Genomic DNA, 496,665 nt, shown 5'->3' with positions numbered 1-496,665 from the left:
AAATTAATCTGTAAGGTATGTTTTCAGATTTCAGAACCTTCTCCTTAACCTCGGTTCCACAAATAGCTTTATGCTGAGATGAAGTGTAGACAAACACACAATAGAACTTTCTAAGCAGAGCTGCTGAGAGGTGTGTGCTATATCCTCTCATAGCAACCATAGGCCCCAGCTCACTTTGGAGGCTGAATGGATCCAATGCCATGGTTTCCATGGTTGCACAGGGTTTCATGCACCCAACAATATTAATATTCCAGTCCTTCATAGAATAACTTGTGCAAAGACAATTTTTTCCTCTTTATTTCCTATCTTAAATTGTTGCTGTCCTAATGACTGAAGTTATAACATCAAAGTTATTCTACTAAAGCTGAAAATGTTGTTGAGATTGTCTTAGCATGAGCTCAAGCCTACAGTACTTATGTAAGCAAAATTTCAGGTGCCTCCTGAGACAACACTGTTGGATTTGGCTGATAAAATAATGATGTTTTTTCTCTTTACCAGTTTGTTAGTACCATTTATTTTAACAAAAATTTTGATTGCCACTAAGAAGTTAAGAATACTGACAATGGCTGACCAGTTTTCAGAAGAAAATAGTGTGAGTCTGAGAACTTGGAGGTGAGAATTCAGTTGTGATAATCTGACTTAAATTTTAAGGGAGTGCCCTCTTTTGTGTTTCAATACTGAGTTGGAGGTGATTATTGTCCTTGCATTTTTTTCCGCCTAGGGTTTTCCAAAGCTCACCCTGTTGGAAGCCGTTCACGACCTCATTTTTTATGTCCTTCTGAAAAATCTTGTTGTTAATTAAGAGCTGTGATAACTCTTACGAGAAGATCACCTCAGAACTACACTTTAGCCAAGTGTCAAAGGAAACTTCTTGACAAATATTCATCTTCTAGGGTAGCTCCAACTGTCTGGGACTTCCCTACATCTTAAAACTCCAAGTGCTTGGGTTGTGTGAAAGATTCCTTCCAAGGTGACAATAACTTGCAGGTGCTGTCCCAGTTCTGGGACAGGCCATGGCTGAAGGAAGGGTTGAGTCATGGGGAAAACTTTCTGTGGGCATCATGGAGCTGTTTGATTTACAAGGAAAGAAATGTTCTGGCAATCCTTTTTTGATGTTTCAAGGTTCAGTGGGATATCCAGCCCTACTCAAGCATGGGGTGTAAGTATCTAAGTACCACAGAATAAAAGATGCAGAGGTCTGAAGAGAGCTCTTCAGAGAAACAGAACAGAAAGCTCCCAGAAATTGTCCAAATGAGTGCAACTTTGATATTTATAATGGTTAGTTGCTACTGAGGTGTAATCATTGCTGACTTCTGGCCTCTGCTCTTCAACTGAAATTCTGAGAGAGCACGTAAAGCTCTCTAAACCTTCCAGTGATTTATCTGAAGTGTTTATTATCTGGTTCCCGGATGTGTATCAAAGCATGGTTTACAAAGAACTCCATGCGCAAAAAGATTACATTTTTAGCTTGTGTAAACTGTTGTTTCCCCACCAAAACCAACCAAGTTGCTGTGTGATGTCCCCCAGCAAAGGATCTGCTCTCCAACCATTGCTTAGTTATTGTTCTTGGCTGTGTCCAGGAATATTTCAGAGTGTGCTGGAGCTGGGCTCTGAATGCCTCCATTCACTGTATAAATGATCAAAGGAGAGGCTTCTTGATCTTGTGTGTAATAAATCCTCTGCTTTCAGGTCTGCTGAACTGGAGACTATCATAGAAATACTTGTTCCTCATGTACAGACCAGGAAGCTGGAGTCAAATGTTCCTCCTGTTGGACAAATGCCTCTGGAATTCCACGAATTGCTTGGCACATCTGACAGAGCAGGCAGAAGAATCCCAGCCTTCGTTTCCTGTACAGTCTGCCTCCATGGAGCATGGCTTGGGAGACATTGCTCCCTGCTTCAGGTCAAGTAGTGGCAGGGAGAAGGGGCATCTACCTGAATACCTGAAAAAATGCAGCTAGAAGGAAAGATTTGAAAACAAACAGCATTGGGATAAGCTTATTTTTGGATTTAAAAGTGTTTATTGTAGAAGCATTGCCTAGATTTTTAACAAGGATTGTCTTAGCTTGCAACTCATCTAGCTTTGGTTTGCATCTTGAAGATGTCTTTAAACAATAGTGGTAAAACAAAAGAAAAACTGATGTGGAAGAGTTTAATGGATCTTGAAAGAAAATAAAGTTTTGGTTTTTTTGGTACCTGGAAACCTAATAACTTTCTGTGATCTTGTCATTAATCTTGTCAGTGTCTTGTCAGTGCCTTGCCATGAATAAATGATAAAGGAGGGAAAGAGTGGTCTATCACAACCCCTATCCATTTTTAGCTAAAAACATGCCTGTGATTACCTGTCTGAATTGAATTAATTTTATTTATAAAAAGTAAACAATAGGTAGCTTGCTAATAGTGCTTTTTGTCTAGCTGGGATTTGATCAGAAGTAGCTATGGCCACAATTACACACAGAGTCACTTTTGTGATTTTGAAAACCCTATGGGTTTTTTTCCCCTGTGGAGAGTGTATGCGTCATTCCCATGCAGAATTCCAGTTGTCCAGATTAAAGAGCACAAACTGGACTTTTGAAGTGTTCCAGGGCTTATCATCCATGCCATGCCTTCCTACACTTAGCTGACATAACTAATAAAAAACAAGTGCTAAAATCTGGGAGATCTGTGACTGGCTTGCTCAGTCCATCTATGCTGACCTGTGCATCACCTTTCTTTGTGCAGTTGTTCAAGAGTCTACTGGAGAATCCTGCCCTTTCAAATGGGAATTTTGCCAGCTGCATTAACTGGGACAAGATTATTGACTGTCTGAGGCAAAGCTTAGAAGGTAATTGCTGTGTTTAACTGTTAATTCTCTAGCATTATCCCAGTAACTTGTTGATGCATCCAAGAGTTGCCTGATGTCTATATATACACACACCCACACATATGCACTCGCCTGCCCTTGGGAATTCCCTCACCCTTGCTAATGTGAGTGCAAAGATTCACTGGGCTTTCTTATTTATAAACAGAAAATTTTGGACTTATGTCCTGGTAAAGGGAGGTATTACAAGCACAATTTGAAGCTGCCTTTGAGTCTATGTTCATCTCAGAAGCTCACCCTTGCACACTGACGGCCGCACCCCAAGATGCTGAAGATGCAGAAACAGCAAAGGGAAAAAGTAACATTGCACATTGCTAACCCCCTGCTGCAGGGGTGGCTCACCCGTTTGGAGGGCTGTGCACAGCCCCTGACATCCCTCACTCGGCAGGATCTCTGTGATCTGAGAATCGGTACCTGCCACCCGATGTGTCTCCTGCTGCGAGACAGGTCTATGAAGTAATGGAGCCTGGCTGTCTGCAGTCAGCACTGCTGTACTACATCCAAAGCAAGCTTCCAGTCAGAAAATGCTGCATTAATCTTTCAGGGAGTGTTTGTTTTGCTTGTTTTGCTAGGCTGAGTTTCAAGCAACTGATAATGTGCTCATGAGCAGTTCTCCTGTTGCAGCCCATATTTCAAAGGAAGTGTGAAGGCCGGAGCTCCCAAGGTTGGATGGAACATGGGTTGAAGGGTTATATACAGTCTTGCTTCACTATGTGAGCTCACAGTGCTTTTGAGTGCATGTTAATACATCTGCAGGTACATTTGGGACAGTGGAGTTGTGGCTCTTTGAAGTCTGATGAGTGTTTCAAAAATATACCTTGGACTTGGTTCTTCTGTTAGTGCTAATTCTGCTCGTGGAGTTATCTCACTGCAAATGAGATGTACTTTTGTTTGCTGAGCAATAGCCAAACCTTCTGACTGCTGAAGGAGAAACTCTGAAGGCTTCTGAGGGTTAGATAAGATAAACATTTTACAGGTCACAGGGTTTTAAGTGTTGAAATGCCTGGAATTTCAGGAGGTAAGTGACAGTGTGCCTGGCTTGTTCCCACTTGTCCCTGCTGTGTTACTGCTCTGTCCAGTTGAAGGACTGAAGTTACAGCTCTCACTTAAAGGCCCATCCTTCCAAGTCTTTTTGCATTTAACTCCTCTAAGAAAAAAGGAATTTAGACACACAAACAAATTTTAGGATGTGGAAAATTCAAGTTTGGAGACTCTTGTATGCGCAGAACCTTTTCTGGACTTTTTTTGGTGGTTTTTATTTTAAGATACTCTGTGCTCTTTGATGACTTGCAAAATAAAAATCTTGCAACATTTTCACAAGTGAAGAGAATTTTAGCCCCCAGAGTGAGAACAGAAGGATGCACTGTGATCTTGAGGTCTTTTAGCCTGCTTAGTCTGAAAGAATGTGGCTGGGCAGTGAGTCTGTTACAAAATGACAATTTTTATGGTGTTGGGAAAAAACAAATCCTGTGGATATTTCACATGCACATGCTTCTCTACAAACTTTTGCTGAGAATCAATATTTTACAGAAAATGTATTCTGCTAAGAGTACTCCAAAGGTAGTGCTACACACAACAGTATTTTTTAAAATGAATTTTTGGTCATTACATACGCCCTCTGCTTAAATTTTAATTGGGAATGTACTTCAAGAAGGTTTTTGGGTGGAGAAAGAAGGGTAATGATTAAATTCTTTTCTGCCTTTCAGTTTTTGGAAATTTTCCTCTCTTTTACTGTTGCCCTAATCTTGCACCTTCTCCTGCTCACAATTAGGGGGATTAAAAACGCAGAAATGAAAAAGAAAAAAAAAAGAAGGGAAAAAAAAGAGAAGTGTGTTTTTAAATACACCAGTTGGAGAACTGTTTGTACACATTTTCATGTTTCATTCTGATTTTGGATTAAGTTTCTACTCCAAAGTTCCAATTTCCTGGTTAACATATTGTTCTGGAAGGACCCCGGGCTCGTGCAGACCTGGCACACGGCAGGCAGGCTGGCTCAGGGGGGAAAGCTGTTGCTTTTCCTTGCCTGCTGCAGACACAACGCTGTGAGAATTCCCTTGGTATTGAAAAATAGGAAAGTGTTGTGGTATTACACTCAACATTTATTGGTGTGCTAACAGGATAGTTCCTCCAGGCTCAAATAAACATTATAAAAGCTCACTTCCCCAAATGAATCACTTAAAGTGGATGCAAGAGATGATTTGGCATCTTGAATTTTGCTGTGTGGCTCTTTGTGAAGAGCAATGCAAACGTTTATTATCAGCCTTCACTTTTTATATGCACCTGTATCATAGGGCTGAGCTGTGGAGTAGTGCCCTGTGGTGTAGGATACACAGGACAAGAGGGAATGGCCTCCAGTTGCCAGAGGAGAGTTTAGATTGGGTATTAGCAAACACTTCTTCACTGAAAGAGTGGTTCAACATTGGAACAGGCTCCCCAGGGAAGTGGTGGGGTCACCATCCAAAAGTGGAAATGTTCAAAAAACAAGAGACAATTCATAGCAATTCATGGTATGGTTTAACTGACAAGGTGGTACCTGGCTGATGGTTAGACTTGATATCCTTGGAGCCTTTCCAGCCTTGGTGATTCTGTGATTCTTTCATCCTCTACAGATTTCTGCCCATGATTACCTGAATGCTGTCCAGCTCCTCATGAAGGAAGGTCCCCAGCATGGATCAGAGTGTGAGGTGCTGTGTCAGATCTGAGTTCAACTATGGGATGCAATGCAACATCTACAGAATATAAGCACCCTTTTTCTTGGTAAACCTACCCCCATAATCTGCCTAGGCAAGGTTAGACTTTTTTGCATGTGTCTCAGAAAAATTAATATAAATTCTTCTGAAAGAAACATAAGATTTTCACATCTTTTGAAATTTCTGCAGTGAGAGTCTGCAGAGTTCAGGCTTGTTACTAAGAACAGCCCAATGTATATTTGAGGGTGAAAAAATAATCATGTCACTTCTTTGGAACGTGATCTAAAGTTCACTGAAGTGAATGAAAAGGCTCCTGTTGGTTTTAAGTGGATCCAGCCTTTATACAGGGAACAGAAGACGTGTGTCTCATCTACTTAAATTTGAAAATGTTATTGGTAATTTGTGTTGATAGAAAGAGCACATGGTAACTTTCTTTCTGCATTTATATAACAGGAGGCAAAAGCTTCGAGTTTGAAAACATTGAGGATGCAGTTGCCTATTTCCAGCACGATGAGAGAGACACAGCCAAGGACTGGGCTGCTTTGAGAGTATTTGATGGAAGGCAAAGCATTAGGCACTGGTTTCCCTCAGGCAATGGTGTCCCATTGCCATTCCACCAACAGATGACAACCTGGTGAGCAACGTCACCCTCAAACTTGCAAAAGGGAAGATGGTTCTTCCTGAAATACCTATATTGATGTTTTATTTGTGGGTTTAATTAAGTGATTATCACATTCTCACCAAAACAACCAAGCCATCAAGTGCTGGAGGTTATCAAGGAATCCACTGTAAATGGGCTGAGTAGGTGCTGCAGCCTGGGGAGGTCCCCTGGTACTGCTCTGTGGTGGGGTGAATAGTGCTGGGCTCATGGTTGGACTTGATCTTAAAGACCTTTTCCAGCTGCAGTGATTCTGTGGTTCATTGACAAATGTTTGGGAGTGCAGGACTGAGCTGTCCACATGGCTGAAAATGCATAACTGCTATTGGTCCCATGGTGTGATGGATGGGGTTATCTGGGGCTTGAATTAATACAGGAGTAAAAGGAGGAAAGAAAAACAGCAGATGAGTCCCTAAAAGGATCTGTGATGATCTTGTATTTTTGAGATATCCCTGTGTCCATATGCTTGCAAAGCAATCTCTTCTACAGCGTTGTCTACCATCACCATTTTGAAGAGGTCTTTTCATGACTCACTTAAATTCATTTTATCTGATAGTCAAGAACTGCCTAATCTTTGATGCTGATGTAAGTATGACTTTTTCTTTTTTAATGACATAGCATCCAAAATATTTTAAAGCCATGAAGAGAAATATTACATAATAGGAAATTGTGCATGAATGAGAAGGTTGAATCTGTTCATCTGTAATAACACAATGCTTCTGTTTTACACAAATGACTTTATTAAAATCAAGACTTGCTCTGGATTTTCACCAGTACTAAAACAGGTGAAAGCAAAAGCAAAAAGACCAATTGAATTTTTATTTTTCTACTTTTCTTTTCTTTAGGTATGCTGTTTCAATTCATTCCTTGCAACACTTTAGCAAATATAGAAAATTAATAGAAATGTCAAGATACTGGAAAAAAAAAAACCAATGCTTGAAAGGGAATTTTTATGAACTGATGAGCTGAGAGCTGAGCGGGTACCAGTAGAGTGGGATCAGTCTGGATTTTTCAGCCATCTTTTAGACTGTTCCCTCGTGTCACACGACCCAGAGGGAGCCTGGAACTACACACAACTTGTTGTCAAAGAAACTTGCACCATCACAAGGCGTCAGCTCTGCTCTCCAGAGACCAAATCTCCAGACAATCAACTCGTGTGTGCTGTTAATGCTTTGTTTCTCTCACTTCTCCCGTGTATATGAAACTGTCAAGCTGAATTACACTTTATAAGGTGATAGGGAAAAGATCTAACATTTCTTTTTCCCTTTTACAAATTTTTACAGTGTGTGGAAGCTAATTTTTGCAGCCTAAAAGCCAACCAAACAAAACAAGTCCTGCTGCTTCAGACCTGACATCTTTCAGGTAAACAAGCAAAGCTTTTGACATAATTTGCAAGTATTATTACTATAATTTTTTTAAAGCTCTGCTTTCATAAAAGGGTGCTGGGAGAGGCATGAGAACAAATTATGCTTATTGGAATCTAGATTTTTAAGTTAAAATACAACAAATAAGCACAAAAGTAAAAAAAGGCAGAAGCATCACCTTCTCAATCCTATTTCTGACTGTTGTGGAGTGCAGCCTCACTGCAGAGAACAACATTCCACATGCAGAGACTGGAGAATTCATCCATGATTCTTGCAAAAATGGACCAAAATTAGCGACTTTCTTAGTGTTTCACTGAAATCTGTCCAGTGAGGACTCCAGTGCTTTCCAGCAACATGAGTCACTTTCTTTTTTGATAATGGACAAGCCTCGTATTTCAAAGACCTGCACAAGCTCCTGGGTTCCCCATGGCAAACAGCAGGAGCTGTGCTCACTCCTGAATCTCTGCAGAGTAAGAGCTTGGCAGTTTCTGTGCCAAACCAGAAAAACCCATCTCTGATTTCACACAATAAAAATGAAAAGGGTAAGCTGTACCCACTGCTGGTGTTTCTGTTCCCTGCCAGCACTTTGACACATCTGGCAGGAAAGTTCTCTCAATTAAGTGTTTTCTACCTTTCTATCTTTTCATGGCATTGCTCAAAAAATCCAGGTTTGGCAATTCCTTTGCTGAATAATAAGCCCTGAAGATTCTTACACACATTTATTGCCTGACTTCTTCCTATAGTTTTGGAAAGTATTTGTATTGTACCATTGAGTAAGCAAGCCCCTGCTAAACTCAGAGCATAAAGCTTATTCAAGGTGCCTGCATTCCTTGAAAGGAGCCAGACAAGCATTTTCTCCACAAATCCAAATTATTCATCAAATTTATTCTGTCTGGTGTTTGCATGTGTGCATGTATTCTTTGTTAAGTGTTCTAGCAAATACAAAAATACCAGGTATGTTAACGGGATCAGCAAAATTCCTGCCAGTATTAAATGAATATTTGTGGAGGGTGAATTTTGAGTGTGCTGGGTAAAGCTTATAATGCTCAAGGCTATATTCTTCAGCTAAATGGTTAAACTCTGCCCTGAGACCAATTTGCCCAGAACAGTGGGAAAGCAGAAAAGAAGCAAGAGTTACTTGCAGTGAAGAAAATACAACCAAAGGAAAGGATTATTTGAGAAATTAAAACAAGCAGTTGAAGTTCTTGGAGTCATTCACTGTTTCCAACAGCAAATTGTTTAGGAAGAGAAATAAAACAACCTATTCTTTTGTTTTCCAAGTACCTTTAGTAGCTTGTAAGATTTGCGTCAGACTCCAAGTAGAAAATTATCACCAATTATATTCCAAAGAACAGCAATAAAAGCTTGGTGAGAGGAAAGCAATACTGAAGCTTCTTTAGTCAGCTCAGTAGTTTTATTTTCTATGTTTTTTTCTGAAGGATATTTTTAAAACTCTGAGCCCATTTTCTCTGCTGTAGAAATATTGCGTCGTCTTACTCTTGTTTTTCTCAAAATCACATTTAGCTGTGTGCCTCTAGCTATTAACTCTGTGGATTTCTTTCAGATAGGAGAAAGATTGATTTTGATTTCAGAAATCCATGAGCCTCAAAAACCACCACAGTGGGGTAATACCCCACTTATCCTCTGTTTTTGATGGCACAGAGGAAAGCATCTCTGTCCTCTCTTGCTGAGAAGGCACAGCAGCTTCACTTCTAACTCAACAGTCTTAGATAGAGGTACACTTAGATAGAGGTACCCTTGTTTTTCTTGTAATTTTTGTCCAGCTCTCATGCCAAGTGACAGGATTACTCCTATTCCAACAGCACAGGCACACCTGCTGAGCACCAGAGAACCCCTTCCGGGCCCAAACTGTGGGCAGGTGCACTGGTGGAATGGTCCCCCCTGGATGCAGCAAAGGAAAACCCTGCTTCATGCTCCCATTAGGATCTGGAAGTTTTTATAGTTAATAAACCTTCTCTTTCCAGTTTCATTGATCTGCATGGACTTGCCAAGGTGGAAGGAGTTTTGTTTGCAGGCTTTTAGAATAAGTATGTTTGAGTTCTTCCTGTAAAATTCTCCATAGTTGGTTACTACACAGAGTTTCAAAAATGGGCCCTCTGCTGTGGGATTTGGGGGGAAGTGAAGCTTATATCTTATCCATAACTGTGTAATGGTGTCTGAAAATTCTAATGGTTTAAAAAGGAGAGTTTCAGTTTTGTAAGGACAAATCCTAACAGGGCAGAGGATGTGGAAGGACGTGGAGGGAGCAGAGTTCAAGGAAGACTGTGGCATAAGCTTTGCCTTCTGTTACCTGCAGGCACATTTAAACCAGCTGCTGCTGTATTAAGGAGGGAGTTTCTTTAACATCTAAGATATATGCACAAAAATATGATATATTTATTCTGACAATTTAACTGAGTATTTAGAAATAGCACCCTCTGCTTTAGATCCTTCTCAAAGGTAGGAATGACCAGAACATTTCTCTTGCCATTTCAGCAGGTGACAGCCCAGTGCTAAGGGTCCAGCACAGCCATTCCTCCTCAGACAGGTGAGCAATTCCCAAGGTTTGACACCCCTCCCCACCAGAAGCTTTGGCCATGGGACACACCCTCAGGTCTGTGCTGTCTCCACACCCTGATGTGGATGCCAGTCATGAACTCACTTCTCTTGCCCACCTCCACCCAGCAGAATAAAACTCAGAGACCACGTCCCCATGAGAGGTGTTAACAAAACATCAGTGAAACCAGGGGGACTGGCATTGCTAAATCCAGAGCCCAGAGCAATACTGCAAGTGAGAGAAGCCAACATGATCAATTGAGATAGTGGGCAATGCTGGACCTCAGCTCTTCCCTTGCTCCCCTCCCCTCATATTTATAGGTTTCTAATTTCCGCTGGATAATGAATATCGCTTTTCATTATAATTATGTTAAAAGGTACCAGCATGATGATTCAGAAACCTTTGAAGATATAGTCATATTTTCAGCAACAGATGGATTTAACACTGCAGATGGAGTGTTAAGAGTGCAGGTAATAACAAACTCAGCAATGTACTGTACTGAAATATAATTGGAAAGTATTAATCATATATTGGTTACTTCAGCTTCACTAAGTAGATGTTTAATTTTCATCAATCTTTTTACCAGATTCCCGGAAAGATTTCTGTGCAGACAGAGTGTGGCTTTAGGTGAAGCAATTGCCCAAATTATTAATGACTGAAGCCTTGATCTTGCAGGCATGTGCCTATGGCTTACCCAGGCATGCAGAATAAAAATCATTTGTGTTAATAAGGCTGTCAGAGGGGCCCCCATTCATATGGCCCAAGCTTCAGCTGGTGACCAGTCAGTGGTAAAGCCCAGACCCTTCCCTTCACAGGGGCTGCTGGAAATCTGCCAACACGAATGGCTGCCTGCAGGATTTGGGACAGAACACAGCAATTTGAAAAGCTCCACTTATAGAAGTGAGCCATCAGTCTATGCCTAACTCTGTTGAGAGTTAGAATGAAGACAAAATGGAGGGGGGAGAGGGGGGGAGGTTGCCATTCCTCATTAATTTCTTTAAGTACAGACTTTTTGGAATTATCTTCATGCAGAGAAATGTTTGCTGTTATTCCCATAAACCCTGTCAGCTTGCTGAGATTTTTTAAATGCACCTCTTCAGAGAGGTTGTATTTGAAGTCTAGATTATTCAGGGGAGTTTTTGCTCTGAGCAGACCATGAAGGACCGGAGTAATCAGTGATGCTTGGTTGCATGCCATGACTCTGATTCTTTAATTAATGCTATTTATAACTAGGATATCATTTGTAGGATCGCAAAGTGGTCCCTGCTCCAGTGTGCCACCTGGGGACTCAGGGAATGGGGAGTGTGGAAGGGCACAATTCCAGCTCTTGTAAAAATCTATTTTAGACCAGGAATATAAAACAGGCTTTTGGTGATAACAGAAACATTATTCTTTCGTGTTTTTTTTTTTTTTTTTGTGGATGGTTTATGTTCACATTCTTTTCTGTGGGTTCAGGCATTTGGTAAGGCTGTAACTCCACTGATTTCCTTATGAGGTTTTCTTTCCCTGGTGGGAGTGCACAGCCATGGTGTTCCATGATGACCATGGACTGACCAGATGGACTGTTGTAAACAACAACATAAGCATTCAACACCTAAGTTTTAAATCCCATGCAATACTTTGCTCAAATGTTGCAGTCTTTTGCTGAGCTATTTAGTATTTTAGCTATCCATGATCCCTGAAAATGTAATGAAAAACTGGAGTTCTCTCTGGAAAATTGACTCTCATTTGACAATACAGTATCTTCGTCTTAGCTGATAAGAAAAAAAAAGATCAGGTAATAAAATTCAACATGACTGGAAATAAAATTGAGCATGACTAGAAACCACAGGTGAGCGTGTTTAATGATGTGAAATGAGTGTGCTGTCTACTTCCTGACAGGCTTTTGTACTCCACAGAGATACAAACAGGTACTGATCGATTGACCATGGTAATCAAATAAAGCTTTGAGTATAAATGGCTCTAAATATGGTGTCTCCAGTCGAGATGAGTGGTTGTAACTCAGGTCCCACACTGCTCTTGTGGGCAGGGGGGAGCTTGTTGTAAAGACAGCAACAAGCTCAGTTTAATTTTCACTTACACCTTGAAATAAACCTTCCCTGCCCTGCCCTGCCCTGCCCTTCGTGAGCAGAGAGCCCCAGAGCTGCAGCAGGGAGTGCAGGGATGGGTGTGTGCAGGGGGATCAGGCAGGATCACCCCGAGCTCCGTGCAGTGGAAGCTGAAGGTGTTGCACGGAGCTGACAAATGCGGCTCTCCAGGCACTGACTCGAGAGGTGACACAAAGGACATGAGTCATGGTGCCTTCATTTTCCAATCTGGAGATATTTCTCCATGTGCAAACTGGTAGGATGGACTTTTCATCTTACTGGCAATGTTTGAACCCTCCTTCTCTATTTTTTTTCCTTCCTTGCTTATGAGAATTATTTGAATCAAAAATTACTTAAATTTTCAGGTGTCTCAGTTTTGATTTAAATAGTGTCTTTTAAAACTTGTTCTGCACTTGTAGCACAGAGTTGCGTTGCTTGGGAAAGGTTCAGTCTCAGTTTTCACCAGCAGGACAGCACATTTGGTACCCGTTTGTGAGAAACAGGTGGGTAAGCAACTGCATTTACACATAATAATAGAACTTAAAACATATTAAGAAGCTCTCCAGATCTGTAGAAAAGATACTGGGAGACAAAAGATTCCCTTTAATAAATCATCTCATATTTTGCTCCAAAATACTCAAACTCCAGTTAAACCCAAGAGCATTGAGCAAAGGGTTGCAATTTAAATCACTGGTACCTGTGAAAGATGGAGAGCCTCTGTTCCTCCCCCATTGTCATCAGGACTTCTATATGTCCCTGTCTGCCCTGCATCATCTCAGGATTTGCTGCTTGCTCTTTCCAGTTAAAGTGATGATGTTTTTAATTTGTGATTCATTACAGAGTGCTTTGGATGAAAATTGTAATTCAAGGAAAATCATGAACACATGTTTTATGAAGGCATTTTATTTGCTAGCTCAAACTGTGTGAAGTTTGCTGGATGTATCAGAAAATAAAGGTAAATATCTTGTTTTTCAAAACTTGATAAATTATTAAGAAAGAAAAAATGTCCTGAGTTAATCAATCTGATGTTTTTTCCACCATTTGTCCCTGGAGGATTTAGATGTAGTGGATCGTGCTTTAGTGCTGGTCTGCTCTCATCATTTGCAAGAGAGAAAATAAACATTCCTGTGTCTCAACTCCTCATCAGTGTCTGAACTTGAATGAATCAGCTATTGAGCTGAAGGAAATGAAATATAAATTGACATGAAGAAAATGTTCTCCCTGCAGCTGCAGAAGCAGCTATGGTTGTCAAAAGCTGATTTTTATCCCTTCAAAGACCAGTATTTTGGGTCACATCATCCTATTCAATAACTGGTCTTTCTATAAAAGTTTAGCCTAAAGTTACTGCTTTCATACTATTTTTAAAAATTTAATAAAGTAAGTTCAATGCAAGATTGTCTTAATTTCAGTTGTAACTTTTGGCACCCATTTAGAATGGAAAATCAGAATACAAGCTGCCTTTTTAAATGTTAATCCTGTTTCTTCCTTGATCATGGCTATAAACATAGCATTAAGTAGTCTCACAGTAATTTAAAAACATAATAAGTATTCTTTTAGTCTGAGACTTTAAACTCATGAGTTTGTGTGGCAGAAGTGCTCCTGTCTGGGAGTCAGGTGGTTGCATTTTCTCACCTTGGTTTTGCTGGGCTTGCACACACAACTGTGCAATGACATAATGCCACCACTTATGGCACAAATGTTCTAAAGAAATACTAAATAGCCAGTTTTGGGAGGGATTTCAAACCATTTACATTTCTAGTGCTACACTCTAGAGCCCTCTGCTGCACTGAATTACCTGGAATAAGTTCTTCTTTCAACTCAGGTTGCCCAATTGTCGTTCTTAAGTGGTCCCACTATTTAAATATTCTATTTTTCTGGGAAATCTCTTTGCTCTGCAACTTTCCTGGCTTTACTTCATGATAAAATGCACAGGGGAACATGACACAGTTTCTCCCTGTTCCTCTTCTCCTGCATGCTTGGAGAAATGAAAGATCATTAAAAGAGAATCATCTTGTAAAATGCATTCATAATACAAGGGAGGAAAAAAAGGGACACCTTGTTTGTTGGCATTCTGGAGATGTCTTTGGAGATGTATTAGGAGATGTCTCCATGCACAGACCTTTGATCATTCAGTTCACTATCACAGCAACTACTCAGCTGTAGCACAGATACCAAATTTATTATCAAACTTAGATCATTGCTCAAGTCACTGGCATAGACAAGAGCTCTACTTCAACACATCAATCTTCTTTTCAAGTTCAACTCCTGCTTCTCTCCTTCTCCACCAGTTTCCCCCCCCCCCCCCACCCCACCTCTAGTGGTCTCATCTTCTGAGAAAAGAAAACATTTTCCTTGCTCATCTCGTAGGCAGAGTGGACTTTTTAATCACTGCCAGTGTTGTATTTCCTTCTGAATACTCCTCCTATTGCCAGGTCTTCTATAATTGGATTGCCTCCTAATAGCTGTTGAATAACATAAATCTACCTTGAGATCTGCTGCAGTGAGCATTTCTGGAAGTTGGGTCTTTCCCCTTTGGATCCTCTAAAATATATCCCATGAGATCCCTTTGCATTTTTAGAGCAGTTTTTATTAATTTTTTTGGAGATGGAGTTGATTTGGGACAGGACAAAAAGTCATTTTGGTACAGCACTGAGACCTGTTGAGTTCATAGGATTGAATCCTACATGCAAACATCTTTCCTTACATAACTGGTATTTCTTATTTTACTACAGTACATTTTTAAAGCTGAACTTTGAAGCTGATCCCTCTCTAATACTTGGTGGCCCTCCCTAACTAAACAAAAGATTGTAATGATTTTTAAAGGATTTGTATACTGCCAGATGAACAGATGTAACATGCACCTGTAGTCTATCTCCACTGGGAACCATTTTTACTGCTACTGTTTAGAGCTGTTCAGAAAATTTTTGAACCAACTTTGTGATAAGAGAATAGACTTTAATGTAAAAAAGCTTTAGTGAAAAGCATCTGCTTTGTATGTCTAGTTTGGTTGGTTTTTTTTTTTTTTTTTTTTTTGCTAGAACTAAAAATTGATGTATGTCTTTTGACTTGAGAATCTCTGTTCAAAATACCAACATACCGTGGAAAAGGGAGATGGAGAAGATTTATCTGAGGACTTGTCAAAATTCTGTCCAGACATGGTGATGACAACTTCTGTGTTTTAGCTACTTATCATAATTTGTTGATGTTTTAGATACTCTTGTTTGATATTTGTGTTCATATGGCTGAAGTAAATGGCTTATTTGGAATTTATTCCTGATTTTGCCATAGACTCATCTTCCAAGATATTGGCCAGGTTTTTTCTGCTTTATTTTAGGAGCTGGTGGATGAGGAATGGAGTAAGAAAGGTAACCTGGAGACCCTTTAGCCTTAACTCTGAGGATCTTAGTGCTCATATCTCAAATCAATCATGAATTTCCAGTATTAATTAAGTCCTACCTGTTGCAGAGTACTGGGCAGACATGTGGACATAGAGTCACAGAACAGTTTGGGTTTAAAGGTCATCTAACACCCTTGCAATGAGCAGGGACACCTTCCACTAACCCAGGTGGCCCAGAGCCCCATCTAACCTGGCCTTGAACACTTCCAGAGCTGGGGCAGCTTCTCTGGGTCTCACCAGTGCCAGGGTCTCACCACCCTCATTGTAAAAAACATGCAAGAATATCCAGAAAGAAAAAATCAAACCAAACCAAGCACAGAGATAAAATAACAGCATCATCAGAAGAATGGAGGGTCTATCCTCAGAGATGATCAGGAGTTTGCCTGACTGAGCTCAGCAAAACAAAGCCTGAGATGGAGATAAGTTACCCCTAAGTATCTTGAGGGAATAAACTTAGGGGCTAAATAAAACATAAATTATCTACACTAATAGGGAATATTGGCAAAAACCCCAAACAGATTGAAACCACCATGAGAAAATTCAGGCCAGCAATTAAAGGATGGTTTCCATCCAGTAAAGTATTCTGAGCAGCTCTGAGCTCTGGGTGCTCCATTTCCTTCACTGGGATTATCCCTCCCACAGCAATGAACCCCCCAGAAGGCATTAATTTCTGTTTCCAGCTCTCAAATCAGTTTGTGTGTTCACCTGAGGATGATTTCTGGGCTGGTGCTCTCTGCTCCTCCCTCAGGCACATCCTGTGCAGACACCTCCATGCTGTCTCTGACAAAAGGATGAGTGTAGTGGCTGATTTCTCTTTTTAGGAAGGTCTTCATCCACCTCTAAAACTTCCTACTGTTCTCCCAATTTGTAACCTGAATGCTGCATCCTTGCCTGTTGATAACCAGCAGATCAAGATTCACGAGGGCACCTTGTGTAGCAAGATTTCACCTTCAAATTTAACCTAAATTACTACCTGCATGTAATTTTTTAAGCTTGAATTTAAGCCTGAATTGTTTCAGGCCAGACTGCAGTGACAGGATTTACCCTGGGTAGAACCAAATTGTGCTGTTGGTCCTGTTGTAAGATCCATCATTTAGCAGGCAGAGACTGTCACGCTGTCACAAGCTGGGTTGCATGGGAGCCAGCAGCAACCCTCAGCTCCTCTGGAGATGAGTCATGCTATTTTCAAACTATCTGGTTAATCAGTAAACTGAGATCTGCTGCTTTACAGACAATAATGTAATATTTGCTTTGCCTTTGTGCACTACTTTACATTTTGGATCCCCTGCCATTAGGATTCGAAGCATATAGACTGCATCTAATTCAATTTATCCTGTTCATCTTGGCAGTGCTCGCAATGCTGACAGCTTAAAGAAAACACTTAATTTGACTAAGTGTTTTCAGTTTGCTTCTCAAAATATTTGAAATCATTAAAGCCAGAGTACCCCTGCACTGCAATACACACAGTCCTGACCTACTTCAGCAAGTTAATTACAATTTGTGTGATCCCATGGCCTCTGATTATGCTGCAGGCTGAAGTAGTTTACCTGGTTAAGAAAGGGCTTGATGTTAGAGAATAATTCTCCTGCCTTGATGCTTTTTAATCTGACTTTTAAAGAGGCTCTTGGAGCAAAAATGAGGCATACTGGGGACTTGGTGTGACATGTTGTGTCTCCTGCCTGGCTGGGCAGGGTGCAGGGGGCCAAGCTCCCTGTGCAGATGCTCTCCTGCTGCAAGGCTGCTCAGTCGGTGTATTCAGAGCTATTTGTATTCATTGCTACCTGCCAGAGGTGAGGCACAGCACAGGGATGTAGGGCAGCCCTGGAAGTGCCCTGGTGAGCACAGGTGATTATGAATGGTGGCTCAGTAGCACTGGAGCGTGCCAGAGATAATGGGGTCACAGGCTGCAGCCCCTTCCTCTGCTGGTGTGCTCATAACTGAGGACTTGTCACAAACCCCTCTGTGAAGGCATCTAACTCTTCCCCTGCTGCAACCCAAAGGGAAGAAATATCATCCAGTCTTGCTGTCAGTGCCAAACACAGATCCCCGACACCAAGCACAATGGAATAGAAGGGAGAGGATGTACAGGAGAATAGAAATGGACCAAAAGGATTTATCAGTGCAAGCACTAAGTGTTGCAGTGGTGTGAGTCAGGTGAGGTTGCAAATGTCAGCATAGATAATGTTGAAGCAGCTTAAGCATCAGTACAGGCTAATAAGCAGAAAATGCATCCACCTTGGTCAGCTCATTCACTGTGTCTCTTCTGTCAGTGCAGGTCCCAGCAGCTCCCTTAGCTGCTGTGTCTGAGGTTTTGGGAGATGTCAATAAAGTCCCAATGGTCTGCATGTCATGATCTGTTTTGTCATTTGGATTTGTGCTTACTGTAGTTAATGATTCAAAAATTATGAAATAGTTAACTAATCCGAATTTCTTATAAAGATGACATTTAGAAAATCCTGTTATGAATGGCTGATTTTATTGCTGGAGAGGACCAGGTGATTCAATATTGTGGTTTGATAGCACTGGAGCACCTGTCTGCAATGATGAGACAGGTGAAATTGCCAGCCTTTGTAGGGCAGGTGATACAATCACGCTGCCACGACACAGAGATAGCTTGATTTGGCACGTCAACATGCTACAATTTCCCTATGTGATACGTTTTGTTTCCCTTTAAATTATTTGCTCCAGGCTTCCCTTTCAGAGATGAGTGCTGGCAAGTTGCAATACCACAGAGAAGGGAAGGTCCGGAGCTGCAGCAGGAATAAGGAACTTGGAAAAATGCAACTGGTGCGGAAGAGCGAACAAGGTCACTGGTGACAAGGCTCTGCTCCATCTGTGCCAGCACACTCCTGAGCAGGAGCATTCCAGCAACGTGGCATTTCGTCACGTTATTCCTTTCCTTTCCAGTTTCAATAACTGGTTATTTCCCTGCCTTTGGTGAGGAGACAAAGCCCCTCTCTGTGCAGCAACACAATGCAGCATCTCGTGTGACAGAGAAATGAAATGCAAATTTCTCCGATAAGGCAGGAACGGGGCTTGTCTGGGGGAGCAGGAAGCACTGCCTGGCTGCAGGAGCAGAAGGTGGCATTGACCACTGCCTCTGCCATTCAGTCTCAAAAACTGGAAGAAACTACAATTTGGGTTGTCCTCTGATAATATCAACGTTAAACCTTCCATGACCCCATTTTATCTTTCACAGAAAAGGGACAAAAATTACTCTCCTGTTTTCTGCAATTCAGTAAAGCATTTTAACCTGGACTTTTTTTTAAGGTACACAAGAAGTTGCCCAGCTGTCTGCACAGAACAATATACATGCTAAGGCATTATTTACACAGGGTCTAAGTAATTTGTAAAGGACTTGGAGAAATTTAACAACAAATATGAAAATTACTAATTAAGAAACCATTTTCAACATCCTTTCCTTTAAAATTCATTTTTCAAGGAAGTAGAAATTTTTGCATTAAATGTTAGGTTTTTTATGAGGTTTTTTTGTGGAAGTGTAGTAAGGAGTAAAAGACTAGTTAAAAAATAGTAAAGTAAAAGAAAACTAAATCTGGAGCAAAGACAAATCTTTGAAATATCACTCAGAAATTAATTTTTTCGGTATCAGCACCCTGATTAGAGCAATACTAATGTGCATTGTGCATATGAAGAGCTATTCTGAGTCTAAACTGGTGACACAGGCAGGGGACAGTTTAACCTCTGGCATTAGCTAGAACTGGGCAGCGACAGGAGCCAGTGCAGCAGTGCTAATTAATGCACCCTGAGGGGACACAACGAGGCATTGGCCCTGTACACCTGAGACATACTTCTGTCAGCACTGAGGTGCCAATTACTGTTCTCTCATAAAAACAACCCATGTTAAAAAAAATAACAAAAAGGCAAAAGTCCAAGTAATATAGATAAAACAAGATTTAGCCATAAAATTATCAAGGGGATTCAGTAATGCATCTCCCCAGTTTATTAATACAAGGCAGCTTGAGCTCTGTTGTAGCTGCTGTTATGAAAATGCAGAAGTTTTCTTTCTGGGCTGGGCAGCAGCATCTTTGCTAAGCTCATTTACCCCAGCTGCTCTGACACCTGACAGCTCTCACATCCTTCACCCTGGAACAAACTCCACTGCAGAGCAAGGATGAACCTCTCAGGGCCACCACTGCAGAGAGCATGGAGGTGTCTGGGAAAGGATCTCTGCCTACACTGATGGTGGACACAAAATAAACCTCTTTTGGAGTGGACAAGAATCCAGAAATTGCTATTTTACTTCCAGCTAAACATTAACAGTGCATTGTCCTTTGTAGGTGCTCCGTTTCAAATAATTTAATAATACAAATCCCCAAACACAGCAGTCCTCCAGCTGAAAATCAAGATGCTATGGGAGTGTGGGCAAGACTTGGCTTTCTCAGATGGCACATTCTTGATAACTGTGGCAGGGAAGAGTTTATCCACACTAGAGGCATATTAATGTGGGTTTGTCTCAGCAGGTGCTTTTGGGGTGAATGAGGAACATTAACTATGTATCCAGTTGAAATAGATCCGTGTTTTTGAGGAAGACCTCAAGGATCTTAACTTCACATCAAAGGCAAACCCTGAGTACAGCTTGCTAGAAAATGCTCTTCCCCCAGCTGGCTAAAGAAGATCAGTGCTGAAATTGATAGGTATATACCCCACAATATGATACTATTCCTCTAAAAAATATTTTATTAGAGCTTAATATGGTAATAGTGCCTGGTTGTATGGGGCACTACTTTTCAGCTGGCTGGATGGTAGAAGAGAGGAACCATTTGGCAAATCAGGCCAGACCAAATAGCATTCATTTGGTTAATCACCAGCTATTAAAATAGCATAAAATCATAGCAACCTATTTGCTTATAATTCAGTGCACAATTTTCTGCACAGTATATTCATAACTGCTGTACCCAAGCTAATTTTAAATGAGCCAACAAAGCCATTTTCCACCACTCTCCTGGGAAATGAATCTGTGGACTGATGGATCTTTCTGCTTCTGGGGCTAAGCCCCCACAAAATCTGAGCTGATGACACTGGTAGTTTAACTTTGAAACAAACTGATTTCAGATTTAGTCTATTTTTTTAAAGCTTGGTGTGGTTTAAAACTCTTGCATTACTCCAAGATTCATCTAACTTCCAGTGCCTAGAAGGTTATACCCACTATGTTCTCTCCAAATATGTGAACGGTTAGGCATCATTGCAGATCACTTTGTGAATTCTATTAGAGAAAACCTTCAATAGTTCCCTGGTGGTTCCTCTCTTTGTCACCATGAATTCAGCAAACAATGAAATCCCTTTCCTTCTAACTCAGGAATATATCAGTCGCATTGAATTTGGTCTTAAAAGAGTTGACCCTTTATTTCTGAGAACTGATACCTCACTGCTGAAGCAGGAGCCCTGTACAGTTGTAGGGAGCAGAACAGTAGAGCTGTGGCCTTTGCAATGATTAAATGTTTTTAGTAGTGAGGAAAGAAATTGATGAAGGTATGTTAGTAATAAGTACACAATGAAGTTCTGTTGTTTGTAAATATTGTGCACACTGTTTTTTTTCTATATTGCAGTAGAGCTTGTAAGTCTTAATGATGAGCCTCTGGGCTCAGTAAAAGTTGAGGAATGAGTGTTACCTGCCCCAAACACTTCTTTCCTATAAAGAAACAAATGGACAGTTCAAAATTTCTCCTCCAGCACTGTTGGTGTCTTCCCAGTCCAGCTTCCCCACCTTTAAATTAGCTGCAGAGAAATGAGGACAGACTCTGGCTGTGAAGGCTGACCCAGCATTGCACATATTCCTGGGGTGTCCACACTCATGTCAGTGAAACAGGTACGTGCTTACTTTTAGGGATACAGTGGGATACGGTGGGATACAACAAAACCTCAGTGCCATCTTAAGGGTATCTGAATCCTTGGCTGGGCATTTCATTCTGCACGTCAGTTGATTGGTCATTTTATCACCAGTTATGAAGTGAAATTAGATAATCTCGCTGCCATATGGTAAAGAGTATTTATAGTTTAGTATGTTTTCCATATATGTGCACTAAAGCCTGCTTCAGGGATTTGTTACGGTCCTTGTGTTTACGGGTTTGGGTCTTGGGTGAAAGCAGAAATTGACAGTTGCTAATGTTTGATTTAAACTGATACTTCAGAGGCCACATGAGTGATCCCTAATTAAAATCAATTTACACTTTCTGTCCTTTGCCAGGGAGGCTGGCAGGGCTTTCCAGACCAGGGCTCATGTCCACCCAGCTCTGCTCCCCCTAGTAGCAATCAGGAAGGGGTGACTTCAGGGGACAGGGGGAGAGGCCCATGCAGTGCTGGGGATGCTCAACCTCCACCTCAGCTCTCCTCCCAAACAACCAGGAGCACACAGGGACACCTCCAGCTCTCTCAGGTAGCCTGAACCCTGAAGCATCTCTCCAAGGATTTTTCTCTATGTTACGTTTAACTGCTAATTTCTTGCTTTCCATCAAAATGCTCCACTCCCCTTGAAATTTTGATAAATAAGGAGATACAGAATTAATTATGTGGGACATTAGTCATTCAATATGTGTCATTATTGTCTCAAAACAAGCCTAAATGAGCACCACAGAAGGGTCTTAGAGATCTGCATTTGGAGCTCACCCAAATGTGATAGAACAGGAGTGTATTCTCAAAACTAAACATTGCCTGGTACAGACACCAGCGCTGGGGAATTGTATGGTGTAAATACCCCTCATACAATTTTCTGCAAAACTGTGCTAAGCTTTACAGCACTTGTGTGGGTCTGCTTGAGACCTACATCCCCCACTCCTCACCTGTCTCTGCTGCCATGTCTTGGTCATTTTAAATTGCAATGTCAGACACAACAGAAAGCTCAGCTGAAGCCAAAAAGGTTGGCTGAAGCTTGACCAACCATTTTTAAAAAGCGTTAAATAATAGTAGCAAACAACAAACTCTGAGAGAGGAGAAGCAATTTTCAACCGCCCTGTAAGAACCCTGTGAGCACTCAAACAAAGAGGAGTTAATAAATGTTACAGTCAGGTTTTTTTTGATAGGATTCTTGTAGAATATGATTTCATAATCCCCTGTCTCTAGTGAACAACAAGACCTCTGTAAACACTCAATATTCAAATAGAAAATTGTTTCTTGTAGGCTTCCATGGCACAAAATAAAAGCTCTGTAAATCTGGGCCTCCATATGTGGTTCTCAGCTGGTGTAAGTCCCTGAATGAATTACATGTGAACAGAGAAATTAATGCTATGCACATGGTGGCCAAACTTGAAAGCAGAAATTGCAACTGAGAATATACTGCAGTGGATTGTGAAATTTTTGAAGATAAATGGAAGCTTGAGTCCTTGTTGATGTAATGCAACATTGATGCATTTCAAGGGATGGACAGCTATCACAGTGAGATACTACAATACTGAGATCACATTTGCGAGAATAAAGGGATTTGCTCTTTAAAATCAAAGACTGAAATTAAAAAGGCAAATATTCAACAATCCAATGTAACTTTGAACAATGAATTGGGTAAAATACTTCCCCCTTTTTTAAATCTGTCAAATTACTGTGGCAGTAAATGTATATGCCATCCATGTTTTGAGATGATTGTGCTCTAAAGCCACTTTTGTTAATCAGTCAACGTTGATGATGAATTACCCAAGAGTTTTGGTACTTTACAAACAGTTGAGATCTTTTTGTTGTTGTTTTCTTTCCTCCTTCTCCTCTCGACAGAGGAGGGAAGAATGTGCATGTTACAGTGAATTCTAAATGAGGCCTGTGCCTCCCCTGTTTGCAAAAAGCCAAGCAAAGCAGTAAAATAATAAATAAAACAAATGAAACCCTCTTTAATCCATTCATGAGCTTGAGTGTTTCAAGTAGGCCATAATATTAAGACACAGAGCTCTGAAAGAGATGGATCAGAGGAAAGGGCTATTGCTTAAACAATGCCAGCCCATTTAATTGAATTACGTATTTGTCAGCACTGTATTTTCCCATGTCCAGGATTCTTACCGTTGATTCAGGGCTTAAGGCCTAAATGGAAAGGGCAACAACTGCCATGTATTTTGGTCCTGAACAAGCCGTGTCCTTTGAAACGGCAGCGCTCGATGCTGGGAAGAATGCTGAAATGCTTTGCAGCAACAGAGGCCACCAGCAAAAGAGGTAATGAAAATATGTTACCCCCGTGGATTTGACCTTGCTGCAGCATACTGAGGAACTTGACTGAGAATTTTTAAGCCTGATGTTATTTCTGTAGCAATTTATTTGTATTTATCACAAGGACAACTGGGGCTGTCCTTGAACAAGAGGACAGAAGCCAGAAGTTCCCAACATTTTTCTTTAAACTGATTTGACAGAGTTTTTTTAAGTATAAAATTTATAGTTTAGTCAAGGATGTTACCAAATGTTCATTGTCTTAAGATCAAAATTTCAACTGTTTTCCTTGATTTGTTGAACAAAATAAACACTTGTGTATCCATCCCTCCCTCCAGGGGCATTTATGCCTCATATGTCACAACAGGGCTGGAGGAAGGCACAGGGACCTGGACAGCAACAGCTCAGGCTGGAGGAGGAGATAAGGTAAACTTGCAAGTGTTAGGCCAGAGTATCTGCTCTGTTCCTTTACAGAGCTCTCCACTCTGGCATTCCCCTCTGTCCCAGCCACGTTGCTACCACTGCTCTCTATATAACAAAAAAAAAGAAATGTGGCTGTGTCTTCTGTGCTGTACCCATGCAAGTTTTGTTTCCAGATTATTTTGAGGACAAGTGCCCTGTAATCACAAAAACCATTCATCTGTCCCACTCTTTCAGTTGTCTGTGACAATATTTTAGGAGCATATTCCCAAAAATTAATCAGTATTTGGAGCAGAAGTGTTTTCAGTGCATCCTGACTTCAACAGAGATGACTCTAGATGAAGGATGCTTGAAAGTGGTCCTTCCATACAACTGTCCATATAAGAAAACTCTTCTGAGGCACTTCCTAAAATTCAACCAACTGCTCTGTAACTCTGAGCCATATTTGCCCACTTTACTGACCCTCAATAACATTTCATTACAGTGAGATTACACAGCCTAGGTACCTCCTCTTCCTCTTGGTGTCGTACTCCAAATGAACATGAAATTCCATTTTGTTTTGAAGTTGGAGCAACTTTTCCCAGATTAGTACATGAGTGAGACAGAATTATGCAGGTTTTACTTGAAGAAATGCCATTGTGAAATACAAGTTAGCAGGCTCAACAGAGTAATGATTGGAAAAAATGCTTTATATATGACCCTGCATGGGTCTGGCTATCTTAGCTGATAGATCTTAAAAATCTACAGTGCTTCAAAGCACACTTGTCTCTGCCAACAAGCCCACCCATCTCTCTGCCACTCACATCAGCTTTTTTCAATTAATTTTTCCATCACTAGAAGTGTCTTTGTTTTACGTGAAGTTCAAGGTGAGATTATATTCCTTTCAGCAGGCTCTAGTTCTCCCAAGCTGTGTCTAGGCACAGCTTTCCCTTCTGCTGAACATGCAATTTTAGCTGCATTAATTGTAGGCAATTTTTAAGAAGTGCTAAAATAGGTTCCATAAATAGGAATGTTATGACCCAAGGAAATGACTCACATGGGTGGAAGGATCTCCTGCCTGTGCATCTATAACCTGGCTCTACAGAAAATGTGAAGCAAAACACTGGAGTTCTAATCTGCCCATAACAGAGTGGTTTCATTTTGGACTTCCAGTTCCACGAGGTTGGGATCACAGTAAAGGGCACAGGGCTGGGTGGTCCTGTCACCTCTGCACCAGTTTTCATTTGTCCCCCTAAAAGGTTGCAGGAAGTGTCACCACCTCCAGTCACAGAGAAAGAAGTGGGATCCAAAGAGGTTAAAGATTTGTGTGAGTTGGCTCAGGGATGGTGCATTGAAATCGAAATTTCTGAGCACTGAGCTAATCACTAACTTGTCTTCTACAATAGAGCAAATGGGCTGTGCCACAGCAGCGAAAATTTGAAGGACTTTTTGTAAAATCAGATTGAAAATCTTTTGCCAATCTCTCGCTGACCAAATTCAACAACAAAAATGTTTCTGTGGAATCTAAAGATTTCATTTACCATCTTGCCTAATTGTTTTATGATGCTTTTAGTTGAAATATAATTTCAAATGCCACTTGAGATACTCCATTTTAAACACTTCTTAAAAAAAAATACTACTTTACCCACTACTTTTTTGTACAAGTTTTGTGGAATTTGTATTTATTTTGATTGAAGCATTACTCTTTTTTTGCCTTTTTTTTGTGCATCATGCAGTTCAGATGCATTTTAAACAGTTTCTGCTCATGTTTGAGCTCTGGTTCTGATGTGTGCAAAGAGCACGGCTGCTCTGAACCCGCCACATGTTAAAAGGATGAATATTAACTTTTGTTTTTTCAAAGTGACTCTTTAATTGAAAAATTAAATATTTAATGAGCTATTTCCATCCAGAAGGGAGGGAGGAAAAAAAATCCTGTGGTTCATTCCCAAGAAAAACTCATGCTGGTGTCTGGTACGCTGTCAGCAGTGAGCTGGCAGCAATTAGTGCTAACACAGCCTGAACACCGGACACCCCTGGGGGTGCTGGTCTGCACCCCCAGCCCTCAGTCCCTTACCTGCATCCCTTAACATACAGCCTGTGCCCAGTATTTCAGCTGGAAAACAGCTCTGGCTGTGGTTCTTTATACAAGCCCTTATTCAATGTATTAGGGTAAAATTTGGTTCTACTCACATAAAACCTCATAATCAAAACAAATGGCATTTCTAATTGAGCAAGGCCCTCTCGGTAATGAAGGGCAGCAGTGCTGCTGAGATCACTGGTTCGTGTTTCTCTCCCTGTTCAGAAGACTAAACTAATTTATTTATGAAATCAAAGCAACCCACCAGATTAGCCATCTAACTAGCTCGCTGCACTGTTTAGATTCACTCGTGTGCTCTCTCATGACATCCAAGTGAACAAGCTATATGTCAATGAAAGCGTTGGCGCTCCATCGTACATTATAGACTACTTTGAAGTGCAAAAAAAAGATCCTGCAGTGGGGCTACCAGCAGTAATTTTTTTTCGTTTTTTTTTTTTTTCCAGTGAGCATATGCTGCGAGTGGGAAAGGACCGAGTAATGTAAACGGAGGTTTCATTAGCGATGATATGTGGCAGTCCTTGGGTGAAGGGAGAGAAAGCAAATCTGGGAGCACCTGTAGACTTTGCAGCCTTGTACCCATGTGGCAGAGCATGTGCTGAGGGCAACGATGGGATCTGTTCTTCCTTCTCAGGATCCCCTCATGTCTCTCGGTAAAGGCAGGGCAGGGTCAGCAGGTTTGGATGCGGAATGAGTCCCTCTCTGCGCATGTGGCCTCCAGAAACTGATTTTTTAAAACAAAAGGCAAATGCTTGCTTCCTCTGGAAGTTAGAATACTTCTATCCAAAAGGCAGAGGGGATATATTTTTGGTCAAATGTCTCCCATGTACACATCATTATGTTTTAAAAGTTCTTGTTTAACTTTTTTTCATAAGTCTTGATGATTGCCCTAGCTGTATTTCTTCTCTGACGTTTTCCTTGCAGCAGCTTGGAGAAGGTGTCCAGAGTGTTACAGGACTAACCATGCTGAATGGTGAAGACTTTGCCATCACCATGGACACACTGAGTATCTCATCATCAGCCTCCACCAGCTCATGGGCTCACTGGTGGAGATGCTGGTGGTGTGCCTTACCGGGGTGTGGCACTGGAACAGGCTGCACAGAAAAGCTGTAGATAGCCCATCCCTGGAAGTGTTCAAGGCCAGGTCGGACAGGGCTTGGAGGAACCTGGTCTAGTGGAGGGCGTCCCCGCACACTGTAGAGGATGGAATGCAAAGGGCTTCAAAGTTCCTTCTGACCCAAACCAGTCTAGGATTCTATGATTTATTGCTTTTTTCCCGGCTGAGCTCCGGCAAGGTCTGAGTGATGACTTTCCTTGTACCCTTGTGTTGTTTAGCTGCTTTTGGTGCACCTTTGATGAGGAGCAGCTGAGGGAGCTGGGAAGGGGCTCAGCCTGGAGCAAAGGAGGCTCCGGGGGGCCCTTGTGGCTCTGCACAGCTCCTGACAGGAGGGGACAGCCGGGGGGGGGGGTCAGGCTCTGCTCCCAAATAACAAACAACAGGACAAAAGGAAACAGCCTCAAGCCGTGCCAAGGAAAGTTTAGACTGAATATTCGGGCAAATTTCCTCATGGAAAGGGTTGCCCTGCTGCCCAGGGCAGTGATGGAGTCCCCATCGCTGGAGGCATTTAAAAGTCACGTGGATGTGGCATTTGGGGACATGGTTTAGTAGTGGCCTTGGCAGTGCTGGGGGAACAGTCGGATTTGGTGATCTTGGAGGGTTTTTCCCAAATAAATGACTCTGTTTCCAGGGCTGTGGGGTGACAGGCGGCGGGCCCCGGCCGGACCCCTCACGGCCCGGCCGCGCTGGGAGCGCGGGCTGCGCGGGCCGCGGGGGGCCCCTGCCGGGGGCGGCCGCTCACTGCACCCGGCCCCACAGCACAGCCTTGTTCCGGTATGTCACGGAATGTTTGTTTGGGTTTAACGTCGTCTTTTTAATCCAAAAAACATTTCATTGTTTTCCCCCGCAGTATATTCAAGCTTACGCTGTATGTATTCACCTGCATACACTGCTAGTTCAGCCCATTCCATGAACACCTTGATTCCATGTTTCCCCATTTCCTTGCCCCAAAATGGGTTGAAAAGCCACACATGGGTAGGAAGCAGCATCAGGTCTCCAGGAGCATTGTTTCCAATCTTCTTGCAGTCACTGACTTTCCAGGTTACTTGTTAAATTTGGCTTGTGCCCGGCTGTGTTTTTCTGCCGCAGTGAGGGCTTGGCAAGCCAGGGCCACTGACCGAGTGTGAAGCATTTGGAAACCTTGGTGACAAGGGCTGTGCTTGTGCCCAGGGAATAAGGAATTTAGGGAGCGCTCTAGCCCTGCAAAGCAGATGTGTTGAAGAACACATCATGTATGAATCTCTTTTAAGTGTCCCCAAAATTTACTGAAGATATTGCCAGTATCTCACTAGCAATGGAGGCATCCCATGGGGACTGCTCCAAAGCGTGCTGAGCTTGGCTCACTCTCTGCTCCGTAAGTTAGCTAGGAATGAGTTCCAGAGCCCTGCTGTGCTGCTTCTGCTCTTGCATTTGCAGGAATCACAGCAAGAATAGAGCCCCCACCCAGGGCTGCTAAACACAGTCTTAACCCCTTGGGAGGGGTCCGAGCTACGAGGCGAGGTGGGAGACCAGAGATGAGAAATATGAAAACCTCAGAAAGCTCAGCTGTGGGGAGACACTGACAGAGGAGCAGCACCTCATTTAAGTGCTACTAGGGCTGTGGGTTGTATGAGCTTACATGGGCATTGGCATCACAGCCGCAGCAAGGATTTGTTTCAGTGGAAGAAGGATGGGCTTTCTGTAGTGTTTAAAGATCACAACTGATGTCTTAAATTCCAGAGAGTTGTGGAGCTTTTAAATTATTTTTTTTTTTAACAATATGATAGCTATGTTCTAAGTTTTCAGAGAATCCAGGATTTCTATTTTAATTTTCCCCTTTTTCCTGTAGGACTGATGCTGCTGTACATGCATAATGACACAGAAAGCCTAGAGGATAGTTTTACCATGCAGCTGACAGATGGCAAGCGCACAGTCCAAGGGACACTTTACATCTACATCATGCCAGTCAACGATGAAATCCCTCATCTTTCCAGGTTAGCTATCTAAGTGACATTCGGTGCATAAAGACTTACAAAGGAAAAAAGAAAGAAAGAAATGAGAGGAACTCATCTCAACACCAGCATCTCCAAGCCCACCCACATTACAGAGGAGATCTGGCTTCCATTGCATGGGTTGTCCCTGAAAGCTGGTTCATAACAAGGCTGTGCACTCGACTGCCTGGCACAGGACTGTGACAAGCCACACAATGCAATCCAGCAAAAACCATTCATGCAGAAAAAGCTGGTTTCTGGTCTCTGAGCAAAGGCTTGTTTATATTTAAGTTAGTGGCAAAACTCTGGTTGTCTTCAGTTAGGCCAGAGTTGCTCTTTTTTCACACTCTGTGTCTGTCTCCCACTTTCTTTATTCCCTTCTGTATGTTTTCTCCATTCTCTTTAATCTATTTTTAACAGTGAATCTCCTTGGGAAGAACATGGCGTGGTTTGGGGTTTTTTTAATATTTAAGGTCCAAAACCAGTTGAAGGCAGTGTTAATGCTCACACTCCTTTCAAGAGAGCCAGAGTGCCATCTCTGGGAATAAAGCTTCAAAGAGGTGGAATGGAGAGTAATATTAATTAATTGTCTCTCCTTGCCAGCAGTGAAGTCCTTCTGACATCCTTTCACCATAAAATATTTTATCGTCAGGTTTTTGAGTGTCATGGCAGGTCTAAACCCTGTCATGAGCATTTTGTTTATTGGTCTGCAGAATAACAAGGGAAAAAATGGGTGTTTTGTAAGACTGGGATGGAGGTGATGTGGTCTCACTCGCTTCATGGCAGTAACACATGTGTTGACCTAATTTGGGTTCTACTTTTATGAATTCACAAGTAGAAAAATAAAATAAATTATATGTACCTGCTGAATCCTTCCAGAAATGCCAGATCCAGTCTGTAAAAAGAAGAATAAAAGACTGGTTTTGCTTCTTGTGTTATGTAGACCCTTTAAAGACCTCCATGGCCTGTAGGGAAAGAAGCACCAGCAAGGCTAAAACTTCACTGAATGGTGATGGTACTACATTTTCTTGACTTGAAGAGCTAAAAATAATTTCTATTCTTATGACAAAAGAATATTTAGGACTTGCCAAACAAATTTTTTGTCTCAAATTTGTATCCAGGTCCAACTCTTCCCCCTAGCAATGTTTGAATCCCCATTTTCAGGGCACAAGAAACCTGTTGGATCATAAAATACCTGGTGAACTCTAGTTGTGAAAAAAGTACAAGCCTTCTTTCTGAGGCAGAAATCAGTGAACATATGAAATCCCATTTTGCTCTGCCTGGGTGCCTGGGCCCCTTTTCTGCAGGGAAAAGCAGAAAAATCCACTGTGTTTGCCCCTCTCTGGAGGGGAGCAGCAGCCCATAGCATGCACAGAGGGGCATCAAAGCTTGAAACAGTTTTGGCTTCTTTCCCAGAGCATCATGTGTGTATTTTGAAAATTTCATAGTAGTAAACAACATGAAGTTTTAAAATGGACACATGCCCCTCCTTCCTACCAGCATTTCTTTAGGAGCTCGTGGGTGAGGAGCCCTCAAGCCCCTTTGCTCGGGGGGAATGCAGTCAGCCTCCCCCTTCCCTCTCCAGCCAGGTCCTCTGCTTGCAAGGTGTGATCTGCAGCTCTCTTATCTCCTTCATCCTGCTCTTTGCCTACTCCCTCAGTCTGATTTGCTTATGCTTCATATCTTTACCTCCTTTCCCCCATTTCTTCCAGTTTCACTCTCTGAGGATGGTTCCTTGCTGCCATTTCTATTTTCACACAAGGGAAACGGCTTTCCTGGATCCGTATGTTCTCTCCTTCCTACTCTGAGCAACCCCATGGAGACACCCCTTATTTAGTCTTTTATTTTCCATGTTGTTTTCTAGTCTGTCAGAGGCGAGCTTCATATCTCAGGTCTTGTTCATATATTCCCAGTCCACGGATCAAATGGAGCCCTCTCATAAGGGAAGGAAATGTGCCCAATATTACCATTTTCCACCAAGCCACGTAGCTGGAAGTGCACTCTTCTTCTGCACAAAGCCATAAATCCAATTCTTAGTTTAATCAAAACCTGTGAGGCTGAAGGGCAACATAAGAAAAAATCACATGTGCATGTGTGGCAAAGCTTTCTGTCCCAGTCCCACAGGAGCAGATTTGTTGAAATGTTTTTAAAAATTCTATCTGCTCCATGCTAAGAGGAGCCTGTTCATGCTTAATAAATCGGAGAAATTGCTCACAAATACTTCATCCATATGAAAGTGCGAGCCCTGTACTGCTGCCAAGAGACGTGAGACCTGTGGTGTCGTGCCGAGTAAGTGATGGCCACACGAATTAGAAAAGCTTAGGTACAGATCCCTCGCTGCCACAGTTTTCCCCAAGATGTGAAAATATAACAGGGAAAATACTAAGCAGCATTCAGTCTTTCCAGCCAAATCTGCCTCTTTTGGACACAGTCACGGGCCGCGTACCAAGCGGTGTAGGAGAGACCAAAATAACATCTTTAAACAATCTGAGCTGCCTCTTCCACCAGTTTGAAATTAGAAGTAACTAAGAAATAAGAAGCCTCAGAAGGGGCTGCTGCCTGTCACCCTGTGCTGGGTGTTATACCAACACATCAGTGCTGTTCTTGCTGCAGGTCATGCAGAGAAGCCAGTGGCCTTTCTTGCAGCACATGCATGTATTTCAATTATTTTTAACCAGATTTGTGATCTTAACTAATTTTTTTCCAACCTCTCTCCTTATTAAGCTGCTTTTCCTGCAGTAACCTTGAGAAATCTCTTAGTTCCCTTCCAGAGGAGAAAGGATGGCATTGGAAATGTTGCTTTGAGTTTGGACAAGAGTGTGTGGAGCAAGTAACTGCTGTGCAGTGCTGAGCTCAAGGAAGTCTGCCTCAAGTCATTAAATCCCTCTTGCTAAATGGAGAGCTGCTGCTGGTTTGTTTTTTTACCAGTGCCTCACTTCCTGTTTCTTTTTTTACTTTTTTTTTCCTTCCCAGGAATATGGGTTTGGAAGCTGAAGCAGCTGACAAAAGGCCATTTCCCATACTGGGTCACAAGCAGACATCAAAAGTGCTTCAGGGGATGAGCTCGACCAAACTGTCCCCATATGCCCAGCTCTGCAGCTGAAGGCAGCAGTGGCTTTAGGGATTTTATTCCTCCTTTTTCCTGGGGATGAGTGAAATCCCCAGCCAGCTCCTGCAGCAGTAGGCTTGTTCTGGTAGTAGTTTAGTCCGAGACTTGGTTTGGTTGATAGGGTAAGCAGAGACCAAACACAGGTTTTTATCTGACACTTACTCCTGTGTTGAGGTGGCTCTGGAAGGTCTCCTGCAGGATTTCTTTCTTATTTCCTCCTTGTCTTTGCCTCAAGGTGCTCACAGTCTCACTTGGAGTGGACGCAACACACCTATGGAACACCAGGGCAAGCTGGAAGCCATCCTCAGCCTCACTCTGCAGCATTCCAGCTGGGGAATAACTCAGAGAGAAAGCTTTGCCTCTTGGGCTCAGACCCTAGAAACTACTTCTTGCTGCACATCTCCCTCCACCATCCCTCTCTGTAATGACAGATTTTAGCTGACTTTTATGTTGGTTCACTAAGCCACTGTGCTGTCTTCTTCCTTTTATAATTAAGCAACTTGAGAAATCCTTTGAGGTCAATAAATTCTGAGGAGGCTTACATAAAACAGAATATAAAGTGGAGAGCCCTGCCATCAGAAGCCAGTAAAAGTCAGTGACACCTCTGCAAATGGCATTATGTCATTGCCTAATATTAGTAAGAAACAGTAAGATTATGTTTTTTGTTCAGAGCAATAAAAAGTAATGAGTCTCACATAATCTACTGAAAGGAAGGGGTGGGGGAAGTGCATGAGAGGAGAGAAAGGTGACTGGAAAAGTGAACTTCCATTTTTTTGGGCATCCTGAGTGCATTAGTAAATCTAGCTCGTTACAGCCAAATAGACTTTAATGTGCTTTGTCCTGTGAATTTAATTTATTTTGTTTTGCTTTGCTTGCTGGGAACACACACACACACAACCTTTCAGGAGTCAGGTGGTCCCATTTCAGTAACTACAACATAATAGTCAGAAGCTGGAAAATATTACAAGGAAGCCAGAAAGGAGCTTCATCAGGAGCCTTGGGGATAGGACAAGGAGTCGTGGGTGAAAATTTAGGTTAGATATATGGAAGAAATTCTTCCCTGTAAGGAGGTGAGGCACTGGGACACAATGCCCAGAGAAGCTGTGGATGCCCCATCCCTCGAAATGTCCAAGGCCAGGTTGAATGGGGCTTGAAGCAGCCTGATCTAATGGAAGGTGTCCCTCCCGATGGCTGGGGAGTTGAAACTAGATGAATTTAATGTCCCATCTAAACCAAGCCATTCTGTGATTCTGTGACTTTGGGGTGGATGAGGATGATGTTATTCATCCTGGGTCATGATACAGTGCTGTGAGTGTCTTGGATGCTGCTGATCCCAGCTCGATGAAGCCCAGGGCATTATTCTCAGCCTTCATAAACAGGGTGAAATATTTACTTTCTCTCCATAGGAATGTCTGTGCCCAGCCATCAGATCTGTGGAGTCATTCATTCCAGGAGAGGAAGGAAGTGACCCTCTGAGGGAGGCTTTGTGCTCCCAACCTGAATACGCAGGTTGTGTGGGAGTTAAATACGAGCTGTGAGGACTGGGGATGTAGCAGAGCATTGCCCTGCTGCAAGCCAGCAATTTGTGAGCAATGATCTCTAATAAGGACCAGGCTTTACAGGGAGGGCCAAGCAAGGGCTGGCTTTCATCCTGCTTGGTCCTGCTGAAGGTGGAAGTCTCCAGAAGGGGCTAGGAAAGAGAGTCCTCTGGACTGGGATCAATAAATACCAGTACTAAATCTCAGACTGGGCTGAGGGTGGGGAAATATTTTAGCAGTGATATTCTGCAACCAAAGGATAGGAAGGTTTTTTTTCACACACCATAGCTGTTCACTAATGCATGCATGAACTAACTGTCCTTTCTGTCAAGCGTCTTCATTAGTATTCTTTTTCTTCCTTTACTGGCGTTAGATTGAAAGAGAGATTATACCAAAAGTTGGCTGGCTATCAGTTGGTCCAATTTTGTGTGTTTTAAAATGTGTGCTTTTTATAGGGCTAAAAATTGGTCCGGAGCCTCTGTGTAAGCAGCAGCTACTATGGCTGGTGGGTGTTAGCTCTCTCTTTGGATCCCAAATTCATTCTCATATGCTGTGGGATTATTTTCCAGTATGTGTAAGTCCCTCAAACACCACCAAGTGTTTTCTGTAGCTCATGAGTGCTCATGAGTGGGGAATAGTGCAAGTGACTGCAATCAGTCACTGCTAGTGTCAGGATGCAAAATAATCCATATTAATGCATGGAAAACCAATACATGGTGGCAACTCTAGGAGGTGCTTCAGCCGAGGGATTTACAAATCACAAAATTATTTAGGTTGGAAAAGGACCTCTGAGATCATTGAGTCCAAAATCCTGATTTATCACCGCCTTGCCAACTAGACCACAGCACTAACTACCACATCCAATCTTTTGTTGAATAGTTCTGGATTGAAAAAGGTGCAATTTCTTATACACAAAGCAGTGCCTTTTTCACTTCTGCTCCTCCATGTTTTACTGACACCCTGCCCCTGTTCTTCTGTCCTGCTCTTCCTGTGCATGTCTCAAGTGATCCATCTCTGTGTATTTCCAAGAGATTGCTACTATTTCCTAACTTGCCTTCCTGACACCTCGTAATTTTTCTTGCTTCGCCATAGGTAGCAAATACAAATGGTCAATAAAGGGTGACCTCCTCAGGGCCATCAGACTGCCCTTGCCCTTTTTCTCTTTTTCCTTTCTGAAATTTTATCCAAGAAATGAGAACCTCTGGATTTACCCTGAGTATAAAGGTATGGGGTCACAGAGCAGGTGCGTGTCGGCCCAGCACCTCTGATTGTGTCAGCAAGCGCTGCCAACCCTCCAGAAACCCTGCCTGGGCCACAGCACACGCATGGTGCATGGCTTTATAGCCCACACACCACTGATCCAAGGCTTTCTGGAGTGAGCCAGCGCTGCACAGTTGCTCTCCACATGTGTCGCAGGTTTGGCACGTCTCCGAAGAGTTGGACCCTGCTCGTACGTGCTGCTCCGAACGCACCCGCTGCAGACAGCTGGGGAGCCCCCGCCAGCCAGATGGTCGAAAAGCTCCCTGCACCTGAATCCTTGAAAGCATTTGTTCTCCAAAAAATTGTTTGTTCTGCAAAAAGGGCTTAGCTGAGACGTGGGCATCTCTGGCTCCGTGCGGGGGGCTGGTGCATGAAACCATATCGCGTCCCTTTGCCCATCCGCTGCGAGCGTTACCGTGTCACCTGGGGTGTGAAGCTGCTGCTTGTGGTGTCTAGACTTGTGATTACTGAAAATTAATTAAACTGAAGGAAATTAGGCTGGAAGGGGAGTAGGCTCCTGGGAGGGGAAAATGGAAGAGAAAATAGGATACTGGTGTTAACCCTTTCCAGCTACTGCTATTAAACAGGAAGGGCTCATAAATACTCTCCAGGCCACTCAAATACATGCAGACAGAGGGTTGGTGTGATTTCAGGAGCTCTGCTCCTTACACATTCAGATCCTGTGCAGGCAGTGTTCGTAACCCAGGTGGGATGAGCACATCCGAAATGGGCAGCCCATTCTCCCTCTGCCCATGTCTTTTAAATAAGTCACTTCATTGTTAGCCAGACCTGAAATAACTTGCAGATCAGCAGTAGGTTTGAAATGAGCTGGTGTGACAGTGGATAAGGTCAGGGGAACAGGGATGCTTGGATAGAATCCAATAATAAATCAGAGCTTTATGGGGATGGGACAGGAGGCTGGATGCGTAGCAGAGGGAGGTGTTTGCTGGTGGATGGGTCTCCTCTTGCTTTTGCTTAGCCTCTTACCTGCTCTTCTGTCTCTAAAAGTCTCTCTTATATAGCTTTTCAGCACGGAATATAAGTGCTTTGTGCCTTCCCCTTGGCACACAGCCACCGTCTGGCTAGCAAGCAAGTACAAACTGTAACACCTGGGTGTCAGCTATGAACATTAGGGTGTGCTACAATGGACCCATCTGTAGTACTTGGCACATGCCGGAGGTTTTTATGTGTGGTTGGCTGAAAAGCAGGATCAGAGAGAGAGAGGAGGGGAGAGCAGGGGAAGAGGGCTCCGCTGGGCACGCGGAGAACATCATTTTGGCAAAGGTGCCAGTAGGTTTCCATGGGCTTGTCTGCTTCTTTGCTCAGCTCATGCATTCAATAAAAATATCCAGGTTGTTTCAAAGAAAAGCAGGAGTAGATTTCCCCAAAAAGCAAGCCTAGAAGCCTCATTCTTTGTCTCTGGAGAACAAGGCTTATGTTATAACTAGATTTAATAAGAATACATTTAATAGTAATAGATATAATAAACCCCTGATTTAATAATACTTAGTTTTACAGTTCTTCCATGTGTATCAGGTGCTGCTGACTGACTCCCTGAGCACCACAGCATTTCTAGCTGAGTTTGGAGGGAGAAGTGCTGTAGTTTTCAGGCTCTGGCAGCTTTGACAATGTTGTGCCCTGGAATAAAATTCATTTTTGAAAGTATGAACAAGGGCTGCCTTTTATATTTCCACACTGGTATCCTGAGCACAAAGAGTCGCGATAGTTTCCAGTTTTATTCAATGAATAGAAAAAACATGTTCCCATCTGAAAATCTCTATGTATCCCTAAGAAATCCCAGGAAAGGTAGGAAATGAGTTTACAGCAGTAAAAGGAGCCATAGCTTATTGCATCAGGTTCAACTAAGTGAAAACTACAGTGCACTCAAAGGAGAGGAAACATTTCTTTTTCCCCTTTATGTGGCACTGATGTGTTTTAAAATGCATAGGCAAAGTTTGTAGTTTATTTCCTCCAAAGGGGCCGAGTCCTCCTGGCATTCTTATGAACAAGCTCATTAGAATAAAATCCATTATGCGCATAACTAATGACACAAATTTACAAATCTGTTGACAATTATGACCACATCCCTCATTGCATTTGCTTGTAGCTCACTGAAGTGACCAGGTGAAGGAGTTCAATCCAGAAGTTTTACAGCTCATGAGCTCCGAGTGCAGCCATGTGAGATTATTTCCCAACTGGATTACAAAACTGTCATTAGGCAGGGCAACTTGGGAGGACCAGGGCACGAGACCGTAAACTGTCCTCAGGAGACTCAAAGTCATTTTGAAGGCAGGGTGAGATATTCCTGGCTGCAGAGACCATTATATTTTATATTTTCTTTTTAGCTGGGGAGGGGGAAACACATGCGCATGCACACAAACCAGGGCTGTTCCAAGTAGCGCTTGGCGTCCTCTGGAAATGAATAGAAATTAAATTGAGACGCCGGTATCCTCCGAGTGTTAAATATTTCCAAGTTCTTGCCAGGCGAGTATAATTTATTGAATGTAGGTTTTGTGAAATAGTGCTCCTGTCAGGGGGAGATTGGCACCAGAGAAATGAAGGCGGCTAATTCTCAGGGGGTCCTCCCTGGCAAAAACCCTCTATTGAGTCCTCATGCTACTTGTGCTCATAACTGCCGAAAAACCAGGAGTGCCATCTGCAAACTGTGATTCATAAACACTCTGTCAGTCTGCCATCTACCCTGACATCATAAAATAACAAGAAGCAGCATTGTAATAAAGAGAGGAGGTTTGCAGTCGACCAATTAAATGCATCTAATTTATTTCTGTTACAGCTGAGGCTTTATTTATTAGTAAACAGCTGCATTTGTTACACTTCTCTCCCCCCCCCCCCCTTTTTTTTTTTTTCTCTTTAGCAGGAGTGTGCCAACTGGCACTTTTGATAATCCATTAATCCTAAATAATCATCTGGGTACTTCATGGTTCGTAGGGAAAAAAAAAATAGGAACAAAAAAGGTTATTAAAAGTTAAAATGTAACCTTGCAAGGAGGCTGGAGAGCGCTTCTCTGCTGTGGGCTTGCATGAATTATGGCGAGCTTAAGTTTGCAGGCCAAGTCCTACACTCAATTTACACCTGCAAGTAACTGGTGTGACAGCCAGCTGAAAGGGCTATAAATCCAGGAGCAGAATCTGGCCCTGGGCATATTTTTTTTCTTTAGGACAGCCTGTTTGTGGTACAAGAGGAGCATTTTGCATGTTTGGTTTACTTGCCTTCTCATTTCTCGGTGCTAACTTGATTCTCAGCAAAGCTAAAAATCTGCTAATTGGTTGTCAAAGTCTAATTAGCTGATATTACAAAAAAAAAAAAAAAAGAAAAAGATAAGTTTGCCTTTTATAATTGGAGCTGACCCTCACCCCCCTTCCCCTCCCCTTGAACCCCCTGGTGTGTGTTAATTGAGCTGCAGGACTTTTCAGTGTATTTTAATGCTCTCTCCTTTTCAGTGCTCTGGAAAGGTTTGCAGTTAATGAGACAATAATATATATAATCAAGTAAAAATGTAATAAAAGAATAGGTAAAACTGTATGGAATTGGGATGGTCTGTGCATGTGTGGAGAGAGGAAGGGGTTCGCCAGCCTCCCTAAAGCTTCATATGGTTACTAGTGTCCCACAATTTTTAATTTTCCTTCCTGGGAATTTCCTTCCCCTTGCAAGGGGGACATTTTTTCTTTTGCTTGAGGATGTGTTTAGTTAAGGGAAGAAAGCTGTACTGTGTGTAGTGGTAAAATGAACGTGATGAGGGTACTTAAGAGACCAAACCAGGTGAGACACACAGGGAAGACCTTATAGCTGTCCACAACTTCCCCATGAGGGGAAGCACAGGGGGCAGGCACTGATCTCTTCTCTCTGGTATCCAGTGACAGGACCTGAGGGCATGAAGCTGGGTCAGGGCAGATTTAGGCTGGATATTTAGAAAATATTTTTCATTCAGAGGGTGGTTAGGACTGGGACAGGTTCCCCACAACAGTGGTCACAGCATCAAGTTTGCCAGAGCTCAAGAAACACTTAGACAATGCTCTCAGGCACATGGTGTGACCTTAGGGCTGTCCTGTGCAAGGCTAGGAGTTTGATGAAGATGATCCTGTTGAGTCCTGTCCAGCTCAGAATATTCTATGATTCTGTGATTGATCTCCACTATATTTTATTCTCTCTGCATGTGTGTCTACAGACATAAATACAAGATGCCCCCTGGAGATAGAAACCAAGCCCACCTTCAGGTCTATATGGGCTCTCTTTCCCATAAGATGCCAGAACATTGCAGTGGGGAGTTAAACACCGTGGAGAACACCTGCCCTGCACTCCTGCCACGGCCACCTCTGTGGGAGCAGCGTGTGCCACGCTGTGCCTTGTTTTGGTCGCTCAATTTTAAAGCCTGTCTCTTGTTTTATGTTAAAAAAACAATGTTCAAAAGAAGTGAGCACAGGTGGGTGCTCTATATATGGGTGCTCTTTTTCAATATGTATAACATTGAATTTACTTACTCAGTCATGTTTTCCTCTTTCTCCTCCTCCCATCTTCCTCCTCCACACCTGCTTTCAATCAGTCCCCTCTGCCCCGCCTGTCATCCTATCCTCTCTGCTGCTTTTACCACAAACCCACTAATGTTATATTTCAAGTCAAACTTTCAAGCCTACGACATTTAAGCAAGTGAATAAAAAAAAATCCAAGTGGCTTCACCAGCCTTGCAAGGCAGGGAGCTGGCATGGCCCCGAGGAGCGTGCGGGGGATGCTGCTGACCGCTCGAGCTGCTGAGGTCATGGGCTTTCACCTTTCCTAGCAGTTGAAGTCTGGTTTTTTTCCTTTATATCTGAAAGTGCTTCTTGGCTTTTTTTCTAAAGTCTATAAAAAATGAACATATTAAGGCCAAATGTTGCTGCTAGATGAACAACTTCAGATGTGCATGTCTTCTTGTCATGCGTCACATAGGCTTAGAGGGGTTTGACCTGACCATGATGTTTATTGGGCTGAAAAATGAAAGAAAGAAGAAAATCAGGCTCCTCAGAAGATGAGCATTTATTTATTCTTTGAATTATTGATATAAACTGGGAAACTTTTTTGTTAAGTTATTTATAGCAGTCTTCCAGTACCTAAAGGGGCTAGAGGAGAGCTGGAGAGGGAATTTTGACAAAGGCATGGAATGACAGCTAAAGGGTGAATGGATTCACACTGACAGAGGGCAGGGTTAGATATCAGGAAGAAATTCTTTCCTGTGAGAGTGATGAGGCCCTGGCTCAGGTTGCCCGGAGAAGCTGTGGATGATCCATCCTTGGAGGTGTCCAAGGCCAGGTTGGACAGGGCTTGGAAAACCTGGGATGGTGAAAAATGTCCCTGCCCACAGCAGGGGGTTGGAACAAGGTGGTCTTCAAAGCCCCTTCTAGCCCAAAGCATTTTAGGACTCTGTGATTATTTAAAATAATATCTACTTCATGGTAGCCAAACTGTACTTGGATCACTGTGCCTTAAGAAAGGGCTTGAAGGCTTCATCCTTAAGCTCATAATTAGAGACATAAGGAGTCTGATTCTTCCCACAATGTTAAGCAAAGGGAGTGTGTAACTGGCTGGTCAAAGGACTGAGCAGGAGGGTCTTCTCTATATTATGGGGCTTGAGGCAAAAAGTCTTTCAGTCTGCTATAAGAAACCTGGCCCTTTTTTCCACAAAGGCAAAGATAATTTGAATCACCTGCACTTGCCTCTTTCACTCTTGCCTCTTTATTTAATCTTATTTGTTTGGATTTCTTGTAAAGAAAATGAGTCAGCATGAGTACTGCATCTACTTAATCAGCCTGGGCTTGACTGTGGATTTCTGTAACCCTTGAGCAGATTATACAGCCAGTCAATGTCCTGCATTTCTGGCTGCTTCCTAATATGTTGTCCTGTCCTTTCCCTTCTCAGGTCCTCTCTCTGCCCTCCTTGATTTCATCTCAGATTACTTTTGGAAGCAGTCTGAAAAGGACTCCCCATTCAGTGAGATTTCATAAAAATTTAGGGTAGTTCAAAGGTGCAACCAAAAAGTTAAAACCACTCAATTTCTTCTCCAACACAGCACAAACAATTTGTCTAAATGCTGTAAGACTGGTGAGTTATGATAATGTTGCTTATGCTGGCAAAGAGGTTGGTTATTTTCCTTTTTGTTGCTTTTTCTCAAACAGAATTACAATTTTTGTTAAATGAAGGTAATCTAGCTAATTGTGTTTATATTTTGAATGACTCAGATGTCTTAGACTAATATCCTCAGATAACAGTCACTTCTTGAATGTGTCAAGTCTCAGCCACACTTTTCATTTGCCCTGCTAGCTGCATGGGAGAAGTGGAGTTAATAGCAAAGATGAGCCATCAAATGGGGCCAAAAGCATGGAAATTGATGCACATTTTGTTGTGGAAATAAAATTTTAATTCCCCCCAAGCACTGACAAACACTATACTCAAATGTTGCTGGCAGCCTTCTCCACTTAATAAGGAACCTGTTGTTTTTAAAACTCAGTTGGCAACATAATAGACAAGAAACAGAAAAAATGCTCCCTTGGAGCCCAGGCTAGAAATGCCACTATTGTATTTTGTCATCAGCAGGTTGACTGACAGCAATGGAAACTGATTGATATTATTCTCTTGCTCTTGCAAGAGAATATCCTCTGATAAAAACTTGTCTCTGCTTCTGCCTTTGGCAGATCAACCCCTGTGCTGCCACGCTGATTTAGATATGTTTTTAAAAACAAGTAAGGCTATGATAGAAAAGAATGAAGTGGATATGACGAGGTAAATCATTGCTACTCCTCTTCTGAGAAGTTCATCTTTCCAGCAACCTCAATTTTCTGGGGCTACTCCTTTGTACAAGTGAGAATTGCCCTGGCCCTTGGCCGATGCAGTGGAGCTCCTCATAAATAAATCTGATGGAGCCAAACCTCTGTTGCTGAGGTTACAGCACCACTATCGGCTTAAAACACAGCGTTTGTGCTTAACGCTTAGTTCATTAACACGCCCTGTCCATTGGCTCGTTTGGGTCTATTAACATAATTGTTCTTTCTAAACAACTGGGTCATTCTCTCTGCCCAAACAGAAAATCAAAGCTGGCTTCGACATTTTGGACAAATCACACAGCCAGATAAAAACATGGGCTCCTCTATAAACTCACCCAGCCTGAGGTTAGATTAAAATCTTGTGATTCCATTTAACATCAGCCTTTAAGTGAGACTCTCTGTCGGGCATATTTGAAAACAAATGAGATGACTCTGGAGCTTTTTCTGTTTTTAATGTCCTGTCTGCCTCTAAAACCTAAAGCAAAAATATTTTCCCAGCCTATTTTGATAACGTTCTTCTCCTTGCCCTGAACAGAAGGGCTCACTTTTACCCTATTCTCTCCTGGTGTCGGATGTAAAAAGGAATATTCCCGTTTTCAATTTCTCTCATGTTGGTTTCCCCTTTTACTGGTTTCATTTTTTTAGGTGACATTGTTCTACTCGCCAAACCTGTAACTTTAACAGAGGGTGACAGGGTGACCTTGACGACAGATGTTCCTGTGGCAACAGATGGCACTAGCAAACCCGAGAAGCTGCTGTATGCCGTCTCCCTGCCACCTGTGCATGGTCAGATTGAGCACATCAATTATCCCGGCGTGCCCATTTCCAGTTACAGCCAGTTGGATGTGGTGGCCCAGAAGGTCTCCAACGTCCACGACAATAGCCATGGGGCCGGTAAGGAGGCACTCAGGTGAGAACACCTCCCCTTTGCACACGAGTGTGCTGAAATCCCTCATCCAGGGAAGGGTTAAGTCTGCCTCTCACTCTCCCCGTACCAGTTGGTGCAATATTTAATGACTGATGTGGTTGTGGGGAAGAGGCTGCTGCAAACAGTAACACGATGTAATTTTATCATTACAGCAATTACATACTTTATTAACTGTAATGGTGAAGTTGTATGGCCAAAGGCAATAGGAGTCTCACAGGCTTAGGAATGGGGTGTAACCAGGTAGGCTTTCATACCAATTAGCAAGTGAAATCAAACGATTTAAGTACATATAAAGAATTTACCACATTTCTCAAAGATGCCAGCGGTGGAAAAGGAAATGCAAGAATTCCCCATCTGCGACTGTTGTTGCTTTCTGGGCAGTTTGTTCTCCTGAAGGGGAAAAAAAAAATAATAATCGTAACATTGTCTGAAATGATCAGGAGAACTTAATCCAGATGGTGGTGTCATTTCTAAGAAAAAGCATATGTTGGCCATTATGATACTTAAATATAATGGTTTTACATTCCTCTAGTGGGCACAAAAGGCACACAACAGAGTTGGCGGGGTTTTTTAATCTTCTGAATGGTGGCAGTGGTGGTGGAGTGGTGGGAGATTTTATCTTCCAAATGGTGTGTTTCCCAGAAGACATGGCAAATTCAATTGAGTAGAGCCTGCTGTAAAAGCCGTGCTCCTGTGGAATGTAAATTTGTGCCTTTCTCCAACCAGTAACAGTGGAGAGGTTTAATTTACTGCCCCCTTTGGATGATCATCATTTTTTTATATTCTTCTGGCTTCTTTTTTCTTCTTCTTTTTTTTCTTTAACATGTTTTTCTTTCCGATTTGCTTTAAAAGTTATTTACGCTCCCTTTGCAGCAAAGTGGGCACTATAACTAATTTTATTCTTACCATGATTAACTATGAATAATTTCCTAAGAAATGAGTCAAATTAACAAGGGGAAGAAGGAATCAATAAATCATGAAAGCAGCCTATTTCTAAGTGGGGTTAAAACCACCATTAAATAAATCACAGACTCTAAATGATGACCCGCTTGGATATGAGAGGGGGAAAAAAATGTCCATTTAAATTGCAGTGAAAGGAAAAAGGAAAGTGAGGGTCAACATCTGTGGCCCCCACACACTGCACAAGGAGGGGGCTCAGGAGAGGGAAGGAGCTCCAGAGAAGGGCCCTGGGACAAGGCAGAGATGTGGTTTCCTTGTGATAGTTGCCACGGACCAGCTGTGGGGAGGCAGCCAAGCAGGGATCAGAAAAGCTCTGGTTTTTGGATGTTTAGGCAGAAGTGTTGTTTAATAGCACCTTCTGCCTCCATCCCTGCTCTGTGCGGGAGCTCAGGAATGCAGGGGCTGACCCAGCCTTGCTTGAAATATCTCAAATATTTTCACTCCTCTTTGATATTTTATTTTTTTCATTTGTCTTCATAGGGGTTAGTGACAGTTTAAACTACTGGGAGACCATTCCAGCACCAGGCCCATCGTGCTTCTTAGCTGGTTTATGTCACATCCTTTTAATCTTGCATTAAGGATAATGCTTTTCCTGGTGTCATGTTGAGTGCAGTAATGTTACTAGGGCTAGATTTCCATCTTTCTTGTTCATTGAGACTTAAAAATTTTAATTTTATACAAGGAATACCATCACTTTTGCAGAAGAGTGGCTCATCCATCTTCACACCAATATGTTAGGACATCTTTAAACTGTAGAAATTGGGTAAACTTTCCTCCTTGAGTTTTCTATGGGAAAGAAGGGGTCAAAATGCTTATTCCTTGGTTAAAAGGAAAAAATAAAAAAGGAAGGGAGAAGCAATTCTGGTTGTAACCTCCCGTTTGCAATTCTTTTTATGATCTTCTCTCCTCCCTGAACACATTATGAAATGGCCCCAGCTCCCTGCTCACTGGGAAAGGGTACCTATTGCCTTGTGTTATGGGCTGGTTTTTCAGCTGGTTTAAATCAGGATATCTCCATTTGCTGAAATGATGCCGTAGCCATTTAAACTCTGGCTTATAAAGTTACTTCATAAAGTTGCTAAGAGAGTCTCTTTCTTAATGTACTTTGTGGTTATGGGAGCTTATCTCTTCTTTTTTGTGACACTGGGAAATATTCCATTGATTCAAGCTGATGTTGTGTCTCAGAACTTGTTTGTCCTCTCTCTCTTTTGCCCACCTGGCTGCCGTGGGCAGGATTTGGTTCGGGTCTTTTGGCAGAGCTGTGCATGGGAGCACAGGGCCCCAAGGCACAGCAGTCTCTCCCTGTTTACAACATTCCAAATCACAGGGCTTCCACCAAAAATCACCATGAACCAGGGAAGCCTTGTGCCCTCATCCCTCCCTCTGAGCTGGCACTGAACCAGGGGAAGCACAAAAGCATCTTCATCCCAGTGTCCTCTGTGCTGGTCTCAGTGGGTGCATCGTGCTTATCCAGTGCTTCTGCACTGGGTTTAATCTTGGTCTTGTTCTTTAATAATAAATGCTGCTGAACAGAGTAGTGCTTACAGAGCAACCAAGAATGTTTTTTTCTGTATAAACACAGCCCACTCTGTATCCCCAGGGCAGGGGGACATGTGTGGGGAGGGCTGGACCCATGTGATGACCATGGAGTGTGTCTCCATTTCCTGCTGCTGGGGGAGGCAGAGAGCTGGGGGCATGGGGAATGGGCAGAGAGCAGAGGAGCAGCAACAGGACCAAGGAGTGGATTGTGAAGGGTAGAACTTGAGTGGATGGGCCAGTTGTCCCCGCTGGATGCCATCTCTGCCTCTCACCTCTTCACAGTTCTCTTCAAAAAAATGAATTTATGGGCAGGTAGAGGACTGAATAGCCCAAGGGTGTCAGTGGCCAAGTTGCGTCCAAGGATCATGCAACCTTGGCCTCTCTCAGATATGAGGGAGATGCCTGTGAAAAGGAGGATGTAAGATGAAGCCAAAGGAGAGGGCACCCAATGGCTGCCTACACTACAGGAGTGTACCATGGGTCCAACAGCTCTGCAGGAAGACTGGGATTCAGGAAAAGAGATGGGGGACTTGTCTTTCAGACATGAAGGAGTTAAAACACAGGGATTTAAAAAAATCCTTTAAAAAAAACCCCACACTCACACACACTCACACACTCACACACTCACACACTCTCACAAAACCCTGCACCCTAAATTAATTTCTGCTGGTAATCTATATCGGGTTAAATAACGCCTCATTATTCTGCAACACAGCTGAGGCTTCTCAAAATGTTTATCTTGTTTTGTAACTGGTACCTTCTGGCATATTCCAGTGCCAACTCTCCTAGCTCTTGCTATATTTCATTCTCACTATTTTTGGAATGGAGCTGCTGGTTCCAGGTGATTTAATAAATTGCTTTTTTTTGTGTTCCTTTTAACTTACCCATCTGCTCAACACATGCGTAACTTGCAATCTGTCGGCAGTTTGCAGAAAGACAAACTGTCAGAGCTGCATGCATTTGACAACTTTGTTCCCAATTAGATTAGTGGTAATTTTAACAGATTTCAGGGCAATCGAAAAAAGGGATGACATGTTATTAAAGCATCAATTTTGACAGACCCAAGCACATACAATTTCAGTGTAAATTATTTTAAATGCTTTAATTAAAGCTATGAAAGATTTACCCTTTTAAGCGGTAAGTGATTGCAAGACAAATATAAAGGGAAAGTGGATAACAGAGTTTCCTAAATGGTTTATGCTGCGCATGGCAGTCCACAAGTCACCACCACCATAATCTATGACTGTAATGTTGGAGGCATAGTTAATTATTCATAGCCTCATCTCTGGAGCAGACGTGATTAAGAACATGAGGAGCATTCAGAGATCCAAGCAGTACCTATGAAACCAGAGTTCAAGCCCCTCTTAGATCAGATGCTGTTAGGAAAGAGTTTAGGGGTGTCTAAATGGTGGATGGATCTTGGTGAAAGTGGTTGATATTTTTGTAAATGCAGTTTCATTTTTATCCCAGTTCTGCTCTGGTTTAGCTGGCCAAAGCCCAGTGGTCAGGGTGGTTTGAGACTTAGAGCAATTGGGAATTTTCTATACTTGAAGACACTTTTCAGGCTGTACAAGTCCTGCAAAAAAAAAAAAAAAAGAAAAGAAAAAAATACATCATTTATTATTTAAACAGCATACAGCACTCTAAATTTGTCACTCTATGAGCACTCTACCACATGTGTAGCCCATTTAACCATTTAAATGATTTTGTGAATTATGGCCCCCTTCCAGCATCCTTTGTTCAGTCAAAGCTGACCTTGGCTTTGTGGTGAGAGGGATGGACTTGGCCCCTGTTTCCCAGCCCTTGGGTCCCAGCTGGAGGATCTTTGGCCTCTCTGCAGTCACACCTTCATTGTACACTGAAATGTTGGTCTGACTTGGAGCTGAAACCTTCCAGGATGGTTGTTCCAAGGATTTAGTTTATTTTCTGTGTGGTGTAAACCTGTCTCATTTTCAGACTATTCAACATGAATATTGCCTTCCTGTGTAAACTGTTGGTCCCACAGCCTGCACTGAAAGTTTATTTCCTTTTTAATTCAGGGTTTTGTAGGGCTTCCTGTTGCTATTTAGAGTAAAAAGCAACAAGCACACTGTCCCCACCCTTCCCTGTTTCTTAAGACCAAGCTTGTATGCATCTGGTTTTGGTTTTTCTTGTTTTCTTTGGAGTTTGGTATGGCTTGGTATGATTTTCAGAACAGCTCAAAAAGGGGTTTTTTTGGATGTTGCTGACCCATAGTGTTGTAGTACCGAAATGCAATGGAAGTGAGAGAAGTTTCTCTAGTGAGCACTGCAAGAAGCTGGTCAGAGCATGAGATTTCTTGCTCTTTACAGCAGTTTGGGTGCTGGAATATGGAATGGTTTGTAAATGGCACAAGAAGTCCAGCAAATAGGACAAAATCCTGGTGGAAGTGTCTTACTACCTTTGGGGCTGTTTTTAGTCTTGATGCACATTGCGCCAGTCTGTTCTCTGCTTTGCTGGTCTGTGAACCAAACTTTGAAGCATTTCACAGTTGGGACAACTCCTAAACCCTCTCAAATCCCTTCCTCTAGTCCCCTTCTCATCTGGTGTGAATCAGTGAGGCTCCGTTTAATCCAATTAACCTACTCAAATGTACACTGGTTTAAGATCCACCTCATGTGTCAGTCGATGAGCACTGGCCTCTTGGGATGTTTGAGTTTGTCACAGAAAATCGCCTTCCCTCTTAAAAAGGGAATGAGACAATGCATCAGAGATTAGAGTGGAAAAACCCAATATTCTCCTTGTCATCCCCCAAATCTGTGGCGTTTGAAGGCCTCCAAGAGGATGGAGCCAAGTGATGAGTATGAAGCAGTGATGGCAACTGGAACAGATTGTTTTAATGCTAATATCAGACCACTCGTGCTCACACATATCCAAGTGCCTGCACTGAACAATGGCATGGGAATACTGCCCAGAGGTCCTTCACCTGGCACAGCCTCTCAAAAACCCTTTTGTTTATATTTTCTCCTTGCCCTGGTGTAGCCATTTGTATATGAAAGACACTGTTGTACACTGGGGCCAATTGATTAGGATGAAACACTCCATTGGCACAAGGGATGCAGTAGGAAAATTGGAAACTTCTTCCATTGGTACAAAGTCAATTGCAGTTTTCTTTTCAGTGGACCAAAAAAGAAGCCAGTAGGACCTGTAATGCAGTGGGACCTCTGTACAGTGGTCTTCTCATGTAACACTAAATAGTATTGAATGACAAGAATATGTTGTTGAGACTAAGACATAGCAGGCAGAAGATTGGATCCTGTGGTCTTCTCCTTGCTCATTAGCACTTCCCCTTCTGAAGGAACTCTAATCATTGTGGGTCAAAGCAGCACATGCTGGAGATTGCAGAGATCTCTTCTTCCATATGGATTAGAGTTGTGATTGGGGCACAAAGAGCTAGATGTCTGAAAAACCTTCCAATTTTTAGTAAATTTACCTGAAGATTGTGGGCCAGTTAGAGTTTCTGAGATCAAGTCACTGGTGAAGGTGTTTCTTGTAAACTAAGCAGAGTCATAAAATTGCTTATTTAATCAAGTCACATACAAAGCAGAACAAAATGCCCTGCTTGCATACATATTGAGCTTCTCTGACTAATCTATTTTATAATGTTTTGCAATTAACAGGCCAATGCTCATCAGCTGATAAATAATTTACAGCTGTTGTTTCTTCTAGGGCATGATGTAAAAGGTTTACATAGGACAAAAAGTAGCTGGAGTTGTTTGCCAAAACTCTGACCAAACATACATTTACCATTGAGTAAAAGCAGCTTTCTCTGAAAAATGGCACTTCCTGTTTAAGAGTCTGCCAAACTTACTAGGAAAAAAAGTATTCACCTCCTCTTTGTGTCAGCCAGGTCTTGGAAATCTAAGGTGAAGGTTTCTCTTTTTTATTGGTGTTATTCAGACAAATCAAGAACTCAAATGTAAACACAAGGGTGTTTTTTATGAGTCACCTACCTCTTGCTAATATCCATAGTTTTCCTGACATTACACACAGGATTGTTTGATTTTTGCTCAAACCCTTTAGATCTGGGAGGAGAGAGGTCTGAATGCAATGAGATGTAACCACCCCTAATGGGTTTAAACAACTGTAGCAGTCTAGTTGTTATTCATCTCAAATAACTAAAAATTGACTTACTGTAGATTCTGGTTACAAATGAGAAGAGATGCAGAGAACAGATCATTTGGGAACTCCCTTTGACAGCATCTTGTTGACTGTCTCAGCAGCCTGCAACTCATTTATTTTCTTACTTGTATCTGTTTTGAGTAAGGGGAAGGTCTGTGTGAGCCAGGAAAACCAATAAGAGCAATACCTGCAACTGAATCCATACTGGAGGAGAGCTCAGTGCCTTCCTCCAGAGCTTTTCTGATTTATTTATTTTTATACTACATATTCATCAAGCAATTACAAGTGTTCTTGGCTGAGAGAGGGGGATGACTCCTGTTTACAGCACACACAATCATCTATGATTAAGCAAGTTCATACCATGCTCATGCAAAAGTTCAGTCTCCCACTTAGACAAGCATTACACCTGCTGTAAAGGTTTGCACTGCAACAAAGAAGCACATTTCTTGTCCGTGGTTTTTATCCAATAGTTTCACGTAGTTTGTTATATATCCTAACTTCAGGCCAAGGAGCATCAGAAAGAAAAGGTTTAAAAACTCAAACATGTCTCCAAATTAAAATTGTGAAGCTATTGTAGACAGTTGAGGATAGCTGTGATGTATTTGTGGCAGAGAGTGTCACTGAAGAGGTTTACTGTAACATTTTGTACTGTTTGGACTTTCCTAAGTGTTGCAGGCTTCATGCCCAGGTATATCGGTTTGCTGTAATACAGCCAAGTGACCAAGGTGTGAAAAACTAAGGCCAGGTCAGTATCTGGCAGGATGGGATGCAGTCTCCCAGCCAATTGGGGATGGTTGGAAGTGATAATTGCTGCTATGAGAGAGCTGAATGTACTTGTGGATTCTTCTCTTTTTTTCTCTTTTTTTTTTTCTTTTATTTTCTTTTTTTTTTTTTTTTTTTTTTTTTTTTTTTTTTTTTTTTTTTTTTTTTTAATAGAAGCTAAAACGTGAATGCGTGCTTTGGCCACCTCCTCCAGATTCTCTCCTCTGCATACTGACATCTCATGTCTACTTGAGTTCAATTTCTCTTACCTGTGGTGAACCTCTCAGGATGTCTTGACTCAGCATTGGAACCTCATCCTGGTACTGGCATGATTGTGTATGGTGAAAAATAGAGATGTTTGTTTTCTGTGCCTTGCCAGCACTGAGACCACTTACCCCCAGCTGTATATAAATATTGAAAGAGCTGGAGATAAATCTTGGCTGATTTTATGCCACAGGGTGAAGATGCAGGATCAGACTTTGCTCTGGATCCATGTTGCTTCTTGCAGGTGAGATGACAATGCCAATCTAAGTGACTTTGTATAAATAAAGGATGGATGGATGGATGGATGGATGGATGGATGGATGGATGGGAGTGGATTATCTTCTCCATGGATGGGATGAGACCTCAGGTTGGTGGCAGCGGAACCATTTCAGCTGTGGGTCTGCTGTGAGTCTAGTTTGTGCTAGGCTGGACCACAGGTCACAGGCAAACAAATGTTCAGCTTCCCAGCTAGAGCAGTCCAGCTATCCTGATCTGACACCAGAGGTTCATGCAGACATTTGTTTACTAATCTGTAATAGAGGGAACTTCTTTAGAAGTCTCTGTTCAAAGCAGCAAAGAAAAACTCCTTTGCTGTATTCCACTGGGACTGTTTGGTTCAAGAAGAGCACAAGGTTTCTGTGATTCTGCCTCTAAACCATGGTGCTAAAACCAGGATCGTTGCTGGTTTCTGTTAACTGCTTATGTGTTATAAATTCTGGACTAACCACTGCAGTAATGTGCTGACAACCTGTGTCACCAGTGGTTGCAGTTCCCTCAGAGCTATCAGGAAGGCTAAACATGTTGTCAAGAGTAGCTTAGACCAGAAATTACTTGAGATCCTTAGCTAGGGATGGCCTGTATGAGAACAAAAAACCTGGAAGGTTTTTGCCTCTCATTTCTTTTTGGTAACAGCTTGGTTCTAATTCTTTCCCACCCTTTATCTTTTGGGCTTCTCTGAAATCAGATTGTGCATCATCCTGCAAGAGCAGGGCTCTGTCTTTCAGAAAAGATGGATTTTAAAATTGGAGTAGCTCTCTCCACCCCACTGGGATGGGGAAAGCCTACTGGTAACGGGGTCCCACCCCTCTCCCCAAATGTTCCTAAGTCTCCAGGTATGTAAGCAAGGCCTTCACCTTACCCAGCAAAGGAATCCCTGTGCCTTTAAATGCCCTCCCCAAGGCGGGTGCACACTTTTCTGCTTATTCTGAACTGACAGGTTTAACATGTCGTTTGCCTGGTCACCGGAGAGAGGCACCTCTGGCAAAAGTTCAGAAGTCAGTGTTTTGGAAAGATTGGTTTGACCAGCTCTGAAGCGAGAGCAAATCCCAGACCAAAGGCAGTCAAATCTTCAACAACATTTAACCACTGTGGTGCTGTAGCTTGCTGACATCCTTTTAACCTGGAGAGGACTGTTCAGCGCACTTAAACCTTCAATTTTATTTATTGTTTCTTTTCTGCTTTGTTGGCAGGGGAAACTTGGGGTGAAGACAGGATGTTTTGACTTAATTCTAGTTAATTAATTAGCTTGCATCTTGTTTTGGCCCAAGACTACAGGACAGACAGCAATTTTTGATCTTGCCTTGGTATCTAGACTTCCATAATATATAGTGTTGCAGTAAGGATAAATATTCCCTTATTGCCTCTGCAGGGCTTGTTATTGAAATTATCTTAAGAGTCACCACATCTTGTTTTGTAAAATTGCCACATCACAAACTTCTTCTCCTCCCTTGATATTTATTTACATTGAAGGGTAACAATTTCTAAAAAACAAGAAAACAGACAAGAGCATGCAAACAGTTAATAGCAAGTGGTGCCCAAATTACATATTTCTTAAACTCATGCCCTACTTTACTAATCAGTTGTCATAAGATGTCAGATGGGGACCCATCACTGAAGAATTGTAGAATGCAGCCAGTGAAGCAACTAATTCGTTGGGCAGTGGCATGGAGGTGTGTGTCCCCAAGGAGCTGAAATGATCAGAGCAGGTGAAGAAAGTTTGGACAGATCAGTATCTCTGTGGTTTAAAAGCCAACACTTGGCTGAATTCACAGGGATGCTGAGGGTGAGGGCACCACAGGTCCTCCTTGGGGACATGCATGGTGGGGGACTGCAGCACTGCTGCTTCCAGAAAGAAAAGCAAGTCAGCTGAATGCTTGGAGGAGCATGACCTGAGATGTGCAGGGATTAGAATAGCTGAGCAGTTTCTGGTTTCAACTGGGAGAGTTGTAGCTCTCTGGCTTATTTGACAACTCATTCCCAAAGCCTTTGCTTCCTGGTCACTGTGGGAGTCAGCATTGGTCATTCTCTGTGGGCACCAGACAGGCCACCCTTCTCTCCCTTCTGTGCTCCCTTCAGGAAGGTGATGGTGATTGAGCCAGCAGAGCAGAGGAACCATTGCCTCCTCATGTAGCTGAGGACAAAAGGCCTCAGGAACAAACATAAGAGCCTCTCTTGTCGACTAAAAGATGTAAAAGGCTAAACACTTGTAAGTGTCCCATATACTCCTTTAACACCAATTGTTTTAAAAGTGCTGTGTGACTTTCTTCCCTTTTCCTTCATCCTGCCCCAATATAGGTGCACCCCTGCTGCACTCATGGAATTCTGTCTCCCTGTTCAAACTCCACAGGTGCAGCAGTGGAACAAATCCTCTCCAAAACTCCTTCAAAGGACGAGCCCCACCCCCCTGCAGGACCTGGGTGTGGGTCTGTGTGGGACACCAGGAACCCCTCACATCAGCAAGTCACTCTTTCTCAGCAAAAATGAGGATCTCAGTTCTTGTCCCTTCTCTTAGGGTAAGCTGTAACCCAGGTATTTGATTTGGGATCTTTCGTGCAACAAGTCCTCAGGAGAAAAAACTTCTTTTTGGGCTTTGATTTCCAAAATGTTATTGTACACTGCAAGAAGAGTCACACAAGATTGATGCATTAAGTATTAGTAGTATTTATCTGTCTTGCTGTACATATTAAGGATGGCCATGTCACAGGAATTATCAGGAAACTACCGGACCTGGAGGTCACTTTTGAGCCTTACTCTCGCAAGGGCTTGTTTCAGTGCATTAGACTACTACCAAATGTGCAATCCAGGGCTCAGCCTGGAGCCATAGTTTCAAGACTGACCAAACCCAGGGGAAAGGAGGCTGTTGGAGGACAATATGATCATGTCACCAAGGCTGGCAGACAGGTCTGGAGGATGCTTTGCACAGGTAGTGTGGACTACATGCCCTGGCAGAACGACACTCAGCAAGCCCACACAAATGCTGTCTGGAGCTGTAAAAGTAAAAAGACACCAGTTCCTTCCATCCTGTTGAATTCAGGCAAGGTACTTACTTGAGGGACAGATTCTTGGTTCCAAAAAAGCTGCTTTGACCTTTGAGCTGCCAAATTCCTTCCCCCATTACCTCCCATCTTTCTTTCTAGTGTTGCACAGCTACTCTGAGTCATTGTTTATCTAATTTAATTAACATTTGCTAGTGCCTGCAACCTAAAACACTGTCTTAAAACATTTGCTTGAAAAGCTTCCTTGTCCCAGAGCTGTCATTTTTAACATGATGGATAATGGATAGAAATAATTATCCTGAACAAGGTTAGACAGCTTAAATGATTTGAGTTTCAAGGAATTAGTAAGCTTAGCTAAACATCTTATTTTTCAAGACACATTAATAAAAACACAGCAATGTCCATAATGGATTGTAAAATCTGCTCTCTACTAAAATTTTTGTGATCTCTCACAGGTTCAATACCTTCATCCAGGAAGGTTTAAATCAGCCCATCATCTCATACACGGAATCACAGAATATCCTGATTTGAAATGTGCCACAAGGATCGTCAAGTCTAGGTCCTGGCCCTACACAGGACATCCCCAAGAATCACACCATCTGTCACCATGTACATCATCAACCCCTGCATTGAAAGGAATTTTGAACCCCAGATAAGATGCTTCCAGGGCTGTGGAGAGCTGGTGTCCAGTTTAGCTGGTCCAATTGGGTCATGGGGGGACCTGGATCCATACAAAGTCAGCCCCCAGAACAGCTCTGGAACAGACCAGAAGAAATCAGAAGGCAGAGACTTAGTACAAACAAAGTGAGCTATTTCAGCTTTAAAAAGGTATAAAGCAGAGTGCAATTGGGCTCACTTCCTCTGTATTATTTCCCTAGTCCATAATTTTGGGGAAAATACAAGTTTTCAATTAATCATTGACCTTTAGCTTTGAAGAAAAACAGAACTTTGGCATTGAAATTGCCAAAAAATAAGAGTAACAATTTGCAATTGCCCAATTTCCCTCCTAGAAAGCCAGGTGCAGCCAGGCCTCCTGGCTTTGCACTGCGCAGAAGTGAGCTCTCCTCCAGGGACACTCAATCCAAGGCAGACAAAGAAAACATGGAGAAAAACAACAGCACCTGGCAGAGAAATGCCAAGCCATAGGCAACAGGATATGGGAATGTCCCCTCCCTGCCCTGCTCATTGCACTGTGACACTTTTCAGATAATGACCCTCCTGCACCAGGCAAGATGCACAGACCTGATGTTGTTCCCCTTGGTTTGGAGCAGGGGGTCACATCCTGCTGCACATCAGCCACATTAGTGCTCTCAAGGACTGCCCACACATCCCACATGAACACAACCCCAGGAGCAGAGTCTGGGTTATGGGCTCCTGCAGTTTAAATTGCATCAATATGATGGAGATTTTCACATAAGGTAGGTTTTTGTTTTTCTTTAATTCTCATTCTAGAAGTTTTACATTGCTGGGGCCTTTTTAAATAAAAATCCCCATTAAAAAAAAAAAAAAAAAAAAAAAAAAGAGAGAGAAGTCCCTTTTCACTTCTGAAAGCAAAGGAAAATTTTCTGGGAAAATTTACCCACTTGGTAAAATCCAGAGGCTTCGACCCTCACTTTTTACATTTTTAGATTTCTTTTTTAAAGATCTCTGCATTGGAGTAGAACGATTTAAAATTCTTCCAGCAAAGTGCAGTTTTATTGCTCCAGAGGCAGCATAAAGCTGAATGGGTGGCTGTATTTCAAGCGAGGAGCTGTGGGAGAGTGCAGCTTGCAAGTGGCAATAGAGCCCAGAAATTGAACTCTAGCCTTTCTATTCAGTGCTCCTTTTATTATTAAGTCACGGAATAAGTAAAATGTTACAGGGACACTTTAAATCTACACTTGTTTGTACAGCATCCAATGAATATGTGATGGGAAAAGGAAATGAAAAATGTGGGGATGTTGAAAATAAGGAGAAGATTGGATGCTGAAGAATCAAGGGTGGTAAATTATGATACAGTTAAATCTGTAATTGTAACCTGAAATGAAGCAACACAGCTTTGGTGCATTCTCATGTTGTGGGGTGGCTTTGGGGTAGGTGCTCTCTGCTTGCTCAGAGGATGGGACATCTCTGTGACATTGCAGAAGGCAGTAATGGCCAAGAGCTACTTCAGCTGTAGCAAAAAACTGTTATTTTAATATTGAAGATCCCTTTTGTTTTGATTTTTTTTTCAGCCTTGAAATAAAACCATCCAGAACTGATTTGCACGGAACTTTTGATCATGCTTGTGAAAGCATGGTCATAGGTGGCAAACACAGGTGAGAGCGTGGAGCCATCATTCACACCAGCATCAAGGTAGGATATGAAGGAGGTTTGGGTGAAGGATGCCTGCAGGCTGCCATTAGCACCTCTTAATGATCTGAAGTCTAAATGTCTGGTTGATGGCTCTAATGAGCCTTGCTTTGTTTTTAAGGCCCAGGAAGGTTCATCTGGAGCTGGCTAAAGTTCACCTGCAGGGCTAGAGTTTCCTGTTGTTCCTTCCAGGGTAAGACAGTGCAGACGACCCACCACCAGCATTTACCCATTGTTTCCCGTTGGGATCCAGCCATGCTGAGTTTTTTGGGTAAGTATCCCTATCCCGACAAGTGTTAGCACCTCCCAGTGTGAGGAAAGCAGGAAGAGGCAAGGGAGTGTGGCCACTTTTCCAGGCAAGGACAATGGACAACCATTCCTAACACTGGCACCATGCAGGCTGCAATTTTAAGAAGCAGCCTGCAATTTTGAAGCCCTTAGTTTGTGCTTTTGTAACCCAGAATAGGCAATAAAATACAAATATTTCTCCTATTCCTGTGTCTCTGAGCAGGATGGAAGAAAAACCTGGAAAAACCATTTCTTTGTATTCTGGGCTGACAGGGACCAGATTTATTTCTGTTTCTCACCAGTCCAAACCAGTTCCCTGGTGACCACCACTGGCACTGGAACTCCTGTACTCCTATAGTTACCTCTTTGTGCTGGCTTCATGGCTGGGAAGTCATGGTGATTTCTCCAGTGGGAGCAGGTGGGAATCCCTCGGCCAAACGTGCTGGGAAAGAATGGAAATGGCAAATTCTCCTGCTGTTATTTCTTACCTTGTTTTAGATGTGGTCTAAATGTTCCAAATTCCCAGTAATTGTCTTTCTCCTACTCTGAGAAAGCAGCACAGTGTTAAAAATGGTTTCCTGACAGTGTTTCTAACATGCAGTAGTGGGACAGATGAGAACACTGAGGAGCTTTTGCCTGTGTTTTTGTGCCTCAGAGGAGGCGCAAGTGACCCGTGAATTTGCCCCATCATCTCTTGTGTTGTAAATAACCACAGTTTGTGTTTTCTGTGTATCAGAGATGGGTGAGTCAAATGGCAGAGAGCACTGAACACAGTTTCTTGACAAGGAGATCCCCCTGTGTACCATGGATTAAATCCTTCAGCCTAAAAAGCAATTCCAAAGTTGTCAGGGGATTCTTGCTCCAGATTTTATGGTACCCAAGACTGTTGCAGCGCTGCAATCAGGTGCTGAGCAGCCACAAGAAAGCCAAATCGGGGGGGGGTAAGAAAAGCAAGGTCTACACAAAACCTATGGGTGGCAAAGGTACTCATCCACAAACCTTCCCCACAGAGCAAGAGAGCCAGCTCTGCCTTTTCATCAGAACCAGGAATCACATGAAAGGAACCACAACCCACACGAGCTATCTGCTCCTGGGGTTTTCCTTCCTGTAGCACAGTTGGGTTTCTGGTGCCATTTGTTCCCTGAGCTTGTGGATATGTAATATGAGGCAGAGCATTCATTATTGGGGAGCCACAACTGAGAGATGGATAATATGGTTGGGTGCCAGTGTTAGCCTTGGCCCTGCATAACCATTGTGTTGGTAACCGGAGTTAAATTGCTTGTGGCAAAACCAAGAGATTGGTTTTCCTTAGCAACCACTTTGTAACTGCAGGGTGAGTCCAACAAAAGCAGTAGTAAAGTATCATAATGTAGGTACTTTTTTACAGCTACCAGGTCATTTTTGGAGATATATATGTATTTATAATTAACGTGTTGCCTCTGTGTGCTGGGTGGCTGCAAGAAGCTGGGCTTTGGAGCATGAAGTAGCTGCAGCCTCCTCCATTGCTGGAGTTCAGGGGGTGTAACAGCCTCTGCTCACACTTTTTGGTTGGGAGGAAAAGCTGCTTTGTCTCCTGCCTTTGTTGCCTGGCCAGTTCTTGGCAGATGTCTGTCATCTCCTCCCATCTGAGGGCACCTTTGCTTCTTGCCTGCCCCATGACTTTGTGAGTGGGGCAGTTGTGGTTGTCTTGCTGGGATTTTAGCCAAACACCATGGCAGAAAGTGCTCTTAAACACATAAAGCAGGACTAGGGGGCACAGAGCCCAGAAAACTGCTATTAATACAGATGTATTTTTGATAGATAAAATCCAGAATGGTTGTGGTGGGTGTTCTTTGGTCTGGCTCTTCAGCCTAGTGTAGAGGTGTAGAGCAGATTTCTGGGTCTTTGGGGTTTTTTAATTGAATAAAAAGGAAGTTTCCAAATGAAAATCTCAAATTTAATATGGAAAAATCCGATGGGGGTAATCAAAATGCAGCAGTGCGTTCTGGGATCACACCAATGTGCCAAAGTCCAGCAGCTTCAGCTGGATATCCTGATCTGAGAACATCACAGTGTTCCATTGTATGTCCCATCCAACATAAACAGTTGTGACTTGATTTTTCTTCTGTAAGAAAATCTCAGTGCTTCAACATTTGGCTGAAAACAAATACCAGTTAATGTTCTTTATGTTTATTAAATAGGAAATCAGTGAGTAAGAAAGAGAGTGTGAAAAATGTTCTATAATAATTTCAGATTTTGTTGATAATGACACAGATCCTTGCCCCAAAATTTTAAATTCAAGCAGCTAGCCAACTTATGCAATATTTAGAAAATGTGTGATCTTCTGATTATTCCAGTGGAAAATGTTTAGGAATTTGCAGAGCAGTCTCTGTGGTGATTTAGATGTAGGGATTCATTCAAGCATCTGCTTAGGTCCTGTTGATGCTGTAAGACCTAAATCCCATTCCTAAACAGCAGTGCCTTCCCAGGTGAGGATTCAGGTTGGAAAAGTGCTTCCCTGTTGGGTCTGTCTCAAGCTTTTCTCACAACCACTCCTGCAGTGGGCTAGGTGTCCAGGGGGAGGGAGTAATTTCCCCAAACATCTCCTGTTCCCTGCAGCTGGATCCAGTCTTGGCTGTGAGTTGGACACAGTCCCCAAGGTTTAGGAAGTGGTTCCTGTAAACTCAGAACAAGGCTAATTTCAGGTTATTAGAGTTTTGGCTCTCAAAGCTTTAGTTCCTCATTCTGCTCTCTGCTCAAACCATGGCAGGTGGGTTTGTGAGATTATTTCTTGTGCAAACATGGAGAATCATTGAATCCTGCAAAACTGCCCCACTGTTTGACCAGGGGAAGTTGGGTAGGACACTTGCCACTGTCTCTCTGCAGAGTTTTAAGTGATTTTCAAAGGACAGTTGACTTTTTCTAAATTTAAAATGTATTTCTATGGAAACGGCAAGGCTAGAAGAATGATTTGAGAAAGTTTTCATGCCTAATGGCAGCCCAGATAATGGCAATAGACAGCCACACAGTGATGTGTGGGGTATAAATCATAGGATCCTCACATGGTTTGGGTTGGAAGGGACCTTACAGATCTTCTAGGGGGAAAACTTTCCATGAGAACAGATTGCTCCAAGCCTGAACCAGCTTGGCCTTGTGTATTTCCAGGGATGTGTCATCTCCACACATCCATTTCTCTGGGCTACCTTTGCCAGGGCATCACCACCCTCATGAGAATAATTTCTTCTTAACATCTCACCTAAACCTTCCCTCTTTCAGTTTGAAGCCATTCCCCCGTGTCCTGTCACTATAGTTCCTGATGAAGGAATATCATCCAGACTATGATATCCCCATGATCCTGAACAGTTGGGCAGGTGCAACAGAGGATGTGTCCAGCATTCTCCACTCAGCCTGCACATTCTGGCTTAATGTTCCAAATGGGATCAGGAGCAATCACAGCCCCTGGTGCTGGGAAATAACTTGAGCAAACTGGGACCAGGGAATGGAAATGGGATGTGATCAAAGCACCCGGAGGAGCAAAGCCTGTGCAGCACTTGGTGCAGGAGCTGCAGCGTGCCCTTGTCTGGGCACAGAGGTCGGTGGTGGTGCAGTGCTTCCACAGCAGCGCCTGCATGGAGGCTATTTCCGACTCCCATAAAAATCTTTATGTCTCTGTGATCAGGATTCGGTGATGCAAATTTGCTGTGTCAAAGGAAGATGCCGCTGTAAATGAATTAGTACAAGAAGAACTTCTTATTTAAGAAGTGCTGACTCTGCGCTCTCCCCTATGCCCTCGCTTTTAAAATTGAAGGCTGGGTTTGCTGCTTGCTACGATCTATATTTAGATACTTATAAATGAAGTTTTGCAGTCATATGGCTGCACTCTTGTACAGCTTCATGAAGCTGCTTTTTTCACATTACAGAGATTTATACATTTGCGTTTACATATTGCAGGTGTTTCCATAAAAGCTCAGTGTAGACACATTCAGGATGGCCTGAAACAAAATGGAGAAGTGCTTCAAATGTTACTGAGCACACTTACAAATATCGTCCTGGGGCAGAAGAGTGAAGTCACTGCACGAACAAGGGAGCACAGACAGGTAGGATTAATGGATGTGGACTTTTCAGGGGCACACCTCCCTACAGAGGGATGAGTTGTGCAGGAGGAGGACAGCATCCCTTTTGGGATGTATATTGTGCAATGCTCCCAGTAAACTGCTGGGCCCCTAGCAGAATATTTTAAAATGTCAGAGAGTGCTGCAGTGCTGAGCTCATGCTCTGTAAGTGATAGCCTGATGAATTATGTGCTGTACACACTACACACAAATCCTGTCCCAACCAGCCCTGGAAGAGGAGATAGCACTCTTGCTGGTGTGTCCTCTGCTCCAGGAACCTTGCCAGGAGGACACACCATAATTCATGCTCTGCTGATGCTTTATAAAAGTTGCAGCCTGTACTTTGGCTGCTGTGCTGCTGACCCCAGCATCCATGTCAGCCTGCAGCCCCTCCATGCCTGGTGGGTGACCGCAGTTTCCTGTGCCTGTCCTGGGAAGGCTAATGCATCAACTGACCCTTCAGCTGGCACAGGCAATGCAGGCAGGCAGTCTTGCCTTGCCTGGCTTCTGCACCACATCCCACCAAAGGTCAGGGCTCTCCCTGCTTTCAGGCAACCCCCAGCTTTGCCCTCATGGCTGCAGAAGCCTACAGATCAATGCAGAAAACAAGGTGGGAACTCACAGGGCTTCTCCTTAACCTGCGAACCCCTTTAATCTCTGCTGAGTTACAGCTACCAAAAGCAAGGGATTATCAGCACTTGATTTATCCTGGTTTGGGGTTCACCATAAAGCTGTAATGCAGCATCTTCCATGAGGAAGTGCCTGAGAAACAGGAGGTTGCCTGCAGGGAAGGAGCAGACTAACAGTATGGGATGATGGGGGAATTTCATGTGAAGATAAAACACTCCTGAAACATTGAAGGGGAATGGCAGGAGTTTGTGCAAGAATAGTGAGAAGGAGTTTGGCTGTGAGGAAGAGTGGTTTCTTCATCCCCTTTTCCACTGTGGGCTGTGAGCCTGGCCTAAGGAAGGTACAGTTCAAATTGCGCTCTGTGGACAGGGCAAGGCAAGGAGGGCAGCCAGGTGGGGAGGCAGGGTCAGGAGCAGCTGGGCAGGTGACTGTCCAGGCCAGCACACACAGAGGTGCCAGTCTGCCCTTTTTTGAGACTTTTGCCTTTTTGGAGACTTCTTGGGGAGCTAAAAATCCCCAATTTCCTGGGGCCACAAACCAGGCCGGGTGCTGGCCCAAATGTGGGTCAAGAGTGACACCCTGTGGACAAGTTACTCTTTTTCGTAACCTTACAGGATTTCTCGCCGGATCCTTTTCGTCCGCCTCTTTATTCCCCCTCCCCAGAGTTTTCTTTTCCCAACTCTCCTCCTTTCCCAACCTAGGTGTTGCCACTGCAAGCCCCGCGATGCTCAGGGACCGGCGTAATCTCATCGCCTTAAAAGCGCGGACTATGGAGATGAGACCGAAATTTCCCCATTCCCTTTTGTTCCTCTTTGCTTTTCCCCCTTTTTATAGTTGTTTTCCCCAGTTTATTCTGGGTTTCATCCCTGCAGCTCAGCGAGGGCAGCGGCTCCTGCCCCGCCGCGCTCCCCCAGCCCCGCAGCCGGAGCCGGGTGCGCTCCCGGGGCTCGTAAATCCACTGCCTGCTCGCAAAATTTGGCAACTATGAACCCGGGCTGTCTGTTAAACCGGGAGAAAAACTGCGTGGGCTTCCCCCTCAGCAATTCTCCGTGTCCTCCACAGCTCCACAAGCCGCCCCCCGGAGTGAGAATTCCTGCCCTAACGCTAGAACACCTCCAAAAAAAAAAAAAAAAAAAAAGAATTTCAAGAATTGCTTCTCTTCTGGTCACTTTAGTGCTCCCTTCCCAATCCTGGTGCTGGGGTTGCACCATGCTGTCCTGATTTTCGTGGTGTTATTCCCAAGAAGTGTCCCAGAACAGGCTGATTGACACCAGCTGACAACCTGGAGAGGATACAGCTCTATTTTAAGCAACAAATAATTTAGTTTTATATTGGTGAGAAAATCCTCATCACTCATTTAATTATGCAGATCTAAAAGAAGCCATAACTTGGCACACCTGAATGCTGGGAGTGGGAAAGAGAGGGGTGTCAAATCCTTCCAAGAGCTTATGTCCTTTCTTATCCCTAGCAGTTTAACCCTGCCAAGACTGCACAGCCCAGAATATCCATATATCCAAAACAGAGCCTGGATGGAGATTCCTGAATGTCCGCAAAAGCAGCAAATAAAACAGCAGTAATTCTTTCCAATGACATTTATATGCTGCCATTAACTCCACTTTAGCAGGTGTAGTTTAGGGCTTCTAGAAAACATGACTTCAGATGAAATAACTACTGTAGGTTTCTGCTGAGAGGAGCTGCAAGTTTTGCCTGGACTCCTACACAGATTGTCTGCCATTTTTCATTGTATTCAAAATCCTGGAGAGGAAGAGGTATCCTAGAACCAAAATTGATATTTTTATGCCCTTATGTCATTCCCAGCATTTTCTAGGCCTGAGCATTTGCATCTTTGCAGGTGAAAAGAGAAAGATAAGATCTCTTGCCCAGCTTGGGCATGCTATAAGAAATGAGAACTAGAAAAGCTTTAAAAAACATCTGCATTGTTCTGGGAATTTCCTAGAGAACATCAAAAGTGGGAAGATCCACCAGGTAAAGAATGTGGGAAAATAAGCAGAAGAGTAGGTTGGATGGTTGGCTGACCAAGCAAACAATGAAGGTTGAGAAAAAGAGAGATTGGAGACCCCAAAGTGAGCACAGGAAGCCATGTGCCATCTCCAAGATGTGGTAAGGCTGAAAATTTCCCTTTTTTATTAACCAAAGCCACACCTTGGTGGGAAACATTTCATCCCAAGCTCTGCCTCCTTGGTTCAGGTTAGGTCCCTCTGCCTACAGAAAGATATTTTCTTGTGTCCATTTCAGTCATGGGGGGACAGTACAGCCTTTGACATGGACCAGGTGGTACAGTTCACCCCAGACGTGACTGCAGTCCACAGGAGATTTATGGCTTTAAATCTCTGTCATTTATTGGATGGTCTTGCTAAAGATGTGCAGCCCAAAGTCTGCCTTGCACCAGGAAGCTGGGGGGAACAGCCCAGCTACAACAGCTCTTGGCAGAGTTAGAAACAGGGTCAGGCCATGAGGGCCCAGCTTGGAATTTAAGTTCGGTCTACTTGAGGTAAATAAAATAACTGCACTGCCTAGTTTGCAAAGGATCATTTACTTTTCTGGAAAGAGGAGTATGTTTTTGGAAAGAGTACAGGCATCTTTCAGGATGAAGGGCTCTGTGTGCAACAATCAAGTTTTTACCTTTTGATTAGCAAAGCTTTATAAAGAATTTCAATTCTGAATTACTAAACAAAGAAACTATACAAGCCCCAGATGAGATTTAAACAGTTTCCAAAAGACATTTTAAAAAAGAGAAAAATACTGGGCCACATGTTTTTTCTTATGTCTCCTGAGTCCATTTATTCCAGACATCTGACATGCAATTCAAATTTCCAATAGTTTTAGGTAACCATGTCCAATTTAGAAACCACAGCCCTCAGCTAAGCCTACCTACCTCCCAAATCAATCCAGAAACCAGAGCACTTGCTGATATTCTGCACTTTCAGCCTTGCAGAGCTTTGTTATATGTGTGCTATACATACTTGGGTTGAGTTTTCTGGCTCCGTGCAATCCATTTAGATGCATTTCATAGACCTGCAGTCAGTGGTCACAGACAGATAAATTATAGCTCCTAATGGAGAGCCTGTTCATGCTTTCAAGGAGTAAAACCACTATAAAATTGATCTGCTCCTTTGAGATGCCTTTGACAGTGGTGCTTGTACGGCAGTTCGGATGAGACGGAAGCAAAGGGCTCCCTGCGGATGAAGAACTAATGAGTTTTATTTCTGGCTCTGAGACTTAGGCCCATTCTTAACCTTTCTGTGCCTGAGAGTTTGTATCTCAAAAGTGGAGGTAAAGCAAAGGCTTTGTGATAGGCAAAGCCAAAGTACAGTGGAAATCCCAAGTTCCGGTATGGGCGGGTAATGTCCTGCCATGTGCCCTTTCCTAATTGCCTGCAGAAACCTCCTTGGTGAGGATTTAATCACGTTTGGGAGGAGGTAAGTTTGGCAAGGGTTGCACTAGGTGATGGCTTCCACACCACCTTTCTTACCTCAGTCCCTAAAACTTGGGTCATCCAACCCTACACACCCCAGCACCCTGACTGAGCTCATCAATCAGGACATGCTCCTCCTGAAGAGGTTGACATCAAAACTCCTCCCTGCCAGTGCCCCAGGGAAATAGTAGATGGTCAGGTTGAGCTTCCAGAAGAGCTTGGTTGAACAAAAATTATGGAGCAGATTCTCTACTGCTCTCAACATCAGAAGAGACTTATCAGTCTCCAGCAGCGAATCCTGTTTGGCTGCAAGTGGCCATCATTTTATCCTGTAATCCCTCATTCATCTTATTTATTTTTAGCTTTCCAGTCCTCTTTCCAGAGGGAGCACTTGTATGCACTCACAAACTCTGCTATTGGGGAAAAAATAGGATTTGAATCAAATTTATTGCTGTTAATTCGTTTCAGAGACATCATGAATCAGAAGGGGCAGCTAGGGGTGATGAAATGCCTGTTCATCCACAGCCTTTGACACCACTGATCAGAGAAGGGGCCAGCAGTGGAGCTGGTCCCTGGTAGGATTTAGGGGCTGGGAACATGGGAAAGCAAAGGAGAGAGTTGGAAAAATCTCTGGACAATTTTGTTGTTCCTTACAGTTTTCCTGAAAATGTCCCCCATTCTCCTTCCTGCAGAGATGATCTGAGAAGAATTTCCCTCCTTAAAAATAAAAGGAATAAATGAGACAATAGAATGAATTAAGGCATTCTCAGCTGACGCCTGGTTTGGGGTGATATTTATGTCCTTCAAAACCTGTGGTGCCAATTGTAACAGCCCCACTGACTTGGGAGGATAACCCTGATTTTAAGGACAATCTCTGCAGAATGCAATGTATTTTAAGGAGAAAACAAGTGGCCAGATTATGGTCCCCCAGTGAAAACACAACAACAGACTTTCTTCAGCCTCTTTTTCTATATATACCAGGGCTGTGAAGTAAAGAGGAAAACGCTGAGTCTGCTAAAAACTGTTCAGATTCTTGTGGGTGCTTTGGAGGAGCTGGTATACAATTTTGAGGCTGTTCTTTCTGCTGGCAAATTAACAGCTTAGAAAAATTACAGCGGGGGGGAGGGAAAAAAGAAAAAAAAAAAAGGAAATTCTATTAATGAAACAGAACAATGAAAATCAAAGCTAAAGATGGAAGGAACTGAGTGGGCCCCATCCAGTTCATTGCCTGCTAGGCTGGATTTCTGCCTATAGTAATTTATGCCATAGCCTTGGAAGTGAAAACAGATTTCATTTACTACTGAACAGTACTACTCTGTGTAGAGAGAGTTCGTGGCCTCGCAGTGTTTCTGTGTAGGTATTGTGGGATTATTGCTCTCACTTTGCAGATGGGCCTGGTAATGCTGCTTGAATTCTTAAATTTAGGCTCTGGAGAGGGGGAATCTGAATTAGGACTCGAGTGTCCGAGAACTGTCCCTTGTGTCCTGCTCTCTCATGGCCAGGTGACTGCAGGGAGTGCTGAGATCCTTGAGGTCCCAGCTGGCACCACTGTTCATGTGTGCAAGGCTCTGCATCAGGATCATCCCTTGCTCCAGGGATTTATCCCTCAAGGGTTTGATGGAGGAGTTGGACATAAGATGTTCCTCCAACTTTAAATACACCTTAAGAGGGAAAAGTACTCTGAAACTCTTGGCTTGCTTTCCTTTTTCACTAGTCTGGTACCAGGCAGAGCCCAAAAACACCTCCTGCCCTTCCAACAAACAGCAAGACAGAGGATGGTGAGTCCCTGCCTGCCCACATCACCAACACTGCCACAGGCACAACCTTCCTCAGAGGAGTTTGGCAGTGAAAATGCACATGTTGAGAGGAAAAAAAGAAAGAAAGACAGAAAGAAAACAGGTAAAATTAGCATATGGAGAAAAGTTCCTATGGAAAAAAAGCTATATGTTTCCCAAGAGCAAAATGAAAAAAAAAAAAAATCCCAACCCTCAAACCCAAGCTTGCAGAGTCTGCTGTAATTTATGATTTACCATATGAATCTAACTATAGAACTTCATTTAAAAATTTTATAAAGATTGTAAATCTACAGTGAAATGTTCTAGGGACAATCTGCTGGCAGAAACCCACTCTCCAGACTGACCTGTGGGGGAACCAGCTTGTCAAGGGCTTGATCTGGAGCCCACTGAAGACAATGGAAACGCTCTCATTGACGTCAGTGGCCTTTAGATCAAAAAGCCCCCAAAGCTCAGCATGGAAAAATGAGTCCTAAGGAGAAGCAAACTGCTCTAATCAATAGATGTTGCTGGATGAAGGTCTTTAACAATAGTTTAATGGGCCATGATGAGCTCCTCTGGACACTTTTATTTGGTATTGTATGTATCTTATAATCTTTCTCCTGAAACTTTTAATGGAATTTATCTCACTAGAGAATTTGGGAGAACATCTGCTGCAAATGATGGGTAAAGACATAAGCTGTTGTGGGTGGGGTGAGCCTCAGGAGGTTCACAGTTTGGGTTTGGCTTCTGCTTCAGATTCTTATCTGAACTATACAGATCTCCTGTGGCTGCAAAAATTGGACTGGAAATCACAAGAGTACGAGCCTTCTTGTGAGATTTCCAGCACTTTTCTTATGGTTTTGACTGAACACCAGATGTGGAAAAAATATTTAACAAAACTGGATGCAGTTTTTTTCATGTCTGTTTCTAAAAAGAGATGAAGGTTCAGGAATCTAATTTTATCCTTTCCAGTTTCACTCCTTGGTAAGATTCTGTTCTAGTTAAAAAAAAAAAAAATGCAATTTAAACCCAGAATATAGCTATTGCAACCATTCCCCAAAGAATCGTTCAAGGAGATGAAACTGCAAACATTACATTGACTATAAATTAAAACCTTATGCCTTTGGCAACTGGAGTGCAAAAAATGACCAAGGTGAATGGTGACCATTAGGAAACATCCACTAATGTTCTTTCCTTTCAAAGATTATTTTTATTTGCTTTGCATGCAAACCTGTTTGCATTTTTGACCTATTCCTGCCTGCTTGCACAATAAAACCAGGCTTTTAGGTTTCCCTAGCACAGATATTTCTGAGAATACTTGAGCAATTCTGCTTGCCATGTGGAAATTTTTAATTTTACACCAGAATCCAAAATCTCCTGTAAATCTAATAGATTTTGCAGACTGCTTGCACAAACCTGCATTACTTTTTGGGTGTGACACCAGTACTGGGATGCCGAGTCACTAATCAATGGCATGTTCTTCTAATCCAGATGTTCCATATGTTCTTTGTGGACAATTCACAGCTGGGAAGGAGGGTCATATTGGCTGGTTTGGAGGGTTTATTAGCTGGCTTGCTCTAGTTGTAATGCTTATTCAAATTTGCATTTAAACTGGTGGTCTTTCATCAGAGAGGGGCACAAAAGGTTTGTTTGAAACCAAATAGTTAAAGTAGGTTAGGGGAGCTCTTAAGTCACAGGAAGATTTCACAACATGTGTAGGCAACTTTGGGAAGTAGAAAATGGCCTGAAGTGAAGTGAATGGCCTGTCTGGAAGGATTTTAATCACTAGCACTGGGAGTAAAGCTGGGCAACAGAGAGTCAAACAAATCAAGCAAGGAAAACAAGTTTAAAAGTGGCACTGATCTCGCTCAGATATTTTATCACTTATGATTGACTCCAAAATTTTTGGTCTCAGTTCAGAACAGCAAGTTTGTCCCTGTGGGGTATATAAAGGCCAGGCCAAATGGAACTGAGCTGGCACTTCTTTCAAACTCCTCATTTGGTGTGTAATGTCACATCCAAGTCAAACAGGACGGATGAAAAAGTGGAGTATTATGTCATCCAGATTCTGTGGGACAGTGAGCTGGAGCTCCGGCGCCTGAGGAGACTGTCTAGAACTCACCATGTCTTGTCATTTCACTGTATTTTTGGCAATATTGGGAAGTTTTCTCCAATGATCTAGAGCCAAGCTTCCTGTGAAACTCCACTGTCATTTAACAAGCAGCAAATAAACCAATTATTGATGGGAAGAAGCAGCTCCAAAGCATGGACACCAATGCTGGAAAAAAATGGCAAAGAAAAACCCCAGGGTTTATTCTTTATTAATTAATTTATACTATTAATTTTGGGGAAGGAGGGGCTCTGGTGATTGTCAGAGATTTTCTAGATATCTCTGTGGGCGTGGGGAAGGAATGGTTTGGGAAGTGACATGTGTCAAGACCTCTGGTTGTGATGGAGATGGGGCTCCCAGTGCTGTTGAGCACAGGGAAGGTTTTGTGCTGGGAGAAGCAGTTTTCTCAGGAGCTGGTTTCTGTGTGTGCATGGGGAGGTAAAATCATCAGCTTCTTCCTAGTGGTCTAGGAAACGTCCACCAGGATGGGCCTTTCCAGAAAAATCCTGGGTTTTGAAATGCAATTTGGAGGAGTGCTAAAAACGGCTACAGAAAAGGGTAAAGAGTTCTCCTACTGCTCTGCCCAGGCTTTGCTCCCAGAGCTATACCTCCAGCCCATGTGGAAATAGTTACCTCCAAATAACACATCCTGCGGGACTATTTCTGGTCATTTCACAGAAGCCTTATTAAAAAATAGAGAGTTTATTAACCTGAGATTCAGGGACTCAGCTTCATGATGAAGGCTGTAAACTCTCAGCCTATGGTTCAGTTTTACAGGGATGATTTGAGGGTTAGAAAAAGAAATCTTGTGGAGAGAGGCTTAAGGTGCTCCATTTTAGTGAACTTAGCAAAAAAAAGCAGATCAGGCAGTGCCCTGAGTCTGGGCAGAAAATGCTTCTGGAGGAAAAAATGCCATGTACAAAAGGGCTTTATAGTCTAATGGGGAAAAAACATAATGAGATGCAATGGCTGGAAATTTAAGACAGGCAAAATTGAGAGATTGGGAAGGGAGAGGGGGCAGACTGTTGAAGGGGGCAGGGGATTTGTCATCCTTTTGCATCTTGAAATCAGAACTGGAGGCCAGCCCAGATGACTGGTGAAACATATAGTAGTAGGCTCAATTAGCGAGTGAATGTGTGAAATTATTTTCTTGGGGATTTATATTGAGCGTTAAACTAGATGATCTGAATTGTCCCTTTCAGCCTTAAAACTGGAGGAAAGATGCCAGAAAAATAGCTGAATATCCAAATTCTACCAAATTGCAGGAGCTGGAGCCTCTGGGCCCCTTTGGGAATGGCATAAGTGAAAGGAGAAGGGCTATTCTGGGCACTGTGTGTGTGGAGGGACAGACAGAATGAGGGATGCCATCACATGCCTCCAGCACAAACCCAGTTGTAGCTGCTTTTCCTTCTTGGCCCCCCCAGAACACTTTTCTTTTTTATATATTTTATTTTTGAAACTAAAAATACATCCTCAGAGGCATTAGTCACTCTGCCCACATATTAATAAATTGCATAATGATGCCACCAAGCATCCAAAAACCTTTCAAACTGTTATATATTATTTCTTTCAATAATATTCTAAAAGGCCAGTGAGGCTTAATGGAGCCACATGGTATTGTATTTAATCCAGAAATCTGGAACTGTCTAAAATCTCATATATAAATTAAGATAATATACAATATGTTTTTTCATTTAATTTGGTTTTCCCCATTTGGGTAAGCTATAACTCTATAAGGCTGTGTCTTTTGCAAGGGATTTTTGTCTACCAAATCGTAGATTTGTAATGTTGCTCTTGCTTTAATTGCCTGGGGCTGTTCCCCATAATAACTCAGCCAGTCCTTTGCCAGCTAAAGGAAAGTTTAATGGAACCACAGTTTAATTGGGCAAAGTTTAGAAGTTATGCAAGTTACAAAGTTTCCTGGGACTTTTCCTTATGGCCTCTCCCACATGGCTCCCTTGGTGTTGCTGCAGGGAATGTCCCTGCCGTGCCATGGAGATGGTGACCTTGGGAGAGCAGTGGGCACTGATTCGCAGGTGGCTCCTTCGTGACTCTCCTTGGACTCAGCTGGGTGTCTAGCATTTACACACAGGAAATTTTAGGACATCAGGAGCCACTGAGTAAAAAAGAACCCAAATATTTCCTATGCTGGAAAAACATAAAGGCTTTCTTTCAAACTGGGGTTTGGGTATGAGGCTTGCTTTCATTATTGTCACCTCTGGACAGGTCCACATCTCCTGTACAGTGTCTGCAGGAGGTTTTCACATGTTCTGTCAAGCCATGGCATATATCACAGGCTATGAGATAAGGGGTCAGTAAATGTTGCCTTTTCCTCCTTTCTTTTCAAGCTCCCTTCATGCCTTTGGAAGCTCTGGCTATCACTGCACCAGGGTGGAACAAGACTTTGGAACAGGAACTATCTAAGTCAGGACCCCAGTTCAGGTACCTTCTTTTTCTTCTTATAATCTGCAAACCCAGTAACCTCAAAAATTGCTGGTTTTCAAGCTAAAGTGCTTCAGGAGATGGAGGGAGAAAAGTATATATTCTTTGGTGTGTTCTGCTCTGCAGCTTGACATCCTGGAGGAGAGGAAAGCCAGGTGTGGAAACAAAGTGAGTGAGATGATTTCTTGCGGGGTCAGTGGAGTAGATGAACAGAGGTGCTGAAATGTGGGGCATACCTTTCGTTTGAGGGAATGTGTAGGAGAATTAAACACGTTCTGGAAAGCAAGAGCCCTGTGCATTATGAGGGAACAGCTCTGAATCATATGGGCCCAGGTTTTGGTTGATCACACGAATAAAACCTCCTTCAGGATTTAATACCTCTGCTCATCATTTCTGGTGGTTTGGGTTTTTTTCAGTTGGCTTTTAATTTTCCTTGGCTTTGTTAGGACTAGGTCTGACTTTGAGCAGGGATATTCTCAAGGCTGTAATCTGGTTTTGACAAATTTTTGGTATGAGCAGTGTGTAGAGAGGCCCCGTGATCTCCTCATGTCCACAGGATTTGTCCTGTTTTGGGAAGCTGTGTGATCTATGCCTTTAAATTCCCAACCCTCCCTGGTTTCTTTCCCTCTCTTCCCAATGCCTTGCTCACCAGAAGTGCAATCCACATCTTTCTTGTCACTTAACTGATTATGTACAAAACTGCTTGGCTCCTGTGTCCTGATTCCTCTCCAAACTGGGCTTTGCATTGCTGCTGCTGCACGGATCAAACTGCACTTGTAATAAGCATCTTGAGGTACTTTATTGAACCCCAGATTTGTTAAACTAAGAGTTTCCCCCCTAGAAACATCTGGGTGATATAACCAGATGTGTCTAGTCTCACAAACTCCATCTTGGGGGGCAGATTGGGTCACAGCAGGATGCATTGCATGAGAGGTAGGAAGATTATCCATGAAACTTCATAAGCAGAAGCTGTGCAGAGAAAAACAGGAGCAAGCTTGATCCCTTGAGGCCACCACAGCCCCATCACCTCTGCCCAGGAGGCACTGAGCCATATTACACCTTCTCCACTACCTCTGTCCCCTCCTGGGTCCTTTGGGACCCACAGGGAAAGGCCAGGTTTGCTCCTGGGGCGCTGGTCCAGCTCTTGTAAAACGTTATTGCAGGGGTCAAGTGAAAACTGACTCATTTTTGAGCAGGAGAACAAGGTCATTTTCTTGTAGCCCAGTAATTCCTTCATTTTTTATTGGTGTTGTTATAAACCAACTTCTCCGAGGTGCTGGGACTTTGCCTATATTGCATCCCTGCTCCCATCCGGTTCCAACAATAAAACCCTTGCCTTTTTTGATCTCTGGCTTTCATGCTTGCTGACACACTCTGGAAAATTTAAGAAGGGCGCAAGGAATGGGTTAGTCACACTTGTTAATATTTATCCCATTGCAGAAAGAGCAGGGCTGACCTCAGAGCTTGGGCTTTGGAGAATAGTTATGAGAATGATTCCACCCAGCTGAAACGAAATCTGCATGCAAAGCTCGTTTGGTGCCTGGAAAGAGCTAGAAGGAAATAAAGGTCTTAAATGATATATTTCCGCAGTTAACGTTTTGTCCTGTTTACAGAATCTCACCAGAATACTGGGGGTTTTGTTTTGTTCATATGTTTTTCATAAGGATAAATATCCATGCAGTTTAAACATTTTCATTAGATTCAAACAAGAAGGAGGATGTGGGATTGTTTTTTTCTGTAATTGTTAATCTCTCCATTTTTTTAATGGTTTTTCTTAAAACACTCTTCAGAAATAAAATCTCAGGTAAATCAAAGAGATGGGGAAAGTCATTCCCTTTAATTATTCTTAGAGCAATTTTGAGTAATGTAGGTTAAATTAAAAAAATATACAAGCAAGATATTTTGGCTGGGAAGTATGTGTAATGTATGAACAGCAGGAAAAAAAAAAGCCTTCCTTTCTAAATAGAAAATCTTTGAAAGTAACAGGGGGAAACGGATGGGAAGGGCTGAAGTCCATATATTCCCACCTCCTCCGCCTTGTGCTCTCTTAAAGGTGAGCTGCAAAATGCAAAAGAGAAATGTGTTAAATTCAGATGACTCGCTCGGGTGTCAGGAAGTGGCTCGAACAACCACACGAAGTTAACTAACACATTCCCTTTTTTTTTTTGTTCATCCCCTCCCTCCCCTGCTCTTCTCGTGAAATCTGTTTTTTTGCTGCTGTGGTTTCTGCCTCCAGGCAGGAGCGCAGCCACTTGTCCACCCGAGCAGCACCCCGAGACCCCCCCATGGCTTGCAGGGAGCCAAGAATTTATGGGAGGATCTTCCAGAAAGTAAGAAAGGAGGAAAATTTTAGAAAATGTATTCCCAATCTAAACAGCCTGGCTGCAGGAGAAATGAGATAAACTCTGAGGGATGGCATGTTGAGCTTGTGTTGCTTTGCTGCTCATCTTTTGTCTGCTCAAACCATCTTATTATCATCCACCTGATCTGTTCTATGTCTTCTTCAGCACCATGGTTCATGCCATTCATGGGGTTGAGTATCCTGATCTCAGGAGCCCAAAATGTGAGTAGTGCTGTGTCTGTCAATGACTGCCTTCAGTCAAGGCACAGAGAGAATGGGGAGATAAATGTGGGGAAAGACTTCTGGAGCTGCAAGTGGCAGAATTTGGTTTGCAGTTGGATGTGTGTGATGGGAGTAAGTCTCATTTAGAGGACTTAGAAGGTGGTTCAGGTGACCAAAAAAAAGTTGGAAAAGCAAGACCCCCATATCCATCAGAAACAGTGCCACTGCCCTTTGCAATGACTCCCATCCCATGGACAGGAGCCCTGCAGAACCTCATGAAAAGGCACAGACACGTGGCTGTTTCTCATTAGCTTCCACTTTTCCCTCTGGAACTGCTTCCTGTGCCTTTTGCCTGCAGCTTGGCCATAGGTGTGCTAAGGATAAGGTTTAAATCTAAATGGAAGGGGGTTATCTGATTTACAGTAAGTAGATTTTTCATTTCAAACAGCAACACACAGAGCCCTGCACATTACCTTGCATCAATATAATACCCACACACACATGCCATGCATTTATGCCTAGGATATAAAAATAATAAATTATTGCAATGCTGTGTGTCTGCATAGAGCTAACTCATGTAGTACAGCATGTTTATCAAAGGACACTCCTTAATTGCATACTAGTATTTTTTAATTAGTCATTAAGTTGTAAGACTCTGTCTCTCTCCTGATTTATGTCTCTCTGCTGATTTATGCTTATTTACAGTGTGACTTCTGCAGCAATTCCTGATTTTAATTTTCTATTCTTTAACAATACACAATATTTCAAAATTGAGTTGGTTTTGGGGGTTTCATTTTAAGAATAAACCCAATTATATGTCTGAAACTCTTTACCAAGGAAAGCCAAAGTAGTGTATGAAAACAATGGCTGTTCTCCCCTGCTTAGGGACCCTTTTGTTCTGTTTTCCCCTCTAACAAATTTATCAGAACTGCTCATTCTCTGTTACAGCCATAGAAAAAACTGTGGATTTGGGAACACCTCTATAGTTTAGTCTCTAGAAGAGAAGTAGGTAAATTGAAATAAAAAGAGAAAATTAATATTAATTTGCATTTCTCCTTTGGGAGAAAGATTAAATGAATTTTAGAAGGAGGTTCTGCTCCTGCTTAGTGTTGAACTTGATGAAGTCGCCCAGCTGATCACAGCTCAGTGGAGGAGGCACAGCATTTGATAAAACCTCAGCAAAGGGAATTCAAGCAGCAATCCCCTTGCAAGGAGAGGGGTTATTAATGCTGAGGATCATTGCTCCTTTGGGGGTTTAGCTTTATTTTTTTCTTTCTGGTGTAAATAGTTGTCAGCAATGGAGAGAAGTTAATACAACAGTGTGGGGGCTCCAGGCCACATGTATGGAACATCTGTCTTCAGGCACTTGTGTTTAGTGTTTAGGATGTGTCTCCTGTGTCCTCCTCCACCAGGAGCAGCAGTGGTCCATGGCTCACCAGTGGATGCTCCCAGTTCACCCTCAGAGTCACTGGTTGGTGACACTAGAATGCCCTGGTGACAGGAGACAGTGACAAGCCTTGAGCTGATGTGCCCAAGATTCTGCACACTACCATGTCCACGGTACCTTCAGCTTCATAAACCTGTTACCCTGCATCATAAAGTCATAAAACCCAAAGAACCTGTCCCCTGTTCCTTTTGTTTTCAATAACAATTTCCCCTTTACATCTGCTCTGGCAGCCCAGTGGAAAGACAATGCTCTTGTACTGCACCATTGTACCCAAACCTGTGAGGTGACAGCTGATTTTGCAGCAGATGAGAAAGGAAACTGATTAAGTCAAGGTTTTTTACATCAAGTGTTGTTGCCAAAATATGTTCCTGCACATAGCAGCAGTAGCAGAGCTGGTGCAGTAAGGGTCAAGGCAGCTGTTTAAATTGGTGCATTATTCTGCATCCCTCCCAAAAGCCTGCCTTCCCCTAAAAATCCTCCTCTGACATGGCCATGCCAGTAGCAGGGTGTTGTGACCACTATGCTGCCAGTAGCACTATTTTTCATTGCCACTTACCTTTTCTGTTCTGCAGGGCTGATTTCTCTGGGTTTATTTATTACCCTATTAATGCAGCACAGTCATGCCATGGTTTCCCTTTGGCAGGAGGCACTGCATGGCAGAAATCATGCCTGCAACTCTGCAACGAGCACCTCCAAAATGTCCATTCCCTTGAGAGCCAGTGGCCTCCTCTTTGCAGCCTTTCCCTGTCTTCACAATTAACCTCCCCAAGATTATCAGTTATGGGGAGTTTTAAAACTTTTCAAGAGGCAGTGGCTTCGCTTAGGCAGCAAAGCTGTGTATTGAAATATGAATTAGTAGTGTGTGTATCGGCAGGATAGACCATCTGCTGTGCTCAGCACCCGGGTTTGAAGCTGGTTGGCTGGCAGGACAGCATGTGTTTACAGAAAACCCTAACAGTTGTAAAGGAGCCATTTAGGTTTATCGTGTCAATTCCTGTACAACTCCACGCGGAGAGATTCCTTTCACAAACTCACATAAAAAAGACAGACTAGTTTTGACCTCTCCCGAAACATTTGATGGTTGAGATTGTTGCAAGGATAAAATATCTAGAAGAGAAAAAAAAAATCTTGTCATTTCCCCCTCTTAAGCATTAGACTTCTTGAGTGCAACATCCATTCATAGCTTAATTCTTGCATTGTAATTTAACTGCCTTTTATTTTCCTTCTGAGATACAAACACAGGAGCTGTACATGATTTTCATACCACATTATGCAAGACATTGTGAAAAAGCTGCCCAGAGTAATGGCTCCATTTCAACGTGATGCATATGCCAAGATACAGGGATCATTTATTTTGCTTAAAAAATTAAATGAGGATGGGATTAAAAATGTTATGTTTTGCCTATATGAGCAATTCCTCTATCAGCCATTCCAAACATATTGCCTCTTTGTAGCTCCTCTGTAATACAAATTGTCCAAGGGAAGGCACGTGGTAGCACACCAAAGGGGTTTATGCTGCTGCACGAGCATTCCTCTTTCCAGGGACTTGCAAAGCACAAATATTCCAAGGACAGGACAGAACAAAACCACACTGGCCCTGGGGATCCCTCTGGACTGAGCACTCAGTTGTTTTCCCACACTTGGAGGAATTATTAAGAAAACAATCTCTTTAGAGAATGTGCTGAATCCGTTGCTTAGCAGGCACCCATGTTGTACATATGATTTGTGTGTGGATGGGTGCAGAGAGAAAAGGGAACGTTCTCCTATGTCCTTAAACAAGCCCTTAGTCACTGTGTCCCATGTGTGACTCTGCCAGACTGTTGGACTGAGAAGATAAAATAAGAGACAGCCACATTTTGATGCATCTCTGAGATAACTCCTTCCAATGTGCAAAAGAAAAAAAAAGAAGTATCTCAATACATAGGTCTTAAGACTTCAATCATTTTTTTTTAAATGCTTGATTCTTTTAATGGAAAAATCCATGAAGCAAGATGAAAGATGGCAAGATGAGAGATGGCAGGATGGGGGAGAAAACTTGCTCTTGCAAACATACCCACCTGTTTTTAAGGCCCTTCATATGGGTGCTTTAGGATTGGGGATCAAAAGCTGCATAAAAACTGAGTGTAGCCAATATCTTAAATAGGAACACAGTATGTTGGTAGTTTGTGAAGGGTTCTACAGCTTATATGAAGTAGCAAGGCTTGGGTAAGGACAGGAGAATGGTGGGATGAAAGGAAATTACCTGTTTATGGCCAGGTGCTATACTCTGAAGAATCCTTTCTCTAAATTATGCCTTGGGTCCTTAGAAATGAAATATCAATGTATTATTACTACTGTGTATTACTGTGATCAGAATCACAGAGATTTAGGTAACTTTTGCTTACAATCTTGTGCATCTGTGTCTGTATATTATATGTGTGTACATGTATATATTTGTTATTATTTTTTTTTTATATATGTATGTTCAAAGTTCCTTTAACCTGATCAACAGCTCCTGCTCATGTGAGTCAGGATTTGGTGCTCATCACTGGAGGAGCAAAACAGGGTGGATCAGGACTGTCAGATTCCTTCTCCAGGAAAGCAGCAGATTAAGCATGAGCACAGGCTCTCTCTTAGGAATTGCATTCCATGTTTAGGGACATGAGGGAGGAGTGGGCATCTCCAGCTGGATTGCACAAGGTCACTGCAGAGGAGTTAAGTGCCCAGGGCCAGATTTGGGGATTGGTGCAGCACCTGCCACACCACTCAGTGATCAGAGGGATGCTGTGGAAAAGTCCTGTCCCTTCTAAAAGCAGCATCTAATCCAAGTGGGAGAGAAGGGCCCTGGAATGTCATCAGGGAAGAGTTTGGTGACCCAGGAGTTGGGGCCCTCTCTCTGCTCTCGAGAGCCCACCTTGGCCATTTGCATTAAGACTCTTTCAGCCAGACCAAAACCACTTGCCTGGCCCTGGAAATCTGCTAGAAAAGAGCTGTTTTGAGGAGGTAAGTCACTGATTCAGTTTGCCAAGCTGTCATGGTGGAGTCATCTGTAATGAAGCCTAAGGCTGAATCCTATTTTTACATTTGCAAATGTTACAATCCAAAATTTCATTTTTGTATTTAAACCGTGTGGCTCCAGTTTCCTGTTCTGATTTTGTTTGTGATTCAGTTTTAAAGCCATGGACCTGTGGACTAAAAATGCAGTGACTTTGGGTGTTGTGTTTCTATGTGTCATTATTTTATTATTATCATCCTCGTCATCATCACTATTATTATTATTATCACCTATTTTGGGGGGATTCTTCTTATATGCTCTTTTCTCTTGGCTGATGGAATGCAGACCAAAGAAAAGCATGAGAATGTCTGTGACAGCAGCATTTTTCAGACTTTTCCTGAGCATCCCTCCCATTTGCCTGTGGATGGGATTGGGCGTTCCCCGCGCGGAGCGGAGCGGCGCAGCCACGCCACATCATCCCACTGCCTATTTTCAGGCTGTGTGCTGTGCCCTCCCGGGTCAAAGCGAAAATGGGAGAGGATGGCAAGCCAAAGCGTGGGGAAGATGACTCACTGGATTATTTTCTGCATTTCAAATATAACCCTTGAATTCTTGCCAATGTATCGATACAGTCAGGCAGTGAGCCTCATGTATTTATATTTATTTATGCTACGTAATGCCTCAGTCAATACACTTACCTATTTTTTTTCTATTTTGTTTATTTGTTTTTTTCACATATTTTCTTCAAAACAGGCACTGAAGGAGTAAAACTGCAACCCACCCAATGCAATTCCTGTAAACACAATGTGCCAAGGTTTCCAACAAGCACCAGCTCTGGCAACAACAATCATTGCCATTCCATGCCTTACTGAAACTGGTCAGAATGGTTTTGGAGAATTGGACAGGCCCTGATCTTTCTGAGGAAGGAAAAAGGAGCTCAGCTGAGGTATGTTTTGACACAGAGTGAGGTTACCTTTGCTCTTGTGTCTTCCATACAGATGCTGGTCTGCAAAACCCAGCCCTGCTCTGATCTGCATATCCCACTCTCTGTTTTGGGAGGGGAGAAGGGAATGAGCTCAGGTGGGGGAGGGCTGAGTTGAGGCCATGATTATTGGGGAAAACATTAACATGGAGCTTGTAGAGAGAAACAAGCTTGATACCCCAACAGGAAACTTAACCATCAAGCACTTGGTCTCAGGGATCATTTTATTCTCAGAAAGTGGGGCATAAATACGGAGTTAATTATGACCAGAACCTACAGTAATAACCTGTTTATGGGAAAACTCTAGTCCTAGTCTAGAAGAGCTGTAATGTTACCCTGCCATCTGAAATTTGTTTCTTTATTAAGATTACATTCTCGACTGAAAGAAAAAAAAAAAAGAAGTGAGTTAGTTTGATAAGTTTATTGTCCTTTGTCAGGATGGTAGTATTATTTTCTGCTTTGAAAATAGATGTTCTTGTTTCTATAGCTGTATATTTATCCTTTCTTTTAGCTTTTTCATTACTGTTCCCTTTAATCATTTAATGAGGAGTGTTCAGGTTCCTGATGATTTAAAATTATGACTCATAGAGACACTGGCAATATCTTTGCTGGAGAAACGTTGATCCTCTAACTTTAAGACTTTAAATTCAAACCACATGTTTTTGCCACTAACTCCAAAAACAACCCCTGGAGTTGTGTGACTGTCACTAGAATATAAACCAAAGCCATTCTGCAAACAAAAGCTGCAGTATTTAAATTGCGATTACGGTCAGAAAAGTGACTATTTTAATCATTGCTCCACTTTACCCAGGAGATCTGCTCCCTCTGCACATTCCAAATATCTCTGCAGATTTTTATAGACTGAAAGGAGATTTTACTGCCTTCCACCCCTCTTAGCCCTACGGAGGCTGGCCAAGGCAGGCGGGTGAGCCAGATTTGTTCCAGACTCACACATCCGCGGGAGTGTGAGCTGAATTCCTGCGGCACGACCTGCCCAGCCGGTGATGTGCCCGCCAGGACACGCTTCTGTGCTCCCCGGGGCTCACAGGGTGCAGGGCACTTAGAGGGGGAAGAACAAAACACAAAACCAAAACCACAGGGGTTTCCCTATAAACTGGTTTGGTTTGAAAAGGGAAAAAAAGTCCCTCAAGGGCCTCTTGGGCTGGAATGGCTTTTTTGAGAGCAGCTACCTGGATGGACCCCACTTCAAGGGTAGGGGCTCTGAGTAAAGAAAAAAATAAATTTCAAAAATATTAGATAGAGAACTGGGAAATTGAAAATAAGAGGATGCAAATGTCTTAAGGAGATTTTCTTTTCTTGCTGGCTTTGAGGAATGAATTAATTTCCTTTAATATTTTCCTCATGTGGACACTTACAGCAGTCTGGGTGCTGAGCTTCCTCCTCTTTGGGCTCCTACAAACCCAATCACTGCCTCCCCCGACCCTCAAGCCCCGTTTCGTGTGTTTGCTATTCCAAGAATCAAATCCCATTTAGAAGGTGGCTGCTTGAACTCCCTATCTTCATTTATGAAATGCAATATATGTATTTTATATCTGTGAAAATTCCCTATTACAGTATTGGGAATGTTTCTCTGATAGACATGAATTCAAAATAAATGTTGTTAAGAGAACATCTAATTCATTTTAGATGGTTTTATTAGGCGTCTCTTAACAAATCCCAGAGTATGTAAATGAAATATAACTATACGTACATATTCATCAGTCTGTTCTTGGAATTAAATATGAGCGCTGTGACATTTGGTTTTAAGGAATGACTAATTAACATGTGTGCAGGATGTTCTCATCTTCCTGCTTTGGAGTCCCAGAGTCAGGGAAAAGCACACAAAGCGTATTTCCACTCTTTCTATCATAGTTTGCAAAGCAGAAAGCTGCTCACGACAGCCAAGAACTTCTCAGGCGTTTCTGTACCTGTTGGGTGCTGACACAGGGCCCCTTCTTGACTGCTTGGTGTTGTTAAATGTCATCTCATCTGCTCTGGGGCCAGGAATGCATTAAAAAATCAGCTTTGCAGCTGACCTGGCTTGTAATAATCACACCAACAAGTCACAGAGCACAATAAAGAGCAGGATAACTTCTGGAGTGCTGTTAATTTACCTCCACAAGGTAATGTGTGTTAATTTACCTCCACAATAGGATGCTGGAAAACTGGGCTGAGCCCTCAGGTGCTCCCCATCCCCACTGTCCCAGAGAAACTCTCTAGGAAAACCTGGGCTGGATCCTGTTGGGATATTTGGGGGTTGGATGCCTCAATGCCATGCTTGGGAACACCAGGCTTTACTGCACTGCTGCTAAAAACCCAGAGAAACACCCACATTAGTTTTTGGCAGGGCTGGCTCGATTTGCTTTTGTGCAAGAGCAATGTGTGTGCAGGGCATACACTTTTTGCAGCAAAAAAAAATTAGTTAAAAAAAAAAAAAAGAAACTGACTGTAATTTCTTTCTGAGGATGCTGGGGGAGGGCAGACACACCACACCGCCTTGTCTGAGCGCCCTGGAGAAGTTGACCAGAACAAATCTCAGCAGGAACACACAAACCTCTATTATACCTTTTAAAAAGCTCCCCATTGAATGCAGCCGGGCAGATGGGAAGGGCCCTTTTATTTCCTTTTTTCTTTCTCCGCCTGAGTTCATTCTCTCCCTTTGGGGGAGCCAGGTTCAAAGACATGCCAAATGCATCAAAACCTTCCCAATAAAGCCCCTTTCACCTCCCGGCAGAGCAGGGATGGGACTGGAGCGTGCTGGGAGTGCTGGGTCTGACGGTGACTTTCAGGACTGTGTGTGGTAAATCGTGTGCACATTTCCCAAAACAATGCCCTGAATTGGATGTCTAATTCCCTGGAAATTAAATCCCTCAGCTGGTCAGGGAAAACAGGAGCCAAAGAGATTAAACAGTGCAGTAGGGAGAATCTTTGAGGGTTGTTGGGGGTGTTCTTGTGGGTTTGTTGGAGTATTATTTTTAATAGCAGAGGGGTAGCAAAGTAGTGGTTTGGTGTTGCTTCCACTATTTTAATTTGAACCATGAATTCCCCTCTTCCTCTCCCAATAATCCCCATGAAAAACTACCTCTTTATGCTCATTACCCAACAGGTGAGCTCTGTCCCAGCAAGCACAACCCCGTTCCAGGATGCAGAACTAATTTCTGAGTCCTTAGGGTGAGTGAATTGGTATCCTGCAGCTACAGAGCCCGTTCCCATGGCCCCAGGCATCCCTCATCCTGCTCAGATCCCTGCTAGAGCCTGCAGCTCCCACCACCTCCCTGGTGCTGCACTGCCCGCCACAGCCTTCGCTCACTCCTGGGTTATTTATCCCGGTACAAATTCGGATGGGACGGATTATTTGGGTGTCAGAGAGGCCAGAAATGGGGCTGAGATGTTCCTGCTGATTTTTTGTTGCTGGTGTGTAAAATACGAGCAGGTCCAGCCACGGATGCTCCAGTGTGGCGCAGCGAGTGACTGGATGCTGGATAAAAGCACAGTCCCTGCTCCTCAGGAAGCGATCTTTCCCCACAGGGCTGCTTTTGAACTGCTACAAGTCAAAACTTAGTGGGCCTCACAGTGGCAATTTTTTTTCCTTAAAAAAAAAAAAGCATTTTCCTACGTATTTTTACTGACAAAAGCCTGACGCTTCCTTTATATGCTTTATTTTCTTTCTCCTCTGAAACGATCGTTAGACAAAAGCAGTTTTGCTGCTGGTTAATCAAGAGAGTGATGTGGCCCTGCATTTTAATCCTAAACCAATTAGCAGGATTTGACATCATGCCATTAGACTGCTTGAAACAAAAATCAAGGACAGCGTAATGCAGCTAGAAAAGAACAATAACCATCAGCGCTGCCCTGTCAAAGGGGAAGGAAGAAATTTGGCTGCGTCTGTAATTTCCAAGCAATCCCCCTTCCCTCAAACCTGAGCATTCAAATGAGGGAGCTAAATAATAATGAGAGGGGGAAATCTTGAATCTCTAATCACATTACCCTAAAAACTGCACCGGTTTTAAAAGCAGAAATCGCTGCTCTTGCTCCTGAGCCGGCACAAATTGGTTGCATTTCCAAACCCTGAGTTGCGGTTTATGATTTCTGCCGCGGGCACTCCGTGCTTTGCAGGTTGCACGGCGCCTCGGTGCAGATGCACAGCGAGGGACCCCGCGGGGTGCAAATGCACCAGCATCCCTCAGAAACAACTTCCTGGACATGGAAATATTTGCTTTGTCCAAACCACCCTAAGATAATTAATGAACAAAGCACCTTTTAGCAGCTGTACTTTTTGCTGGCAGGAATGCACCTTGCGGCTGGTCCCGCAGTGACGGCGGCGCAGCCTGAGCCGGTGGCTGGGACTGGAGCCGGCCTGGCAGGCGTTGGCCAGGCCACTGCTGCTGCCCGTGGGCACAAACAAGCCTGGCGAAGATACAGGGTGAGAACAAAACTGCAGGCAGGCCCCAGGGTGCAGTATTGGAGGGATGAATGCCTAAAGCACATCGGGGACTCCGCGCCTTGCTGCGCGCTCGGGGCTGGCAGCGGAGAGCGGAGCAGGAGCGAAACCCAGCGTCTCGTAAAGCAGCATATGGATAGAGCACAAATGGATGGGGTTTTATGTCCTGTGCAATATTTTCATTGATATTTATTTTGATTTAATTTGGCTAATGTGCAGGGAGAAATGAAAGCGTGCCATACTCCTCAACATCTGATGAGGAGCGGAATACTTTTTAAAATTAGTATTCCCTCCGAGGCATCGATCTTTGAGGTCTGCCCGGCAACTTGCTGGAAAATCATGAATTACTCCATGTAAATCACAAGATGACCCTTGGAGCAGCAGATTGTTGTTTTAGTGTTTTATTTTTCTGTTAGATTACAGTTTCTAGTCTTTCTGCTTCAGCCTTTTTGTCCACAACTTGAATTTTCCTTTTAATGAAAGTGGAGTTTTCCACAGTCTCAAACCACTTCAAAGAGAGGGTTTTTAAAAAAATATATTATTAAATTATCATGAGATTTGTTATAAAAGGGTGAAAAATGGAAATTGTCCTTATCTCTGCTTTGAGAGAGAAGAGGCTGAAATGGAGCCAGGAGTGATGGTCACAAATTGTAGCGTGAGGTTGGAGACCGGGGTGCAAATCTCTGCCAAAAACTTCCAGGGCGAAGTTGGGCAAGTGACATAAATCTTCCTCTCTCATAGCTGCCATCTGCAATACGGGACAAAAAGAGCCCATTTCCTCCACAGGGATCTGTGTACAAATGCCTTAAAACTGGCGAGGGGCGGCAGCGATGGCAGGGCCATGTGCAGGCGGGAGAGGGACAAAAAATAACTCCCCAAAGAGGTTAGTGGCAAATAAATCCTCTGCCTTCCCACTGAAGCAGCTATCCCAGAGCTTTGTGGCTCTGAATTTTGAGGGAATAAATTTGTGAGAGGAGTTTAGTGTCGGTAAGGTGAGCAGGGGCCGGGGGGTACCCAAAGCATCACCCCACACCCCCTCTTTGCCCCGCCAAGGCGTCCCCAGGGCTGCCTCCTGCTGCACCACCGGGATTTTAATGTCCCGCTTCCCTCGCCCGTTAATAAAGGAACAAAAAGCGCTTTTGCCTCCTCAAGGGTGTTGTGAGACAAAGTTGGTAAGTGCTGAAAAGAAACCCAAACCCGAGGAGAAAGCTGGCTTTGTTGCCTTCGGACACAGACCACTGCAGACCTTGCTTGAATTTTGCTGTAACATCTCTTGAATGAAAACGTGTTCTTCCAAAAAACCAAAAAACACGTCCTGGCTGGAAACGGCTGCCAGGGGGCTGAAAGGAACTGCAGATTATAGATCCTCGGAGCTCTTGTGGCAACCAAATGTTTGTCCCCTGGATTTGAGCTGTATCCAATGAATCCAAAAAGTGCTGGGAGTGACTCTTTAACCCATCCTGTTGGAAAAAAAGGGAAAAAAAACCCCAACAGGCTAAATAAACAAAAAAAAAAAACCAAAACAAGAAACAACAGCAAGAAAACACATAATAATGAAAATAAAAATAAAAATAAAAAAATTATTATTAATAATAATAATAATAATGGGACATTGGGCAGGAAAAAACAATCAGAAGGTCAAAGGCTAAACCTCCACCTGAATTTTAAACTAAATTGGAAAGAAAATTAAATTCAGTTGATTAGACCTTGTAAACTGTGCTTAAATAAAAGTTTCCAAGGACAACAGCAGCAACAAACTCTGAATTTTCATAGTCAGAGAGGGTACCTTGGGGTACCAGGCAATGACAAAAAGGATTGTATAAAAAATCACTGATTCTTCTATCCTCTATTTCAGTGAGCTCTACAACAGTAAAAACCACATTTGCATGTTTCAAACTTGTGTCTATATCATGATAAATGTTTTGTCTCCACAGGAAAATAATTTTTAGTGGGAATTTTTTTTTTTAAATTGTTCTAAACTAGATAAAATATAACACTATAAAAAAAAAACTCTAGAGCAAGACTAGGACAAAATTATCTCAAAATGGAGCAGAATAAGGAGTGTACCCACAGTCTGGCATAACTGAAGCATTAATTACTGGAAAAGGATACCAGAAATATTTAAAGAAATGGCATCTTTAACAAAACGGTGCTTTTCTGCTGTATTCCAGGCAAGCAAATACATGAGTCAACATCTGAAATGTGATGCAAAGAAAACATTACAACTGCTTGGTTGGTTTCAGGAGCATATTATGTTTATAAGAACCAGAAGTTTTATTCTTAATATTAAAAAACCCCCACGGTTCCCTCCTTGAGATCTTTGATTTCCCTTGCCTACTTTCTAGATTCAGAAAGAAAATTCTTTTCTAATTGTTTTAATATATTTTGTTTTCAGCTACAAAGTCGGCCTCCTTGAACTTGCATTAATTTGATGTGCATCCATCTTAATTGAAGCTGATCCATTTCAGTCTTGGCAGCGCATTGATAATAAACAGGAACCAAACACCATTTGGCAAATTCCAATCTACCAGCAAAACCAGGGAGAAAGCAGAAAACCTGGGGCCATCTCCTGGAATCAGTTCCTGGGCTGCAACTCAATCTTCGTATGTATATGATTTTATTTTATTTTTTTATAGCCATGCATTTATCATCATAATTGTATTTGTAATTTCAAAGGTACATTATCATACTAATGGATGATGAGCACTCAACAGTCACAAGAAATATTTATTGAAGAAGTTCTCCTGTCCTAACAGGGACAGTGTTCCCTAACCCTCATTACGGAAATTGGTTAAACCAAGAGAATATTTCCTTTGTAGTTTCAGCTCTTCAAAAAGCCTTTAATATCCTAAGCCAAAGCAACTGCCCATCAGAAACAGAAAGAGGTACTTTGGTCTCCCATGCCAGCTTTTTACTTATGTCTTCCATTTCATTTCCCCTGTAATATGGGGGTAAGTCTTAGCCAACATCTTCATTTTCATTCATTAATGAAATCATGGTAATATCCCACTTTTCACTTAGCTGTCTCCCAGGCACTTTGGAGGTGTCTGTCACCCTGGTATGTGTGTATATATGGAGAGAGCACTCTGCCCAAAAATGACCAGTCAGTGAGGTTTCTCAATATAAAAAAGGTCAAAGTACTACAGGACTATTATTATCACTTAAAACTCCATGAAGCATTAAAATCATGAGTGTGGCAAAGCTGGAAAACACAACTTGATATAACTGTGTCTGTCAATGGGTTCTGCACTCCCTCACTGCCCCACGCTTAGCCGACATGCTTCTCACCCACACTTCATTTTTTTCCTGAAATAAAAGGTCACTTTGTGCCATGCCAGAAGATGCTCTGCTCATCCACTGTTCTGCTGTCCTTCTCAGCTTTAATCGGCGTAGGTAAACTGCATCCCTAAATAATTTGAAGGGCAATAAAAACAAGCACACACAAAAATTACCGCAGCTTCTACGTTCTTGAAAAGGGGGGAAAAATGTCCTGAAAAGCTCTCTTTATTAATATGAGATGGCAAATATTTTTTGCTGTTTATTAAATCATATGAAAGGTTAATTATGGTTAGCGACTGTGGGTAGAAAACAATTCTTGGAAGATGCTTTTGTAACAACAGGTTGGCAGTATGCAGAAGCCATCTGCTTCCTGCAAATGTTAAGGTACAATCTCAAACTTGTGAGGTTAAAAATTACAGATTGCAGAGTAGTTTGGTAGAAGGAAAATCCATGTTGTGTTGATGTAAAGTTGCTCAGTCTCCTTGACACACAGCCTGGAAGGAATGCCAAGTTCCCTAAAGGACGATGTTTGGCTGGAGAGGACCCTCGCTCGGGGTATTCTGTGCTCACACTGGCTGTCTGCACAGCTAATTAAGTCATTTTTGTGCTGTGATTCATCTTTTTTAATACAAGAATTGGTTTCAAATCCTGACCCGTGAATAGGAGTGGATTGTGGCTATAATATTCTGCTTTCAAGTGGGGAATTCAGCTCCTTCCATGAAGGAAATAGATAAAATCATTATGAAGGAGACACATTCCCGAAACTTGTTGCTTCAGTCCACAATGTGTGGACTTCACCATGGCTGCAAACTCCTCATGGGCAGCACTATCAGTAGGAAAAGAAGAGTTCTCAACTCCATTTTATAAATAGTGATCTGGGCAAAAAGATAGCAAGAGATTTGTCTGTGAGCACACAGGGAGGTTGTGGCTGATGGAATCAAACCCAGATTTTTCAGATTGCAGTGAAGTGCCTTAACCACAAAACCATTCTTCCTCTCTGTGGGTCAGCTACGGTGACTTTAGCATTTGGGCTGGGCATTTAAAGATGTTTATCTTTTTCCAAGGATCAAATTTAATTCTGCTGGATTTTCCACTTCTGGAAAACATCACCCACTTTATCCTTCCCCTCTAGAGATAATGCTGCCCAACTTTGCCTGCTCCCAACCAAGGAAAGACAAATTGGGCCACCTCTTACGAAGGGATGGGGAACTGCCCCCTTCAGTTTTCAGTCAAATAGGGAGAAACTATTTTGGGTTTTTTCAGGCACTCTGACCTAAAGTGATGTCCTGCAACCTTCAGCCCCCTTTGCTGCTCCCCTAACTTACTTACAACCTCTCCCCACACTCATCTCTAGGAGCTGACTGCCAGCCAGTTGCTGTGTAAAAGAGTTCATTTAGGAAAAAATCTGGGGCCTTTTTCCTGTTATTCTACCCTAAACAATTCTGTCAAGGCCATGAATGTCTGCAGGGGTTTCTTCTCCAACACTGCCTTTTTTTTTCTAACAGAGACTTTCCAGCTAGATGACTATTTTTTAAAAGCATCCTGTAAAGTGTTTTTATCTCCTCCTTCTGGGCTGGAGTTGGTGATCCACCCCATTATCAGCACCTCCTGCCAGGAAGGACATCCTGCCATTAAAATCCCTCTGTATGGAGGATAGAGGGGCTGACCTGACCACCCCTGGGCTGTGCTGCAGAGCTCCCAGTCATTCATCACAGCCTTGCTCCCCAGTGCTGGCAGCATCCCTTACCAGGATGGTTAGCAGCAGCAGGACCTGCCCTGCCCTGCATTGTCCCTTTCTGCTGCCAGCCCAGCTGCAGTCTCATTGAAGCCTCTGAAACCCTGAGCTGGGGTCTGCTGGTGGGCTGCAGGTGATGGCATCTTTTATTTCTGGGCTGAAACCCCTGATGGGGAAGAAGGAACCAGCTTTATTCCTCTCCCTGACATTTTGTCAACAGACCTGGACCTTTCTTTCTCTTCTTCTTGGTCTGATCTCTTCAATGAAACTGAAGATCATTTTGGGTAATACCAACTATGCTTTCATCAGGCTTCCTGGAGTGCCCTGCAGGAGTTGGCTGCATGTGAGGGACTGAAACACATAGAAATTAGGGATGAGATGTTTCAATGCCACCGAAGGGATTTGGATGTCCAGCATCCATTAAAATGAGTAACAATTCCTGTCCTGCCCTAAATGGCCGGAGCCCAAATCACTCCACGAGATGGAAACCATCTTGGTTAATGCATGGACACTTAAGCCCTCAGCATCTAACTTCACTTATATTTTATTTCCAGCAAACTTGGTTGATGATGTCCAATGAAACCCTTGCACACCCTTACCCTCTCCCCAGCAGCTCATCGCGCTGTCGCTTGCCAGCTCCACTATCAGGGGAGGGTGATGAAGGTACCTCATTTGTTTGCGAGTTGGAGAATGATGTAAAAGGTTCCTCGTCCATCATGATAAAGGCTTTCAAAAAAAGCCCCAGACAAATGTTCCTTCCTCTCGTTTCGCCCGCGCTCCGTGAGGACGTTTGAAGCACAGGGAAAGTTCAGCGTAGCCATATGTACAGAGGGGCTGCACACAAATCACAGCTACTGCTAATTGGATCCAGAGATCTAATTGGTCCCTCGTGGTGGCACCCTGGGCTGCTCCTGCCTCCCCTGACCTGCCAAGGGGCTCAGCCACTCACAGCACCATCATTAAGCAGAGCAGGCATTGCCCAACCTGAGGGGAAGATGAAGATGTAAAATAATATATAATAATACAAAATAACATAATATAAAATAACTCCAGGTGCTTGCTCTGAGGCTAATGCCTCATCTAGAAAGCATCCCTACACCAAAGCATTGAGAACCCCCACTAAAATAGCCAGAAATAGGATGTTTCCCACATCCCCTTCCTGCCCTAAGTGCAAAGCAACATGCCTGTCTATGTTAGGGACTATTGGTCTTTTTAAACCCTTTTTAGGACCACTATCACCCCATCCAATTCCACATGTGAGCCCAGCCATGAACTCTGGACTTGGATGCTCCCAAGTTACATGGAGCAAAGTCCTGAGGAAATGGGGAGGAAATATCCAAAGTTTGGACTCAGGTCCATTTTAGTTCTGGAAAAGGCTTTGAGTCTTCTTTTATTATGCAAACCTCCTCAGCCAATCCTGATTTTAATAAAGTTGATTAATGATTGTGCTGAGGACAAGGACAGTTATTCCCTGACTTATGCTACGCCGTTTATGGAAGCTGTATCCTTAAATGAATTACTGCAGGGATCATTAAATTTTGACTTAAATTGGACATAGTAAGCTCATTTGAAAAAATAAAAAGCTTAGCAAGTTATATATAAACTAAAGGAAAAATGAATCTCCTCAAGCTGTCTCCCCTCTCCTTCTCAAGCAGGAACCTAAAGGGCAGATTTGAAAAGTGAAGTTTAAATTTGCAGGGCAAATCTTCATGAGGGCACTTTGAAGCTGCATTTGTGCAAGTCTTAATTGAATTATGGGTTCAAAACCTGGACCTTTATGCTCATTGAGTTTAACAGGTCCCCAGATTTGGGGTTGGAAGTAGAAATATTATTACCCTAGAGAAGGAAGGTGAAAACTGCCACCTCTCCCTGTGTGGTGTGGAAGGGGCTGGTGGGAAGCGGGTGCTGCTCCCATGCCCTGCACTGTGGCAGCTGTGGGGACAGAGATCTAGAAAAAAGGCACACTTTTTTTTAATGGAATTGCCTTTAAAAGTCACATTAAAAAAAAGGTTTGATGGCTTTAGGATTTGAGTACTTCCTCACTGAGCGTTTTTAGATGGAGGATGGAGATGCTGGACATGGATTTTTTTCTGCTTTGCAAGCATTTGAAAACAGTTCAGTTAGTTTATTTGGTTCCTCGTGTATAAAACTGCCAACATTACTCCTTGATGCTGAGAATAATCACAGAAATGACCATGGGGCCTTGTGAGGGTGGTCACGGACTGGGAAACATTGCTCAGAAAAGCTGTGGCTGCCCCCGGATCCCTGGAAATGTCCAAGGCTGGGTTGGACAGGGCTTGGGGCAACCTGGGGTAGTGGAAGGTGTCCCTGCCATGGCAGGGGTGGCACTGGATGAGCTTTAAGGTTCCCTCCAACCCAAATAATTTTATGAATATTCATTCATTAAATAAAAAGGACTGCACCTTTGCATATGGATACATTTCCAGCAGAGGGGAAAGACTATAAGCAAAAATAAGGTGATAAAGTAGGGGGGGGGTTTAAGCAACAATATTCAGACCCTTAACATCCAAGCTGTAATCTCCAGTAACATTTATTCATCCCACCTTCCAAATCCCAGTCACACCATCCTGTGAGAAGGGGTGAGCTCAGAGGGTGAAGGGATTGCAACTACCAGCTTCCCATTTCCCATGCCTCTCTGTGTTTTAATTAAAAATCTTAATTAATTAATTTTTCACTTTGTGTCAAAATTCCCTTCAGTGGGCTGATCAATGATGGACATATCTCTTGGGAAAGGCAACTGAAGAAATGCAATATACCTTTTTTAAATTATTCTTATGCAGCAAACTCTAAAAGGCTGCAGTTTACTGCCCCTTCATGGTGACTTGATTGGTCATAGCAGGATTAAGTTTCTGCTCTAATCCAGGAGATCTTAAAGCATATAATAATTAAAAAAAAAAAAAAAAAAAAGGAAAACTGGGCTATGCTTCAGGTATTTGATAATCTATAAATACAGAACCAGTATGTGCTCTGCCCAAAAAAAAAGCTGTAAAATAATGTAAAATTTCAACACCTCCTTGCTTTTTACTTTCTGGCAGAGGGCTCAGCGTGCAGGGGGTTCAGTCCTTTCTCCCTAACACAGAACTGCTTTTCCTCTGGATGGAAATTTCTATTCCATCGCCATCTCGTGGTTCCCTGCAAAAATTGCTGGCTCTGCAGAACGTCTCGCGTTGCTGATGCTGAATTGCACGAAGGCACCTTTTAAAATGCAATATCCACTGGACATGAGGCACATGGGGGATGAAGATTGTGCAGCTGGGCCTGCAACAGGGGAGTTTGGAGGGGGAAATGGGGGCTGCAGTTCCAACACTCAGGAGCTCACATGGCTTTAAGCAGCCATACACTGTCCTGTGTTACACAGAGATCATTGCCCAGTGGATTTAGGGGTTTTTGGTGGATATGGCATAAACTTAATCCATGAGAAGAGCTAGGAGAAAATTCTCCTCCAAATTATGAAAGACAACAAAGCTGTTATTTATAGTGGAATATCTGGCATGCTTATCATAGAAAATTGGAAGGGACTTCCTCTAGTCCAACCCCCCTGCAGTGAACAGGGACATTTTTAACTAAACCTGGCTGCTCCAAGCCTCATCTAACCTGACCTTAAATGTTTCCAGGGGTGGAGTATCTTATGTCTAAGAAATTCTTTTTTTTTTTATTATTTCATTGATTTTTACAACATCTTACTTCTTTGACTAGCTTGAGCTGCACTGAAATAATAAAGAGCAAACTCCAGATTTATGTTTTTTATATTATTGTGGCACTGGCACTGTTTTGGGAATATCACTTACTTCAACCTGTGCAAGCACCCCCTGTGCAGATTGCTGTGATTGTGGGGTTGTGATTGCAGAGAGGGTAGAAGATAGAGGAAGAGCTGCAGAAATTAACATCAGTCTGAAAAATCTCAACTCCAGGCATGCCAGCAGCAGGTCTCCAGTTCAGCCCACTCTGCTGAACTTGTCAAAATTCCCTCACCTTGATTTCATCCTGCTGGAAAAGGAGTCTTTGCAGGAGGCTGCAAGTGTGCCCCTGGTTTTCCTCAGTAAGGCAGGGGGAATGTTGAAGCTCAGCCGGTGGTTGGGAAATTGCCCCCTCTAATACAAGCCAGACCCATGGAAACCCTCCAGGTCTCAAAGTCCCTCCTCAGCCCAAGCAGGACTTTGATGAAGAAAAGCAGAATAAAAGTGAACAGGAAGAAAGCGAGTTTAAATAAGCCCAAACAAGTAACAGCAGATTTTGAGAAAGCAAAGTGAGCAGCTGTGAGCAGCCCCAGCTGTTTCTCTGCCCCAGAAAAAGCCAAGAAACCATGGAAAATGCCCCGTGGTGGGGAATGGCACGGACATCCCCAGGTCTCTCCATAGCCATGTGCATGTGGGCATGAGCACCATGGGCAAGGGAGGACAATGAGTAAATCTGTGAGCAGTTTTGTCAGTGAAGAGTTCTAATGAAGTCAGTGTTTTGCTCAGCTTTGGGGCTTTTTGATGGCAGATTTCCCATTTTTCTGGGAAGAATCCCCCTGAAGACGTTTGCTGGTGGGCTCCCACTTCAATCTCCAGAGACATCAGCTCTGCTACCCCATCTTCATCCCTGCTGTCTCCTTCACAGCCCCTGTTTGCAGCCAGTTGGAGCAAAACACACAGCCCTGTCCTCCCTTGTCTGCCCTCACCATGTTAAGACACAAACAGGGTTTTAGGTCTTTTCCAGCATGGTTCCAGGGGCTTTGTGCTGCTTCCCTCCAGCCCAAGGAACTACAGAGCTCATTTGGGCAGTGTACTGAAAGGGACATTGCTGCCACATTTGGGACCTACTCTTAGGGCAGAGAAAAGGCAGTTTCAGGACCTCAAGAAGAAGGAGCAGTGGTTGGCACAAAGAACCTCTAGAGGGTACCTAATATACATTATTATCAGGCATTTAAAAGCATTTGCAAGAGGTAGTTCCCAGCTTACTTTTCACTCCACCATGGAGCAAGCCTAGAAACAAATGAGGAGCTTGTTCATTTGGACCTTGCTGGAATGAATGGCTTCCTTTATACCAGCTGCCTCTCAGAAATGTTGAGATTTAATTAATCCCTGGCTGGAAATAATGTATAGTATTGCCTAATCTCTAATTCAGGATATCAAGGCTAATGCTCAGCATAAAGAATGAGGTTTGTTGAATGTACAGCTGGAAAATTGACCACAGTCCCACCGGCCTCAGTGCTGCTGCTGGGGGAGAGGAATCATTTGCTGATGGTTGAATTTGGGACTGTATCATTGTGCTGAAGCTTTGCTACAAGCCAAAAGAATGCTACAGCAGTGTGAGTTCCAGCTTCTCCACCCTCCATTTCACTCCTGGCCATGTAGCCAGTCTAGCTCTTGGTGCCACATTACTAAAGTCATCCAAGGAGGAAAAGTCTCTACAGGCATTGATGAGTAACAGATCTATATAATCTTCCTTTAATATAGCCTTGCTAGAAAACCTGCAGGGAAAACTTCAGGCACTGTTTACCCCCTCCCAGCCCCTCCCTGGGAGTCAGGTGCCCATGTCAAGGTGCTGGAGCTCCTCAGAGGGGAGTGAGGCAGCTCCTGCACTCGGCAATGTTGGAGCAAGATGGCTGTGTGTGCTCAGCTTTGCACTGTGAGAGAATCACCTCCTTTTCTGGAGCAATCAACTGGCCTGTGTCTCTTGGGTCACTTTGGTAGCCCTGAGTATTCCTGAGCACTGCTGAGCTCCTGCTGCCAGCTTTCCCTGGCTCTCACACAGACAGAGGGATGCCAAGCTCTGCCCTGGCCTCATCTGCTCTGCTCTCAGTCCACACCTCCTGGTGCCACTCTTCCTCCTCACCCATTGCCCTAGGCTGTATATAAAGGTCTAATCCCAAAGCTGGACCTACAAAGACCTTGCTGCTGGCTTCAGGGTGGATTTTTAAACAAATGATTAAATAACCAGAGGAGAACAGCGCAGTGTCATCACTGAGCTGCTCCAAATTCTGCAAGTGATTTCTTCCTCCCCAGGAGGATGCAAACTGTGAGGAGCTGGGACAGGTTGATGCTTGCCAGTGTCCTTTGACAGGTTTTATCTTCATTTGCATTTTCATAGGTGAGATGAGAAACACTGGCTGGGTTTTGAATGAAAACTGTGGCAGCTTCAGTACAGAACATCCAGATACGTGCTCTGTGTTGTCATGTGCAGACTCCAACTGGAGAGGATCAAAGGAAAAGGGTTTATTTTTGGTTTTGCATCTAGTAATTACTCTGAACAAATGAGCAATGCATCTGAGAAGTAATCAGCAATCTTTTTTCAGGTTTCCATCTGGTAAAATTCTTGTAGGTGCTGTAACTTCAGAATAATTTCAGGCCTGTACTTCTCACTGAAGACTCTGAAGTTGGAGTCAACCAGTGAGTGGAAGAACACAGATTTGCTGTTTTGTCACTCATGACCATTCAGAAAACTACTAAAACAACACTCCTCAGGGCTGTGAACACCTACACCCAGTAGTGCTGGATGCAGTGAGTTTTATAGAGTTCTAGAATATCCAGATTAGAAAGGACTCTAGGAATCCAACTCCTGGGAAAGTAAAAAGAAAAGAAAGAATAAAGGACAACTGAAAGAACAGAAGAAAGAATAAACTAAGAAATGAAGAAATGAAAAAGAAAAGAGGAAAGAAAATATATTCAAGGAGTCAAATTCAAAGAGATATTTCCTTTTTATAACTTGTGAAGTTACACCCAGGGTGAGAGTTCCCTTTGCCTCTAAATCTTGTTCTGCAGTGACAGTGAGACAGCAAAGTGGGGAATGGGGAGGGTTGTGAGGATGAAGGGAAGGATGCAGGAGTCAGAGTTACACTCTGGACTTAGTAGAGTTTGAGTCCTACATGAAGGCTGGAGCCTTGCCATCTTACAGAGTGGAACAGCACTTGAAGAGTGCAAATCCCACCACTTCTCCATGTAGGATTAATTAGCACAGATTTGCAGCTGGTTCCTTGGGAGGCCAGTGGTGATTCTGGGGTGAATTTTCCAGCTTCCTGTGAAACTGAGGTTTCACATCATTCATGACAAGTTCCAGCCACTGAACTGGGGTGTCACAGACTCATGGAAAGGAGTGGGAGCAGAACAGGAGACTTTGGAGCTGTCACTCTTTAGACACCAGTTATTGGAGAGTATTCTGTCCATCATTCTGAATTTAGGCTTGTTTTTGTATGAAAGCAATTGGCTGGCAAGATTGCTGTAAGTATTCCCAGTGGAGTTGTGTTGGGGAAAAAAGGATTCCTTTTCTTAATGGAAAATTTTGACTTTATAACTCAAAACTTGAAAATTTTAGCTGAAAACTGTGAGAGCCTTCCCCAGTGTGACTTCTTGTTTTCCAACAAAAATAAAAGAGCAGAGATGGAAGTGGAAAGTTTCTGTTTTCAATCAGAAGGAAATTTTCCTTTCCTACCAGTTCAAATAGCTGGTAATCTCTAGTCTAGCCTCTCTGCCAGCCTCCAGCTTCCCTGTTGCTCATGGATCAGTGTTTTGCAGGAGGCAGAGGAAGATTTGCAGAGCTGAGAGAGGTCTGTGCTTGGCCACAGCTCTTTCTGAGCATGGACAATGTCAGTGGAGCATTTGCAGCCACATTGCCAGGGATCTCCTGGACACTGGTAGAGATGAGACACCTGCAGCTCTTGAAAAATAAAAATCTGTTTCCAGGCTGTGATCAGCAACAATCTGATTTTCCATGAGAAGGTGGCTCCTAGGTCATGAAATATGGAAATATAAACTGTTTAACCCTGTGTTGTGGAGAGATTTGAGCAGCAGAAGGGGTGAGGTGGTGGCAGAACTGAGCTCACCACAGGCACCTCTTGGAGCTGGGTGCCTTTACCTTAATGAGCCATTTGCATTTGGGGTTTGGGGTTGGAAATAGGGACAGAGGAAAGCTCACCCTGGCTTCAGAGCAGAACTGGTGGATTTGGTGGGGATGCTAAAGGAGCCCCAGAAGTGGCCTCCCCGCTCCTGGCAGTGCCACCACCACCACCTGTGTGTGGTGTCACTGTGGGGCAAGGCACATCCAGTGACCTCCAAAGAAATAACTGCAGTTGTTGGGGATAAACTGTTCCCCCATATCCCATCTCTGCTGAAAGCCTGGCCTGTTAAATGAAACCCATTTTGTTAAGGGTTTTAAATGCTGCTTGCCCATATGCAGAATTATGTCTTTAAAGATTAAAAAATCCAATATAAACAAAATAAATCCAGGGAGCTGAATGCATGAATCATTATTTTAGTACATATTGTCCATTCTAATCTGCAGTCCAATTGTGAAGTCATTCAAAATGCTGCTTCTCAGTAATTAGCAGGAATCTAACTGCGAGCCAATTTCTGATTAAATGTGCTTAAAATCAATAAAACATCATGAGTGATTAGAGTCACGTGTGATTAGCCCTGTCGAACAAAGCAGAATAAGTTATGGCCTCACTTTAACTTGTCAAAAAACAGAACTGGGGGTGGGAATGAGGAGGAACAGCTGATATTTCTATAAAGGGTTTTTCCAGTTCTCTGCCTCTCTCTTCACTCCTTTAGAAAAGTGAAAGGATTGGTTTGTTGTCTGAAAATTACAGGCTGAAGGGGAAAGTTTGGGGTGGCTTTGGCTTCTCTCATGGGTTTGTTTAAGGATATGCTGGGAATGTTGTTTTAGTCCTGCATCACAGCTATGAAGAGTTACCTGCTCCTGGCCTCACCTGTTCCCCAGCTCAGTCCTGACTATTTGCAGAAGGAAATGGCTGTATAATTTTATTTATTTCTCTTTTCTAGAAAGGAGACACAAAGCTCTCTCTCTCTCCCTATAAAGGGAGCAGTGCAATGAGATATCCCCTGTCAGCCATGAAAGTAAAGAGCAACAGCTCAAGCCCAGGTGTTGATTGAGCAGCGCTGGAGGCTGAAGCAGCTGCTGAGATGGTTTCTCTCCATCCTGCTGCCATGAACCCGGGCACCCACAACGCTCCCACCCCGGGGTCTCCTGCATACAAACCACCATCTCCTCCATCAGCCTGGGGTCCAGCCCGAGGTGCTGCCCACAGAAAGTGGCTTTTTGGGCAAGCAGCTTTTGGCAGCGTGTCCCCCCATGGCGGCAGCTCGGGCCGGGGGTGGAGGCGGTGCCCGCGCCCGGCTGAGATCTCACGTGGGGGCTGTGTGGGGTGTGAGAGCTTCTCTGGAGCTGGGAGCTTGGCAGGGCTCAACAGCAAAGCTTCCCTTGACGTCAGGAGATGGAGAACAACACGCATTTATAGCTACAGCTTCTTCCCTCACAGCTGTGTGGCTGCATCCCACCGGCTGGACCCTCGGGGGAAAATCCAGCTCTGAGCTGCCTCTGGATCCAGCCCTAAGAGTGATGCTGCTATCTCAGTCAGCACAGCAAAACCCACATCCACAACGTGCTCAGGGTGATGGGTGCAGAGGGGAGGCTTGGGAAGCATTGTCCCAAGTGTATTTCTGCAGACAGACTGTGTTTAATTGTCTTGGTTTGTGGCCTATTTGAGAGGACATTGGTTTTTTTCAAGAGTACATCCACATGCTTGTCTCCTGCTCTTGGCAAGGTTCTGGTCTTCCACCAGTGAAGCCAGATGATATTTATATTATTATTATTATTAGTAGTAGTAGTAGTAGTAGTACTAGTATTATAATAAATTCCCAGGAAACTCCCCGTTTGCCTGTCCCATGGGACAAGGGCTTGTGACTCTATGTCACACCTGGGAGATGCAATGAGCCATCAGGGAAGGCCTGGGGAAAGACTTACAGGTACAGGGAACCTTCTTCTAAGAGGAGTCTGCTGTGGGCAACCCCACCATCCCCAAACACCACGCTGAGCTTTGGGTTGGTGTGTCTTCCAAAGGAAATGGTCTTGGAAGCCTCCAGTTGAAATGAAAATGAAAAGAAAGTTCATTAAATGGTGACTGGAGTCCAAATTAGTAATACAGAGTCAGCAAGGGTAGGTTGTGAACCATGATGTGCTGGTGGTGGCTCAGCACTGCTAGCAGGGATAAGGCACCTCGTTTGCCCTGCCTAAATTCCCTCTCTTTTACAGTTTTTCTTACTGCTTTTCTTGCAAGCTGCTGGTCTTTAATGGCAAAAAAAAAGTGCTGAAACAGAGGAGCAGATCCTCAGCAGATATCCATGGCAGTGGCTGATTTGCCCCCAAATTACAGCAGCTGAGTCCCAGAGTCTGCTGTGCTCCAAGGGATAAATCACCCTGTGCTGACCTCCTGGATGCAGCCTCAGTGTGGAACCATCTGTGCTCATCCCTGGTTCCTTGGTGTGTGTGTGGGGAGATCTGCTGCTTGAGGTGATGGGGTTCAGGACCATCCAGCACAGGGTGCTGAATAAAACCCAGGGCTGGATGTGGGAATTACATAAATCAGCTAATTATTCCTCTCCCTGAGCCCCCTGTGCATAGTTTGGTGTCTGAGCTGGGGTTTTTTGCTTTTCTCCAAAGCAGCTGGAGATGGGATGTTGAACATGGTGTGTTATTGCTCCTAATGGTATTAAAGAAAAACATCTCAAGCACTGGTTGGCATGTTTTGATTGTATGTGAGGGTAAAATGAGTGCCAGATTTGGAGCAGGGAAGACTTTCCTCCAGATCAGATTAGCAGGAGTTGATGGGGAGGTGAAGCAGGGATTTGGGGGGAACACTGGATAGAATCTCTCTCTTGGAGTTAATTTAGCATTTTCACTGAACAACTCCCCGCTACAGAATACCAGAGCCTTTGGTGGTTCCTTTTCTTTCTTCCTTTGGTGTTACTATTTGTGGCTTTATTTATTTGTACTAAAAGCCTTAAGCTCGTTATGGCATTTTTGCAAGTGTTTCTGTGGCTTGTGTTGAGTGAGTGTGTGCAGAGCAGTTGTTCCCTGGACTTTTGGATTAATGTTTGTCATATGATTGCCTGTGATTTCATGACCTCTGTGGCTGAAGTGAGCCCTGAGGGGTTTTTTATGTATGTGCAATTTAGCTTTTAATTAAGGCCTTGTTATCCAGGGAGTTGCAGCTTGGTTGGCTCGCATGCCCCAAGGTTCTCCTGGCTTGATACTGAAGTAAGGTAGCCCATATTTGGAAATATTCAGCTCATTTCTCTTGTTTCAGTTTTCCAAGCTGTTTGAATTAATCTTCAGTCTTCTCTTCCAATGTTTACTGAAGAACAGCAGTTTTTTTTAACACTCCCTTGTATCACACAGTGTGATCAGCCCAGCTCAGACAATGTGCATTCATGCTGGGGTCTGTTGCTCATTTAGCAGTCTACAAACTCCTAATGAAGTGCAGATGCACTGGGGAAGATCCTTCCTCCACGGATGAGCCCTGGATCGGGATGAGCCGAGGAGCCGTGGCGAGCAATTCACAGAAGCTACTTGCAGGCATTGTAGAGAGAGTAGTTTTACTTTTTTTTATCTTCCTATTGACTCCTGTTTTTCTTTGCTAAATGGTTCATCAGGTCCCTGTGTATAAATCTTAAAATGTGTAGTATACCTGGGCATAAAATCTCTCTTTTTGCAGGAACATGAGTGGTTTCTGTTGGTGCAGGTTTTGGGTGCTCAGGCTGCCTCATGTGCACAGAAGTGATTGCCAGAGTGGACTTCCTTTGCATGCACTATCTCCCTCATCTGTCTCTGGATACCCAAAGAATTGGGGACTTTGACAGATGCCTGGCTGCAGATTAATTGCAGATGACTGGAGGAGAGAGGTACCAGAGCCTTTCCCCCTTGCTCCTGCTGCTCCCCAAAGCAGGAATTTACGTGACAGCAAGTTCCCAAGATGCCACCACACTCAGCTGTTTTACTAAAGTAGCCTAAAGATTACTATTAGCAGGTTTTCACACATCTGTCTTGGAGTCATTTAGCATAAGGGCAACTCAAGCTGGATTTTAAGGCTGTGGTTCAGTATATAATTCTGGATAATCCTATGCCATCTCTATGAAGTAGTAGTGGACGTGCCTCACATATCTGAATTTCCACCCCAGGCCAAATTTTGACAGCCAGGAGGTGCTGAGATATTTGTAGCCAATGTTTTTATCGACAAAATGCAGGTTTGTAAAATCAGGATAGAGTTCTGACCTCAGATTTGGTGCATATTTCAATTTCCTTGTATGTTAGGTGGGCTCTAGCATCTCCATCCTGACCCAGTTTTAATAGTTTAGTGTCTCATTCTTGGAGAGTGCTTTTTACTGATGCCTGTGATTTAAAACTGTTTATTTCAGCCTCTCATTTTTCCACGAGCTCAATGGTGAGATGTTGACCTGGGTGCTGCACTAATCTAATAATCTTTAGAAATCATTCTGGGGTGTTTAATATTCGCACAGTGGCCAAACTCCGAGTTCAGTCAGTCGTAATCATCACACTGGAGCATGGTCAAGATGCAAAGTTTGGCCTGGACCCTGTGGCCATCTGGTTGCAGGGAAACCAGCTGCCTCTCGAGCTAAAAATGCCCTTCATCCATCATGATAAATCCCCTTTTCTACTAAATAACCTTCATTCTGTAGCCTGCCTCCCTGTTTGTAAATGGCCATACTCTTCAAACAGGATTGTTGATGGTATTTTAGGTTTCATGAGTCCTCTTGGGGAAAAATCACACCAGATACCCTGGCAATAAGGGGGGATGGATCAGCCAGACCTTGCAGAAATCTGTGACCAGGTCCATGAACCTTGGTGGCATCACCTGGGAAGGCAGGTGCCTGTGAATTGTTTGAGCCAAGGGGTGTAGAAAGGCACCTGTGAAGGGACAGGACTCTCCCAAAGGAAAGGCACATTCAGAGCACTTCAAATTTTATTTTTCTGTGATACAGGAGAGGAGTCGTGCCTCCCAACATTGACTTCTCCACTGGTTGCTAACTGAGCGAAAGAGATGCTGGTGATGCAGGAATTACCCCCCACTAAGTTCAGATGCCTCAAGTAGCTCAAATAAATAATGGTTTAGTCACTCATTTCTCTCCATTGATGCTAAAGGGGATCTAGAGCACCAGTTCCAATGTAGACATCAACCCTGGAGACATCTAATATCCCTGGAGATGCGAATCTCAGCTGGGCTGCCTCTGCCTCTAAGCTTGAATATGAGAAAAGAGAAGCCAGGCTGAAATCAAAGGCAATTAGAGACATAAAACAGAGGCAAAATGTCAAGAAAGATAAAAGACATTAGGTGCCCATGGTCCTGGGAAGCCAAGGGCACCCATCTGAAAATGAAGCAGCAAAACATTTTCTCTGCAAGAAAGCAGCAGAGAAAAAGGCAGACTTGGACCAGCGCAGGAGGAGAAAAATTTCCTTTCAACACTGAAAGTAACAGTTTCTAAAATCCACCTTCTCTGTCCCTCCCAAAATGTAAATGCTAGTAGTTACCCCTGTGAAAATCTGGAGCAGTTTTGTGGTAGTAAGTAGCAGATTCTTGGCTACTGAAGCCTCAGTGTGGCAGATGGGTTTTTTGGAAAATGACACTTGCGCAGCCCAGCTGGTAACCACAGCTGAGATCTCCCTCTTGGAGATCTTAGAAGTCAACGGCTGCATCGGCTTTGATTTCACTGGAAGCAGTGGCTGGGCTGCTGGAAATTGCACCCAGGTGTGAGGTGGAGAGGTCAGACTTGGCCAGCAGCTCCCAGGGTGATAACTGACCCTTTTCAGGCAATCCAGGCAATTCCCCCTGTTTACCAGGAGAAATGGCTGCGTTAACTGTGATGCTGCCGGAACCCCTGGCAAAGATTTTTTGCCTTTTTAGGTGAGCATTAAAAATGTTTCCTGCCCTGGATTTGGGTGATATTTTTGGCTGATGGTTGAGCACGTCTGCCTGTCGCTGTCCAAGCCCCCTGCTTTGGAAAGGCCAATCTGCTGCCATCCTGCTGCTAAACCAAGCCAGGAACAGGCATTTTCCACCCCCCAGCAGGAGAGGTTGGCTCTAGGAAACAGCTCCCTTCTGAATCACACGAGAAACTTGGAATATTAAACAATTTTATTGAATAAAAGGAGAGCGGATTGTTTTGTCTCACATGTGGCAAAATGGAAAGCAGTCAACAATTTCCCTCAAAAGTAAACAACACAGCATAGGGCAGCTCTGCTGAGGCTGCTGTTGAAATCTTCATGCTCCCAGAAAATGTGGAAGCAGTGTTATTTTCAGCTGGAGGGGGAGAAGCGTGTGGCACATCTGACCAGTTGCACTTGCCTCTGACTCAGAAACACCAGCTGAGTTTTGACTTTTCTCTGCTGAGGGCTGCAGATTGTTCCCCCAGTAAAAATGACTTTGTATTTGAAATGCTTCTTGCACCAAGTCTCCCTGAACCCAACAATAAATAGAAGGACCTCCAAAGTGTTTTCAGCATCACCTGCAAACAGTTTTTTTTTGTATTTTAACTTTCCTTGAGATGAAGAAAGCACAGCTTGCTTTGTACCATCTGATCTGACTGCTATTTAACCCTCCTTTTCCAATAGTTTCTGTGTTCTCAAACTTTGTCTCTAAAACTTACTTTTTGTGCCCATGCCATATGCACACCCACCTGGATGTGTTATGTGCTATGTTATGTTTTATGCTGTGCTAAGTGCTATGCACACACACCTAACCATGATGTGTTATAAGTAGAGATAGCTGTGGATTTTCCATCCTGTCATTTTCCAACTGAAAAAGTACATTCAAAAACATCATGTTTTGCTGTTGAAAAAATAGAAATCTTTTTCCCCTGCATGTACAGCCCCCAAATAAAGCCATCTTTGAGAAAATTGAAATAAAATATTTCATTTGGGGATGGATTGATTGTAATTAAAGTATATATAATGTTTCAACTAAAAGTTTTCTTTTTCATCATTTCAACCAAATGTTGAACTGCTCTTGCCAGTGGTGAAACCAGGAAAAGTGAGAGCTCTGGTTCAGTCCTGAACTTTCTCAAGAGAGATGAAGTCTCCCTTCACATGGGATGCAGTGGTCATTGCACCATTAGGAGTGATGGAAGTGGCATTTGGCTGAGGCCACAGACCTATGGGAAAGGAAGAAGCCCTGATTTTGTGACTGGGATTTTGTGTTTCACATCATTGCTGCCAGAGAAAGAGGCAGTGCTGGGCTGCTCCTGAGGGTTTGGGTCCATGAGATACTTCCCATTGCCCATGGGAACAATGGAGGTGGTCTTTGGTTTGCCAAAATTGCCCGTGTGAGTGTTGCTTTAGAGGGGATGTGTTGCAGGGGGAATTGTCATTTTCTGCTTTAGGAGGGACTAAAGAAGTGACTTTGGATGACTTCCACTGTCAGAGTCAAGCTGTGGATGAAGAAGTTGTTTGATATGTATCTAGTCTCAGTTTATATTAATCTCCACAATAAAGCAAGGGAAGTACTTGCCCTTTTAAAATGTAATTACAAAAATCGTTGCTGTCCAGTCAGAAACTGGAGATCAGCACTGGTGATTCTGCTTTGCCTTCAGAGCCCTAAAGCACTTTGAAACACAGAGTGATCCTGCTTCTACCTGTAGGAGTTCACAGTTGTCCTCCAAGGCAGGAGTTATTTGGATTATTTAATTTTCACGAAGGAGATTAGTTGATTAGTTTGGGGGAGGGGGTGTTTGTTTTGTTGATTTGTTTTCCTCCTAAAAATAATTTTATTTTTTCATCTAGGCATGCTGGAAAAGGAAAATTATCTATTCCATAGCTACAGGCTTGTCTGTGATCTAGTTATGTCCTCTGAAAATTGCCTCAGCTTTCAGAAATGTCTGTTTTAGAGAAAACATAACATTACAGCTGTTTTGCAGTATTTAAAGGGCAGAAGCACCTAAGCTATTGCTCCCCTGACTTCTGTTTCCAATGAGTGAAAATTGTCTTACAGACAGAATATTGCTGATCACCAAACAGTGCAGAATTGTTGTTTGATTCCTATTCTCTAACAGGGATGCACCAAAAATAGAAACAGCTGCATCTTTCAATTGAGTGAAATTTGAATAATGTTGCTGTGCTGGAAATAAAATAGAAAAGCCACATGCAATGAAGGGTTTTATCTGGTAGGTGCAAATAAGACCAAATTTTAGTTTTCTGTAGCAGATCTAGTTCTAGATTTTCTGTGACCCAAAACTCACAAACATTTTAATCTGGGTTCTAGTTTCATATAAACACTGGTACAAAGGTTTACCTTGCACTGCTCAAGGAATGCTGGCTGTGGATAGGTGTACAGACCAGTAATTGCCAGATGATCTCAGTGAGATGTTAGATCAAGAAATTAAGACAGCTGCTTTTCTTCCTTAATCCTGTTCATTTGACAGCTTTTAATACATTTACTGAAAATAGTGGATTTTTTTCCTAAATTTACAGTTTTTAAAATGCTAGCCATTCAAGAACACCTGCAAGCTGTAATTCTGGGGGTTTACACATCTCTCCTACATAGGAATAGAAGGAAAGTAGCCCCAAACCCCAGGCCCCTCTATGGTGATGCTCTGTGCTGTCCTTGCCTGTAAGGCTGAGCCTGCAGGTGTTACTTTGCATGGATGTTGGACCAGCTACAGGTCCCTGGCACACAGCAAAGCTGTTATTTGGTAAACAAGTTCTTCTGAAACAGTCGAGCTGAAAGCAATTTCTGCACACGAAATGGATAAACTAAGTGATTTGGGTCTTGCAGTACATAAATATCTTCAAAGACGCGGGTCCTGGTGCAGGACAGATTGTGGTGATTGCCCAGCACGTGGCCATGACACCAGTGCTCCTTGCTGTGCTCCACAGGACACAACAGACAGGGAAACAGCTTTCCATCCTGCTGCAGTCCTGCCAGAGCGAGTTTGTTCCTCCAAGTCTGCCTAGGACTGCTTGGAAAGCTTTGGAGAGCCCTTCTTACTTGGTTTGTTGTCTCCCCACGGGATCACACCTGTGCTGCTCCCACCCTCCTGTTCCTCTCAGTTTCTGTGGGTCCCCAGGACATCCCAAAGGTTGTCCCTCTGCAACATTTACATCTTTCACATACTTGGGCTCATTTGTCATGTCCCTCACTTTACTCATTGCATGGTGATGCATATTTACTAATTCTAACATTTCCTTGTTAGTCATTCCCTCCAGGCCCATTAATCACTATAAATTCCCAAACGAGAGGCTGCAGCACATCGTTCCTTCCAACAGACAGCTGACACGTAGTAATTAGGCAGCTGAACATAAAAATAATGAGGCTGAGGCTCCCGCAGATCTCCTTCCCCCTCTCGGCACCTCGGGGGCAGCCTCTCTGCAGCCACCACTGCACAAGCTGCTCCCCAGCACGGATGTGCCTGTTTCCCTCCCTTTTCCCCCCAAACCTGCTCTCTGATCCATTGGAGAGGTACCCAGGCATTTAGCTTTGTGACTTCTGGCGGTATTTTTCCATGCATCACACCAACACACACTGAATTATTTAATCTCTCTGCCTCCCCTGTTTCCCCGTCATGCAGGGACTGGTCCAGCTCCCGTTGTTCATCTCTACCTGCTGCTCCAGAAAATCCTCGTGCCAAGCTGCCCTGCCAGCTTGCTGCAGCCTCTCTAACTCAGAGCACACTCTTGGAAATAAATGCATCTTCTCACAACGGCTTCACTCCCTGAAATAAAGAGCGTGATTCAGGCAGGGGTTTGACTGCCATGTGCAACGCAGAAATGGTCTGAGAGACCAAAAGGCTCTTTGTGTCCAGACTAATTTCCCTGTTTTCTTGTATTCTCCCTCCTTTGCACAGTTAGGGAGCACTTTTAAGGAGCAGTTCTGCAGTCTTTTTTCCTTTTTTTTTCCTGTGGTGATCACTTTTGCTTGCCACAGAAATACCTTGGAAATTGAGTGCCCGTGGAGAGGGACACAGCACCATCCACTCCAAATTACACTGCAGTGTCCAGCATCACTGGCCAAACTAGAGTTAATGAGAATTAGGAAGAAACTTCCCCTGCAGCTCTTTTTTCCTCTCCTGCTTCTTTCTGAAGCAATGTGTCTTGGCTGCATTTGGCTTTAAAAGACCCTTGATCTGCTTTGTTTATGGTAATTTCTTTATTCCTGAGAGAGAGAGAGGGAAGGCAGCACCGAACGGATATTGTTCTGGGACTGCAGATGGGCAGATGGTTTGAAAAAACGATTGCAAGATTTCACTTGCACTCTGGGCCTGTCTTTCACATTTGGGTGAAAGACCAAGTTTTGTCTTCTGTCACGGGAAGCCTAATTTAGATTGCCTAAAACTTGAAATCAGTTTGAAGACAAATCCCCAAGGTCAACGACTCCACAGATTTGGAGGTTAAGGAATTGAGGTTAAGAACTGACAAACGAGGAAGCCAAGGCAAGATTATGGAAATGAGGATCTGTAGCAAATTCTCTCTTGTTTCCCCCTTGTAACCTCCTAATGACATTAGTGCCTGTCTTTGACAGTCCCTTCTCAAAGGGGAACTTACTTGAGCACTAAAGACGCTTTTATGAGTCCCAGAGACACACACAGGAAAACGTGTAGGCAAATCTGCTAAGACCCAGATATGGGACACAGTCCTTAAAAGCCCTGCACCGACTTAAAAGAAATGACCTGAAAAAAGGGAGACAACAAAACACCCTTGGCAGCTGGGTCCCCACCCCTGTATCCCCATCCCAGACCCTGTGCTGAAAGCAAACATCCTTTTTTTACCACCACGCTGCTGACTGCACACAGTTAAAAATTCAATCTTTGCATCTCCCCAGTGAGCTGGAGCACTTCTAGTGTCCCTTCTCACAGCTGTGAAGCTGTGATTCAGAGGGCTTGGAGCCAACACCATAAACCAGCACCTAGTAACACTGTCCAGCCCAATCCACCATCTCTCTAGTCCTTGGAGCAACTTATCCTTTTTGTAATGCAGGTTTTTTTGCTTATCCCAGCACTGCTCGGAGATTGCTGAATTCATTTACTCCAGGGAGAGTTTCTGCACATCTGGTCCGTGGCTGGAAATGTTTTTTCTGTATCTCACCCTTTTTCACCAAGGAACACCATGTGAAGCTTGGGCTGGATTTGTCTCTGCAGGTGGTGGTTCTTTGACTAAAACACAAGACACATTTTCCTGCAAGGCTGTCTCACCCCAAGCACTGCAGCTTGGTTGCTGCAAGAGAAGTTTCATCAAACCATTTCTCCCACTTTTTCTCTTGATCATCCCCTCTAAAACTACTCAGAGAGCTGTTCAAGAACAGCTAGGTGGGTAGGAGGCATTTAATGAAGATGCCTTTGCTTACCCATCAACTTGGAGCGCAATGGTGCTCACTCCTTGTCCCCTTCTTGTCTGTACGACTTTTCTAACAGTGCTGGTGAGCTCAAGCCCCTTTTTCCCCTGTGATTAGATGGCAGAAAGCAAGGTGAACTTTCTCCTTTTCTTTTAATATGTTAGCCAGCTATGGTTAATGAAAAGCTGAAAGATAATTTTTAACTCTAGAGTGAATAAGATATGGCCTTAAAGGGGAGTAAAGTATCCCTGAGGATGGTGGCAATAAGTATGGATAAATAATATAAATGGCTGTTTGGGAAGCACCTTACTCACCTGTCTAAAAGACTTACCATCCTGCTGATCTCAGATGGATGAATTTATGGCCTTGTTATAAATTTCCTGATGCCTCAGCTTCCTAACCTTGAAACATTCAAAGTAGCTATAGCTTTACAAATATATATATATTTTTTTTCAGAAATAGAGTTTTTCCATCTGTTTGTTCCATTTTCCCATCTGTTCCTCCAGCCTCATAGTCTTTTTCAACCTGTTTACAAAGATTGTCTTTAAGTGAATATATATATATAACTTATGTATAACTTATATATAACTCTTTTTTCTATTCCAGGACAATTGTTTCTTTCACAGTGGTTTGGTTTGTTCTTAAACTGCCTCTCTGAACTTCTCTGGGCACATTTTTTGCTAATCCATTTACCTTTCCAATATGCATTGGGATCCTTCAGTGTGCTCATTACACTTTGAGGCCACTGGGAATTCTTGTCAGATGTAGGGTGATCACTGTGGCAGGGCCAGACCATGAGCTGCAGCCATATCCCAGTGAGAAAGCCAGCACATCCCATGGATGTGGCATTCTGGTGTCCATCTGGGTGCCACAAAGATGGGTGACACCAGGGAGTTCTAGCAGACAGCCCAGTTCCTGTGCCCTCTCCCACAATGTCAGTCAGTACCTGCTCAGGGGCATTTTCTGCTCTCATGACCCAGGTGAAGATGGCCTTGTAGCAGCTCCCAAGGCTCAGCTTTCACTGAAGAACCTCTAGTATCTCCTGAGTAGTGACTAGGTAGAGATTAAGGTACCCAACACAGTCCCCAGCCTGACCAATCTGGAAAAAATTCCCTGGAATCAGCAGCCAGTATTGTATTACAGTTAGATCAGAAGCTGGACTGGATTTCTCTCTGTTATTTGTCTGAGAGGCACAAGTAAGCACCCTCTGAGAAGGGATCATTTCTGCTACAGAGAGAGAACAAATCTGAGTCTCTCCGGGCCACCCAAAAAGTGATTTTTGATTTGTCAAAATAATCCTTTAAGGAGAGGAATTGAGAGCTTGGAAGATTTCCAAAAATGTGTTAATCTACACTTTTTTAATTTCTCTTTTTATGTAAGGAAGGGGGGAAACTAATAATAAGCTTGTAAATCATGTGGTTAAGTTTAAAGAAAAATGCTTTGGGAAAGTTTTCTAGCCTCCTGCAAGACATTTTGTTTTTATTCCTTCTGTCTCCACAAGACTTTTGCCTTCTACTGTTTGCCAGCAGGACTGGAAAAATTCTACTGGTCCTGTCATCACAAGGGACGCTTGTGGAATTGTTTTATTGTTACCCTTCTCCTTCTGGTAGGATGAGATCAGTCCCTTCATTTAGCCGAAGTCAAGGCATCTTCTCTCTCGTTCCAGATGTGCCAAGCTGCTTGTAAACAACGAGGGCTGCTGTTAAATTGTGGGGTGTTCCTGAGCCTCTGAAGGTTGCTGTGCTCCACCCTTCAGGTAAAAGGGCTCACAGGAAGCCTTTGGGACAGAGGAGACCGCAGTTCCACTTTCCATGCAGGGGGATTTTCCCAGGAGGACTCACAGCAGACTAAAGGCAACATTGATGTCTTTTGAAGGTTTATCAAGAGCATCTTGCTACGGCTGGGGAGGGGGCAGCAGCCTTTGCAGCAGCCCCTCTTGGTCTTGGCTTTATTTTAGGGTGGTCTTGTGGCCACTAAGCAGACATGAGCAATAAATTTACCTCCAATGGCTGCTGTTTTGAGCTGTTTTGGGGATTTTAGGCACAAAAAGCCAGTTCTGTGTTTTATAGCAAGCCCAAGGCCTCACCTACCAGCTCAGCATAGAAAGGTTACCCATTAATAACCTGTGTTGGTTGGGTTCCCTTTGTTCCCAGAAAACAAAGGCTCTGTGTTCACAGCTAAATCCCCCATCCAAGTGTTTCCTGTAACAAAACAAAAGCCTGCTAAATAGGAACGTTTCTCCCTCTGGGAAACGATGCATTCCCTCACGTTCACGGTATGCAGTGTTCCCTTAGTTCACTGATTTTGTTACTTTTTACAGTTCAGTTTCCATACGCTGCTGCTCATGTGTGGTGCCAATGCTGCTGGTGATGAATTTCTCGCAGAGCTGACTTGAGCAATGTCTCTCTGTAGTAATCATTTTCTGTCTCCCCAGCGTTTAGCTGAGTACATCGTCTCCAAGACCTTTCACCAAGCATCCATCAGCAAGGAGTTCAAGCTAAGCAAGACATTACCCCGTTCCAGAGGCTGAGCAAATCACATGCCTACCCTGTAACTAATTACTTCTATTGGCTGATTGGTTTTTAATGCATCTGTTTTACAGGTAAACAGATTTATCTTAGGAAGGCATAGGTAATAATGATGCTAGTTTTTTTTTTTATTCATTGCCTTCCATCAGAGACTGAAGGCCTGGATCATAAGATGGGTGTCATTCAGCTGTACAGTCCCTTGATTTTTGTACCTAGGCAGAGTGGGCATCTGGGATTGCTGGGAGTGATTGGAAAAGCCTAAAAAACTTGTGGAGCCTTCTAAAAAGATTTCATAAATGGATGACATTAACCATTAACACGTGGTTTCCAACCCCAGCTCCTCATCAACCTCCCCTTTATAAAACAGAATTTTTTGTAACTGTCAGAGTCCCTGGAGAAGCCAGTTTCTGGTGCAAGGAGCCCACAACATGGATCTCACATGCAGACAGGACAAGAGCATCAGCCGTTGGTGATGTTCCACTCACCCTCCTGATCCCAGGTGCAAATCTGATCATGGATATCTTGCAGACATCTCAGCAACTGCTCTGGCAACTGTGATGCTGCTTGTACATTGGTTGTATTGCAGGAACACTCAGAAATGTCCCAGAGCACACAACCCATGGATCAAGGGGACCCAAAAATCAGTGCTTGGCCCAAAGTACTTTAAGATTGAAACACCAGAAGGGTAGATGGAAGCACTGGAGATGGAAAAGCTCTGTTCATTGATATAATTTAGATACAATCAGGGGATTGCAATAAAGGAATGGATCCTGAATATCCAGTTCAGGCTTACAAATTAGGGAAAGGGAAGAAATTCACCAAGTTAAAATTCTTGGACGGAGCTGTCAAATATGTACATGGAAAGGTAAAGCCATGGGCAGAGAGCAGTGTCTTGGTGATGTCCTCATCCACACCACTCCTGCATGTGTTTTTAACTTGTTTTCAAAGAAGTGTGAGTCTTAAAACCAAAAATCTATTGCTAGAGGTACTCAAGAGTGGCAGTGGCTGCCTTCAATCTATCATGGCCAGCCTTGGAGACCTGAGCCGGGGTGAACCCAACAAGAACTCACCAGTGTCCATATGTAACAGACCTGCTCAGGTGAAAGTGTGGCTCCCCCATTCCTGGACTTTTCTGCTTTGGAAAGACCCTTCTTTTTCTTTCCACCACAGCCAAAAAAAAAAAAAAAAAAAAGAAAAAGAAAAAAGAAAAAAAAAAAAAAGAAGAAGAAGAAAAATAGAAAAGAAGGGCTTTCAGGGTAAATTTTACCAGGGCCAGGTTTTCCTGCCCGCCATTCCAGGGCAGGGGGAAGGAGGAAGACCTTTACCTGCTGCTCACTGCCGGGCAGGGGGCACCACGAAGGGAACAGGACGCAGCCGTCTGGCGGCAGCTTTTTTCGGCTGTATTTCGGCTCGCCTGCCGGGCTGGGGTTGCAGCTGGCTGGCCTGATCTCCTTCCCTCCCACCGGCTCTCACTGGGAGCAGAACATGCCTTCTCCTGCTGATTTCTGCTTGCCATATTGATTGCAGCAGGGTATAATGGAGACAAGTCAGGCAGAAAGCCAGCCACCCTTGGGAATGATTAAAGAGCAAGCGGGAAAGGATAGAAGTGAAGAAAAACAGGCTGACACTTAGGACGTGGTGGATTTGGAGCAAATTATGCCCTTTTCCCCACCTCACCCCTGCGAGGTGCCTGGGATGGTTCAGCGGCACCTCTATTTCAGCTCTGCCCAAAAGAAGCATCATATCGACCCCCATGAACGCGGGGAATAAAATCCCCAGAACGTGTACAATATCCCTATTGTGCATGGATTTGCAGCCTGATTATTCAGACCATAGCCAAGGAAAGGTAAGGCTATGACCCATTGTTTTCCTGCGATCAATTGAATACTGTCATTTGCATTTAAAACGCTCTAAATTCGCACTGTCAATATGCCAAACAGCTGCTCGAGCTTTTCAGCATTCCATGGTGACAATCACACTATCATACATCATTGGCACCAGGATTTGCAATACTCTCAGTGTCAAAATTTTGTGGGGTTTTTTTTTTAAGAGGAAAAAAAAAATCCTCCCCTCCCCCCAAAATACCCAAACCTGTGAAAAATCCACTTTTAAAATGATGGCGTTGGATGCTGCTAAGCAGGCCTTCACAGATGCCAACATATCAAAATTCATCTCTTTTCTTCCTCTCCTACAATTAAAAGGTAGTTAAGAAAGAGGCTGTTCCTGATAGACCCACCTTCTGTTTTCTCCTTTGTATGCGTATTATTCATTAGCAGTCTAATAAGAGTTTCAAAATGCTCTGTGCCTCTGCCAGCAGGGCATATGTATGTAGACATGTGCTTGTGACAGATAAGTACATAAACAGCATATTGGCACCAGAAAGACATCTGTGCCTAGAAAAACGCTTGTGATATGTACATAAATGACATTTTAGCTCTAGTCAAGTCCTTGTGGCTTTGAGAGGAATATGTGACTGTACTCTTCTCTGTGAATACTGAAAAGGTGCGCCTTAGACGGGAGAGCTTTCCCGAGGTTTGCGGGGAGCCGGAGGATGCGGAGCAGCCCGGGTTGCGGCAGACGGAGGGAGAGCCGTGCCAGGGGAGGGTGGGCGCTGCCTCTGGCGCTGCCGTGGGCGCGGCCCCGGGGGGAAGCTCCCGGCACCCCCAAATCCCACTCTGCATCCTGCATCCGGACGGGATGTGCCTGCAGGGCGGCGCTGGCAACGGCGGCGCAGCTCCCGGGAGAGAAGGGAATAAAATCTTGGACCAAAACGCCAGGGGTGATACAGGGTCGGGGGCACAGGGAGCGCTCCCTGCAGCACTTTCTGCTAACTGCATTTAATTAGCTGGCTCAAGTCTGAATGTGACCCCTTCACAACTGGCTTCTACAGCAGAAAAGGGACATTTTGGACTCTAACAGAAGGAGACTGAGCATCCCATCTTCTGGGATCCTCCCCAGATGGCACAGGCAGACACTGTAGGTCTGCTCACACCACTTGGTTTAGGCTCCTAATGCCTCAGTTTGCCCATTCCTGGTGACAGCTCCCTGAATTGGAGCTCTAATGAGCACTGGAAATTACACTGAGCACAGGAGGTTACAGCTCAGAAGTCTACGGTCCCAGGGAAACCTAGAGATTACTTGCACCTAGTCTGGGTGAGGGAGGAGAGAGAGAGAGGGAAGATGCAAAATTGGAGGCACTTTAGTATTCACCAAACACACACACAGCAGTAAATATGGACTTGGCTTACTGATTCTGGGCATTGAAGCCAAAGTCTGGGATATATGGGAGCCCTTATGTCCCAGTGAAATAACCCAAGTAGGGAATTTCAGACTGAGTTCAACCATGTCTTTCCTGAGTTCACCCCAGGTTTGGGTGCCCCAGCACTCTCCATGCCTGGCTTTCTGAAATTACAAAACCCCTGTAGATTTCATTTGATCCAGTAAAGTAAATCCTGAAAGGAAATGAGTGTCCTGATCTGCCATTGAGTCCAGGTTCATGAAGACTCACCTGTGCTGGACCATGAAACAGCAGCTGCACCTGCCTGAAAACCTTCTGGAACGTGGATCGGGGTGGTCGCTGCTGCTCAAGAGCTTGCCTGTGGTGAAAATGGCCTCACTTCCTTGGGTCTGACAGCAAAATATTCCTTACTTGAAATCAGGATGGGTCCTTGGACTTTGCTGAGCCTGTTTGTTGACATGACCTGAGCATGCGGCTCCCGGGGTGGGTGGGAGTCTCGCACCTCCAACGTGATGGATGGAACAACAGTGGTGGATGAGCTGTTACTTGCCTGAAAAAAAGTGTTTTGGGGGAAAATTGTCTCCAGTCATTCTCATTTTGCTTGTGATTTTTCCTACATATGTTTCTAATCATTAAGAAATTCTGTAGCTTAAATAATGCTCTGAAAGTACGGTAACTGTTGGACTACATTCTGTTGTAACCTTATTGAATTTCACTTCTCTGGAAAAAATAATGGGATACTATATCTTGAAAAACAAATGGTAATTGCATTTTTAACAGAATGTTTCTCTTTGTGTTTCAAAACCTTCTGCACACAGTTAGACATCTAGCCAGGGAAGAAGGTACAAAGCATATGGGCCAATTTCTGTCTCTTGGCTGTTCAAGATGCCTTAATATTCAGGCAGTGATGTGTGCCTGTCCATGCAATATGGCACAATTTATCCACATGGTATCCTTGAGCTCAGGTGAGGTGGTCAAAAGCTGTGTACTGGTATCAGATGAGGTATTTGAGGAGAAACTGGGGGAAGGTGGGTCTACATCCTGTTCCCTACTAGATGTGTGGGTGCACATCCCCTTATGAACTCAAATTTGTGTTATTTGATCTGCAGAACACCAAAGTTCCAGCATTCATGGTGCTAGCCAGAGGAACAAGTTCATCCTGCAGGTGACCAAGATCTTACAGATAAGGATCTGGTCAATACTGCAGAGATTGGTGTTGTCCAACAACCTTTGCACTGCCCACGTGCCATGGCGATGCGACTTCCTCAGTGCTTTGGGGATTTGCACATCACCATGTGCTGAGAACTGGGTTGATTAAAGCCTGGGACCCAAAATAGAATCACCACAGTTTGATAACATGCTGGTGTTACTGTCTGCCAAGGTTAGGAGAGCCCTGGTAATACTGGAAGGCTCTTCCCTAATTCTTTGTAAATCTGGCGTGTTAAGAACTTTGTGAGAGGATGCATTTGGACATGTGAAGCTTCAAGGCAAAGGAATAGACTTGAGGTTTCTGACTGACAAGACACATGTGAGTACATGCAGAATGTGCTCCTCCTGCTAAAAATAACATTTCTCCTGTCAACCACGATGCACCCACCCCCACAACACCACCCAGAAGAACACATTAACACCTTGGCTTTGCACGTAGCCCGATTCACAGCAGCCACAAGTGGTAGAGGGATCTGCACTCTGTGCATGCTGACAAATCATATGGCACAGCGAGGAACAGAGGAGTGAAACTGGGCTAGCAGAAGTTGACGCCTTATCATCACAGTCCCTCTGAGCATGCTGTAGGCTGACACCTCCACCAACCGAGTCATCTCCTCGGTGCCAGGATGAGGAGCACGAGCCTGCTATCCTGATTTAGCCTCTGGTAAGCCAGGCTTGGCTTGCCACACCAGGAAGGCTGGAAGAGGCGCGTGGACGCAAGTGGTGCAGGAGCGCCGTGGGCGCGCCGGCATGAGGAGAAGCAAAGCACATCCAACCACTGCTGCTCACAGCTGTGCTATGGGGACATGTAAAATGTGCTTTATATACAAGGGATGTGAGATGTTTCTCCCGTTGCTGTTCCCTGTTTGCTGCCTAATCCCATCTAGGAACCTGTAAATATTTCAAAGCAAGAAGGGTTGGGTTGCAGATAACTTTTGCCCCTAAAAAAGACTCCTGCCATAGCCAAGGTGCAGGTCTGTCAGATAGCCTGCTTGTGCTTCTAAGATAATGAAAGACAGGGACAGCAAAGCTTTTTAAAATGGTCAAAGACTAGAGAATACCAGATATTTTTTTCCAATTATTGTTTCTTATGGAAAGCTGCACTTTTTTTCCTTAAAAATGAAAAAACCCAAACCATCATATGGCAGTAAAAATTGACCAGCCTTCAGAATTTCTAATATTAAATTCTCATTCAACCCAAGCCGTTATAGGATTCTATGGCAGTAAAAAATTACCATCCTTCAGAATTTCTCATATTAAGTTCTAGGCAAATAACTTGAAAACTCATTATTTATAGTTTTGCTTTACTATACATTTAGATTCGTTGTAAAAGTAAATTTCGTAAAGGGGAAAAAAAAAGGGAAAGAGTGAGCTGGAACCAAGTTGTAGCTAAATATCAGCAGGTGATACAAGATTGCTTCCAAGTCATAGAGGTCACTGTCAGTCCACTGCAGCCTTCCCCCAGGTCAGTGTGAAGCCTTATTCAAAGGAGATTTTCAGAAAACCCAGGAGATTTAAATGCATAAGTTCCAATCCCATGGCAAGCACATGAGCCTATGTTCTCACTCTTGAAATTAAGCTCCTTTAACTCTCATTTGTGTGGCTGGGAGAGCCCTGGGCCCCTGCAGTTCTTCCCTTGTCTGAACCTGCCCTGACAGCTCTGGCAAAGCCAGGAAGGCTTTGGTGGGCAGTGAAGGCACCCAGCCCTTTGCAGATGTGCTTAGCACTTAACAGGATCAGCCCCTCAGCCCCTTGTGTGGTGTCCATCACCTCAGATGCCTCAGCATCCCTGAAAGTGCGCGACGCCCACCACATGTGATCAGCCCCATAAGCTGCTTTCACCTCACCTCAAATGTTTGCTGTGCTGATAATCCCAACGGGGTGTCATATAAAGGAGCCCCTTGTTCAGGGCAAAAGGGAGGAATGCTCTTCCATAAGGAAATCAGGGAGTTGACAGAGATGTAAAGCTAAAGGTTTGCAAGATTGCTTTTGCTTGGCCAAATGTTGTGAGGTTTCAGGGTTGCTTTTGGAGATCTTGGTGTTTAAAGTTAGTTATTCAGCAGGTGGTCTGGCAGCAGCTGTATACGGAAAAGCAGCTTCCAGTCAGCTATCAGCATTTTAGCTTTTTTTGTTTCTTCTCCAGTCGTTGCTTACTCCTGTTTTAGCAAATGTAACACCAGAATCAAGTCCCTTCCTGGGATGAAAACCTGCAAGTTCATCAGCCAAGATGGAGCTTCAGTTTTGGCCTGATTTTGTGTCATTCTCGAAAAAGCTGAATGGTCGGATGCTCTTGGTGGTTCTGGTCTTGTCTCTTTTGATTATTGACCTAGTGAAAAAGAGACGACCCAGGAATTTCCCTCCAGGGCCGCAGCTCTTTCCTCTCGTGGGAACCTTTGTGGACTTTAAGCAGCCCCTCCATCTTGCACTGCAGAAGGTAAGAGCTCCACAGACATTTTCCCTACTAACAATATCTTACCCTTCCATGACTCTTATCACTACACTGAGAAGCAGCAAGGGCAGCCTCTGCAGAGCTGGGTATATAACAACCACATGAGATAGATGACCCTTCTTGGTTTTATCTCTCACAATCACCTCCTCTTCCAGGGGAGTAGGATGGTCCAATGGGAAAGAAATCAATAACGGAGGAAGCCCTATATGTTCCTTCTTTTTCTTCCCATCTGACTGTAACCATTTCCATCTGGACCTCAGAAAGGGCTCCGAAGGGCTGGGCCAGGCTGGGGGAAAGGTGAAAAGTGCTGTGTGACAGCGGAACTGTTTGGAGATCACCTCTGGAAATTGTCCTTGCTCAGAGGCCAACAATTCACCCCATCACATCTGAAAGAAACATTTAAAATCCTGTCCTGTGGCTTCTTCTGTGTTGCAGAAAGAGGCAATGATCTCTCTGGAAAGGATTTACTCCCACCAGAGACAAAAAGAGAGAGATTTTATGCATGCTGAGTATTTCTCTCTGAAAAGGTGGAAGAAGTTCTGACATGCTGACTGCAAAAATCCTTTCTGGTGACTATTTGTCTCTTGCTTTTGCTTAGCAGGCTGACACTAGCCTGTCTACCCTGGGTGCTCTCAGGCCACCAGCATGGGTGGTCCCTGAGGGAATCCCTGAGTTAGGATATTTTGGCAATACACACAGTTATTAAGAAAATTAATCCCATTTACTTACAAGCACACAATGACTGAGACACCCATTTGGTCCCAAGCTGGTTTCATGAGTCACCACAGCAGTCTGGGGTGACCCTGTGTGTCCTTTCATGTAGATTCATTCTAAGAAGATGAGCACCCTGACAGAGAGAAGATATGATCCTCCTTTTACCCTTATACATCTCAGAGGAGACACTAATGCCAGCAAAGTCCATGCAAGGAAAATGGCTGCAATTTGGCCATAAATGCAGTCAGGCTTAAAATTAGAAGTACGTGTCTAGCAATAAGCAGTTAGAGCTCCTGTCTAAATGGGAGAGCTGGAGAAGAAACCACACTGCTCTGGACACAAAGTTGATGAAAGGGATAATTTGTCGTGCTTTGCCCTCAGCAGGAAGAGCCTGAGTGTGGTGACCCAGGTGGTGGGACAGAAAGGGACAGAGCAGATGCCCATCAGTTAGAAAGCAACTTACATCCTTGTTACAAGCCAAACTGATGGAAACACCTGGTCAAGCCCAGGTCACACCAGATAACAGATATAAACAATCCATCTCTCCCATACTAAAGCTCTCCAGCCCTTTTTATGCCTTCTCCAGCCTTCATGGAGTAGCTGAGATTGGATGGGACCTGCATGCTTGGGTTTGGGTTTCTCTGAAGTCCCTTTGCTTCAAGCAGGGTTAAATTCAAAGTCAGATTTCCCTGTTCAAGGTCTTGGCCTGGAGAGTTTTGAACATTCCCATATTCTTGTTCTCAGAGGACAATGGACTCTCTTTCAGCTTACGGGTCGGTATGGGAACATCTTCAGCGTGCAGTTTGGAAGTCTGACATTCGTGGTGGTCAACGGGTACCAGATGGTGAGAGAAGCTCTTGTCCACCAGGCTGAAATATTTGCTGACCGGCCAAATATTCCACTCCTCCAAGAAATATTTAAAGGCTTTGGTAAGCACAGCCACCAGGATTTTGGGACAAAACTTTCATGTCTGGAATGATAACTGTTAGAGGGAAAGAAAATGATTGAATTCAACCCTTGTGAGCTGCACCTGTGAAAGTTTGCACAAGGGAAGGCAAGAATACTAATAATCTCACAGGGGTATGTTTTAATCCCTGTGCAATTTAGGGATGAGGATGGGCTCAAAACCAGGTTTTAATGAAAGAGGAGAAATAAATGCAAGCTGCCCAAAGATCGATACACTTGCAGCGTTTCCCCTTGGTTTTCATTGCTCCTTTACTTTCCCTGCCTGAGTTGCACACAGCTCCAGAGACGGGGTGCTCCTGCCTGCAGCTCTGCCAACAGCGTGATAGTACTCAGAGTATTTTGGCTTACACCTTTTTTTCCCACGCAAAGTGACAAAGTAGCAGATTAAAGCAAATCCATAAAGCTAGATCTTTAGCATAAGCCAATTACTCTTGAATTTTAATTCCCAGGAAAAGCCATAGCCTTTTCCACATCCACGAGCTTTGTTTGCCTTGGTTTGGGGTTTCTGTCCATGATGAATGGACATGGTTTTAGACCCCTAACACTCACAAATGACCCAGAGAGAAGATTTTTCACCTGTTTTTTCCACCTACAGGGCTTATATCATCCAACGGGCACATATGGAGGCAGCAGAGAAAGTTTGCTTTAGCAACACTGAAAAGCCTTGCTGTAAATTTTGAGGAAAAAGTGCAAGAGGAGAGTCGGTACCTCGTGGAGACAATTGAGGAGGAGAAAGGTGGGGGTTAATGCACAGCACTGTGCTCAGAGCTTCCAGCTAAATGAATGATGAGAAGTAAAACTCTTACCCCAGCACAGCTCCAAACATGCAAAACATTTCTTCAATAGCTCAAATCTCTATCTTATACTTCCAGACTGCGCCTTTTAGCACTTATGTTAGACCTCAGGCCTCCTATTTTAGCTGCTCCTTATTAATATTAAGCAAATATATACTAGGTGGTTATTAAAACATGAGTGTTTACATGGCTAAGGAAGTGTCTCATGCATTCTGCGAAGGAATAAACACAGCTCTCCTGCTATCAGGCACTTCCACTCAGAGGCTTAGTTAACCTCTGCTTGTCCTTGGTTTTGCAAAGTATTTTAAAACTTGTTTAGTCAGGCTTTCCCTTTGTATCGCACACAGATGAAGCGTGTGCCTTGCTCTTTTATGGTCCAGCTTTTAAAAACTGCCAGAGGGATATTAGTAAGAATAATTTGTATGTTGGTACATGGGTGATGTTGCACTTCAGCTTTAAATAGAAGCAGATGGGGTTGAGCTAATTCTATGGAGCTATATATAGTAAACAAGAAAGATCTAAAAAGGAATTGTGAAATTATATACTAAACTTGCTCCATTTTAATTGCTGTTGCACTGAACAGGCCAAATACTCCATGTTGCCAATTGATTATAGTCTTCTATAGTCCTAATCAATAAACTAATTAAGCTGCTGGTTTGGGCCTTTCTTCCCATTAGTAATGACAAATAGTGATCATGTCCATCACCCTAATATCTGAGCATCAGCCTGGTTTAATTACTTTCTTGAAGAGTGGAGAGAGCAGCAGTGCTGCGAGGAGTGCCTTGCATTTCAAAGTGAGGCTCAGCAGCAGCTCAGGGCTGGACTGGGCTTGTCACTGAGATCAGTCTCTTGTCACAGCAAGTGGCTCTCCAGGCTGCCCAAGGAGATGGAGGTCTCTGCTCAGTAGCTCTCTCAGGGAACACAGATGTGACAAGCATCACATCACGCTTCACTTTATTAATGGGCTCCATGGGCCACATGAGTTGTTGCTGGGGTTTACAGGTGGGCACAGAGATCTGCAACCCTCTCCCCTCTCTCCTCCAGCTCCCTTGATTTCTTCATGGTGGACAACTAAAGCCCAGGGCAATGGTATTTTTGCAGTGTGGCTGTCCTGGGCTCCCTGCCCTGGGAAAAGTTTTGAGGGATCCTCTCCTGGTGTTTAAAATTGGCACCAAACACAGGTTAAAGTGGGCAAAGTTGACAGCCATAGCATGGCATGCTGCTGGTTGTTTTCCCTGGAAACTGCTTCAGACCCTGCTTGGGCAGCTCAGTGCTAATGTCACTGCCTAGTAGCAGCCTGGGCTGCACACAGGATGGGATGTCCTGGCCCAGGCTCCAGTGGGATGCTGGAGGTGATGGGGGTGGTGGGTACCCCAGGACATGGGGTGAAACCTGAACCCCACCATGGGTGAGAAGTAGGTCTCACGCTGATTCACAGCTGTGGACCTAACAGAGAATATGGTTTTGACTGAGACTGAACAGGAAAAACAAATGAAAGCTGTCTTTAGAATCATAGAATCATGGAGAGATTCATGTTGGAAAAGATCCTTAAGTTCACTGAGTCCAAACATTAACCCAGCATTGCCATGTTCACATTAAACCATGGCCCCAGGTGTCACATCTACACACCTTTCAAACACTCCAGGAATGGTGACTCCACCACTGCCCTGGCAGCCCCTTCCAAAGCCTGCCATCCTTTCAAATGAAGACATTTTCCCTCATACCCAGTGAAAATCTCCTCTGGCACAACTTGTGGCTGTTTCCTCTTATCCCTTGCTCCTCGGGAGACAAGACCAACTCCCACCTGGCCACAACCTCCCTACAGGCAGTTTCCTTTACTTTTCTTTCCTCCAGGACAGCCCTTTGACCCTCATTACAAAATTAACAGTGCTGTTTCAAACATCATCTGTTCCATAACTTTTGGGAGCCGCTTTGACTACCATGACAACCGTTTCCAGGAACTGCTGCACTCCCTGGCTGAAACGCTGCTGCTCATCGGAAGTTTCTGGGGCCAGGTAAAGCCACTGGGATGTTTTTCCAGCTTCAGCTGCATGGAACAGCTCAGAAACTGGGGATTCTAAGGCATTGGTATAATCTGCCTTTTCCTGTAGAAAAAGAGCCGTGTTTAAAGGAAGATGACCAGGAGAATTGTTTTACATTAGATGGGATTTATACACAAAGCCTATCAGGAAAGCAAGGAAGTAAGTTAAAATTATTGAGACACATGGAGGAAAAAAAAAATACTACAGGATTGTGAAACCAATCTTATGCCTGACATAACCATAAAAACAACAGGAAAACCTTAAAAGAAGATCTTAAAAGAAAGATCTTAAAACAAGATCTTTAAAGAAAATCTAAAAAGAAGTAGTAACACTGAAAATTCCTATTTTTTCCCCTACCATATCCCAACCAGTTTCTTAAATAACTTCTATTTATGAAAAAAATTGAGATTCCAGGTTTAGAAACCAAATAGGTGGATTGTGGTGATGTATTTTCTGTGTGGCCACACACCATGGTCTGATTTCTGTCCCCTCCATGGGGACACACTAAGGGGCTCATCTGCATCTACCTCACCTGTGGCCACTTCACATTAGGGGGCAGCTTTGGCCATTCAGTATTTGAGAACTTTATCAGGAGGAAATATCTGTCCAATTCTTACCTTGTTTGCACTGGTTTACACCTATGTAAATAAATTTGTACAATTTGGACAGTTACAGCAAGGATAATTTTTTTCATGGTAGCAAACAGAGTTAATCAATTAATTGAGAGTCCCATCCTCTCAACTATGATACCTGCTCTTTTCTAACTCAAAAAATGCTCTTTTGCTCTGTTTGATTTCTTACCAGCTTTATAATGCTTTTCCTTTGATCATGAGATGGTTGCCAGGACCCTTCAGGAAAATCTTCAGGCACTGGGAGAAACTTCAATATTTTGTGAAAGGCGTGATTGCGAAGCACAAAGAGGATTTGGACCAGTCCGAGGCAGGAGATTATATTGACTGCTACCTGAAGGAAATAGAAAAGGTAGGAAGCAAATAACCAAAACCACCTAAAGATTAACCCATAGAATGAGCAGAGAAGATTCAGGGCTGTTTTGTCAGGGGAGTTCTTGCCTCACAGTTCTTGCCTTCCCCTCCCTACCTCTGCCACATCAAACTTTTGCAGCAGCAGAAGCCTGATCACTTAGAAACACATATATTTTTTTTTTTCCCATTTGAAAGGATTTACACTTTGTCTTTCTCCCTTTTTCGTTCTGTCACACGGCGTAGGAGGACTCTCAGGGAACATGTTCATGTTTCTGTGAGCACTCGCACGCCTGTGTTTGCTATTGTGAAACTTGACATTTAAAAATGCTACCTGCTTTCAAGAGCCACTCTACAGCAACCAGGGTGTCTGTCAAAACAGTCCATAGGGCTTGAAACCCAGTGAAAGGCTGGAAATTTCCAAGCCCAGGTGTAGATAATAAAGGAGCAGTAGGACTTCAGTTACGCACAGGTGATTTTGGATTGGGTTTTAAAAGCATCCCCTCCAGAATAAGAGCTTTCATTGCCATGTTTTTCCTCCAAGTTTAAGGGTGACACCAGCTCCTACTTCCATGAGGAAAACCTGCTGTGCTCCACCTTGGACCTGTTCTTAACTGGGACAGAGACAACGGCGACCGCCATCCGCTGGGCTCTGCTCTACATGGCCGCATACCCCCACATTCAGGGTAGGGCCACTCAGGAGTCCTTTGCTTAGCCCAAAACTGGGTAAGGGAAGCTCAGGGAACAGAGTCATCCCAGCTCTCCCACATCTTGGTTATGCCTGTGCCCCAGGTATCCTCTTGGGAACCTTTTGAGGACAAGTCTTAGAAGAAGCTGTTGAGGGAACTGGGAATGTTTAGCCCAGAAAAAAAAGGAGGCTCGGGGGGGGACCTTCTCATGCTCTACCACTCCCTGAAAGGAGGGTACAACCAGGTGGGGGTCGGTCTCTTCTCCCAAGGAACAAGTGACAGGACAAGGGGAAATGGCCTCAGGTTGTGCCAGGAGAGGTTTAGGTTGGATATTAGGGAAAATTTCTTCAAGTTTGAAAAAGTTATCGCTGGGAAGACTGTTCCCTCTGGAACAGTCTTCCCAGGGGAGTGAGGCAATCACCCTGGAAGTGTTCAAAAGGAGTGTGGATGGCACTTCGGGACATGGTTTGGTGGTGGCCTGGCAGTCCTGGTTTAATGGTAGGACTTGATCATTTAAGAGGGCTTCTCCAACCCTAAAAATTCTATGAAGAGGGATATTTTTCATTTTTTTTGGTCCCTGTAGAGAAAGTGCAGCAGGAGATCGACGCCGTGGTCGGGCAGTGCCAGCAGCCCTCGATGGCCGACAAGGAGAAGATGCCCTACACCAGCGCCGTGCTGAGCGAGGTGCTGCGCGTGGGCAACGTGGTGCCCCTGGGGGTGCCCCGCATGGCCACCAGCGACACCACCCTGGCTGGCTTCCACCTGCCCAAAGTGCGTGGGGATCACCGGCCTTCGTCCCACCAGCCTTTTGTCCCACCAGCCTTCATCCCACCAGCCTTTTGTCCCAGGAGCCTTCATCCCAACAGCCTTCGCCCTACCAGCCTTCATCCCACCAGAGCAGGGTCTTCATGGCCCAAGCCCTGAATCTCACCTGAGGGGGAACCAACCAGCAGGATATTACAGAAATATCGCAATTATTTAGAAAATACAAGCCCTCTTGATGGATTCTGTGGGGTCGTTATAGATCTCACCTCCTTACAGAGGAGAATTGTGAGATCCTCAAGGTGTTGGCTGTAATTGATAATTTTAAAAGGTTTATGCCTTAAATTTTGTAAAAGACACCCTCAGCATGTTATGGGAATAGAGGAAACATAGGAAAGCAAACAGTTGGGGTTTGTTAATTCTACACAACATTAATAATCATCTATTAAAAGTAGCACTTGATGAAAGACAGGTAATGAATATTGTTTCACACACACTGTTCTGCAATTACAAAAGCAAATATAGGATTTATATATAACAAGTCTCTTCCCTCTATATGACTGGTTGCACTGAGGTAAATTTTAAAAATTCAGGCATTTTCTTCCCCATTGATTAGAATATTTCTCTTGCTGATGGAGAATGTGGAGATAAACCCGATCAGTTTAATTTTTTTTTCTAAAAAAAACCACATTTAAAAAATCAATTGAAAATTACTTGATTAAATTGCTTCAAGGTCCTATGGGAATGCAATGCTACCAATTTAAAGTTGGTTTGCATTACCATCACCTGTTACTGCAGCTCAGGATGCAGATCAAAACTCAGTGATCTGTAAAGACACACACACACAAGTGAACAATCCTGCAGGCTTTCATCTTAATTACGTGGCTTAGGGGGGAAAAAAGGCCCGTTTTGCCGTTAAAACAGTGTAATTTACAGAGCTAATAATAACCCAGTCTGACAACATTTCGGCTCCTCTCCGCGTAATCGCCCCTTTTCTCCACCTCTCGCAGGGCACCACCCTGATGACCAGCCTGACCTCGATAATGTTCGACAAAAACGTGTGGGAGACTCCCGACACCTTTAATCCTGAACATTTCCTGGAAAACGGCCAGTACAGGAGGCGGGAGGCTTTTCTGCCCTTCTCTGCAGGTAGGGTGATGGATGGCGAGGTGGCTTTTCTTCTTGCAAGGCTTTTATTTCTTCCCCGAGACACTGCTTATAGAGTAGGGGGTACCGCTCTTGTTCAGCTTCCAGCCCATCCCCACAGCGAAAATCCCAGTCACAGTTAATAGAGGCTGCTCGGAGCGGGGAGGAAATCAATTTGTTACTGCAGGATGGAAAAGAAAAAAAAGGAAAAGAAAAAGGCTCTTTTTCTTCCTGCAGAAGTTACATAACTGGGTTGTTCAAACAGTTTCCGCTCCTCGCCTCTCGGAACAGGCGCAGTTTGCTCGGCAGTAAACTGGGGAAGCTTTGAGCAGATTGTGTGGGTGAACATTGCCACCTAACCTTTCCAGGAAGAAAAGGCGCCGCAGCCTGTGCGAGTCGGCGCGGCCCGGAGGAGCCTCGGAGCTGGCTGAGCTCACTCGGCACTTTGTCGGGTTCTTTGTGCTCCTTTTCCAGGTAAGAGGGCTTGTCCCGGGGAGCAGCTCGCCAGAACCGAGCTCTTCATCTTCTTCGTGGCCCTGCTGCAGAAGTTCAGCTTCCAGGCCCCAGCTGAGGCCGCGCTGTCCTTCGCCTTCACGCTCAGCCTCACGCGCTGCCCTAAACCCTTCCAGCTCTGCGCCGTGCCCCGGCACTGAGCCGGCCTGGCTGCCCCACAGCCCCCCTCAGCCTCACAAACTGGGACATCCCCCTCTCCTGACCACCCCAGAGATTCTGGGCTGAAATGATGGGCCCTGGAGGTCCAGCACCCGCCGCTATCAAGATGTCAGGGGAAGGGCACATGGGCCACATCCTGCCCGCTGCAGCAAACAATGGGGCTCTTCCCTTCACCTCATTCCTACTCCCTGCTACCAGTCTGATAAAATGCATAGATTTAAAAGCCTTATTCCCTAATTTCCACTGTCAGCAATTCCCAGAAAGGTGTCTGCCAGCTGCAAAAGCATGGTTTGATGTTGACTTTTCCATGGGGAATATGTCCATCACCCAGAAACCACTTAGCAACACCTAATGCTGCAGCACCCAAATAGCCAAGGGCTCCTGAGGTGTCCCTGCTCAGAGCGAGCTCCTGGCCTTGGACACAAGCCCTGGACTCAAGACTCAGCATCAATTTGGGCTTTAAGGTGGCCACAGCCAACGCTGAGCCTCAGGAGGATTGGGCTCAGGGTGGGCGAAACTCCCTGCAGCACCACATTGCTGCTGTGTGATGGAAATCACAGAATCAAGGAATAGTTTGGCTTGAAAGGGACCTTAAAGATCAGCCCCTCTGCCATGGGCAGGGCCACCTTCCACAAAATCGGGTTGCTCCAAGTCCCGTCCAGCCTGGCCTTGGACACTTCCAGGGATAAAAGATATCTAAAATATAAAATAGATCTTTGCAGCAGCAGCAGCAAGAATTATTTTTTTTTTGATCTCAAAGAGTATATGGGAATTTTAATTACAAGGCTACAGGGGAGTAGAAGCTGCTTCTACCACAGCCCAGCCCCAGCGGGATGGCACAAGGAGCTGTGCTTTCACCAGGTCTGGAAGGGCTATAAAAATATGATACAGTAATTTTATATTAGAAAAGCAAAAGTTTTGTGCTAGTAAAATACAAATCAGAAAAGCTGCAACAAAATAATCCCCTGGGGTTGCTGGGGAGCAGCTCACCTGAAGCGCAGCAGAAAGGGAACAGCAGAGTTGGAAGGGTCATGCCCGTGGCAGCTCAGTGCTGGCCCTCAGGAAGGAAGTGTTGGAACAGTGGTTTTGTGGTGGCAGGTCACGAGTTCAGCACTTCCCCTCTGCTTCTGGCAAAGATTTGTGTCTGTGTGAGCAGCATGGACGTAGTGGGGGCCAAGGAAGCAGCTGGGACAGGGCACCCTGCACCATGGACACAGCTTCTTCCTATGCCAGGCCTTTTTGGATGAGAGTTAATTAAATATGCAACTTGTAGAGAATTTCTCCATTTATGTGACCAAGCATTTGTGCTTAGAAATGCTGTCTCCTGTGTGTGTCAGTTTGGACTACAGTCACTATAGCGAAGGTTCTTCTTCTTCTTGTTTTTCTTGTTATTTGCTTCTTACCTTTCATAAGTGACTTTTCTGTGGGTACCCACATAGGCTATGGAATAGTTAACAGGAAAAGAGGATTACATCGAGTTTCATTTCCGCTGGTTTTCTCCTCTGTCCCCGGCAGTAGCGGCTTTGCTGCGGTACAAAGCAATCCCTGTGCAGTGGCAGATTTATGCCACAGGGGAGAGTGCTCTGCACATCACATCCCTGCCACACGGGGATTCTGTCACTGAGCTGTCCTTCCGACTGATCACTTTAATCCTATTGCATTTTTAATTATTGTGTCACAGTCACGGGCTCCCATGTTGTGTTTTTGTCTTTGTGAAAGAGAAAACATAAAAGATACAAGGACTTTTTTTCACCTATGAAGTCTTCAGCGCCACTCGGGACGAGGCACTGGTTTCTCTCCATTTTTGTGTTTGTTCTGTTGTAGGTCTGACCTCTGGCTTGTGGCTGCAGCTTGTATTATTTGCACTGGCTTAGCAAATAAATATTGATCTCTTTCATTTCCAACTTGTGTTTCTTCATTACCTTGGAGTTTCCTCCCCTACTCCTGGAGAGAATAAATGATTGAAGTGATTTTCTTTTTCTTCTTTTTTTTTTTTTTTTTTCCTTTAATTAAATGCAATGATGCCATACCTTAAAGGCAGGAGGTATGAACTTGTTTAATTTTCAAGTGGATCCACTCATGTCACTGCTGGCGAACACATGCATCTCCAGGGGATCATGCCTAAGTGTGCTTAAAAACCAGAGATTAAAAGAGATATTCTCAAAAACAGGCCTCTCCCCTTAAAATTCCACAATAAAACAGAGATTTGACTTTTCCAGCTTCCCAGAGTAAGGTTATGGAGAACATGTGTATGGCATCACTACAGTGGCTCTGGTGCACCTCTGCGCCTTGTCATCAGCACTGGACAATAATCCAAACAGCCACAACTGATGGCCCCAAAAGAGACAAAAGGCACCTAGAATGTCCCCCAGAGCAAGAGGAGGCAGCTGATGACTGCAAGGAGCTGTGACAGACCCACATGGTGCAGGGGCAAAGTGCTGCTGCTCCCTGCTTCTTTCACAGCAAAGCACAACAAACACATCAAAGTTCCACATGGCCCATGTGCATGAATTCCTCCCTAACCCAGAGCTGCTCCTGGGTGGGAAAATGCAGCACATTCTGCTGCCAGCTCCCAGCAAAGGGCCCCAGCCTGTACAGCTGGGCATCAGCATCAGCTTCTCAGCACCTTCACCAGCTCTGTGGGGCTTTGGGAGCAGCTTCCCCGTGGGCTGTGACTCAAAGGACAAGGCAGGTGGGGAGGGATGGCTGGAGAGCTCAGGGCATGGCCAGAGCCAGCTGCTCTGCCTGCACTGCTCTGGTGGAGATCAGCAAATGTTGGTGCTCAGGAAGTGCCGAGTTCCGGAACAGCTGTTCACTCCCAGCCCACGTCACCCAGACACGGAAACATGAAACGCACTCAGATGGGTTGGGAGAGATTGTGCAACCTTATCTCGGTGTCCCCTGAGACCAGGGGCTTGGCCAGGACTCCTCAAACCAGGAAGGGAGCTCCTGTAAACAAGGAAAGCACGAGGCTCTCGGAGCAGCTGCAGACTCCCTGAGAAGCTGAAACTGGGACGTAGCACGGTGAGGACACCTGGGAAGGAGGGAGCAGGGTCATCCTGGGAGATGGGTTTGTGGGAGCTGCACGCTCAAACTGCCAGGTTTTAATCTAAATACCACAAGGCTCATTTCTGTCCTTTAGACAAGGGCATGGAGCACTGGGGTTTAGTCAAGCACTGAGAGGAGTCTGGAGGGGACGGGGGATGCTGGGGGTGTTCTCATTTCTGGTGCATTTGTTTTAAATCAGATGAGAGGGAATGTTTAATCAAGAAGGGGTTTAATCCTATCTGGAAGCTGGGAAAGCCGGAGTGTGAATGTAGCCCCAAGAGCAGGCTGCAAAAGCCACTCCTTGCTGTCCTGTGTTTGCACCCACAGCTGTGCCAGCACATCACCCATCTCCCCCTGGACCTGGGGGGCTCAGTGGTGCCCTGTGAGCTCAACCTGCCTGACCTGCTGTGGGACACGTCCCTGCAGAGCCCCAGCATCCAGCCATGCTGCACTTCCTCTGGGACAGCGTCTCCCTCCAGACATTCCTCATCTTTCTCTTCATCTTCCTGCTCATCGCAGACTACATGAAGAACAGAAATCCAAAGAATTTCCCTCCCACCCCCCTCCGCCTGCCCTTTTTGGGGCACCTCTACCTCGTAGACTTCAAAGATCCTGTGAGCGCAGTGCAGAGGGTACGTGGGTGGTGAGCAGCAAGGGGAAGGGATGGAGGGATTGCAGCTACACCTCCCCAGCCATGCAGGGAAAGGGATAACCCAAACCCCACAGGTAGTGGAGGCTGGCAGGACGTTTGTCCTCATTGCTGACATTTACCTGAGTCCAAGCAGGGTGACGAGTGTGGAGTGATTCCATGGGCAAAGGTCACAGCACGATCCCACAGGTGCAGTCACAGATGTACAAACCCAACAGGTCCGAGGGGGGGCTGGAATGGGGTGAAACAATAACTGGAAAAACATAGGACTGAAAAATCAAACGTGGTGAGATTTGCTTGATTTATGGCCAATTAACATAATCCCAATCACTGATTTAGGAAAAGAGGAAAAAAAAATAACCTGCCCTCAGGCAGAGTGCACACATTCCTCCCACTTTTCCCTTATTTTTACCCATGTCCCCTGACAGGGGTGTCCTGGTCTCACCAGGAACATCCATTGTAAATGAAAACCCCTTTTGTTCATGTCTCCCCCCAGCAAGCTAAAAGATATGGTGACATCTTCGGCCTGAACATGGGCGGCATGAGGTTGGTGTTGGTTACTGGGATGCGGCTGGTGAAGGAAGTGCTCGTAAACCAAGGGGACAAGTTCCTGGAACGCCCTGACCTTCCCATCGATGAGCAGATCTTCACCAAGATCGGTGAGTTACCCCTCAAGACATGCCTCAGCTGTAAGGTCCAAGCCTCGACCGTGCAGAGGTTTGAGTCAGCTGGAGACAAGGCAGAGCCCTGGAGCTTTTCTCCCTCAGTGGGAGATTGGCTTTGGCTCACAGGGGTGTCCTGCCAGGACTGATCTCCTCCACCGGGCACCTGTGGAAGGCACAGAGGAGGTTCACCCTGACCACGCTCCGGAACTTTGGCCTGGGGAAGAGGAGCGTGGAGGAGCGCATCCAGGAGGAGTGCAGATACCTGGTGGATGTGTTTAGGGATGAACAGGGTGAGTGCATCCAGGAGGAGTGCAGATACCTGGTGGATGTGTTTAGGGATGAACAGGGTGAGTGCATCCAGGGGGAGTGCAGATACCTGGTGGATGTGTTTAGGGATGGACAGGGTGAGTGTTCATCCTGGTAGGGCCTGTTATAATATCACTGCATGCTGAAAAATACCGCACCTTGCAGGCGATGCTACAACACTGCCAGCATCCCTGCTCCTTCCTACAGGTGCTTTGCCTTCCAACTGCCTGGGGAATGCACCAGGCAACACCCACAGCATTATTCACAGCCCACCTTCTGTCTACTCCTCTCTGTGTGTGCATAAATGCTGATGTTTCCAATGAATTCAAATGACATCCTGCAGACCCTGTTTTCAGAAGTAAACAAACATCTCCATAAGCTGATTGAACTGGGACCACTGGGGTTGTCCTGCCAAGCTTGGCCAGCTCATAGGGTCAGCCAGGTACCCCAGGAAAGCACTGACATCGGACATTGCCCATTAGGGGACAATCATTTCATTCATATTTCTTGACTGCTTTACATCTGACATGTGTTTTCTTCTTTTCTGAGAAGAGTGGAAGAGAACTGATCTTTCTCTTCTCCAGGGAATCCTTTCAACCCTCAGTTGAAAATCACTAATGCTGTTGCAAATGTCATCTGCTCCCTCATCTTTGGCAATCGGTTTGACTACCACGATGAGGATTTCCAAAGACTGCTGAAGCTGATGAATGAAATGACTGCCCTCCATGGAGCTGTCTCAAGCCAGGTACAGCCCTCTGGACACCAACTCAGGGCATAGTTTCTTCTCTGGAGTCAAACTTAAGTCACAGGGTTGTCATCACAAGAGCTGTCATTCCCTGTTCCTTTGAACAGGGTAGATTTGCCTGCCATTTCTTTCTGCGTTAAGTTGTACCCAGCTCACACTGCTCTCTCTCATCCAAAATCACTTTTCCTGCCCACTGATTGCCAACCTGCCTGCTGAAATAGTGAGTAACACACAAGTTACCCCATAATGAGAATTCTGCTCTTCTGGAGCTGAGCTGTTTGCACCAGCTCCAGAAGTTCAGCAAGAGCAATCGCAGGCTGAAGTCTTGATGTCAGAAGCGTTTTTAAAGTCCTTTATTCAACTTGTCTTTCTCCTTTTGTATTCCAAGCTGTACAACAATTTCCCATCTATAATGAAGTACTTACCTGGAGCCCACCAAACAATTTTTAAACACTGGAGGGTTTTGCAAAAATTTATGCAAGAGCAGATCAACAAACACAAGGAGGACTGGAACCCCTCAGAGAGCCGGGACTACATTGACAGCTACCTGCTGGAGATCTCCAAGGTCAGCAGTGGGGAGAAAACCCTCCTGGAGTGGGGCTTAGAACCAGAGGGGATGGGAAATGAGCCCCAGTTCTCTGAGCTGCCTGTGTAGCCTGTTATGAGCTCAGGACAGAGGTCAGGTTCAGCCATGCATCAGCAGGATGGGGATGCGAGGGGTCAGCAGCATCTGCCAAAATCCTTGGGGTGGTCTGGACCAAGCCTGGTGCCAGGACAGCCTCACTCTTCCTGTGGCACTAACACTCCTTCTCCTGAAGGACCGCGACAGTAACACCTTCCAGGAGGAGCACCTCATGGCCTGTGCACTTGACCTGATGTTTGCTGGGACTGAGACCACGTCCTCAACGCTCCGCTGGGCGTTGCTGTTTATGGCCGTACATCCAGAAATTCAAGGTACAATCCGCAAAAACATATTTTGCCTTGCTTTTATCCCTCAAAGCTCTGTGAGAGACCAGTTGGGAGCATCCCCACACTCCCATAAGAGGTCTCTTGGTAGACCCTTACAGCAATATCCTCGTATTGTTCCAAGGGTTTTTCCCTGGGCTCATTCCTGCTCTTTCCCAGCTCGGGTGCAAGCCGAGATCGACGCGGTCATCGGCCAGGCACGGCCCCCAGCCCTGGAGGACAGGAACAAGCTGCACTACACCAACGCTGTCATCCACGAAGTGCAGAGGAAAGGCAACGTTATCCCTTTCAACGTGCCCAGAATGGCATCAGAGGACACTTACGTGGATGGATACTACATCCCAAAGGTAAACTCCAGAGTGCTGGGAAGTGCTGGCACTCCAGGGACACTCCCAGCTCCCCAGGCACGGTGCCAGGCCAGGTCCCTCCTGTGCAGACACTGTCCCTGCCCTGTCCAGAGTTCACTCCTGCTCAACATGGATTTTGCCATCCAATGTTCTTCAGCTCCCTGATTAGTGCTCCACCCCATACATGCCTTCGAGGCACAGCTCCCAGCTCTCAGAGGGACTTTAGCCCAAGATTACAACAGATAAAAATGATGCTGACGAGGGAAAATGCCGTTTCATGACTGCACCTCCAAAGAGATAAGAAATTGGAAAATCTGGGCTTGCAGTGGGGTGTTTCATAAATAATTTCAGTAGAATTTGCCTAAGGAGAGGAGACTGGAAGACAAAACTACCCCTCCTGCTGTCAGTGCCAGAGAAGTGTGATTTATTTTCGGTTTTTTGTCTTAGGGCACTATTGTAATGACAAATTTAACCTCTCTGCTGTTTGACAAGAATGAGTGGAAAACCCCTGATACTTTTAACCCCGAGCATTTTCTGAAGGATGGGAAGTTCTGGAAAAACGAGTATTTTCTACCATTTTCTACAGGTAAGATTTGCTGCATTATGGTGCTCGTGGGCTTGGGTTTCCAACTGCAGGGTGGAGACAGAGAGGAAAAACAGCAATGGCAAGGGCCGATGCACCCTGGAGGTGCTGCTCAAAATGCTCCCATTGCCTCCACACAGCACCACAACCACACTTGGAGCCCTTTTCTGTCTTTCATGTGCACCGAAGAGAAATGAGGAGGAATGAAAAACCATGTAAATTCCAGAGATTTTAGGAACATCTTCACTGAGACCATTGCTCTTGTCCCCATGGCTGAGCTCACCAGGGGCCTCACTGTGGCCACCACAGGGTTCCCCAGCCAGCAGCTTCCATAGGGAAGTTGCTTTTAGCACCAGCACAAACATCTCTTGTGGTAGCTCTCTTTGCTGAGCTCTCCCAGCATGGGCACATCCAGGTCATGTGTCTGTTGTTGGTATATTTCCAGAGTCCCAGCTCTCAGACGGCCACAGCTCTCGGCTGTCCTATCTTCTATCACGTCGGGGTCACCACTTATTGTATTCATATTGCTGTTATCCTATTTCTAGAGTCCCATACCTTCTGGGTGGTTTTCTCACAAGCAGCTCTTCACAGCAGTGTTGCTCCTGCTTCTTCGTTAGGGCCCCTCCAAGGCTCTCCCTGGCCAACCCACCCCCTTTTATCCCAGTTATCTTCATTAGCCACAGCTGCCGCCCAATTAAGGGCATCACAGCTGCAGCCCATTTAGAACAACTAGGATTGGGGCAAGGCCCCTTATACAATACATATATTTTACTAGGACTCCTACTATATGTGTGTGTGTAAAAAGTCATGCAATCTGGGGGCAGACCATGCTGTAATGCCAAAGTATTGTTGGGAAGCTTGGTTTGGATTGAAAAACTCACCCAGCAATGGGGTAGCACAGCTGGACCACAGTCCTAAGGGCGGACAGAAGCATTTTCAACAGCAAGAGCACACTCTGAGGATGCTGTGGGTTCTGTCTCCACAGGGAAGCGTTCCTGCCTGGGAGAGCTGCTGGCCCGTTCCGAGCTCTTCCTCTTCTTCACCTCCCTGCTCCAGAAATTCACCTTCCAGGCACCCCCAGACACCACGCTCAGCCTCCAGTCCATTCTGGGCATCACAAATGCCCCACAGCCCTACAAGATTTGTGCTGTGCCTCGCTAGGGGAGCCTTGGCCATCCTCCTCACATGGAGAATCCTTTGTCAGGGCTGCTGAAAACAAGCCCTTGACAGCCCTAGCAGGAGGCTGGGTGGTTTATTTCTTTCAAAGCAATTGTAAAATCATTTTTTTTCGCAATTAGACCTTGCAGTCTGTATCCCATGATGGTGTGATCATGGGATCAGCCTGGGAGTTTCCAGGGCATTATTAGGCTTGTCCTATGGCACTGTAAATTATTAAGGGGCATGGGCATTTCCTAATTTGGTGATGGATGGCCATGGTTCACCTTGGCAAAATGAGGGACACTAGAGACCTCACTGTGGAGCCACTCACTGTGGCTGGGTACAGTGGGAGAGCAATACCAGCTTTTGTTTTATAACATTAACACATTAATTAATTTGACATTTCCTTAAGATGTACTTATGTAAATAAAAAGTAACTCTCTAAAACTTGTCTCATACATAATTAATATGTATCAAAGCATTTTTGTCATGAAGTGTTCTGCCAAGTGAAGACCAACAGAGGCCATGTCCAGCAGGGGCTGTAGGCTTTGGCCATGCCCTGTATCTCTGTCCCTGCACTGCAGGAGGTTGGCACCGTAAAAGCAAAGGCAATTCCTGCAGAAGTGATGGAAAAAATTATCCTGGCAGCACAGCTAGAATTACAATATGCAAAATCCTCTGTTTACCTGCCTAGCATCACAGAGTGGCTGGTGTGTCCAAGGGCAGTGGGGTGAGCTGCAGCAACACACAATGCAGTTAAACTGCACTCAACAGTCTGAGGAGGAAGAGGCTGCCTTGGGAAATAACAGCAACAAGTTACTATTTTGAACCATCATCTACACAATGAAACAGTCCCAAGATTGGCTATTGGAATATGAATCCCAATATTACCAGGTAGATTGTGCCTGGGCCCGTCTGACCCTTGCTGCTGGGCCAAAGGTAGCAACTGAGGTGTATCACCCCAGAGACACCTTTAGCTTGCTGGAGGTTGCAGCTGGGCAGTGAACAAGTCCAGGCTTGTTAGGAATTCCATTTACCTCAGGAGGGAAGGCTTCAGGCTATGATGAGGAGGATGGAGACGGATTCTGCCAGAGCTTTATTCCATGGCCACAGAGGTCTAACAGCTCCAACAGAATCCCAACCGCATGGCCTGAGTGACCTTTTAAGCTCCTGGGGGGGGGGGAGGGAAGGGACAGGTGAGCCACCAACCAGGTGGGAGGGGCAGGGTCTCAGGGGAGGATGACACCCAGACAGGCCAATGACCTCTGGGCATAGGGGCATCTTTTGAAAGTGACCAACCACACTACGCCTTGCTGGAATGTTAAAACTGATTGACAGCCCAGCAGGGGGCGAGGGGGGAAGAGGAAGAGAGGTATTGGCACACCTGGGGAAGGAACCCGGAAGTTTAAAACAGGATATTACAACACACTGCAACAATTGGCAACCAATGGTTAACACCAGTGAATGCACTGAACTGGGCAACAGCTGCACTCCAAGGAGCCTGCTGAGACCTCCAGGAAGAAGCTGCAGCTCCCAGGATGGGAAATCAGGAAATCAGCATAGCACCAGGAACACACAGCTCCAGCTCCAGCTCTCCTGCTGAGGAATGAGCAGAGAGCACTCTTCTTCTTTTCAATTTTCCCTGTAGTACAACTCACCTCTTCCTAGAGGAAACAAATTTCTCCCAGGTGGATACAGCTTCTGGCACAGCTCCTTCAGCATCAATATGGACTTTCTGGTGGCCACAGCCAATCCTGAGCCTCAGGTGGGATTGGGCTAAGGGTAGTAGAAACTCCCTGCAGCACCACATTGCAGCTGTGTGATGGAAATCACAGAATCAAGGAATAGTTTGGCTTGAAAGGGACCTTAAAGATCAGCCCCTCTGCCATGGGCAGGGCCACCTTCCAGAAAATACATTGCTCCAAGCCCCATTCAGCCTGGCCTTGGACACTTCCAGGGATAAAAGATATCTAAAATATAAAATAGATCTTTGCAGCAGCAAGCATTTTATTTGATCTCAAAGAGTATATGGGAATTTTAATTACAAGGCTACAGGGGAGTAGAAGCTGCTTCTACCACAGCCCAGCCCCAGCGGGATGGCAAAAGGAGCTGTGCTCTCACCAGGTCTGGAAGGGCTATAAAAATATGATACAGTAATTTTATATTAGAAAAGCAAAAGGTTTGTGCTAGTAAAATACAAATCAGAAAAGCTGCAACAAAATAATCCCCTGGGGTTGTTGGGTAGCTGCTCACCTGAAGCGCAGCAGAAAGGGAACAGCAGAGTTGGAAGGGTCATGCCCGTGGCGGCTCAGTGCTGGCCCTCAGGAAGGAAGTGTTGGAACAGTGGTTTTGTGGTGGCAGGTCACGAGTTCAGCACTTCCCCTCTGCTTCTGGCAAAGATTTGTGTCTGTGTGAGCAGCATGGACGTAGTGGGGGCCAAGGAAGCAGCTGGGACAGGGCACCCTGCACCATGGACACAGCTTCTTCCTATGCCAGGCCTTTTTGGATGAGAGTTAATTAAATATGCAACTTGTAGAGAATTTCTCCATTTATGTGACCAAGCATTTGTGCTTAGAAATGCTGTCTCCTGTGTGCTTCAGTTTGGACTATAGTCACTTTAGTGAAGGTTGTTCTTCATCTTGTTTTTCTTGTTATTTGCTTCGTACCTTTCATAAGTGACTTTTCTGTGGGTACCCACATAGGCTATGGAATAGTTAACAGGAAAAGAGGATTACATCGAGTTTCATTTCCGCTGGTTTTCTCCTCTGTCCCCGGCAGTAGCGGCTTTGCTGCGGTACAAAGCAGTCCCTGTGCAGTGGCAGATTTATGCCACAGGGGAGAGTGCTCTGCACATCACATCCCTGCCACGCCGGGCACACGGGGATTCTGTCACTGAGCTGTCCTTCCAACTGATCACTTTAATCCTATTGCGTTTTTAATTATTGTGTCACAGTCACGGGCTCCCATGTTGTGTTTTTGTCTTTGTGAAAGAGAAAACATAAAAGATACAAGGACTTTTTTTCACCTATGAAGTCATCAGCGCCACTCGGGACGAGGCACTGGTTTCTCTCCATTTTTGTGTTTGTTCTGTTGTAGGTCTGACCTCTGGCTTGTGGCTGCAGCTTGTATTATTTGCACTGGCTTAGCAAATAAATATTGATCTCTCTTTCATTTCCAACTTGTGTTTCTTCATTACCTTGGAGTTTCTTCCCCTACTCCTGGAGAGAATAAATTATTGACGTGATTTTCTTTTTCTCTTTTTTTTCTTTTCCTTTACTTAAATGCAATGATGCCATACCTTAAAGGCAGGAGGTATGAACTTGTTTAATTTTCAAGTGGATCCTCTCATGTCACTGCCGGTGAACACATGCAACTCCAGGGGCTCATGCCTAAAAACCAGGTGCTTAAAAACCAGAGATTAGAAGAGATACTCTCAAAAACAGGCCTCTCCCCTTAAAATTCTACAGTAAAACAGAGATTTGACTTTTCTAGCTTCCCAGTGTAAGGTTATTAAGGTTATGGAGAACATGTGTATGGCATCACTACAGTGGCTCTGCTGCACCTCTGCGCCTTGTCATCAGCACTGGACAATAATCCAAACAGCCACAACTGATGGCCCCAAAAGAGACAAAAGGCACCTAGAATGTCCCCCAGAGCAAGAGGAGGCAGCTGATGACTGCAAGTGGCTGTGACAGAGCCACATGGTGCAGGGGCAAAGTGCTGCTGCTCCCTGCTTCTTTCACAGCAAAGCACAACAAACACATCAAAGTTCCACATGGCCCATGTGCATGAACTCCTCCCTAACCCAGAGCTGCTCCTGGGTGGGAAAATGCAGCACATTCTGCTGCCAGCTCCCAGCAAAGGGCCCCAGCCTGTACAGCTGGGCATCAGCATCAGCTTCTCAGCACCTTCACCAGCTCTGTGGGGCTTTGGGAGCAGCTTCCCCGTGGGCTGTGACCCAAAGGACAAGGCAGGTGGGGAGGGATGGCTGGAGAGCTCAGGGCATGGCCAGAGCCAGCTGCTCTGCCTGCACTGCTCTGGTGGAGATCAGCAAATGTTGGTGCTCAGGAAGTGCCGAGTTCCGGAACAGCTGTTCACTCCCAGCCCACGTCACCCAGACACGAAACACAAAACGCAGTCCGATTGGTTGGGAGAGATTGTGCAACCTTATCTCGGTGTCCCCTGAGACCAGGGGCTTGGCCAGGACTCCTCAAACCAGGAAGGGAGCTCCTGTAAACAAGGAAAGCACGAGGCTCTCGGAGCAGCTGCAGACGCCCTGAGAAGCTGAAACTGGGACGTAGCACGGTGAGGACACCTGGGAAGGAGGGAGCAGGGTCATCCTGGGAGATGGGTTTGTGGGAGCTGCACGCTCAAACTGCCAGGTTTTAATCTAAATACCACAAGGCTCATTTCTGTCCTTTAGACAAGGGCATGGAGCACTGGGGTTTAGTCAAGCACTGAGAGGAGTCTGGAGGGGACGGGGGATGCTGGGGGTGTTCTCATTTCTGGTGCATTTGTTTTAAATCAGATGAGAGGAAATGTTTAATCAAGAAGGGGTTTAATCCTATCTGGAAGCTGGGAAAGCCGGAGTGTGAATGTAGCCCCAAGAGCAGGCTGCAAAAGCCACTCCTTGCTGTCCTGTGTTTGCACCCACAGCTGTGCCAGCACATCACCCATCTCCCCCTAGACCTGGGGGGCTCAGTGGTGCCCTGTGAGCTCAACCTGCCTGACCTGCTGTGGGACACGTCCCTGCAGAGCCCCAGCATCCAGCCATGCTGCACTTGCTCTGGGACAGCGTCTCCCTCCAGACATTCCTCATCTTTCTCTTCATCTTCCTGCTCATCGCAGACTACATGAAGAACAGAAATCCAAAGAATTTCCCTCCCACCCCCCTCCGCCTGCCCTTTTTGGGGCACCTCTACCTTGTAGACTTCAAAGATCCTGTGGGTGGAGTGCAGAGGGTACGTGGGTGGTGAGCAGCAAGGGGAAGGGATGGAGGGATTGCAGCTACACCTCCCCAGCCATGCAGGGAAAGGGATAACCCAAACCCCACAGGTAGTGGAGGCTGGCAGGACGTTTGTCCTCATTGCTGACATTTACCTGAGTCCAAGCAGGGTGACAAGTGTGGAGTGATTCCATGGGCAAAGGTCACAGCACGATCCCACAGGTGCAGTCACAGATGTACAAACCCAACAGGTCCGAGGGGGGGCTGGAATGGGGTGAAACAATAACTGGAAAAACATAGGACTGAAAAATCAAACGTGGTGAGGTTTGCTTGATTTATGGCAAATTAACATAATCCCAATCACCCATTTAGGAAAATAGGGAAAAAAAACTTGCCCTCAGGCAGAGTGCACACATTCTGTCTCCCCTCCACTCTTAATTTATTTTTACCCATGTCCCCTGACAGGGGTGTCCTGGTCTGACCAGGAACATCCATTGCAAATGAAAACCCCTTTTGTTTATGTCCCCTCCCAGCTAACTAAAAGATATGGTGACATCATCGGCATGCACATGGGTGGCATGAAGACAGTGTTGGTAAGTGGGATGCGGCTGGTGAAGGAAGTGCTTGTAAACCAAGGGGACAAGTTCCTGGAACGCCCTGACCTTCCCTTCGATGAGCAGATGTTCAACAAGATCGGTGAGTTACCCCTCAAGTCATGCCTCAGCTGTAAGTTCCAAGCCTCGACCGTGCAGAGGTCTGAGTCAGCTGGAGACAAGGCAGAGCCCTGGAGCTTTTCTCCCTCCGTGGGAGATTGGCCTTGGCTCACAGGGGTGTCCTGCCAGGACTGGTCTTCTCCACTGGGCACCTGTGGAAGGCACAGCGGAAGTTCACCTTGACCACACTCCGGAATTTCGGCCTGGGGAAGAGGAGCGTGGAGGAGCGCATCCAGGAGGAGTGCAGATACCTGGTGGATGTGTTTAGGGATGAACAGGGTGAGTGCATCCAGGGGGAGTGCAGATACCTGGTGGATGTGTTTAGGGATGAACAGGGTGAGTGCATCCAGGAGGAGTGCAGATACCTGGTGGATGTGTTCAGGGATGGACAGGGTGAGTGTTCATCCTGGTAGGGCCTGTTATAATGTCACTGCATGCTGAAAAATACCGCACCTTGCAGGCGATGCTGCAACACTGCCAGCATCCCTGCTCCTTCCTACAGGTGCTTTGCCTTCCAACTGCCTGTGGAATGCACCAGGCAACACCCACAGCATTATTCACAGCCCACCTTCTGTCTACTCCTCTCTGTGTGTGCATAAATGCTTAGGTTTCCAATGAATTCAAATGACATCCTGCAGACCCTGTTTTCAGAAGTAAACAAACATCTCCATAAGCTGATTGAACTGGGACCACTGGGGTTGTCCTGCCAAGCTTGGCCAGCTCATAGAGTCAGCCAGGTACCCCAGGAAAGCACTGACATCGGACACTGCCCATTAGGGGACAATCATTTCATTCATATTTCTTGACTGCTTTACATCTGACATGTGTTTTCTTCTTTTCTGAGAAGAGTGGAAGAGAACTGATCTTTCTCTTCTCCAGGGAATCCTTTCAACCCTCAGTTGAAAATCACTAATGCTGTTGCAAATGTCATCTGCTCCCTCATCTTTGGCAATCGGTTTGACTACCACGATGAGGATTTCCAAAGACTGCTGAAGCTGATGAATGAAATGACTGCCCTCAATGGAGCTGTCTCAAGCCAGGTACAGCCCTCCTGCCACCAACTCAGGGCATAGTTTCTTCTCTGGAGTCAAACTTAAGTCACAGGGTTGTCATCACAAGAGCTGTCAATCCCTGATCACTTGCACAGGGTAGATTTGCCTGTCATTTCTTTCTGCGTTAAGTTGTACCCAGCTCACACTGCTCTCTCTCATCCAAAATCACTTTTCCTGCCCACTGATTGCCAACCTGCCTGCTGAAATAGTGAGTAACACACAAGTTACCCCATAATGAGAATTCTGCTCTTCTGGAGCTGAGCTGTTTGCACCAGCTCCAGAAATACAGCAAGAGCAATCGCAGGCTGAAGTCTTGATTTCAGAAGCGTTTTTAAAGTCCTTTATTCAACTTGTCTTTCTCCTTTTGTATTCAAAGCTGTACAACAATTTCCCATCTATAATGAAGTACTTACCTGGAGCCCACCAAACAATTTTCAAACACTGGAGGGTTTTGCAAAAATTTATGCAAGAGCAGATCAACAAACACAAGGAGGACTGGAACCCCTCAGAGAGCCGGGACTACATTGACAGCTACCTGCTGGAGATCTCCAAGGTCAGCAGTGGGGAGAAAACCCTCCTGGAGTGGGGCTTAGAACCAGAGGGGATGGGAAATGAGCCCCAGTTCTCTGAGCTGCCTGTGTAGCCTGTTATGAGCTCAGGACAGAGGTCAGGTTCAGCCATGCATCAGCAGGATGGGGATGCGAGGGGTCAGCAGCATCTGCCAAAATCCTTGGGGTGGTCTGGACCAAGCCTGGTGCCAGGACACCCTCATTCTTCCTGTGGCACTAACACTCCTTCTCCTGAAGGACCGTGACAGTAACACCTTCCAGGAGGAGCACCTCATGGCCTGTGCACTTGACCTGATGTTTGCTGGGACTGAGACCACGTCCTCAACGCTCCGCTGGGCTTTGCTCTTTATGGCCGTACATCCAGAAATTCAAGGTACAATTAGCAAAAACATATTTTGCCTTGCTTTTATCCCTCAAAGCTCTGTGAGAGACCAGTTGGGAGCGTCCACACACTCCCATAAGAGGTCTCTTGGTAGACCCTTACAGCAATATCCTCGTATTGTTGCAAGGGTTTTTCCCTGGGCTCATTCCTGCTCTTTCCCAGCCCGGGTGCAAGCCGAGATCGATGAGGTCATCGGCCAGGCACGGCCCCCAGCCCTGGAGGACAGGAACAAGCTGCACTACACCAACGCTGTCATCCACGAAGTGCAGAGGAAAGGCAACGTTATCCCTTTCAACGTGCCCAGAATGGCATCAGAGGACACCTACGTGGATGGATACTACATCCCAAAGGTAAACTCCAGAGTGCTGGGAAGTGCTGGCACTCCAGGGACACTCTCAGCTCCCCAGGCACGGTGCCAGGCCAGGTCCCTCCTGTGCAGACACTGTCCCTGCCCTGTCCAGAGTTCACTCCTGTTCAACATGGATTTTGCCCTCCAATGTTCTTCAGCTCCCTGATTAGTGCCCCACCCCACACATGCCTTCAACATCCCCCACCTCTCAGAGGGACTTTAGCCCAATATTGCAACAGATAAAAATGATGCTGATGAGGGAAAATGCAGTTACATAACTGCACCTCCAAACTGACAAAAAATAGAAAATCTGGGCTTGCAGTGGGATGTTTCATAAATAATTTCAGTAGAATTTGACTAAGGATGTTCTTCATGGAGAGGAGACTGGAAGATAAAACCGCCCCTCCTGCTGTCAGTGCCAGAGAAGTGTGATTTATTTTTCTTTTTCCCTCTTAGGGCACTGTTATAACGACAAATTTAACCTCTCTGCTGTTTGATAAGAATGAGTGGAAAACCCCTGATACTTTTAACCCTGAGAATTTTCTGAAGGATGGAAAGTTCTGGAAAAACGAGTGTTTTCTACCATTTTCAACAGGTAAGATTTGCTGCATTATGGTGCTCATGGGCTTGGGTTTCCAACTGCAGGGTGGAGACAGAGAGGAAAACAGCAATGGAAAGGGCAGATGCACCCTGGAGGTGCTGCTCAAAATGCTCCTATTGCCTCCACAAAACACCACATGCACAGAAGAGAAACGAGGAGGAGTAAAAAACCATGTAAATTCCAGAGATCTTAGGAATATCTTCATTGAGGCCATTGCTCTCTCTCCATGGCTGAGCTCACCAGGGGCCTCACTGTGGCCACCACAGGGTTCCCCAGGCAGCAGCTTCCATAGAGAAGTTGCTTTTAGCCCCTGCCTTTACACCAGCACCAACATCTCTTGTGGTAGCTCTCCTGGGCGAGCTCTCCCAGCATGAACACATCTAGGTCATGTGTGTGTGTAAAAAGTCATGCAATCTGGGGGCAGACCATGCTGTAATGCCAAAGTATTGTTGGGAAGCTTGGTTTGGATTGAAAAACTCACCCAGCAATGGGGTAGCACAGCTGGACCACAGTCCTAAGGGCGGACAGAAGCATTTTCAACAGCAAGAGCACACTCTGAGGATGCTGTGGGTTCTGTCTCCACAGGGAAGCGTTCCTGCCTGGGAGAGCTGCTGGCCCGTTCCGAGCTCTTCCTCTTCTTCACCTCCCTGCTCCAGAAATTCACCTTCCAGGCACCGCCAGACACCACGCTCAGCCTCCAGTCCATTCTGGGCATCACAAATGCCCCACAGCCCTACAAGGTCTGTGCTGTGCCTCGCTAGGGGAGCCTTGGCCATCCTCCTCACATGGAGAATCCTTTGTCAGGGCTGCTGAAAACAAGCCCTTGACAGCCCTAGCAGGAGGCTGGGTGGTTTATTTCTTTCAAAGCAATTGTAAAATCATTTTTTTTTTCACAATTAGACCTTGCAGTCTGTATCCCATGATGGTGTGATCATGGGATCAGCCTGGGAGTTTCCAGGGCATTATTAGGCTTGCTCTATGGCACTGTAAATTAATGAGGGGCTTGGGGATGTCCTAATTTGGTGATGGATGGCCATGGTTCACCTTGGCAAAATGAGGGACACTAGAGACCGCACTGTGGAGCCACCCACTGTGGCTGGGTACAGTGGGAGAGCAATACCAGCTTTTGTTTTATAACATTAATACATTAATTAATTTGACATTTCCTTAAGACGTACTTATATAAACAAAAAGTCACTATCTAACTTGTCTCATGCATAATAAATCTTTACCAAAGCATTTTTGTCATGAAGTGTTCTGCCAAGTGAAGACCAACAGAGGCCATGTCCAGCAGGGGCTGTAGGCTTTGGCCATGCCCTGTGTCTCTGTCCCTGCACTGCAGGAGGTTGGCACCGTAAAAGCAAAGGCAATTCCTGCAGAAGTGATGGAAAAAATGATTCTGGTGGCACAGCTAGAATTACAATATGCAAAATCCTCTGTTTACCTGCCCAACATCATGGAGTGGCTGGTGTGTCCAAGGGCAGTGGGGTGAGCTGCAGCAACACACAATGCAGTTAAACTGCGCTCAACAGTCTGAGGAGGAAGAGGCTGCCTTGGGAAATAACAGCAACAAGTTACTATTTTGAACCATCATCTACACAATGAAACAGTCCCAAGACTGGCAGCCAATGGTTAACACCATTAAATGCACTGAACTTGGAAACAGCTGCACTCCAAGGAGCCTGGTGAGACCTCCAGACAGAAGCTGCAGCTCCCAGGAGCAAGATGGGAAATCAGGAAATCAGCACAGCACCAGGAACACACACCTCCTGCTCTGCTGATGAGGAAATGAGCAGAGAGCAATCTTTTCCTCTTTTCAGTTTTCCCTGGAGAACAACTCACCTCTTCCTAGAGGAAGCAAATTTCTCCCAGGTGAACACAGCTTCTGGCACAGCTCCTTCAGCACTGGCTGGGTGGGTTCTGCCACCTCCTCTGATTTTCTGTGCCAGTGGGAACAAGAGTTTGGGCTGAGATACTGCTCCTGGAACTTGAGGCTGTTTTACAGACCCGGTGAGGTGGAGAAATGAGGATACATGGTGGGACACAAACCAGTGCATTTATTAAATGCAGACTTGTCTCATGCCATTCCTAGGGAGAACCTGGTCAGCCCCAGCCCTACACCTCTCCTCTCCTCATGCCAGCTGCCCTCCAACCTGCTGCTGGCAAGGGCTCCCACATCTGTTTTCAGCAGAAAGAAGACAGTAAATTGACTTTCTAAACCTGAACTCCTTTCTTTTCATTCTCTGAGAGAAGGGGAAGGCTGCAAGTGGGCTGCATGACTGGAATTGACTGGGCAACAGCGGTAAGTTTCTGCTGTGTGAGCATTACTCCCAAAACAATTCCAGTGCACAGGTGTCATGACTGTTTTGTGGTACTTTTTCCCCCCAGTGCTTTGCTCAGATTCCCATTCCTTTCCCAAACTGCTGCTCTATCCAAAATTTTCCTCCATAGGCCTCTGCTCAGTTAGTTAAATTGCAAAGAAGAATGCATTTCACAGGCTTCTTGAATATTCTGCCCCCTCCACCTAAACTATCTCCAACATGTGACTGACCTCAGCTCCTCCTTTCCTTTGCACTCAGGGCTGTAATCCTGTGTTCCTCTTGCAGGGACATTCCTCACCTGAACACACAGAGCTCCTGCTGCACTGCTTGGCTCTTCAGAGCTGCCAGAAGATGCAAACAGGGTCAGGACTGAACACATCCTGCAGCTCAGCTCAGGCTTCCTGCACAGCTGAGCAGCTCTTCCCTTCCCTTCCCTTCTCCCTCACACACCTGCACGCTGTGGTTTCAGTGTCTGAAACTGCTTTTATGTCCAGCCTCAGCAAGCAGGAAAACCAGTTCTTCCATAATGGCTTCACCCCCTCTGGGACAGGCCTTCCACACTGGGCATTCAATGCAGCTCCTCATCCTCAGATCTTCACTCCAGAGGGCTGAAGGCTGCCAGTCTTCTCCAACAGCACTTCTGGGCAGGGATAGTGCACAGGGAATGAGATCTGGCCATGGGAGTAAGGATGCAGCACATAAATCACCTGCAGAGCAGGCTGGACAGAGCATACAGTTTTCTTTTCCCAACGAAAGCAAGAACAGTGATTTAGAGCTGTACCTGTGCTCTGTGTCCTCTCAGGTGGGGCTGAGAACAGGCAGAGACCCTCGCCCTCCTCAGCAGCAATAATTACTGAGTCACTCCACAGCCCATCTGCAGAGGGGTTTTACATTTTCACTTCACAAGGCCCTTTGCCCAGCTCTCCGTCTGTGGGCTGAGCAGAGGGAGCCAGCTTTGGGTGGGATCAATGAGCTGGAAACAGCAGAGGAGAGCAGCACAACTCACCACATCCTGACCCTCATTACAATACCTTGAAACAGGGTATTTGAGGTGGTGTAAATGTACCAACATACAGAACCAGCTTGTGCATTGCCCAGAAACACCAGCTAGGGACCATGAAATACATGGCTTGGAATAAAGACACCAAAGAATTCATTTTAAAAATCTTTATGTGAATATAAAAGGATTTTTTCCAAAGAAAAAAATAAAACCGAAAGTTTAAAAATTAGTGCAATTTTTTGAGTTCTATGCAACACAGTGTTTACATTTGTTTTAAACAGAAGATGTAGACACCGATACACTGAAAACCTTAACTTAGGGGAAGGGGAAACAGAAACAAGTAAGAAAATTATTGTACTAGACACTACCAACTCCTAAACAACAGTTTTCATTTTCTAATTTCTAAACTATTTATGGCTACCTAAATAGAACATCAGTATTGCTTATATTACTTATTTCCAAGTGAGTGTATATCATAGAAAATAGAATACCCATATATATATATATATGTTTTTTTAATGAACAAAAGAATCAGGTGAAAATTTTTTTTCAGTGAACGTTTCTTAAACCACTATATAATAAGGTTGTTGCAAAAGAATCTTCTCAAAACTGCTGCCTGACCCATCTTGAGTAAAAGAACCTACTAGTCCATATTTTGTATTATTGCTATAAAACACTTCTCTCCTCCAGAGTAATTAATCTTATATAAAAAATAATTAACAAATGATATGTCAATCAGAACATATTTTTTTGTTTCTTTGGATCTACAATACCCGTTTTACTGGAAACTGGCTGAATTCCTAATAATGCCATTTAACTTCAGCAGGGTTCAGTGGTTACACCTCATATTTTTTTACCTCGTTTATTTTCACCTCATTTGAACTGTGCTGGTACAAATTCACCTTTCAGGAGAGCCAAGGGGGCTCTCTGCTCCTCCTGCCTCAGCCGTGGTGCATACCAGGGCTCTGCAGCTGCATGCTGGACACAGCTCAGCTGTGACACAGCAGTGTTTTTAGCAGCTTTTTGCTTTGACATGGGTGAAGCAAACATTAAAGTGATGCTGACCTAATGGTCCTTCCTGCACAAGCAGATGAGCTGAAGTCAATACAACACCATGGCTTATACTCCAGTATTTATTTCCACACATCAGTTCCTCGTTCAGAGGACAGAACCCAGGTTTAACTAGTTGTATAAAAGCTGTTTTAAACAGGTTCTCAGTCCCAAAGAAACCCTTGAGTGATATTCACAGGCTTCACTCTTAACAGTTTGGAAAAGCCCCGAATAAGCAACGTTTCATCCAATACCTGAAAACCAGATTCATTTTGGCAACCCCAACATGATTACTGGGGACAGCTGTGCCCTGAAAAAGGCTGATCCCTGCCTGTAGATCAGGACTTAAATTCTTCCACCACTAGTCAGAAGACAAACTTCCAATTAAATGATAGGGAGGTTCTTAGTTATTTTTGGTCCCAGGGTCTGCAGTTTTGAGAAGTGTAAGTCAAAGACATTTGCTCCAAGTTTGTCACTATTCAGCACCTGACAGACTACTGACACAGCTCCACTACTGGGAGAAGTACAACAAATCAAGCCTACCAACTACATGAGTATTTGAAGGACATCCATGAAAGTTTCCATGCTGCAAAGAACGAGGGTTAAGAGACCCACTCAACACCGTCAGCAACAGCTCCACGTTTCACTAGAACACACCAAATACCAAACTTCAGGAATGGAAGCATCTTGCTAAGCCTTAATCTGCTGCTCCACTGCTCACCACCACCTCCCTCCCACCCACAGCACCGGCAAATTAAATATGCAACTGTACCTTAACAACATCAACTCCACTAACACCACTGCAGCAATAAAAGACCTCAAAACCCACGAGGTAGTCCCAAGAAGCACAGAGTCCTGAAAAACACCACCACAGACACTCTCCAACAGCCACGTGTCTGGCTCATGCCACACTGAGCACGAGCCTGGCTTTTAAACAATGCCTTGTGAAGGAGGAAATCTGTTGAATGTCTATTCATACGTACAGCACTGTAAAACAACAGTTTACAGTTGTTTACTTACTTACAACCCTAAGTAAGTTGTATCAAAAATGAATGCTTGCTTGCCTTTTCTCTGGTATGACATGCAATGCCCAATTAAAGATTTAAGATGCTGGGGAAGGAACAAATTAAAGGACAAGCTATAGTGAGGGGCAGGCAAAATGACACACTATCCAAAGGTCCCAATTCAAAACTTTAAAATTCTGTATAGCTGAACCCTGCTCTCAAATCAAAGATGGCCTTAATGGTAAGACAAGTGTGTTTTCATTCTCACAGGCAGCTGAATTTTATATTAGATGTTGGTCTGGTACAGCACCCTCAAATACTTAAATTAAGTGTAATAATTTCATTTTAACGGCTGCTGCAATTTTATTTTATTTAACTATTGGTATAATGAACTTTTTCTAGACCATTTGCAAAGAACAGACATTAACAGGTTTCCTAAAATTACAATTCAAAACAAGAGTTAGACATTTGGGAAATAAAGTCACAAGTTTTGGGGAAGACAGCAACTTCCTGCACACAGATGTCAGGTAACAACCCCCATTTAATCCTCAATCAAACTATTACAGCTTATGCACTTTGCTCCCTGCCAACAACCAACCTCTGCTGCCAGTAACTGCCACAGCCATCTCTCACTCCTCTGCCTAGCACAGTTAGTTCAGAATAGCCGAGTGAAACTACGTTTAAAAAAGAGGAAATACAATTTCCATGCACAGGCTTGTGTAAATAGGTTGAAATAAATAGGGCTACTTCCCACCTAATCCCCTTTCTGCCGATAAATGCAGTATACCAATATGCCAGACATTTAAAATATAGCCCAGACTTTTTGAGTTAGTATAATAGCTTTTTTCTTACCCAGGAAAAGACAAGCTTTTTTGGCTTAAGTGAATTCATCTTAAAGACAGGTTTTCCTCAGTGCATATATGCACCAACTTAAGCTTTGCTTTTTTTTTAAAATAAACTGAGAAATTCTGTTTCTCATAAAACAAATCCTGTCTTCTGTTACATAACAACTGGTACTACACCTTTATTTTCTTCTATAAATGCAAGTACTTTCTTGCTTTTAAAATTGTACTTTCTACTCTAAAAACCTCTTTTTTAAAAAGATGTTACTAATCTTTTAGATCTGTTTTCAGAAGAGTCTAGCAAAAATGTCCAATATTGCCAGTTTCCTGAAGTACACCTTTGCATAACATCTTCCATTATAAAAGTCAACTTTCTAGCCCAAACCCACTTAAATAAAGTTTTAAATATATAGTGCCAAATTTCATATTTACAATATAATCTGAAGGCAAATAGAAATCTCTTAAGTTGTGCTTGTACATGCTGCAGTTATTAAATCTACTTGGAAAAACTACATGCTACCCTCTGGCTGATCACCTTAATCCCTTCCTGACAGGCTCTGATGTTGTCATTTGCAGCTGCCCAGCATTCTAACCTCCTCTCTCATCAAGTAGGTAAAGTGGAAAGGTATAAAACATTTAAGGACACTTTAGCATGTGAGTCTTCTTCATGTCCTGGTGTTTAATCAGATGTTGCACCTGGTACTTTAACAGTGAGGTTCCTCCTGGTGTTGGTGACGTGACGCTGCTGCGCCAGGAAGGAGCGGCCGGGCCCGGCCCCGCAGCTGCCACTGCTGCCCACCAGCCTGGCTTCCATGCCCAGCTTCTGCAGACTCAGGCTCTGCAGGAGGCAAACAGCAACTTCAACAGCAGCAAAAACAGAAGGAAAAAAATTACCCATCCTCCTCGTGCTGTCTTAGTATGCACACAGAATTTTTTCCGCTGTATTTCTTAGGTTAATTAAGACTTAACTGGTACCTGTAGCAAAAGATGTTTCAAAAAGTGGATTTTTGACCCACCTTGTTGTACCATGCAGTTACAATCAGCTTTTCCTCATAGTCACGTAGCTTGGCTATTTTGTATTCATTCTGCAAGGACAAATCTCAGTTAAGCCACAAATTTTATCTGCATAAACTTGCTGCAGTTCACTGAGTGAAATAAACACAGGCAGCAGAAATGCTCCAATACACCAAATAACTACAAAGCCTAGAAGTATAAACAAAGATACTTCCATAAACAACTGAGAGAAAAATATCAGCCTGTTTTAAGAAGAGGTAGAACTACACAAGTTGCAGTTAGAAACACAAACAGAATTTGGAAATGTACTCTGAGGGTTTGTGTGGGGAAATGCACAAGAGATCTGCTGTGTATCAGAAAATCCATAAATAATTTAGTAATTTTTCACCTGAAAAGAATGTACCTCCAGTGACAGGCTAATTGCTATTATATAATATACTTCCCTTGTACTCATATATAAAAGAAATGTGAGGCCACAGCATTTACAGTCAGACCTATCAGCCTCCTGAATCATGCTGAGGAGTTCTTATTTGCTCAGGCAACTATTCCAAATAGTTCTGTCAATATTGCTGTGAAACTCAATGCACTTTTTTCTGATGTTTGGACTACTGTCAACAATCCTTTCAGAATTTCAGCCAGACAGATTTTACTGAATTACTAGGCAACAACATCTTGAATGACTAATATCAGAAACAGATTATATTAGAAGTTATTTTTAATATGTAAGATTTTTACCTCTAGTGCTTCAATTCTTTTGTCTTTTTCCAGTATCTGTTTTCTGAGCAACATAATTTCTGCTGATGCTGGATTTAGCTTGGGGTCTAAGGTTTTTATCACCTGGACAAGGCAAAACAAGAGCATTGCAAGTCAGTTTGATTCTCAACAGCTCTGCATCTCACCTGCTCAAAGGAGGAGCATGAGAACATGCTGGGCACTGGTCAGGCTGTTACCCTGTACAATGGAGACCAAAGGGTACAAAGGAATCCTTACTGCACCTCATGCTCAGCCTAAACACTGTTTATTCTCTCAGATTTAACTGACTGCAGTTGAACATGTGACTAAAAATGCAATTTGCAGCGACTGCTTTTAATTGGGAAGTGGGGACACACACACTCAATCTGTTTAACAATTTATGAGGGAGGAATGCATATGCTCAGAAACATGCCACTCACATTCCTTGCTTTTTCAAGGTACATTTTATATCTTTCTTCCATTGCTTTCATATCCTCATCTTTTTTTCGTAAAGCGGCTTCCAGCTCTCCAATCTTCTGGGCTGTTTACAGAAATTATCAACATAGACATACAAAATAAAAACAGACATGGTACTTTCAGGGCTTCTGTGTTCTTTTGATTTCACCATCCCTCAAACAGAGAGCAATGTAGAAGCTAGAAGTTCAAGTTTAGAAAGTTTAAGTTCTTATTTTTGTTTCAGCTGTCCCACCTGACCCTGAAATCCCATTTTGCAGAGCACTGTTCAACAAACCTCATCCCCCCCTGGATCCTCTCCCTGCCCACCACCACACACAGAACCCCTCCAGACCCCTCAGTTCAGATTTAAAGCTAAGCTGCAGCAGAAAGTCTCATCCAGACAACTATCCCATAATCCAGTGGCTATGGGAATCATTTCAGAAGAAACTTAACACAGTCTTATTAAAAAAATACAAAAAAAAAAAAAAAAATCCCCAAACCACAACACAACTCACGGTTCTGACTGTCATCAGGCTGGAGCTCTGCAAGATCAGCCTCCTTCTTCTGTAACTCATCATGAACCTCATTCAACTTTTCCCTGTGAATGGAAAGCTGGGGTAAGGAATAATTCCAGGTTTAACAGCTGGAAGAATATACTTCTTGACAGAAGTATTTAAATGACTATTTTAAGCTCCAGCAATTTTTCATATATAGAAGGTTTGAATAGAAATATTAATATCATAAAAGTTGTGACTTCTGAGTTGATCTTACTTTAGTTAAAACTAGGAAAATTAACAATTAAGCCCCTTCAGCATCATCTTAGGAAGAACTGCATCTGCTGACAGGACTGGAAATATTTCAGAGGAGTAGAATACACTTTGAGTGATGGTTTTAGCAGTCTGTTGTAGAATCAGAACAGTTAAAATGCTGGTGGTGATGAAGAGACAGTGAAGTGGTACTGGTACTACGAGATGATCATGGGCAGAGTAAACAAAACTATATTTACACCAATATTTAACTCTATGCATAATTCTCAAATCAGTGGCTTAGATAAACAAGACATCCCTACCAAGATTTAAGCAGTTCCTGTGCTCTATTTAGTATAAACAAGCTATTGTGGATGCATGTGCCTTACTTACATGTGTGCTGCCAATTTCTGCTTCAGGTTGCTGGACTGTGAAAGGAGAGAGTTAAAATTCAGTTGTATTTCAGTATTTCATACCATGCAACATTCAAGGGCTCTTACAAACCAGCCAAGAATACTTAGCACAACTAAATAAGCCAAAGCAAATAAATCTATTGAATGATAAAAACAAGGACTTTGAAAGTAAAGCAGAAGGGTTACAGTTCCATAGAAGGAATCACAAGGAGCTTTTCAAGTGAACTGCAGTTGATATGGAGGTATTCCTCAGACACACTGAAAAATAAGATGCTAAACAAAGGACTTGATGCCAAACTGGAGGACTTGAAACAAAAGTGGCAAAATGTTTCACTTACTCCTTCAGTCTTGGATCCCTGCTCCTGTAAAGTCTTTTGCAGATCTTCAATCTGCTGCTGTAATCCTCCGATACGCTCTTCATTGAGCCTTTTAGGAACAAAACTCAATTACTGCCCATCTAAATAAATAGTTTACAGGCAGATTTTTCTGTTTCATTAGTTTTTCACAGGGTCTACCCAGCATGACTTAAGCCACAAATAAACTGATTTCAAATGCTTTTAGTGTGACTGGAACATCTGCAGAAACAAACACATGGAGCTTTACTGAATATTTTATAATGAAATTCCTATTGTCATGTTAAGTTTTGAGAAAACGTAACTGTCAAAAATTTTCCTTTTCTAGTAAAATTTTTTATCATTCATTGATAGAAAATCCACAGTCTAACAGTCTGAAGTTCTAGAAATAGAGTTCACATCCATTCTTGGTCAACCAAGAATAATTCAGATTGAAGGAGAGTGTCCTGTAAGCAGCACTTCCTTCAGGGAATGGTACACACAGATCTACCACATTTAAACCACTTTGCTTCTTCCTTGCTTCACAATCCTTCATTTATTGTGAAAGAAAAGGTTCCTACACTACAGATGTAATGTACAAGTCACCCTAAAAACTCCAGAGATCATTTTTGCTGTATTTTAAGGTGCAGTTTCCCCCACCACCTTTTCTCAGTTTCCAGCTCGTTCACTGTCCGGTGCTTCTGCTCCAGCTCTTCCTGGAGCTCAGCAATCCGTTCATTTTCTGATCCCTCCTGTTTCAGCAGGAGCATCTTATTTTCATGCTGCAGCCGAATAAACATTTCCCTAAAGCAAAAATAACAAAAAAAGTCACTGTTAATTAAGAAGGTGACTAAGAGGAGGAAGAAGTAGTCCTGTTCACTCCCCCAATATTAAAGTGAGCCAAGCAAGTTGTACTTAATGATGCAATTGGGGTAACAATGCAATTTGTTATTAAATGGCAAGTTAAAATGCTTGAAAACTTTAAGATATATGAGCAGACTTCTAAATTGTCACTCCAAACCCAGATTTATACACACCAATCTGATATGATTTAAAGAAAAAAAGCAAACTTTTAGTGTGGGGAAATAATTATTAACACCTATATGGTGGCAAAGCAAGGAGTGGGATAAAGAATCACATTGATGAAAATATTGAACTTTCACAGAGTCATTTTCATGCCCCACCTATGAACATCACAAATAACCTCAGCTTTTGGATCTCACCTATATTCCACTGGCAGAATTTCAGCAGCAAGATTCTCATGGCTTTTTTCACCTGAAATCACATGAGGGGTTTAATGCAGCACACTTACAGAAATCTCTAATCCAAATAAAAGAGAAGATAAAGCAGTACCTGTTTGACTCAGGTGATCCTGCTGCATCTGTGCACACCGCAGCTCCTCATTGGTCTCTCTTAATGCATCACACTGCACTATCAGTCTCTAACAAGACACATTTGAGATAGAATTAGGTCAGGCTGCACCACTTTTAACACCAAATAACATTAATCAGAAGTAATAATGACACATGCAAATTTAGGCTGGTCTTGACGATCTTGAAGATCTTTCCCAACCTTCATAATACGAAGATTCTATATTTTGTTTTATATGTGAATGCACACACACAGGGCACTAAACTTCATTTTTATGGAGGCACTACTTCCAGGAAGGTTCTCCTCATGCAGAGGATCTGAGAGAGATTTAGGTGCTCAAATAAACTCTTAAAGGGACTTACCTCTTTTTCTTTCATTAAAGCTTCATATTTTTCTTCAAGTCGCTTCATTTCAAACGCCAGCTTATCAGCTCTTTTGGATTCTTCAGACAGTTTGTTATGAAGCTCCTGGACCTTTTCATAAAAGCTTTATTTAGCATAGGAATGTTGCAAGATGCTACTTTAAAAAGCTACATTAAGACAATCCTTCCTGCCCAATTCAGCCAAAATAAAACCGTTGGTTTCTCAATCTTAAGGAGGCAGAGATGGGATGGGGGCCTCTGTGTTTTGAGGGGGTTATATTGGATTTTTGGTTGGTTGGTTTTGAGGTTTTTTCTGTGGTCTTTTTTTTTGTTTTTGTTCTGTTTTGTATTTATTTAACTCTTTCTAAATTCCTACGGAAATTAAAAGAAAACTTATAATTTTTATGAAGAATGGTAAGAATATGAGAATATTAGAATGTAGTGACGGGACATGGGGAATGTGACCAAATTGAAAGAGAACAGGTTTAGATCAGATATTAAGAAAAAATTCTTTACTGTGAGGGTGGTGGGACCCTGGCACTGATTTCAAAGGGAAGTTGTGGGTGTCCCATCCCTGGAAGAGTTCAAGCTCAGGTTGGATGGAGCGTGGAGCAATCTGGGACAGTGGAAGGTGTCTCTGCCCATGGCAGTGGAATGAGATCATCTTCAAGGTCCCTTTCCAAGACAAACTATCCTATAATTCCACACAAATTATCTCAGTAACAGCTGAACAACCTCTCCCAGGCACACAAATTACCTCAGTCAGAGTAAAGAAGAAAAGCATGCAGACTATGGACTCTCACATCAGTTGAGAGGGCAACTACAATTAAGCCTGCAAGTTTAACAAACAGGGAAAAGCCCACAAGGGAACCGCAGGGTATCAAGGAGTTTTCACAACTCAGAAATTCCAGAAGGACAATGCAGGGTTGTTAGGGTGTTCCCAGCCACCTGGGGAAACAGGAACCTTTCAAACACAAGTGCAGCACTACCTGTTTCTTGTAGGTTTCCAGCTGGGCCCGGGCTGCGTTGGCTTTCCGGAGCTCGTCCTCCAGGCTGACAGTGTTGTGCATGTACATCATGTTGGTCTCCTGCAGGGACTTGACCTGCCTGCGGAAATCGTTCAGGTCCTGCAGCTTCTTCCGATACACCTCCACTGTCGACTCCAGCTTGCTTGCCTTGTCTGCAGTGGCCCTGGAGGTGTCAATAGCAACCACAAGGAAATGTTACAAAACTCACACCCTGCTGACGCACACTGTTTTCAAAGAGAGATGCGGCATGCTTAGCAGCAGTTACGTTTCACCGCTTTATTTTTAAATGTATAATTGACACAAACTTGCTTGTAAAAACTGAAATCAGCCAGCCTTCAAGTGAGACTGACAGTCACACGCCAGAAATAATACCAAGGGTTAGTGGGTCAAATATCCCTGAGGAATTCTGTGGCACCACAACATCCTGTGCTAGACAGTCACTCAAAATACTGGTACCTGGTATGTTCTCACTGGGGGATTATTCAGAATTAGAACATAACTGCTCTGTGAAAATGATCACTGGCAGATACACTCAAGAACTGTCAGCTGATCATTAAAAAAAATCTACATGGTGAAAACCATTGGGACCATACTTTTAAAATTAATTTTAATATTTGTGTTTATTATCTGCATTCGTATCTCGCCAGAAGCTGGTACAAGAAAATAATGGAAAAAATCTACAGCTAGGATTTGTTTCAGATGTTATTTAAGAACCACTAAGTTAAACACCTGAAACCACTTTTCTTTCCGTCTTTTATTCATATTGTTTTATGAACAGCAGATCTGCTTTCACAATACAATTTATTTTGGATATTTCTTGGGTGGTCTGGTATTTAATACAGTTTAACTTCCATAAGAATTTAATGTTACATTAAATTCTCATGGAAGTTACTGTGTGTTTCACCTTCATTTTGTTAATGATCTCACTAACCTAAATCTGGCCTAGAATGCTGACACCAGAACTTAGTTTAAAATTCTAGCTGTACATATGCTTTTGTACATGGGAACTTCCACTTTCTGTCTCATACAAAGAAGCTTAAGTTCTGTAGTCATTAATTCTGCTTCAAATTCCATGTGTCATCCTTTCCCTGAAACCCTGCACTTCACCTCTGCTTAGCCAAAGAGCTCATCCAGGTAACATCTGAAGAAATAACACCTCAAAAAAATCCTGTTACATACAAATCCTTGGATTTAGCCATTAAATCCTAATGTGTGTGTGTGTGTGGAGCTCTCTCTGCTACCTACCTAAGAATGTCATTTTCATCTTTCAAGGCTCTTGATTCTTCTGCCAGAGAGGTCAGTTCATTGTTTCTATGTTGCAGCTCAATCAATTGCTTTTCTAGATCTTCACAATGGACACGATAATCATCTTTTGCAGCTTCAAGCCTACCAGATCAAAACCAGTACTTTTGTTAGGAACTCATCACTATTGCACAGTTTCTTTAGTACTAGAATTACTAAAAAGAAACAAGATAGAAGGAAAATACTGATTTAAGTAGCTGGGAAAATTTTACAGTAGACATGTAACATTTTGTTGTCTACCTGTTAAATCAAAATGCATTGCACACTACAAATTTATCACATCAGTATCAAGGAATCACATGAAAAGAGATTTTGTTTCCCCATATGGATCACAGAGAGAGACTAAAGAAAGAAATAGTTCAGTAGAGACACATGGTGGTGTTGGGGGGTTTAGCTTTTGATCTGTTGACACACAAATCAGCACTCATTTTTTTGCCTTCCATCACATTCTTCCCTTTTTGGAAGTATTAGAGGGCTATTCCAATTACAAAGCAATACTTTATACAAGAAGTAACAGATTCTTTTTGTTTTCAAATGCAAGGACTGCCTTTAAAACATGCTTAAACAGCACTAGACAGCTTTTAATGCAATTGAGATGGAAAAGTATCAAATAGTACCAGCAATTTTCAGAGTCCATTAGAGATTTTAGAGATTTAGTGAGAGATTTTGGGGGGAAATAATTTCATACCTGAAGTTTTCTTCTTGCAATTGTTCCAGCTGCAACTGTGCACTAAAATACTTTTTTGCAACCATGGTATTTGGATCATCAAGAGAGTCGTCTAATTGCTCTAGTCTGTCATTCATAATCTCATTTTCTGACATCAAGCTGTTTTTCTCATCCTGGAGGGCAGCCACCTAGCACAGATAAAACAGCATGAATAGTATAAGACCTGTCCAAAGAAGTGAAGCAAGACAGCAATACATCACCAAATTAGTTAATGAAAAAGGCTGAGCATTTAGAAATTTTAGAATGTAGTTTACAGAGCACACTGGAGCATACAGATGCTTTAGTGTATGACAGTTATGAAGCACTAAAGGAAAAGTCCTTCTAAATAAAAAGACAAATTTCTGTAACTGAAACCACGGTAAAAAGGCAGACAGTGATATGGAGAGAAACTGCTACTTCCATTAAAAACACCATGGACGCCGTACAAAAAACTCCGAGTGCTGCTGCAACAAGTGTCCATCTTGCCTGTAGTTGACAACCAGAAGCAGCAGGGCGTGGCCAGCAGCCCCGGCTGCCGTGCTGAGCGGGGATGGCTGCGGGAAGCGGGGTGGGCCAAGCGCACACGCACGGACAGCCTGGCCAGCCGGGGGGAGCATGCAACCCTGGCAGCACACATGGCTGCCCCGTGTCACAGCTAAGCACAGGGGCTACAGCACTGCACTGACAGCAGCCAGCCTCACAGCCACAAGGATTAAGAGGATAGAACCTTTCAAGTTTGTCTAGTGAAAGCTGCTGTGTTAATTTTAACGTCCTGTCGAACATAGGAGCACGCAGCATGTGTTAGTCGACTGCATTGAAACAGGGACAATGTGCTTTTTGGGTTATGTTTTCCTGAATTATAAAGTAAACCTACCTTTCTTATACTCTTGGAAAATATCAAGGAAGACTGAGACCTTACAAGTGAATTTATTAAGAATTAGTTTAAATGAGAAGCGTCAAGTCAATATTACGGCTTCAAAGAAATAAAATAAAATAAAACATAACATGATGACATTAAACAGATATAATCTACAGTATGCAATATTAAGAAACAATTTCTTTGTGATCATAATTTAAAAATCTATCAGGCAAACAGATGTAAAAGTCAAACAGTGAATCTGCCACTTCATGAGGTGCTGGCTTTCTAAGTTCACTCCTTTTTATGTCATTTACTATTTACACGCACAAAACACCTGTGAGTAGGGAGCACATCTGAGCCTTGCTCAGCCTCCTGTTCAAGGGTCAGCCACTCCTTAAGCATGCACAACATTCAGACTTTCAGAATAATCCCGAAACATCACTCATCTCAGACTTAAAAAAAAACCCTAAAGATCATACTACGATACACAACTCAGAGCAAGCTTTACATCTTTTCTCAGTTGCCTTCTGGTAGCCTTCTCTTCTTTTTTAATTATTTCAATGTAGCAAAAGTGGTGTCACAGTCAACAAAAATTATGAGAGGGTTTAAAGACACATCACAGTATTACAGAGCTGTGCTGTCATCAACTCATCTGTTTATACTCAGTACCTTTCCCTTGAACACCTTTCACCTGCCCCATGCCATGTTATGAGCAACTGGCTCTGCATCACCTATGATTAATTAATTGAGAATTCTGGATGAAAAGCCAGAGAGAACAGGAGAACACCTGGGATTTCTCCTGCAGATTCCTCTCACAAACATTTTTACATCCCTGCTTTCACTAGGAAGCTTTACTACTGCCTCAAGAAAAAAAGAAAATTAAATATCAACTCAGTTATAGCAGTGGCTTCCTGGGCAGGGCAAGGAGCTCTGAGCTGCTTTAGACACAAGCATTCTGCTTTTACAGTTGTCATTGTCAGCAAGAAATGTAAAAGTAGCCTCTGCTTTTGTGGGTGCTCATTTCCAGAGGCTCTCACAGCCAGTACAGCCCTCTGGCTCCTCCAAGAAGATGCCACCCCAGTGTTCTCTTTGTGCAGAGCCAAATCTGACATGAATTGCCTTCCCAGATAAAACTCTTTCTATTCTCAGATTATAGTGCCATAAGAGAGGGGCTAATAAGTGATTTTTTCTTTAAAGTGTTGATTGAAATGCAAATTTCTCTTTATTGTCATGAAGTCCTCATTCCTTTCTCTCAAGAGTGACTTGATTAACTGCAATATCCATTAAAAACAAAAATAGGCCTATTATTAGCTTTGTTTGAAAATGTCAGCAAGGATCTATTAGTTTTCATTATTTTTATCCTGAAATCTCCTCCAATGTTGCAATTGTGCATGAGAAAAAGTTAGCAAGTTTTAGATAAATTATGAATTTTTGTCCTTCATCAACTTCTATTGAAACAGCATGATTTTCCTATGATTAAATCTAATTACTGTTTATGACATGAAGTGGATTTTTTGGACTCAGTACAAAAGACTAGAGGACTAAGAATGAAAAGGGCAATTTTTAATACCATGATAAGGTTGTTTTAACACTACCTGCTACTAATGGTAAACATTAACCTGAGACAAAGAACCTTTGAGATAAGCTGGCACAGGGTCTCAGCTTACACTTCCATCAGAAAACTCCTTCCAGTAACTGCATTTTGGAGCACAGAATAATTGCTTTTCTCCCACAAGCAGGTACAAATTCTCACCAAAATTTAAATGCAAAATGCACTCTGCCCTTAAAAATTTCTGCATCTTAATAGCATCACCACTACATATTCAAGAAACAAACAACTGACTGTTTCTTACCTGCAAATCCAGCTCTTGACATCTTTGTGCCAACTCCTCTTTTTCTGCTCGTGCTTCCTCAAGGTCTTCCAAGGCTTTTTTAAGCTTTCAAAAATAAGGCAGTCAATCACTATGGCCCATATTCAAAGTACTCAGTCACAGCTTCTAAAATGCCTCAATTGCTTACACCCATTGTTTAAGTTGGTTGTTGGGTGCACACATTGACACACAAACCTATAAATACTCTGCTAGATCAGAATCCCTGCTCATTTCACCTGCCTGATTATCACACTTAGAATGTCAATTATTGAAACACAACAACTTAGGCTAAAGGCACAACACAGGAATGTGCTGTCACCATTTTCATATGCCTTAAAAGAAAAGTTCATTTTATGTGCAACATCCTGTAGTGTTCAGGTTATCAGGAATTTTCACAACCCCTTTAAAATAACCTGAAGTACTCAGCCTGACAATGCTGATGTGCACCCCTACCCCTCCCTGCAATGTAGGTTTGCACTGACCAGTTTCACCCCATGCAGTCATTGTGGGTTTTTTAAAGAAGCTATAGAATAACACTTAATTTTTTAGTTAATTAGCACTGAAAACCAGCATTTCTTCATTTAAGGCATGGCCAGATACCAACTTCCAGTTCAGGCTTGATCTACAATAGCAACACAGATCAGGCAATTACCTGCTGCTCCACTTCACTTGATGCATCACATGGGGAAGCACTTGTTACCTCCTTGCTCATGAGCTACAGAGAGAGGCCACAGGAAAAAAGGTTAAATTAGAGGTTATAGATCTGTGAGTTCACTGTCTACTGAGTACCAACTGTATTTTCCATTGTGTTATTGTATCCCTTCAATGTACCAAAACAGATTAACAGTGCTCCTCCTCATCTCGTGGCTGGTAAAAGATTTAAACAGATCTCCAGTAAGATGATTTTTTTACCTCCCTCCTCTCAAAGTTAATCAAGTTTGCAGTAACATTGTATTGGATGAATGTGTGATGTGTTGAAGGTATTGCCACCCCCTAATCAGTCAAACTGGAGTGAACCAAAAGACAGGATTTCACTCCACTGATTTAACAGTTTTCACATTTCTTTGTGTCCCATGAATTGCCACTAAACAAACAAAGAGAACATTACTTCTCAGATACAAAGATGTACAGTGTGTATTTACCAACAATTAAAGGGTTTTAATCCTCTCAGAAATTACTGAATTATTTCTAGACCTTCTTCTAGAAAGTTTACTTAGTCAGAAGACACCAAACACAAGCTTTATGGATTTATTTCTACCAACAGGACAAGTACAGCTTTAAAGACTATACAGACAATTTAAATCTAAGTTATAAAGCTTATTACCAACTCCACTGTTACCTTGATGAGGGTGCAATTACACACCACCTTCTCTTCACAATCAGTGTTTAGCTTTTGCCTCTCTCCACACTCTGCTTCACACTCCTGAAGCTCTCAAAAGCCAGTGACTGCAGAGCTAAGCTGTGAGCTGGATCACTAAGATGATCCAAGCAAGAACAAATTAAGACAGGAGGAGGAGCACACCGTGACAGAAATAGCAGAGATGCAGCTGCAAGCTTCTAAGTCAGAGGCTGGAAGGGTCTGTCAGAACAATGCAACCTCACAAACACAATCAGCTTAACTCTGGGACCAAGACTACAGCACTGGGACAGAATTTCAGAGTCTAACTCCAGTATAATCAGTGGCTGGCAACTCTATACATTTCTTGTGTGGAACAAAAAAATCTTAAGCATTTGTTGTATGTTTGGGCACCATGAGTCTAAAACCAAAACCTTTTGGCTGGGGTTTAAAGTCTCTTGGCCCCAAACCTCCCAAATAATTTAGGAAAGTTCTTATACTCCTCCCTGACCTTTGCTTGGATGAAAAAATTCTCAGAGGTCAACAAAAAGATATTTGGACTTCTCAACTGACAGCATCAGGCTATGAACTGTTACCTACCTCTTGAATGGCTGTCATGACAACGTGCTGAACAGACTCTTCAAGGGTCATGATATTCTGTATGTGCTCTGTGAAAAAGGATTTGTAGTGACTCATGACAATGGTCATCTCAATGGTTTGAGTAAAATGATAAACTGTTTGCTGAAAGATCCAGAAAAAACTATTATCCATAAAGCTCCCTCAAAACAAGTAGTGGTCTCTGTACAGAGGAGTACCATTAACCACCATCATTATTATCCAGTAATATGGCAGATAAGCACAAAAGATTATAAACTCTTAACTGGACAAATCTATACTCTGCCTAAGGAGAGATGCCATCAGAGCATGGAGGAATAGTTCTGGTAAAGGGAGAGAAAACAACCAATTCAGTCTTGAGCCTCTGCAGGCAGAGAAGCAGTTTCTAATTTAAGGACTTAATTTAATTTTGCTATATTTGCATTTGAATAGGTCTTGGCACATATTTTAACAATATGAATAGACCATACACATTTCAGACTCTATTTTTAAACCTACTCTGAACAAAGTTTTGAGTTTTATTCACAGACATTTCCCAGGGAATTTCTGCTTTTAAGTGAACTCCAGTTTCAGAACAGGCATTCAGTAAATTAACAACCTTGATAAATAAGAAAGAGAAGTTTCTACATCTTTTCCACCTTAACTATCACCTGAGGCAGCCTGCTGTTTGCTGAGCAGGTTAAGGTAGTGCCTACCTTGTTTCTTCTCACAGTTGACTGCACAACCCAAAATAAGCTGCAGGAGCCTGCCCAGTTCAGTGGGATCTGAGTTCTCAGATATCCGGGTCAAGTCTGGAATAAGCTCTTCTGCAATCTGCTGACCCAGGAACTGAAAAAAAAAATAATACTATAAGAAAAAGTAGACTCCCACTTTTGTACAACATGAAAATCTGATATCATGTAGGAAATCTGGGCTCAATGAGCCAGCCAGAGAAAATGCCCTAGAAGTTTGTTATCAGGTTTAGTTAACTGAGCACTTCTACAAGAAAAAGTGACAACAGTTAAAGTTATTTGGACAGTTCCCACATACGAGAGAATTCATTTATTTTACCAACATAATAGAAAAAGGAATTAATAACACTTCCAGATGGAGTTGCTTCCAAACCCTTCAACAAAACTTCTCATAACTTTAAACAAGTTCTGCTTCTGGGCCTGCCAGAGGTCGTCAGAACTGGCAGCACATCAGGGCCTGGCTCTTGGTGTCACAGCCCAGCCCAGCAAGACCAGGAAGCCACAACAAGATCTGGCAAGTTTTTCTAAACCATACCCATTACATAACTGTAATCACATCAATACAAAATTCAGCTATTTTTAAAAATTCAAAATACAGCCTTTTATGGCTACTGTACTCATCCCTGCATGAGACAGAACAGGAGGATTCCTATCTTGGCTCCCAGCTTCCCACTGAATATCATAAAACCTACACTGGGGTTGCTGAGTCTGTTCTGCTGTGTACAACAGGATTAAAACTTCTCTAGACAAGAGCAAACACGAACACACACACAAAAGTCAACAGGATTCTGCAGCTCAGCTCTTTCAGCATTCACCTGGGCAGAGACATGGCTCCCAGTTCATACTCCAATAGCCTCATCTAAAACACACCTGCTCAAATTAATTTCATATTCACTCAGACCTCCCACTTAACAGATAATTATCATGCATCTCCTGCCTAAAAGGTCCTCAGAACAAATTACAGTTTTTTTTCTACTTGGCTGAGTCAAGGGGAGCAGTAATCATTGTGTTTAATGATGAGAACAACAACAGTAAATTTTTTCCATACCTCATGATAGTAGTCCATAATTCCTTGCAGTATCTTCTTCAAATTACTGGACTAGTTGTTGTACATGAAAGACAAGGTTATAATTTTATTTAAAATGTTACTTCTCTTTAAATCAAATAATAATTTCTAATAAAATTGTTTACAAGGCAGCTCTATGAGAGGACATAGGAAGAGAAATATCACAGCAGAAAATCCCCATCCAGCAATGCTGGAAGGCTCCTAAACTATCAACAGACTATTCAAGCTCATTTAAAATATCCTTGAAAAGCTTGAGATTAATTCTCTAGGTTTTGGATTGCCAGATCTCAGGACAGGCACAACATCCAACCCCACAAACTTCATTATTTTCAGTTTTAAATACCTTTATTCTCCAGTTGTCACCAACATCTTCTTTGATGCGACTGAGCCAAGGTGCATCAAACCAGGCAACATCTCTGAAATAAAATGAAATTATTAATCAATGAGCACAGACTTAAATAAGTAAGACAGCAAATTCCCAGCTTAAATCATCTGATTTAACTGCAGTGTCTAACAAGGAATGAATTCCTGGAAATTGCAAGGTAACCTTATATCACAGGAGATTTCCATGCTGCTGGCTGCATTAAGGCACATTCCAGGGCTGGGAGGATTTCTCTGTGTGCCTGAGCCAGCTATGGATGGAGCACAAGGATGTGGAGGCCTTTGTCATGCTGATTTTTATTTACTAATTTTTATACCTGATGAAGTAACCATAATGAGGTAAAGAAACGTCTTTTTTGACTAGTGCTGACATTATGTTTCGTACCTATTCCTGTAGGCTGGACTAACTAATGTTTACTCCAATTTGTCAAAGGCATGTATTAGGAAAACCCTTTAAACTACTGGCATTTTGTATATCTTGTATATCTCTGGTTCCCCTGGGCAGAAGGGGATTCAGTTTGCCAGCATAAACTAAGAATAAATTGCTGAGGGAGGTGTTACACACACTCAGCGTATTTAACAATATTTAACTTTGACAGTGCACTGTTTATTCACTGGTCTCAAAGCACCTAATAAAGAACAATCATTATCCCCACTTGCACAAGAACCAGCTTGGTGACAAGAAGTTTGCTCAAAGCACGTGGCTGCCTAACACCCAAACTACATGGGGAGCAACTCTCAGCAAACCCTAAATCAATTTTTGCCCTGTCCAGAAAAAGGGTGAGCTGTCTTTAAAAAGTACATCTAAAATCTTTACAAACAGACAGGAGAGTTTCTGAGCTCATTTTTTTTGGGGTGGGGGAGGTGGATTGTGATAGTGTTGAAGTAACTTCTTAGGAATTACAAAATGATACTTTGAACCTGAGGTAGTAATGCAGACTTCTCTTCAATTACCTGGACCAAAAATAGCAATAAAATTGCAGTGATGACTTGTAGCATGATACTATTTCTAAACAAGACTTGCGTTTCAACCCTCTATGCAAATTTCAAAACTAGTGCATCACTCAGACTACCAATCTTCAGCACACCAACAGAACAACTGATCAAAAGTAAAATAATTCCTAACTATTAATTGCAATTGAACTTTTACAGTTCTTGTCTTCCACATGAATAGTAAGTTGTCATTTAAAACCCAGAACTTAAAGCTAAATAAACTGAGCAACCTTGGGACGAAAAGAACAAAAAGCCATGCCTTTGGAATCTTTAGTTTCTCATTCCAAAAAGGAACACATTGCCTGAAGCATGGAAAGAGTGCTGATGGGAAAAGTGAAGAAGATAATGTCATCCTTGCCCAATTATCCCCAAGTATGAATTTAATACTGCAGTATTTGTACATCTTCTCACCACCTTTCCCACCACGTCATTAATCAGCTATGATACCATCCCCAAAACAGCAATACAAAGGCATAACCCATCTTCTCTTATCAACTGTCCACTCTCAATTTCTGCCAGCTTTAAAAGCAACTATATCTGTCAAACACAAAAACCTCAGGCAATTGAATCCCTCCTCTTCCAGCTGAAGAATCAACTTACATTTGGTGAAGCACCTGAGCCATGGCAACCCCGTTAGTCAAGTCCTGGACATCCCTGCAGGGTGCAGCTGTATTGAATGTCTGCAGCTAAAACAGGGGAATAAAACAGGTTTAGTTCAGCAGACAATAAATCAGCTGCCATCTTCCTTCTCCCCTTTCAGGAACAACCATTTAGCAAGATGTCCTTCTACTTGAAATCCTTTTTGAACCACACAGACTTTAAGCCAACCCAATTTTCTCAACACTTGTGACTGTTATGACTGGTAGCTTAAAAAGTTGGTAGGAACACCCACGCTCTGATTTTTCATGCTAGGCCTTCTCTTGTGAAGCAGATTATGGAAAGATAACTTGGGAGACTGAAGTCATATTTATCCAGCCTTTGAGTTATGTTACAGTGCTTAGTTCTGGACATAACTACCTAAACAAAAAACCAGCATCACAATAAGGTTATCAGAAAGTTGATAAAGAAAAAAAAATCCAGTCTTTTACTACAAGAACTTAGTAACAGAAATAGGATGGGATTACCTCAATGTTAAAATGTTTCTCTGTTTTAAATATTGTGGGATGTTTTTCAAATTATCCCCAAGCTTATAGACAACATTTTGACAGAATTAGCTGCATATTTAGAATTGTAATATTTTATTCTTCCAAAGACAATCAACTCAGAACTAATTATTCTAGATGAGAGAGCCATTTCCATACACAGGTGAGCTCATCACAGTTACTCAGGAAAATAAGAGCCTTCTTTACCACAAGAAACAAAACAGAAAATTTACTATTAGTACTACTAAAAGATAGAATAAATGGGAGCAAGTATGAATCCTTATAAACCCTGCCCACTGCAGAAATGGACTTCTTAAATTTAGTGTATTTACAATGTCCTAAATTACCTGTCCTCTGCAAGAGGCCTTTCCCAAACATCCTGTGCAACACAAGCTTCTTCAGAACTCCTGGTAAAGAATGACCTTGTGCTTGGGAAATGGAGCTATTGGGAGCAGAGTGATGGAAAAGCAGTTTTCAGCTGAGAGAATCTGAGGCAGTTTTTGTCCACTCTGTGTTTATAAAGAGTGACCATAATTCTGAGTCCTTGTTTGCTTCCTTAAAGAAGAACCCAATCAAGCCAAGAGAAAAATAGGCAGAGCAAGGGGATTTTTTTTAATTTAAAAAGTGGGTTTAAATCCTGCCTTACAGGAAGTGAGAAGTCAGTAATCTCTGTAGGTTACATAAAAGATTAAGTGGAACAGCACAGCCCAAAGCTGCTCTGCTCCAGCAGCCTCAGCACAAGCACGGGCATGCAAGTTTACATTCCAGGCTGGGCTTCCCAAACCCAGAGTTTTATGGCACAATGTTGTGCTGCTGCCATCTGGATATGCCCCTCATAAAGCAAGGAAATTGTGATACACAGGTGCAACCTTTTCACCTGAGCCTGTTAGGGCAGATAAACAAGGCCTTAGAACACCCTGACATGCAACACTGCTTTATGCATGATCTCCCAGAATAGAAACAGCTAATTAAAATTAAGCAAAAAGCAGAACTGACAGTCTAGGTTTCTCTATGTATTTAAAAGTTGCATGAGGACCTGGAAATAATAAGAGAGTAGAAATATTAATTGTGGGTTCTCCAAACCTCATGCCAGCCCAATCATTTCATCAAAATGGATTTTTACTGTTCTTGCAAAACCAATGAAAGTGGCAGGCGTGGGGAGGAGGCTGGAAAAAGAAGCCACAGACTTCAGGACTGTAGCAGTGCTCTTTCTTCCCTCTTTTTGTCATTTTTACTAAATATAGCTCCAAGGATAGGCTGCTACTCATGCTGAAAACCATTTTGTGAATCCCACCCCAAATGCACTCTGCCACCTGCTGCTACAGCAAAAGTTCTCAAAGTTCTCATTACAAAGCTGTAATGCTCCCAATATACAGCTGAAAAGTTAATTTTGTAGCTCTACCACCAAACATCTGCAGATGAAACATGAGTGCAAAGAGTGCCAGCAGAAATCAGCCCATCCACCTGGGAAGGTGTGCCCTCAGCTTCCCTGACAATGAGGGGTTGAGTTACTCCATTTCACACCCAGATTACACACACAAGGGACAGAGGTCTTACAGAGTAATCAAAGAGATTTTAAAATAAAAATAAACATTGCCATGCTGAAACCAAATATATTAATAGAATAAGTCAGCCACTGGACAGAATGAACATTACCAGTGGTGCCAAGGCCAAGCAGTGCATTTATAGTGGAAAATGCTTCCAATTTAAGATGTTGCCATACCTCCAGTCCCTGCTTTGGAGGCCAAGGTAGTTCAGCACTGAAAAACACCCAATTAACTATTCCTCTACACAGAGGAAAAATAACTAACTTAGAAAATTGTTTCTGCTGCAGCTTGTGAGTTCCACCATAGCAGGTATTACCCAGTCAAGTTTTCATGGATACTCATAAACATTACCCCTATAATTCAGTTCAGCTGCTTCATGTTTTTCCTGTAAAATCCTCAGAACTTTAAACTCAATGACACCTGGGCTGCAGAAACAACAGGTAACATTTTTATTTCAATATTCTCTTTCTTCTCTGGACACAGCATGTTTTCTAATATTGCATTTGGTGAAATAAATAGGAAAATGCCAGATCTGGCAGCACAATACAGAGAATCATAAGCATCTGTTTGCTATATTAATGAGTAAATAAACTGGGAAGCCATTAGAAGCAGAGCTAAAGAACCTTTTTCTCTCCAAACACAGAGCACTCCATCCCCCTCTCCTCACATCACTTTTCTCCCTATTATTCACACTCAAGTTCAAACTGTGAAGGGATGTTTCAAACACATCCAAGTGTTAAGAATCAGTTCCTAAGTTGCAAACTAGGCCAGAGAAATAGGCTGCTAAATCTAAAAACATGCAGCTGCTGAGTGCTGTATAGAAAACCTGAACATAGGGTTGGGTCTTCCTTTACACTGACACAATTGTTCAGTTTAAGGCCAGTTAAGGTTCCATTAAGATTCATGATGTGATTACAGCTACTGCCCTGTGAGCACACCAAAAATGACAATTAGGATAGAAATATTTAAAGCAGGAATTGTGAAAAATAAAAGAATTCAGCACTGCTGACAGGAGTTTTGTGGGAAAAAATGCAGTGATTTTTTTTGCCATTGAATCACGATGGAGTTCTTCTCACCTGACTATTGAGGGGGAAATACAAAGTTAAAGAGCCCAAAAAAAGAGAAAGATTAAATAACAAAAGATATCCAACATAAGGCCACCAAAATTCTAGACAGCAAAAAATCCTTGGGAGAATACAGTGATATAGTGTCACTAAAAGGAAAGTGGAAGGAGGAAAAAGAAAAGAAGAAATTGTTTATCAGTGACTTATTACAGACTTTAACTCATGAACACTTCTGTGCTGCCATGCAAAAATCAAGAACACCTACTCAGGCTGTTGCTCCTGTTACTTTTACCAGTTTCATTCCTGGATTTCTACAATGCCTCTAAAACACTCCCTTCTCTCCATGATTTACACTTCAGAGGCAAAACTCCTGCTATTTCCAGAGAAACCCTTCACACAGGTAACTGTGACCTTCCCTGCCAAGATTTCGCACAGAAGTTCTATTTCATAGAGCTCCCTGTCACCGAAATTACTGCACCTGCAAAACCAGAGCTACAGACAAGGTCACAGAAGAAGCCTGGAGAGAAAGATAAAGAGGAAACAAGAAGAATTGATGAATTTAACAAATATGTTTGTACTCGATGACCTTAAAAGTCTTTTCCGACCTAAATAATTCCGCAGCTCCAAACAGGTGCCTGTGGCACAGGTAACATCACACACCCAGGCGTGGCGTGCCTGACTAATAAACGCTTTAACCAGCCGGTATGAAATACTCTGAGGTTTCTACGCCTGTCAATTCAAATTAATTGCATTTATTTATTAATAGTGTTAATTGCCGAGCAGTTTCCACACTGAAGCCACCGCTGGAGAGCCGCACTTGGGCCCACGGGATATTCCGACCGCCACATCCACACTCAAGGGTGCCGCGGGAACATTTGCTGGCTGTGAGCAGCGCGTCCCAGGCAGCCCCGCTGCCGCGGCCGTGCCCGACCGAGCCGCAGCTCCCGCTCCGCGGGCGGGGACCGAGGGAGGGGTGGCCGGAGGGACGGGGGGAAGGATGGAGGGAAAAGCCCCCGCCGCTGGCGCCTCCTCGCTGCCCTCGAGGGTCCCCAGAGGCGGCAGAACCCCCGCGCCACTCACCCAGAGGATGAGGCTGTCGCAGAGCTGCGGGTCCGCCGGTTTCGCCTCCATGGCGGTGGCGGCTGCCGCGTCCCCCCCGCCCTCAGGCCGCCCCCGCTCCGGAGGCTCCGGCCGCGGCTCCGCTCCGCCCGCGCGTCCCCGCGGGGGTGGGGCCGCCGCCAGCGCGACCACTCAGCGCCCGCCCCTGCCCTCAGAGGCCGGGAGTGACAGCGCGCCTAACAAATCAGAGTGGGGAAGGGGTGCGCTCGCGCCAATCACGGTGAGACCCGTTGGAGGCGGGGGTTGCCCTCACGGCCGCGCCGCCTCCGTGAGGGGGCGAGTCGGGACCGTGTCACCCGCCCCGGGCTGCGTCACCCGCCCCGGGCTGACGCGTGGGCCAAACGCGGTCGTGTCACCCGCCCGGAGTGACCTCCTGGGCCGAGAGCGGCCCCCGTTCCCCCCGCACGGCCCGGGAGGCGCCGCTCCGTCCTAACATGGCGGGTGCCGCCGCTTCATAGCCCGCCCCGGCTGTCAGCGCTGCCGCGGGTACGGACGAGCCGGGGAGGTCACGGGTGCTGGCGTGGTGCAGAATTACCTGTGCTTAAAGTGTAGGTAGGTCAGTGTACCTGTACCTGCCACAGACACTGCTTTCAGAGCATGGTAAAGAATTGCTTAAAAAATTGTTAAATTAAAACAAAAAAAGGTTAAATGATGTGAAAATACCAACTCAATTATCTGGGGAGGTGAAGGATTAAGAGCACTCTAAGCACGGGGGTGAGGAACAGCTGCTTTAACCCTTCTAGAGGTGGGAAATGTGCCCCCTTCCAAAAGGATGGATGGAGAAGGGTCGGGGCAGTTTGACCTATTCTTCAGTCATGTTGTCATTTTTTTCTTTTCAGGCGCAGAGTTGTTCCTGCCCAAAGCCCAGCAGCCTCCAGTGCCTGGACCTCCAGCGAGGTGTGAGCTGTTCCTCCAGAGCAGCTCCTTCCTGCCCCGGCTCGCAGCCAAGGCTCTGCTCCAGCCCTCACAGCACATCAAACCCCACCACACGCCTGCTTTTCATCTTGCTTACTTCACTACACCATAGCTAAAACGTACAAGTAGTTTTTTTGTTTGATCTTTGTTTTGTTCCAGAAAACACTGTATTTGTTTGATAGGAAGAGGTTATTTGATCAGAACTTATGGATGGATGCCTGAGCCAGGATCCTCTCTGCTATAGCACTGCCTCAGGCACGCCAGAGAAAAGTCTCAGCACCTTACACTAAGAAGATGTATTTATTCTGTCCCTTTCCTGTTTCACCAGAGGAACTTACTTAAATTTCCCCTCCACCAGCCTTCTTTTACTAATTTGAACCATTATTTTTTTTCTTAGCTGATTCAATTTTATGACCATTTTCATATTGCCTGTTGTTACAGAAGCATACAGGATGGCATTAAACACATCAGTGTTCAGGTCAGCCTAGGAGTCGACTAAACAACTTGAATAATAACTGCTACAGGCAGCATCTGCTGGTTTTTGGCTGTTCTTCAAGATACATACTTTAATTTTCTATTACTGATTCTACTTTGCCTCACAGAGATTAAAATTGTGGTGATGACATGATGGTATTTACATAACTGTTTCCCCTCCTAGTGTTCTCCAGAACTGATAAAGACTCGAGAGTGGACTTGGATTTCTGGAATCCCTATTACTGTTTCCTTCACCAAAGGTTCTTAAAGAGATTTGGTTGCCATGGAAGATTAACATAAATCCTTATTAAAAATAGAATAAGGAATAAAAGGTTTTTACAGTAAAATCCCCCAGAGTTCTGTGCTAGGATTTGTACTGTTTAGCATGCTCATTTTAGTTTTTTTAGTATTTTTGCTCTTTTTAAATTTCTAGTATCTTTTGTTTATTTTCTCTCTCGTTACTTTGTAGTTTTCATAACTTTATGTCCCTTCCTGAGGGTCGATCCTCGCTCAGCATCCAGAAATGGTTATTCCTGAGGGGTGCTCCAGCCTGGGCAGGGCAAGGAGTGAGGCTGAGGTCTGTGACAGACAAGGCAGGCTGTGCAGGTCGGGTAATCTGGGATTATGTCAGCAGGGATCCGCTCACCCCTGTGCTCCCCAGCTGCTGCATCCAGCTCAGACGGGCTCCAGGTGGCTGAGAGCTCACCCAGACACAGCAGTGTCAGCACTGCCAGGGCTTGGCTGTGCCTGCAGAGAAATAAAATCAGCTCCACACAGAAATCTGCACAGGTTTTACACCCTGTGAGTCACAGCTAAGTGGGGGCATGTCGGAAGCTCCCCAGCCCTGGGCAGCTGTGCCTGGAGCTCAGCCATGGGGCAGAAGGGGAACAAAGGGATCTCTGTGCCTTATGTGGGCTAAGGTGGGTTGGGTTTATTGTGTAAGCCTGGGTGGAGATTTCTTCACGAGCTGCAGTTTATATGAATGTCTGTCAGTACATTCTGGGTTTGTGCCAATCAAGGATTATGACCTATATTAACATCCCAGAAACAGGGGAGGCCAGCCAGGCTGCAGCTCAGTCTCCTGATGGCTGATATCCACCCTTACTATGATTTAAAGTCAGGTTAAATTACTTCTCTCCACAGGAACTTATTTAAAATGTGCTCACTCCTCTTGACAGTGCATCCCTTGCCATCTTGACAAAGCACCTGACATTCTCTCAGTGAGAGCTGTCTCAACTTTCTTAACAGAACAGAAGAATGGCATTTGCTACAATAACTTAATTGCTATTCATAAAAATAAAATCCAGTTCCTAGGGTGTTTTTTTTTATTTTCAATGGGACTTACATTGTTATATCCAGGAATATGAACAATACTCAGTTCAGACATAACTTGGTAGCTGGCTGACAAAAGCCCCATATCCAGACACTTGTATTTTGCCATACTTTGTTTGGCACATACGCATCTCACTGGTAGTTTTAAAATACTGTTGGAAAATCCTAATCTAAAAGGGATTTTCCAAGCACGTGGGAACAAAGATGTCAGAATGTAAAAACACTGAACACTGACCCTTGGTGGTTAGTCATGTACTTACACATTTCTTGCCTTCAGAAAAGAAGATAAAAAAATCTACCTCCACTTTCCAATCACATTTAGTAGCTCGGTTGATTTGATTTCTGGAATTCTGCACTTCCAGAGCATCTTGCAAAAGCTTTAGGAGCATCCAGTGACCCCCATGGTGTTCTGTAGTACTGAGGCACATCTGAAGTTTCCGATGCAGAAACCAGAATCAACCCAATTCCCAGTATGTGTGCAATGAATTATTGCACAATACAAACTGCTCTGATACCTGCTGGGCCACACATCCCTTCACACCCTGTCACAATCCCTGGCACCTTCCTGCAAGTTTTGGATCAAGCTGTGTGTTGGAAGTTACTCTGCTTTCATGAAGAAAGCAGTGACTATCTGTTTATTCTCCAAACATGGCCAATTTAGAAGTTATTAGATGGAATATCATTCAGCACAAGTGAACATCTAAAAATCATAAAATAAGAATTAAAAAGCCACTGCTCTGCACTGGAGTTGTTTGTGCCTTTCTTGTCTCTACAGGTTTGGTTTCCCCATTGCTTTTCCCTGCAGATGCTCAGTGGTACTTTCCAGGTCAGTCATGCCCTGAGGGAAAAGGGAGCAATGTCAGGATGATGAATGTAAAATGTTTCACTCTGTTACTGAAGTATCTGTTTTGTGAAATACTCTGAAATATTTTCCCTGGCTGCTATAGGAGATGAAAGTCATTAAAATCTATTTATTATCAAAATAGTAGGAATTCTGGATATTTTATATGTTCTGAAAATCAATACCTTGTCTGAGAGTATCTTCATTAAAGGAGTCTCATATTCAGGCTTTTCTGAAAGGTGGCAATATTTTCACATGGAATAAGCATCTTTCAAGTATTTTCACATTAGATGGAAATACTTTCATCACTTGAGGCCCTTCTTGGAAGTCATTCAACTATGAGAACATTTGCTTTAAATAAAAGAGTGTTTAAGCCAGCGGGATTCCTGAAATTCCTGAGCCATTTATGCTCTTCTTTACACTTTTCTTAGCACATCTTAACTCAGTGAACATTTCCTTATCCCCACAGATTTAATGCTGGTAAGAAACAGGCATCTCATTAAAACTCTCAGGGCTTGGGGTGGCATTTCTAGTCTTTTATAATTAATTTTGTTTTGACTGGAGTAATTTCTGGACTCTTTGGTTGCAGACTCCCAGACAGAGTTATCTTAGCCCATGTGGTACAGTGTGTATATACTGAGCACAAATGCATGCACACCTTTCACACAGAACAATAATATTGTTTACTATAGGAGCTGCAGAAAAAAATAACAACTGCTTTTCCAAATAATTGTTAAGGTTTATCAAATGCCAGTGAGGAAGGTAAACAGAAACAGAAAATATGAAACCAAAATTTGTGATATGTTATTAAATTTCATTAAAACCAAGTCTGAAGTAGCAAACTACTGACCTACATTTATGAAAAAGACTGTGACCAGATCTTGTAATTGCACCTTTAGGCTTCATCCAGCAAGAGAGAAATGCTAACATCCTTAAGGAATTATCTGCCTCAACAATTTCAGGGAAAAATCTCAGAACTGGCAACTTTTAAGAACAGTTACTTGAACAGAATAAAATATTTACACCTCCACAGCCTCATTTCTGCTCAGCAAAACCCCAGTTTGGCACTGCACCCTTCCCTCCCCCGTTCTCACTGCCTCACTTGTTTCCCTAACATTTGTTCATCTCCCATCTATGCTTTTTTATTTCTGCCTTTTCATTTACTTTCTCACTGATATCTGAACTTCTATTTTAGTAGCCTTATCTTTTTTTAGTGAACAAGGTCACAAGTGAGAGTGGGCTTTGGCAATTCCAACATTACCCGGCTGACGTTCATTGACATCATGGAACTGTTGGCAGTGTCAGGGCAGCAGCCCCTCTGCAAATGCACATGTATTAAATGTCTTGGATACAATTTCAGTTTGTGCCCAGGACAAAAAATGGAGCATTGGGATATGAACTATGGCAGAGACCTGCTGGTCATGAACACAGTGACCCTTTGAGGTCCTGTTCCCACAGGTGGGCTGAAAAGGTGACTCCTAAGGCACCAGTTTGGCACGTGGGTTTGTGTCCCAGTTTTGTGCCATACAGATTCTGATCCTGAGACTATCCTCACACTTAATATTGTGCACCAAATACCTCCAGTACTCACCACAGTCAGGGATTAATCCACAGGTAAGATCAGGAACGTGTTTTTTTTCAAGATGAAGGAAATCACAAACTCAATTTCCAAGAAGTAACCCCTTTGATTCTGTGCCAGGGTACTGGTATGTATTGCTAGGGAAATGAATTCTGGTAATATCTCTAATGTCTTTAAAAAAAATTTCAGAACTCTATGTTCCATTTTACCAATTATATACCATTATCTTATTACTCAGAAACATTATTACTAGCACAGAAGATTCACCAAATAAAATGTTAGTAACTTGATCATTATTTTAAAATGGAAAATTAACAGCTAAGTTATTAAAGAATATTCCTTTCTCAACATCTGAAAGTTAGTGTGAAAAGCACTAAAAGGCATACTTTTAAATGGAGTATTGAAAAGGTATTTTTAGTAGAAGAATCGGTGTTCAAAAATAGAAAATGTCACAGCCACCTCTTGCTACTGAGTAACACAACAGTGTCTCAAACCCAACCACAGGTGACAGTAGGAGAACTAGAGGTGTGTGAAGTGTGAGTTGTCCTGATACTGCAACATTTATATATTAAATAAACAAGTTATTTTGTACCTACCTGTCAAAACCAAGTTCAGATTTCCCATAATTTCTATATCAATGTAATTTTTGTTGGTTTTATTTGAAAATAGACTTCAATTTGCCTCAGAATTTTGAACACATTTTCTTTCATGTTTGAAGGTTCTTGCTATGGCATATTCCAAAGAGGGAAAGCCAACTCCCACAGCAGGGGTCGAGCCCCTCTTGGACAGACTGCCAGTGGGGTTGCAATATTTTTGTGTTTAAGATAAAGGCTAATCTTGTCTGCCCCTTCTGTTTGCATTTATAGATTTCTCCCTTGCTTTCATGCTGCTCTCCAACACCTGCTCTGTTTTGCTCAGGCACAGGAACCAGGGGCACACTGGTTCTGAGCTGAGCTCTGTGAAGCCTCCTACATATCCAGCAACCCCCACTCTCACATTCCAGGATGGAATTCAGTCACAGATGGGACTCACTGGAGGTGTGTCATCTCAGTCCAACTCCCCCAGTTTGTGTCAAAGGCCATCACACAGGCCCTGCTCAGAACAGTGCCAGAAGTGTTTCACACCTTCACACCTCTCAGCCCCATCTTTGTACCTCACAGGCTCCCTTTTTGGTTAGGTAGGCTTTTGTGGAGTACATCAAGAGACTGGATGTGTAAAATTGGGAATTAATAATGCAGCAATGCCAGTGGTTGGCATGTCCAGACCTGCTGGCTTTGATGGGACTATTCAACTGTGCAAACTAAAATAGGCATGGCAGTGTTTGCCAGCTCAAACTCCTGAGCCAAAACAAGGAGCTCATTAAGAGCAAACACTGGTCCTGGCACTGCAGTTGTGCTTTACAAACCCAACCAAAGATCAAGCACCAAAAAAGCCCAACCTACAATTTAGACAAAATGGATCCAGGATTCCAAATTTCAGGCATGTAGTAGAACAAAAATGTCAGCAAGCCAACAGGAATGGCTGGCCTGGGGTAATCATGGATTGACTGATTTAATGTACATTCACAGAAGTTTGGATTTTCCTGTGTTCATTATCTTCCTCAAAATATTCTGGAGCTATGTGAAAGGAACCTTGCTGTTATTTAACAGCCTTTCTCTGGTCAAATCCAATGAGTTAGGCCAAATAAAATCTCAGTTTCCCCATTGAAGCCTGTGTACTGATGGAAGTAAGAGAAGATTCCCTGCTATCCAGCTGTACCTGGGGACGGGGGAAGTGCTTTCAACAACACAACTGAGCTGTAACAGGCTTAGAGTGACATAAAAAATGAACCCAAAATCCTGTTTCTTCAAACAATGCAGAATTAAGTCTGCAGATTCCAAGACAAGTGTGTCTGTGGTAAGGCCTGAGTGACTGCAGTAGAGCCACAGCACACAGCCCCTGGCGAGCAGAAGGAAATCTGGGCTCTTTCTACCTTTACAAATAATATCTTTTGCTATTATTTAGTTAGAAGGGGTTTCACCTTTGTTATTACTAACCCAATGCTTGAGTAGCCTAGCTAAAACAGACTGACCTAATGTGTTCAAACCATTTTCTAGAATATCAGCAATCCTGTCTAAAAAACACAGGACTGACATCTCTGCTAGCAGCCTTTATGAATTTAACACCTTAAGCAGAGAACCTGGGAAAAGGCTGGAGACAAAGAGCTGTGCTTGGAGATCTGGGGAGTCCATTGGGGTGAAGCACTGAACATCCTGGAGAGGATGTCACTGCCTGTACCACGTTCTCTGGACAACCAAACTGCTCCAGTTTCTGCATCTGCCAGTCTGGCACCTTTAATAAGTCATTAAATCACACTATGGACGTGAATATGCTCTTGGATAAATAATAAATGACAGCTCTCACACTGGCACGCGAGCACACAGGCATACCCAGGGCAGGAAATCACACACAGCATTTCATTTGTTGCTAATTTATCTGTAACAAAGTGAGGAAGATGCCCTGGGGACTGGTGACTAACAAGGAGCATTGTTTATGCTACAAATCCCATCCGGTTATTAGGCTTTGAAAAGTGCTTTGTTTAGCTTATCAGTGCTTCAGCAGGAATGCCAGGGGCAGTATTTCTATTCTAAGTGTATTTCTATTCCAATATTACTGACATATAAGAGGTTATGTGTTACCTGAGGGCTGAATATTTGGCTTGTGCTTCAGTGCCTTGTTGAATCAGGATCAGGATGGTGAACACTGCACAAAACCAAGCTCTGAACACATTTCCTTATCAATTTTACAGCATTAAATTGAAGAACACCTTTACATAAATCAAACCTTTCTCAAGGATCACACAGCAGGACAAAGAATAAATACCCTATGGCATATAAATTCCCATCATTAAAAATGACCTCAACATGTTAGATCTTCTGCTTAAATTCTGCACTTCACTTAGGATGTGGACAAATTTGTATTATACAACCAAGTCTGCTGTTACGAAATTCCAAAGTATCACAAGTGTCTGGCAAGTTTTAGAGATGTTTCACAACAGCACTGATAAGCTGCTACTCTGTCAGGTGATCAAAATACCTACAGTGTGCCCTTGATTCAAGTTAATGTTTAAAAATAGGAATGCAAGTTTTTTATTGGGCTCAGGTACTTTTTCAATGATGTTAAATGTCTTTTAAAGGAGAAGATTTAGAAAGGGAGGGCATTAATTTCAGATGGAAAAAAACTACAATTCATTTCATAATTTGAAAAACCTGAGAATCCCTTGCCAGCTAAATAAATAATAGGCAAATAAAGGAAACTAAATTGGGAAATTAAATTATTAATTGGCAAATAAGGCATAATTTGCCATGCAGAATGATTCCACACCAACAGTGTCACTGACTCAGCTCCTCTGAAACATTTTTGCTAAGAGGAATGGCAAACTCAACCTCATGGAAGTCTCCTGGACCACTGTAAGAAGTGTTCATTAGACTGATTAGGAATAAATAATTGAAGTATTTATTTAGATGTTTTATCATTAGATTACTTTTGGAAAATCCACATGAATGAATTCTTCCTTCTCAAATGTCCTGGTTTTAATTTGCTTATGGTTAGTTTAGATCTGGATTGCCAAACCATGAGCTGTCCAGTGCAGCCTCCCTTGTCACCTGAACTGGCCTTGTAAGTGAGACTGGGAGCAGCTGCTCCCCTGCCAGAGCAAAGTGCCACTGTCACCCCTCCCTGAGAACTTCCAACCTCAAAGCAGGGGCTGCTTTACTGAACAATGCCATGTGCTCATGCAAAAACCAATAAATGTTTGTGAGCACTCAACCTGCTGAGGGTTTTTAAACTTTAATACCTCTCCTCAAAGATGCTGATGAGAACAGACTCACCACTGATGCTTTAGAGCTAAATTTCCTTGTGGTAAAACTGGAAGATGTTCTGAGCTGAGCTGTGTTACAGAGATAAAGGTTTATACCCAGGAGCTTCTGGCTTCATAGCCAACAAACAGATCAGTCTTCACGCCTTCCTTTTGTGGGCAAGAATTAAAAATGTATCAAATCTGGTGGCTGGGGTTTAGCACAATGGGGTTGGATTTGCAGAGTTCTACTAGAATTGTTTTCTGAAATGCACAGCTTTCATTTTTAGCCAAAAGATGTGTCCAGATCTGAAAAGCTAATTTTTCTCAAAAATCTGACTGTCACAGTTTGAAAGCCTGGCCCCTGGTGAGGTTTCTACATGAAGAATTCCTTTGCAAATCTGACCTGTGGAAATGTGACCTCAGTGAACACCTGTGCTGTGCAGTGAGAAAGGAACAGAAACATAAGGATCTGATTCCTGAAAAACTTTAAGGCTTTCTCTGGGTCTTTGAATTCTAAGTCTGTTTTTGCTTCTGCATTTGGAGTTTAGTTTTGGTTGGGCTTTTTTCCTTTCATTTCCTCAAAATGAATTAAATTGACTTCTACTGGACTAAACATTTAATCATTCAGTTCTGGCTGAGGATTCTCAGCAACATATGGGTTAGAACCACCAAAGACACCCAGATCCAAATATAAGACTGTAAAATAGTCATTCCTAAGGGCACTTGCAAAGTTTCCAGCCTAAAATGTTAGGAGCAATGACAATTTTAATAGTGCTGTTTGAAATAACACACAGAATTACTGCAAGAGAGGAAGCTCCCTAAAAATTTATCATTTTAGGCAAAGTCAAGCTAAATATTTTATTTTGTTAGGACTGTTTAGTGCCATCAAAACCTCAAAGCCTCATGACACAAACACTGACTGCCACAATCAATCTCTAATTCAATCACAGTTCAAATGTTCAAAGGCCAGCTCAGGATTTTGGAAGGGGTAAATTAGTTCTGGCAGCCCTACAGCAATCTCAGATATCATCTGTCTTCTCCTTCTATCAGATCCAGCTGGGCGGGCCCCTCATAACCATTGATGCTGGTTAGAGCCAACTCCAGCATCATTGGGAGTGCTTGGACTCAATAAATCAGAAAATTGATTATGTGCAGATAATCTATTAAAAATAAATGACAGACCTGGCATGTTTTTCCCAGCTGATTGACTCAGGACAAGACTAAACCACTGATGTCTTAGCTGAGGGTGACCCCGAGTTCCTTTTTCCTCCCAAATGCTCTGTTAATGCAATTGGAGGAATGTCCATACCAGGTGAAACCAGGCCCACCCTGCCTTGGGACCTGCTGGACTCAGGAGTTCCATAGCATCCATAACCATGTCCTTGGCTTTACTGTGTATGTAAGGAACTGCCTGGTTTTGCTCCCTCTGGATCTGCCAGCCCTGGTCATCGTGCAAGAGCTGATGGAGTTTCCCACCTTGCTTCACTCAATCAGTGAGAGATCACAAGGAAATTAAAAATGTGGTGTGACAATCCTGGATCTGACTGATGATTGAATGATTTTTATACTTCCTACACACACACACATATTATTCACACAGTGCAGGAGCACTGCCTGGATCTTTGCTGTAATTCCCAGTCCTAACTGAATGCTCTGGGAGCAGAGCTTGAGCATTTGCAGGGTCTCAACAGGCCCTTGCACTCAAGCTGACAAGCTTCCAGCCCCTCTGCCTGGTGCCTGAGCTCAGCAGCCAGAACTGGTATCATCAGCAACAGTAAATATTCCATTTTCCTGTTTTCTGAGCAGCACAAACTCTCTTTCTGCAGACTTGCTCATGAGTCATCTGGAAATAAACCATAATCACTTGTCCCCTAGGAGTCATATATAAGTTAATTAGTGTACAAGACAAGCTAATACAAAATACACAAGAGATTCCAACTTGTTGAGGTTGCAAAGGGCAAGGGAGCCTTTCAGAATTTCCATTGGTTACAGTCTGGGAATGCTGGGCTTCCCTTGACTCCGTATCTATCACATAACCAGAAACACATTTTGTTCTCTTTGTTGTAGGAGACAAAGCTAAAGAAATGTGGGTGTTGTTCCTGTGCACAAATAGAGTAGATACCTAATGAGCCTCTGTGTGTGCAGTGTTGGTAAACACCACTGCTCTGGGCTGCAGCTGACAGAAACCATCACTGCCTGGCCAGCTGAGAGGATGTTCTGGATCTGCAAATGCCCCCCAGCCCTGCACAGGAAGTCAGAATGGAATGGGATGTGCCAGATGAATTTTAGGTGCCACCATGTGAAATAAAATCTGCTTGCCTGGAGTTCAGGGTCCTGGACTTGGATCTGACCATCTCTGTGGTGTCTTATTCCTACCCAGCCATCCTTTGCTGGGCTATTGTGTGGTTGTTATCTCTGCAGGAGAGAATCTTATCAGTGCAGGGAAAGGAAAATCTGAAAACAATGAAAAGGCCTTTGGCATCTGACATTTTTCTGTTGAGGATGGAAACAAATACATTTATAACTTCACAGTAAAGAAAGATTTTTTATTCCAGTAGTTATAGAAACACTATTGTTAGTTATAGAAACACTATTGTTAAGGCTGGAAAAGCCCTTGAAAATCATTGAATCAAAGTCATGGCACATTATTTTAAAACTTCCAGTTGCTCTTATCTACAGATCCTCATTACAGGAGGAAAGAATGGTATGAATGGTGCTGATTTAAAATTACTAATTTGGTGAATTCATAGTTTTAGACCTGGCTCTGGCAAGAGACCTGGTTTCATGAACACTCACCTGGATTCTTTTTGCCATTCAGTTTATGGTACAGAGAGAATCCCATTCTGGCATCCCAGGAAGGCAGAGAACACACCAGACTTTATTTCAGTACATTTAAGTGACAGACACAACTGCAGAGGAGGAGGGAAACAGTGACAATTAGTTCTGTGTGATATCTATGCTGAGTTTCTGTGACTCTCTGCTAATCACAGGAAATTATTATTAATGAACTGAATATGTTGATGAAATTACTAATTTTGTGAAGACTGTGCACTACATCTCTCCCAGGAACCACAGCAACTCCAGCTGCCCCACCTGCCTCCAGCAAGCCCCTCTCCCAGCAGAAACCAGCTGTGGGCATTTATTCTGTGGGAAGTGTTGTGGACTGACAGTGCAGGCAGTGCTTACACAGGCTACTAAACAAGGCATTCTTCTGGCAACAATCTCAAGGCCTGTGTAAGAACCAGGACCAAGCCCTTCTCCCTGGAATTAATGTAGGTTCCCTCACTAGAAGCAGGAGAAATCCCATTTTTATATTCCCTGAAAAATCAGGAACTGTATTTTTATTTGCTCATTGCTTTCTTATCTATAAAGGTGCGGCTTTTGAAATGCCCATGAAGTCTTAAGCAGCCAAAAAGTAACAGATGATCTCAGAGGATACTGTTAAATTACAATACAAACTTGTGGAATGGATAAAATGCACTAGAAAATCCCACTATTTGTATTTGACTATGCAAAAAACCCCCAACCTATTACAAAAACCAACAGCGCAATAATCACATTTGTAAGTGTGAAAGCTTGAGATGTAACAAACATGAAGTCTCATCTTCAAGCATGAACTCACTTCTGAGAAGACAACTTGTCTTTTTAATCAGCAGCATAAAAATCCAGCTGTCCCATAAAATTAATTTCTATGGGTAAAAATCAGGAGTAGGACACAGCAGGCTTGGGTCTCATTCTGTCCCACATTCCTGCTTCCCATGGGAAACATTTGCCAAAAATAAAGCAGTGATCTAGGCATAATTACATTGGTTTGCAGTCCTGTAAAAGCTTTTTACAAAAACAAAAGTAGTGGAAGTTCCATTTTAAACAATTCAGTAAGTTGGTTTCTAGTCATGCATAAAGGGTTTTTTAATCTGTTTACTGTTTTTAAGGAAATCTGTGTGGTCTTGCAGAGGAAAATTGTTCAAAGACATCTCATCCCAATGTAAGCTCACTAACTGTTTATTCCAGCCCAGGATCTGTTTAACAGGAAAGGGACAGAACAGATTTAGAGGGTCCTTCTGTCAAGGCAGCCCCTGGTGTGGGCTCCTGTCCTCCCCCAGAGGAGGTATCCCATCTCCAGTCACTGGATAATCTGTGTAAAACCCTAATTCTGCAGACAAACGTGTCTGTTAAATGCCTTCTTTGAGGCTCTGAGCCATATGGTTGGGATTACAGCATTTAAATAGTTTTTCCAAGTGAATACAAGGATGAAGCACAGAATAGTGGAGGGAACTATGTCCATAATTGCATTTATAAAGGGATTTCAGGATTTTTAAGGCCCATGTTCTGCACCACTGGAGCCAGTGTGAGCTTGGCACCTTGAAGCAAGTGCAAGTTATATTTACAAGCCATTCACACTTTTTTCACCACACTATAAAAAGATATAAGTACAAAGGAGAACAAGGGGCCATGTTGTTAATGCTGATGCAATAAAAGCACATTTTTATCTTTAGGATAAAGATAACAGAGCACAGCCCCACATCACCACTGCCACTATGCCCATCCTCTGAGAGAACAACAAATCAGTGGATCCCCAACAGCCAGGGACACCTCTGGGAGACACCATGTAATACTTCCTGTTGTTCCATGTTTTTCTAACACTGTTTTATAACATACAGGAAAAGGAGACTTTGAACAGAACCCATCCAGGACAAACAGCAACCACATGGCCTCAAAACCTGTTTCAAATAATGCCTCAGTAGTTATAGTTTCAAGTACAAAGATAGACATAACAACAAAGAGCATCAACTTCCCTCTTTCCCTGGCCTGGTTAATTTTCCCTTTTCCATCTGTATGACCTAATGATACAGACTTTATTTGTATTTAATTTTGAGATCTGTAGAGGAGAAGTACCATATACAAGCTGGGTCTATGTTGTTTTTCTTAGCTGTACATACTTGGCCAGGCTTTCCTTCCCTCCACACCATTATTTACACTCTGGAGCGCTGACTCCAGTGTGATGCATTACCCATGTTATGGCTGTTTATAGAGTAGAAGTGGTCTCTGTAACATGTCTGTTTTTCATGTCTTAAACCAATAAAACTTTTACATTGGGCTTATCAAAACCATTCTGTGTAGATCTAAGTCTGTTGTGACTGAAATCAGTAATAAAACTTCTCTTGATGCCCCGTGGAACAGAGCTAAGGCAACACTGAGCTCTCTTAATAAATTCCGCTCCGGTAAAAGTTTCATTTAAAAAATGTGGTTAACCCAAAGCTTTTAAAGAAGATTAATGTGGACTTATAAAAAATGTCTGATTTTATTATTAGTAGTAATTCATACAGTTTGTCCTGAAGTTTTCCTTTTCAGCTTCAGTTTGAACCATATGTTCAGGAAGTTCAACTGAAAAGCGATCCTTCAGCAATATTATTTTTTTCTAATTAACAATAACCACAGAGGTATTTTATAGAAACCTACAGAGTCCCTCAGAAGGTTGTGGAGTGGGATAGATTAAAACAGGATTTTGTCAATTTTATGAAAAATTCACTGAAGCACAAATGGGTCAACTTCAGAGGAGTCCTTCCTTTCCTGTTCTACCAAACAAAGGTTTCTGAGTGCAGCAAATCTTACTTTCCATGGGATTCTTTTGTGAAAGGCCTTGAAGGACTCTGGGATCCATCAGTGCCCTGTTGGCCTCGCTGGGACTGAGCCCAGGCCCAGCACTGCAGCCGTGGGGATCCCCAGACTTTGATCCACCACCCCAGGGAGTCAAAGCCAGTCAGAGGTGAGGGGTGTCAAACACAAAGCTCAAGGAGAAGCTGGAACCTGAGTGCCAGACTGGGTTCATACAGACTGGATAGGGATTTAGGAATAAACACAGCTGTGGGCTCAGCCAAACACTCTGTGTGTGCAAACAAAACACAAGAGGCACAAAGAAAAACCCTGCACTCAAATGAAAATGAGCAAAAAGCACAAGTCAGAGCGAGGTTCATAAAAATACCTTTGGGCCAAATTTCACATTCCCAGTCCTTGTACACATGATGTAACTGATGGCATCAGGAAATTTTTTTTTATAGATTTCAAACATGGTTTGTCTCAAATTCCCTTTCTGAGTGGCACAGATGAGGTGATGCTGGGTGCAGAACCCCTGCACTGAGGGCTCCTGGAGACTTCTTGTTACAGCACAGCTCACAAACTCCTCACTGGCTGTTTTTAAGAACAAAGATCATTGTTCAGCTCAACAGAACAATCCCATCAAAATGGCAGCACAGTGTTGTGCTGCTGTTTTCACTGGGGTCCCTGTCAAGTTGCATCATTGAAATGTTGAGAGGTTTTATTTCCCTGACCTGTCACACTGCTCGCTGTGCCCCGGAGCTGCCACTCAAGCTGTGCTGCTTCTGCTGAGATGCTGTTTGTGCTTTGCTGGGTTTGTTGGTGGTGCCAGCCCTGACATTCAATTTTCCTGTTTTCTGACCAGCACTAACTCACTGCTGTCACTGCATGTGCAGCCTAATCTTACTGTCCTCACAGTCTGCCCCCTTTCGCTCTATGCTGTACATGGAAATCAGCAGCAGTCTGAGTAAGAAAGGATGTGGCAATTGGCTTTTCCAGAGGTACAAGCTGTTCCTGGCTGTGCCTGCTGGTTTATCTGGGATAACTAGCCCTGGAAGTCACTCTGGACAACTCCACCTTGATGCAGCTGCAATGCTTCTGTCCATGGGCACCCATATTCCTGAGGGCTACAGCCATGACCCAGGGAGCTTCCAGAGTAAGATCCACAGGGAAAAAAGCTGTGGAAAGGAAACCCTCCCCTAGCTGATCTGTAAATCTCTGCTGTAAATCTGTAAATAATATAAATGTTAAAAAAAAATATATGTACATAAATCTCTCTGTAAATCTGTAAATACCAGTGTAGAAGAGCAAAGGCTCCATTTTTGCACAGCCACTTTGCATAGGAAAAGCATGTATTAAAATAAAGAATCACATTCATTTTCACAGTCCATTGTAGAAAGAGGGTTTATTAATCCTGTCAATTTCCCTGTAAACATTAAATAACCTCCAATAAGTTCAGCATATCTTCATTTTTTTAATTTGGTAGGTTGCTGCCTGACCCCCTACTGGAGGCACAGTCCCTGGTTAGCAGCACTAACCTGCCCTCCCTGCAGGGAGGTAATATTTACCTCTGTCTGCATTCTGACACATGCCAAACAATGAGCTTGAGCTCTTGGGATCAGATTTATTTATCCTCTAATTTTCCCACAGCATTTCAGAACCCACTTGGGCTTGAATGATCCTGCAGCCATTTGCATTTATCATTTGACACATGTCAGATCAAACAACTCTGTGAAATACCAAACAGGCCTCCAGCATTTTGCTTTTGTGTAGTTTATTGAATCTCTGGGGTAACATTCCACAAAAAGCAGCATGGAAGTTCCTAATCTCACCAGGCCCCAGTCAGAGGTTTCTTGTTGTACTGTGAGGCTGGATATAGGGGAAAAAAAGAAAATGTTCTTCATTGTGGAACTGTGTTGCTTTTCACACCTCTTGTGAGAAGCAACACAATAAGCCAAGGAACCAACCTTGACCCCTAAGTGTTTATAAATCAGCATTTACTGAGTGAGCAGCACATAACAAATGGATTGAAACAGACCTAGCAAGGAAAACCAGTCTGTACCATTGTGTAATTAAATTCTGATGCAGGTACTGGCAATACTGTGGTGGAATGTTACCATCCTGCTGCATCCATAACTTTCTAGTGAAGGCGCTTCTGGAATTCTTACCTGGAGAAATCCTGCAGTTGCCCTAGCAGGGAGGAGAACACAGTGTTCCATGAAAAGCCTGGTTAATTAAAAAACAGACCTAGAGAGGGTCAGGCTGGACCTTTCAAATATTACTCAGATTTGAACTGCAGCATTTTAACTTGCCTCTAAAATTTCAAATCAGATTCCAGTAGAAAGCAGCTGGATTTTTCCCAAGGTATTGCCAAATCCAAACAGTTCACACTGGCTCTGCCTTTTAATGCTGGAATCCCAGTTCCCAGGAGGATTCTGTATCAAGCAGAATCTTTTTCTGCTTGATACAGAATCCAAGGGTAGGGGCAGCAGGGATCCCTTTTAGAAGGATTCCTCTGGATACTGTACCATGACTAAACAGTGTAGGGGCATTTGGACAGCACAGAAAGGTTCTGCATTCAAGAGATTTTAACTTTCAAAGTGCTTAAGAGACATGTGGAACTGAAATGCATCAGAATACAAAATAACCAATCTCATGTGAACATTCAGTTTGCAGGTTACCTGTATGACAGGCTGCCATTCCTGACTCTTGCCTTGTGAGGACTCTTCACCCAGGTAGGTCTCATGGAGTTTCTTCCTAAGAGTTGCTCTTTGCATCTTTAGAACCAGCATTTTGTCTTCTCCATGTCAGCAAAGCCTGGGCCTCTCTGCAGGACTCTTGGAGCAACTGATGACATGGTGGTTGCTTCCCTTCTTTCAATTTGCATGATAAAAATCTGTCAACAAGTTGCACCTGATGGGGTGAGCATGGCAGGGTCTGCAGCTCAGGGGCCTGACCAACCCCACCTGGGGCCCTTGGCCAAACTTCCCCAAGCCATGACTGAGGCTTCTCTTGGACTGGGCCAGTGGGATGGGTTTGTCACTGTGCTGCTGCCACAGCTGAAGGACTCAGCACCGTTTGGCATGGCCAAGGCACTCAGTGTGGAGCCCTCAGAGGGCAGATTCACAAGAATGCCTCAAGCCACAATCAGGGTTTAACATTACAGTGCCCATTGACCTGCAGCTGAAGAGTGTTAGAACTCTTGAGCTTTAACATTTTACTTCTTGGCTCAATTTGAATTAAATTTTAATTTGAGAACTTGGCAAACTGAACAATTTGCTAAGTCTTGTATAACACAAGGATGGTCAGGCAGTCTCACTGCAAAATCCTGCAGCAGTGTTTGTGTTATCACAGCTGATTACTCAGCCACTGGGATACAGAGCTCTCACAGCTCTGGTTTTAAAATGGATCACATGAAACTGGTAGGCACACTGGCTTGGAACAAAAATGCAATGATAAAGTGCAAGTATCACAAGGGGAGGAAGGCATTAAAGGCCATGCAGAAGTGTGAACAGATCTCTGTAACTGGGTCGAGCAAGCCCACACAAGGCACAGAGAGTCCTTGAAGCCTGTGCATTCACATTTTACACCAAGGCAGTGTGACTGTTTGTTCCCTTTCCTGACTCCCTACACCCCTCGTGCTAAGTCTTGCTACCAGTTCAGCCAGAGAAATCAAGGCCAGTTTGAGGATAATGATATAAATAGCAGGAAGTTTATGGAAACTTTGCTGAAGTTGTTTGTGGTGAGCTGCAAAGAGGTAAAAGTGCTGGTGCAGTGCCAGCCAACCCTGCACATCTGTCCCTGTATAACCTGTACCTTTGTTATCCATTTGGAGTCTGTGGACTTCATTTTTACACAATAATTGCATATTAAAATAGAGATATTAAGATTTATGAATGCTTACTGGTTACAACACACTGGTCTCCGATTGCTTTTTCCCATTCTGTCTTTTCAGCTGACAGATTTTATCCTGCCCCTGAGTTGGGAGCTCTGATATCCCATTACGTCAGAGTCATTTTCTTGCTTCTTTTACTCTTTTTGTTAAGAAGTTTCATCATTTTATTCCCATCAACTTTCATTGTCTTTAATTATGTCCCTGAACTTGTAAAGCTGTTTCTCCTGACAATGGATGCTTTGGAAAGGGTAGCAACTGCTTTTTTATGAACTACAAGGCAGGAAGTGCATTGTTTCTTTAAAAAAATTACCAGATGTTTTTCAGGGCTGACTACTAACATTAAAAAAAGCCAGAAACTATTATTTTCCAAATAACCCCAGTGTAATTTTGTTATTGTGTGACTCCTGTTTGCATTTAACTGGGAATTGCAGCCTAGGCCAATACTAAAAAAGGAATTTCTCTCAAGCTAAGTGTGTAAAGTCCATCTATGTGAATATTGACTCCATGGACTCAAGTCCATCTGAATGAATCATGTTACTCCTTGTGCTGTTCCTGCCAGTCCAAATACTGGCACTGGGGTACCTGCAACTGGTTGTCTTGTGTTCTCTGAGTGGAACAAATGAATATTCCTTGTCTCTGTGTGCAGGGATTATTGACAGAAAATACCCAGTGTTTCACAGTAAAGTGACTGCATTTTATTTCTCATTAAAAATTAAAATATATACTTTAAATGATAATAGAATATTTTTAACATGGACGGTACAATAAGAAGAAATTACCCGCATCACACATGCCTGGAAATTTGCCTGCTGTTCCCAGCTCCCAAGCCTCTGGATCACACGCTGTTCATGATGGAGCGATACTCTCTCTGGTGCTCCACAAGCTTCAAAAATACTTCATATTTCTTGTCATAAAATCTGTGTAAGAAAGCTAATGTCAGAAAAGCCTGAGATTTCAAGATTTAAATCCCCTGTAATATGTATGTTTACTTGCTTCTCTTAGCATTAAAGACACTTTGACTCTTTCCCGGGTACAGCTGCTGCCGGGGTCAGAGCCCTCCCTGTGCACTGCTGGGGCAGTTTCCAGCCAAGCTGTGATTCCCAGCTGCAATTCCACCTTTCACTGCCCCACAGCCAGTCTGGATTCTCAGACAGTTGTCCCCAGAGTTCTCTGCTGAGAAAGTGAGGAGACATCAGAGCTTCACAGAATTCATTCAGGTGGCAAAAATCCTCCAAAATCACCGAGTCCAACCATTCCCCAGCACTGCCAAGGCTGCCACTGCCCCGTGTCCCCAAGTGCCACATCCACAAGGCTTTTCAATCCCTCCAGGCATAGGGACTGCCCTGGGCAGCTGTGCCACGGCTGGACAACCCTTTCCATGAAGAAATTTTCCCAAATATCCTATCTAAACTTTCCTTGGCACAGCTTGTTTCCTCTTGTCCTGTCTCTTGTTATTTGGGAGCAGAGCCCGACCCCCGCTAGCTGTCCCCTCCCGTCAGGAGTTGTGCAGAGACACAAGGGTCTCCCCGGAGCCTCCTTTGCTCCAGGCTGAGCCCCTTCGCAGCTCCCTCAGCCCCTCCTGGAGCTCCAGTCCCTTCCCAGCTCCCTCAGCCCCTCCTGGAGCTCCAGTCCCTCCCCAGCTCCCTCAGCCCCTCCTGGAGCTCCAGTCCCTTCCCAGCTCCCTCAGCCCCTCCTGAAGCTCCAGTCCCTTCCCAGCTCCCTCAGCCCCTCCTGAAGCTCCAGTCCCTTGCCCTGGCCACGCTCCAGCCCCTCAGAGCGCGTCCCGTGCTGCGGGGCCCAGAACCGGGCCCAGGCCCCGAGTCCCCCCGCCATGTCCGCCCCGTGTCCCCTCAGCCCGGACCCGCCGCCAGGGGGAGCCCGCGCGCCGCCGCCCGTGCGATCCGGAGCCCTTAAAAATGTAACGCAAATTACCCTTAAAATACAATGTGATAGAAAATAATCCTTAAAAATTAATAGAAATAATGCTTTAAATATAATATTACTGATCCTTAAAATATCATATAAATAATCAAGCTTTAAAAATTAATATAAATAATCCTTAGAAATACAGTATGAACAATTCTTAAAAATATAATATACCGTGATTCTTAAAGTATTTGTATGCTAAGCACTACTGCAGACGAGCAGGGCTGTAAAAAGACACCACCCAACCTCATCTCCAGACCCCAACTTTATCTCCCTTGAACTCTCCCAGTGGAACACACCAGGGCCAGCGTTACCTTTTATGCTCGTGGTTGGGCTGCACAACTTTTCCAATTTTCCCCATTTTTGCCATGGCCTCCTAGGAAAAGACAAACACCAACTGGAAAAGCCTGTTTTGATTTAAAATACTTTTTGACAAGAACAAGATGTTTCAAAACCAATCGGAACATTAGTGATGTATTTTGTTTCGGCTGAACAGGCCAGATGGCAGCAAATATGTTCAATCCCATTATAAAGTAGTAAGAGAACAAAGCTCTGCAGACCCTCAGTAACCAAAGTCTGTTCCACTCTCTCACTGGGAGTCCCAGGCAGAACAGAGTTATCTTTTATTATTTACTCTAACTAAAGGAAATGTTAAACACTGCATCCCTGGAGGGGTGGGTTCTCAAATAAAATGATACTGTACTTGAGATCCTGTTATCGTATTCTGAAAGAATCAGTTCCCTGCAGTGAGAGAGGACTCAGGGGTTCTCCACAAGCTGAAGCTAACCTGCGAAGGTCTGTTCTGCAGCTCACAGCAGCCCTCACATTCCAGCACAAAGGTGTAAGAGGCAAACTCTGATCCTGCTCTGCTTTTGGCCAAAATAAAGTCAGAGCTCACAGAATCCCCTGCAGAAGGAGTCTCTGGGACAGCCATGTGTGGAAGGGAGAGGGATGAGTAATTTGGTTCCTTTTCTGATCTCTGTGAGATGCTGATTTTCCATGGATTCTCCCAAGCAATCCCACTGGAACGAGAATCACCAAAGTTAAGAGGCCTGAGCTCTCAGATACAGTGGAGGCAGCAGACACTCAGTGATTTCACAAGGAGAATCAAAGCAAGAGCTTTTAGATGGGAGAATGTTAAAAACATTAAAGATCAGGACTCAAGAGTCAGTGTGTGACTAAATCAGGGTTCAGAGTTTCTATGCAGGACCTGAACCTGTTTTAATGCAATGTCTAAGAACGAGGATGACCCTGGAGAACAAGCAGCCTGTGCTGCTGCTGGAACATTTTTAAAAGGCTGGAACATTTTTAAAAGGTTTGTATGATTTTACAGGCTGGAATACCAGCCCTAGTGAAATTTGTGCTTTCCATTAATCCAGCACTTTTCAGCAAAGGATCTCACAGAACTTCACAAGGGGATGAGCAATGTCAGTGCAGTGTCACCAGCCCAGGGCAGGCTCTACCAAGGCAGAAGCATTGCCAGGTGTGCAGTCAGGACTCCACTCTGCTAAGGGTGCTGATACAGCAGCAGGGAACACTTCTGTGCTCTCATATGCCCATTTTCCTGCAGAGGTGCAGAGGTTGATTGTACTTGGGTTCCCCAAGAAACACCCTTGAAATAACACTTGCAGAGAGATAGTGTGTTCTTTTGCCTGGGACATGTGAGCCTGCTGGCACTGAGACTCTGCACAGCAGCCAGATTAAAATACTGCCATGGAAAGGCTGATATCCTTCCCAGTAAGAGAAATGGGCATTTTATTCCCTGGCCTTTAACAGGTGACACTGACAATGCTCAAGCATTGTCCCTATTTACAATACCCAGTCCCTTACATGGCCAGCTGGATTTACAGTCTATCCAAAAAATATGAATGAACACTCAGAAAAAAAAAAAAGGCAACTCAAAGTAGAAGCCAATTCCCTCTGGTACGATGGCTACTGCTTTTCCATTGTGCCTTAGGGAAAACAAAGCCCCCTGAAACACTCTCTCACTAAGGAAGAGTCACCTTCCTTTCTGCTCCCTGCTTTACACCTCCTTTTGAACTGCCCTGGAAACACTGTATGAAAATAAACCCATAACATCTGAAGTGTCTAAACAGGCAAATCCATTTCTTATCACAGATACAACAAAAATGAAAGGGATGGCCAGACTTTGCATTCCCCTGTCTGTGCACACTCAGGACCAGGACACAGCACCATTCCCAGGCTATGTTCTGCCTGTGACATGGGTGCTCCACACCCTTGTGTTCTGCTTTACTCTTACAGCTTCCAGAAAATGCTGCTTCTCTTCTGCTGGACCTCCATCATCCACCCTGAGCTAAGGAGGATGACTTCCAAGTTTATCAGTTTTCCAGTTCATCCTCTAAAATACTTTGGCATTTTAAAATCTACTGAAAATACACAGACCTTTGAGAATCCACAGTATTAAAGTCTCACAGCGACTGCCATGGTTCTGTGGAATAGCATGGCAAAAAAATACACAGCCAGCAATTTTCAACAAGTCACCCATTCTGTGTTGCTCAAAATATCCTAAATTAATTCCCTCTCTCAATTCACATTTTAGTTGTGTGTTTTTCTGTGTTGTAAAGTCAGTTTGGTCATTGTTAGCTTGAACAAAAAACTTTACTCCCAGAGGAGAGTCTTTTCAACAATTTTCTGGGGACAAAGAGGAACAGAACATTGAAAATATGAATTTATAATGAAACGGGAAACAAAGGAACATTAGAATTGCATTACTGAATGGGATCAACCTTGTGCACTGCTCTGTCTCCAACAAAGCCTTAAATATAGCAAAGTGATAATACTGCCGTTCAGAAATAGTTTGTTTGAGGGTTGACATCCAAATCCATAATTCCAGTCACCAAGGATTTCACAATCTTAATTTGAATGACGCTCTATCTTCTTTGTTTGCCAGTCTAGACAGTACAATGAATACAGTGATTTAAAACACAATGAATTCTCTCTTAAAACAAAATATTTTGTAAAATTGCTTTTTAATCATTTCTTTTCTCTCTTTCCATAAAGGCTATGCTATAAATAAACCCTGAAAGTTCGCATTTGATCATCGTTTCTAAAGGCTGGGCAAGAGGCAAGTGAAGGGTTTACACAGGAAAAAAGAGAGGCACTGTGGAGCAGAAATAAAGGGATGCATTCATGATTTCTAATCTTTTGTTGGAGTGTCAACGCTGAGACAGATACAAGCCAGTAAACACTCTGCTCTCCATGGAGAGACACAGCCCAGCAGGGTTTTCCCTTCCTGGGAAGGGACAGGGAACCAAACTCCCCAAGGCCCACCAAGATCTCAGGACAAGGTGCCATTTTGCTGCTGGGAAGGTCAGCAGCCACTCAAATCCACTCGGTCCTAGTGGCTGAATTCCACTCTCCAGCATCACCTGGGGCTGGGGATCCAACACTTGCCCAGCTGAGGAGTCCAGGGCAGCTCCAACATGCAGTGAGTCTCCAACACAGGGAAAATCCCATATCCTAGGGAAGCCCAACTTTGACACAGCATCTTAAAGCTGGAAATTTCAACTCTTGTCCCTTCAATAATGGGAAGGAAAAGGTTTTTAACCCTGTGTGGGAGGAGGCAGCAGGAGAAGCTGTCCTTGGGGTCCTCCAAGAGCTGCCTCACAAAACACAGCACATCCCACAAGAGGAGCCCACATCCCTTGAGACTGCACAGGGAGGCCAGTGAAGCCCACTTGTGGATGGAATCACAGAATCACAGAAATTCTAGGTTGGAAGGGACCTTTAAGATCATCGAGTCCAACCCATGTACTAACACCTCAACTAGATCATGGCACCAAGTGCCACATCCAGTCTTTTTTTAAACTCTTCGAGGGATGGTGACTCCACTACCTCCCTGGGTAGATGATTCCAGTATTTGACCACTCTTTCTGTAAAATACTTCCTCCTTAATTCTAGCCTGTATCTCCCTTGGCACAGCTTGAGACTGTGTCCTCTTGTTCTGTCTGTTGTTGCCCGGAGAAAGAGACCGAAGGGAAGGGACCTTGGAGACCATCAAGCTCAACCTAGACTAGTCCCCAAGTCTGATTTTCAGCTGTGACATGAGGATTGATGAGGTTGAGTATTACTGAAAATTAATGGGATGTGAGCCTGAAAGTACACAGAAGATGAGAAATCAGATTTAGGGACACCAGCCTTAGTTTAGAAAGTCAAGCAACAAAATCCCAATTGGGCTTTTTCTTTATTTTGAGGTTTTAACAATTGTATCCAAAGTTAAATGGTAAGGCATCTGAGCACAAATGCAACTTCCCAGCTATGTTCTCACCACTCAGTCATTTTGGTAATCCCAAGAAATGCCTGGACTTTAACCTAAGGTAATTATTAACAATGAAACAACCACAGATCATTTCAGGTTCTCCTGTACCATTTCAGTGGCTGACAGCACGTGGCTGCACATGGAGCAGCAAAGCACCAAACTGGGGAATCTGATGCTCATACTCAGGGCACTCTCACCTCTCCAGTGTTTCTGTTCAGTTTTCCTGTCACAGATCCAGCAGCAGGAGAAAAATAATGTAAAAGTTGCCCCATTCACAACAGACTGAAATGTAGGAACATTCTTCCCACCAGATGTGTCCTGATTTCAGGATTCAGCAGGTGTTAACCTTCAGACTATTAGAGTGACTTTTCTTACACTTCTAGTCCTCACAACAAATAAATAATATTCTATGTAATAATTTCAATTGTTCTGCAGCAGTGAAGAACCTCTTTCTCACTCATCTCTATTCCACACACACAAACTCAGCTAACAGATGTCTCTAGCATCATTTTAAGAAGTTCAGTGGCAGATATATTTGGATTTGAGGGGCATAAATAGATTTCTTGAAATGCTGATGTTGAAGAAATACTTTTAAACTTCTATAAGAATTTTAAGCAAGGCTGCTATTTCCTCCTAAGCTTTTATTTAGAGATTGCTTTGGAGATGCAAAATTCATCTTATCTGTGTTTACAGGAGTTACATGAGTGTATTTCTGCAGAACATTACTTTTTAGTGGAATATGACTGCATGAAGAAAGCATGTGATGGACCATGTACAATATTTTTCTAGTGGTTTTTTTCCCCCCCTTAAATTTGTTTCAGTTATAGGGGCAGATCTTGGCAGCATGCACAAAGCCCAGAATCTGTAACTCAATTCTCTGTGGGTTTTTAGCTGGAATGAGCAAGTTTTAAAACACATTATGGATAAATATTAGAGCTGCACAAAAAATTCACACCTAAGACCAAAGTGTGAAAATTTGGCTTTGATTCATTTAGTGAAAAGGTGAAAATTTTCACACAAGGTTTTGTTTTCCTTTTGCTCTGATCCAACTTCAATTTCTGTGTCTGTATCAAATCTCAGAGAGAGAGAGAGAGAGGGAAAGAGTTTCTGTCTGTCTGTGCACATGAGATACAGAGGAGGAGGGAGAAGAGGATGGAAGGATGGAGGGCTGGCAAGCAGGACACCAGCTCAGAACCTGAGTCTGTCTTCCAGGAAAAGTCACTGGCCTTTGGAATCTCTCTGTCCATATGTGCAGGAACAGCACTGGCCTCTCTTAGAGGAATATTTTATGCATTTGTTTGTTACACTGAGGCAGCTCAAAAGAAGCCCAACATTATTCTACCTTTCAACCATCCAACTTGAGTTGACAGAGGCCAACTGGAGGGATCCTGAGCACTGAGAAAAGGTGCCTTTCTGATTCCAGCGCTGAATCAGATTCCATAAAGTTTCAAGAGATTTCTGGAGTTATCTGGGACACAAAATTTATTATTTTAATTTTCAGTTACCTCTGTCTGCAGTGGGCTGTGCCGTTTCCCCAGTTTGGTTTGGCTGGGGCACAGAGTTTGCACACTCAGGGTGTGTCCCCAGTTCTGCACTGTGGGTGCCACACAGAGCTCCCAGCCCTCCTGCACTTCCACATCCCACTGGATGGATCACCCAACCTGCCCTGCACCACCAGAGAAGATTTCCACTCCTTAGTACCAGATCAAATGGAAAAGAGCTCTCAGAGCAGCAGAGACAAGCACAGGTAAGGCCACAGGATCACTTCTTCCTCCAGAGCACCGACTTTGCCTCTCCTCAGTGTCTGCACAGTGCCAGCCAGGCTGTGGTCACCCAGGTGGGTGTCCCAGAGCCCAGCCAGGCTGGCCAGCCACAGACACAGCCCTAAGAGGGGCAGCAGTGGCAGGGCAGCTGCTGGAAGGGTGCCTTGCCATGCCAGCCATGATATTAATGACTTATTCCACAGCCCAAATTTAGAATGGGACAAGGGTCAGCTCTGATTGCCACATCATCTATCAGCTGGAAACTATGTTTGGGTCTAAGCTCCAGCCACTCTGCTACTAAATATAGGTTGGTTAGTTGTTGATTTGAGTCTGCACTCCCCCAAGTTGCCTCTCACTAGCAAATAATTAAGCAGTTTGCTTTGTGAGGGCTCTGCTGCTGGCACCTCTTCATGCCCAAAGCTGCTTGGACACAAACCTGACAGCTTAGCAGGGGTTTCAGCTTCCCTGGGCAATGGAAAGAGCCCAAGTGCTCAGCTCCTGTTTCAGCTTCACAGACTGCTGGCACTGGGGGCCATGAATCAAGTCTGTGGGCACCACCCAAGCAGTCTGGGTCAGGGTTTAGCTGCTCTTCCCCTGACAGGAGCCTGTGCAGCTTCTCCATGAAGGGACTGTTCCCTTCAGTGGCTGCATGTGAAGGTCCCAGCCCACACCATGGTGCTGATGCCACAGCAGGAATGGGCTCCTGACTCCAGCACCAACTGGTACTGGCAGCACATCTCCCTCACCCCCTTCTGAGGTGGAATAAATTTAACCATGCACAGCATTGCTGTTAAAATAGACTAAGAAGGTCTGTCCATTGAAACCACATGAAAATATATTGATTTAACACAGGTTTTAGGCTTGGAAATATGATGCTGACATAGCTGTGTTTAACAGAACACAAGCTCAACTGGGAGCCAGGAGAGCAAATTCCTCCACCAGCTCCTGCTGCTGGGCACTGCCCAATCCACCCTCTCCCTACTCATCCTTCCTGGGGATGGAGCAAACGAATCCAGGGAACAACTCTGCATAACCTGCAACACATTGCTTTTCTTCTCTGGCCCCCTCCTCACCCTCTGCTTGCAGCATCTGTGCCAGTGCTGCTACCCTCAATTTTAGGAAGTAAAGCCTTTGGGGCAGTCAGGGCAGGTGTGTGATTCCACATAGACACAGACACCAAGAACTGAACACAAATCCCTCCCTGTGAGGGGGGTGAGGCCCTGGCATGGGGTGTCCAGAGAAGCTGTGGCTGCCCCTGGATCCCTGGAAGTGCCCAAGGCCAGCTGGAACAGGGCTTGGAGCAACCTGGGAGAGTGGGAGATGTCCCTGCTCAAACCATTCCAGGATTCTGATTTAGACCAGGGAGGGTAAAACAGAGACACTGAAGACCCAGCCCAGGGAATCCTGACACTCAGCTGGGCACTGCACTCAATATTTAGCTGAACTGCACCACTTCCTCCAAGGTGCAAAATTCAGATTTATTTGGCTGATTTCTTTCAACATCCATAATGAACATTTAGCTTTCCTCACATTAGTCACCAAGTTCAAACTTTTATTTGCCATCTGGTAACAGACTGGGCTTTACTGGGGGGAGGGGATAGGAAAGGGGCTTTTTTTCCTTTTTTTTTTTTTTTTTTTTTTGCATCTGTGTTTGCTTTATGAGCTATGGCTAAAGCATCATTTACACATGGGGAACTGGATCAGGTTCTCACAATTCATTCCATATGTTCACTTATGCTGTCAAAACATTTTTTCAATCTAATTAATCCACACACGTCTCTGTGTTCATTTCCCCACTTTGGGCAGTTTCAGCATTTTTGGGGTACCTAGCTGGGATTGTCATAAAACCAACTTCTGCCTATACTTTGCTTTGGGGTTACTCCATCAAAAAAGCAAAAGTATTTGCAATATTTCACTCTTCTTCATCTATTTATTCTTTCCCTCTTTCCAACACTGGCTGAGGAGACTTGATTTTCCCTTTCCCTTCCCTTTTCCTTCCCCTTTCCTTTCCTTTCCTTTCCTTTCCTTTCCTTTCCTTTCCTTTCCTTTCCTTTCCTTTCCTTTCCTTTCCTTTCCTTTCCTTTCCTTTCCTTTCCTTTCCTTTCCTTTCCTTTCCTTTCCTTTCCTTTCCTTTCCTTTCCTCATCTTTCAAATATATTCTTTGCCATGCTCCAGTGTCTACCTGAGGTTAATGAGGAAAATCCCTGCTGTGAGTTTTGATTTTGGATATTTTTTAACTAGTTCATCTGATGTGTGGTTTACTATTAAAAGAAAAAACCCCGTACCTCAGAAATATGCTTACATTTTACCCAATCTGGATTGCATTTGGGAAATTACCTTGGACAGGGGCTCATAAAAAACAAGAGACCTTTAGAAAAAGTCTTTCACTACTGTAAGCCAGTACAAGGTTGAGATATTAAAACAGAGAGTAAAACTGCGTTAAAATACAGAGCCTTTTAGTAACCTTACAGATATCCCATGTCCAACAAAAAATAAAATATCATTTAAGAGACACAGAGATATTCAATGAGCAGTGAGCAGAGAATAAATCCTAGAAGAAAAAATAGAACTCTTTTGGGAGTTCAGCACAGCACAGAGAAATCAGCTGTCCATGGCACAAGACATTTGCTTTCCTTGCCATGATTGCTACAGACAAGGGGTCAGCCACCTTTTCCAGCACACTGCTCCAGAAAGTATTTTTCTTTCCCAAATTAATGGCTAGCAGTGACTGAACTGAGTGAAGCTGAAGCAAAGCACACTCATCATTGCAGGGGGGTGGACTAGATGACCTTTAAAGGTCTCTTCCAACCCAAACTGTTCTATGATTCTGTGATCAGCTGATGATACTGTCCTGTTTTGTTTAAAACTGAGCATCCTTTCTTCTCCAGATCCGAAAATCAGTCAGGGGTGAGAAGCTACTGCTCTCATTTGTCTTCTGCCACTAGAACTGTCCTCCAAGAGTGCTCTTTCTAAAAAAAAAAACCACTTTAAATGCTGGATACATATTGCTAAACAATTTTATTTGGGGAAGGATGTCTTAAGAACCTGGGAAGCCTGGTCTGAGGATGGGAGAGGCTCAAACTGAACTGTGGAATTCCCATGGACACAGAACTGAGAGAGTTTCACAGGAGGAAACTGCAAAAGTCACACCAGAATAGGTGTTCTGCTCCCCTTGCTCCTAAAAACTTTGGCTTGTATCTCTTTTGGAGACCACTGGGAAATGGTGAATACAGTTCCCTTTAGCACTAAAACTTCTCTCAGCAGGAATCTCTTTATGTGCCCACTGTCTGTGTACTGCAATCACATTTATTGAAAACCTGTAGGCACCAACTTGAACAAATTAATTTGGAATAAACTATTCTTATTGGCAAATGTCAGGTTACCCTCATCACCACTCTGGCTGATGTTTTTCAATACAAAACCAAACCCAAAAACTATTTATTCACACCTGCCCCAGAGCCAGAAAGAGCCTTTCATTACAGTAATATTCAATAACCTCTGTTACTGAGCAAATCCAAACCTGTCACCCAGCACTGCCAGCAGGAGTTTTAAAGGTATCTCAGGCATCTTTCCCCTTAGCAGATGTCCTAATAAAGCATTTGTATTCACTTGGCAAACAGAAAAGAGCACATTTTATAATTGCCCATGCCCAAAACAAAGGCTGGTTCTGTCTGCAAGCACCCCAGTTGGAATTAGAAGTGCATTTGCTGTGGGAGTGAGGCACCAGTGGCACCAGAGCTGGGATGGGCATAGCCTGAGAACCAACACAGCACCATCCTGAAAGCTGAGATCCCACAGAGAAGAGCACCCAGGACAGTCTCCACCTTCCCACCTCCAAGTTTTGGCCATGTGGGAAGCCTGGGGAGCTGGTTTATGAGCTCTCCATTTTATCTCCAAGAAAGGCAAACAACACCAAATCCTACCAGAGGGATGTTCTCTTTCCAACTTTTACTTTGCTATCCCATCCTATTTTCCCAGCTTTTTTAAGAAGCCCCCAGTGAGCTGCACGTTGTGGCTCCTGCTTCCAAGCAAGCCTTGCCCCTTCAGCCCCTTCAGTGAGAAATTCCTCACCCACTGCTCCTCAAGTGCTTATGGGGGAAAGCTCTTCCCAGCACACCTTCCCTGACTGCAGTCACTGGATTCATTGGCTCCTGAATTTTAAGCCACACAGGCCCTGAGATCAGCTCAGCTGGTCAGAACATGGTGCTGATAATGCCAAAGGTGTGAGTTTGATCCCCATTTAGGGGCCCTTCACTTGATCATCCCTGTGGGTCCATCCAACTCAGAATATTCTGTGATCCTGTGAAGCACCTCAGTCCCTCACATATTCCATGGGAATCACTAACACCACAAGATTAATACCAAACACTCAGGAGGAAAATCTGGCCAATGGGGGACACAACTGAAGAAAAACCACTTTGTGCTTCACCATTCAGCTGATCCTAAGAACTGAGCCAATTCCTGCTGTTGAAGATCTGTCCTTTTATTTAAAGACAGCAAGCTGGGAAAAGAGATGAATAGCAGAGGCCCAAATGGTTCATGGAGCTTTTCCCTTGTAGGTCACTGAGCAGAACCTCAGTGAGTGTTGGGAACTGTGGTGGGCTGCCAGCTTTTTATCGTGTCCTCTGCAAAGGGGACTTACTGGTTTCAAATTAATTTCTATTGTATGCAGTTTTCCCAACATGAAATGCTCCATTGTCACAGCTCAGTCACTGATAACCCTTTGCAAAGCCCCACAGGAGAAACTGCTGCCACCACCTGAATGCTTCCTTTTAAAATCACACTTGGAGAAGTGTCCTGACTGTGAACTGAGGCTGGAGGAGCTCAAAGAGCCTTCCCCAGCCATGGGTGGGGGCACAGCCCTGCAAGGAGGGTGGCAGTGCAGCTGCACATCTTGCTCCAGACTGGAGCAGAACTGGGGAGAGGCAGAGCCCAGCCCTGTCCTTGCTGCCCATGGTGGCTGCTCCAGGAGGGAGGTGAGTGTGTGCTGGCAGCACCACAGGCCTGCTCTCTGCAGAAAGTACTTTCTGAAAGGGAAAAAAAAACCAAAACAGAAGAAGCAAAAATGAACAGCTCTATCATTATCTGATGTGCTGAGATCTCGGCAGAGATCAGCTCAAAGATCCATATTGTTTACAGCAGCTGATGAGTCTCACAAGTGCTGAAGCTGTGCTCTCGCTTAAAGTGCTAACATATTTACAGTTTTCAGTCCTGTCCTTAGCACTTATCTGTCATTTCAAGATGAATGCTCCTTTTGTACAGCCTAATCACTTGCACGAACACTCCACCAGCTCAAAACCCCAGATTTGTTTCGCTTTTCCATTAGCAGCAATTCTGTACTTTGGAAATTGCTTCATGCAGTGAAACTGAAAAAAAAAACCAACTAGTTTTTGTTCAAAGGTATTTCTTTGGCTGTGACAAGTCTAGAAGGGAGGGAAAGATTAAATTACTTTTATCTGATGCAAGTCTGAATTTTACTGCACACCTTTCTAAACACACTTGTCCATTGTTCTGCTCTGGCTTGGTTATTGACATTAGAATAATTAGTGAAGATCTATATAACATCAGACAGGATCAGCAACATATCTACCTAAATCCTTGATAAGAAGCCATTTTTTCATGCTAAACAATCTTTTCTTTATTCATAATATTTCAAACATTTGGTAGGATCCCATCTTGCCCCCTCCTCTCCCAACAAACAGTAGGAGCATGTGCAATTAAAAGCTGTCAGTCATTCTGGTTTTACAGCAATAAAGGAATGTGGGTCATTCTACAACTCAGTAACTTAATTTAAAAAAATGCAACCCAGGCATGCAAGAAAAAGGATACAGTTCTAAGGAGGAGGTCTTACCCTGCTGGATGTTTTACATTACTCTCATTGGGTTACTGGCCTGTCACAAATCAGTTTCAGATGCACCTCAGAAAATGCTCAGCAATGCAAGATGCATCTGTTGTTTCTGCTAATCCTGGTCCCACTGCAGTCAAAAAAGGGCAACATCTGATTTTCAGAAGTCTCCAGAAAAGTCTACAACTGCAGTTTAGAAGGGTCCATACCTGAACAAGAAGAGCACCTCAGTTATGTGTTGGGCACCGCATTAGACACCGAAAGCTTCAGGCTGGGAATGAAAATGCTGATCTGGAATTAGCCTTTGCTGTTCCTAAGAAATTGCCAATCCAAACCCTGAGTGAATTTGTGCTTTAAAAGGATGTGGTCTCCCATGCCTTCCCAAATATTCTCTAAAAAACAAGAATTCTGCAAATGAAGTACATTTTTGTGCAGATGCACAACACAATCTTTAAATGTTCTGAATACTGTAAATACTAAAACTTGATACAAGCATCAGAGTTGTAACCATGCAACAGTATATAAACCATCTTCCATATTATATACATAGCAATGAAAATTAACACAATAACAAACTGCAGTTCTAAAGTAAGATTTTGAAGTCAAAAGAGGATCCAATTATCTGTAACTGTGTTGTCAATCTACAGCCTTTCCATTCTGACCTATTTTAACCCACCAGAGCAACACCTTTAGCATCATCATAGATTTTCTTTGCACTTTTTGTTCTACCACTTTAATACAACAACCCAAACTAAATCACTAAATCTGCTTCACAAGTCAGGAGGAAGAAGAACAAAGTTACACAACTTGACCGAAGTCACAGACAAAGTCAGTGGCTAACGTGGGAATCAAGTCTGTGTACTCTGCCTCTCAAGTCAGGTTACATAGATTGTTTTCTCATTGCAAAATTCTGCTTTTATTTATACTCAGAAGAACTTGGTGCTGCAGCAGTTTGTGTCATTTTGAACTAGCACAGAGTGCCTCCCATTACCAGGCTGTTAATAACAACTACTTTGGCAAACGCTGAATTTTTCCTGTGTCCTTAGGAAACACTACACTACATTTTAACAGGATATTTGTTTGATCTGGAAAGCCAGGCAACTTACTCCTTATCTCCAGGACACGAAACAAGCCTGGGATTTGAGGTGTCCAGCAGTTCTGGACATCCATATCTGTTCATACTTAAAGAATTACAATAGGAGCAGGGATGCTGATAAACCAAGAAAAGTCCTTTTTCCTTAACCCTTCCTGGTAAGGCTGCAGAAAAATCCACCATGGCTGGAACAGGAGCAAAAACCTCTCCAGCCCTAAACTGCTGTGTTGCATCTATCCATGGGAGAAGCACAATCCAAAGAATGGCAAATACCATCATTTGGAGGCATTTAGATAGTTACAAAACATATTAAAAAGGGTGCATGGGAGGAACATTGGGCAGGGAAGCAGGAAGGCAGTGGAATGACACTGGTGTGAGAGATGCTGTGTAATTAGCCACTAGAGGGAACAAGAGTCATGCTCTTAATTAAGGTGCAGCCTCTTTTAGCAGGGGGGCCTGAGGGTTATCCTTACCCAGGGAAGCTGAATGGGGAGGGGGTGAAGCCTTTCCCTGTAAACTTTGGAGCAGGACAAAGCTTTCCTGCCCTTTGTCTGTGTTTCATTCTCCCCTTTCAGATCTCTATGGGCCTTGGCATAAGCAGGGAACTTGAAGAACTCATACACCTTTCACATCTCCTACCTGCAGTTAACTATTTTTTGCACCAGGTTTAAACAAAACCTGGGATCAGAGACAAAGCTGTATTTTGCAGACAGGGTACACTTTGGCTCTTGGCTCTTTTGCAGAAGGGAAGAAAAATCACATTCACATCATTGCAAATGGTGTGAAAAATGTGGAGTGATGCTCTGCTGACATCAATACCCCGAGACTGTGGTTGGGAGGGAAGGGAAGGACCTGCACTCCCTCTTGCCTGCTGACCTGACTGGAGCTGCATGAGAAAAATGAATGAGGTAAAAAGCAAAAGTCCCTCTTTTCCTCTGCTGAAGGACACAGACCTATTCAACAGCACAGCAAGGACTGAATCACAGACAAACAATCTTTTTATTACCATAAAAATGACAAATAAGTAACAGTTACAGCCTGTAAACACAAGACTCAAATTAAATAGAGTTCTAAGTGGTACAGTGTAAGTGGAAGCAGGATCCCACTCCTACTAAAGCCAGCTCAGCCTAAAGAGTATCAGATGTTACCCGGGCCTTAGAAGGCCTGGGACATAAACTATGTGTGTAAGAGAAAAAGAAGTCAAATGACTCATGACAGAGTTTGTTTTAATATAAATGACTTCTTCTGGCTCTCTGCTTTTAAAGCCTTGCCATGTTCAGATTCTGAGCAGCCAACCTGGGCAGCTGGCTCCCTCAGCCCTGTCCTTCAGTTTGTGCATAAAATGCTGGCATTTACAAACTCCTATTCCTCTGGCTGAGGAAGGACAGTTTATTTTAGCCCTGTGATCAGTGCCATCATAAATCTCCCCTCTTCCAGTCCAAGAAGACTGGTACAGCCCAGTCTGTGTTCATATGCTGTGCCCATAAAACAGAGGGCATTGCCACAAGGCTTTGCTGAAGTCCTGCAAGCCTTCAGAGGGGTCCTGAGGTGAGGGATCAGCAGTGACTGAGCCACAAACCATCCCTGACTCTTTGCTTTTCATCATGTGAGGACAGGGGTAAGGGAATGAGATGTGGAAAGAGTTGGGAGGAACGAGGAAAGGAGAAGACAGAAGACCAAGAGATGGGAAAAGATAAAGTGGAAGTTACTAAGCAAAAAAGAGGCACAAACCAGAGGCAAAAAGTACAGGATGAAAGAATAAACAACATCAGAGTGGGAGCAGAGAGGAGAGGGTGGCTATTAGGGATTTAGTGCTGAAAGAGAAAAGCCCCATTCCTATCTTTATTCTCTTTCCATGCCTGATTCTCCTCTGGGATGAGTGGAAGGTCCATGTCCAGAAAGCCACACATTTGGCATTTTGTGTCTTATGGCAAATGTGCTGAATATCTACAGGGCCAAAGTTATACAAAGCAAATTTTAAAAATGAATCTTGCTCAGTCTCCGTTTCATGCAATGCAAGAATCATCCCTTAGATGGGACTATTGCAAAATTAAATGACCTTGCAACCACAACCAGTAAATAATGAGTAATGTGCTTGTATGCTCAAAGCTTTTATGCCAGCCAGTCCAGGAACGTGAGGAGAGCTCATCACAAAAAGGCCTCATTTATCAGAAGGGCTTCACACAGCTTAGCATCTTTAGGGCCATTACTCACCTTCCACACCTCAGCTAAGTGCCAGCTCCCAACCTAGAGCCTAACACACATCCCATTTATCTGCTGGAAGACACATGAGCTGCTTCCCTCAGTCAGGTCTAAAGATACAGCATCCAATACCTAAACTATTTAAAGTTAACAGAAATGGGTGATTTCACAACAACATATAGAAAACCACCAGTCTGGAAAAATTAGGAAAAAATTAAGTCTTACCAGACATTTTGAAAGCAAAAGGAGTCTGCAGGCTACAAGGCTCAGCAGTATTTTGCTGAATATATCCCAGGTGTTTGTGCTACAGGGCTGGGCAATGAAGGCACCTTTCAAAGGTGAAGTGTTATCATCATCCACCCCATGGTTTTGGGAAGGAGATGTTGGGATGGACAAGGGTACAGCCCTCCCACATATGCCTGTCATGCAGAGACTCTTCAAAGGAAAAACTATTGATTAGAAGTTGGTTTATTTTCCAGAGAGTTCTCCCTCGAGGAGTCCCCTGTGCTTCCCAAGCTCCCAAAGAAGTGACATGGTCGGATCTAACCATCCCTCATTAGTGAGGAGTCCAATGACACATCACTTTTCTCTGTTCCTTGCCCAAAAACTGTGCTCCCCCCAGAGCTCCCACACTCCTCCCTAAAACCTCTACCTGGCAAAGGACTCTCTGGAAGCTGCGTGGCAAACAGCAGCTGACAGCAGGTGCTCTCACAAACAGACCCTGCGTGGGTCAGGAGGTATTTCTGTACTGAGGGTTAGTGATGCTCAGAGGAATGCAGCTCCCAGGAATGCTACACATTGAGAACATGCCCCATAAATCATTCCTAAGACAACAGCCCAACTCGCTTTTGCTGTGCACTTACAAGGCACAGCAAGAAATGGGCACAGCAGCTCTCCCTGTTTGTGCTCTTTCAATGTTTTTCAAGCCTCATCTGGAGGAATATCTGTGTGCAAAAATCTGCAAGTCAGGTTTTTCCATGCCCACTTGGTGGTCAGCCTTTCTGCCTTTATTTCCCTCAAGAGTGACAATTATGGTCTTGCTTCTCATTACGTGGACACGTGTCCCAGTAAAAACAAAACAGAGCCACAAAGGAATTTTATATGGATTCTCTATATCCCATTGCCCAACTTCAAACTGTGCCACAGAAATTTTAAGCACAGGACATGTAAAAAGTTGTATCAAAACAAGAAGGAAAGGGGTGGGAATGGTTGTTATATGCTTTAATCAAAGAAACCAAGGAAACAAGAACATATCATTGAACAAAGAAAAGAGAATGAGAATTGGATTCCGATTCTGAGGAAAGACAACACCTTAAAAAAGCAGCTGCCTTCTAATAGACGTTATGGGATCTCTCCTTCACCATTTCAGATCCGTGATTATATGAAGGGGAATAAAGAAAAATGTCTTTACTGTTAACCACAATAAAATGTATTGGACACTCTGAGATAGTAAACAGTCTTGTTAAACTATACAGAGAGAGAAAATGTTAAGAAACAAACCCCTCTAGAAACCTTAGGAGCAAGGATAACAGCATACGTAAAACATAAAACTTTTTCAAATATAGGGCAGCAGAAGTATGTCCTAGTGGTCTGAACTAGTGGCACCAAATCCCACAACTAAGTGATCATAATGTCCTTCACAAACTTCAGTGTGAAAGACATTCAAGCATTTCAGACAGTGCTGTGACTCCACATGCTCGTGCTTGGCCACGGAACAGTCTGATCCCTGTGCTGACATAGCAAGAGTGCAAATCCCAGATGGAAAATTAATCTCACAATGTAGCCAGATTGAGTTTCCAATTCTCCAGGGCCTAACTTGAAGGTTGTTCTGCTCAGCTACTGAAGAGGTGAGAGCAGAGAGACTTTAACTTGTCTGACACCCCAAACATCATTTAAGCAAGACATGCTCTGAGAGGGACCTTCTTGGCTACTGACAGTTACAAAAGATCCATGGCACCCTCCTTTGTCCTCATCCTTCCTATAAAATATTGCTATCACACTTTTCCCTGCTTAAATGGCCTGGACAGAAGGGGAGACCAAGGTCCAAATTACTTCAGCTGTATCTCTGAGCACATGGATAAAACCGGTCCCTAAAATAGAAAGGGGAAGGATCACAGTACACTTTAAAGAAAGTATCTATCTACTACAAAGACACATTTATGGTTTCCTCATATTTATGGTTTTCCTCAAGAGAAGACAGGGTCAGCAAGCTGAAAAAACTGTAAAGTTGTGATATTATTAAACTTCTACAAGCTGATCTTAATCTTATTCTCCTTGAAAAAAAAAATCAACTAATTGTACATCTCCTTTCACAAACTCCACTGTGGTCGTTTCATTTTTTGTTACAAAAATATGCAGCAGCAGAAGCTGCACTATTCCAGGCAGCATTTTTTCTCGTGCTTGCCAGGTCCTGGGCTTACTGACAGATGAGAAAAACACCATTGGTTTAAAAAGAGTCTCAACTTGTGCAGATTAACAAAACACTACATCTTATTCTTTGCCAGCATCAGCTGATGTGAGCTTTTAAATAGCTGAAAGACATGACAATGTAAGTGTTAATCCTACAGACAGAGGAGGTTATATTCACATACATGTGGTTGTTTCTAACACAGTAATTCAGGGTGTGAAAGAACCAGAACTTGGGAGAAGTCAGTGGAGCTGTGCCACTGTGCAAAGCCAGCTACACTATCAGCATAAAGACAGATTAAATAGATTTCTTTTGTCATGCTTCTCTCCAAGAGGTCTTCATTACCTTTTCAGTTCATCCTCATAAATGTGAAAAATAGGTAATAAAATCTTTATCACCAGTCTCAGCCAGAATTAATAAACAGGGAACACACATTGATATCCTGACACATAGTGCCCCATCTCCTTCCACCAGTGCCCAAATGAAAGGCCATGGTTTATTTCATTAGTGTGGTATTTCATGCTTGTTTCTGCTTTCAGAGCAGCAACAAGGCCACATCCCTAAGTACTGGACTGCTGAGGTTGCTGCCTCCAGTGTTAGAAGAGCTGTGCCAAACACTCAGCTCCTGTAAATGGGCAGTTCTGTTATGGCAGATATATCACACGGACTCACTGCAGCTGCCTTTCCCTGTCATTAAAGAGTTACTGAGAAATTCCAAATCTGAACATTTGTGTACTGCCTGACATTTCAAACGCAGCATGCTGAGCCTCCACAAAAAGGACAGCACTTAACAGAAGACACAGCCTTTGTGTCCCATTACCTGTAGCATCCACAGCTTGTTCCTGAAGGAGCAATAACACAAACCAACTGCAAGAGCTCTAATCACCTTTATCATCTCGAGATGTGTCATCTCCCAGTGCACTGTGTCAGATTCCTCTTTGGGCTCTGATCCAGTAAAGCACTTCAGCACATGGCCAGTCCTGCCTGTCTCCAGCTGAGCTTCTTGCCTACTTGAAAGTCAGATGATGCCCCCCAGTGCTTGACTGGACTGGGGTACTGGAGTAAACTGGTGTCACTCCTCTGCAATCCCAGAGCAACACTGATTTACATTAACTGGGAATGCTGCATAAGGATTGTGGACTAAGATCATCTGTCACTGCAGCAGCTATGTGACCTGCTATGACAAACTTTGACATTTACTTAGACAAGTTTTTACCTGTAATAATTTCAAGTGATATAAACCAAACACAAATCATCTGCTGTGACAATGAACTAAACACTACTGCACAGCATGTACTGATCTGATAATACATCAAATGTATGACAACATATAGCACTAGACATTGCACTCCCCCAAGAACATTTCACAGCAGCAGAATTATTTCTCTCCACTCCAGTATAAAAGGCAGCCAGCAGGATGATATCAAATGATGGCAGCTCTGCTTCTCATAAAAGGACCTTGGGGACTGCAAGGAGATTTGTGTATCTGCACTTCAGCAGCACAGCAATGTGGAAATGTTAAAGTTAGTAAAGCAAACAGACCTCAAATGAGAAGGGCAACAGATGTCAACCAGTATCACATGTCAGTAAACAGCAACAAGGCAGAGGGTACTTTTCTAAGCACTTTTGTGAAAGCATCGTGCGAGCAGCTACAGCCACATCTCAGCTGTGTGATCTCTACATGGTGGTGTTTGTGTGTGTGATTTAACTCCCACCAAGAGAGGAACTCCAGCCACATGGAAATGCTGTCCACTGGAGTCAGCTGAAAGAAAGTAGAAAGGTTTCTACATACTTGTTGTGGCTTGGAAAGTGAAAAAAGTCACACTCTCAAACTGATTGAAAGCTCATTCTGTGCTTGGCAGAGACAAACCAGCATTTATATTCCTCAGCTTTAATACAGAAGGATCATCCTTAGGGCAAAAGAGTAGTAGTGATTCATCTGCTTTTTACCCTCACTGCAAAGACTTCTGACAGTAAGGCCAAAATATGCTAACTAAAAAGGCACTCTTTGTACCATAAACACCAGGCCACAAGGAACTGGACAGTGGCCATTAAATCACTGCCTTTTCATTTCTCTCTCTCATCTATATTTCTCTCAAGATTTCTGGTAAGGAGGCAGCTGACTCTATACAAAAGCCAGAGGCATTGCCAGTATCTTGGTGGTTTCATGCATGCCATATTGAATCTAACTTCATAACACAAGGGGAAAAAAACCACTCTCAACTAGGGAAAGTCATATTTCAGTGTCAGAACACCAAGGAAAGAGGTAAAGGGATGGAATTCTACTGCCAAGTTGCTGCCCTGAGCCCAGGCTTGGTTAGATGTAAATATTCTCCAAGGCATTGACCATTTTACATAAAATAGTTTGGTTCTCAAAGTCTCTTAGAGAACCAACCAACGCCTACCTAGGAGAGCAGGAGCTTTTTACTTTGTGCCTGAGGATGGTCTCCACTAAACCTTGGGCTCAAACTCTACATGAGCAGATTTGGAGTTCTTGAAGAAAAGGAAGGCAAGGTCACAGTCTCTTAACACACTCATGGCCTAACAAAAACCAGCTCCTTCCTCTGCCTTTCCAAAATCCTCTGATTAAGGGAACGGGAGAAAAAAACCAACATGGCAGGAAGGCCTTTGCTAAAAGGTGCATTAATTAGGTAAGGCAAGCCAAAGAAATGATTAATTTGCTGTTCTCCTTCAATATTATGTTTACACAAGTTGATTATAGCACTTAATTACTAATTCACCCTGCTCAAAAACAAGAGTGCTTTAAATTTTTAATGAGATGAGGGAAGGCAGCATTCCTGAACTCAACAGGGAGAAGTCATTTTATTTCCTCTTTTGATTTCCCAAGTTATTACCATTTCTAAGGAAAAACTTATCCCTTCCCTGATCTTCCACTCAGTCCTTGCTTTTGAAAATATGGAAATCACAGGACGCTTGCATGAATTTCAACCCATGGCCTGACAGGTGATGCTTTGGAAGAGGAATAGAGGATCACATCATCAACTGCAGCACGTCCACTGAAATAAATGGAACAAAATTACACCAGAAACAGCCTGATCCAGAAATGGAAATGGCCTAACCCCCTCCAGTTCTGTCAGCACAAAAGTTGAATATGTCCCAGTACTATTTATGGGAGTTCTTATGAAAATGTCTCTTCCCCATTGCCAGTTGGTCCATTACCAAGGCTGTGGACTAATTGTACTCAGGAACTTCTTTACATTCATGACTGTCTGTAACACTTTAATTGTTACAAGGCAAACACTCTGTGTGTCCTATGTTCTTCCTGGCTGATCTTTATAAAACTTGTGCTATCTGTGGGGTTTGTTATTTGATTTTTCCCTCTGTTCTACCACCCAACGTCATCCTGAGCTAACTGAGAAGAGATGTCCATCAAATGAAGCAGAACTCAGCAGTGCAAACAAAATTCTTCCAGGCTCTGTGGGTACAGGGTTGTGAGTGAATTATTTCCCTGCACCACCTTAACTTCAACTCCCACCATAGAGTCCACAGGCTCTGAGCCAGGAGACCACGAGCCCCAAGGCTCCTGGAGCTGCTTCCTGGACCCAGGGCAATCTTCACCTGCTCAGTTGCTAAATAATTCAGCTAATCCACATGAGATAATTACCTAACACCTCTTCCTATAGAATCCAGCTCATTTTCATGCACCTATGACCTGCTTTAAAGAAATGATAAAAAAGCTTTTCCCTATCTTTTTGCAGGCTATACCAACAACTTGCTTAACAACCAAAATCAACAAAAGAAAGGCTAAACCTCCCTTAAAAGTTAATTTGAGACCTGAAAAATCTTGTAGTCACATAGATTCTAAATGCTAGTTCAGTGTTTCACACCAAAAATATTCACAGAAAGCGGATTACAGAGTTACCAACAAAATGCACTCTAGAAAATCACAGTTTCTTCTCTCCCATGCTGGCCAGTAACAATGCCCCACGTGAATGCAGCATATCCAAAGTAAATCTGGTAATCTGGTTCCATACAGGTAATTTTATTAATTGCTTTAATACGCAATTAAGGAATAGTCAGTGGGCTGCAGGGTTTTATAAGGCAATAATCCTGTTCCCTGGTGTACAGCTCTGTCCCAAAGAACGGGCTATCAAAAAAAAAAAAAAAAAATTAGCTGGATGACTGCCAAATCAAACAGCACCTTCTTCCCATTTTCAATTACGTACGAGTGAGGCAGAGTAACGAGGACATACTGGAAACTTTGACATTTATTTATTGAACATTTTACTGAGAAGGAATTGCTGGCTGGCTAAACCGGAAACTATATTTTTACTATAGAAACAATCCCATAGAAAAGCAGGATCCTGCTGCTCAGCATGAAAGGAATGGCTAGAACCAATAAATTGACCCACCTAAACCAGCAATATTAAGGTTATTTCATTCAATAGAGCATGTATTTCAAAAATCCAAACTCCAAAAGTACATTCTATTTCACAAATCTTTATGCCTTGCTGTTTTACACAGCACTGTCTGCTGGGGCCCAGTCAGGCTGGGTTTGAGCTCCCACAAAACCACCCAGAGAAAAGTGTGCAGCATCTGTAGGGGCAAATGAGAAGATAAACCAAGAAGAAATTCAGAGGATTTTCTCCCCTTTATGGAGTTTCTAGAGACTAAATAACAAAGAGATGAAATGGGGAAGAACTCACCACACTGTGTGTTTTTTTTTATTTTTGGATAGACCAATTGTTTTACCACAGAGAAGAAAAATGCAGGGAGAGTAAATGAAGAGGAAAATAGAGAAGTCAACATTCTTTGAAGCAACAACATATGGTGACCAGGCCTGAGAGATGGAGGTTATAAATCTTCCCTTGATAGAATTACCTAAAGATGAAATTGCAACTTCAAGGGGCTTGAACTTTTCAGTCTACACTAGGAGCTTGCAAATTAACCTGTTTGGTCACAGCTTTTGCATTAACCTTCATTTCCAAGGCTTCTCTGTTAAGGCTCCGTATATTGAGAATTTTGGTGCCAATACAGATGTGGTCAGTAGAAAGCACAAAAATCTTTGCACAAATCACTTGAAATATGAAGAAAAACACATGAAAATGAAGAATTAGAACAAAATGCTGAATTGTTCAAAGAGCTGCAGTATGGGAAAGGAGAATAGACAGGAGGCACGTTGCTGCATGTTCCTTTGTGAGAATGAACTTATTTAGGGATACCAAAGGATAAAGGAAAAGCTCTTTAGTGTTCCAGCCACTATGCCCCACTGCTGAAAACAGGTCAGGGAGAGGCTCCTGCTGTCTCATGTGGGGTGGGTGCATCAATAGCCATGTCTGGTGACTGCCTGCTTGTCCTTGGAAAAACCATCCTCTGAAGCAGCTGCTTCCCCACTGCAAACCCCAGTGATGGGGCAGCACAGAACCAAGCACCAGGGCTGTGCAGGAGGATGAGAGTTCAGCAACCAGCACAGCCACAGGAAATTCCACCCAATTCCAACACATTTCTGACCTGTGCAGGTAAATAAAGCCTAACTCTGACTACTCCATAGGGTCACCACAGAGTTGGCTCTTCCCTAGGTGACCCACACCTTGACCCACCTCTGCTGAAAAGGATGTCCTGGGGGATTTTGAGGACCTTGCCTTTGTGTCCTGATTCTGAGTGAGGCAGCTGCTCTGACCTGGCTGCCCCATGCCCCAAATACCTACAGGATGCACATTCCATCAAATTCAGCATCCCTGGTGGGCAGCAGTCAGAGGTAAAGCTGGACTAAGATTGACAGCAGTGATTTGGAGGGATCCAGATTTGGGTGCTACTTCCAAGCTGTCCTAAAACTGCTTGAGTTTTAGAAAGTGGAGAAGAGCCAACCCATAAAAACCAAGGAGCTTTTAAACGTTTTGATTCTGACATTGAGTGGAAATGTCCAAAAATTGTTCTGAGAAATGTGACCAGTGACTGGGAAAAATACAGTAAAAAATCCCCTTCAAAAAACCATAGACATAAGGAGAGAAGTTATTGTAAAAAACCCACAGCTCTCTCCTTTGCTACTACACTGAGCAAACAAAGAGCTTTGCAAAGCACAGTAATTAAGCACAAACCATTTATTAGAGGAGAGGTAATAACCTGTATTTGCAAAATCTACAAAGATGCTGAATGTTTGCAGCACCTCTAAGATGGAGTTGTTTTGGAAGATGTGTTACAAAACTAAATGTCAGAGAGGTTATTGAACTGCAATGGTAGATACACATTTCCCTGACCCTAAAATAAATGTATTCAATTTCTCCTTTGTGATCCCATGTAGCTAAATGATTTTTAAAATATTTATATCTGTTCTGACATTACTGGATATTCTTCTGAAATATTTTTATATATAAGAGCAGGGTTAAAAACTAAAGGTAAGTGGATACACAAAAATTATATAAAACACAACACAGAAAACTTCACAGCATTAGCTTTTTCCAATGCTGATAAAAACAGACTTAATAAAATCAGTTTTGAGATGCTCAGTTATTGTACAGTAGTGAAAAACATCCTAGATTTGGAATGAAATGTGTTTGAAGGCAGAAGATTAACAGAAGAGTAAGAATTGAAGTCCTGTCACCAAAAATTGCTACTGAAATTACATTTATCAAAATAAGGCCTCCTTACAAGCACTAAAATTATTACACACAGATATATATGTTGCACTGTGTAGTTGCTGCAATGTGATTAATTTTAATGGAAACATTCTTATGAAAGGAAACTGTTCTTTGTGCTAACCTACCCAGCTCTGTAGAATATTCCCATTTGGAGAAGTGCCAAGCACAGCCCAGCTCCTCAGCTTATGCTGAGCTGTTTATTGATTCCAGTGGAACTGCACCAATTTAACCAGGTCAAGGAGCTGACCTCTCTATTCACATAATATCTCCAGATAAGCTTTTGTGCAAAATTTCATCTACCAATATCTGTCCCTGATGTTATAAAGCAAAATGCAACAAATGTATTAGGGACCATTCTGATAAATCATTTTGTCCAACTGCATTTTGCTCTTCAGTGTCCTTGTGCAGCACGAGGAGAGGACATGGCTTATGGGAATGCCAGGTGGGAAAACAGGCATGATTTGGGACAGTCAGACCCTTCTTTGGGTTTCTGATGCCACTGTTGTTTGAATAAATGCAGCTAAGCCATGCTTTGACTGATCCACCAAAAATAAAAGCCTCACTGCTACTTTTTCAGCTGTTAATGGACTGAAATAACATGAATGGACATGCAGTTCCATCCTCATTATTAACTCTGCATTCACTGGGGGCAAGACAAGAGCTAAGATGTGTTATTTTTTTACTGCATAAATAATGCTTTATTCCTTCTTATGTTTAACATTCCTCAATATGAAGGAAGGAAAGTAGGACAAATGTAACTGAGATGAAAGTGTGACCTTCCTGCAGGATCAGAGCCTTGCCAAATTCCCTGTTTTGTCTGTAAAATTACATGGGCTAACTTCATACACAGCAGCTTCTATGCACATCCCCCACACATTTCCAAAGGCAAATGAATCCTCAACACACCTAAATAATATCTGGAGTTAAACAGAGGGTGGAGAGAAAGTGATGCTGGATCTTGTCTGCCTGTGCAGAAGGGACAAACTTTTCCCCCTGGCTTTAGGTGTATGCAAGGTGGCAGAATCAAGGTGTAAGACACATTAAAACTGAAAAAAAATGACATAAAATCAGGTGCTGCATACCTGGATAGATGCAAAATCCCCAGAAGCACAAGCTCCAAGAATAGCAGCACCCACCAAAACAGATTCCACTTCTTTGGGCAGCACAACAGGTTTGCCTGCAGAGGGAAGAGCCAGGCCTCTGTTAGAGAACACAGCAGCACCAGCAGCTCCACAAATAATTAAAACAAAAAAAGGAATCAAAACCCATTATTCAAAACCCCATGCAGAGCTACATCCTGCTGTAGATTAATGCAAATCTCTCTGCTCTGTGGTTCCAGGCTCCAAGGAAAGTGCAGCATTTGAATAAAATCATTTTAGCAAAATATTAATTCAGAACCTAAAGCACACAAAAAACAACCCTCCAGATCTTTGACACTGGCTATTTATCTCATTCAAAGGGCTTGGTATAAACCTGTTACCCACACCCTCCAAACCCACGTGCCTATTAAAAGTTGACCTGGAGGGGAAAACAAGGCGGTCTTCTTTTTGTTTCTTTTGCAAAAAACAAAAAAAGACTGTTTGTGTTTGGTTTTGAACATACAGCCAACAAGCCAGCCTGTTTTTGCTGGAAGACATGAAAATATGAGTAGTAAACTTTCTCAAGCTATGTATAAAACAATAAGAGAAATTTTGTCTTCCAATTTGTGCAAGATACTGGAAAACAAAATTAAAACACTGGAAAAACAAGCAAACAATATATATTCTAAAGTAGAATTAAATATTAGTGTTTCATCACCCATGGGTACTACTAAGAACACGCTTTCCCTTGGTTTATGCAGAATTTTCTGAGACCTGTTTCACTAGTGTAAAGAAAAGCAGGAAAAGGCTAAAAAAAACAAATAAAAATTAGCCTGCTTTCTTAATTCTCCAGAAAAATCTAAACCAAGAGCACAAATCTAGATACTTTTCTAGCTGCACTTCAGATGCTTCTACTCACTAAGCTGAAAAATTTAATATTCCTGCGGTATTTGGCACGTGTCTGCATTTCCAGTACTGAGATAATGTCATTCAGTGAGTGATGATGCAAACACAGGGGTGGGAGCAGGGATTCCTGCTCAGAACAGTCTCCACCATATTATACCCTAAAAAATGCTGCTCCTGAGAGCCAGCTGTAAGATTAGACAGAGTTGAAATGTGGGTGAAATCCTAAAATCAGCCACAAACAACTTCCATAGAGGAAAAAGGCAAAATGCCCACTTTGCAAAATGAGAAATAAAATTATTGATATAAAAAAGCAAATTGACCTCACACCAGGCTTTCAATTAGTTGATGCAAAGCTTGCTCTGTCACCTGAGCATTCCTGCAGCTCAGCTGAAGCACAGCTCAGGACTTGGGTCAGCTTGGAACAGCAAATCTCAAGCTCAGAGCTCTGTGGCTCTTTGCCAGGCGTCAGTGAGCAATTTTCAGCGTGCTCGAAAATTTACTGCCCATTTCCCGCACGGTCAGAATGAATACAGAATTCTTACCAGGCAAACAAAAAGATCAAGATACTTTTTAAGTGGCCTGTGGAATTATCTATTGGATGTCTGCATGGCTGAGTCATGGGCATTTGTGCTAACAATAATATATTCAGATTTTTTTCTTTTCAGGAAAGAATGGGGGATTGATCCTGGAATGTTAGTTATTTTATCTGATAGGCTCTAATGAGTTCAACATAACCAAGAGCATTTCAGTCAGATGAACTCTGACATCCCTTGTCAGTCACTGATTTTACAAATGTGGGAGAACTCCAGACTGCAAAAAGGCCTTTTGTCCTGAATTGTACTTGGCCATTAGTTACAGTCAAAGAACTTGTGATTACATTTTAATCAGAATACCTTTTCACAGATCTTTTCTTTTACACATCACCACCCAGCAGCCCAACTCTACATGTAGCTGAAATTCACCTGAAGTATGTGAGTTTTTGAAGGAAAGGCACGGATTTTTCACAAATCATTTTTCACAAAGCATCACTTTGACTACAATATATTTAGTGAATTTTAAGGTCAAGAGGCATTATGTTTTTTGCTTGTCCATCAGGGTTATAAAGTGTGGTTTGATGTTTGATGTCAGATCTCCAGACCAAATGCCCCAAATTTGGGCCTTAAACTTCATTTATGACAGTTTAACTGATCTTAATTTGAAATAAACCCAAAACACACATCACTCAATGTTTCTCTGAAGTCCTTTACACTAAATTTTGTTATTTTTTCCACATTTTTTGAAGTATATTCAACTGACTCGCAGGTGTGCAGAGATGTCCAACACACACAGGCTGAAGGGAGACCAAAAACACCACGGAGTGAAACACCATGGAGTGAAACACCATGGAGTGTTGTAGTGAAACACACAACCAGGGCCTTCCACCCACCAGGTTGAAGGTGGGTGGAAGGCCCTGGGTGAATTTTGTAGAATTCCACTAGGAATTCTACAAAACCAAGGGCAACACCTTGCAGGAGCAAGGAATCAGATGTTTCCCCCTAAACCACATCAGTGACACAGGCATGGAAGCAATTCAGGAAAGAATTGTTCTATAGGATGGATGCAATGCCAGCAGGAGCAGGAAGTGTCACAAGTCAAATAGGGTGAAGCCAACAGAAGGAACATTTCATTGCACACTTTTTTGGCCAGGCAGGAAAATACAGCTCTATATAAAGTCTTCATTTTTCCAAAGACAAAGTACTTATACACCTAAACAAAAAGTATTTGCACTCCTTTCCATGCCCTTCCCCAGGCTCACCAGTAATGTCAGCATGCATCTGCACAAAGAGAGGGTTCTTGCTCAGCCCACCACACAGGAACAGCGTGGTGATCTCATGTCCTGCAGCCTGCATCGCCTCCAAAATGTGTCTTGTTCCTAACTTCAAAAAGGGGGCAAAAAACAGAACCAGGTGAGCACAGGAGAGCAGCCAGGAACAGAAGCACACCTGCATGGCAAAGGCATCCCCACCAGAACCTTCTCTTTAGTTTGTGCAACAGCATCTGAAAATCCAGCTCAGTAAAGAGGTTACAATTCTGAAGCCAAACAGCAAAGCAGAACAAAAAGAGAACAGCAAATAAAAAACTGTTTTCTGTCTTTTCAGCAAAAAGGAAAACCTGAAAAATTTTGCATTGGCTTAACTATTTCCCTTGGCCTTTGCCCTATGCAAAATAAAGTGTTCCACTTCATGGCTGGATTAATTGAAACATCTCAAATGCAGGCATATTTTAAACTTTTCATTTACAGTCTCCATTCTGAGAAACTCAAATCAGAACGGCAGAAGCAAATGCTTGCCATTTTCAAAAAAAAAAAATATTATTTTTCTTTTTGTTCGCTTTGCTTCCCTCCTCACTGAAGTCAACCTTCTCCCTATTTCCCTCTTGCAAGAATATTTTCCATTTCTTTGACAAACTATTTGACCAAAAATAATTCCCAGCTCTTTATAATGTCTTGGAAGTTAAATTGGAAGCTCGTATTTGACAAAATGTCAAATTCAAGGCAAAATGTTGCCCAGGGTGACTCTTGGTAGGCAGATTCCCCACAATCTGGTCAGAGTTTTCACAAACTGTTACTTAAGTTTTCTTTAGACCATGCTGCAGTTCATTAAGTGGGCAGCAGCTGTAACAAACCCCTCTTCAAACAAAAACTACTGAAAATGGAACTTGCAGGGCTCCACCAGGCTGGAGATGTCCACAGTGAATGCCCAGCACTATTCTGGACAAGCCTTGAAATGTATTTTGATTTTTAGACAAGCAGTTCAGAGGAACCTGAGCAGCCCCAGCTGATTAAATCCATTGCATCCCTATTGACACAGAGGGCTGATCTCCAAATTGCACTGTCACGATTTTAATTATGGAAATATCAACTGCTCCAAAAGGAGCCTGCCTGCTCAGAACGGGCTGGACAGCCACAATTACATCTCTGATCATGTTCTCATCTGGCCAACTGTTGCATTGCATTTTGCAGTGAATAGTTAAAAGGAGATTCTCTTTCACTGCTTCTGAAATTCAAATTTATTAACAACTTCTCTCACAACATACACACGTCAAAGACCCTGAGAAAGAACATGCTGTGAAAATTATTTTGTGTTTACCTGCCTGGAAAATTGTATTCACACAGCAATTTAAATTAAAGCCAGACTTATTTCACTGTGGGTGGGGGGGGGGGAACTAATTTAATCCTGGGTTGGAGAAAATGCAAATTGAGGGGCTTCAAATGCAAATTTTATATAAAAAGGAAAAAGCATCTCCTGCTGAAAAGAAAACTAGAGATTAACATTCTGTGGGCAGGCCTACACTTTGTACAAGATTTTTACATAGGTTTAAAGTTTATCTTGCACTCATTGAAGACAGCTAATGGTACAAGATTACTACAACTGTTTCCTTCAATAAAAGTGAAGCTAAAATTGGGAGTGAAAATTTGATTTCCTAGGAATCCCATTAGCAATTAGTAAATATATAGAGTCAAACCCAATGTTCTCTGTCTACTTTTTAGTTACTGTTTCAATAATGTTTTGGGGGGAAAAATAATTTCCCTTAGCTTATAGTGAAAAGAAAACTACAATATGTCCTTTTTATATTAAATCAGCTCAATCAGCTCTCCAAAAGATATGCAGCTGCTGAGTTTACTGCTCAAGACAGTATTTGTGTTTTACAATCAAGTTTGAGCTGTATCATATAATGAGATAATAGGTGACTTTCCCAGGATTTCCAGCAGAGAAGGTTTCCACTTCGTTAGCACGAGATAATCACAGGGCACCTGTTCCAGACTGGGAAGTTCCTTTCAGGAGCAGGATCAGTCCCTGGCATTGTTGAACCTCTCCTCCACTTTCTTCTTTCAATGGTGGGATTATACTGAAGCATCAGGTATAACCCAGCTACATTCATCTGCAAAAGGCTGCCAACTCCCAACAATGAATCCCAGGCTGGGGTTAAGTTCTCCTTATTTGCTGAAGAGGGAGGGTTAAAACACGAGATGAACAATTCCCAATAAATTTACAGCAGCCGCCCACCCTCTCCATCCCAGATGGCTGACCCAGCCTAGAAAAGTTGTTGTTTAACCAGGAGAGGAGTTTGGAAGTTTTCCAACTGAACAGAGTTTTGTCAGGAAAACTCCCCAGTTCATCAGACTGTTCATGTTTTGCAAAAACACCTCAAGTTCAACAAACTTTAAAAAAATAAAAATAAAAAATGGACAGAAAGGATGTTAAAAGAATGTGGATTTCAGTCACCAGATGGCTGAGGACAGCACGTCCCACTGGAAACACCCTGGGCCAGGGTTTCCAAACCACTTCTGTGAGCCAGGGTTTCACCTCAAAACAGAACTTCTCGTGAACTGGAAATCCTGGGTTCAACAGAAAATCAGGGTAGAACAAAAAGAGTTCCGAGAAATTCCCCATCCCTGGTGCTGGCAAACAGCAGGGACATTTCCCAGCCTCCCTGCCCTGCCCTGCCCAGCCAGGGCCACAGGCTGGGACTGCTCCCCTCGGGGCAGGGACACAGGGGGAGGATGTGCCCTGCTGGGTCTGAGGCACAGCCCTGGCACAGAGCTCTGCCTCACCCAGCAGGCAGGGAGGGCACAGCCAGAGATTTGGGAACGATCTGAAGCTGAGGCTTTTCAGGGAGGGCACAGCCAGAGATTTGGGAACAATCTGAAGCTGAGGCTTTTCAGGGAGGGCACATCCACAGATTTGGGAACCATCTGAAGCTGAGGCTTTTCAGGGCAGCACAGAGCCCTTTGTACAATTGCCAGAGCTTTTCTCCCCTCTCTCAGCCTCCCTCAGGACAGCTGGGATGTGAACACTGCTCCTTGTGCTGTCAGCCTCCTCCCTCACATCTGCACCAGAGGCAAAAGCTCCACGTACAGAATTGCCATAAGGACAGGATTTTTTAGGGGAACACCTTCCCCCAAAGTCTGCTGATTATTCTCCAGTTGGGAGTGGTCACCACTGTGGGTGAACAGTATCTTGCTCCTTTAAAGAGCCCACTAAGTGAATTCATGTATTATTAGAAATCTGGTTAGCAGAAGGGAATGATCAGTCTGCACAGAACAATTCATTTCTTCTTTTATGCACTAAACATGTCTTACAGCAATGGCTTGGATCGTGGCCAGGTAGATAAGGGCAAGTTCATCCAGACCCCGAGACAATGTTAGTCCAACAACCTGTGCAAAGATCAAAAGGAAGATGTAAAAATCCAGCCAAAGTAAAACTCCATTATTCTCTATGGCTTCTTGTTGTAACAAGTTTTAAGTGCTAATTCCAAGCCATGCTCCTGTGAGCTGTACACATAATGTAATGTTAAACATGTTATTCCTGAGCTGGGGAAGAGCCACATAAATTATCCTTGCCCTTGTGAAGAAATAAAGAACAAACAGCATATTGTATGGGATTAGAGATAGATTAACTCTGACAGTTTTATGTTATGACTCAGATATTGCTCGTGAATGTATTTAATGTAATAATATGAAAATGCTATTACATAAAAATAACTTTTTAAAAGCATTTCTCCCCCTCCCTCCCAAGCACCCTAACACTGAAACACAATTAATAATTAAATACTATATCTTAACCTCCTTTACTCTGACATAAATCAATACTGCACTGTAGTTACTCTGGATTAATATCAGGCAAGACCTGCATGCAGACAGAATTGTGACAGAAAAAATGGGTTGCTATTACCAGTATTTGCATACAACCATCATAGCAAGGAAATTCTGATTTTGCTGCAGCATGCAATTCTTTCATAAAATAATGGAGGTATTATTAGGACCCAAAAATATATAGGCCTTTTTTTTTTTAATGTTTCCTTGATTTGTGGCTTAAAACATGCAGCAGTGCTTATGCCTTTCCTATCTCAGTCTTAAATACAACAGATTTTGGGGCTGGTGAGCATCTTGACAGGCTCACTTCAAGGACAATTTGCCATTTTGAAGGAGATTTTTGCATTAATCACCAGGTATTTTGATATCACCAAATTATACTCTTATGACACCCTTCTGTTACAGTTTTGCACAGCCCTGGCTTGTGAGTGAGCTGATCTACCATTGTAAATTCAAGGAAGAGAAACACCCAAACTCTGAAAGTTGGGCTGAAAGGCTGTTTAAATCAACCACCTATGGTGAGAATATTTCATTCCTTTCCCAGACAGGTTTACCCAAAGTTCTCTTGAAATTCATTGCAATGAATTGTAAGATTTGTTATCTCACCTGTGAGATAACAGCAGCAAGAGCTGTGCAATGTGATTCCTAGGAAAGGTACCTGCACACACAGAACATTCCTCAAATTTTTAGAAAATTAATGTGGCTGTAGTGATACCTCAAGTACAATAATCTCTGGTTTTCTACTGAAACATCAGCAACGCAGCAAGAAACCCAAATCCTTTGGGATAGTGTAAATAGCTAAGGAGGAGTACTCTCAAAATTGAAGAAAAGCTCCTTCCAAACTGCTTTTTTTTTCCTTTTTACCCTGTATTGACCTTTTTGCAAAGACAGGCTGTTTCTTACCATGCCCTTTAGTGTCAGATCTGTTAAGGGAGATCTGTTACCATGGAAATCTGGCCAAACATGTAAATCAACAGTGAGGAAACCCACAGGCAAAGATTTCTTAATCAGATCCAGGTGACTGTTCAAGTATGTATATATACTGTGAGCACTGCAAGAAAAACAAGTTGGGAAAAGAGGGGGGAGGTTATTCCTCAAACATAAAACATTTGTACCACCACCAGATGCAGAAACCTCACTAAAGAACAGCAAAACCCCACTGCCTGCCAAGGCCATGGCACTGCAAGGATATCTCTGTGCACGTGGGCTCAACAGGCCATCAGAATTCCTTAATTTCCTGGGATGAAGGGAGATAATATGACCTTGAGCTTGTCCACTGACTCCTAAGAGTCCCCAGAGCTGTTTGAGATTTGGGGGCTGCTGCTGCTCCTCTCCCACAGCTGAGGGAGGAGTAAGGAGGATTCCAGACAGAAATGAAAACCAAATTCCTTTGCAAATGTTTAAAAATTTCTCTGATTAATCAATAGCGCTGGATGTACAGCTTTCCTTTTTTAAACCATAATTATTTCAGTGTGTGTTATGATTAAAATGCAGCACTAAGGGTGGAGGAGAGAAAGTGAGTGGCTGCTATTTTAGGGAGGAGCCCAACATGGGCCTAAATATGATTGTTTCTAAGTTCAGATGCTACACCCAACTCCACAATATCCAACAGACTTTTTCCTGGACTTAAGACTAATGGTGAATTCTTCAGTGCCTTGGCTTGCAATGACTCTAGTGACATTCCATTTAAAAAATGTTGCAATTGCACTCAGAATATTTTTTTCAAACACTCATCCTATCACAAACAAACCCATAGATATTTTCCAACTCCTTGGAAACCTCCAAGTGGGGCATTTAATTCTAGACATGTGGGTCAATAATAGCATCTAACCCTAATTACAATTGATTAGTCATTGTCTCATCCACTGCAGACCCAAACAGTGATATTCATTTAGCCTCTACATGTATATTCAATCATGCACTAATGAGATCCCTAAGGGAATTTGGCATATGCTTTACTAGTTTGACTTCTGACCCACTAGCAGCTGTATATTTATACTTTGCATTCAACCATTCAGCTGCATGTTTTTTCAATTATACCTTACCATGTGTACATTATCAGAGGATATCATTCAAAATGAAGTACACTTGGAAGACATTAAAATGACTAATTTACATCATTATTCACGTCCTTTAAATGTACTTTATGTGTCTTCCTGGACCCGAATTATGATAATTTGGAGGTCACCATCATTTCTTTCCTGTTCTTGTAAAAGTGGCCCTGTTTTCTCCATCCCTAAAGCAGTACATGCTAAGGATAAAGTAGTTTTAATTCCAGTCTCAATCACAGATTGACTGTTGGGAAGGATAAAAAAGGAAAGCTTCACTCAACCACCAGACATCCCAGCTCCTCTCCTCTCCTCTCCTCTCCTCTCCTCTCCTCTCCTCTCCTCTCCTCTCCTCTCCTCTCCTCTCCTCTCCTCTCCTCTCCTCTCCTCTCCTCTCCTCTCCTCTCCTCTCCTCTCCTCTCCTCTCCTCTCCTCTCCTCTCCTCTCCATTGCTCTCACAAGGATTAGCCATTTGTGCAGCTCTGTCAGAACACAAGGACTTGAACAAAAGGAGGCTGAAGTTGAGCCAAATATGCTTAAAATCCACATAACCTTGGAATTACACTTTCCCCCACACCTTTTCACATTTTATTTTTTTCCTAAATATAGATAAGGGTTCAAGGCACTACATTTGGACTGAGTGACCAGCAAAATCCCTCAAACACCTGCCAGAGCCGGTTTTACCACCTTTGTGTTTAACACAGTGTAACACCATCACCTCCTGCTTTTTCTACTCAGTTCTCTGTGAAAGTATCAGTGGCAGCTGCCTCTGACCGGCAGAGCTGAGCATGAGCTGCTGCCATGTAAAAGGAACTGTGCTGAAAGTGGAGAATAAGAAATCAATGCAAGGCTGCCCAGAGCTGTGCTCATACGTGGGACACAACTTCAGAAAGCAACCAGGGGTTGGTATTTAATCTGAAAGATGCCAGCAGGTATCTTTCAGGGGAAAAAAAAATCCTAATTTTTTTAATTTCTAAATTAAAAAAAAAAAGGTTCTAAACCATCTAGAGACACAGAGAACTGCCAAGTATGATTCTTATATTCTGCCAGAAAGATGCCAGAATTGCTGGTGGATGTTGTGTGTGTAACTTCAATGCTTTCTTTTCAGGAGACATCTCTTTAGATGAGGAAATGGCACTGAGATCTATAGGAAAAGGAATTCTGCCCTAAACCAGCACTTCACCAAGTGCCAAGGGACACAAACTTTGCTGCCAGTTAGACACTTTCCTTCTCTATCAGATTAGAAATGGCCATTCTAGAAACCAGAATTATTTAAACTTTAAAGCCAAAAGGATCATATTATTTTCTTTTAATTTCCTACTCTAATATACCTGTACAGGATTTAACAGAGCAGTGATGACTAAATGTCAGACCCACACAATATGTAGCATGAGAAGCAAAAGTGATAACATCACAGCAATTTCTGCAACTCACTGAACTGCCCAAAAACCCCAAGTTTTGGTGCACACAGATTGTGCCCATCAGATAGACCAAATGCTACATTTAAATTGTCCAGAAAATCCTCGTGTAATTCAATCCTCTCCACTTCCAGTAAAAGAAGGGTAAGATAGAGCCCAGGAATAGGACTGGGAGGGTTGCACAAGCCTGGCCTTCAGCAGCAGTGGTCAGAGCTTGTCTGAGCCTCTCACAAATCTCTGCAGTGGTGCTAAAAGAGCTGGAAATCTGCTCTGGTGGGGCAAAGGAGAGTTTGCACAGGGAAACTCCCCAGATCAGCTGCTCAGCAGGGACCTGCCATTCCAAACCCACCTCTCAGCAGCCTCAGGAGAAAGGGAGGACAGGCTTGGGGAGGCAGAAGGAGGTGAGAGCAGCCAAGAGGCATGGATTTGTGACCTCTGATTTTTTTTCTTTAATGATCCAGACATGCATGTGCTTAACTCTTCATTGCACCCAGCATGGGAAGTAAAGGCAATATGGAATTCCACACCAAAGTATGGAATCCTCATTTAGTTTCCCCTCCATGGCTATCTGCAATGGCTGAACTGACTCAAATTCCTACAGCCACACAGAGAATATCCTTCAACATAATAAACCAAATTCTCTGATCTGTTCTGCTGAGAATTCCAGTGAAATAATTTATCATCACCAATAATCCTCCAAAACAAGGTACCATGTTTGAAGGGAGCCTACAAGAAAGATGAAGAGAGACAATCACAAGGGCCAGGAGTGACAGGACACAGGGAATGGTTTCACAGTGGCAGAGGGCAGGGATGGATGGGATATTGGGAAGGAATTTTTCCCTGTGAGGGTGGGCAGGCCCTGGCACAGGGTGCCCAGAGAAGCTGTGGCTGCCCCTGGATCCCTGGAAGTGTCCAAGGCCAGGTTGGACAGAGCTTGGAGCAACCTGGGACAGTGGGAGATGTCCCTGCCATGGCAAGGGGATGGAACTGGGTGGGCCTAAGGTCCCTCCGAACTCACACCCTTCTGTGGTTCTGGGATTATTTTTATTCTGTGTATATGACTTAATGTAGGTAAACACATAATCCAGAGTTTTGGCCAACAGCAGCTGCTACTTGTATCCAGGATAAGGCTGAAGTTTGGGGAATCATGGAAAAATAGAAAGGAGAAAAAAAAAGGAAAAAACAAGTTCAAATTTCAAAGTTCCTGATTTTTGTTCATTCAAATGAAATTCTTTAAATTTAATAAATATTTGAGAAGGACAGAGAGACAGAAGATGAGAGAATTAATATGAGACTTGTTTAGTAAATTTATAGCAATACCGATGTTTCATTAGGAGAGTGATACCTGGAAAGCATTAGAAAAATACCACTGAGCAAATTAACTTAGTAAAATATTATCACTCTTTTAATAAAATATCACAACTCTTACTATCAGTGCTATTCTCCACCATGTTACTAACTGCAGGAGACTCAAATCCGAAGTTATGACACCAGACCCTTGGATAATATGGAGTTCTACTGCCAATATTCTGTGTTTAGTGTCCTGTTCACATCACAATCTCAATTTCTGCACTGTGGCATTGTTTGTGGTCAGTCAGTTCAGTATCAGACCCAGCAGACACAAGTAGGATACTCCATAGGCATTTTTCCAGCACAAAAAAAAATGGTTTATCCTGGCATTACAGACTAAACTGTTTGTCTTATGCTCATACTTCAAATGGGGGCACTGGAAAAATGGCCTGGAAGCCAGAATTTTGAAAAAGACCCAGTTCAATCTTTATTCCAAACATACACAGATGCATTTATTTCCTGATTTCCTTTTCCAAAGAACAACAAAGAGAATTCTAGGAAGCATGAATCTGTTTCATATTGAATGAAGTCCAATGTATTTCTGGGAATCCTGGTCAAGTTCTTAACAAACAAGTAAGGCAGTGGGCCCTGCAAGGCAAGGAAGGGTCATCCAGAGAAACCAGGTAGAGCTTTATCTCCCCAGGGAGGACTGAAAATATCTCTGTATCAGCACGTGTTTAATCCATCCATCAGGACTGGCCCTGCCTCAAAGACCAGAGGGAGAAACTGAAGGGAAAATGCCAAGTTTGCTGGGCTTTTTCTTTAATCTAAGGAGGAAAAAGACATTTAAAAGAATCACATTTTCATCCAACGTGCCCAACTGTTCAGCTAAGACCTCTCTGGGAGTGATGTGAACCATCTCAGAATGAATCCAAGCCAAAAAAGCTTGAGGAAGTCCAGGCCTGACAGAAGTGTCTGAACTGTCTTCATCTACTTCTAAAGCAGAACAAGCTCAAATTCCACATCACAGACAGCCTCTTGTTCAAGGAATCCTAGAGGTACCTCCAAGTCACCCCTCCATTTAAAGCTTTGTCTGAAAATTCATCCTGTGTTTCTCTGTTCTATTTGTGGGGCAAGCTGGAGTTTCTCATACAGTGGCCACATCTTCCTTTAGATGACTGTTTCAAAAATACTGAATAATATATTCCTAATTAGGCTACATCCCATCTTTGGAGCTTAATTATTTCACCTACAAATTAAGACATATTGCTAGCCCAAGGCATGGACGTCTGCTGAACAGGGCTGGTGCTATAGAATCAAGAAATACCTTGGGCTGGATAGAAAAGCAAAAAGTTAACAAGATTACTTAGATATGCCAAAGGTATCTGATATGCCAAAGGTATCTGAGGGGAGTTTAAATCTTACATTTATGAGCAATCATTTGGGAAGTCTTTGTAAATAGTTCCAGCCTGCTATCAGACTGTTAATTCCCCTGAGTGAGAGTGAGGACTCTCACTGCTGGGAATACAGTGTGCTTCAGTCTGTGAGGCAGGTATGTGATAAAGGAATAAAACAGTGACCTGGCTTCAGCCTTGGCCTCCAATTCTGGGAAGGCGACGTGGCCTCGCACCACATGATCAATCTGAAAAAGAGAAAAGCAACATTTTGAGGATGATTACATCTTGAAAATTCAATCCTGGAAAAGGGAAGCTCTAAAAAAAGACAAGAGAGCTTCTAAATTACTCATGAAGTGTTAAATCCTAATCCTAGCAAAGCCAATGGCAAAACTCCCACTGAAATTCAGGATTTGGCATTTAAACAGTAAGAAAAACAACCAACCTTGCACCAAACCCAGGCCAAATGCTAAGCATGCAGCTCCTCAGTCAGGAGATTAAGGTGAAAGAATGACTCTTTTCCTGTCCAACACCCCCTGCATGTCCTCTAGCCTGTCCCATTCTGCATGGATATCCTCATTGGAATTCTACCAGAAGCATCTTCTTGGCCCAAATCCCTGCATCATCTTTCTCTTTCACACTGTTATGATAAAACACAAGGTGTGTTGTCATCCTGATAGATGCCTCATGCATTCATTGCAGGAAACAAAATGTATACCCTGAGAAGCAATTATTGCTATAAAAGAAGATCAATATAAGCTCTGTCTTTGGCTGAATTTATAAATCAGCTTGTCCTTTCCCTCCAGAGTGGTTACCATTACTCACAAAACAAAGTATCAGGTAGAATAATATGGGCTTTTAAGGCAATAATTCAGCACGTTTTGTGGCCTCTTGGTAATATCCCATCAGAGGTGACAGTAAAAGCTAAGGAGGCAAAACTACAGCTACTCAAGAGCACTGAGTATATTTGGCAGTACTTATTGACAGCAAATCACATTGGTATTTAATCTTAACAGCATGAGTCTAGTCTTGAACCACATAATGAAGCATACACATGTGAACACAGCAAAGAAAATAATGCATGTCTGTTCTCCCTGAGATCAGCATCAGAGGCCAAACGTGTGCATGCACCAGAAGCACAGCTCAGGCCTGAATTCTGCAATCCTGCAGAACACAGGGGCAGCTCAGAAATTCAGAAATAAAACCATAAATAAACATCATATGTAGGTGTCTGCTCTGAAAACACTGTTACACAGAACTGCTACAGGAGTTACAAAGTTTGCCCTTAATTCAAGCCATGGCCACATGAGGGATGCATCTAGAAACCCTTTTCTGTTATTTTTATTTCACATTTTGCAATGATGTCATGCCATCCTTTGTTTTGCAATATATTTCTTCTTATAAATTTTGAAAATGTAGTGTAAAACCCCATTGAATATACAAATAAACAAGAATTTGCAGAATAAGGGACTTCTTAATTCTTCATTTGGACTCTATCTAAAACAAGTTTCAAAATCCAAGTGATTTCTTTTGCAGCAGTATCACCCAAAAATTTGAGCTTTTTAAAGGGATCAACTTTACTTTTAAAAAGTTTGATCAGACTGTTCAAATTTTATGAAAATAATTCACCTTGGGCTGTTGATCAAGCAATGGAAAGAATCCCTAAACATGTTCCTTTTTTTTTGGTTTGTTTTCTGAAAACTTTAGGTGTGAGAAAGCAGGAGCTTTGAAACGACAGAGATAATAAATGCAGTGTACCCTACACAGTGCACATGGCTGTGTCTCCTCCCATGGCTCCCTGTGTCTTCTGTTCACACCACCTCAAGGAAACCACAGGGGATATTCCACGAGTGTTTTAATGAGACATTTTCCCTAATATTCCTAACAGTACTTCAAGCTGACTTTTGCTATGGGTCCTAACAAGACTGTTCATTTTTCCCAGTAAGTTTTTTAATGATTCAGGAACACCTTGTTCTCTGGTACAAGAAAGGAAAGGATTTTTAAAATCATCTTTTTCAAATGCCTTAACTCTCATTGTACATTTAAAGTGTGGAACCACTGTGAGCCAGCCAAGAACAACTACTGGCTGCCTGTATCCTGTCTGGAACTTAGATAAGTGTATTTACCTGTTCAGAATTAAGCACACAGAAACTTCCTTCTCAAAAGTGTTCTTGCAAAGCAGCACACAAGATTTGCTATTTTCCTTGAAAAACGGTAGTGTTATGAGCATTCATTTATTATTTTATATGGATATTATTTAATTTTATGTCTGGTTGTAGCAGTTATTTGTAAAATGGGACACTTTTTGGTCCTAGCCCAATCTTTACCTGAAAAATTTAAAGCACACGTATCCCACTGGCTGCAAAAGCAATTATTAAAAATTATTATTAATTATTAATTTAAAAGTTTTTAGCCACAAGGCTAAGGATGGGCTGGAGGTGGGGTGGGAAGCCAGGCTGCAGGAGGAGGAATGACTCTGCCACTGCAGCTGTGACACAGAGGAACGTCAGGAGAGAGCACAGGAGGAATCCCAGTCACAGCTCAGCCTGGGGTGTGTCTGGGCTTCCTGATCCAGGAGGATTTCTGCTTCTCATTCAGTGACTGTTCCATATGGAATGTTTAAATGCAGCAATGCCCCAGTGCATTTCCTGGCCATGTACTCCCACCTCCAGGCTTGTAAAGAGATGGGTGGTGCTGAGTCAGGAGTGGTCACAGCTGCAGTTTGGGACAGAACAAACCCACCTGCACTGGGGCTTTGCAGGGACACCCACAGGCCTGGGGCTCTCTCCTGCAGCCTCTCCAGAGGCCCCTGCAGCTCAGCCCTGAGGGCAGCCAGGGCATCCTAAGGCTGGGCAAGGTGACACTGATGCCTCAGGTTTTGGCTTTTATATTTTTCACATTCTGTGCTGCTTTAGTGTGTAACTCTAGACTTCATATTAGGGAATGGTGAGCTCTCTTCACAGAATAGAGACAAAACAATTCCTGCTCTAGCTGGGGACCAAGGACAAATAATCCAAATCTCAGGCCCAAGAGAATAAAGACTGTGGACTGAAGACAGAAAAAATAAGAAGGATGGAACTTCATAGGCTAAAACTGTAATTGGACAATTAACTCCAATATGCAAATGGACCAAAACTTATAAAAATGTGCCCCATGACTGGCCATCCATTTTATGACCATTTTGGTTCATCTTGGGTGTAGCCCTGGCTGGGCTCTTGTGCTGCCCAAGGTGGATCCATTGAGGCCCTTTAATAAATCCCTGCTTTAGTCTTTAATTCTGTCTAGTCTCTGTTCTAGGGCAGCCTTCACAAGGCATCAGCACAAGGAGATCCAGAAACCCCAGGGTTAAGCAGTCACCAAGGACTTGCTGACACTTTTGGACTCAAGCCTAAATACTGAAGTGTACATGCAGCCTTTCTTTAAATTTGATATGTTTTACTTCTGACTGCCTTCCTGTAAATACAAAGATTCATTTTTTTAGTGAACCCTGCTTAGCTTTAATTTTTATTGGTAAATTAAATTAACCTAGTACTTTCAGATTCTCTGTATTCAGGGAAACAACTGAGGTGATGGAATAATATGTTACCATGTTACTGTTCTGCCCCTATATCTTTCATTTATGTCCATCAATGAACACAACTGATCTATATAATACAATATGTATCATTTTCTTCACCTCACACTCTGTGTCAGCCTCCTGTTAAAGCAAACAATGAAGCCAATTTGCCTGTAAGATAATTACAATAATCATTACCATCACCATAAAAGGAAGACATGCCCTGTACATAATCCCCTATCTCTATGCAAATTAGTATTACATAACAGACATAACACTCATCTAATTGTTAATTGCCTTCAGCAGCCTGGTACATCCCATGATCTTATGGAGGTGTTTCAGGTCTGAATTGCCAGTCTCCAAACACTCACCAGTTTTCCTGTAGCACTCTGGCCTCCCTCATTCAACCACAGTCCAGGTACCATGGCAGAGAAATATGGTCCCCAAACACCAGGCACAAAAATGGGGGTTTCACTCACCTGGAAAAAACAACAGAAAGCTCTAGTGAATCTGAGTACTTGTCAAAGTAGGAACTTCAAAATTAAAGCTTGGCAGCCATCAGAGTCCAATACTGAGACAATTCCTGCTTCTCCACTGGAATTACCAACAGAAGTGGAGATATACAGGTAAATTTACTCCAAAAAAGCATGGAAAAATGTTTTCCCCCATTTACATAATTTTTAGATGACAAGACACAGCCCACAACCCACCCATCCCCACTGACAGAACAGCTGGGCCTGGCCAAACAAAAAGTAAGAAATTTCAGGAATAGGAGATGCATTTTACAGAGAGAGGGAAACTGCCTCATTTCTCCAGAAAAAGGCCTTACTTAGAGTGACTAGTGGGATACAATACTCTGCTTGACTGGATGAGCAAACACAGGCACTGTAATCAGCCACAGGAGCTTCCAGAGCACCCATCCTGTACATTTGGAGAGCTCAGAATGAGGAGGGAATCCTGCTGGCAGAGGACAGTGGTGTCCCTTGAGAGCTGCCATCAGCTCCATGCTGGCAGTGGAAGCCCAAGCTCCACCTGGGCCCTCACAACAGTGCCAGGAGAGCTGGGTTCCTCAGGTGCACACCTGGGCTGGGATCTGCTTGGCTTCAGCAGCAAACATGCCTGGCTAAACACCAGATTCTGCCCCTCACTCAGGCTTAGCTTTACACAAACCACTCCTAGCTGTGAGGGCAGATCAGGCAGGTATCAGAGCAGTGCTCCACCACCCACACACCAATATCCCCAGCACAGTGACAGCCTGGCCCCTGCACTCCCTGCTTTTGTGGTTAGACCACTCAGGATGTGGGAGACACTGGTTCATTTCCTTTCTCTCCTTCAGAAGATGCAAATTACCAGTTTATAAGGGTGGAGGGCATTTTTCTTCCTCTTGCAAAGTGGTTTCACTTTCAATAGACCAGACAGACTTTCTAGACTTCCCTCCTGGTTCAGCAGATCACTGTGCAGTCTAGCAAGCAAGGCCAGCACACACCAGAAATGGGATGGTAGGACTTGGGTCCCAGGACTTGCTCCAAAGACTAATTGCGAATTCCCCCCTGGTTGAACATGGAATTCTTGCAGCAGGGACTGGAGGACACGGGCCATCCATTACCTGCCAGGCTTCTCTTGGAAGCAGGATCCATGTTTTCTCTTCCACACTCAAGTGAGACACAGCTGTGAGTTCACTGGGAAAAGAGAACAGCAGTGCAGTCCTACACCATCCCATGATTTATGCTGCACTTCCCACTGATGATGGCTAAATCTGCAACTGTTGTTTTCTAGAAGGTGGGAACTACTAGCAGAGAAGGATACAAGAGAATTAGTTCCCTAACGAAATCAGTCTGTGTGTTTCCAATGCTGAAGAGCAAAAAGAGAGGTCTTAGTCAATGGGACAATGGGGTGTTTTGCATTTAGACTTTCCTCTTCAATAGCAAAATTCTAGACCCATTGAACGATGCTCAAGGTTTGCTGTTGAATTCAATAAAGCCTGGACTTCACATCAAAACAGTTTTGAGAATAATTAAAAATTCAGGCCTGTTCCTGTCAAACTATGCACATTCTCTCTATATTTAAACAGGCTGAACTTTAAAGGCAGTTTGTACTAGCCAGTAGGGAATATGCTCCAAGATGCAGTTTACTGGCATTTGTGCATCACACATGTTTAGTAAATACAGCAGCAGGGAGGTTTCTGCACAAACAATAGTCTGCTCAAGCCATAAACTTACAGTACAGCTGATTCTTGTCAGGAAGTTAAGTAGGAAAACAAAACAACAAAAATTTGTTTTTCAAAATACATCACCACTGTGTCAAGAAATGCTGATTTCTCTCAGGAAGGCATCTAACAAATCTGGGAATCCTGCTTGGTTCTCCCTTATCAGCTCTGATGCCCTGACTTACTTTCCCTACAGATGTGTGTGTACACATGTGTCTGTGTGTCTGTGTAAGATTCTGGCTGACTAAACACATTAAAGAGCAAGAATAGCTGCACTGAATTTACAAAGGCATTTATGACTCCAAGTGGACGAAGCTACGTCAAAAACATTGCAAAGACATTTGGTTTTGTTTTGTTTTCTCTTAAAACTACAAATTAATACAGCTTTGAGTTTTCAGCACCTCGATGGGGCAAGCCTTCTTTTACGATTTCAATAACAAAACGAAGCACAAGAAAAAGCAAATCCTAAAACAAGCTGATTTTTAGACCAATTCCACTTCACTGACCTTACTGAGAACACAGCATGTGGTCAAAGTTCCCAGTCAGTATCTGCTCTGAGCTGGTGATGGAAGCATGGGGAGAACCCAAACATCCCAACTCATTCCCACCCCACAGCCATGGACACAGCACAGTGTCCCAGGAAGTCACAAGGTACATTTAGGGCAGAAGGGGCCTGGGGTTTTGAAGGCTTATCTCAAAATATTTGTGATACAGAGAACTTTGCAGGATTCTGCAGTCTCCTGAAGGAAAAATCTGGTTATGGCAAAGGGATCAAGCTTAAGATCCAACTGGTGTGTCACCTGAAAAAAACAAGTAGCCAAAGCACATTAAAGGCATCAAGATGCTTTATGAAATCAGGGGAAAGTCTCAACATCCAGAAGGACAATAGAGTTTATAAAATAAAATACAAACCCCACACCTTTTTCCTGTCATTAGTCTACCATTTACCGAATTCTCCTGTGAAAATGTTTAGATTCATTAAAAGACCAAATTCTCCCTGCAGCCAGTACTTCTGGCTTTGTGTTTTGGACACTCACAGGAATTTAGGACAGGATATTTCCATGCTGGCTCTTCTCACATTACACTAAGACCTTCCTATCCTCTTACCACCAAAGTACCATTTGTACACATTCCAGCAAACTTTCAACACATGAACAGAGCAAACGAGGGCGTTGGGAATTGCCACACTGATGAATAAAGCCAGCAGGGCACTTGGTTATCAGTTTTGTTGCTGTGGGAACTTTTAACTGGAATAAAGAACACTGGCTTGTCATGCTGGGCTTTACTGATGATAGGGCATAATCAGATTTCCCATTTCCCCCTTTCACTTTAGGACTTCAATTCACATTTGCAGACTCTAGGCTTTGATGCACACAAAAAGCAAGAAAATTGGGAAAAACAAATTCCCCAAAACAGACACACAATCTTTGAGAAGCAACAGGATGAGCATCCTCCTGTAGCTATATCCATCAGAAACAGCAAATGGTTTCCATTTCCCCTCCTTGAAATATTTGGACGGTGATTAAATCTTTCAAGCCACGCAGCAGCTGGCATTTGTATTTTCATAATAAAAGGTCCTAATTCTGTTTGAGTATACATCCCACCCAATCCCACTAAAACACATGACTAGACAGAGGCATAAGGTTGGAGAAACAGTGCAAAGTTTGCTGCAGAACCCAGAAGAAAAGAAAAGCACAATTTTCCAGATACAGGGCTATGTTGGTTACAATAACACCATGTCTCTTTTACAGCTCTCAATTGCCTTCAGACATTCTTATGGTGATATAGGAGGATCAATGTCATTATTTTTTTTTCCTTTAATGAGCTTAAGAAAATCCTTAATCTTTTTAGTAGAAAAACAACATGTGTTTCAGATTTATGGGCAATTGATTTTTATTTTTAAAGCAAATAAGAGATGTCATCCTTCTCTGGAAGTTAAAATACAAATTCAAAGGGAGCCTAAGATTTTCTGCCTTCCATTGAACTGAAATTCCTCCTGTGACACTCCCACTGTGAGACATAGTAACACTTATTATCTTTTATATAGAGTGAAACTGAAACACAGGATATCCTCTGCTAGAGGTGAGAGTGATCTCTGCACAATTAATGCAGCAGGAATTTGAAGACAGAAGACGAGAGGAATCTGAACCTGTTCAGACTTTGAGTCATAAGCTGCATCTATAAATATTTCAGCTGAACGTGTTCACACAGGGACTGTTGCCCTCATGGGTGACGATGCCAGCTCAGACACGGATTACACCCAGACAGGCAATTCCACCTCACACTTACTCTGTCTGGGGATGGGGACAATCCTTCTGTGCAAGGAAATGTCACCTTTCTCTGCCTCCCCACCACACACATTCCTGCTTGCTCAGCCCCATCGCTTTGGATGAAACGAGCACTAAGCAGTTCCAAGATTCCTGCTCATTTGACAGAAAAAAAAAAAAAAAGAAGCAAAAAAAAGAGTTCCACACCTTCTGAAAGGGAGAAGAAGGGAAATAAAAGTTCTCTCTGGGCGGGTTTAACCTCAGTGTGTGCTTTATAAAAGATCATACTAATATGTAAGATATGTAAACATTATAGAGCAATCAGAAACAAATGAAAGGATGAATTCAGTTTAACAATATTCAGCTGTGGTGCAACTGCCAGAAGGCACTTTTTGTTATGAATAGATCATTTGGATGAGTTACAGGCCAGACTTGAACCCTGGCGTGCGCTGGGAAAATCAGTGTCAAACTACCTAAGATCAGAAGGTATCAGCAGCACATCTGGCAGCCCACAGAAATGAAAAATGTTTTTAAAATATAAAAGGCTATATAGAACTAAGGTAAATTAAGAAAGGACCTACTTAAATGGCATTATTATGAGATCTGTAACGTATTTAATTTAGATTAGTCCTTCCCACTTGCCTCTCCCTTTAAAACAAAGGCAGGCAAAAAAATCCATTTCTGTTATAAAAGTCTACCTGGAAAAAAAAGCAGGAGAGGCTAATTCACAGCTCATGTGAGTGAATCAGAGAAGTCAGTGCCTTTATCCCAAGTTCAGCTCTCAGAACTGTCCCTGGCTTCAAGGACAGGACAGAACAGAGACCTTCACAGCCAAGCCTCACCTGGGCACCCAGCCATGCCATCAAAGGAGCAAGTGGCACTGTGAGATTTGTTTCACTTAGCTCTGTTTTCCTGGACCAGCCATGATGATCAGGCACATGCTTGTGTTTCCTCCTCAGCTTTATGTAAATGTTAGGGCAATCAGAGACAAGATAAAATAAAACACACCATGCTGGAGAGAGCAGTTTTGTGAAGTATAAATTTCAGCAATTTTCTCCCCTAGTTGACACCATCTGTTGCTGTAGGCTTACACAAACTCCTTCAATAAAACTGACAGAGAATTTGACTATTACCTGAAAAGCAAATCTTTATATTAACAAGGTATATTGCTATATCCGTCTTCTGCCATTTTAATTTCTGCTTTTTAATATTGAGCTTCTGATATGTGGCAGCACTCTGCTATCACTATCAGCATCTCTATTTACCTCCAACATGCCATAGAGAGAGGAAATTATTTCTGTGGAACTACTCTTGACTAACACTCACTTCCATGAAAGCAAGTTTAATCCTTTATTCTACTTTCAGAGTGCAGTCACACTAGAGCCAAAACTTTTTAAGGTAATTATTTGCTAAGGAGTAGCTAGGTCAGAAAATTTGTTTGAAAATCACCTCACTTATCAGGTTCTATAGGCAGAAATTCAGAATAACAGCTGCTTTTGTTAGGCTAAGACAGGTAGGAAGAAAAGATCTAAGATATTAATGGAGAGAGCAGAGAAAGAAAAAAGGAAAAGCACCATATCAGTCACCAACTAATAAATGCTCTTTACAGTTCTGGACTTTGATCACTGACAAGTCAAATACTTTCATTAACTTTTTTGCTGACTTTTAACTTTCAAAGTTTCTGACTGGCTGTGGATTGAGAATACTGACAGCCATTCAATTCAGAGGCTTTACATGGATGCATAAAATCCTGCATTAAGAAAACTGTATCATTTTGCTTCTGCTGACAGATGGGTCTTATAGAGCTACTCGACCCCAACTCTCTGACAAAGAATGAAAGAGATTCATAAAAAAAAAGGAAAGAACTCAAAGGGAAACCCAAGAATGTTTCATTTCTAGGTTTCTGGTTCAAACTTAGGTCACAGTAATAGCTACTGAATGTGTGATTTAATAACAGCACTTGCTGGTGGCATATAGATATATATATACACATATATAAACTGGGCAGAGCTGGGGCATGAAATTGTGTTTCAGTGAACTGATCCTACTCTAAAATTGCCATCCTGGCATTATTTCTCAAGCTTTAAATGGGTTTAAAATGAAACTTTCCTATAGCTCTGGAGGCTATTTTCTAAGTTAAATCTATGGTGCACCAAGTCAACTTCTTAAAATATGTCTATTAGTAGTAGTAATTACACACTAAACACAATACAGTATTCTAGTTTCAGCCTGATGCAAGATATATTTAAGAAAATACGGTTTTGGGACACAAGAAACGTACTTCAAATGTACTTCAGGACACAAAGGAAATTAAAATTTATTAATATTCCGATTCCTACAGGTCATACACTGCCAGCAATTTATTTGCTTATATTTTAAGCTCAGGTCCCCTGGCCATCATGGGTTTGCTATGCAGCTGCATAGCTCGTGGTGGGCAAGTCACCAGCTCTGCCCCACGTGACAGGCTGGCATCCCCTGAGCCATCCTCAGTGACAGATTTACTCTGCCATGATATTAAGACCAGACCACAGAAATTCTTGCACAGAGCTCACTTTATCCCACTGGAAGGATGGAAGTCACACAAGTGACAACAACAACAGACAGAGGACGAGGACTTTGGGGCTCTGCCTGAGCTCACCCACCCACGGATGGTTTTGGTAACCTGTTTCCAGGCAGCAGAAGAATTCTGGCTTAGGGGATACAAAACACTTCCATGAATGCCTCACTGAACATGCACCTCATCACTTATTGCCCAAGCTATGCCACAGAGAGCTGGAAAATTCAATCCCTGCATTAATTACCTCCCAGACAAAACTCTCAATACAACCTAAAACTAGGAGACACAAATGAATTCTTGGGGACTACTGCTACCTCTTACTCCAAGAAGTAACCTGTGTGAGAAGGGCAGCAAAATGTGAATGACACACATGCAGAACTATTTCTAATTTTCTAAATTCTCCATAAAACATTAACTGGTCTACAAACTAGAGGCCAAACCAGGTATGTGATTAATGTGCAATAAAGAAACCACACTCCAAGGGTAACTTGATTGCTTCATCTCTGAAAATATTTCAGGTGAGTTATACACTGGGACTATATACTGCACAACCCAGCTCTATATCTAACAAGAATCAATTTGAGTAAAACTTCACAGAGTTTATTAAACATTTGCACAGTTAGATTTTTTAAAGGCTAAACAAGGAATGGTATTTGAAAAAAAAAAAGGATTTTAATAAAAGAATAGATTGACTTATGATCATTTTAGTTACTCAGTTTTTACTGAGCTTATACTTCTTGGTGTAAAGAGGAATTAATCTAGACCAGCAGAAGTAGTTTATATTTACTGGCATAAAGAGAAATTCAGCTAGAGAAGGAAAAGACAAGGAAGGTACTGGCTCTTAAAAGAGAATGCATCCATTAAAATGTTGTTTAAAACTGACAACAACACAAAAATCATATTTACCAAAAAACCACCCCTGTTTTACTACACTGTATTTAAAAATGCAACAGATCAGGCAGGGAATAAAGAGGTCAGAGACTGCACTTGTATGAGCAGCTTTTCTGGATATCTGCCATTGAAACCAGTTTGAAGCTGCATTTCTGAGAAAAGCTTCTGACAGGGGATGCTCTGGGGCCAAACTAACTCACTGCTGTGACCCCCTGCACCTCCTAAGGCCCCATTTTCAGGCAGCAGCCAGGTCCAGCTTTTCATCTGAGCTGGCTGTGGGTATTTTTTCCAATAGGCTGCATCAATTTTCAGCCCAAGGTATGTTTGGTATTGGAATGTCTTAGGGTACAGCCACATGAATAAATTATTATGGGCAAAACTTGGAGGTCAGTTGCCCAGCAAAACCACCTCTACTCATCATCTCTCTGTGGTGTATGGTGTGACAGATCCCAGGGACCTGGCACATTGCACAGGAAACCAGGGCCAGGAGTGCTGCTGGGAGTTGCTGACATGGTACAAATACACACTATAGATTACTCAGTTCATTCCTTCATCTGCCCCTACTCTTATTTCACGATCGCACAAAAGGATTTTTTAAATCTTATTTTCGCTTTTTTTTTTTAAATACCAGTCTTATGAAAGAAGCTGGCAATGATATTAGCTTTAAACATTAACCAGCCAAGCTGGACAACTGATATTTGTTTTAAGTAGAACAATACTTTTCACATTAAAAAATCCTGCCATTTTCCCCAGGGGAAAATAGAGAGGAAGACTGGTACCTACCCCTCCTACTGTAAACTTTTGACTTTCACTTTTTGCACTCAAACCTTTAAATTCAAAAGCAGAATTAAAAAAAAAAAAAAAAAACAGAAAAAAAGAAAAAAATTATACTGGAATTAAAAAATGCTCCTCATTTTGTTAGCCTTACTATTACCTAAGTAAAAATGCAAAGATGTTAATGAAAGAGAAGCTGAGAGGGCCATGTCTGAATGTGTTCCTCAAGTCCTGTTCCAGTTCTTTGCTGAATTTTATCTGCTGTTTGCAGAAGATGGGAGCTGTAATGGGACATGAGCATTTGGAAGTTGGCCACTGAAGCACAAGTTAGAAGAAGAGCATGGCTTAATTACAGCTGTATCAGGAGCAATAATTAAGCATCCCACCAGACCACATGCAATTGTTTTGAGAGAAACAATTAGAGAATGGAAATGTAAAAATCAATGCTGTGGAACAGACACAAAGTTCTCAACCTTCTACAAGATCTTCTGCCAGCAATCTCCTGACCATGACTTTCCCCAGGCATTGTGAGCAGCAGACTCTCAGCTTTCACCCAGGACGCATCAAAAATCTCTGAGCCCTCTGTGAATCAGGGTCAGGAGCCCCACAGGTGATGGAAGGGAGCTGCAGCTTGGGCTTAGGGAGCTCTGCCATCCTGGGAATTTGGATCCTGAGATTCCTGTCAGAAAGAGGCAAGTCCTGGAGCAGTCTGGGATCCAACAAATGATGGTCTAAAAATGTCATAACCTAAAAGGGCTCAGAGGCCTCAGTGTGCATGTTTTCTTTTAGAGTAACGGTGCTGTTTGTTGTGCAGAATGAAGGGTTTCACAGGCACTGTCAGATGGTTGAGAGACTGGATTCAAGAATAGGGAACCACTCCCCAGAGAGGGGCTGGAGCAGGGGAATCAAACAAATTCTGCATCAGCACAGGGAGAGCCCAGGAGGGTCTAGGGAGCAGTGCCAGATTATCAGGTCACTCAGAGTCACTGAGGAGAGGGGTCTCCAGGAGAACAGACAAGTCTAAGCACAGCATCTGCCTCTGGAACTGTCCCTGGGCACAGAAAAAAAACAATCCTGGTGTCCTGCACAGCAAGTCTGCACCCCAGTGAAGTTTGTCCTCCTTGTGTGTGAGGTTAAATTCCTGTTTATTCCAGGAAGCAAACCTGGAATTAAGCCTGGGACGACTTGAAAGTTTCAGCTCTGGAAGAAGTTAAATGGGATTGAATGCAGGGGTAATCATTCCAGACTCAGTCAACATCCACCATTTCCTTCTGCCGAAATCAGAGATGCAAGAACTTCAAAAGTCTTGTCAGGGACCCTGACTGAATGCTCAGCTTTGCAGCAAACCCTTTAAATTAGATGAATTTTGACTGTTCCAAGCTTAAATGTTCACATCCACTTACTTCTGCTTTTTATCAGAATCCATTAACACTAAGCTTATTTATGTTTCGGCTTGGGAAAGTACACGATGGACACACAGTAGCCTATGATCCTTTTCTTTGTATTCCCAAAGGTCAAGGTTTCCTTCAGAAATTGGTAAAAAAAGACCTTTAATCTGCTAAATTGTTTTCAAAATCCAAAACAGAAAAAAAAAAAGCCCCCATTTGTGATGGATTCAGATGCTTTTTGCTAAGCACTTAAGCACTAACAGTTCTGCATTGATTTATTTTATTGTTTTATTTAGTGAAATGTCTGTATACAGATATACACATTAACCTTTTTTTTTTTTTTTTTGCTCATATTTACTGTGTCGCCTTCCTTGAAATGGGAGCTGCAAGTGCTGTGATAAATGGGCTGAAAGGTTGTCTGGTTACCCCATGGCTTCTGCTTGTGTCCTTGCTGAAATGCTGTTCTGGACCCTTCTGCAGCAGTGCTGCTCCATGACTCACTGCAGTTACTTCTGTGCCTCTCAAAACAATAGTTCACTGGGGATCCAGGGCCTCAAATGAGTTACAACCATTTATTCCACCCATTTATTTTTACTTCTCCTCCAGTGATAGATATTCACTGTCACAAAATGCCAGTTTGTGTTAAGATTATAAATCTTCCAGCACAGCCATTTTAACTTTCCACTTGATAACACTACATTTTGCTGCTATGGAAAGTTAAATCCCTTAAAGCTCATCACAGTACGAACTAACTCTTCTTGTGTTTAAAACAATAAAATCAAACCCCAAAAGCCATACAGTACCTTCTAACCTGTTGTTAATGGTGGGCAGTAACAGGTGTCTTAAGGAAGATCATAGAAATACAGAAAATATACAATAATTTACACAAAAATATCCTCTCAGTCTCCAGCAAGAGGAAGTTCAAGCAAATTTGTGTTCTTATCTTCAACCACCACAAGAAACCAAGTCTTCAGAAGTGACTGATACTGCAAACAACCCCCAGTTTTCATGAAAAATCTCTATTAGAAAATAAATAAGAAAATAATTCTTATGTGCATTAGAAAATAAATTTACTACAATGACATGTTACAGACCAGTGCAAGTCTCTTCTAAGAACATTGGAGTTTTTAAATCTCAGAATTATTCCTTTAGCTCACAGCCCTTCAATCTTCAGTTCTGGTTCCTAAACAAACATGTTTCAGGTATTATTTGCAGCAGAATCTTATTTTAGGAGACTACTGGGACCTCATCCCAAGCTGAAAGGTTGGGAATTGTACACATGGAACAGCTATGCCACAAGTAGCAAAACAAACTCTACCCCTACATGGCACTTGAGAAAAGCCCTCCAGGACCCCCAGCCAAGCTCTGAGGATTCCCAGGCAGACCCAGTCCATGTCACTGTGGCTGGATGCCCTTCCCACACATCTTAAGGACTTTCTTATTTGTTTTTTGCATAATATAGTTCATTTTAGTGATTTTTCCTTTTCCTCCCATTATTTAAGTGTTCCTTCTACATCAGTGAAGGCCACAACCAACAACAGAATCATGGCTGCAGTTTAATAAATCCTGTGCAGTACCCATGGAGCTAGAAGCAGATTCACATTATATGGGACATGCATTCACACACTATTTCAAACATATTTTTAAACATCTGAATAACTAAATGGGTAAATCCTGAGGATCTTACCCGGTGTTTATTCAGCCCTTACTTACTGAGACAAACTCCCAAGGACAGAGTAAACAGAGAGAGAGAACCTCAGGCCTTCACCCACAGCTATAAACAATGAACTCAGCATAAACTGTGATTCCCAGCTGACACTGGGAGAAAAGCAGCAGCTAATGCTTCTCCCCACTTTGCTCCCAGAGGGATTACATGACAAGAGATTTACTTTCTCCCTAAAAGAGCTTGCCCCATCCAAGATATTGCCCCATTCACAGCTGGAACAGCAACAAGGAACTTAGATGAAGAACTAGTGATTCATGAGATGATGAACAGAATTGGAAATGGAGGGGAAAAGCCAGAATAAGAGATCTAATGCCCAAAGACTGATGGAATTTGCCTGACTGGGGGAACTGTTGCTGTTAAGAAGAATAAACAGCACTGCATCTATAGCCCCTTGTCCATGGAGCCCTTGATACTCAGCACTCCCATACCACACCTTGCAATGGAGAGATCTTTGTCTGCACAGCTTCACTTTGTGCTCATTGTACAAGTGAGGGAACCAAGGAAAGGCAATCATCTGACAGAATCACAGAGCAAAGAAAATATGGGATTTGACCCCAAATTTTCACAACCCTCACTGCAAATAAGGTTAATTCCAAAATTTTAAAACTAACAGAAAACTCTTAAGTTTTCATACAATTATTGTATTCCCTCAAAAATTCCATTTCATTGTTCCACAGCCCAGAAAAAATTCTAGGAGATGAATAAGATTATCCCTTATCATATCTTATTTAATTTATATTTTAGTTATTCTTTTACAGTTATTGGAAGAAAAAGAGCAGAAAATTGTTCTCCCTGAGATCCAGACACACAGACCAAGCAGGCTGTTCAGTAAGTTCATGCCTGCTCACAAAAACAAGAGAAACAAGGGATCTGGAAAGGTCATTCATTATACATTTGTATGCTTGTGATCTGAGAAAACTCCCCTATGCAGCTCTCCTTGGAGCAGAGCACTCCAGGAAGACACTTGGGGTTGCTTAAGACTTTGGGCTTCAGGCCAATCCATCCTTCTGGGTCTAGAGAGGAGTGATCAGATTTGGTTACCCTGGAGCCTTGATGGGAGTGTTGCACCTGTCACATCTGATTGCATCACTTTGAAGAATACAGAAAAGAAAAACCAAAAATCTTCTGTTACAATGAAAGGCTGCTGGCGGACACAAATTAGAATATTGCTACTTAAACAACAAATCAAAGTAAGTTGCTTTGTCCTGTCCCTCAAAATGAAGTGATGCTCTCATGTGAACATCAGTGAAGAAGACAAACATTTAACTCTCCCAGAATCACATAGTACAGAATACAAACTCCTTCCTAAAACAGAAGCAGCAAAATCCCCCATATCCTATTAAAATATACAGCTGTTACAGTTAAGAAATGAAGGTCCAAGGTGGATTGAGGGCTCGATCTAATAACAGGTAACCAATCCCACACTGCTTTAAGCAGAGGGACCCAAACCAAGCAACCCAATATTTCCAGCACTAGACCAGCTAAATCTTTGTAGGGCCAACATAAGAATGCAAGAAGCTCAGTCTCTCTTGCTCACTCTTCCTAAGGCAAAACATGGGGAAAGGAGTGAAGAAGAGAGAGGAGCCCTATCAGCAGCCAGACCTGGAAAGCCCAACACAGAAACACTGCAGAAAGAATCACAGAATCATAGAATGGTTTGGGTTGGAAAGGACTTTAAAGCCCACCCAGCTCCACCTCCTGCCATGGGCAGGGACACCTTCCACTATCCCAGGCTGCTCCAAGCCCTGTCCAACCTGACCTTGGGCACTTCCAGGGATGGGGTAGCCACAGCTGCCCTGGGCAAGTACTCTGAAGGCTCAGTACCTCAAATCCAACACCTGATCCTCTGTCAAACAGGGCAGCTTGCAGTGAAGCACAGCATGGAAAGCACTGTGTGAGTTGGAATTTTCAAAGATTCCACTGATGCCAGTGAGTTGCCTCTTGAGTATCAGCCTTCATGGTTCTCCAAGCAGAGCATTTTTCAAAGCCTTCTCTCTGTCCACATCTATTATTTGAGTCTTTGAACTCAACTGATCTGTTCACAAAAGGCAAGGAGAGTTGAATGTAGAGTTTTGTGGGAATATTACTGAGCATTATCTACTTTATGTACAATAGAGATTAAATTGCTTTCAGATACGTTCCCCTGCACAGGTTGATTACCAGCAAGGCACTGGGGTGCAAAACTTTGATGTCTCTGGACTGGCATAGGCTAAATAGAAACATCCCATTCTCTCCATCACCAAGGCATACCTGAGCTTTGAATTATGCCAGGCCAGGAACAAAGGAATCTTGCTCATAACAAAAACTTTTAATAACTCGCTGAGAAAGCCTCCCTTTCATCTCTGCCAAGCTTTAGGAAAGGCTGGGAGGCAAGCAGAAATAAACATTGTACAGACTCACCACTGCTGGCTCTAAAGTAAACTCTCCAACTTCCTATTTACATTTCAAGATCTTAAGCTTTGTGGTTTACTAGTTCTGCAAGTAAGTGCTTTGGGTTTTGGAGGCTGCCTGCACATGATCTCCCACCACTACTGAAGTCTTCCTAGCTTTTATTAATATAATAGGGAGGTCAGAAAAGCAACAATCTTTTATATGCCCTGCTAGCAGAAATATTTTACTTCTTGCTTTTTAAAAAGAAAACAAAGCAAGCAAAGCATACAACAGCAAATTAATGCCAGCAAAGGGGATATTACAGTTGTGTTTGGGTTTTTTTGAAACTGAGGATGCTGGAACATGGAACAAGAGAGTTTCATTAAAAAGGGTGTGGAGGAGTTCTTTGAGGGACAAGTAAAAGAAGGTGGCAATTTTATGGATTTATAACCTTTTTAAGACCATTGGCTGAAAAGGCACCTAAAGAGGCTCCGTGACCTTTTCTACATGAGCCTAAATCTGTGTACACCAAGGACGGGCAACCTGCAACGACAGTTGTGAAGTAAACGTGGTTTTCATTTCATGCAGCCTTCCCTAAATGTAAAACATCTTCATTAGCTGGGAAGTCAGCACTGTGACTGCTGCCAAATGCAATATAGAAGAACTGTGCCGAATGAGGACAGAGCGAGGGAGAGGCTCCTGTGACACTCAGCTCTTTCTCCCACCCCAAAGACTCTACAGGCTTTAGAGGGGAGACAAATATTTAAAAAGCAAGACGGCAGGTGCTGATCAATTCCATAAAGCCCACACAGATCATCTCCCAAACTTGCCCAGGCTGCCCCTGCTTTTGGTTTTATTTTTTCCCTCCCGCATTCTCCCGCCCGAGCGTCCCGAAGGCAGCGCCTGTCCCCTGGTCAGGAGGAGGACAGCTCGCTGTCCCTGCTGGGTGGCAGCCAGCTGGCAGGGCTGCGCTGCCCTGGGCTGTGCCCGGTGCCCCGGGGAGCGCACGTTCCGAGCCGGGATGCCGGGGAGAGGGAAAGAGGGAGGGAGCGGGGCTCCGGCGCTGCCCCCAGCTCTGCGGGCACAGCCCCGCGGATGGCACCGAGCTGCCAAAGCAGCGCCAGCCCTGCCAGCCCTGCCCGCTCCGCACCGCTCCGAGCCCCTGCGCGGCGATCACCCCGAAGGCTGCTGCTTTAACAACGTGGCATGTTCTGAAGAGGAGACTCCGGTATCAGAGCCAAAATACACTGAATCCACTTGCTGGTCTGGCTCCCACTGAGATTAGAGATCAGGCTCTGAGAACACTTTGAGCCAGCATGTCTCTGCTGTCTCCTCTCCAGGATGTACTGCAAAGGACACGTACTGTGCATGCTCTGGGGGTGGAAACGTGCTTAACACTCTATTTGTGTGAACAAAGCTGGCAGCTCGGGCGGATATTGTGGAGCAAAGAAGCTCTATTGTGTTTGCCAGTCATCACGAGAATCAAATGAACAAATTTAGAATAAGCAAATCGGGCTGGAGTTCCTTTAGCAGAAAGCACTCAAAGGCTAGTCAGGCTTAGTGAGAGAGAGAATATGGGATGTTCTTCCTGAAATAATCCATAGTAAACATTGGGACAGCAAAATGATCTGCTCATTTTATGTTCACGTAGTTGCTCTGTGTTTTAGATCATGTATTAAATCTGAAAAGGTAGAAGATAAATTACTTGTGCCTCTCCAATTGAAAAAAATGACTAAATTATACAGTTCAAAGCACATGAACGTTATCACCCAGGGAAAAAAAGAATTGTGCACCAAGCCAGGTGAGTCCCAATGCTAAGAGTCACATAAGTAACAAAAATAGATGCAAAAGAAGAGGTTGCATCTAAACTTGAAGAGATTCCTTGACAATTCTCAAAAAGAGGTGTTGAGTACAGAGAACTGATAAAGAAAGAATGACTGAAGAAGAACACAGATCATATCATGAAATGAAGACAGAAAAAAAATATCAGAGACCCTGGAGATAACAGAACACAAAACCTTGTACATTTGGGACTCAAAATACCAGCAAATTAACACTCCCCCCCTTAATAAGCTAAAATTAGGCCAGACCATGCTCCCATTGAAAGCTGCTCTGCCTACTTTCTTCAGCTGGGAATCACAAAAGGCGTTGGAGCAAAAACAACAAATATTTTCATGATGGTACAACTTTGCCCTGAAAAAGCATGCTTGTGTCCAGGACTGGGACATGGGAATACAGAAATCTGTGCCTGAAAACCTCCCAATCACATAAACGTTTCAGAAAAAAAAAAAAAAAAAAAAAAAAAAAGGATTTTTAAAACCTTTAAAATACCCCATAAAACCCTGAGACACTGGCAGGAAGACAGGCTTTTAGGGAAACCAACTACCTTATTCCCAGAAGTTAGGGCATGTCTGTTAGACCCACACAAACTACAAGTTAGGAATAAGAGGCAAGCTCCTGTTCCAATGCCTCAAACCTGCTGTGATTTTGCTGGGAAAAACTACTGACACATTTGGTGTAGTCACCATGGCTACAGAGGAAAAGGCTCCTAAAAGTTCCAAAGCCAAGTGTGGGTGCTGGAGCTCAGAGCCCCTGCCTGCAAAGCACCAGGGCAGTGGCAGCCCCCCCAGGAAAGTCAGGGAATATCCTTGGGCACAGAGACCAAACCTGCAGGGATGGATCCCAGCCCCAAAACAATCCTTCACAAGTGAAAGAGCAGCTTATTTGCCACTCCTAATGCAAATTCTACCCATGTCTTTTGCTAGGGCAAAGGAGGCAGCAGAGAATCATGTAAAATGCATAACTGTCCAAAAATATTCAGAAAACCATCTTTTCTTTTCTTTTTCCTCATGGATAATGGATGAGCCCTGAGGTGGCAGTGACTTTCAGCAACCAACAGCTCAGACCTGGGCTGGGGTCAACAACCTAATTACAACAAGCATTTTGCTGCTTTCATGAGCTATTCAACAGCAACATGAAATTCTTTGTGTGCCTCTGTTTACCCCAAACTGCCAGTGGTTAATTCCAAAAGCATATCCTCACTCAAAAATGGTAGTTCCACCACAAATTAAGCTATTATAGCCATGAGTAAAATTAGGTTCCACATTTGTACTTTCTAAAATATCAAAGGCATGATTAGCAAAGTCTTTTGTTTAAGATCTCTAGAGTCCTGGAGGTAATGAAAACTGGGTCGAGGAGCTGTTTCTCTGAAAGTTTAAAGTAAATGCTGTGCTCAAGTCCCGTGACTCATGGAGTACTTGGTCTAGAGAATGGAACTACTGTACCAGCACACAGATAGCAAGAGCAGTCCCCCTGCCCTGAGCAGAGGAGGAGGAAGGGCTGGAAAAGAAAGGCATTGCAGATGATTTTGAACAGTTTCCTGTTATGGCCCCTTGAAAGAAACCCAGCCGTACTTTCCCCCTGCTTTCTGTTTGCTGAATTTCTCCTGACAGTTGGCTCCTTCGTTTGCCAGAACCACAACAAAGGACGGCCTTGAGTTTCCACAAAGGCCATTTTCTCCCTCTCTCGTCTCTGATCATCTCACAAAGGTATTATTGTTGCTGGCTCACTGGGCTCAGTGCACCTGAGGCACATCAAAGGCACTTTTTAATGCCCGCCTGACCACACAGGTCTCTCTCCCACTGCATTAAATTAAACTCGATGATTAATCTCTGTAGCCCTCAGGGTCCCTTGGTGCACACGGAGAGAGAAAATATATATTTCTATCAAAACACAAGTATAATATACTTTCATTTTATAGCCCTAATTAAAAAAAGGAGCAGCTAATTTTGGCCAAATGCAGCTGCATATAGGTCTCATTAAAACACAAATACCACTGCTCTGTGTGCTCCACGCTCACTTCATGCAGCCTGTTCAGGTAATAGATAAAAGAACAGAAAACTAAAATCCTTTCACAGATTAGATCCAGAGAAGTTTAGAATTTACTTATTGTCTGCTGGCTACAGATTGTTATACCCCTCCCTGTGCAGATGGGCGAAGGCAGGCAGTTGAGGAAATGATTATAAAATGCTGAGTAGGTAGATTTAAGTAAAAATCTACTTAAATCTAGCAAAAGCTGCACAAGCATCTATTCCTGAGTTTGAACTGAAGTGATTAAAGGCCTTAAAAGGTTCTGCCTCATGCAGTCTGTGTTCCAATTTTGGGTTGCTTTGATGACGGAGCATCAACATGGATTTTATCACATCCCTTTTGCTACATTAGCATATTTAATGAAGCCACAACTCTCATGGTTGTGGACAGTGCAGACAAAACATGTTAATATTGATGTGCCATGCTCAAGTTTGGGAAGTCTAACAATCTACTGTTGTGAACTGGGTGTATGCTAGAACTTACCAATGTACAAATATCAACCATTAATAAAAAACCACACACATGTCCTCCTCCAGGGCTGGTTGTGCTAAAGGAATGAGCCAGAGCCAGCTGGCCCATGGCCAGCTACCCAACACTGCCCTTAGACCTTTGGGGGAAGCTGCCTGTGAGCTCCTCAGCTCACTGCAGTCCAGCACTATGTCTCCATTAACTCATTTTAACAATTCAAACTAACTCAGCTAAATGAAACAGGTTAGCAAGAGTTCACCCAAACAGCTTCTGCTGAAGGGGTAGAAACCTCCATCAAAAACCAGGAAATAATGGAAACAGCGGCAGGGCTTGAAGGGTGACTCCCTCTCTCAGTGTGCCCCACCTGCCCTATGACAGACAGACAGGTACTAGTGGAAACTTTTCAAAGACAGAGCAAGCCAAGAATAATGGAGTTTGAAGCTTGAAACTTTTGTTTAGGAAGAAACCAAAATATATTCCAATTGCTCTATGGGATTTAGGCTCAATGCTCTGCTTCACAATAGTGGGATTATTCATGTCTTTAAATTCAATCACGTGCTAAAATGCTTTGCTGAAGACAATCCACGTGATATGATCACCATTTATTCATGCTCAAGATCACCATGGATTCATACTGTTACTACAGAGACAACTTAACTTACTGTTAAGCCTGATGTTTTATTATCAGCCTCCTCCTTATTCTCTCCTGGAGCTTTCTCCATGAAGCATGTCATTCCTCTGCAACACCTCTAACACTCCCAGTGCCATTTGCTCCTTTTTGGAAAAATCCAAGTTCTAATCATTCTAAATTTAAGACCAAAATGAGTTTTAAATAAAAAATGTGGCAGAAAAGGGTACTTATCTAAATGGAATGCTCTCAGACTCATACATTTTAAAACAGTATAAATTTCAAAAGCAGACACTAAATTTTAATTGCAATCTCAGAGAAAGCTTTTGTATTAATTCACTGAGAAAAATTAGCAAAGTGAAAACTGCTTATTGGGGGGTTTTCTTTCTTTTTAGTCATGATATGCCTCATAATTCTATAGACCATGGCAATTTTCAGAGGGAGAAGGATTTATATTGATTAAGGGAGGAGGTGGGGGAGCAGGGCTGTGACTGAAGATGGGCACTCCTTCTCCAAAGACACTCTCCTGTAACACATTAGTGATAGGCCTGTCACAGATAACTCAGGCTCAGGCTTTGGCTCAGATTTCAGGCTGCTCTTTAAGCCACTCTGGCATCGTGGTTTTTACTTTCCATGTCATTTTTCAGTATTGATTTCTACTACTATTAAAGTTCTTGCTTAATAGCAAATGCACGGTAATTTATAATTAATATCCAAAGGTAAAGATAGAGTTACCAGAAAAAAATTCCAGGAAAAAAGAACGGGGTGAGAAGGACAAAGGTCAATTTTCCCTTCAAAAACATAAGTTAGTAAATTCTGCACCAATGAGGATGACACATACAACCTACCCCCATGTGGCACGAAGATGTTCCACAGATCATAGCGACTCGGGATGTAATGGGCTGGTTCTCACATGGAAGGTTGTGTCCTTTCACATCTGCTCCAATTACTCCTATTAAAGTAAAATTAAAATTCTCTGTTAAAGAAGAACAAGCCACCCTGCACCAAACAGACCCTGTCTGCACTCAAATAATTGTTGAGTATCTCACACCACTGCCACAAATTAAGAAAGTCTACTTAGCCAACAAAGCAAATAATTTTATCCATCATATTAAAGTATTTATTTCAGGAATAAGGACCCAAGATGATTTTTTCTAAATGCATGTCTATCATCATGATTTTTAAGTGCTATTTTACCTAGAAAGTGTTATTTTACCTGACATTTATTCTCTTAGGTAGCTCACTGACATGCAGAATAAAAGTGCCCTGCTGTATTGGCAGGCTGCAGATGTGTTTATTTGTTCACAGTTTATCATGAACATCCTGGATGATGTGTTTTGTCAGGGGATGAGCTGGAGAAAGGGGTAACTTGGCAGGAGACTGGAAGGCTGCCAGCTTTGTTGTCTTCACTGCTGCTGCTGTTCTGTCCATGTCAGAACCATCTAAAGGCAGATATTTTCCTCCCCTTTGAGGAACTGAGCTTGGCTCTGAGGAGCACAGAGTCAGCATCACTCAGCCTGCAGCAGAAAATACACCCAGGAGATGCCAGGCAGACCTACAGCTGAGCCTCAAACACATCCCATCCTGCTTGAGTCACTTCAGGGGAGGCTACAGAGGCAATCTGCCCTCTCCTCCTCTTCTCCTAGGCTGCATCCTGGCACCGCCTTGTGCTGCACTCAGCAAAATGCAGCAGCCAACAAGTAACATTTTTACATTACACTTTTCTTTTCTTAAACATTGCTTTTCAGCTGGCAAGCTGGCCACCAGACTGTGCATTTTCATCTGCAAAACTCAATTTGGAGACCAGTATGTCAATACTGATAAAAAAGTCCCCTTCATCTCCCTGTACAAGGATCAGGAAAACATTTGCTGGACATTGTGAAAGATGCTAAGTGCTAGGGCTGGTTCATATCCTACATTTCATTAACACCCTCTTGTTTAGATCACCACTGCAATGCTCTGTTATCAAATCAGTCTGGTGAGGTTTCTCTTACTGGGATCACCATGGCTATCCTGGTATTGCCATGGTTGGAAGTCATCTAAATCATCAGAAAATTAAGGGCTACAATTTTAAAGTCTGAAAAAAATCCATCCTCGTGTCCCTTTAACTAAACTGACTTGTAACTATGAATTTCTAAAGAGAGTTAGGAACAACAAAAAACTAAAAGTAAGGCTTCTACTTCATGTTTTATTTTTTCACTGCTTCAACATAATGAATGCATATTAGGAATTTTGGATAGGGTTGTCTACAAGGCAAATTCCTGTACTAAGCAAGACCGTATTAGAATTTCTTGAGTTAAAAATCCTGTTCACACTTGAGAGGGAAGAAATCTATTAAACTATATAGTCAGCATATGCTGCAAATGTATTTTCATAAACAATACAAAACTGAAAAGATCTTTTTAATTGCTAAGAAAATATGCCTTCTGCAAAACTGGAATTATGGCTCTTTTTGGAACTTTAGTCAGTGGCTTCACCAGTGTTTAGAATTTTGTTAGAATCCTCCTATTTGTGAGTAATTAAAGTCAGCAAATAAGTCTGGAATATTGGCTAAAAGTTATATAATTGCTGTTAGAAGTCACCTTCACCTTTAGCTTAGGTGAAACTTTTCATAGTCCGAGGCAGATTCAGAAGCAGAGGCTGAGAACAAGAAGTCTGTGCACCACACAGAACAGAGGAGAGCTTTTTAGGAAGGCAAGCAGTGCTTAGCAATGTGTACTTCTGGATCTCTTCCACAGTGACATGGTATTTTAGACACTGCACCATAAATCATCTACTTTTGTTCAAACAATGCTGACGCCTTTTGAAAAGGTGCAATGTAAACAGCATTTTTATGAGGCCAGCCCCAAAAGCCTGGCCTGGCATGCTCACAGTTTTATCTGTACATTCTCTGAAATTAGTACAGTAGGTCAAAATGCAAGATATAACTGCTTGGCTCTTAGATCCTCACTTTTCCATAAGAGGTATCAGATGGACTGATCCAGGAGTCCCACATGACCTCCTCAAACATACACACTAAACAATTCCTTACCTTATTGTACTCAAAGCTTTGAAGCCCTCATAAACTTAGCAACCTGCTCAGCCAAACCACACTTCATATCCAGCCAAGAGCAGATCTGAGCTGCATCAAAAGTTATTAACACTGCAAACAAGATGTCCCTCACATCATCCTGGCTTAGCCTGCAGGATATTTTCTTTACAGATATCTGCACTCTTTGACTCTCCTTTTGCTCCTGCTGTCACTTTTGCTATCAAAATATTTTCATTTTTACTATGAAATCTTACACTTTTTGCTGACCTTTCTACTAAGTTTCCACACCACTTCCAATACATTTATTACCCTTCCCAGATTCAAGAATTGTGAGTTCCACTGCAAATGCTCCTCTTATCCCAGACTGCACTGAGCTATGGTGTCTCCCACTATCTCCCCTCTGTAACGCCCCCCTGTCTCCAACAACAACCTGTGTGTTGGTTTTCTCCTCCTGGCAATCGTTCCAGGAGTCTGCTGGTGTTTGTGGTGCCATCTGGGAAAACATATTCAGATTAGCAGACTGTCTTTATCCACTGCAGCCCTTTCCTGAGGGATGCCAGCAGCTGAGTGTTTCTAGTGTCAGAGTTTCTTTTCACGAGTCTGTACCAAGGAACAGACAGTTGCTCTCTATTCTTTTTAAAATTCAATTGATTGAGTTCAGCACATGAAAAAATGGGCAAACTTTTTGTGCTCTGGATCCATAACGATGCCAATTAAATAAGGACCTTCCACTGCCACTTTAACATGCTCCATGACAACCCAGTTTTGCTGCAAGTTCATTCTTTCAGGTCAGATTATTACTCTGTTCTTTTCCAAGAACACAGAATTGCCAAGGCACACAGTTTTAAACACGTTTTTATGCAATTAGGATAGTGACAGATATTTTTAAGCCAGTCACAACACACCTACAAATATGACACTGAAGCTCAGTCTTCCTTTTTGCAGACAGATCTACATCTAATCCTTTCCAGGTAGCAAGAAAAGCAATCTCTCTGACTGCTTTACCTCACCAAAAGCAAAGTAAAGGGATTTAAACACTAAAGAAGTTCCAGGCCACAGTTTCTAGAAGGACAAATGGGATTTTTAAACAGCACAAAACATTTGAAGCAAAACTGGTAGTTTAGCACCTAATCGTATTTCAGTTAGATCTAGTAAAAAATCCTCTGATGAGCAATAGATTTCCATTAAAGAGTACTGTTTCAATAACACTGAAACTTCCTGAGGTAAGACTGTTTTCTAAACTAGCAAACTAAAAAACCCTCAATTTCCTGCTGAGAAAGTTAAAAGTTACACTGAATCTCTTATTGACAGCATTTGGACAAGGCCAAACAGCATAGTAGGAAAATGAACTTGTTTGGCCTCATCAAATGTATTTCAGAAAAGATGAACCAGGGCTGAACATAAGAATATTGTGCTAGAAAATTTTAAAAAGTCAAAGCACCAGACCTTAAAGCTTTGAATCATGAATCACTTCTAAAGGCAATAAGAATCATAACTATGAACAAGCCTCAAACATGAGGCCTCTCCCTCAGAGTGGTTGTTTGAGCTTTATTCTTGCCTATCCCCAAAGTTTTGAGTAACAGAAGCTGCAAACTCTCAGCACACTGGCATTCCAACACCATGGTGCTTCAGTCAGAAGTGGAACTAGCAGAAATTAACAAACAATTTGCAAATCCAGCTGAAAAGACATATAGCAGTGATATATCCTCTTTCTAGAAACAGATTTGCAGTGCTGGTAGTTATTGTGATGATTTGGGGGTGCTTTTAAGAACACCACCAGAGCAAATGGCTGGATAAAAACAGTCTGTGACAGAAATGGCTTTCTGAAATGAATTCAACACTGCCTGTCTCCAAGAGCAGTGAATCCATGAGTGAGTACCTAGTCCTCCAGCATGTGCATCAATGAGAGATGCTGCCACTGCAATCCCTTCGGGGAGCCCGAGCTCTTCCGCAGCGCCCGCTGTCAGACCTTTCCCAACAGCCTCTCCAGGAGACAGGACGTGGTTTCCTGGGCAGACACAAGACAAACCAAACACCTGTCAATTTACTAAACAGAAAAACAAACGTGTGTGTTATTGCTGGAGCTCCCTCCCTCCCCCTCCAGTGAAGCCTCGGATCTACAAAACAAAGAAGTGCATCACAGAGCTCTGTGTGATGGAGCATCTTTCATTATCTGGCTGCAGATTAAAAACAACTGTGCCAGATCAGGCCATCCCATGGCAATTTAGGAGTTCAAAAGCATTCAATATCCTATCTAGCCACAGAGAAAGATTGCACCACAAGCAATTAAATTCTGCTTGGCATGTCTCCAGGAGATGTGAAATGCAGAAATCCCAGGTTCTTGTGGAAGGTGCTGCCTGCAGGCATTCTCTGGGCATGGAAGGAGATTCAGCTCAGTCTGTGCTCACAAATGAACACTGCACCTGTTGCACAAGGAATGCACAAGGAACTGGCCAATTTTTTCTTTCCATTTCCATCCTTTCCAGCAGTTCTGCTAGGAATAAGGTGGCTATAGCAACAGAAACTCTGAAAAAGAAACTGGCTTAAACAGCAAATTCCTCCAGTTGCAGCTGTATTCCCTCACAGACTTAAATAATCCCTTTCTGAGCCTTCTCTGGCCTGTGCAGTTTGAAGAAGACAAGAACACAGCCCTGCCCTCCGTGCCCTGTCACAGGGAGCCCAGGGGCAGGTCCTGCCATAACACACCCCCTATTTTGTCTGAGCTTAGAGGAACAAATCTAGATTCTTTCAAGTACCAGAATTTAGGGACACCCCTGAGAGCCTCCTCTCAGCCCCCCAGAGCTGGAGCAGTGAGACTGAGCTCCTGGGACTGCACACACTTCCATATTTATGCAAAGGTTTGGGGGTGAGAGGCAGAAAGCACAGTGGGAGATCCCTCAGACCTCCCTGCCAATGCCAGAGCTTTCAGTACCTACCTGGAGTGTTTACTAAATTCAACAAATCTAGGCAGAGTTGGCAAAATTCCTCTTTAAAATAAAACAAGACTATCTTCACAGTCAATTTTATTGAGAATGTTACACCTGAAGCATGTTCTGGTATGTAGAAAGGACATAAAACATCCTCCACAACAGACACTAATCAAAAGGAATAGCATTTCATCAAATATCAGGAATACACTAACTCCCACAAACATAAACTTATAGAAATGCAGTTATACAACCTTAATTTTTGATAAAAAAGTCATTATATTAAATTCACAGGTCTTCAATTTTAGATATTAATTAGATCTTTGCTGTACATTATGTTGGTTCTTCATTTTTTAAAGCTACATTCTCCCTCTGCCCACTTCCAGATGGATGCAGTGTATGGAGCATTTTGGGATCAGCACACACAACTTCACAGTTGCTCATTTCTCCAAGAGTTTCTGTTCTATTGACAGCCACACCTCACTGCCCCTGAAATTCCAGGCTGAACCTCACACTGGAAATTTAAAACAAGTCTGCGCAGCCAAGACTGTTGCACTTGACAGTGGGTTCATATTCAATATTGGGGGCAGTAAGCAAACCTCATTATTAAGCTTTATACAGAAGGACATGAGGACATTAGGTCACCTCCTCACAGGAAAAAAAAAAATCTGTGTTTTATTACTTTTGCATTTTACTAGTTACTTACTGTAAAGTCAAAACACTGTCCTGGCCTTTCCAAGAGATGCATCTTTTGCATTTTCCCCCAATATACTGGAGTAAAGGATGTTCCTCTTTAAGAGATTTTTCTAGTAACATTTCAGGCTTTTTAAAGACATTGGAGCAAAATACCAAAGCTGTCTGCTTCTCCTGACATTCAAAGACCCTGCAGGTGGAAGGAAGTTCAAAAGAGTTCATGCAGCTAAACCCACATCTTCTTCTTCAGAATCAATTGCCTGACCTGAAAGCAAAACCATGGTGTATATACAGCATGAGATTAAATTAATCTGAAATAAAACCTCTTTCCAGGCATGCCATCCCATGGTTGGCTAGTTTATATCAGTCATACCAGTCAAACACTTGAGTGTGTAATTATTATGTAGTTATACTCCATTTTAGAGATCAGGGCTATTATCAGACAAAATCTTTTCCTACCAGGTTCTCAATTACTGCATTTCTAGTTAATAAGCACTAAGGGAACAATCTTAGAGATAAAGATAATCCTCTCCTCTACAGCAGCACAAGAAAATGACCTTATAATTCCTTTGGTACTGGTTATTTATCAGAATGACCAGCAGCAATGGGCATAAAATGTGTGTGAGGACAGGCAGGGATGGAGCTCTTGTCATTTGGAGAGGCAGCATAATCATCTTGTATTTTAAATAAAATAATTAACAGTAGTCTGCCCCATATGCTTTAGAAGTCAAAGTCTGCCTGAACAAATATTCAGTGACTGAAAGCACTTCCCCACAGCTGGGAAGGGAGAGCAGTCAGAAGTTACCCATGGCAGGCATTGCAAGGGGAGCTCTGGGTCACCCAGCAGCCAGGGAGTGCAGGACAGACAAACTGAGTGCACAGGGAGAGGGTTCTCACTCTGCCCCTCTCCTTCACCCCCACAGCTCTACAGAGCAAGGAAAGCTCTGCCAGGCCCATAGGAAATGTTCCCAAGGAGTTCTGTGGAAAGAAGGAGCAGGCTCTGCTGGGGCACTCCTTCTGTCATCAGGAATTTGCCTCCCCACCTATACAAGAGTAAGTCAGTGTGGAATGGACACTCTGAGCCTTCACTTGACCACATGGGCACAGGCCTGGGAAGGAAATTATTCTCACAGTTTAATCTTCACCAAAAAGCTAGAAAACTCAGCTAAGCATCAGCATGCTGAGAATCTGTAAGTGTAAAGCTATTAAATGATAAAATAAGGAAACACAAACACCAACCAGTAAGGAGACACAATTAAAAGTGAAGTTTTTGATACAGACTGTATTCCAGTACTAGACTGGGAGGGAGCAGATTCTCACTTGAGCAGAACACAGCAGCTTTAGAAGCCCAGGAGCAGCTACTCTGAGCATAAAGATATTCTACAGCTACACCCCAGCAATTCAGCAGCAGGTGCTGCCACCCTTAAATCCGACCTGCCAGGGGCAAAGAACTTTGGGAGGGGAGGCAGGGAGGGAGGGAGGCAGGGAGAGCTGCCTGCACACAGGCACACAGTGAGAGCAGGACAGGAGCTGCATAAAGGAGGCACTGAAAGGCCTGAGACTCCTCAAGGCTCCTGCCAAAGTAAATGTATCGAGTCTTTTGTTGACAGTAGTCTCCTGTGCAAGTCATTTACCTTTGCTATAATGACTTCCAAAATTAGAGCTAACCAAACAAACCCATAATGGCTGAAGCTGGAGGACTTTCTGTTTCACATTGGTGCAGCTGTTTCACTAATGCAGTGCCTTAATCCACAACCTTTCATTTGGGACGAGACAGGCTATTTCCAGCTATTTTTTCCCCTATAAAGCAGCCAGTTTACAAAAGGAAAAAACTGTCTGAATCTCTTCCTTCTCTTTTATCCTCTTCGAAGACCGATGTTAGAGTTTGCTGTGATCAAACTTTGTTTAAAGAATTTATGTGCTACCAAAGACCCTCAACCTTTTTAGGGGCTTCCCACAGGAACCAGCTATTTACCAGCCACAACACACGAGGCAGATAATGCATCTTCAGTCAACTTGATCCAAATTCACTATATTGGCTCACTAATATTTAACAGAATGGGGTACATCAGGATGTAGCCCCTTTTCAAACAAAAGCTGAGAGCAGCCGGGGTGCAGCTGACTCCAGCACAGCTTTTCATCTATCTTGTAGAAAAGGGCTGCACTTTGTATATTTAACTGCATAAGGGCATAAAAATATGAAAGGAAGAAAAATTCAAAGGAGATGTCTCTTCACTGAGACCCAAACAAACCTGAATTTGGACATAACAATCCCTTGCCGAAATCCCAGCAGCCTCAGAAAGAAACACAACCCAAGGGTACATCCCGTCCCCATTTCACAGCCCCACCCATACTGAACAATTAAACTGCTTTCTGATTTAAAGGACAACACAGAAAACAGATATCCTGTTAAATAAGTGATAGAGAACATGCACTGAAGAAGTTATCTCATTAAACAAAACAGAGCTGAATAGGCATCAAAGGAAACAGGACCTTAGTAAAAAAAAAAAACACTGCCCATCCAAATGTAATAAGAAACATAAGAATTTTCCCCCTTCATGTTCATTACAAAGCATGCATCCACTTTTTGTGTTCCATAATAATTCTCACAATGCCAAAATCTGGGATGCACAAGGAATCTCAATAAATAATATACATTGTCCCAACCCTATCTCACACACTATACATTATCAAATATCCCTCTAAATTACAGACAATACTCACATTTAAATGAGATGTGTATGGCTGATTTTTTTTACAATTTTTACCCCAGCTGAGTAGCCAAAATAGCACTAAGATCAGAAGGAAGCAGAATAATGATGCTGACTGTGAAGTTATACTATTTTTTTCTTAGGACTGAATGCATGGTGGTTAAAAGATATTAAAAACAGTGAGATTTGGGGCTTTTTTAACCTCCAAATAACCTCTATAAAACTTCCTTGTCAGCTGTTAAAGACTTCAGAATTTTCATTGAGGAAAACCAAAACAAATTGTGATATTATACGCCAGCTTATTTAAAAGTGAGGAAAATGGTTAAACAAAATCACTTTGGCTTCCTTTGGTTCAAAATTCATCTCTGTCTACACGAGCTGCCACAGTAGCTCGAGGCAAATCTAATTTGGGGCCTTTCCATCCCACCCTCCCAGAGAGCCTTTGGCTGAACTACATCTCCACTACCTAATGTGTAAATACTTCAGGCAGATGTATTAGGCTGCTAAACTCTGGCAAAATCAAATCAGGCACATCCTGGTTCATTAAGCTGAGCACAAATTGGTCAGTAAAGCAGAGGTGCCTACTTCAACAGAGAGTGCTTGGCTTGTTTGGCTTAAGGAATGAGACCTACTCCATGTATAAATTAGAAGCTTTCCTGGGGGAAGGTCAAAAGGAAAAAGAAATTCTGCATCATTGGATCAACAGGCACGTTATGATGGCTGGAACGGAGTTTTCTTTGCTAGACTGCAGTGAGACAGTGCAGAATGAATGTGTCCTGCCATGTGTGGTTCACTGCTCACTGCTGAACTGCATCTGGCTATAAAACACAAAGATCTGATGTCTTACTAAAGGTATAGAAGGCAGTAACTTGATGTCTTACTAAGTTAGAGGGAATGCATTTATACCCAAACTCAGCTACCTGAGCTTAAGTTTTTGCTTGCAACCAGTAATTCCATTAGGTTGGTAATTGACATTTCTGTCTGTCTTTAAGCACAATATTCTTCAGAGTCTCTACAGATACAAAAATCCATGCAGATGGCAGGACTATTGCTCTACTTTCAGAGTTGCTCTGCTCTGGTACAGTGCATTGCTGTAAAGGCAATTTAGCTTGTATTAATCATGGATTATTACTTAGCTTGTATTAATAATGGATTATTACTTAACAGATTTTTTTTTTTACTGGATGTTTTTAACAACTCACATGATAGCAACTCCTCTTAGAGTAAATAATTATCCCTTTTTCTGAAATAAATGCCAGACCAAAAATAATCTCATCAGTCACTGAAAAGAGACTTTTAAATCTTTCAGCCGAACTTATTCCCCATGACTTTCACACAGTATCCATTTAGTATCCATACTGAAAAGATACTGATGCACTGTAAACTAAAGGAGTTCAGAAATGAGCCAGGAGAACAATTGCAAGGATTGAGAAGTATGACAGTTCACCCAAGAGTTTTGGGGGGAACCTCAGTGTTTTCCTTGATCACAGGAAATTTGAGCCTGCGCAGGTCAAGCGTGGCCCTATGGTCTGCCAGGCAGGAGTAGGAAGTTAAATCAGATGAAAAATCAAGTGCTCTTTAATTAATTCATTAATTTTGAGACATGACAGCAACTAACAATCAACAACCTTTCAGTCTGAAGTGGGCTCTCCATCACAGGAAATTATAAAATCAAGATTGGTTCTAAGATACACTTTAAACTACTTAAACATTAATTTTAAGGAGTCCAACAGCCTCTGACTTGGAGGAAGTTAGCAAATTGTTTGAAATAGCCCTTCTGATTTTGTGAATCCTGACTCATAAAGCAGACAGCACTGTTTTAAAAGTTATCTCAGCAGGAGGCTGAAGCCTAAAAATAAAAAAGAAGATGAATAACAAATCGAGACCAGGGAGAGGAAGAGTCAGGTAAAAAGAAGGAATGACCAGAACTATTCTGAGAAATGTTGCTTTTTTATTTTCTATTTTTTAGAACAGTATGAAAGATAAGGAAGGAGGATAATATCTCAGAAATTTAAATATTGAACAATTACAATAGGCCCAAGTCTACTCAAAGCTTCTATGAAATTTAAAACCAGAAATTCAATGAAAAAGCTCCTAGCTTTCATACTCAAAAGTTCTCAAGTCCTCAGTGTTGCCAGAGTAGAAGCAAGTATGATTCCCCAGGCAGGCAGAGTCTGGGACCAAAACTCTATGAGTGGACAGTGGAATATTTCTTTATTACTATTTTTTAAAAGACCTAAACTTTTACAAACTTTGAGCTATGAGGGATGGAGGGACAGCACACAGCACTCCTCACTTCTTAGAGCAGAGAGGAGAAGTGGAAAGGAGCCACCTGCCAGCAGGACTCAAGCTGATGATACACAGGGTGAATGCTGGGTCCTTTCCTGGTGGAAAAGGAATGGAAAATGTCACCCAGGAAACATCCTGAGCTCAGCTCAGCCTGTTCAAGAACAGTTATTGGAAAGAGGAAGAGTATCCCAGACTAGACAGCAAGGAGAAGGCTTGGAGGTGGAGGGGGAAGATTTTATCCATAAATTTATCAATATCTAATGGGTGGGAGTAGAAATCAGGGAGAAAGACCCTTCTCAGTGCCCCCCAGTGACACTACAAGTGTGACAAGCACAAATTGAAATACAGCAAATTACATTTAAACCAAACAAAAAAAAATTTATTGGGGAGGAGTGGTCAGGACAATGGAACAGGTTGCAGATTTCAGAACCTCCACCTTTGGAAATACTTAAAACTCAACAGACACAGCCCTGAAAAACCTTCTGTAGGTGACCCTGCTCTGATCATTTCAAGATGGCCCTTATAATCCCAATGATTTGTGTGATTCAGTGATCTCAAGATGGAAAAAGTATAAAATAAAACAGAAATCACAGGAGTGTGGAGCTTTTCTAAGGAAAAGCCCAACTTCTTCCTGCTGAATCATCTATTATGAAATAATGCCTCGAGCTCTCAGGAAGGAGACACCCAAAAACCTCTTTGCACTGTGCCAGTTTCAGCTCCTTTGCAGTTGCTACAGCTCTTGGACAGACTGAAATGACAGGAAGCCAGAAAAATGTTAGCATATTTGGAACACTATTCACTTGTAAATTCCATGGATTTTGACAGCATGGAAGTGTAAATATCCTCTGATTCATCCTTTTAATTTTGTTTGAAATTGCAGCGTGTTGTAATTTATTTGGGATAGCAAAAGACCAGGGAAAGAAAGATACAGGCATCCCATACCAGAGAATCCCTTTACTTATTATTCTCTACCATTTGCAAAGCACAGTGTTTAAAGCTTATTGCTTCAATCCAGCTTTATGAAGAACTGGCAGCTACAAGCTGATCTGAAAAAAAAAAAAAAATAAAAATCATCATCCCTTTCTCTCAGCTTTCAAGGAAATCCTTCATGTGCTCCAGAGCATCTGGCATCAAAGGCCTTGGAAGAGACAGGGAAAACTGGCAGAACAAATGGATTGACCATTCCCTCCACAGCTGCTGTGGCAGTGAGTTCAGATTGACCAAATTCTCCCACCCTTCACTGAATCTCCCATTTTCAGCCTAAATGTAAATAAAGAGAACACCCAAGTATTAGAGCTAACTACTGACAAAACAGAGAATCTAAGCACACTCTATTTCAAGTGTAAAAAGTGAGATATTCTATGCCATTATTAGCTTTGTCTATGGAAGAATTCAGTGGCACATGCAGGAATGTAACTATTGATATTAAAAAAAGTTTTCTGTGCTATCAAGTTATTAATAAGCAGTTCAAATGAAAGAGCATTAGAAAATAACATCCAGTCTTCCAATTATACAGATCCATCTTTTCAGAACATTAAAAAATGGCATATGTAAGCACTCAGGCCCATAAAAACATCAAGCCTGCAGTCCCCAAAGTCCTGAAATTAAGGAGAGTTAAAAATGGGGTTGTAAAGTGTTGGGGCTGTACATTAAAGCACAGGCAGAGTGTTGGAATAAGAAGGGTGATAAACTGGTAAACTGATGGAGGGGAGTTAAGGCTGCTAACCAGAAATGCACATTAGAGACAAGTCAAATCCTTCTTAATTGAAAACATAGTGCAAAAATTAAAATAAAAACAACAACAATAAAAAAAACGAAAACCAACAAAACACAAAACAAACAAATCAAAACAAACAAACAAAAAGCAGAAATTCTACTGTAGGAAGAAAGGGACAATTTGTGGAAAATGGAAAACATTCTTCTTGAAGGTGGTGAAGAATGATGAGTGGGAAAAAGACCCAGAATGGGATTTAAGTAAAGAGATGTATAAGGAGCACAGGCTGTTATTCCTTGTGCCACCATCACCCCCAAGATCAAAAATTAAAGATTTTTTCCAGTTGTACACTAAAGCAAATTAAGCAAAACTTCAGCTACTTAATTGGCATCAGTTTGCTGCTCCTGCACAGATGAAAGAAGGTGACAAACAGCCCTTTACAAAAGCAACAAAACCTATAAGATCAGTAGAACCTATCCTGCAGTACCCACAATGCTCTCTCACACAAAGTCACCATCTACAACCCAAAAAAGACCTGGTATGAAATATTACCATTCAATAAAAAAATCATTATTTGGTCCCTTAAGTAGGCCCTGAAGTAGAAGGCTGTGGTGAAAATTTATCAGGCATTTTTCTCCAAATGGAATGTATGCTCCAGTACCCTAGGAGCTCTATAGTACATGAAATTTTAACAGAATTGTTAATGTCTTTCTAGGTTTTAGAATACCACAAAGAGATACTCATCATGTGCTTTTACCACAGCAGATAAATGCTAATGCCTCTAGTACACAACACTTTCACAGTGGTTTGAATACAAGTCATCTTCCACTGTCTTGGTGAGCAAATTAATGGCATCAATAAATTTTTCAGTATCTCCAGATAAAGACTCTTTACCTTCACAAGCCTGATCAGTAAATTCCTGATGTACAGAAGGGATCACAAACAACTTGTTATGTGGATTCCCTGAAAGGTTAGTCTGCTGTGAGAAACAGAAAATGTCAAAGGCCTGGGAGTTTTCAGATGTGAACCCACGCCCTGATATGGGAAAGGTTTGTGAAAGATCCTAAAGGTCAGATGTGAGGGTCACCCTTATCAACAAGGTCATATGTTAAGTTAAACTGAAACCAAGAGGAGTTTACTCCCTGGAACCACAGCACTCTGATTACAGTAAATGTATTTTTAAAGGGCAAGGAGCTTTAAAAGTGATGCTTAAAAGCGTATTTACCAGAATAAAGAAATATGTACCTTAAAGAAGTTGTTCTTGGGTAATTTCCATAAGAATTTCCAGTGGCTTGAAAGTTAAAGATACTTACAAATGGAAAAAAAATCTATTTGTAGCTATTCATCTTTGGTTCCCTCTGATTGGAAATAATAATGATTTCAGTAAAGATTGGAAAATAAAAACCAACAAAACAAACATAGCTTTTCTGCATATTTTAAACTGGTAAACTTTGTATTTACTTTTGTTACAGTCAGAAATTTTTTCTAATTTTATCTTGTGACATTTTGCTTTGCTTAAAAGAAATGACAATTCAGAGCCTTGTTATCTTTTAGAAGAGCTACATGAGAAAAAGGCCATTATCTCTCTTTACAAGGGGAACGTGCAGGCACTAAAATACACCCTTGCCTTTGAGCTAAACAAACCTTGAGCAGACAGACACGGGCTTAGAGCAGCTTGAGAACAGAAGAGGCAATTCCACCAGAATTACTTCAGCCCTGTCAGGTTTTTGGTTTTGTTTTCATTTTAGGAGGAGGTTTTGAGCATGTACAACCTCCCTTCACCCTCCTCCTACCTAGGTTATCTGACAAGTTTGAGCTCCTTTATCTGCAGGGCAGCTCAGTGCCCTGCTTCCCATCCTTCCCTATCAGCTGTGGCAGCTCTGATGCTCCTCCTGGAGGCACACACTGTCCAGAAAGCCTTCCCTTGGGATAATGGGATGCATTTCCAGCAGCTGAGGCTGTCCCCCTGTGAGCAGCACTGCTGCAAAACAGCTTGAGCTGAGTTGGTGCAAGGTGGGATGCTGTGGGGGCAGGGATGGTGCCTCACCACCAGTGCTGACACCGTGGGATGTGTGGGAAGGAATCTCCACTCCCCAGGACCATTCCTGCTGCAGTTTGCTCAGGGGCTGAGTATCACCTTCCTGGTAGGTGCATCTACCTGGATTCATCCATCCTGATAAATCTGAGGGAAGCTGAGTTGATTCAGAGTGCTCCTCTCAAATCCAACACCACTGAACACACTAAAACAAGCAAAGCCCCAGCTCTCATTGGAACACCATTCATATTCCCATTCCCCACACCCAGGGACACTGGTAAGATCTCAGGGTGGCAGAAAGCAAAGCACTTCCCTGGGACACACCACCAGGAGCAGCTCCTGGGCAGGGTGAAGTGCTTTGCTTTGCCTCCTTCTGAAGCTACACCCTTCCAAGAGACTCCAAGGAGGACAGGGCAGGAGAGAAACCCAAAGGAATGGAGTGGCACCTGCCTGGGCTCCACACTGGTGCAGCAAGCTCCTCATTCCCTCTGCACAGACACAGGGATGAAGGACACTCTGCTGCTTTCTGTGATGTTATCACACTGCTAATGATAACAAAAGCAACACCTTCCCTTTTAAAAAAGGCAGGGTTAGACAAATGGTCAGGGAAATAAGCTCATATTCTCCCTAGGGCCAGGTTTCAGTATTATTATGCAAATAGAAATTGTCTTATGCTGTGGATTCACCTGAGGGAATCGGCCCCAGAATCTGAAAACCAAAGGATTTCACAATGTGAGCACAAGCTGCAAGTTCTGCCCTAAGGTTTGGTGCAGTTTTGGAGGTCAGGCTGTGCTTCTCCAACTTGAGTCAAGACCCTCTCAGGGATTCTATGGTTCCTTTCTTTAAAAACTTCCACAGTCTTTCATGGAAATAGACACTTCCACCAGTAACTCACAAGAAACACTTTTGCCTTGCAAGAAGCACATCACCAGAAGATAACTTACTGATTTATTTTGTAAACGTTGTGTTTTAACTAACATGGAAGCCTGATACTGGGAATTGATGGTTTCTCTTTTAATGAATGTTGAGCCATATATAGGCCAGTGTTATGAGGCTCCCATCACAACAAAAGGCCCCTTTTATTAATGGCTACTTTATCATTTAAAACATGCATGTTGTTACTTAAAATGGCAAATTGCTTTGCACCGTCCTTGAAGTGCATTGCATAAATATTGTATTCAAGCCCTTAGCTTGCACTTCATAAATAATTTATTTTTAAAATACCCTTCCATGAGACCACCAGCTGGCAAGATGTTCAATTTTCTGGTAAAAACATGTATTTATTGCAAGTCTTATTTTAACTTGTTGAAGATTTGCTAAAAGCCACAAGTGACAGATGTTGTAAGAACTGTATTCAACCCAAAACCTCAGGAAGTTGAAAGCCTCATTCTCCTGCTAGGTTTTGTACCTCTGCATAAGCAGTTTCCTTTGCAGGAGAAAAGCTGAAATCTATTCAAGGAAGCTTTCAAGTACCATTTTCTGACAACCCAAAAATGACTGATAGCAGATTATGTGATGATCAGAAAGGTTTATAGATTTCATTACACTTCTTTTCACTACAATCCTTCCTCCACCATTTCCATTTCATGTTGCTGCATTTAAGCTGCTGTACAAACTTGTTCAAAGTGCTTGACATTAAAAAAAAAAATCAAAGGAAATTTCAGATAATTAACTTTGATGAATGAGTGTATTTTAATTCATGTCTGGTAATATTCTTGTTAATGACATGTCTGCTTAGGACATCCATTAAAAGTCCATTACGTTAACAGGGAAAGTCTAATAAAGTTATCCTGGAAATTTTCTGGTATATTAACGTTATGGACTTTTAATGAATATCTGCTGTAGGAACTGCTATTAGCAAGGCTACTATTCTAATTAAACTTGGGCTCTGAGAGTGAAAAAAATGTATAAAGATAACAACAAGCAGAAGTAGCACTTCTTTTGAAAATGACTATAAGGGAGATGGGTACAGGTCACAAATCAGACTATCAGTAAGAGCTAAAAAATTACTATATTGTAGCTTTTTTTGTAGCCTGCTATCCAATATACCCATATAGAGTGTGTCCTTCATGTCATCAGTTGCTGGGGCTCCTTTTTACTCCTCTATTGTTGAGACTGAGCAGAACAAAAAGGCCTTCCAGGGCAGGAGATAAAAATTTAAACATAGTTTCTCACAACAATGCCAAATAAAAAAATGCACTTAGGGAAATCTGTTCCCTATGGGCATCTCAGCAACCCATTTGAAGCTGCTGACATTCACCATAATACAGCAAAATACCTTTTTATATGTATATATCTTTTATTCATATAATCTGAGAATGGGCTGGGAGGGACCGTAAAGCTCATCTCATTCCATCCCTTTGCCATGGGCAGGGACACCTTCCACTAGACCAGGCTGCTCAAAGCTCCATCTTGATATATTTACATTTTTTATAAATATATATATACACATAAAGTTTCTATTAATATTAATAAATATGTATATTTGTATTGATAAAATATGAATATTAATATATTTATTAATATGACTCTGCATATATTTACTAATATTAATATGTATAATTATTATTAATATTTTTATGTAAATGTCTTAATATGAATATATATATGTATATTAAAACCCAACCCTGATATACCTATTTTTTCATACTTATCCTTCACCAAATCTTCCAAACCAATCATTTTCCAGAAACTGTCATCCCAACCTCTATCTGATGTGTATGTCCACTTGCACACTACTGTACAGAGAGACCTAAAAAAGAGACAATATAAGCACAAAGTCAGGCAAATGAAGATGTTTGGGTTTAAACTTGTGACTAGAAACAATTTCCTGCAAAAGAATCTCTTCTCCACTGGTCAGAAACCCCAGCAGAATGCTCACAAAAAAAAAAAAAAAAAAAAAAAAAAAACTGGTTACTGTTTGGAGTGCACGTCTTGAGGACCTTAAAAGGACCTTGTGTTTAAGATTCTTCTCTGCTGAAACAACTCCTGGTCTGGCCACTTCACTGCATAAATCAGTCAAATAACAGGCTGTGCATGTGCCTGGGGGAGAGCAGGGCTGGAGCACAGCAGCTCAGAGTGCTGCTCTTCCAGCCTAAATGGCTGCTTTGCACAGTCTGTCCTTAGGAAAACTTTGTGTTACTTCCCTCACAACTGAACTGCAATTCCCAGGAAATCTGGATGATGGGGACAGATGCTCAAGTCTGATTTCTGAGAAGCTGATGTAAACTCTGCTGTGCCAGGACAGCAGCAAGGGGCACAGGCAGGAGCAGAAGGACACAGAGGACAAGAACTCTCACAGCAAAGTCTGTCCTAACACACGGAATGGTTTTTATTAATATCCCCAAATATATTCCTCCCTAAAGTACGAACAATACTCCTGATGGTTTAAAATAACATAGGCTGTTTTCTATCTGAACACTAAGAATCATCTCCAAAGATCAGTACTAAACTGTGCTTGAAAAGTCAGTCAACTAAAAGGTATTAAAAATGCTAAATATCACTGAAAACTGCAGCTCTGCAGTCCTGGGAATACCACAGTACCAGCAAGTGCAACACAGCTCAGATGCATCTCAGGGAAGCACAACATCATAACTGTTCTCAAAGAGAAATCCTGCTCAGAGGTGGATTTTCTTTGATGTTTTACAAGACAGCTTATTTGTGACTCATGTTTAGCCAAGGTGAGCTTACACAGACATATTCTCTTCATTAGGATGGTACAATTTGAACATGTATCTTCAAAGCAAATTCACTTTGACTGAAGCACCTGAGTTTTTCTTGCAGTTTTGCATAAGTAAAAGCCAAATAAAATTTCTCTCTTCAAAATTATTTTTTGGAATAAAAGGAAATCTTCCTTTCATCCAAGAATACTACCCAGGGACTAAAATATGAATCACAGAATGGGTTGGGCTTGGAAGGGACCTTAACACTCATCTTGTTCCAACCCCCTAACATGGGCAGGGACACCTTCCACTAGCCCAGGTTGCTCCAAGACCCATCCAACATGGCCTTGAGCAGAAAAAGAGAAGCTATTTTTATTTCCTATCTGCAAATAAAAGTTAGAGCTTATAGCTACTGATACTGCAGACAGAGAAAAGCCAAAGAACAACAGGAAGAGTCTTTCCACACAGCTGGAAAACTATCTGGGATATCTATTTTATGTTTAAGGGAGTTACAACAAGAAGCAACATCCTCTTATGTGACACTGAGCAGAAGATGGGATGGTTTCATAGACTCTCTAAACTCCCACTTTCTCATCTGGGACTGAAATGTGTTTTTTAAATGCCTTATGTTTCTTTCCATGCTGTTGTACTGGAGTTTTTACAACCAGAGGACAAGTGATGGCCATTCACATCCCATTGGTTGTAAAGGTGTGCTGGTTGCTCTTTGTTGCAAAGAGAATAATTAACATGACATATGACATATTTTGGGGGGGAAAAAAGACATTAGTTAACTATTTATATCCCTATAAATAAATGCAGTCAATAAATGCAGAGATTATTTCAGGACGACTCTTAAAACATCTCTGACACCCCCACCCCCTTTTTTTTCTTCCTAATAGTTTAAGAATAGACCACACAATCTCAACTCAGTGTCTGGTTTGAAAACAAAAAAGCACATGACCTGTAACTACAGCAATGACAATGTTGATATAAGGAATTCCAATTTCCAAGGATTTAAAAGCCAGACACAGAAATCTAATTAGGACCTTTGACAAAAATTGGGTGAATAAATAAATTCTAGGCTGAAGAAAATACTGGGAAAAAATAAACATTTTCCCCAAATTGGTTCAAACCTCTCGTTAAAAGGAAAAATAAAGACAGGGTATTTGAAATAAAAAGCACTTCATCAGTTTAGGAAAAATTTAGACATAAAGAGCGAAAAACAATGCATCAAGTTTTCCCAAATATGGCAAATACCAAATCATAACAAATTATCATCAAAAGTGAATATGTCTTTTTCTAATTAGGTTGAAGCTCTGAACTAATGCCACACCCTGAGAAAGGCTCCAAGGAACATGTTCTAACCAGGGGCCTGCTGTCCCACACAGCTCCCTCTGTGGAACACCACAGCACACACACAGCCCCATGGAATCACTGGGGATGGGGACAGATCCCCTCCTGCCAATCCACAGAATTCCAGCAGATCCCAGCTCTCTGGCAGGATATGGCTGCACTGAACACATCCTGGAGATGCATAAATGCAAAGTGCTCACAGAGCAAGGATAAACAGAGGAGTTCTGGTTGAATTTTTAACATAGTATGGAAAATGAAGTGGGAAAGACAACTCTTCCCAAATAAAGTGGCTGGCAGATCCTTAAGTGGAAGGTTCTGGTATGAAAACCAATCTCAGATCTGAGTTAAACACTAACACATTATGTTGGCAGGTTTTTATTTTCATGGCCACAGCAAGAAACTCAAAATGCTTGTTTTAAACACAGTCTGAGCATTTACACTGCTCTGAGATTCAATCTCTTTCTTCCACTCTTGCTGCCACTCAAAAAGTAGGTGTTTAATGGAACAATATGGCTTCATACAAACCCCTAATATCAAAGAGAAAGTGTCATACTGCAGAAAGACATTCTGCTCTCAGAGATAGCAGTCCAAATGAAAGGGTTTCTTTGTGATGGCCATGATGGATTAACATCACCACATGCTCAAAAGCACCTGGATGGGTTGAACTTAAAGCCCTGCCCCTCACCTGATGAGGTGCTGAGTCTGTATGTCCTAGAGAGCTCTGTACACATGCAGAGAGAACAGCTCATTCATGGCTTGTCACTGCTGAAGCCAATGGTATAGATGCAAATAATACATATTTATTTATATATTTATATACATTAACTTCATAGGAAATCACTCAGAAATTCTCCCCCAGAGAATCACCCTATAAAGGGGGTAGCACAACTCCTAACTTGGGAAAACTCTAACCAGAAAGACACTGGGAAAGAACCACCTGAGGAACCAAATCAGTACACCTACAAAGAAAGCCTCAACCACGAGAAAATTTTATATTTCACAGAACTCCTAAGTTTGATGAGATGAGGGGCAGATATGAAACAGAAACAGTACTGATATCTGCTGTGGTATATTCAATGTTTCCTATTTGGCAGCATTGCCTCAATTATTTGGTCATAAACACCAGACTTGTGCTGGCTGAAGCTGGATGAACCAGATGGGTTGAAGCAAAAGCTCCTCTTACTTTACTCCCAGGATCAGCTGGGTTCAAAGGGGCAGAGAAGAGGCAATCCCAGAGGGAAGAGCCCTCTCCTGACTGCCTGATCCACCACAGGATTTGAGGAGCCATACATGGAACCCCTCAGTAGCACAAGCCATATGTAGCCAGTCTGAAATACCATGAGTTTGGAGACACTTTTCTTCAAGCATATTCCCAGCACAAAGAAATGAAGGATTTCCTTTCTCTGTTCAGAACAAAAAGTTTTGCTTAGAATATTCCTACTGAAAAAAAACCCCAACCGTCGTGCATGGAAAATTTTTATTTTATTCAAACCAGATTTTTCACAGGAAAATTATTATGTTTAGAGTTTCCCATGAGTTTCTTGCTGAGGACTAACTGGATATGCTGAAGTCCTGCATAACCAGAATCTCAGCAGTCTTAAAAACACAGAGAGTCTGTGAACACACTTGAAATTCCCAAAATGCTGTCTGGAAGCAACTAACCTGCAAAAGGGTCTGGGCCAACTGGACTTGTGATCGCTCAAGTGATCAAAATTTGTTTCTGTATGACTCTTCCCACATTATCTGCCCATTCTGAGTGTTTTCTCTCACTCTGTTGTACTTCATGGAGAGAAGGCAATCAGATGCATTCACTGAAAATGGGAATTCCTGCATGCTCTAAGTTATCAGCATAAAAATGTATCCAAAAGATAAAAGTCACAAAAAACTTCTCCACACCTACTTAGGAGTCAGCAGAGCTTCACACTTTGTTGCCACATCTCCCACACTCCAAAAGGGATAAAGCCAGCACAGATATGATTCCCAAATCTGCAGAGAACCTGCCCTGCCCGGGACAGTACCTGCTATGAAAATAATCCTGGGAGCTACTCCTTAACTGCAGGTGTCTTGCAGAAGTCATCCCTATTTTAAGTATAGGTTGATAGGTAAGTCCTATCAACTAAAAGTTACTAAAAAAACCCAGTTTTTTTCCTGAAAAGTGACCCCACATAAGGTATTTCTACATGACCTTCCATTTCAGAGGGCTGGTACAAGATTAGTTAGCCTGGAAAATGAGTCAGCCACCAGTTTGAAAGGCAGAGAACCCCTGGCTGGCTGGGGCATCCTGAGGTGAATGGCAGCTTTGTTCTCAATTCCAAAGCAAAAGGATCTGCTTCATTCATCCCAACTGCTCAGAAATGAACCTAAACTCATGAACTTAATTAATTTTGTAGGCATCATTAGCAGCGCAGCAGTTCAATCACTGGATCACTGAACTAAAGCCAGCTGCACCTGCTGAGGGCTGTGCCAAAGCTAAATCCTCCAGAAGCAAGGATAGGGTACAGCTAGATCCCAAAAGGAATACCATGCACTGGGATAAAGTAGCTCTCTGTGGTCTGTGGGGCAGATTTATTTAAAGCTACAAAGAATCAAAAGCTAAGAAAGCTTTATGACGTTGTGAACGTAAGCAGGAGACCAGAAACAATGGAGTGTGACTGTCACAACATCAAATGATTTTTTTTTTGTTCTACAAAGTTAAAATTTAAAACAGATTCTGAATTCAAATTGTAAACCAGGGCGTAGATTCTGCTCAAATGAACGTCTCCACATATTGACATCTGGGCCAGGCTGCCAATGTCCTCCCAAATTATGCACCCCACAGTCTCAAGGCTTTTCACAAAAGCAAGCAATTTACAGCTCTAACACAGTCACAGATCTGACTGTGGTTTGTGCAAAAATGTTCCAGGCAAAAAAATTTAATACCCAGCACACATACTCCCAGCATCCAAGAACAGAACTGGGCACTGCTGCTGCAAGAGCCTAAAATACAGTGAAGTTATCACAGAGCAATAGGAAACCTGTAATTATTCTCTGCTCTATTATGGTAATGCCATATCCATTAATCCACAGCCTTGGAAACAGAACCAGAATGTTGGATCCACATCTACCACTGGCATTTAGGAAACATGTCTCTGCCTGCTTGCTGTATTTGGCTGCTTGGGGGAAACAGGGACAATTTGTCCTAAAGGAATACTTCTCAAGAAAGAGGAGAAGAAGTGACATCTGATCATTGAGTCTTGAGGTGTATGAAGTGTATGAGATGCTGTCCCTGCTGAGTGTTTGCTAAAAGGAGTCAGGGCAGGGGTCTGAGCTCAGGCTGGTGTGGAGGAGCTGCCCCTGCTGTCCCTCAGTCCATCTCTGGGCCAGGTGGGCTGCAAAGCTCAGGGTGACAGAGTCTGGGGGTGCCCTGACTGCACTGCCCTCCTTTCACCTCTTTAACAGCTCTTTAACTGCAGGTACACACGGCAAAACCTGCCAGGGGCTGCTCCAGCCACCCAGCCATGTAAACCCCAAGTCCTTAACATTTAGAACACGTTACTTTTTATGATTATTGCCTTTGACCCAAAGCCTATGAAATTCCTGCCTGCCCAAACCCATTGTCTTAGCAAGCTGTGCAATTTGACTCTTGCCTGAAAAGGGTTTTCATCTTCCAACAAAACATTAAACAGGCCAAACAAAGAAGACAGGTGGGGAAGCCTGTTTGGGACAAGTAGCAGACACATTCCCAGTTGTACTCAAGGCCTTGACATTCAGTCTTTGCATGTCTGAGGATTTAAACCTATTCAATAAAGGTAACAAGGAAATTACTGTACTCAGAGTTAGCAATTCTACTAGCTTCAGCCTTCCTATGCTCTGGGTAACACTTCTATTTATCATAAATAATTAAAAGTAGTCTGGCTGCCATTTAGACTTTTTGAAGGAAGTTAAATACCACAGCAAAAGCAAAGCTTTCTCCCTGCTTTGAAATCTTCACTAAAGCTGAGGAGAAAAAATATTAATACAAATAAGAATGATCCAATATCATGGTGAAAGGCCAATATTTGTTCACACTAGGGCTGGTGGCAATTTTGTCATATTTCATAGGTGAAATAGGATTAAACTCCAGACTTCAAACCTTAAAAGTTACTGTTCAAAAAATTACTTGGATATTTTCTTTTTCCTCAGGAAAAATTCAGTGTCAGAAAATAGCTCTTCAGTTCCCAACAAAAAGGATTTAGTAGAAAAGATTTCTCTTTCCAGCAAGCATTCAAGTTTAGTGGAAGACAGCAATCCACAAAGCAATCAATCAAAAAGACAGTGAACAGCTCAGGACCTACAAGCTGCATACTTGAAGGTAATGCAGATACTGATAATTGCCTATATAATACCTTTCCAAGCCCTTTTTTTGGGTTTTTTGTTGCTTAAAAAAAATTATGTTGAAGTACTACATAAGATGTGAAGATTTCACAGCTTTTCCTTCAAAGCTGTGGTTAAAACACTGGTTTAATGATATACTATTCCCCCAATTTTTTGCTGAACACTGCTGACTCAGGGAACTAGCAGGGTCCTACCAGACTCCTTCCCAACCAACAAGACTAAATTTGGGGTTAAAAATCTCTGAACTTGCATTCAGCAGCTCTGTTGGCCTCACATCTGGAAAGTCAGAATTCTCACTGGACTGGTGGCACAGCTTTTATTTAAAAATATAAACCAGGTCTCCCTTTCCCTGCCATAAATCTCAGTGCCAAAGCAGAGCCCATGAAAGAGCAACACTCTCTTTTAGGTGAGAGAGAGGCCCTTGGGGACTGGCAGCTACATCAGAGCCCTTGGGGGACTGGGATCCATCAGCACTCTCACCAACAGGCGTAGGCATTACACCAGGACTGCCAAACTCATCCAGACTGGGCTTTCAGGGCTTTTGCTGGGATACAGGGTGGAGGAGTTGTGATTCTCCTGAGCTCACACCACCCTGTGTGTGTGTGGAAGGCACTCAGCTCTCAGCAACGAGCACCGAGCAGGAAACAAAGTCTTTCAATCAGCAAATCAAAAAGTTAAAGCTATTTTTGTAAAGGGGAAGAAGTATTAATTAACTCAAACCTACCTTTAATATTTTGTGTTCATGTTGTAACACTTAAGAGGTTTTTGGCTGGCTTTTTAAATCACAGGATTTTCTAAGCAAGTCTGTTGCTTACTTAAAGGGACAGTTTTTATTGTATGAAAAACACAATTCACATTTGCAATTTTCTACACCCACATCTATAATTAATCTCCTCTGAATACAGCCACTCCCTGACGAGATTCCATGTTATATTTAAACTCTGGGTGCCACTTTGAAAGGAAAAAAAGAAGAACAATAGGATCATTTTCAAAGCCTACATAGCAGCACAAGGTTTCAAAGCAATGAAGTGCTTTAAACTCTGGCATCAACCTTCTGACCACCCAACCAGAGCGAAGACTGACCTCCAGTTACCACCACAATAAGCACAGAAGTCTCTTGAGAAATGCAGAGTGTAGATGTTCCCTGTGTTCCAAAGGAGGCAAGAGACTGATGTTATATTGCACAGATAAATCTCAAATTTACCGAGAGGTTGTTGGGAAAACCCGTTTTGTGACACTCAGACTCTAAGGATTAACCCACATAAAGAAAATTCTGTGTTGGATGAGGTATCTTAAAATTTAAAATTTGCACATCTTGTTACAAATGTGGATTTGATACATAACTACTGTGGGAAACTGGCTTGTTTTATTTTTCCATAAATACACACACACACGTGTTTGTAATGTGTACACATGCAGATATTTACTTTGGATTGGGAGAATGTGCCTGTTTGTGTTTGCTGTAATCTATTTAAACCTGTCCTTTAAAAATACAAATAAATGCATCAAACACTGCAAATGTCAAAAAAGCCATCCAACAGAAGGTGAATCACACTGACCACAATGAGATGATGTTTCTTCTACGATGTGTAACAGAGCCCAATTCTTTCTAGAAGTGTGTTTCTGTTTAGAAACAAGCTATCAAAAGATGGGAAGACGGAATAGTCTTGAATTCAGTTTTCCTAGAAGTTATGTCACCAAACCTGTAAGGAACCACCCATCTGCAGTTCAGCTTATCAAGGCAGATTAATCCCTTGTGTGCATCTAATAATTTCAGATGATACACTTAGCTAAACACATTGGGTTGGATCAGAAAGTACAAAATAAGACCATTTTATCCACCCACATACGCCTCACCATGTCATGAGGCAAGGGCAAGCCAACAGTCAGCAGATTGCTGAGTTGTTTTATTAATTTCATTCTGTATTATGTTACAGACATCCAACCAAGATTCAAGCCCATTGTCTTCGGCATTGTTGGAGAACTCATAATGAGACACAGTCCTAGACAAAAAAATGTATTGTCTAGACAAATCAGACATAGCATGTGGGGCTGGAAATTTTAGTCCATTCCCTTCAAAGATGGCAAACAGAGGCAAAGAAAATTGAGGGATTTGGCCAAGGGTCAAAGAGTAAACTTTAATCAGACCCCTGAACTGAATCCTTAAATCCAGAGGCTCACTCTAGAGACCCAGGCAGAAAGACACAATTCAGACATTGATGTTGAATATGTTAAAAAAAAAAAATCTTTCTATGGACAACTGTGGTTTAAATCTTTAAATATGAGAGAAATAAAAAAAAGTGTGCACATATATAAAATTGAGTCATTGTTTTAAGTAACCACTGGTTTAAATTTTATAAGCTTAATAAGTGGAGGAGAGGTTATAAGGAAAACATCATCCAAAAATGGCAAGGGAAATAAAAAGCAAAACTGGAAGTAGAGACCACGTCTCCAGCCACTGCAGTCCAGCAGCCTTGGGACATTCCTCCTGCCTTCTGCAACATCAGCAATGTTTCAGTTCCATTTAATCACAAAAAAATATTCTTTCAAGCTCAGTATTTCAACCAAATCACTCTGCAATAGGAAGTCAAATATTTATTTCAATTAAGAGCTTGTATTTAAAAAACACATTTTCTCCTGTTACTTTCTGGCAGTTAAAAATATGACACAATTAAAACTGGAAGTATTGGTACACAGAGCCAGTGAACAGCTTCCTCTGGAAGTCTGAGCTGGAGCAAATTTACCACAGCTCAAGACTTCACCAAACACTCAAGGAAGCTGGTAAAGAGATTAAGCAAATGCTACAAGTCACTGAGAAAAAGGAAGTTTGGTCTGAGCTCCCTCCCCACCATGTGGCTTTGGGCAGAGTGAGATTATTCCTGTCAGCAACATCAACTTCTCCCAGTATAAGAGCAGCAGCACATCCAGATGTGCATCACCCAGCACATCTGCCAGCACCAGGCATTGCCCCAGCCATGGACACACGGCCACTGCATTGTTCCAGATGTCCCTGTCCCACAGGGAATAACGTGGGCAGGCTGCAGGAAGACCCCAGTTACTGCTCCATGGCCCTGTGTGGCTCCTCTGGGTGAAAAGGACACACAGGACATGCTCACCCACCAGCCATGCCTAGGGAGCTGAAGGATTTAGGGTGTCCTTGATCTTCCAGCAGTTTGGGAAGTGTGGCAGATGCTGAGGGCGCTGCCTGGCCAGCACCATGCACACCCTGACACGCCAGGCACTGACTAGAAACACAGATCTCCACAGGATCAGGGCTACAGTTCATTATGTGGTTTCTGCTGTCTTCATACAATTGAGCAGAATTAGTGTGGTGTGAAAAAACCCCACCCTTACAGCCTTACCAGTGGTGTTTTGAGAGAGAGAACTGTCAGTCCGGAAATCTCTGCACGCAAAGACACATTTTACCAATTCGTGAGTAAATAATGTATATACTCCTAACATCAAACTGCTGATAGTCTAATTTAGCACAGTACTTGCACACATGTGTGAGTATAAAGTCCTGAGTGCTGTCAGTGGGGTTAATGGGAGTTTTTACCAGCTTAGTCAGACTGTGCTGAACTGGAGCCTCGGCTGTCATGCACTTGTGGCTAGACAAAGCCTAAGTGAAACCAGAACAGAAGCAGGGAAATTGCCAAGAGTACTGCAATAAAAGAAAGTTTTAATAACTGCATTCTGATGGGGGCTGTTACCATTTCACATGCTAAACCTGAATATTGAGGCCTCCTTTATTCAGAGAAACCACCTTCAAGTCTTATTCAGGTCTGGATGACAGGATACAGCTGCCAGGGGCACCTGAACCAAAGATACACATTAGATATTCCTATTCAGGGAGTGAGCTGAGGTGTGTTGTTACCTCCCACCACAAAAATCAGTTCAGTCAGTGTAAACTCTTAAAATCATAAAGCCATTCCTAAATATTAGATATATGTGGTCATAATTTAGTCATTAGTATCAATTTTTGAAAACAGGTTTTGTTAAATTTTAAGATAAGTGATTTAAATCAAAGGAAAAGCAAAATTTTATATACATGTAATGTATGCTTGTATTTTAATATTTTAAATGACAGCAGCACTGCATCTATTTCTAGAGTATCTTTAATTAATAATAATAGTATGCCTGTACAGGCCTTTGCAATTGTATTCATGTAAAAAAGAGGGCACATTTCTGAGCAAATCTCAAAAAGTAAAGACACCAACAGTATTATTTGGACAGCTGTGAGATTTCATAAACCAAACAAAGAAAACCCCCCAAGGAGTTCTGAAACAGGTAATAGAAGTGAGTAAAAGAACACATAAATTTCCATTAAGTAGGAATGAAAAACGTTTCAGCTTATTTACATCAGCAGAGAAATAAATGGAGATCAATGCAGAAAATAAGGAAGGCTACAGAGCAGATAAATCAGGTGTCATTATTTCTCAGAAGGCAGAAATAAAGACATTCAAAGAAAACAAGCAATCATTCTGCAGTTGAAAGAAGATATTGCTGGGACCAAGAGAAAATAAAAGAAAAACATAAAGGAGGCTACATTACATGGATATCTAGACTGCTTCCAGTCACAATAATAGAGAGAAATAACATAAGGGAATACAAATGCTCATTAACTGAGCATGATTTCAAAGCACTGGCCCCAGAAGGATGCTAACGTGTTGTCAGGTCTAGGATTCCTCTGTCCTTTCCTTTCCTCTGAAAGCATCTCTGCTGCCACTGCTAAAGAGAAGGGACTGCACTAAATCAACTCCACTCTGACTTTTTCTAACAACCAACCAGATCAAGCCATGGGCTCTTGGCAGAGTGGCTGAAAGAAAGAAGTTGCTCCTCTTATTTCAGATGCTTTAGCGTGTTACACAAGGAAGGTGGACACGATTGGTTTTTCCATTCATTTAAATCCTAAAAACAACTTCACCTGGGAATGCACATCCCCAGCTCTCTCAGAGCCAGAGCTCAGCCTGCCAGGTACTGCCTGAGCTTGTCTCACACCCAGCACCAAAAGGTGAGGCTGAACCAGCAGGGTGGAGTTCACCACTGCTCTAATGAACCCTTTCATGCAGCTCGAACAACACTAAAATATTTGTCTTTCCCTTTCTTGGAACTTGAATTACACTGCAATACCTGCAGAAAATACACTCACAAATGCTGCAAGCACAGAGAAGAATGAACTAAAAGTCAATTCAAAATCCCTGTGTTAGATGCCTTAGAAAAGGACTGTTTTATTCCCTCTTTAATGGTTTATACATTTCTAATGAAAAAAACCCCAAAAATAATTTCCACATCTGTGTGTTTTACCAAATTAAATGATGGAATTAAAAAGATCACTGTTCACAGAGAGACTGTACACTTTTATTTGAGAGAAATTAAGAATGAAATTTCTAAAGGCAATTTTGTCCACTATTTATTTATGAGCTTGGTCCTAAAGAGACGTGGGTGTGAGTAACTTGACCTGAACAAAAAGTGTCTCTGACGTCAGCTGGGGCATTTCTGTAAGTCACGTGTCTGCAGAAGCAACTGCAGGATTGTGCTTGACTTATCCCATATGGATTTTCCTTGCTACCTCCACAGTTAGGTCAGCAATATCAGGCTGCACATTCTGCCATTTTCATTGCTGCAAAGTGGTTTGCACCCTTAGGAAAAAAGCACAAAGAAAATCAACTCCCTGGTGTCCTAAAACAGCTCTAGAGGTGAAAGGCCAACTTTCACTGCTGCCAGACCCAGAGAGAAATCCCAAGGTCTGAATTTAACAGTTCTCCTGCCCTGACTTGCCATGGATGGTATGGGAATGATGAGGAGGAACAGCACAAGACTTGCTGACCTGCAGGAATCAGAGACTGGCAACTCTGGACTGCAGCACTGAAAACCAGAAATAAATAAATAAGCAAATCTGCATGCAGATCAAAAAATAATAAGTGCCTATAAGACAGCAGCTACTTAAGGAGAATTTTCTGGATATTAAATCCATTGTACTTGAACAGTCTGAAGATGTTTTTGGTATATGACAAATGCTGCGAGCAAGACATCAGATGAAAACTCCTCTGGCTGGACTGACCTTGGTTTTTCCAAATACACTGTTTCTTCACAATCAATGCCAATTAATCAATAACCTGCTACAGGTTTTCAAATACCATTTTCAAGCCATTCTGTGTGTCACACTGAAAGGACAAATGAACCTTCTGGGCCATAGGTGGCCATGAGGTTCAGAGAAGGAAAATGAGCAGTGTTAAGAACAGCTCCCCAAACATTGCTAGAGCCAACAGCCTGTTCATACCAGCAAGCTTGGACAGCAAATAAAGGACCCAGACCAGCAGAGCACTTAAGCACAGGCTTTAACTTTAAGCACGTGCCTAAGTGCTTTGCTGGAAAAGGGCCCAAAGAAAAGAATGAGCACAGTTAACTGAAAAGCCCTTCAGAACTGGCCTGACTGCTTTGTTTGTCCATTCCAGTTGCTAGTAAACACACGTTTGGGCTTAACCCATGCCACAAGAACAGAGACCTGGTACAGCCAATCTCTGCACTCAGGGAGGCTCCAGGAACTGGAAAGGCACTGCAAGACACATTTGGGATTTAGGCTACTTAAAAGGCACAAGTAGACATAGTATCTCCACATCTCTCTTGCAGGAAAATCCACATGAAGGTCCAAACCATTAAATAAGCTTTTACCACACAAGCCTGCCTTGCTCTGACTTTTCCACTAGCTTCACAGAATGTATTTTGGAGACCTCATAAAGAGGGGACAAAACACTGCCACAGGATTGTGGCTCTTTGTCCTGTCTCCAACTTGTGAAGGAAACCCAAACTTGAGCAGATAATTTCTGACTCTGGGCCTCGGCACTGTGGCAGTCTTTTTTACAACCTCCACTTTGGTCCATTAATAACATTTTTATATGTATCAAATTTACCCCCAAAACCAAAATCAAAACAAAGTTCCCTAGAATATCTTAAGCAATGTGCTTAAGTTAAAAAAAGAACTGGAGTCCAAAAATGGAAAGATGATTAGGGAGGTAGGTGAAGTTTGAATGAAACAATAATAAAAAGCCCTAAGAACACATCATATATTCATAGTTCTTGAATCATTAAGGCTCTGCATGACAGCTCTCACAAGCACCAGTATGGCAAATTCACTGACTTTTAAGCAGGAGTGAAAGTGGCTAAGCCCTAGGACAAATAATTTGAAAATCTCAGCACAAGTCTGATCTCAGAGAGTTTAAAGGAATGCAGACTGCCCAAAAACACAGCAGCTGTTTGTTTTTTCTGCCACCTTTCCAAGGTTCATGTCTGGAGTGAGGATAAACAGTTCTGAAAAAAAGTTATGTGGAGTTCAGACTTTAAGAAAATAAAACATCAGACTAGTATTTCTTGCAGAAAGAATAAAAAAAAACCCCAAACCTTAAATTATTTAGCCCTGAAAGTTTTCAGGTAGAGCTTCCAGGAGCAGAGGTAGATGGCTTGAGGCTTCAATATATTAAAATGCATTCTCTAAACAAGTCTGCATTTTCAAAACCTTGGCCTGATGTGGTTTTCTTGAGCAATATTCCTCCAAGCAGAGTTTCACATTTAATGAGGTAAAACTGTAGTCCCTACTTCATGCACACACACAGATAGAGGCCCTTTCAGATAAACCAACAAGCAAAGGAGATAGTGGGTGAAGCCTGCATCAGCCTGAAGTGATTTCCATCAGCACAGCAGGTATCGCAATCACAAGGTTAATTTCTGATAGCTTGGACATAATTCTTTATATTCTATCTCCTCCTTTCTCTGTTTGTGCCAAAGCAAATGAGCACCCACTTTAATGAATTAATACATCTCCTGATAGGTTGGGCAATCAGAAATTTAACATTTTAGTAGGTATGAGTTTCCTTTGATCCACATTTAAAGAGACAGCCTGAAAAAGAAAGAGGTATCAGGAAATGTTCTTGGACAGATTACCAGTGGAGCTAACTGGTGTGAATAAGGATTGTCTGTGCTCCAGGCAGGTCAGAAACAGCAGGAAATAGCAGGCACCATGTTGAGATTCAACATCTGTTTATGAACTGTCCTTATATACAAATGAAGAGCTGCTACAGGACAAAATATACAAACCCAGAAAGTCTTAAACAAACTGGATCCCCTCTGGAGAGCCCCCCTGTAAGATTTACACCTGGTGCTACTGGGACAACAGCATGAGGAGTGGTGAGCACTGAAGAATTTTACTTTCTCTTTGTGATACACATTCAAATTATAGATATATATATTTATATCTATCTCGTGGCCAGCATGGCCCAAGATGGCACATGAAAGATGCCATCTGTGAAGGAGGCTAAATCCAGACTGCACATGTGCCCACGGAGCTACAGAGTGGAATTGAGGGCAAGAATGGCATGGGATGGGATGGACATGAAGAACAGGTGCCAGCAGTGTATCATGCTCTTACACATTCCCTGTTTTCCCTTCTTTGTAGGGAGATGAAAGCTCTCTGGACCTTAACCTCCTGCACAGATGCTGTGCCCAAGGAATTAGGGACAACACCACACCAACTTTTTCCATAAAGACAGGAAGAATACTTAATTTCTTTCCTGAAAGTAAAATTATAGCATGGTATTTCCTTTTCTCCAAAGACTCTGTTCAAGGTATTTTATATACAATGACAAACCAGCATCAGAAACCACCAAATAGTTTCATAGAGGGAAGTTCAGAAGATGAAAACCACAGGAAAATAGTTTTCTTTGTATTTTGTGGCATGTTCTCCCCCTCTTATCAGTTTTAATTAAATATGAAAACACCTTATTGTGCAGATCCAGCTTCATTGCTCTGAAGAATGAGCTCACCTTAGAAAATGAGATTGGAAGGACAGGAGAGTATCTAAATAGTTTCAAAACTGTTTCAAACTACAGTGAGTGAAGATGAAGTTATTTCCATCATCCTAACTCCATGTACTATGTAGGGATAAATGCAAGTGTGCTTTAGGGGTGGGGAGAGTTTTGGATTTAAGAGGCATATCTCTCTGCTCATCTTCATATTTTTCCCAATCACCTATAGCATGAAGGGATTTCCTACTTTCTTTCCCACTTAGACAAAAAAAATCCTTGTGCATGGGTACTAAAGGCAATAGCTGGGTCAGCTTGCATAAATTCTCTTCTACTCCAACACTGGCCCGTGGATGCTGGGAGGGACTCTGGGACAGCCCCAGCCTGCCAGGGAACACAGGGACAGCTCTCTGAGGAACACCTGTGCTCCCCAATCCCCTCTGCAGAGAGTGCCAGGGTACATCCACACTGCAGAACAGCAGCAAGCTCACAACTCAGGCTGACAAGTCTGAGACAGAGCACTTGAAATAAAATAAAGTGGACAAACACAGGTTTTAACTGAGATTTCCAGCTCCAGTTTAAAGCTGAGTGTCAGCAAGCTGAACCAGACATTTAACTCAAATAATATCTGAAGTTACATCATAGTAAAATATAAAACATAGAACTTTCAGAACTTTGCCTTCATTTTAAAATTAAACCAACAGCCATGGTGAAATCTGAAATTCCAACTCTCCTATGCACAGAAGAATTGAGTTTCCTACCCATGCAGTGTCCAACAACCAAGAAGGACAACTCCAGTCATCCCTGCTGGATCACACTGCAAGCATTATTGCTTCATCTGTTTCTCTGAAGTCAGTCAGAATCCTACCATCGACATTTAATTAAAGAAGGTAGTAAGAAAATAAACAACCTTTCTTGGAATGTCTTTGATTCCATAAGTACATATACATTTCATCCACTGAAGGCTGAATTACAACCTTTCATCTAAAGAACAGCTTAATGGAATGGCACTGGAATAAAGAATGGGGGAAGGCAAAAACAAACCCTTGGTGATTTCACATAACACATTATATATTTATATAATATCGGGCTGGCTATCTGGCAGCATCAATTTGCAAGCTGCAGTAAAAGTGTTCATCACCTCAGTGCAAGCAAAAGGCTGAGCCAGGCACTTACACCAAATCAATAACCAGATCCTACTGAGAGTTAAAGCAGCAGATGGTCCATCACAATGAAGAAATGACAGAACACATCCATAGAAGTGCCTGCTTTCTTCAGACACATTCTTGAAAGCACTGTATCATTGATCTAAGATTATTTTTATAGGCAGATGACAGGTCAAGCATAAAAGTGCTCTGTTTTAAAGGTTACGGAGTTGGCAAGCTTGGTATCACTGCCATGGACAAAGACTCATTTTCTTTTGAAGTCTTCCTTGTCAGGTTATTTACATTTCACAGTTAAAAGGCTCCTCTCTGGAGAACATGAATTCTAAAACAAATAAGAGAAAAAGTCCTAGGCAAGCTAATGCTACTTTAAAGAGATAATGTAAATCAACCCTGACACCATCAGTGTCATCCTAAAGCACGCAGAGAATTTCCAGTGAAAGTTACTAACATTAAGCAGATTGAGAGAGCCAGCCAAAAAAAATAAAGCAAACCTGTAGGTAAACTGCCCTCCAGGCCAAGACTGTTGTTACAGCCATGTATTACAGTGAGAGGCAGAGGAGGAACACTCCAGTGGTGAAAGGCATTTGTTTGGGAAGTCTGGAGGAAGAATTGGTCCAGAATAAATAATTTATAGTGTGATCTCTGAAAATGCCTATGGAATACGACACTTAATTCTCACTGCAAGTTAGACAGAAAGCTGGATGCCCAGCTAAACACTTAAAGAATGTTACCCTTCAAATTATACGGCTCTTTTCCCAGCTATAAAATAACAATGCCACTTTCTTGCTTAAGAGCACATTTAAGGGCTGAATTTATTAAGGTTCTTTCATATGCAAGGTATTACAGAGGAGTAAAGGTTTGGGGGGTTTTAAAAAAAAAAGGAAGAAAAGACAAAAGAGGCCCTTATGGGATAATAAATTTCTGTGAGTTTTAATACTTCTAAGCAGTGTGTGTACACATACAGTGCACAGACTTCATGCTACACAGCTTTTCTTCCCTTCTCTGGATGAGAACTCTCCTGGAATGTTATTGTTTTCAGGGGGGTGGTTTTTAAAAATTTACTGTGAATACATGCATTATATATGTGCACACCAAAACACTGCTGGGGCTGTAAATGACCCAGGAGTTCATAAACATGGCTATTTTCTTATCTGGTTCAAATTTATGCAAGGAAGCAATTGTTACACAGCTCTGGCTGAACAGAGACCCAATCTCACAGGGGACAAGGGCGCTTTCCATAGGGTTTCACATAAGGAAGGGTTCAAAGGAGATGACAGATTGTTTATTACATCCCTTGTACCATGAGGGTCTGATCTCTGATGGTGTTCACAGGAGCTAATGCAAGAGAAACACCCTGAACACCCAGCCTGGCTCTGAAGAGAACAGAAACAACTGAAAAAAAAACATTAAAAGAACTGAAAGACAACAAACTCCTCTGTGGTTTATGTCTCATTTTTCCTCAGAATTTAAGGCTGTAACACCACAACCTCCTTCAATACTCCCCCAGGTCCAGAGAAGAACAGTTATCCAGTCCCACCATTAGTGAGGATGTCAGCAAGCGGCATCTCAGACTCCCAGCCAACTCTTTATGAATATTATTAAGGGGAGATTGCCATCTCAGCCTCACAGAAGTTAATAATTACAGTGTTCATTTATCTCCACTGGTTCTGCACAGGACCAACAATGAAATGGCTGTTTAAACAGAGTTTCTTGCTTCGATGGAAAACTGTGTGTGCACCACTCATCATTAATAGGTAAATGTTAATGACTATTATGGAAAAATAAAAGACTTTCTGATATATACAGTACAGTTATTTAAGAGTCTTCTTAAGATGTTGGATGTTGCATTTTGAGACTGAAGAAATAAAACCTTTAACAGCAATGCATATATGAACTCTGATTTGTTTTTATTATTTTGTTTTTTAAGTGCTGGAGAATGTTTTAACCATCACACACAAACTCACATACACACACACTCTCAAACTACCACACTAGGCAAGATCAGAGCTTAACAGCCAACAAAACACACATTCAATCCCTGAGATCATTTTCCTGAAATAGAAAACTACATATGTTTCTCAAATTTCACATCAAGCCACTGCACAGCCCGAGCTGCAGGGGAGAAGGGAGCCAAGCCTGCCTTTGGGCTTGGGGGAGGAAGGACCTGAAACCAAGATGATTCCTTTCATATCACCACATTTCTCGTCCACAATCTCCACTTAACAAACACCCCCATTTCACAGCATTTCTAGCTGGGCTTGCTTATCAAGCAGCCTTTGCTTTGTCAAATTAAGACACATTGCCTTGGATTAGTGAGACTCCCTGAGTTCACGATGACTTCATGGTTGGCTCAGTTCAGTGTCTCTGTGGCAAACTGCCAGGAATACATCCCCTGCCCCCAATCCTTTCTATACTGACCTAGCTGGCTGTTTTTTTTTTTTTTAGCAGCAAATGAACACAATAGAAAATGAAGGGCTAGATACTGTCACAGCTAATTAACAATCCTAACAACTTCAAAAAATTAAGTAGTAAATATTTGAAGATCTGAATGCAAGCCTCTGCAGTGCAACCTCTCGATGTATGTCTGAAGCTGTTGGAAGGGGACAGTGCAGTTTTTCTTCACTGGGCAGATACAGTGAGACACTCTGAAGGGCTCCTGTTCTTGTGGAAAACACATTAAGCTTCTTTTGCTAATATTTTGTAAAGGGCACTTGTACAATAACAATAGCTAAAGCTTCCTGTTTGCCTGTGTGCTTCCTGGCTAACACTAACAAGACCTGCCGACAATTTTTTTCTCCAGCACACAGAATTCTTTCAGATTACTCGGTAGACTCAAGGATGTATCATTTTTAAATTAAAAAAAAATATCTAACAGTAATAGCCCACATTGCACCTGCCCTTCACAGTCCTGAAAACTTTTCCAGCTACACATTTCCTATTTTCTGGATCAGTCTGTGTGTCACCAGTCTCCAAAGAACATGTTTTGAATTTATTAAAAGCCTGATAGCAGTAGAATTCTCTCATTTGGCAAACATACCATCACAGGGACACTTGCTTTTGGCTCCATGACAAGAAATTCATGGTACTTTGTCCAACCCACAAAAACACCATCCCTCCCCTCCCAAGCAGCCTTTCAAGATAATTCTCTCCCCTCCAGAGACTTCTCTAAACAAGTCTGCATGTCTGAACTCTTGGGTTTCATTTCATAAACAGGACACAACACCAGAGTGTAATTCAGGACACTGTCACTGCCCCATGGGCTCAGCACTAATCACAACAGCTTTCTGAAATATTCCCTGGGCCCCTTCTTGCCAGAGACAAGGCCTGACTTTTAGACCGGGCATCTTTTGAAGCAGGCACAAAATATCAACAAGAATCCAAGCACCAGATCCCAGCCAAAGGGCATCCATTAGTCATGGCAGGGCTAGGAAGGAAGGGAAGGGCAGCTGGCCCCAAACCGTGGTGTCTGTGCTGCTGCAGTTACCACATCTCTCTGCAAGGATTGCCCAATCCTTGAAAAGGACACAGACATCCTTCAGATAATGGTTTAACTCGCACTGGTTTGTTTTTTCAACAGCGCCTCTAAACACAAGCTCCTCTTCTAAAAGCACTCTCCCTCCTCAAAGTTTCCAGCCTATTCTGGATAAAATATTTGGTGAGGGCTGCACTGACACCGCCACAGGAGACCTCACAGTGGTAAAAAGTAAGCAACCTCCCAAGAATGCATGGGTGCACCAGTCTAACAGATGAAGAACAAACATCAAATCCTCACATGGATTCAGCTCCCTGAACACCTCCAAAAACACAGATTTTAATTCACGTGTCCAAATCACAGAGCAGAGATCTGAATCCAGATTCCTGGATTCTAGAGCACCCCCCTAGCTTTATTGTTTTATTACAAGCTTCCCTAACTACAATTCAACAAGGGACCAGAGTCTACTCATGTTTATCCCAGCGGACTCTGCATCAACTCTGACAAAGTCCAGGGAATTCTCTGGAAGTCAATCAGTGCCATGGAGCCAGCTCCAGCCTTAATTATCAGCTATGCAAAACAGGTTACAAATAAACTTTAAGGACTCAATCACTGCTTAACATAAAGAGCCAACTACTTAAACATGCACAAGCCAAGGAACTCATAAATGAAAAAAAACAATTTTTCAAGTATCTTCCTGTTGAAAATAGACTGTGAACTAAAGAGAGATCCCCCTCTCTCACAGAGATACAAATATTAGTCATGTGCTTCCCAGAAATGCTTTTTATCAACTACTAGCATGTGCTTTTCACTTTGCAATCCATCACTACCATAAACAGTATGAATTTCTTCCTTATAAAACTGAGAAACTCATGATCCTGATATCTGTTAAAAGGAGATCTTTTAGAAAAGTGAAGTATATGAAACATCTGTTCCACCCTTTCCCATGTCGTGATGGCAAGGAGCTGAAAACTGATTGGACAAGTATTTTCACAAGAAAATTATTTGGGTCAAATTCTTAGATGAGATGAAGTCTCTACTAAATAGCATATTATTTTCCCTACATAGCTAGAGTATAATAACATGACAAAAAATAATCTGCATAAATATTCTACTTGTTCCAACATTTTTTGGTCATTTTGGGAGGTGGCTCCTCCAGCACAATGCTGGACACCCACTATCTCAATAATGTCAGCCTGACATTATTCCCTACATTTCCACATCCTCCTTCACAGGTCTAATCTCTCTTTTGTTAGAATTCATCTTAAACTCATTTTGCAGTGAGTGAGTTGCCTATGATTGGAAATGGCCCTGAAGCAGAACTCTGGGTCTAAACACACATGACCTTTGAGAAATTTGTGTGTGGATTCCACCCAGTTTAACAGCTCAGCCCTATTCTTATCTGCAATGTAATCCCTCACAAGACTCCAGGAACACACTAGGGTTGCAGATGTGCATCTCTGGTAAGAACTCCCCATCCATAACACAGTAGCCTGTAACTAAACCAGAGAGGAGTTGAGATTTTATTAAGATAGCTGTACCCAAAGTACCATATAAAGGAAAGGTTACCAGAGGTCCTGCATGGGGGAGGGAAGGCAGTGAGTCACACTCAGCACGAGCAGGAGTGCTGAGCCTCTGAAAACCACTGCTAAGACTCTGTCACATCTCTTCCTCTCCACCACAGCACTTCCAGAGAAGACAACTGAGTATTCAAGTGGCAAAACCAATTCTCACTGTTGCAGCCTTGGGGGGCAAAGCTGAGAAGTTCTAAGTTTAAATTTTTTAATTAACATATAAATTAAATGTTAATTTAATTGTTTAAATTAACATTTAAAATCTAAAATTTTTAAGCAAAATTTTTTTAAATAACATTTCTTTTAATGCAGAATAGTCAGCTGCCTGGATCATTCAGGACAAGTCAATGGCTGTTCATCAGCCCAAAGCAGAAACAATAAAACATACTACATTAAATATGGAGCATTACAGGCAACAGCTTTCCAAGAACAATAGGAATCAAAAATTTGGAACTCATCCTTTGCAACTGATGAGTGGATGTTGTTCAGTGAGATACAGAGCAATTTTAAAGCCAGAAGGTAAAAAATTCTAGATGTTTGAGCCTCCACCTCAGAGGTAAGAAACACTTATTGTTTATTGTAGGTCTACTGGAAAAAAACTTGGCAACAAGGCAGTTCAAGCCAGCAGAATGAAAGGTGAAGGACATAGGATTTCATACTTAGAAACACACGTCAAGAACTGCTTTTCAAATACATCAAACTCTGATCTCACACACGCTTAACTTTGTGCACAGTGACCTCACTGAAGGCAAAAAGACTTTACATAATTTCTAAATGTCAAATACATAGAAAATGTTTTAGAGAGCCCCTTAAAAATTTAAAGAACCAAGGTCTTTGCTATAAAAGTGCCTTCAGAATTGCATTTATTTTGGTAAAATCCCCATCACCAAAACAAATTTTAAAAAAATAAATCGTTCTTTTATCAGGGCCAAGTTCTGTATGATTCACAGTGACTAACACTGTCTTGCCCTGTGAATAGACTCCTTTGTGCTCAAAGGCAGAAAGGGTGGTAAGAGGTAATAATCTCATACATGATAAATTCACACTTCCCCTGTATTATGAGCATATGCAGGACAAATTACTTGACTTCACCAGCCTACAAGAAAATTCTCAGAAAACAGGTGTACATGGGGTAAAGCGAGAAAGGAAAAGAAAACAAGGTTTGATTCCAGCTAAATGCTTATTGTCCTTATTTTCCTGTCTTTTGCTTCCTTCTTTGTTGCCCTACAAGAAAACCCACTAGAGCCCAAACAATGGGCTTGATTTTGGGGAGCACATTAAAGACAGCAATGAAGGATTTACAAGGAGCTATTTTATTCAAAATTGAAGACACTGAACCAAAGTGTGAGGGAAGACTTTACCCAGAGAGTCTTCTCAACATTCCTTTCTCCCTTACAACATTCATCAATGCAATCAAAAGATTTTGAGTAATCATATTGTCCTTGCTAAGGAAATTAACTTGCCAATCTAAATTCAGGCATCTCAAATTTTGAGTATAATCCTCTGCAACTCTTTTTTTTTTGTTTTTTTTTTTGTTTTTTTTTTTTTTTTTCAAAGAGATTCTCTGCTTCACCTGCCTGAAATTGCAGCCAAGGACACAAAGCCAAAGGCAGGCAGGACCATGGAGCTCTCAGGATCACTGCACCCTCCCTTTTCAGAGCCTCCCCCTCCTCATGCCCTGAGCAAAGGGTGCTAATTCTAAAAGTCTTGAGTACTTTCACAAGAATCAGACCCTGGAATATCATCTGGGAGCCAGGGATTTATCCTCTTGAAGGTAGAGTTGGGTCAGGTGACAGGACTGTTTAGATTGCAAGATCTGTGGGGTGGGAGTTGTTCTTCGTTTACATAATTCAGAGTTAGACTGCAAAATCTGACTTAAAGTCCAAAGGAAGAAGATTTAAGATGCCATTTATCCATTATCACCTTGGCAAGTCCTTACCCAACTCCTCTTTTTGCATTTTCTAAGTCAGTCATAGCACTTCCCTGCTGTATAATGCTCTAACAATAGGTGTCAATCAGGAAAACTAGCTAGGGAGCAATAGAGCACTCAATTAGAAAGAACTGTATTTGATAAGAAAGTATCTTGATTTCCAGAGAGACTAAAACTATCCTGTGGCCAGTTTTCATTTGAGACTACATTTTGCACAGATTCTACTCCACAAACTGCAATGGAAATAATTGCAAGCTGCACTGAACTGGGCATGATTTTAAATAAATAATACTGGTCCTCACTTCTCACAAGGATCTGCAAGTGCCCTCACCTGTGTTGATCACTTTAATCCAGATTTTTAAGGGGTTCTCTCAGAAGGTTTTGTTCAACTACTCAGCCAGAATTCTAGGGTACTTATGTGGAGCAGCACAGATGCCATGTTTTACAGTGAAGTGACCATTACAGAGCCCTCCCACATGGCAAAGAAGTTGTATTTCCAATTCTCGAAAAAGTCAATAAATTTGTCAACAAAATAGATTTCAAAGAATTATTGGACATTTATTTCACAGGAACTCCAGCAATCATATTTATGCTCCAAAATGACATTTTGCAGCAACACACTCTATCTGTGAATTCCACTGCTCCCAGGAACAACTGTGCTCAGGAATGCACAATGGAGGCAGGAGATAGGTTCAAGATGTTTTGGAGCTGGCTGAATTACAGACAGATGTACATAACAGCAGGTCCAGTCAGAATGAATTAAAGCAGAAATGTGCATAAGAAAATAGACAAAACCATATTGTTATAATTAACATACCTTGCAGTGACACCTGTGGCTTTCCAAGATAAGAAATCTGGAAGATCAAAGAAGTAGCCAACCTTCTCCCACGATTCTGGCAAGTTCTAATAAAAATATGTTTAGAAAGACAGATATTAGAGGTTAGGCATGGTCATGCCCTTATTTTAATGCAATTAAAATCCTGATATTTAGGTTAAAATGACAATTTTTTCAAACTCATTGCTCTGATCATCCAGTCAGCTCCTCTCTCTGATTTACTGCAGGGAGAGCTGAGCCTTTCCCCAGCACAGACTGATCATAGATAAACAAAGTTCCCCATGAAGAGTTCATGGAGGCACAAGTTTCAAATCCATAACCTGGGGTGCCTCTGTTCCCCATCAGCTGCTCAGTGTCAGAGCAGTTTCAAAGTCAACAACTTTATCAAAAAACATTTGCCTGAAAAATGTTCTATTTTCTAAAATAAGCCATTTATGATTTAAAAATGCTTAAAATTTAAGATTTAAAATTTAGTATTTGTTAATTATAAGCATAGGAAGAAAACAAAGAGCTCTGAGAATGCACAAACAAAGCTTGTAGATCTGAAAAGCCACATGACATTCCCAAACTTCTAAAAAACTCTTCTGCCAAGATAGATAATTTACAAGGAGTTTCCACTGCTGTTTTCTGAAGAGAGATGATAGCACAGAAAAGGCTGGTGACACCACCTGGGCCAGGCTCTATTCCCTGTTTCCATCTCCAAAGCTCAGTCTGATTTCAGCTGATGTTAACACTGCATAGTCTCAAAACTACTTTTCCACAAACACAATCACACATCACCCACAGGTATCAGACCATGATGAATGGGAAGAAAGTCTTCCCAGAAGTAATGTGTTCCAGTGTGACAGACAGTGAGCATCACTGTCCTGCAATGCAATCCCAATGGTCCCTTCTCACCCCAGTACATTAAAATAAGTAGAGAATAGCAAAATTACATAAAAGTCCACAAGGGTCACAAAGATTGCTTGAAAAACTTCCACCAGCTTCTTAAATAATTGAAAAGTGCAAAGTTTTTTCACTTAAGATCAGCTCCTGCTCTAGAAACAAGTCCTTGCTGGGGTCTTTCTGGAACAGAAATTAATTTCATGCAATGACAAGAATGTACAGGCTGAACTAAAGGAGAAGATGATTCCATTTTAGAGAAATAATACCTGGTTCTTGAAATTCTTCCTTGTGAGGGTGATGCCCTGGCACAGGGTGCCCAGAGAAGCTGTGGCTGCCCCTGGATCCCTGGCAGTGTCCAAGGCTAGGATGGACAGGGCTTGGAGTAACCTGGGACAGTGCAAGGTGTCCCTGCCATTGCAAGGGGTTGGAATGAGATGGGCTTTAAGGTGCCTTCCAATCCAAATCATCCTGTGATTCTGTGATTTTGTAACATAATTTAGACACTCTGTGATATCAAACCACAATCTTACAAGCCCAGAATTTGCTGAAATGGAATCGATGAATTTGAGAAACTAAGGTGCAACTGGGTAAGTACAAAAAAAGCAAAATTTTGTTTTATTTTGGGTCATGCCAAGAATCTGTCTTAAAACTTCTTGAGTTTGAACCTTGAAAAAGTTCTAAAACTTACTGGGTTTCTATGGACTTCAAAAAAAGAAATGCTCTGATTACAACTTTCTAACATAAAACACACAACCTTTGGATGTCTGCTCCTGAGCACTCAGGCTTAGCTCACCTTCCAGACATATGTGCTTGCTACTCACATCAAATTTAACTTCCTACATGAATGCCAAGGTGCTCCATAATTTAGCCCCAAGATCATTCAGCCTGATGATTTTGATAATAAAAGCCATTGTGTGTTGTTAACACACCTGAGAGCCTTCAAGAAGCAAAAGGAGTAGTTTGGTTGTTACTTTAATCAGAAAATAAACTGGATTAAGAATAACTGTCCTCTTCAAATAAATCTGTTTCATCAAATACTCCTTGGATCCTTATCCTATTACTTCAAGAATTCCCAAAAGCCACATGTTAGTGACATTCAAAATACTTTGTTTCATGAACATCCAAATGATTCATTTTTTGCCATCTTGATGCTGTGTCATCACTAATTAGTACAGACAAAAAAAATCATAGCATGCCCTGATGCTTTTTCCAAACAAATTTAAAGTCTCCATGTTTTCAACACTCACTGAAGTTAATTCAAATTTATTTTCACCCAGTCAGGAGTCTGTGACCACATTAAAAGGATTGTGGAAAAGATCCAGGAACGTTCCCAATGCTGTATTCACATCCTGCAACTCACCCTCCAAAGTTCCTTGCAAAGGAATTCACAATCTTTCTGCTCTCCAGAGGTTCTTATGGGGTGCTATGGGGTGTCCTTTCCTTATCTCTCTCTCTCTGGTTTCTTTGGTTGCTTAAACAGCTACACCTCCACAGAATAACATTTTGACATTGTTAATCCCAAATACTTGGGGTCAAAGAGTTTAAGAATTATGTAGTGCAATGTATTTTCATCTTCCTAGGCAAGAAGGGAAAATGAGGGATTTTTTAATTGGACTGAAAATACATACATCTTTATCTAAATTACAGAAAACAAATGCAAATTGTGTGTAAGGAAGAAAGGGAATTATGCACACACTCACAGGGCTCCAAAACCTCATGTCCTATGCCCTACTCCAACTCAAAGCAAGGATTTACAACTTGGATCTCCCACGCTTCACACTGGATGCCAAGCCATGTAATAGAGCTATTCCAGACACCCAAGATAGGCCATGAGCAGAAATTCCATCCTTGCCAGAGCCATGGCTGCAAACTGATCAATTCTGACACAACATGCACTCCAACTAGTAAAAGATTAACTGGCTGAATTATCAGAGTCAGGAACAAGGGCAGGGGGAGAGGAGGGGTTTGGAAAGTAAACTCTTGGAATAAAGCTGCTGCTGAAGGGGGAGAAAACTGCCAGCAGCACCCAGACACTGGTGCAGGCATCCTTAAATCCCTGAGGCATCCTGGGCATGGCACCACAGGCAGGCAAGCACCAGAGCCCAGGCCAGACAGGGCTGCAGAGGGACAGAGCAGGCACGTGGAATCAGAGCTGGAGAAGCTGGAACAAGGCAGGGAGGACAGTGTGTGCCTGCTGGGAGCCTTGTCCCACTGCAGAGGAGAGGGGACAGCCCAAGCAGGAGGTGCTCTGAGGTGCAGGTGCTTCAAAACTCCCATCTGTGAGTGCTGTTTCTAAATGGCACTTCTGCCTGATCAGCAACTGCAGCTAAACACCAGATTCAGTCTGAAGTGTGTCTGCACTGTGTATGGATTGTGATAACACAGAGTGTTGAAACATTTATAAACAATTCTAAACAAGAGTTCAGTTCCAAACTCAACAGCCTGGAGTCATTCTCATTTAACACAGAATTTATTATTCATTTTAATGGAAAAATATTCACATTCAATAAGACAAAAAGCCAGCTGCAAGGGCAGCAAGCAGTGAAGAAGACATGCACCAGCAAAGGAGCTGCTGCCAAGCTAATGCCACTACATGCACTATCCTTCTCCCCCACTGCCAGGGAAAGAGAGGTTTTAATTGTTTCTGCAAATGATCCCACTGCTAGCTGCAAGTCATGGGTGTGCAGAAGGAAGAAGGGTGATGGATCAAACAGCAGCTCTAACTGAGGATGTGAACTGTAACATACAGGAAGATCACTGCCAGCAAAAAAACCTACTCACTGATTATTGATTTTAGCTATTAATGGCAGAGGAATAATATGCTAAACAGTCAATCCCTGTTTTGGGAGTTTTTTTCCCCATAAAGGGAGGCTCTTCTTCCCTCTTAAACATGAAATTAAAAGCAGAGTTGTGAAAACAGAATATAGAAGACTGCACTTCATTTGGAGGCAGTTACCAAGCAAATACCTGTCCCTAGTCCAACATCCCCCACCCACTTAAAATAAACCATGAAGTTCAGCATCTCTGATTTAACAGGACTAGTATTTTTTAGAAATAGCTGGTATATAATGTCATTAGTATGAGGAAAACATAGCATGCATCCTTTCGTTTTGGCACAAGCTACAATAACATTTTCAGCCAGAAATTAGTAAACAACATTTTTTTCTTCTGCTATCTCTACGAAAAAAAAAAATACAAACAAGCTAATTCTGTAGCCCTTCCCTGCAGTTCTTGCATTGCTGTGTTTGAGCTGTGTTCTCACTGCTCTAACACTGGTTTGCCACAGCATCAATATATGTACAGTTGTCTTGTACTGACAAACTCCTGCAGCAAAATAATTCCCAAGTGAAGGAGTTATGTACTCACATTTTCAGCTCACATGCAGGCATCTCTCTCCCAGAACTACCTACACACTCAGTCAGGCAGTGAACATCCAGCTTTTTTAGCCAAAGTCACCAAAATGACAGAACCCACTTAATAAACTGCACAAAAACATACTAGCAACTACAGAAGGTAAAAACTACTACAATACATTTTGTAAGAAAATTGTAAAGAAAAAAAATCTAAGGAATAACAGCAAAAGGAGTGAATTTAATTGGCTATTTAAAAAGAACCAGTAACCAGGAATTACTTTCCTTTTTAGTGAAGGTTATAGTCAAATTTACCTTAGTGGCTTCAGGAAGACTTTGTCAGAGCCATCTTTCAGCTAGTTACTAAATATTTGTCAAAGGATTCTTTGTTCCACCTTCATTTACAGTTGATGTTCTCAATTCATTTGACCACATGTCAAAAGTCAAACGTGGCTGCATCCACAGAAGCCAGCTTTATAAAAAACCATGTATTTGTTTGGTTTTGCATTGAACACTGGACTCTATCACCACACATGACCCACACAGGCAAAAAAATACAATGGTGCTCCTAAGTGAGCCACAGATGTGCACACTTTAACCAGAGTGCCCCACAGGCCTCACAGTAGCTGCATTCAGATGATCATTTATTGCCAACAGCTGTGCCCAACACACAAACCCCACTTGCAGGGAAGGTTTTGCCATAGGAACACCTACCTGCAATCACAAGCATCAAGACCAACCAATTAATTTCATGGATGATAACTAAGAGATGCCAGAGGGTAAAATGATTCAGCCCCAATCAAACTGGACTGAATGTAAGCAAACACAAATCAAAGAGAAGACCTCAAAAAGCCTATTATGGCCTTAAAAATTTAGACTTTTAATTCAAACTCAAAATGGAATGGAGATGAAGAACTGGAAGAAGGGAATATATTCTGAAGCCTCCAGTATCTAGTTACATCTCTATGCTGTGGAGAGGGATGAAATGTTAAAGAAAAAACATTATATGGAAAAAGAAAGTCAAAAAGAAGCAGATGAGAGTAATTTGTGACTTGAAAGAAAACCTGCAGCAACCCTTCACAAAAAAAAAAAACAAGGGGAGAGGAAGAAGAAAGCCACAAGAGATAAGGACCAGTATCTACTTCTTGTACAGTGGTGTCAGCTCATTGCTCTCACTGAGTGAGGTCATCTGCAGCCTCAGTTCCAGGAACAAGGTGATGGGAATGGAAAAGCACAGTTAGGCCATTATTGAATCCCTGAATTTGGGTTGGAAGGGATCTTAAAGCTCATCCAGTTCCAGTCCCTGCCATGGGCAGGGGCACCTTCCACTATCCCAGGCTGCCTCAACCCCTCCTGGCCTTGGACATTTTCAGGGATGGGGCAGCCACAGCTTCTCTGGGCAACCTGTGCCAGGCCCTCCCCACCCTCACAGGGAAGAGTTTCTTCCCATCTAACCCTGCCCTTGGTCAGTATGAAACCATTCCCCCTTGTCCTGTCATTCCAGACCTTTGTCCAAAGTCCCTCTCCAAATGCCTTGTAAGTCACCTTCATCCTTTCTCCTTACTCTTCATTACTTCCAACCAATTCACAGTAAATTTGCAAAGTCATATTCTTCAGAAATACTTTTGATTGCTTAGATGAAAATTCTTCAATCCACATGAACTCCACTTCTTTCTTTTGAGAGACACCTAATCACTGACAGCTTACCAGCACTGGTGATCAGACCCATGTCAGACCCTTCCTCACAGAGACCAGGTTTGCAAACCCTGTTGTTAGGAGAACCCAGGGCAAAACGTGGGACAAGAGTTTCTCCTAAAGTGGCCTTCCAGACCCAGGTCAGCACCATGGAAAGGGAGAGGGATGATTTGGTAACAATGTACACACAATTAACTTCTCAGTGTAACAGACCAACCATCATTTAGTATCAGGATACTTTAAATAACTTACTTCCAAAGGTGTACCCAGTACTCTCCTAAATTGATCTTTTATTTATTTTATCTTTATTATTTAACTTCTATTTTATTATTTCACTTCAGACATGAAGCAGTACTTTTCCCCACTGCTCTTTCTCTGAAAAACCCATATGAATGCAAACAGCTGTGGAATCCAATCCCAGGCAAAGATGTACAGAGGGAAAACAGCAAAAACATTTACTAACAGAAACATTAAATTCCTGGGGAGTTCAAAATAAGGTCCAGAGAATTCAAAGCAAAAGTCAACACTGATTCTTCATCTATTAGGGTGTACAAGCTGACCTGGAGCATGACTGTGCAACGTGTCTGGCTGTGGGTTTTGCTCTGCTTTGTTTTCTTTACAAACATCCCTGTGTTGAATGTGTTGCAGCCATGTCAAGCCTTCTGATCAAGAACTTTCCAGAAACATGATGCCAACCAAAGGCTCAAAGTAGCTTCTGGATTCACCTTGGTTTAGCCAGTTTTGATTATGGTCAGACACAAGAGAATGTGCCCAATCCACTGTTTTTGTCTTACCTTCCTGGGATGCTGTCAGGTATATGACAACATTAGGGAGGAATATTGAGAAAGGAATAAGGAAGGAAAGGGAAGGGAAAAGAAAAACCCATCTCACTGCACTCAATAGTCAAGAAAGCTGGAGAGACCAAAGCCATGATCACAGCCAGGCACAGTGTGGGTAAAACTTTCCCAGGCAGTAATCAGATCAAACCAGGTACAGTGCACTCATTTTCTGAACACCAGTTAGCATAATTAAGTAGAAGTATAATGGGAATTTCAGTTTCAATTTTGCAAAGCCCTCAGATAGCTGAAAAAATTAGAATAAAATGAAAAGTGTCTTTCTACCTGCTTATCTTGCAATTCTCCCATGTGATTTGAAAGTTAAGCTTCCTTTTTACCAGCTTGTGCATTATCACTAGCTTAAGAGATAATCCTGTAGTCAGAATATAAAGTATATTTTCCCTATGGTGTATGAGCTAGACCAAAATCTCACTCTGCCACTGGGAAATCCACTAGACACAGAAAATAAAGACAATATAAGGAGAACACATTAAATACCATTCTGTAAGTATTTTTCCTGACCATACCTGTAATACCTGTGTCACAATTTATTGATATATAAAATATTGATAATGAAGAATCTGAAGACACTTAAATAATTTATATTTGTAGCCCAGTTCCAGACACCCACTGAGAAATATCAGATGTGCAAACTGCTGTTGTAGGTTTCATCTGAACAACCTGGCATTCAAAGTTATTGTAAGGTTTGCCTTTCTTGGCAAAAAGTGAGGACACTTGCATTACATGAGGCTGAGTTTGAGCTGTCAGAGGCCAAAGTGACCCTTTGCTGACAGCCCTGATGTCAGGTAAGCCATGGATGCCTTACTGTGCCTGGCACTGAAAATAAACTCTCCCTCTGCATCTAATTCCTTTCCCCCTCCTACTTTGCAAGGAGTAAAGAAGCTGTAAAAGCACTCAATCCCTCACCCCTTCAGAGCTGAAAGGTTTAGCCAAATCTCAGCAGACTGCAGCCCACTGCAGGGTAACTGTTCCTGCTCCTGAGCAGCTGAGGAGCTGCTGTGGGTGCTGAGGTGCCCGAGCTAAGCAGGACAAGCTTAAGCAGTTTAATAGTGAGTCATGGCCAGAGCACTCAGGAATTGTGAGTGGGCAGCTCAGCAGGCAGACACTGAGGTGAAAAACCCTCTCTTAAGGACAATAATCTCCTTAGCTGGTGTGTCAGGAGCTGAAAAGGGACATGTGAACAAGCCCTGTTCTGTGCCACCCTTCTGGCAGGAAATCCCTGCTGCTGGCTGGCACCTGGGGTCAGGAGAATCCTGTGTCCCACCCAGGAGAATTCTGTGTCCCACCCCCAGCTCATGGAGGGAACAAGGCCTGCAATGCTCTCCCCTTCACACCACAGCAAACATGCACAGGGCTTTGAGGTCACAGCAGGCTCTCACCTCCATGTGACCACATTTGGTCACCCCATAATTCTGGATTTCCTGAGCACTCAGGTACTGATATCCCAGACCTTGCAATATAAAAATGCTTTAAATGCAAAGGATTCATTTAATGTTTTTACAGTTTACATTTTATTATTTATAAAATGGCTGATGTATGATACTCATAGCTCGAGAAGGGAAGAACTAGTAGATGGACATTCATATTTCATTATCAACATTCATTACCCTCTATTATCATTAATCTGTCAGTACCTGCTTCTACCAGTTAATTCCTTTGACTTTCCCCAATCTGCACCTTGTTACAATCTAATGTCTCATGTCTGTAAGGACAGGAGAATTTGGCTGCTTGAAACTGGCAGCAAGTAATTTACATTTGGGCTTTGTTGAAATGACAGTGAGCACCATTGAGGCCAAATGTAAAAATGCAGGCTGGAGGAAGTTATAAAAATTTCAAGTGGCAAGTGTCTCTCCTTTTATCTGACAGTTGTTATTAGGAAGCCATACTTCATTGTAACACACCAAATTTAAACACAGGAGACAGAGGCAGAGGTACACATTACACACAGGGCACCTTCCCTCTACACATGGTTTATTCCTGCTGATGGGACAGAATTGAACTGAAGCTGGAAGTGGAGAGTTCCTCTACCAGCAGCCAAGGCCAGCACACCCTGCACTGCTCAATGCCTCAAAGGCCCTCCTCTGGCACTCCAGGCTCCAGCTAAAGTAGGAAATACATCTCCATAACTAAATCCTAGGATACTTCATTTATTATCTGTACCTCTATTTGTATATATATATCTAATCTTAGATAAGGAAGGCATATGGAATGTTTCTCTCAGGGAACACTCCACTTCAATAAAATCAAACATATTTCTACAAAACTGAGAGGAAGAAAGAACCTTAAAAGGTTTAAATCACAACTTTAGCTGACCTTACTGTGCACACACCCTGGCGTTCAACACTAAGACTGAAGACTTTTGTTTTAGAATCTCATTCTTGGGAATTAACAAGGGCACTAATCACTAGTAAAAATGCACCAGAGTGTTAAATGTACTCACTTCCTTTATCCAGAGCAACTTAGGAGGCTGCATTTCCACAGACATGGCTCCCCCTACGCAGCTGAGAACCCTGTGCTGGGTGGCATTGATGCGCTGGACTTGGCTGGCTGCACGATGGTCCATCCACATGATCACATTCCTCTGGCTCTGTCCTTGGGGGAAACAGGAAAAGAGTTCTTTTAGCTCAGTTTTAACCCCAGCTCAGCACTGTGAGTTACTTGGCTCTAAACTGCTTCACACTTTCACTTCTACACTGAAAACTCAAATTCTACTTGTGTTAATAATTCACAGTGGATATCTAAATATAAAATTTTAGCCCTCTGACCCAACTTTAGCACATGTTGAGCACTGAGAATGCTGACTGAAACCAATCAGCCTTGTGAGCATCCAAGAACTGTGAAACACCATGTTCTCTTGTATTTCATTCAAAGAACCCAAACTTCCTGGCAAAGTTCACATATTTAGTTAAAAATATAAAGGAACATTCTGGTGACCAAAAACTTAAAATGTGACAAAATCTGAACAATTATGTTGTGAATTGAAATTAACTCAATCAGCTACAGGAATTCTCTCTCCTCTTCTATGGTTATGAGAAGAACCACCCTAATTCCTTTCCAAAATACTGTTTCAAAGGGGATAATTTGCTGAAATGCTTTTATTTTGGATGTGCAAGGAAAAAGCATTTGGCAAGTCTGCAGCACACACAAATGAGAACAAGAAGCAAAGAACATTTTATCCAAATTAACCTCCAGAGGACCTGCCAGAGAGAGGGAACAGTAATCCAGGTGACAATGCAGATTCCTCTCTGGCTAAGTACACTGCACACTCCACAGCACAGCCACTCAAGCAGCCTCTTGAAAACAGCACTAAACAAGGCAGAAGTGTGAGGCACATCAATATTTCTAAAATGGATTGAAATACAGCTCAGAACTGTGAAACTGCCTGAAACATCACCACTGCAAGGCTCTTCACAGCATTAGAGTATTGAGTGAATTCTTGTCTTGTTGTTTAGCACCATGACTGTGTAAACTCAAAGTTCTTGGGAATATCAGAGCACAAAAAATGAGAACTGAATTTGACTCATTAGACCCAAAATAGCCTCAGACATCATTAGGCATTGAATAGATTGTAAGAGACTCTCAAACTGAAAAATAAATAATCTGATCTAAATTTAGAAAAGGACATTTTGGGGGCAAAGCTGGGTTTTGAGAGGGATAGAAGGAGATGACAAACACATCTGAGAACAGAAAGGGAACATACACAGAATTATGATTATGTCTCTGTGACTACTGATATAGCACACAATCTTAAATGAGATTCACTGGGTAAAAGAAGTGCAGCACAGACTTTCTGAGAGTCTTCTGAATCATCTACCAAAAAACTAATAAAACCTCCCAGATTTTTAGAAAAAGGTCACAGACTGTTTCTGAAGTTTAGCACTGTCCTAGACAAAGACTGAACACCAGTGTAATAAAATACACAAACTGAACTCCTTGCCTGCAGCTCCATGACAGAGCAAGCAGTTAGACTACACTAACACTAACATTTTTAACATTCCTTTAGCCAGTGTGGATGGGCATTTATACACACATAAAAGCCATGATCAGTACAGTCTGAAGGAGAAGAAAACATGCCAAAAAGAAAAATGAGTGTAGATTTCCCTAAGAAGCAATTTCTCAGAGCCAAGATGAATGAATGTGATCTCAGGATGCCAAATATTTAACCAAACAGCAAGTAACTCTCATCTCAGATTTAATTTTGCAGTAAAATTAAAACAGAAAAACCAAGGGGAAAAATCCTCTTATAAAAAAGAGTTTGTGTCATCTCCATCTCCAAGAGTCAGCCCCACCACTTGGTATTTGGAGGACATGGGAAGTTCTCTCCCAGCAGTGATAAAACTCACACAGTAACATCATGTTTTGTGTGCAGCCCTACCTTCAGAGTTGACTGCCAAAGGCTGGAACTGTTTATCCACCACAACAAGGGAACAGGTAGCATCAAACCCAAGCCCTCGGATCTGGCTGGCGTCCACTCCACGGACAACTTCCTGAAAATACACAAAACACACAGAAACACAAATATATCCATGCATGTGCAAGCACCATGTGAACTAGGGAGTACACAAAATGAGTTACAAGTTAGCACAAACACTGAAATTTCCTAAATTCAGTGTTCTTTAAAACTTCCAATCATAAACACACCAAATTACCAGAAATTCTTTGTGTTTCAAATCCAGATTCAGAGGTCTTTATCCACAGTCCTGGATAAAAGCAGGGAGCACAAAAGTATCAGTAACTAAAGGTAGCAGAAAAGCTGCAATGTTAATTTTCTCTCTTTTCTAAAGCTTGGAGCTGAGCTGGGTGTGAAACATAGACGAGGATTAGAACCAAGTGTTTCCATCAGTTACTTCACTGACTTCCTGCCTGTGGAAGGAACAATCTTCCAGAATTGCTTTGGTAATATTGTGTCTGTCTTGCAATACTGAAGGGTCCCAAAACTAAAGTTGCTTAAAACCTGTAGCCATGATAATACCTCTGTGCAATGCACAGCTTTACTCAGCTACCAAGAGTGTGAATAGCACACTTTTTGGAAGGTTTTCAAAAAAAAAAAAAAATCCAAACCACTGCCCCAAAATGCCTGAACTTCAAGGCTTCCAGCAGCACTGGAAAAAAAAACACAACACCCACAAGGATTAAGTGCCAAATGAGGTTGCAAGACACCTAAAATGTAGTATGGTAATAAATTGCCACTTCTCAGCAACAATAAAAATATCATTATTTTAATTAGTACTATAAGGAAAGACTTTCAGTAGACTTGCACAGTGCCAGTCTCTTATTGGCTCTGTAAAACTGCAGTTTCTGAGACCATTTTATTGCTTAAATATAAGAGATTGCATTTAAAGAGGTCAAGAGCAAGAACAAAGCCACTCAGAGAGAGAAAAATCAAATAAGCAGAGGAAGACTTGCTCTGCTTTAATGTCAAGCTGCTCTTCCCTATCATTCCTGTCACTCCCTTCTTTTCCTTCTATCCACTCACCTCCCCTTCTCCATCTCAGGGCATTTCTGCAGAGCCAAGCTCATTAATGTTTGAAAAGGCTGATCAATAACTAGACAATGGGTGAACAGTCCATCTGCAAATTACCAAGCTTATCATGAATATTTAAAAAGCCAACCTTAGAACATGCAGCAGGCAGGGGCTGTAGTGAGGTGGATGAAATGGCCTCTGTGTGCACTGCAAGCAAGGTCTCCAATTTACCTTTATCTCCAGCATGTACAGGCAGAGCCCTGGATCAGAGGGTACAAATTTTCCCCTGTAGTAAAGTCTATTTCAATCTGGTTTTATGCCCGATACTATCCACTGACATTGATTATTTATTTTGGTCTTATAACAATGGGGATAACAAGTGTTGCTTTAGGGGCCATCCACAAACCAGATTACAATCTCTACAATAAATTCTCCTTTATGACTCCAGAGCAGCCCAATGCACATCTCTAGATATATGCACTGCCAGGTTCTGAGCAACCTTGACTCCTGCAACAACTGTCTCGTGGGTAGAGCACACACCAGCTAAACAAAGCTCACAGATGTGAGACCTGGAGGCAGTGGCTAAATCCTCCCTCTGCAGTAACAGCACAAAGAAAGGTCTTTCATTCTATTTGCAGCTGGAGCATGAGGTTTTTTTCACTCTGGCCTTCAACTCCTCACCAGTAAAACAGATTTGTGAGGCTGCATCAGCCTCAAGGTGCTTTCAATGCAAAGGGTGGACACAAGTTACACAACATGAACAGACCCAAGTGGAAGTGACAGGCACAGGGACCACAGGACCACAAACATTCAAAACTTGCAGAGCCACCTGCAACACAAATCCTTCATTTTGCCCTTGCCCACCTTTGTGACAGAGCAGCAGGCAGCCCAGATGTCTGCAGAGGATTGCTCATAGTGGTCTGGCCGGGGCTCCCAAACCTGGATGGGTCGTTCTGCGTGTGCCACCACCGTCCCAGCGCCGTCCACCAGCGCCGCGCGAACGCTGGCCGAGCCCACGTCAACTCCAACGTAGTATTTCACTGCAGCCTGCTTCTCACTGGGCATTTTTAATAAAACCTGTTGAAGGAAAAGGAAAAGAAGGGGTTAAAAGCAGATCAAATGACTGACAGAAGAAGTGCCAAGAGCTGCTGCCTCCCATCAAGCCAAACATCCCACCTGTGGTGTGATGCAGGTAATTATAAAGTAACTACATGACAATCACTTACATGTTACCCAGAGGAAAAAAAGAATAAAGAAAGTTAAGTTTCCAAGAGCTCTCCACCATCAATTCACACCACTTTTAAGACTCAGAAAATAATTTTCTGAAAATGTGTTGAGCCATGAGAGCATGGTGTGAAAACTCTGCCTACTCTGACATCCTACAAGAACAAAGTGAGGTTAAGTTAATTGATTTAATTATTCACAATGAGTCGCTTATTTCACTATATTAACTTTAACTATTTGACATTTAATACAGTGACAAATTCACTGTTCTTAATTTCTCACGGTCTCTTAATTAATAGTTAACATTTACATTTTAATCAAGCTGTGAGAATGCTAAGTAAGAGCTGATAGAAGTATTTAAAACGTCAGACAAGCACCCTGTTTAGTGCTTGTATGAACATTTTACATCTCTGGAACACATGAAACTCAGCTGACACACAGCTTCTGATATTCAGAAAATGAATGGATAAACTGGCATTTAAAACACATGGTATTTACAGAGCATCAAAATGGCTCTACTTAAAAACAGCCCACTCCTCCTAAAGAAGTGACCTGATAATATCTGGATATGGCAGATGAGGTGGTTAGAGGGAGGAATATAAGCAAAGGGGGAAAGATCTGGAGAGCCCTGATTAATAGAATATGATTATTCACATTCCAAATTAATATTTTTTTCCTTTTTTTTAATAATAACATTGAGTATAGGTCAAGATCTACTGGAATAATGTAGGCGTCTTTCACATCCATGGCTGGCTTGTAACCACTGCTGCTGATAGATATCACAAATCTACAATCATTGAGAGTTAGAGGCAGCAGCTGAAATAGAGAAGAAAACAAGGAGCCCTCAGTCTCAGAAAATTCTGACTCTGGATAATAATTAATTAGGACAAAGCTTCATTTGCACTGAAAATGGCATAACACCTCGGCTGAAGAAATCAACTGAAGCTTCCCTTCCTCCCACCCTTTAAACAGCTCATGGAAATGTGGTCAGTCAGTGCAGATCTGCCATCACGCAATCATTCCTCCCTGCTTCAATCTGGCACTTCATGCCCAGACCCCACTGCTGGGTCCAGGGCCCATGATTTTGTTCTTTGCTTGGCCAGCACGAGGGAATTCTGTCCCTGGTACAGACCAAAGCAGTCACCACACCACATTCTGCTCACACCCTGCAGGGTCACCAGAGTAGCTCCACAGATCACCAGCTTGTAATAATGTCAGAAAGTAGAAAAACCTCCAAGCTATAGAGCATATTGCGGTCCTGCTGGAAATGCTGGCTGCTGCCTCCCAGCATGCTGGCTCTGCCCAGCAGATTAGGTGCAACACACACTAATCTCCTTAAGCAAGGTCATGTGTCCAAGCGATGAGCAATCAGCTAAAAATAATGGTGTGCCATGAGTCTAACACCTAGGAATATTGGCAAGAAGGCCTGCTTTATTTTCTTGGCCCTGGCTCTGTGACCTGGTCAGAGGAACAAAAGCCAATCCCTCTGCCAGAGAAGACAACTCTGCTGCTAGGGGTTATTAATACTGCATCTGTCACCTGGGGGGTGACAGCACTCAACTTCTCCCTCTTAGCCCTCAGCTGGAAAAGCAGTTTTAAGATATTCTTTTCAACATGGTATTTACTTCTTAATTTTGCACTCCAGCTGCCCAAAGCTCCAAAGGCTGGCTGCAGGTGCTGCAAGTTCCTTGTGAGAAATTTTACTACAAAGGCATTGCATAATACTGTTCCTGATACTATCTCACAAATTTCCCTGTTTTTCCCCTATTTCGGCTCTGCCTTTAGCTGCTGACTCATAAAAAGTTGAGAATAAACCACAAGCTGCAAAACAGATTCTTTTTTTTAAGCATAGGCAAATCCTTCTTACTTGCTCTTCATAAATACAAATAGCAAAAGGAGTATTTTATATCCTGCCTCCTGCTCTCACACACAATATTACTCCAAATTTCTCTTCCTTGTATGGCAGCCTTGATTTTAGCTCATTAATGTGTTTTTGCTACTTAGAGAACAAGCTTAGCAGATGTTAGAGAATTAAGCTCACAGTACCTCCTACTCAGCACTTGAAATTATGGCTTTGCATTGGATTCTTCCCACAAACATTTGAAACCTGGAACCCAATCTGCCCATGTAATGTTTACTTTCCTTTTTTTTTCCTTACTAAGCAACCAGGATGTGCCTGTGTGAGTGACTGGGCAGGAAGCAGAGTTTGTTTATGTGCTTGAGCAGTGCCTATCAGCCTTTGAACATCCACCAGTTTATTGCTGTCAATCAGTGGGAACAGGAAAAAGTGACAGCACAAAACCAAGAACCCCAAACTAATGGGTCTCTTTCTGAATAAAGCTCACCTAGATTCACAAAGCAGCAAGATTCACTCAATATCTCATTTAAATAAGGCTAAAAGTAAATATGAATCCTTTTTCAAGAACAGCAAGCACTAAGTAACAGAGGCTTTTCAAAAAATCCTGTCTCTGCAACAGGATCTGATCTGCTTGCAAAAACATAATCTGATGCCAAGGGTTTTTTTGGAATACCAAACATTTGGTATGCCACCTACTTATCAACCCCATCCACAAAAAGCTCTGTCATCTCTAGGTCATAAATGTCAGCAATTATGGACTCTGCCCAAGGGTATTTCTTGAGAACCTAAGAACTCAGCAGAGAAGTTGGTGGAAAATATTTAGTCAAAGTACAGTGATAAGAACTTTAAAAAAGAATGTTGTCATTCTGTTTTGTTTCCAGAAGATTTCTTTGGTACAAAAGGAAGCTCCAAATCAAAGCTGAAGGAACTCTTGAATGGATTTCAGGGGTAGCAGAAGGTCCCTGCACAAGCTTGCTTTGGAATTTAAACACCAACATTCATTGTCATGTGAAAGGAAAATTGTTGTGCAAATAAAATGTTGGTTTGGATTTTTTTATCTGCTGGATTCTTTGCTTCTGCAGGCAATAAAATCATGAGAAAAACTGAACCAGAAAAATGACTGAAATAAAATATCCTTCAAGTCCAGTCAGACAGGTCAGTCAATCAAGCACAATATTCCTAACATGACACCAAAATATTTTATGCATGGATGATGCATGTTCATGGACTCCCAGTGGAGACAGGACCTTCTAAATCCCTGAAGTATCTAAACTCAGGAAGCCTGGCTCCTTGCAGCCAAGAAAAAGGCCTCCTTCAATACAGCCTTCTGTCCACTGCAGAACTCAAGCCTCATATTTTCAACTTATTATTTGAATTTGCAAACAGAAGGAGAGGGGCAGAGGAAAAAAGTAAACTTAAGAGACATGTCCAGCTTGACCGTGTTAATCCATGACTGTAACTGCTAAGTCAGGACAAGAAGCCAAAATTCCCTCCAAGCACTAAACCAGCAATGGCCTCTTTCTCTGCAAATCACAGCAGGGACAGAATGGCTTTTCAAACAAGCATTTATGATCAAAAGGCTACAGCATATTATAAATATTTATATGGCCCATTAAATAATAGTCTGTATAAATATTATTCAAAATGTGCATGCTGGAAACCACAGACTTCCCAGTTTATCCTTGTACAAATGTGTTAGTTTTCCCACATAAGCAATGAAGAAAGAAAAAGGAGGGGTGAAACTCAGTTGCAAAAATATTAAATTAAAAAAAAAAGAAAATCCTTAACATTATTTACTTTAATTTAAAAGGAATGAATAAGTAACCAGATGAGTTTTTCATGAGCACTGTTAGACTTGTCTGTCCCAGTTTACCTCAGTTATTGAGCTGCCAGGATGTTCCTTTCTGTTAAAGCCAGGGTGCAGGAGGGGCTGCACTCACATCAACATAGGCCCAAGCTCAGCACAAGCTTTCAGCAGCAGCAATTTAGACTTTGTGGTGCTGTGTGCTTAAACACAAAGAATTAGGAAGGGCTGTCTCTTTTAAACTTTGATCTTTGGAACGCTGCGGGCTGCCCAGAGCCGGTGATTGCGGATAAACAGAGTGTTTTTAGTAGTGCAGCTGTGCTTTTCTATGGGTTACCAAGAAAAAGATTAACAGGCTCAAATTAGGCTTCATAAGCTTCGTGTGAAAAGATCTAAAAATGCTAAAGAAAAGCTGCTTTTCAATTGTAGAAAGGACATTAACCAAAACAAGCCCTTTTGACATTATACTGGAAATTCAGCACTTTGTTGGCTTGCTAGAGGTAAGGAACCAGTACAAGTGGTGGTGGTAGAGTGGCAGGATCTGCTTGAAGACAGTGAACTCCCTTTGCTCTTCCAGCTTCTGTAATTCCTGTTTGGATGAGGAAAGAGAAAGAAGGCACATGTCTGTGTGGGAGAGCAGGAGCAGATGGGGAATTCTAACACTGTGGTGAAGGGCAGTACTAATATAGCAAATATCCTTAAATGCCCAAGGGGGTGTGCTATAACTATCAACAAGCATTTATTTGTCAGCTACCCCACAGCAAACAAAACAAACACAAGGAACAAAAGCACACCTCACCTCCCCTTTTCCCTTCCCCAAACAGAAATATACATGCAGGATCTGGCTTAGGAATGTGAGAACTGTGCTAACAGTCAAAAAAATGAAATAAATAAAAATGGAGCTGGGGAAAATATGCTTCTTCATTGAAAACCAAACACCTCTAGATTCTTTCATCACTTCTCTGGTACATTCTGTGAAGTTTTCTTACATATTATAAGGAAAACCAGCTTAAAATAATGAAAGATTTCAGTAGTAGGATAAAACCCTGATTCCAGTCCTATAATATTTAGATTGTTCCATCAAAACCTTCCTAACTGTCCCCCTAACATTGTAACGCAATGTCAATAAAACCCAGCATAGGCAGGACTGATTTTCTACTATTCTAATATTCTACTATTTTCTACTATCTCCTTTTCTCTCTATAAATAATTCACCATGTACTAATTTGCTGTAATGTCTCTCCAGATCTTTTTTCTTCCCCTTGCTTTCAGTGTCCAAGACAAAGTCATTACTTCATTGCTGCCCTTTGCTCTCTAATTCTATCTTTTGGATTTTAAATACTTTCAGGCCAAACTACTTCCACCTGCTCTGATTTATAGCAAGACGCATTCGGGTTTATCCTAATGGAACCAGGAAGGGGAGAAATGAAAATTACTAAATTATTCTAAGAAATTAGATCCAAAAATTATTTATTTTCAGCTTCTACTGCCTACATAGTTATCTCACTCAGGAACAGCAGAAGGATGTCAGCATGACCAGTGTCAGTAAATACCAACAGCAGGGCTGGTTTTCTCTGTATTCTGCTTGAGAAGAGTTTGTACAGAAAGAATTGTTTGCTCTCCTTCCAGTTCCTGTCTTCAGCTCACACAGGCAGACACAGCCTGTGGTGGTGATGATCAAATAGGAGCAATGGCATTCTGGCCCCTGATTAAAGAGCAGAGCATGGCTGTGCTGGGTCAGATGAAAGGTCCAATTAGCCCAGGATCCTCCTCAAACAGCAGAAGCCGTAAGAAAGGCATATGCCTGCCCTTTTCATCCAGCAGTCCTTCCCCAGGACACCTTTCCTCCTGCTATCTATAGTAAAGGCACTTCCTGAGCCAGAAATTTTATCTTTAGGATTAGCAGACCTTGAAGGCTTTTTCCTCTCTAAATTTGTTTGTGCTCTTTCTGAATCCAGGGAAACTTTTCTAACTGCAAACGACTGTGGTAACGAGTTACAAAGTTCTGTGTAAACAATGCAGGAAAAAGCCCTTTGGTTTGTTCTGAGCATGCCACCTGCTAGTTTTGTTTGATGTGTCTGAGCTCCTGAGCTAGAGGAGACATTAAGCAATTGCTGTGTATTTACTTTCTCCATGCAGTCATGAATCCATTGCATTCTGAATCACCCCCAAAGGCCTCACTGCAGCTATCCACACATCATGGCTATTGAGCTGAACTCACAATCTCTACATTAAGACAAAAAGCATTTCCCTGCTCTGAGTGCTCATGGATGTGGCAGTAACACAAGCACCATAACACACTGCAGTAGTCAGTACTAATAAAGAGCAAGAAATAATGCCAAGGCCACTGTGGGCAGGTGGAGATACTGCTCAGAGATGCTGCAGCAGGATAAACAACGTGTTGGTGTCAGCTCAGAGGTGCTGCTCAGGAGCACGGAACTGGCCAGGGATTTCCAGCTTCAGGCAGGTCCCAAAACACTGAGCTCACAGCAGAGGGATCCAGGAGCTCTTGGGGAAGACTTGGGGCTGCTGCTCCGCCTGGTTTTCCCCGGCCCTGCTGAGGTTGCTGCACACCCCGACGGGCTCTGCACGGCAGCAGCAGCACGAGGCCCACGCCGAGCACACCCGGCTGTCCCCAGCCTGTAACTGTGGCACACAAAGGAAACGAGTGCAGCTGCCCCTGCTCCAGAGCCCACCTAACCCCGGGAACAGCAGGAAGCACCTGCAGAGAGGAGCTCTCAGGAAAAAGGAAGGCTGAGAAGAGGGCTGTGAGAACACACAACATGAGGTGAGAAGACACAGCCTTTGGGGAAAACCAACAGCTCCAACTCCCTCTGAAGCACTCTGGGCCCTGCTGGGACTGGGCCATCACTTCAAAAGCAGGCTCTGATCCTGCATCCATCAATGGCAACCTCCCAGCCACTATCAGGAGTTCAGAACTAAACCCCTGACACTCATGAACATCACAGGTGCACTCACACCATGGCAGGATTTTGAACACTTGCCATAACCTCCAGTTTGTCCAGCAGAGGAAATGTTGATCAGTAAATGCCAGGCCACAACTCCCAGGCAGGAAAACCTAAGGAATAAGGGGGGTGTCTAGCAGCACCCTTCCTTTTCCCCAGCCTGGCAACAGCAGTGGATCCAAGCCATGCACAGCACGCTGCTGAGATCCATTCCCTGCTCTGACGCTGCAGCTGCACACATCCCCACAGGCTGTGCTAATGACCTGGCAGACAGACGTGTCCCAAATGACTCTGCAGAATGCCTGGAGCCCTGAAAGAAGACACTATCTTGTTTACATTGACTGAGGGGGGAAAAAATGCCATCTAATTATTACATAAATTCTGGCTGTAGCAGCTTCATGACTAGTTGAAAAGAGGTAACAGGCTCCAAAATGACTGATGGACCCAAGTGTTTGGATCCACAGCTTATCAATCTAATGCTAAGGAAGATCTTTCATATCCCTGTGTCTCTATCACTTTAACCTACTCATGATGGACAGAGAGAATAATCTCTGCTCTTTGCCTGTAAAATTGATTCATGTACAGTGACTTTTTTATTTTTTTTCACTCTATGCTATGATGAAAATGGAGAAACAAATAAAAAACCAACAAAGCACATGCCACAAAAAAGCAGTATACTATAAACACAGCCTAGCACAATAATGTGAATTTTCAAAATATCTGTTTAAGTCATAAAACGTAATTTGGAGGAGAATGCAATACAAAAGGCACAATTACAATTCACACAACAGCTTTAAACTGCATTCCTGCAGCAAACCAGCCTTGGCACCAGGAGTTTCTGTGCAGGTTACACGGGTAATACAGCCATTATGGCACTGTGGATACAAATTAGCCAAGCTAGGCTAGTGCTGATACTCTAACTTTAATCCCATTTTAGACTCCGGTGCTACATCACGCTTGAATCTGGCACTAACCCTGTGATTACGTATCAGCAGATCAGTATAAAAATAATTTGTTCTGAGTTCACAGTTTTATGAAATGATAAAACATCAAAATTAGCATTCTGGCTGAAATCCACTGCATTTCCCATCAAGGCTTACACATTTAAGCAACATCTGAACCAACTGCCTATAATTACTCCTGGCAGATACTGGAGCACTTAGGCCAGCAGTAGATGCAACAGTGAAATAAATTTTTAAAGACATGCTGCAAACCACTTCAAGATGCTCAGCCCAGAAGCAAACATGTGTCCATAAGCCAAATCCACGGTTTATTTTACAGGATTTGTTCACTCTTGCATAGTAAAAGCCTGAGAAGAATGACAGCCCCAAGTAATCTGTCAGTTTAAAATTAAACATTTATTTGGGCTGCAATTTCAAAAACACTCTCCCCAAAGTTCCTGTCACAACTACTTAAGGGGAAGTGGGGTTGCATATTAGCTTAGGTTAAAAGAAACACTAATTCTGCACAAAAGCAGTTATTTATTTATTCAAAAGAACCAACATTTTAAAATGATAATTTAACTGAGAAACACAGAATGGAGAAACAAAAGTGGCTAAGAATACACATAAAAACTTCCTAGCATAGAACTAGTTTATTTAGTCTCTATTGACACTATAAATTAATTTCTGCCATGATTCTTATAGCTGGGAACAGCTGTCCCTACAAGCAACCAATTCTCTCTGCACTCATCCTCCTATCCCAGACACTCTTCCCAGGAAAAAGAGGAGTCTCTTTTTTTTTTTTCCATATGCTCATACACATTCCTGAAGGAAAGGGACCATTAACATTACAGAGCCTTTAAAATTTTATCTTTTTGTATTATATCTTAGTATACTTAAAAAAAAATTAACCCCAACTACTTAAGCAAATGGTGTTCCAGGATAAGAAAATAGAATGAAATGCATGAGAATGAAATAGACAAGAATGAAATACATGAGAGTGAAATGCATGAGAATGAAATGCAGGAGAGTGAAATCCATGAGAGTCAAATACAAGGGGATGAAATACACAAGAATTAAATACACGAGAGTGAAATACACGAGAGTGAAATACAAGGGAATTAAATACACGAGAGTGAAATACACGAGAGTGAAATACACGAGAATTAAATACACGAGAGTGAAATACACGAGAGTGAAATACAAGGGAATTAAATACAAGACCACCTTCCCAACAATGTGCCTGCTTATTACTTCTTGAAAACCTCCTAGATGATCGAGCCCTTTCCTCTACTTCCCTGGAATTTGTTTCGTAAGTGCTCTCCAGAGAAGAGCACTGGTGCTAAGTTTATTAAACTTCCTAACAAATCCCAGGCACCTCAGCAGGGAAGGAATCTGCCAAGTTACCAGTTCCTCAGCGGGGCAGAGCCTGGCAGCAGCGAGGAACAGGGCCGTGCTGGCAGCTCTGGAGCCAAGCACGAGTAAATTCCAGCAGGTTCCTGGGGGTGCTCTGTGCCAGCCCAGGAGCTGCCTGGGATCACAGGGCAGGACAAGGAGACCAGGCTGTGGAGGTGCCAGAAAGGGGAGCTGCATGAGGACGAGGACAGCGGTGGCAGCAGGACACAAGGGCCAGAGAGACGAGACTGGAGACTACATTTATGGAAATCTCCTAGGGATATGGAGGATTAGGCAAGTGTGGGAGTGATGTGCATGTCCCACCTGCCCAGGTCAGGTCACCTGAGCACTGCCCTTTCACAGAATCACAGAAAAAGCTGAGCTGGGAAAGGACACTCAAGGATCATTGAGCCCAATTCCTGGACTTGTACAGAACCCCAAGAATCACACCATGGGCCCAAGAGCATTGTCCAAATGTCCCCTTGAGCTCTGGAAGATTTGGTTCTGTGACTCTTCCAGGACAGCCTGTTCCAGAATCTGACCACCCTCCAGGGGGAAATCTTTTACTACTATCCAACCTCAACCTCCCCTGACACAGGTTCAGGCCATTCTTTCACGTCCTGTCACTCGGCATCATGAAGGAATCAGCATGCGCCTCTCCTTTTTCCCTCACCAGGAAGCTGTGCATCCCATTTGAAGCACATGGGAAGGCAGCTGGGATAAAGGAGATCCCACAGCACAGGAGGCACTGGGAGGATCCCTGTGCCCACCCTGGGCAACACCAAACGCCTCCCCTGGCACTGGGCACCCCAGCGGGGGCTGTGAGGGGCAGCCCCGCTCCCTCTGAATTACAGTGGGAGTCACATATGGCCGTGCTGTACAGAAACGTCAGGAGGAGACAACTCGGGACAGCCAGCAGGCCGTAAATCCCCCGGGCTGCACGAAGAGCAAGCTCTGAGCTGATCCGGGGCGATGTGAGCGCTCAGCCCACGCAGGGCCGGGGCGCGCCGCACGGGGCCCGCGGCTGCGGCCAGGGGCTCCCTGGGGAAGGAGGCGGCGCTGGTGATTAAACAACAACACGAACGCCAGAGCTCCCTTCAGAGCAGCAGGATCCGAGCCCTACCGGAGGAGGACGGAACCCTCCGGGCGTCACGGCGGAGAAGGGGCAGGGACGGGGGCGAGGAGAGGGGCGGGAGCCGCGCTGAGGCGGCGCGCGCGGCGCTCCCCTCACGGGCGGCCGCGCTGAGGGCCGGGGCCGCCGCGGCCCGGCCAGCGCCGACACTTACTCTGCAGCCATCACTTACTTGTGCCCCCGGCACTGCCCGGGCCTGCACACCGCGGCGGGGACGTCCCCTGAACCCGCCGCTGCCGGGAAAGCCACCGGGCTGCCCCGGGCCGGGCCGGCCGCGCCTGCGCCGGGAAGGGGCGGGCGGGGGAAGCGGCGGCGCCGCCGGGCGCTGAGGGCAGCGGCGGCTCGGGCCGGGAATCGCCCTGCGCCCGGGTCTGCACCGGGAACAAGGCGGGGGCTTGGCGCGGTTTGTAAACGGGTGATAAATGTGATTTTCCAGCCCCGCTGCCGCGTACATGGCTGGGAAATAACGGGGGTCGTAGAAGCGGTGCAAGAAGCCACGTGGAGACCGCTGAGAAGAACGTATACAGTATAGAAGAATAAATATATAAAAACATACAGGCAAATAACTATGTAGAAACATATAGAAGAATAAATAAAGAGGAGGGAATGTCAGGGCTCAGGACATCTCTCACCCTGAGCCTCCTTAAATGTAATGTAAATGCTTCTTAAATGAGTAAAGCAGCTGCAAGCCATGAGTTTGGTTCTCTGCATGGGGACACTGAGAGTTTTACCTGAAAAGCTGGAGAGTTGCTGATGTGAAGGAGAAAACCCTGGGTTTAGTTAAGCTTTACTTAAAACGGATAGAGGATGCCCTCAAATGCATCCCTGGAAAACAGAGAAATCACAGAATCAATGAGGTTGGAAAAGACCTTGGATCATCGAGTCCAGCCCATGGGCCAGCCGTGGCTGAGCGCTCCATGGTTTGGGACAGATCCCACCACACCCCTGCGTGACCCTCCCCAGCCCACGCAGGGAGGAGCAGATGGCAGCCCTCACATTCCCATCATGTCCAAACACTTCTGGCCCCAGGGAGCCACCAGGGATTTTTCCCGTTACCCCCCAAATATTCTACAACAGGAAATCTTGCAGCAAAAAAAGTTCTCTTGCAACATTTCCAGAGTATTCCCACTTCGGTCGGAGCAGAAATGCTGCAGGAACAACCTTGCTCAGGGAAAGATGAGTGTTTGTCTCGTGGTTAGAGCACAGGGTTCGTGGTCAGGAGCTGTGGGTTCTCATTCCAGCCTTGCCACTGAATCATTTTGAGAGCTTTGCTAGTCACTTTGTACTAGAACCAGTTAGGAATTTTCCGTTGGGATGGTTTTCTGATGGAAAACACTGCTTATACCAAACTGAAATCTGGGTGAAAATTGATTTTTCCATTGGGAATACCTTGTGTCTGGGCTGGCTTAGAAAGGACATTTGACCCAAACTGCAGTGTTTGGGGGTTTCTTCATTAGTCCAAAGTTTTGCTTTGAATAGATGGGTTAAAAAATAAAATACCCCCTCCTGACTGTAATTCCAAGTCATTTTACAGCATGGTGTGAATGTGTGCCCTCATGCTCTGCTTTGCTCCCCAGGAGGTCTGCGGTGTAGTGAGATGTAAATTTCTGTTTTCTGAGATGTGCACATCCCAATCTGAGTCAGACCTGGCCCGTGGGGACAAATCCCAGAGCAGGGCCACCACTCTGGCCAGGGAAGCTCCATGCAGGGAAAGTGTAAAGTTCAGAGACACAAACGAGCTGTTTCGCATTAGCTCAGTGGCCTAAAACAAGGCACCGTGACTGGGGAGATACCCAAATGTTTTGTTCAACTGAAAAGCAATAAAATGAAGCCCAGAGAAATGGATCTGATTCTGTTCCAGAATCCCATTCCTCTGTTCATTAAAAACAAATTTATTTCTGCCCTCTGTATCATCATACACTGACAGTTTCTTTTAGTATAATACTTGTTCTCCTCCCACAATGTATTTGTAGACACCACTGAAGTCCCTTATTTGTTTTGCCAACTTAAATATTAATCATTTATTTTCTCTCATAACAGCAAGTTGTGGATTATCTAATAGTTTTTCCTTCACTTCTGTCAGTCAGAATTCATCTTTTCTGAGCGTGAGTGATCAGAGTCTGACATACTGTGTAATGTTTAAATGATGGCTTGCAAGAGACTTGTACAGTGGCAATAATAATTCCCCCTGCACTCTTTTAGTTACAGACAGGCATCAAATTTGCCTTTTTTTACACTTATATCACATTAGCACCTCAATTTACCTAGGTCTTTTTGCTCCAATAAATAACAAAAATAAGTACAGACAAATTTATTAACTTTTGCTTAATACATTTTTCCATTTCCTCTCACTTCTCTAGTACTCACATGATTTCTTTCCAAGTGAGTGACAAAGGAAGATATTTTCAAGAACAATTATAAGTTTCCAACTTCCAAAATCAAAGTCCTGAAAATGCTTTTGATTAAAGAATCCAAGTTTAGATTATCACATATTCCCAAGCCCACATGAGGCTTAATTCATTGCTCCTTTGAAATATTCTGAAAGCTGAGGGTTAAGAGGTGTTATATTAGTGCAGAATAATGATGATTAATTTGTGCTTTGCATCAAATGCAGGAGGAGCAGATACATGTGCAGTGAATCCTCTATAATTCCAAAATCTTTCCATAAACTTGAAAATATTCTGTGGATGTATGTGTCTTAAATGAACTCAAGACCAATTTTTCCTGTTTAGTGTGTGGCTGCTGTAGTTTTCCATCAAATAACACCCCCCCTTCTTCCAAGATTCTGGACAGATTCACTTAAAATACACCCTTTTGCCTTTTCATTACAGAGTAACTAATGAAAATTCCATTTTAAATGTGCTTTCTGGGAGGCAGGGATGTTCTTTTTTTTTGTGATTAACCAGAGCCCATATTTCAAGCAGCGGGGAAACAGCTCCAGGTAGTGTAAATCAGAATTGCCCGAGATGGCCCTCAGTCCTCTCAACCCCACAGAACAATTTAGTGGGTTCAGATGACAGTTGGCATCTTTGAAATATTCTCTTTTGCAGAACTAGACTCGATGTGACACTTGCTGGAGAAGAAATCTTGCATAAATCTGTCGGAAAAGACTCAATCATATTACTTCACTAGCTGTGGTAACCTTTGGAGGCCAAAGTCCAGACAGGTTGAGAAATGGAGCATGAGTCCATAAAGGTGACAATTCCATTAACTGCAATCAGAGAGAGAGGTGAATGGTGAGATAAAGACAAATGACTCCTTCTGTAAAGAAAAGAAAATATGTGTGTGCAGGGGAAAGAGGCAGAATGAACATTTTCCAGCCTTGTTGAGGAAATAAAGACCCAGCCCTGCTCTGCTGAGATCAACACAAAAACGTCTCTTGAGCTCAGTGGGTGCAAGTTTTGCCCCAACATCCTGACTTCTGGTGAATGTCAAGCAGCAATGGACCTCTGAACACCCCAAAATTACATTTAGATGTTTATTAGCATAGAAATAGAAAGGAAAAAAATATTTGATAAAGTTCTTGCTTGTGTGTGTGCTTTGGCAGTTCATACAAGCACCTGAGGCTGGGTTTTAATCTCATTTGATGAAATATAGCACTTCTTCAAGTGTTATGGGAAGTATAAGCTGGGGAATACTCTGGATGAAGTGCTCACTGGGCCATTGGACCAGGACTATTCATCTAAACAGGGAAATGGGGAAGTAAAAGCCAAATGAATTCTCTGCAGTAAGAAGGGATTTTTGAGTGTACAATAGGAAAAAAAGGAGATTTCCTTTGGGGGATTTTTTCTGGTTTTAACAGAAATATTAGGTTACTCTTGGATACTGGAGTGGCCAAAAAGGGAAATCCCTGTTTTAAGTTCCTCTAAATATAACCAGAAAAAGAATTCCAATTTTATCAACTTGTGGTCCATTTCCTCACATTTTGGGCAGCTCACCTTTTAAATACCAAAGTCAGAAGCTGATACAAACAAGCAGACAATATTTCAGACTCCACCAAAATTCCAGTGTCTTGCCCAGGGCCTGTTCCTGCCTGCCCACTTGGCTGGACACCAATATCCTTTATTCTCAGGGGAGTCAGCCTTCCAAAAAACCACTTGGCACTGGAGTCAGGGCTGCTCTGTTTTCCTAACGTTCGTGGCAGGCAGGATGTTTTCCGACTCTGGTACCCAACAGTTGAGCATTCCAGACAGCACAGGGATTTTTCTTTTGAAACCACACTTCCAATTCCATAAGAATAAGGGAGGTTCTGTGATCCCGTGTGCTCCTGGTGGGAAAATAGGATGACTTTGCTGTCCCACAGCAATGCACAAAGGGAAAATGCACATGGCTCTTGCCACCTTTGTAAACTCTCCTTCTGTGGTGTGAATGCTGAAAAAATCCTGGCTTAAAGTCCTATTTCATCAACTGGTTCCCCTCTGGGAAGATTGCCAGAAGGAGAAGACCCCCTCCCAAAATGTCTGGCCTGAAAAGCAGCCCACTGGTGCAGTGTGGCAGAGAGATTGCTCAGTAGTCTGTGCACACAGTGTTTTCAGCAAGTGAAAATGTTGTTTGCTCCCCAGAACACACAGTACAGACACCCCTACAACTTTTTTTGCCTATCTCTTACACTTCTTGAATTTTAAAAACATGACTTTATGATTAACATTTTTATTCAAGTGATTCCTGAGCTCAGTGATGTCAGGGCCAGCTCCAGCTGTGCAGCCTTTCCCTTGTGGAACAGACAGTGCCCAGGGCAGGGCAGGCAGGGGACAGCTCAGCCAGGACTGGACTCTTCACTGCCCAGGAGCAAACACACTGTCCTGGGAGGCAAACTGCCAGAGACACCCCCCCACAGCCCTGTGCCAAAATCCAGATGTGCAAAATCATGAAATCACAATCTGTCAAGCTGGAAATGAATTTCACAAGCCAAGCTGTGAAAATCTCCTCAAATTTCACAATACCTTATATCTCCAGAAAAACTGCGAACAGAGGTTAATTTTTTTTTTCTGCAACATCTTTCCAAGACTTTTTCCATAGGATATGACCAGCTTGCATGAAGTACTTTGTTACAGTTGTGATATATCACACAGTGGTGCCAAATCCAGTCAGTGTGGGGAGGATTGAAAAGGCTCAGCCACCCTCCAGGCAGTGTGTCCTGATGCCATTCCTGGCACCTTCTACAAAAGGCAGATTCTATTTTGCCCTTTGAATTCCAAAACTGGTGAACACAGTCATGGGAGGCAATCAGTCAGGATCTGTTAATTTATAAAAAAATATAACTGTCTGTTCTCCAAGGGTAAGATTAACTGGGATCTGTACTTCCCAGATTATAAACAACACGCAGCCTTTCTCCTTAACTCATTGCAAAATGTACAAATGTTCCAACGCCAGCTCTGTAATCTTTTAAAATCTTAAACGGAACAGGGGCTCATTCCATTACATAAAAAGAAGTTTGTAGGATCATGTAGCTACCTGCAAATCACACACAGCTAAACCAAGCAGCACAAGAAACAGGGATAAAGTCACCTTTTATGTAGCTGGTTCCTATAGCAGTGAGATTGTCACGCTCTGTATACAACCCAAAACAAATTGTCTGTTTAGAATTAAAATATGATACTATTTCCAAAAGTCTTGCCTCCAGGGAGATCATTTTATACCAGAGGGCAGATTCAGCTCTGGTGTAGGATTTCTGATTTTCATGGAATTGCACCATTAAGGAATTTGGCCCAACATCTTGCCCACACTGATGCAATTCAACTTTTAAGGGACAGCTATGGGGTTTCCTCCTAAGTCAGGCCAAGTTTCTGGAACAAGGGAAGTCTGTAAAAGAAACCGTTGGAGGGATGTTTTAGTCTGGCATTTAGGAACATTCCCATATTAGAAAACGTCACAGGATTTATTTTGTATGTCTTGCATGTTAGAATTTCGTGCTTTTTCTTCTTTCCTTTCAGAGACATTGTCAGTAGGTGGTCACAGTAAAACTGGATAAACCCCAAAGAAATGTAATGAAATGATTATAGACAGAGTGAGTAGAAAGACATTTGTGAATCCAGTTCGCTCTGCCTTATCTTTGTTATATAAACCTATTTTCCGTACTTAATGTATTGCCTCAGCTTGCAATATATGATTAACAGAATGTCTGCACCACTCAGAACTCTGGAGAAAAATGTGAGATGTTAATTCATCAACATTTTAGGCAACTTCAGATATTCCGGGTGTGACTGATCTCGCAGAGTGCTTTGGATTTACACTTTGCATGACAGATGGAAATCTGAATACACACATTGATGCTCTCAGTGATGTTGAAAACTTTTGTGCAGGAACAAAGAGCTGTAACACTTGCCTGCTCCTGCAGCTAACCTGGTATTTCCTAAAATGATGCAGCTCCACAGGTCATGGCCCAGCAAACAGGAGTTTCCCCAGCTCTTCCTGCCAGCACTGCACGTACCGGGCACCGTGACGGGGTGGAAATGTGATGCTGTCAAGGGTCTGGGGGAGATTATTCCCTTCCCTCTGCAGTTCTTTGAGCTGTCCAGACAGCATGAAGCAGGTGCTCAGGTTCTTAAGGCTTCCTGGGAAAAACAACACTGTTTCAAAACCATACCCAAACCAAAACTCTGGAAAGATTAATCGAGTTTGGGTCAAGAGGGAAGAAGGATGCAATAGCTTGTGACAGCTACAGTGAGCTCGTAAATGATGTGCCCAATGCTGAGCTCTCCTATGAATAAGTCAGAATATTCAGTGCATCACATCAAAAACTCCTTTGGACAATTGACATGATATCTGAAAGAACATGGAAAAATTATAGGACAATCAAAGGTACATTTAAATTTTCTTACTTGCATTCTTACATAAAGAGAATCATAAAGCCTTAGTATAAATCAAATGGAGCAAATGGTCTCAGTAAATTAAAATATAGACAGAAATATGTGTAGAATATGCTTTTATGTGTGTACAAGAGTTACAAAATCTTTGGCACAGCTGAAGTTCGCACAAGAAGCAGAACCTGCTTCAGGCATTCTTTAAAATCCCATTCTGCTTTGGTAACCTCTGGATTTTGCACCTTGTCTTCCCAAAGCTATGATAAAGCCAACATGGCTTTAATTAATTTTTTGAGCCATTGGCCAGTCAAAAAAGCTGAAAGTGAAATAAAAAGCAAGACACGACAAAAATCAGAAATACTGGACATATTTGCCATTTCTGTCAGCCACAGCTATGAATGTTGTGATAAAGTGAGATAAGAAATTGAGGAAGGAAATAAGCGGTAACTGCATTCTTATTTTAGAGTATTTTATATCTGATTGTTCCAAAATGAGGAGGAATATGTGACTGGGAACGTGACTCCACCCTCTCCAAGGCTTGCTGGGATCATTGTTTGTGAGTGTATCCAAACACCAGAACAGTTTCCTTACCTCCAGTCTGTTGCAGTCATGGGAATGCCATGGGATGTTCTGGTGGATGCCTCATCCCCGTGGCCACAGCGTACCCTGGGAAGTCGTCATCTTGGGACATATGGGACTGGAAAATAGAATTGCAGATAATTATCCTGTATTTCCTTCCATGCAATCCTGGCCACTGAGAGTCAGCAGCTAAGAAGCAAATCCATGTGCAGGGCACAACTCTGCCATAGTGGGCACAGGACCTGACATGGTTGCTGAGAGATCAACCTTCCTTCGTGACCACCTCTCACAGTCACCTTGAATGCCAAGTGCCCTGCTTCCAGTTAACTCTGTTTTTTTCCTCCTTACTTTATTGCTCTTAAATGAACTGGCAGCTCAAAGTTTCATCTAAAGCTGTTTCATATGCTTTTCTGCTTTAAAAAAGCCCATCTGAGGATTTTCTACTCACCATGAAGCTTTAAGAAATCACATTGATCTTGAATAAAAAAAACCTATCTGTCTGAGTTATTTTGTTTAAATGCTAGCAAAGGAAAGAAATCCCTGACAGAGCCATGGATGTGACTGTTTGCCATCCTTTGAGAAAATAAATATTCTAAGTCAGCTCAGTAGTCCTTGTGCAACTGAGTTTCCAAATGTTGAAAATTGACACCAATACCATGACCTGAATAACTCAAAATTTTGAACAAAGAGTAATGTCCCCCTGTAAAATAAAGACCCTCCCCAAATTAAAACTCCATTTTGAGCTATAAAACAATTTTCCAAGCTGCTGCCTGTATTGGGCTTCAAACCAAAACTGAGTGAATGCAGAGGAGGAAGTCTGATGTACAGCAATCAAAATATATGAAGGATTTGGGGGGTTTTGGTACATCAAACCCTTCAAAGTACAACATATTTGCAGTTTGGTATTGCAGGCATTTCCCTACCCACTGGAAGGTGAGGAATACATGGAGGAATAGGTTGCTCTCAGATGATATCACAGGCTGGTCATATCCTTGCTACATTAACTTTTTCTGGGGCAGAAGAAACTTAGTGTCACCTGTGGTTGGGAGGTGTCCTGGTTACCTTGTTCTCTTTCATTTCACATACTCCTATTGGAGGGAACCAGTTAAGAGGTTGAGAGTGGTATTTTTGGCCTTTTAATCACGGCCTGTTCAAGGTAATCCATATTTTGGCAATGGCCCACAATGTTATCTTCATCTGTTACCTATTGCCAGATTTATTCCATAGAATTTTGCACAGATCCCAGGACCAGGGAGGCTTCTGGCTGAAATTCCCCCCCAGCCCAGCTCCCAGCAGTCCATCCCAGCCTTCTGCAGTGTGTTTAGCCTACAGAACCCCACACTGGGACTCTGGGTGGAGCAGCAATGTTTGGGACACCCACTCGATGTCCTTAATGTTAGGTGACAGGAAAGCAGGGGAGGGAACAAGCCCCTGCTTTAGGTTTGCAAGGTCCTGAAGCCCAGAGCTGTGGTTCTAGGGGATCTCTGCTCTTTGACAACACTTCCCACCATGTGCTCCAGCCAGGAAGATGGATGTACCTCAGTTAAAGTGAGTCATTCACTGAACCTGGGCCAAACTTTGAAGCAAATCTGGGCCAGTTGACTGCCTCAGGAGGAAACCTGGGTTTTGCATGAATTAGATGTGAAAATAAGCAGAGCCTGACTGACATCTCCTCCAAATTCCAACTGTAAGGGTAAAGCCCAGAGGGCATGAGCCTCAGGCATGACAAAAATGAGGAGGGGAAAATGAAGCTTCCTGTCTCCCCTGCAAGAGCCAGAGAGACACACTTTACTCAGGACTTAGGCTAAATTGTTAATGATTTATACACTAATTAAGTAATGTTTATAGAATGGCTTACATATGTAAATGGCTGTAAAGATGCTTACATTTTTCCTGCACTCTCCAATTAAACCAACTTTCATTACAGAGCAAAACAATTCCATCCCAACTTGTTACACCAGTTCTTTAGCCAGGCAGCTTTGCAGCCACTGCTCCCAGCTCAAACTGGGCTATTGTGTTTCTCTGAGGAAACTTCTGTGCTGGTTTGTAGTTGTTTTAATTCCATCACAGATCACATTCTGTTTAATGATAATTTGATTTTGCATTGCAAGACCCAGATGTACATTAGGAGGTCACAACCTTTCCATTTATCTCGTAAAGTAACTATTTTTTCCCCGAGTTCCATCAGGTTAAAACAGTTAGCAATTTTTCTCCTTGAAGTGTCCCTTCAGCTTGGCCAAGATATATAATAGATCAGTGTAGCTACAAATGCATTACAACATTAGTCATCAATTAGTTTTAAACCATCCCTGTAATATATCATTTATCCAGCTTGCTGTAGCACTATTGTGAACATTTAATTTTTTTAAAGGCATCTTGATTTTTTAACCTGACGGCTGCATCCCCCTTTTGTCTCCTGTATAGACATCTCCTTAAGGAACAATAAAAATTAGATTTGTTTGACCTGCACTCAGGGTTCGTTTAAGCGAGATGGATTTTAATTGCTCTGCCCAGTCTACCAGACAGCTTTTATGTAATATTCCAGACATTTACGCACTGTCTTTCCCCTGCTGTAAGCAGGTGTGTGTGCCCACAAATGCCTGTGAAGCAGCTCTTACAATTCATTTCACATCTCTGACAATCCTCTGGGAAATTGCTTTCTCTGAGATACCGGTTGGCATCAAATTAAGGCCTCCGGTCATTGCCACTTCTTCCCTCCTAACACCATTTCCTTTTGTCTTTAAGATTCACCTTCTTGTGTGGCTAATTCTAAAAGGACCTCGCTGAGGATGGTGTTCCCTGGGCTTGTGTTGTCATTATATGGCACAGGTGACTCACCCCAGCATCTCTCATAGTGAGAGTGGCTACAGGGCCTTACCTGTCTCTCCCCAAATCCATGATGTCCTTGCAAGAAAATCTACAACTGGAAGAGGTTTGGAGTATAAGAGAGCTCAGTCTGGGAGCAGCAGGTCTGTGCCACAGTTGCTTGGTATCTTTTAGGATCTCTAACTTCAATTAGGAAGTCATGTGAGGAAGTTATCACTGACTCAGAGCCCAGAACACCCCGGCTGCTCTGCCAGCTCCGAGTGGAGGCACAATGAGCTCACATTTGCCCACGATGAACCTTATTTGCTCCAGCTGCCCCATGAGGGAGAGGAGAACCTCACGTGGAGAGTTCTCTCCCTGACATCTCTTCCCTTCCATGGGTGATACAATCTGAAGATGAGGTCCTCTGTTTTTCCTCTTCTCCCCATTCCTAAAAAGGAAGATTTGGCTATTCCCTGAGTTACCAAATCAGCACAGAAAAATGGGCCTCCTAAGCAGTTCTTTGTGCCTACAGCTGGTTCTGGTCTCCTCTCTGTTGGACACACACATGCACTTAATTCCCAGTTGTGCTGGATGCCTATTAAAAGAACAAATCTGCAAGTGAGGAGGGTCCCTTCTGCCATGTCAATGGGAGTGAGACACGTAAATCTCCGCGCGCTGAGGCGAGCGAGTGCTCAGAGTGCTCGGGAGAACAGCTGGGAAAGGGAATAAGCAGTTTTTATTCTGCTGCAAAGTGTCACTGATCCAACTCACTAAGCTGATCCTCATGTGGCACATTGTGCCTGCTCCATGATTCTGCCTGCTGCTTCCAGGGGGGTAACCCAGAGTGCTCAGCGCTTCAGTCAGCACAGAAAAGGCACAGACCTGCTTCTCCCACAGGGCAGCAGCCAGCATGGTGCAGAGCAGCAAGGCAGCTCTGCAGGGGAAAGGACAACTCCAGAGTGACAGTCAGGGGCCCTGTGAGGGACTGGAGGTGCAGATCATGGTGAGCCACAGAGAAAGCAGTGGAGGAGCTGGGAGATCCACCTGTCTTGCCAGCCTGGGAAGCCAGAAGAGGGTTTGGAATAATCTTCCTCCATGCAGCTGTGCTTCTCTCTTTTTATCTGCCAGTGGTAAATCCCAGTCCCTCAGGAAACATCCTAGAGTGAGACTGGCACTTGATGATGGGGCAATCACAAAACATTTCAAGAAAATTAAGGGTGCTGTAGGAAACTGTGGAAGGAAATAATATTTTCTGTTCTTGAAATGGAGCAGAATTGCACACTTGACAAAACAACTGCACAACTCAAGGAATTTGCCTTCCACCGGCCCTGCCTGGGCCAGCACTCCAGTGCCACCATAAACACATGGATGGCTTCCCTCTGGATGAGAGAGAGGAGCAGCAGAACGTGGTCAGTGTTAATTGTGGCATCAGTGGAAGAAATTCAGATGAGGCATTCACTGAGAAGAGCCTTAGAAGACACCTACTTGATGGAGAATTTGTCAACACAGCAGTGGCATCAGGAAAAGGGATGGGAGGTCCAGCACCCTTACTTTGCATGTGGATACATAATTCTTAATTTCATATTCTGTGTTTTTTTCTCTGGGACTTTTATATCCATCAGTAAGCCGCACCAATATTTTTTACTTCCCTGACAGAAGCACTGAAAATCAGAATCCATTTATTTAGTACCAAACAAATGCAGAAATAAGATCAGGCTGTAGCACTATAATACACATTTGTAACCCTCTGAGGACCAGATGCAGCAGAGCTGGAACATTCAGCAGCTGTAATGTGCACTGAGAAGTCACATTTGTTCAAGAAAAGCCACATTACTTATATTAATTGGATGTGTCCAGCTCATCCTGAGTCCACTTAAGCCTTGGCAAACCTCTAGCTCTGAGCATAACAAAGGTATTAATACTGATATTCCCTTATATTATCCCATTTACATAACGACTCCCACCTTTGCAGCCTAATACTTATTCTTTGGAACAGAAGAACTATTGAATCATATCTGGACTGGGTTGCCAAAACCTCCTAAATTTAGAGATGTTTGGAACAAGAAAAGGAGTTTGGTTCAGGCCCATCCACAACAGCAAATTAAACACAAGTCATCATCTGTGCGAGCGACATTTTCGGCATGTCCAGAGCCTGGCGGGAGCTAACATTCCTTCTCCCAGACAGATTTACAGAATTTGTGCATTGAAAAGCATTGAGGTAAACCCTGGTCTGAGGGCCAAGTGCATAAATTAGACCTGTCCCCTCCCTCCAGTAAATTACAGACGTACAGGCCATAGGTTGGCTCGCCGTGCTCTTGGCAACTCCAGCAACTCTGCGAGCGTGTGCTCACAGAAAGGGGGTTTGTGTCGTACTCACACATTTACATTTCATTTTCTGAGATTTTGGTGCAAGGGATATGTTGTACATCATTTCTTCCCTCCATTCACATCAGACACTGGATTAAACTGACTGAGGAAAAAGAGTAATATTAAAATGTTGGCACGCGCTGCACTTTCTCAGCAGAAACTGTGTCGCCTGCACATCACTTTGGTTTAAATGATGTAGGTCAATGTTAGGTCAGCAAGAAGTGCTGGATTAGCATCTGCAGAGATTGAGGTCCTCTCCTCATTCAGAGAACAAGTCCAGATCAAGAAACTGCACTAAAGCTTCATGCACAAAACTGCCTTAGAAGACAGGACATTTCCTCAGGCCAACCAAGTGCTCACCTGTTCCTCCAGCCCGTGGTTTATACGGAAACCAAACTGGCCAGTTGGCAGAGTGACAAGGGTCTGACACTACCAAACTGCTTCTTCAAACACTGTCAAGGTTTTTATGAGCTGCATATTTGCAGAAGTCCATGTACCTGTGAAATAACTGAATCACTGTCTTCCATGTGTCAAAATGATGCCATTTCTGAGCTGTTCCATCTTCCTCCCACAGACCTACCACGTTTTGGGTGGAATGCATGGCCTGAAAACCCAAATACGTGTGGCAGCTCAGACTGGCTCTAGAGAAGGGACACAGTGAATGGCACTGGGAACTCCACACAACATCCCAAAGGGATGCAGTTCACTCCAGGCTTTCAGCCTCCCAAACTGGATTATCTGTGTGAAGGTTTTCTCAATGACCGGAAGAACCAGTAGAACCTTTCATTGAAGGCTGGAAGCCTCATGTAATCAGGCAACATAAGAATTCAGGTTTCTAAAAAAAACCCCAGTATTTTGAGCATACTGCAGGAACTGCTGCTTCAAAGTTATGCAAATTCCAGATCTTCTGTTTCTGTAAATAAGAATTTTCCAGGGGAGAACATACAGAGGAGACAGTCATGCTCTAGCCTGAACAGGGATTGGGAAATTCAGGCTCTAGTCCAGCTCCACTCAGACACTTCGGCTCACTGGCTTCCATTTTCCATGGTGAGACCAAAACAATGGTAATAAAAATCACAATGAAAGCAATTGAAAAATATTTGCATAATTATTTAGCATGTGTTTGCATGCTTTGCATGTTAAACAAGGGATTGTTCCTCATCCCACGCTCTCAGGACAGATAGGGAAGTAGAAAGTGTGGAGCTGAGTGGGAACAAAACCTGATGTGTGTAGAAGTAAATTCAGTTCTGTAGGAAAACAAGCTGAAATGTGTATTTAAGAGAGACTAAATATTGAAAGATTCACAGCCTGGTGGAAAAAACCAGCGAGTTCACATAGGGAACAAAGGCTATGACACAGAGGGAAGGATGCAAATAATTGTGGAAGAAGCTGATGAATGGTGGTGGGGCAGGCTGGAAATACTGGTAGAGCTGAAATTGTGACGGGTGAACAAAGAATGATGATGATGATGATGATGATGATGATGATGATGATGATGATGATGACGATGATGATGAAGAGTCCCTTTTCAGTTTGCACAGTGATGGAACATGAGTTCTGCTGACTCAGGGTGAAACCCAGACTGGGAGATTCTGCTGCTGCAGGGCAAGGGCCACCTCAGATATCTGGGATCTCAGCCACTTCCAAAGCACCACTGAAGCCAAGCACCTGCCTGGGGAAGATATTGCTCCACAAGCCTTTGATATGGCACATTTAGCAGCAGGTTCAACCAGTAATTAATTGAACAAAGCATTCAAGGCAATGGGACAAACCCATGTGGGAATAAACCACAATGTTTATTTGAGTCACATCGTGCAGGAGTGGCACCCCTAAGCCAGGCCCATCCCAGAGCTGTTCCCTCTTTATCCATTCAGGCTCTCCACAGATTGAGTTCTCCATCTGAAATACCAAGCTCTCCCTCACCTGGGATAAATTTACCTTGATTTTCAGACACCACTTTATGTGGACAGGTCAGATGAGGTTTTCTGAACAGTCACCCAAGGAGGTGGAAATATCAGCAGGAATTAACAGAGAGATGTCACCTTGGCAGATTCAACTTACTGTGTCCCCTCGGTGCTTTCTCAACTTTCAGCTGAGGCTGGTTGTATGATTTGGTAAACTAAAGTGGGGAAAGGCTGATTTGAGAACAAAAAATGGAGCTGGGGGTTCCATACTCAATGAAGTAAAATGATAATCCCCTATCAAAAGAGAAATATGTGATACTCTGGCAGTAAAATTCATAAGAGCATCATGAGCTATAAATTAAAAAAAAAAAAAAAAAAGACAAAGACACAAAGAAAAACAGAGTAATCCAACCATGGGAGAACAGCAAGAAAAGCAGCTGGTTCAGATATTCATATTGACAAAACTCTGGCTGGATATCAAATATATCCTTTCCCACCCCGAAATCCTGTGAGCTTCAAGGGAGCACAAACATCCTTATCATTCTCCATCATTAATTGCCAGTCCTACTCTGTCCAGCTACCAGAGCATTGACCTCTGGATGCAGATACAAGTGTTCCTTATCACACTTTACCCCACAGGAAGCCCTGTGGGTTCATGTGGGGAAAGCATCAGTTGCCATATGGAACATATCAATCAAAGGAAAGTATTTTTATTTTCCATAGAAGGCCATTCACAATCTCCCACTGGTGTTTGCCATAAAACCAAGACAAAGTGAGGTTGTTTCAGCACTGTCTGGTCTCAGGGAACGTGGATGGATGTCCATCCAGTTTTCCTGCAGTCTGGAATAGGATTTCTTCATGCAAGGAGCACATTTAGCTGTCTGCAAATTCCAGAGATGTTTTCAGTAGAAGTGCAAGGTTGTGCTACCAAAGGAGAACATGAGCCAAAGATGTTCTATTATCCATATCCTATTAAAGGTCAGCCAGAGCTCTTACCTCAGTGCTATAATGTGACCAGAAACTTAATTGAAAATATACGAAAAGGTTATTAACGAAGAGATGAAACCATAGTAAATTTAATATAGCCCACAGAAGGACTCTTGCTAGAAAGAGAAGGTTACATACATAGATAGATAGGCCTTTAATTAAGGTGTATTGCTGGGTTAAGTGTAAATTTTCCAAGCAAAAATGAAGATAGAAAACTGGTAATTGCTTCCAATTTATATTATAAAAATCAGTCATATTCATTTTAGTTCCTATGACAGCCTTACTTAATTCCAAGCTTCATTCACTTAATTGGAAGGGAGAATTCTTTAAGTAAAACATAAGGAATTGAGGAAAGAGACAGGCAGATTGCAAGAACTGAATGAACAGCACTTTAAATGAAATAATTAAAACCCCTCATCCATGATCCCAAGTAGATTCATATTTGCTGTCCTCAAGGGATATTTATTATCAAAGCTGAGTAGGAAAAGATTGGGAATTATATCAGAAAAAAAACCCTCTAATGGTTTCTTGAAAATTGAATCTGAAGAACTCTCCCTTTCTATCACTGTCATAATTTTTCCATGTCTCAAAGTTAGTGTAGAGTAGAAACTCAAATATTTCTCTCACTGACACCTCTTGTAACTCTGGTGTCACGTGTAACACAAAGGTTCACAAAGGTGCACAGGAGCTACATTTACCTCAACCAAACTCTCACTTTGTTTACAACAGACCTGCAGGAGGGAGTACATTCAAGGAGGGCTTTGTTGTGAGTGTTCACACAACTCTCCTTGCATAAATCAGTCTCAAGGGGAAAAAAAAGCCTTCCTGAAGCGGTGAGTCTTTGTGGGTTTGGGAGTCAACCGATGGTGATTAGGAAACAATCCGTGGTGGCTGAGGTGGCAGATAAGAGGCAGAGATGTGAAGAGCTGACATTTAAAAGTAATAATCCTGGAGAATGCTGGTGATTCACAAGAGCAGATATCAGGATCTCTTGATGACTACTGTTGAATAATAAGTCTACATCCCTTTACACAAATAAAATAAAATCGTTGCCCTAACGAAGATGGACTTATGAGAGGGGTTTAGTTCTTCAGGGTGAATATTCATAGAGCTTCATGATGTGTAACTGCCCACTCTCCTTCCTCTGACAAAGCCCAACACAGAATGGGATATGGATGTGAATTCTCCACATTCTCTGTTCCTGGAGAGGAGATAGAATTCAGTAATTAGAATCAGCCAAGGTGCATGGAATTTTAGTCCCTCCATGCATAAATGAAAACCAGTGCATCATGAATGCATTTGTGGTGAGGGCAGTGGGTTCTGCCACAGGCAAATGCATCAGCAGCACCATTCCCAAGTCTTTTTGGGATCCATTTAGGCAACCACTTGAAAAGGATCCATAGCAGAAAGTGGGGAAAGCTGAGGCAAAGGTACTAAATCTCTCCCTGTCAAAGTCAAATGATGTTTGAGAAGTTACTCAATGGATGGTTTGGGTCTACATCTCTGCTTTCTGGAGGGAAGTGACAAGGGACACTGCTCCATCAATTGAAATAAGAGAAGGTTAAAATGTCCAGATGCCAATCGTTCAGAAATACAAAATAATCATGCTGCAAAAGTAATTAACACTTTCAGCTTTCAAAGGGCTGAGGAAGCTTTAACTAATTAAACAGTTAGGTTAGTGTAATTGAAACTCAGATGTTAGGTTGCTAAGGGGAACAGAATAATAGACTGAATTCATTATCTTAGAGAATTCAAGAGTAAAACACCAAAACATTCTTCTGTTTACGTGAAAGGAACGAACTCTCAGCATGTCAAGAACATTGAAGGTAGCAACAATAAATTTTTATCTGTCAGTGGGAAGGGAAGATAGAGCTCCAGAACGCCCAGGGAGGATTAGGGAGAACAGTAGACAATTGACAGTGAAACACAGACAAAGCTGGGAACATAACCATAAAGTGCTTGAGGAAATCCCTAAATCCACTGGTATTAAAGCATTTACAGGGACTTTTCAATTTCATGGCAGCCTCACTATCAGAGAGTTCTGTCATTTCTGACAGTGGAAGCAGGCTCAGGTCTTCAAGTTAAAAAAGCTTTAGTGATGTTTGAAGTTATTCCATGAAACAATTTCAGATGATTTCCCAAGATACAGCCAATAGCTACCAGTGAGCCTTAGCTGGGAATACAGAAACAAGTTTAAAAAAGGTAAGGTAGAGGATGAAACAGAAGCTTTTCAGCTGCTGGGTAGGGAGCACACACTCTCAGGGTTCAGTGATACCTTATCACAACAGCAAGGCATTCCCCAACCTTTGCTTAGGCCTCTGAGCTACTTTTGCCAAAATTCATAATTACACGTAGAACTGAATCATTGAAATAAGTAAAAAAAACAAAAAAAAACAAAAAAAAAAAAAAAAAAAAAAACCCCCAGGGGATTGTCTATTTTCCTTCGGCCAGATTATGTCCATGATCTAATTGAAAGCACAGCTCCACACACAGCTGGACTGGCACTAAGAGAAGCCAGGAACCTGCAGCATGAGGGCAGAAATGAACTTCCAAGAGTAGAAGAATTTTGTTATAGTGGTTTCAATGCTTTGCTTTTGTTTCCAGTAGACATAAAATAATCTGCCTTCAGGAAAGGAGAAGTGAGATAACTTCCATTTTCCAAGGGGAAAATGAGCATCCAGGCAGTCATCACAAACTTGCTGAAATGTGGGGAGTTCACAGCCCACCTTCCCCTTCTCACTGAGACACACAGAGCAAGGACATTACTTTGGCACTAAAAATCAGTTCTGATAAACATTTGTTAAGAAACAAGCCCTAAAAAGAACTTTTCTGATAACAGAACAGAGTAAGATGTGAAAACCCAGCAAAAACTGAAGAAATATAATGGAAACTCCCTTTGCTGCCAGTAAGAACAGGGTTTAGATAAGCATAAGAAGAAGGAAAAGAGATTATTTCAGGGAACAAATATCCATGGATCTTACCCAGAGGGGAAGACCCAGTCACTCTTAAGTGGAAGTATCCCCAGTCCCACCCTGTACCAGTTCCTCCAGCAAACTCAGAATTGTTACACCACAGCTCTGTTGTGCAGTGGTTGTGACAGGACACAGCACGTGCAGGGAAATGCAGCTGTTAGGATGAACTCCTCACTGCATTTCCTGCACATGAGACCTCTCTAACTTGATCCTTTTGCCTGTTTGCTCTGACACAACCACGAAGCTCTGGATCCCAAAGCTCAGCCAGGCCCAGGAGTTACTGCTCACCCAGCTGCTCCATTTCTCAGCATCCCTGGCTTGTCCCCTCTCCTGCCACCTCAGCATCTTTGTGCCTTTTCATTTGGACCTTTCTCTTTCATTTTTTAACCTCTACTTCTTCTGAGCCTTTACCAGCACGATGACACCTTCCCTGTCAGTGTTGTAATAGGCTGGAAGGCAGGAGTGATTTACACAATCACCCCTGGGCTAAGAGATAACACCTGCAAGTGGTCTGAGCTCTCATGGACAGTGCACAGAGCAGGAGAGCAGAAACCTGAGTTCATTCTGCCCCCGACACCCAGCTCAGCCTCAGGCCAGTTCCACAGCCTGATCCCAGCCCTGCTGAAGGGCTGCTGGATGTAACAGCACACGATGAGCTCCTGCATCTCTCCTCTGCTGTTGTCTCAAGGTGTCTCTAGGGTGAAAGCTTGTGAAGTGTTTTCAAAGATTTAAAGTACTACAGTTGTCATCCCACAATTCTTATTCATCCCTGATAATTTCTGCCTGTGGGAGTAGGCCCGTTGGCTCCATAGTCGTCATTATTTGTAACATTTCTTGTATTATTCACAACACATCTCCTTCTCTGACATACTTTTATTAATTTTAGAAGTGGAACATTTTTAGCAGCAAGCTTTACATATTCAACAGATGCATGATATAATTAACCAAGAAATGTCGTAAGAAACACAAAGAAAATATTCTTCTCATTATATTCAGTATTTAATTACTCCCAGTTATTCTCAAGTCAAACCTTCTGCTGCTCAGAGAGAGTTGTCACAGATCACTTACATTGTTTCATGGGGGTTGTTTTTAGTGAGCCTAAGAGCTCCTTTTCTTAGTTTGAGACTTTTAATCTATCATAATGAAAAAGGAAAATCACACCCTAGGTAAGGCTGGGGCATTAGTACTTTACGCCCAATTTTGCAAACACCCTGTAGGGATTTTTTTTAACTGCATCAAACAAAGGTTTGCAAGTCTTGTTCCATATTGAATCTACCTGATGGACATTTCAGCAGCCCCATAATGATGACAGGGTTTGCATCCTCAAAAAGTAAAGTAGGTCTAGAACAGATAAGGGTTTGGCCAAGTTTGCCAAAGTTTAATTTTCTGACTGAATGGTCCAATTGTTTTTCCTTCATTATCCTAAAAGTCGGAATTGAACAGAACAAGATGACTGGGGATAAAAGCATCATATAGTCAACCTAGGACATCTGTTCTCTCCTCTGCCATCCATTCTGTGCTGTTGTTACTACAGAATCAAGCAAATATTTTTTCCCCTAGGCAAGAGACTTACAGGACAGAGATTCCCAAGGTGATCTGTAGAGTAAATGTCTCCCCTTTTTCTATTCCAAAATGAGTGGTAATGAGCCAAAAATCTGCCACAAAGGCCACCTATAAAGACACATAAAAGTTGCTAAGACACTCTGAGTATATGGCAGACTGGAAGAAGGTTTAGTGAACCATTGCTGGCACCCATGGAATCATGGAATCCGTGATCCTATGGACCTGTGCTCCTTGGCACATGGCAGTGAATCAGTGCTAGCTTTATCGTACCTAACTTCAGCTGTCTAACATCAGAAAACTGCCCTCTCCAGATTCTCTACATGTTTTGCTGAGTATTAGGAAGTGGTATTAGGAAGCAACTTCAAAGGACAACTCATTTCAGCCCAGCAGAACAAAGCGAGGGGGATGAGTCAGCTCTCGGTGCTCGTCCCCTCTGCCAGCAGCTCAGGACTTGGGTGCCTTGTTGAATGCTTAACTTCACATGGCTGGAGCTGGGTGAAGTGAACCACACTCAGATTTGTATTCAACATCAAATCCTGCTGCTTCCCACAACCTGAATTATTTTAGTCATCAGGTGCCTTACTCACTGCCTTTTGTTTTGTTCAAGGATCATTTACGGAGTAAAAAACCTTTCCTAGAAATGAAAAGGAGAATGCTCCTTGCATTTCTAGCTTTGCTTCTGGTAGTGCTCCCTGCAGGAGGGGGAGCTGTGGGTGTGGTGGGCTCTGTGTGTGTAAGAGACGCCTGTGATGCTGCAGCCAGGGAAGGAGGAGATATTTCCAAGAGCTTCCTGGCAAGCAGTTGGTGATCCAGGCATCAGGAGAGCACAGAAAAGGGATGACTTGGCAGCCAGAGCTCTGCTGGTTGGTGCACCAGAATCAGCACTTTCTACAATGGAAGCACATTTCCCAAGCCTAGGGAATCTCAGCAGCTGCTGGGGGTGTCTGATTCCCTTACAGGCCACTGAAAATCTCCATGTTGGATTTTAAAGATGCAGCTAATGGATATCCTGGTGACTCAACATGAGTCAGTCCAATTAAGAACTGAATCAGGCCCTCCAAATATTCCCATGAAGCTCTTCCTCTGAAGACTTCAAAGTGCATTACAGAGATTCAAAGTGCCAACGAGGATAATCCAATGATGATATCAATGCTGGCATGACACAGTGCCCATGTGACCAGGGACAGGTCCATTTAGAGACACACTTACTGCACAGATTTAGCAGCCACACAGAGATTTGGACTGGAATATAATAAAGATTGCATCTTGATCAGCTTCTCTGTGGAATTCTGTAAACTAGTTGTAAAATTTTATAGAAAAAAATATTCCACTAACTATGGTACTCTGAGGGCTTTCCTACAATAAATACCTGTCCTGCCCCATTCTGGAACATAAAGTGAGCTTCACTGCTCAGCCAGATCTGTTGTGTGAACCTTAAGGCCCCTGTCCACAGCTTTCACAGGGGTTGTCTCCATACTGCAAATCCAGAAGGAGAAGGACACAGTTTGATCCATGATCTCCCAGGCTGTGTTAGAACTGTGTGTCACTGTTAGACCCTTCCTGACATGGCACTGGCCTGTCCCAGCTCTCCCAGATAATGCCTTGGAATACATCAAAGTCCAAGGACTGTTCCCTGTAGATGGGAACATGCCTGTAGATGGATGAGCCCACCTGCTTGGGATGCAGGAATGGGGGGAAAGAGCTGAATCCTGTGGATGTGAGTCACGATACACTACTGTGTGTTTGGGTTATTTTATTTTCTGACCATAGCCAGAGACCAGGGAATAAACAGCCACCCTTCCTGAGGCACTGAACTACTCTTCCTGAACAAGCTGCTCCCTGAAAAAAAGTCCTTTGGAGAGAGTGTGCAAAGAGAAAGCTGCTGGCTTTGGGCAGGCTTTGTCCCTTGCCGTGGCTGGGCTGGGGACGGCCGTCTCCCGGGCTGCCTTCCAGCTGGATTCGGCACTGACTCATTCACTGCAAAAAGCAGAAAAAGAAACAGGAAAAAACGATAGGAGGTTTCCATGGCTACTGGACTGTTTACTTTCTTCTGACTGTTATCACAAATTTTGCCATCCAAACAAGCAACAGATGTCAGAAATAATGTTTGGGTTTGGTGAGGGTTCATTTCGGATACGCCGTGGGGAAGGGTACTGACCTGGAGCCCAAGGAAGTGGCACAAGCTCATCAGTGGGCAAAACATAAAGAAAGTTCAGGCACCCAGATTCTAAACACTGGGCTTGGAGCTCTTCCTCAATGCTGTTTCCTAATTGCATTGAATTTCTAGATTGTACTTTTTTTTTTTTTTTTTTTTTGTGATGGTTGTTGACAGTAAAAGGTCAGAAGTAACCTCACATCAGGTTTTTTGGAGAAACAGCAAAAACTTTGATTTTAATATTGTAGAACAATGAAAAAAGAGCAGAAATCTAAGCCATGTAATCAGTTCTTGTTATCATTGATGCTGTAGTGCAGAACAGGTTAACCTGTATTCATTTATGATGTATTCCAGAGCAACAGGTGGAAGTACAAGTAATACTTCTTCTGTATGCCTGGTCAGCTTATCATTATTATTCAGATAACAAAATATAGCTTAAGTGGGAAAAATCTCAACAATTTTCATTAACCACTAACTGACCTTCCCCTTGCTTTCCTATGATTCTATCATCCTATTTCCCTATTTCAGCTCCCCACCCTGGTCCACTTTTTGGAGCAACACCTGGATCCCACCTTTGCTACTGAGCTTTTTTCCTTCACACCCTTCTTTCAGACGAGTTCATTTCTTTAACATACTGGCAGCATTTACTGAAAGGTTCTATAGAGAATTTCATAGCTCTGCCCAAATTTCCATCACACAGTATAAGGACTTTGCTAAACCACAGTCTCAGTGCTGTTGATTTGGTTTTCTTGTAAATCAGACTTCTTATTCACAGTATAATAGATCAAAACCCCCAGAGAGTTTCCATAGATGTCTTTGCTGGCTAAACAGGCTGCACAAACCATGAGCTACTCAACAGTTAATAATAAGCAGCTTCTTCCCCCAGCACTTTGTTTGAAAGGACTACAAGCTCTGAGTCATTGCACAGTTGATTTGAGCTTAACCCTAATAGCTCTGTTATGTCCTGGCTTATTCCTAAATCTTCTTGGGAGCAGGAGAGCGTCAACAATAAACTTGTAAGGTTTAACACTATTAACACCAGGTAAACTGCTTTATCTCAATTAAAAATACCACTAGTGTCCTTTCCACTGCATCAGGGAGCTGTAAAGTAACTCCGGAGCAAAAGCATGTGCCTGCTGGTATATGCCTGAAGAGGTTCTGGGAATTAATTCTGCTTTGCAGAACTATTCCAGTTATTCATGTGACTCAGCGGCGGAGACCGGGATCTTCCTGCACTCCGGGGTGACGTGCTGATTCAGGCTGGTTCAGCAGCCCGGCAGAGGAGGCACCTTATCAAAAGAAAAGCCCTCTTTGGGGACAGGCTCTCCCAGCAGCTGGGAAGGAAATTTCCGTTGCGCTCCCTGCGCTGCTCCGGTGGAGTGAGATTAGCGAGTTATTATTAGAGCTGGATGATTTTCTCTACTCTGGGTAAAAAGGGAATCGTTCTTTTCAACCAATAAATGATTTCTGGGTAGTGCTGCTGTGATGTGTGTCCAGACGTGATCCAGGACTGAGGGCAGTGTCACAGGAGAGCATCGCTCTGTACGTCTGCTTTCAGTCATACCTGAGGGGATTTCAGCCACACTGGGTATTCAAGTTTTATTTATAAATGTTTTAGAAAGGATTAATACCTGGCTGACTCTTGTTACACACACATTGCAGAGGGAACAGCAAATGGCAAGTCATTTATCAGTACCCCCTAAACTAATTCAGCTTGGTAGGGAATGACTGATCAAGGCATTCTGGATAGATTAACCCTTTATAAACCAATTGCAAATAGTTTCTGGGCCAACAGGCACTCATCAGCCCCATTACCTGGTTGAATGCAGGCATCTGGGATGGGAGCCTGAGCATCTCAGCCATCCAGTCCACACTATTTGTGGGCAATACAGTCAAGGCAGTGAGCTGAGTCCTCCAAAAAAAGTAAACATCCAAAGTAGGTCTGCTAAGAAATAGCCAAAATATTTTAAGTGACCAGCCCAGGATCTCACAAAACAGACTGCAGCACACCAAGACAATTCATATTTCCTAATTTCTGAGTCCACTAGACCACAGTTGCCCTATAATCACATCATGATAGGTCTGCAGTTCTGCAGAGAAGCTGTGAATGCATTTAATCAAGGGTCTTAAATCTGCCAGCTCCAGAAAAACAGACTTCCTTCAATATTGTCCACAATCCAGTATTTTTTAGGAGCAGCCAGTGTAGCCAGGTCAGCAACGTCTCAAACATTACAGTACCCAGAAGTACCTGGAGAGGAGCAGGAGTTACATCCCACACCTGTACTGTGGTTTCACAGTTCATCCTGACACAAATAACAATTACAAAGTGTTTTTGAAACGTGTTGTAGCAATTGGAATACCAAAGTATTGCTTCCTGTACTCACTGTTCCTCCACAGCCTCCCTCCCCTGACCTTACATCAGATTTTCTCTTGCAGGAGACATTATTTTATATCTGCTCTGCTGCTCACTTCTCCCACAACAAATAGTATGTGAAAAATATAGGGGAAGCAGTGGATTTAACCCTTCCGATGGATAAAGGAGTAAGTACAGCAGCATGTCATACATAAATGAATTTTTAAAATTCCATCCTGACACAGGCTCTCGATGTATCAATAGATTGGAGCAGAAGACATAATGTCAATAAAAGTGAAAACAGTGCTGTCCAAAATAGAAAAGAAAGGAGAAAAGAAATCTAAAACTATCTCAGAATGTTTTTCTTTTTCACCTTGAAGACCTGGAAGGTTTCTTCAGGACTAGTCAGACTATAACTGCTAATGTAGGTACAGCCTCTTTTAATTGCCCTCAGTCCATAAAGCTGTAAATTCTTTCCAAAAACAGGACTTCAGCATTTTTATCTACATGAGAAACTTAACCAGCAGGTACTCAGAGGCATAAATCCATGTGGTATTTGAAGGTTAAAAAACAGAGGAAATGTGCAGCCTGGGAAAACTAGGGACTTTCCATTCCCGGTGTAATGAAACGACAGATTTAAAGTGCAGAGTGAGAAAAGTCACTGAAAGGAATTAGGCTTCAAGCTTCCTGAGACATACAGGCTTTGTTTGTCAAGGCTATTGATAAATCTATCAGTCTCCCGATTACTGTCCCCTCGCCCCTTGAAAAACCCTGAAAAAGAAGAATTTGCTGCCTTAATTGGAAGGGAAAGGGTTCAGAGAATATCCACTGTAAGGTCCCTCTGAAGAAGGAAAGTCCCCGGAGGCAGAACAATAATTGGTTTTGACCTTCCGCAGTTTAAGAGGCGTCGGCAAAGCCGAGACTTAAACACGGCCTGACAACTGCGAGTTCCAATCAAACTCAGAAAGAGACGGAAATTGGATAAGCAAATTCCTTTTTTGTTCATGACCCCGGTGCCGCTCTCCTTTCCCCCTGCAGCATGACACATCAGAATCTGTGCCATAAACCAGCGGCGGGCCGGCGGGCCGGTCCGTGGCCCATGGCCGTGCCGTGTGCGGTTCCGTGTGCGGTTCCGTGTGCGGTTCCGTGTGCCGTTCCGTGTGCCGTTCTGTGGGCCCGGGCCCAGCTGGGCTGGCTGGGCCCGGCACAAAGCCCGGCTCGGAGGAAGGAAGCCCGGTGATTTCATTGCTGTTTTCAGCACGGTGTCAATTCCCTCACTCTGGCTTTGGAAGGACTCTCCACAGCAGCGCTAGGAGCCGCTTGCCAATTTAAGGAAATTTGGTTTTGAATGCAGAAGCCCACAATCCTCATTCTGTCAGAAGCTGCAGCTGACAAAATGCTTTCCTTTTTGTACATCTGAGCTCATAGAGGACACTCTTTGTCATTCCCTGCCACCGCTCCGGGAAACGTAATGTTTCCTGTGTCACCTTCCGCATGGCAAGTGCATCTTGTCTGGGTGTCCCTGCGAGCTCCTGGCAGAGCTGCAGGCATCTCTGTGCTTCCCACAGCTTGTCCCTGCCTGTGCCCGTCACCCCTGCTCTGCCTGCCACACTCCTCGAGTTATTTGTTACCTGAAAGCCCCACACAGAGCTTAAAACTCCTCCTTCTGCTTCAAGGACAACTTAAGTTAATAAAGCCTCCAAGGCCCACAGAGAAAAGTTTTCCTTACAATGGACCTGAATGCCAACATACAATTAAATGCCTTTAAAAACTAAAAGAGAAATGGCAAAGGCTCACCAAATAAAACCCCATGAACTAATGGTGAGTTTTTCCACCAGCCACTTTGAGATGGTCACCACTGAAACCTGAGCCATGTGATTTGCAGATATGACTCACAAGAGTTGGAGGTCCAAAAGCAATAAGAGCAAAGATTGGAGAGATATCAACGCCTTGGAGACAAAAATCAGTTATTTTTAGGTTCTGATGAGACAGAGGTGAAAGTGTCAGTGGTGTACAGTAAGATAAGTGTGATGTTCAGGCATTTTCACAAAGTTGAAGTAGTTTCAGTTTCTCCTGGAAAGGAGATGAAAGCTGGGAATGGCTTTGTACAGATAGAGTTACATGAGTTACGAGCAGTAGGACTGTCCCAGAGTGCCAGCTCCACGTGCTTTGACCTTTCCTCAAGTTTTGGGAAAAGTTGCTTCTCAGACATGCCTCCTTCAGCTGAACCTAAGCCCTGTTTCCATGAGCCATGGCTCTCCCAGCCTTTTTGGTGTCATGACAGCTGGCTCCTGCTGAGTATGTGGAAAGGACTCTGTCCCAGGAGGGCTGCCTGGCTCTTTTAGGCCAGGAGTGCCCGAAGATCCCGTGTGACATTCCGCGCCTGACGGCCAAGCGGAATATCCCGACAGCCTCCAAAGCCACAGAGCAGCTGCTCAGCCACGCTGGGACTGTGAGCTGGCACCTCTCAGTGACCAGGGACACTGGGCCCCAGCCGAGTCCCACCACTGGTGTTTGGAAAGGCCAGATTTGGAACATGCTTCAGAATTCCAGATCTCTGCTGTTTGATCCAAGCCTTTGCTACCAGGATGCTTCCTCACCATGAGTCCTTAGTCCCATTTTAAAAGTTTTGGTTAATTCACTTTGATTTGAGGAATTCTAGCCACAGACAGCTCCCCTTCTTGCTCCAAATTTCATTCCACAGACTTGGATTTCTATGGCTCCCTGCTCCCAGTTTTTCCTTCCTGTCCTTAGGAAGCATTACAGACTGTGAGCAGGAGAATGAATCCTTGTCTATAATGTTCAAGCTGTATGTAGACAAGGGGATTACTAAAACTGGAACAGGCTCAGCACCAGCACTTTATGTAGGACAATGTGTACCTCCTGAGCTGGGTGTCCTTGCTGAAGTGACACCTCTGCAGAGGAATGCTGACATTCCCAGGAATGTGTTGTGGTAGTGCAGAGGCTCCTGCAAAGACCCAGCAGGGCAGGTTAGCTGGGAGCACATAAAAAAAAATTATAAATAATATTCTATAAACAAAGTTTCATAAAAAGATCTAAAAATACCAAAAGGCCACTTTTTCTGTTGTTGAGATTTGTAAAGTGATTTTATTTATTTTTGTTCTGAATGGGGATGAAGCATTAGAGCCAGATAAGAAAAGAGAAAAACCTAACATTCAAACTGCAAGATGCTGTGTTCCTTTAATGCCCCAAGAAATCAAACTGTGCTGAGTTCCCATCATAGTGGCACAACCTATCCCAAATCTGTGGTCTAACCCATTATTAACTCTTTACAGTCACCATCTGATACTTGCTCAGAGCTCAGAATGGATGATCCTTGATTCCAAGAAGTCTCAATTTAAGTAGTAAGGAATACTTGCAACTTTTGTTTCTGCATTTTGTTTTTCATTTTCGTGTTTTAACTTCCTCTGCTTAACATATCCTCTTTAACTTCCTCTGCACTTCATAGTGAACCACAGGCTTCAGCCATTCATCTCAAAATGGTTCAAAACCGTTCTCCCTGATTTCAGAAGACAAAGCAGAGTGGTAGCACATTGAAGGAATTTATTTGAGCTCCCTGGGCAGGTCAGGAGCAGAAAGAGCCCAGTCTCTGCAAAGTCACAGTGACTCCTCCATCTGCTCCTATTTTCAATGCTGTGAGTCTCAAGAAGGAAAGCCCACAATGGCAGGGGTGACATTAGGGCAGGGAATGAGCCAAAACAAGTGTCCTGAAGTTACTTCCTAACACAGGAGCAGGGGAGGGTTTTCTGTCAGAATCCTTTGGCTCTCCCCATTGAGGCTACAGAGGTTCTGTTCAGAAGAGGCCAGACGAGGACCCGAGACAGACAATTTTCACATTCTGTTCAGTGCAAGGCTGCAGGAGGGGGCCCAGCAGAGCCTCCTGCATGGCAGCTCCTGTCTGAGCCCTGAGCTCTCCGTGCTCAGCTGTTGTGGGAGACACGGGATCCCCTGGGCTGCGGAGTCACGCGGGAGGCACGGCCCCTCTCCTGCCTTGGGGACACTTTGCCCCACAGATCATTTTGGGTCACCACATTTGTTTCCAAGGTCTGTTGAACCCCTCAAATGTACATTTTAAAGATCACCAAGGCAGAGGCTGCCGTGCTTTTGGTGGCATCTCTGTTGAATCACACTCTCCTTCGAGAGGGGCACCCGGCGCTCCCAGACATCCATGCTATGGGAATGACACACCAGTCACACTGCTCACACCAACTGTGGCAGTCAACTCCAGCTCAACTTTGACATTTAGTTCCTGCACAGTGACTCATGGCTGCCCATGGTGCTCCGTTTAGGGATGCAAGACTCCAAAGCCAATGCAGGAAAAAATCAGCAAGCTACAGAAATCAGAAAGAGGCATTTGCTGAAATGAGGCACCTCATAATTTTTATATATTGCAGGGAAGAAACAATAGATGAATGTAAGTGTCAGTTGCTGTCTCTTTTTGCAGTAAGAACTGGCCATTAATATTTACTTTTCACTGTGTACTTTTACCTGGTGTTCTTTTGATAAAGGGTCTACCAATCAATGGTGTCAAAACTGCTCAGTTTAATAAAACCATCAGCTCTGCCAGTTTCCAGAGTTTTAGAAAAAAATGGGACCAAAAGTTCGGAGTGCATTGAATAAAACTGTAAAGAACACCACATGCATTGCTTATCATGTTGATTCTGTTTATAATCCTTGACTGACTTACAGCTCCTGAGAGCCTGAGGTCTCCCAGGGCAGGTGGAAGGTGACAGCAATGAGCACATTCTGTTTCTGAAGGAACACTGAAGATTGTGGGAGCAGGGCTCCATTGTCATCCCAAGGAACCCACCATGGTCATCAACCACAGCTGATCCAGACACAACCAAGTCTCCTCTGCCTGTCCCTTCTAATTTTACTAGCAATGTTCTGCATCTATTTATGCAGCTGATGCAGAGAGAGCACTAGGAAAAACTGTAATTTTTAAATCCTAAATAACTTTCTATATTTGGGTGTCTAGAATTACTTCACAAATACTAATTATGAAAAACATGGTTGTATGCAAGTTAACAGCTACAGATTGTTTTCTTAGGCTGAGTGAAGGCATTCTGGAGATGAAGTAACACAATTCAGCATTTCCTTAATATCTATACAAACATATCTTAAAGGATGTGCTCTCTTTTTCAGAGGCTGAAAAGATGCTCCTTTAAAATGTTTATTTTCCCAAGGTACAATTTCCTTGTACTTCCAACATCTCTGTGAAACCATGAACCCAACATTAGAGATGGAGCTGAGCTCTGAGGTCTGTGATGACTTCATGAGCTGAAGAACAGCCCAGATTTTCCATACATTTCCACCTATGGGTATAAGATGCATTACCAAACTCCTGCAGCAGAAAATCTGTAAACAGCTAAATGAGGGCATACACACATCTGCTGCCTGGAAAATGTCCAGGGGAACATGCTCAGAAACCCAGCTCCTTTCCCTCACCTGCATCACAGAATTATTTATTTGCCTAACAGCAGTTTGAGGCAAGTAGTACATTCAAAGGTTGGTTTAAGACTTATTGACAGTGCTGGGGGGGAAGAAAATTGCAGTGGACGTCAGTAATCTGAGCATTTTTGGACCTGAGCAGTGCTCAGATTTAGGAACAGTGATGCTATTTCAAGGTTATGTTTGCTAATATTAGTAAGTAGTCAGACATACCAGAGTGTGCTTTTATTTTTGTGTTGCTATTTTTCCTTAAAGTCAAAGTTTTGATTTAAAACAAAATACAGCCATGGCAGCAGGAGTGGCAGAAGTGATAGCACATCATTCAGCCAAGTCATTTGGATTAGTGGGTTTTGGAACAAAGAGGTTTCAGTATATTTCATTTCCTTGTCTTAGATTTCTTGAGCTTGTTTCAAACCACTCAATCCTTAAAATCTCTCAAGAGTCAATGTTTCTAACCCAAGACTCACAGGAGATATTCTGAATGTGCCTAAGTGGCTTAAGATCCCGTTAGGCTAGGGATGAATTTGTACTCCCTGAAAGGTGCAAAATAAAGAAATAACTATTCTGAGTGCTTATCAATGGCTATAGATAATCATACACAGAATCCCAGACTGGTTTAGGTGGGAAGAGACCTCAAAGCTCATCACATTCCATGGGCATGGGCTCTTTCCACTATCCCAGGTTGCTCCAAGTGATGCCTCAGGTTTTAGCTTTTGTATTTTCAGATTCTGCACTGCTTTAGTGTGTAGTTCTGAGCTTCACATTCAGGGATGGTGAGCTCTGTGCACAGAGCAGGGAGACAAAACAATTCCTGCTCCAGCTGGGCACCAAGGACAAATGATCCAAATCTCAGCCCAGGAGCACAAACCCCGTGGGCTGGAGAGAGAAAAACAAGCAGGGTGGGACTGCCTGGGCTAAAGCTGGGATGGGACAATGAACTGCAAGGTGCAAATGGAGCAGAACTGATCCCAGGGACAGAGCCCGTGCCCGGCCGTGCATTTTGGGGCCATTTTGGTTCATCTTGGGTGCAGCCCTGGCTGGGCTCTGCTGCTGCCCAAGGTGCATCCATGGAGGAGATCCTGTGAATAAATCCCTGCTTTATTCTGTAATTCTGTCTAGTCTCTAGGGCAGCCTTCACAAGGCATCACAGGCCTGTCCAACCTCTCCTTGAACACTTCCAGAGATCCAGGGGCAGCCACAGCTTCTCTGGGCAACCTTTGTGTGGTATCTGCAGTCAGGGGTGACCTGCTGGTGACCAGCACACTCAGTTAACACACACTGCTCCTCACACAGATTACATCACACAATCTGCATGTTGCTCATTTGCTACCCAGCACTGGTCATTAAATAAACATTAATGTGACAGGCAGGCATCTTAACCAGGCATGCAAAAATAACACCAGGTGTAGAGAAACAACGTATTATACACATACAAGTAGGTAATACAGTCCAGGAAAGCAGCAGGTAATACTGTCCAGGTGCCCTCTGGCAATCCCTTAAAAATAACCTTTTACATCTTTCACATAAGATCCTTTCCCCACTTAATTCCATCTTATTACATTTTATAGAAAATTCAAACGATGAACCTTCAGTTTCTTCAACAAAGCATTAGTGTGGTACAGATGCTCTGATTTGGGGTCAATTTCAGTTCTTAAAAAACAAATTACTCATAGTATGTGGGAGTGAGAAGTATTACTGTTTACCTACCTAGCTGCTTTGAAACCAGCAGACTCCCCTTACTGCTGTGCTACCATTTTGCCATCATGATTGCAAGAAGATAACTGGCAAGTAATAATCTCTAAGCAACTCTGCCAAGAGGTAAAATTTACAGCTGAATATACCAGGGGCATGTACGTATGTATGTATGTATGTATGTATGTATGTATGGCAAGGCATGGGGATGTATGCAAGGCTAAGCCCTGAATTTGGAATTCTAAACCTGCACTGGTTTGTGTGAAATTCTTACTTCACTGACCTCAAATTCAGTTTTATTCCCTGGAGACTGAGCAGCTCTCACAAATGGAGTCTGTAAGGTGCTCAGCAGATTATTGAGAGGACCCAAGTCATCTCTTTAACACAGGGATATTCACCATCTAAAATCCCCATGGCCATTCTCATCCTCCAGAATTTGCTGTTAATGGCATTAAACTCCCCAAAATGTTTCTATTTTAGATCCCAAAATTAACTCAAATATAAAACTTTCCTTCAACCTAGTGCCATTATTCCAGGTTTCCATGAACAGCTGTGTGGTGAGCATGTCTGGTAGCACCCAGAGGGCTCTGTAGGGCAGGAGGAGATGTCCTGCACCCCCTGCTCCAGCTCTGCCTCCCAGAGCAGGAGCAGCAGCGTTTCCCCCTTGGTGTTTGATGCCATTCCCCTTTCCACACAGGCTGTGGAGGGAGGTGAACACTGATCCCAGGGCAGCATCTCACATTTCACTGCCTTTTAAAGCCCAGACCAACACTGTGCTGTCACTGTTCTGCCTTTAAACAAGCCCTTTCATTTTGGTGCCTTGTGCAGGGCTTTTTGTTTTGCCTTTGGGTTAAAATCCTTTTAACTTGGGAGTCTTTTGTGAGAGTTTTCATCCCCCTCCTGGATGTCCCACCCACTCAGCATCACTTGAAATGAAAAGATTAGATGCCAACTGGTCTCCAAGTACAGAATGAAAGAGAACAACAAATTCTACTAAAGATCTCTCTCAGACTGCAAAAATAAAAGATGAGTTTTTATTGGCAAAGGCCTCTCTTGATCTGTTAATATCAAGGAAGACAAAATTATCTGTGTTCTTTGTGAAGCAGCAGTTGTTTTAGTGGGGAAGGAAGCCAAGACAGCTGTTAGATAGTTCAGTACAAAATACTGACAGCGACACACCAACAACAACACCAGCAGTGAGGGACTGGGCCAAACCGCCAAAACACCAAATATTATTGATGTTTCTGCTTTACAAAGGTTTGACAAGCTGCGATAATTGAAAATTTTCAGACTGAAGGATGACTTTTGAGTTCATCTTGGCCTATTCTGCCTAAAGGATGCTGTGGAAAAAGCAGCAAAATCTCTCAGCTACAAAAGACCCCATTGAGAAGAGGGAGGCAGGTCTTGGTCAGCACTCAAGACTCAGAGGGGAAGGAGCCATCCTTGTTTAGTTTGGATGCAGGACTTTACTCCTTTGAGGAATGAGAGGCCGTGAGATTTCAGCAGCTTCTGAGGAGTCCTCTGGTCAAGCTACTTGAACAAAGGGCTTTGTCCACATGACCTGCAGCGTGCCCAATCCCATGACAAGGGATTATGAAATCATTTCTTCCACTTCCCCGGTGCAGGATGAAATATGGGGTGCACTGAGGCTGGGAGCAGACTGGAGCTTCCTGGCTGGGACCTTGCTCTCACCCTGTCAGCTCGCTCTGGTGGCCTGACCTCTCCTGCACATCATTTCCTCTGTTTCTAACATGCCAGGAAGGGTTTATTTGCAGATCTCCAAGAGTTTCAGATAGATTTAATACCTAAATACCAGGAATTTAATTCTGCTTTCAGTTGTCCCCTCATACACCCCACCAGGTCACACCTGCACAGCTACAGGTACAGGTAAGTTACATATTAAGCTCAGGAGGTAGGGAGCAAAATTTGGCTCATCAGCAGGAGCTCCAGCCACCAGTGCAATACAGGCTGCTAGACTGCAATAAACGTGCCCTCTAGCCTTTTCTGGAAGGTTTCACATCCAATTTCTCCCCTTCCAGGCCCCTGTGTTCTCTGGAGAAGCTTTTTTTTACTCAACTACACCCTTCTACAGGGCACTCTGCTTCCCTCTCCAGCTGCACCTTCTAAGCTTTGCTAACTCAAATTACTGTCTAAATTGCATTTATGGGGAAAAAGAAGTAATTTTCTATAAGTGTAGAATTACACACTGGCTGTTTTCTTATAGATTTGGATCATAGAAGAACTTAGAGAAAAAAACCCCACATAAACTTACAGCCCAGTTTGGCTGGAACAGCCTTTGTCCTCCATCAGTGGATGTAGTAGAGAACAGATTGTGATACATTTTTATAATAAGGAACAAGAAAGACCCCACAGCTCTGATGGAAATCCAAGTACACCCCACCAACAGAAAACTCCCACTGATGAACCTGTTCCAAAATGGAGCTCAGCCCTAGAGCTCCCCAAACATTCATTGTGAAATTATAACGATCACCCTTTTCACAGCATCAGCGACTCCTGCAACCTCTTCCCCCTTCTCCCTTTTTATAAGGGATGCCTCACATCCTAAATTCCACAACAGATGTTCTTTACAAGGCTAGAATAATTTACAATGAGTGTTGTGTGGGTAGGGAACTCAGGCTTTTCAAAATCTCTGGGTTTGCAGTGGCCACATCTCGCCCGCAGCACTCACAGTCAAACTCAGTGAAAATTCCTGAGATCCTCTAACCTACATTTGGGAACTTTCCCAAACAGAAGTGGATTTGACAAACCAGCAAGCAGAGAGAGATAAATCTTACAATTCAAAAGTCAATAGAAATATTTTAATCTCCACAGCAAAATTCACTTTTGTTGTCTGTTATTTCCCATCTCAGTTGTGTGCTGTGGCTTAGCACGATTTTCACTCAGGGAGCAGATCCTTTTGACTCACCAGATTGAAGATAACCTTGCCAAAGCTCCTTCTTTCAAGAAGCTGCCCACTGAATTCACAGGGGGATGAAAGGAAAGTTGCAGTTCTAACAGCAACATCACCTGACAAAGTCTTTGGCATTTTATACCTAAAAAAAAATCTTTCCTGCAACTTCTCCTAGTGTTTTCAACAGCTGGATGTTTTACTGTATTCATAGGCAGGTCCAAATATAAATAGTAGTTTCTCTACTGACCCACATACTTGGCCTATATTCAGAGTCTTGTAAGATGTTTCCATTAGCTGCAGAAGAGTGTCAGGTCCTTCTCCAGTGAAATTTTATTTATGAGGTCTTCTTTCCCAGCACAAAACAAGACTAGATCAGCTGGAGGCAGGCTCCTTGCTCACAGCTGGAAGCCTGTTTTCCTCCTATCCTCCATGGACATGTACCTTTATCCTCAGAATCTTTCATGGCTGCATTTTCAGATGTAATTTCCAGTGCTATGTGAAGAAAGGAGACTGAAAGAGAGAATAAGCCATATCTGGGGGAAAGACTGAGAAAATAAAAGTCAAGGAAGGAAGCTAGTGGAAGCTGAGGTACATGGCCCCACAATTACTATTTTTAAAATATTTTATAACTACATTTACAATACTCTTAACTCATCTGGCCTGTGAAATCTCCACTCCAGAGAATCCACAGTAACTGAATTAACCTAACTACAAAACCCATGGCTCAAATCCTCTGGCCTTTGTCTGGGGAAGTCTTTCATTGGAGCTTTCAGCTGGAAAAAGACTGCAGGAATTAGTGGCTGTGGAGTGTGCAGTTACAATAAATATATAATTCATCATGGAGGGGTATGTTAAAACCGTTAGGAATAAAATAAATGTTCTTCTTTCCCATTGAAAAGAGATGTCAGTTTTTCTCCTACCATTACTAAAAGGGCCAGCCAGGGAGAATAAAGGCTTATTGCAAGGGAAAGCATATAGAGCCCTTTTATGAACTCTGGCTGCAGCCCTCCTCTTTGTGAGACTCTTTGTTTCAGTTTGTTTTTCAGCAGCTGTATCTGATCTGCATCTCGCACACTTTCATCCTGTGACAAAACACAGCTGCAAAGTGACTGCAAGTTTCTCATCTGTCCATCTCTGTGCATTCTCACAGATGGGACAGGTATGAGAAGCACCAAACCCGGCTCTGGGGTGTTCAATCTGATAAATAATGGTGCAGTGAGTCACGAGGGCCGGTTATCTCTTGGCTCATCTTTCTTGGAAGGATCAGTGATAGCACTGTATCACCAAAGATGCTGAAGTTCTCCAGAATGAAGTGCAGGCAATTACTGGCATCACAGAGTGCCTGGAGTTGCCATCCCTTAAAGAGGGTTTTTAAGGACAGAAATATTTTGTTTTCAAATGCAGGATAAGAAAACCAATCACCACACGTTTAAGCCTTCCACTCTGAAAAATCCTCCACTCAAATAGGAGTGGCAAGAGCACAACCAATGCACAACAGCCTCGAGCATCTCCTTGCCTGATTTTTGATGACTTAGTTACAATTATTACAGGGTCCTGTTGTATAAAATGGGCATGTTAGTGTTTTGTTTAGACAAAGCTGCCTTGAGAGAAAATTGTTGATTACACAGGCAAGGTTGCAGTGAATTCAGTGCATCTTGGACACCAAAGAAGAGCCATGGATATCTCATAACTTCTAGATTTGCCATCTCCCCCAAGTATTCCCTCTCCTGAAGTTTCCTTGTTCCTCAAAACACATTCTCTGTAATGAGCTGCTCACCACAGATGGGTTCCTCAATTCCAACCCTGCAAAAAGACCACCAGGAACAGCCACTTCCCAAACATTCCCATGGAGCCCTGTCCTTCCTGCCCCACGTGCTGCTGAAGAATCCCACAGTTGCCAGCTGTGATTTACAGAGAGGGGTAAGACACACTAATGACTGCAACTCCTACCACTAATTACCACTTGCTCAGACACTAATGGACTCTGTTGGCCAATGCAAGTCAATGTAAAAGCCTTTGCCATTTGAAAAGAACGGTTTTAAGTTATTAAACACTGTGGATCTCAGGCACTGGTAATGGTTCACATGCCCACATTTGTCTCCACAGTTAGGAAAAGGAATGTACAGCAGCAGCACTTGCACTGCCTGAGTGGCCACGTTTGACCTGGGTTGCACTTACAGCTTTTACTGCTCTCCTTACTTTCAGTTTGGATGCAATCAGCAAAACAACTAGAGTGGCAAACATGGGGTCAGAAAACCTCCAAAATCATCAGGGGACACATTCCACTTGGAAGTCAGACTTCCTGTCCAACCTGGCCTTGGACACTTCCAGGGATGGGGCAGCCAAAGCTTCTCTGGGCACCCTGTGCCAGGGCCTCCCCACCCTCACAGGATGGATTTTTTCCCCAATATCCCATCCAACCCTGTCAGTGGGAAGCCATTCCCCCTTGTCCTGCCATTACAAAGCTCTAGCAAATACACTGTCTCCATCTTTCTTGTAGGCTTTTCTTGTAACCAGAGAGAAAAGCAAAATAATCAAATATTTTGCAGGATGGAAACTCTGAGTTATTTTTAGTGAAAGGATCAAAATTAGTTCATTAAGAAGTTCTGTCTGATAATGTCAAACCATTCATATCTATAATTAATGTTTAATATCGTAGTAATTTTTAGAAGCTGAAAAGAGTTGAATTCTGAAACACGGAGTCAAAATGAAAGTTGCTTTCTCAATCTCAAGTAGTATCAGTGTTTCCGTTGAAAACTTCATCAAGATCAACTTCCCCCAAAGTTCTGATTTTGGTACCAAAACAGCATTTTCAAGAAGAAATTTATTCTGTTAAAATTAAAAATAAATTTAAAAACCCCAACAAACCAAACCAAACAAAACCCTCAAAACATGAAACCTGGCTGCCTGGAAGCTTCCACCTCTCTAAAAATAACTGAGGCAAGCCAAATCCTCCCACCTTCCCTCTCCATCACAAAGACAACCTCTCACAGTTTGATTACAAACCTCAGGGCACGCTGTGGTTTCGCTGCCAGCCGTCGGTCCCGGAGTCGGGCTGGTTACAGGAACACCCCATGACTTCCTACACGAGACAGGATTTTCTCAGAAAGAATTGGCCCAGGCTGCAATGCCAGTAGATCTGTTTTGGCAAGTGGCTGTGATGGACAATGTAGGGCAGAATAAGGTTGTTCTCCACACGGACAGGTTCAAGGTGGAAGCCCAATGCCATCACACATCTGGCAGCCCAGCTGCTGCTTGGAAAATTGAATTTCCCACTCTCTGGATGGAGGCAGCTGTGCCAATAGGGCTTTGCAGTGAACATCATCACAGCCATTCAAGAGAGCAAAGGCTTCTCTCACTTTCAGGACTGGATTTTAAACTGTAGCTAAGAACATTTTGGGATGAGAGCTCTGAATTTTTCATTTGTGGGGCTGAGAGAAAGCACTAGTTTAATTAAGAACCAAATGAACTCAAAGTAAAAAAGGAGCACCATTTCTGGAAACTGGTTTAAATGCTCTTTTATAAATTGTTAATTATGTATTTAACTTTTTACTTACTGAACACATCTTTCCACTCCTACACACATATCCCATATTCCTCCACATTTGGGCAACCTGGTCTAGTAGAATGTTGCCCAAAAGGCAACTATCCTACTATCCCTACCCATGGCATGGGGTTGGAACTGGATGAGCTTTAAGGCCCCTTCCAACCCAAACTGTTCAGGGATTCCATGATTTAGAGCTGTGCAAAACCTTCAAAATTCTGATTTGGTACCTGTTACTTCCATTTTGCACCCGCTTTCCATGGGTGTGATTGACTTTAGAAAGAGGGAAAGCAGGGAGGAAGGGGAAACCCATGATCCACAGCAGGACAGGAAGACAAGAAGAGCTGACCCACATTTCTCAGCTGCTCTGCATTTACAGGCAGGAGGTCCAGGGAGGGAGAGAAATCAGGTACCCACTCTGGTGAAAACAGAGGTGTTTCCGGGTCACTAAAAATTCCAGAATCATTCCACATTTTCTCCAGTCTTCTTTTCCACTGCAAAGACCAAAACCTGCCCCGTCAGATGCCAACCAAGCTGTTACTTGTTTTGTTTTGCAGGTTGCTAAGGAACAGGGCTGTTTTTGCTTACTTGCCTCCCTTGGGCTATTTCACAACACTTTGTAATATACGCTGCTCTTTTTTGCTGCACATCTGGTTTTGATTTCAGGTTTCAGAACCCCTCTGAAAACTGAGATATTAGTTTTTCATATCTATCATCTAGACAAAGTGCATCAGCCTGTCAAACTGAGTGCACCGGTGAGACACATTTAACCCTCTCAAGTTACCCTTCCAAAGCTGTTTCCATTTGTTGTTGAGTTCAGACAGTGGAAGTAGCTCAAGTATTTTGTCTAATTTGCTGTGTGAAATTAGCTACAACCACCATTAAATTTTAGGTATGAAATAAAAACTACTCATTCCTTCAAAACGTGCCATTGGATAGGAAAGCCTCCTGCCTCACAAATGCTAACAAAGGGAGAGCCATGCCATGGATTCATTGCTCGCCACCCCATTAGATGCTCCACAACTTCTCCCAAAGCTCCTAATCTTTCATTTTCCTTGGAAGCAGCTACTCCCAGAAAGCAGCTAACCAGCACGGAGAGGGCCTCTCCTGTGTCTCTGGAAAATGGCATTATGGCATGGCAGAACAGCCCAGTTTGTCCTTTGGGGCAGCGGCAAACACGTCCCTCAGCCCCAGCACTGGAGCTGGCCACAGGATCACGGAGCCACTGAGGTTGGGAAAGCTCTCTAAGATCACCAAGTCCAACCATTAACCCAGCCCCACTAAACCATGTCCCCAAGTGCCACATCCCCATGTTTTCTGAACATTTCCAGGGATGCTGATTCCACCACGGCCCTGGACAGCCTGTTCCAATGCCTGACCACACTAAAAGCGAAGAAGCTTTTCCTAATATCCAATCTAAACCTCCTCTGATGCAATTTGAGGCCATTTTCTCAACCACATACAAACAAAGTGATGGGAATAACATGTATTCCTGCTCTGTTGCTAGCCCTAAACCAAGTGCTCCTGACCTAAGGCCTCTCCCAAAGCCTTTCTCCACACTCTCCAAGCAAAGCTCTGACAGAGAGGGGGTGGGCAGAGCTAACAGTGTTCCTTTAGTCTTCGCCCATCTGGTCCCAGCGTCATTCAAAGTTGCAATTAAAATTTATATCACTAGGCTAAGGTCACTGGGAAAACCTCTGCCAAGAACTACATACATTTGACACCCTGCAGAGAAAAGAAACTGCCTCTGCTTTATCCTGATAGTTTGCTTTTCCCAAGCACGGGGTCCAGCAGGTCCCACAGCCCCGGAGCAGGGTGATTCACTCTCTGGCCCTGCAGGCTCTGGCCCCTGGTCCTGCCCAGCAGTGCCAGGGAAGTCCTGTAGTCCAGCAGGTTTGAACGACACAAGGTTTTCTAAGAATCACCAAAACTATCTGGGATTATTTATTAGAAAAGGCACCTGCACTTTGTGCTGGATGAGCGCAAAACCGCGGACTGCTGGGGCTAAGAGGGCAGGATTTCCAGGTGGGAAGAGTGAGGCCTTCCACAGGGCATCCACATTCTTCAGTACCAGACCAGCCCTAAATCCACAACCTTCATCTTCAAAACTTTAAGCGAATATAAAATTTGAAGTCTGATTTTCACTCTTCTCCTGAGACACATTCCAGCAGTGTGAAACACTCCTGAAAAAGTAATTGATGCCACAGAGGTTCATACCAGTAAAAAATAAACTTGGAGACTCCCAGATTCTTGTCTCACAGACAGACTGCCCTTTCCTAAACATGAGGACAGTACCAGAGGACCACTCCACCATGGAGGGGATGTAGGTTTATAAGACTGCACAGATGCCAAATGTTGTAAATTTTAGAGACCTGTTGAGCTCTGGACACGATGCCAATGGCTGCACCTGAAGATACTGTCCCAGTGCTGCCCAGCTTCCTTCCTGAAGGGTGCTGAATGCAGCTCAGCAGCCAAAGGGAGATGCCTGAAGGACAGCTGGGCAGTGTGATGCTGGATTTTCCCTTCCCCACCTTCTCCTGGACACAGCAGAACTCAGCCAAGCCTGGAGCTCCATGTGGCAGACCCAGGGCCTGGCAGGCAGTCTCCCTCCTGTTTGGGACTCTCAGGAGTGGGCCAGGGCTGATTGCTACAGGGTCTCTGTGATCCACACAACCACAGACACTGGGATCCTGCAGTGCAGCAGAGGCTGAGAGTGCATGGGACAAAAGGCCCCTAAAGGATAAAGCACACTTGGTGTCGTCATTATCCCGTCACGGCTTCTCAGCTGCTCTGGGGGCACAAATTGAAACAAAGGTATTACATGTGGTAAACCACATCTTTCCATCTCTTTTCATCAAATCTAGACCAACCCAACGCTTGGAGCCCTCATATCCAATTTCTCCCCACACCCCTCATCCCTTTGGTGTGGTCAGGCTTTCCCCTCCCGCCAGGCCAGCCTGGAACACTGAGGCAGCTCCCTCCACCCAGTGAGGGTCCTGCCCAAAAGCCCTTCTGTGGTGTGAGCTCACCGTGACCTTTAGCAGAGCCCAGCCCTGCGTCCCTCCCGTGTTTGGAGAGGCTGCTGGAGCCTCCTCTGCAGCCCGGGTAACACGTAACAATTAATCCTTCCCACCAGGCACAGGCTGGGCTCAGGGCTCGTCCTGGTGGATGGGTGGCAGGGCAGGAGAGGGTTAAGAATATCATGGAGCAGTGGGGGCATAGGAGAGCTTAATCTGGAAGCAGTTTAAGTAACCTAAGGAGAATCTGATACAGACCAAACACACACAAGTACAGATGCATTTAATAGAAGCCTCTCTCTGCTCAAGATCTACAGCTGAGGCTCCTGCAGCAAAATGTGCTCTGTGGAACATCCCGTGCTCCAACCACCATGGTTATGGGAGGGATTGCAGCCAGTATTATGTGCTGGTGCTCTGAAGGACTCAATGTTCACTTCAGACACACGTTTGGGGGATGTGTATTTATGGATAGATTTTGGGATGCAGCACATCCCACTGCGAACTTGGACAGCAGCTCACTCTTCCGTCTAAGAATTCCTCTCTTAAGAAATCCCAGTGTTGTGTAAATAAGGGCACAGCCAGGGCTGTTCCAGCAGCAGCTGAGCCAGGTTAAGACGTTTTCACCTCCAGCCTGCCCACAGCTGTGTATCCACTGCCCCCCATTAGGGGTTACCACCCTTTTCCATGAGCCTCATAACCACATCTGCGGACACTCCCAAATCTGGCTCTGACAGAGGGATCCAGCTAAGCTTAAGTACTTTTTACTTGGTTATTTGTTTGGGGTTTTTTTGCCTTTCTTTTTTTTTTTTTTTTTTTTTTTTTTTTTTTGAGCTAGCTCATCTTGAGATTGATAGTTTCTTGACTCAGTTCAGCTGCAACTGGAACAGCATCTCTGACCACAGTCCAATAAAACTCTTGCAAAATTGCATCTGTCAGTCTCTTCAGTCAAAGCCTGTAAGAGTGTTCTAAAGATAATATACTTAATATTATTTTTTGTGCTGTCTCAGTGTTTCCTACCTAGTACTGGGGATTTAAATGCCTCATGGTGGACTGATCACATTTGTATGCCGCAGTCTTTATTCTCCACCACTTTATTTAAGATAATGAACACTCTGAAGAAACCATCAGCAAAAAGCAGCAAACCCAAAACCTCCAGTGAGTCCCTCTTCCAGAGAATTTATGTTTTCCCTTAGGTGCAAGAATCCAGTAAGTCACTGGGGAACTTGATCAGAGACTGTTGCTGCATTTACACTCTTTGTATTATTACTCTATTTCATTTTCAGCTCTTGGCACATGGGACTGAGGAGGGCTGTGCAGCCAGGGCCTTGCTGGCTGTGCCAGGAGGCAGGAAAGGTAGTTTGGGGAGACACAAATATTTGCTTCGCTGACCTCTGTGTTTGGCTCCCAAGTCGGTTTGATTTGTATTCTGGGCCGTGCTTGTGCTCTCAGGGAACATACATAACTCGGGCCAGTTGTATGAGATGGGAGTACAAAGAGGAGCCCAGCTCAGGCTCTGACATTTAGCAAGCCAAGAGGTTTGAAAATGGAGCCAAATCCATTGCCTGGCTTGGCTGTACGAACCAAAACACAGGCCTCGCCACTGGAATTGATTAGAGACACATGAAAAGAAAATACATAAAATGATACATAAGGTTCTTGTAACCTCCAGCAGCTGATGCCAGAATACTCTCATTGGCTTGGGCCTGCCCTGACTCCACAGCACAGTGAGTGCAGAGCTCAGCCGAGGCCGGGCTCAAGGTTTCATCAGATTAACTCTTCAGCCAGCCTGGGTCACAGCAGCCCCTGTGCTGCTCCCAGATCTGAGCCCTCCTCCAGCCCCAGGAAAGGAGATGAGTGCAGGATTTACAGCCCTTCAGCTGCTGCAAAAGGTGCTATAGCTGCCCACAGGAGGAAAGGAAATTGAATTAAAGGAGATTAGGAATCTATACAACAAAGTAGCCAGAAGGCTGTTTATGCTAAATGCAAAATACTCCATGAGCCAGCCCCACATAAAGTGTATTCTTCTGCTGCTGCAGATCCCAGGTATCCCTCAACACAAACTGGGGGCTTTGGCTGGCATTTCTTAGCTTGATTACAGATCATAATTTAGCTGGGAAGCTTAACCCATACAGACCACTCCACTGATTAAACAACAAAATCCAGCAGACACTGAAGTGTTTTGTTTCTTGGAAGAGTGTGAGTTATTAACAGCATTCTTTCAAATGCAAAGATTTGTGCCTTTCTGCAGAGTCTCACTGTTCTCCAGAAAGACACTTTTTTCTCAGTTTGAAGTATTTGATATGATAGCTTGATATGATTAATGTGACACTTTCAGGAAGGGCTCGAAAGCAGACAGAATTTCACTGCAATACCAGTGAGACTCAACACTTCCCTGGAAATGGGCAGAACCAAGATGATGTTAAACATTTTCCAGTAATCCTTGTGCATGGTGTTGGGACCTTTCTGAATTGACCACTGAAGGGATTGTCTGAAAAATGAATTAAGCCTTTATCCAAAAACCTCAAAAACTGAGTGACCACAACTAATTTTCTTGTAGACAAGCACCTTTCCCTTCTGAAACACCAAACCCAAGGGCTTGAAGCAAATAAAATATTCCTGGAAAAGGGCAATGAGATGATATTTAAGGTCCCTTCCAACCAAATCATTCTGTGATCCTCTGAATACTGGAGTCCAATATTTAGGAATATCATATCTCCTAAGGAATGAGCAATTTACTACTAATACAGTTGCTCCTATAGCAATTTCCCTTCAGATTTCAGAAATTCCTGTGTTCTGCTAACAGAAGGCAGGAGTTCAACAGTGCACTCAAATTCTCCCAATTTAACTTGAGGTTTAGTATTTTCTAATTCAAAGACATTTCATTTGAAAGTGTTTTTGCTTTATAATAAACAGATAATAAACAGATTCTTGGTTTCCTACAATAAAAAGAGAAAAAGACTGTAAACTTCAAACTTCTAAAAGGGCACAAGGGACTATTCTCTCATTTTACTCTTTGGCTGTGGAATCTATACTCATTAAAAGTGAAAGGTTGAGCTCTGATTAGTATTTGTGCTTTAAAACTTGCCTTTCCACCCCAAATGAAAGCAAAATGGGCTGATGTGCTTTCACTTTTTGGTTTTAGACTTTTTTTCCTCCCTTCTTTTTGCAATATGGCACCAAAATGCAAAGTTTGGATTTCCTAGAGTGCAAAGAAACAAACAACTAATGTAACACTCTTTTTAAAAAAAATCTTTCTGAAAGGAAATACTTGTATTTAAAGATGCAAGATATTGAAAACATTTTACAGACTATGAATTTTAGCTACTAAGTGATAGAAAGGGTCATGAAATGGCCCAACTCTTTCCTTGCTATGAATCATCCCAATGTGCTGATGATCCAAATATGCAATTCTTCCCTCTTCTGCTATATTTTTCTAATAGATAAAGACTAAAAATAATATAATTGAGTTGCAGACATAGATGGAGATTGGATTCCTGACAGCTAGCATGAGATAGACAATAATCTAACCTGATGGGAGAGAGCAAGGAACAAGAAAATGTTTCCATCTCCTCATTTTACTATTGGAAATGGAAATATGACATCGCATGAAGGTCATCTTTTGGAAGATGCTGAGCTTCTGTACATTCTGTTGTTGTGCTATAGTAACAAGCATTCTGAGAGCCTGAAAAATAGGATTATATTTGAGGCTGGGGAAGGGGTGGCAGAGGCAGGACCCACATCCTGGGCTGATCCTGCTGGGGATGTGCAGCATCTCCCTGATGCAGCTGCAGCCCTGCCCAGGCTGGGCACACCCTGCTCCCCATGGGCTCTGCCAAATCCTAAATGTCGAGCCCAACCAAGCCTTGTGCAAATCAACAGCACATGGAGGAGTTTTCCCCACGTTCCCCATGGCTTTGGCTGCAGAGTTCAGAACATCTCACACTTTAAAGGGTGTTTGGGAGCTCTGCTTTTTACAGCTTGGAAAAAAAAAAAAACCCTTAATTATTATTTCATTAAAACTGTTATTTCAAAACTTGTTTTCATTCCTAAAGCAGAGCCATAATGATCCGGCCAACACTCTGAATGCAAACATACTTAATATAAAATGGTTTTTAGAACAAACCATTAATTTCAAGGCTTCCTGGTAATATATACTGCTGTTAAAGCAAATATTTTTCCATAGGTTTTGAGTCTGTTATCAGGGTTGCAATAAATTCTGCTATTCCCACATAAAGTCATTAAAAATAGAAAGGAATTATGTGTCAACTAAATTATTTCTGTTGGATCAAATGAATGAATCTTATCCTTATTTTCCAATCTTAATTCTAAACATTTCTGGAAGGAACTGGAAAGTATGCAAATAGGAACAATCACTTGAAATAAAAATATGCAGGGCACGTTCTGAAAATATTGACATGAAGTGATTGACATTATCAGAGGATCTCTTAGCCTCAAGAGCTCTCAATGAAATTAAATTGTTTCTGACAAGTTCCTGAAGAAATGTTTAGTTCAAACGAAACCATATTTTCAAAGAAAAACATTTTGGAGACAAATTGTGTTTCCCCTCTTTAGTGCAGGGTCCCTCACGACTCTGGAACAGAGTGGAGCTGTTTGCCCTGATGGGACTTTCAGTCTGAATTTACCTATTTTTAGTGCCAGTAGCAACCTGGGGATTTTGATTGCTTTTTCTTTGTTTGTTTTTTCTCACTATGAGTAATTTGTGCTGTAGATTGATGTTGCTGCTGTTTGTAAACAGTGGGTAATGAGCTGTTCCTAAAAGCTAGAACGGGTTTTACCAGAAGGGAGCTCGGCCTTTCCTTCAGTTTTTCTTTCTCCTGTTCCCTGTGTGTTCAGCTACACACTCAATTCCACATATTCCTGTACATGCAAGAGCAGAATAAATGTGGGAACCACAACACTTTCAGCTGCCCCACCTCATTCTCACCCCAGAGGTTTCTAAACTGCTCCTCAGCCAACTTCTGCATATATGCACGAGCAGCAAACCACGGCTGCCTCCAGGCCATGTCTTGTCTCCACGCTCATTTGCAGCATTTTTCTTGGGCCAAGTCCCATGGGATGCATTTGGAGGCTGTTATTTATTTTTGCAACATGACTGTGCTGAAATGGAGAAAATTCAAAATAGGACACGAGCAATGGAAACAGAAATGAAAGACAAATGAGTTTCACACACAGACACTTTCGAAGTTGGGGTGTCCAACCCCCTCAGCCTGAGGGTTGGGGGTAATTTTGGGTGCCTGTGTGGGTCCTGTGGATTAAGTTGTCCATGTGAATAAAACATCTGGCTGGATGCAGCTGGATTTCAACTTACAGACTCTTAAAGCTCTACTTTAAATATTTCCCCTCTTCTCCAAGACAAAAGGATGGGAGAGGCTTTGTACTACTTCCAGCAGATCAGCTGTGCTGCGTGTTGAGGCTCTCTCCTGCTGTTTCAGCAGTTCAGGCCAGAAACTGGAAGTGAAAAGGCATCTTTCTGGAAGAAGCCACAATCAAGAAGCGTGGAGCCAGGTTGCAAAACCAGGAAAACAATCAGAGGGAAGTAGGTGACCTAAAAGGAGGAAGAAGCTGTTTCTAAATAATGTCTGTATTTGTCCAGCTGGGCAGCAGAGTTACCAACTGGCCAATGCAATGAAAGGAAATCTGCATTTTAACCCTATTTCTCACAGTAATGTATGGAAGCATCTCCTGCTGGAGTCATTGGTCACTTCTTCTCTCCCCAAAGGTATCCATAAGAATGCTGTGGATTTCAGCTGGTAAATTTTTGGCCTATAAAGGAGAGGGCTGAAGAAATGCAGTATTATTTCATAAGAGTTTCTCAATAACAAGATTTTTGATCTTCCTAACATTATCCAGAAATAAAACACATATTTTCTTCTCAGCTGAACCCAGCTGGCTGTGTGGAAAACATTTCAAAATCTGCCACAAATCTTTGGGTTTTTTTTTCCTCATGTCTGTTAATTTCGTTAAAACAAATCAATTAAATGTCCTAATTACAACTGAAATATATAATTACATTGTGCACTCAGTTCAGTGCATGCTAATGAAGCAATCACCACCTTCTTATTAGTCACTCTGGAAAACTAAACCCAAGTGAGAGCTGAGAAATGTTTTCTTGTATCTTCAAATTAGGCACTTGGTCCATTGTTTGTTTGTTTCTAAACTTGAAACTTGAGTAAAACAGGCAGAAAAGATACAGAATCATTATAATAAATTTGTTTTTTCCTTAGAGCAAGAATTCAAGAGGAATTATCATCCCCTATTGTGGATCAGCTCAGAAATTAGAGACTATTTTTAACATATATCTTGATATCTTGTTAAAAAGTTTTAGCAAATGAGTATAAATTTTTTAAGGCAGTACACAGCTCTTTTAAAATTACTTTTCTATAATGTCTGACTCTGGATAAGCTCCTGAACAGGTAGGGCATGATTTTAAACAGGTAGGCATGATTTTGAAATATTGGGAAAATAATCTGCTGCTGAATATTGACATCTGTTGGAGTTGGGAGAGCTCAAACTGCTGATCCCTGTCCCTGTCAATGCTGTTTCCTATCAAGAACAAGCAGCTCTGACCTCTTTTTACCTTGGATACATCCTCTGTTTCCCTTCATCCCAAATCTAATTCAGATAAGAAGTATTTTAGTGAATGTGCTTTGCCTGCCTAAACAGAAATATTAGAGCAGCTACTTAAATGGTAATTGATAAATGCATAAAATTGCTACCATTCACACTGCAAATCAGTTAGCAAAATTCAATGAGGGTTTAAACATTTCATTGCATTAATGATATAAATGCATAAATTTACAGAGAGCAGCATCCAGCCTCTTGGCAGCCTTCCACTGTATTTACTTAAAGGTGATAATGCATTTAAAAAGCACTTGAAGCAGAATATGTATTAAACACTACTAAACTTGCAGAGATTTATTAGCACAGGCTTTTAGACTGTCTCTGCCCTGAGGCAAACTCATTTTTATTTCTGAAAATTAAAAAAAAATAGAGCAATACATCATTTTAAGAAACATCAGCAGGGTCAGTATGGGAGTTATCTTAAAATCCAGTATTTCTTCATGAGAAATGCAGGTCTGTAGCCTTTAGCTGGTGTGGGACTGACTGATAACACTGCCCCAGAACTGCTGATAACATCCACAGGATGTTCATTTACACATTAGTGAAAGAATGGAAGTTTGGAAAATTCTCTAGGATCTCCAGAGATTTATGATCTGGCATTTTCAGCACCTTAAAGTGTTCTGATTTCTCAGGCAGCACTGAAATTCTGTCCTGTCCAGACAAAAATCAGGCACTGCCAATTCTTTGGAGAACTTCAGCTGATGAACATTATTAATTCTCACAGCAGATGTGAGCAAAGGGAGCAGGAAAATATTTGCAGGTATTTAAATGTATTTGCAAAAGTGCTCTATGAGCATTTTTAGGGTAGAGAGGATGCAAAAGGAAATATCCTAAATATTAAATATGGATCTCAGTATGGACCAGCTGGATATGAGCCTGCACCACTGTCTTCACTGAACAGAAACCCACAGAGCTTGGAAAGCAAGCGGGAAGCAGGGCTTGGGAGTCCTCTTTGAGCTGAAATAAAACAATGTGATTGAAGTGGTTGGTCAAACAAATGTGGGGACTGTGTGCTGTGTGTCCTGGCAGCTTGGGATGGAACCCACAGCTTCATTTCAGCAACTGAAGAGCAAACACTGTTTGTGGCTGGAGAATCAAATCAGAGCAAACTCACCACTGTGGAGAGTTCACCTGCTCCATCCCCACCTGTCAAGGTTCCTAAATGTACCCAGACCTTAAACCCAAAGGGCAGCACCTTCACTTCCATGTGGAGGACATGGAGACATGGATGAAGGGTGGCACTCCTTGTCACTCAGCAATAGCACAAGGCACAGCATTCATGTCCCAAAAACTGTGTCAGGGCTCTCTCTGAAGTCCACCACACCACCCTAATTAGTGCTTTTAGTAAGGAACAATATAAACTAGTGAAAAATTGCAGCATGACCCTTCCCACTTTCCCACCAAGGTCAGAAAGCACAGCTCCTGCAGGCTGCCATGGTGAAATTCTGTCTCATGCCTGGTAGGGTCAGGAACATGGAGTGCATGTGTAAACACAGCCTGGCTGATCTGCTCCACAGAAACACATCCTGCCCTTGGGTTTTTGGGTCTACACTGACAGGGCAGGCACCCTTCTCCTGGCTGCAGCATGTTCTGAATGGCTGAGCTGCAATGAGCAGATGACAGAGATTTGTCTCTATTTTAATGGTTTTCTGGCCAAAATCCTCTCTAGAATTTAACTCAGCAAGACCTTTAAATACAACTGAGAGCAAAATTTGGCTCAGGGAGTGTTTCCCCATTTTATTCCCTACAGCTTTTCATTACCACCTTCTAAATCTGTAACGAAACCAGGAGTGTTTTTATGGTGCTCTGTATGAGAGCGTTGCTAATAAGTAGCTCCATTAAAAATAGTAAACATAAATCATTTATTCATTTTATGCATTTCTAAGTCCACTTGAGAATATTTTTGGCTGAGCCAAGGCACAAGTAAGGGTGTTAATTATTATCTTACTAGAGCAATCAGTTAATAAGGCAGTTAGGAGAGATGTTTGTTAGGAGGTTCTGGGGTGCCCCGAGGCTACTGAAGTCATTGTCTGGGAAAGAACACGACCGCTGGAGCTCGCAGGAGTCTGGTGGCACCCACCCAAAGCCCTCGAGGCCTCTGTCTGCAAATTAGCTGAGAGGAGAAAGCAGACACCAGGTCTGAGCAGGGAGCTGTAAACAAGAGGTGGGAACTCCAGCACAGCTCCCACAGAGCAGAGCAGTGGCTGGGGGCCCCTGCAAGGAGGATGGAGGGGCTCAGTCAGTGGGGTGGAGATGGGGAGGGAATGGGGTTCAATTTCCTTCTCCCCACAGATAACAGCAGTCTTTTCTGGGCTCTGCTGTCTCCTCAGGCCAAGGAACCTCTGCACCACTTACAAAGCTGAGCACCTTGAAGCAGCTCTGCTCTCCCTGGCCCGTTCATCCCTTGTTCATCCCTTTCAGTCTCCTCCAGGAGAGAAGAGCTCCTTTATTCACTGTTCTGGCCGTGAGGATGCAAATGCTTTCAGTCTCCTCCAGGAGAGAAAAGCTCCTTTATTCACTGTTCTGGCCCACCAGAACTGGGTGGACATCCAGACCAGTGTGGTACTACTGACCAAAGCCATCGACTACTGACCATGGCCAGAGGGCCTTTGCTCCCATTGTGCCTCCAGAGAGGCTGATCCCACTAAACCCACTCTGGTAAGTGGTGCTTCAATCCAGAGGCCAAGGACAGAGTGAATTGTCAGATTAAATGCTAAAGGTTCAAGGAGAGAAGCACACTGGGGCATCCTGCTTTTCTTCTGCCTGTTCACTGCTCAGCAGCTCCTGCTCTGCACTCACCACTGCAGCAGCAGTGGGTGCCAGGAGCCAAACATGTCCATTAGTGACTTGCAGGAAGGAGGTTATCCCAGTTTCCTGAAACCCAAGGAAAACCACAGCTGTCTGCCCTCAGCCTAGGGTGTGTCAAGGAACCTGTCCACAAGGGAAGTGTTTCTGGTTATGAATTACATGCTACAACATCCCCGTGACTCTGTTAGGGATGCACTCCGAGGTGCTCCAGGGGAAGCCTGTTCTAGGAGCTGAATTCTCCCTGGGGGATGGAAGAAATATTAGAGGAATTGCTGGGGAAGGGAGGGGAAGAAGCCACTTTCTGATGTACTTCAAAGACAAATAATCTGGCTCCTTCTGTCTGACATCCACAGGGGATGATCTTATGAAACTTCAAAACACTTAAACTGATTTGCAGCACAGAAAAAATTTTAAAATGCTGCTCCTTTTACTTGTCCTCCCTAATCCAGTTAGTCCTCAAAAATATGGCTGTAGGAGAGAGATCCCATTTCACTTGCATGTGGGAAACCCTCTTTACTTGAGACAAAACAACAAGTCCTAGAATATATCCCAGATCTATCCTACAGTTTGGGATAGTACCTACGCAGAGGCCTGTTCCTTGTCAGTGAGGGAAATGCTGTCAGTCCCATTTTGCAGATGGGAAATTGAGAAAGAACATTGAATTGCTAATCCAAGGACACAGGAAAATCCATAATCTGAAGATCTGAAAGTGACCCAACATCTCCTAACTTCATCCAATGGGATCACTGTTGGGCAATTTTTTCTCTCAGAGATTCAGTAAAATTTCCAACAAATCCAGCATGAACAGCCGAGAGCTGACACTGTCCCTGGGAGCTCCCTCTCCAATGAGAGAATGTAGATGGAAAATAAATATTAGATACATTTAATTCATTATTTAATATTCCATCAGGGGTTTTGCTAGAGTGACTGGCTCAGGAGCACAACTTTGGCCAACCATTGCCCTGACAGAGCTCCAGCATCTCTCTGCCAGAGAAACCCCTCCTTCCCACAGACAGGGAGATATTTCAGAGCTATTATTCTGTAGAGTTCAATTGACACTCCAGAAGACAACTTTGCTTTTAAAGAGATTAAGTTGGTTCCTTCCCATAAATTCAGTAGCTACCCCAACTATGCCTCATTGAGAAAACTTACTCTGACAAGAGTCATGAATTATAACCAGGATAAAATGTTTCATTAAAATACAGATAAGGGAATTTAAGAAGCAAGGGTTTTGTATGGGCAAAACCAATTTTGCTGCAAAAGCAAATCCACAGCCATTTTTCAGGTCACTAAGTTGAAGTCTGAGTGTTATAAATCCATCATCAATGTTTTCCTACAGCTATAGTAGCTGACACATCTGAATCCCTGGGAGCTAAAAGCATGCCAGGAGAAATGAGCACCATCAAAACACATCAGGAGGAGATGTACAGCAAGGGCTATAATGTACCTGACTGCTGACAGGACAATATTGGCTTCCCTTCCCCAAGAGTTCATCATCAACCACTGCCCGTCCATGAAGGAATTGATTTAAGGGTATCAATTAAAAATTAGCCCCAGTATTACCAGAGAGATGGGTTTAAGCATAATTAATGCAAAAAGCTTAATAGCATTCTTTTTGAGGTTCAGCTGAGTATCCCTGATGATGGTGCATGTGCAGCATTCCCTCTTTCAGGGGAGTGTAAATTATTCCCTCCTGCACTGATCCATTGGAGTAGTTGTAAAATCTTGATTATATCCATGTCAGATGGGTTCAGTTCAGAATAGAACTGCCCAGAAAATTATCCCTCCCTCCCCCACAAAACATTACCATTGCATTAAAAAATATGTTAATAATTAAGCAAACAATTGTGGATAAAATCATCTCCAAGTTTTTGTTTTTCTGGTGAAAAATGTGTGTGAAAAAAGAGCTTCTTCCTCACAGCGTTCAAAGGTCATGTTTATGTCTAGATTCAAGTAAACAACAAATTTGTCAGTAACATTTTGATCAAGAGCATTATTTGCCCTAGGTGATAATCCAAATTAATTTACAAGTTAAATGGGGTCATAACTTCAGTCTGTGAAGGAAGAAAGTCCCAGGAATCACTGCTGTGCCTTCCTTGAGTGTCAGGCACTTCTGCAAAAATCCACGTCAGGGACAAGAGCTTGAAAAAGCTTCTTGTTAGCTGAAATACCCTTAAATGGAGGTACCAAGGTTTTGAAACTGGGTTTGTCTCCCACCCCCACAGTGCTGGGTGATTTTGTCCCTTTCTGCCCTGTCCCAACATGCTGCCATCCTCAGTGTGTGACTCAGGACAGCTTGGGGTCAGCTGTGGGGCACTACAATGATCCATCAGGACAACTCCCTGCCTAAGCCACAGAAGTTCCCAGGAAAAAGCACAGCAAAGCTGGAGGTGAGGAGAATCACTCTGGAACTGGTATTTCAGGTCTCTCTTACCTCTGTCCTGAAAAGCCCCTTCTCATTTTTTCCAGAATTTTGTGATGGTGGCATGTAAATAATGAAGTCAGAAAAAGTTGTCTCAGTGACATCTGTAAAAAAACCTCAAATTCAGTACTAGTTTTCTTTTCTTTTTTTTAAACTCTAATCTGGACAGTACTGTAGAACCTTGGTTCTTCAAAATCTAAATTTTGCAATATGCTTTTGGAAGCCTTCATATTTTAGAATCCTATGTATAATATATTCTATTATGAGGACATTCCACCACTCTAAATGCATTCATATTTTAGGTATGCAATACTACCACAGTTTCAAAAATAAACATCTGAAGAAAATTCTGGGGTTTTAAAAATAAGACATTTGTAGCTTAATGTTGTTTGAAGAAATCTGGAATGGTATTAATCATTTCAGTTACTCAGTGATTTCAATACGAATGTACTGAGAGATGAATACGCATCTACTGGTCATGTTAACCTGCCTTCTCCAAAAAATATTCCATGTGATACAATGAAATGCTACAAATATGAATCATTACCTTCTAAATCTAAGCTAAGACCTTTAAAAATTGATATGGGTGATTTTTAAAAGTAACTTTTCCATCTTTTTGCAATAATTTTGCCTCTATTTTTAATGCTTGATTTATCTACACATTTAGGAGTCTCTTCCTACAGCCATTCCAAATAATACTGAAATGTCAATGCCTGGTTACTCAGTTCTTCATGACCTGGGAGCACAAAGGCCTGTGCAGTGTCAGGGGCTCTCACAGCAGGGAGTAGGAGGGTGAATTTGCAGGGCTTTTGCACATTGCTCTGGAACTAAACCAGTTTCAGAGGTAAAGGACAAGGCATGGGACTCAGTTCCTCTCTTCCACAGACCTGGATCAGGAGCACCAGGAGGGAAGCAAAGGCATCTCCAGGCTTTCAGTACCCTCCTTGGCTGCTGAAGAGCTGTGTTTTTAGGAGGAATAGGAAGCACCAATCTGCTTTGCAGCCACAGCTCTTAATTCTCGTGTTCCACCCAATGCCATTATTTGGAGATTGGCTTGTGCAATATTCTCTATTTATTGCTGGTTTGGTTTTCCTTTTGTTGCAAGAATGGAGCTGACAGCTGAACACGTGTACCTACATTATGAAATCCTGCTTAACAAGGAAGAGCTAATTAAGCTGTTAGAGTGTTGGCCCATTCCCTGAACACTGCCAGCAACGCCCCACGACTGCGCTGCCCTGGGAGGGACAGGGACGTGACACAGCACTGGGGACTTGGCCATGGAACCGTGCCAGGAGAGACAAGTGCCCTTCCAGCCAGACATTGCAAGAGTCTTCCTGCCATGGCCAGAGCCACCACCACCTCCTCTCTTCCCAAGAGCAGTGTGCACACAATGGGGAGAGCAGAAACTTCTCACACAGCTTTTTTTAACGAAGCGACCCTGAGGGCACAGCGTCAGAACTTCTGTGTGAAACTGCTCCAAGCCAGCTGGTCACAGCTAAACCTTTCCTTGGAATTCTTGGCCTCAAAGTTTATGGTTTGGTACCCCAAGCCAGTGTCCTCCACAGCCTGACTGGGATGACCACAGTCAGCAGCACTTTAGCACATTCCCAGCACTCCCAGGAAGGTGGCTCAGCTGAAGGACTCAGAACCCTCCATGTCATTCCAAGAGGATTACATTATTCCTGATGTAGTAGGAATAAAAAACATTCTGTATTGTAAAATGAACACAGGGTAGCTTTTTTGCACAACAAAAGCCTCCAGCCACAACACCAGCAAGAATTAAAACCACACTTCCAAGATGCCCAGTATATATTTTATCATTATTCTGCAGACATATGTTTTGTGTGACTTGGTTCATTTATTTCCTTTTTGTTTTCAAAAGCTAACACATGGCCCTGAACAAAAATTACACTTAATTTTTTATTTGTTCAACTCAGTTAAAATCACAGCACTTGCTTTGTAGAGTTTTACATAACAATGTGCTGCTTTGTATGACTTTTATGTAATTTAATTTCAGTAAACTAGCCTGAAATAATTTAGACAGTCTACAGAGAGTTTGTGTATTCAGTGTTAGGGACTTGCATTTTACACATTTATTCATGTCAGACTTAAAATTTGATTTGAGTGTGGGAGTTAGCAGTTTCCCTGTCCCTACATAGAGATAAAATCCACAACAGGTGACAGAATAAATTCTTCCATCCTATCCAGAACTGCAAGGGAAGGCTGCTAAACTCTGGTGCTCATCTATTCAAATGGAGGACTACTGGAAAAAAAAAAAAAAGATGGCTCAGGAAAACCATTTTACAAATTTTACAAGTTAAAAGGGCTGGGAAGTGTCTTGTGGAAGGCTGGGTTTGCCTGATAATGATGGTTGCCTGATGGACAGACTGGATGAAGGAGATAGTTGACAAATGAGATGATGACAGTCCCTCACTGAGTTGTCTGGACAAAGAACAACAAAATGTCAGCAGGAATCAGACAGGCTGTATAAATCAGGGGAGAAGGCATGAGCTGGAGCAAACCTGAACATCTCAAAGCTGCTGACCAAGACACACAATACACTGTGCAGCAGTCAGGAAATCGATGCAGGTTTCCTCAGTTATTGTTTTAATAGTTAATAGTGATTAATAGCTTTGGACAGAGCCAAAGGATCCCTTTGGAAGAGCGACCCTCGTGCTGAACAAGGTTGGACTTCTGGGAATGTGGCTGAACAAGGGGAAATGAAGGGATTAACACATTCTGAGGGTGAGATCCTGGTTTTGTGGAAGGCTAGAAGTGTGGCTGGTGCTCCTGAAAGCCAGGGAAAATATCAGTGTGACCACATAGTGAGGGGGGTCTGAGAGGGAGATGACCCTGAGCAAGGGGGTCAAGTTGGGGTTGCACTAAGGGAGCTTTTCCTGACTCTGCCATAGCAGGGGATCAGAAATGAGACAGAATTGACTCACAAAGAATGAAAACATCCAGCACAGGCACCCAAGGTGTCAGCAGGAGAACCCCAGTGTGGGTCTGACTGCAGCAGGACGTGCCCACACGGCACTAAGCAGTCGGTGCCAGATCACTTCTGAAAACTGCAGCTGATTCTTTCTGAAATCGCTTCCCCAGAACTGTTTCTTGCGAGGAAGCCCTGGAAATCAAATGAGCCGTCAGACTTGTGCCACTCGAGTCTGCATTTCTTGTCCTTCGTCTGCTTTTCTTCCTCTTTTTGTGCCTCTTCTGCTTTCGAAGGGAGGGCGTGGGGAGCGGCGGGGCTCTGACATCAGAGCTGGAGGCGGTTGCGACACAGCCAAGGCTGCCGGGCAGAGGAGGAGGAGGAGGAGGAAGGGCAGCAGGGGAGGAAGGAAAGCTGGAGAGGAGGAGGAGGAAGGGCAGCAGAGGAGGAAGGAGGGCAGCAGAGGAGGAGGAAGGAGGGCAGCAGAGGAGGAAGGAGGGCAGCAAGGAGGAAGGAGGGCAGCAGAGGAGGAAGGAGGGCAGCAGAGGAGGAAGGAGGGCAGCACGAAGAGAAAGGAGGGCAGCAGAGGAGGAGGAAGGAGGGCAGCAGAGGAGGAAGGAGGGCAGCAGAGGAGGAAGGAGAGCAGCAGAGGAGGAGGAAGGAGGGCAGCAGAGGAGGAAGGAGAGCAGCAGAGGAGGAGGAAGGAGGGCAGCAGAGGAGGAAGGAGGGCAGCAGAGGAGGAGGAAGGAGGGCAGCAGAGGAGGAAGGAGGGCAGCACGAAGAGGAAGGAGGGCAGCAGAGGAGGAGGAAGGAGGGCAGCAAGGCGTGAGCAGCTGTCCCGTCCCCGGCCCCGCTGTCAGCTGGGGCCGCTCTGCGCTCCCCATCCCCACGCAGCTCCCACCAAGGACTGGGTTCCCTCCTCTCCCTTCAGCGGCAGCGACGCCGCAGTTCCAAAGGCTCCAAAACGCCTGTTTTAAATTACAGATAATTAATTTTGATACGCCTTTTCCTTGGATCCATAGACAAAATCAAAGGCAGGTTTCCCTGGGAGATACACATCAAGCTCTGCCTGCTGCTCCGGAGTGTTGCAACACAGCTCGCAGCAACCAAAGGAGAAATCGGGGCTCCTTTCTACGGCAAGGGCTTGAAAAACAAAATAATTTCATTGTACCATAGGAAAACCAGCTTTAGCAGATTGGTGAAGGCGACTTCCTCTGTATTTTTGAGGCCTGACCAACATCAGGACCACAACTCCAACACAGTCAAGATTAAGCCCATTGTCTACAGAGATCATTATTACACTTAAATTCCTATTAAGGTTTCATGGTCTGAAGAGGAGGGGGTTGGGAGGAAAGTAATGAAGTTACAGGCCTTTATTGTACAAAGGCAACTGGAGACTTTTTTTAGGATGCTATCTATCAGCCTGTCTGGCAAATGTCTGCCTAGTAATAATGTATCCGTCTGCTGAAACAAGCCTAAATAATGCATCATTATATCAATAATTAATAGGCACATGGGTCAACAAGTTCAAGATTGTTACAGGCAGAGGAGATGTGAAGGAAGTGGCTCATTCCAGGCCCTGCCAGGCCTGGCATGGCAGCACAGCTCTGCAGAAAAGCCATGGAGGAGTGTTGGCAGCCAAATGGCAGAGCAGCACGTGCAGGGGACGAGGATCGTGTCTGCTCAGTCCCCAATGCTCACCCAAAACAGGAACACACCAGGATGGAACTGCCCACAGAACAGAGGGAGAGAGGCAGGGAGAGGATCCCAGACTCTTGATTTTGGAACCCAGCTTCTCTAACCACGTTCAACAGCCCAGAGGAAATGTGAGCCAAGTAGATATTGCTGATTTGAGTACCAGCTGAAGATAGCAACAGCTGAGGTCACCTACTGACCAAAAAATCTGTGCCTGAAGTAACCTGAGGTATTTTAAAATGGAAAGAGAAAAGAATCAAAGTTACCATATGAAAATGAAAGTAAGAGCAGAGGGGATGTCAAATTAGAAATACAGAAAATAAATTATAATATAAATTATTATATTAATGATGACATCTTTTTTTCCTAAGAGGAGTGCTGAAAATCAGGGTATTTTGGTAATTGTAATTCCTCACTCTCAAACCAGGAGGGTGGGCTTCCATCTGATTCAGAAGTGTCCTGACATTATTTGGGATCCAGGGGCAGAAATGCAAAACTGTGGTTGCTATTTGTAAAACAAAGAAAGAAAGAAAGGAGGCAATCCACAATTGTGAAAACTTCATCCCCTGCAGGTTAGGTCAAGTATCCACATATCACATGTTCACGCTGATCTATGCACACACTCCCTGCACACAACAGGACCCCTTAACAATGCAAATATTATTAAAAATATCAAATTAGATGTGAATACAGTACCTTGGTGAAGCAATTATAGTGCCTGTGTTAAATTTGTCTTAATAGTAGTAACTTAAATGTTTGGGGAAAAGAATTAAGATTTTGGCTAGGTTGGGTTTTATGGTGCTCACTTGGTTTTTGGGTTTTTTGAGTTTGGTTTCTTGTTGGGTTTTTTGTTTGGTTTTTTTTTTTAACACATGTCTTCTATAAGAAAACACAGCAAACATCACAGTTCCATTTTCAGAAAACCACAGCCTACTTACAACCAAGTCAGTACAGAGGGAAACTGAAAGTAGAAAAGAGAGTAACAAGTTGCAAAGGCAATTCTAGTAACAAGTCATTTTAAAAAGAAGATGACCAAAATAGAAAAATTCCAAATTAATAGTTACAGTAAACTGTGCTTTTAAAGTTGTGTGATAAGTTAGTTACTGAAGATTCTGTCAGAGGGATTTTCTTCAGAGTGAAGTCCTAGAGTTTATGGAGGCTGAATTGTCCTCTGGCCTGTTTCTAACCAGCAAACACTGATCCTGCTCACTCAAGGAATTCCACCAAGCTCAGAGCAGTGACACCAGCAACAAGGGAGGACAATACATAATCCATTTCTGAATTAAGATGAATTAATAATAGAAATATGGGCAGTCCCAGTTTATACAGTCAAGGCTCCCAAGAATGCATTGTGAAGCTTTCTTATTTTCTTCTTACAGAGCCCCTGGCTTTGGGATTCAAGTGTGCAAAAGCACCAGGAAGCTTGTGCATCACCTCATAGTCCAGAGACCCAAGAACTTGGGAGTATTATTCTAAAGAAATGCATTTCTGAATGCTGAAGGTACTTTTTCTCTCCAACTTTTTCCCAGAAAACACTGTGCTGGTCTCTCGGGAGTTCCTGACCCACCGAGGAATGCAGCCATGGAGGTGGCTGTGTGGGGCTGTACTCAGTCAGCACACCCCCACTGGGCTATGAAAATCTGCATTTAACCATACAGCTGTAAACTTTGACAGTAAATTCCAATGCCATTTAATGTCCTTGCCTCAGGTCAGAGGTTCGCATTCCCTAAGGAGGATGGGCCCTGGGAATTGCAAGGGGCTCTGCAATGCTGGGCAGTAACTCAGGAGCAGGAACAGAACACCCTGTTCCTGGGAAGGCCCATGTGTCCTTCCCCTCTTCATCCATGGAAGGAGAAGCAGCTGCTTCTGGGCCCCATCAATACATCTGAAATCCCATGGACATGGCTGAAGAGTGGAATGTACCTCTGAGGGCATCTGCAAATGATTCCAAGATGCAAGACTGAATAGGGAAAGGAAGTATGGCACCAAGACTTAGGTGGAGTGTAAATTTTCCTAATTAAAGACAATACAGTTCTACAGAAAAGATCAGATGAGAGAACTCCTGACAAGAGGTGTAGAACATCATTTTATGAAGAGCCTTAGGGATGTAGATACCCAATTCATTCCTAGTGGCTCATTCCCTTCTCCTTTGAACATCCATGTGGAATGGTGTCAGGTTCCCTACTTCTCTCGTCAGGATAAAACAATTAAGGCCATTTTTTTTCAACATATAGAATTGAATTCTCAAGATTCATTTCTGGAGTAAGAGCAACCATTTCACATTTCAAAAGTAATTTGTCATAAAGATGCATTTCCCTCACCTTAGTTGTCCTGAAATCAGAAGGCACCTTCTATCAATACACATTGTCCTCACCATATTCTGACTCTTGAACTGTTGTTTCTCTGACCTTTCTTTATACCAGCTTCATTTTTATTGCGCAAAGTTTCTCAGTTCTATTATGTAAAACACTTTTCATCCATTTAGAAGAAAGAGCTGGACTTCAAGAGATCCTATGTTCCCATAGCAGAAGTTTGGTAGTCAGCAAATTCACATGGCTCATTTTATATGTCCAGTTACTCGATCCCAACTCCTTTCTCACCCACATGATAGGAAGGATTATTCTTCTCTTCATGCCTCAGTCTTTTAATGGATTTAGGGCACAGCTCTTAAAAATGTATAAGAGAGACAGGCATCGCCTGATTTTGCTATGGATATTTTATGAGCAAGTCTGGGTGCATGCTGTGTGCTTGAAACAAAAGACTGCACAGTGTGCTACCAGGGCAGGAGCTGTGTCATTATGTCTTGCATTCAAGGCTTCTGGGAATCTTGGGCAAGAAAAACAACAAAACAAAGGCATGGGAGAGACACCAGGACCGAGTAAATGGGTCAGGACAGCAGCGATACAATTTGTTGTTCTAAGACCTGTAATTCAGTCATTTGTCAGCGATTTAGGAAGCAGCAGCCTGGCCCCTCCTTTTTTTTATTGGCTGTTATTTGGAGCTTGCATTTGTTAGTTAATTGACTTAAACTATTACCTTGAAAAGACAATACTGGTTCCTACGTGCCTCTTACTTCTGCACCTGCAGCAGCCACTGTGAGATGTTTTGGTACCAAGAACAACTTCAGCCATTATTTATCACTGGAGTGATTAATTGACATCTGGAGCATAAACTTCCACTGCTACTGGCTTGATTAAAGGTGTTGGCTGACATTTTTCAGAGCATTAACCACCAAAGAAGACATCAGTGATGTTCAGGCACTTGAATATTTCAGATGTGTTTCCAAAGAATGCTCTTGCAATGATCTATTCCTTGAAAAAGATGGACACAGGATGGTAATAGGGATACAGCTCACAATCCACTGCACACCAACCTTTCCAAATCTACTTTTCTTACCACCACTGCAAATTCAAAAAAATGCTATTTGTATTTTCTTCATTCTCTTTGTATAATTTTCACTATTAGGTAACTACAGACAGGCACACTCATGTGGTTCTTTACAACTGCAGAGCTGGAGGAAACTGCCCAGCTCAGTACCAGTAACAAATACCCCAATTCTAACTGCAAGCACATGCATATAAGGGCACCTTCAGCTAAAAATGTGGGTGTTTTTCTTGCAATCTTACTCAGAAATGAACTTTTAAAGGATCAGCTTTGCCAGAGATATTAGCTTCAATCTTCAGTTTCACTGCAGCTTTATCACCAGGGAGGGCACGAAGGAATTTTTATGCGTTGCTTTTAGACGTCACTGTTTTTCCTGTTGGGAAATTTGAGTCTCCTAACAATATATTCCATGGATCCACAGCAACTCCATAATAATACTTAGAACATACACTGTCTTTTGTAAATATTACCTCATTATACTAAATGCAACAACTTCAGTTGGCTATTTATGGGAATGCTCTTTCTCAAGATGTTTCATAGTAGTGAAATGTAAATACCATTGAAGTGGTAGTTTCTATAGAGACTTATTTTTCCACTGAATTGTAGAATAAACAGCCCAATTTTCTACAAATCTGGAGCATCTCTCTAAAGTGGCAGATAATGATACTTTACCACTCTGTAGCCATTTATGTCTTTGAAGTTTGCTGTAAATATGAACCACTTATGCCTTTGGGAGTATCCTTAGGTAGTATCATTAGCCTCACTAAGAAAGGGAGGTAGAAGAGCAGGGAAAAGACTTTACACAGACTAGGGTGGCACTGCTCAGCAGCTTGATGTGCATCACACTTTTATTGCTGGCTCTGTGACAATCCATCCTGTCCCAGCCTCAGAAAGCACCAGCTTCACCCCCAGCAAGAACAGGTCTCTCTCAGCAGTAGCTCTGGAGTGAGGGCTAAACACAACACCAAAACAGGCAGTAGGAAATTTTGGAAGCTCAGTCAGTTTTGCCCAGTGGATGTGGGAGGAGTTAGCAAGTTCATCTCAGGTTTGGCAGTGCTGTTCCATGCAACAGCCCTGGTCTGGGGCTGGTTTGTTTACAAAACTTATAAATTGCAAGACAACAAATACAGGGAATCCATTTTTCCTTGTATCAACACAACTTGAAGAAACTTCCATGAGAGTAACCATGAGGAATTTCTGTCCTCCCTCAGCCCCTTGGGGAATGCTGTGCCCATCATGAAAATTGAGGAAAGAAGCTGAAACTCTCCTGGACTGAACAACAATTCCTGATTTTTTTGATGCCCTCTTTTCCAGGGAACAAACACAGTACAGTGTGAGAGCAAAGCCCCACTTGCCCATGTGTGTCTCCTGACCCCTTCCCTCTGCACTGGGGCTGTTCCTGCTCCCTAGGCAAGGTGCCTGGGCACCACCATTCAGCCCCCAAGGTGTTTAGGTGCCAGATCTCGCCGTGGCTGATGGTGCTGCACATCCCCATCCCCGCAGATGCCGCGCGTTAGTGCTGAGCTGGCCGTGGGAGTCGTCCCTCCTCCACACACCAGATGGTTCTGCGTTTGTTTTTAGTGCTCACCTATCTTCTCCTCGACTCCTGAGAGTCATGTGAATCTGGGAAGGGAAAAAAGAAAAGACTTCCCCCAGCAGCTAACAGAAAAATATAATTATCAAGAAGTTTCCTTCTCACGTGTTATCTCAAAACACAGAGAATGAACTCAAGAAGCATTCAGAACTTTCTGAGAAAGGAGGGAAATCAGGAGAGGGGCAGATGTGGAAAGTTGCTCGGTATCCAAACAATGTGGACAGCTCAGGCAGTGCTCCCTCGGCTCCAGGGACAAATGAGAAACCCTTCAGACCAGTCTGGATTGGATTAGACTGTCCAGCAATCAGTGCTGGACTGAGATTGTCACTCTGGCTGCCTTCCAGCTCCACTGCATAATGAAGGGCAGGTATTTTCCATCTCAACCTCGTCCTTCCTAAACCAGCAGCATTAAAAAAATGGTGAATCTTCCTAATTTAGCAATGACAATCTATCTAATTTCATTCTTTCACTTATAGGAATGAATATGTTTTGATTTTATCTAAATAAAATATGTCATACTTCTGCACTACCTGTGCAGTAAATGAACCTGTAAATATAGAAATAAATAGGAACTAGTGCAACTGAGACATTTTTTTGTGTGACATTTCTTTTCTGGACTTTTTCAGTCCAGTCCTACTATCTGTTGTGATTTATTCTGCAAGTTGAATGAGATCCAGTTCCTGGGGGTATATAATTATGTCTAAACATTTTTTCTCCAACTTGATTGTGTGAAGAAGCCTTAAAGTGCAACCAACCCATTGGCATTCTCTTAAAAACAGGAAGGCAAACAGGGAAATCTCCAAATGGATTTGTAGAAAAGCACCTGAGGAACACCTTGTAAAAGCCTGTCTCAGGTCTGTGGGTTCCTGGCACAGACAAGAGTGGCAATGCTGACATGCTAAGATAGAAGTTAGGTCATTTCATCCCTGGAGTCTTGGATCCTGTCAGGATTGGTGTTCTTTCCCTAGGAACCCTCACTTAGCATCATAAGCAGGCCAGGAGCAAATCCAAAACATGATGAGGTCAAAACTGCATCTTTTATAATCACATGTAGTGAAGGGAAGCAATAGGAGGCAGCAGCTCAGCTCACAGTAAAGGGGACAATGGCAAAGTATAAAACCTAAAAATAGGGAGCTCTACAATGAAAACACCCTCAGCCAAGTACACAAGCAGAGCCACTCTTCCCTGAGCCTTCCTTTCCTTCTGCACATCTCTCCCACCTCGTGCTTGGGCTTCTCAGCTTTCCAGGCAGAGCAATCACAGGGCACACAGGGGGGTGACGTGTGCCAGGCACCAGAACTGGCTCCTGCCTCCTGCAGGGAACTGAAAGGGTGCTCAGCAACTCCCAGAGGGGATGGCACTGCTGAAACCACTGCTGGGGCTGCAGGGATTTGGCCAGAAGGGCAGCATCTCTTCCAGCCAGGGAGAACAGTTTTGGATAGACAAGGGTCACCTCAAATCATCAGGCTGGGTGTCCTCATGGAAAAAAACCAAGTTTTAGGGTTTTTCCATCACTGTGTTATCCTTGATTTTCTTCCTATGGTTAGGGCTTGATGAACATCCATTTTCCTTTCTCCTCTGCCAATGTCTGGTGCTCTCACATCTTGTCCCACTTCATCCATATTCTCCCATCCTGCAGAACACACTTCTCCCCAAAAGTGGTTTCATTTCCTCCCCCACTTCTCCCACCACCAGGAGCCCTCTTTCCTCCTGTTCCCAGCGGAGAGTGCTTTGCTCCCCAGCTGATTTGAATTCCTCCCTCCCTCTGTGGGCGAAGAATCATTCAGAGCAGTGGCATTTCAAACTCTGCAGAGAAGGTAGGTAGACTCAATCCAGAGTGGGAGTGCATATCAAGTACAGTGCTAGTGGGTGCATCCAACCCCAAGACCAGAAGTTTCCAAACTTTCCTGCTGTATAAACAGTTCCTAAGGGCTGGATGCTTCCTCCTGGACATTTGTGTTGATGGCAACTACCACAGCCAAAACCAGTGCCAGGCTATATATATATAAATATATCATATTTAATAAGTTATCTTTGTATTCTGTATCACTATTATACCATATAATTACATGCTACCATTACCACAGATCACAGAAGATTCAGAAAGAAGTTAGAAATATTATCTAGAAGAAGAGTCTGTAAAAATGGGGAAAATGTTTCCATTCCATTTTAACTTCTTACCATGAAATGTTTCTCTTTCATCAATAGTGCCCTTTCTATGAAGAACCACTGAATGTAACATTTTTAAACTCATGACTTTTCAACTTTCAGCCTTTTCTGCTGCAAGTGGAGTTTAATTCTTGCCTTATCCCTGCAGAGGTGGCCTGGGCTCCTGCATTACCAACAGAGCCCCTTCTGGTTACAGGGTGATTGGAACCAGCAGCCACAGAGTCTCACCACAACCCATGTCTCAGTGACATTTTCATTCTGAGTCACCATTTGATTCAAGGCAAGAAATAAAATTGCCACTGATGGAAGTTCTGCATAATTTTTTATCACCTGAGCACATGAAACAGAAGAGCTACAGAATGAATTAGTCCAGAACTTGGTGTGCTTAACAAATGTTGTTTAATGACACTGTTCAGAACACCTACATGTTTTGTTCCTGTTACTTGTGCAGCTCTTACATGTGACAAAGACACTAATTTTTTAACAGAGGAGGGAGGAGAGAGAGGAGTTTATGGACTCTTTTTTTTACTGAGTATAATAATAGTAAAATGGGGCTCCATACCATCTATGTCTCAGTGACTTATTTTAAACATATTCAGCCTATAATTGAAGGATAATTTTTCTTATTGCCAACTCCATCAGCTCACACTGACATCAGAAAACCCAACAGTGTTCTGGCTTACGTTTCATCACCAGTAAAGAATTTTGAAAACTGAATTTTCCTCTGTGTGCATGAGGATAATCCTTAAAATTATGGCTTTGGTTGTACCCAGCAAAGAGGCTGCAGCACATACGTGCCCCACCAGTTCCTGTATGCACTGGTGTGTCCTGGACATAAATCACAGAATCTCAGAATGGTTTGGATTGGAAAAGAACTTAAAGTTCATCCAGTTCCACTCCTACCATGGGCAGGGACACCTTCCACTATCCCAAGCTGCTCCAAGCCCTGTCCAGCCTGGCCTTGGACACTTCCAGGGATGGGGCAGCTGCTCTGGGCTGCAAATGAACCTTTGCAAACAGAGGGATGTCGTGTTGCCTTTTCAGGAAAGTCACCTCTTAGATTGAAAAATCTACTTAAAACCAATAAAACTTCTGTTTTCCTTTGGTCATGCTTTTTCTGTGTCTGATCCTGCCACAGTTCAGATTCTCGTGGTGTAATTAAAGAGACCACAAGTGACAGAGAAAACAAAATATGTGCAAGTGTTACATATAAAAGTATTGAGGACAAAGGTTCTTTTAAAAGCTCATTTCTGAGCGAACTGACATTGCAGTTTTTCTCACTTGGATTTCAGACAGAGGCTAGCAAAATTTACAGTAACAAACCCTTTAATTCTCTCTCCATTCAGAGAATGACTCAGCACTGCAAGGAAAAGCACTCTAAATGTTGTGAAGTTTTGACAAACCAGCCGAGGAATGAGCAAGCAGGAGTCCAGCGTGGAAGCAGTCACGAAGTTTGTACCTGAGGAAAACTTTGCTGTTTACATTTTGGAGGTGGTTTGTCTCAGGGCAGCCTCCCTGCAAAGTGAAATCCCATGTGTGCATTAAATCCAGTGCCAAAGAATTCCCTTCTGGGTATAAAACCAGTCAAAGAATTACAGGAAGCCCTTCCTTGCAGAGGAAGCCAATTCCAAGTCCCCAAATGCATACCAAAAAAATAACTTTCCTTCCACATTTCTCAATCTCAGGCACCTCTTTCTGCCTCCAGGGCGCCTCCACCACTATTTTCAGAGCTCTCATCTTTCCCCCATAGCCACAGGACAGTTGGTCCTGAGGAACTCACCAGCCCAGCCTCCACTTGTCTCCAGCCGGGGATGACTTGGACTGCTCCCAGATCCACTTCTTGAGAGCACCCCTTGGATAACCTGCACACTGAGATAACCCCAGGGTCCCTTCCTGCATCTCCTGACAGACCTGTCGATTTGTCCAGCTTCTGGAAGAGACACTGGGAGACCAGGAATGGAGGGGTCAGATGAGGGGTATCAGAGATAAGGAAGATGTCAGGATCTGGGGGAGGGCAGGGGGAAAGGGAAGAGGTCACACAGGACCAGAGGCTGGAGATGATCACTGTGGAAGATGCTCTGGGGTGAACTTGCAGTGCGGGCTGCCAACCTCCGTGACAGCACAGCTGGGAAATCTCAATGCAAATCCCTTCAGTTTCTACACTTCACATCCAAGAAGAGCAAAAATATTTTTCTTCCTCTGGCTAATTCTTATGCAAATAGAAAGAAGTTACAAGTTATAAGAAGCCGCTGCTCCCCTTCCAGTTTCACATCAAGTCTTTGCTTCACAGACACCAAAACATGAACACATCATGTCTGGGAAGAAACGCTTCGTTCCAGATCCAGGCTGGATCACAGACAAAAGCTGGCATAGCCTCAAATCTCCAGGAGAAGCCATCAGGGGACACTAAGACTGATCTCTTCCTGTGCCTGTTGCAACACATCTGCTTGGGCTGGGATTCCGGGCCACCCCTCTCTGACAAACGTCAGCAAGCAGCGTGTGCTCCTGAAGGCTTTTACATCTGCGTCCGGCTCACGCTCCCTCCAGAGGTTCCTGTTTCATATCCTGTTCCATGGCTCTGTGTGCATCATGTACACTCATTTCAAGTACACACAGGGGGCACAAACAACTGCATAGAGATTAGAAAGTCTGAGAATTTGTTAGGGGCCAGCTTGGTGTTAAAAGCACACTCCCACTCCACAAATATGCACATGGACACCACAGCTTGTATTTCAGAGGAAAGTTAGTGCACAAAAATAAGAAATTTGGTTTCCAGCAGCCTTCTAACATGCACCTTCAGAGATTTTCTAATTTTCAGAATCCTTATCAATGTGCCAAACTGGCTGCTAGAGCCAGCAGCTCTTCCCTATCCCAGTAAAGTGCATTGCTGTAAGTCCTTCAGAGGCAGTGATCTCTGTGAGATGGGAACAGTGAGCAGTAACAGAGACAAGCACTGAGCTTGAAGGAAAACAGTTCTCCCAAACAGCTGAAGTGAGTGGTAGAACTTTGAAAATCTTGTGTTTCTTGCCTTGTGTTTGTTAGAAATCAAAAGAAATGTTTTGATTTCTAACAAACAGATCTCTTTGCATCCAGGCAAGAGGCCTGAATGGACACTGTTGTGACAGGGAACACAGCCCCTTTAGCCATCAGAGCTCCTGTGCTGCCTATTCCTGCAATTCCAGACAGCAGAGCTGGGATTCCAGGCTGCTGTGGGGCGTCCTCAGCTCACACCCACAGACTCTCAACACGCAATTCTCTGCCGACGTGATTTTTCCTACATCTACCCCTGTGCTGGGCACTAATCCAGGGAAGTTAAAATCCCTCCCCCATGACACCCACTCAGCACCACAGTATCAGTTTCCCAATCCTTCTGATAAGTGTTCCTGTTATTCTGTTCTAATCTTGTCCCAAACACACCAGCATGCCCTGAAATCAAACAGCAAAGGAGAACTCAAGTAAGGGCTTTACCTGCAAGCAATTTTCCAATAAAAAGCAGACAAATACATCCCAGTCCAAACCCAACAGAGCATCACAGCTCCTGTCTGCTCCTCAATAACAGTGACCATGCCAGGATATTCATTGAGTGCTACACTCAGCAATCTGACATGAAATAATTCCTGCAATAAAACACCAAGGGCAGCTTGTTTGGTTCTGCTTTTCATTCTGCAGGTTACAAATGTTTTGACAAATTTATCTGACTTGCAATCAGTAAATAAACAAGTCCTAAGACACTTGATGAAGGAACTGTATTTCCCTGATAGAAATATTTTCCCATGTCATTTCCAAAGGGAATGTAAGCCTTCAGAAGGTAATACACCAGTCCTACTCCCTACTCAGTCAGACCCAGATTATCTACATCCCCTGAGCAAGAACTGCAACACAGTTGCTGCTGCTCTTCAGTAAAATCTGCGCCCAGTCCAGACTCTCTGAGTTACCTGGTTAATGCTGTCATTCTCTGTGCTACAGATGTGCTCCTGTGAGCAGTGCTTACACCTCCTGTCACTCTAAAGGTGTAAAAGTATATCCATGGAAAAGACTCATCACAGGTTCCTATTTTAAGTTAATCTTCATAGACACAGCATTTTGGGCTTTAGGATTCACATGCATTTCCTGTCCAAGACAATAGGAAGATCTTCTTTCTTCCAACTCCTAATATCAGAAGTGCCCTAAAAAAAAATCTCCTGAATTGTTTCATTACCAAAACAAGGATTTTTCAGATTGAGGAAGAGAAAAAGAGAGTTGTATACCACATGAGAAAAAGGATTCCCCCTGCATTATTGGTTCTCCTTAGAAACTTAGAGGAGCCTGCTTTGTGAACAAAACAGTGAGCTCTGGGAGCATGAAACCCCTCTCAGTTCACTACAGCAGATTCAAACAGATCATGGAGATGATTATTTGTGTATATTCATAGCATCTCACAACTCAGAACAGGTTGAAGACTGAACATGCAAAGAAATGTATCTGAGAAATCAGAGAGTGCAGTTTTCACAGTCACCAAAACTGCTCTGCAATTTCTGATCGTCATTTATATCTGCTTTTCTATCTCCTAAAAGTGCTAATTTAACTATTTCTAATGTAATATAAAGAACTGTGAAAAGTTTACACTACCCTGAATATGACCTGAAGGCTTCAGATTTATTCAGACAGAAATCACATACTTTATTAAGATAAATTATGGGACTACAGAATCAGATATAATTAATATAATGTATCCTCATTCTCCAAGGAGAAAAAAAAAGAGAGTGATTATCACTGTGAAATACCAGCCATGGATTAGACAGAGTAAGAAAGAAAAGGATTAAAATGTGGAATGTGGCTCTTGGTTAGATACTCATCTTTAGTGGAGCAAATTTCACCTAATAAGTCATTTTTCCTCCATTCACCAACCACTAATCTCTTGTAAGTGTGTTCCAGGCTGCAGAGCAGAGTGGAAATCCATGGAAAATGCAGGCAGGGTGCAGATCCTGGATACCTGTATTTGTGATGCTGTTGACACAGCAGTGGCTCGGGGTGCTCCTGCTCCAGCCACGTTTCCTGTTTCTATAAACACGCTCTGTTTGAAAAGGGGCTACTCTGGGCACACATGTGCACTTTATGGCCACTCCTGTGCCAACATAAATCAGCCCCAAATGCCATCCCAGTGACATCATGTAAGGCTTATGCTTAAGGGAGTCCACATCCAGAAGTGAGTGGGTTCCAAAGTAATTAATTTGAGGAGTCCACTTACATTTCAATCTCTCAACCAGACAGGCTGTCCCGTGGTTCCTTTGGCTTTTTTGCCCCAGACTCCCCAAATTTCACTCTTCCATTTCCTTCACTTCCTCACCTTTCAGGGTCAGAGTTTAACACTGCAAAGGGAAATGAAACAGAGAAAAACAAAACAAAACAAGCTGTGAAGCAGATTAAAGCCACATTTGACATCCAGAGGTACATGGTTCCTTTTTCAGCTGCAGGTATGAAGTAGTACTAATTTTGTGCCCACAACTCACAGTGTAAGCTTATGGTTTTTAAAAAAGGAGGATTTCCAAGTGCATCTTTGCTCAAAAAAAAATTTATGGCTTTTAAAATCTATTATATTTAATGGATAAGTCAGCTGAATTCTTAATTGTTCTTTTTTTACTGCTTAGAAATGGCTTGGGAAGGAAAGAGAAACCCTCTTACACTTCCCTCCACTCTTGGTGCTCTAAATGCACCATCTCTGAGGGGAAGGTGCTTGCAGAGCAAGCCACAGAAATGTGTAGTTCTGCTTCTTAGAGAGGATGGGTCTGCAAGGGCCTTCTCCTGAGCAGCACCAGGAGAATTGCCACCAGCCCATGGCTCCTGCAGAGCTCCTGCTCTCACTGCACTGCTCGGCAACATCCATCTGCTCAAAGTCACTCACTGAGGACAGAGCTCAGTTCCTTTCCCAGGAAAATCAGAAAATTAACTCCTACTGCCTTCTGTGGAGGCTGGATCAAATGTAAGTGAGAAGACATGCAATCAGTCATGGGATGGAATGGCCCACAGGATTCAAGAGGAGAGATGCTGTACAGGAGGTAATTAGTTTTTGATTACCCAATTTACACACAGTGCCCTGAGTCAGTGGGCATGAGGCCATTTCATGGGATCAATCCTCAGCCAAGGATTCCATGTTTCCCCAGCACAGAAAGCTGGAACTGTTTCACACAGCCAACACAAAGGTTCTCAGCTTGGTCCCACATTTCCTCCTGTAAGGCACTCACAGCCCATGAGGAGCTCACAGGGATCACAGCCCCTTTCTGCAGATCCCAATCCATTCTGAAACTGCAGCATTCTCACATTTGTTTGTGCAATTCCAGTGCAGAACCTGTTTCTATCAGACAGCCTAATTCTACCCTCATGCTTTTTGAAGAAGAAGGTGGTGATGATGTGGACGTTTCTGAGAGAGATCTCCTCTGGTTCAATTTAAACATTCAACCTCACTTTCAGAGGAGATTTCAGCTTTGTTTCTGGCTTAGTCTGATGAGTGTGTAGCCCATGCCAGGGCAGACTCAATACTTAAATCAGAGATTTTCAGGACCTGCTCTAGAGGTCATCATTCCAGCATGATCAATATAGAATGGAACAAAGAGAAGCCAATAAGAGAGGTCAGACTTCATGGACCTGGTGAAAAAGGCCCAGGAAAAGAGCACAAAACCCTGCAGCAGAGCCTGAGATGGCATGGCAGGGACTAACCTTTCCTGGTGAATAAATATTTAAACTTTTACTAAACTACTAACCAGACAGAACTGGAAGACCCTCACTTCCAATTGGATCATTGCATTTCTTTCTTATCTGGGACACAGAAAATCAAATTTCAAAAGCCATTGCCAAACTTTTCAAAATCTAATATAATTTGCTGAACACCAGTGGCTTTCTCAACAACAGCTTAAATAAACGTGCAACACTTAGCCATGATTTTGGAGATCTGAGGGAGGAACAAGATTTTTCTTTTTTACACTTGTAGTTCTTCCTCTGTACTTGCCTTATGTCTGAAGAGATTTAAACAGAGGGGGAAAATGTGGTTAAGGAGTTATTTAAAAAATTTTAAAAGTGCATGTGTACAGTCACAGTAACAAAAAAGAAAAAAAAAACATGCAGAGACTTGAATTTCTTATAAGAATCTCCTTTATTTCAGAGGAGAAAGACTGTATGATTTTTATTTTAATGTAAAGATAAATGAACAAGTAGAATAATTGAACAAAGCCATTAAACAAGACTAAACTGCCCACGTACACTTTAACTTAACTTATGGTCATACTGGACCCTCTTGCTCATGTTCAGAGATTTAAAAGGTGGTTCTGGAGCTCAGAGGTGACACAAAAGTAGCTTTTCAACACATCATCCCAAATTCAGAACTGAATTCTTTCTCTGCCACAAGGCAAATGGATGATTCTTCCAAGCTGGAGATGGAAGAGCCCTAAAAGAGATCTCACTGCAGGGATGAGCCTTAGCTAACACAGGAATAAGCAAGATGAGAGTGGAGGAGATAAAATGAATGTGCAAGTAGGAAAGAAACACAGCACACACTGGAGGCTTGTCTAGAATTTTTGAGCTTTTAGGAAAAGAAATGTCTTCCATTACATCCTGTCTCTTGCTTTAGTGATCATTTTGCAACTTCCAAATTTTTATCAGCTGAAAAGGGAACAACACTGTGCTTTGCACGTGATGGTACAACATGCTGAACTGATTGGATGATACCCTGGGCCAGATTAGGGATCTCTCTGGTCCTTCTTCTATGTGGTTGCAACCACACACAAAAATGTAACAAAAAAGTAAAAGGAAGTTTGCAATAGGTAGCTATGGGTAAATCTGCCCACAAGAAGTTTCTTCCTTCTCCCTAAAAGTCAAAGTCTCACTTGGACTCTGAAGTAATTCCTGTGCCTTACACAACTCTTAATTATTTTCAATCCTTGCCGTAGTCATTATCCTCATAAACTGGATAAATACACCTTTTGGAGGGTTTGTGGAAATTAATTTAAGATCCAGATAGCTTTCAAGATGCCTTAATCAACAGCATATCCTGTCCTCACCACAAAGCTCCTGAAATTTCTGTGTTAAGTCCAGACTCCAAGAATGCAGACAGGTGCCCACAGGAGAGGGCAAAAATGCCAGAATTTCCCATGGTAAATGTGATAAACACGTGGCCCAGCTCCCTGGCCAGCTCCTGCCACACATTTGGGAAGAGGAGGTTTGAATGCAGCCAGTTACTTTTCCTTACCCTGCACCACCAGACACCCACCTGGGAGATGTGCTGTGGGTGCCCATCCCACCCACTGGGATGTCCTGGATGCCCTGCTGTGGGTGCCCATCTTCCAGCTGCCCCTGGAAGGGATTCTGGCTGCAGGGAAGTCCTTCAGGAAAGACTGAGGGATGCAGGAATGTACAGGGATCTCCCTGCCTCTGCTACTCCCAGAAGTTGTGCTCTTGGGAGAAGGAGTAAGGAGCCTGAACTGGGGTTTTTAACTCAGGGGAAGAGGTGGAACAAGTCTGAGGAGAATGTGGGAGGACCTGGGAAATAAAACCAGAGAATTGCTGCAGAGAACCAGAGATCCTTTGGTCAGCAAGGGATCGTGCAACAAGCCAGGAATGAAATCATGGCTTGAGCAATGACTTTGTGCCACCAATAGAATCCTGTGGGGAGCAGATGTGGAAAGGGGGGCTCAGCCTGGAGTTTTCACACTTAGCAGCACAGGCAGGGAGCCCAGCCTAAAGAGCTGAGGGGGGAATGATTTATGAGGACACGGCTAAATGGTTAAACAACAAGTAAGGGCAGTCATAACAGTCTACAAATACCCACAGGAATAAATGCCAAGGAGTGTGAGGAATTTTTGGAACAGCAAGATAAATTTGCCAAGACTAAGGTGCAGTGGCTTGTGACACACTTGGCCAAGCAGCTGAAGTTTTGTTGGTTGTGACTGGCTTGGGCAAAGGACAAGAAAAGGAAAGGCAAGAGACAAACCTAGGATGAACAACAGGTGAATGGGATTATTCAACTCTTCCATGTTCAGGTGAGCTCCAGGTCTCCATCACCAAAGAAGATACTGGCAATGTTCACCAAGGCACAGGAGTCAGAGACAGGATTTTGGAGCCCTCTTGTAGCTGCTTTCCCCCTTTTTCATGGTAGCAGCAATTACAAGTGTGATTTAATTGAGACAGTTTCAGGCTGATTGTACAGACGAAGAAGTCACACAGCTGCTGTTGCATAACACTCAGAGCTAGAAACACTGCCCACCCCAGCATTGTCACTACAATTAACATCCAATTCGCCCTGGACAAAGGATGAGTGTTAAAATTGTACCTTATCTCATGCCTACTTCACCCCCTGAAACAGCTCTTAACAAGACTTGAGGTTTGCTCTGTGCTGAGCACCTGCATGAGGGGTGAGATCCAGCACAAGGTCATGTTTCAGGGAGGGAAAGATTTCAGCAGGAAGCCTGGGGGATGTGCCTGATGCTCCACATGAGGGAAAAGAGCTGCTAGGGCTACACTGAGCAGGAATGCAAGGGAAAGGGAAGGAATGCAAAGCAAAAATCGACCAAACAAAAAGAACCTTTGAGTTTTGGTTGACAGCGTGGCATTGCAGCTGTGGCAGGGTCAGGAAAAAGAGACAGCAAGGTAGAAAGGGAGAATGGGATTGACTCTGAATCCCACAGATTGCAAAATTACTGCCTTAGTAAAGGAAATAAATAAAGGTAAAGGGGAGATAAGAGCTCATGCACAGTCCTGAATTGTGGTAAGGGGGAGAGGAAAGGGATAAAACAAGCCAAAGGCACAGACACAGGAAACAAATGTAGCCCTAAGATATCTTCTATCTCCCTCTTTTCTGACAGATGTCCCATTCCCAGTCCCTGGGGATTGCTTTGAGCACTCAGGAGGATAAAGCAGTTTCCTTACTTCTTCCTGCCTTGATTGAGACACTGGATCACTAACATGGAGTGTTGCTTCACTCAGGGCAGGAGCCTACTTCTCACTTAGTCCTGGAAAACAATCCCAACACTGGCATTCAGTAAAGAGGAGCCACACAACTCCCATGGTGAGGAGGGGACTGCGAAAAACCCAGGGAAGCTGCAGGGGATTTATTTTGGCTAAGCATCTTTAGGTGGTCAGGGGATGGCTGTGAGGTTTCAATACAAGCACAGAATAAAACATTAAGCTAAGAGAAAGGATGGATTTCAGAACTATCTAACAACAAACTGTGCTTTATCTCCCATTTTAAGGCTTGGAAAGAGCTGACCATCCTAAGGGAAATGCCACTCAATATCAAAATAACATCTCAAAGCATTTTGGAGATTTAGGTGTTGATGAATAAGATGTTCAGGTTTACAAGCCAAAGAAGCTAGGGAATTCTTTTTCCCAAAGCTTTACAAGTGGCAGGCAAAAAATTGCTGAGGAAGAAAGGCCTTGTAATTAAATGCTTAACTTGAGATTCAGGTTCTTCTTCTCACCTTAATGCCTAAAACACAACAAGGGGTGCCTTATATTTTTATAAACACTGGGTTCCTTACAAGGACAGGGTATAGTGTACAATTCCCAGTCCTTGGCAATTGTCAGGCACCTACAGTGGGAAGAGATGCCTGACTATGCAGAAATGTCATTCCTGTGGTAAATATTTCTAAGAAAATTCAGGTAGTGGCATGGTACCCAGAATTGTGCCAGGGACCCATTTTGAGTCTATTGTGTTTGTTTCCTTGCTGAGGAAGAAAAGTGCTTTTCACCTCCCAGACCTCTCTGGGGCTTTTTCTCTTCAAGGTTTTATAGAAAACTCCTGAGCAGGAAGCTAAAACAATTACCTGAACAGAGTCAAACAGTCTGTAAACTTTGACCCTCCCAAAGAAGCATTTTTTGATGTACAGCAGCTTCCAATGTAGGAGACACCTTAGAGTTTTGTGCTGTGTTACAACACATCACACTGAAAACTCAGGTAGAACACAAAAAGAGAAAACAATCCTTACAGTGAATCCTTTTCTGGATGTTTATGGCAACCCATAAAGTCGCTGAAACATGCCTGCTGTATTTTTAATTGTCATTTTAAATGCCAAAACCCAGAAGTCCTGCTCATATTGTAGGTGAACACAGTGTCTGCTTATGTTCAAACCCTCAGGCACTTTAAATAACTCTGCTGTACACAGAGAACGTTGTTCATGTTGTTTTTACAATTTTTGCCCGTGCAGAAGGAGCTCTGAGGTTCTGAGAACATAAATGTACGTTCATGAGCAAGGGGTGAGAGCCCAGCTGGAACCTGCCTGAGCCTTGGATCACGTTTCAGCGGCGCACGGGCCGAAAGCGCCGCTCATTTCTGGGCTCCATTTACAAGAGCTGCACATAGCAGACCCACTGATGTAAGGCACAGGTGAGTGCATGTTACAGGTCCAGCTCTGTGCCTGATCCACAGGGAATATCAGCCTGGTCCAGCCAGACTTCAGAGCCATTACTGCTGTAGCCCTGGAGGAGCCCGGGCTGAACCCTGGTGTGTTAGTAAAGGTGGCAGCTGCCATAACAGACTTCTGTGTGGGTTACAAATTTGGGGCATAAAATGAGGGTCTTTTTATTGATTCCAGTGAATTTCATACCAAGCCTCCATTGTTCTGGCCTAAAGAATAAACCATTAGAGAATTTATAAGCTAATTTGTTGGGTTTTTTTCTTTCAAAGATTAAACAGGAGCAGATCGTAATTTCCTTTAAATGCATCTATTATTCACGAGTATTCAGTAAGTTTTATTATGGGCTTAAAAACAACAGCATATATATCTTTATACTCAATTCCAATCTCCTACATGGGCTGTGAAACTCACATTTTATGTTTAGATGTGATTGGCCATGAAAGTCAGAGGGTAATAAGTGTTCCCTGAGTAAAGACACAGACAGGTATCTGGCCAATGTTCATTTTTCACATTAGTTTTCTGTAAATAATCTTATATGCAATTTTGCCACTTCCTCTCTGCAGGAATCTCTGGGAGTAGGTTAGCAAACTGTGGCTTGCAGAGGGCTGACACACAGTATTTATGAACAGAGAGGAAGTAAATTAATTTCAGCATTTGATTCAACATTGGAGAAAAGCTTTTTGCAGTGTTTAATCCCAGCAACAAGAGGAGGTACAGTCCCTCCTCTAGCCCAGCCTTATTACCAGGAAAGGAAAATTGTGCTGAGTTAGGACTGAAAACAAGGGGTCAAAGAAAGAGACACTTCATTTCTCAGTGTCCATCCCATAATGCCAGTCTGTAACAGCTGCCACTATTTGGAAAATGTGGACAAGAGGGATCGGTGGAGAAATGAAGCCACACACACAAGGTAACATCCTTTTTAAGCAACCACCACTTTTTGCAATGACCTGTACAAGGGTCATTTGGGGTTTTCCTTCCCTTGGACTCTGGGTTTCCTGAGAGGAAGGAGAGTTGAAATACAGGAACCAGTGGCTGCACACCATTTCCAGCAGCACAGGAGACCTTCCTCATTGACAGAGGTTTAGGAACCACATCTGAATCTCCAAACTTCCTGGTGTTCTCCCTTTGAAAGGAGGGAAGACGGGGGAGGAGATGGGTGGGGAAGGTGTCCTTTAAAAGGCCCTGCAAACACAGCAAAACTGCTCCCAAACCCTCAAATCTACAGGGAAAATAGCTTGTGATACAACTAGGAAAGACAAGGAGATGTTTCAGTTAACAAAACATGCTGGACTAGCAGCACACTTCTGCTTAAAAAGCTGTTTATAATGAACAGCAATTACTTACAGTATTATTGCAAGATCGTTACAGGACTCAGACACTGAAGAGCATCTGGTTCATCTGGGTGAGGCCTGCAAAACAGTGTCACATATCAGCAAACACCAGCAGTGATGGATTTTTTGTGAGGGCCGTTGGAAGGGGAGGAAATGTTCAAACTCTGACTGCTGAGCCACTCTGTGATCTAATCCTGGCCAGGGAGAAGAAAATCTGTCCCTCACTAGATCTGATAAGAGAAAAACTTCAATTCCCTGGATAAGAACATCAGTTTGGCTGGGTTGTGCTGCAGATCACTTTTCTCCTTTCAGAGGGTTAATGGGACCCCAGATATAATAAATGGATTAAGAAGCTGTGTAGGTGCTCAGGAGATGAATCTAGGTTGATTTTTCACAAACCTAACCTATGCAGAGTGAGTCATAATTTGCACCTTGCGTCACTCAATAAATGGGTCTTTTAAAAGTCAACCCACTGTGAATGGGCTGTGAGCTCTCCAAAAGCAAGAATTCTGCTCTCCTGCCCACAGGAGGATCCAAAAAGCTTTTCTCCCCAGGTTACAGTGTGATGGCAATAATAGGGACCAAACAAACAGCTCCATGTTTGTGGGTTTGCCACGTCACTCTTTAAAGGTCAAAAGGTTTTTACTGAAACAACAGTTTTTGTTAAATGAAAGATGAATTCTTAATCATAAATGTGCATTGATTTCATTGCTGCTCCTGCTGTGCCCTGCAATGCTGCTTCTTTATTCAATTATGCCTCACATCAACTTTTTAATTAATACCTATGTGAGGAAAACCTTGAAAGTTTTGATAAATAACATCTGCTTTTGTGCATTTCAACTGTGCACTTCTGTGAGAAGGAAATGTTTCTATTTTGTAGTCAGCCAGGGGAAAGAAAAGCAAGTAGAGAGGATGTCTACATGTTCACAGGGATCTCAGCAATGAGCAGACAGAATAATCATCTTTTGTTGAATACGAACCTAACGAAAAACAAATCCAACAATACCCTTTTGTTCTGAGCAAGAAAGGCAGGGCTTTAATAGTCTTTAAACGAGATAGAAAATTTCCATCCAAATGGAACCATGGAGTAGGTAGACACATTACAATGTTTTGGAGTTCAGTGATTAAATTTAATACTGTGCCAGGCAGTGATTAGTTGATGAAGGGCGTTCAAAACTAGAATAGAAACAAGGGAATTGTGGCTCCAGTTTAGCTCTGGGCCTTTTGAGTAGTTTGGTGTTCAGCTTTCTACTTTAATAGCAGTGTCAAACAAAAAAAAAAATTTGGTTTGATTTATTTCAAAAACTCAGTACAACTGTAAACACATAAAGCTTCAGCATTCAGGGCCAGATCCCAGAAAGGATCTGAGGTACCAACCAAAGCACAGAAACACATCCTTTTCTTCAGTACTTTTCCAGCTCCCTACCTCAACGCCTGCACTCAGGGTACCAGTACATGTGAATCCCATTAGTAGGCACTGAATTTTCCCAAATCACTGTGCAAGAGACCCCTAATTAAGGCTTCTGAATCCCAGCCTCAAGCTGGGTGCCCTTATCCCTTTGCCTTAGTGCATTAATCCCCCTGGTGAGCCCAATATGACACATTGTCCTTAACACTGCACAAAGATGACAAATCCCCCTGGAGAACAGGAGAATAAATCCCTTTTAACTTGGCTGTGATGTCTCTAAGCCAGCCCAACCCAGGCCATGAGCACGTGGTGCTCTGAGAAGTCACAGCACAACCTGAGCCCAGTAAGTACAGGTACAGCAAGCTTTGCAGAGCAAGAGCAACTTCATCTCCTGGGTTTCTCAAATGGAGAATTACTCCCTAAATTCTGACCAGAAACCTTTAAAGGAATTGAATTTTTTACTTCAGTTTCTGTTCTGTCTTCATATGGACTGTTCCACCACGTCCCAGCTCTCAGTGCCTGAAATCCTGGGTAAGACTCACATAAGTCTCACAAAATATAAGGAAGATTAAGCTGAGATCTTTGTGCTGCAGAAGACACGCCAGTTCTTTTCTTCTTCCTTTCCTGTCATAACCTGCTCCTACAGTCCAAGCAAAGGCCATCATCATTCTAATTTAAGCAAGTCCTCTTAAATTAATATCTATTTTGGCCCAGACCTGCTCTTTGCTGCATTAGTATAAATCTTTTGTCTTTTAATGGACTTTCTCCAACTATATTCTGGTCTAAGCAAGATTAGAATCTTATTTTGGTGATAATTTGCAGGGTTATGCTAAAGGTCAGCATTGTGCAGGCCACAGATCTTGGTGAAATCTCATTGATTCAAGGGGGAAAGAATTTAAAGTTATGATTTACTATAATAGTAACATGATTTTTTTTAATGATAACTTGTAGATAATGTTTCAAGCTTCTCCTAGAAATTTTAAACTCCATCCATCAATTAACAATAATTAATGACCACACATATTAAGTATTCAAAAAAAGTGTGGATATGGCACTTGAGGATATGTTAGTGATGAACAGGGTGGTGGTTTGATGATCTCAGAGTCTATTCCAACCTTAACAACTCCACGATTCTGTGTTATGTGTGCTAAGTTAGTTGCAGCTTTCACTACGAGAAAGTAAAACAAAAAAGTCTAGGAAAAACTGTGTTGGAGTCTATTTAACACTTCAAATGAATGCTTGTGTAAAGCTCCTCTCAGAATCTCCATCACAGGCAACTTCCCTGACTGCCAGAAGGCCTGGGAGCTTTTCCCATCAATGTGAGAAGCAAGAGATTTGCACCTTAAGAAAAATTTCCAACTTACTCTTCTCGTATTATTTGTGCTCCAGGTGGTGGTAAGACATAAATCCTGGAAGCTCTCTCCACAATGGTCAAATGCCAAGAAATGGAGCAGTTTACTGGAACAGCAGCAGTTTCTGATGTCTTTGCAATGCCAGTTTCAACTAGAAAGGTACAATATTTTATATTCTGAGAAGCTGAGCTAGACCATTTTGGCAAAGAGTCTGTCTGCCTAGCAGGGGTGGGGTAGGTATTTACTATCTCTATAATGACTTCCTACTGCAAGTGGGTCAGGTAATTCAAATAACTCGCCAGGAGTGCCCTTGGTGGAGCCTGGTGAAGTCTCGCCTGTAAGTAAATAGTCCCTGAGCTGCACAGGGCACATCCCCTGTCATGTGATGTCTCAGCCGTTTCCTGGCACTGCCCCTCCAACAAATCCTTCACTTTATCTCCCTCCCATTGTAACAGCTTCACTGCTGAGGCTGCTGCTGCTGCACTCTCTGCTGTCAGTGGCCGGCTGTGAACTGGAAAAATACCTGCTGAAAAGACCAGTCAAGTACTTCAGTGACACCAGAGGCTCCTCCTTTCTCTGCCTCTGTTATGGGCAACCATCCAGTTTGTCAGTTCTGCTTGTCCAGCTCCAAACCAAATGTTTCAGCATCCAGCCTGCACAAATAATCAGGTTTTAAACAAAACCTGCAGCAGAAGATTGGTTTGTTGCCCGCAATCAGTGCAGGGCTTGGCTTTCCCTCATGCTGAGCCTTGATGACTGATATTCAAACACATGGATCATGTTCATTCTGGCATTTGGAGGGGGTAAAAGGCGTGGTGTGTGCATGGGAAATCCCAAACTCAGCAAGATGGCAGAGGTGCTACCTTGCACGGTGGTTAAAATGCTAAAGGAAAGGTTTGAAGTAACTCAGATGGTAAGAAATAACTACCAGCTCCTATATGGCTCCCTGAGGCACTGTGGATGGGAAGGATGCCCTGTCCCCTGGTAGATTAGAGCTAGGAGTTGGACTCTGATCCTTTGTCCATTCTAACTCAGGATATTGTCTGATTTTATGGAATCTCCCTTTGCACTAACAGCCTCACCTGAGGGCTGCTGGGGAAGGACACACCAGTCATTAAAAGAAGCTGCAAGCATTCATTATATTCTTGTTTGCCAAAAACACAGCGGCATGGCTTGGTAGACCATAAACATTTTGGGCAATGCTGTTCATATTGTACCAATAAGTAAAACCAAGCAGCAAAAAAAAAAAAATGTTCAAAGACTCTTGTGAGCTCTGGGCTGGACTGTTGCCTTCTGGGGAACAGCTTCATGGATGTTAGCATTTTAGAGTAGCTTTTTAAAACAAAATTTTTGAAAATTAACAAGTCATTTCACAGATGAACTGTGTTATCATGAAAAGTTTTGCTTGTTTATCTTTCCAAACAAGCATGCTCCTGTAAAGAACAAATTAATGTCAATATTATTCCTAAATGTAGTTGAAAATTAATACTGTGCCCATGTGTCACTTCAAAGTACCCTGTTTTGATTTTCCCAAGGTTATCCTGATGCCTTGAGTTTTAGCTTTTATATTTTTCAGATTCTGTGCTGCTTCAGTGTGTAGTTCTGAGCTTCATATGAGAGGATGGTGAGCTCTGTGCAGAGAGCAGGGAGACAAAACAATTCCTGCTCCAGCTGGGCACCAAGGACAAATGATCCAAATCTCAGCCCAGGAGCACAAACCCCATGGGCTGGAGAGAGAAAAACAAGCAGGGTGGGACTGCCTGGGCTAAAGCTGGAATGGGACAATGAACTGCAAGGGGCAAATGGAGCAGAACTTTTTAAAGTCAGTGACCCTGGGAGCAGTCGTGCATTTTGGTTCATCTTGGCTGGGCTCTTGTGCTGCCCAAGGTGGATCCATTGAAGCCTCCCAATAAGTCCCTACTTTATTCTTTAGCTCTGTCTAGCCTCTGTTCTAGGTCAGCCTTCACAAGGCATCAATGCCAGTGCCACAAACCCAGCAGAGAATGAGTCTGGACACAGAGCTGACTCTAAGAGCAGCAGCTAAGGGTGCAGCAGAACATGGGACTGGCAGAAGGAGAGAACCCTTTGCTGTAAAACTTTTACTTCAAGCTCCTCCACCTTCCACCAAGGCAAAAGGCTCTCTCAGGGCCTGGAACAGCAGACCTGAGAGACCCAGGTCTGCTCTGGGCAGACGTGAGGCACCCGATGCACGCCCTGACGGGAAGGTGGCCCACAGGCCCCGGCACTTCTGAGCAGGGCTTTGAAAAGAGTTTCCAAGAGCCCTACACAAAAAGTCCTTTCAAAAGTGCTCCATAAAACACACCTGAAGAAAGCCCTTTAGCTCTGTGCTCTCTGTTTAGCTCAGGTGTTGTTTTTTCACACACAGAAACACATGTACAGACTTAGTGCACCATACAATGCCCCACTAAAGGCATCAAGTGCTGGTTATAACTCCATCCAAGATCAACAAGGACTTTTTCCACAAGCAACCCTTTGTGTTTGGGAAGCCTTTGCCCTGAATTTTACTGTCTCCAAGTCAACCAACAGGTGCTCTGCAGTCAAACGTGAGCTATTTAAGTGCAACCTGCATAACAACTTCCCAGGCTGGCAGGCAACCTTAAATAGTAGTTAGGAATTGGAATGGGTAAGTTTTATGCAGACAAACAGAAACACTCCCAACAGGAAAAGAAGGGGAGGAGGAGGAAAGGAAAATGATATCTTTCTTGGTTTCCATTTAGTTTTCTCTTTCATATGTTGGCATAATAATCCTCAAAGAAGAGAGCAAGGCTCCCAAAACCAGACGCCGTGATAATCTGACATTATACAGTGGTTGTTCTTAAAATTTTCCAGTTTTGTTTTGGACAACAACATAATGTGCTGATTGTACATGGGATATTCTCTCCACTTGCACAGGGCACAGATAGCCTTTACTGCTAATACTGAAAGTGTGTTATTTCAGACAAGTTGACTTATATTTTTTTTCCCCTGGAGAAAACACTTTGGGGTAGGAAAAAGAAAAAGTGAAAAAGCCCTCTCAGCTAGATGCCAGATGTGTCATTTTGCATTGTAAAGCCACACCACAATTTATAAGCCATGCAACTGCTCATTTGTGTACCTTCCCAGATCAGATGTTTAAGTCTGTTTGTAGGATCAGTGCACTGTAAGGCATAAAATGTGATGTTTATGAAGCAAAAATCATACCCATTTGAGATGCCACACAATTACTAAAGGGTGAAATGCATCCCTGCCTAAGTGTTAAGTTTCCAGGCAGTGAGGGAATTGTATTATTCAGGAGATTGTGATATTCCTGTAAGTGCCATTATTTCTGCTACTGGGATGTTTCAATCTGCATAAAAACAAACTCTTACCTCTTCTCTGTCCTCTTGCTCTCCTGTACAAGTACTGGCACTGTGGTTTATTATATTTAATCATATATATTTAGATCTGTGGGGCATGGGCAGGAGAGACACAGAAGAGACATGTTCCTGGGCACTGCTTGTTCTGAAACAAGAGAGAACAGGGAGCAAATCAAACCCCTAAACAGCATCTATGGTGTTATAATAGCAAAAAATAGATTTACATTTATTGTGTGGTCTTAATATGTGTTATAACACACAGACATAGGAACAGCCACTCCAGTGAGAGCCAAGAGAGCTTCAAAACCCCACAGAGCATCATGGATGCAGCTGGAAGACAGACAGCACCTTTCCATGGGCAATGGGACGTTTACTGGGACATGCAGATCTCTGCATGTGAACTGGTTCTGCTTGCACCAAAAAAAGGCATCTGTAGTGCACAACTGGCAGGAATTCGACAGCACAGGGAGGGCAGATGAGATCACTTCACCTGGCCTGGCCTGCCAGACAGACCCAGCTCAGCTGGGGCAGTTCTGCTCTTTGAAGACTTGCTCAGTATCAGTTGTGCAACAGTTTATCAGCGTGGGCTGCTTCCGTAGATACGGTCGTGACCCCTGAGAGTGGAAAAACTTGTTTTGTTGTAGTGGAGGGATTTTCCTGAACTAGGTTAAATAATATTTATTGAATTAAAGTCTGCAGTTGCTGGAGCTGCTCTGGATAGACAGAAGCATGGCTGAGATCTTTCTGAGATCTTTCATCTTTTCTTTCATCTGCTACAATGCAGAAAATCACTGTCTGTTCATTTTTATATTCCTTCAACCTTCAAACCAGAAACTCAGAACTGGCTTTCACTATCCCTTGATCCTTCAGACAGAGAAATCTGACAATTCCTCAAACCACAGGAAACTTAAAAATAGCACTTGTTCCAGCACATCTACACATTGTTGTTCTTGAAATCTGGGTTAGAAAATACTTGCAGGGTCTGAAAGAGAGAAGCCTGAAGCAGAATGTCTCTATTACCACATTCCTTTATTTAAACAATTAACCCTGTGAACAGAAGAGCTGCTGAAACTGGATTTGTTATTGATTTTATCCCTTAAGACAAATTCCTACATGGATTCCCCAGTAGTAAGTGGTTTTCCTCTACTGCAATAGAAGGGGAGAGGGGGTACCACAAGAAAGAAAGACACAACTTGGGCCTCTGCACTGTATTCAACTTTTTTTTTTCCCACTAAACACCTGGGATTTTATTTTCAAGGCCTCAACCCTTAATTGGAAGAACAGGTTGGAAAGTTACTGGAGGAGAAATCCAGACATTTCTTTATCCTCTCTGCCCTGCAAGTTTTGTCATCCAGGGAAGCAGGTGCTGGTGAGTTGTACAGGAACCCACTGGAGTACTCTACAAAGAACTTGCAAGGATTTCTTTTGGGAAAGCAGGACACAGGCCTCCCCTGGCACTAATCAATAGCCTCTACTGGATGCAGCAATTCTGTATTTATTTACCCTTCACCCTCACACTTCAGGGGGCAAGCACACTGTTTTCCCTGGAGGAGAAGTCTCACAGACTGATCTAAACTCAGTTAACAGCTCCAGATTTGAACTCAGATGGACGTGACTCCTCCCTGCTGAACATGCCCACTGAAGGGTTTATTAGCCCACACAGCAACTGCAGCTGCCTCCTTTGTCCTTACTGGAGCACACCTGGATTTAGGGATCTCCCTGGCCAGCAAAAAAGCCACTCCCTGTTGCTGCAAAACAATGAAATTAGAGCAATAGTTGTGTCACCTTAATCCGGTACAGGAACCTACAATTTCTTATTATGCATTTACCTATTTTAAGCAGTTCCTCAGCATGATACACTTTTCTCTTGCCCCTTTTCACACACTATTTGAATGACTTCCACTGCCTTTCAATTACAATCTACTTGTGAAGAGCCTGTGGTATCTTTTTGATAATCCTTTTTAAGTACAAACTATCAACAAGGTCTGCAAGTGTCCAGACAGAAGCAGAGTGAAGAGGTTATGATTTGCAAAATGATGTTTCTTTTCCACTGTAGGTGGATCAGTATGTGTTTAGGAAAAAGTCTGCTATCTTTTGGGAATGTTTCCAGTTAACTCCATGCTAACCACATTTGATTTGCTTGGTTCTGCCTCAGGAACTGAAAGTAGCTTGGCTCCAGCATTAAATAACCGAGCAGGAAATAGCAGAAGGTTTACCATGTACAGGCTGGCCAGGGGTGGAGCGACAGATTGAACTAAAAATACAGCAAAGATTGGTTTGGGGAGATTCAGATTGGTTCCAATTTAATTAGGAGATATACAAGCTCCCAGTGCTGGTGATTAAGTTATCTTCATTGAAAACACATTGACATATTCAAATGTCACCATGCTTCAAAAAGGGAAGTGTTGAGACATAAAAGCTTAATGCCCTAAAATGAGGATCTGGTCAAAAAATGCTTTCTGCACTTTGTCAGCCTGTCCCCAGGCCCTGCAGCAGGCAGGGTGCTTCCTCTGCCCCATCCCACACACAAGTAAAAGCATTAGAGGAAACTCTTAGCTGCAGCAGAAAATTCACCAGTAGTGCTAATCTTATAAGTTTAATCATGGGTGGGGATGGTGTTGATTTTGCAGAGAAAGATAGGAATAACTTCAACACTTAGATGAAAAAGGGCAAGCAAAATACAGCGCTGCAAATTCAGTATAAATATACAGATATATTACAGTTAGAAATTTTGATGAAGTTTTGGCAAAGTAGTAGTTGCAAAGTTCTTAGCAGCAGAGACTTTAGCACTAAAATATCCTTACAATCAATATTTAAAATCCTTCAAACTACTGTCCAATCTTTGAATTAACTTGTTAGAAAGATGAAATAAAAGAGTTTATGCCCTCTGATGAACACTGAGGCAGCATCAGTGCAATCAGTGAATCAAGGCAAAACCAGCAGAAAGGAAACCCAGTTTCAGAGCTGGGTAGCAAAGTCTAGGTTTGTCCCTATATTATTCTTTCAACAGTAAATATTTTACTGTCTCCCAATTGCATTCCGAACAAATGAACCCCACTCCAGATCTTAACTGGACTGCAAAAATAAAACCTCGACAGCTCATTTATTGATACAGTGAAATATCCAAACAAGTAATTTTATTGCTATGAAGGAAAATATAACAGCTGGAAAAATAAACCTCAAGCTGTCATTGAAAGTTTGGCTATAGAGACAAAAAAAAAAGTGAAATGGTTGAAACAAACAGAAAAAGCCCTTCCTGAGGAATGCTGAGAATGGGGTGAGCCCCAGATGCTCTGATTCCTGGCACATCCATGAGGCTGTTCAGCTTGATGGATGGAGAGATCGGAAATCAGGTGGGAAAGTGCCCCCCTGAAAGTAAATCCACATTGTATCTAATCCACTAGGGAGGGAAACTGTGGGAAAAAAAATATTGTTGGCAGAGTCTGAGGCAGGAAAGCTGCCACGCTATTCTGCTGTACTTGGGAGAAAAACAGGAGCCCAGATGTTAACACAGGGTCTCCCTAGCCTGGAAAAAGGAAAGGCAAAGAATACCTATCCAAGAAAGCTACTCCTACCATTATCAGTCTTCCCAGTTCTATTTAAAGAAAGCAAAAGCGCCAGGAGAAGAAGCTGTTTTGCAGCTCTGCACAAACAGCCGCAGATAAGGGTGGTACCAGGTGTCAGCTTGCCCTGCAAAGTCACTGAAATGTCAAGGATTGTTTTTCCTCTACTCCCTTTCTCTTTCCTCCGACTGGGAACTGCCAATGTTTATTTAAAAGATATCCCTTGTATTTGGCAAGAATGCCAGCGGGGCAGACGTTAATGGATTATTCTTTGGGGCTGGCAGCCTGCCAGGGTGATAAGGATAGCCTGCCTGCCCCAAGGCCCAGGGCCGTGCCATTAACGGGGCGGCAGCGACGCAATCGCCCGGCCAGATGCTCTGCTCTACTGCGGGCAGCAGACTTTAAAAGCTGCTCCAACTCCTACTTGATCTGACCTATAAAAATAATTAAATAAGTAGAGAGGCAGACACGGGCTGTAGAGGGGCACTAATCCATCCTTGAGACCCAGGTCTGAAGCTTCTCTTTGGCAGTGGCGCGGAGAATTTGCTCAAACCACCATGAAGTCCCTGAGTGTTTCTGTTCACTGCTCTGCCCTTGAACTAGATCTCAACCTGGGAGCCCTGAACTCTCCTGCTAAAAGCAGCACAAGTGAGGGACCTCATTGTACTGCTGCAGCTCAGCATGGAATGACAACAAAAGCAGAGCTGGTTTGAGCTCGGCAGGGCAGAGGAGGAGCCTGGCTCTGAGCAGCGATCCCCGCGGTAACACGGTGAATGCCACTACCCCCTGAGACGGCAAGCCTGAAAGAATGGGATATTTTGTGTCGTGAGATATATTTAGATTAACATTGTTTACTATTAATCTTCTCTGCAATGCCCTTTCTTTCCCAACAGACAAAAAAAGCCCAGGATCACTCCACCCCTGTTATCATGTGTTTTTTGGAAGACGACCTTTTCCATGGCCCATCAGACAGCACAGACTGTAATTAAGGTGCTTATAATACAATTTAGTAGAGGCAGGAGCTGGGGCACAGTAGCATTTACTGCTGTGATTGAAAGCCTTAAAAGTTATGAGGAATTGACCAAGTAGTAATTTTTTCTGTTTGGAGCTGGCAAAAAAAGAAACTTTGTGCTCATTTGAGAAGCTGGGCTGCCACTAATGAAGTCAGAGCAAATAGAGCTGCTTTCCTGTTTCTCATGAATGCAAACAACGAAGGATTACCCTAGACAGGTGTTCCCTCCAAAAAGAAAGATGCAGCAAGATTTAGCTACATTTTTTTTTCCTCTGGATTTTTTTCTCACTTTAAACATGACAAAAGAAACCCCCAGTGTCACATACTGTTACCTCAGGAACGTACCACAGTCCAATTTTGATGGTGACCTCACTTGGTTCAGATGTGGCCCACACTAAAATCAGGTTGAGGACATGCTAAAACCCTCATATCAAGCTGTAAGTCATTCCATTCCAAGAGTGATGGCTGATACTTCCAAAGGAAATTCAGTGCTGAAATAAAAATACATTTCTTTTCTTCTGACATTTCATTGTTCCTTTGCACAGCCTCTCCTGAGGTTTTTAAACAGGATTGTTCTTTGAAACAGGATTCCAGCAACAGCACAAAATTCAGACATCTGCAGCTGTAGAGCCGTCCTCAGTCTCAAGGCCATCATCAGAGGAGTCAAGAGAGAATTATACAAGTCCAGACAGAACTAATCCAGCAGCAACCTGAGGTCTGGAAGTTGGTCTGACTTCTCTGTTCTTTCCTTACTCTGATGGTAAGGCAGAAATTTCAGTTCCTGCCCTGAAATGTTACTGGGTTGTCAACAGTGAAAGTTATTGAATTCTTGGATGTAGCTTTGTGTTAGCATCAATTCCTGGGGTGGTTATTTAATGTGGAGGTTCTTTGGTATCAAAGTGCCTTGGACTCTCAGCCATGAATTACTGGAGCTTAAGAAAGGCAAGTCACCCATGGATGTAGTGCAAGGTAAATCAGCCATGGATGCAGTGAAGCTGAAGTCACCCATGGATGGAGTGCACAGAGTTTCCAGGTTGTGATGGCACAGGCAAAGCAGGGTGGAGGATAAAAGGAGCACATCTGCAAAGTGGGATACACAACTGGGGCCTGTAAACACCGTTTATTATTGTTTCTTTATCTCTCACTAGGAGACAAAGCTGGTGTTTCTCAGCAGCAGTTTTACCACGACAAATAGCAATCTGATTCCATGGTATGACAGCTTATTCCTAGCACTAGGAGTGGGTGCACCAAGGCAGGACAGATGGAGGCTGTGCCACAATCAACATTCAGTGGGGTGTCTGTCCTCACCCACTCATCTGCCTGCTCATTCCTCTCCAACTGCTCTGGGACTGCTCTGACCCCACCCCTGAGCTGTTTCTTTCCCGCTGCCTCCTTCGTTGTTTTCCAAGAGCTTTCTTGCTGCCCACATGTGTCCCCTCCTCCTCTAGGACGCTGTATTTTCTACAGAAGCAACAGATTGCTGTGGTGTTGTCCTTTTGATCTAATGAGAGAAACTCCTACAACAATGATGTGCATGTGCTTCTTTTTTCCTCATTATTTAGCAAGAGACTTGGATATACACATCTCCCTCAGGATCCTGCTTTTTCTGTGGGTCCTACCCCTACTGCCCCTGCTCTCTCAGCTTAACAAGCTTTTCTCTCCAGCCTACACCTGCATCATTTCTGCTGCTTCTCCCGGTGCAGCCCTGAGAGCCCCCACACGTCCCCTGCCCTCCCTGCCTCCTGTGGCTGCTGTTCTCCAAGGGAAAAAACCTTTTACACACAGCGAGGGCAGCAACGATCTCAGTGTCACTTCACAGATGCTTACTAAGTTCTTAATCATCCTGTGTTTGTCCAGGGCTGGAGTACAACACAGGGGTTCTGATTTCAGACACAAAAGCCTGGCTTTCAGTCAGGCAGGATGGACTCCAGGGTCACTGCTGAAACACCACTAGCACTGGTCCATGTTCTGTTTTCCCAGCTCTGATGAGCTCTCTGTGGTTGAGCTTTATTTTACAGCGATATCAGGTTTCTTTCTCATTTTTACTCTTTATCATTTTATTTCTGAATCATGGATTCAGGATGGATTTTAAAACTGGCAATGATCATTGTACTGAGACTGTTCTAAGACCTCAAAACCCTATAATCTCACACAGATAAATGCAGCCTTTAAAATCATCTGGGGAAGAGAAGGAATGGTTATACTCATGTTACTGCAGTCACTGAGGCTCTTACAAACCTGTGTGTTGGTAGTAAGAGAACCCAGAGCCAATATGTACTCCCCAAATAGTTTTCTAAATCCCCTGGAGCACCAGCTAACAAATCCATGTTTCTGTGCTCTGGTTAATCTCAGAAGGAAACAGCACAAAGCCAAACTCTCACTGACTAAGGGAAGTATAAATGTGCATTTTCTTAGTGATTAGAGTTGTACCTATCCAAGGGAACTTACTGCAAAGGACAATTCTTTGCCTCTCATTCCCATCCAAACCATAACAAACCTCAGGATTATGAGGTTATTTAATTTTTCCAAGAAAATTTTCCTTTCCATGCTTCACCTTCTTTCTAAGCAATTTATTGGATTGTTTGTGTTTCTCTGTAGATTCCACCTGTCTCCCCAAGTCTCCTGGCTGGCCCTGCCCTGGTGGGCTCCTCCAGCCACTGGTACTGAGTGGCACAAAGTGCTCCAGCTCCCAGGGCTGCAGTTTGAACCCCATAAAACAGCTCCTTCCCTTCTGGAGCCTTGAAGGACTGTGGAGGTCATTTAGAGACCAACCAGCAGCTGCTGCTGATATGGGGGAGGAGGTTGCCCAGGCTGAGGATTGTGGCTTTAAGGGAGCACCACACATGGGATTCTTATCTGAGGATAAAGTGTCTTTCCATCACTGCCAAATCTCTCCGAGGCTGTGGACACGGATTCTGACACAGAATCCTGTGAATTCTGTGACATGCTACACAAGCCTGTGCATGTACACACCTGTATTCTGTCCAAACTCCAAAATTCCTCGTGTTTTTTCTGGTGTTAAAGTGTCTCTTTGGTCAGAGCAAGGCAGGGCTGTGAACACCCCTTCTGAACATCCTCCCTGGGAGCCCAACCATGCCCTGAAACTGCTCCCGTGCTCTCTATTAAAGTGGGAAGAAAAAAGAGCAAAGCTCCTGCAGCTCAGTTAGGTCAAATACGAGGTTTCATTTGCCTGTTTGCCTCATTTTGCTGTCATCCTGAAGGGAAAAATAAGGGGTGGGAAGGCACCAGGAGAGAAAAGCATCATAAATCATTCACTGTATTAGCAGGAGGCTGGGTCGGCAAGCCTTGCTCATTTAGCTACCTTAAATTTCATCCAACCTGCTTATCCCCCAGCTGCAGGAATAACAGACCACTTGAAAGGTAATATTTCTGCTATTAGTGAAGAAAAGAAAAAATGTGATCTTTGCTGTAGCATGGGAATAATTTTTCCAGAGCTACACAGAATGAGCCTGAGTGAATATTGCTATTTTTGGCAATAGCCCTCCTGTTTAGCTCACATCAATAATTTTAATGCTTTATTTGTGGTTTGGGCTATAAGAAATGGTGAAAGCCTGCAGAGAAAAAAAAGAAAAGTGTCAAAATTAGCTAAATAATTTTGAGTTCATGACATTCATAAAAATACATGAATGTTTTCAGAATTCTTAGAGTCTATACATGCTCATAAAGCTGAGCTATGAAAGCATTTTATTTTACATATGCAAACTTCACCAAATTATTCTTTATGAGGTTTTAATTGGACCTCTAAGGTTTCAGTGGTTACAATGACAGACTGTCAAACATTCTTAGATTCCTGTGTCTTGCAACGTCAGGAACACAGAGAATCTCATGTTTTGTCCCAGTAGCATTTTTCACAGTATTTTTCACTTTTTATATCGCAGCAGCACTGACTCAGAGGCTCTGGTGTTTGAGGTGCTGCCTAAACAAAGAACTAAACCAGACTTTCAAGGTCTCAAAGCTCTTTACATTTGATGGGGAGATATTTCGCTCCAACAATTACAGCTGATGTTGCATCATCTCCCTTGCACTCCCACAGCAGTTCTGACCCCTCTGTAGGTGGCCAGAGACCCCTGTGCTCCCTCTGAACATCACTTTTCCTCCTACGTGCCACTGCTTGCTTCTTCTGTTCCAGAATCTGCTCTGGGAGAGAGCAGCACTACTGGACTCTGTGTGGGAAAAGATGGGCCATAGGTGGGAACATGCTCAGCCAAGAAATCTGATGTCTCTCAGGGCTTGTTGCAGATTGGTCACAGGGTTCAAAACACTTTATTTCAGAAGAAAAGGCTTGATTCTTAGCTTGCCCTGAAAAGTGTTCCCTTCCTCCTTTACAGAACTTATCCAAGTCTTGATTATTTGTAAAAAATAGACACAAAAATAATGTAGTTAGTTTCCCCTTACAAAAACCACTTTAAAGCATGAACCTACCCAAATATTCACACTATCTTAAATACAAGAGGAATCACACCCTAGTTAGTCGTATTGCTCAGGCTGCTGTAGTTGGGCATGTGCTTCATTAACTTAAGTGGATTAATCAAGAAAAGGTATTAACTGGGAGAAATTTTGTCTTCAAGCAAATCAAGAAATGAAGATGCTTCTGGAATTCATGAAAAAATAAAGATTTTCTCATGTTTTTACAGGCAAACAGTTACACAGAAACATCCATTCAGGCTCAGCAAATCTAGTTTAGGACTGTTGCTAAGTGAGTAACTTGGGCTAGAGAAGGAATAATCGTTTTTACTACTGCATAGCAACTCTGTTTTTTTCTAAAAATTACATGTTTAAGTTCTGCAAGTTCTACAGCCAACATTAAACTCAAAATGATCACACTAACAGAAGAAAAAGTAAAAATGCAAGAAGGGAAACTATAGTGCCTTTCCCCAGTCAACAAATGCCCTTTAATGATGTCAGGCTGAGACTTACACACAAAGAATTAAGTGACCAGTAAATTTTTTTTTTTTTTTCCATTTGAAGCTAACAGGGTAACAAGGCCATCTGCATGGTGTTTACACCATGCACTGGCTGCAATTAGAAGCTGTGAATTTGGTCATTAGTTGACTGGTTTGAACACAACTGCGTTGGCTGAAATGCCAGCCTCAAGAGCAGCTGTTGTGGAGTGTGTTATTGTAGTTAAGACCATTCCTGAAGATAGAGGTTCAAGGCCCTCTGGAGAAAAGAACTCAGCTTTCCTATGGCCTGGGTAACAATTCCCTTCATTAGACTTGGGTTTTTAAGTTCCATTTATTCTAAATCTAATTATGAGTATTTGATAAAATAGCAATGGATTCACAGCAAAGAAAGTATTATGGTTATCAGGTAAATTAAAGCTAAAACTAACTGGGAACAGTGAAAACTGTATTTTCTAGCAAAATTACAAAAATAAGCTATCATCATAAGATATGAATGCACAGAAGATAGGGGTTTTCACAATGTCCCTGAGATGATGGGTTGTCTTTCACTGTATTCCAACATGCTCAAATTGTGTCGTCCATCCTCAGCCCAAGAACCTCCCCCCTTCTCACACAATTTTTAAAGACCAAAATTAGTGTTTTAAAGCAGCTTTGCTGCATAACCTCCTACCTCAAGCCACTGCCTGAGGCACAGCTGCTGTGAATCATTATGTAGAAAAATATCCCCCTGAATAAGGCAGTGAAAGTGCATTAGAAAGAATATCAGGATCTCCAGAGCTGGCACAGAGAATCCCTGCAGCACAAGTTGATGAGAATGAGCAGATTTCCAACAGCATAAAGCTTGAATAACAGTGGTTGAAAGGAACTAAATAGGAATCAGCCCCACACTGATTAGGGGCTGCAAGGGAACATGTGGCCTCAATCAGGACAGGGCTGGTTTTGAGAACAAAAGCTGCTTCTCCCTTTCCTGGGGACACTTCTTGAATTACATATTCCTTTACACAGGAGACATGCTGGGCCATGATACACAGATAACCACCAGGCCAGGCACAAGGTTTTCCTCTGCTCTACACCACTGTAATTATCTTAAGCAGGGTTTACAAATAAAAGCAGTGCTCCCCAGCCCCTCATTTCATATATATCCACCTGTCACGATATATACAGCAACCACAAACCAAACGTGGCCTCTGACTTCACCTCAAACAACACATGGCCCAGGGTTTCCAAGTTATTATTTGATAATACTGGAAGGCATTGCAGTGTGTGGTCCATCAAAGGCATCTGAGCTGCTCACTCACCCCACACTGAAGGAAGGTTTCCCATGCTCGTGTCTTTTAGCTGGCCTGTAATTTGAAAAGGATGATTTTTAGAGCTGGTTATAATTTAAACCTTCCAATGTTGAGCAGGTTTTGGACTAAAATGGCAACATTCCTTAGGGAGGGAAATATGAGAAAAAATAAATTAAAATTTAGAAAATCTTAGACAATTATTTGTTTTATTTCACATTCAGAGCACCCCAGCATCCTTGTACACATGGTCCTACACAAAGTAAATGCTTCATAAGGAATTCTACTTCATGGAATCCCAGAATGATTTGGGTTGGAAGGGACCTTAAAGCTCATCTTGTTCCACCCCCTGCCATGGGCAGGGACACCTTCCACTAGACCAGGTTGCTCAGAGCTCCATCCAACCTTCTGGTTCAGAAGGGAAGCTCAGTTTTTATAAAGCTGAATTCATTGTGATGTCTCCTCACACATCAGAAAAGTACATTTCAGCCTAATGTGCAAAAACTTAATGAAAATGTCCTTCCCCTCTTCCAGCTTTAATAGCTTTTGACCCAATTAGATTTCAAAGACATTTAACAGTGCAGAAGAGATTTGTAAGATATGAAACTTCTCTGAACTGTGTGAAAATAGGTAAGTGTGTAGGCAAGAAAAAGGTGATTAGTGCTTCCAGCAAGGGAAAGGTTGCAAAATGGGCTTGTCCTTAATGAGACATCATAGACTATTTTCCATGCTGGAAATGAGAAATGTGATGCTTTTCCCAGTGGTGAGATATTTAATTACAGTTTTGACCTTATATTCACTAAAAAACCTCAACATAGAACACCAGAGTCAATGTATTTTGCTTCTCCTTCTTTGGGTTAAACTCCTTGTTTGTAAAACAGGGTAACAAGAGAATTTTCTGGTTAAAATAGTTAAAATGTGATGGTTCATGTGAAGGTGAAAGAAATGGGCAAAAAGAAAACAAGAGCACTATTTTAATTGAAAAAATAAAAAAAGGAGCACCTGCTAACTTTGATCAGATTTCCTCCACTCTCCCTGGCCTGCAAATATAAACAGATGGGGTGCCTCAGGTAAAAGATATCTGGCAGCATGGAAAGATCTCTTCCCACTGGTAATGAGGAGATGAATCATATTATCTCACTAAAGTAAATATTATTTTAAGCCAAAATCTCAGTTATATTTCATGGGGTTTTTTCCCTTCCATTTCTGAACAGATCCCACTGGGTTCAAGGTGAAATCATCTGGCATGTTAATAGGATTGATCCATAGAAAATGATGGAGTAAAAAATCCCCACCCAAACCAACAGCTGTCCCACATCTCATCTGGGTCACTGCTGCAGCCTCACACTCATCGTTTGTGCTGGGTACAGAGCTCCTGGGGCAATTCATTCCTTGTAGAGAGCTGTGAGGACAAGGAAGGTCCAGGAGTGGGGAGTTCACCTTGCGGCCTGTGCGGGAGCCCAGGAGCTGCACAAAGCCGTCATTCAGAGCACAGGAGCGCTGTCACTGACACAAACACTTTCCAAAACATTCTTCACTGCAGTTTTGGTGGAAGGTGTGACACAGCTTCAAATATTTGTTTCTTTGTTTCCACGGGAACAACAGCACAGTGGTTTAATAATAAAGCAACATCGATCCTCGGAGTTTGACAAAGTTCCTTGATTTTTGTTTTGAGTTAAAGATTTACTTTTCTATGGGTTTCCACTTTCCCCAACAACCAATGAGTTAAACTGTTTTATTTTTTATTTATTAAACTGTGGTTTAATGCCCTTTCAGTACTTTGGGGGGAAATCCAAAACATGAAAGACAGGTCTTGAGAAATTTGTATTGTCCTGATGCATAAGCCAAGCTTTCCACTAAACACATTCAAGGAAGTTCCCATTTTGCAGACTTGGAATATTTCATATCAGATCTTTAATATTCACAATCTTCAATTACCCCCTCTGAATTATGGAGTCGAGACAAAACGTCACGGAAGGAAGGAGCAGAGTCCAGAAGTTGGGGCATAAAATGTCGTCAGCACTTGAACTTTAATCCCAGTTGTGAAAAGAAGGGAGGAAGTTCAAAGGCTTTTATTCACACAGCTTCATTTTTAAATTGCATTTTAATATAAAATAGTCCAAATAATTCTTTGTACTGTAAAATTATTTTTATACTATAAAATTTTTTGTATAAAATAGGACTATAATAGTCCTTCTCTCCAGTCCATAGGAAGAGGAAAACTCTTCCAGAAGGTGTGTCAGAGCAACAGTTTACTTGAAAAGTTTCTGCAAAAGTCAGCTCAGAGGCATCTGTTCATTTAGAATGCAGAGAACCCAAGACAGTGCTCCTGTTAGGCACCAACATCCTTGTTTAAAATTGGGCTATGGATACATTCCCCATGGATTGTGTGTAAATTTACTGGACCTGAAAGAGGTTGGTTTGTTTTGTAAAAAACTAGGATTGTGATAAATAAATGGTTTTGAGACTGAAAGAATTTTTTCCTTAAAGTGACAGCAAAGTGTGCTCAGACATTATTCTCAAGCTTGATGAACATATATGATTATGTACAATTCTGACTAAAATATCTGATGCTTTCAAAATACACACAAGAGATGTTCTTGCCCCTCAGAGGGATATGGATGCAAACATCCATACATCAGGTACATTTCCTTCTCCTAAGCATGAGTATCACTACTATTATTCAAAAACCCATGGAAGTGGTGCCCTAGGAAGCTGCTCTGCCCAAAGTGCCTTTGCATGATAAACTCTGGAAGAGTGTGAGGAGAATCTCAGCACCAGTAAATACTAACCATGCCGCTGGAAAATAAATAGAGGCTGACAAATGATTGCTGAGGTAATCCCCGTGAGAGTGTCTAGACGAAGGGAGTCAAACCTCCAGTCCGTAGGCTGGAGCTGGCTCCCTGGAGCCTTTCCACCAGCCTGCAGCTCCTTGTGCAACACCCACTGCAATTCAGCCCACAGGCACCTGCTTGGCGGCGCCCGAGAAGGCCACGGAGAGCAGCCAGGGAATGAATCCTGCTCCCCACCACAGCTGTCTTGTCTTTCACTTCTGCTCCTCCAGCCCCAGCCCAGGAATGCCTCAAACATCTCTTCAGCTCTGCACCAGGCACAGCATCTCCAGGTCTGCAGAGCAATGGATTTGCTCAGCCACACTTTGTGTTTCACAGGTCTGAAAGGGGTTAGTTTTCCACAAGCCGTGCCTCCCTTTTGTCTCCTGCCAAGGGAAAAGAGAGGCAAGATGCAAAGGAAAGATTTTTTTTCAAGTGGAGATGAAGCAAAGGGTACTGGAACAAACCCAAGCAGGAGCCAAAAATTATTAACATGGAGGAAAAAGAATGATCAAGAGTTGGAGGAAAAGCTGGGATAGAGATTCCTTGAGGAAGCAACACCTGAATAATGATAAGTAAAGAGACAGAGAACTGTTTCATAAGGCATTTTCTCCTTTAGGTAAAAAAAATTATTTTTTCAAACTTCAAATGAAATCTGTAACATTCAAAAATAAATAAATCTCTCAGCAGTGTGAGAGGAGTGCAAAATGTGTCTCTTCACTCATCACCCACAGACTTGAACTGAAATAGTCATTTGGCCCTTGCCAAGGTGTGCAGCCGCTTCAGTAGTGCTGTAAATCAAAAGGTCCCCACAGTCTCCACACAAGCAAGTCTGAAGGTCACTAAGCATGATGCAACAATCAGGCATGAAATATCTCTCACTAGACCTGATACTTTATCATCAAGACTAGGGAAAAAAAGAAAAAAAAAATCCATGATGCACCTGTACTCTTTCACATCTGTCAGGATGGGGTGAGAAAAGGCAAGAAGAAAACAACAGATTGGTTTATTGTAGTCAGGTAGACAGTGCAGCACAGCCATCCTGCTCAACATAACAAAAACAGCTTCCCCAAGCAGGATGGGAATGATAACTTCCCTGAAATTTGGCAGATAAAACAGATGTGGGCAGTTTTGACATTTCACTAACATTTAGATCTCTCATCAGGCAGGTGACTTCATTCTCTCTGCCAAATAAACAATCCAAGCGCTTGCTCACCATGAGGAGACTCTCGTACTTATCTCCAAGTCATCACATCACCAACATCAAAGAGTAAGAACAGCCCCTTTCCAGTAAGAAAAACATCCCAGTACCTGTAGGAATTCGAGGCCTGACCCACCTCTGTTTGTGAGAGGTGGCACAAGATGAAAATCACCACAAGATGAAAATCACGTGGCTTCACGGGGCCTCCATGGGCAGCTGTGCACACCCCGCCATGGCATGAAAGGTCCTGCTGTTTTCCAGGCAGTTTGATTAAATTACAGCTACTCTGAGAGACTTAAATGAATTATCAAAATGAGCAGAGCAACCAAAACTATCACACACAAGAAATCATTCCTTCCTTCAGAGGGAAGAGGCTCTGCAGCAACTCTGAGTCTTGGGAGAAAAGTGCTCAATTACTTGAGGAGAGAATCCAAATAAATCCTGTTTCCTTGGGGAAATCCTGCCTTGCTCTCAGCCTGCTTGTTGGATCAGTTTCTATTTAATCTCTTTCACTGGACTTTTGGCTAAAGCCCACCTATGTGTTGTTTTCCCAACAGTGCAAAAGCAGCTGCTTTCCCAAGGCCTGAGAAGACCCATCTGACACGTCATGCTCAGGGCAGAGCAGGCAGGGAACCCTCCTGGCTCTGGGACACTGAGCCCATCCACACAAACAGACCCAATCTGCTGCATCCCTGCCAGCCAGACAGGGCTTCCATCTTTTTAGTTACTTGCACTATCTCTATGTTAACCAAGAAGACCAAACAAAAAGAAAAATAAAGCACAGAGAAAGAAAAACAAAAAAAACCTCCATCTAAAAAACATTCCCTGTGCCAGAAGTATTAGTTAATGAGTCTGATTATTGGAAGGCAGTCTAAAGCCCTGATTAACTAGGGAAAGAAAAAAAAAAAACCACAAAAAGAAAAGAAAACAAAAACTCCTAACAAGAATAACTACTCTCCACACTTTATTGAGGGCAGCAATCTGTGCAGAGGGAACCATCCTCCCAGTTGCTGTCTCCCCACTACATCCACCAAGGGCATCTGCCCTGGCCCTAGCAAGGGCCAACCCTGCTCTGGGGCACAGCCAGAAGATCCATGAGACAAGCCAAAGTAAATGTGCTTTTCCATTTTTTAAAGAGATGTCACTCAAAAAGGAAATTCAGACTTTTTGAGCCATTCTGAGGTTTGTCTCCTGTTTACCTACATCTCAAGTAGCTCCAATTCTCAAATTCTCACAATTCCAAGGAGAGAGGATAAGGCTCCAACCCTTTGCTTTGAGATCTCTAGAGGAAAGGCAATGTTCAAGTGCCAAATACTACAGGTTTCCAGTGGTCTCCAATATCCTGAAAATATGTTATTTTTAGTATGTGGCTGGCAGAGAAAGGAAGTGTTAAATCTTGGACCAGTATCAAATCTGACTGAAAATTAGCAGCTAGGAACATCCTCTTTGATTATTTATTCCACTTTCCATATCCGAATGGCCCCAGAGGGACAGTAACAATGACAATCACTAGGAAAACACCTGCTGATGGCAGGTTAGTACAGAGCATTTGCCTGGCTCTCTCCATGAAAACATCCTGCAGTTTGTTTCCTCATTTTTGACAAGCAGATTCCTGGTGCAAGCAGGATGGTCTGTCAGGAAAGGGCCCTCATGCTTTGCTGTAACTCCTCCATTGCAACACTTGTAAAAGAGCAGGAGACAAGAAGAAAACCACACTCAATCCTCTTCCAAGTGCCTTTATAATTTTCTCAGAGGCCCTTATGGCACTGAGCCAAGTTGCTTGTAACAATCACAGCCCAAGAAGTGCATTACAATTGGTCAGGGCTCGTAGAGGCTCCAAGGCCTTTCCTCTCACTATCTGCTAGAAGCTTTCTAAATTAAGAAACATGTCCTGCTGCAGCTTTAACAGCATTTTGATCTCAATTACATTTGGCATGGTGCTGGGCCAGCCTTCTTTAAATCACTGGGGTTTCTACGGGCACCAGTCAGTGTAAAATTGGAATTCATGGCACTTGCCTGCAGGGTGGACAGCCTCAGAGAGGGCTGATGGAGCAGGACACAGCTCTAGCATCATGTTTCTCATTTATTCAACACTAAATCAAAATTGAGATGCCACCATGGTGCTTGCAGCACTCCAGGTTTGCCCACACTGTCAGAGAGGGGCTGAGCCAATGGCTGGGAGTCCTTGGGCACCATCCTCAACAACCAGAAAATCTCCTGTACCACAGGTCAGTCTCACTCACCCATTTCACACTCACTGTATCCAAATCTCTGGTGCCCACAGTGCCACGTGGATCTGCCTCTGTCACACTCTGCATTTAAAGGCAGTGGGTCTGTGAGACATCCACACAGGGAGCTGCAGATCAGGAGGATTCCATGGTGCACATGCAGCTGGCATAGCACAGGCACTCCCAAGGTGCAGAACACACTTTGAAATCCATTAAAAAAGCTGTTTTCTTAGCAGTATCAGTGCAAAGCTATTGGGAACTTTCTCCCTGAACCAGCCAGGCTTATCACCACTGCAAACCCACTCTGAGCAGCAAAGGCTAGGGTCTTGCCTCCAATTTTGGCTGCCTTGCTGCAGCAGAGATGAAGACTTAGCTCCAACACACATGGAATGACCTCTACTGAAGCACAAAGCAGCTTTCAAACCCTGCTCCTCGTCCTCCAGCTCCCAGCATGACCCCAGAAACACCCAGAAGGCGCCAGGGCAGGGCATTTCAAAGTGCAGGACAGCACAGGCAGCTGTCACACGTGCCCTGCACCAGAGACAGGGCACAAACAGCTCTGAAATGCAAGGGGAAGCCTGCAGTGCTGCCAGCTAATAAAGTCAATACAAACGACATCAGCCCCTTCAGGTCAGAAGGAATGACAAGAGGGACATGCCACAGAAGGATGCATGGACAATTCACAGATGGACAGGCAATCTCAATTAAACTGTCCTCCCCTCCTATTCTCCTCTGAATTACAGCTTTAAAACCCCTTAATTATCTAAACTCAATTAGTCTTAGAATATTTGAAGCTTCCTGTTCAGACTAATTTCTCTCTCTTTCCTCATTTGCAGCGCTTGACTTGCATTAAAGAACACTTAGTGCCTGTGGTAAGGAGAACTTTACAAAGGCGGGTCAGGACTGTGGGGTATTGACAATCTCCCCTCTATTCTTCCTGTGCCTGAGAAGATCATGCACTTAGTCCTCCAGATGAATTTTCAGCAGCTCTGACATGCTTTTTCATGCCTTTTTTTCTTATACCTTAAGCCAAACATTTCCATTGCTAGTAGCAACTGTCATTCATTGCAGCTATTTTCACTCCTAAAGGTTTCCGTCTGTATTTTCCATAGTTATTTGCTAAGCAGTAATTTTTTATTATTGCTATTATTATTCCTGAGAAACAGAAAAACCAGGGTGTTAATTCCAAGAGAAAAAGAACATGAGTGGCAAAGCAGGTAGTAAGAGAAGACAATAGAAGGAACCAGTTAAGATTCCCTTTTGATTCAGCAATGCAGTTTCTTCATATAGCCTAAACCTGCACATTTTCATTCAAAGGGCAGCCATATAATCAGTGAATTTGGAATTTCCTACTGTTTTAGCCTCTGCAGTGTTGGATACCAATGTAAAGATTTAATTTTTTATTAGACTCCTGTAAGAAACCTTGATCTTAAGGTTTTCTGCCCTTCCTGAAGTCTGATTCTCCCACCAAAACCTATATGAATATATATTCATTCCCCATTTCAGGTGAGGAAGCCCATGGGACCCCAAATAACACAGATGTTAGTAAACTCATACCTCCAGAATTGCCTAAATTTTTTTTAACTTTTACTACCTTGATTAAAAGGTAGATGCACCTCCACAAAATATGTATTTTGAATTGAAAATTTGCTACTTCCACTTAGCTTAAATCTACAAAAAAAAAAAAAAAAAAAAAAAAAAAAAAAAAAAAAAAAAAAAGCTTAAATTAACCTTACAATGATCATAGGTTGTACTAAATGAAAATATCTGTACTTAAAGCAAGTCCCTGCTGCCTCATGCAGGCAAGCCCTCATGGATAGGAAGCACAGACATTGAGGGCATTGCTCAAGATGAAGTAAGAAATGTCAGGGCAAGCCAGAACTGAAGCCAGTCTGAGTCCTGATTCAGCACTTTAACCACAGAGCTGTGTCCATGAGGCACTGGCTGTCTGTGCTTGGGATGCTGTGTGGGATCAGATGGAAACTGCTCCTCTGGGGAGCCAGACACCTCTGACTAAGGCGCAGGAGCAGGATCACACCTTTCCTGCTTCACAGGAAACTTCTCCCTCCAGAATCGTTCTGGCCCAGAACTGGCTGGAAAACAAGAATTAAATTTTGCAACTGTTTTTGACATTTTGCATTTAGTTCCATTCTTGCATTGGGCTAATAGAAAAGTAGACCTTTTTTTTTCACATCAAAGCACAGACACAAACCTTTTTCCCTCCTGTCTCTTAGGAGTGCTCTTAGTGAGAATATCATATCACCCATCCCCTCTCAGATCTTCAAATCCTGCAGTCTCTTCCCTCCACGAGTTTTACCTCTGAGCGAAGAAGGTTTCCAACAGACCAGTTCCTTTGAAACTATTACATTTCTACCTGAAGTTCTGATATTAGCAAGTCATTCTTTCCCAGAGATTAGCATTTTCTTAAGACATAAAATTCAGGAGGAAGAAGCCACAGACCATGTTAGTCCTGGGTGCCAAGATGTAGATTATAATGCAAAGAATAATTTTGTGCAGTCTGTAGCTGAAAATGTTCTCCAGGCTTGGTCTTGTGGAATGGCCCAATTGTGTTCTCAAGCCATGCATTGGGTTTGGGTTTTTGTTGGGTTGGGTTTGTTTTTTTGTTTCTCTTTATAGATGTTGATTCACAGGAAAATTATTAAGCTTTGAATTTGTTTTTTGGCTTCAACCTAAACTACACTCTTTATGTGAACCAAGGGGTAATGCCAGTTTCAGGTGAGGAATAAATTGTTGTTGTGCCTCTTTCACCTTTTACAGGGAATCCATGTACAGACTTTGGAAGGACATTCCTACCTTCCAGCCACCCAGCTGAGCTGCAGCAGCTATTACTGAAAATTCCAGGTTGTCATTTCAGCAGAGAAATTTCTGTAGTGTCAAATCCATATCAACTTCAAGTCTGGCCCTACAGGTATGAAAACTACTTCAGATAAAATGCTGTCATTCATGCAAATGATCTAAACTTGGGAATAGTGAATATTTCAGCACCCAGCAGGGATAAGAAACTTTTTGACTTTGACATGGGTAAGAGCCTTCTTCTTTCACCAATAAAATATTGTGGGAAAAACTAAAGTAAAGCTAAAACTACATAAACTAAGTTATTGTAACAGCTTCTAAAGACAGATGAGAGTCATTACATTATTTATACACATGAAGGTATTGGGATAGACAGGATTAGATGATTTACCCAAGATCAAGCAGTGAGTCAGTGACACAGTTTTCTGCTGTCCAGTGAAAACACAGATGTACAGTAAGCTGAAAAGAATTCATTTATTCCCCATATCAAAAGGAAAAAGGATAGAGCTTTCTCTCTAGCCCAGCTCATGGTTCCAATAAGTGTTGATAGAACTGAATTTGGCAAGCAGGAAATTCACTGCACTAGTCACACATGCAAAGCATTTGCTAAAAACAAAAAGCTTAAATTACTCAATTATCAACAGTTTTCACTTGCCCAAGCCACAGACCTATCAAAGTTGTTTCTTGCTGATTTCTTGAGGAATTAGAAGGATACAACCCATCCAGTGTCCAAGGCATGGCATAATCCACCAGGACATTGTGCAATGCCAGAGTCTTGCCTCATGTCTGAGTTCAAATTGCCCAAACTGCATTACAGGGTTTCAGTCAACACCAGCTTGGATGGTGGGATTTTTGACTTGTCCATGGCTCAGATTTTAGCAGCCTGATAGGATCAACCTGGAAGAAGGAACAATTCAGCTGAGGGCTTGTCAGCCCTCAGAATGCCCTAAAGTGGGCTGTATCCTGCCATAAATATTTGCACAAAAATCCTGCTGACCTCAGTGGTGGTTCTGGGTACAAAATGATGGCAGGATGTGGTCACAGTGATCCTTCTAATAATAGGTTTTCCATTGAGATCAATGGACACTGGGCCCCATTTCATTGCCAAAGCTTGGTTGGGAGCTCTAAAGAGAGACATTGTTTTCCTGCAGCAGGGAGCACACACTTGCCAAATTTATGTCTGGCAAAGGCAGACACTTATTTTTAATGCTAAACAACACCAAAACTGTCTGATACTAATTAAGAGAGTGTCTTCCTTCTGAAAATCTCAAGGAAAAACAATCTTCCAATGTGGTTTTTGGAAAGACACACAGAAAACATTAAAACATTAATATATCTGCATGTAAAGTCAGATATAAAGTAAGTGAAAAACATTTTCCTTTACCTGAATGCAATTTTAAGATGAGTTTAGCATACATGGAAGTTTCTGGTGCTCAGCTCTTCAGGAAAGTCACTTTAATATAGGTGCTGAAGACCCAGACCCCCAAATAAGTTTCTCACAGGCACATTCCTGAGTCTGTGGGCAGCACCCCAAACTCCATTTTTCCTGAGCCCATCCCTCCCTTGGTGTTCATCACAGCTTTGATGCTTATATGTAGAAATCCTTATCTTCAGGATCCTAAAGGATGACTAAATGTTTTCCAGTGTTTTATTCATTATCTGAGTTCAACTTTAACTGATTTTAATCTTGTGGTTCTGCTATAAAGATAAGCTGAAGTCTGCCAAGGAAATAAACATTTCACAGGTTAACAGCACAACTCTTCTAAAGAGGAAGCAGGTTTGTTTTCTGCCTTATTTTCTGGAAAATGTTAAAACAATAAAATGAATAAGAAGCAGTGGAGAACAAGTTGTAAAGGAGCTAATTTCCTGCTCACAGCAGCTCTGATAAATTTCAATCCTGGATGACAGGGGCTGTGGAGAGCGAGGGGAGGGCTGGCTCTTCCTGGAAAGCCAGACAGGATAGGATTGATTTGAGACATCTTCATTGCCAGAACAGCTGGTATTGGCTAATCATCAGAAAACAGAGACTTCGACCTACAGAGAGCCAGGAGCGAGGCAGACGTCTGGACCAAAACTTCACGTTCCAAATGTGAAACTGAACAAAACAGCAACAAAAATAATTAAAATAAAGAAATAAAATAAAATGGGACCAAAAAAAAAAAAAAAAAAAAAAGCGCCCCTCCTCACTCACACACAAGCCTTCCTGGAGCCAAATGCCAAAGGAAGTGCCAGTGCCCTGACTAACAAAAGAATCCTGAAACGCTGCAGGCTGCGGTGCCAGCAGCACCCAGTTGCAGTGGGAGGCTGCCTGACACGGCTGCCGGATGCTCCGTGCCTGCCGGATGGAGCAGACAGCTCAGCATGAATCATGGGGCAAAGGATTCCTTCAGTCCGGGAGGAATCGGGACAATACACAGCCTGCCTGCTGTTTGCTGCCTTTTTTTTTTTTTTTTCCTCCTTCTCTTTTTTTTTTTTTTTCTTACTACTCCTGACTTTGAGGGACCAGCCGTTTCCTTCCTGCTGTGGGCGGGCAGGCGGCACATGACAGCTCATCGATGGATCCGTGTGTGTGAGCGAGCACAGGAACCGCAGGGACAGGAGCCAGCCCGGACCCCCGGTCTGAAGTGTCCCATTAACCCCCGGAACCCCCGCTCTGACCTGAGCACATCTCCCTTCATCCTCCTCCCAGGGCACCCCTTCATCCCGGTCATGTGCTTTGGACACACACACACGGGATTAGGAGTCAGCCCTACAGCAGAATTTAGACTGCTGGAAATCCTTCCTGGAAGGAGGAATGTCTCCATCTCCCTGGCCACAAGGCTGGAATCAGCACAGAGGGAACAAAAAACCCACCAGAGTTCCTTAGGGTTACAGGCAAAGCTGGCTTTGGTTTTCTGACTCCTCTTGCCCCAGAACAGGGAGGGGAAATGCTGCTATAGGGCCAGCCAGGTATCTTCACTCCCACCTCTGTGTGTCTGGGAACTATTCGAACCAAGCTCTCCTGAATCTGATGGACCACTTGAAATTATTCTCAATGGCCGTCAGATTTCTGATCTCTCTACAAACCCCAGGTCTGCTCTTAACATTATGGTTACATGGAATCAAGCTGTCTTCTCTGGACCCTTTTGAAGGTCATTCCACCAACATCATTCTTCTCTCAGTTTCCAATCGCACTTAGCAAAGTTTCAAATCAATACCCAATTTTTTCTCTCCACAGCTTGTCAGCCAACTTCAGCATTACTAATTAAGCTCTCCTCCCTTGGCTTAGATGATTCTTTCCCCTAATGATTCCTCTTCTCCTACTCCCACCACGCCTGCACATGTTCTGATGAGGATCATCCACCAGTTTTCTGTTGCCCATGTTTTATGGGCTCCTAAGTTTCCTACTCCATACAGAAAGCACAAGAAGCAAAGAAGAAATCTCATCCACAATCACAAAAAAACTACAGTGTCTCTGTGCAGACACAAATCCTTCTGCACTCCAGATCTTCAACATAAATTCAGGCTCCACCAAACACTTGCAAATGGTACCAGGAGGTTGGAATTTGGTTTTAAAACAATGGGAATAATGATGTTTAAAGAAGAGAGTGTATCAGCAGCTTGAAAGATACTGCCAACATGCCCAGTGGGTATTATTTGCCATGTTCTTAACTGATTACATCTTTATCAGCTGAGAAATTTTCAGAGGTACTGAGTATCTGACGAGGGGCTGCAGAGGCAGCCACTGACCCTCTCTACCCTCACTCTCACCTTTCCCATTAATAGAAGAGCTTCCATCCTACTGCTCTTTGTACTTGTGTTTGTCATCTCAACCAAGCCCTCAATAGCAGCAAGTTCAGATATTTCCTATGGGAAAGGGTGAAAGGAACAAGTTCTGGTTATGGTCTCCCACATGTGGTGAGGCTCCTGCTTGGCTAACAAAGTGTGAATACTGATAAACCTCCTGGCTGTGCCTTTTGGCCATGCCCTGCCATAGCTCCTGAATCAGCAGCGTGGGTGAGCTGTGGGTAGGGGAAGGTTCATGATTAACTGCTCCCTGCTAACAGAAGAATGGTTTGCAAATGAGTTGCTTTAATCCCCAAGGAGCGTCTGCAGTGCCTACAATTTGTATGGTCCCATTGTACTCTTGTAACAGGTGTTTCACTTCCATGAAGCACTTCTGGGCTTGCTGGCAGTGGAATAGGCTGCATCTTTGTGGAGTGACAGTCTATCTTTTCTGCACATATTATTTTTCCTTTTGCCCAAATCATATAAAGATATTGATTGATCAAGAATCCATCAGTCATTTATCAATTAGAAATGCAAAGTTAAATGCAACAGACTAAACAAAATGAAGCAAAAAGTAAATTCTTCACATCTGTATTTCCATCATGTCTGAAAATTCAGATTTTGACCTGCTGTGGGAGATAAGTCTGTATATAACAAAATCATGTAAACCATTCACATCCCCTTTCTGTGGTTTCAAGAGGATAACACTCATATCCTCAGAAGAATCACTCAACTTTATCTCCACATCCTAAAGTGATTCAGTCTCTGAAAAAAAGATTTCTGATCTGAGTTCTTCTTACATATCCAAATTTCATACAAGATGCTGGAATAAAATATTGGCATTTACAACAAAACCACAGCATGGTAATTCTGTAAATGATTCCTTCAGCTTCTAAGACCCAGTTGCCTTCAGTGGACCACCACTTCAAACCTGAACTTTGCTGACTGGCTTAGCAATTTGTTCCTGCTATCATGTGACAAGTTTTTGAAGCTCACATGTGTAATGGGGCATTCGCTGCCAGTATCAAAAGAAGGAAAAAAAATTAAGAAATATAGTAGAACATGAGGTTCCAATTGTCTGATAAGCAGAAACATCTGTTGGAGTCATGAGCAGTTGATTAGTGGAGTTCATTCCCAGGGTAAGGCTCCAGTAGATCAGCTCTTCTATCTAAGTACAGAATTGTAGTCACTGGAAGCATTAAAAAGAGGTACAAAGAACAGGCAAAAGACACAGAAATAATTTCTTAAGGTACCAGGATTCTTGAAAACCAACACAGTTTATAACACAGTGGTCTTGGGCACTGCTTCACGTGATACCAGCATGTAAAATTAACAGCTGTATTTAAACTTCCCCACAACGGCTGAACATCTGCCAGTCTTTCAGCTATAAACCTACACTGGGTTTAAAGCTGATAACTAGAGACTGTAAAAATTCTTCTGGAAGATAAAACACAAGGTACAAGCCATCAGTCTGAGTATATTTCGTATCTGAAAAATAATCAGACCAGTACAGATCAAAATAACGACAAAAACATGAGTTGTTTTTTAAGATGCTGCTTGGATTTCAGCCTAAAGCTTTTCCACCTCATTACACTAAGGCAAGGATTAACACCTGGGAACATTTGCACAGAAAGCAGAGGCTGATCAGAATTGCTAATTCAGCCTGTAAAGCTGCAGTGATACTGGATGGATAGAGATGCATAAACTACTCTCATTAAGGTCACTGTTGCAGATCTGTGCTCACAACACCACAAGCCTTGGCACCCAGGAATACAAGAAACCACCAGGAAGAGGATGTCCTTAAGGCTAAGCCTCTCCTTCATTAACTTGAATATCTAATTGTAGGTTTACTGGGAATCTCAACCCTAGCTCTTGTTCAATTCCTGGTGTCAATGGCCTGACCTGACCTCCCAGTTTCCTGGTGCTCCATCAGCATCCACCTGTCACCCCATGCCTATTCCCCATCCAGGAATGGGGTACTGTTACATTAAAAATAACAACTAAAACTTGCTAGCCAGCAATTTCACTTCCCCTCCTGACTTTACTGGCTATTTTGTCTTTACCAAACCCATAAAATAACCAATACAAAATACCTTGCAAGATTGGTGGGGTTTGTGTTTAGTACACAGTTTGATTCAACTTACTGTACAACCTTATCACAATTTTGGGAGATTTTTATTATTCAGAAATAAAAGGTGTCTCCCTTTTATCACAAAGGACAAACTTCCAAGATGCTACAGTTAGCTAAGTAAATGACATTTTCTGAAGGGTATCAGGGGGTTGATTTCAGGCTGTTTTCAGTCTATCTAAAGCAGAAGTTTCTCTCCACACTTTTAAATAAAAATTGTGTTTGACTGTAAAAATTATTGTCAGATATTCCTAAAAGAACTTGTTTCCATCTAAATAGACGCAATATTTACAAGTGTTTTTCTGTCTTTCAGAAGGTACTGCACTCCCACCCCTGAAACCCCTTCCATGCTTTCCAGTTCCCTGTAAGAACCTTTCTATCATTAAAACTTTGCTACGTGCCTATTTTTTCTTACCCAAGCCTACAGGCAGGAGGGGAATTCACCTGCCAGCACCTTTTTGAGGTGCCAGTGAAACCAGAGATGTTCACTGGCTCTGACAACAGATCCAAGCATCCTTCCCTCGTTGAACATGTCATCAACTTCTGAACCCACATGTTACAGTGTGGGAGTCCAAGCACAACCTCCTTTGGCTTTTCTAAGAACACATGTGGATCCTCTTTCCAGTGCTCCTTCCAGAGAATAAGAGTGAAATTGTTTCATCCAGGGGCCTTTTGTTGACCTTCATGACTGGCCCTTTGGCTAAACCTGACTTCTGTGGAAAAGATACATTCAGTTCTCCCCTCCCACACAGCCTGAGCCTTTCTATGTGTGGCTTCCCCCTTTGTTTCTTCTACAAATCTTTTTTGCCAATCCTCACTGTACACATGGACTATCTTTTACAAATTACCTGAACTCATTGGATGTAAACCAGATGGAACACAAACTTCAGACACCTACACAAGCACAGCTATATGCCTAATGAGCTAATTATTGACTTAATAAATTCAGGCCCTTAGCAAGGGTTATTGTTTCAGGCCACAAGCTACTTTACCATGAACACTTAACTCCTCCAATATAAATAGTTTAGACCTGGCTATCTTGGCATATGAGCAGATAAAGCTGAAGTCCATCCACAAAAGACCAACAGACTTGCCCTGGCTCACTCTTATCAGCCCTAGAGGCTTTCACTCCCTTGTTAGCTTTACTAGATAAATGCCACCTTTTGTCCAAAACTGCAAGCACTTTCATGAATTGCCATCAAGATTTAATGACAGACTTTGTTGCTGCAAAGACATCTCATGACACAAAAAATTCCATTGCATCAGCTTGCTAATATCATAAAATTAACTTCAATTTATATCAAAGACCTAAATTCCCAAAATTAGTGGTTCTGCTGCACTTCTAGCCCTATGATGAGGATAAGTTCTTTGTAAGAAACAAGGGCTGAGATCAAAGATCTCTGGTGAGCCACAATGTTTCTAGAAGAGTTGGGGACTCAGATGCTGCTTTCTCTCCACCATGATTTACAAACAATACACACCTTTAAATGATCTGCTGATTGTGAGTGAGCTGGGGGCAGCTCTGTGCACCTCAGCACCAGAGGAGGTGCACTTAATTGGAGCAGAAAGATAAGGAAGAGGAAGACACAGCTCTGTCCCTTCACACTGTGCTCCCTCATGGCTTGTGTCATTAATTGTACTGCTCCAGGAAACACACACAGCCTTGGGGATTTATCCCATTATTTGGCTTAGGAAGGATAAACACCACCAACACTCAACGGCCAGGATCTGTCTCATTTCTGCCATCTCCTCCTGAGAACGGATGAAACAGCTCCTGAGCAGAAGCTTTGGAGGAAGGGGCGGTGGGAAAGGCAGTGGGAGGCAGAGGAGGGGCTGCCTGGTTTCGGTGCCTGTCTCCACTGTGAGTAAGAAGCCTCCAGAGGCGGGGTGTGGCAGCCTTGGCACGGGCAGAGGGCGCAGGAGCCGCCAGGGGTTTCCTCAGGGACGGGCTGAGTGCGAGCCAGGGCAGGAGGTTCCTGTGCCACGGGGAGCCGGGCTCCAGCCTCTGCCAGGCCCGGTGACTCACGGCGGGGGGAAGGCAACACTTGGCAACCTGGGCTGTCTCACACAGCAGCAGGTTTTGTTCTCCAAGGGATAACCCAGGGAACGTGTGGCACAAGGCCAAACTCCTGAGTAAAGGACTGCAACCTTGTCCTTCTCTGGCCATTCCTAACAGCAAAGGACCGCATCAATTCATGCAGCTTACAGGGCTTGACATATCCTCATCCTCCCTGCTCCACAAATGATGGAGGGAGGCTGCACGGGAGTGATGTTGATGGGACCAGGACTGTCCTGCTCCTTCCCCCTGCAGCAGTCAGACCTGGCAGGCCCCAGGAGCTGGGAATATCCTCCTGGGACAGGACGCCACTCCCACGCAGCACAGCGAAACCAGGGCTGTGATTCACAGGGGGAACCACTTCCCTTGGGACAGAGGTAATGGCACCCATTTCCTGCTCTTTACCTACCCAATTTTTAAGGTTCCCATCCTCACCACAAGCATCACACAGATTGCACAACACAACAGCAGCTGGGCTGCTGTAGCTTATAGCCCAGCACCTCAAGGTGTTTCTGGTTGGTACCTTTAAAGCTGGGATGCACCCACATGTGAGGAGAGCCCTGGGAAATGCCACCTTCCTTTTGGTAAACTGCTTTGGGATCACCATACATTGCTCTTGGGGCTCATGAAAAAAACCTAGGCCCTGTGAGTTTTATTAAGCCCCCATTTTACACGTGGACAATACACCCATGGTCTGGCTCCTGTGATGTACTGAACACTGGGACCTGTGGCTGGCACTGTGCTCTCTGCAAAGGGCTTGAGCAACCATGTTCAAAGGATAACATGACATTTACTGCAGTGGGGCTGACTGTGAGGTTAGAGTCAGGCAGGTGAAAGGGCTCAGGGCTGAAGTCTTTTCTGGAAAGCAACCATCTCAGAAAAGGTTTGAAGTATGATACTCCAAAAGGAGATACAATTAGAAAATACATTCACCATTTCTACAAAGCCCCAGATCATAAGATAACTCATGTTTAAAGGAGCCCCAGAAAGACACATAGTTCAACCTCCTGCTCAAAGCAGAGCCAGCTATGAGGGCATATCAGGTCACTCTGGGCTCTGACTGGTCCATTTGCTTTTAGGACGCCTGTTGCAAGCACTGATGAGTTTGGGTTTTGCATTAAAACAGAAGAATTTGCAATTTGTGAACGAGAAATTACCACAGCCTTTGAAATATCAATTAATATGGTCCACAGGAGCAAATTAACAGCAAAAGACTCCCCAGTACTATATCCTCTGATTTTCAATCTGCTCTGCTAAAGCAGTGAATAAACTGAGCTCTAGTGGTTGACTCTCTAAATTCTGTAAATTTGCTCTCCACAAGTGGCAATGGCATTGCCAGCCTTGAGCACATGGGTTTGTACAGTTTACACAGAAACACCCTTACCAGCAAAGTGTATTTGCTTCCTGGCCAAACACACTAACAGTAAAATGTTGGCTCTTTATAGACTGCCTCCAGAGTCCATCCCTGGAAGCAATAAGCTATTGGTTAAAGATTCCTTAGATTCTTAGTGACGTTTCTGATAATGGTCCCAATCATAAACACAGATTACAGTTCCTACGAAGGGGTTTAACAGCACTGGCTTGTTCTAAAGTGTGCTTTACCCTGGGTTATCAGAACAATAGCTAAATTCCTCCTATGCAAAAGGGCAAATTCAGATACCTTTAGTCACCTTTTTCCACCACAGTCTCAGTGAATTAACTGAAGACTGATGATCAGACAATGAACAAAGGGTTGAGCCTGCACATAGGGCTAACACGAGGGTAACCATTATACCATGGGACTTCACCTCTGTGGTGGAAAGGGCCACAACTTTTCTAAATTTCACCTTCAAATCACAACTTTTCAATGTTTTATCAGTGTGGTTAAAGCAGTGAAACCTTCTGAGGCAGGTGCATATATATTTTCTGAATTCTACAGTTTAACTTAATTCATGTACTGGAAGGAGACTGTCCTTGATTTCACTGTAACTGCATTCAGACAAAGGATTGCAGATGGAATAATCTATAAAAAATACCAACACCACTAAAGGTGCTCTGCTTAATGACAGAGTATGGAAGACAGGCAACATTTTTACTTTAAAAGTTACATGAAGGCTCTTTCTGAATTCAGAATAGATGGTGTTCTTCTGGCAGTCCTCCCACTGTCATTTCATGTGCTTGTCTTCCCAAAACCACACATCTTCCAAAGTTCTGGGGGGCAAAACATGACACAAGGTGTATGCTGGGACAACCAACAGCCAAACAGAAGTGCCAAGGGGAAGAACTTCTTTATTGAGTGGTATTTCCTACATTCCAGCACAACCTTTTCTGGCTAGCCACTGCCTTGTTTGGTAGAGGCAGGAGCATCCCTTTGCCACAGTTTCCTTAAACTTTTCTTTGCAATGTTTAGTGTCCTAAGCCTACAGCTGTAAATGGTCCTCCTAAATTATCAAATTCCATAGGTGTGTGTCACCTCCTGCCTCGTGGTACCACTGTCTATCACCCTCTTCCTTATTGCCCGATCAACGATCCCCTCTAATCACCCTCTTCCTTATTGTCTAAATATTTCCTTTACTACCATTCACACATGGGAATAACTTGTTTTAATGTTTGACATGACAGATATTTCAGAAACCAGCAGTATAAAACAACACCAGAAACCCAGACCAAATCTCAGCTAACAACGTGCATTAAATGAGCTTTTGGCAATCTCCTTTTTCTTTTCTTTTTTAATCTATACCATCAGTACTCTTAACTCCACCTACTAAATCCACAGCACACACCTAGCAGTGATACAAAAGGAGCTGGAAAACTTGTTATAAACTCAGAAAAACAGATGGGGATGGTGTTCCAGATTCATAAAGAGGAGCATTTCATCCCTGCAACTGCAGAATCCAGTTTTATAATAATTGTTTGTGCTGCTGACTTCCTTCAACACCTGTGACCCTGCTTGTCATGGCCTCATTGCCTGCTGGAAACTTGGCAAAAGACAAGAGAAGAGATATTAGGGAACCAATGCTACATCCTGAGAGAGGCCATAAAGTCCAAAGGTTGAGCAGGATTGCCAGGAGCAGCCTGATAAAGGAAGGAAGCATGTGGCTCTGAGCAGACAAACTGCTGCACCCGAGTACAACATGTTCAGTGCTGGAGCTGCATCCCAAAGTCTCCCACACTCCACAGAGCACACACTATCCAGGGACTCTTCCCAAACAACCCCCTTGAAAATAAATTATTTTAAACCCCTCTCTGAAGCATATAACTGTTCAGTGCCAGAATTTCACAGATCTGAAATTTCAAAAAAGCACTCCTCTTTGTTATTTCAAATTAAGGTAGGATGATTTGTTGATTTAATAAAAGAAAAAAATCTCGTACAATACCCCTTCTGAATTAGCATATTCAAGCCTTTCCAAAATCCAGCTCCAGTAAAGAACTTGTCTTTAAAAACCTATCAGACTGTAACTAAGCTTGTCACTTGGCATGTGAAATAAATAAGCCAATAATCAGATCCTTCAGAAAATTTCAATTAAACCTCTAAAGCTGTCTCATAAAATACCCAGCATCTGAAGAGTTTTTACTCAGAAGGAGAGCACAGCACCTAAAGGTTTCACATTAGGAAGAGCATGGGGCATTAATAAATTTTCCCCCTTCTTTCCTACTCACCACTTGCTCAGTTACACGAGCACAGTGTTTTGTGATGCCACTCTGTGAATCTGAGCAGAAAACCCTTTCCTGGCTTTCAGCACGAATGAAACCAAGAGCCCAGCATGGCCCCACAAAGGACTGAGCAAGCACAAGCAAAGAGCAGGACTGGCAGCCAGGGGAGGGAGGAAAAAGGACACGGATTGCTTTGAGCTCATATTGCTGCTGAGCACTTTCTATTATAGAACCATAACCTAATATGCTTTCAAGATTCTGACTCTGAGCTGCTTCCCACCGTGCATAGATCCTACAGGGATCTACCCCGCTCCCGGAACGCGCCGGCACGTCCCACACCGCTCTCTGCTAGATTTTCATTAATCAAACAAGAGGAAGGAGAAGCCCAGCAGTGCCCCTAAACACAACATCTGCCTTGAGAAGCAACAGCACAGTCCATGAGGACGCTCTGGCTGTGAGAGCAATGCCTGGCTCGGCAGTGCTGTCCTCCCTGGGGAGCTCAGCTGTGGGAAGCAGGAGCAAGGAACTGCCTTTTTAGGACTGTGGCTGAGCGGGCTGGGAAGAGCTGGGGCAGGATCAGGGCTCCTGCAGCAGTTCCCTGGCCTTATAAGGACAAAGCCAGGTATCTTCCCAGGCAGCACATCCAGGTAAGGCCCAGCAGGGCTTCCCGGGATCTCCTGCTGCCTGGGGAGACCCTTGGCCACTGCCACACCTGCACGGTGCAGACCTAAAGCCCCGCTGTCCCCAGCTCAGAGCATTTCAAATAGGCCTTATTAGGAAACAGGGAAGCTTAATTAACTAATTGAAAGCTCGTTGTGAGATCTGCAAAGCCAGATGGTTTGTGGGTGAACCGTTCTTGATATTAATGTGACATTTTAAGGCATTCACAGCAACATTTTGGAGCGCAAGTCTCTAATGTCAGGCATCTTTTTAGCTACCTACGTAAGAGGGAAGGTTTCCAGAGGTGAGGAGCAACTGGATTCTCCAAGGGCTTTGACACCCAAAGCCTCAGACACTCAGCAATTGGTTTAAGCAATCTTTGGGAACACACACAATTAAGACTCCTCCCCAGTTGCCTAAAAATTAAGGCTGCTTGACAGAAAAGCCAAAAGGTTTTTGTTTCATTCCGTTTAAATGAGATTTCTTGTTGTTACCTGTTTTGTTTTTCCAGGGAGTGAAACAAACCAAAGCACTTCAGGACAAATCCATCTGTATAGGAGATACATGCAAACAACCCTGACCGTGAACTTTCCCATATTGTTGCTCTTTTTACTTTCCTGACTCCAATTTTTATAAGTAAAAAGAAGAGGCTGTGATTGAAATAGAAAAAAGTATCCCCTTTCCCTCAGCAATACGCGTTTTAAAATTGGATTTTTGAATCTTTATCAGAAGAATGGCCACAAAAATGGAGTATCCTTGAGTATTTTTCTTTGAGGACATTTTAAAAAAATTCCCTTTAGATATGGTTAAAAAATAATTTGCAGTGCAAAGTTATAATGAGACACTACCCACCCAGGATTAATCCAGCTTCTCAGTTGTGATTAAGAAATGGCACATTGAAATTCAAAGAATTACCAACATATTTTGCCATCTTAAGTTTTTTGAGGTTAAACTTTGATAACTGCCTGCCTGAAGATGCTGAAAAGTGCAGGCTTAGCTGAAAGCAGCTACTTTAAACTTAAAGAGATGAGAATGGCTTGACAGACAATGATTTAAATCCACAGAGAAGTGTCTGCTCTGCATCCCAAACTACTTACTGCACCATTTGTACCTTCAGGTAACAACCACAGCAGGAAGACCAGAACTTGGGTTCCTGTTGCCACATCCCACTTGCAACATGCTGTCAAGAAAACACGGGGGAAGTACTAATTCCCCTGGGTAATCACAGGGCATCCATTTCTAGGATTCCTTCTGAGAGGCCCATCAGCAGAAACCAGGTCATGGACAACAGGAAAAATGACATGAATTAAATACATTAAATATGTGACAAACTTAGTCTGAGCTCAGATTTGGGTAGGACTTTCTCCAGTTGTTGACTGGGCTGGGATTACATTTCCATAGCTCCAAAGGAGCACCAGGGCAAGGCTACTTTCATAAAAGGAATAAAAGTTTTGACACCAGGTTTCATATTGTAAATTTCTCCTTTAAAATAACCTGCTTGCCAAAGCAGTTAATCTGCCAGAAAGGGAGAGAGGCTAGGAAACTTTATTCCCTTTTAAAAGCAATGAGTGGGCTGTGCTGCTCAGGTACACCAGGCATTGCTCCAGAACCAGGGAGTCTTGGCTCATTAGGAGCAATTAAAAAAAGAATTCTGAGGGGACTTTAAAAACAACAACTTCCCAAAACAAAACATGCATATGTACCACATGCATTTGTTTATGCAGCTGTAATGAGTGATGAAATCCATTTATGAGCTGAAGTCACAAGATTCTAAGCAGGTCTTTGTTTAATCTCAGTAAGTCATGACATTTCCCTACTACTTATAATAATGTGGTTTGGATCAACATTTTCAAACTTATGCACCTGTGTTTTAACACTGCTCACCAACTGCACTTCTCTGCAGACAGAACAGGCTGTCCTGGAGGCCCCACTTTGATCAAGCACCTTAAAAACAGAGAAACCCAGGTTTAGTTGAATACACGCCTGCAGTTCTTGAATTCAGCACATCTTCTGCAGCTCTTACTCAGACTGAGACTCTGGGCAACCTACAAAGAGTGTAAATAAAAATCAATGAGACCATTAGTGGGATGAACACTTACAGCATCAGCCCTTCTATAACCACAAAGTCTGCCCAGATGGATGCCCTTAAAAGACTTTCAGAAGGTTTGCTCCAGACAATGGCTCTCATTCCAGCACGTTGCTGTGACTTGGGAGAATAAAATGAAGATAAATGCAGCTGTTTCTGCTTACATTAATGCAGCATTAGTGCCCTCAGTAACAAAGGTAGGACAGAGTATGCAGGAAAATAAAAGATTCAGCACAAATAACTATTAAGTTACAGGTTTGGTGTATTTATAAACAGTGCTAGGCTTTAGATGTATTATTATATAGCTTTAACATCAGTAATCCTGCATATAAATCAAGACCACTATTTTAGCTTTGATATTAAGGAGAAGAAAAAGGGCAAGACCAAAGACATTTGGCACTGCTGTTTTTGTCATTATGCTGCTATTAGCTTTGCAAACAGCTCTGATGTTGTGAGGATCAGATCAAAACTAAATGAATACAGGTCCACTGGTAATACAAACAGAGTGATTTTGTATTACTTCTTTCAAGAGGGGAAAAAGGTTAGACTCCCAGGCTGAACAAAATGTCAGTGTAGCCAATGGACCAGGACAGGGCATCACAGAGCGAGAAAAGTTCTCTGGGCCTGTGAGGTGTGAAGGAAAGTGTTGCTCCAACACCTTTCTCTGTTCTGTCTCTCCTTTGACCCAATCACATCCTGCTCTCCAGAGTCCCAAAGGAGCCAGGAGAACAGGTGGATTTTCCAGTGTGTCAGCAAACCAAGATGGCAGGAAGACATAAGGACAATGCTAGGATCTTTCACCTGGAATGTTTTGTTCCAAGCAGCCTCTTTTTATGTGCAAAAGCATAAAGTACAAGACAATTTGTCCAGCAGCATGAACACAAATTTAGGAAGGCTCTAAGAAGGCCACCAAACTCAAATATGCATAACCAGCAGAGTCTGTGCATCACCCAGCTGGCACCAACACAGTGTGTTCCTATTCCTTGCATTTTTTACCATTATTTTTGTTGATATAGGAAAAGAATATGCACTATTGCCTCAGAAATTTATATATGCTAGCTATATTAATGAGAAAATAAACTCAAATGCTATCTTCCTGCCTAATTCTAAGTTTATAAGACCTATATTTTATATTTCCCCTTTTCCAAAGCCCTTTTCGGTTATTTTCCTTTTACTTTTGGGATCAACTGTATCAGAATGTCCAAAAGAAAATGGCTGTAACTACTGAAGTCAGTGTTACAACTGAAAAACACATATCAGTAAAACCCATTCTTTAATATGTGAGCCCACCTTAACTAAACCCAGCTGAAAAGTTCTGAGAAGTTAAATTAAAATAAATAACTATGAGAGTTAAGTAAACAGTTCCCTTACTGGATTTGCTATAACTGACTAAAACTTTTCTTCCTCTTTCCACATTAAAGCAGAGCCCTAAAACCACATTTTGCATATTTTATTACTTCAAACCTTTTCTAACCTGGTTCCCAGGTCAGACCAAGTCTAAAAAAACTTTAAAAAGTGAATCTAACATTGTTCTAAAATAACAGAATTCAGTGGAGTGTGAACAACAGGGCTATCAATAAATGTCTACTCTTATTCCCAGACCCAGAGTGGAATTCAAACAATTTTTAGCCCCTAAGATTCACAATTTATTGAACTGAACTGGCAGACCAGCTTTAGCAATCAATGTCACCCATCTGATGCCTCTGAGTGCTTTCACCAGAGAGAGGAACAGCACATTTGGAGAAAGAAAACATTTCTGTGATTGTTTTAAAAATCACAGTTGAAAGTTTCTTGAAAGGTCAGCAAGCAAGTTCTCCTGGCAGACACAGATTAGCAGCAGAGGGTAGGCAAGGTGCTCAGGGTGTATGGGAAGGGTAATCCATCAGGTTGATAGCACCACTATGTATATGGTACAATTATATCTTATCTCCCCAGCCCTGCAACCAAAATAAACCCCATGGAAGCCTTGGAGTCTGCTTCTGTTGTCTTTAAGTCCACACCCCTTAGGGTGGCGACCCAGGACACACCACAGCCTTTTACCTCATGTAAGACAAAAGCAAAACAAATATAATCAGTATTTTTCCTCTTAGGACTCTCACTGAGCCTCTTTGATGTGTTTTCCCTAATCGTTTTCTCTTTTTAATCATCACACTCAGGGGTTTCTCTGAGCTTATTATGGTTTGGGTTTTATGTAACCTCTTCCAGGCGGGCGCCTTCCCAAGCTCCCAACACAGCAACTGCTGTAACAGTACACAGCAACTCTACACCAAGGAATACCTTGGCCAAATGAAACCAAAAGGGAAATTTAGATGAGTACATTCTGCTTAGGTTGGAATTTTGGCTCAGACACAAGAGTTCACACTCCTGGTCTTGCAAAAAGAAGCTCTAATGGAGATACTGAAAATGAAAGTATCTCTTCGACTTCAAAGCTGAAAATCTGGCCGCTTCTACAAAGTGTTTTTCTGCTCTGGGAAATTTTACTCCTCTACACCCATTCATGAAGGGGAAATCCTTGGTCCTGCAAGTTACCTGTGGGTTTGCCATTCACTTGACTAGACTGAGACTCTGCCAGTATGATTTACTGGCATAAAACTAGTTAAATTTAAATTTCCAATTTCCACGTGGCTGCTTGCCAAAATTTCTTTGTCTCAGGAGCAATTATTTACATTTACATTTTATCTTGATTCTTTTTAGCAACATTCCTATTTACATAGAGAATCCTTCAATGGATTACTACATTCTGTTCAGTTTTACCTAAGAAGTGCATTGATGTCCTATAATACAAAAATTTTCCTGATCCACTATTAACAAAATGGCTCAATTTATAAGAGTAAAACTCACATAAATGGAATATCTATAAAATGTCCAGTAAAAAGCTGCCCCTGTCTAAACTGCCAGTAGATACATGAGGTTTTATAGTTAATTTCCATTTATCAGTTAAGAATTTCTGATATCAGTGATACTCATTTCGTTGTTCCACGTCAGGACGCTGCCCATGGAGGAAGGAGGAGCTGGGACAAGAACTGGAAATATTTCCTTCACGTGGGAAGGCGCCCTGCTAAGAAACTGCTTATTGAACCTGCCAGCAGGCGTATAAGCAACATCAGAGGGAGTGCTCACACGTGTACTCCCAATAAAGGGGAGGACAAGGCGGTGAAAGTCAGAGCTATTACAAGACAAATACAAATTGTTTTTTAATCTCCAGGATACTAAAATATTTTTGAGAGCTCCCAGTGTTTGGGAGAGGAGGGAGGAGGGAAAGAAAGGGGTAGGGGAGCAGTAAGCTCTGCTGAGACTTTTCTTATGGTTTGTGACACCTTTTGTGGGAAAATCATTCTAGAGAAAAGCAAGAGAGGATTTTGAAACTAACAGAAAAGGACTTGCTAAAAGGTACTTTGCTCTGTAAAACTTCCCATGGGGCCCGAAAAAGCACCCTGAGCACGTCCTTTATCACACAGCTTTGCATATGAAATGCTGTTTGTTTCAGAGGCAGCTGTATATTTTTACCTGGGGGGTTATTCCTGTCAATTGTCCCCTGATTACTGATCTGTGAGAAGTAAGTGAAGGAGTCAGAGCTACCACAAAGACAGAAATACAGCTATTGAATGAAGTTCACGGGATTTTCAACGTTCCCCCTCCTTACCCCAAAACTTTACCCTTTGTGTGAACACTGCCATATATATTTTTTGTTTGGCTCCCTGGTGGGCCACCTGAAAATCATCAGCACAGTGAGAAGAAAGCTGCTATGGTTTATTCAGAATTTCCTTAATCCCAATTGCTGCCGTGCATTACCATTTCCCAGAAAGGTGCATTGTTCTATCAGCACCCCTATCAAATTCAAGAGCAGAGCCGCGCTGTCGGGACGTGCAGCAGCTCAGATAGGCCGGGCTGTTGCAATCCTGTTGCAATCCTGCGCAGAAAACAGAACGTTAACACTGGCATGCTGCTCCCACGCCCTCCCCTCTCCGGGCTTCCCATTAGCTCCGTGACACCCTGCAAGGCACAGGATTTATTTACACAACACCACTCTAGAGACGGGCTGCGATATTGACAAGGCTTAGGAAGAGTAAAGGTGTATTAAGCATCAACTGAGGATGAAAGAAATGCTTTGAGACAGCTTGATCGAGTTTGCAGCTGCAGCACAATTCCCTTTTAGCCAGGAGCTGCTGGGACAAACTGGGCAAGCTCGTGGCTTTCACAGAGAGCAGCGGCTGGCGCTCACACGCTGGTTCCACGAGGACTTTAATCCGGGATGTGTGGCGACACCCTGAAAAGAAGCGAATTCCTCTCTGGCCAGCCATTCAGGTTTTGGGCGGGCTGCATGGAGCGGGATGGAGCGTTTCCCAAGCCGCTCCCCCAGGGCAGTGGCAGTGGCAGCGGCAGGGAGGGACAGCGTGGGAGCCGGAAGGAGCACGACGGGCTCTGTGTCAGCCCGGCCGAGCCCACGGCGCGCCCCACGTCACTCCCGCCCCGGCTGATTGCATCTGCTCCTCGCTTCTCCTTAAAAAGCATTGCTGTGTGGAGAGCAGTTTACTACGTGGCACAGGTGTAACAACGGGCGGGGAAGCTCAGGGGCGGATTTAGCGGGTGGGAGTGACCAAAAGTGCCCTAAGCTTCACCTCCGCACTCCTGCGTCTGTAGCACCCATCCATCCATCCATCCATCCCGTTCCCTGAGGGGGGGTTTGAGCAGAATTCCCGTGTTTCACGTGGTCGTCTTGCCAAAGGACTGAGAAACAGGGCTGGTTCTTTAGGAAAAGACCAGTGGGAAGGTGGAGAGGTGCTGGTGGCTCTGCCTCAGCATCCCCCTTCTGAGAAGCTCCCATGCTCTCATTCCTCCTACATGACCAACTCCAAATCACTGTCAGAGCCCCTCAAAGCAGACTCTGAATGTAAAGAAAACAAAACAATCCCCACAAAAAGCAAGCCCTTAGCAACTGGAAGATATTTGGTCAAAAAGGTCGAAGAGTGACCAGAGAGTTAAACTGGCATAAATCTAAGTGCCAGTATATGCTCCACACAGTCCTGGGTCAGATTCAAAATGCATTACAAGGCTCATGAACCAATAAAAATGCCATTGATTGATATCCTAAAAGCAAATGGGGGCAGTAACAAATATTTTATACCAAGTTAATACTAGATCTTCCAGATGAAAATCCATTGCTTCCCCGTACCTATTCCTAATTTATAAAAATAGTTCAGCATTTATTCCCCTCAGATCTGCCTGCTTTACTAGAACTTCAGTCTCATTATGCCCATTTTACAAGGAGGGAGATCAAGCTAGAAAGATGCTGAAGGTGATTAGGGTCACTCAGTAGGGAGGCAAAAGCAGGGAAGAGTACAATTCCCATTTGACTTGATTCTCTTCTGCTTTTCCTCATTGGGTATACAGAAAATAAGATTACTTTTCATTAAACTCACAAGGTTATATTAAAGAGGTGAATAAATTTTTTTGCCAAACTTTTAAAGTTTTCTTAGCTGTCTTGAAGGGAAATATATTGTACACCAGTACTGCTTAAGGGTTAGGTGAAAACTCTGCTGACCAATAACATAAATGTGAAATATACCCCTGTTCTTATTAATATTTATGTAATAATCCAGGGCTGAAATTGGCTATCATCGAAGTGACCTCAGATCTCTGACATAAATGCCTATTTGAAGCACCTGGCAATGGGCTGGGATCATCCACACCCAGAAGTGCCTTGTCTGGGCTTGCAGCTCTGCCAGCCACACACCTTTTCCTACACTGCTGCAGGAACTGGGAAACATCAGCACAAAACGTGCTTATGTAGAGCAAGGCTACGTTGTACCATTAACTCTTACAACACATGTGCTTCACCTCCCTCACATGACTTACCTGAGCCCACAGCCCTCTCCTCACTCAGCTGAAACCTCTGGAAATCTGTGCTGCAGCTGGTACCCAGCTCTCCAAACACCACACAGCACTTCTAGAATGGCTTGCTAGTTGCTTCCTATTAAAAAAAAAAAAAAAAAGTAAAATTTAAACCAATCTGAGTTTTAGTTCACAGCCATCACAGCCTTTAGGCCTTTGCTTTACCATTGTCCTTTTACTCTGAAAATTCTCAGAGTAAAATTGATCTTATGAACTTGTTTTTAACATATTCCAATGTTATGGCTTTTTATATGTTTCATATGTTCTCAGTCCTGTGAGCTGAGCAACCCATCTGCCAAAGGCACAGCCAGCTGCTCATGGGCTTGTTCTAGCACACATGGGAACAGTGCTCCTGAGCCCATTGTAAAAACATGAAATCTTAGGTATGACCCTTATGATTCTGGGCTAAATTTCCCATCTCCTCTTCCCTCTGAAACAAGGGAACATAGAGATGCTGTAGTGCTGGCAGCTGCATACAATTTTGAGCACAGAACAGCAATTTTGAGAGGTTGAGCATCCTGGTTTGTGTCCTGAGGAAGTCCTGAGGATCTGCTGTGGGTGAGGCTGGGCCATTCCCAGCAGTGAGGGGACAGGGCTGCCCAGACAGGGAGGAGCAGCTGTGTCACTGTGTGATAGCTCAGCTGGAATCAGAGATCAGGTTGTTGTTTATTAATCAGGTGGGACAGAGGAAGAGAAGCAGTTCAGCAGCACCTTCTCCAAACCAGAAACCTTGAACTCTGCTTGTGCTTCCAGGCACTCTCCTTCCCAGGCCATGCCCTTTCCTGCCTACCTTGCCTTCCTTGGCTCTTTGGCAACCCCAACTGCTCCCACACCATGACTCCAACACAAATGACTGTCATCCACGGTGAATGTTTCCATTTGAATTACGTGAGCAGGCCCTCTGTAAACTTCCCCACAGGCTCCACCACACTAATCCCTGGGAAGGAGCAACCTGCAGGACCTACTTTCACTGTTGAATGCTTTCTCTGTTTGTTGCTCCTCCTGCCAGAGCCATTAGCCGAATTCAGACAGGTGTCCTTACATCTGTCACCCAGCAGCCACCGCTGACATTCAGGACAGGAACTCTCTGTCTGTGTCCAAGCCTGAGGCCACGGCACAGAGCAGGAAAGCTCTGGCTGCTCCCTGGAAATCCCTGAGCTCTGGGCTGCTTTTCACTGGGCAGTTCTGGCCTCATGCAGACTCGCTTCCTCCCCTTCTCCTGTTGCAAGTACTGCTTTATCCCAGGTTGCCAGGAGCCTACTGTGCCAACAGCTGCTAAGACAGAGCAAGGTGTCAACTTTGGCAGGATGCCAGATTGTTAATTAATTAAAAATTTAAGCAGTCTGTATTTGTCCTGAGACCCTAATCAAAACTGAGCTATTTTACCCAGGGCTCTGAGTAGTTAAATCCAGTTATTCTGAGGCTTTCAGTCACAACTGGCAACTGCAAATAAATCCATTTTGTTGACACTACTGTCTGTTTATTGAAATACCCAAAGACCACAAAGCTAACTTCAGTTCTCCATAGCGAAACCCCACCTCAGTCATAGGGGAACATATGTACACTTCCAGCAGGATCTTTCCCCCTGAACACAGTAAATATCTTTTCAAAGGCATTCACCTGCCTCCCCAGCACTCAGCATCAATATGCTTCTATTTGTATGGTACATTTTTCCTGCTGCCAGCTCCCAATGCCAAGCAGAGCCTTCTGCTTCCCATATGCCACCCGTCCTCCAGTGCCTCCTCTCCTGCTTACCTTCCCCCTCTGGCTCCCACTGGGGATCAACTGCTACTCTGCCAGCCTTCTTGGTGTGTAGAGGATTTTTCCAACTGCAAGCTCCACAGGATGGGAACTCTGCCCAACTCTCTATTTCCCGGAGCACCAGCTAAGCTGTGGTATAGAAATAATGAGCACAGAGACATTATTGGTGTGACATTTAGATTTGTAACATCCCAAACATCCTTTTAGAGGAAGGTGTCCCTGCCCAGGGCAAGGGGGTTGGGACAAGATGATCTTTAAGTTCCCTTCCAACCCCAGCCATTGCAGGATTCTAAAAAGCACGGGAAGCAAGGCCCCAGGGCTCCTTTCAGACTCATCTCTAGACAATGTGGTTAACTTCTACTTGCTCAGGATTTTGATCAAAAATTAAAAAATACATACAAGTGTTTGAATAAAAAAATATAAAGTTCATTACTTATTTGAAAATATGTTTCTGAGCACGGAAATCCTCTATAGCACAATAGTGAGAAATTTATTATAACTACTGAGTGAAGAGGTCATCCCATCTATTTGGAGACAACCATATCACTTCTTTCATTCAGATGTTGCTGCACATCAGCACCCAGGGTTTGAATTGCTCAGGCAGCATTCCTAGGAAAATGGAAGAGGTTTTTAGTGGTTCCTCCCTCACTTCTGCAGCCTTTCTGTGTGTTTACAGCACTGCTGTCCTGCCCCAGAGGTAACCCAACAGGTCTTGCAAAGCCTCCTAACTTTGCCCCACCTCCATCATTCACAATCTTGTCTCTGTAACCTACTCATTTTCCCCCATTCCACAAACTATTAGTTTCAAAGAAATCCAGAGATTAATTAAAATGATTGGTGGGATGAGTAGGTGAGGGGGACAGGCTAAAGGGCTTGACAAGAAGAAAGATGAAAAGGACTGAGTGCGTATGGCTTGGTTATGCGATGACTAATGGAGGGTGGAGGAGATGGACACGATATTCATTTACAAGTGCCTGTGGTTCTGAAGAGTATTTTTCATGTGCAAAATGAAGACTCACTCAAGGCTGGCTGGGTTTTTTTAGAGTTTTGGTTCCAGGGTCCTCCACATCAAGTCATGAGCTCCACTCTTCCCCCAGCTTATGCATTCCCACCTTTCCCCTGTGTCCCCACATGTATTGATTTGTTTTTGTTTCAGCCTCAATTCCTGGATCTCCACCTGGCCACGGGAGTCGTGCAGGGAGCAAAGAGCAGGAGGAGAGGCCACGGAAGGCGGGGGTGGATGAGGTGGCAGCCCTGCCACGCCCGTGCTGCGCTGCAGACTTGGACCCACTTGAACCGAGGACGCAGAGACGCCCTGAGGAACCGGCAAGGGACGGGAGCAGCAGAACCTGGAATGATTTCACTTCCACCTGGCCTAAGGAAACTGCTCCTTGTACCCTCTCACCTCCATCTTATTTACTGTGCCTTGATGGAGTAAATAAGAGAAAAATACTTTGCTTTCTGACTCTTCAAACTCTTGTCTCCCCCAGTTGGAGAAAACTGGTCTATAGTAATTCCTTAAGCAAGTGGAAAGCAGTGTGTGGAAATCCAGGAATTCCCAGTTTTATTCACTTTAAGATGTGAAGAAGGATATCACATTTGGAAAGAGTGAAGTCCTTTTTAAAAAAAAAGACAAAAAAGTCCATATAATAATTTTCAATACAATAAAGATGTTTCAATACAATAAAGAAGCTATGGAAACTTCTCTAAGGAGAAGAAAAAGCAAAATAGTCTAACATCTAGTCTAAAGAAAAATATTTATTGAAATATTTAATATACATGTAATAAAACTATATGGAAAAAAGCAGTTTTTCTTTGAGCACTGTTTCCAATGTAAAAAAAAAAAATCAGAAGCTGACATTTATCCTTTTTTCTTTTTTTTTTTTCCCCCAAATGATTTTGAAATAAGTCAAAAGCATTTGAGATGCAGGAATGAAACAAAACAACAAACCCATTTATTCCTGGACACCAAATATAATTTAGACGGATGTGGTGCGTGTAACAAATTTTAATTTGTCCCTGAAAAGCCATTTAATTATTCAGATTATCTGATTGCCTCACTCAGGCTTCTATTGATTGATTAGAGAAGTTTATAAATCAAAATGTGCATTACTGCTGCTCAAAGCATTGGCCTCTCAGAAACACAGGGCAGGGATTGGCAATTCCTAGCCACAAGTTTGTTTATTGAGCCATGTAAAAGGCTCTGGTTTGTACCTTGGTCAGGAAGTGTTCCTTCATCCCACTAAAGGAATATTTTCTTAAGGACGTCAGGAAAGGGGGAACAAAAGCCCAGAATTAATAGGTGTTTAATAAATCAGGGCATAGCCACCAGCTCCTTGGCTAATGGCCATGAAGGATCACTACCCATGGCTTCCACCTCTGGATCTGCTCCACTCTGAAGGTCTCAGTGCTGAACTTGGGACTGAAATCTCAGCCAAGCCCTCCCTAAGGTCCCCAGTGAGGCAGGAAACCCCCTGGGAGCAGCCAAGAGCTCCTGGCTTTGGTTTCAGCGCTCTCCTGCTCCCCACAACCTTCACAAGCACCTTGACTCTGTATTGCAGCCTGGACCAAATTCCCTGCAGAGAGCGGCAATTACCACAATGAGTGTCCCCCAGAGCCTCAGCTCCTACACGGACCCAGCGAACTGGAATGTCTGCTCCTGAAACCCCGCCTCTGCAAGGGGAAGGAAGTACACAGCTGAAAGGGGTGGAGGGGAAAAAAATTAAATTAAATTAAATTAATCCCTCCAGCCCGATCCAACCTTCACTGAAGTTAATCAAAACCTTGCATTGATATCAGTGGGCTCCAAAGGCAGTTTTTCAGGTTATACAAATCTGTGATAAATAGTGGTTTAAGCTATGCTGAGCATGTTCCTCATAGTCTGAACTTTGCTTTCTAGGACAAAAGAAACATGCAGAAGAAAACCCCAAAAGATAAAATAAAACAACACAACCAATTAAATACACAAAGCTAATCAGAATAAACTTTATTAGTAGTATTTGTCGATACAGCAAATTAATTGCATGGCTGCCTATGTACCAGATACCACAAATAACCTCCCCATTTTTAGCTTCATTTGGAAATATTTAAAATATTTTATTTCAAAATAAAAAACTCCACACAATAAACGACTTCGAATTCAAGTCTTACATTTCTTCAGATTTTCTTCCTTGCCCTTTATAAACATGAAAACTGCGGGGTGACACAGAGGAGGTCATTTCTGGGCTATCTCCGGGGGGTGTAACACATCAAGGACGGCCACATCAGGTCCGACGAGATCCCCATCTCTGACAGAGGCCAGGAGTGGGTCCCTAGGGAGGCACACGAAGCCAGGGGTGCCCCCAGGCACAAGTCATTTGCAGCTCTGGGATTTCCAGAGCCAGTGTAGATGCTCTGTGAATCACAGAGCTTAAGTGATTTCTCTTCTGTGAATTCATCCAATCACGTTAAAACCCCTCAGTCCAGCCCTGCCAGGGAGTTCCAGGGCTGAACCGCAGCTCTTTGGTTTATTCCGAACCTGCCAGTTTCATTTGATGCCCTTGGCTCTGGGGCCAGAAGAGTCAGCCACTGCTCTCTATTTATCTTGTATGTAAACATTAAAAGGAATTAAACAACTGCTTTGAGTGCTCACTGCATTAATGAATTCCAGAGATTTTCTTATGCATGTGCAGTAACTTAGTGCTGCTTGGCTTAACAGCTGAAGTTTGAGTTACCTGCAGCCCAGAGAGATGCTGCACACAGTGAGCCCCCACATCCAGTCCAAACTTTATATTTTGTGCCACAAACCGTTAACACACTGCATGTATTATTTCCATAATTCCAGTTAACACCAGTGCCCACCATGTGGCCAAAGTCAGGTGGGAACACCAGGGAAAAACGCAGAAGGAAAAAACCCCAACGACTTCCAAGAAGGGAGCTGGACCTTCACTTTTCTTTCATAGCTGCTGATGTTTCTGTTTGCTTCACTGCTCCTTCCTATACCGTAACTGGTAATTATGTCATTATAGCCAGGAAAAAAATAGAACTGGAGAATTTGAAAGCGTGTTTTCAAAACTGGACCTAAGTTTGTTAGGTTCACACACCGTGAGAAGGGATTGGAGCTGACAGACCCAGTTCTGCACTGACGAAAAGCGGAACAGCAGGCAATATCTTCGCGTTGGAAGCATAAGGAGCACTTGTTGCACTGCTGGCAGTCAAACACGCCAGAACAGCCCTGCAGTCCCTGTGCCACCCCGTATTGTCACCGTCTGTCCTCAAATACCTGGTGCACTTTATTGCAGGGTAGGTGCCTGGCAGCGATCCCACATCCCCACTATCCCGAGAGAAGGGTGTGTGCGGGGCCAGGTAAGGAGAGCGAGTCCCTGTTATCAGCGCCCTGCCCCGGAACGCCGCTCGCACGGAGCAGACAGCTCCCATCTGTTGCTCCGAGGGGAACATGCCAGCAGAGACTTTTCTGCTCCGCCGCGATCCTTCGGCTCCAGCGCTTATTTTCCCTCCCGACTAACCTGCAATTCCACAGCAATACTGGGACACTGTCTAAAATTAGGCCGTCGCTGTCCCCTCCCCTTGGAGGACAAGTTCAGAGAAACCAATGCGCAACCCGACTTTTTCCTGTCGGGTTTTATTCCCCTCCGTGTTCTCCCGGTTATTCCCGAGGCCGGGAATTGAGGTCCCGGCTCTCGGTAGGGGCAGAGCCGTGCCGGGGGGCGGAGGTGCGGGGGCGAGCGCGAACACCCGCGGCCGAAACCCGCGGGGCCGGGCGGGCGAGCGGGGACTCCAGCGGCCCCGCGGGGGCTCAGCCCGGGGCGGGGAGCGCGGGGTGCCCCCGGTGCCGCCCCCGGCGCTGCCTGGAAGCGGCGGGGGCGGCGGGACGGGGAAAGCACGTGGGGCTCCCCGGGAGCGCCACCTGAAGGGCCGAACCAGCGCCGGGGGAGGGAGGAGCGGCGAAGGCGGGGGGGGGGAAGCACAGCACAGCCCGAGACCCGGCGGAGGCAGCGGCCGCCACGCAAACAAACAAACAAACAAACAAGCAAGCGTGCGCGCGCACAGGCAGACGGAGGCAGAGGCGCACCGGGAGCGGCGGCCGGGGCTGAGCGCGGCCCCGGGGCCGGTGCTTGGTGCTTGGTGCGGTGCCCGCGGAGGAGGGGGCCGGCGGCGCAGCCCGCGCGCGCGGGACGCGGTAACCAGATATTTCAAAAACAAAGACGTCAGCCCACACTGCCCCGCGCGCGCCCCCCCGGCATTACGTCATCCCACAAGGCCCCGCGCGCTCAAGAAGCTTCTGAAGGGGGGGGTGGCCATGGCGACCCGGGCCGGCTCCGCGCGCCGGGCCCTGGCCCCGCCCCCCCCGGGGACGGGGCGGCGGCAGCCAATGGGGAGCGCGCGGGGTGACATCATGCGCTATTTTTAGCGGGCTCGCGGCCGCTGATAAGTGAAGGGCTGCACGGCGGGAGCGGGCGCAGAGCGCGGGGCGGGCGGGAGCGAACGAGCGCGACTGAGTGCGGCCGCCGGGACGGTGGAGCGGGAATAGCGCGGAGCCGGGCAGGGAAAGTACTTGTGGCGGCGGAGCGGCGTCCCGGCACCACCGGCACGCGGAGGAGGAGGGCGGCGAGGCGCCCCGCCAGGCCGGGCGGGCTCTCAGCGCGGCGGCGGCAGCGGCGATCCAGTAAGGCTCCGCGTTTCTCCTTCCTCGGCTCCGCGTTCCCCTTCCCCGGGAGGGTCGGGGTGCCCGCGGGGAGCTGAGCGGCGGCCGGGCAGCTTCCCCTCCCCGGACTGTGTTCTATGAGTGCAAAGATGGAGCCTACTTTCTACGAGGATGCGCTGAGCGCCGGCTTCGCGCCGCCGGAGAGCGGCGGGTACGGATACAATAACGCCAAGGTGCTGAAGCAGAACATGACGCTGAACCTGTCCGACCCCTCCAGCAACCTGAAGCCGCACCTGAGGAACAAGAACGCCGACATCCTCACCTCGCCCGACGTGGGGCTCCTCAAACTGGCCTCGCCCGAGCTGGAGCGGCTCATCATCCAGTCCAGCAACGGGCTGATCACCACCACGCCGACCCCGACGCAGTTCCTGTGCCCCAAGAATGTCACCGACGAGCAGGAGGGGTTCGCCGAGGGCTTCGTGAGGGCTTTGGCGGAGCTGCACAACCAGAACACGCTGCCCAGCGTCACCTCGGCCGCCCAACCTGTCACCAGCGGGATGGCACCTGTGTCCTCCATGGCCGGCAGCACCAGCTTCAACACCAGTTTGCACAGCGAGCCCCCGGTGTACGCCAACCTCAGCAACTTCAACCCCAACGCGCTCAGCTCCGCGCCCAGCTACAACGCCAACAGCATGGGATACGCGCCCCAGCATCACATAAACCCCCAGATGCCCGTGCAGCATCCCCGGCTCCAGGCTCTGAAAGAGGAGCCGCAGACTGTACCTGAAATGCCGGGGGAAACTCCTCCCCTGTCCCCCATTGACATGGAATCACAGGAGAGAATCAAAGCCGAGAGAAAGCGCATGAGGAACAGAATCGCGGCGTCCAAATGCCGGAAAAGGAAGTTGGAAAGGATTGCCCGGTTGGAAGAAAAAGTGAAAACTTTGAAAGCCCAGAACTCAGAGCTGGCATCCACTGCCAACATGCTCAGAGAACAGGTTGCACAGCTTAAGCAGAAGGTCATGAACCACGTCAACAGCGGGTGCCAGCTCATGCTCACACAGCAGTTGCAGACGTTTTGAAGAGACTCTTCAGCGAGAACTGTGTGTTGTGGTACAAGTAAAAGAGGAAAAATCCAAAGCGGCAGAGGCATAAAGCTAATGGCAAAGCTGCGAGGCTGAGTCCTGCCTGTGCTCCGCAAAGCGCATGTGTGGAAAGACTGGCAAAGCCTTCAGCTGGAGCCGGGAGTGCAGCGGCCAGCGCTGCTCCGGGAAGGGCTGTCCCTGCTCGGATGAGATGTCAGATCTTCGTTTAACATTGACCAAGACCTGCATGGACCTAACATTCGATGATCATTCAGTATTAAAGGTTAAACTGCAATAGAAACTGTAGATTGCTTTATGTAGTATTCCTTAAGAAAAAAAAAAAAAGTGGGAGGGAGGTTTGTGGGAGGCTGATAAACAAAAAAAAAAAGAACTGTTCTGCCTGCCTTCAAGTAAATTGTGTATGTACATATCTTTTTTTATTTTATTTTATGAAAGTTGATTAATGTCAATAAACTACTTCATGACTTTGTAAGTTATTTTTATGTTGTTTATTTGGGCACTGCCCAGTATTGTTTGTAAATAAGAGGCTTTTTTTTAGCACTCTGAGTTTACCATTTGTAATAAAGTATAATTTTTTAATGTTTCTGTTTCTGGAAAAAAATTCTAGAAGGTTCTATTATATTTAAGAAAAATAAAATAATTAAAAATGTATTTTTCCCCTCACACTTTTTTTTTTTTTTTTTTTGGCTAGTACCTTAGTTGGGAAAATGCCCTTTGGGCTGGGCTCTGAAGGGTAGGGATTATGCTGAACTTACTGTGTAACTCCAGACAGGTCCTGGAGAAGGTGTGAGCAGGGGAGGGAGCAGCCAGATCGTCCTCACTGAACTCCTACAACTTTTGGGGCTCTGCTGAGGTTGGGTTCCCCAGCTGCAGCCTGCCTGCCTTGCTCTTGGGGCCCAGTTCAGACATCTGACTTCAGGCAGGGCTGTGGAGGGCTGGGAAGGCAGGGAACGAAATTGTTCCATAACTGGAGCAACTGGCTACTTGATCTGACATGTTTTTTATTAAATTAATGCCCTCAAGAAGATAAGGCAGGTGGTTGTATTAAGAAAATTATGCTGTAGGCTTAAAAAATAAAAATATTCACCTTTATCCCTGTGTTTTCTCAGGTAGGAGGTGATTCTTGTCTGTTAATATTTATGGCAATGCTGCTGTCAACAGTAAATAAGTTTATAACCCTTCTCCTGTCTCTAAATTCTTTCCCTTTTGGATATTACTCTGGGTTCTAACCTTCTTGGCAATAGAAAAGCTGGGAAAACTGAACCTAGTGGGAAATGAAAATAGCAACTTGTTGAAAAACAGCAACTCCTGTTGCTTGTTCCTAGCAATTTGCTGAAAACAGCAACTTCTCAGGCACTTCCCAGGTATTTTTTACAAAACAATCCTGATTTTTAGTACAATGACAATACACAGGTATATTTCAGAAATATGCTACTTTGCTGAAGGGGGGTAGGAAACAGCTTTATTACCAGGATTTTAAACACTGCTCCCAATTAATTTTGTTTAATAAACCTATTTGAAGAAGACCAGATGTTTTCCTGTTTGCTGTTTGGAGCCAAACAGCCAAGAAAAAATAGATGATATCAAAAGACTGCCAGAGAATATTAGAAAATCATTATTCTCAAGCAGGCAGGTTTTTTTTAAAAAGTATTTTTTTCCTTAAATTGGAATATGCCTAATTAAAGTGATGGAGTTGGTTAAGGTCACTTCAGAAAATTACTAGGTAGTTATATATATTTATATATACACATTTTTACTGTTATCAAAATGATACTCTTAAACTTGCAGCTACTGTGGGTCAGCTCCGTACAGGAAGCAGAGAAGGATCCTCCTCTAACTTTGCCCCCTTCTATCACACATTTTATCACACAAGGGGTTGTGTTCATGTTTTAAAGATGCTCATTTGGCAGTGTCCTTCCACGTGTCAAGGTAGGCACCGTTTGGAGGGAGTTTGCTGCTGCCAGAGGAATCCAACTGTAACACCAACCAAACAAAGGGTTACTAGGAGGATTCCCAAGTTTGCCAAGAGTACATTTTGCTGATGTCAGCAACCCGGAAGGTAAGTTGATTTTGACCATATGTAGGAATAGACAGCAGAGGGATAATACACAGCACTGCTGGGTGTGGTTTTACAGGGATTTAGCAAGTGCCAACTAGCAAAATAAGCAGGGCAAGGAGATTAATTACCTGCAAAGGTGCATGTTTAACTCTCAGCAGCGCTGGGTTATGGAGGAGACGTTAGTAGCAAGCATTTTGCTTAATCACCTAATTACGTAAAAAATAAATACATTACATAAAATAGTATGTTAATTAAAGCCAGCTGAGTGACAGTCTGCTCCACCCTGGCCCCATGTGCACACGCAGACATTCAGAAGTGCAGTTGTGTGTTCTGTCTCAGGGTGACATTGTGTGCAATGGTGAGAGCTCCTGAGCCGTGGCACTGCTGGCTCAGTGGGCACCATGGGCTGGGCTGTTCCTGCCAATATTCCAGTGGTGCCCACTCACAGAATGTGCCAGGCAGGGTGGGTGTAGTGCCAGTGAGCTTCACCAGGAGATGAGGAGCACTTCAAGAGGAACCTTTTCATTGGTCCCTCATCACATTTGAGGATCAGGCCTAAAAGAGGGCAAAGTAAGTTTATATTCTTTGCTCCTCCATCTGTTTTGTAAACAGTGTGGTGGGCCGGGAGCCTGTTGCTATCGGGTCCACCTCAGCCTGGATTGAAATTCAGCACTCTCAGTTTATTTCTTAGTAGATCACTGTGTGATCAATACACACAAGGGTAATGAAAGACCTGTGTGCACTTACATTTCGTGAAATGCAAAGTTTTAACACTTACTTAACTGCCAAGACTAAAATTGCCTAATGCACTATGGGCCTTAGTGCTACAAGGAATAGTCAAGTCCTCTCTGAGATTCAGAGAGAAACTCTTTTTGTTGCCCCAGCTGTATTCACAAGGGAATATTCTGCAAATAACAGCATTGTGAACATGTATTTTGTTTGGCTGTGAGTGTTGTCAACAGATTCAGGAAGTGAAGTCAGAAAAAGGCAGGGTTTCAAACAGGGCAGGCTGCACAGAAATGCCTGGGCAAAGAGCCTCTAATCAGAACAACATGTTTGGGACACAGGAATATTAATTAGAAGTTGGGTCTCTATTGAAACCAATAGAAGCCTCACACTTCTATTCCATCAACAGAAATGAGCTACAAAGAGGGGTTTGACCATCATTACTCACTGAATAATTTTAAATCCAAACTACTTTTCATGATAGGAAGATCAGTAACAATTTAACTTTTTCTCCAGTGGGACAGAGTTGGAGTTACCAGCCACTCTCAGCCTCAGAACACAGGGGAAGTTTGTACAGAGCCCTGTGTATCTGTAGGTCTAAAAAATACCAACCTCAAAACTTTAAATACCAGCCTAAGGCAGCACACACCCATTTAACAATGAAGTCTGAGGACCAGAGATTCCTCAGCTATCTCTATTTTATAGGGAGCTGTCTGGAAATCCAGACAATATCCTTCCAATCTATGTGAAAAATGGCTGACAGCTCTGTCCCATGCAGAAGTCTAAGAAATCCATTGCAATAATTACTTTCTGAAAAGCAGCTCAGGCTGGAACAAGCTCAGGCACTGCTGGAGAGCACCATGGCGTGGGCTGTGCCATGTCCAGGAGAAGCACAAGGCAGAACTGAAAAAAATCCACTTATCTTTAAAATCAAGCCTTGCACTTTCTCTGTTCTCCAGCTCTTCTTCCCTCCCCTTATTCCCAAGACTCCTGTGTAACAACATGGAGTTACCCACATCAAGAACTAAAACCAGTTCAGGCAAAGTTGGCTGTGTAGAAAATAAAAGTTGCAAACACCACGAGTGAACACAAAATATTGCTAACAGGCAGATGGACAGCAAGGAAATATTTGAAATTACCATATACACAAACCCATTATGAAACAGAAGATACCTTAGGAACATCTGGCACCAGCTGAGGGACAGGGGAAGGAAGGTGGTGTTAGCTTTACAAGGCAAGAAAAGGAAACTTCAAAATGCTGATGGTTTGCTTTTTGGGAAGGTAATTCTTCCAGAGAAATGCTTGTTCCTTGGAATTACATGCACTGCCAACACCAGAGCATGCACCCAAGGGCTGGTGGCCACCCTAATTCTCCACAGATCCATTACTGCTGACATGAACAGGATAAAGTATCCTCTGAACAGAGAATGTGCTCCTTACAAAGGGAACTTGTAAAAAGCCATCATATAATGCACCGTGAAAGCCTCTGACTACTGAAACACTTTTAGAGGGGTTTTGCACAGCAGGGCCCTCTTTTCCAATTCTGCACATCATTCTTTGCAGTACTTTTTTGTTAAGAAACAATGCAGCTACAAAAATCAAATTAGATTTTCATCATGGTCCCTTCTGTCCTTAAATATCCGAAACATGAGAAGCACAGTGACAATGGGGAAGAAAGGCTTTTTAAAAAGTTAATTAAATATTGAAAACACTGCTAATTTTCTTAGTTATAGAGGAACAACAGACATCAGGGGAAAACCAAACAAAAACCTAATTCAGAAAAATGAACAAGTAATCTGTTTTTGAAATCTCAAACAAATTTGATAGGTCATGGCTGACCTGATTAATCCAAATTTCTATAAAATACCTAGAAACTGTCAACAAAAGCAGAAGAAAACTTAGTATCTGTTTTGCTCTGTCTCACAATTATTTTCTGGTTTTGAGTCTTATACTCTCCAAGCAATCTCTAAGGTGCAAAAGGACAAACAACTTGCTGAACATTCCTCTGAACTGGGAATTTCATTCCTTATTCTCTTTTTAATTAAAACCAATTCCTGTATGACCTGGCAGCATAATAACACCAAAGATGTGGGAAACAGGACAGAATTCCAGCAGATGGAGCTCAAAAGCAAATAGTCCTGGAACCAACTGCACACATGCCTGGAATAGGAGCCTCTGCTTAGGTGGTGTAGTAGCCAAAAAAGATTTCAGATGAAATCTATTATCATACAAGTGTCCTAAAAACAGAATAATTTCAACAGCTTTCCTGAATTCTTAAAATAATCACTGCAATGAGGAGGGAGATCCTGCATGATTTTAGTCACAGAATAACCACAGTTACATCAGAGGACAGTAAGAGTTCAGAGTGAGTGTCCGTGGCTGTTTTTGTGAATTCTCCTCCCCGGTGATGAGGAAAAGAGTAAAAGAGAAAAAACTGCATGGCTTTTAGATGGCTGCAGTTAGCACACCTTTCTGCCTCAGATAACAAGCCATGAAAGCACACAGGACACAGGGAGCAACCAACAACCTTGCTATCCAAACTCACAAAGCCCCTCTCTCACATGGCACTGTACTGAAAAGGAAAACTGAACAAGGTTTGAGTCTCCACTGAATGGATCATTGCTAAATTTAAAAGCATGGCCAAGCACTACCAAAATTGGGGCCTACTTATTTCAAAGGATGTGATTCTCAAAGTTGATGGCTTTTTGTGATGGCAAATCAAACCACCTTGGCAACTATGAAAAGTTCATTTGTGTCCAAAAGCAGTTTTAGAACTCTCAACAGCAGCAAAAATTGTGAGCTGCTGCACACACCTTGCAAGCTCAGGAGGTTTTTTATTTTCACCTTGAGAAATCAGACACAAAACCCCCAAAACCCATAACACTTTGGAGATACAGCTCAGGATTTCTTCAGTTTAACTCCTGACACCTAACAAAGCTGGGGTAGGAGGCACCACAGGCTCTCCTTATAGCTGAGAGAAAAGCACCAGCCCCTTCAGAGGGTGATCTGGATAAATTAAATTGCTGCTTGAAGTGCCTGTGCCTCAGCAACAAGGTTTTTTTAACTTAGGAGCCTCCAGTCAGATAGGATGAAACCAGGGAGCAACAATTACCTGATTAGAATCAGGAGACATTCACTCCACAGAACATTTTGCAAACATCCACCACGTGTTAGTGATGAACAAATTTCCATATGCAAAGCTTTGCTCTGCTGCAGCCCATACATAATGTACCCCTTTTCTTTTCCCTATCCAAATATTATCCCCAAATATTAACTGTGCAAAACTCCTTGCAAGAAGTAATTAAAAACAAGATCTACAATGAACCCTCTAGTGGTGTCTCAGGGCCTCAGTCAAGATATGATCTTTATCTTGTTAATAATCACCAAGTGTCTGACCCAAATACCTGAAGGGGAAAAAAAGAACCTGAATTCTTCAGGCAAAATCCATCCCCAATTTTCTTGTTTGGCTCTGCTCTCAGTCACACAGATTGTCTGTTCTCCCTGCTTCCTGACTGAACAAGATAAAGTATTTATAAGTACATATATTTTAATTAGTTATGCAAGTGCTTTAATATGCAGAATTACATAAAAACGACGTACAAATATACAGTAAGTGCAGCTGGCTCCAGAACAGGAGTTTGCAGTTAGTCCCCAAAAATGTTACTGACCAAAACAACCCCTGGAAAGTTAACATCAAATTTCCTTCTTTAAATGATTAATTGCAAGTAGAATTTAATGTTCTTTACCCAAGCTGCTCCTCTTTGAAGCAGAGATTTCTAACCAGTATCTTTCTGGTACAGCACAATTTCCAGTTTTCAGGAGTGTGACCTATGGAAAAGCAGGCAGCTTTTCTCTAGGCACTTGTATCTGTGCTTTTAATACATCACCATGGTTAAAGACTTCTGGATTTTATTTCCCACTTTTGCACTCCAAAAACCACCTCAGCTCAGTATATTTAGGGAAGTGCCTCTCACTACACTTCAAACTGTTTAGGCTCTGTGTAATTTTGGAGAAGTAACAATAAAGTTGACCAATTTGGCTGTTTCTCAAAATACTGACAGTTACCAACAAAGGAGCACAAGTCCTGAAGATGCTGAATATCCCTGTTTTGGAAATCAGGACAGTGACAAATATGGGAAGGGAAGGGAAGGGAAGGGAAGGGAAGGGAAGGGAAGGGAAGGGAAGGGAAGGGAAGGGAAGGGAAGGGAAGGGAAGGGAAGGGAAGGGAAGGGAAGGGAAGGGAAGGGAAGGGAAGGGAAGGGAAGGGAAGGGAAGGGAAGGGAAGGGAAGGGAAGGGAAGGGAAGGGAAGGGAAGGGAAGGGAAGGGAAGGGAAGGGAAGGGAAGGGAAGGGAAGGGAAGGGAAGGGAAGGGAAGGAAAGGGAAGGAAAGGAAAGGAAAGGAAAGGAAAGGAAAGGAAAGGAAAGGAAAGGAAAGGAAAGGAAAGGAAAGGAAAGGAAAGGAAAGGAAAGGAAAGGAAAGGAAAGGAAAGGAAAGGAAAGGAAAGGAAAGGAACTTACAGTACAAAAATGCCCAGACAGATTTTGCACCAGTTTTGCTAACTTAATTTAAGTTCACACTTTTGGTTAAACAAGCTCAGCTCCCCATATGGACAAACCTATAAAACATGGTTTGACTTTCCCAGGGAACATTTTTCATGCAGCCATTAACTTGAACGAGAACTGTGAGACATTACTGTACCTGCTTATGAAACTGTTTTTGTTAGATGACTAACTTTATGCATATATGTTTAAAATTATTTAAGAGGGCCGTGAGGTTATTATTCCAAGTCTTATAAATGGAATTTCTTGCACATGTTCCTGATATTGGCTTCCATGCCTGTTTTGAATTTACTTACAAAGTACACTGCCACACCCACAATTAATTTCAAGCTATTTCCTTGGCCCCCTCCGTTTGCTGCATTATCATCCTCACGTGCTGAAACTGCTCCTGTGTTTTCCACTGCACAGGAAATGCCAGGCTGGCAGCATGGGAAAGGCTCGGATTGGAGCTAAATGTTAATGGTTGTTGCTGTGGCTTCAATGCGGCAACAACGAAAAGCTCTCACGTTTAGGATCTGCAATTCCTATTTGCTACTGGCCACGCCAGTCAGGGTTCCAATCAAGCTCTAAAGGTAACAATGACAACGTAGGGACAAAAGCAACAAAGTCATGAGCTCGGGGGAGGAAAGATCCTCTGAAGTTACTCTTTTTTTTTTGTTACAAACAGCCCAATTCTCAAACCTGTTGCAAATGAGGAACAGCAGCAAGCTCCACGCCACCTGACTTTCTGTAGCCCTTTTAAAGGCGCTTCCTCCTGGAATTAAGTTCGATGTACTTTGACACTTGCACAGCCCAAAGTAAGAAGAAAAGCTCCCATTATCCCCATTTTAACACACTGCCCATCAATCCAGGAAAGCACTGCCAACAATCTCACCCCTTCCTGCCTCTCCAGCACAGTCTCACTCCTCTGCTGGCAGTCCTGATCTACAGCAATGAAGAAGAAATAAAACTCCTTGTCTTTACAGCTCTGCAGAAACACGAACAAGCAAGACCTCACTATAACACACAATAATAAACCCGGATTCCTCCGTGTTTCTGGGGTTCAGCTGGTACCACACCAGCCAAGAGCACAATCAGTAATGAATTTGAGTTCTAATTCCTGCTACAGCTGTACATGAGGAGCTCCTTTATAGCTGCACACACAGTTCTCCATAAGTGCTGATTGAGATCTGCAGTGTAGAAATACTGAGCTTAATTCTCCTTTTCCCAGGCAGGCCAGGTCTTGGCTTAAAAAACAAAGCTGAAAAGTCCCAAACCAAACAACTTGGTCCTGGTCTAAATCCTCCCTCTGCTTGGATCTTCAAAATGATACCGACTTCACAGAGATCTACTCTCTGATTTAAATGACTCCATGAGTCTGTGAGTTCAAAAAGAAAAGTTTTATAAGTACAGGTTCAAAACAAACAGACTCTCCATGTAGTAAAAATTACCACTTTGCCTTACAACTAATGATCATTAAAAGATGATGCTCCAAAAATCTATGAAAGGCTCTTCAAATTCATGAGAAGAGTCAGAATAAAAGCAGAGCTTCCAATTACTGAGAATTTTTAATGGCTTGCTATTTCTTTTGTGCACATCCATTAGTATTTCATAGTCCAAAGCCTGTCCCATATAAGCAACAATATATTAAAATGTATTTTGATTTATTTATCAAATTAGATTAAACTATGTTTAAACATTGCTGGTTCTAGTTCTAAAACTAGAGTATTAAGATTCACCACATTACAAAATCCCTAAGATTCTTCAAGTCCATTTGCCTAATATATACTTGCCATGCCTGACATGACAATCTCATTCTAATCTGGAATTTAGCTATTATTTGATACTTTATGTTCTAAGATTCCTTCCTTAAGTCCAAAGCTTTAATTTAAGCCAGCTGTTCCACAAGAACTCAGCATGTGTGGGATTTTCCCACTAGATGAAAATGATAAACAGGATTTTTTTTTTAATTTTTAAAGACATATTATGAGCCCATTGAGAGATGGCTCCTTTTAAATAAAGGCAAAGAAATTGTCACAATTGGTTCAGCCATGTAATGTGAAAATGATCCCGTGCAACACAGCTGGGTTTGTTGCTGGTATTGCATTGGCCATGTCATGGGTTAATGTACAAAGTTATTTTGGCTTTTTTAGCTTTCCAGTTTTACTGACCTGTGCACTTTGTTTCATGTTGATAATTAATACATGAATATTAACAATATAATATTCTAAATAGGCATTTTAATTCAAATTGCAGCATACACTGAAGACATTTTGTGCTCATAAGGGAGAGTGTCAAAGTGCACATCTGCACTACAGAATGCTACTGGTGTATTATTAAAATATAGACAGTTTGAGCATTGAAATATATGTTTTTTTAACATCATTTTGATCACAAGAAAATGGCAAATGGCCTTAGGAAAAAAAAAGCACTGTCATACCAGAGTGAATGGCAGGTAAAGGGTTAAAATCAACACAGGATTTGACAGCAACAGAACGTTTTCCTGCAAACTCCTTCTATGGTGTGATCCAGGGGAAGGTCCAACTCAAGTGCTGGATGTTCATACAGGATTTCCTCTGACTAATGCTGTCAGCATTCAAGACTTTTGATTTAAAATGTGGGTGTTATACACAGATAGGAAATTTACCATTTACAATTTCATATTCAAAAATGAATGGAAATTACTGTGATTTTCAGACTCATTTTCTGTACGTGGAATGATGGCATGAAATGAGGAAGTCACTGTGCTGGGAGTGCCTGCCAAGCTTTTACACAAGTCTTTTCTGTTTGGATGGGATTCACAGGTAGCTTGTACAGCAAGGCTTTTCCTTCCTTATTTTCCAAAAGCTTTGCTGGATGGAAATTATGCCAGTGAGTAAAAGAGGGGAAGGGGGAACAAACCACCACCTTGGATTTGGTGTCAATTCAAGCAAAACTGAAAGTCACATCTAGATGACATTGATGCATCCTGTTGTAAAATAAACTAACAAAACCAAGCCTAGGGAGCACAAAAGATGTTTTGGATTTGAAAGATTCAGAAACAAAGTAACACAGAAACCAAGCAAACTGGAAAATGCAAACTTGAGATGTAATCTGTTACAATTAAGTTCAATTTGCCAATATTTCTAGCAAATCTGCCATGGCCAAAACTCTCCAGCAGGTTTGTTCTGAATTCTGTTGCAAGCTCTGGGTGCTTCAGATAATGTTTAAATAGAGATATTTTATTGAATTGAACATGAAGTCAGTAAATGCACTTGAGCTGTCATTACAACATCCCTTCTATGCACTTAATGTCACATTTATCCCAATTTCATGATGCAATATGAACTTTTAATTGAAACTGAGATTTCCCTGTGTCTTGTGACACAAGGGAAAAAGAAGGTTGATTCCAGCTATTAAAAATCATTATTCTTTCCTTAATCTGGGTCTTCTAAAATCCATAGTGGGGATATTACTGTTCTATTGAGCCAAGGATTTTGCTTCACTGGGATCTATATGATATATAAATACATTTACAGGTAAATTAGAATGGGTCTAGATGCCTGTTCAGCATCTACCACATCACCTGACAGGAGTCCCACAAGTCTCAGAGACCTCAATTAAACCCAGAACTGCTATTTAGGCAAGGAGAGGGAAAAAAAAAATTAAAAAGCACAAACCAAAAGAACTTTTAAAACTTTCTCAAACAGGGAATGCTTCAACTGCTCAGCAAACTGAATTTACAAATGAATGTGTTGAGGTTAGAGGGACAGAGTGGAAGAGACTCAGAAAGGCATAAGGTACCAATATTCAAGGGGTGAAAAGGAAAGTAGTGCAGGGACTGTGGAAGACATCAAAGCTTTAGGAAGGATGCCTGAAGAGATGCAGCTCCTGTAAAGACTGCTGGTGGAGGTGTGCAGTTCTCTCCAGCTGGACATCAGAACCAAACATTCAAGTTATGGAAGCTATTATTTATTAAATAAAAAGGGTGCTGACATAATGAGTCAAACCTGTGCTTTGTCCACAGAGCAGCTGTGGCACAGGTACCAACCCTGTGTGCTGGGAGAAGAGGCATTCCTAGGGAGTAGAAAATCCATGCTCTGTGTTTGCATTCCTCCTGTGACCAAATCTAGGTTTTTTTTTCCAAAAGCCTCTTTATGCAGCAAATAATTCTCTGCTGCCAGTGCAGACTAGAGGAGTTAGGAATAAAGACTTAGTTCCAGGCATGAGAATTCTTCTTCAGGCATCCTTCCTAAAGCTTTGATGTCTTCCACAGTCCCTGCATTACTTTCCTTTTCACCCCTTCAATATTGGTACCTTATGCCTCTCTGAGTCTCTTCCACTCTGTCCCTCTAACCTCAACACACTCATGTGTAAATTCAGTTTGCTGAGCAGTTGAAGCATTCCCTGTTTGAGAAAGTTTTAAAAGTTCTTTTGGTTTGTGCTTTTTAAATTTTTCCCCTCTCCTTGCCTAAATAGCAGTTCTGGGTTTAATTGAGGTCTCTGAGACTTGTGGGACTCCTGTCAGGTGATGTGGTAGATGCTGAAGAGTCATTGTAATTTACCTGCAAATGTATTTATATATCATATAGATCCCAGTGAAGCAAAATCCTTGGCTCAATAGAACAGTAATATCCCCACTATGGATTTTAGAAGACCCAGATTAAGGAAAGAATAATGATTTTTAATAGCTGGAATCAACCTTCTTTTTCCCTTGTGTCACAAGACACAGGGAAATCAGTGTGAAATGAAAGCTCCAGTTCAGATGGGCCTGCACATGGAAACTGAGGGGGCAGCCAGGTCATGGCTTTCCCCTGCTGCATGAATCACCCTTTGAATGGAAATTTGAGTAGGAGACATCATGGCTTGGGAACAAAGGGAGCTGCTGGAATGTCACAGGTGCAGCCCAGCACAGAAGGCTGTTTGGGACATGCCAAGGAAAGCAAACACCACGAATCTGGAGGAGTTATCAGGACTTTGTGATTTAGGGAGCTCTCCAAATCAACAAGGGTGTTTCTCACAGAGCCAAACTGACCAGAGGACAGCTGAGGTCCTGAGCCAGTGCTCCAGTGAAGCAGGTCCTCAGTGCTGGAGCTTTATTCAGAACTCACAAAGAGACAGGAGCTGCTGATGTCCTACTGATGCTCTGGGAACCACACTGGCACTCCTGTGAGGCACCCCTGTGCAGCTGGGTGTGTAACCATCCCCTCTGCTGCACTGGGCTGGGCTGAGGTGCAGAATCCAGAGCCTGACACACAAGAACTTTGAGGGGGAGCCAAAATAGTCAGTGAAAGGCAGAGGATTCAAACAGAGGGCAGGGGAAGCTGCCAGAAATGGGAAGGGGAGATAACATGAAAGAATCAACTCTATATCCCTCTGAATGAGAAATACTGTGGGCAAAAGATACCAAATTATAGAACTGAGATCAGACTAAAACACCAGTAAGAAAGAAACAATTGTGATTGTGATTCTTCACAATTGCCCGTGATTTTCTGCTACAGCAGGAAAGTTAAACTGCATTTTGATGTATAACAAATATAAACCAAATGCAACTCAAAATCCAAGATGATTTTAACCAGTTGATCAGGTTGGAGTACAACTAAATAATAATAAAGGCAAATGGAATAAATAAAAGCAACTGCCTCCATATATTTTTTTCCAGAAGAAGGAAGGAGAATAATACCAATTTTTTTTTATAAATGTGGTTACAAGCTAGTCCCTTGAGTAATTTCAATTGTCTAAAGACCAGGAAAGTGCTATAGATAGATTTAACTAGAACAGTGAAGATGTACTGGTGATAGATTTTTATGTCACTAAGAGCAAAATGCTGCTTGGTACTGGTGTAATTCCAGAATAGTTTTCACTGAGTGCTCTACCTCTGCAAAGCAAATTTGGCTAAAGGCTCTCTGGGAGATGCAGTGACAGCACCAAACCCTGCTGGGAGCAATGCTGTGAGGAAGATCCTCACTCTCTTCACCAGTTACAGAACTTCTATAAAGTATTTTCTTCTTCTGTAAGTTTTCTGTGACAAAGTGCATGCTACTGACTCAAAATCACAAGGGCTTGTTTGGTTTACAATGCAAAAAATTCTGCCCTCTCTCCTTTTGGTTTTGCTGATCCTAAAGCTGCCTCAGCATTTAGTAACTCAATACTTTTACATCACTTATATTTTATCCTAATGATAGGATAATCATCAGTTAGACATAAAAATTTTAATTTTTTTAAACTTTGCACTATGAAATTTGCAGTAGCTATATATATCATTCATCAAATCAGAACATTTTTTCTTTCTAACCAACTTTTACTTTATTTATTATGGTCTGAAACAAGAATGTTTCTTTACCTCTGTGAAGCTAAACTAGCAACTTCTTTTCCCTTCAACCTCCACTATGTAGCTTTTTAGAAAACAACCTGGCAAGTAATGCCATGAAGAACTTTGGAAAAATACTTTCATTACTCAAAACCTGAATGGGACAAAAAATGGTTCCTAAGTAGTTTGGTTTCTCTTCTTAAATTCACTTCTAAATGCATGATAAACTGGAAAACAGTCCTAATCCTCACTTAGGCTGAGTTAGGTATTTGTTAAGGCTCATTGCTGGAGCCAGCCTGCTCTGCTGGCATTTACAGCCATCAGTGGCACTTTGCAGATGTGCCCTGTCCACTCAGCCTGGCTTGGGAACTGCATGGAAGTGCTCATTAATCTTTGGGAAAAAGAACAGTTTGCATTGCATGGCTGCAGTGCCTAATGTGACCTTCATTTGTTTATGCCTGAGGAAAAGCCCTACAGTGCTGAGATAAGGCTGTGCCTTGTTCTGGAGAGAGAATAAAATACCTGGGCTGTTGTACCAGCTGCTGCCTTATTGGTGTTAGAAAGCATCCATGAGAGTGGACAAGTGTGGGAAGCTGTGGCTTCTGCAGGGCTCTTCCAAGCAAGGGTGGCTCTGTGCTACCAAGGGGTGTGAGGGGTGGGGTGGGATGGGGTGGGATGGGATGAGATGAGATGGATGGGATGGGATGGGATGAGATGGATGGGATGGGATGGGATGGGATGGGATGGGATGGGATGGGATGGGATGGGATGGGATGGGATGGGATGGGGTGGGATGGGATGGGGTGGGATGGGATGGGTGGGATGGGATGGATGGGATGGGGTGGGATGGGATGGGATGGGATGGGTGGGATGGGATGGATGGGATGGGATGGGATGGATGGGATGGGATGGGATGGGATGGGATGGGATGGGATGGGATGGGATGGGATGGGATGGGATGGGTGGGATGGGTGGGATGGGATGGGATGGGATGGGTGGGATGGGATGGGATGGGATGGGCGGGATGGGTGGGATGGGGTGGGATGGGATGGGATGGGGTGGGATGGGGTGGGATGGGGTGGGATGGGGTGGGATGGGATGGATGGGATGGATGGGATGGGATGGGATGGGGTGGGATGGGACGGGACAGGATGGGATGGGAGGGATGGGATGGGATGGGATGGGGTGGGTGGGATGGGATGGGGTGGGGTGGGATGGGATGGGATGGGATGGATGGGATGGATGGGATGGGATGGGATGGGATGGGATGGGTGGGATGGATGCTGTCAGGCACAGAACACTGTCAGACTGCCCAAATGAGCTTTCCCCACCCTCAGTGGGCCCTGATCCCTGTTCTGTGTGTGCCCCTCCCTAGGGAGCAGCTCCCATCTCAACACCAGCCAGGAAGGCCCCGAGCCTGCTCTCCACAGAAACATGACTGACACAAACTCATCACTCAGCACCAAAGCTCCCCTTTGGATTCCCCTCATTTACTGCAGCTCATCTTTAGGCAAAACCAAGCTCTGCACTTTGCCTCCTGCAGACATCCTGTCTGCTCAGCTCTCCCAACGTTCTAACAAGTGAAGCTCACTGTAATCATCACCATGAACTCTTCCAGCTCTGCTGTTTCTCAATCCAGCTCTGCCTAAATACAGTTCCACCTCAACCAGCTTGGCCACACTCAGATTGCTGGTTATCCAAAGCAGGGCTCTCTCCATGAGCCCTGTTTATTAAGGAAAATGTCTTGATCACCTAGAGATATTTCTGCACCCCTCACGATGTTTAGATAACGATGCTGGCTGCGTTATCTCTTGCAGGCTGGTGATTGCACAGCCAGATCCGCTCCCAAGAGCCTCGGTGGAGGAATGGTGACCTCTGCAGGTGCCTCGGTCCCGCAGCCTCATCCCCTCACGGGCTCCTTCCACCACAAAGGTGTGCTTTGGGTCGCTTTCATCTTTGAGAAATTAAACTAGAGAAAATTAAATGTATATTTGAGGATGACACGGCAACATCGAGAACACGGGCACGCGTTAATTTAAGGAATAAATGTTCATCGCTGAGAAGCCAGAAAACAACACTTCAAAGGACAAAAACTTCAAAGCACTCCATAACTTCAAAGCACTGCACCAACAGTAATAAACACTTAGGACGTGTCTGTGAGGTAGAAAAAAAAATTTCCTTTTTTAATGCTTGTGTAAACAGGGAACGGGGATTAAGGGATTTGCCCAAGGACACAAGTTAGGAGCAAAACTGAGATTGCATGGCAGAAATAACTGACTCAAGTGTCCCAGCTAGAGCCAGACTGAAACAGCTCCCTGCACAGACACCTATTCAGCAGAGGCCAAAATTGATATCTTTCCTATCAAGGGCATCACCTGCCCTTCAAACATACAAATTTAGTAAAGCTCACAATTTTCTTTTCAAAATAACTTAATAAATAGCCTTTCCAAATAACCTAATAATCCAGTCCTTGGATACAGGGAGCTGAAGAAGCCAGCAGAAATAAAAGTGGTCTGTGAAGTTCCTTATGCCCCTCTGACAACAAATAAATATAAAAGATAACAAAGCAGCCCACAGATTTGCCTCTTCCTTCTCTCCAACTTAGTGTTTTCTTAGATCTCCAGTAATACTAAATAGTGCCAATTTTATTTTTAATGTGGAGTTTACTGCTGATCTGACATATTTGTGGTCTTATGCACTTAATTAAATGAGGTGTTGAGCCTTAATGCCTTAATATTTTTCTCTTCTCAAATAAAGTGAGTTAGTAAGTGAAAAAGATATAAACAAAAAAGCATCCTTCAAATAGCCAATTCTGAATCTCTTTGTGAAGTCATTGTTGGAACAAAGGCTTAACTCTAAAAGTGGCTAAAATAAAAATTAAAAAATAAGGGCTTTTACAGCATAATTTCTTAAAATAAATCTATACAACAAGCTTCCAAAGGTTTCTTGCCAAATATGATTCTTGTTGTAAGACAGAATTTCCTCATAAGTCACATATTTATAAGGAGAAACTTTAAAAAAAAAGCATAATTATATTTTGAGGACTGTGATTTGCATCTCATAACACATCATTTGCTGCTTGTTACTTTCCAAAATAAAGTGAAGTGGCTGTGAAAGAGGTGCTGCCTGCAAATATTGTTCAAATGTTCCTCCTCAAGGCCAGGGAGGAGAACTGCACCCTTCCATCTTTACTAGGACCTGCTTACCAAGGAAATTCTGTATTCACAACACTGGGAAATTACTGCCATACTAATGGAATCTTATAGAATGTCACCATTTCTTTTTTTATTTTTTTCAGGAGTTCCAAAAATGCCATCCAGAATGATTCTGCTCAGCACCCTCATAACATTTCCCAGTCCCAGAGCTCACAACTTTCCTGCAAAGGTGATCAAGGATTGTTACCTCTGTTTAGCACGGGAAGAATAATAATGACAACATGAAGATCCCATTTCCCCAAACTGAGTGAGGACTGATTTACTCAAGACACACAGAGATCTTTAGGACTTGGGTCAGTCACATCTGAAGATGAATAATTTGCAGCTTCTAGACTGAGTCAGTGGCAGATTTGGGAACACCATTCAGTCCACATTAAACATGCTAGGAGTTAACAATCATTAAGTAAATGACAAAAGTTTTGCTATTCTTGGTGCATTGCCCTTCTTTGCATTTCAGAGGAATTACTGGGCTCTTAAATTGGCTGTCAAATTCGCTGACTGGGTAACTGGCTGGCTTTCAAAATATATATTAAAAGCCTTGCCTTTTGCAGCTATTTCTTCAATAAAAATTTTTTTAATAAAATAAATTTTGTGATCTTACTTATAAAGTTAAAATCAACAGCAAAAAATTAAAAGTCTTATCAGCCACCTTGTACATGCTATTAAAGAAAATACATGCAAAGGGAGCAGGACCCAGCAGAAAGGGCACTGAACTAAGAAACTGAAGGCACAATTTCCCATTTGCTTAAATAAGGTCAAGCTTTCGCCTTTTCAGCTCATTTTACCTCCAGCTTTCCCCAAACTTTGTAATCTCAATTTCTCTCTCAATTGGTTTCAAAATGTGTGGATAATTACTATTTTATTTCCTTCTCTTCCACAGGGAATTGAAACACCAATAAGTTAAATTAATTACAGCTAGATCCCAAGGTCCTACATCCATATGGAAGACTACACAGATTTGAAGCTCTAATTATACTTTAAATATTGCACACTGAATCACATGCCTTGATCCACCTCATGTAAAAGAATTAACTTCCAGACAGACTCTGGGTTAGAGCAGGAATGACAAGCTAAATGGCCTTAAATATACCCCTGACTGGAGCTGTAGCTCATATTAGAAAGGCTGGATCACTTTTTATAACCAGCTGCTTATACAGTTTATTTTTATCTGGGGCTTTATGCTTTTATTTCTTTACATTATAGGGTTTTCACCTGCATAGCTGGCAGAGTGCACTCTTTCATTTCAGATCATACAAGGTGTGTGATCATGGCAACAGTAACTATGCTGTGAATTTTCTTTTGTCATGTTTAATTGACTGGTCATTTAGGAACCAGCTTGGCCAGAGGAACAGAGAAACTCGACTAACAGCTATCTTCTATTCAAACATCAGATTCACAAAAGCATTTTTTTAAATCTCTAATTATGAATTAAAATCTGAAAGAAGCTTTCCAAGTGAACTATCTTAACATATCACAGACTTTTGTTTTGTTATTAAGCTGTACTCGTTGCTAAGGAAGAACAGAGAAGATCAAAGGACTTCTAACAACCAGAAACTCAAAGGTGAGGGAGTTTTGATTTCTTTAAAGATTTAGCACTGACCTACAATGGTTGTTAGTTCATAGTTCTATGAAAAGACTAAAATTATGTGAGCCTGCTTTGCTATTTCCTATTTATTTCCATCAAACAATACCTCAATTCACTTTTTGATTAGCAACATGATCAGGCATTCAAGCAGCCTGTTTACAAACCCATATGCAATTCAGGTCCTAAGGACTAAAAAAGAAGAACTTGTACAAGGCATAAATGACCCAGAGCAGCTCCTGCACTGGCTGGTAGAAAATGGTATTTTTACCCCAGAAAAAAAGCTGGTCCTGAGTTTCTACAGGACACGAACAGCAAAGAACTCTCGGGTGTTAGACATACTCATTTCTCAAGGTGAACGAGCCTGCAGGCTCTTTTTTTATCCATGTTTAAAGCAAGTGGAGCCAAAACTTTACAGCAAGATAAGAAAATACGTCAGTGAAGTAAATGAAAGCATTGGAGATGCCAGAAGACAGTTGGTTGGGTATTTACTTGAAAAAGATAAAGTGTGGTTTGAAAACAGCAGCGAGCAGCACCAGGGGAATAAAGACAGACCTGGGGGAAAAAAGCACAAAGGGGCTCTTAAGAAGAAAGGAAAAGAAACTCCACTTTCAAGGGCAACAAAGCCTAGAAAAGATCCTGCTGCTGTTGACATCTTTGCTGCAGTAGCTAAAGGTTCCCTTCCTGAGTTAGAGAAAACAATGAAGGACAATGACCTCAATGTGCTAAACCCCTCCAGTGAAACACTTCTGCACGTTGCAGCTGCTCGTGGCCATCTCTCCATCGTGGCACATTTGCTGAGCAAAGGTGCAAGGACAGGTGTGAAGGACAGGAGAGGGAGAACAGCCCTGCACAGGGCTGCTCAGAAAGGCCACGGAGGGGCAGTCAGGCTGCTGCTCCGAGCTGGGGCTTCCATGCACGCTCTGGATGTGGAAGGCAAGACAGCACTGCACTGGGCTGCAGAGAATCACCACAGCCACATAGTGAGCATGCTCCTGAAAGAAGAGGCAAGGAGCTGCAGGAATCAGCACACCTTTTTACACATGGCAGCTCTTAGAGATGAGAGCAGCCTGGCCAAAATGCTTCTAGAGGCTGGTGCCTCCACTGAAGGAAAGGATGAGAGAGGACAGACTGCTCTGAGTTATGCTGTTTCTCAGGGATATGAAAACACTGCAAAAGTCCTTCTAGAAGCTGGAGCCACTGTTGATTCCAACACGGTTGAAAGAGCCTTCAACAGCAACCACCCATCCATCTTCAAAGTACTCCTGGAATATTCTAAAGATTTGTCTGCTGACATAAAGGAGTTAGCTCTTTTTAGAGCTGTACAGAAGAATCTGCACAGTGTTGTAGCAGCTTTAATTGACAGAGGCACAGATGTCAATGCCCACAACAAAAAGCACTACACTCCTTTGCTGCTGGCCTGTGAAATGGGCAAAGCAGAGTCAGCAGAAGTTCTAGTGGAGAAAGGAGCAAAGCTGGGAATAAGGACTCCTGCTGCAGACACAGCTCTGCACTTGGCAGCGCAGGCTGGGGCTGCTGCCATCGCAGCTGTGCTGCTGAGCAGGGGCATGGACACCAACGCCAGGAACCAGGCTGAGCAAACCCCGCTGCACGTCGCTGCCCTCCGCAACCGCGGGGCCCTGGTGGGGCTCCTGCTCAGCGCCGGGGCCAGAGTTAACGCTGCCACCAAGGACTCTGCCACGCCCCTGCACATCGCCAGCCACAGAGGCCACGCTGACGCTGCCCGACAGCTGCTGCTCCACAAAGCTCCTGTCAATGCTCAGGACAAGCAGGCAAAGTCCCCTTTGCATCTGGCTGCTGAGCAGGGACACAGAACGCTGGCAGAGATGCTCCTGAAGGCCAGAGCTGACCCCAACGCACAGGACAAGGAGAAGAAAACTCCCCTGCACGCTGCAGCTCTGAGAGGACACCTCAGCATCGTGGAACTGCTGTTGGCTAAGAAGGGCAGAGCTGGAGCTAAGGACATGGATGGATGCACCCCGCTGCACTATGCCACCGTGAAAGGAAACGCAGACATCCTAAAACTTCTGCTGGCCGCGGGGAAAAACAAAAATATCAACGACAGAAACGTTTGGAGGAAGACAGCCCTGCACATTGCAGCAGAGTACGGACATGGAGAGCTGATAAATGTCCTCCTGAGCCACGGGGCTGCCATCAATGCCTTGGACAGCAGCAGGGACACTGCCCTGCACTGCGCCTGCAGGGCCGGGCACCTCAGCGCTGTCAGTGCCCTCCTCAGCTGGGCACAGGGGGAAAAGGCAAATGTACTCGCTGAAAACAGCCTCAGAAAAACCCCACTGCAAGTAGCAGAATGTAGCAAAACAGAAAACCAGGCTCAAATTTTAACACTGTTGAGAAAGAAAATGTTAATAGCAAAATGAAGATGTCAAGGAAAAAACTTTGCATTTAAGTGCAGAATTCTCTTTAATGTAATTTGGATAGTCCTAATGTGGAATATGATTGAGAATTATGCTTGAACTGGCAGAATTAAATTAGCAAAGGGGATCTTGGGGAAAAAAGGATCTTAACGACACTGTTAAACTCTTAAGTACTGAGTAGTCTTCTGCTTCTCTCATGAATCACTTATTTTGGATCTATATAAAATGTTCTTGCCTTATAAACATTGTGTATGAACTCTTCTAGTATAAATCAAGACAAAGACAGAAAATATCTTTTCATAAATCCGTGAATATTAGCCTGTATGGATAGCTTAGTTAGGCACTGTTTGGCAAAATCACAAGTTAAAAAAACATCTATTATGAACATGAAGATGTCTGTATTTCCTCAAGGTATTCCTGAGACTATTAACAATTATTTTTCTTTCTATGTTTTGTCATACTATTGTCTAGATTTTGTATTTGTAGATAGAGAGAACAAAACCCATCACATTTGCCATTTATTAATTTCACTTTCATTCCAGCACAAAGACAAAATACGTAGAATAAAAAGGTTGCAACAGAGTTTCTTGGTTCAAAATATTTGTATTGAGATGACAACACAAATATAAACAGAAATACTTTCTGTATCAACAGAAAGTTCTCTGGGGTTATTTCCCTAATAATGATAATCAATGATTATTCTTCCCTTAAGATTACAAACCATGTTACGACAAACACCCAAACACCTTTTGAGAAACAAAACATGGATTTAAGAACGCATGAGATAAAGCTGAGTTTTGTTATCGATAAAACAACACCTTAACCTGACCCTTGCAATGCCCAGTGACATGACCACGAACTTGAAGGACACAGGGGCACACACCCCATGTGAGCTCAGAGGATCACAGAACAATTTAGGATGGAAAAGGACTCCAAGACCATAGAGTCAAACCTGAGAGCAATCATCACTTGTCAACCATGTCCAGTCTTTTCTTAAACACCTCCAGGGATGAGGACCGAATCACCAACCTGGGCAGAGTGTTCTAATGTTTAATCACCCCTTCTGTGAAGAATTTTTTCCTAATATCCAATCTAAACCTCCCCTGGTGCAACCTGAGGCTGTTTCTTCTTGTTCTGTCCCTTGTTCCCTGGGAGCTGAGCCTGATCCCCGGCTAACTCTCCTGAGGGTGCCCCTCACCAGTGTGTGCTGCAGCACCCACATCTCTGAGGGTGCCCCTCACCAGTGAGTGCTGCAGCACCCACATCTCTGAGGGTGCCCCTCACCAGTGAGTGCTGCAGCACCCACATCTCTGAGGGTGCCCCTCACCAGTGAGTGCTGCAGCACCCACATCTCTGAGGGTGCCCCTCACCAGTGAGTGCTGCAGCACCCACATCTCTGAGGGTGCCCCTCACCAGTGCTGCAGCACCCACATCTCTGAGGGTGCCCCTCACCAGTGAGTGCTCCAGCACCCACATCTCTGAGGGTGACCCTCACCAGTGCTGCAGCACCCACATCTCTGAGGGTGCCCCTCACCAGTGCTGCAGCACCCACATCTCTGAGGGTGCCCCTCACCAGTGAGGGCTGCAGTCTCCCACCGCCGCCTCCCGCACCCCCCTCAGGCCCCGCCTGACTGTCACCCTTTTCCCCTTGGCTCTCAGCCCAGCCATGTCCCCTCAGCGGTGGCCATGTCCCATCAGTCCGTCCGTGTCCCCTCAGTTCCCGGCCATGACCCCTCAGTCCGGCCGTGACGCCTCAGCTCCCGGCCATGTCCCCTCATCAGTCCGGCCGTGTCCCCTCAGTTCCCGGCCATGTCCCCTCAGTCCGGCCGTGACGCCTCAGCTCCCGGCCATGTCCCCTCGGTCCGGCCATGCTCCCCCTGTTCCCGGCCACGTCCCCTCGGTCCGGCCGTGACGCCTCAGCTCTCGGCCATGTCCCCTCAGTCCAGCCGTGACCCCCCATTTCCCGGCCATGTCCCCTCACTGCCCGGCCCTGTCCCGCAGCTCGCCGCCCGCCCCAGCCGCCCTGCGCTCCGCCTACCCCAGCGCCATCTCCGCCTCCGCTCTTCGGGGCTCTTCTCCCGCCCATCTCGGCGCCGCCGGGTCCGCCCCTTCCCGCGATAGCGCCGGGCCCGCTGTCATGGCGGCGGCGGAGGAGCCCGAGGTGGACATCGAGGGGGACGCTGCGGCCGCGCCGGGGTGAGTGAGGGCCGCGAGGGGCTCGCTGCGGCTCGGCCCGCGCGCCCCGTGCCCCGCGGCGGGCGGGCGGGCAGCGTGAGGGGAGAGCCGCTCCTGAGGGGCGGCCCGGGCCGGGCGCTTCCCGCCGCTCCGGGAGGGACCTTGGAGTGTCACGGGGTGCCCGTGGAGAGGGGGCAGCGCCCGTGCGGGGCATCGTCGGGAAGGGTGCAGAGAACGGGGCTGTGATAGCGCTGGTGTGAGGAGAACCGCCGTGATGGGATCCCGCAGAGCCCGGAACGGCGCTGCGAGGCTGCTGGGAGAATCCTTAAAATACCCATGGAGAAGGTGCTGGGTTGTGTAACTGTGTTAGCGAGGGAGGCTCAGGAAGCTGAACGCACGGAGGGAGGTGCAGAAAACGGGTTCTTGGAATGTTAGGGACTAGAAAGGACATTGAAGATCTTCTAATCCCAACCCCCCTGCCATGAATAGGGATATTTGCCACTAGACCAGGTTGCTCAAGGTTTTATTCAGTCTGGCTTTGAACGCTGCCACGGCTTGAGCATCCACAATCTCCCTGGATAACCTGTGCCAGGGCATCGCCATCCCCAAGTAAAGAATTTCTTCCTAGTATCTAACCAAAATTTCCCCTCTTTCAGTTCGTACTCATTAGTCCTTGTCCTATCGCTACAGTTCCTGCAAAGAGCCCCGCTCCAGCTTCCCTGTAGCCCTTCCAGACAGTGCAAGTTTGCTATCAGGTCTCCACACAAGCTTCTCTCCTCCAGGCTGAGCAGCCCCAGCTCTCCCAGCCTGTCTTTGTACTGTGCTCCAGTGCTCTTATCAACATCGTGGGCTTGCTCCAGCACTTCCATGGCCTCCTTATGTTGGGGACCCAGAGCTGGATGCAGCACCTCACTCCAGGTGAGGTCTCAGCAGAGCAAAGCCCTGCTGGCCGTGCTGTTTTGATGCAGCCCAACATTCCAATAGCTTTCTAGGTTCAGCAAATTCACAGACAAGGGATGCTGAAGTGAGTAGGCAGTGACTGCAATGCCTCTAATCCAGCACTTGCAGCTGCTGGAGAGAATGAGAGGTTTGTAGCAGAGACACACTGCCCTCAAATAGCCCCTGCCACTGCTGCAGACAGGCTGCTGGCAAAGGGGGCTCTTGATCCCACCCTCTCCAGGGTATGCTCTAAAAGAAGGAGTTGTATTGATCCTTGGACATGGAGATTCATCCTGATCCTTTATCCTATGAAGAGATGTTTGAAGTGCTGCACAAAGCAGTTGAGAGCAGTAGGTTAGTTTAATTTAGTAGCACTGCAGGGAATGTAGGGCTAATTAGTCTTCAGACAAGACAATGTTCTGGAAGTAAATATTTTTGAAAACAAGTACTTACACAAATTCATAAGGAGATCTTATGCTGCATGAAAATAAAAAGAAGTTGATCAGTGATGTTAATCAGTGACAGATCTCTCATTAGTAGTTATTTACAGAAATGTAAACTGGATGAAGTCTCCATGAGCATGAGGTTAAATATTGGAAAGACCTGGCCAGGGCTTGGAGCAACCTGGTCTGGTGGGAGATGTCCCTGTCCATGACAGAGGGTTGGATTGAGATGATCTTCCAACCAAATCATTCCCAGATTTTACTCTATGGCTCTAACAACCCTGTATGACAGGATTCTATTAAACCTTGTGCAAGCAGGAGCTCTCCTCAGCAGAAAAAGCAGTTTGCCTTTAAGAAGTCCTAAGAAAATGCTTTTACCTTATTGGGGGTAAGATGTAGAAATGTTAAGTGGAGATAATACAACTCAATGACATTGAATATTAAAAATACAATGGTTCTGAGCACTGGAATCTCTTTCAGAGATCATGAAAACACAGCATCAAGCCTGCTGCAGGATCACTATCTTGATTCATCTTGGAGAACTGGCAACAGTCTTGTAAGTATTTTTTTAATCAATGCTGCTTGTGGCAAGGTTATCAGAGCTTCTGTGTTCCCTCTTCTCTCCATGCACATGATGTTTTAGGTTTTTAACCACTGCTTCTTCCTTAATTTCACAAACTGCTTCTTGCCAGCACTCAAGTACAGTGTGACAGAATTGAGATATTAAAATGTGTTTTTGTTGTTTGCAGCCCTGGACGTTGGACAGCAGCATCAGTGAAGAAAACAGGGCTGTCATTGAGAAGATGTTGCTGGAGGAAGAGTATCCTTTTGCTGATTTGGGTTTATGTTTTCCTGTAGAATGCCAAAAAACTTCTTATTTCCAAAAGAACTGGACAAATCCTTGCCTGTTAAGGTGACTGAAGCCCTGTCAACTTCTAGGTAGATGGCAGAAATCCTGCAGTATTTGTTTCTACAGCTGGGTAATTCTGAAGCAGTGTAATTTACCTGATTACTAAAATTCTCACATGTACAAATACCTCTGATGCCTTGAAAACTTACTTAATGACTATTTCAGGTATTATTTATCTAATAAATCACTTTCTGAAAAAATATGGCTCAACCAAAAGGAGGTGGAGAAAAGATCTATGAAAAGGTAAGGTCTGGGAAAATTCTTAGTTAGCTGAATAGAAATGAAAAGTCTTTCTAAAATCCTTCTTATTTGCTGGATGTGCACCAGCAGCACAAGTACTAATTTTTATTTTCACTCTTGCATTTGCAGCCCACATAAGAAAACTGGAAAAGTCACGTATGTACATTTAAACAATTGAATTGTATTTTTAAGTGTGATGTCTGATTTTGTTTAAAATTTAATTTTTTATTTTAGAAAAATTAAAGTTTCTTTTGTTTGACTGTATAAAAATTATTCAAGAGACCTTTCAACAGGAAGAAATATTATGTGTAACAAGAGGCTAGAGTAAACCAGGTTTTGGGGAGTTTTTTGGTAGCACAGTGATCTTTATGATAAAAATTTGTTAATTCTAGTTGCCTTTTCACCTGAACTTTTCTGTTGCCTGCTGTGATGTATTTCTGTGCCATTGGTCACTGATGAATATTGAGTTGCTTTGAATCTCCCATCGTGACGGAGAAGCTGATGTGATTCTCAGTATTTTATTTATGAGTCACATTCATGTTTAGAACAATACTTTGAGTTTTGCCAAAGATGGAGAATAGTCCTTCCATCAGAGGGTGCCTTGAGTGACTGGGATTGGAGAATGTCTGGATTTGGGAAATCACTGATTTCTGCTTCCTGCATTCCCAGGGTGCGCTCACCCACAAAATCACCTGGCTGTTCCTTGAAGTGGACAGCAGAGGAAAAAGAGCTGTTTGAACAAGGACTGGTGAGTTTGTTTATAAATATATAATATTTTAAATTGAATTAATGAGTTTATCTTGAACAGTAAAGTACTTGACCTGAATAAGCATGTTGTATAATCACAATGCTGCATTAACTATGAGAAGTATATTAGAGTGTGTTCTGAAGGCAAATCAGGTAATAAAGTAAAATCCTTACTCTGCAAACCTTACAACCTTTACTGTTGTAAGGTCTGCAGAGATTATATGGTTGTACCAATTGTAAAAGGGTTTGCTTTGCCAAGCACAAGGATTCCTTGGGGTAACAGGCAGCAGAGTGCCTGAAATGGGTGAAGAAGATTCTTCAGTTAAGAATAAGAATAATTCTTACTACTGGATGCAGTTCTTTTCTTGGTAGAACATAAACAGTGAGGTTCTTTACCATGGGTTTGCTGTAGTGTTTGTGCATTTTAATGAATAATGAGGTTTTGAGCTCATTTGACACATGCAGTGCCATGTCTGGGATATCACAGTTGGGGTCACTTCCACGAGCTTTGAATTTCAGGTGAAATTTGGCCGCAGGTGGACGAAAATTGCCAAACTGATCGGCACTCGAACGGTTCTGCAAGTCAAGAGCTACGCTCGGCAGTACTTCAGGAACAAGGTAAATGGGGCATCCCTGGGGCTGGCAAAAAGGTGTTTGCCCATGGGTAGCTTGGTTTTAATGTCTTTTCAGGGCACTGCTGTCAAAGCATGTACTCTATTCATTCCCAAATTCAGAGAAGTGGAATATCATTATTTGCAGATTTAAATGTGAAGTCAGACCTGGTTTCAAATTCCTAGAGTGACACTGGTTTTATTGCTGGTATAACTAAACAATAAATGCAGTATAATTGTGGTCCCTTACACTGTTGGTTGTTAGTCTGAAAATACTGGTTTTCTATTACACAGCTCTTTCTGCTGTGTGTTGTAGATTTAGCTTCAGCCTTATTTGAGATTTCATGGGCTTTAAGAAGGAATAACTACTTTCTAGGGCTTTTTGACTGGAAATACATGCAAATTTATACTTGGCCTAGAGTATATTTATAATGCTGTCTAAAAGTCAGTTGCAATGGATTAAACTAAGTTAAAATGATAAATTGAAGAAGAAACACTTCAGAATACCTGCTATTCAAATAAAACAGTCCTGATTATTTGGGAAGTAGATGATTTTTTGGCTTGTTTTCCCCTCCTAAAAGTGATTTATATTTTCCTAAGGCAAAAAATGGTGATCCAGAAAAAGAAGAGCAAAGTCAGTGTGGGAGCAGCCTTCCCATGGAAGATGGGGCAGGAATGGAAGCTGGAAGCTTGAGAGGCCGTGCAGACCCCAACCTGAACGCGGTGAAAATCGAGAAGCTCTCAGATGATGAGGAAGTGGACATAACTGATGACATGGATGAGCTGCTCACTCCTGCCTTCCAGCAAGAAACAGGAAAATCTGAATTATCTGTTATCCCAAAAAGTCCACTTGAAGAAACAAAAGCAGTGGAACAAGGAGGTTTTTCATCTGCTGGCCACAGTTCTGCAACTGCTTTGCCTAAAGAAGATCCTCAGCACACCAGGCCAGAGACAGTGGATGCTTTGGTATTTCCTGCTGTGGCAGCAACGTGTTCCCAGCACCTGAATGGGGATAAATCTGTGAATTTGGATTACCAGCAGTACAACAATCTTGTTGAGAAAGCTGAGCAAAGTGGACCAGTCACATGTCCTGCACAAGGAACCGATCGGGAGCTCAGTGAGGAGCAAAGAGACCTGGCTGATAATGGATTGCTTTTTCCTTCTCCCTGCCAAGGGGATGAAGACCATCAAGAGGAAGCAGAGGAGCTGAAGCCACCTGATCAAGAAGTGGAGGTTGACAGAAGCATCATTCTGGAAGAAGAGAAGCAAGCAATTCCTGAATTCTTTGAAGGGCGCCAGGCCAAAACACCAGAGCGTTATTTGAAAATCAGGAATTATATTTTGGATCAGTGGTAAGATGCATTAATTTCTTTTACTGAAATAAGTGATTAAGATGTCCTGGTCTGATGTAGTTAAAATGCTACTTAGCACTAATAGCTTACTTCTGAATAGAGTGAAATTAATTGTATGGTAGCTTGCCAGTGAAGAACATTCATTATTAATACTTCTTTTGCATCTTCCTGATTTTTTTCTCTGGCATTCTGGAAGCTGAGCAATGAAAATACTTTGAAGCATTAAGAAAATGAATGTTCTGTACCAGAACAGGCTGCATTTATTTTGGCTGTGCTATTTCCTTGCCATTTTTGCCATCCTATGCATAAGAATGGTTTTAACAAATGGTTCCTTAAAATAACCAATGGCATTAATTCCATAGCCCTGCCTTTACAGAAAGGCAGCAAGAAGCAATAGTCTGTGCTAGAGCAAATAGTGTTGACCAAAGGAATGCCTCAAATTAAGAATCAATTTGGACTGGTGCTTGTGCACTTAAATATTTTATATTCCATCTGCACAGGAGTGGTGTAAGGAAACATAGTGACTTATGGTAGGAGGCTCAAGATAATTTGGCTGCCAGTTTTGGTTTGTGCTTGCTTTGAAGCAGAAAGAATTACTGAGTTTCGCTCTGTCCTCATTCAGTTGTCTTGTGCTCTGACAGCTTCTAGTTGCAAAGAGAGACTAAAATTCCATTCGACACCAGAGAAGTGTTGAACTGAGAAGGAAAATAAATGCACAGAGAGTGAAAACAGGACCTCAGTTAAAGTCCCCCAATTCCTTCATCCCCCGTGGTTTGTTCTGCTGTTTGACCAGGTGCTGTGCTTTGTTTTAGGGAGAGATGCAAACCCAAATACCTGAACAAGACCTCAGTGCGGCCCGGCCTGAAGAACTGCGGGGACGTGAACTGCATCGGGCGCATCCACACCTACCTGGAGCTGATAGGAGCCATCAACTTCGGCTGTGGTAAAGATATTGCTGTTAGAACAGTCAATGCAGAGCCTCTTCTGGGGCAGGGACTGCCCAGCTCCAGGGTGTGCTGCTCATTCATCCTTGCTAGGAAGGACCTTCTGGCAGATCTTCCCTCATAACTTTGGAAAATCTAGAAGAGCTTGTAACTTATGAACACAATTAGAAATTTTAGGCTTACACCAAACCTTCTATTTTTTCTTTTTATTTCCCGTTCCCCATGTTTAATCACACACCAGTTGGTGGGATGTGTTTTGTTTCATGCTTTTCTGTGTGTCCTGATACCAGCTGTGTCTGAAATTCTGCCCTTCTTATTAGGTAGAATTCAAGTAATTGTTTCTTTTCCCACAATAAATTGTAACAATTTTCTAAATAAATACCAATGCCTTCAGGGCTACATTTTAAACAAAATCCTCAGGACTACTTCATCCTGAGGGCTACTTTTTAAACAATGCAAGTGTTAAAATTAGGTGAACTGTTAAAAGTGAATGTGCGTCTGTACCTTGATGTTGGTTTAGAGGCTCTCAATGAGTTTTGGTCTGAATGACAGTCACCTAGGAGAGGAGCAATGTCCTGCAATTACATTTTGTCCAAAGTAAAGTTTTTAAAATTTATCTAGAAGGAAGAAGGAGGAGAAGAGGAGGTTTTGTTGTTTTAAAAGTATGGTGGGAGAGGGCTACATCACCACTCAGAATTATGACTACCAAGAGATGTCTTTGCTGTGAGGGTTCTGTTTGCTTTCTCCCTGTGCCATTTGCTGTTGTCACTTACCCGTGTCACCCCTGTGTGTGTGTGGCAGTGCTGAGCAGCCCTGAGCTCTGCTGACACGGGAACTGTCCCCTGTGTGTCCTGCAGAGCAGGCCGTGTACAACCGGCCCCAGCCCGCCGACAGGAGCCGCTGCAGGGAGGGCAAGGACACGGTGGAAGCCTATCAGCTGGCCCAGCGCCTGCAGTCCATGGTACAGCCTGGGGGCAGCGGGGACAAGGGGGAAACCCTCCCAGCCTGCATTTATTTACAAGCCAGGGCACCTCAGGGAATGTCTCCTCTCACTCAGGTTGCAGTTTCCTTAGGGTGCCCTGTGATTCGGGGGTCAGTCTTGCTTCAGGTACTTCACTCAGCTGTCTTGCTGGCCTTCCCCTGCAGCCTGAACCCCCTCTTCCCCATCATTTATTAGCCACAAAATAGTAAAGTGCATTGCAGTGTGTGATTAAGCTGCTTGCATTTCAATACAGTAGGTATATGTTATGGCTTACTGAGAGCCCTGTGCACACAATTAAATGCAGCAGTAACTAATTTATAACTGCATGAATTACCAAGGCTTGCCAGAGTTAATTTTTATATTCACACTTAATGTAGCATTTTTAAGTACTTCACAGCAAAGTAAATCAGTTGATGAGAGGAGAACTAAATCAATCCCACTTTAAAAATAATAAATTGAAATGTAAAGAACTGTAGCATACACTAAATGTAAACACACTGAGTTTATAGCTTTGTGTGCTGTCTGAGCATTAATTCAGAGCTGGATATCAGTACCCTGGTGCTGTCAGGGGTGCTGATATTCCATGGAACACTAACAGGCTTTACAGCCTCAAACTCCATAAACTTTACTGATGATAATTCCTGGAGGATCATGAACTACTTAATTCTACAGAAATCTGGGGTGTTCTTTATTTTCTGGGAACATGTTGGAGTGTCAGTAGCATTGCTGGGGCAGTGGCCTTTTGGACAATGTCCTTTGGCTGCCTGGATGAAGGAATTAAGTTTTTCCAGGGTAATTTGACTCACGGTGGTTTCTTTCCTCAGCGCACGAGAAGACGGCGAGTGCGGGACCCGTGGGGAAACTGGTGTGATGCAAAGGATTTGGAAGGACAGACATTTGAGGTAACCCTCCTGTGTTTTAACCTCACCTTAAATCCTCACCTTAAAATCACCTTAAATTACCAGGAATCAGTTCCTGCTAATTGCTGGCTGGTGCTGTTGCATCAAACAGACAAGGGAACAGTTGTGTCATAGGGATTCAACCTCTCTTGTGGAAGTGTAATTTGAAAGTACTGCAGCAGCTGCCACATCTTCATGCTGATTAATGCAGCTGCATTTGGGGTTTGCACAAGGGTTTTGTGCCCATAAAACTCGTTGCCTTGTCTTGTAGGAGATTTCATGACCCATTGCTTTCAGTTAATTGCCTTTAGGGTAACGGTAGGGGATGGGAGAATAACATTTAAATGTTATTTTTTCAGTCCTGTATGGTTTCCTTGTGCTCATTATGCAGGTGATAATGAGTTCCTAATATTAATTCTGCTACTAGCAATATCCCCAGTAATACTGTGGTTTATTAAGTGCTTAAAAAATTCATGCAAGGTTAAATATTTTATGGGAGAATTGGAAAGAAAATGCATGTCTGTTCCTACAATTACAAATTACATCAAAAGTGAAGAACTATAAACATCCAATTTTCCTGTATACAAAGCCTTCTTAATTTTCAACCTTTCAGTAATTGCCTGTAACAATTACTACCATAATGGTATCATGGCATACCTGTTTTTGAGTGACTGTGGGTTAATAATTCCAACACTTCCTGTAAAATACATATTTGAATGGAAACAAAGGTTGAAAACACCCCTAAGGAGGGGGCATGATAAATTCTGGCTGTGGTTTGTAATGGCAGATGGTCACACCTGGATTTAAACCTGGTTTGTGATGTGGGCTGTGATTTTACTGAATTTGAATGATTTGGAGAGTGAGAGAATTCTCTTACCAGGCACCTTTTGGACCTGATCTCAGATTGTCATTCCTTCCACACTGCTTGGTTCTGCCATGGCTGTTGCCTCTATCCTGAGTAGTCTTGTAATACACAAATTATATTAAGAGGGCAGGGATATCAAGAATTTGTTCTGGGCTGGTTTTGCAATCAGGGCTGAAAAAGCACTTCAGCCATTGAAACATTCAAGTTTTTAAAAAATCTTTTCAGCATCTCTCAGCTGAAGAATTAGCAAGAAGGAGAGAGGAAGAAAAACTGAAACCTGCAAAATCTTCTAAAGGTTCAAGACAAATCAAAAGGTATTTGATCACATCATGTTCAAACATAGATCTGCCAGAAATGGAACAAATGTCCTGTGAAGTGTCAGGCTGGAACCCTGCACAGCATTAATATGTATCCTGGTCTGAAATAGCAGGGATGCTTTTCAGATGTTCTGTGCTGGAATTCAGGAGTGTGGGAAGTGATATTTTGGTATTTGGCATCCTAGTATGGGATGAGAAAATCCAGTGAAGACAACAAGAATATTCCTCCTCTGTCAAGGAGACAGTGGGAAACTTGAAAAGTTTCCTGACTGTCCTACATCTTTAGAGAAATTTTGTTTCATTTTATAGTTCCTTTGATCCCTTTCAGCTGATACCATGCTGTTTGTTCACGGAAGAAAAGCAGGTACGTACCTCTGAGTGAATTACTGAGAGGGCTCCATTGCTTGGGTTACTTTTCTTATCATTGTGTTTATCATTTCAGGAGCCCTTTCAGGTGAAAGTGTCTTCTGAAGCACTTTTAATAATGGATTTGGTGAGCATTAAGTTTTATCTTTCAAAAAGCTGTGATGTGTGTGCTGTGGGTTTGGTTCTTGTTTTTAATGAGCAACATAAGACAAAGAAATTAAAACAGAGAAGCTGTGGCTGCCCCATCCCTGGAAGTGTTCAAGGCCAGGTTGGGTGGAGCTCTGAACAACCTGTTCTGATGGGGGGTGTCCCTGTCCATGACAGGGGGGATAATGAGAAAATCATTAAGGTTCATTTCAACCCAAACCATTCTGTGATTTTTTTCCAGTCAGACCTAGAAGTGAGAATCTAGTATTAAATAAAGCCCCTAAAATGAATGGGTTTTGTATTGTGCTTAATATACAACTATTGACCTTCTAGAAAAACTAATAAGAGTTTTGCTACTTTACTGAGAGCTTTGCTACTTACTACTCTCTGTCATACTTTAACTCTAATTTGCTTAAAGCTACTTTCTGAAACAGACTGCCCTTCTGAAATCTATGGCTTCATTTTCTTCCAGTCTGGGAATTGATTTTGTGTTTGCAAAGCAATGTGTGGGTTTTTTCCAAGAATAACAGGCTGTACCAAAATGTGTGCAGTTGTTCAGCACTGCCCAGGCTGCAGTTTTTGAACTTCCATTGCCAAGTGTTGCACCCTTGCACTACATCTGTGGTGTGTATATAATAAGCAAATTTAATCTTTTCTGTTTGCTTTAAATGGAAGTACTGGGTGTTTGAGAGTCTTGAGTTTTCTTTCTACATATCCTTGAGAAGTCACTGCCTTGTGAGAAATCCCACAACTTGGACTTTACTACTTGTTTGATTTTATTCCAGCACTCTCACGTGTCTCTGGCAGAAGTGATTGGGCTGCTCGGTGGAAAGTACTCTGAAGCTGATAAAATTGTGGAAGTAAGTGCTTGTCTTTTCACATTTTCTCTATTATATTAAAACTGAAATGATCATAGTTACACTTTGAATAGATGTAACTTATTTCTAAAAGGCAATTAATATATATTAAAGTTGAAATTCATTACTGTAGTCTTGAAATATGAAAGTTAAGCTTACGCTCAAGTATCAACTGCATCATGAGCAAGATCTGGTAAATGCCTTTTAAAACTCTGTAAGTTTTCTGTAACTGATTCACAGAATTCACAGAATCACAAGGTTGGAAAGAGACCTTCAAGATCATTGAGTCCAACCCAGCCCCAACACCTCAACTAAACCCTGGCACCCAGTGCCACATCCAGGCTTTGTTAAACACACCCAGGGATGGTGACTGCACCACCTCCCTGGGCAGCCATTCCAGAACTTTATCACTTTTTCAGTGAAAAACTTTTTCCTAATATCCAATCTGTATTTCCCTTGGTGCAGCTTGAGGCTGTGTGCTCTGGTTGTGTCAGAGCTGCCTGGAGAGAGCCCAACCCCACCTGAGCACAGGCACCTTTCAAGGGGTTGTGGAGACTGATAAGGTCACCTCTGAGTCTGTTTTTCTCCAGGCTGAACACCCCCAGCCCCCTCAGTGGTTCCTCATAGGGTTTGTGTTCCCAGCTCCTCTCCAGCCTGTTTGCCTCCTTTGGATGTGCTCAAGTGTCTCAATGTCCTTCCCAAGCTGAGGGGTCAGAGCTGGACACAGCACTCAAGGTGTGGCCTCACCAGTGCTGAGTACAGGGGCAGAATGACCTCCCTATTCCTGATCCAGGCCAGAATACCATTGGCCTTCTTGGCCACCACTGCTGGCTCACGTTCAGCTTTCCTGTCCAGCCACACCGTCCCCAGGCTGTAGCACTGCAGGGGTTACTGTGGGCACAGTGCAGGACTGGGCCACAGTAACCCCTGCAGCCTGAGGATATTGCAGCGACCTGATGAGGTCGTCAGGGTGAGAGAAGGACGAGAATCTTGTTTGATGATCAGAAGGCTGGATTTATTGATATATGCTATATAATGCATTATTACTATACTAATAGGAATAAAGAGAGAAGTTGCCGAGCTGCTAAGCTAAGAATAGAATAGAAAAGAATGAATAACAAAGTTCTGTATCCAGGGAATCTGTCCCCGAGCTTGGTCCTGTGATTGGCCCCCAATTGTAAACACGGAACATGATCCAATCACAGGAGCACCCGCTACACTTCACAGCAGCCGATAACAATTGTTTACATTCTTCTTCTGGAGCCTCTGCTTCCCAGAAGATGCACAAATCCCAAAGGAAGGATTTCTATGAAAAAATGTCTGCGACACGAGGAGGCTCCTCGCACTGGTGCAGCCGGATGTTCTCTCCCCAGGTGTGCACAGCAGAGCCGTGCAACAGCCTGAGCACAGGCCTGCAGTGCGAGATGGACCCGGTGTCGCAGACTCAGGCCTCGGAGTCGCTGGCGGCGCGCGGCTTCCGCGTGATCGGCTGGTACCACTCGCACCCCGCCTTCGAGCCCAGCCCCTCCCTGCGCGACATCGACACGCAGGCCGAGTACCAGGTACGGCACGGACACACCGACCCCTGCAGCCCCAGGCTCCCTGGCTTTGCACTGCTGCACCAGCGTGTTTGCACAGCTCAGCGGGAATTGACGTAAAAGCTGTTCTGTAGGTTTCAGCTTTGCTGCTCTCAATAAGACTGGATTTTTGTATGTGGTGTTTTTGGTGTTTTTTAGAGCTATTTCTCCAGGGGTGGTGCCATGTTCATCGGGATGATCATAAGCCCTTACAACAGGAATAATCCTCTTCCCTATTCCCAGATCACCTGTCTGGTCATTAGTGATGAGATCAGTTCTGATGGTTCCTATCGTAAGTACCCCTATTTAATCCAGTGTCTTAATTCTTTGGGTGTTAAGGGGAAGATGTCTGGTTTTGATCCTGAGAAATCAGTATTTTGTATTTATATTGGTAATATAATGGCATTATATAAATGGTGTCATTTTATAATGGCAACATGTGCTGGATAAACACAGGAATTTCACTGCAAGAATAAACCTGTGGGTTGTCTGTGCTGTCAGAATAGGAATATACAACTATATATATATACAGCTCTAATATATATACAGCTATATATATACAACTAGAATATACAACTATATACAACTATACAACTATATACAACTATATACAACTATACAACTATATACAACAATATACAACTATATACAACTACATATATATACAGCTATAATATATATACAGCTATATATATACAACTAGAATATACAACTATATACAACTATACAACTATATATACAACTATATATATATATACAGCTATAAATACATACATGATTGATCTTCTGTGTTAGTAGTTCTCACAATTCCTCAAAGAAATGAAAGGATTGGGACACAGGTCCCTGTTATTTACATACAGAATCAATGTGAACAGCTTAGAAACTGTTTCCCATGTCTTACTTGGCCTGCATTACAACATTCTGAACAGATTCTCTGCTCAAGGAGACAGAAGTAAATAGCAAAGAACTGGATGCTACAGTGGTCAAAAACTCTTAATTTTTGAGTGACGTGGCATTCAGCAGGTCAGAGGATCAAAGAAATGTGCCAGCTGTCCAGGGGAACACAAGGCATGAAGGCTGAAATGGTGCTGGCATGAAGCCCCACCTAAGAGAACAAATTCCTGATTAAAAATACCATTGGCATTTCATGAAATCAGGGTCTTTTCCTTTCTTGAACAGTTAAGGACATACCACATAAAAATGGCTGTATTGCAAGTGATGATCAGATCTTCTGCTCTTTTCCTGACATGGATTTGAGGAAAATTCCCCTGATAACAGTAGATGGTTCTGGTACCTGCCTATTCTCTCTCCTCCTCCCTCTATTTATAAAGTCCTGGTTTTTGCATCCACACTCCAAGGTTTCCAGTTCTCTTGGCACACCAGTAGCCAAGGCCTTGTGAGCCCACAGTTTTTTCTGTTTTTTCCAGTGGAAGCAGACAAGGGAGCCTCACTGCAGTCCTGGGGCAGGGGCAGCAGTGGTCACATCTGTGCCCCATTCCTGTTTGCCACCCTGAGACTCCTGCATTTCATCCTCCTCTCCCACACATCCCACCTTTGTGGGGGAGAGTTAAAATACTGATAAACTCTGTTACCCTGAGAATTAGACATTTTTGTAGTCCTGTGCATTTTCTGTCAGAGGATTTCAGATTTCTGTTTAGCTCCTGAAATCAAGGTTTTACAAAATGCCATCTCCTCTGGCTCTTTGGAAATTATTTACTGAAATGTACAGTCTCTTTCTTGCTCCCTGATTTTTGGTAAACTAATTGTGTTAGGCAAATAAGTTTTTGATGATTCTTTTAAAATATTTTCTAGAATTCTCTTCCTCCACCTGCAGTAAACTAGAAGAATTTCTTCAATTCTGAGCAAATTTCCATTGAAATTGAGAACAATAGTCAGCACTTCACCATCAGCCCATTCATACTGAAAAACCAAACCTTTTTTATTAATTTAATAACCACATAACTCTTACACTACAACAGTGCAACTAAGTTAGAAACACTCAATTCATTTTTTTCATTTCTGAGTTTGCTGTAGATTTCTGTCCTTCCTTATGGAATGGGAATTGGCAAGGGCAGGGAGCAGAAAACATTTGTTCCTGCTCCCACCAGAATTAAATTTGGAATCCAAAACACATCATCCTTTAACCTCCTTAATGTTGTCAAGTAACAGAGCTACAGGCTTCTGCAGGCAGTAATAAATGAGGAACAGTTATGGGGAGGGAAGGGATTGCACCTAAACTGAACAGGAAAAGAAACAGTGGAGTGTAGCAGAAACACTGAATAATGATCTTCAATTGCTTACAGGCCTGCCCTACAAATTTGAAATGGAACAGATGTTGGAGGAGCCTCAGTGGGAATTAGTATTTGAAAAAACAAGGTGGATAATTGAGAAATACAGATTTTGCCACAGGTTTGTGTCCACTTCTGTTACAAACAGCCAGGTTGGAATTTTTATACATTTATTGTTACGTTTCAGTCAAGACCCATGGCTGCTTTCTCCAGCACTCCTGTTTGTTTTTCTTCCCACAGCAGTGTCCCCATGGATAAAATTTTTCATAGAGATTCTGACCTGACTTGTTTGCAGAAAGTAAGTTTTCTTCTCTTAACTTTTTTATGGTAGATGTGTTTTTAAATCCTAATCTGTTTCATGTCAGAAGTCACCTGGAGTTACACTTTTACAAATCAGAGATGTAAATTAATGATAATAAATTATTTTTGTGGTACAGCTTATTTACTTAAAACACAGTGAAAATAAAGATTTTTCACTGTGTTTTTTCAGAGAGGTGGGGATGGTTATGTGCAGACACCAAGTTTGACCCTCAGTTTGGAGAGGAGTTAATGGCAATTAATTACTCAGGTCTGTCCTCAGCATTTTGTGGGCTTTCAGTGTCAAGACCTGCACATGTCTCAGGAGCAGATTTGGCCTTCCTGGTCCTTTGTTCCATCAGTAAAATAATGCTGTGCCATGTTTGTCATGGATAATAGGAACTTTAATTTTCCAGTGTAGTCACTGCTCTGGAGCTCTGCCTGGTGGCAGCTGTACCATTATGGCACAAAGAAGACACAAACTCTGCCCAAAGCAAAAGACATAAACAGAAAACTTGCACACAGTAATTGTACACATTGATTTTTTTTGTTTCCTCTGAATGCATCTTTGCTTATAAAGTGTAAATTTAAACTTGAGTTGGTAGAATGCTCTGAAATGTAGTTGTTGGGTAATTGGTTTTAAAGACTTGGGTTTAGATCACCTTGTTCCTTTTAAATTTATAATGTACAAACACTTTTTGTAGTGCTCATCCTAAATAAATAAATAAAAATCTCTTAACAATACTTACCACATAAAGAGGGGGGAAATGACAATTTAAAACAGATTTCCTTTTCTTTTGCCTAGCTTTTGGAGTGCATGAGGAAGACTTTGGGCAAGGTAACAAACTGCCTCATCGCTGAAGAGTTCTTGACTCAGATAGAAAACTTATTCCTTTCCACATACAAGAGTGAAAAAAATGCTGAAGGAAGTGAGAATGAACATTCACAAGAATTACCAGTGTGATGGTTTTGGAATTTTGATTTCATTTTTGAATTTCTTCCCCTCCTCTCCATTATGTCAGCTCTTTCAGAATTGTTATCCCTTTTAGTAGTGACTGTTAAGAATCCAGTGTCATCTCATGGTTGTGGTTGAAAAACACTTTGAAAGCTCCTGATGTGTGACCTGTGTGCCTGAGGAATGTTAATGCTGATGAGTGCCATGGAGGTAATGATTGACCAGCCTGGTGTTGGGGAAGGAGGACACCCTGTCAGGAATGCTGTGCATCAGTCTGCAAGGAGAGCTTGTCCTCTCTCAAGTCTTTCAGTTTGGGAATTTTCTCTAATGTTTTTATCTACAAGTGCACCTCTAACTCAGAATGGATTTGTTCCTTTGCTTTAGGGAGTGTAAGTTTGAATGAGTTCACAAAAGGAAAACTTAACTGAAATGAGAGTTTTGTAGCTCAGAGTTTCCTGGTGTCCAGTAAGAAGTTTCATCCAGTTGCAGCAAAATACATCACCCAATTCCTTTTTTTACTATTATTTTTCTTACTACTTTTCCCCATTGATTTTGCTGGTCAAGTAGCTTTTTGGCATATTCTTTGCCATCCTGCTTATATATTGGGGAGAAAAAGCTGATGAGTTTCATGACTTCTCAGTAGTGGCTGTGCTTGTTTCCAGTGGAAATGATAACTCCTGTCTTACTGCAGGTTACCTCTTTGTGACCTTCCATTCTACAGGGAGGTTTTATGTTGTTCTCCAGATCATTGTGGTTTGTCCACTTCTAATTGCCACTGTTTCCTGTGGAAACCAGAGCTCCTGACTGATGGCAAACTGAGTGCAACAAGCAGAAAAGGATTTGTGTTTTTGAAGAAAAATAATCCCCACTTTTATATTCAGAGTCTTCTCTGTAATGTACAGTTCAATAGAAAAACATTTGTTTATATCAGTTCCTCAGTTATGATTTCATACAGGTATATATTTAGATAAATCACTCACAGATTGATCTTGATTGCGAAGTTTCCTGATTGCAACTTGGAAATGTTTCATGAGCTGTATCACTGTGAATATTTTTAGAAAAAAATGTGCTTTAAATGTTGCTCTCTAAATACTAAGGAAACTTGACTTGTCTACAGGTATTACTATTTCCACATGTTTATCTTAGGCAGAGTTTCTCAGAGAGGCCTAAAATATATTTGAAAGTTTCAAGCAAGACTTGGAGTTTATATCTAGAGGGGAGACAATGGACCCAATTTTTATTTTAAGGAAATATATGTGTGTGTATATATATATATATATATAGTTCTACATAACATAAATTGAATTTTGAGATTTGATATGTTTCAACTTTTTGTTTGTATAAAGAGTTTGAAAAGCTTTAAAATCATAGAGTTGCATCCCAAGGAGGGAACTCCTTTATGGGAAGTTAATGTTATCTTTTTATCAGGCCTCATGAGTCTCTCTGTCACTTAAGGGGAGGGAGCAGAACCTGAGCAGATGAAAATGTGAGTCCTTGAAATTCAGAGATTTTCCCACTTTGAAGAGCTGTGGGCTCAAAAGTGCTGGTGGGTGTTGTGTGCTCTCTCTATGTTCAGATGTGCTGTAGGCCCCACTACTGTGTGTATTTATCACTTGGTGTATCCACCTCTCTCTGGCTGTTGGCTCAGTCTGCATTTGCTCTAAACTCTCATCTCTGGGGCTTCCTGACCACCACTGTTGCAAGGATTCCTGGATTCCTGGCTGGGCTGCACTCCAGGTGGGACAGCATTCCTCCTCCTCCTCAGTCATGGGGAGTTGTGTTGTTTGCAGTTTTGCAGTTTTCTGGAAAATCTCCCGAAGTCACTGTCCTGACAGTTCCAGTTAGAGCTGCTGGGAGGAGAATTTTGAACACAGTTTGTCACAGCATCATGAAGCAGATACTGCTCATTGTTCACACACAGTTCCCAGCCCTTTAGGGATGGGTCAGGATTACCCAGGTACTGCTGACAATGTCCTGGCTGCTTCCCTCTTTTGTGATCACTGAGGTAAAGTCACACAGTTGTATTATTGTATTTAACAGTGGTGTTATGTAAGGAAATTTTTGAGGAACCCAGACTTTTGAAGTGATTTTTCTGAGGACGGGCAGGATTGAGCCTTTGTTATGCACATAAAAGCTCCAGAATTCCAAGTGTTTGTTGCAGGGTGGTGTGGAGAAAATACAATGCTTGTTCCATCAGGATCCAGTCTAGCACACAGAATTCTATAGGAATTGGAAAGAGCACAGTTGGGATGCTGAGTAATGATTTTGTTGACAGGAGGCAGTGTAAGAAAATAAACTAACCTACTTTTCATCATTTAGTTTCACTGAGTGATTAATGAGATGAATTTGGAAGTTGCATGCTTCCCAGGAAATAAAAACCTGTTTAACTAATATACCAGTTTTACCAAACACATTTTAGGCATGAAAATTTTGTATTTAAAAGCTTTTTTGTTAACATCCATGCTTTGTTTCAGTGGACCTGTGCAGACTAATCTGCTGTTTCTTCCAGAGGACCAGCGTTACACCTTACCAAGTTGTTGCTCAGGACATGAGAAATCATTGAGTAGGGGGTAGAATGATACACTTAAAACTGGAATTCAACAGGTTAGGAAGTGAAAAAAGGAATTAACAAAAGCCAACAAAATAAACCCAAACAACCCCTCCCAAGATGTCATTTCTGGCAAATTTCCCTCTGGGCATTTGTTGGCTGAATCATGTTTTGCTTTCCCAGTTACCAGCAGTGCTGCCTCACAGGGACGCAGATCTTGTGTGCAAGGGGAGGGAATATCCCTACTTTTATTTTTTTTAAACTAACCAACCTGCCAAAAACAATTCAGTTGAAAAATCCAAAATCCATAACCAAGTAAAAAGTTAACACTGTTGCCATTGATATTCATTCAGGACTTTTTTCCTTTGCTTGCTTCTCTGCTGTTCCTGCCTGATGACAGCCAAGAGTCTACTAATAAAGGCTGCAGATGCAATACCCAGAACGACGTGTGTGTTTGTAACATCTTGTCTCTGGAATGTCTTTGTGCCGTGTCGGTGGCACTGACCGAGTGCCAGAGTGAAGCTGTGTTCCAGCAGAGGGAGCTTTGTCACAGCAGCTGCGGGAGAGGCTCGGAGCTCGGAGCGAAACTCTTGTTAGCAGTGTGTTTGGTGAATTTGCGCCAGGGAGCGCATCCGGGCAGGAGCTGTTTCCCTCCTTGTTTTACAGCGCTGTGCTTTAGGCTCCATCAGCAGGTGATCCAGTGGTGCTGGGGCTGGGATGCTGGGATGCTGGGATGGTACCCCAGCGTTCGGCACACACGGCACAGTCCTGACTCAATGTGAGGGGTTGGCAGGGGCACATCCTGGAGGAAAGATCCCTTTCCATCAGCCACATCCCTCCCCCGATCCGATCCAGGTGTGCTGGGCAGGGCTGAGCCATGAGGGCGGGGAGGCTGTAGGGCCAAGAGAGGCTGTGCAGGAGGACAGTGCACCCCAAAAGGAGGGTGTGGCACAGCTGAGCACCCCGAGTGTCTGCGCAGGAGGCAGAGGTGCTGTGCTGGTGCTGTGCCCCCCAAGGAAGTGAGGGATAAGGATTTCATCCATCCCCACGGGAAGCAGCCGGTGGTTTAACATCCCAGTGAGCACTGTAATCACATGTGATGCTGGACAAAGCATTTAATGGCCTAGATAAAAGTATTCGGGTTGTTTAATTGCTGCTTTACATAGACCTACTGCCCTACTTTTACAAGGTTTAGAATTGTGCTGAGAAATTGTTTCCATGGAAGCAGAGATCACTAAAGAAATAATGCACTCCACATTTCCTACAGGATTATTCCTTTCTGTTCTAAATAATTAACTCTTGTAGTACTGTTGCAGCTTAGCATGGATTAAAAGAAATAGTACTTTTTTTGGTGTCAAAGAGGCATTATATTTTTTAATATGTATAATATATATAAGTAGTTGGATATATATATATATATATGTAGTTGGAGATATATATAGTTGGAAAAACTTGTCTTTAAAATAAGTCTGTTCCTTTCTTATTTACAGAGGGGAAAATCCACCAATAAAAGAAAAGTCAATGAAGAAGTGCACTTTTATTTTGAACTATATTTTGAACTATATTTCACATTTGGCATTTAAATAATGTGAAATAAAATAGAGACAAGATATGAGGAGGTAGGTGATAGTTAAATGGATTTTGACTTTGAAGGAGGGATGTGAAAATTTAAAGAAAAAAGGACATTATTGTAGTGTGGGTAAATGAATGACTCAGAAATGGGAAAAGAGTTGCTAAACTATTATAGAATCATCAACATGACAAATTGACTTACCTGGCAGTTTTAATAATAGTTTTAGCTGTAGATCTCAATTATTTTCCAAGAAAGCTAACTGCAGTTATTATTACCTGAAGGAATATCCAGATTGTGTCCTGCTTTGGCAGAGGGTATTTACATCCCATTTCCATGTGGAGCTCTGATTTTACACCCATTCCCTGGCAGGCAGGGTCCTTCCCAGTGTGCACAGAGCCACGAGTGCAGGAGCTGGCAGCTGGAAGTGGGGCAGTGCTCAGGTGAGCAGCTCCCAGGTAGGAGCTGACTGCAGGGCACGTGGCTGGGAGTGCAGAGCACACACTGCTCTGTGGTCATCACTGCTCTCAAAATAATGATTTATGAACAGTCTGACAAATCAGGGTTTGACAAATCAGATGAATGGGATCGACTTAATGCAAACTGGAAAATCTTCGTCAGCTGCTGCCAAAGCACATGGAAATGGTAAGACAGGTTTGTAGATCACTGGGAGAGTTGGGAGCCACTGGAGTGTTCTGTGAAAGGCATTATTAAAGTTCAGATTGAAAAATTTCTTAAGAAATAACAAACAACTTTGTAAGGGCAACATAAGCATGAAAATCAGTATTCCTAGTGCTGCCTTGGAATGAGCATGTGCCAAAGGGAAGGTGGAAGAGAAGCTTTCCATGCTGGAAAATGAGGCTGATTTCTGCAGGAGAGCAGCCATCAGCCTGGTCAGCTGTGGCTCCTCTTGGAACAGCAGTTGCCCCACGCAGCAACCATCAAACTCCCAAAGGCTTTATTTAATAAAGCTATGAAAGTAGAAAGTCCATAACTGATAAGAATCTAGATAGTGGAATGATAAGAGATGCTGTGCAGTGAAAGACACAGGAACAACCATGATGGAGGTGGAGGAGTATAGGATTTCCTGCAGAAGTGGAAGAAACTCCTTAAACAGCTATTTGCATACAGTCCATACAAAGTCTAAATAAGAAAAAGGGCCAGCTGCTTGTCTTTAATCCATAACGGGAGCCCATGGCAGGAGCTTGGCTGCTCTTTTCTTCCCTGTTGTTTCTTCATCAAGCAGGAGCGAGGGAGGCAGCTGGAGGCAGGTGCCACTCCCTGAGAGCTAACAGGGAGCTGGGAAGCTGTTGACTGGGATTTGGGAAGGAGATGGCAGTTGTTTTGGAAGAAGAACCTGTTTGGTGGGTCTGATTTGAATCAATAAAGGGAGCAGCACGCCAGTGTGTAGGATTGAGCAGCCTCCATCAGTGGATTAAAGCTTTGGATGCTGCCTGCTGTCGCTCAGGACTTTATCTGTGCTTTTCTCCTGCACTATGGAGCCTCTCTTTGGGGTTGTGCTGGGCTTGATGCTGGCAGTCGCTTCACCAGCCCACGACAGCTGTACCTGTGCGACCAACAAGTGGGCAGTGTGTGCCCAGGACGGCCCAGGGAACTGCACCTGCAGGCTGGCAGGTTCACATCACCCTGTAGACTGCTCGACCCTGACTTCTAAATGCTTCCTGATGAAGGCAGAAATGATCCCCCTGAGGGAGAAGCGCCTCTGGAGACCTCCCCAGGCGGTGTCCGACAGCGACGGCATGTACGACCCCGACTGCGAGGACAGCGGCGTGTTCAAGGCCCGGCAGTGCAACCAGCCCGGCAGCTGCTGGTGCGTGAACACGGCGGGCGTGCGCAGGAGCGACAGGGGGGGCAGCAGCCTGCGCTGCGGCGAGCTGGTGCGCACCAGGTGGATCTACATCGAGCTGACGCACAAGAGGAGCTCCGGCGCCTTCGCCGTCCCCGCCGTGGCCGAGGCCCTGACGCGGCTGTTGGAGAGCAGGTACAAGCTGCACCCCAAGTACATCGCTGCCATCAAGTACGAGCCCCCCCTCATCCAAATCCGCCTGGAGCAGAGCAAGAAGCCCAGCTGGGATGTAGATATAGCTGACGTGGCCTATTACTTTGAAAAAGACGTGAACAATGACTCCGTGTTCCCATCCAACAGTAAATTAAGTGTCTCGGTCAATGGAGATGCCCTGGCCATTGAGAAGCTCGGGATTTACTACGTGGATGAAAAGCCCCCAGAGTTCTCCATGAGGCAGCTGGCAGCTGGCATTGGTGCCGTGGTCACCGTGGTGCTCCTCACTGCTGGCATCGGCGTCGCCGTGCTGCTCGTCCTCAGGTGGCTGCGCACAAGGACATATAAAAAATTTGAGTGTAAAGAAATGAGGGAAATTAAAGCCCCAAGCTTAGAGCTGCCCTGAGCTGAAAGAAGAATGGCAATTACAGGAAGAAAAGGAAAAAAAAAGGCACAAAATACAAAGAACTGACTCGGTGTATGTGATGGATTTGGAGTTTTTTCCTTCCTGCGGGAATTTGTACAGTGAATGTTCTAAATTATTCTTGTTTAGTAAGAATAAATTTTTGGGGTATAAATGAATTTGGGAGTCAGTTACCTAAATATTTTAAATGACTCCTGCTTTGGAGGGTAAGAAAACTGTTACAGCTGTCTATTTAACATAACACAGAAGGCTTTCACTCCTGCTGCAGGCCTGGCTCAGATTGCTTAAATACTTAAATACTCTGTGGGGTTCTTGGTGTATCTATTTACTGAAATTAAAACACTTGCCTCAGCATATTTGGGCTATATTGCTGCTTTTCTCATGGTAGACTTTTTTAAAATGCAGTTTGTTTTTAGTTCATGAGGGCTTTGAAAAACAAAAGTTTCTGGAACTTTTTTTATCAGCAAATAATTTCATGAATATTACTAAATAACCATATAAGATAATGCTAAGATACTCTGCAACATCAGAGGCTTTTACAGAATGATTTGTTAGGAAACAACCCAGGTGTTGGGTCGCTTCCAGGGGTGGAGATCCCAAGTTCCTGGGTTTGTATTCAGGCAGCACAGTGAGCTATTCCCACTTGTGCTCTTTAATAAGGGTCTGACACTCCTCGTCAGCAAAGATCTCTTGATCCCCATGCAAGTGTAAGTAAACCTTACTCTGGTAATAACTTTCTGTCTACCTAAATTCCCTGGGCAGTTTTAATGGGAGGAGATATTTTTCAGTGTTGTACAGCTTCACAGAAACACTGCACAATGCTCCAGGACAGGCAGAAAAAGAGAGGCAGAAACTGAGCTGTGGGGGGAATTTAAGAGCACAGTGTAATTACTGAACTTGGAATTTGGCCAACACAACTGGACTGCTTTGCTACCTACTCATCTGCTGCATTCCTGGTTTGGAGAGTCATATCCATGGTGAAGGGCATTTTAAAGAAAATAGTGCTGCTTGTTGAATGTTGGGATATTGTCAGTTCCATTCTCTGTGCTGCATGTGGATGTCCAAGTCCATCACTCTCTCTGATTCCTGCAGCAGCACCTGCTCCACCTGGGCACTGCCACAGGCCCAGCAGCTTTTTTCTTCTCTGAATTAGTTTCAGTGTTGCTCATTTGTAATTCTAACAACAGTCAGGAATGTGCAGCTTCCGTGGCAAAGCACCAAAATGCAGCTCTAGTTCTACTGAATGGAAAGGATATCAGGGATAACAGGGAAGAGGCTTTGATTCTGATTCTCTCTTTGTTTATAGACACTGTTGGGTAATAACATTTGGTTCAACAGACACCATTTCCATTTGACCTCACACTTGTTCACTTACCTGCTGGAAAATCCTGGGTACATACTTTGGGGCAGATGCATCACGTTTTCCCAAAATAAGATTTGTATGCAATTGCAGCAGCAGCAGCATTAATACATTCCCAGTTTTGGAGCAGGGTCTATGATTCATTGTGTGCCTTACAGCAACATGTTGAAGCTGGTTGTCAGTCAGTCAGGAATACACACTTGTCTGAGAGAAGATGAAGTGAGAATTTGAGATCTAGGCTGGATCTTTCCATGTCACAGGAAAACTCAGGACTTAGCCTAACTCCACACAATTTCACAAGTAGCCATTTATAATTAAAAATCTAGAGCTGAGCAGCCCTCAGCTGAAGAAATGTAGGATGAGAATAAAAATTTTCCAAGTACACTGCTTGACCAATTTGTTAACTTATGCAGAGCAG

The 496,665-nt window shown here is 43.1% G+C and overlaps 9 protein-coding genes, 2 long non-coding RNA genes and 1 pseudogene across 29 annotated transcripts; 9 read left to right on the top strand and 3 right to left on the bottom strand.

Moving 5' to 3' along the window:
- Positions 1-78,848: 78,848 nt before the first annotated feature.
- Positions 78,849-105,372, top strand: LOC131087237 (uncharacterized). Its single transcript, XR_009114853.1, has 3 exons — positions 78,849-78,950; positions 85,823-86,030; positions 105,128-105,372. It is a non-coding gene; the product is annotated as an uncharacterized LOC131087237 (long non-coding RNA).
- LOC131087236 (uncharacterized) lies at positions 84,438-122,404 on the bottom strand. Its single transcript, XR_009114852.1, has 3 exons — positions 122,321-122,404; positions 113,757-113,895; positions 84,438-84,887 (listed from the first exon to the last, which is right to left on the bottom strand). It is a non-coding gene; the product is annotated as an uncharacterized LOC131087236 (long non-coding RNA).
- On the top strand, positions 116,087-126,643 carry LOC131087234 (cytochrome P450 2J2-like). The gene is made up of 9 exons (XM_058030742.1): positions 116,087-116,988; positions 118,484-118,646; positions 119,279-119,419; positions 121,332-121,492; positions 122,324-122,500; positions 123,044-123,185; positions 123,772-123,959; positions 124,961-125,104; positions 125,576-126,643. Exons 1-9 carry the CDS (start codon positions 116,782-116,784, stop codon positions 125,747-125,749), a joined length of 1,497 nt encoding a protein of 498 aa, XP_057886725.1. The 5' UTR covers positions 116,087-116,781; the 3' UTR covers positions 125,750-126,643.
- LOC131087232 (cytochrome P450 2J2-like) lies at positions 125,404-134,682 on the top strand. 3 transcript variants are annotated; one of them, XM_058030738.1, is made up of 10 exons: positions 125,404-125,570; positions 129,144-129,448; positions 129,962-130,124; positions 130,271-130,420; positions 131,021-131,181; positions 131,570-131,746; positions 132,000-132,135; positions 132,307-132,494; positions 132,942-133,080; positions 134,063-134,682. In XM_058030738.1, exons 2-10 carry the CDS (start codon positions 129,260-129,262, stop codon positions 134,236-134,238), a joined length of 1,479 nt encoding a protein of 492 aa, XP_057886721.1. In that variant the 5' UTR covers positions 125,404-125,570; positions 129,144-129,259; the 3' UTR covers positions 134,239-134,682. The 3 variants fall into 3 exon arrangements, with proteins under 3 accessions (XP_057886721.1, XP_057886722.1, XP_057886723.1); XM_058030739.1 differs by having other exon boundaries at positions 129,144-129,452; positions 129,966-130,124; XM_058030740.1 differs by lacking the exon at positions 125,404-125,570 and adding an exon at positions 128,451-128,792.
- Positions 134,683-139,007: 4,325 nt separating this feature from the next.
- On the top strand, positions 139,008-143,983 carry LOC131087233 (cytochrome P450 2J2-like). Its single transcript, XM_058030741.1, has 9 exons — positions 139,008-139,196; positions 139,714-139,876; positions 140,023-140,172; positions 140,773-140,933; positions 141,322-141,498; positions 141,752-141,887; positions 142,059-142,246; positions 142,702-142,840; positions 143,432-143,983. The coding sequence occupies exons 1-9, from the start codon at positions 139,008-139,010 to the stop codon at positions 143,605-143,607; spliced, it is 1,479 nt and encodes a 492-aa protein (XP_057886724.1). The 3' UTR covers positions 143,608-143,983.
- Positions 143,984-146,344: 2,361 nt separating this feature from the next.
- On the bottom strand, positions 146,345-170,283 carry HOOK1 (hook microtubule tethering protein 1). Its single transcript, XM_058030719.1, has 22 exons — positions 170,210-170,283; positions 165,977-166,062; positions 164,346-164,418; positions 163,985-164,035; positions 162,901-163,033; positions 162,191-162,258; positions 160,907-160,969; positions 160,237-160,320; positions 157,507-157,673; positions 156,762-156,902; positions 155,478-155,679; positions 154,490-154,600; positions 154,110-154,197; positions 153,980-154,031; positions 153,420-153,560; positions 152,763-152,850; positions 152,405-152,439; positions 151,781-151,863; positions 151,250-151,350; positions 150,813-150,914; positions 150,080-150,148; positions 146,345-149,901 (listed from the first exon to the last, which is right to left on the bottom strand). The coding sequence occupies exons 1-22, from the start codon at positions 170,258-170,260 to the stop codon at positions 149,743-149,745; spliced, it is 2,148 nt and encodes a 715-aa protein (XP_057886702.1). The 5' UTR covers positions 170,261-170,283; the 3' UTR covers positions 146,345-149,742.
- A 2,178-nt stretch (positions 170,284-172,461) lies between these two features.
- Positions 172,462-187,980, top strand: LOC131086645 (uncharacterized; annotated as a pseudogene).
- A 1,477-nt stretch (positions 187,981-189,457) lies between these two features.
- Positions 189,458-472,521, bottom strand: FGGY (FGGY carbohydrate kinase domain containing). 16 transcript variants are annotated; one of them, XM_058030720.1, is made up of 23 exons: positions 472,453-472,521; positions 442,850-442,984; positions 441,059-441,173; positions 401,024-401,156; positions 394,909-394,973; positions 387,411-387,531; positions 324,808-324,913; positions 323,756-323,967; positions 306,958-307,170; positions 305,005-305,116; positions 303,070-303,221; positions 293,825-293,910; positions 269,339-269,454; positions 256,213-256,341; positions 252,151-252,254; positions 232,529-232,636; positions 228,788-228,849; positions 223,355-223,502; positions 221,939-222,013; positions 218,612-218,732; positions 215,914-216,008; positions 190,958-191,019; positions 189,458-189,634 (listed from the first exon to the last, which is right to left on the bottom strand). In XM_058030720.1, exons 9-23 carry the CDS (start codon positions 307,156-307,158, stop codon positions 189,553-189,555), a joined length of 1,653 nt encoding a protein of 550 aa, XP_057886703.1. In that variant the 5' UTR covers positions 307,159-307,170; positions 323,756-323,967; positions 324,808-324,913; positions 387,411-387,531; positions 394,909-394,973; positions 401,024-401,156; positions 441,059-441,173; positions 442,850-442,984; positions 472,453-472,521; the 3' UTR covers positions 189,458-189,552. The 16 variants fall into 16 exon arrangements, with proteins under 16 accessions (XP_057886703.1, XP_057886705.1, XP_057886707.1 ...); XM_058030722.1 differs by having other exon boundaries at positions 323,844-323,967; XM_058030724.1 differs by having other exon boundaries at positions 323,756-323,963.
- Positions 448,311-450,268, top strand: JUN (Jun proto-oncogene, AP-1 transcription factor subunit). Its single transcript, XM_058030743.1, has one exon. The coding sequence runs from the start codon at positions 448,637-448,639 to the stop codon at positions 449,579-449,581; it is 945 nt and encodes a 314-aa protein (XP_057886726.1). The 5' UTR covers positions 448,311-448,636; the 3' UTR covers positions 449,582-450,268.
- Positions 468,150-470,417, top strand: LOC131086644 (CARD- and ANK-domain containing inflammasome adapter protein-like). The gene has a single exon (XM_058029728.1). It carries the CDS (start codon positions 468,150-468,152, stop codon positions 470,415-470,417), a length of 2,268 nt encoding a protein of 755 aa, XP_057885711.1.
- A 13-nt stretch (positions 472,522-472,534) lies between the features above and the next one.
- Positions 472,535-491,315, top strand: MYSM1 (Myb like, SWIRM and MPN domains 1). Of its 2 annotated transcripts, none has more exons than XM_058030718.1 (20): positions 472,535-472,610; positions 474,452-474,527; positions 474,721-474,791; positions 475,047-475,124; positions 475,251-475,277; positions 475,791-475,869; positions 476,388-476,486; positions 477,080-477,831; positions 478,644-478,774; positions 479,633-479,736; positions 480,582-480,659; positions 481,747-481,835; positions 482,148-482,202; positions 482,281-482,331; positions 483,137-483,211; positions 484,582-484,770; positions 484,945-485,077; positions 487,089-487,194; positions 487,317-487,371; positions 488,176-491,315. In XM_058030718.1, the coding sequence occupies exons 1-20, from the start codon at positions 472,552-472,554 to the stop codon at positions 488,332-488,334; spliced, it is 2,466 nt and encodes an 821-aa protein (XP_057886701.1). In that variant the 5' UTR covers positions 472,535-472,551; the 3' UTR covers positions 488,335-491,315. The 2 variants fall into 2 exon arrangements, with proteins under 2 accessions (XP_057886701.1, XP_057886700.1); XM_058030717.1 differs by having other exon boundaries at positions 487,314-487,371.
- A 1,153-nt stretch (positions 491,316-492,468) lies between these two features.
- TACSTD2 (tumor associated calcium signal transducer 2) lies at positions 492,469-494,930 on the top strand. The gene has a single exon (XM_058030350.1). The coding sequence runs from the start codon at positions 493,940-493,942 to the stop codon at positions 494,867-494,869; it is 930 nt and encodes a 309-aa protein (XP_057886333.1). The 5' UTR covers positions 492,469-493,939; the 3' UTR covers positions 494,870-494,930.
- The last annotated feature ends 1,735 nt before the right edge of the window (positions 494,931-496,665 follow it).

This window comes from Melospiza georgiana, chromosome 9 (genome assembly GCF_028018845.1).
Source record: "Melospiza georgiana isolate bMelGeo1 chromosome 9, bMelGeo1.pri, whole genome shotgun sequence".
NCBI lineage: Eukaryota > Metazoa > Chordata > Aves > Passeriformes > Passerellidae > Melospiza > Melospiza georgiana.
The sequence above is the reverse complement of the archived record's forward strand: the minus strand, read 5'-3'. Positions and strand labels throughout refer to the sequence as shown.

Coding starts and splice junctions, on each gene's coding strand:
- LOC131087234 (XM_058030742.1), top strand. CDS start 116,782: ATGGAGCTTCAGTTTTGGCCTGATTTTGTGTCATTCTCGAAAAAGCTG. Junction 123,186..123,771: donor CGCATACCCCCACATTCAGG/GTAGGGCCACTC, acceptor TGGTCCCTGTAG/AGAAAGTGCAGCAGGAGATC. Junction 125,105..125,575: donor TGCCCTTCTCTGCAGGTAGG/GTGATGGATGGC, acceptor TTTCCAGGTAAG/AGGGCTTGTCCCGGGGAGCA.
- LOC131087232 (XM_058030738.1), top strand. CDS start 129,260: ATGCTGCACTTCCTCTGGGACAGCGTCTCCCTCCAGACATTCCTCATC. Junction 130,125..130,270: donor GCAGATCTTCACCAAGATCG/GTGAGTTACCCC, acceptor GTGTCCTGCCAG/GACTGATCTCCTCCACCGGG. Junction 130,421..131,020: donor TGTGTTTAGGGATGAACAGG/GTGAGTGCATCC, acceptor TCTCTTCTCCAG/GGAATCCTTTCAACCCTCAG.
- LOC131087233 (XM_058030741.1), top strand. CDS start 139,008: ATGCTGCACTTGCTCTGGGACAGCGTCTCCCTCCAGACATTCCTCATC. Junction 141,888..142,058: donor CGTACATCCAGAAATTCAAG/GTACAATTAGCA, acceptor GCTCTTTCCCAG/CCCGGGTGCAAGCCGAGATC. Junction 142,841..143,431: donor TTTTCTACCATTTTCAACAG/GTAAGATTTGCT, acceptor CTGTCTCCACAG/GGAAGCGTTCCTGCCTGGGA.
- HOOK1 (XM_058030719.1), bottom strand. CDS start 170,260: ATGGAGGCGAAACCGGCGGACCCGCAGCTCTGCGACAGCCTCATCCTC. Junction 154,032..154,109: donor GGATCACCTGAGTCAAACAG/GTACTGCTTTAT, acceptor ATGTGATTTCAG/GTGAAAAAAGCCATGAGAAT. Junction 151,864..152,404: donor CAGAAATTGGCAGCACACAT/GTAAGTAAGGCA, acceptor TTCCATTCACAG/GGAAAAGTTGAATGAGGTTC.
- FGGY (XM_058030720.1), bottom strand. CDS start 307,158: ATGCCCAGTGAGAAGCAGGCTGCAGTGAAATACTACGTTGGAGTTGAC. Junction 305,117..306,957: donor CCTGCTGCTCTGTCACAAAG/GTGGGCAAGGGC, acceptor GTGTATTTTCAG/GAAGTTGTCCGTGGAGTGGA. Junction 252,255..256,212: donor TGCACATGCTGGAGGACTAG/GTACTCACTCAT, acceptor TTACTTTAATAG/GAGTAATTGGAGCAGATGTG.
- JUN (XM_058030743.1), top strand. CDS start 448,637: ATGAGTGCAAAGATGGAGCCTACTTTCTACGAGGATGCGCTGAGCGCC.
- LOC131086644 (XM_058029728.1), top strand. CDS start 468,150: ATGATCAGGCATTCAAGCAGCCTGTTTACAAACCCATATGCAATTCAG.
- MYSM1 (XM_058030717.1), top strand. CDS start 472,552: ATGGCGGCGGCGGAGGAGCCCGAGGTGGACATCGAGGGGGACGCTGCG. Junction 482,203..482,280: donor TGTTCACGGAAGAAAAGCAG/GTACGTACCTCT, acceptor TTATCATTTCAG/GAGCCCTTTCAGGTGAAAGT. Junction 485,078..487,088: donor CAGTTCTGATGGTTCCTATC/GTAAGTACCCCT, acceptor AATTGCTTACAG/GCCTGCCCTACAAATTTGAA.
- TACSTD2 (XM_058030350.1), top strand. CDS start 493,940: ATGGAGCCTCTCTTTGGGGTTGTGCTGGGCTTGATGCTGGCAGTCGCT.